This window comes from Plecotus auritus (genome assembly GCF_963455305.1).
Source record: "Plecotus auritus genome assembly, chromosome: 4".
NCBI lineage: Eukaryota > Metazoa > Chordata > Mammalia > Chiroptera > Vespertilionidae > Plecotus > Plecotus auritus.
The window spans coordinates 147,342,481-147,919,196 of record NC_137775.1 but is presented as its reverse complement, the minus strand read 5'-3'; the positions used below and the strand labels follow the sequence as shown (position 1 = coordinate 147,919,196).

Here is a 576,716-nt window from a genome sequence, read left to right as displayed (position 1 = left end):
GAGGCACTGGAGACTATTTCTGTGCTTCCTGGTCATGCGTCTCAACTGGACACATTTGGTGGGAGGCCCCGAGGAAGGGTTACCTGATCACCGTTGTACGATTGCCTGCCCCACCTTGTCCCCCAAGAAGCCGTAGCCACTGTAACCCCGTGAGCATTTCCTTCATGGGAGAGGGAAGGAAGGCTACCAGATGGGACACCAGGAAGACTTGGGGACTCCGATTTTATCAGTGCAGGGAATTTGGGATGGTGTTCCCTCGTGACCCAGGAATGTTGTTCAGTAGAAATACAAACCAACCCATGATTGGGCCTATAAGTTTCAAGACAAGGGGGGAATGAAAGGGCTGGGAGAGACCGACTCCATGTTCCCTTTGTTCCATGTCCTCCACCTCATGGAGTCAGGTTCCCACCCTAGAACCTCTCCAAGAGCCCAACCCACACTTTTGAATTAGCCAATAGAAATGCAAGAGGAAAGTAAGCCACGCCCTGCCCCCATGTGCAACCTGACCCCAACCAATCAGCGGAGACCACACTACCTCACCCCTCCTACCTCTCCCAGGCCCCCTATAAATCAGCGCGTTTGGGGCCTGGGGCTCTCTCTCTGCCTCCTGCCCCTGCGTTGGTGAGTGTGGTGGACGGGGAGCTCGAGCTAGCTCGAATAAAGGCTCTTTGCTTTTGCATTGGACTCGGCTCCCTGGTGGTCTTTGGGGATCACGAAATCTGGGCATAACATCCAACATATTATGTGACCTTACTTAACATCTCTGAACCTCAGTTTTCTTGTATTTAATACCTACCTCTTAGAGTTATAAGAATTAAATATGATAAGTAGCTCTATGACTATTTAGAGTGCCTATAAATGTTTTATAAATGTTATTTCCCATTTCTTCTTCCTTTTGGCCTACATAGTTAAAATTCGTACCTCTAGCATTCCTAAATAATTTACCTAGTTCCCCAAGCTTGATATCAGGGAGTGAGTGTCAGTCTATTTTTCTGTTATTTTCACCTCCTAAATACAAGATAGCCATTTCATGTAGACTATTACATCAGCTTTACAACTGGTCCACCTGCCTCCCCTCCCGGCTCCATCTCTGTCCCTGAGGCAGTGTAGCAGAATGGCAAAGTGCATGGACTCTGGAGCCAAATGGTCTGGGTCTAAATCTTGGCTTTGTTCCTTAACAGCCATACAGCTTCAATCAAGCTGCAGAATCTCTGTGTATTTATTCCCTTGTGTGTAAATCAAGGACGAAGATAGTTTCTACCTCTAAGAGTTGTTATGGGGATTAAACGAGTTACTCCATGTAAACACTGAAAACAGTGCTTGGGTCATCTTGAGTGCTATTCAATGTCTTGTTAAACAAATTTACCCTCCTTGCTGCTTTCAAAATGAGTTTTCTAAAGTTTAAATGGGAACCTTCTGATTGGGGAGACCATGCTTAACCTGTTTCATGCCTTCAGGCCTCCTTCTCCAATCGCCCACCCCAAGCTGGAATTGGACCTCTTTTTGCACCTTGCACTAAACTCTTATTGCACCTGAATCGTTGGGTTGCAATGATTTGTTTATGTTTGTTTTCTTTTTTCCCCTCTTTTTTTTCTTTTGCTTATGTTTGTTTTCTATACATAGTCTGTGAATTCTTGGAAATGTAGACACTTATCTGATGTATCTATGCATGGCCAGTACCTATGTGTCCAAAGGAGATGCTTAATGAATATTTTCTGATTGAGTAAAATGAGCAAAATAGTATCAACTATTTTGTCCACTGAGAAAAAAATAGATGTTAATTGTCTTCAAATGTAGTTTCACTGAAAATTGAAAGTAGGGATTCCTGTAGCTATTCCTTTTACTAACTCACCAGCAAAATCCAAGGCCATATTATTAAATGTTACCATCATAGTGATGTTTGTATAGAAATCTAAAGTAATGAAGAACAGGTGTGGCACTGTCTGGTAGCTCCAAGCAGGGATAGAACATATGGAATCTAGATGAGAGGGTGGATTTGCATATGGGCCTTGAACTTTGTATCAGTCAGATTTTTGTTGGGCACTGGAGAGTTCACTGTTCCAGGCTATATACCTTAGCAGATCCTGAAGTTAGAAATGTTGTTGCTGATTGAATGTAGAGCCACCTGGATTACATTCCAGGCCTGCCAGAGGGTAAGTTTAAATAGAAAGACCTGAATTCTTCCTGGATCTGGAGTCTTGCAACATCATACAAAGGCATAACAGGGTGACACAGGCAGAGCTAGTATTTTATTAAGAAGCTGACTGGAATCTGTTCAAATGCCCGAGCAAGCTTTCAGCTAGAGGCCCAGAGCTGGTGTTAGTAAACATAAGAGAGACAGTTCTGGCCAGACCACTGAGGGACCTTATAGGATCTTGATAAGGCTGGAGGGAATGTTTGCTTCAGAGAAGGGTGGCATTTTGATAGACCCTGGAGCCGTCAGCTGCGAAATGTATCCCCAGACAATTTGAACTTACTAGCATTGCATCACCTATAGACATTTTAAAAATATCAATGCCCGGGCACCAGATGACTGATTGACTCACTGGGGGTTGGGCTAAAGCACTGGCATTTTTTAAAAAGCTCTGTAGTGGAATAGACTGAGTTGTGTGGCCCTGGGAATTGGGGCTACACACCCAACCTGCCCCAAAGCCTGACCAGCAGCTCCCCCTCATGGGATATCCATTAGCCCTATCCTCCCTACTCCCTGAGGCCCCACCCTGCTGAGCTAGAGTTCCTCCCAGCAGAATCTGGGAAAGACTGAGTTGTGTGGCTTTAGGATAGGGGCCATTTTCCACACGCATGCCGGAGCAGTGCAGAGTCCTCCCTTCACATGGCCAAATCTTGATCTGATTGGACCTAATAAACTCAACTGGCCTCACCCTGAGACCCTGCCTCACCACAAAGTTGTGCGAGCTCCCAAAGTTGTGTGGCAACAAGTGTTGGTATAACCTGGGACTCAGACCCAGCACTGGCACTGAATTTGAACCTGTATTAACCTGGTGAGCACCACTCACCCCACCTGGTTACTCGCTGAGAACTTACCTCATGCAACTTGAATACTGGCAGAGGCTCATTCAGTGATTTAGCCTAAAAGGCAGCTGGCAGGTGGAGGTGAATCTCGGGGTGACTTGGAACTTTTGTTGACTTACCCTTTGGCCTGGTACTGGTAATAGCCAGCTTTGGTGCACACCTTGGTCCTTCCTTCACATACCCAGTCCCAGCAGAGGCTGTCAAAACCTGAAGATCACTTTGTAGCTCCAAACAAATTGACCAGGGCAAGTCACAGGCAGCGTCTGACATTGGCCTGCACCAGAGTCCCTCCCAGAGGCCCAGAATCAACACACTCAGTGGCCAGCTTTGGGCAACATCAGAGCAGGATCCAATAACCTTCACAAGCAGCATATCCAAAGGAAGATCTTGGCAGGCACCAGACCCTGCTGAGGCAGCTAGCACAGCAGCTAGCATGCTGTGGTTGGGGTTAAGCCTCATAGTCACCCAACCCAAGGGAAGATCCAACACACAAATGGACCAATAGTAATCAAGATTCAATTACAGCCCTAACCGGTTTGGCTCACTGGATGGAGCATTGGCCTGCGGACTAAAGGGTCCCAGGTTCGATTCCAGTCAAAGGCATGTACCTTGGTTGCAGGCACATCCCTAGTAGGGGGTGTGCAGGAGGCAGCTGATAAATGTTTCTCTTTCATCGATGTTTCTAACTCTCTATCCCTCTCCCTTCCTCTCCGTAAAAAATGAATAAAAATATATTTTTTAAAAAAGATTCAATTACAACAGGATGGCCCACATGACCTATACAAGGGACATTCCTAGAGCAACCTGCACAGGTGAAAAAGGAGACAGCCTCACATAAGGCCACCCTATACAAACTGGGAGTCACAGAAGAGCTACTTAATACATAGAAGTAAACACAAAGAGGAAGCCAAAATAGGGAGACAAAGAAATATGCCCAAAATAAAAGAACAAGAGAAATCTCCATAAAAAGAGCTAAATGAAATGGAAGCAAGCAACTTATCAAAAATGGTAACCAGGATGTTCAAGGAAATTAGTGAGAACTACAAGGAACTTAGTGAGAACTACAACAGCTTGAAAAAGGACATAGAAACCACAAAAACAAACAAACAACTAGTTAGATGATGAATACAATATCGGAAATGAAGAATACACTGGAAAGAATAAACAATAGGTTGGATGAAGCAGAGAATTGCATCAGTGATTTGGAAGACAAGGCAGAAAAAACACCCATTCAGCACAGCAAAAAGAAAAAAAAATTAAATAATGAGGATAGTTTAACACGTTAAGAACCCAGCCTGTTTTGTTTTCCAGATGGGAAGTATAGTATCAGTCACCAGTGACTGACAGGGCACTTAATGTGTTAAGGAACCTTTGGGACAACATGAAGTATAACAATATCCACATCATAGAGGTACTAGAAGGAGAAGTGAAAGAGCAAGGAATCAAGAATCTATTTGAAGAAATAATGACCGAAAACTTCCCTAACCTGGTGAAGGAAAAAGACTCACATGTCCAGGAAGTGCAGAGAGTCCCAACCAAGATGAATCCAAAGAGACCTACACCAGGACACATCATAATTAAAATGGCAAAGGTTAAAGAAAAACAGAGAATCTTTTTAATATATATGTTTCTATTGATTTCAGAGAGGAAGGGAGAGGGAGAGAGAGATAGACATATCAATGATGAGAGAGAATCATTGATTGGCTGCCTCCTGCACAGCCCCCATTGGTTAGTGAGCCTGCAACCTCAGTATGTGTCCTGGTTTAACATAATATGGATGCACCAGCCCTCTCTGTGTACATTGAGAGGGTTGCTATTAAATGCAACACTTCAGAGAATATTCTTGAACATACATCTTTGTACATTTATGCAAATAAAATTGAACTAGATATTTAAACAGGTAAAGCATCTAGAGATCTTCCCTTAGGCTGGAGACCTTTTCTAAACTAAAAAGAATAATTGCATGGAGGTAGGAGGTTGGGAGAGTTTGGAAAGTTTAAATTGTTCCTGCCTAGGTGGAGATCTGGGTTTGCAAAATGTAGGGCAAACATTACAGGGCCATAAAGTTGAAAGAAATAATTGTCACAGTTACCAAGAGAAATCTGTGCTTCCACAAGTCTTCTCTTTGATAAGGTGTTGTAGGTTTTCATGTTCTAGAATTAGCACAGGTTTTAGCTCTATGGGATCATCTTTTCATTGAGATCTGAAAGTTGTAAAAATTATTCTAAAATAAGTTAACTGCAATAAATGTCCACGTAGCCTCCCTGAGTCTGTCACTTTGCTAGTTTTGTGTGGATCTGGGAGCACTTATAAGCTAGTACTGAATAGTGCCTAGGAAAGGCAAAAACAATACAAGAGGAGTCTCCCTAGTAATAAGTAATGGCCTGTGCCCTCCACTTTCTACTCCCCCTTCCACCTTTGTAGTTCATTCTCCATTGCCTCCCATGCAGATTCTTCTCATATTTTCCTATGTTTTATTTTAATTCAGCAACTATCTATTGGGTATTCTATCCTAAGCTCTGGGATAGAAGTATTGATAACAAGTTAGAGTTGCCACCCTAAAAGAGTTTACAATATCCTGGGCAGAAAGGGGATGCAGAGAAGTTAACAGGCTTTCATTTATTTGTCCAGATCTGTGAGCCAGATCTTGAACTAGGAGTTAAAGAGATGAACAAGATGGTTAAGGTCCAAGACTCTTCGAGCTTACAGTTTAGTGAGTAAGACAGAAAGAAACAAGAAAACCTACAAATATAATAACTACAAATTGGCACACATTCTACAGAGAAAACAGGGTGCTGCAATACAGTGCAATATGGAATCATACTTTTCAAAGGGTGGTGGTCAGGGAAAGCTCCTCTGAGAAAGTATCATCTAAGACAAGACTTGAAGATGAGAAGCTAGCCATGGTAATAGTGGGGAAAAGAGAGTTCCAGCTAGAGTCCACAGCCTGTGCAAAGACACTTGAACAGGAATGGGCTTGTTGAGGAAGTGAAAGAAGACAAAGAGTTGAAGAGTGTTGAGTGAATGGTAGAGAGGTCTGAAATGTTTGGGTGACATCATTCAGGGCCATCCTATCCAATAAAAGTCTAATATTCAAATTAACCATCACTCCGTCACAAAGATGGAAGCGCCCATAGCCTCAAGATGGTGGCGCCCAATCCTCTCAGCCCCACCAGAGTCCCCCAGTCCTGGGGCGGGGGGGGGGGGGGGGGAGGTGGTCGCTGAGAGCAGGCAGCGTGAGCGGCATGATGGAATGCTTGCTTTGTTGCTACGGTGACGAGGCAAGCATTCTGCGCCCAGCTGCGGATGGGCCTCTGGGCCACGGAGAGCCTCTGGGCAGCGGGCGCAGAGTGGCCAGGCCCCGCAGAGAGCTACTGGCACACGGATTCGTGCGCAGGGCTACTAGTAATAAATAGTTTGACATTGGCTTTATTCTAAGCACAATGGGAAACCAGGGAAGGATTTTTATGCAAATGAATAATCTGGTATAATTTGTGTTTAAAGAAAGTCATTCTTGGTGCTGATTTGTGAATGAATTGGAGAGGGGAGAAGAATGGAAGCATAGAGAATAAATAGGAATTTTTATAGCACTCCAGGTAAGAGTGAGGTAGAAGGGCTTAAAGTAGGCCTGGTTGGTGAGTGAATTTGAGTTATGGTTGGAGCTGGATTTATCAAGGCTTTCTGATGGATTAAAAGTAGAGAGGTAATAAGGGATCAAGACTATCTCCTAGGTTTGGGGCTCAAGCAATTGGAGGGCTGGTATTGCTTTTCACATTTTTCCATTTAATAAATATATTTTATTCACCCACAGTTTGTTGTTTTTTTAGCCAAATCTAACAGTATTCAAACTCTTTGCCTATAAGTCTGATTTCTTTGTCTCCATTATATAATAAAGTTTTTAATTTACTTGAATATCCCTGATACCAACTGAAACAACTGTGAAGTTCAAAAATACATATGTATTTCTGACTTAAGAATTTGATCAGTATAATTTTATGCAATAATTCTATTTAAAATATTTAACAACAGGTACAATATGGGCACTATCCAATCAGATTGATTATTGAGCATAAACAATAGATATATCTACCCTACTATGTCCTAGCTGAATTCAAGCCTGACTTTGGTGTGGTATTAAATTAGGAAATTTTGATTTCTGTTTTAAGACTGGGATTTCAAACTTGAAAACTTAACAAGAACCAATCAAATGATGCAAATAAAGGAAGGGAGCTGAGGGTAAGAGAAATATAAACCAGTGAGACCTGGTCAGTTTTTAAAGTTCAACATTCACTCCCAGAAGAGAGGAACAACTTAGCTCCAGCTGATTGCTGCCTTTGGAAATGTAGACTGTAAAGGATCTCAGAATTTGGATTTGGGGAAAACAACTATATGGACTGGGTGTGGTCCAAGGATTGCCAGTTTGCTCATCTGTTTTCTAAGCCCATTCTTGAGTTTTCACTGGAAAAAGTACAGAAATTTCTCATTTGTTTTGAACATCGTTTAGCCAAGATTGACTCAGAAGGAAAAAATTCAGGAATCTTGCTTCTTTTAAAAAACATCTTTGTGGTTTTTTTTTTCTATTAAGACTTTGTGTATTTAAATGTATAATAGGACAATAATTATACTTTTGGATGACTGTTTATCGATCCTTTTTTAACAAAATATCAACTTCGTAGTAAGCATAAAACTACATTTTAATAGTAGTTTTACATAAGGTACTATACCTTATGTAACTTATAACCTTTGATTTTTCTTGACTCTTGACTTTTATTCTCTTTCCACAGATCTGGAAAATTTTTTTCTAATTAAAGTGAAACAGATATAAAGGGGTATAAGTGATTCTGGATGTCACTTCCATTTCTTCCTATTTCCTAGTTGGGACCACTCTAAATTAATCTGATTTATTTTTTTTTCTTCTTGAAGCAGAAAAGGAAGAAATGACAGAAAGGAGGAAAGTGAGTGGAAGCGATGAGGAAGAGGGAGGGGAGGGAACACTACCTAAAAAAAAGCTTAGAGTATTTCTGAAACACTACACATGCAAAATATTTAGCTCTTAGCTTTCATTTTTCACTTGGTCAAGTAACATGTATGGAGTGTCTATTATATGCCAGTGTAGAAGACATGCTCTATGATTCATCTTCATAGAAAAGAAACAGCATGTAGCCAGTCGGTTACTGCAGTGGTCGGCAAACTCCTTAGTCAACAGAGCCAAACATCAACAGTACAACGACTGAAATTTCTTTTGAGAGCCAAATTTTTTAAACTTAAACTTCTTCTAATGCCACTTCTTCAAAATAGACTCGCTCAGGCCGTGGTATGTTGTGGAAGAGCCACACTCAAGGGGCCAAAGAGCCGCATGTGGCTCGCGAGCCGCAGTTTGCCGACCACTGGGTTACTGAATTTCCTCAGAGCAAAGAGGATGTGGGGGGTGGGGAGAGGGTATGAGAGCTGTGCAGGTGGCTGATAGCACATGTTCCAGGAAGATGCCCCTAGCCAGGGGTGGGCAAACTTTTTGACTCGAGGGCCACAATGGGTTCTTAAACTGGACCGGAGGGCCGGAACAAAAGCATGGATGGAGTGTTTGTGTGAACTAATATAAATTCAAAGTAAAGGAGCGGAGGGGAGAGCAAGAGAACTGGATAGAACAGCCGGATCCGGCCCGTGGGCCGTAGTTTGCCCAAGGCTGCAGGGAAGTGGAGGCAACTAGAAAAGACCTCAGCTCTTTTAAAAAAAATAACCCAATAGGTGACAATAAAATCTAGGTGACCTTCGGGACAGGTTGTAAACTCCATAGTACTCAGCCAATAAGGAACTGGAGGAGGGACTCTCGCACAATATCAAGCATATCAAACTCAAAGGCTAAGGTGGGCCAAATAAACGAGGCATGCAGCTTGCCAGCCGAGAGTTTGACATGCTTGGGATAAATAGTGCCTTGCTAGCTAATTCCGGTGTGCTTGCAACAAAGGACACCACTCTTGAGACTATTACTAAAAGTCTTGTTTTCACCATATTTCTGTCTCAGAGTCCATCCTTTGAATTCGGACAGGTGAGTATTTTCTCACACCAGGCACTGTTCTAGGCTCTGGGGACAGAGCAGACAAACTGGTTGAATAAGTAAAAAAAAAAAAAAAAGATCAAGAGTTTTACTTTCTCATTGTGTCCTAAGTCCCTGAACCAATCACTATTGCCTGGAAATGTGTTGCTCTGATTGGTCAGACTTGAGTCACATGCTGTATATTTAGCCTTTGAAGCAGAGAGGTCCAATAAAAATATAAACCTTTATGGGAGTCACAAATATGAGACAGATGTAAGCTACACATGTAACTTTAAATGTTCTAGTAGCCACATTTTAAAAAATTAATCCAGTATATCCAGATTATTATAATTTCAACATTAATCAATATAAAATATTATTATCATTATTTATTTATTTATTTATTTGCTGCAAAAAGCTTTATTGTTTCATTTGGTCCAATGCATGGGAGAGGGCTCCAGGGTGGTTAAAAGAATGGCTAATAGTTTCGGGAAGAGGCTCAGGTAAAAGCCAGAGACACCAGGGGGGTTCAGGGGGGCCTCTGAAAGGTTTCTGGGCTCCAAAGGCTCCTAGTCGTGCTTGAGGGTGAGCCTTTCGGAGAGATACTCGCCCAGCCCAGCCTGGGGGCCGGCAGCCTGCGGATGTTAGTCAGGTGGTCGCCCATCTAAGTGGTTCTCCAAGAAGTCGCAGACATGAGGGTCTGCACTGGTAGAAGCCAGGGCATGCAGCTCCAAAAGGGCCTGGTTCAGGCTCTTCTCCGAGGCCAGGGCAGCTTCCATGGCGTCCTGAGTTTTGGCCCAGTCATCCTGGGAAGGTTTCTGCACGTCCTGAAAGAGAATGCGGCCGCCTCGCTTGTTTTGCAACTTTAAGAAATGCTCTGCGCCCTCGTGCTTCTTCTCTGCCAACTCGCGGAAGAAGTGGCCCACACCCTCCAGAGCCACATCGCCGCGGTGGAAATAGTAGTCCAGAGAGAGGTAGGTGTAGGAGGCCCGCAGATGCAGGTTGGGCAGGCGATTGACCGCAGCCTCCACCTCGGTGGAATAATTCTGACGAATTTGGGAGCTCATAGTTGTTCAGCAATGAGGAGTTAAGGTAGAAAAAAAAATCGGTGTGTTGGCTGGTCCCGGAGGTGGTTCTGAAGGTGGTGACTAGATGAGACTTAGGAGAGTGGCCGGAGGCTGGAAGAACGGGTGTCCCTGGGTCTGTTCCGTGCAAACACTGTTGAAGCAAGAGACAGATCCGGGACCTCCAAGTGCACTGCCAATATAAAATATTATTAATAAAATCTGTTATACACTTTTCTCGTACTGTCTTTAAAATCAGCATTTTAGCAAGGCTTCTAGTGATGCCAATGTAAAAGGGGTGGAGGGGTGTTTCCAAAACTTATTTTGAGAAACACTGTCCTGCAGGCTCTTTTATTTCTTGTTTTCCCCAAATCACAGTTATAATGGCAGGAGTACTGGGACATCTGCTGAAACCTATTTGAGCAATTGAGAATTGAAGACAGGGTTGTTACTGGTGAGACAAGCAGAGAATTAGTGACATTTAATATTGTTTGCATGTTGCTGCCACCTGTTGGTTGTAGCACATATTGCAACCACATAAACCCAACAGGTTTTGGTCATTTGCAAGCCCTTGAAATTTCTGGTGACACAGTAGTAAATATTTCTCTCTTCTCCAAGTCCAGAGCGGCTAGAGAGCTGTCCGGTTCCTGAGTAGGGGCGGCTGGGGATTGAGAAAATGAAAGAAAGAGACAGACACAGAGACAGAAGGAAAAAGCTGGGGTCAGGTGTGACCACTGTCCTCTGATGGAGACATAGGGATCCAGAGCCAATACAGCACGTTTATTTTATACAGCAAAAAAACAGGAAGTTTTACTAAAAGTCAAGACAAAGGAGATTATGCACATTCTTGGGTGGGCCCAAGTCGTATTCATTCCTGGTGCTTGGCTGGATTTAGATAACGAAACCCACCCCCTGGCACTTGGCTGAAGGTCAAGCTGACAACACTCCTGCCTCTGGCAAAGCATGTTTTCAGGTCCTGGCTTTGCCATAGCCACTGGATTCAGCTGACAATAATTAAAGAAATGCCCATGTGCCTTCTCCGTCGCTCTCTACAACACACCTCAACTGTATCTTGAGATGACTTTCCTTTGGCATTCCCCTTTCTACCAGAGCTCAGTAACTCTTTTGGTGTGTGTGTGGGGTGGGGGGTGGGGGGGCGGGGAGGGGGAATGCTAAATAAAATTTAATATTAAAATTAATTCCAACTGTTCGTTTTTACGTTTTTTTTTTCAATTACAGTTTATATTCAATATTATTTTGTATTCGTTTCAGGTGTACCGCATAGTGGTTAGATAACCAGATACTTTACGAAGTGGCCAGAAAGTCTTTAATAGTTTGTATTATGGATTCTCAGACCTATGTTTGCCAGAATGTGTTTTTTTTTCAGCCCTCTTCAGGACACACAGAATTCCTCTTTTTTAAAACCTTAGTGTGCACATGTAAGTAATCTATTGTAATTGTTCCTGCTTTCTGTTTTTGCAGGTTGTTTCTATCACTATTCTTATACACCTTCTGAAGGCAGTGGACAGAGCCAAGTTTTTAACGCCTTAGTTTTTCAGCTGTGAAATGTAGCATAATGTTAGCCGCTTCACGGAACATGAAGATTAAGTTGCGCCTGGTTGTAAAATGTTTGGCACAGTGACTAACATGTATGGAGACCTCTGCAAATAACACTGTTCATAATGACAAATCCTAAATGGAAATTTGAACAGTGACTGGATATTTGAGGAGTTAATTTTATGTTCCATTTTTTAAATCCTTATTTTTAAAAATCTTTATATTTTAGAGATACATACTAAAATAGTTATGGATGAAATGATATGACTACTGGGGTTTTGCTTTAAAATAAAACAGGAGGAGGGCAGTGGGTGGTGATATGGGTGAAACAATATTGGCCATGAGTTGATAATTGTTGAAGCTGGGTGATGTATATATGGGATTCATTATAATATATACATTTTTACTTTGTGTTTAAAATTTTCCATAAAAATTAAATTAAAAATAATAATTAGTTTTTCTATTTCTTACAGCACTTTATACAACTGTGGGTACTACTTGATTTGTTAATTGCTACATTGGGATGGAGTGTTGTTACTGTCTTTGAAAAAATATTAATTTAAAAGAACTGGCTGCATATCCTTCCAGAAAAATGTTTGATGGAAGCATGTTTTAGCTAACAACTAAGGCTCATTTTTGTTAGAAAAATAACAAGCGTAATACCTTTGACACAGGGAAAATTTGTAATTCTTTAGGAAATGCAGAAAGGATGAATTGCAGAAATTATCCCTTTGTGCATCTTTCTTTTTGACTCTAATAAATAAATGAAGAAAATACCTAATTTGCCTGTGGACAGGAATCAAAGAAATGCCTGATTTGTTCAGATGAGGATTATGTTCTTTTGTATCACAGAGAACCCACTTAATCATAGGGTTATTCATATTTTGACAGAAGTAACATCTCTCACATCCATGCTTCACCTAATCCCATTACATCAAGTGAATTTACAACCCTGCCTCTCTCTTTTCACACCTGTCATGTTAGGAACAAGGTCCAGCCCAACTGATGTGGTTTAGTGGTTGAGCATCGACCCAGGAACCAAGAGATCACCGATTCCATTCCTGGTCAGGGCACATGCCTGGGTTGCGGTTCGTATTTGGAATCATTTTGAAGCATTAATGGTAAATTCCTTCATCCCTGCCCCAACATATACATTTCCTTTTTGAAGTTTCCTGCTTTTTCAGAAGTTACCAGAATGAATGACATGAGATAATACTTGTCATTCAGGGCAGGTAGTACTAGTGGCTTTTGACTCTCGTTGACTTATACTCGGTTGACTTATACTGTTAACTATATTGTAACTCACTATTACCTACTCAATCAACCACAAATGTTTGATTAGCATTTTGATACAATTTTGGTGTTAAGCCTCATCTAAGAATATGAAATTTATCAGGAACAAAGGAGATGATTAGGAAATGAAATACTTCCTTCAATAAAACCACAAACTATCCAAGGGAGAGGTCTGTATAGCAATAACTCTGAGACCATTTGAGCTAGTTTTGTCTCATGAAAAAACTCATTGCACTCAAATGCTGTGTGTCTGCTGCTAGGAACAGTCAACTAAAACAGTGACCAATTAGATCTGTGGTCGGCAAACTGCGGCTCGCGAGCCACATGCGACTCTTTGGCCCCTTGAGTGTGGCTCTTCCACAAAATACCATGGCCTGGGAGAGTCTATTTTGGAGAAGTGGCATTAGAAGAAGTTTAAGTTTAAAAAATTTGGCTCTAAAAAGAAATTCCAATCGTTGTACTGTTGATATTTGGCTCTGTTGACTAACGAGTCTGCTGACCATTGAATTAGATATTTGAAACCGAAGTACTGACAGAAACACTCAGTTGGACGAGTACAGGAGACAGGTGGAAATACGGAATTGGAGGTCAGGAGAGAAGTAGAGACTGGACATGAGAAACTAGGAATTATTCGTACATATAGACAGGCGCTAAAGTCATGAAAATGGTTATGATGACCAAAATGCTATATACCAAGGAAAGAGCAGGGAGAATGGGTATTGGATACCATTCCCGTCTTTCCCCCTAAAACTGAGCATAGTAAGGTAAGGAGTAATTTTGAACTAGTGTTTAACCTTCCAGAAATGTAGAATTAACTTTTACCCACACTATATAGTTAATGCAACGCAAGAATCAGACCTTAGACCTCTTGAACACAACATTTTTCTTTCTTACGAAAACCTAAAATCCCATCAACCACCTCACCCATTCTTATTTACTCTATCAGGGAGTGTGTTTCCCAACCGAGGAGGTAGCAGACTGTGTTTTCTAGGTATTGTCCGTTAGCGTACTTAGAGCAAGATGCTGGTGATGCCCGTGAGTTGGCCACATCCCTGAAGTGGCATTAGATGTGGGGTTGGGGGTGGGGAGGGGGCATTAAAAAGCTGTAGTTAAGACCAAAGGCTTTGACCTCAAAACTAGTCTTCTTTCCCTTGTGAGAGCTCAGCGGTTCAGGGCCTCACCCAAGAAGTCGAAATACTCGTAGTTATGTCAGTGATTTTCAACCGGTGTGCCCCAATTTTTAAAACACGTAGCTCCTGACTACTTAGAGCACTGACCTCTTCTCCCTTAAGAGTGTGTCAATTTAAAAAAAAAAATAATGACAACAGCGAACACAACAATAGTGGTCCAGCGTGAATGATATACTTAATTTTGGGCGAGTTGCAGAATTTTATAATTAGCTTGTGTGTGCCATGAGATGACAAAGGTTGGAAACCGAAGCATTATAACGTGAAGATGAAGAGAGGTAATGCCTGGAAAGTGCTTAGATTCCGCAGCCGGACACAGTCAAGAATTTGTCAAGCTTTTCCGTAGCGTGCGTCAAACAAAGGCTGGTCTTGTTTGTGTATTTATTTCTGCTTCCCAGTAGATCACATTGCAATTCACCACACTTTTTACCCCCACCCCACCTCAATCCCCTGCTGCCACAAAGCACTGCGCTCCTTACGACAGTGTCCCACGCCGAGCCTGAAAGGGACGGCTTTTCCTGTGGATCCGGCCGCCCTGGCCAATCACGCTGCTTTCAGCCAATGACGTAAGCTGCGCCGTGCATGCGCAGGGCGGGGAGACCTTGGCGAGGCGGTGGAGGGGCTTGGCGGAGGTGAAAGCTTTGGCGGAAGGAAAAGTACAGCAGCAAAATGCAGAGCTGGAGCCGGGTATACTGTTCCTTGGCCAAGGTGAGGGTCCACTGGGTGGGGTCGTGCTGAGCCAGAGGCACCGAGAGGCGCGCCGACGGGTCCGAGACGCAGCCTAACTGGTGGGAGCGGGAGAGGCGGGCGGCCTGAGTGGGACCACCTGCCGCCCAGCCCTGAACTGGTTCTGTCCAGGCGGCCTCCTCCCCACCCCCCGGCCCCGGAGGCAAAGGCTCCGCTGGCGGGGCCCTGCCGGCTGTTGGACAGTCAGCAGTCACACGTTCTCTACTCCCAGGCCAGGGCCATGGGGCATGCGGTTGCACAAAGGCCTCTCCACCTTGGAGGAGGAAGCAGAACTTGCCCTTGTGCCTTATAGTCGGTCTGGCCCTTCCTATCTTCTACCCTTTCCCTAATCTCGGCCCCTAATGGCCTAATTCTCTGCAGTGGTCAGGTTACCTTGGGGCCAGTCAGACTTGGGTTACCCTAGGAATTCCTCAGAAGTCGCTTCCGTGTTTGCAGCTTTAAGGGAATTAATGTTCTTTGCCTTCTAGGGGCGTATTCTTAATTGCAGCAGTTTATCGTCAGGATAGCTTTCCCTTTCCATCCTCATACCCAACACTGCCAGATTGTATATATGTGGGATCGTGGCTGCGTGCTATTGATGGACACCCTAGGAGTAGCCTGTGTTCCCCGGAAGTTCACGTAGCATGCTGGAAGTCATACACTTGGTGAGGGCCAGAGCTCGGACTAAAACTCAGGACTGACATTTAGGCTGCCATTTGGTCTACCTTCCTGCACAAGTGCAAGAATTGCCTTGGAATAGAGAACATCACTAGATTAGTGTACGTTTCGGCACTGCCTCTGTTTGCCTGCTGTGCTTGGAGGTATTTGATTTGTTTCTTTGTGCTTCACTGTTGTAAGAAACAGTAGCCATCCATATTTAGAGATTGTTGTGGAGATTATGATGAAGTTTGTAATACTGCAGTAGCTCTTGAATGCGAATGCATTACTTAGTACATTTTCCTAAATTACCGCATTTAATTTTCTGTTTTTAGTAGATGATTCAGGAACATCTTCATAGATTGTACATGGTAGATTTGATTTAGGAAACAGTAATTACAAGTAAAAGGATTGCCATAATGTAGATTATTCAGATACTTAGGTTAGAACTTTAAGAACTTCAATATTGACCTCAAAATGGTCCCTGACATAAATGAGCCATGCTTGCTGAAACTTTAATAAAAATTAACACTGTTGAGTAACATTTTTTATTAAGTTAAACATGAGCTGTTTGAATATTTACAAGACAAAGATAATGTGGTAAGCTGAGGCTGAGAACTTGAAATAATTGCTATTTTCAAAGAGGAGAAATTGGTAAGTAATCTCTAGGTGGCAAAGGAAGATACATTAATAACTAGTGCTTGATACATTTGCTGGAAATCATTATTTTTCTCATCGACCTTCAGTAGTTCTTTGCTTACATAATAGGGACATTTTCTTTTTTTCTTCCAGAGAGGCCATTTCAGTCGAATATCTCATGGCCTACAGGGAGTTTCTGCAGTGCCTCTGAGAACTTACGCAGATCAGCCACGTAAGTACTTATTCAGACAGTTTCCCTTCAAAATGGTTCATATATTTATTCACTTAAATGTTTTCTGAGGACCTAGTGTGTTCTAGGTGGTGAACAAGACAAAGCCCTGTTCTTATGGAACTTATAGTCCGGATCCATAAAATATAAATAATACATAAGTGACATAAATATTTTGGGAAGTGATGGAAAATTAAACCAGGTAATTGGGAGGAAAAGAGACTATTTTACTAGTAGATGAGGTGTCAGGGCTTTTCTGAGGAGATATGTCTGAGCAAGTGCCCTGGTGAAGTGAGGGAGTGAGAACATTATTTAAGGCAAAGGGAAACAGTGAGAAGGGTCTCAGATGAGAATTCGATTGGGAGGTTTAAGGATTTGCAAGGAGGCTGGTATGGCTGGAGCAGAGACTCATAGAATGTAAAATCAGAGAGGTAGGTAGAGATTAAGTCATGGAGGGTTTTGTAAGCCAGGCCAAGGAGTTTGGATTTTACTCCAAGTGTGATGGGAAACCACTGAAGGGTTTTGAGCTGGGGGAAGAGTGTGATTCTCCTATATAATAAAGCCTAATATGCTAAGTGTCTGGTCAACCAATTGTTATGGCATGCACTGACCACCAGGGGGCAGACACTCCGATGGGTAGGTTAGCTTGCTGCTGGGGTCCGGCCCATCAGGACTGAGCAAGAAGGGCCAGACACGCCCTGGAGCCCTCCCATGGCCCCTCCCTGGCTGGCCAACCTCCCGTGTCCCTCCCTGGCCCCAAGCATGCACTGATGAGGTCCCTCGGCCTGGCCTGCACCCTCTTGCAATCCGGGACCCCTCGAGGGATGTTGGAGAGCCAGTTTGGGCCTGATCCCGCAAGCCAGGCTGAGGGACCCCACTGGTGCACGAATTTGTGCACCGGGCCTCTAGTTTTATATATTTACACTAGATGCCCGGTGCATGAATTCGTGCACCAGTGGGGTCCCTCAGCCCAGCCTGCACCCTCTCCAATCTGGGACCCCTTGAGGGCAGTCGGACATCCCTCTCACAATCCAGGACTGCTGGCTCCCAACTGCTCACCTGCCTGCCTTCCTGATTGCCCCTAACCGCTTCTACCTGCCAGCCTGATCACCCCCTAACCACTGCCCTGCCAGCCTGATTGATGCCTAACTGCTCCCCTGCCAGCCTGTTTGCCCCTAACTGCCCTCCTCTGCAGGCCTGGTCACCCCTAACTGCTCTCCCCTGCAGGCCTGGGTCCCCCCCAACTGCCCTTCCCTGCAGGCCCAGTCACCCACAACTTCCCTCCTCTGCCGACCTGGTCACCCCCGGCTGCCCTCCCCTGCAGGCTTGATGGCCTCCAACTGCCCTCTCTTGTAGGCCTGGTCCCTCCCAACTACCCTCCCCTGCTGGCCTGATTGCCCACAACTGCCCTCCCTTGCAGGCCTGGTCCCTCCCAACTGCCCTCCCCTGCTGGCCATCTTGTCATGGCCATCTTGTGTCCACATGGGGGCAGCCATCTTTGACCACATGGGGGCAGCAATCTTGTGTGTTGGAGTGATGGTCAATCTGCATATTAATCTTTTATTAGATAGGATAGAGGCCTGGTGCATGGGTGGGGGCCAGCTGGTTTGCCCTGAAGGGTGTCCTGGATCAGGGTGGAGGTTCCCTTGGGGTGTGGGGCAGCCTGGGTGAGGGGCCTGTGGTGGTTTGCAGGCCAGCCATGCCTCCCGGCGATCCAAGCAGAGGCCCTGGTATCTGGGATTTATTTATCTTCTACAATTGAAACATTGTAGCCTGGAGTGGAGCCAAGCTTCCTGCTCGCTCTGTGGTGGCAGCCATTTCTGTTGGGATTTATTTATCTTCTATAATTGAAACTTTGTAGCCTTAAGCGGAGGCCAAGGCAGGCAAGGGCTTCAGAAGCTTGGCTTCCTCCATTGCCGGGGGCAACCCTAGCCTCCTGCTCTCTCCAGCTCTGTGGCTGCCGCCATTTTTGTTGGGATTTATTTATCTTCTATAATTGAAACTTCGTAGCCTGGAGTGCAGGCCTGGGCCAGCCAGGGTGTGCGGAAAGCTTGGCTTCCTCCATCGCCGGGTAAACCCAAGCCTCCCTCCTGCTCTCTCCGTGGCTGCAGCCATCTTGGTTGGGTTAATTTGCATACTCGCTCCTGTATGGCTTGTGGGTGTACCGGAGTGATGGTTAATTTGCATATTGCTCTTTTATTAGATAGGATTTAAAAGTTCATTCTCTCCACTGGTCAGATTGTGTTGGTTATTTAACACTGTTTAGAATGGTGAGATGACTTTTTTCAAATCCTTAATGAAAATCTTGATGGGCTTGTCAAAACACATTTTAAAGACTAGGAGGATGTGCCTGAAAGGAAGCTGTGGGTTATCGGTATTTTCTTGTCTATAATTTTTTATATTTTTGAAGTTTTTATAAAGGATATGTATTTTATTTTTTTAAAGCATTTAAAACAGGAAGCTAATGGGCATCTGAGTACCAAGGATATTGATTATTTGAAATTATCTGTTTTGACATTTACTGGAATCACCCATTTGGTTATAAGTAAGCTTGTGCATCATCATGTCTTAGAGCTTCATTGTACAATCATTAGATGAGGGAAACTGTGACCATCAGTCTCCCTGTATTCTGTAAAATAACTTTATTCTGTATCCTTAACTGTTATCAAACTGTTATCATTTTGGAGATTTTATTCCTAAAAGAAAGAGTAGGGGGAGGATTCTGTCACCAGTAACCAACAATGAGTAATTTATCCTAGCTGTGAACAGGTCAAGAAATCCTTTAAAAAATACTAATTTGATGGTGGGAAAATAAATTTGACCATTATTTCCTTTGTCCCTTTTTTTCTTTCAGTTTTTTTTTTTTTTTTGCATTATAATTGGCATACACCCTTTGTCTCTTTTGTTAAGTGGTGGTGTTATTTATTTTATACTCACACATCAATAGGAATGTTAGATTTTTATTTCCAAAGCATGCAATTAAAGATTTCATGGCTAATTCTGCACTCTTGGAATCATTCAACAAGATTATTCATTGCCTTCTATTTACCAGGCAGTTGGGAGCAGGAACTTAGATTTTAGTGGAATGGGGTAACTGAGCCCTCATGAATCAGTTTAGTGATCTCTTGACCTTGAGTAAATGATAAATCCCTTCCCTTAGTACCTGCATGGATACAATGTATAAATCTTTGATTGTATGAAGTAACAAGCATTTTTGCTTACATATTTATATTCATCTGGGGTATTTATTTAAAGTCAAGGACTGTGACCCTTTCTTTAGTACTTAAAATGGCACAGTATATAACTTAGTACATATTTATTCATTATTTCAACAAATTGAAATATCTACTCTGTGTTAGTTGTTGGGGCCAGTTGGTGGGATATAGCATTGAAAAAGATAGGCAAGATACAGCTTTTATAGTTTACAATCTATCTGGGGAAGACAAACATCCAACAAATAATTGATTATAATTGTGATAAGAACTCTATAGGCTAAGCATAGAGAACTATGAATCTACATATGGATTGGGAATGTTTACAGAATTCTTTCCTAAGGAAATAATTTTGATATCTGAAAAGATAGTGGTCATGGGTGTGGGAGGGGGTGTTCCAGGAAGAAGGAGCAGCATGTTGGAATATTTTGATGTGAGGAGCATAGAGCATTTTTGGGGGGGTTAATCTTTATTGTTCAGATTATTACAGTTGTTCCTCTTTCCTCCACCCCCCATAGCTCCCCTCCACCCGGTTTCCACCCCACCCTCTATCCTTATCCCGCCCCCACTGTCCTCATCCATAGATGTACCATTTATGTCCAGTCTTTTCCCGCACCACCCACACCCCTTCCCCCCGAGAATTGTCAGTCCACTCCCTTTCTATGCCGCTGATTCTATTATATTCACCAGTTTATTCTGTTCATCAGATTTTTTATTCACTTGATTTTTAGATTCACTTGTTGATAGATATGTATTAGTTGTCACTTTGTTGTTCATAATTTTTATCTTTACCTTTTTCTTCTTCCTCTTCTTAAAGAATACCCTTCAGCATTTCATGTAATCCTGGTTTGGCAGTGATGGACTCCTTTAGCTTTTTCTTATCTGTGGAGCTCTTTATCTGACCTTTAATTCTAAATGATAGCTTTGCTGGGTAGAGTAATCTTGGTTGTAGGTTCTTGCTATTCATCACTTTGAATATTTCTTGCCACTCCTGTCTGGCCTGCATAGTTTCTGTTGAGAAATGAGGGTACTCCCTTGTAGGTAACTGTTTTTCTCTTGCTGCTTTTAATATTCTCTCTTTGTCTTTTGCTCTTGGCATTTTAATTATGATGTGTCTTGGTGTGGTCCTCTTTGGATTCCTTTTGTTTGGGGTTCTGTGTGCTTCCTGGACGTGTAAGTCTATTTCTTTCACCAGGTGGGGGAAGTTTTCGGTCATTATTTCTTCAAATAGGTTTTCAGTATCTTGCTCTCTCTCTTCTTCTGGCACCCCCATAATTCGGATGTTGGTACGCTTGAAGTTGTCCCAGAGGCTTCTTACACTATCTTCAACTTTTTGGATTCTTTTTTCTTTTTGCTTTTCTGATTGGGTGTTTTTTGCTTCTTTGTATTTCAAATCTTTGACTTGATTCTTGGGATCCTCTAGTCTGCTGTTGGATCTCTGTATATTATTCTTTATTTCAGTCAGAGTGTATGCTTAATTTCTAGTTGGTCCTTTTTCATATCCTCTAGGGCAGCCGTGGGCAAACTATGGCCTGCGGGCCGGATCCGGCCCATTCGGCTGTTCTATCCGGCCTGCGGAGCCAAAAGAGCGGAGGGTTCTCTTGTTCTCCCCTCCGCTCCTTTACTTTGAATTTATATTAGTTCACACAAACACTCCATCCATGCTTTTGTTCCGGCCCTCCGGTCCAGTTTAAGAACCCATTGTGGCCCTCGAGTCAAAAAGTTTGCCCACCCCTGCTCTAGGGTCTTGCTAAATTTCTAGGAGGTTTCCAGAAGATTCTTGAGTAACATAACCGTGGTTTTGAACTCTATATCCAGTCGTTTGCTTTCCTCCATTTCTTTCATTTGTGACCTGTTTCTTTGTCTCCCCATTTTGGCTGCTTCCCTGAGTTGATAGAGTGGCTTCGTGTGCTAGGTGTCCTATAGGGCCCAGTGGCTCAGCCTCCCCAATTACCTGAGGTGTACACTCTTGGTGCACCCCTTTGTGGGCTGTGTGCACAGTCTTGTTGTAGGTAAGCCTTGATTGTTGTTGGTATCACTGGGAGGAATTGACCTCCAGGCCAATTGGCTGTGAGGATCAGTTGTGCCTATGATGGGAGGACTTCTGTGTTGGAGACACCTTTATGGGGCAAGACTTACTTCAGTGGGGCTTTGGCGCTCACTGAGTCTGCCCCCTGAGTGTTGTCTCTTGTGGATTTGAAGAGTTGTGATTTGGATGGTCCCACTCTGACCACTGGGTACACTGGCTCTTGGATATCCAAAGAGGTGCAAAGTCAGCCACTGCCTGAGGCCACCCAGCAGGAGCTACAGAGAGATCTGCAGATTCCTCCTCTTTGTTTGGGTTTTGGAGGTGCCCAGATGAGGCCCAGCTGTGAAGCAATGCAAGCTGCTGTGGAGCCTTGGGCCTTCTTTTTGGAAGTTCTGGGGCTCTCTGACCCAGCTGTAGTTTGTTAGGTAATTTTAGATCGCAAAAGGCCAGGCCTTTCATATGTAAAAGCCTCTGCGCACAGCTTGGGTGGGGCTTTAAATAGGGTGGGGCGGGGTCTCAGGGAATCAGGGCAGAGCAGACTGCAATGGCTGATCCTCAGCCCTGCCCTGAAGTGGTCCCTGGGTCTCTGTGTCCCGTGGCCCAGTGCAGGAACAATGATCGCTGCAAACACTGAGAGAAAGCCGCACTCGTGTTCCGGCCTGATGCCAGATAGTCCAGTTTCTCCCCGTATGAGTCTGGGTCCCCAGAGTCTCGCCGGGAACTGGAGTTCATAGCAGTCGGGAGCTTGTGTCTCCCTCCTGATTGAAAAAGATAACAGCGTACTCAGTTGCCAGCCCCTTTCAGTGCGCATGCCTCCATACCTCCGCACTTCACTTCCGCACCTCCACACCTCCTCTGAGTCTCAGTGTGCTTTCTCTTTCCTTCTAGTTGTAGGATTTCCACTCAGCCAGCCTGGATGATATCCATTTTGTCTCTTAGTTGTAATTTTGAAGTGGTTGTATGAGGCAGCAAGTTCAGGTGTTTACCTATGCCGCCATCTTGGTTTCTTGAGCATAGAGCATTTGAGGGCCAGCATGGCTGAAATCTGTTGAAGATCCTGGTGAGTTGATTTTTCCAGATTATGAAAGACTCTAACTCTTTATTTTAAGTATGTTGGAAGTCATTGACTATTTTTAAGCAGGGGAATAATATGATTAGATTTGTTTTTAAACATCATTCTGGTTGCAGATTGGAGTGTATCCTTTTTCTTTCTCTTATTAGACTATAAGAACCACGACTATGTCATTTAGAGGTAGCCCAAGAGCTTAGAATACTGTTTGTAATGTGAAATGCATGCTGTCAGGATTTATTTCAAGGTAGATGGGATAGAATATAGGTAGGTAGACCAGCTTAATTCTGTGGGCTGTACACTAACAGTAATTCACTGTTGCTAAAGCTTCAACTGCATGGTATTAGTGGATAAGCAGAATGTGATGGAAGATGAGGCTGGAGAAATAGTTCCTGAAGAAATTTGTATGCTGTATTTAGGAACTTGGACCTTATCCAACAAGAGACAGGGAAACCAATGAAAAAATAGGAGAATAAGGTCCAAATTGGGTTTTAGCAGGGAGTAGCACTGGAATAGCGGTGTGTGGGGTGTTATGGATGGTGGGAATGACACTGGAGGCTCCGAGACGAAAGTTGGGAGGTGGATCTGAGAAGGGAAGAAACATTTATTGAGTGCCTAATAAACCTGGCATCCTCTCAGGTTCTTGACATGCATTATCTCTGATCTTACAACCCTGAGATGTTGGTATGAACTGTCATTATTATCCGTATGTTACATCAAAACCCAGAGAGATTAAATAACTTGACTAAGAAATTAAGAGATGGTAGAGCTCATATTTATACTCCAGTTTTCTTCAAATCCTTTTTTCATTTACTATATTTCTCCTTCTTTATTGTCAAGGCGGTTGTAGGGTTTTGATCAGAAAATGAAGTATTAGAATTCAGGATTTTAGAAGCAGAGCAATTTTGGGTGGTGACAGGTATATGGAAGAAGGTCACTAAAATAGACTGAAGATTAAGGGCATTGACAATTTAAAAACAGAAACCCTCCCTCTGCAATACAACAACTAATAAACCTTACCAAGTCGCTTTATACTCATTTAGTGAATTTGGTAATTAATGCTTACTGCCTTATGATATCTCTTTCTGTTCCTATTTTCTTTATAAAAATAATTTTGATTTATCTACACTTTGTTATGTGCCTATTTCCCCTAACTATAATGTAAGGTTATTGAAGGTAATGATGTTTCACATAGACATTTATAAATATTTATTGATTTCTTTCTGAAAGTGAAGAAGCTTCCTTACTTTTGCCAGTTTGGCTCAGTGAATAGAGCGTTGACCTGTGGACTGAAGAGTTCCGGGGTCAATTCCAGTCAAGGGCACCTGCCCAGGTTGCGGGGCTCAATCCCCAGTGGGGGGCGTGCAGGAGGCAGCCGGTCAGTGATTCTCTCTCATCATTGATGTTTCTATCTCTTCCTCTCTGAAATCAATAAAGATATATTTTTTTAAAAAAGAAGCTTCCTGTCATTTTAGTTTGAGTTCCTGATTGCCCAGGAAATTATGGAATTATCTAAGTGTTTTAGAAGGCATGAGAACATATGATAAAGGCTTCAGAATCTAAAGAACCTCATTTGAATCCTGGCTAGATCACATGCTAGTTGTGCAGCCTTATGCAAGTTATTTATTTATTTTAAAATATATTTAATGATTTTTTTTACAAAGAGCAAGGGAGAGGGATAGAGAGTTAGAAACATGGATGAGAGAGAAGCATCAATCAGCTGCCTGCTGCACACCCCCTACTGGGGATGTGCCTGCAACCAAGGTACATGCCCTTGACCAGAATCGAACTTGGAACCCTTCACTCCACATGCCAACATTCTGTCCGCTGAGCCAAACCGGTTAGGGTGCAAGTTATTTAATTGCTCTCAGCCTTATTGTCTTCCTGTTAAGTGGAGGTCATAACTATGTAAGAGATGTAATGAGTCTTAAATAAGATAACATACAGCACTTAGCTCAATGCCTGGCACATAGTAAATTACCCAAAATTGTAGATATTATTACAGACTGACTTCTTAATATAACTTGTAAGTTATTGATGATTATAATTTATTTGTAACCTGACACCTTTATTTCAGTGTTAACCATAATAATGTAGTGTCTTTATTTTCCTCAGTGATATAAATAGCATTTGTAGAATAATTTGTAAAATACTTTTTCCTGCTTTTTCTCTTTCAATTCATTTCATGGCATTAATTGCCATGTTTTTAAAGTCAATCATGTCTTATTTTACCATTTTAAAAGTTTTAATCTGATAGCTTTTTCCTGGTATTTCACTGCCACTTGCATTGCAGATTGCTTTCCAGTTGTCTTTTGCCATTTTTGCTGACTTAGTCATCTTTCTCTCCTGCTATCAATTTGTATATCCTTTTGAGTTTTTCTTTTCACCTTTGAAGGCTGATGCTAATTTTATAAAAGTTTCTATCAAGTATTCCTTAATTTCATTTAACTACTTTTCTATGTCCTGATTTTTAAAACTATATATAGGAACCAAACTGAGAAATGTTTCTTGACAAGATAGTAAATCAGAATCATGTATTGTAAACTTTCACTCGCATGTACCTTTGGTACCGGTGAGAGCTAGCTGGTTTGTTTTCCAACATTTTATGAAAAATTGCAAACATTAGAAAAGTAAGAATTTTACTGTGAACATTTATAGATCCTTCCATTAACATTTTACTGTACTTACATTATCACATGTGCCCATCCATTTCTCCATTAATCCACCTTACTTTTTTGATGCATTTCAAAGTAAATTACAGATATCAGTATACTTCCCATAAATACTGGCTTGTCAGTGGATCATATCCTCCTATATTCTCAGCTTACAAATCTTTAGATAAAGACTTTTATATTTTCGCTTCATTTTTGTGTTTCCTAGCATGTCAGCAATTTTCTGAAGGAATGGTAACCGTGAGAGGTGAACTCTTTGAGTTTATAGTGTTTTCTGTAGTTTTAAAAAAAATTCTAAGATCACATAATAAATTGAGAAATAAAAGTCTAGTTTTTAGCTTTTGTGTGTTTAAATTTATTAAGCCTATATATATTATAATTAAAAAAGAACTTAAAATTTCAGCAAAGAAACCTGTTTTGTAGCTTTTATTTACATTACTATGAAATTAAAAATTAAAACCCAAATTAAGGGATATTGGTTAGGTCATCATTTGTTGGCAGTGATGGGAATGGCACCAGGTGTTAGGTCGGACCTGGGTTCACCAGCCTTGGTACTTGAGTTCTGGCTAGGAAAGAATTCAGTCAAGACTCAAAACTATTAGAAAACATCTATCTATCCTATCTAATAAAGAGGGAATATGCTAATTGAGCCTCACACCGTCACAAAGATGGTGGCGCCCACAGCCAATAAGGAGGGACTATGCTAATTGACTGCCCCGCCCTCAAAGATGGCAGCGCCCACAGCCAGTAAGGAGGGAATATGCTAATTGGCTGTCACTCCCTCAAAGATGGCAGTGCCCACAGCCACAAGATGACAGTGCCCAGTCCCCTCAGCCCCACAAGGGCGTCAGGCGTGCGAAAAGGCCGGGCCCGCCTCCAGTGTCCCCCAGTCCTCTCAGCCCCCCAGCCGTCCAGGGCTGGCTCAAGGCGAAGGCAAGCCTTGGATGTTGGCTGCCCAGTCGCCCAGGGCGGGCCTGAGGTGCAGGCAAGCCTCGGATGTCAGCTGCCCAGCTGATGCCCGAGGCGCAGGAAAACCTGGGATGTCGCTGCCCAGCCGCCCAGGGCAGGCCCGAGGCTCAGGTAACCAGGTCCGCCAGAGGTTTGCACTGCCGGCAGTGGCAGCAGCAGATGTGTGATGGGGTGTCGCCTTCCCCTGATCGCCGGGTTGCCTCCCGCCCCTGAGGGCTCCCAGACTGTGAGAGGGGGCAGGCTGCGCTGAGGGACCCCTCTCCAGTGCATGAATTTTCCTAGTATATATATAAAAGCCTAAGCGACCACATGACCGGTCAACGGGTTGCTATGATGCGCACTGACCACTAGGGGCAGACGCTCAACACAGGAGCTGCCCACTGGTGGTCATTACGCTCCCACAGCCAACCTCCAGTGGCTGGCCATCCTCCCGCTGGCCAGGCCAAGGGACCCCCACCTGTGCACGAATTTGTGCACCGGGCCTCTAGTCCTATATAATAAAAGCCTAATATGCAAATTGTCCCCTTGGACGGTCGATCCACCGGGAGTTCGACCGCTTGCTATGACCCCCAGGGGGCGGTGCAGAACATGGCGGGCATCGGCGATGCAGTGCTGGCAGCTGGTGGCAGTGGAGGCACTGTCAGCCCCAAGGGGCCTTGATGAGAGTGGGACTGTGGTGGGATGGTGGAGCAGGTGAGCAGGCGGTGCCAGGCCAAGGCAGGTGCGAGCGGGGGCCCGATTGCCCTGCCGATCGCCCCGCAGACGGCGACCAGCGGGGAGTGGGGCTGCTGCGTGGCTCCCAGGTGCTGAGGGAGCCCAACGGGCCTGGCCCCGATCAATCGTCCCACAGAAATTGAGGAAAGGAACAGGCTGGGGTGGGTGGCGGGGGCCAACCACCTGTGGTGCCCAGGCAGGGGGCTGTGACCTTTTGCTGGGGGCGGGGGTGATGGGGACAGAGATGTGGTGAGAATGTGGGGTGTCCACCGAGCTCACTCTCACTCCCCCTGCTACCCTCCCTCGGGATGCCAGGGCTCACGCGCCAGGGAAGCCCCTGCACTTAGGTGCCAGGTGCCTGCAAGGAGCCTGCCCCGCACCCACGCAGCCTCTTCTGGGTGAGCTGGACCGCAGCCACCAGGACCGCAGGGGCTGTTCGGGCTCCCCTTGGATTCCTGCAGGAGCTGGTCTGTGAGGCCAGCTGGGAGAGAGCGTGCTGCTTGCCAGCTTCTGTGCAGCGCCACTGGGTGGCCCAGAGGCCCACGCTATGCCCTGGCCCACTGTGTCCAGCCGCGCTCACCGCATCACTGCATGGGGACTTGGGTGCCATGACTCAGGCAGAGGGGGGCACATGGGGGCCCAAGTGCTGCCCAGGACCCAGAGGTCAGCTGGGACCTGCCCTTCCATGCCAGACGCTTGTGCTTCAATCGCCAGCCAGGCCTAGGGACCACACCTGTACACGAATTTTGTGTACCGGGCCTCTAGTTTATTTATAAAATCAAAGAGATGGAAGAATTCCTAGAAGAAATGGATTTAGGAAATAAGTTATAAAGGCAAAGGAAGGAAGAGCTCTTAGAACTTAGAAGTGAGGAAGGTCCAAGGGAGGGGAAGTGGAAGGAGTATGGGGAAGGCATGGGTCTGGAGGAGAGGGGAGGTAGGGCGCTGCTGGCTCCTATATCCTAAGGGTTTTAAGGGTGGAGATCTTTAGACCAGTGGTTGCCAACCTTTCGGACCTCTCTGGCCACCAGCGGTCTGTGGACCACCGGTTGGCAACCACTGCTTTAGACCAGCAGCTTTCCAGGTGTGTCTTTACTGGGTCAGGGTCTTCACTGATTGCTTGGTCAGCATGAGTGCAGTGGGTCATTCTTGAATGCAAAACCAGACCAGCAAAGCCAAGACTGACCAGGTCCTGAGGTCAGCCTTGACTTGGCCGGTCTGGTTTTGCTGCTTTTCTGGGCCTGGGGCTGAAATACAACTGAGCCTAGATGTTATCTCTAGGGAGGAAAGGTCAGAGGGTCTAAACTGCAGGACCATTGATATGCTAGGGTAAAAAAGGTCACCCTGGGGACAGTGTCCCACCCTGCAGTTGTCCTTTGCTAGGGTTGGATAACTAATCAGTTATCTTCCAACACAGGTTCTACCATTCTGTTCAGAGCCAGCTAAGGTTTTTTGAATGATAATAGCACTCCTATCCCCTCAGGTTTGTATGTTTTGTAGGAGAAGGGGATGGTAAGAAATTAAAATTGCCTTCTTTGTAGGTCAGAATAAAGCTATCATGTAGGGAATACTTTTTATTTATCTTCCAGGTCTATTCTAAACTGTTTACACACACTATTCTGTGTTATGACCCTATGAGGTAGATATTTCATGGTCTTTATTTTGCAGATGAGGAAAATAGCTAGTAATTCTAAAGCTTGATATTGCTTATGGGGATTTTAGTTTATGATCGTTGAAATTGAGGAAAGGAATAGTATTGAGTAATGGAAAGAACACTGGAAGCAGAGACAGAAAGCTTAATTTTGTTTCTGCCCCTTGCTTGCTAGATGACCTTGGGCAATTGACTTCTCTGAACCTTGTGTCTCTTTGTCTGTGAAATGTTAGATATATGTCATCTTTACCTTCCTCATAGGAAGTTCTGAGAATTAAACATGATAATATATGTGAAAGCATGTTATTAAAAAAGTTAAAAACTGCTAAATGCTACAGCAGTTGGGGTTGTAAGACTAGTGGAGGGGGAAAAGGGAGACTCTCCTAACTTTTAAAAGTTGGATTGAGGAGAATGGGAATAATTGGACTTACTTTGTACATTTGTATTATAATTATTAAATTCCTATGGCTGCAGCTCAGAGTTAATTCTTAATTTTTTATTTTTATATGGTAATATCCAGAAAAGTTAATTGAATGCTCTGGTTAGCCTATTAAACTATATAAAAATTTTCAGTATTCAAATAAAGTTCAAAACATTTGCTATGTATTATAGGGAAGCTGATTCTCTCTTCCCTGATATCTCAGAAGTTAAGAACCTGAAAAGGGTAATCAGTCTTAAGTTATTGACAGTACTAAGGTGTTACCTTATTTAATCCTAACATCAATAATTTAAGGCAATGTTATTGTTTATTACAGAAAAATTAAGTCACTTGGTCACACAACTAATAAGTGTCAGAGCTGAGATTCGAAGACAGGTATGTCAGATTTCAAAGCTCAGGCTCTTTTCATAGATGTGTGTATTCCAGTGTCACTAAATGCCAGCTCATTATCATTAAATAAAAGTGTGGAATTTAGCAAAGTCAGTAGATACAAAATTCATAATGAACAAATGGAAAATGAAATATAAAAATCTATGCCATTTTCAGTTACATCAAGGAACACCAAGTACCTGGGAATAAAATAGTACTGTGTAGAAAATGCTGGTTATTTGTACTTCCTTGGAGGTTTAAAATATCAGGTGGTTGTTTTTTATGCACTGATTTTGGTCAGCATTAAGCAATTTACTGTTTTATATCAATTTGCTTTTATTGTAGTTGATGCTGATGTAACAGTGGTAGGCTCTGGTCCTGGAGGATATGTTGCTGCTATTAAAGCTGCCCAGTTAGGATTCAAGGTAAGGGTTAGACTAAAACTAGGTTTTGATTTATTTTTATTTGGGAATAGTTGATCGTATTCACAGAATACTTTGCAGCCCAAACAGCATGGCTCAGTGGTTGAGCATCCACCTATGAAACAGGAGGTCATGGTTCGATTCCTGGTCAGGGCACATGCCTAGGTTGTCAGCTCAATCCCCTGTGTTGGGGAGGCAGCTGATCAATGATTCCCTCTCATCACTGATGTTTCTCTCTCTCTCTCTCTCTCTCTCTCTCTCTCTCTCTCTCTCTCTCTCTCTCTCTCTCCCCCCCCTCCCCCCCCTTCCTCTCTGAAATCAATAAAAATATTTTAAAAAAAACTTTGCAGGTAGATAATAATGGTAAATAATTTCTTAATTCTATACATTATTTTTAAGCCTGAGACTAATGGAGAGAGGGTTCATTAGTTGGAGTAGTCTCATGAGTGGGTGGAAAGTGAAGTCCATTATTTTTTCCCTTCCCCCAATACTTTTCATTTTGGCATTTAATCACACTTTGAAAGGTACAGTAATAGAGCTAAAAGCATGTATTTGGTAACGTTAAACAAAAGAATAATTCACTTTTGGTGGGTTAGCTTGAGTTTGGTATTCAAATGATAAGTTGTAAAAGAATATATTTTATTCTCAAAAACACAGCTTGAGTAGCTTGTTTTGTAGAAGGAGGAAGAGAGATATACTTGGAATTTTAGTGAAGTGAAACATTGCAGCTTATGTGCAGTTAAGTAATGGTTTGTTTGTTTGTTTTTTGGTTGTAGACAGTCTGCGTTGAGAAAAATGAAACACTTGGTGGAACATGCTTGAATGTTGGTTGTATTCCTTCTAAGGTAAGCTTACATTTTTGTACAGTGCAGAAATTTTCTTCATTGGCCACCAATTAGATATGTTGAGACTAGAATATTAGTCATTAAAAAATAAACAGTCCATGGGTGATAAAAACCACATTTTTTAGTTGTAAATTTAGAGTGCTGTTACCAGTCAGCCATACATTCTTGAAATAGCTTCCTTGTCTCAGAATACCTCGCCTTTCCAATCAAGCAGACTGGCTTTTTTTTTTTTCCTCTTTAGCTTTCCTTTATCAATGAAATAGATAGTAGGTAGTAAATTCTTTTAGTTACTTTATGTATTTAGTAAACAAGCCTGACTTTTCATGTCATAAAAGGCGTAAACACCCTGAAATGTGTATTTAATTCCTTAGCTTCTAAAGAACGTAATTTTGTTTTTTATTTGTTATTAAACATTTTTATGTCATTATTGTTTGTCTTAGATTAATTATAGAAATTTACTTGGTGTACTACTTCTTGTACGGACTGTCATTTCATAAGTGCTTTTTGATTCTATAGGGTCTGCTTTTGAAATTTTGATAACTTTGTCTTATAATCCTGTAGGCTTTATTAAATAACTCTCATTATTACCACATGGCCCATGGAAAAGATTTTGCATCTAGGGGAATTGAAGGTAAGTGTACTTTCCATATTTAGTGATATTAGCAATCATACTTGACTTTTCTGCCTAAAGACTTATATGTGTTTGATACATGTGTAATAAATGTTTATGGAGGTAAGAGTGAGAAAAAGATCTTAAAAATAGAGAAAGATTTACTTATGAAAGACGGCTTAATCCAGATTTCTACCATCACATCTTTGGTTCCTCTGTCAAGTTTTGCATGCAGCCTACAATGTATGTGTGTGAATAAGTGTGTGTGTGTGAAAAGTCAGTTTTCATTTTTCTGAAACCTGGAAGTCACTGTGGTGGCCAGTGGATTCCTGAGTGCTATGGGCAGATGAAAGAAGAAAGGTCTACCTAAATTGTTGGTATTGGAAGAGCAGAGGAGAGGGAGGGATGTGGCATAATGGAAAAGGACATTTCATAAAATTTTAATATGGGGGATGTCAGCCTGCTGGCTTAGGCCCGATCCCTCTCGCAGTCTGGAGCTCTCGTAGTCCAGGACCCCTCACTCATTACCGCCTGCCTACTCGCCAGCTGTGAGCCCAGCTTCTGGCTGAGCAGCATTCCCCCTGTGGGAGTGCACTGAACACCAGGGGGGCAGCTTCTGTGTTGAGCATCTGCCCCTTAGTGTTCAGTGCCCGTCATAGTGACCGGTTGCTCTGCCGTTCAGTCGATTTGCATATTAAGCTTTTATGATATAGGATAGGATTTCAGGTAATGTTTTCCTTTGCCATTTCTCCTTAAATCTCTTCCAGACTTAGGATTATCATAGGTATTCGGAGAATACGTTGTCACAGTGGAAAATATTTTATTTTGGACTGCATTTTCCCCAAAGGTGGATTTTTTTAATAGTATTTGATAAATTAATGTTACTGTGATATGATGCTGTTAGCCTTTTGACAGCTAGGACTATTATATCAGTTACTAAATTTTAAAATGTTAATACTGCCTTACATACAGTTTTATAAGTATTAGGTTGAAGTTTTCCATACCATGATAAGTGAAAAATATCATATATTGCTTCAAAATTTAGTTAAGTACTAAAGATTTATTTAACAAATTACAGTGTCTGAAGTTCGCTTGAATTTAGAGAAGATGATGGAGCAGAAGAGTACTGCAGTGAAAGCTTTAACAGGTGGAATTGCCCACTTATTTAAACAGAACAAGGTCAGTGTGTTTAATATTCACATTTTTGCTTTATTTTATATGTACATTAAAAATTGCTTTATGCTGATAGAGTGATGCTATTAGAACTTGGCTGCCAGAGGATAGTTACTTAATTTAAAATAGTATGGTAACCTGAAATGCATAACAAACTTTTTTGCTCCATGTATAGCATTATGAAGTAAGGAAGCATTTTATATTGTGTAAATTATTTAATAGAATAATTTTTTGCTGTTAATCATGTTTGTTTATCAAAAATTTATTTTAAACTTTGTGAATTTATATATATTTTATAAAGGTTGTTCATGTACATGGATATGGAAAGATAACTGGCAAGAATCAGGTCACTGCTACGAAAGCTGATGGCAGCACTCAAGTTATTGATACAAAGAACATTCTTATAGCCACAGGTTCAGAAGTTACTCCCTTCCCTGGAATCACGGTATTTGTTTTTTTACAATTGTCAAAACCTTCCTTTAGAAGTATATTTTATAAAGTACTTTATTCATGCTATTTATGAAATTTGAGAGATTTCTTACTGAAATACTGTATGTTGACAGTCATTCAATTTTGGGAACTTGCCTGTCTTTATTCTGCAGTGATTTTAACCAGAAATAGAACACTTTACATTTATATTTGAATTCAGTCTGAAGTTAAAGTAGACCATTTTGTTTGACATGCTGAATGATAAAATTTTAAGTATTTTAATTTTTAATGGAGTATATGGTTAGAAGTCATAGATACCGTGAAACAAATAAATGACAGTATTTTTAGTGATTGTGTGAGATCACAGTTTATAAATCTCTAGCTTTTCCAAATAATTTTGATTGTATCTTTTTTTTAAAAATAGATTGATGAAGATACAATAGTGTCATCTACAGGTGCTTTATCTTTAAAAAAAGTTCCAGAGAAGATGGTGGTCATTGGTGCAGGAGTAATTGGTGTAGAATTGGTAAGTGATGTCTTTTCTGTCTCATATTATCTCCATGGTGTGGGAAGCGACTTAAAGGTCTCCTATTTGATTCTTTGTATAATATCGCAGACAGATCGGTATTGAAATTTGCTTAAATACTTCTAGTAGTAAAGAGTTTTCAAGACAACTTATTGTAATGTAATCTTTAGTCATTAGAACATTCTCTTTTATTTTGAGATTTGTTTCCCTATATCTTCCACCAGTCCCATTCCCTAGAATTTGACTAATTGTTAAAAAATCTTGACAGTCCTTCAGCTATTTAAATCTGACAGCCCTTCAGGCCCTGAAGCCTTTGAGAAGGCTTATGACTTACATGATCCGGCTCTTTCCTTCCTCTCCATCTTCATCTCAGTCCCTCTTCACTTACATGTTAGAAATGTCAAACTACTTGCAGTTCTCTGAATACCATGAAGTTTCATATCTTCTGCATTGTTCTCCCTTTTGTCCACCTGGCAACTTTCCTATATTTCTAGTGACCTCTTCCCTCAATTTCAGTTTTCTTACCCCATGGCCGTTTTACTTTGTAATCACCAAGAATTGCTCTACTTCTAAAATCACAAATTAGACATTTTATTCTCTAACCATAACCTCCTTTCCTCTCTTACTCTGTTATTCCTAGTAAACAGGCATTTTAACTCTGTCAGGTTTTCTAGTCCATAGATCCTCCTCATTTTTGCTATCTTCCCTTTTCTGTCTTGATTGCTTTCTAGCTCAGCTTAGAGTCCAGAGTCTATCACTTTAACTACTTCTTACAGCTGTTCTTGAGTCCTTTGCCTTGCTGTCATACCTGCTTGACAAAACTCTGGTCCTGCCTTCTTTATGCTATATCCAGGCTATTGACTACACAGGAGAAAAACATACACCCTGCAGATTAATGCTTGTATAAATTCTTGGTCATAAATCTCAAATCTCAATAGGAACCTCAACCTGCTGACAATCCCGTTATTGCCCTAGTTGGTACACTTTCCTGTTTCATTTCCCACTTGTCTCAAATTGTTGCCAGTATAATGTCTTCCCCTGCCTGCAGATGACCTTGTCTCCTAAATCTTCTATATATATATATAAAAGCCTAAGCAACTGTTATGCCTGGTCAACCAGTCGCTATGATGTGCACTGACCACCAGGGGTCAGACGCTCAATGGAGGAGCTGCCCCCTGGTGATCAGTGCGCTCCCATAGCCAACCTCCTGCAGCTGGCCCACCTTTTGCGGTCTCTCCCTCCAGCCAGTGGCCCCAATCGGCCCCGTTCAGGACTGGGTGAGAAGGCCCCAATTGGCCCCAATCGCCAGCCAGGCCAAGGGACCCCACCTGTGCATGAATTCGTGCACCAGGCCTCTAGTATCACATAAAAAGATAAAGAAACCATCGGATGAAAACTCCCTCAATTTGATAACCCAGATTTGAAAATGTTTTTATCGGTTGTTACACCAATTCTCTTGAACTTCTATAACTGGAAATGCAATTTTTCCTAAGATGGAGCCCTTCACCCTTGCTTAGTAATTCATCATCTCTTGCCTTCTTAGGATCTTGGCTTTGTGATTTTTATTTTTGCGTTTTTTTTAGTCTTCAAACTCTACCCTCCTTTTGCTTCCTTCTTATTTACATCTAAACATCCCTCTCTGTGGGCACCTTTGTGCTGTTCACACATGCTGAGATGCATTTGCATTCATAGACACAGGCTGTGTACACATAAATAAACCTCTCTTGATCCCACACCCTCCTTCAGTTATTAATCTCCCTCTCTCACCTTTTCACAACCAAACTTCTTTGAAAGAGTTGTCCATACTCTTATTTCACCAACTCCACTGACTCCTCAGTCCATGGCTTCTGGTGCCATCAAATTGCTCTTGACAGGATATGAATGGATTTATTACTTAGTCAAGTGGACTGTTTTCTTCACTGTTTTATTTGGTAGCAGCATTGCTGATTTTCTTGTATTTGAAACTCTTCCCCTAGCTTCTCTGATTCCACATTCTGTTGGCTTTCTGACCATCCTTTGAGCTGACTTCTCTAATTTCTATGCAGGTTTCCCTTTCTCAGCCTTCCCTTGAATTGTTATTATTACTCAGGGTTCTATTCCAAACCCTTTTTTGTCTTTCCATAGAATATTCCCTTCACTCCTATATCAATTATCTAAGGACTTATAAATATTTGCAACCTAATTTTTTCTCCTTGCCTCTAAACTTTATATCTGAATGCCTATCAGTATCTCTACTTGTAGGTCTTGCAGGTCCTCGTTTCAGAAATGTGTAACTTACCCTTAACCTTACCTTCTTCTTCCTCCATCCCTAAACAAGCAAAACAAAACCTTTTCTAAAATTTCCCATCTCAACAAGTGGTACTGACATCCATCTAGAGACCTAAGCAAGAAGTTTGGGAATTATACATGACTTCTCCCATGCCTTCCTGCTCCATATTGAGTCAGTTACTGGCTCCTAATGTGATGCTACCTAGTAGAGATCTCATGAATATATGCTCTTCTTTTTCTTTTTTATCCTCACCTGAGGATATGTTTCTATTGAATTTTACAGAGGGAGAGGGCCAGAGAGAGAGACAGAGACAGAGACAGAGAAAGAGAGGGAGAGAGAGGGAGAGAGAGGGAGAAAAACATAGAAACATCTGTTGCCTCCTGTGCATACCCTGACCAGGATCGAACCTGCAACCTTTTTGATGTATGGGACAATGCTCCAACCAACTGAGCCACCCAGCCAGGACTATCCTCTTTTCACATACTTACTTAGATCCTTGTTCAGGCCAGCATCATGTCTTGCCCAGGTCTCTCTGGTTTCTTTCATCTTTTTCTAATCTATATTCCCCAGAGTTGCTGGACTGATCTTCTTATAACACTAGTGGCCCAGTGCACGAAATTCGTGCACATTAAAAGGGGATTAATTAGAGGAAATATTTTAATATTGCTATATGCCCTTTCTCTATAATAGAAGTGTCAGAGATGAAAGAAAATTAGTAAAATGTATATGAAAACCTTCCTCCTGTCAGAGTCTGGGGCACACCACAGGACCCAGAGTCAAGTCCCCATCCACCCACATGCGCCTCAAAATCACGTGAGACCCATACCTGGCTGCCCCCCCCCCCCATTGGGATATCCAGACCTGGCTAGTCCCACCCTTGTCAAGCCCCTCTGGGTAGGGAACGTAGCCTCAGGTCCCCTGGCCTGGCGCCAGGACGGGGGGCATGGCCTGAGGTCCCCCAGCCCAGACTGGGGTGGGGGGGTGTGCCTTGAGGTCCCCCGTCAAGCCCCGCCAGGTGTGGGACATGGCCAGAGATCCCCTGTCAAGCCCCACTGGGTGGGGGGCATGGCCTGAAGTCCCCTGGCCTGGTGCTGGGGTGGGGAGCGTGGCCTGAAGTCCCCTGGCCTGGTGCTGGGGCCGGGGGAGCAGCCTGAGGGTCCCCTAGCCCAGCACCAGGACGGGAAGTGCACCTTGAGGTCCCCTGTCAAGCCCTGCCGGGTGTGGAAGGCATGCTGAGATCCCCTGTCAAGCCCCACTGGGTGGGGGGCATGGCCTGAGGTCCCCTGACCCAGCACTGGGGGTGCACCTTGAGGTCCCCTGTCAAGCCTCGCCAGGCAGGGGGGTGCAGCCTCAGGTCCCCCTGGGTGGGGGGCGTGGCCTGAGTTCCCCTGACCCAGCACTGGGTGTGTACTTTGAGGTCCCCTGTCAAGCCCCGCCATGCAGGGGGGCGTAGCTTCAGGTCCCCTGGCTCAGTGCTGGGGCGGGGGTGCAGCCTGAGGTCCCCGGCCTGGTGCTGGGGTGGGGAGCATGGCCTGAAGTCCCCTGTCAAGCCCCACCTAGTGGGGGGCATGGCCTGAAGTTTCCTGGTCTGGTGCTGGGGCGGGGGAGCAGCCTGAGGTCCCCTAGCCCAACACCAGGACAGGAAGCGCACCTTGAGGTCCCCCATCAAGCCCCACCAGGTGGGGGACACAGGCTGAGGTCCCCCGGCCTGGCGCTGGGGTAGGGGGAGCAGCCTGAGGTCCCCTAGCCCAGCACCAGGACTGGAAGTGCACCTTGAGGTCCCCTGTCAAGCCCTACCAGTGGGGGGTTTTGGCCTGAAGTCCCCTGTCAAGCCTGACCTGGTGGGGGGCGCAGCCTGAGGTCCCCTAGCCCAGCACCAGGACGGGAAGTGCACCTTGAGGTCCCCTGTCAAGCCCTGCCGGGTGTGGAAGGCTTGCTGAGGTCCTCTGTCAAGCCCCACGGGGGCGGGGGAGGGCGTAGCCTCAGGTCCCTGCTGATTGCTCGTTAAGGCTCCTTATGGGAACTTGGCCTCAGCTGTGGGTGCAGCCATCTTTGTGACGGAGTGATGGTTAATTAGCATATTCCCTCTTTATTAGATAGGATAAATGTAATCAGGTCCCTTCCCTGCTTAAAACCCTTTAATGACTCACTATAGCAACAGGGTAAATCTAAACTCTTTAATGTTGTTTAAAGATAGCAAAATGTGGCACTGACTCAGATCTCCATTGCTAGTCCCTCTCTTTCTCAAACGATGTTCTAGTTCTATTGAAATATCAATTCCTAAACAAACTGTGCTTTCCTTTATCTGTAGGCCTTCCTTCTGTTTGGAACATTTCTTCCCTTTAGTCTCTGCACTCTAATGAGCCCTTTACCTTCCCTGCCTACCCTAGATGTCCTTAGGTACTCTGGCTGAGTGTTCCCATTGCACCCTGTACTAGTACTTCTTGTTACAGTATTATCTCTCTTTTTTGATATTACTTGTTCACTTGTCTCTCAATAAATCATAAACTCCATGAGGGCAGAGATCCTGGTTTTTAATTTACTGTGTCTTTAGCATCTAGCATAGTGGTTTTTAAGAAAAATTATTACTCAAAAAGCTTTTATTGATATAATAACTTTCAACAGTCAGCTTAGAAGTTACCATTTTGGTTAAGACTTCTTTTAAGAAAGTTCAAGTCTTTCTTTTTTTGTGGCTATAATATAACTAGAGGCCCGATGCACGAAATTCTTGCAAGAGTAGAGCTTCCTTCTGGCTGCCAGCAGGCATCCAGGACCCTGGCTTCCTTCGCAGCCCTAGCGTCATCCAGAAGGATGTCCGGTCTAATAAGCATATTACACTTTTATTATTATAGATGTGTCTACATCTTTTTATCATCTAACAATAGATTGCATTTATTTGTTTGTCTTTCCTACAGAACCATAACTGCTTGAAGGCAGGAACTGAGTTTTATTCATATTTGAATCTCCATTGCTTAATGTTTCTTATTAGGTTCTGTAGATACTAGATCCATTATTTTGTCATTATCCTTTTGATCCAGTCTAGTCTGTCAGGATCACTTGTAAATGGTGTTTAACACTAAGCATAATCTGGATTTTGGAGAGCATGTCTTTTGATATGTGTAATATACTTCTTTTAATGTAATCCTTTATGATCAGTTCGTTTACTTATTTAAGCACATAGCTTGTAGTCAGATGAAAACCTTACATCCTTTGCTTTAAGAATTCTGATTTTTTTAAAACCTAATTTGATTTTGATTGCTATTTTGATTCCTTACTAGTGATTGGTCTGTTTAAGTTTTCTATTTCTTCATGGTTTAGTCTAGGAAGGTAATATATTTTTAAGAATTTGTCCATTTCTTCTAGGTTACCGAATTTTGTGGCATATACTAGGTGTACCGGTTAATAAGGCGGATTTTTTTCAATAAATGGAGTTATACATATGTTGATATATATGTGATTTGATATGTATGCTATTTTGTTGTATTGACAACAAGCTTCAAAACTTCATATATGTCAAATTTGCTAAAGGTGTTAACATCATAGATATTTTTACACTTAAAAATGTCGAATTTCGTGCCAAAAAAAAAAGCATTTGTGGGAAGTTACAATTTATTATTTTGAAGAAAAGTGCTGCTGAATACTTCGGAAAGCTTATGGTGAACATGCTCCATCTAAGATACTTGTGAACACTGGTTTAAACACTTTAAAAGTGATAATTTCGATGTGAAAGACAAAGAATGTCCATGTCAACTGAAAAAGTTTAAAGACCAACAATTACAAGCATTATTGGATGAAGATGCGTGTCAAACTCAAAAACAACTTGCAGAAAGATTAAATGTTGCTCAGCAAACAATTTTCGATCGTTTACAAGCAATGGGAAAGATTTTAAAGGAAGGAAAATGGGTGCCACATCAATTGAACGAAAGGGAAATGGAAAACTGAAAAGTCATCAGTAAAATGTTGCTTCAACGGCACGAAAGAAAGTCTTTTTTGCTTCGAATTGTGACTGGCGATGAAAAGTGGATTTATTTTGAGAATCCCAAGTGCACAAAATCATGGGTTGATCCAGGTCAACCATCAACATCGACTGCAAGGCCAAATCGCTTCGGAAAGAAGACAGTGCTCTGTGTTTGGTGGGATCAGGAAGGTGTGGTCTATTATGAACTTCTAAAACCAGGTGAAACTGTTAATACTGATCACTACCGACAACAAATAATCAATTTGAACCACGCTTTGATCGTGAAACGACCAGAATGTGCCAGAAGACACGGCAAAGTAATTTTGCTTCATGATGACACACGATCACACACTTCAAAACCAGTTAAAGACACATTAAAAGATCTTGCCTGGGAAGTGTTAACCCACCTGCTGTATTCACCAGACCTTGCTCCTTCAGATTATCACTTGTTCTGATACATGGCACACATACTTTCTGAGCAGCACTTCAAAACATACGAAGAAGTGGAAAATTGGGTCTCTGAATGGTTTGCCTCAAAACAAGAAAAGTTCTATTGCGATGGTATCCACAAATTACCTGAAAGATGGGGAAATGTGTAGCTAGGGATGGACATTACTTTGAATAAAGCACTTTTGATGTTTCTATTGAAATTATCGTGTTTCTTTGGTTACAAAATCCGAATTATTAACTGGTACACCTAGTAACCTTTCATAGTAATCTTGTATAATCCTTTTATTTCTATGGTGTTTCTTGTAACTTCTCTTTCATTTCTGACTATTTATTTGAGTCTTTTTTTTTCTTACTGAGTCTAGCCAGAGGTTTGTCAATTTTATTTATCTTTTCAAAGAATCAGTTCTTTGTTTTATTAATTTTTTCTATTCTCTTTTCTTCTGTATTTCATTTATACCCGCTTTAATTTTTATTATTTTCCTCCTTCTACTGACCTTTGGCTTCATTTGTTGTTGTTTTTCTAGTTCTTTAAGGCATAATGTTAGATTGTTTGAGATTTTTCTTGTTTCTTGAGGTAGGCCTGTACTGCTGTTTAATACCCCCTAAGTTCTGCATTTACTGTGTCCCCCAAATTTTGGTATGTTGTATGATCATTTTCATTTGTCTCTATCTTTTTATCTCTTTTATTTCTTCTTTGACTCAATAGTTCAATAGCATGTTGTTTAATATCCACATAATGTTATTTTCTCAGCTTTCTTCTTATAGTTAATTTTCAGTTTCATAATGTTGTGGTCAGAAAATATGCTTGGCGTGATTTTAATCTTCTTAAATTTATTGAGATTAGTTTTGTGCCCCAACATATGATCTGTCTTTGAGAATGTTCCATGTACACTTGAAAAGGATGTATATTCTGTTTTGGGATAGAAAGTTTTATAAATATCAATTATGCCCATTTGACCTAGTGTTATTTATGGCTGATATTTTCTTATTGGCTTACTAGTGGCCTGGCCTGCACCCTCCAATCTGGGACCCCTCGGGGGATGTCCGACTACTGGTTTAGGCCCAATCCTTGCTTGCCCCCGAATGCCCCCCCTCTCCACCGGCCTGCTTGCCCCCAACTGCCCCCCCTCCTGGCCTGATCGCCCCTAACTGCCTCTGCCTCGGCCCCACCACCATGGCTTTGTCTGGAATGTCTCCTGGTCTAATTAGCATATTACCCTTTTATTATAGATATGATCTATCCATTGTTGTCAAAGGGGTATTCAGGTCCCCAACTATAATTGTATTTTTGTCAGTTTCTTCCTTTAGGTCTATTAATAATTGATCTATATGTTTTGGTGTTCCCAGGTTGGGTGCATGCATATTGATATGTTTATCTTCTTGACAGATTGTCTCCTTTATCATTATAAATGTTGATTTCTCTCTAGCTACCTTTTTTATCTTGAAATCTGTTTTGTTTTTTTTTCTGATATGAGTATGGCTACACCGCTTTTCTCTGGATACCATTTGCTTGGAGTTTCATTTTCACTTCCTCACTTTGAGCCTGTTTGTCTTTGCAGTTGAGATGGGTCTCCTGAAGGCAATATATAGTTGGGTCTTGTTTTTTAATCCATTCCACTACTGTGCCTTTTGGAAGGCAGCTATGCTCACCCCTATACCATCAACGCTACTCTGTGCCTTTTGATTGGTGAGTTCAGTACATTTACATTTAGGGAGATTATTGATATATGAGAACTTACTGCAGCCATTGTATCTTTTGTTTTATAGTTGCTCTGTATCTCCATTATTTCTTAACTTTTTTCTTTCATTATTGACAGTATTACAGGTGTCCCCCATTTTCCACCCCTTGGCTCCCTGCCACTCCCCAGGTCTTCTTTTCCTTTGTGTTTCTGTCTGCCATTTTAAAACTAAAATATATTCTGTGATTTTTTTTTCATTTTCTCTTTTTGTTATGTGTCTTAGCTCTAGATTTTTGTTTTGTGGTTACCATTAAGTTTATGTAAAAATGTTTCATACATATAGTAGTCCTTTTCCTTCTAATTGCATCTTAATCTTTCTTCACCTGTACAAGTTCAATCCTTTCCCCCTCTCCTTTTATGTTTTTGTTGGCATAAATTTTCCCTTTTTGTGATGTGCATTTGTTTTCAAGTTGCACAAGTTTTATAGTCCTTTAAAAATCTCCCCTTTAATCTCTATGTTAAAATTAGGTGTTTAATACTGAAATAGAGTTGTAATTTCCTGCTTCTATCTGGCATCTTACTCAAAGTTTTGTATTTTTTGTTTGTTTGTTTGCTTCAGGTAAAAGAGCTTTCAACAAAGAGCTAGCTCCTTATACTATAGGTCTTGTGATAAATTCCCCCAAGCTTTTGTTTGCCTGGGATAGCCTTTATTTGCCCTCCATATCTAAAGGATTGCTGGCCATATTATTCTTGGCTCGAGGTTTCTTTCTTTCTATATTTGAATATTTCAATATTTCATTCTATTTTCTCCTAGCTCATAGATTTCTTTTGAAAAATCTATATGTATATAAAAGCATAATATGCATATTGACCGGATGGCAGAATGACTGGTTGGCTATAATGTGCACTGACCACCAGGGGGCAGACGATCAACGCAGGAGCTGCCCCCAGCCTGCAGGCCCCAATTGGGGTCTGCCGGCAAACCTCTTGGTCCCTCCCCGCAGCCGGCAGGCTCCAATCGCCTGATGGGGAACTGGGAACCCGGGGTGGGTGGTGGCTGACCCGGGCAGTGCCAGGGCCCCATCGCACCACACGGGGAGACCAGTGGTGGTGGCGAGGGGGCGGGGTTGGCTGCCGGCAGCTGGGGAAGATCGGCACTGATTGCAGGCCATGCCTAGGGACCCTACCCGTGCATGAATTTTGTGTGCTGGGCCTCTAGTCCATAATAATTTAATGTGGTTTCCTTTGTAGGTTGCAGTCTTTTTTCCCTTGGCTGCCTTGAAAATTTTGTCATTAACTTTTGAGTTTTTATGTAATAGGTCTTGAAGAAGGCCTTTTTGCATTGAGATAATTAGGTGTTCTGTTAGCTTGTTGAATTGGAGGGTCCAGCTCTTTCCATAGGTAGGTTTGGGAAGTTCTTATTGTTTGTTTGAATAGGCTCTCTGTTTCCTTCTCCCTCTATTCTCCTTCTGGTATACCCATTATTCTTATGTTGATCTTTCTAATGGAGTCAGATAGTTCTCATATTGTTCTTTGATTTTTTTGAACTTTCACTTCTCTCTCTTCTTCCACCTGAGTCATTTCTAGGTTTCTGTCTTCAAGCTTGCTAATTCTCTCTTCCATATGATCTGTTGTTTCCCAGGCTGTCTAAAACATTTTTCATCTTAGTTGTTGAGTTCTTTAGCTCCAGAATTTCTGTTTGGTTATTTTTTATAGTTTCACTCTTATTTCAGTACTCCTTTTTTATTGTTAATTTTATTCCTGAGCTCATTGAAGTGCTTTTCTGTGTTTTCTTGTATCTTACTTAGTTTTTTTCATAACTGCAGTCTTGAATTCTCCGTCATTTAATCACAGTCTTCCATGTCTCTGAGTTTGGTTTCTGGGAACTTCTCATTTTCATTCTGACCTACCCTGTTACTTATGGTACTTGATGGATTGTTTCTCTGCCTGGTCATTTGAAGTAGTGAACTTTTCTTTTTTAGATACTGTTCTGTTCTTAACAATTTAACAGGTTAAGTTGATGTCTGTCTTTTGTTCTCCAGTAGATGGTGCTATAACGGTTTTTATTTTTTCTTACCTTAACCTGGCACCTCTAAGATCTCGGTGGGTTGGTGTGGTCTTGGTCTAGAAGAATGCCTTGTATTACCTCTGGAGGTAGGTATCCTCTCTCTGTCCGGGTTGGTTGCCTTGGTCTTAGAGTACTATCCCTATAATGGGACATGGCTGGTGATGGGGCTCTGGGCCTGTGAGTTCCCAGTGCTGGTTCCCAGTGCCATGATGGGTTGGGGAAGGGGGCTTGATAGTAACGGTGGGCACTAGTTTACTGCTGCCACACCACTGCACTGCATGTCCACCCTTGTCACCAGGTTAAACTGCAATGGGTGCTGGCCACTCAGGCCGGAATGGTGCTTCTGCCCCTCTGGCCCTATGGACTACCATGCTAGGGTTGCAGTCTGACTTCTGCTGCATAAGCTGGGGCTGTGGCAGGTACTCAACTACATCTGCAGCCCAGTCTGTTTTTCTCCTTCCTGCCTTCCATGCTCGTTCTACTACATCCACCTTCATTGTCTTGATGCATGGATCTCTCAGACATGTTTGTGTGTTGAGCAAGGAATCATTTGTTGAATTATGGTTGTCCAACTTGTAACTGTAAGGGCAAAAATCAAGGTTCTTCTCACTCTGATGCTGACGTCATTGTCCTCTTTTGTGTTCTTAATATTGTCTTTTGAAGAGTTTTTAATTTTGTAAGGTGTAATTTCTATATATTTTTTCTCTTTTATGGATTGTGCTTTTGTTGTAGTAGCTAAGAAATATTTGTGTCACTCAAGATCACAAACTATAAGTTTCATAGTTCTATGTTTTACATTTAGGTTCCTGATCCATTTTGAGTTAATCGTTATATATGCTTGTTATTTATGTCCTCTTGCTTGTTTTACACATAATTATTTAGAAGTTACAATTGCTAAAAAAATTTTTTTAAGACATTGTTATTGATTTCAGAGAGGAAGGGAGAGAGAGAGAAACATCAATGGTGATGGAGAATCATTGATTGGCTGCCTCCTGCACGCCCCCTACTGGGGATGGAGCCTGCAACCCGGGCATGTGCTCTTGACCGGAATTGAACCTGGGACCTTTCCACAGGCCGACGCTCTATCCACTGAGCCAAACAGGCTAGGGCTTAAAATGTTCTTTAAAAAATAAGCATTCAGTTTGAATTATAACTTCAATGAAAATGTAAACATTTCTCTGTTGGGAAAATAAAATATTTTTCAAGCATTAGAAATTAATAGCATTAAGAGCTAGCATTAATATTTTTCAAGCGTTAGAAATTAGTCGCATTAAAAGGTTACTTCTTCCCCCTCAGGGACCTTTCTTCCCACTTACTCCTTTCTGGACTAGTTACCTGTATAGTTCATTTCTTCTCTTCCAGTCTTTGGGTAAATGTTACTGCTAGTGAAGCCTTCTCCCAGTCATACTATTTAAAATTGCAATTCCTTTCCTTTCAATAGTCCTAGCTCTACTTCCCGCTTTATTTTTCTCGTAGCACTTTACCATCTTCTTTATGAATTTTACTTATTTTTCTCCCTTACCAGGATATAAGGTTCCTGAGACAGTGCTTACCCAGCACTTAAATTGATGCCTAGCATATGGTAGGTGCTCAATAAATGTTGAGTGAATAGAGTGAATAAATATACTAGTATAAAGTTATAGATACCACAGTGTTAAAGCTCAGAGCCTCTAATAGGAACATATTAACAAAAGAAAATACCTTGTAATAAATTATTTAAGATAATTCAGTAAACATTTGCTCTAGAAATCTTTATTATGATTTTTTTTATTGTTATTTGCAGGGTTCAGTTTGGCAAAGACTTGGTGCAGATGTGACAGCAGTTGAGTTTTTGGGGCATGTTGGTGGAATTGGAATTGATATGGAAATATCTAAAAACTTTCAACGCATCCTTCAAAAGCAAGGATTTAAATTTAAATTGAATACAAAAGTTACTGGTGCTACCAAGAAGTCAGATGGAAAAATTGATGTTTCGTAAGTATGCTGCATTTGATTTTGATGATATTTTCATCTTTTTCTTTAAGAAAAATGTTCAACTTTTCAGTATTTTATAATTTTAGGTTATTTTATAATATAAAACCATTTTATTGCTTAGTATAACTCAGTATTGTCAAATCAGTCTATTGAAATTCATAATTAAGTTGATGGTAGAAAAAGTAATCCAATGTTCTCATTTTTTTTTTAAAGTGCTAAATATCCATGGAATTTATTTAATATCATCCAATTTTCTCCATTAAAGAGTAATCATTGAAATGAGAAAGTATGACATGTATTTTAATGAGAAAGAAAAGAAAATTTTAACTTTGTCCTTTGATGTGCCTAACAAATAATCTGATTCCAATTCAGAAGGTGATAAAATTTAGCACTTTGATTCTAGAATCCAAAATACAACAATTTTAATGGGTAGGTTTTGTTTTTTTTTAAATAAATCTTTATTCAGATTATTACAATATTACAATTGTTTCTCCTTTTCCCCCCATAGCTCCCCTCCACCCGGTTCCCACCCCACCTTCTGCCCTTACCTCCCCCCCACTGTCCTCATCCATAGGTGTATGATTTTTGTCCAGTCTCTTCCTGAACCCCCCATACCCCTTTCCCCCTGAGAATTATCAGTCCACTCCCTTTCTATGCCCCTGATTCTATTATATTCACCAGATTATTCTGTTCCTCAGGTTTTTAATTCACTTGATTTTTAGGTTCACTTGTTGATAGATATGTATTTGTTGTTCATAATTTTTATCTTTGCTTTTTTCTTCTTCCTCTTCTTTAAGAATACCTTTCAGCATTTCATATAATACTGGTTTGGTGGTGATGAACTCCTTTAGCTTTTTCTTATCTGTGAAGCTATATATCTGCCCTTCAATTCTGAATGATAGCTTTGCTGGGTAGAATAATCTTGGTTGTAGGTTCTTGCTATTCATCACTTTGAAAATTTCTTGCCACTCCCGTCTGGCCTGCATAGTTTCTGTTGAGAAATCAGCTGACAATCGTATGGGTGCTCCCTTGTAGGTAATTAACTGTTTTTCTCTTGCTGCTTTTAATATTTTCTCTTTGTCTTTTGCTCTTGGCATTTTAATTATGATGTGTCTTGGTGTGGTCCTCTTTGGATTCCTTTTGTTTGGGGTTCTGTGCGCTTCCTGGACTTGTAAGTCTATTTCTTTCACCAGGTCGGGGAAGTTTTCAGTCATTATTTCTTCAAATAGGTTTTCAGAATCTTGCTCTCTCTCTTCTTCTGGCACCCCCATAATTCGGATGTTGGTATGCTTGAAGTTGTCCCAGAGGCTTCTTACACTATCTTCAACTTTTTGGATTTTTTTTTTTGCTTTTTGCTTTTTTGGTTGAGTGTTTTTTACTTCTTTGTATTTCAATTCTTTGACTTGATTCTTGTGTTCCTCTATTCTGTTGTTGGGTCTCTGTATAATATTTTTTATTTCAGTCAGTGTATGTTTAATTTCTAGTTGGTCCTTTTTCATATCTTCGAGGGTCTCATTATATTTATTGGCCATTTCTAGGATATTCTTGAAAAGCCTTATAACTGTGGTTTTGAATTCTATATCCAGTCTTTTGTTTTCCTCCATTTCTTTCGTTTGTGATCTGTTTCTTTGTCACCGCATTTTCACTGCTTCCCTGAGTTGGTAGAGTGGCTTTGTGTGCTAGGTTTCCTATATGGCCCAGTGGGTTGGCCTCCCCAGTTAACCTGAGGTGGATACCCTTGGTGCACCCCTTTGTGGACTGTGTGTACAGCCTTGTTGTAGTTAAGTCTTGATTGTTGTTGGTATCACTGGGAGGAATTGACCTCCAGGCCAGTTGGCTGTGAGGATCAGCTGTGTCTATGTTGGGAGAAGTTCGGTGCTGGAGACAGCCTTATAGCATTAGACTTGCCAAATTGCAAAAGCCTCTGTGCTCAGCTTGGATGGGGTGGAGTCTCAGGGCGGAGCAGACAGTCTTGGCTTCCCGTCAGCCTTGCCCTTGTGTGCGCGTGCCTCCAGGCCTCTGCCTTCCCCGGCTCCCGAGTCTCCGCCCAGGAGTCCAGATTCCCCCCACAAGAGCTGGAACTGGGGTTCAGTGTAGTCAGAACTGGGGCTCAGTGCAGTCAGGAGCTTCCAACTCCCTTCTGCTAGGGAAAGCCTGTGGCAACCTCCGCAGTCTTTATGCGCACTGGCGCACGTGCCTCCAGACCTCTGCCTTCCCCGGCTCCCGAGCCTCCGCCCGAGAGTCCAGATTCCCCCCTGTAAGAGCGTGGGTCCTCAGGGGCTCGCCTGGAACTGGGGTTCAGTGCAGTCAGGAGCTTCCGACTCCCTTCTGCTAGGGAAAGCCTGTGGCAGCCTCCGCAGTCTTTGTGCACACTGGCGCACATGCCTCCAGACCCCTGCCCGCCGGGGCTCCCCCGGGTCTCCCCTGGGTCTCCGAGTCTCCGGGTGCCTTTCTCTCTACCTGACAGTCCAGACTCCCCCTGTATGAGCCTGGGTCCACAGGGTTTCGCCCGGAACTGGGGTTCAATGCAGTCGGAACTGGGGTTCAGTGCAGTTGGGGGCTTCCTTCCCCCTCCCACCAGAGAAAGTCAGCCAGGCTCTCAGCCGCCCTTCCTCTCCGTGCGCACAAAGCCCTTTTGCTGTACCTCCAATTCTCTGTGAGCTTTTCTCTTTCCTTCTAGTTGTAGAATTTCCACTCAGCCAGCTTTCCTGTGGTTCTGGATGGTGTCCGTTCTGTCTTTTAGTTGTAGTTTTGAAATTGTTGTGTGAAGCAGCATTTTAGGTGCTTACCTGTGCCGCCATCTTGGTTTCTCCAGTGTTCTCATTTTAATGTACTTTTTCATAGTACTGTATACATTCAGAAAGGTTAAGCTCCCAAGACTCAGTAAAATGAATTCAATATTTTTAGACTGTTATATAGGGAAATCAGTAATATTAACTAGATTGTTTACTATGTGCCTGGCACTCTATTTATTAAACACTTTTATAACTTAACTAGAGGCCCAGTGCACAAAATTCGTGCACAGGGGTGTGTGTACCTCAGCCCAGCCTGCACCCTCTCCAATCTGGGACCCCTCGAGGGATGTCCCAGATGGGATCGGGCTTAAATGGGCAGACGGTCAGGGTGTGCGGAAAGATTGGCTTCCTCCATCACCTGGGCAACCCTAGCCTCCTGCTCTTTCCAGCTCCGTGGCTGCCGCCATTTCTGTTTGGGTTTATGTATCTTCTATCATTGAAACTTTGTAGCCTTGAGTGGAGGCCTAGGCCGGCAAGGGCAGGTGGAAAGCTTGGCTTCCTCCATTGCCAGGGAAACCCAAGCCTCCCTCCTGCTCTCTGTGGCCATAGCCATCTTGGTTGGGTTTATTTGCATATTCGCTCCTGATTGGCTTGTGGGCGTGGCTTGTGGGTGTAGCAGAGTGATGGTTAATTTGCATATAACTCTTTTATTAGATAGGATAACTTGCCTAGGTCACACAGTTAGTGACAGTCACTACTTGTACTTGGATCTTTTTTACTATAAGACCTATGTTCTTACCCATGTTATACTGTCTGGTGTTTTTTTAAGATTTTAATGATAGACCTCAAGAGAATATGTACATTTTTTCATTGTCTGAGCCTATGTTATAATTATAAAATAAACTTCACATGATTAGAAGTGTCATTAATACTTGAGAACTGTCTGGTTTTAAAATTTCTAAGTCTATCAGCTATTTATGTAGGTGTGTGTTTAACAGTTTTAACACTGTTCATTATCTAGTATTGAAGCTGCTTCTGGTGGTAAAGATGAAGTTATCACTTGTGATGTACTCTTGGTTTGCATTGGCCGACGACCTTTTACGCAGAATTTGGGACTAGAAGAGCTTGGCATCGAACTAGACCCTAGAGGTAGAATTCCAATCAATTCCAGATTCCAAACTAAAATTCCAAAGTAAGTTGCATAATTAACTGCATTTTCAATAATTTTGAAGTTTATGTCAGACACTACTTTGAAAATAAGACTTCTGTCATGCATAAAAGTGCATTGGCTTTGGGAAAAAATAAATAATATGTAAAAGCAAAATAATTAATTTTTCATTACTGAAAATAAACTTGGATATTTAAAGAGCTGAATTTAATATATTTTTTGGTGACTTAATAACTAGAAACTTATATTCTTGTGAACATGGCATAACTAAAGATGAGTATCTGTGCTTTCGGAAGTTTACTCTTTCTTTTGACCTCTGTTGTAGTATCTATGCTATTGGTGATGTGGTGGCTGGTCCAATGCTGGCTCACAAAGCAGAGGATGAAGGCATTATCTGTGTTGAAGGAATGGCTGGTGGTGCTGTGCACATTGACTACAATTGTGTACCATCAGTGATTTATACACACCCTGAAGTGGCTTGGGTCGGCAAATCAGAAGAGCAGTTGAAGGAAGAGGTAATACTGCACTAGGGTAGTTTTATTCCAATGTATGAATTGAGTTTATGACACTGGTGGCTGAGAGTTATTAATATATTAATGTGTTTTAATTACTATGTAGAACATTATACTTTTAGTTTATATATTTTTTCCTTAGTAATGTAAAGGAGATCATTCACTTGCCTGCATTTCAAAACTAGTAATTCTAGAGCTTTTCTTTTTGGCTTTGACATATACACAGATAGATTGAAATTGGCATTTTTTTGTGTTTATACCAAAATATATCTCATAACAAGCCTTTTGGTATTTCCTTCTATATGTTCTGTGAAGAATTACTTTCTTGGCATTTATTTTCTGAACAAGTGGTGGATGGTTTCACCAATTAGAATAAACTTTTTCAGAGTTTATGTAGGTTGTCATTTTTCTGTCTCTCACAGGGTATTGAGTACAAAATTGGGAAATTCCCGTTTGCTGCTAACAGCAGAGCTAAGACAAATGCTGACACAGATGGCATGGTGAAGATTCTTGGGCACAAATCAACAGACAGAGTATTGGGAGCACATATTCTAGGAGCAGTGAGTATTGTAAAACCAGAAATTTCATTAGGATTTTTGGAAAGCATTGCTATTTAGTAGATTTATTTAAAACCACCAAGTGTTTACATTCTAATGTTACTAGAGGCCCGATGCACGAAGATTCGTGCAAGAATGGGCTTTCCTTCCCCTGGCTGTCGGCACCACCTTCACTCCAGCTGGATCCACCTTTTTGCTCCAGCCTGGAGCTGCCTTTCCCCCTTCCCATGCTGTCCCGCCCCGCCCCTGACCACTCCACATCTGCGTATGAAAATCAACCCTCCATCTTTGTTGGGTTAATTTGCATACCCACTCCTGATTGGCTGGTGGGAGTCACAAAGGTACAGTCAATTTGCATCTTACTCTTTTATTAGTGTAGACATTTACCAGTAAAGTTTGAGTATGGCTTCTTTGTGCATCATTTCTAGCAAGGTACCAGCAACACTCTCACAGTTTTGCCCAACATATCATCTACTTTCCACACTTCAGCCTACCTTTCTTTTAAAAATATATTTTTATTGATGTCATAGAGGAAGGGAGAGGGAGAGAGATAGAAACATCAAGGATGAGAGAGAATCACTGATCTACTGCCTCCTGCACACCCCACACTGGGGATCGAGCCAGCAACCTGAGCATGTGCCCTGACCAGGAATCAAACCGTTACCTCCTGGTTTATAGGTCAACATTCACCCACTGAGCCATGCTGGCTGGGCTAATTATTCTTTTATTTTAATTTTATTTTTTAACTTTATTGTTTAAAGTATTACACATAGTAGTATATATATCTCCTTTTTTTCCCCCGTTGATCTTCCCCCAGCCTCCCCTAGCCCCTGTCGCATACCCTCATCCCACCCCCACCCCCAGTGTCTTGTGTCCATTGGTTGTGTTTATATGCATGCATACAAGTCCTTTAGTTGATCTCTTTCCCCACCTCGCCAACACTCCCCAGCCTTCCCGCTGTAATTTGACAGTCTGTTTGGTGCTTTACTACCTCTGTATCTATCTTTTTGTTCATCAGGTTATAATGTTCTTTATTTTCCATAAATGAGTGAGATCATGTATTTTTCTTTCATTGCCTGGCTTATTTCACTTAGCATAATGCTCTCCAATTCCATTCATGCTGTTGCAAATGGTAAGAATTCCTTCTTTTTTATAGCAGCATAGTATTCCATTGTGTAGATGTACCATAGTTTTCTAATCCACTCATCTGCTGATGGGCACTTAGGCTGTTTCCAAATCTTAGCTATGGTGAATTGTGCTGCTATGAACATAGGGGTGCATATATCCTTTCTGATGGGTGTTTCTAGTTTCTTGGGATATATTCCTAGAAGTGGGATCACTGGGTCAAATGGGTGTTCCATTTTTAGTTTTTTGAGGAAACTCCATACTGTTCTCCACAGTGGCTGCACCAGTCTGCATTCCCACCAGCAGTACACGAGGGTTCCTTTTTCTCCACATCCTCGCCAGCACTTGTCATTTGTTGATTTGTTGATGATTGCCATTCTGACAGGTGTGAGATGGTAGTACCACATTGTCGTTTTGATTTGCATCTCTCTGATGATTAGTGACTTTGAGCATGTTTTCATGTGTCTCTTGGCCTGCCTTCTGTCTTCTTTCGAAAAGTATCTATTTAGGTCCGTTGCCTACTTTTTTATTGGATCATTTATCTTCCTTTAAGTTGTATGAGTTCCCTATAAATGTTGGAGATTAAACCTTTATCAGTGATAACATTTACAAATATGTTCTCCCATACAGCAGGCTTTCTTGTCATTTTGTTGATGGTTTCTTTTGCTGTGCAAAAGCTTTTTATTTTGATGTAGTCCCATTTGTTTATTTTCTCTTTAGTTTCCATTGCCTTAGGAGCGGTATCGGTGAAGAAATTGCTTCAGCATATGTCTGAGATTCTTGGGGTACGTTGATCTACAGTTGAGTTTCTGTATATTCTTTATTTCAGACAGTGTATGCTTAATTTCTGACTGGTCCTTTTCCATTTTTTTTTTTTTTTTTTTTGGCATTCTCATTAAGATCCTTAAAGGTCTCACTAAGTTCCTCAGAGGTTTTTAGAAGATTCTTGAGTAACCTTATAAATGTGGTTCTGAACTGTGTTGTCCAGTAGTTTGCTTTCCTCCATTTCTTTCATTCGTGACATGTTTCTTTGTCTCCGCATTTTGGCTGCTTCCCTGTGTTGATGGAGTGGCTTTGTGTGGTAGGCGACCTATAGGGGCCAGTAGCTCAGCCTCCCCAATCACCTGAGGTGGACGCTCTTGGTACACCCTTTTGTGGGCTGAGTGTGAAGTCTTGGTGTAGTTAAGCCTTGATTGCTGTTGGTACACTGGGAGGAATTGACCTCCAGGCCAGTTGGCTGTGAGGACCCACTGTGTCTATAATAGAAGAACTGCTGCGCTGGAGGCACGCTTATGGTGCAGGACTTATTTCAGTGGGGCTTTGGTGCTCACTGAGTCTGCCTCTTGAATGTGTCACTTATGGATGTGAGGAGTTGAAATGTGTCTCACACTGACCACTAGGTACACTGACTTCTGGATCTCCAATGGGGTGCAGGTCAGCTACTGTCCGAGGCCACCCAGCAGGTGCTACATCTAGAACTACAGTTTTCTCCTCTTTGCTTGGGGTTTGGAGGTTTTGGAGCTGTTTGATCTGGGCTGCAAGTTTGCTAGGTTAAGCTGCGATAGGGCAGGCCATTCATATGCTAAAGCCGCTGCTTGGAGCTTGGGTGGGTTAGTAGGTTGTGCAGGGCGGGGTCTCAGGACGTGACTAGGCTAGGGCGTGGCAAACAGCGATGGCTGCCAGTTAGCTGGCTCTGCGTCTCCAACCGCGTCCCTGCGTCCCGCGCACCAGCGCAGTAAACAATTATTCCTGCGCGCAGCTCTGCAAGCAAGCCACCCTCACTTTCCGACCCGATGGTAAGACAGTCCAGCTTCTCCCCGTAGGAGTTTGGGTCTCCCGAGAAACTGGATTTCAGAGTAATCAGGGGCTTGTCTCCCTTTGGGTTGACAAGCCTCTGCCGGATCCCGCGCCTCCATACCTCAGCTTGTCAGCGTTTGTGCATGTCTCAATGCTCTTTTCTCTTTCCTTCTAGTTGTAGAACTTCCACTCAGCCAGCTTTCCCATGGTTCTGGGTGATAGACATTTTGTCTTTTAGTTGTAGTTTTGAAATTGTGTGAGGCAGCAGTTTAGGTGTTTACCTATGCCGCCATCTTGGATCCTCATCCCCCTGTGGCACTTAATACCCGTTTTGGGGGAATGGGCTGCTCCAGAGCTGGTTCTCTGATCGTTATTCCCTGCTCTGATCCCCAGGTTCCACAAAAACAACTTTCCCCTGCAGTCTCCTAGAGCGTCCCCAATTGGGTGATCCCATGTATTGGGCTTAGTAATCACAAGCAAGGATTTAAAAAGGGGGGAAAAAAAGAGAGAGAGAGAAAAAAGAGCCAGAGTAAGTGCACGAACTCAGTGCTGTGGTGCAAGTCTGTGTAGTGTTTTTTCCCCTTGGGTCTAAGCAGCCGGCACACTTAAAATTTTTAGGCTGCCCTTTTCCGCCCAATTCAGCTATGGGTTGCTTTTTAGAGTTCCCTTCTGTTAGCAGCCCTGCAGATCCCCTTCCACATTCACAGATCACGCCAGCCCCAACGCCCGGCTGCGGACTTTTCTGGGCGCAGACTTCCCTGGATCATCCAGCTTCCGCATGCGCGTTTCTCTCTCCTGCCCGCACCACAGACCTCACCTTATCCCAGACAAAATCTGACCTTTCTGTGAGGAGGCGCAGAGCTCCTCCGAATCTGCGTGCTCGTGCCACTTGGGGACCAGTGTTCCTGGGTTCGCAGCTGTTCGCTGGGTACCGTTGTTGTAAATTCCTGGGATTTTCAGGTTTCTGACAACATCCACTCTCCCTTCAAGATGGCGCGGTCTCCACTTCAGAGCCGGTTGCTCCGGGAGGGATCCCAGCAGCAGTGGAGGCTGCCGGGTCAGGGGAACCCTGTCAGGCAATCCCCCACAGTCCCCTGGAGTATAGCTGTCCCTCAACTCACAAACAAACACTCCCCGTGGGACCACACACTCTCCCTTTGTCTCTCACTCACGCACTATCTTGCAGTCTGCCTTCGTTGGCAGCCATCTTCCTGAGCTAATTATTCTTTTAAAACATGCACCATATGCCTGCTTCAAACTCACCAAGTTTCTTTTCAACTGAAGACTTACAAATCCTCATTGAATCTGGTCCTGCCTACCTTTCTGCTTCATCTCTTTCTACTCTTCCTTTTTGGACCTTCTCTCAATTTCATAGGAGGTCAAATTTTTTTCCTGGTTAGAGCTTTTTTGTTTATAGTAATACCCTTTGCTTATAATGCTCTGCCTCTAGTCTAGATCTTTGTGTAATTGGCTCCTTTATTGTTCGAGTCTCAGCTCAAGTGTTACCTTTTAAGAGAAGCCTTTCCTACCATAAAGCTGAAGCATGCCCTCCCCTTAGGTATCTGATGTAACAATAATGAAAGTAGAACATTTGAGTTCCTACTCTATAATCTTTCCTAAAAACATGCATTAACTTTAATTTTCACAACTCCATGGGGTAGGAATTGCTATTCCCATTTTTGAGGCAAATAAATGTAATGAAGTAGTCTGTGAGTAGTTGAGTAGTAACTGGTAGAATTTGAATCCAGAGTCCAAGCTCTTGACTTCTGTGCCACCTTTTTCTGTTAAGCTTTTCCTGAGTGGAAGAAGTTAGCTAACTGCTCTTACAACTAATCTCCCTTTAGTGTGTAGTTGTTTTTGCCATGAAAATAAAATTACTTCTTGGCTTACTATTTTAAAGGGTGCTGGTGAAATGGTAAATGAAGCTGCTCTTGCATTGGAATATGGAGCATCCTGTGAAGATATAGCTAGAGTCTGTCATGCACATCCGGTAATTATTAACAACATAACAGAATTATTAGCTACTCTATTTTCTTCTGACACAAGTCCTTGATTTTTAATATTAAATTTCTTCCCTTGCAGACCTTATCAGAAGCTTTTAGAGAAGCAAACCTGGCTGCATCATTTGGCAAACCAATCAACTTTTAAATTTGAAGATTATATTTTTCTGAAATTTCCTGAGAGTGTTTAGAGATCACATTTCTGAACAGGATATGCTCACAGCTCCAAGAAATTCTAGGACTGAATTATGAAACTTTTGGAAGGTGTTTAATAGGTTTGGACAGAATGGAATAATGTCATCTACATTTTAAATAAATTTAATATTTTGTTTTAGTACATTAATATTGCAAAAGAAATGCTACTTATAGTAGCACTCTGGAAAAATTTTTAATGCATATTTCCATGCTGTTTGTATAAGGTTCAACCTCACTGAATTTGTTAGCTTTTGTCCCTGGTATAGTAAAGTTGGATTTACTTATTACATGGATGGAGCTGCAGTATGGTATGTGAACAGCTGTGTTTGAAGCAAGGTGATCAAGTTATTTTAAACTTGGTTTTCAATATTGGACATAAGAGTCAGTCATTAGAATAAGATTTAAATATGTATAAACTGAATTCATGTAAATAAAAAATGATCGTCTCTCACTTGGTTTATTTAATCCCCAAATTCTTGCTGTTTAGATATAGAATTTATGTGTTTAGATTTTTAAGCTATCATCAAGGTCTGTAGTCTTAAGTATATAGTTAACCAAATTTAGGAGGTATTTAAATGTTAAATAGCCACTCATGTATTATAATGGGGAATGAAGATATGAAAATAAACATTTCTTAAATATTCATTTATTGAGTGGATATCAAGATAACATGAATTCTTTTATGACTACCTCTTGTGCATTATTACTTTCTTAAAAATTTATTTCTATTGTTGAGATTATTATAGATGTCTTCCATTCCCTTTCTCCCTAACCTTTACCCCCCATCCACCTGGCTCCTGCAGCACCCCAGGCCTTCGCTGCACTATTGTCTATGTCCATGGACTATGCATATAACTTCTTTGGTTAACCTCTTTCCATCCCCATCACCTCTTCACTCTGAGTTCTGTTAGTCTATTCCATGCTTCCATGTCTCTGGATCTATTTAGTTCATCAGTTTATTTTGTTCATTAGATTCCACATATACATAAGATCATGTGATATTTGTCTTTTCTCTGACTGGTTTATTTTGCTTAGCATAATAATCTCCAGGTCCATCCATGCTATAGTCCATTGTAGGCTTAATTTTTTGTTTTAAATTCTCACCCAAGGATATGTTATTTTTTATTTTTAGAGAGAGGAAGGAGAGAGAGAAAGAAACATCAGTTGCCTCCCATATGCGCCCTGACCTGGGATTGAACCCACAATCTAGGTATGTGCCTTGACAGGGAATCGAACTGACAACATTTTGGTATATGGGACAACACTCCAATTGACTGCGCCACCTGACTAGGGCCTATTTCTCCTTATTATAGCTCTTAAAAGCTTGGATGTACCTTTCTCCCACATTGTAGTATTAAGACATTTAAAAGGTCATTACCCTTCCATCTGTTTTGGTGATAGCTACAAAATATTTAGCTTGTACTTTTGGAGAAACAATGTAAGAGAATCTTTAATTTGTCTTTTTCTATGTAGATTTTCATTGTGTTCTTGGCTGGGTAAAGGACTGTTTCTTTCAAGTGTGCTATAAAATTTTATTTATTGGTAAATACTTAAGATGGCTGTTTCTTGAAATATTTAAATAATGGTGTTAAATGACAAATATGCTTTTGCATATATTAACTAAATTTAAGAATCATTTTAGATTAAATAGTTCTCAAGTTTGGGATAGCATGAATTTAAAGAGGAAAATAAGCTATCTTAAAATACTAAGAATAGGCAAATTAGTCACTTGATTACAATTTAAACTTTATACTAGTGTTAAGGAAAAATAGAAAGCTGTATAGAATACAATACCATCAGTTGATCTTAGCTAAAAAGAGAATCTTTAGTATTCTTCAGGTTTTAATCATATTATATATGGGTCACATTTTCCTTTTTCTTATGTCCAGTGGTCCTGGATTGTACATGATTCTTATGAATAATACTATGGATTCTGGATTCTGTTGCATATTTCTTAAAAATAGTGAATTTTTGTTCAGTGGGTGGCTTACTTGGCTGATCTCCACTCCAAACTTGTCTTTGTGAGGGACAGCGGCTGAGATCTCTATTTGGGTGTTTTACCGTTACCTGACTGTTCCTTGCATATGTAGTTCACTGGTCAACCAGAGATTGGGCAAAGTATATACACAATTGGGGGGGTCCTCTCCTGTCTCTCTTGCTTTTCTAATGTTTCCCTCCTTCATATTTCAATTGCTGTGGTTGCCCTAAATTCTGTCCTCCTAGTCCTGAACCAGTAAAACTTGGCTTCTGCTAAGTTGCCACTACTGGGATCTCCCCTCAAGTGAAAAATTGTTAAAAATGGGAATTTCACCCAATGCTGATCTTTCTTCAGTGTCAACTCCCCTCTGCCTGCTTGGTTAATCTCTACTATCTTTAGGGGGGAAAACACATTTTGTTTAGATTTTGCAATTATTAGCAGGAGTATTGGTTTGATATATGCTATTTGCCATTTTTTTTGAAATCCCAATATTATGTGAAATGCTAGTTTATTTAAACCTCAAGCATGTCTCTTACTCTAGGAAAAAAGTTTCTAATTAGGGAATACTGAAATATAATTTAATATGAAGTCCTAGCTATAGAGAGACACAAAGTAATAGTTAAATTCAACTTTAAGGATTCCCATTCAATATGGGAATGCAAATTTATTTGGGTGGGACTGAAAACAAATTTTTTTAAATGTTCACTTACTGTTACGGGGTCCTCAAACTTTTTAAACGGGGCCAGCTCACTGTCCCTCAGACCATTGGAGGGCCAGACTATAGTTTAAAAAAAACAAAACAATGAACAAATTCCTATGCGCACTGTGGGCCCAGGACGAGTCAGCTGCTAAGCAGGACAGGCAGCGGCACCCGGTGGGCTGGATAAATGTCCTCGGCGGGCCGCATGTGGCCTGGGGGCCGTAGTTTGAGGACCCCTGGACTAAGTTTGAAATATTTTCTTGGCTAGTGAAAGGTGGGGCCGAGCTCCTTGTCCAGTTCATTAAGCTGATTAAAATTCCTAGTTTCAATGTGAGATCTTTGGTTGTTTAGCTGTAAAGGAGTGGGGAGTAGTGACAGTTTCTATTTTAAGTGAAGTACATAGGGGGAAAATACTTCTTTCTCTAGTAGGTGATGCGGTGTGACCACTTTGTTAAAGTGACAACTAAATGCCTCAAACCAGAGGGAAGGTGCCTTACTGTTTAAATTATAGCTGTTTTCATAACTTTTGTTCAGGCCCAGCTTCAAATGCAGCTGTGTTGGATGTGTGGGTGGTTAAAGTAGTACACAGAATGGTTGTTGAAAAATGTGTGAAAAAATCAGGGCCTGGCCTGTTATCCAGCTAGCTCAGTTATAAAGTTGACACAGGCTTGGCAATTGTATTCCAGTTACTTTCTTTACCCTTGTAGAATAAGTGATTGTCATGATTGTTTTGGCCTCACCTACATATCTTAGCAAAGAATCTGTAGTTTGTGAGTTAAAATACAATATAAAAGCTGAGAAATTAGTCTCATTCTGTACTTTGAGTAGCACTGCTTCACTTGGCAGGAGCAATATCTAAACTCTGGCCTGCTTTAATTTAAACCTTCCCCATAGCAACCCTGAACCTGTTCTAGGTGGTAATACTTAAAAGTCACAATTTTCTAAAAATTGCTTTTTGTTCTTTTTCCAAGAGCAAGGAATACTGTGGGAGTTTTGTTGGAGATTGGAGCAACTAAGCAGCCACTGAAATTGTGCAAGTAGCTCCAGCTCTAGCCTGGGAGGTGATTTGGGTTGGATTTATGGAGGTTATTGACCTAGCAAAGAGATGAATAATATAGCTTGTTTATAGACATTAGGGTCTCCATGGAGGCAGTGAAATTAACATTCTTTGTTCAAGGGATTCATGATCAGTAAAAGTAACAATTTAAGAATTATACTAAACATATTTATACAAAAGCACTGTACTTTATTAAACTCCATACAAAATGTGGTGATTAAAAACATTAAATAGGCCAATGAGTTTTACTTTGAAGATCAGTAAGTCAGTTTTTAAATGTAGCTGTTTTCCTTTGGTCACCTCAGCTGTCTTTTATAGCCCTTCCTCCTTCATTACAAGCAGGTGCTGTAAATAGTAACTTTCTGGCTTATATCCTTCAGGAGTGAACGGACTTCTCCTTCCAGTCTTTCTAATTCTTGAGCTTTATCTTCTAAATATTTTTGATTGTCCTCATATTTTCTTTCTAAATCTGTGAGAGATAAAAAGAAAAGGTCTGAGTAATTTATACTGTGATGATCTCAAAACCTAATAATTATCTTTGCTTATAAGGTTCTCTTAAGTGCCTGAGACAAAGTGAATGGATTTTCACCTTTTAAATACAAACTATGAATGTATTTATTTTAAAATACTTTGTGAAAGCATGAACCGAGGTGAACAGACCTACCTTTCAGGAGTTGCAGCTTGCTGTTTGCTTGAGCCAAAAGTGTTTTTGCTTCATTTTGTAGCATTTCAGCTTTCCTTCTGGCATCAGCTGACTCTTCGGTTTTTTTGGCAATTAAATTTTCTACTTTCTTATATTTTTCATCAAGTTCACCATCCAGAGTCTGCAGTCCCACATTTAGACACAAAGTAGTGGTAATGTTAGTGTCAGCAATTACATTACAAGGGCAATAGTATAACTGTGACAAGCTTGGATCACATATGTATTAACTTGCACAGCAAGCATTCTGGATTAAGGTCCCCCATCAAGGGGACTCGGGCTTCAAGCTATTCAGTGGTAAACAATTGAAAACATTATATTGAAAGTGGAATTACATACAACATTGACATGACTTTTAAAAACATTTTGGAGTTTTAACAGGTCTAGGGTTAAGCCCTCTCTCTCCTGCTGATTAGCACTTTTCTATGGAGACATTGTAGAGAGTAAGAGTTTCTCAAAAGTAGATGTGCTGAGATCCAAATATTTAAATTTCAAAAAGGGCTCATTTTGAAGAAATGGAAGGAGGGCCATCTGGATTCTTGACTAATTTAGGGTTTGTAGAGACTTGTTACCAAGAAACCAGGAAAAAGGCAGATTTAATTAAAGTAAGGGTGAGATTATAGCATATGTGGGTGGTTGAGAGGAGAAACTGGTGTAGGTTTGGAAAGATGGTTACAAGTGATTCTTTTGAGAAACACTTCGAACAATAGCCATTGTTAATAGTAATTTCATGTCAAGTGGTTTTGTTCCTATTTATTGTAATCAGTGTCATATATGCAAAATGATCTGTAAGAAGATTATTTGGGAAATTCATGCTCACAAAACCGCAGGAAATGAGTGGAAAAGACAGATGTGGAAGTGAAATTTTCTGTTTTGTTCTTTTCCCCGACCCAGAGGTATAGGATAGTCACTGTTATGTAATGCCCAAAAGCCAAAGTAATTTCAGGAAAAATCTTGAAATTAATTTTAGTTTATAACGTCCTATAGTGTAAACATTCTCCCCAAAAGTTTAAAAAGGTTCCTTTGGAAATAAAGCCCAGACAATGTAGAAATTACTTGGCTTCTTGGTGAAAAAATTGGGTCATGTGAGATTTTCTCTGCAAAATAGAGTACCTTCCAGTGAGAAGCAAGGGAAGGGGGGTTTAATTCAAAATGAGTATGGAAGGGGTGAGATTTGGTTCCTCTCCTACTAACTGGTCTCTGTTGTGAACTCTCTTTTTTTTCTATACTGCTTTTAATGATTTCTCAAGTGGCCAGGTAATTACTGTATGCCATAAAGATCTTCCTGATTGAAAATACAGAAACAGATGCTCAATATGCTTGTTTTAAGACTTCCACCCCTAAGTTAATTTCATTTTTCCAAACCCTGTCTACATTTGGATTTGAGGATCTAGATCATGCTTATCGAATATTTTTCATATCCACTTCCACTCTTTTCCATCTGTCTTTAAAGACTGCTATGTCAGAACAGGTCATTTGGAAGTTTCTGATGACTAACCATATTAGGGCCGTGTTCCTTATTAATTCCAAGGAAGGCAGTGAGACTAGTTGCTCCTTGATCAACACAGCTGTGAACTTACAAACATTTCCTTACCCTTTTAACATCTTCAGCACTTTGTTTCACAGCATATACTACTTTTTCAATATATTCTGCCTCCCCAGAGTTTTGCGCTGTCTTCCGCTTAAGTTCTTCCATATTCCTTTCAAGCTCACTGATGCGCTGGGAGGCGTTGAACAAGGTTTCCTCAGAAGCTGCTGTTTCAGACTCAATCTAAAAATATGTCAGTCATTCAGCAAGCCATTAACTTAAGAAGTGGTAGGAAGTGCTATGAACAATAGTTTCTAAGAAGATTTAAAAGACTGCTATACCATTTTATTCTAGACGAAAAGAAGTAATTATTAAAAAGAAAATATAATTTCAAGAAAGCATAGTAAAGTGCCCAACTTTAAACAGTGTTTGCTACATCTCATGTTAACTGTATTCTTTTGGTACTTCTGGTGATCTAGGCTGAAATGCACATGAAGTTTCTCCTTAAGGTAAGAACCACCCCAGGCAGCTTGATGTGTTGAGACGCACTTTAAGGACATCTGCAAATGTTGGCCAGTGATCACAAACAGATGTGAGAAGTGGGATTTCCACATAAATTGCCAAATTAATGTTGGTGGGAAAATTATAACTTCCAGTCACCTTTAGTTTTTTCTATCAACTTGAAAGGAAACTCCAGTAGTGGAGTTTATGGCACTTCAGAAACTACCTGTAAAGTTAATTTTGGTGTTTTTAGCTAATTCCTGAAGACATAGAGACCAGGAATGTTAAGACTGAACAATTACCGATAGGATTGGGAAATGGGAGCTGTAAATGAAGTTACTTAGGGGAAAAATATTTCATCTGGTGAAAAATCCACATTTGATTTCTTTTCAAAGTATAATGACTAAACATTGATTTTTTTTTTTTAAGCTAGCCAAAGTAAGCAATCTGGCCCATGATAAAAAAAACCAGTTTCACTCAGCACTCACTTTTTCTTAGAAAAGATTCTTAAGGATGGGTCTCTTTCCATAGGATTATCTCTGAATAATAATGCCATAGTGAAACTAAAATTTGTATTTCAAACCAAATGATTCTTAACCTAAAAGTTTATCTATTAACTTAGAAACATTCTTAGAGTAGTTAAAATTCCTAGGAGATAAGCTTTATAGTTTTACTAGTGACCCAGTGCATGGATTCGTGCACATTGAAAGGAAATTAATTAGAAGGTGGCCGGCGGGGTGCAAGATGGGCTAGACACGCCCTGGAGCCAACCTCCCGTGGCCCCTCCCCAGAGTCTGTGGAGTGAGCGGGGTTCCTCCGGCAGGTGGGGTCCCTCTGCCTGGCCTGCAGGGATTGGGCTGAAACTGGCTCTCCAACATCCCCCGAGGGGTCCTGGAGTGCGAGAGGTCACTCTGCAAAGTTGCTATCGTACAGGGTGTGGAACACAAACACAAGTGTGCTGTAAACCAGATTCAGGGCTGGCAGTGCCCCAGCAACAACATAACCCACAGCCGAAGGTGGAATCACACAGCCTGGCGAGGAATCGGGCTCCCACCTCTCTCCGGGTGCGTTACCCAAGAACCACTGCAGCTCGGCAGCTCCTGAGCATCTGCCCTCTGGTGGTCAGTGCGCGTCATAGCGACCAGTCGGATGGTTGGACACTTAGCATATTAGCTTCTTATATATATAGATGAGTGACTCATTTCTGGCAAGCTTTTCATTAGCATAGTTTAGTTAGAGGTTGTCTTGATTTCTATCACTAACCTAAAACACTTGCTGTCCCCCAGTCCCTGAGAAACACCATTATTAACATGCATCATTAAGGCAAATACACCTCACCTACAATTTGATTAATATTTTAACTTGCTTTTCAAAACTGATTTTTTTTTTAAAATCACTGAAATACTGTTCATGTTAGCAGAATACTGAAAAATAATTATAATGTTAGAACATAGTTTGGTAGAAAAACATAATTTTCTAAATTTGAACATGTAGCCTGAAGAAAAGGCCTTATTGGTGCTCAAAGTTTAAGAAGAAGTGGCAGATGAACTGCTTGGCCTGTCTTAACTGAGAGCAATAGAGGTTTGTATCAACTAATGGCAGGAAGGCAGTTTGAATAAACCATCTCCCAGGTATTAGTAATCATTAAGGGCGGTTAGCCCGAGATGGCTGGCAGTACTGGGAGCATCTAATATCAAAAATGGGGAAGGATTAGATGAGTCATCAATTTTCTTCACCTAGTTTTATAAAACAAATGAACATTCCTAAAATTGGAAGGAAAAATATTTGCTTATAGAACTGATGTAAAAAAATAGAACTATGTTTGCATTACTTTGAGAGGATTTTTAGAATAAAGTATTAAATGCACGTGAAAAATTCTTTGTTATCTGGTTGTCTCTAAGAGTGTCGTATATAATAAAACCCTAATATGCAAATCGATCAAACGGTGGAATGACCAGTCGCTATGACGCGCACTGACCACCAGGGAGCAGACGCTCAAGGAATGAGCTGACCCCTGGTGGTGTGCTCCCACCATGGCTGTTGAGCACAGTGGTGGGCGATAAGGAGCGAGGGGTCCCGGACGGCAAGAGCCCTGGACCCCCAAGGGGTCCCTGACTGCGAGAGTGTGAAGGCACAGGCCTGGCTGAGGGACGACCCCCCCCCCCCACACACACACACACACCACCCCCGGGCATGAATTTCGTGCACCGGGCCTCTAGTTTTACTTATAAAACATCACGTTTTCCATGCATTTTGAACACAAGATTGTTTAGCTGTTAAGATCTCTATTACGTTCCTCTAGAATGGACATTGGAAACTGACATTTTGACACTTTGTTGCTTTTCAGTCCTTTTCAAAACTAGTAGAATTTTACTAATGGTCACCTCATAAATCTTAAGACATTGGTTTTAACCATGTAGTTGCTTTAGGACTGCTTCATAATAGCAGGGGTTTTCTAATAATGGACCTTGAAATTAATACCATACTTCATACTACTGAATAGACTATATGGGATTTCTTGAAGGAACAGGAAACTTATCTTAAGCTTTTTGGGGAAGTGAATATGAAGGGGGGCTTAATGTTCCAGTGTCGTCAGAGTCCTTTTTCTTCTTTGAAAACATGTCCTTGTTAGCATCTGTGCTAAGGAAATAGTTCAGATGTATTCAAGTGAAAGGAATCTTTTAATGTCCAGTTGTAAGGATTTTCTAAGTATCAAATACCCCTTTCTGATAAAAGAGTACATGTGAGTGCTTTCACCTACATATAATAATGACATATCTCACCGAAGTTAGCAGGTTCTGGGTTCCTTGGATGTCTTCATCTGCTTGTTTAATTGCCTTCTCTGCTGCAATCTGGGCCTTTTCTGCTTCTTCCAGAGCTTCCTTTACCATGTCTGCAGTGACTTTAACATTTGTTGCACTTTTGCTGAGTAAAAGAATGAGACAGTTTATTATATGTGAACATGAACAAATTACCTTTCAGAAAAAACAAACATTTCTTTTAAAGAACAGCTTTCCTGAAATGACCCAGAGAGACTCATAGAAATTTCTATTGGTTAATTACTTTTTTTACTCCAGCTTAGATACACAGAATAAGCCACCCTAAATGCCATTAGTATCTTCAGATACCTGGCTCTTTTAGCTTCTTCTAGCAGCATCTCAGCTCTGGCAACGTCAGCAGCACTTTGCTGTAGAATAACCTCCACTTGAGAAAGGCTTTCAACTCGTTCACGAATGTCTTCGGTCAAGTTCTGTAACTGCTCTGGGGTGCTAGGCATTTCCATTTTCAATACTTCATTAGCAACTGCTTCAATGCTGTCCAAATCAGCACCATCCTCTGTTAAAAGCAAAGATGCTCCCGTAAAGAGGTGAAAATCATATATGGTTCACTTATTCAACCACTTACGGTCATCTACTATGGGAGTAGCACAGTGTGGTTACACCAAGACAAAACACACTGCCTGTTTAAGATTTCATAATCTATTTGCGTAGGGAGAAGAGATCTGTACACATGAGAAAGTAATGCAGACAACAAGGATAACTGGGATGTGCTGCGGTCTGGGAGTCAGGGAGGTCTTTGTGGAGACTGAGGAACCCATCAGGTTTTGGAGGATAACAGTATTTGAAAGAAGAAAGGACATCTTTGAATGGAGAGACTGTGAGCAGAGTGTTATGTGAAAGTTGAGTGGCGTGAATGGTTAAGATTGTAGAAGATATAGAGGCCAGGGTAGAAAGCTGGGACTTGATCCTAACAGGCAATGAAAATTTTCAATCTGAGGTTGAAAGATTAGGCAGGAAACTACTGTAAATGCAGATATAAATTAATAGTTGATATTTCCTGTAAATAATGTGGATTCAGGAACTACAGAAAGAAAAAATCCAGACAAAGAAGCAAGAGAATCAGGATGACATATCTATCAGAAGCCAAAGAATTACAAATGTCAAATGTGAAAGGAGGTAAAAACAACAGGTTAAGCTTTAAGTATGTCTTGAGTTAGTTTTTAACCCTTTTAAAAAACTCAACGTAAAAATGGACCCCTAAGATTTTAAGTATAGGGAAATTTGTCATTGAATGATGGCTCCCACAGAATATTCCATAAGGTATCTTTAGTAAGTACTGTTAGCTTTCTTATTAGCCATTTCCCCTTTTTCCTTGCTAACAGAATACTGATTTGGTTCAGTTATTAAATTGATAAACTCTAAGGTAAGGTAAGCTTATCAATTCAGTTATTAAATCCTGATTGTCTGTGTTGTGTGCCCTTGAGTTGGTTCCAACGCCTGGAAACCCTATGAGTGAGCGATGCTCACATAAATTCTAATTAGTCTGTCAAATATGGTAGTTCCATTCCATTTGCCAGTGACAGTTATGCATGGGACTCATTTCTGGCCAGTGAGATTTATGGAGATGACTGCTCAGAGGATTCTGGTGAATATTTCATTCTTTAAAAAAGATGCTACAAAGGGACAGGTGGTCTCTTCTTCCATTAGATATCACAGTGTCTATATGAAGTCTGGAACTTTGGCAGCCACCTTGTAACCAGGAGCAGCTAGCCTGAGAACAAAGCTGATATGCTTAAAGTGGTAGAGCAGAAAGATGAAAAGTACATACATGGGTCTTTGAACCATGGCGCTATCCTACTACTGAAGTTATGTTACACATATTTTTTATTAAGTCCTTTTCAGTTGAGAGTTTTCTGTAACTTTTAGCCAAAACTATCCTTACTGATTGATAATCCTCAAACTGACAGCAGTACTTATGTGCTAGACCAGTGGTCGGCAAACTCATTAGTCAACAGAGCCAAATATCAACAGTACAATGATTGAAATTTCTTTTGAGAGCCAAATTTTTTAAACTTAAACTTCTTCTAACGCCACTTCTTCAAAATAGACTCGCCCAGGCCATGGTATTTTGTGGAAGAGCCGCACGTGGCTCGCGAGCCGCAGTTTGCCGACCACTGTGCTAGACCACAAATTCTAGAGATTTTCTTTACAAAACACTTAAGGTACAGAACTGTCTAACCATAGGTCTAATATCCTATAAATAAAAGCATTACAAGGCTTTGGGGGCAATGCCAAAATAAACTCTACTTCAAGTTAAGGTTCTAATGACATTATATGTAATCTCTCACAATTTTCAAATTCAGTTCTCACAGTATATGATTTGCTACTTGGATATCAGGTGTGTCTGTATCTGCATAAAATCAGAGAAGATTATTGACATACACATAAACTTAAGAAATGGAAACATTTTTTAACATGGACATTTTCACATTTGAAAATGTTATTTTATTTCCCACCAGAAACTGATTTCTCTGCAGATTTGAATTATGGCCTCTCAAACACATACTGATATAGGATACTTTCATATTCCAAGATAGGAAGAAATATCTAAAAGTAAAATGAAAAAGTTCCTTACGCATCAAAAAGTCTCTGATCTGCTTGATCAGGTTTCGCAGGTCCTCATTGCTCTGGTCCACTTTTTCTTTGGTAGCATTGGTTTTCAACAGAACATCTTGAGCATTCTGTTTTGCCTCATCTGCCCTTAGTTTCGCTTCAGAGACCTAAACATGAGGAATAAATTACCCAGGGAACAACTTCACTCTTTCTAAAGCACACTAGAATTTTATAAATGGTCCAAAAAAAATGATGTTGAAAAACTAGCATTTGGAATCACGACTTTTTGAAACATTTAACCATATTATATTCCTTTACAGACTGAAAGTAGTCAGTATAAGATTCCTATATAGTATTCTCATGTAGGTAGGGCCAGCATATGAATTTTTTTCTAGTTGTTTTTAACTCCTTTAAAACATTTGGTGGCCTATAAATGTTCCTTAATCTTTTTCTCAGGTACCTACTTACATACTTCAGTTAATACGAAGTTAAGACTTCATATATCACTTTAGAAGAATAAATGCTTGGTTGCTTAGTAGAGAATTTTTGTAGTGCAGCTGGATGTATTCATAACCCTGCACCCATGGTAAGTAACGTGGTTATCTCAAACTAGAGGCCCGTTGCACGATATTCGTGCAATAACAGGCCTTCCTTCCCTTGGCTTCACTCCCAGCGCCCGGGAGCCGGCACATCCCCGCTCCCCGGCCGCCTGGAGCCAGCAAGTCCTCGCTTCTGTCCGGAACACCACTCCAGTAGCTCCCTCCGCCGCCCCCTTTCCCCTCATAGCAGGCTTCACACCACTCCGCGTGCCTGCATATGCAAATTAACCTCCATCTTTGTTGGGTTAATTTGCATACTCACTCTGATTGGCTGTGGGTGTAGTGGAGTGATGGTTAATTTGCATGTTTCTCTTTTATTAGGTAAGATTACTGTCATGAGAAGAAAGCAAATTCTTAAACATCTATTTCCCTGACCTCGCAAAAACTTGCCCTTTCATACTTGGTGTGAAATGCCCTTTTTATTATAGTCAGCACTTTGAATTGGTTTCTCCTTTTCAGATCGTCCACTTCACATTGAAAGCAAACAAACAGTAAAGACTGAGGCTGATCGCTGAATTACCATCTTGGAGAGCTGTTCCACCTCAGCCAGGGCACTCAGGACGTCTCGGTCAAAGTCCATGGCCTTCTGCCAGGCACTGTGCGCAGCAGTGACCAGACCACCACAGCCAGGCCCCCCACACTTCTTCTGTCCTTCGTCAGTTCTGCAGTTGGGGCCACCACATTCCGTCTCGGAGCAAGAGGCCCCTGGAGGGGTGCCACAGGTCTGCAACAAGCCAAGAGTGAGGTTCAGACAGTGAGTGTTCTGCAGCCTAACAGCTGGGCAGGGCCTGGGTGGCCCGGGAGAGCATGTAGGTGGTCCTCAGCAAGGGTGCATGATAGAGAGAGAACAGAGAGTTTAGGGAATAAGCTAATTGCTTATTTCCAAGGAAACAACAAAAATTTACAACCCTCATTAGTACCTTCTGCCCTGATGAACGGGAATACCAGCTGGGCTCTGTGCAGGGTGCAAACATTATCTGCTCTCTCAGATTGAAGCCCGCCAATCCGAGAGCCACAGAATGCTACCCCTGTTTTCTAACCAGTTTGATTCAAAAAAGAGCACACAAAAAACCCAGGTATTGAGAACCTTGTATTAAATGTCCTGGTGAATAGGTTGACACAAAAGGCCTGTTATCTGGCCTTTTAGTAACTTCTCATCTAGTTAGGAAAACAGGATCATAAAGCAGCCAAGAATAGGTCAGATGCAGTAAGTATGAAGGACAGCAGATAGAAGAGAGACTACTGAGGACTATAGTAGTTGCTGGGAAGGATAGTGGCTGGTGGGATTTGAGCAGGGGACATGGGAGAACATTCCAGATGTGAGAGGGAGAGAGAAAACAGTAGAAACCAAGATGGATATAACTTTTCCAAATAAGCAACACCCCATAGACTTTCCTCCTTCCTTATCTACCATATATTTCCAACGATCAGGGCTTGGTCATGGCATAGACATGGCAACTTGGTAAATTATAAGTTTGCTCTATGATGTAAAGGGCTGAGCAGGAAGAACATTATACTTAGAACTCCTAGAAAATGCTTGAACTAAAAAGAAGCAAAAGATTTACTGCAATGAAAAGCAGTTAACAAAATATTCCCAAATAAGGAAATTGATTGATTTTAGAGAGAGAGGGTGAGAGGGAGGAGTCAGAGAGAAACATTGATGTGGGAAACTAATGTTTCAGTTGTCTCTCATTCACACCTTCACAGGGGATTGAACCCACAACCTGAGTATGTGCCCTGACTGGGAATCAAACCCGAGACCTTTCAGCGTATTGGAGGATGTAAATGAGCCACACTGGCCAGGGCAGGAAGTATTCTTTTTAAGAAGTAAAAAAGCAGTTTTTTAATAAATACAGTCAACTCTTTAGACTAATAATTTTGTGATAATTAACGACCCCATTATATCTCAAAATAAGTCTTTCATATATCCGGCTTACAATACATAAAAAACTTCAGAAATAAAATTTATTCTGTGTGCTACAGAGCATGAGCTTTAATCAGAGCAGCGTAAGACCTCAGGGATGCTTTCTAAAAACAATCTGACAGCTCACTAGATCTGTTTTACTTCAACAGACAGGGCAAGCATGGAAAAACCAGCACGGGTCTAGCTAAATAGACAAAGAATTGAAGGCACTTGAAAAACACACAAAGGGACAAAAATCTCCCTGGACAGGAAGTGGCAGTATGGAATTCTCATAGAATAATTAACTAAGACCAACACAGACCATGAGAGACCAGAAGAGGCTGGCTAACCCCTCGGTAGCTCACCACATGGAAAAGGAAGCACGGGCGAGGGTGCCCATTCAGATGGCCAGAGGAGCCTGCCACTGCCACCCACTCCCAAGATACTTTCTCCGATGCAAAGCAAACATCCTTTAGCATGCTTAGCTGCTTTTCATTTTAGTTTGCGGATTTTTTGTGATTACTGGTTTTTCATTAGAATTTGTAAGGAATACTGAAAGCAAAGAAGATTGAAAGAAGTGGCATTTCATGCTTAAGTGTAACAACTTTGTCTCCTATTAGGTGTAATTTACACATTGCTCTAGGCCTCCATTTTTCTATTAGTGACAGGATTACTTCCTGTTTCCACTAGATGAAATAATGAGTATATATTGTAGGCATCAATTAAATTAGTCACACTACAGCACAGACGGTGTTTTTGTCCTTTTCGAGAAGGAGGTGGGTGGGGACAGACAGGGAGGAAGGGGAACCATCACTAAGACAAAACAAATGGTCTGAGCTCTCAGTTACTAGGCACTTACCTTCCTCTTCTGACTGACCCTATTTCTAAGCTAAGAGAGCATAAGCCTGATAAAAGTCTGTAAAAAAGTACCCTCTGAATTCTCTGATGGCTACTCTTCCACGAAAAACAATAAGGAATCAAGAGGAAGAAACAGGCTCCCTTTGGCTTTTTTTGGCCTTCAGCCTGATTTTCATCTGAGTCACTAACTCAATTTCATTTGGCTCCAGAGTTACTTTTTAAAAGCTTCTGGAAAATGCAATCTTTCTAGGCTGGTCTCAGGGTTAATCTTCACCAGGTAAAGTTACTGGAACAAAGGAATATTTTAATGAACACCCATAGAAAAAATTATTTAGCTCATTTTTTTTTTTTTTTTTAAAGGAAAGCCCAGAATGATTCTGAATTGATCCACCAAAATGGAGTTTGCACTTCAAATCAGAACAAAGTAAAAAGGAAATGTCCACAGCATGAAAAGGATCAAGTTTAAATAGTCACAGTATGTGAGAGCAGGCATGCTTCTCTGGGTGTTGCACAGAGAGACCCCTGGGGGAGAAGGAAGATTCGAAGCACAGAGCCTTGTTTTTAATCTGGTTCAGTCATGGTACCCCCACATTGGTGGTCAGAGATGGGACCATGGAGGTTTCACTCCTGGTTCATCTGCAAAGTGAACAATATTAAAGACTAAGCAGGGTGTTTTTTCCCTCCTATAGCACCATAGCTTTGAGGCCAAGCCCCTTAACCTTACCATTTCGGCAGCGGCTGAAAGGTCTAGACTTTGCAGTTTGCCTGCCAGTTCGTCCAGAAGACGGGCCTGCTCCGCCTGTTTTTCCCGGAACTGGGACTCCTGCTCCATCATCAAGTGTTCCACGCTTTCTCTGGTGACCTCCGACTGCTCCACGGTGCTGTTGGGGTCTGTGGTGGAGGCATTCACCCTCTTCTCTGCCTCTAGGGACATCTGGAAATACTTGGTGATGCTATCCAGGGCGCCTAGGGCACAAAATCAAATTGCCCACAGTGAATCAATCCCCTTGTACTCAATCTCATCAAGCAATGTCCATCTGTGGTGTCTTCCAGCCTAAAGGTATTATATGGTTTGTTTTAAAATTTAAGAAATAAAATCTTCATTGAGAAATAAAACTTTTCTGTCATGGTCAATGAATAGACTGTCCCATTACACCTCCTACTCTGGCTCCGGAGGACGCCAAACATCTGAATGAAAAATTAAGTCACCCTGCAGAATTGCTTCTATACAGGCAAGCATCCAGTTCTTTTTAGACAGCTGGCGTCAGGCAGCCTGCAGATTACGTTTCCAACTAATTTCCCCCTTTCTCGGTCATTAGGTGCACTCACACGGCTAGTCCTGTATACATAAAGCAGTGTGGCTGTCTTGGCTTTAAGGACCTAGCCCAGTGGTCGGCAAACTCATTAGTCAACAGAGCCAAATATCAACAGTACAACGACTGAAGTTTCTTTTGAGAGCCGAAAACCGACTTCTGCGCATGGCCCATGAAGTGTCAATCGCACTGTACATGCGTGCCCACACGTGATATTTTGTGGAAGAGCCACACTCAAGGGGCCAAAGAGACGCATGTGGCTTGCAAGTCGCTGTTTGCCGACTACTGACCTAGCCCAACAATAAGTGACCATGTATTAAACAGCATGGATAGTGTGATCTGACATATTTCTACTTCCTTTTGCTTTTTGCGGGGTGGTCCTATTTAGACCATTCTATGATAACAGTAAATGAAGGACTGGCCAAAATTATTTCGGGACCAACCAACATTCTTGAATGTAAAAGGGTTAGCAGAAGTATCAACTTAATTTCTTAACTACTCAAGAGCCTCTTTCCAAGAGAAGTCCAGGAGGTTAAACCGCTAACTGAAAAAAATCAGGAAACGAATGCCATTCTAATGAAGCGACCACTGCGTACTCCCTGGGACCTCTGCTGGGCCTCAGTCTCTCTGTGGCCCAGGTCCCACATTTGTAAAATGGAGACTTCAGTCCTCATTTGGTTCAGAGACAATGAAGAAAAGCTTTAAAATTGTTAGAAGTCACTTAATTTTTTTTTTCCTGAAAGTACTGTATGAAAAGTTGCACAGCGGGTTAAATCCATGTCCAGGATTGAGTGCTTGCACAGAAAATGCTCACCCCGAATATCTGAGTTTTTGATGAATTCCAGTTGCTCAGCAAGTTCTTTCACCGTGGCATCCAGGCTCTCTGCTTCTGCCTGGAGAGAGTCCAGTTCTTGAGCTGTGCTGTTTCTTTGTGAATCTGTGTCTGATAATTTCACTTCTACTTGAGCCATCTTTTCCGTAACATCTTTGGTTAGTTTCCTGCAAAGAGAAGGGTAAGTTTATCCAAGTAAAATAAACCTTTTTATATTTTCTAATACGGTAATTTCAAACCAGGTCAGGAGTCGGTAACAATTTATTTCTAAATTATGGTTTTATTTCCCTTATCGTTAAGAGACTGTAGGACATCTAACAATTTTCTTTCTTCAAGGACTTTGAAGGAAAACAGAAGCACCGCTGAGCTGTGCGGTGGCGGGTGGGCCATGTGAAGGATGCCGAATCTCTGCTGTAATATGAGCACATGCCCAGAGTTCGGAGTCCCAGTTCTGTATGTGAGCAGCTTCACGTCCATACAGTCTCACAAACTCAAAAGACTACGGGACTCCAGTGTAGAAGTATGCCTCCCAGCCTACCACCGAAAATGCTCTGATCCAACCTCAGGGATCTCCTTCAAGATGGGACACGCAGGACAAAAGCCCCAGAGCCCGCAGGGAGACGGCAGGAGTCACCCTGCTTTCCAAACAGTCCCCCCTTAGGCAAGGGCCCAGCCAAGGAGCCTCCTCCTTCCACCAACAAGCAGCCCTTTCATTTTACAAGAGAAAGAAGGTAGTATCTATGGAGAATGAAATATGATCAACATTTAGCTTTCACAACATTTCTAAACCCAACTGCACTTTGTTCTGTATCTTCATGTCTTCAAAGCTGTACTTCAGGCACCTACTTATATACACGGTGTATGTGCACATACATCACAAAAAAAGTAATCTTTGAGGAGACGAGCTTAGTTCTGGGTATTACTGAGTCACCAATTGAATATAATTGTCTTCTCAGGGGTATAACAATATAAAAAACTGGGAAAATGTAGAGATGCTGAAAGGTTGGGGGCCATTAGGAAAAAATGGTATTTAAGGCTGAGATAATACCATGGCTCAATTCAGAGAAAAAGTACTTAAAAGGATTTGTTAGGTTCAATTACATTTTATAAACCCAATGATTGTTTTCCCGAGGCTATTATAATATAGTTTCTTTTTTCCGTGCTTGGCTCTTACTACCAATCTGCTGATTGGCAGAAGGCATTCATTTCGTAAGTCTCATACAATGTGACAATTTAAAAAAAATAAAATCTAACATTGCACATTTTTAAATAATGCCACTTGGGAACCTGAAACATGCATCCTTGTATATTGTGTTGAGAAAAGATTCATGAAACCAGTTTTCCCAAGGTGCTTACAATCTATCTGTGAATTGACTAGTGAGGGTAAAACAGCTGCTTCGGGAATGTAAACACTCTCCTCCGACAGGCTGAAGGGCACCACGGTGTTTCGTTCTTCCTTGGCTGCATGAGACCAAGGCCAAGAATCATTTCCTAAATGGGCTTGTTTGCACTCAGCACACAGCCTTCTAAAACCCATCGCTACGTTAGGAGGCTGAGCTGCTCCAGCCTTTACGAGGCAAAATTCCTCATTAAAGGCACTATCGCCCCACATAGACATTTCATAACACCCCGGTCACATGGTCTTGGACACAAAACCTGACATCAAGGGACTTTGAATCTAAAAGGCCTAGGAAGGACCTTCTACAAGGTACATGAGCTAATTAATGTCAGCTGTTCCCTGCCTGCTACTCACAGGTAGCATCGAGATGAAAAGTCCATCTGGCTTCTTAGAAATGCCGATTAAAGTCCCATCAAAAAATGTTACTATCCTTTTGTCCTAATGTAAAATCACTTCAATGTATAGGATTTAGCTATGAAACATTCCCCTTGCTCACGCCAAATGGTGAATCTGCAGTAAAAAGACACAGCATTTGGGGAAACAAATGCTTCTTGCCCTTTCCTGTTTTGTTCTTCAGCCTAGATCTTATTGTGCTGGTTTTGGGGGTCCTTTTTGGCAAAGGTGGTTGGAAGGTTTCAGAGCAGGAGAGAAAAGGCGAGGAGAAGCATGGACCCTGTGGAGTTGGCACCACTCAGCTCTCCACTTCCACCGGCAAAATAAACTCTCCCGTCAGGGAGGCGATTACCCGGAGAGGGCTACGAGAGGGTTTCTCACTGCAGGGAATTGTTATAATTAGATGAATGAAGCACTGTTCCAGGGGACCAAAGGCTGGGCAGCGGAAATAACAGTCTTATCTGTGGTAATGGAATTTCCCTGGTAGTAGCAAAACATATAAAACAATATATTTATAGTGACTTTTGCAATTACATTAACTATCTCATAGATGACTCTTTTTGCTCCTCTGTAAGGTAAAGGCAAACATTCTTCTTCCCTCCTCCACAGGAGAGAAAAGAAGCTCAGGAATAGGCGAGTCATTCAAATTCACAGCCTAGCAAGTAACCGGGCTGGCTCCTCAGGGGTCCTTTGTCTCCAAAACCAGTGTTCTTGCCGTGCTACTGCCTCAGAGCACCATTTGTAAGGAGGAACGCTGAGTATAACATGCACATTCTATACTGCACCTTCCACAGGCTGGGTCCCCGGTGATGTGCCAGCGTGCACACACCCAAGGCCCAGAGTAGAGACTGCCGGGAAATGAATGGCTCAGCATCTGCTCTCACTCACAGGACTAGCCACGCCTTCTGATGGGAGCGCCACGCCAGGCCAGCTCTGAAACAACATTGTGAACTCTCACATACGCTCATTAACTACTTACTCTGCTTCCTCAAAGAGATTGCCAATGTTTTTCAGCGGCTCTGCAGCTGGGTTCTGGGCCAGGATGTCTCTGATCTCATTGACTTTCTTCTCCACCGAGTCCACAGTCTCCCGGTAAGGCCCGATCACACCACTGATCTTCAAGGCCTTGGCTTTCTCCAGGAACTTCTGGGTCCTGTTGGTCAACTCAGCGATGATCACGTCCCAAACAGCAAAGCACTGGTGGCAGGGTGTGCAGTCAGGGAAGACCCCCGAGTACCCTCGAGTGCACTTGTCACAGCGTGGACCCTCGACACCCTCGACGCAGACACACTGGCCGGTGGACTGGTCACACTGCGGCGTCTCAATACCCCTGGGGTCACAGTCACAGGCTAGAAGGGAAACAGCAATGCTAGCTGATCTACTAGACCACAAACCCCAGTGACGAGATTTGGCATTCAGAATCCTCAGTCACTGTCACAGTGGCAAGGTGACAATCATCGATGACCACAGCTTTACCGAGAGACCACAGCAGCTTCCTCCAAAACATTACCTCAGCCCTTGCTGACCACTTCTTTACATAATAGTAAACAGTGCACATTTTTTAAGGTTATGCTTACTGTGCGGGCACTGTAGAGATGGTTTACATGCATCGTCTCATTGAACCCTCACAATAACCCTGTGGGATAGGTGACCTGCCTCAGGTCCTTCAGCAAGGAAATGGCTGAACTAGGGTTCAGATTTAGCACTTTGCAACTCAAGAGACTGTGCTCTTAAGCTCTGTCCTGCCTCTGCCACCCTCTTACTGGGACTTCCCTGTGGATCCTATCAGGACAGACAAGTCAGGTGACTTCCTAATGCCAGGAGGCATCTGGCCTAAGATACAACACTGAAGAGCAGCTCCTAACACACCTCGCCCTACCTCGTCACAAAACAGAATGGACAATACTTGGTGAAATGCAATAAACTTGATAAAAAGAAACTAAATCAGAAACAAGTCACGGGAATCCTAAGACTCTAGTTCAAAGGCTTTCTACCAAGTACAAGCTAACTTGTGGGAGCTGCCACTGTGATGACCGCTCACAGCACAGGCTCGTCAGAGGTCAGTGATGGAAGGTACCTGGGAGCCATTCCAGCCGCACCCTCTCACTGGCTGGGAGGACTGCATCTTAGGCAGAGCCTGATGGTGCCGAGGAAGACTGGCGGTCCTGGCCTGTGGACTGTGGCCAAGATTACTAATCACAATGCCTGTGCCACTGACCCCTGGCTTACAGTCTCAAATCTCAGGGGAAAAACTTACTTTTGTATCAACACTTGACATTTCTGAGTGTTTGTATAGAGTTTAAGTAACAAAAAAACCTGTGCACACATCTGATCTCTGGCCTTAAACCCTTCTGGGAAAAGGTGGGGATTAATGAAAAGCAACCCAAATGTCTTATTTCCATAACTAGACTGAGGATTCCAGGGCCCTATTTCCATTCTCAGCACCAAGCACAGGGTTAACCTGCAAACTGGAGTTGTCGTCTTTGCCAAATGAGACCCTGACCTCGTTTTTGGTACAGGCATGCGAGGGACATTTATACGCCTCTATAAAAGAAAAGAATCCTCCTAACATGTCAATGGTGACCACAGCACAACAGACCCACACTCTCTCAGATGTCTTTATAAAATCTTCTAGGGCCAATAGCTATGACTTGCCTCTGAAAAACTCCCTAATTGAAACATCTTCTGGACCCAGTCTCACTGACGTCCCGAGAGCTGCTCACAGCACCTCTATCCTCCAAACCCAGAGATGTGTTTGCGGCCTGTGACCTTGCATCTGACCCTCCCTACATCCTGCCTTATATTATTGGTTGTTTTCATTGCCTTTGTTAGCCAGCTACACCCAAGTGCTCGAGTGGCAAGTTTGTGCAGTACAGTGTCGTGGTCAGAGCACAGCCTGTGGGCTCAACTGCCTGGTTGTGAACCCTGCCATCCCCACACCCCAGCAATGAGACTGTGGGTGGCAAGGAAACCGAGTCATCGTTTCCTTATCTGTAAAAAAGGAGTCATGAGTATACCCAACTCATAGGATTGCTTTCAGGATGAAATAACTTAATTCGAAAGTGCTTCAGGGAAGGGCTGGCTCCCAGTAGGCACTCAGTAAATGCTTTTTATTATTATTACTTTCTGTGTCCATGTAAGCGCCAGGTGGTCTCCTGCTCAGAGTGTTGCTTGATCACATTTCCATTGGATGAAGAGAAAAAAGAGTGGTCAAAGCCCTGGTCGGTGTTGCTCAGTGGTTAGAGTGTTGGCCCAGGCACCGAAAAGTTGCGAGTTCTGCTCCTGGTCAGGGAACATACCTAGGTTGTGGACTAGATCCCCGGTTGAGGCGTGTAAGGGAGGCAACTGATTAATGCTTCTTTCTCACATTGATGTTTTTCTGTTCCTGTCTCTTTGAAAATCAATTTAAAAAAATAAAGACATACATATCCTTGGGTGAGGATTTAAAATAAAGGCAAGTGCACTCCCATTAAGGTTTTCCTCATTTGTCTTTTACATAACCACATTTTTTTCCCATAAGGAGGATACCTGGCTTTGGTTTAAGTCTTTCCAGGAACATATTGTTAATAAGGTGCCACCCGGAGGTCTAAAATTCTGCTCAACAAACGATTTCAGTGGACATTTTTGGCAATTAACTACATAATTTGAAAAAAGCAGCCACGTTCTTTTCCCATAGCTCCATCTAATTTTGGATGACACCTATTCTTGTTCCTGCCGATCTCTTGATCCTGTCCCTTTAAGAGCAGTATTCTGAAGGGCCGGCAGGAATTCAGCTATTTCCAGTGGACAAGGACCAGTTCAGCTGAACTGACCAACATTCCTTTCCTTCAATTGAAAAGTAGAGAGTCAGATTTCACAGATGGCTGGATTGCAGTTTCATCAATGAAAAATTGATCCTGATCTTTCTCTGAAAAGATACCAAATGCCTATTCTAACATGCATAAGGTTTTAATTTCAAATTGCAGCTGGGAAACTGCTAAGCTCCTGTGGACATGTGCTTCCTTCCCTGCCTGTTGTTCCAGAATTGCTTCTCCAACCGGGTTCGCCTGGGAGGCGATGTTAACCATGTTGTAAAAACACTTCCCAAGAGTACTTTTTGACTGGAAGTGGAAAGGTTTGTTCTCACCTGACAATTTAAAATTTCATGGACACAGAAAACTATGAAAGGGACTCTCCAATCATCTCTTACACTCACGGGAACCTATAACATTGCAACAGTGCAGATCATCTCGGATGATTTCCAATGGATTTTCTCCTCAAGGGAAAGGGAGAGGTGTCCAGGTGGACCTGTAGCTCAGCCTTGCTTTAAGAAACGGGATTTGGGGGCAGAGGATCAAAAGCTTTCTCTTGGACAGAAGGAGAGAGTGTATAGCAAAAGTGAACAAATCATGATGATGAAGAATAGCACTTTGAAAATGAGACAGTCATTTTTAATGGGCCCTAAGAATTCCACCTTCATCTGTAAATATATTCTTGGTTATGTGGCCAGTAGATTTCCTCTACTTTTACTAAGTTTTCTTATCATTTCGAACAGGATCTCTGAAAGGTAGGTAAATGAAGAGTATTGCACCATTTAATAGATACTGAGGCCTGGGGGGAAAAAACCCTAGTAAGTCAATGTGAGAATGGGAAACAGCCAATGGACCTCTTTGTCAGTAGGTATAGTCTTTCTGCTTTTCTATATCCTTCCTCGCTTTCTCCAGATCTCCTCTGCCCACTGAAGGAAGTCCGCCTCAATGGCTTGGATACAAGGCTTTTCACAATCTGGTGAAACCGAATCTCTCCATGACTGTCCAGTGAGACGGTTCCTGAGGGCGCCCCTCCCACCCCAGTCTTGCTGCTACATGCTGTCCTTTCGGTCCTTTAGCCAGAACAACAATTCTCTCTCTCTAAATATCACAGCAGGTCCTCACTTGCATGTCTTTGGGCAAATCACTTCACCTCTCTGCGCCTGAGAGAGTTCTAGACTGTGAAACGGAGATTATACTTCACTCACAAGTTGTTTGTTGCAAGGATAAAATCAAGAATTTGCATCCAATATCCCTAAAAGTGCTCAGCACACAGCAAATACTCCGTAAATGACGACTAGAGCTTTTCTATGAAACCTTGCCCAACGACTTCAGCTCCTGCTGGTCTTGCCTCTTCTGACAGGTAAAAAGGTCTCCACTGGTTTCTCGCTCCTGCCATTGCACTACTTTTCCCCGTTTCCCCGGAGAGCCTGCAAGTGCCTCCCGTTCAGGTGGCAGCTTGTCTCTGTGTCCACTCCCTGCAGGCCCGGTGGGCAGTGCTCAGGGCTGTGTTGGTCCTCCACCTTTCCTTCCAAAACAAACCCAGCAGGGCCAGGGGAAGTGCTACATCCAGCCGCTAGCAAACAAGGTCCATTCTTTCCTGCCAGCAACCTTGTTCCAAAGTGACATGGGACTCCAGGTATCATGCCCAAAAGTTTACTGACACTTTACCTCGGCATTTCCAGTCTACTGTAAGGGCAGGAAATCTAAAATTTTTAATCTCTTAAATGTGTTGTTTTTTGCTTTACATCCTCTCCCTTCCTTAGCCCCACCTATCTATCTATCTATCTATCTATCTATCTATCTATCTATCTATCTATTTTAGCCTCAGTAATATAACTTCGGTTTTGGAATGAAAATTGGAGAATATTTGGAGATAGTAAATATTTAGGCTTTGCAGGCCAGTTGGTCTCTGTCACACTATTCAGCTCTGGCACTGTAGTGTGAAGGCAGTGCTGGACAATTCGTAACACACGGGCACACCTCTGTCCAATGAAACCTGACTGACAGACAGTTAGCTGTACTTGGCACATGGCCATGGTTTGCCTGCTTCTGGCATAGCCCAGCTCTTCAGGGACCATGCACTGCGATCAGAATTATGTAAGACAACTCTTCCCTCTACTAACAAGAGTATGGTGATTCTCTAGCAGGGGTCCTCAAACTTTTTAAACAGGGGGCCAGTTCACTGTCCCTCAGACCATTGGAGGACTGGACTATAGTTTAAAAAAAAACTATGAACAAATTCCTATGCGCACTGCGGGCCCGGGACGAGTCGGCTGCTAAGCAGGACAGGCAGCGGCACCCGGCGGGCCGGATAAGTGTCCTCGGTGGGCTGCATGTGGCCCACGGGCCGTAGTTTGAGGACCCCTCCTCTAAAGAATCAAATTAAGCCCTAACCGGTTTGGCTCAGTGGATAGAGCGTTGGCTTGTGGACTCAAGGGTCCCAGGTTTGATTCCGGTCAGGGGCATGTACCTTGGTTGCGGGCATATCCCTAGTAAGAGGTGTGCAGGAGGCAGCTGATCGATGTTTCTCTCTCATCGATGTTTCTGACTCTCTATCCCTCTCCCTTCCTCTCTGTAAAAACCAATAAAATATATTTTAAAAAAAATCAAATTAAATCTGATTTCCTGAGTCACACTGACAATAAATAAAAAAGAAAGTGGTTGTAAATGAATCCCAGGCTGAGAAAGGAATACAAGCATTCTAAAAATTTATGCCTGAGCAAAGAAATGGACTTAATTTTTCTTCTAAAACAATGTGAAATGAGAAACAAGCATGATGGCCACTGCCCACAGCTTCCCACCTATGGCCCACATTTCCAGTTTGCCCGGGTTTAAGAAACACTGGCCTTTCCCAAGACGGGAGACTCTTTGCTCTCTCTGAGTCCACAGAAAGATTCCGCATGTGACCCTTTGACTCCGAGGGGCACAGCGCAGAGCTCCAGGCTGAGGTTTTCTCTGACATGGTCAGCCGTGGGCGGGCGAGTTCTCTCCATCCCAGCACAGTGGTGGGCTTGTTCAGACTTGGCACCATCAGCCAAGCGCCTCAACCCGCCTGGACAATAGGAACATTCAACAGTTTATATGTTGGAGACTCTAGTGATTTGTCTTACATAACTGCATTTCTTCTCCACAAGGAGAATACTTAGCGAGGGCCTAAGCTTTCTATACGGTTATTGTCAATGAGGTGGCACCACAAAGTCTAAATCTGTGCCCTGTTCGATGGAAAGATTTGAAGTTGAAGACAACTTGGCAATTCATTATGTAATGTGAGAAAAGGGGTCACATTCTTTTCTCATAGTTCCATCTAATTTCCAAAGATAACCATTCTTGTCCCTGCTAATCACTGGGAGTCCAGTCCCTTCAAGTTCTTGTCATCCTATTACCATTTGTGACTACATTCCATCTGCTTCTGCATTTTTCGTCCCTGCCCTCATCAGATCATCCTGGTCCTGCTCCTACTGCCTCCCGGCACACAGGCTCTGCGGCTGCGGGGACTGCCCAGGGTTGAGTCAATTCTCACTCTCGCTGGGCGCTTTTTAAGCCAGGAGCTTCCTCCACAGGGTGTCAAAAGCATCTGGGTCCCAACAGTTTCTTATGTAATGGGCTGACCTTTTTTTCTGGGTAAAACAACGAATTTGGCAAACTATTCATTGCTTTCACTCTTTGCAAAGTTTCTAAAGCATGATCAACTTTTGACCCAAATAAAACTGATACTGTTCCTACGCCACAATTTTTCTGGCAGATTTAGAGCCAAGACTTTAAAGATAAAGGGTAAAGTTCTGAGCACTAAATGGACAATTCTCTGATGGACTCTGGCTCCGGTCACAGGCTTTTCATGTGAACTGAGCTTAGATGGAGCAAAAGGTCAGAACGCTTTGGCAGCCAACGCTATTTTTCCAGTGACACATGCTAATAGAATCGGGCTATAAGCAATGACAGAGCCATTATCTGTGGGGAAATCAAGCCCCTGGGACCTTAGGGGCATTACAAGATTGAGGGGTGTAACAGAACAGTGGTTAGAACTCTGGGGAAACCAGATTCCAAGCAGGGTTTTTCTTGCAGGAGACATCTTGGTGCACGTGGTGCATTGCATATCCCGGGCATTGAATGATAGTGAGAAAATCAGCCCCATTAAAACCAACATCTGGACCGAGGACTGATGAATGAAAAAGCACTTGTTTATTGACACAGCAAACATCATGTCCTCTGTGGAACAAACCCTAACCTAACTTAAGATGTTGGTCCAAGTCCTTCTGGCTAAGCTTCAATTGGAGAAACAAATCATATGCCTTTTGTTCTGGTCTTGTCCACTGTTTGAAAATTTTCCTGCTATTAAGGAACTGTGGTTGACTTAAAGAACACATAGTATCTGCCTGGGTTTCTGACCTTTGGTAAGAGAAAACTGAATGTACTGCTAACTTTCTCACTACGGTTGTACCCCAAAAAGAAAAAGTTGATACCGTCAACGTAATTTTTTCCATTTGTACAGGGATAATACACTGTATTAAATATGTAAGGTCTTCATCTACATGGGTTTGATTACAGAAACTAATAAAGTATTCTTTAAATTAAAAAAAAAGAAAAAGATCATTTTTAAATTTAGAGTTCAACAGGGACCTAGAATTTCAGATATGTAACAAAGAAAAGATATCAAAGAACAAGTATGAAGCTACAGAAGATATTTATCTATAGTTGTAAACTTAAAACATAGGGAAGAAAATCAAATAGGAAAACAGAATAGACACAATCTTTTAAAATCTTTTCTGTAAATGTTTTTACTTCCATATCTGAAAAGTAATCTGGCAGGTCAAAAAAAAAATATTGCTACAGCAGAAGACTTGAGCAATCCTAATGATTCACGGGATTTTAACAAGTTTCTGTTCTTAACAAAATGTCAGGTTCTCTCTCCCAGTCCTACTTCATCAGAAGCTTAGGTAGGAGTCGGGCTTCAGTCACACCGACAGACCCGGAGCTCCTGTCCCGTTTGCCTTGCTGTGCATGAAGGCGCTGTGACTACGCCCTGCAGTTCCCCGTCGCGGGGACATTGCACATGGTACAAATGCTGAGGGTTTACCTGTTTATCGGAATACATGGTTGCTATAAGCCCATTTTGCTGAAAAGCATTTTAACAAGCAATTTTGTGTATTTGTGATACCTGTGTGTGTCTGCGCAGAGACAAACAAGCGTTACGAGGAACACAGCAGGTCCACTTTTCACTACCCACACTTCCAAGGGCTAGATTGTTAGATTTTTAAACCAAGAGCGTGAATTTATTTTGTCATTAAACACAGAGTTATTACAGACAACTTAATTTGCGCTGCCCTTTAGAGTTTACAAAAAGCTGTGGCCTCCACTCTGAGCAAACACCAGCCGGAACGCCGCGGCCTTACCTCGGCACTCCACGTTGGGGTCTCCCCAGAAGAGCTCCTGGCACTCGCTGCAGGTGCGGCCCCCGAAGCCAGGCATGCACTGGCACTGCCCCGTGAACTGCAGCCAGAAACAGATCTCCGTCAGTGGGCTGCAGGGAAGCTGCCGGCCACACTTTCTTTCCCAGCTGCCAGTGAGGGGAATGGGACTGAGCTGCTGGCCTGAGGCCTCCACACCCTGACTGGAGAGGGGGTCTTCCTTCTGTCCCGGGTGCTAGGGGCTAGCTGCTCCAGTGCAGAGGTCAGAAAGGCCCCGAGCACATCACATCTTACTTACATGCTTCTTCACCACTAGCTACAGGCCCCTGGGCTCACCTGCCGGGGTAGCCCTCCTTTCTGAGGGTGTGTCCATGAGCACTTCTGACAGTGCTGCCTGGGGTACCTTTCAGGCCACGTGGCTAAGAAAGCAGCCAGGGACATTCTAATGTGGGTCAGCAGTGGGGGCCCTCTATTAAAATGCCATGGTTGCATGGGATGGGACCTCCGTGTATGGTTATGTCCCAGCCGAGGGGAACAAGTGACAGCTGACATGCAGCCTGTGCTGTGTTTCCCAAGCTGTGGGTCCTGCGGCAAGAAAGGCCGGGGCCACCGGGAAGGAGCCTTCCTCTCTCTACCTGGGACAAAGGCACCAAACAGCTGTCCCCTGGATTCATAAAGGCATCTTTCCTCAGCCCTGAGGCCTCCCCCTCCCTCCCCCCCCCCCCCCCCCACAGCACTTCACCTCATTACAGGATGGCCCGAAGGAATGAGCAGCATCACAGCTGCATGGGTCACACCCAGTCCCGCTGGCCAGCTGCCAGGTATTGGGTGCACAGCGGTCACAGTTCTGCCCGACCACATTAGGAAGACACGGACACTGGCCGGTGGTTTTGTCGCACTGGCAGTCGGAGCTGTTACAGTGGTCCTGCACAGTGCCCAGGGAGTTGCAGACACACTCTGGAAAAGAACACGACCAGATTGATTCACACAGCCATGCTCATAAACTACAGGCAATGCAAAGTGAGCTAGCTACCTCCCCAGGGCTAAGATGTTCCCCCTCCAGGTTTCAACCTGGAAATGCAAATAAGCAGTGAGAAGAATGGAGGTGATAAAAACTAACAAAACACACAGAGAACTACAAGTATTGTTCTTCAGAGGTTCTGAGGGTGTTCTATTCCACAGTCCTGTTTCCCACGCAGACAGGCACCACGGCACGCTCTGTCTAGCGGAATTTCAAAGTACTATGCACGTTTCATAAGCTGAGGATTTAACTAGAAATAATAAAAAATATTCCGTGGCAACTGAGACATATAATGATTTCAAACTCTTGGCAGAGAGCGGCAGTAATGGATGTGTGAGACAGCAGGTAGGAGCCCTTTAAGCAAGTAAGACTTGAAGGAATCCAGCCCTGCAGGTCCTCAACATTCCACACGTGTTTGCATAAACAAAGACGGGGCCTGGGGGCTGTGCACAGGAACAGCAGGCAACGCTCCCTGGTCTTGGTAAGAGAGAAATAAGGAAGTTCTGAATGAGAGACTTCAGAGGTGGTTCGTTCTTTTCCTCAGCCTAGGAGGCTCTGTCCATCAATGGCAGACAAGGCATGGACCAGAGTGGGCATCTAGGATCTCCAAGTCCTAGCCAATCAGCAGCTTCCTGGGCAGAACCTGTATAAAATCAATACACTTTAATGGATGGCACTGATCGGCCACACAGTTTTTCCTTTTGATTGTCTCTCTCAGGCACTGAGTCATACTCTGAGACTTCAGTTCTGCTAGAAAATGAGGATATAAAGAAAAGAAACAAAGATCAGTCTCATCTTTCTTTTGCCAAAAGAGCACTTTTACCTTCTCTGAACAAGGGACAAGTGTATTCCCAAAGGAAAGAAATACCAGAAGAACGGAATCCCCCATGAAGAAGAAAGTGGAAACCCTCCTAATAAATGGGCACAACAGACGTGCATCTTACTCCGACAGTCCTGCTGGAGGGCGTCCCCATAGTAGCCGAAGCGGCAGCGCTGGCAGTGCTCCCCTTCCGTGTGGTACAGGCACTTGAGGCACCTCCCAGTCTCCTTGTCACAGGCGTCTGGGTCGGTCGTGTCAATGTTGTGGTGACAGTGGCAAGGCCGACACGCCCCTCCAACATCAGAGGGATTGCCAAAGAAGCCCGAGGCACAGTCCTCGCATCTGGAGCCTATTGTCCAATAAAACCAAGCACAATACCTTTAGCCTGCAGACACAAGGCCTAGTCCATCCACATTCCTGCCCAGAGAGTCAGCCAGGCTGTGCTCCACACCACACTAGTTACCCAGCTCGGGGTTCCCACATCTTAAGGGGGGGAAGCCAGGCTTCTATAAGTAACACGGCTGCAGCCTGTCTCAGAAGCCACAGCAGGGCATGGATGCCTGTAGGAGTTCCGGCACAGGGGCTTTTAGCTTCTCACTACACAGGAATCGAGCAGATTAGGAGCTAAATTAATGATCTAATGGGTAATGCTTAGCTTGGTGTTAAATCCTAATCCAAGGATTATATTGACTGAAAAATCACTGCTCCTGCCTGAGCAACCTGAAAAATGGGGTCCTTCATGATGACCAAATTCCCTAAGAAATCCCGAAACCACAGGTAAATGTTTACTGAGCTGTGGATAAGTGTAACTAGTATTTGAAAGCATGGGATCAAGTATGAAATAAAAGGGAGTTTATTTTCACTACTCGCTACACTCCTTGAGTGTTGACAGATAAGGTAAGTATAACCAACAAGAAGAATGTATCTAGCGTTGGCTGGCTCGGTGCCCTGGGGACCCCCTACACGATATTCTTTTCTTCCGTCACATCACTCCTTTGAGAGTCTTCTGCTAGGAGCTGGCCAAGGGAAGGGAGAAGTCAAATGTAAATTAAAGGTGTTCACAGGGATTTGTTTATGGATTCAAATGAGCTTGCTCTCCTGCTCTGTACTGTAACATTATCATCATCGAGACTCGAGAATGACTCTATCCCACGTGCCAAACAAGAAAAGAGTATCTTTTCAGATTCCCTTCAATGGTAATTAAGGATTGGCTCATTCTTCATCTATTTCCTTCATTAACAACTAACTCGTAAAAAAACACCTCTCTTCTTTCAAGAGTTTCTACATTACTTACCAATGTACCCAGGGTTACAGACACACGCGAGCTGTAAAGTTACAGGATCTTGATAGCAGCTACTGGCAAACTGGCGTCCGCTGTCGGGACCATCTGGGCACGGACAAGGGCGGCAGTGATCTCCTGACCCAATGATGGGATCACCATAGTAACCCGCCAAGCACCTACATCAGTCACAAAAGAGAGAGGGTCCTGAACCAGACTTGTAAGAAACCTGCTACAAGAAAAAGTCTTAGAAACTGCACTCTCTGTTTGGGAACACACTTCCCAATGGAACAGTGGTTCTCAAACGTTAGTTCTAATCAGAATTCCCGAAAGGACTTGTTCTAACTGCGATTGCTGGGCTTCTCCCGTTTCGGACTGAGGTGGTCCCAGGTAATGCCAATACTGCTGGTCTGGTTTCACACTTGCAGGGCCACTGCATTAGGGTGACATCCCTGGCCTCACCTGGACCCTCCCTACCTCCTTCCCAGGGAAAGAGGTGTATCTCCCCATGTGCACCCCACTGTCCCGTCAGCTGCCCGCCTGCCCTGAGCATTCTGGTCGGCTCCCTCCTTGCATTGAGTCTGGGGAAGGGGTGGGGGGACCTGTGGTTGTCTGCCTCTGCCTGAGAGGGTGACATGCTAGCTAGCCCATGGTGGATGTTCTGCAACCAGCCTTTACCAGAAACAGAGCTGATAAGGAAGCACTCCAGCTGCATGACTCTTGCGTCTATCTCTCCGGTGGTTTCAAAGTTGGTCAGGGATGAGGAATGTTATTTATCAACTCCTCCGTCCCATCTCCTCTCCTCACAGATAAGGAACCCTTGGAGATTAATTGATTTGCAAGTTTACACAACTCGTTAGTAAAGAGCCAGGATTTGAATGCAGCCTCCTGACTTTCAGCAAGGAATTCTTGGACCATGTCATGCTGCTTCTCAATATGAATGGTGTTTAGGTTACTTGCTTACTTCCTGTAACCTACGAGCTTAAAGGAATTTGAAGATCATCCAATCCAACCTAGTTATTCACTAACAGAAAGGTGGATGCTTGGAAAGGTGAGATAACTCCTCCAAGGTGATAAAGCAGATCAGAAGCGGGATAGGGCCTGGAACTCAGGTCTAAGGATTTCCAATTCAGTTTGTTTTTCATATTTTTTTTTCCTTTTTGAGGCAGAGGTACTATTTTTTAAGTGGGTGTGGGGGAAGATGAAGAAATAGAAGGGAAAAGTTGTTCAAAGGAAACTAACCATGTGCTGGGGAATTGGTGGTGATGAAGCAATTTCATACACTGGGTTTTGAGAAAGTTTTCTAGGTGAAATAAACCCACATACATCATGACAGAAACTGAGTGTCCATTTCTTGGCTCCCCCCTCCACTTCCCACTTAGGGGACAATCTGAGCCTGGAGCTTCTTTTTAAATTCATGGGCTTCATACTAATTATCTTGGAAGAGGAAAAGAATGATGAGAAATCAGCTCAAGCTAGAAGCAAATTACTTAATAAAGTTTTGTTGTCCAAACTAGGGCTAAATATCTTTCCTCCTCCCACACCCTCTCTCGTTGTCCAGCAAGAAATCAAAATGCTTTACAAGTAAATCCAAGAACAGTTGGCAATATAAACCAAGCCATTCTCACGGGATGTTCTTGCAAAGACATTACACAGTGTGCTGATTGCGAATCGGCATGTGGACACCACCTTTGTTGACTGTGCTCCCCCTCTAATCTGATTTTCTCATCTGTCTCTTTTTCTCTAATTCATTTTCTATCTCCCATTGAAAAAATAACAGAAAACTTAATGCAGAAAACAAAAGAGAACACCAACATACTAATTTCTTCCTTTCAATCTTGTGTAGTTCATTCCTTATAGCCTTTTACAACACAGTTTTGTGGTTGGAAGGAATAATTTTTACTCAAAGAAGTAATCACTGGAACCTCCAAATTCTTGAATACCCTCTAGCACAGAGACAAGAGCCACACATTTGCTTCCATGCACACCTTCATGCCATAAGTTAATCACATATTCATTTTTACTAACAATTTCTCTTTCATGTGATGAGCGACTTTTGTACTGACTGAGGCGACTTGCTGAAATTTTAAAAACAAAAACCCCATATAGAGTGAATGGATATTAAAAGAGAAAATTTACTGACATGGAAGGTGAAGACCAGTACTAAAAAAAAGGCAAGTTCTAATAGCATGTCTGCCTTTCTTAATTAGTGATGAATAGTTAAGTCAGCATGCCATTCTCTCATAGGGACTATTTCTTATCGAGTGAGCGGGGCTGTAATGTTACTAGAAGGACAGTCTATGTCCCAGGCTTATTACATCCAGTGCAGTGCTTTGCATTCATAACAACTCTCCCATTCACAGCTGCTAACTGCAGAGCAGATCTACTTTTGCACATTTTATGTGGTCTGGTCTCCTGGAAACTATAGCTACATAAAATGTTTAAAAACACACACAACACAAAGCTATTTAAAATGACTCATCCCATTTGGACTGGGTTTCCAGTTTGACTGAAATTAGGCATTAACATTTCACAATTCGCATCCCCCGCCAGAATCTGCTGGGACAGAGAGATGATTTCTGCCCAGACCTATGGCGACCTCCAGGATGCCCCTCCGAGAGGGCCGATGCATGCCGGGCTTGCTCTCGGCCACGTCCCCAGCCCAGAACCATGCCTGCCTGGCACACAGAAGGTGTAAACTAGATAGGTACTCGATGAATGAACGAGTTCCTAGAAAATACTGAAGTGGTCAGAAACGACCGAGCCATCTGGAGCCCGGTGGAGATTCCTTCTGTGGTTTCCCGAAGATGATGTTGACTCAGCCAAACATGATCTCGTTCTCTTTACTTTCAAGAGGCTGTGCCCACGTACCTTTCACAGTTATGGCCCGTGGTGTAGTCCTGGCAGCTCAAGCACTCCCCTGTCACCGAGTCGCAGTCATCGGCGTGGCCGTTGCACTGGCAGGGCTGGCAACTCGGGAAACCCCAGTACCCGGGTAAGCACCGGTCACACTGCCGTGCATACACCCCCTGGAAGCAGTGGCACTGGCCGGTGACGGGGTCGCAGAAAGCACTGACAGACCCTTGCAGATGGCAGTCACACGCTGGAGAGACACACAACCGGGAAACCACCTTGAGAAACGCATTACATGCAAGCACATCCCTCATGCAGGCTCCCTCAGCATGCCCGCAGGCTCCCTCAGCATGCCCACGGGCTCCTGGGATCGACTTCCAGAGGGAAGCATTGCCTCCGAAGCTGGGGTGACCACCCCAGGATTTGTCAGGTAATCTGCAGGAGTACATTCCAGGTCAGATTAACCTACGTTTGCATCCACTGGGGCCAAAGCCGAAGGTTCCAGGAGCACATCTGTCGCAGGTTCTTCCAACCACGTTCGGCCGGCACTGGCACTGGCCTCCGTTGGGGTCACAGACGGAGCTTAACGAGCCCTGAGGGTCGCACTCACAAGCTGCAGGGGAAGAAGAGGTCACAGCCTGGGACACAGCAGCGGCTCCTCCCAAAAAGGAGGGCAGCTTGTCAGCCCGGCTCTGACCCGGCCTGTCCCTTCCCTGGGGCTCTCTCCGGTCCTTCCTCCTTGACTGCCTGGGCTTATTCAGAATTCCCACGGAAACCAGTCTCATCCCTGTGAGGAGCAGGAGGGAAGCCACAGGACAGAGTTGGCAGATACAAGCAGGTTTTCTAGGAAAACCATTAAGGTTTTCTCTCCTTCAAAGCTGACATATCACAGGACCTAAGACAAAAGCCCAGGGACCTCTGGGAGATGGTCGACCTTTCAAAGAGAAAACCAAATTCAGTTCTGTGCTGCTCCTCTGACCCCGTCCCCGTCCCACATTGATTGCATTCGCAAAGGGGCTTTGTCACTGAAATAGTCGTTAAAAAAAAAAGAAAACTAGTTTTTGTTCATCCTCACCCAAGGCTATTTTTCCATTGATTTTTAGAGACAGTGGAAGGGAGGGGGACAGACACACAGAGAGAAACAACGAGGTGAGAGAGACACAATTGGTTGCCTCCCGGTGCCCCAACCAGGCCAGGGAGCCAAACTGGCTAGGGCTAAAGACAAACCATTGTTGAGACACGATTTTTCTTGTGCCGCCTGCCTAACAGCTATCTACAGGGGGTACTTTCCAACGTACCTCACGATGCCAAGTGTGCTCTTGGCTCTCAAGAAAGAAGGGCAGAAGCAGCTGTGCTAATACCTACCCAAGCCCGTCTGGTGTATCAGGGCAGAAATGCTAAAGATTATGTTCCTGCAAACGTCAGTCATTGGCGTTTTCACGACGCTTCTGCTGTTCTCCAGACATCGGTATCTCTGGAAGATTTCCCAGGCACTGTTGGTGGCAGCCCCATCTCCCGAACCTCCCACGGTGAAGATGTCCAGCGACTGACAGAACGGCATGAGGACGAGCTATGAGGAAACGAGATCAGCAAAGTGTTCGTACACTGATGCCCCGTGTCCACAATGACGGCAAGTAAACACATAAAACCCCAAATGCTTCTTTGACTCACGAAAAGGACAAGTCCGATTCTCTTAATAAACCTTCCCATTCTTAAAATCTTCTTGCCAGAAAGGGTTTAAACCTTAGACAGTTTGATGGTTTTTGAAGTGTCATTTTAAGACATTTCATATAATCAGAGGGTGGAATTTTGTTTTGTTTTGTTTTTAAATCCTCACTTGAGGACATGCTTAGAGAGAGGAAGGGAGAGAGGGAGAGAGAAACATTGATCTGTTGCCTTCCACATGTGCTCCGATTGGGATCAAACCCACAAGTCAGGTATATGCCCTGATGGGGAATCGAATCAGCAACCTTTAGGTGCACAGGACGATGTTCAAACAACTGAGCTAGGGCCAGAGGGTGGAGTTTTACTAGAACAAATAAGCAAAGCATCCTTGGAGGTAAAAAGATGACTGCCTAGCCAGGGGTCCTCAAACTATGGCCCACGGGCCACATGCGGCCCGCTGAGGACATTTATCCGGCCCGCCGGGTGCCACTGCCTGTCCTGCTTAGCAGCCGACTGGTCCAGGGCCCGCAGCGCGCATAGGAATTTGTTCATAGTTTCTTTTTTAAACTACAGTCCGGCCCTCCAACGGTCCGAGGGACAGTGAACTGGCCCCCTGTTTAACAAGTGTGAGGACCCCTGGAGCCTAGCCTCTCAGCATGACCCCTCCACAAACCCTCTGGGAGGAAGACGAACACTTCCTGCCCAGCCTTCCCTGCGCGTGCCGGAAACAGCCCTGCACTTACTGAATCGATAAGCGTGTAGGGGTTCTCCACACTGCTATCGGAGGAGGTGTACTGGGGCAGCTCCAACCTGACTGTGTAGTTCACGCCCTTCTCAAAGCACACGGGGCGCGGGAGGACGACGTACCTGCCCCAGATCAAAAAGAACAACAACAGAAGTCCACCTTTAAGTATCCGGGCAGTCAATCAAAGCGCTACGCCGCTCTTTCCGAAGGAAGCAAGTCAACCGTCAGTGTTTGCCTTTGACCCTGAAATAGTAACGGTACAACGCACAAGGCAAGATACCAAAAAATAAAGGAAACATTCAATTTGCATATTGGTTCTCTTGAGCTGCAAACCGCGGTCACACTGACCTTGACCCAGGCGATAAGGACACCACCTGGTTGTCGTCATCAGGAACTGTGTTACCGCATCGGCTGCTGGTTGGAATCTTCCCCGGTCGCTGCACCGTGATGACAGCCTTCTCCCAGTGGTCGGGGAGCTAGAGTAAGAAACCACCAATGAAAAGGACCATCTTCACTGGCCCACTGCTCCTGTCTATAAAGACCTCCACCAAGTTTAACTGGAGAGCACTTGCTTGCGTTTCTCTTCCCTCTTTACCATTTCCTCTGCTATCACCCCAGTTCCAGCCCTAATCCCTTCCCACCTGGACCTGAAACAGCATCCCAACTGCTCTCCCTGCATCTCCCAACGTCCCTTTCCACCCCTGTGAAAACACAGCTCAGATCATGACAATCCCCTGCTCTAAACCTTCAATAGCTTCCTCTTAATACAGAGCCCAAGTTCATTCCCTGGTCCGAGCATCTTTCCTAGCAGCATGCCTGACCATATATCCCTTACACCCAGCTACGTGGAATGACTCTCAAAACACTCTCCTCTCCGCTGCTCATGCTATCCCTGACTTCCTCGTGTCAAAATGTCATCTGTGTTGAAGGCGAGGCCTACATCTGTTTCTATGAAACATGTTGGCAGCCCCTGGCCCAGCCTGCAGGTGAGAGGCTCTCATTCTGATCTTACAGTTAGGGGCATGTGTGTGTCTGTCCCTGGGAAGTGCAGGCCTTGAGGGCAAGGACAGGACCGATACAACATTCTTTCCACCACCTCAGTTCTCAGCAAGCTTAGGTGCCTAACAAGAGATGGCTAAATGTTCCTGAAATTGAATTCAAGAAAAATGTACATTTTCACATCCATGGAGGCTAGAAAGTCAGAAGTTCTCTATTCCAGTGTAACCTCCAAATTTCACAAAAACAGTGTCCATTAGAAGAAAGACTTCTCTACCAATATCCCCCTCATCCCCAATATTTCATGGAGGGTTTACCTGTGGCTCGTAGCGAATTAGGATTTCATACTCCATGGAGTATGGTATGTTGTCAATGAAAAACTCCAAATAAGCCCCTTCTGGCACTTGGACAAAGCCCGCTCCGGTCCAGGAGGGAATCCGGTCCTGCACATACTGCCGCTCTACGATGGTGACCCCCTGAGGACAAGCAGACAGTCTTTATGTGTTACTTGCAATGCAGTTCAATTAAATGTAACAGTCAAAGTAATCTGAAGTCACCCAAAGGCGCAAAACTGTATTATTATGCCTATTTTTTTTTTAGTCTTATTTTCCCAGTAGACTGTAAAATGTTTTTAAATATATAAGCAGCAAATTGGGTTTTTAGTTTTGTGGTTGAGGTATTCTTGGGATAGTGGAGGTGGGACTCCAAGGCCTAGGACAGACCTTCTGTGATAGAACCAGTGGGATGAGCATAAAGGAAGGAAAGAGAACATCCCACATGTTGCCGTGAGCCAGCCTAGGAGTCACAAGGCATTTCCCAGATTTTCTACAACGTCAGGCCAATATTTAGTGGACTTATTTCTATCCGCCTTTCTCACTGGCATTTGTTTCAAGCACCAAGGACAAGTGAAGAAACGATACAATCACGAATGCTCACTATTGATGAGCTCATTGCGACTGTCACTGAGGCTGAGAATTGACCAAGTTGAGCTGCTTAACTCAACACGCATTTGGAGTTGTTCACAGGGTGACATAATGCCTGTGATTAGTCATCTCCACAGAAGTCCTGCATTCCCGTGTGTGTGTGTGTGTGTGTGTGTGTGTGTGTGTGTGTGTGTGTGTGGCTTTACCCAAGAAGAGGTAGGACCTACGTTATCCTATCCTCAGATCTGGTCTAGACTTATGAGGTGACCAAACAAACAAAAAAAAAGGGCAAGAAAATGACACCCTGAGCCTTCGGGGCCCAGGCTTTAAGAGACCTGACAGTTCTGTCTCCTCCTCCTTGGAAGCCAGGTGCCATGTAAGAAGTCTCACTATCCTGCCTCCATCGTGCTGTGAGGAAGCTCAAGACAGCTGCGTGGAGAGGTCATGCAGAGAAAATCGCCCAGCCAGCCACCAGCGGCTTCAGCCACCCAAGCTAAAGTGCCAGACACATGGCTAAGCCACGACATGTTAACGGCTTATTCCACAGCAAGAGGAAATGGAAACAATGTCCTCTCTGAGTACTTACTATAGCAGATCAACAGCAACCGTGCAGCAGAAGTGGAAAGAAGAATGGAAGAAGAAAAAGCACACAAAAATATCCCCAAACACCAAAGGCCTTTATTAGTGAACGTCTCCGAGTGTCTGCGAGCCACATATGTATTTAACTTTAAATACGATGTTCCCAAGTTCCTATGGTCCTGATCCTTACTTTGGGCTCACCGAAAAAATATTTCTGGTTTGTTTACAAAACGTGTACATGTCATCACTGCTTCCAAACACCGCTTTACCGACCTGCCAAGCGCCCGCTACTTACGGGCCCAAAGTTGGCTTCTTCTGCTTCATAGATGTAGTGATCCAAGGTGGTAAAGTAGTAGCCCGATTCCACTTCGTTGCACTGACGTCCGATCATGTGGGGTCGACACAGGCACTGGCCCGACTCCGCGGAGCAGCTGGGAAGGAGCAGAGCGGGTCAGCATGCTCACCTCTCATAAAGGAACCCCACTGGACGCCGTTGTACATTTGCCATTAAACATTAAATGGGGTGCAGGACTTAGGTGGGATTTTCTTATTTCCTGTGGAAAATAAGTACTTGGAAAAACCACGTTCTGTGATTAATCCCAAACTCTGCATGACCTGGTCTTTCACGTTTACCTGCCCTGCCCTGTCTTCACTATGCTTCGGCCACACCACCTTGGGGATTTTTATAGATATAACAAATGTTCCTGTTTTTATTTTTATTATTTTTTTTGCTACTGCTTAGGTTGCTTGCCTTATTTTCAGCTGCAACCCCTTTCCTGTGCTTTAGACCCAAATATCCAACTCCTAGGACAGTTCTAACTTAGCTGCCCCAGAGACTAACGGCACTCAAAAGGACAGCACTCAATGCCTCCCATGTTCTCTACTGGGGACAACACCACCACCACTGAGTCAATCAAGTCAGAGACCTGGAATTTATTCTCTGGGTTCCTTCTTCATATCAATCAGGAACCAGCTTCTGCGAATTCGCCTCCTAGCGGCTTCAGGTGCGTCTCTTCCCCTTTCCATGAGCTACGCCATGCCTTTCTTCCTTCTCTCACTCGCAGGAAAAGCAACTATAGTCTCCTAATTGGTATCTTTGTTGCCAGTCTTCCAACTTCCCAACCTAAGCCGCTGCCCCACAGCTGCCCAGATGAACCTTTCTAAGATGCATGAACTGTTACCACTTCCTGGCTACAGTGGCCTTGGGGAGGTGCAACAGGACTTCCACAGTCTGGCCATCTCTACCTTTCCAGCCTCATCTCCCCCCTCACCTCTCCCCACACTGAGCTACTTACAACTTCTCAAATGCGCTGGGTGACTCAGGACCTCCTGCCTTTGCTTATGCTATTCTTACAGCCTGGAATGCCCTTCTCCCTGATTCACCCAGCAAAGGTCCACCTATTCTTCTTTCCAGATTCACCAAGACTCCTGCTGTGGCATTCCCTGACCATCATCCCACTCCATCAAATGCAACACCTTCTCTTTCATGCCACCACCTCCTTGCAGAAGGAAGGATGTATTTACAACGTCTACAACAAGGCTGTCACACAGCAGCTGTTCATTAAAGCTGAGGCCCTGTGTTTTCAAATCCTACTTATTTTTCAAAGCCCAGCTCAACTTTCATGAAGTTTTGTTTGGTTCCCTCCTCCTACATTCCTATTGGTGCTTCCTGAGGCTTCAATTATTCCTTAGCTGTACTGTTTAGACATTTATGGCCTTCTCTCTGTAGTATAATTATTGGCAGACCTGTTTAACCCCCTCTTGGACTGCAAACTCCTGGGGGCCCGGGCTGTGCCTTGTTCACCTCAGTCAGCCCCGTAGGGCCTGGCCCAGGGCTCTGCACGCAGAGTGCACTCAAACACTGGCTCAACAAACAAATGCATGAAGGACAGAAGTTCTGAATTTTAAAAGCAAACAGAAAAAGAATAGGAGATTTACTGTAATAACACAACTTTTAAAAATTAGCCCATTACTCTTTTAGGTAATAAAGGCCTCGGGATGAACTATAATTTATTCATTTTGTTCTCAGCCTGCATCTGTCTTTTTCCTTAGTATCATGACTTTGTGTACATGGTAAAACCACATTATACACATTCATTTTTACTTCATTAAAGTCATGTGGTTTGAAACTATTACTTTAAACCCATTCCCAGACTTCATTTTTTTTTTCTTATCCCAAAGTTCATTTTAAACCAAGTCTCTAAGTGCAAATAAAGTCTTCTTCTGTATATCATGTGAATTACCCTGCAGGAATATGAATACTTAACGTCCCGGAGCCAATTCCCACAGGAGAAAAGCTTGTTCCAATTAGGACCTAGCCCTCTTGTGGCCCAGTCCACCAACAAAAGCCATTTCTAAAAATCCAGGCATCAGACGCTACATCCTATGGACAAATGAAAATCTTTATTTCCTGCCCAGATGATTACTGAGGGAACTTATGTCCAAAACACGAACCACCGAAGAACAGAACTTGATTCTTCAAATGCCATCACTAGAAAATAAGCAAATAAAGCTGAGGACAAGGCCAGTGGGCAGACCCCTGATGTGGCCTCTTACCGGCAGCCCAATTCTAAAGAAAAAACAGCGCCGGAGAACCTGATCAGGTGAAAGGAATCCCCTTAACAACAGCCCTGGCACTCCTCTGTGTGTCCACAGACCTGAACTGTCATTGCTAGGCACGACTCGCATTCAACACGCACTCCTTCAGCGCACGCACCCTTGTGGCTTTATCTGCCTGAGCAGAGGGCCCTCGCACCTACAGCTCTCGGCATCTGTTCAGCCGTGCTCTGGGTGTATACATCCAGCCACGAATGGGACATTTCCATAGTTTGCCCAGCTGTCATCTCTAATTCGTCTTGTCCCCACCTGCTCGTCACCTGTCCCCCTGATTTCTTATATTCAGCTCTGCTATGTCAGTCAGCAGATTAAAAATTCTTCTGATGTTGTAGGTGAGACGTAACCTTCCCTTTTCTTTATCCCCAATATCCAAGTCTTATTTCGAGATGTTTTTCAACTCAGTTTCTGCTCACTGTCACTTCCACTCTCCTAGTCCAGTATGTCGTCTTTCTATACCTGCTCCTCTAGCAACCTTCCAAACTGACCTCTTCAGCTCTTCTCTGCTCCTGCCCAGTCATCCCGTCTACACTGCCAAGCCAACATTCCCACAGCACTGCGTTCATCGTTTCACAAAAAATCCACAATTGTTTCCACTCATCTTCTATCAAGTCACGATGCCCCTGCCTGGTTTCCAGCAGCCTCTGTAACCCACGCTTCTTTCTCTGGTGCCCGCCCTTTAATCTCAGATCAGCCTCACTCCTCATCCTCTTCCACAATTATTTACTGAGCAAATATGGTCCTGGAGGCCATGCTTCCTGGTGTTAATACTCTCACATTTTGGTCCATTGTCAACTTTCTTCTGAATCAATCCTTACTTCCTTGGTAAAGTTCATTATTTCTGGCTAAATGATGAGAAAGAAAAATGGGGAGTCGGGGGAACAGTCCTTGTCCTTAAAGAAATTACATTTAATTTGGGAGACTAAAAAATAAAGCAATTGACCAATACAATAAGTAAAAATGCTGTAAGTACCTATATAGAGCTACAAGCTAAGTACTGTGCGTTTAGAGGAAGGCATTGCTCAGCCGATTAAGGGCAGCATCATGAAAGAGGTGGCTCTGAAGGTCGCAGAGGATCTTGACTGACAGAGAGAGGGCAGGAATGACAGGAGCAAAGAGGGTAATGGAGGAATGTGAGCAAAGATGGTCAAAATCAGACCAGACCTTGACTTTGCCACACTCACTCCCTCTCCATGCCTTCAGCAGTCTTCTTCCTCGCAGCTAGAAGGCTTTCCTGCCCACTTGTTACATTTCTCAAATCTCACTCATTTTTTAAAAAGCCAAGCTCAAATACTACCTCCTCCAAAGTGAGACAAAGTATTTGTTACATGTAGTTATCCTTCCCTGTGTTGAAGTAAAAATCATATTGGATAGAAATGGTGCATTTAAAAGTTTGTATGTTAACCCCACAAATTTCCCTGTAACTAGATATAGATTTAATTCATTTAGATCAGTAAGGTAGAATAAGGATGTAAGATAAGACAAAATAAGTCAGGCCTTATTGTAGGAGATTAATGACCCAAAAAAGATGTCCATGGCCTGATCCCCAGAATCTGTGGGTATGTTACCTCACATAGCTCAAGGGACTTTGCTGATGTGATTAAGGTTAAGGACCTTGGGATGGGCCCAATCTAATCACTTGAGTTCTTAAAAGTGGAATAAGAAAGCAGAAAACGGGTAAAAGTTGTGACATGAGAACAATTGGACTCACAGTTGTTGGCTCTGAGGACCAGAGAAGGCCATGAGTCAAGGGATGGGGGCAGCCCCTGGAAGCTGGGCACGGCCCCTCCCTGAGAGCCAGGAGGGAAACAGAAACCTCATCCCAACCCAAAGCAACTGAATTCTGCCAACAGCTCTGGCCAGCAGGAAACACTTCTCCTTTAGAGCCTTAATACAGAAACACAGCCCTACCGACATCTTCATTTCAGTCAACAAAGATTTCTCACAAATACAGAAATTAGCAACTTGTTTAATTGGAAGGAATGTTCTATTTCACTTAAATAGTGTTGAGCAGAGCAAATACTGCACAGTTTTAACTTTTCTCTATTACTAAGAAACTGGGAGAAAAATGAACAGATAAAAAGATCATTCATAAGAACCACCATGGTTCAACACTGATTTCTGCTCCATCATTCTGATTTCTGCTCCATCATTCTGATTACAAATAAGAGTTGGTTCTACACTGATAAGCAGTCAGCACTACTCATTTTGTCCAGAGTAGCTCCACTCCTCCCCCAAAGTCGGATCCTTTCTTAAGGGGAAGGAGCTGTGCTCTGCAATCCTTTTATGTCCAACTACCTGTAATTAACAAAGCGTTAGAAGCCCACTCAATACATTGATGAAAACACATACTAATTTCTGCTCTTGTTTCAAAGTGTAAGAAATTTCATTTCCTCATTTATTGAGCACTTGCAAGGCCCACTGTGCTGGATACAAAGGGAGATTCAAGAACAAGAAAGATGAAATTCCTGTCTAAAGAGACCTTTCGAATACAAACAGCTATAATACATAGCCAATTAAAATAAGTGGGAAAAGAGATGCAGAAGTGACGTGTTGTTGAAAGATCAAGTGAGGGCAGGGGATTTTGGTCTAGGAGTTAGAAGTCTTCAAGCCAGATATCAAAGTCCTAAATTAATTGGTGAAATGATTTTGAGGAATGATACAACAAAAGGCCTTCTCCTTTCGTCCTCAAAGCCAACAACTGTGAGTCAAATTATTCTCATGTCACAACTTTTACCTGCTTTTCTGCTTTCTTCTTCCACTTTTACATTTTTAAAAGTTTTTTAAAGCATTTATAAGTAGTATTTACCTAGCAACCATTCTTATTTATCCATTAAAGCAGGTTATCTGGTAGACAAAACTTCATTAGCCTGGCTTAGATTATATTATTTACATTAATTAGGTCTTACTGCTTAAAAATATTCAAAAGTCCAGATTAGCTGTCAACATAATAGACCTGGATTACTAAGCTTTTATTGTTCTCCAGGAATCCATTTGGCTCATTAAACAAAACATTTTAAAAGTTTTTCCACTTCACATGACTTTTACACTTAGTTCAGTCCCTGGCCAAAGTAACTAAGGCATGTTTGGGATCACATTTAGAGACTGCCTCTCCTAAGGGGCACATATGTAGTGTTTATATTTTAAAAATATTTTGTTTCTCAGATTCTTTAAGTTCATCAACATTTAATCAATACCTACCATGTGTCCAAGGTGAAGTAAAGGAATATTATCAGATAGAAGATACTGATGAGTGGTTGCAACAAACCATTCATTTAGCAATTATTTCCTGAGATTCTGCAATGCCCCAAGCATTCTCCAAGTGGAACCGGTGCTTCAGAAGACTGGGCCTCGACCACTCCCACGGGGGTCCTAGAGAAAGTCCCCCTGGGGGCCAACTTGGAAAAGGATCTCGACAAAACACTGCAGAGGCAAAGGACTAGAGGCAACTTGAAAGGGTCTTTTTTCCATCAATCATGCCAAAAGATAGAGTGTCTCATCAATCACGTTAGAGAGCTCAAATCACCTGCCTTAAAATTTTCACTAAATCATCTGCTTCACAAACTCTCTTGATTAGCACATTCTGGTTTTTATACATTTTTTTGCAGGAGACAGGAGGGGCAGCTCAGGGGTTGTGTATGGGTGGATTCAGAGACAGGAAATGTGTGTACAATAAAGAGGAAGGGAGTGTAAGTAATAGAAACCATTTAGGGTAAAGGAACACAGGACATTCCTGAGTTTATGACATAATTTGGAAAGTTATGGATGCCATTTTCACCTACGCGAGGAGAGCTCGAGGTGTGATGACAGTTTTGAATTGACGAGTAAGTTACTAAAGGAATCAGTGGGTGTTCTGGGAGTCACAGGAAAATCAGAGAAGTGGTTCCATAAGCAGGCAAGTAGTTGGTGTTTCTTTCCAGCTTTTATGGAATTATCCTCGCTTCCTCCCCTCTGGAGGTTTTTGAAGAATAGACATTCAGTCCTGGAGTCCCAGAGGGCTACATACACACTGTGCTGAGTTTGCTACGCGTTCTGGAACAGGACAGACCCAAATACAGAGGCCAAACAGAACACGCTCTTGCTGCTTGGAATCCCGTTCCCCTCCCAGCAGACTTCCATGGTGTTGAGAAATAATCTTGTAAAAGAGTCAATTTTTGAGTACATAAAGCTTGCTCAATGAATTCAGCATGTTCTCTCTGGGAAAGTTCAGGGCCAAGGAAACATCTGCCTGTTCTCTCAGCAGCCACTCACCCTATCTTTACCAGATGTTCTGAATCTGATCCTGTAACCAACGGAGACCAAAACTCTCTTTGACTCCAAGGTGGTTAATTAAACGCCCAGAAATTCAACATCTTGCCAAATGTGTATTATGATTAATTTCTGGTAGAGCTTCATGTCTCATCTATTCAAGGAATACCAATGTATTTAAGTAACTAAAAGTTATTACACGTCATTTTCATTAATAGGCTTGGAAGCTGGATAAAATAAAATGAAATGATTCTTTACACAAATCAAAATGGGAGTTCATTTTTCATCTTATGGATTGGTGAAAAATAAAATGATGATGCCAACTGCTGGTGGGAATAGAGAAAAAGGTACTTTTGTAACTGGTTGGTAGAAAAATAAACTAGCACAATCTGTCTGCAGAACAACCTGACATTCTATTAAAATAAAAAATGTACATCCACATTGACTTCGAAGTTCCATCATTAGGAACCTAATCTATAGCTATATCTACATTCATCAAAATATATCTACAAGGATATTCACTGAAACATATTTAAAAAGCAAAAAGACTGGAAGTAAATAAATCATAGTACTTTCACATGATGAGGGTAGATGAACACATGCTGATATGAAAAAAGATCTCTAGATAAAAAAGCAAGTTGTGCAATTGTGTACATAACATCTATTGCTTTGATTTCCAAAAAATGTCAGTAACGTTAAGTGGAAAATCATGGGCTTTTTTTCTTTGTGCTTGTCTCTTTTAAAAAATAAAACCTAACAAGTTATTTTAAAAGAACTGAGAAGAAATAAATTGTAATTTTTAACACATATTCTGAGCACTATTATTGATGTCTACAGAAATACAAGAAACTGTTAACAGTGGCACTACTAAGTAATGGAACTTGAGGAGAGAAAGGGCAGGATAGCTGTCAGAATTGTTTGAATTTTTTAGAACTACTAGAGGCCTGGTGCATGAAATTCATGCACGGAGGGGGGGTGTCCCTCAGCCCAGCCTGCACCCTCTCCAATCTGGGACCCCTCGGGGGATGTCCAACTGCAGGATCAGGCCTAAACCGGCAGTTGGACATCCCTCTCGCAATCCAGGACCGCTGGCTCCTAACCGCTCACCTGCCTGCCTGCCTGCCTACCTGCCTGATCACCCCTAACCACTGCTGCCTCAGCTTCCACCACCGCGGCTTTGTCTGGAAGGACATCCGGAATGACGTCCAGAAGACGTCTGGTCTATCTAGTCTAATTAGCACATTACCCTTTTATTAGTATAGATGGGCATACGTTGTTTCCATAATTTAAAAAATACTGTAAAGGGAAAGAACAAAAACAAGGAATATCAACACTATTAAAACCAAGAAAAGTAAACCTACTATAAGGTTTCAAAGCTAATTCTTGGAAGGAATAAGTCTTTGAAAGCATTGAGACCATAGGGTGACTGAGTACAAGCATGTAAGTGAAGCCCCACTCACCTACTGTTTAAGGCACCCCCAAAGTCACAGTCACAAGGTCGACATCCATCCAAATCGTTGCTCAAGCCCCAGTGCTCTGGCTGCAGAACAAAAGATTAGACATCTAAAGGTGGATGCCTGTAATTACACAATAAACTCAGCAAGAAACAAGTAATGGCGTGTTTTGGCTGTCCCGCCAAAGGTTCATTTGCGCCGGAAAGAAGAAAGTCTACAAAAGAAAGGAGAACAGGTATTCTGAAATAAGGACACCCAGGCTGCAGGTCACTGGGGTCAGAGAGGGTTACACATAATCGCATGATAACACCAGCTCAGAGTAGTTTCTTTGCCCTGCAAATAGCCAATCACCATGAGAAGGTAGCGAAGATGCCAATTTTCTTCAATAGAATTACTCTGGCAGTAAGAGACGTTTTGGCAAATGTTTGGCAGGCCTTTAAATTTTTCTTAAGTTTGGTCTGTCACAAACTCCATAAAGAAAGTTTTTCAAGGATTCGTTTATGTGGAAACAGACTAAAAAGCAAGGACTATTTTCACAACTGAAAGGTGAGGAGATCCCAGAGTCCTGGAACCACCGGAGATGGAAATGAAAGAAATGGGACAGAACCCATATAGGGGTAAAGATCTCGTATGCCTCAACATGTACATGGTTCCTAATGAGCAGGTAAAAACCGGGCTCACCATTTAAATCAGACTTCCAGAAATTTACTTTAAGAATATACCAGGATATATGCAATATGCATATTTAGTGATCAGTAGTATTTCCTCTCCCAAATTACAAAAGCAATCACAAAAATGTTATAGGAGATACAGGATAATTTTTAAAAATTACTCTCATAATTATTCCACCTGGAATTCAGGATGATGAACTTTTGGGTACATTTCCTTCCAGATTTTGTTTTTCTTGATAAACTGTCCTACTACATAATCAAGGTACCACTCATATCACAAGGTTGTTGTTGTTTTTTATACCACCATCAACTTTTCCTCGTGTTGATGTTATTTTCAGTGGCAATCAAATATCACACTGTATGAAAGCCCCCAAGTTTACTTAACTATTTCCCCCCATTGTTGCTTCCAAGTTTTTTGCTATGATTAATAAAAGATGCAATTACTTATTGGGTGATCACTTCATTAGATACGTAATATCTAATCACTATGTTGTACACCTGAAATGAATATAATATTGTAAGTCAACTGTAATTGAAAAATAATCTTAGAAAAGATACTATGAGTCCTCTGGTGAATCCATCTTTGTCCAATTTTCTGATTCTTTCTTTAGGATCAATACCCAGAAGTGTGATTACTGGGTCAAAGAATATGTGCATTTCTACAGGCTACTGATACTTAGCCCCAAATTTTCTAAAATTATGAGCCAATTTGCATTTCTACCAGCAGCATATGAGTACCAGCCCCTCATTTTGTCTGCATTAGTCAGCATTCCCATTTTTTAAAACTTGTATTAATTTTGTCTGCAAAAATGGCATTTCACTGAGGTTTTCTTCTACAATTTCAAGAGTGATGGTGAATAGCTTGTTAAAATTATTCCTTAGTAGTCAACGTGTCTCTCTCACATTGATGTTCCTCGGGTGAGGATAAAAAAAAAATTATTCCTTAGTAATCCCTCTTTTGTGAAGTATCTACTCATGTCTTTGTTTTAAAAAAAACAAAACACCACGTATTTTATTGATTTTTTACAGAGAGGAAGGGAGAGGGATAGAGAGATAGAAACATCGATGAGAGAGAAACATCCATCAGCTGCCTCCTGCACACTCCCTACTGGGTATGTGCCCACGACCAAGGTACATGCCCTGACAGGTATCGAACCTGGGACCCTTGAGTCCGCAGGCCGATGCTCTATCCACTGAGCCAAACCAGTCAGGGCTCTACTCATGTCTTTTAACATTTACATATAAGGGTGATGATAGAATCTACAATAGGGAAAAGCATTCTCTATTAAAACATGTCATATTCACAAACTACCCACCCAATGCAATGAGGATTTACCTACCACACACTGGTCACAATGCTGTCCTGTCACCAGACGCTTACAGTAGCAGTAACCACTCTCAGAGTCACAAGGATTCGCGCCAGGGATTGTTCCCAGAGGATTGCAAGCACAAGCTTTATTGAAGATAAAACGAAGTAAAGAAACATAAACCAAGCAAGTCCGAAGCAGGAGTCTGGATTTAGAATTGCAAAGGAGTCTGGGACTTCTGCACACATGAGAACTCCCAAACTTTTAAACGAATGTACTTACACTTGCAACCAAATGGGTCTTCGGCACTTAAGCCATAGAAGCCTTCTTTGCAAATATCACAATGTTCTCCTTCCACGTATAATTTACACCGACACTGACCAGCAATGAGCCCAGCAGAAAAATCAGTGTAACTGTCACAGATTCCCTCATTCTGAGAGCCAGCTGGGTCACAGGTACATTCTAGAAAGAACGAAAAGCACCAGGTTACACCACCTGTGTTTGTATAAATACATATATTCCCTTCGTCTTTCAAATGTCACAATAATGGACTAAAGAAGGCTTTACTACCAAGTAAATTCCACTCCTGGCATCCTATACAGCAGATAAAATAAGGCTGAGTCTAATGCCCATACTATGGGTTCCTACAGAAGGATGGTGACTACCAGACTGTGCAAACTGAGTCCAATAGGTCCCACCTGTGACCTTTCCCCACTTACGTTCACAGAAGTTAGGATCTCGGACGTCTCTCTCCGGGTGCTGATAGTAAAACGGTTTGCACTGCTCACAGCTGCGGCCCATTGTGTTGTGCTGACAGTCGTCACACACTCCTCCACTGACATTCCCCGTGGCCAAGTAGACTGCCATGTCGAAGTGGCACGAGTTGGAATGTTCATTGCAGTTACACTCTGCGTGACAAGACCAATGTCAAGTAAAGCCTTGAAGTCTGTTCACCAATGGAGGGTGGGGTGGCAGGAAGGAAGCTCATTTTGGAAACGAGGGATGAAGTTCAGGCAAAACAGCAATGAACAAGGAGGCACGGTGTGAAAAGGACATACCCACCGACACGTCCCCTGACATCCTGTGTCATGCTGGAACCTTCAAAGTGAGGACTTTAGGAAAGAAACTCAACAACCTGCCCTCCTTGGAAGACAATGGGCTACAAAACGTGGAAAACCTTTGGGGGAAAGTGCCCGCGGAAGCTTCTTGGCAGGAAGGCTGTCACGGCATGGAAGCCGTCCATCACCCCAGAGGATTTTCTAGGCAACGTGTTCCTGGCCCAGCCTGCGCGGGCTGCCAGCTTTGAGGAACATGGTCTGAAGGCCTGATCCCCTTCCTCCCCACTCCCACCTCCACACCAGGCCAGGCTCTTTAGTGAGAACTGAGGTCGGCTTCAGGGCACTCTGTTCCTCCTCTAGCCTACTCGGCAGTCATCCTGGTCCAAGCCAACTTTAATCATAATCTTCTCACTCTCATGATTAACAATCCACATGGATCCCTCTTATCATCTCGCAGTGAGGCTTAACTCAGCTGGGCCCTCACGGGGCTTTACATTCTAGCCTCATCTCTCCCCGTCACACATGTCCTGGAGACAGAGAATGTGTCTTATCCGCTGATGTACGCTTGGTGCCTAGCAGAATGTTGCCCTTGATACACGGGCTGAATTAAACCTTGGAATCATTTCCCAGCCTAGATGCTGTGGTGGTCACCAGATGTCCCTGGGGCCTTGTGCTCCCATGTTCTCCTTATCTTAACTCCTTCCCACCTCCCCCTCTCCCCTTCTTCTCTTTATCTAAACAATCTTAACTATTCACCCAGGGACAGATGGGGTGTATTACTAACAAAACCTTGACCATTCCAGCCCTCACTGCTTTCCGAACTTCCAGAACAGCCCTTCTCAGTGGGGACAGAGGCAGACACACTCCAGAGGGGAGGACAGTATATGGGAATCACTGCATGAGGGGTTAGAAGGGTGGTGGTGCTGCAGACTCCTCTGCCCAGAGAATCCCACTGGCATGGATGGGAGGAAGGAAACCAGGGGCTGCAGCTGGGCTGGCAAAGAAACAAGGCCAAACATTCTACTCCACAGCCCAACCTTAATAATCCACCAGGCCATATTTTTCTTTCATTTTTCTCTCCTGGGCATCTTGCCTTCAAAACAGGTACAATGTCAGGTACAACATCGTCGTCTTCTACTCAATTTCCTAAACACATAGGTGCTGCTCAGTAAATAGTAATTTATTAATTTAATTGTGTGAATATTGGTTTCCTAAGAGTATCAGGGTAAAGCTGGGAAAAGGGCAGTAACTTTTTTCTTTTTTTTTTTTTTTTCCCATAATAGGGTACTATCACCTTATCTCTTACCAAAAGATGAATACTGGTGTCTGAATTGACTCAAAATGTCCCTCTGGCCGAAACTTACTTTTACAGGCATGGCTGTTTCGACCTTCAGCTGGTCTCCATGGTAAATCATGGTAGAAGTCCATGCACAGTTCACAGTTCAAGCCCTTGGTATTATGCCTGCACATGCAGTGGCCATGCACCTTGAAAGTTGTAAAAACAGGAAAGAGCAGAATAAGAGGTATGCAAATGGCTAGATTTTTCCACGATCAATGGAAAATATAAACCTCTTTTCATACCAATTCTAAGCTCTCGTGCACCACAGTGGGGGTTTGTTTTCATTTGGTTCCTCCCCACAGTGAGTTCCATCTATTTTGTTGGCTGTAACACTCATCTCTAGGAACTGTTCCTACTATATAATGGAAACTCAATACATATTTTATTAAAGTATCAATGGGAAAAAAGCCAGATGAATGAAAAGAGTAACTTAAGAATATTTTAAAAAGCAAAAAACTAGTTACTTATGAGTTAAAAAATGTATTATGATAGAAATCAATGAAAGTTACAATGGCGAATTAAATTATACAACCATTTGGGAACAACTCACATTGCTGCAAGTTTTACCACTTATGCCATATAAAAGATATTTGTTTGCTGGTTTTGTTTTTTACTTCTGGCACAGCATTTCAATTTTTCTCAAACAATTATTTTACATTCTTCCTTTTACATTTATTTTTTTCCTTTTAAGAAAGGAAATATAAAATCTCAGAAAAACATACACATTATTTTGCTTTATGAGGGCCCACGATGCACTATTTTGCATTGTGTTACTGCAAGGCACACTTAAGACCCTGAGGCACATAAATCATAAGTTCTTCCAGCCTACCCAGTGCATGTATGCAGGCATCTCACCTGAACACTAGTCTCTACAGAATGGAATTCGGGAACAGGACAGACAGGTCCACCCTGCACCCACTTTGACAGGAATGCAGTTAGCAGAAGACTAATATCATGTCATTACAAGGTGGTTTCACAGAGACTGAAAAATAGCTCCAAAGTACATACCACAGGACTCTACAGTTTCTGAATAAACAGTCCAATGTATTGCGAGATGCATGATAGTGACATGACTGCAAGACATTAGCTACACACCCAAAATGCTACAGTGAAAGTAAATATAATCTTGACAGGGTTCTCTGATGTCGCAACAAGATTAGGATAAATCCTCCCTTAGGCTCCGTTAAAAAGTCAACTTTATGCAATAACTTCTCACTAGAGTAAAGGGAAGACAAGTTTTAGACAGTCAAATGCACTCAACCCTGCACCTTCTTCGATGGGAACTAATAAGCTTTGAAAAGGCAAACAGCAAGCCGTCAAGGCTTCTTCAGGAAGGGCTGCCCGCGGTCCAGAGGAGGGAACCCTGGGGCAGAAGCGGTTTGAATTTCTATCTGTCACATACTTACTTAGGGCCCTCTGGCAAACTCAATCCCTGGTCTCTTGTAATAAGGATAGTTGGTTTAATAAATCCTGTCTGGCTTTAACATCATATGGGTCTACAAGAATTATCATTGCACTTAGGAAACTGGTAAAATACTCTATCTTAATCCATTTTGCAAGTCACCCAAATCCCCAATTTTTAAAAGTACATAATTTAAGAACACAGGGAAAAGAATGAAACTAGAAGATATAAAGAAACAAAGTCCATTTAATTCCTAAATGATACTCTGTGGTTCTAGGTTCAAATTTCCAATTTCTTCGGACGGGGATCAATTTCTGCCTTCCATAAAGACTGGAATGCTTGTGATTTTTAACCTCCCCTAAAAGTAAAGGAAGATGTATTGCTATTTAGAGAACGTTTTAATATTTGCTGATTAAAGTATCTACTGTAGTATCAGCCTGTAGCAACAATCTCCAAAAATGAATGCAGTGTCTATGAGCAGTCCTTACATCCTCAGAGTCCAAGAAAGTCAGCAAAGGGAAAATCAGCTATGCTGCAAAGGCCTCATTGTAAGTCTGGAAAAATAAAACCCCTAGAAAATACGAAAGGCTCATGGTAAGTCCAGCTTCCATTTTCTTCAGATTCACCTGTGTACTAGTAAGTAGAAAGCCGCACGGAGTGTTTGCTTACCATTCCTTCCACCTCTTCATCAACTCCGTCCACAGGGGCACATTCGCTGGCATGGCCGTAGCAGAAGCAATTTCCTCGAACCACCATATCATAAACTGCATAGTAGTACTTCTCCCGGATTTCCATTCTGGAATCCAAAAGGTTATCTCCCAAAGTATGTAGTTTCACAAACTTGATTCTCAAGTTGGTGATTTTTAAGAGATCTATGAAGGCCACCAAGAAGATGAAAAGTCTGATCAAACAAGCAAGATTTCTTTGGCAGTTACACATCTGTTCTCTTTACCGAAAGGCATGACAAACTAACATGGCTTGTGGCACGTTTACCCTCCTTGTCTGATCTAGATGATCATAAAGTCAAGTTTAACATAATGGGGCAGTCTCTGGAAGACAGAAAGGCTACAGCCTTCCCATTAGTTTAATGAGAACATTTACTCTGTGATGGATTTGGGTGCAGACTGATGTTTCAGGAAGAGTGGAAGAGCGGAGACATTTACGACTGCGGTGGCATGACTGTCAGAACCCACCGGCACACAGTAATCTAACTACTGCAATACCATCTGGTTCCTGCAGCAATCCGTGCCAGTCTCAAAATCAGAAAATTCCATGCAGGTGGGGAAGGGTTTATCAAAGCACCCCAAATTCTCATTAACATTAGTGTAAGATAGTTAGTTAGAAAGGAACATACAGGGTGGGGCAAAAGTAAGCTTACAGTTGTTCATATAGAAAATAACACAATAATTAATAAATAATAACACAAGCATGAACTCTGTGTTTTGCGTACTCACAACTGTAAACCTACTTTTCCCCTACCCTGTATTTCTGTGTTTATTTTTGGAGAGGTAAATACTACCTGAAATTTCCCACCATTTAGATGTATTCCAAGTTACTAAAATAGATTTAACACTATAGGATAACCACACTCCAGAATATCTTAAGTTTTGAAGCAACATGACGATCTATAACTTTCTTTGTCCTAGTTTTACAATACAAACTTGCCAATATAATTACCAATAAAATACAGTGGCAGAAGGATAAAGGAGCTTAGTATTAGCATGAGGGGGCAAATTATTTTTTCTCAATTTCTCTTATTTTATCTTCTTTTTCCTGTGCTGATTAGAGAAGCAGGGTTGCCAGGTGCATTCTACAGTAACTTTATAAACCAAGAGCCATTCTACCTTCTGATCAGTGTTCTCCTTAATTACTAAGTTGCTCTTGCTACAGTGGACCCCACAAGATTGATTGTTCCATCTGCCCTCCCACTTAGTTCTGTAGCCTGGAACTTCTCCTAAGCGTTACTTTCATTTCTGCTGATGCAGCCTTATTTTCCCCCAGCCTCATAATTTACAACACAAGGCAACAGGGGATCGGCCCAGCACATCAGATACTTTCAAAGCCTAAGTACAATTTTAAATACTTATAATATATGCATAGCTTACAATAGAGATGATAGAAAGAGTCGTGGGTTGAAAGAGAAAGTCCATGACTCTGTGCATTGAAGTTGGGCTTTTTGTAAAATCAAAAACTACACAGAGAAACGGAATGGAATTTATGAATGCCAACATTTCCTCCTGCACAAATGCTCCTGCGTAGAAAGAGCACAAGCGCCCATTGACGAGGCCAAACAACCAGCGTGAAGAGCAGCTGGAGTATTTAGAAACCCTTGAACTGATCTTTGTGGAAGCCCTCGGAAGAGCAAGTACACTCCCCCCACTCTCCCTCCATATTTAACAGCAACTGAGTCTCGCACTGACTGCTGTTCCAAGAGGCAAAAATCACTTGTGAAGTGAGTCTCAACGGTCTCAACAATAGAAGCAACGAAAGAGCTATTGTTCCCTTGATTACAAAGTAAATCAAAAGCATGAACAGCTAAAATGGATGCGTCTTTGATACAGAAATAGATTTTCTGATGCCATTTAACAACAGAAGACAACAGAATTATAATGGCAACACATTCCCCAAGTCCCACAAGTTTCACCTAAAGAGGAGGAGACTGCGAGTCCTTCTCTAGGAACATGGCATTGGGATCCGGGGGTGGGGGTGAGGGGTCATAGGAGCCCAGGCAGACATTTCTCACAGCTGGACTTTGAGAGTAGGGAGGGCAGGCCTCACAGAGCTCACTCAGAAATAGCACAGGGCTGGACGTGCCACTAAATATTTGTTTTACCACAGAATGAAAGAGCAAATTGCAGATCAGAGACAGTCTGGGCCACATGTGAAATTAAGTTAAGTGGGGAAACAGCAGTCTCCTGGCAATTTCTCCTGGACTTCTCCCATTCTTCTCCTCCGTGCTTCAGGCTAGGGGTTCCGTGGGGCAGGGCCGGTTAAACAGGGCCATGCCCAGCTGGGAGATAAGGATGGCCCTGCCCCGCCACCTGCCTGCATGCAGCTCAGCAGGAGGGGGAGCCTCACCCTGTCACGTTGACCACAGACCAGTTCTACACAAGACCTAAGCCACAGCTGACAGCAACAGCAGCAGCAGCACAGCTTCAACGCACCGAATACTTTCTATGCGTCAGGCATGTTGGTAGGTGATTTATACTCATGAACTCATTTTCCCTCCCTAACCACCCTAAGATCAATATTACTCTCTCCATTCACAGATGAAAAAAAAACACACAGAGGCTTTAAAAAGTTTTAAATAAATGACTTGCCCCAGGTCATAAAGCTGTAATATGCTGGCACTGGGATTGAAACCCAAATCTGTCTGACTCCAAAGCCCATTCTTGTAATTAGTGCATATTCTGCCTCCCAAAAAGATCTAAAGGTAATTCTGAAAAAATCGTAAGCATGGCTATTGAATGCTGCAAAGAGCTCTGAACTGAGAGTCCTAACTTAGGGGGTTAGGATCTGACATTATTTAATGTCACACCTCTCTCTCTGAGCTTGTTTACTCAACTGTAAAATGGAAATACAGCCCCAGCCAGTTTGGCTCAGTGGATAGAGTGTCGGCCTGCGGACTGAAGGGTCCTGGGTTCAAGTCCAGTCAAGGGCACATGCCTGGGTTGCAGGCTCGAACCCCAGCGGGGGACATGCAGGAGGCAGCCAATCAATGATTCTCTCTCATCATTGATGTTTCTCTCTCTCTCTCCCTCTCCCTTCCTCTCTGAAATAAAAAAATATATATTTTTTAAAAATGGAAATACAACCCTCACCTTATTGAACATAATGAACATGGCTGAGACTTCTTATTTCATTCACTATTCTTTCTTTTCTTCCTTTGACATAAGAGCCCTAGTCAAAAGTGTGAGAGTGCATGGCCATCTAGCTAGAGTTGTTCTGCAATGTAGCCTGCAGTATAGCCATGTGACCAACTGTGGCCAACGGGATGTGAATAGAAGTGATAATAGCTTCTGTGTCACGTGCCCTTCACTTCCTCCCCTCTCACAGGTTGGGACAAAGCCATTGGTTCAGTTCTAACTATGTGGACAAATAGAATAAGACAGGAGGAACCTGGGAACCTGGGTGACCTACTGGCTAGGGTTGCCAGATTTAGCAATAAAGATACAAGGTGCTCAGTTAAATTGAATTTCAGATAAACCATCATTTTTAGTATAACTATGTCCCAAATATCACATGGGACATAGTTATACTATGGGGTATACTTGTACTAGTCACAAATATTACATAGGACATAGTTATACTAAAAAACTAATTCATTGTTTATCTGCAAGTCAAATTTAACCGGGTGTCAGTCTGTCTTTTATGTAGTGAGCCTCTTCTCTGAAAATCCCTCTGGGTGATTTTGTCAGAGAAAAATAACCTTTCATTTACTTGAGCCACTGTATTTTTTGGGGACACTTTGTTACAACAGCTTAGTGTGTGTGTGTGTGTGTGTGTGTGTGTGTACTTACACACACATATACATATATTATACTGCGCAAAATAAGGTATTATGACAAGCATAACTGCTTGCGTATTATGACATAAATCTTTTACTCTTATCAAAATGTATTACCCATTAATGAGGACTTTGATTACTGCCAATTTCGAGAGTTTCTGGTAGGGTTTTGCAGAGGAAAAAAGAAACGAAGAGGGTGGATTTAGCACTGAATATTTAGATTCTGGGTAGCAGTGCTCTGGCTAAGAGTTCTTCCAAGATTGCTATTTTCCATCAAACTTTTATTTTAAAACAAGCTTACTCTGTATCCTTGGACTATAAGGATCATCTATTTTGAAAGCAGGATCTAAAGCACGAAATATCACCTAAAAATAGAGAGAAGAGTAATTGGTATTTTTGCAATGATCAAAAACTAGATTTGCAAGTAGAATGTAATACAGAAAAGGCAAACAAACCTCTCCTTCTGTTGAGGGTTCAATGTCAGAATATCGGGAATCACAAATTATATCATCAACGTTCTTCATGGGGCCAGTTGAAATGCCCGGAAATGAGCTCTCACAGTCATAAGCAAAGTACCTGTACACGCCCCAGGTTTTCCCAAAGTCCGACGATCGTTCTATCAGCATGGCAGCTGGGCGGAATGTCTAAAGGCAGGGTGGAAAAGGCTCATTTCATTTTTTTTAATCTCAAATGAAAATAACACTCAACTGTGTGCCACAGCCATGAATGCTTGTGGTTGGTATTGCAGACAATAGCTGTATTTCAAGTACTTCAAGCTGTTCCGCGGAACCTCTTCTTACAAGGACAGTGTCTAGCCTCTAAATTTTGCACTTTCTCCCACCCTACCGAAGACTAGTAAGCTGTTTCTCGTTAGAAGCTGATTATAAACAGGCCTTAATAGCCAACAAGTTTTGATATATTTAGTCACCAGGCCCATAAGATGACTGGTTAGTTTGAGTGCTTCTTCTTTCAATCTTTCATTTAATTATTCAACAGCTGTGCCATGACTACTACTCAGTACCACACACTGGTCTATATGCTGTAGACAGTCCGATGAGCTATCAATATGGATATAAATCATTTACAACACAATACATCCAACACCACAGTAGAGACACATGTGGTATTCTTTGGGAAAACAAGAGGAAGGAATTACTAACTCAGGAATCTGGGGAATCCACTCCTAGCTATACACCCAAAAGAACTGAAAACAGGGACTCAGATTGATATTTGTACATGAACGTTCACAGCAGCATTATTCACAACAGCCAAAAAGTAGAAACAACTCAAATGTCCACCAACAAATGAATGAATAGAAATCTCATGTTCTCGGGAGAAACCAAGATGGCGGCATAAGGTAAACACCTAAACTGCTGTCTCACACAATTTCAAAACTACAACTAAAAGACAAAACGTCTATCACCCAGAACCACGGGAAAGCTGGCTGAGTGGAAGTTCTACAACTAGAAGGAAAGAGAAAAGAGCATTGAGACGTGCACAAGCGCTGAAAAGCTGAGGTACGGAGGCACGTGAATCGGGCTGGCGGCAGGCGACTGGGTGCACTGCTTTTTTCAACCTGAAGGAGACAAGCTCCCAATTACTCCGAACTCCAGTTTCTGGGGAGACGCTGGGGACCCAAACTGCTACAGGGAGAAGCTGGACTGTCTGCCATCGGGTCGGAAAGTGAGGGTGGCTTGCTTGCAGAGGTGAGCCCAGCAATCATTGTTTACTGCGCGGGGACGCAGGGACTTGGAAACGAGGAAACGCAGAGACGGCTGACTGGCAGCCATCGCTGTTTGCCACGCCCTAGCCTAGTGACTCCCTGAGAGCGCGACCCACACAATCTACAAACCCACCCAAGCTCCACACAGCGGCTTTTGCATATGAATGGCCTGCCCTATCTCAGCTTAACCTAGCAAACTGCAGCTCTGGTCAGACAGCTCCAAAACCTCCAACTCCAAGCAAAGCGGAGAAAACTGTAGTTCTCGCTGTAGCTCCTGCTGGGTGGCCTCAGACAGTAGCTGACCTGCACCCCATTGGAGATCCAGAAGCTAGCGTATCTAGTGGTCAGTGTGAGACGACACCGGATTTCAACTCCTCACATCCATAAGTGACACATTCAAGAGGCAGATTCAGTGAGCACCAAAGCCCCACTGAAACAAGTCCTGCCCCATAAGCGTGTCTCCAGCACAGCAGTTCTTCCATTATAGACATAGCAGGTCCTCACAGCCAATTGGCCTGGAGGTCAATTCCTCCCAGTGACACCAACAACAATCAAAACTTAACTACAACAAGGCTGTACACACAGTCCACAAAGGGGTGCACCAAGAGTGTCCACCTCAGGTAACTGGGAGGCCGACCCAATGGGCCATATAGGACACCTAGCACACAAAGCCACCCTACCAACTCAGGGAGGCAGCGAAAATGCAGAGACAAAGGAACAGATCACAAACGAAAGAAATGGAGAAAAACAAACGACTGGATATAGAGTTCAAAACCATGGTTATAGCCAAAACCGGTTTGGCTCAGTGGATAGAGCGTCAGCCTGCGGACTGAAAGGTCCCAGGTTCGATTCCGGTCAAGGGCATGTAACTTGGTTGCAGGCACATCCCCAGTAGGAGGTGTGCAGGAGGCAGCTGATCGATGTTTCTCTCTCATCGATGCTTCTGGCTATCTATCCCTCTTCCTTCCTCTCTGTAAAAAATCAATAAAATATATTTAAAAAAACAAAAACAAAAACAAAAAAACCATGGTTATAAGGTTTTTCAAGAATTTCCTAGAAAAGGCTGATAAATTTAACAAGACCCTCGAGGATATGAAAAAGTACCAACTAGAAATTAAACATACACTGACTGAAATAAAAAAATATTATGCAGAGACCCGACAGCAGACTAGAGGAACACAAGAATCAAGTCAAAGATTTGAAATACAAAGAAGCAAAAAACACTCAACTGGGAAAGCAAAAAGAAAAAAGAATCCAAAAAGTTGAAGATAGTGTAAGAAGCCTCTGGGACAACTTTAAGTGTACCAACATCAGAATTATGGGGGTGCCAGAAGAAGAGAGAGAGCAAGATACTGAAAACCTATTTGAAGAAATAATGACCGAAAACTTCCCCCCACCTGGTGAAAGAAATAGACTTACAAGTCCAGGAAGCGCACAGAACCCCAAACAAAAGGAATCCAAAGAGGACCACACCAAGACACATCATAATTAAAATGCCAAGAGCAAAAGACAAAGAGAGAATATTAAAAGCAGCAAGAGAAAAACAGTTAATTACCTACAAGGGAGCACCCATACGACTGTCAGCTGATTTCTCAACAGAAACTATGCAGGCCAGACAGGAGTGGCAAGAAATATTCAAAGTGATGAATAGCAAGAACCTACAACTAAGATTACTCTACCCAGCCAACTTATCATTCAGAATTGAAGGTCAGATAAAGAGCTTCACAGATAAGAAAAAGCTAAAGGAGTTCATCACCACCAAACCAGTATTATATGAAATGCTGAAAGGTATTCTTTAAGAAGAGGAAGAAGAAAAAAGATAAAAATTATGAACAACAAATACATATCTATCAACAAGTGAATCTAAAAATCAAGTAAATTAAAAATCTGAGGAACAGAATAATCTGGTGAATATAATAGAATCAGGGGCATAGAAAGGGAGTGGATTGATAATTCTCAGGGAAAAAGGGGTGTGGGGGTTACGGGAAGAGACTGGACAAAAATCGTACACCTATGGATGAGGACAGTGGGAGGGAGGTAAGGGCAGAGGGTGGGGTGGGAACCGGGTGGAGGGGAGCTATGGGGGGAAAAAGGAGAAACAATTGTAATAATCTGAACAATAAAGATTAAATTTTAAAAATAAATAAATCTAATGTTCTCTGCAGGTCAAATAGGGATAATGAAAGTCCCTACTTCTTGGAATTGTTTTGAGCTTTACTTTAGGCTCTGTTGCTTCATGTTTGGGTTCCAGACCTATCTCCCTTACTGGTTGGGTGATCTTGGCACTGAGCTTTCTTTGCCTCAGTGTCCTTGCTTATAAGATGACAGTGAAAATAACAGGACCTGCCTTAAAAAAAAAAAAGGAATGAATAAAAGCTATATACATACAATGGAATATTATTCGGCCATAAAAAGGACAGAAATTCTGATATTTCCTACAACACAAATGAGCCTTGAAAACATTATGGTAAGTGAAACAAGCCAGGCACAAAAGAACAAATATTTCACTTACATGAAATGTCTTGAATAGGCAAGTACACAGAAATAGGTTAGAGGTTTCCAGGGGTTGTAGGGAGGGGTCAATAAGGAGTTACTGCTTAATGGATACAGAGTTTCTATTTGGGGTGATGAAAAGTTCTGGAAATAGATAGTGGTGATAGTTACACAATGTTGTGACAATACCTAATGCTACTGAACTGTACACTTAAAAGGGGTTAAAGGGCAGAGTAGGAAGGAATTTGTTTGCCAAGCTAAGGGGTTTACTTTATCTTTATGCAATGAAAGGGAAACAGATTTAACTGGACAAAATGAAATGATCAGACTGCACTTTAGAAAAATAACTCTGTGGCAGAGATACTGGACACAGAAAAAAATGAGACAAGGAAACCAAGAGACAGAAAAAAGATGAAGGTCTCAGGCCTTAACAGTTTGATAAAGGGATGGAATTGACTACTGAAAATATAGTGAAAGTAAAATATACTGAATTGCACTTGGGGATCAATTAGATTTCAGTGGAAAGGGAGGGAGAGGAAAGAAACACAGGCACCTGAGCTTGGGTAGCTGTGGGGACTGTGCTGCTAATAACAAAGACACAGAAGAGATGTGAAGGCATTTGGTTTTGGACTAATGACATGTAAGGCATCCACATGGTGACTCCCACTGGACGATTGAAAACAGTTGTCTGGCACACAGCTGCGAGGATGGAGCTTGAAACACGGATTTGGGAAACACTGTATACATACAATATTTAAAACCTCCAAATAAATAATTTCTCCCCACAAAGCAATGGGCAAGCCCTAGCCAGGGGTGGGCAAACTTTTTGACTCGAGGGCCACAATGGGTTCTTAAACTGGACCAGAGGGCCGGAACAAAAGCATGGATGGAGTGTTTGTGTGAACTAATATAAATTCAAAGTAAAGGAGCGGAGGGGAGAGCAAGAGAACCCTCCGCTCTTTCGGCTCCGCGGGCCGGATAGAACAGCCGAACAGGCCGGGTCTGGCCCGCGGGGCCGTAGTTTGCCCACGGCTGCCCTAGCCAGTGTGGCTCAGTTGGTTGAGTGTCGTCCTGTGCACCAAAAGGTCGCTGGTTGAATTCCTGGTCAGGGTACATGCCTGGTTTCAGGCTCAATGCTGGGGGTGGGGCTCAATGCTGGGGGTGGGGCTCAATGCTGGGGGTGGGGGGATGGGGGGGTGGGAAGGAAGGGCATGAAGGGGGCAGCCGTTAATGTTTCTCTCTTTTCCTCTAAAAAACAAACAAAAAACAAAAAACAAAATGGGCAAGATAAAAGAGAGCCAGCAGGTGCTCCAGGAAAATGCATCAGCAAAGGGCTAGACAAGGAAGGAGAGTAGTGCCTTGAACTTTAATTATATTATTTCATTTAATATTCTGTTATGGACTGAATTGTGTCTTCCCAAAATTCTTATGTTGAAGACTTAACGCCCAGGATCTCAGACTGTGACTGTACTTGGAGATAGGGTCTTTAAAGGGATAAGTAAAGTGAAATGAGGCCATTACAGTGGGCCCTAATCCATCACGACTGGTGTTCTTATAAGAAGAAATTAGGCTACAGACACATATAGAGGGAAGACCATGTGCAGACACAAGGAGAAGACAGCCATCTGTAAGTCAAGGAAAGAAAAGGCCATAGAAGAAACCAACTCTGCTGATACCTTGACCTGGGACTATTGCCTAAGATAGCGGTCGCCAACCTTTCAGACCTCACGGACCTCCAGTGGTCCATGGACCACCGGTTGGTGACTGCTGTGTAAGCCACCCAGTATGTGGTACTTTGGATGGCAGCCCTAGGGAACTACTTTGGCCTCACAACACATTTGTCTTACAAATGAGGAAACTGAGGCTCAGAGATATCAATCGACTTGCTGGCTATCGGCAGAGCTTAGATTCAAATCCAAGCTGAAGACCAAACCTATCTTTCTGCCTCAGTATCTAACAGCATAATAGAAGACTGAAAATGGATGTCAGAGAAGGAGGAACAAGATAGAAATCCTGGAAACTGAGGCAGGACAGAGGTTAAGGGGGGTGTGGTGAACAAGGTCAACTGGAAATAAGAGATGAATCAGGCTTCAACACTGATGAACAGTGTAAGTGCATTTGGGGACATGAAGTCAGATTCCAACGGAGAAAGATCAAGAAAGTGAAGCGGACTTTGTGAACAGACACTTCTGAATTAAAACCAATGCCGGGCAGAAATCTGGGTGACAACGAAACGTACATTCCCAGACCTCCTCTTGCCTCTTAATCCTGATGGTCTTCTCCACCGATAAAAGGAGACAAGTGTACGATAATGAAGGTCACACTTTGACAGAGTCTTCAATTTATTCAACTACTAGTTGTTCAAGTCCTTTTTTTTTTTTTTTTAACCTATTCAGGAATATTAAAAAAATGATACCTTATTAGAATTTTAAAGTAAGGGGGGAAACCCCAATGGCTAACTGAACCAGGGCACGCTCCCCATGAGAACAGCTCCTGGGTGGTGATGCTGGGGACAGACTAGCCTGAAGTCTGAGTTACAAGGGAACAGAGAGGAACAGCCTCATCGCCAGTCCTGGCTAGGCTTCCTTCTCCCTCCCTTCTGGAAATTTCTGAGTCCCAAAGGGCCACCGACGGATTAGCCAATTTCCTGTGGAGTTAAGAAGCTGTTGGAAACGAGAACAACACATTTTACATACAGAACGGAAGCCTTTCCACACTCTTTTCTTAGTCACTAACCTCTTCAGGCCTCACACTGCTGCACAGTTGCCTCTGAATTTACTAAATAAGAGGAGTGTGAGTTTGGAAACATCTGGCTATAGGCAAAACCACACTGAGTATATGCTAAATAAATTTTGCTAGCCTAAGAAAACGCAATCTGTTTAGCAACCAACCATCTCCATGACAAACACAATTAAGAGTGTATTCTTCATCCTCACCCGCTTCCTGTCCTCACCATTGTTAATTGTGTCACTACCCTCTAGTTACTTAGCTTCGACATCCGAGTAATCTTTGATTCATCCCTTTCCTTACCCTTTCTTCCACTGCTCAGCTCCTCATCTTTCTCCAAGTCATGGTTTGATTGACCTTTGATTCTAAGGGGTCCAACTGACTTTCTTAGAAAACAGGCTCCGCCTCTGGGCGATGATTCTCAGAGGCAGGAGTAGCAGGGGCAATGGAATATGTATGATCAGGAAAAGCTTCCCATAATGCTTCCAGACATCTGGGCTGCAGGAGGCGGCCCCCTCCTACCTGAGGGTCCCAGACAGCCTTTGTGTGGACACCAGCCTTCTCGTAAGTCAGCCCTTCTTTAACACTGACCTCAACAAGAAGCCCCCAATGTTGTCCCAGGCTCTCCTTTGCCATTTCCGCTTGACTCCCTCCCTGAAATACAGGTCTCAATTCCTTGTCAATTGTTCCCTATTTCCTATAAAGTTCACATTCCTCAGCAAGGAGTCAAGGTCCTTCTGTCATCTTACTTCCCTTCCTCCCCTCACGACCCAAAGCAAATCTACACTGTACGTGCTGAACAAGCCTTGCCAGGAGAATCCCACCAGCAGAGCTGTGTTCTTAGACTATTTCCTCTGCCCAGAAGGGCTCTGCTTCCACCTCCTCCCACTGAAATCCTGCTCATTCCTCCTGGCCAAGGTCCAGTGCAGCCCCAGACCTCTCCCCATGAAGCTCTCTCTCCTATCCCAGGCTCAAGTTACTCTCCCACACCTCCGGGCTAATGTACATTATCTGAACTCCTGCTATAGCAGTTGGCATATTCTGTCTTGTATTATAAGTTATTTGTAAGTCTGTTTCTTCCCTAGAAGCCTGGAAGCTCCGGGTGGGCAGTAACTCCTCTATCCTTATAAAGCCCTGGCCGGGATGGCTCAGTTGGTGGGCATCAGCCCGCGCACTGAAAGGGTGCCAGTTCGATTCCTGGTCAGGGCACATGCCTGGGTTTTAAGTCTCCATCTACAGTAGAGGTTGTGCAGGAGGCAGCTGCTTGATGTTTCACTCTCACATCAATGTTTCTCTCTCTTTCTCCCTCTCTCTCTAAAAAATCAATTTAAAATATTTTTTTCAAAATCCCATGAAGCCTGGACCAGTTTCTCACAAACACAAGATGGTTGGTTTCATTCACTTACTCACTTATCAGTAAATATTTGTAGAGCAATTGTGTGCCAAGCATTAGCATATATAAAAATGATCACATTCCCACTATGGACCCGGGTAGCAAGATACCCCTATAACCAGAATAGACGGGTATGTCACACAACCCCATAACATAGGTGTTGTTATTGTTCCACTTTACCGAGGGGGAAGCCAAAGCTCTGGACACGCATGCCAGGAAGAGGCAGAATGGGGATTCACACCCAAGTTTGTCTAACCCCATAGATGTTGCTGTTCACACATGAGCTAGAACCAAAAGAATGAGTTCTCTCTCATAAACCAAAGTCTGACAACTTGTACCCATTCTTCACATCTCAGTTAAATCACCACCTCCTCCATTTGACCTTCTGCACTTTGGTGCAGAATTTCATCCTTGGCCCACTGAGTTTCAACTACAGAATATGTGCCCCAAGGACTTTTAGATAGGAAAAAAAAAAAAAAAAAAAATCTCATGTATGTAAACAGAAGCCCTTTCCAAAGTAAAAGATAAACATTAACAAAGATGACTGAGTATATTCAGGTGTCACATAACATGAAGGCAATCCCCTCATGCACAGCTGAGTGTTCATTCTCACCGCCAGGTTGAGTGTGTGGTCAATGAAGGGACAAGGAGTAAGTGAAGAAGGTGTTTAGTGGAAGCCCTCCCACCCCTCTCAGTATCAGGTGTCACATTGTAAACCGTCAGCAGTAACAGCAGGGAATCAGCAGCCCAGTACCTCCCGGTCACATTCTGACCTCCTGGCCCACCCCTGCCCCCGCCTCCCAGGCTTCAGTGGAGGACACAGTGAGACTTTCATGGCCACCTGCCCACATGGTAAATCTACCCTGGCACCTTCTCCGAACCTGAGAGGGGACAGATAAGGCCCCCAACTCCAACGGAAAACTATTCACAAGTGATTTTAATCTGAGAAGTAATAAGTAAATTATGGGTTTTGTGTGAACCAACATGTACTCTAAGCCATGTGAAGTCTGTCATTTCCAGGCAGCTGCTGAAGAGGAAACAAAGGGACTTTGTACAGAGGCATTCCCTGGTCCCGGAGTCATTTTACATCTCAAAAAGAAAAAGAATGAGAAAATCCACCTTTAAGAAGGCGTGCACATTTCGTAAGAAACTGTACACTGTTCCCACAAATTCAGCAAAACCTTGGAAACGAAAGATAATACACTTCCTTTCCAGTTACCAAACTCAGCATTAAATCATCAACACAGGCGACCAGGGATTTACTCTCCAGATGTTTTACTGTGGTTGGGAGAGTCAGAGCTGCCTCTCTCCATGGGGAAATAAAAAGATACCTAATTAAAGTTTACAGTGGAAGTACCTTAGAATAGTGGCTTTCCCTACTTATTGCTGTGTAGAGTAGTTAAGCATAGTTATTCATGCCCGTGTTTAAAAACCTGCTCAATTATCCCAATTTATAGCAACAATCATATTTAAGTGTCCATTTAGGTCAATTCGCAACAGACATCTGTTTTGAAAGGGGGATTATACCGTGTTCTCACGTGTCATTTGTGAGAAAGTTATGGATTCCTTACCTTGAAGGTCATTATGAGATGAGTAAAATGGAATTCTGCTTCCAAATCCAGTTGGATGGTTACATTTTCCACGCCTATAGATATTTTTAAATAAAAAGGAAACAGTAAACAGGCACATCTGTGAACAGCTGAGACGATTAAGTTATCTTTATGCTCCTCAGAGAAGGCATCTTTGCCTTCTATCTTAACCTGAAGGTGCAGACAAGACGACAATAAGCCTCTGCCCCACCCGGCTGGTGTGGTTCAGTGGTTCAGTGGTTGAGCATCTACCTATGAACCAGGAGGAGGTCACAGTCCGATTCCCGGTCAGGGCACATGCCCGAGTTGTGGGCTCAATCCCCAGTAGGAGGCATGCAGGAGGCAGCCGGTCAATGATTCTCTCTCATCATTGATGTTTCTACCTCTCTCCCCCTCTCCCTTCCTCTCTGAAATCAATAAAAAATGTATTTAAAAAAAATTCAGGTGGTAAAGCCCAAGTCCGAGGATCCTCAGTCTCCCACAGAACCTTCTGGAGCTCAGCATGTGGAATCTGCTCCCGGGAATAAGGCATCTGGCAGAGTGCCTCCTGCTGCATCAAGGACATCTTTACTTAGGAAACATCTGCCCACCCCTCTAAGCCAAGAGGCTCTCCAAGGGGAAGGAGAGGGGCACTTCCTGTGCACAGCAGGGACTGGGCTTGCAGTCTAAAGCGCAAGGGCACAATCCTCCCTCAGAAGAAACACAAATACTCCCTTTTCTCTACGTAGCAGCAAGGAAAAGAAATGGATCTACCACATACGTTAGTCATACTCCAATTTAGAAAAACCAGCCCTGATGGAGAAGGCTTTGGATGCATTTCCACAACTGAAAAACAATGCCAAAGAGACAAAGGGTCAGCCAATAAACAAACGAGCCCAGACAAATACTAACATCTCCCCTTTCCAGGGGAGAGCCTGCACAAACACACAAGTCTTTGCACCGGGCCCTGAGGGTCCAGCAGAGCTGCTTTCACACACTGAAAGGCCACTGGAATTCCAGAGATGGAAAACACCTGCCACCCCAGCCCTAGGGCCTTGCCTGTTTGGAGAAGGAGACCTTTCCACCTTTCCTACACTTCAGAGAGCTTTGGGGGTCCACCTTCCAGAGCAAAAGAAGCCTTCCTAGTAAATGCAAGAAGACAGGAATGTGTCAGATGAATCATGTCACTGGCTGGTGTATTTTCAAGAAACCAGTAGGACTTTTGAAATAAATTCTCATGCTGAAAACCTATCCTGTCAATTGGGGGGAGGGGAAAGTGGCCACTGGGATGAATATGAGTTAGCTGGAATGCTAAAGAAAAACGTTATAATTACACCTAACTTTTATCTACATTCTTAAAAAGAACCACATTATAAACCTGTTCTGGACATTTCCTTTCAGATGAAATGTTAGCCAAGTAACCACATGTCTCTCTTCTCCCAGGCTTTTAAAAACTTGCAATATTTGTTCAAAATGAAGAGATAACGAAATAATATAAATACAAACAAGACTGGTGCCATTTCTGCAATATAAGACCATGTGCTGCAATGTGTGGCCTAGAAGCACATTCCAGTTTAGATTTATAACCTAATAAAGCACTGCAGTGCTTTTTTTAATATGGGAAGAAAAATCCATGGAGAAAAGAAACAAGGTCATCTTCCGCAGTGCATTTGATTTCTGTCAGACCTAGGAATGGATCACCATGAAGGGTAAGTTAAAAGTAGCTGTACATGCCAAGCCTGATTCTATGCCTGAGAACTGATCATTTAATGCCTTCATGTAAAGCTCATTTTGGACAAAACACACAGAAAACAGATAAAATCACATTTACAAAGAAAGGCCTTAATTGTGAACTATCAGACAACAGAGAGATGACAGGGATCACTAACGATAGGTCTGACTTTCTAAAGACCAAGTTCCATCAGTCTCATGTCATCTAATCTGGTGTCAGAGTGACAAATCTAATTGAAAAAGACCTTTATGGCATTTGGTCTCTCTTGCCACACAAATTAAAAATTGTAGAAATTTTAAAATTCCTGATGTTACCAAGAAAAACCCCTCCTCTAGAACTATAGCACCTGTTCTGGACATTTCCCTTCAGATGAAATGTTAGCAAAGGTCTCCTTTACTTTACTGTCTATCACCTAAAATGGGATTGGTCCTGATTCTAACACTCAGACATCCTTCCTTTGTCTTTCCATTTCACTGGAAGAACGTGAGCAGTCAGGAAATGCTCACAGTCTATTCATAAGCTTTTGCTATTCCAGAAGTCCTTTGTAATTCAGGAACAGATTTACAGAAACTTTGCTTTCACATTGATCTCCTCCTATCAGATATCCTCCTATCAGAATTAAGAAGGCTCTGACTGATGCATGCTCTTTGAGGACCAGTCTGTCTCAATCAAGCTGGTAACCAATGAAGTCCTAAGGCCAACCAGTGAATAGCCAACCTCCTCAGAAACCAACAATCTTCTAGAAAGCAGGAGGGATTTTATAGTCGATGATGAGGAAATCTACTAGGACCATGGTTGGCAAACTGCGGCTCGCGAGCCACATTCGGCTCTTTGGCCCCTTGAGTGTGGCTCTTCCACAAAATACCACGGCCTGGGCGAGTCTATTTTGAAGAAGTGGCGTTAGAAGAAGTTTAAAAAATTTGGCTCTCAAAAGAAATTTCAATCGTCATACTGTTGATATTTGGCTCTGTTGACTAATGAGTTTGCCGACCATTGCACTAGGAGGTTTTCTTTACAGAATGATGAATAACTGCCAGCATCCAAAAACTTCTCAGGTGTAGGGCATATAATATTGAGATCTAGTAGTGTCCATGCTTTCTATGGCCAGGCTTAGTTCATTTCTGAAAGGCCTTTCTCATATTTTTAAAATCTAATGATACATTGTGAATTATGAACATCATAACTCTACCTCTATTCCCCAAAGTTCACAGTCAAGCTTGAAACAAATGCAAAACTAATTTTGGCTTGATTCCACAGCAATAACAACATCATATTTGATGAATTTATTAAACCAAAACCCAAAATGCAACAAAGGGACAAAGGATTGAAAGGAACACACTCACTGGGAAAACTGACTTGGGTATATTCATGTCGACCGAGTCTTTGAAAAACCACATCTAGTGCTTATTTATATTACTATTATTAAGTTTTCTTTCCATAGAAGGAAGGTGGTGATAGTGGTGGGGGCTGATTCTTTCCTTTCATTTGGGATTGATCAAAATGAAAGATGCTACATTTTTGTGGAAGAAGAAGGACCTGAGATAGTACAGGGCCTTCCCACGCCCTCCTCAGCACCTGCCACATGCCCCAAAGGCCCCCTCAGAATGACAACTGAGAAATTCTTTGGTCTAGCTAGCATGAAAGACAGCTTTCTGGTAGAAGTGCATGAGAAGTTAGTGCTTCGGGCAGTAAATCTGTCAAAGGCCATGATCACAGGACAGAGGAACCATCATATAATTATAAACACCCAGGAGTCTGTAAACCCCTTTCAATCACATTCCACAAACTTGTTCCCACACCAACCACATACCATTTTCAGATTGCCACCAAATCTTAAGGCGGTTTGGAGCAAATGTAGTGACCACATTTTCAATGAGATGACTGTCAGGATTGAGGGTCTCATGATAAGGATCTTGTGAATTGCAAATGAAGCACTTTTTGTCCTCCTGAAAGTAAAGTGAGTTTCATGAGTTTAGGAAACAATCCCCCCCCCCCTCTCTCTGAGACAATAAAAATCAAGCCCACAATACAAAAATCAAACCTGCTTGCTTCAAGAAAAATGAATGTGCCAAAATTACTTAAATGACATATCTCATGCCTTTCACTTTAATTTACTGAGTATGAAATTCTCCTGAAAATTTCCTCCTCTATTGCAAATTCAAGGTCAAAAGTAAAAGCAAGCATTGTTTCCACCAGCTATTAATGTAATTAAAATGAAATTTCTAGGCTTAAGGTTTAATCTCAGTAAATAGTTAGAGGAGCTTACTCTTCAAGGAAAATGCAGAAGAGGTCTCAAGAGAATTTTTGCTGACATAAAGCAAACTGAAAATGAAAGGGGGGGGGGGAGACATACAATTCATTTGGCCTGATTTTCTAAAACCTACATAAGGTAGAAACCAAGTATTAGGCAGAGATATTTAAGAACCTTTAGGAACTACAGAATAAGATTTCTTAGCTTCTACTCTGCCCAAGCTGTGAACCAGTGTGGTGGCCTGCAGACTACCAACTTCTCAGGATATCTGGGAAGGGGGTACCAGGCTGCCCTATTGTGTTGGGAGCACTATAAACTGTGCTCCCAACTCAAAGAACACCAAAGTGGACCTGGACTGGAACTGAGGCATACTTTAGGTTTTAGAATAGCTTTGAACTGCTCTCTTCTCATTTACCTTCTCCCTAAAATGGGGGCCACAGCCACTCTGGCATTGGGTCAGGAAATTTCAAAGAACCCTCTTTGTCCTCCAGCACAGCAAATCATAAAGAGCCAAACTTAATCGTTCCCTTCTCCACACGGAGCTCTGCTCTCTACCTAAGTTTTCTGAAATGCAAATTAACCTTAAATCTGAAAATGATGCCGAGACTGAAATCTATAGAGACCCACACACACATCTTACAAACAACATTTACGCAAGGGTGATGTTCCTATGAGGACAGTATCAACTGACTGTACTTTTACAATTTATCTCCTTCCTCACAAAAGGATTTAGAGACTGGCAAGATGCACTAATGAACTTACCGAGAGCAGAGGTCACCCTGAACAAAACACGTAAGCTTCCTGACTCATTTAATTTGACACCCTCTCAATGCCTGAAACAAGTGCACGCCCAGTCCCTTTCTTTAGGCACTCCTGAAGATGTGGAGATGTGGGGAGCACCCCACCATTTATTGGGTATCATGGGAAGCAGGGAGTCCAGCACTACTTGCTTTCAACACAAATGGTCCAATTCTCCTTCTGGTCAAAGCTGGTTTCAGAGTCGGGTGATTCGTTTACAGGATGTCCAGGCCTCTGAGATAAATGCTGGCATACGATTTTAGGTAAGATTTATATGCCAATAATAGAAAAAGTAACATCTGTCTTCATTAACTTGTAGTCAAGGACACTAATACTGAAGAACAATTACCAGAACTTACAAAAAGGTTAATTATAGCCTCCCTTTTAATCAGGAGGAAGCAGTCTAGACATCTCCGCATAAACCTGGAAGCAAACGCGTGGAATCCACTTTACCACATTCCTTTGGTTTAATTTATCAGGTCTCCAGAATGGGCTCTCCTTCTGCTGGGGAAAGGTGACTCCAGCCTAAGGAATCTAACGTGTAAGGCATACCACCCTCCGTCCTGCTCCTGCAGGGCAGGTGTGCAGGTGGGTGGAGCGACCAAAATTAGAGCAATTGACTTGGAACTGGCCCCACCTGTGAGACTCACTTTCTGCTTGCTCCAGAGACCAAAGATATCAGTCTCCTTTTTAAAAATCAAGGAAAAGGGATTCTCATTCTGGATAGTTTACACTTTGTCTTCTTTTAAAATTGGTTTTGATTTTGTGGAAATGTGACTTCTGACATCTAAAATTTGGTTCTACTTTTAGAAACAGAAAACACCCCGAAATTTCATGTAGGTCCTCATGGTACCATGGCAACCAGCGCATTTTGAAAAAGAAAGCATCTGAACCTGATATCTAATAAAGGTAGGTGGGAGAACAGCACCAAATGAGGTGAGGAAAACAGGTCCGATGATTGAAGAGACCTTACAAGGTGTCTGTCAGTGCTTAAATATCCTTCATCCAAATGCAAGGTTTGGAAAAATATATATCCAAAATCACTACTCATTATTTAAAAAAAAAAAAGAAGAAAGAAGAGGGTAAACCACTTTTTATACACATTTTCCAAAGGGGAAAGATGAAACCACTCACTCCTCTGGAACCCCTGGGTTTAGGGCGCGGGGCAGGAGCCAGGACTGTCTGCAGCTCTGCCTTACTATAATGCCTGTGCCGGCCCCGGTGGCGGCAGGAAATGTTTGGCGGATACAACTGTGCAAACTGAGATGGGGCTAAAGGGTGAGCTACCAGCCGAATCGGGGCCTCCCTGGCTGGCCGGGCTTCCTAGCTGGATAGCTGGCAGGATGTGGAGTCCCCAGGGCCTGCCCCTTTGGTCTGGACTGACTGGAGGAGGTGCGCGCAGAGCGACCTGCGGGCTCTCCGCCCTCACCTGGAGGTGGCTAACGATGCAGTAAGGCTCGGGCGTGTGCAGCCCGCACGTCGATGTCACCGAAAGCCTCTGTGCTCTGCCGATGAGAAGGTCACCCGTGGCTGGGTAGCAACTGCCCTCCGCGCAGCCGTAGCTAAACTCCGGTTCCTGAGCTCGCACTCGGATTCCGAACACCACTGCGGAAGGGGCAGATGGAGGGGTGGAGAGGTGGGGTGGGGGATTCGGAGGAGGCAGCAAGCCGGAGCAAAAGGAACAAGCAGGGGCCGGGATAGAGTAGGTTTAGAAGAAAGCAGAATGCATAGAAAAGAGACACAATGGAGAGGTGAGTGTGGGGAAGGCAGGGACGTGGAGAAGGAGTCGTGAAAAACACACACGATCCCAGGTTTGTCCAGCAGCCAAGGGCATCGCGTCCACCCTGATCTGCCCCGGGCACAAAAGACAGATGTGCAAACCCACCACTTCGATGTGACTGGACTTAGGCACAGAGAAGCAGGCATCTGCGCTGGAGTGTGTGTGAACCCGCGTGCACGTGGCAGCCCGGGCATCCTCGCAGTGAGTGCGAGTGTGTGCGCGCAGAAATCTGTGATCGTGGGGTCACATAAGAGTGTGTGCATGTGTGTGCATGCATGCGCAAAGATCCCTGGTTTGAGGGGCGAGGTGGCGGGCTCGCGGGGGACCCCGCTTCCCCCGAGCAAGGGGCGAGCGGACAATCCCTGAGGCTTTGGAGCGGCTTCCACGCTTCGCCATTCCAGGGAAGCTCCGAGTCCAGCTGTTTCTGGCGCCATCCCGGGGCAGACAGCGCTGGTAATTAAAGCCACATGGCCCCAATCTGTTCCCAGGATGAAGCCTGCGCTCAGCTGGGGCACTTTCCTGGGAAATGGGCTCCTGGGGAGCCCTCCGCGGCTGGCCCTTCCACCCCAGGGAGCCTGCCCCGCGGTGGAGAGCCCCAGCAGGGATGCGCCGAAGGTGTAAAGTCCGGCGCAGCGGCCGCGGGAGCCGCAGCCCTGGACCCGGAGCCCAGGGGATGCGGGTCCGCGATGATCCTCGTGCGCCGTCTTCAGCCACCACCGAGGGCGCTGGCATTTAACCCTAGGGGATAATTTCCACTCCACTCCAGTCCATCTCCCGATCCCCCAGGCGCCCTCGAAGCTGGGTCAAACGACTACGAGGTTTTCGTCCCCCACATCCAAGCCCACCCCTTCCCCCACCGTTCCTCGGAATTACCTAAGACACAGAAAGCGAACACCTGGAGCAGCCCCATGTCCAGTCCCTTGAGCCGAGGGGACCCGGCAGAGGAGCGATCACCGAGCCGCCTGCCCCGTTTTCCCGTGTTCCTTTATGGAGAGGTGGAGTGGGGGGAAAAAGCAAATGTTCAGAGAGAGGAGAGGGGCCCTTCCATTTCCTGCCTCTCCCACGGAAGCGGGGGGTGGGAGGGGGAGAGGGTGGGGAGGGGGAAATCGCGCAGCCACTTTGTTCAGCTCACCCGGCGGTGCGAGCGCTCTCCCAGCGGCCGGCAGCCTAAGCCAAAGAAGGGAATTAGAAAGTTTAGCCTTGGGAGGAACCGAGGGAGGCGCCTCTGCTCATGCGCAATTTGAAAGCCAGCGGAGGGGGAGGGCAGCGGGAGGCCACTACTTGGCTAGGAGGGGGTGAGGTCCCACCCTTCGGGGGCGCTTTTGTTTTAAAGGACGCGCCTGCGGTCGCTGCAGGATTTTGGCCCTTCCAGTTCCCTGTGAGGGGCTACGGGACTGTCCCCGGGTGTGCGTCCCCAGCGGTGCGCAGGCGGTGCGCTGCGCGTGGGCTAGTCCGGGAGGTGGGTGTTCAGGTCGCCAGGCTTGGGGGGCGGGGGGGAGGTGGTCGGGACCTCCCGCGCACTTGTGCAATTTACATTTGTAAGGAGTGAGTCACTGAAAGGTGCCCAAGGCTACTAACTCTTGCACTGAGCATTGGAGAAAGGCGGGTTAAACCTTTAGAAAGGGTCGGCTTGTCAGACTAATTCCTGAGAAAGAAGAGAACCGTCTGGTGTCGGTATCACTGAGCTTGGGCCAGGCGGGATCTCTGCCTTCGTACGAGGGAAGGAAACTGCCATTCACTATGCTGCCTTGGCGCACGCATTTACCCAGGACCTGCCCAGGTGGCCACCCGTCTGATTCGGCTTTTTAAAATGTACTCCTTACCTATATCTATGGCTCTAATTCAGATAATTTCTCCAAGGACAATGTTGTTAAGTGACGCCTTTTCCCATCTCACCTTGACAGGGACGATTCAGCCACGGAGCTGAAGGTCTCGTGAGGCGCACTTTCCCACAGTTTTAACTAAGCACCACGTGGGCCATAATGAGGTGGAGAGAGGGCCTTTAATGAAGGCTCTCAAACGACACCACGTGTGACAGGTCTGGTTAAACGGGTAAATGGAAGCTCACTCATCGCCTGGGGGTTGGAGAGGGAAGAGAGGCACCTTTTCCCTGAATTAGCCCAATTCTGCTGCCTTAAAGGATGGAGTTAAGGCTTAAGGTTTCTTGACCCTGCTCTGGGCAAAAGTGCTTGGGATGAGAGAAGTGTAGTTAGTTGTTAGTCCAGTTAGGAGATGTTGCTTGTTTTCTAATTAATCACACCAGGAAGAAGGTTTATGTGGCCAGTTGGTCAGTTTTTAACTTAGCTGTAATGAAATAGGGCCCAGGAAAGTTTAATCATTAGACCATACAGTAAGCTGCTTTATGAGTTTATAAACATGCTTTCCACCAAGGGGGGCAGGAGCCTCAGGTCTCAGCGATGCATTAATTATTCACCAAATCAGCACTTGCCCTGCTGCAGCCTCTGACTTGCTCCGGATCCTAGGTGCTGGCTGGGCAGCCCCAGACCACTGAGAAAGCAGGTGCTGTTGGGGTGGTCTAATGTTGCAATGCAGGGTCTTCAGAGCTTCATTAAAAGAAAAATATTAAAAGGCAAAACTTTTCCCCCTGCCCAGGTTTTCATCCATACAAATTGCAAGCATGGTTCAGCTCTGCCTCTTTCCCCAGACTGGCCTCTGCTCTCACAGCAGCTGAGCCCTCCTGGCTACATAGTCGTTTATTCCTGTCCCTGCTCAGTGTCCTCTCCAAAGGGCAAAGATTTCCTCACCTTCAACACTCGGCTAAAGCTACCCCCCCCCCCCCCCGCTCCCCTGACCTCACTCAGTAGTAAACAACACTGCTAAGAAAATTAGATGTGTTGTTGGTTTTTGTTGTTGTGTTTGCATGTGCTAGTATATGTGCAGAGGGGAGCATGTATGACACTCAACTTCTGCCCACTCCACCTATGAATTTGTCCGTCTTTATTCCCACCTTTATCTTCTGGGCTTCTGTCCTGGAAGTGTGTGCCCTCATCCCACCTAAGAGTAGTGTCCTCACACACAAACCATCTTAAGGGGGGAAAATTCCCCCAAACCTGCCTTCATCCTACATGCCTTCTTCTCTCCTCCTTTCCTCCCTTTGCCTTCATAGCCAGGTTCTTGAAGGATAATCTGCACTTACTGTTGCCTCCTGCTTTTTCCTTCTTATTATAATGACTTCCAGCTCACCAGTGGTCTCAGTAATTACCCCCTGACCCTCCAGTTGCCAAATGCAATGGGCATTATCCTATTGGATCTCTTTGCGGCATATATTTTACGGGGTCACTCCCTCCTTCCTGAGAGTCCTTTTTCCTTGGCTTCCAGGACACAATTCCCACAGGACTCTGACTCCTCCTCTTCCATTTCTCTTTCCCTTCTCTGATCCCTCAAACTTTGGTGCTCCCCAGGGTTCTCTCTCCAGCTTCTTTTCCCTCTGCACACTTGCATCCACATCCAGGGTCTCCACCACCTTGGCCTTGGTCCTCCCCACATCTGTAACTCTAGCTTGTACCTTGCTTGGAATTTACACTCAATTTCTAACAGCCTACTGAATATTCCTACTTGGATGACACATAGGACATGTTATAAAATGGAACTCATCTCTTCATTCATCCCTCATGAAACAAAACGTGTTCATTTGTTTCCAATTTTAATTACTGGCACTATGACCCACCGCTTAGCTCAAGGCAGGAACCCGGGAACAGGACTGGCTATAGGATTTGTAGGGCACAGTGCAAAATGAAATTGAGCATAGGGTGGCCCATTGTTCAAAAATTAATGGTTTCACTGTGGCGTCCGTAGAACCCTGGGAGACTGCACGGATCACATGCCTTTGAAGCCAGCCCAGCTTGGGAATCATGCCTGACATCTCCCTCTCCTTCACCTCTTTCCACCCATCTCCAGGTCCTGCCATTTCTGCTGTATTAGCAACTAATCACCATGCCCTCATTGCTCCAGCCTCATTGCCTTGGTTTAGTCCAGTGGTCGGCAAACAGCGGCTTGCGAGCCACATGCGGTTCTTTGGCCCCTTGAGTGTGGCTCTTCCACAAAATACCACATGTGGGCGCGCACGTACAGTTCTATTGAAACTTCATGGCCCATGCGCAGAAGTCGGTTTTCGGCTCTCAAAAGAAATTTCAATCGTTGTACTGTTGATATTTGGCTCTGTTGACTAATGAGTTTGCCGACCACTGGTTTAGTCTCTCCTCATGTCCCAAAGCCCACAGGAGTCCCCTCGCTGGTGCTCCTACTTCCAAACTCTTCCCTTCTCCAGTCTAATCCTCCATAACATTGCCAGGAGGATTTTTTCAGAGGCACAACTTTTGATCAGGTCGCTCCCTTGTTCAAAAGCTGTCAATGACTTCCCTCTGCCCAGGTGAGCTTCCTGAAGTTCCCTATACATGACATACTCTTTACACCTTCTTTTCTTTCTCTCTGCTGCACGAACCCTCCTTGACCTCATCAACATAGTAAACTACAACGCACCTTTGAAGCCTCTGCTTAAACATAACGCTCCTCCCTCTTTCTACCAGCACATTGCAAAAGCCTGTTGTAGCATGAATGACATAATGCTGTAACTATTTTTTTATGTCCTTATCTCCCCCCATAGACAGTGAGGCAAGGACGAGTACTGGGAAACGTTCATTTGTGCATAAACATTGCCTGATGTGACATGGGGCACATTGTAGGTACTCAATAACTGTTTCTTGAATGAAAGTAAGTAAAGAGTAGTTTTCATATTTTAAAAAAACTTTCTTAAATGTTCACTTTCTAACTTGCATGAATTTCTAGTCAAGGAGAAAAAGAAATCAACAGATTTGAGTTCATTTTAGGAATACTCTGAAATTTCACTCATGAACAAAGTCCTCTTTTTTATTATATTTCATGCGGCTTCCTATGCTTCCTGAAGACGTTACAAATTTAGGAGGAATGAATCACTTTTGTTAGTAAAGTCCATCTAGGCTTTCACTTCTGCTGACACAACTCTCTGCTCCCCACTTGTACTTACCTGGCACTTCCTGGAGTCTTTACAGGGGAGTTCTGTAGAATTTTGAATGGCAGATGGGATTGCAAATTGTTGGCTGTTTGTGGCAAAGAATGTGTAATAGTTATCTCCCTGAGGCATTTATTAGTTTGTTTGAAGAAAAAAAAAAGAACTGCTTTCAAGGTCACCTTCACACAATCTTACAATGCCATTCATGTATCTCATTTTAAATGATGGCCCTAGCCGGTTTGGCTCAGTGGCTAGAGCGTCGGCCTGCGGACTGAAGGGTCCTAGGTTTGATTCCAGCCAAGGGCACATGCCTGGGTTGTGGGCTCAACCCCCAGTAGGGGGCGTGCAGGAGGCGGCCAATCAATGATTCTCATCATTGATGTTTCTATCTCTTTCTCCCTCTCTTTTTCTTAAATCAATAAAATATATATATATATATATATATTTTTTAAATGATGATTGACAGTGAAACAAGGATGTGACAGTATAGACTTTGAACTTTAGTCCTAAAACCTGGCTATTTATTTAATATAATTCTCATTAAAAAGAATAGATTTTTGCTATTTTGAAATAGATTTAAGTGTACTTTGTGAGTTCAGAATTTATCTAGAAAAAATAAATTCAGAATTTATCTAGAAAAGTGTAGAATTGTACATTCAATGACCAGTATAATTCAAGACAAATGTTACACAGCACTTTCTACATACCTCTTTTATAATATGTAGGACAGTAACTTGTAATTTTGTGTTAATGTTCTTACCCCCAGGAGCTCTTTGAGGGCAAGCATTGTATTTTATTGGAATTTGTATTTCCATCAGATGGCAGAGTTTCTGGTGTACTGTATACACTCAATATCTACTTGTTGGATGAATAACTAAAATTGAATAATCCTTCCTTATAACCGTTAGGAGGCACATAAGGGTCTTTACTGTCACTCTCTATAGTATGGAATCCATCAGGGCGTGAATTAGGCAGGGAGTCATGGCATTTTCAGTCTTGGACCACACAGTATATACTGCTGTTTGGGCTTGCAATTAACATCCCTTCATCTAGTAACAGCACCTAGATTTTTTTTGAGGGGACTCATCCTTTCACATTGTCAACCCACAAAATTCAGATGGGGATAATCCCTCCCTGGGCTCCAGGCTAATCAATGCATTTCCATTTCCTTCTTCCCAGCAATTGGTTCAGGGATGGGTATGCAACTCAACTGTTTCAGTGAGGTGACTTCGGGAACTTTTATGGGAATTACTGGGATTTTCATGAGAGGGAATAAAACCTTACTTTCCTCCTAGACTTGGAGTTATATGGATGTCAGCCTGAAGCTGGGGGTGACTGCTTGAGACAGGGGCCAGCACAGGGGAAAAGAGAACTGAGGGAAGCCAGAGGGAAGATCCTGAAGGACCACCTTGGAGTATCTTGATCCAGTTATGCCTAATTTTTCTAATCTATGTTTAATACTCTAAGTGGGACAAGTTTTTTCAATTCGCTATTTGTACTTTATTTATAAATTTTAGTATTTGGTTGCTAACACTTCAAAAATGAGTAGGAAAGAGATTAATGTTTGAAGTAAGGCTAGAGAGTTTTAAGAAAGCTCATTAAGCATTTTATCATATTCATAGCAGGATTAACTTAAATGTAGTGAATTAAACACCTTAAGATTTAAATACTAGTCATGAACCAAAGTTTCATTTTTCTGGTATATCTTTACCTTTATGAGTGCCTTGCCTAAAGAAGGAAGGGCATAAGAATTTTAAAAAGTACAAATACTTTTCAGTTCACAGATAATAAAATTTAAGGCCTTAAAAAAATAAGAGTTTTTGTTTGTTTCTCTGGTCAGCTGTTGTCATCTATAATAGTTATATTCACAAACTTTAAAAATTTGTATAATTAGAAGTTTAAGAAATTATTAAAGCAATTTACTATAAAATATTTAAAAAGTTCTTTTTTTTTTTTAACCTAAGCTATATGTTTGGACAAAATACATCAGCATCTAAAATTTGAGGTGTGTTAAGACTGCTTTTTCTTTTAAAATGTTTATTGAAAATTACCAATGTCAAATTGAGTAGGCAGCTACACTCAGTGGTTGATAGTTAAGTTTTAGAAAAACTTTTAATTAAACTCAGTTCATCTCTTATAGAAACCCACCTAAAATTGTATTTTAAAAATTATTTTGAAAGTCTCTGGTCAGCTGTTGTCATCTATAATAGTTATATTCACAAACTTTAAAAATTTGTATAATTAGAAGTTTAAGAAATTATTAAAGCAATTTACTATAAAATATTTAAAAAGTTCTTTTTTTTTTTTAACCTAAGCTATATGTTTGGACAAAATACATCAGCATCTAAAATTTGAGGTGTGTTAAGACTGCTTTTTCTTTTAAAATGTTTATTGAAAATTACCAATGTCAAATTGAGTAGGCAGCTACACTCAGTGGTTGATAGTTAAGTTTTAGAAAAACTTTTAATTAAACTCAGTTCATCTCTTATAGAAACCCACCTAAAATTGTATTTTAAAAATTATTTTGAAAGTTTTATTTTGGCTGATGGGGTTACTTTCATCAGCATTGTACGGATGCTGAAATCCAGTAATAGCCAGATGAGGAAAAAGAACTTCCTGTATTCCAGTATTTTAAATTTTAAAAATCCTTCTTTACTCTGCTTTTTTATCCAGATTCTGTCTTTTTCCATTTGAAAGGTCAAGTTCAGTCCTTGACACAGCTCCACATGAGTTTCTAGCACATAGTAGGTCCTTGGGATATATTTATTGAATGAAAAAGTATTTCTTACTCAACCTATATTTTGAACCTAGGCAATATCTTTGTACCAGAGGCTTGAAGTGATAGTCTTATCTACTCTCTTGCTGCAAACCATAGTTCTGGGTTGTTAATTATTACCTAAGGTGATCCAGGAAACTGGCTTTAATTAGCAAGCTAAGCACCCACTACTATTTATGGCTTGTACTGAGAGTGGATCCTAGTTCTCAATCCAGTATTTTTACCCTGGGAGGATGGGTTCTTTGATCAGAAGTGATGGAAATGCCGGTAAAGGCCATATCCTCTCAAATATCAGCAGTTCTGCCTCATCTTCCCCAACCACGATGCCCTTGGCCTTCTAGAAGAATTAACTCTACAACAGCAGTTCCTCTAAAAGCGTGAGACTGCTCTACTGGAAAGAGAATTTCTTTGACCACGGCAGCTGCACTTGCTGCTGCCAAGGTTGCTAATCAGGTTTATGAACGCCAGCCCACCCAGAGCCGGTGCGGTGTTATCACACACCAGAAACAAGTCAGCACTGGGCTCACTCCAGGATTACGTGCTATTTTACTTATTGCCAGATAATACGTTTGCCAGACAGAGATTTTGTAGGATGTGTTTGCGCTTTTCAAGATGGCTAATGAAATGCTGCTATTAACCTCTACAATTAAATGATTTCTTGGTGACCCTATTTAGAAATCATGGAATATGGAACTGACAATTCAGTCATCTACTCGGATATTCCAGGTGGTGATAATCACCACTCTTTGACCTTTGACCTTGGGAACTCCACCTATCTACCCAATTAGTACCTTAAGCCTTAGCAGCAACATCTCTCTCTCATTCTTTAACGTTTCTTGAGCATTTACTATGTGCCGAGCACTACTATGGTTGAATGGTTTATATTCTACATTTAGAGAAGGCCAGGGTTATCTGAAATGTATATACTATTGTTAAAGATCAACAGGGTTAAAGTCTAGGATAAAGGAAGAACATTATAACTTTCTATTTCTATATAAACATAAATGTATAAATATATGAATAAGCAATGATAAAGTTTTAGGAGGAGGCATGGCAAGTGGATAATAGAGTGGGTACTTTAAGGGAAAGTACAGGAATTTTGTTTGGGGTGGGGGTTAAAGGGGACTCTTGCCTTATCTGTAATGTTTAAACTTTGTTTAAATAAGGAGAATGTATTTGTCTACAACTGGTGTAACTAAAAATAAAAATTCCAACCAAAAGTCATTTTGAAGTATAAATACTTGTTATACTTTGAATAAAGCATACTATAAATGTTGACTATGTCTGGGTTCTTACCTTGAAATACACATTCAAAGACCTATGGAATTAAATTTGTTATTTCTAGTCACTAATAGATTTACTGAATGACATGACAAGGCTCTTAAATTGGGACCATGTTTACATTCCTGTGTGCCTCAGTTTCCTTATCTGTGAAATAAGTACAAAGTTCAGGTACCCTAGCACACTATAAAGGCTCTTTGAAATCTGACCCCTAAGTAATCTCTCAGCTCTGTATTCTCAGCCTCCCAGCCTCCCATCCTTACTAAGCTCTAGCCCTGATATACTCACCATTCTCAAAAACTAAACCCTGCTTTTTGACTCATCCAGTTCTTTCTGTCTAGAAGGCCTTCTCCCTCTTCTCCCCAAGCCAGCTTTTACTTACATTCAAGTCCACCTCTATGATACTTCATATATGTAACCTTCTCAGTTCCACTGCCCAGGTACAATACTTGGGCATACATCTATTGGAGAAGGTCTTCTAGATTGTTCTAAAGCAGATATGCAACCCACCTCTGGTACTCTCTGCTGTATCCCAGCACCAGGACAACACATGGGTTGAGCATTGACCCATGAACCAGGAGGTCACGGTTTGATCCCCAGGCAGAGCACGTGCCCAGATTGCAGGCTACATCCCCAGTAGGGATTGTACAAGAGGCAGCCAATCTATGTTTCTCTGTCATCGATGTTTCTATCTCCCTCTCCCTTCCTCTCTGTCTCTCTAATCAATAAAATCATTAAAAAATTGTAGGTGTGCAATGAATATTATTCATATATTTTTCAAGTGTGCTAAGTTGTAAGTACCCTGAGAGCATCCTAATTTCCCTAGCACTGAACAGAGAGCCCATCAGATATTTGCTGAATGCATACTTTTAGCAAATGCCGGGAACTATGCTCATTGTGCTCTCAGGAGAGAAAACATTCACAGGTACTTACTTCTTTAGCTGGAATGAGTCATCCCCAATACACACTAGTACTTTAAAAAAGCAGATAGCATGTTTAATTTATTTCATGGGAAATATAAAAAGAGGAGCAGTTTGCTGTGATTTAGATACATGAGATACTGATATATACAATGTTAACCAACTTGCCAGGGACTGCTTGGTACTGTAGTATACATGAGGATTACCAAGAAGTAAACTGCACTTTCACAATCATGTAAGAAGCTGCAAGGTGGTAATGATATAATGGTGTCCCCCAAGCCTTGTGACCTCAAACATAATGAGGTTCATGAAGGCACTAGCATAAGTGATCACTGGGAAGGTAAAATTGTGCCTTTCTAAAGAGCAATCTGAAATGTATTAAAGTTTAAAATACAATGAGTGGCCAGATTATTATGATCTCTGAACACATAATAATCTGGCCACTCAGTATATATATATTAGAGGCCTGGTGCATGAATTCGTGCATGAGTGGAGTCTGGCCAGCCTGGCCAGGGGGAGGGGACATGAGAGGTTAGCTGGCCTGACGGCTGGTCGAACTCCTGGTCAAGGGGACAATTTGCATATTAGCCTTTTATTATATAGGATATACACTGAGTGGCTAGATTATTATGCATTCAGAGATCATAATAATCTGGCCACTCAGTGTAGATAGAACTTTAACCCTGGAAAAACATGCCAAATAATGCATATAAAGATGTTTACACTATTGTTTATAACAAGAGGAAAACTGGAAATAACTTCAATAATCATCAATAGGGGATTAGTTTAGTAAATAAGCTAGACCCCTGTAATGGAATACTAAACAGTTGTCTAAAAAGATAGGCCTATTTCTATTATATAATCGGGAAAAGTGAGCTCCAATTATAAAAAATATATATATGTATATTTTAAAAATATGTCTTTATTGATTATTTAGAGAGATAAGAGGGAGAGAGAGACACACACACACATGAGTCAGCTGCCTCCTGCATGCCCCCTACTGGGGATTGAGCCCACAACCTATGAATCTATCACTTGACTGTTAAAAAGTACAAAATTTATAGGAATATGAAGAAAACACTACATTTCTATTAAAAAACCCTGTATGTTCTGATTAAAATGTTTGATATAAATTGTGGGAAGCTTGCTTTGTCTAACAGCCCACTCAGTTGGCAGGCTGAATCGGAAGCAGGTTGGGAAAGCAGTAGAAGCTTCTAGAGTGGCCAGTCTTTAGCTGTAAAGAGTACAGCTGAAGGTCAGGTGTAGGTTCAAGTGATGCCCCCGAAGAGAAGCTAAGAGCTGATGGCTGAGCAGGTGTTTAGAAACGTTCTGCTTCGGCTGCTTTATGTTGGAGCGAGGAGGGGGAGCTCCTCCTTCCATCCTATCACAAGGAGCTGGAAGAAATAGGATTGAGGGCAGGCAGCTCGGTGCTAACAGCCTTAACGCTTATAATGGAAAAAGCCTATGAGGACTCTTGGACCCAAGTTTTCAAATTCTTCACTTTTCTGAAGTAGCAGAATCAGGGCTGGGAAAGAATTTTTAGTTAGAAGCATAAAGTGAATGAAAAAAAATGTTCTATGCAAGCTTGGTTTTGGTGAGGCAGGGGCACGGGGTGTGAGGGAGGAAGAGTGGGTGTGCATGGGCCTGGGTTTGTATGCAGGGGGGGTTAATTAAACTAATTTGTTTAATGGCTAAGGATTACTGCGAAGCGTACACATTATAGTTGCATTTATATAAATTTTGCATACACCTTAAGTGCATATAAACACATGCCTTTATATATATAAAATGTTTTCAAATGTGTCCTTTAATGTTGTAGCTTAGCCACGTAATGCAATTGCTTGTTCCTAGACAAAGCCTACTTGGATGGCAAGGAAAGGCTTCCCTCCAGAGTGGCTGGGTGAGTTCTGCCTGGAAGTATAGCTGCTGCCCATCTGTGAGGCCTCGGCCTCCATGTGGGAGTGGCTCACCCTAACGCACAGCTGCGCAACCTGGAAAATATCAAGTCTTGTAAACAAACATACATGGCAGGGAAAAGCGAGAGTGACCAAGGACAAAGGGGAGAGGCTAGATGTGAGAGAGGGAAAAGAAGGAGGGAGCCCAAGAGAATGAAGAGTTGTGTGAGAACAACTCCTTGCTTTGGGGGAGTTGGTAGTGGGGGGAGTTTGCAGAGAGATGAGAGGATTTCCAACAGCTGCTATAGAGTATGGTAGTTATTGAGAGTGGGAGAGATGGGGGGAAGATTTTTGTCCATGCATGTATTCTAGTCCCTTCTGACATTTCCCCTCTAAATACTGAGGCAAATATTTGAATTGTTCTCAAATACATTTTTTAGAGGGGATGAAAACATATGGTGATCTGGTTTCATGAAAAAATTGTAATTTAGTGATGGTCCAAGGACTGCCTGGACCAGGTAGTCCAGGGAAATCAGGCACAGACAGCTTTAAGCCAGAAGGTCACTGTGCCTCTCTAGATCAACTTGCCCTTCTTCTGTGCCCCAGGAGGCTGGCCTACATGGGAATATAAAGCTGGTTCCTTGGTTCAGCAAATAGGAAGCACTCCCAAGAAATTGGACAGGGGAGGAGAGTGACATCAGGGTGTTTATTTTTTATTTTTTAAATATATTTTTATTGATTTTTACAGAGAGGAAGGGAGAGGGATAGAGAGTTAGAAACATTGATGAGAGAGAAACATCGATCAGCTGCCCCCTGCATACCCCCTACTGGGGATGTGCCTGCAACCAAGGTACATGTCCTTGACTGGAATCGAACCTGGGACCCTTCAGTCCACAGGCTGACGCTCCATCAACTGAGCCAAACCAGTCAGGGCCATCAGGGTGTTTATACCCCAAGACCCTCTGCAGGGCTGTCCCCGCTGGCTGTATCCCTTGACCAGAGACCACTGTTCCTCTTAAGTGGCCGTCCTACACAGAATGCAGTTGTCCCTGTCTAAGGGTGGTGGTGACCCCCTGCCTAGTGCTGGCTCTGGGATGCTGCACTGCCCTCTATGACTTTCCTCCACCCTGTCCACATCTTTGAAAACATTCCCCTTAATAAACTGTCCTAGTTCATGTCCTCACTTCTTGCTGGGCCACAATGGTACAGTCAACCAGGGACCTAGATTTCTTCTATTTTGTTTCACCAGTATTCTCATCATCTTCAGGCGTCCTCAAACTACGGCCCGCGGGCCACATGCGGCCCGCCGAGGACATTTATCCGGCCCGCCGGGTGCCGCTGCCTGTCCTGCTTGGCAGTCGACTCGTCCCGGGCCCACAGTGCACATTGGAATTTGTTCATAGTTTTTTTTTAAACTATAGTCCGGCCCTCCAACGGTCTGAGGGACAGTGAACTGGCCCCCTGTTTAAAAAGTTTGAGGACCCCTGTCAGGTTACAGCTGGCTCACCGTATTCTTGCCCAATTGAAGGAGGGGGGGGGGGGAAGCAAATGGAGGGTATATTAGGTTCCTTTTACAGCTGAATCCAATTATGATAAATACAGTGGCTTAAAACAACACAACTTCATCTTACTGTTCTGTAGGTTAGAAGTCTAATTCAGGTCTCACTGGGCTAAAATCAAGGTATCAAGGTGTTGCATGGCTATGTTCCTTTCTGGAAGCAGTGGAAGAGAATCCATTTTCTTCTTTTTCCCTGCTTCTTGGGGCCACTTACATTCTTCCATCTTCAGAGCCGGCAGATTGTCAGCAGAAATGCTTGCAGACAAATTATGAAAAGTAGTTTTTGAATACTGTTCCAGTGCCATTTGGGGAAAAGAAAATCCTTTGGCTGAGAGAATAAATATGTGGGAAAAGGGGTGTAAAAACAAGTTACATTTTGAGTTACATGCATTTTATTCAGAATAGAATAATGGTTTTACAGATAAAGCAAATCCAAGTAAAATACAGAAACACTAGTATATATCACCCATATTCATTCCATTCTAGTATTCAAGATATAATTGATTTTAATTTAATTTGTTTAAATTTATTTTTATTTTATTGTAGCATGGTAAGAGCATTTAATATGAGATCCAACCTCTCAATACATTGTTAAGTGGACAAACATTATTGTTAGCTACACATATACTTTACAGCAGATTCATCTGGCTTAACTGAAACTTTATGCCTGTTGGTTAGTAACTCCCCATTCTCTACTACCCCTCGCCTGGACACTTGAACAGTTAGTATTAGTAAATAGAATCTTATTTCGATTTGTACTTGTCATATATAACTATTTTTAAGTTAGGAAAGGCAAGAGAAAGGTTTCTGAAACCAGAGACAACCTCTTCACTTCTCCCTTCTGTGCTACACGAAGAGGCGTTTCCTGGGCCCAGTGTCACTCCCCAGCATGCTGAGCCGAGCTGCCGCAGGAGGAGGGCTCCTGCACGGAGGCGAGGCGAAGAGGCTGGTCATTTGTGCTTCCCAGCACCGCTCCTCAGGTTGCTCCTCAGGAACCAGAAACAAAGGCCCTGGCTTTGGCACTGACTCTGCCTAACACTAGCAGCTTGAATATTTACTTTCTTGCTCAACAATTTCATTTTTAATGGCAATGACTTGATCCTCCAACTGTTTCAGTTGATCAGCTTTTTTTTGTCTACTTAGATTCAAATCTTGAATCTTCTTTTCTAAATCTAAAAAAGAAAATGAAATGAATTATATATTTCCATTTGATAAATTCCTCCTGGATGCCCAAGTGATACCAAACACGTGGGATTTCTGTATTGCATAAAGATATATTTAGTTTGGTGTTTTGATTCATTAGATGAAACACTTATTTTCACCAGACTTCTCAAGGTTTTCATGTGAGTCAGAGTAGACAAACTGATACATTTGTCTAAAAGTATTTTCTACCTAAAGGCATTTATCAAAGTGAATCTGTACCTAGTTCAAGTTGACTAGAAATGAAGAGACAGAAGATAAGCATTGATTGGATCTGGTGAAGTGCTATATTTCCAAAGATTCTTTTCTTTCTTTCTTTCTTTCTTTCTTTCTTTCTTTCTTTCTTTCTTTCTTTCTTTCTTTCTTTCCTTCCTTCCTTCCTTCCTTCCTTCCTTCCTTCCTTCCTTCCTTCCTTCCTTCCTTCCTTCTTTCTTTCCTCTTTCTTTCTTTCTTTCTTTCTTTCTTTCTTTCTTTCTTCTTTCTTTTAAAATATATTTTATTGATTTCAGAGAGAAAGGGAGAGAGAGAGAAACATCAATGATGAGAGAGAATCATTGATTGGCTGCCTTCTGCATGTCCCTTGCTGGGGATCGAGCTGAATCCTGGACATGTGTCCTGACCGGGAATTGAACTGTGACCTCCTGGTTCATAGGTTGATGCTCAATCACTGAGCCACACCGACTGGGCTGTTCTTTCTATGTTAACTATTCTTTTTAACATGTATCTTTCACTTTAGGGTTTCCCAATCTTTCAGTAAAAAGAACTGACATTTTCACTTCATATTCTCCTGCTAACATTGAAGTCCTTGGACAGTAAAAGCAACATGATGCCTTTCTTGGCTTCACTCCCATCTGTCCGTCCATCCATTCATTTATCCACTCTTCAACCAACAAATATTTGGGAGTTATATTAAACCGTAAGAAGGAGTCCACAGAATAGTGGACGGAAGAGGTATAAGAAGCTATGGTTGACAGTGAGGTGGCTGTTAGAAAAGACACTGGCTTTGGGTTGAAGTGGAACTTCTCAAAGAAGGTAAATGTTCTACATCATTTGGTCAGATCACACCTGGCTGTTCAGTTGGTTTGGGGTAACTGTCAAACTAGCATGTAGCCTGTTTAGAGGAAGGAACCAGATTATGAAAAAATCTGAAACTGTCCTGTGAACAAAAATGGAGTTCACTGGCAATTTTCATATAAAGAAGACATGTGCCATAGCTATTTTTAAGTATTTGAGGGCCGGAAAAGCAGAGTAAGTGTGTGGGCTTTTTTTGTTTGTTTGTTTTTTTCTTTTTCTTTGGTCAGCCTGAGGAAATAGAATGCAACCAGCAGGCGAAAGCTCCCTAAGGATTTTGTCTGAATATAAAGAACTTTCTAGTAGTCACAGCTGCTCAAAGACTACAGAGCTACTATGAAAGGTGGTCAACATTCTGTCACTGGAAACTTTCAAATATAGGTCATTGGGGATTGAAAAGGCGATTCAGCTTTGAAAGTGCATTACTAAAAAAAAGACAAGCCCCCCATGTTTCTACTACATTCATTAACAAGATTGTGCTGGCTCCTTTTTATTTGCCCCACCAGATCCAGTCTCCACCCTGCTCTGTGTCCTGGAAAGCTGGCTCCATGGATGACATCACCTGGCTCCCTGACCTCTGGCTGTCAGTCACACTTGGCCACTGTGGGTTCTGAGAAGTGGTGGGAGGGAGGGTGGGGAGAGCAAGCACACTCCTCCCTGGTGAGCAGCAGGCTCTGTCAGTTCTCACAGCTCAGCTCCTGCTCCCGAGGGTGACCTCTTCCCTTCTGTTCCAGTGCCCACAGGCCTACTTCACAGCATTCATGTCCTGCTCCCCTGCTCCTTCAGGCTCAGGATGCTGATGGCTTCTCACTGCTGCCATCACCCAGAACCCCCAGGCCCTTGCTTGTTTGCCGGAAGCCAATTCCAGCATGTCAGCAGGGCTGAATCATCTGGTAATGGCTGAGGGCATTTCCCCAAACCTGAAAAGGATGCATAAATTGATTGCTTACTGTCAGACAGCTAAGGGCATTTCAATCTACATATTATTGCCTCCTACTGGCCAAACACCTGAACAGCCGTAGGCAATTCTACAATCTGACAATGGATTCTGTGCACTAAACCCTGGCCTTTGAAGTGTATATCTACCTTGCCTTAGGACAATTTGTGTTAATAAAAAGCAAGGGGTCCTGAGACAAGGAGAATTTAGTTCCTTTAGCTAAGTCTTCTCTGCCCCCCCAAAATGCCTTCCAAAATTATGTTTTGTCTCTGGACTCTTATTTAATTTACACACAGCCTTCTCCAGATTCCTGACCCCTTCTAGATGCTGGATTAAGACCCCCAGCACTTGCTTCACCAAATTCTTGCACATTCTCTGTAGCTTCTCCCATCAAGAAGTAAGAGTCTATTTATCCTTTCCTCCCAAACCAGGTCGGCTTTGCAAGTTATTTTGACCAATAGAAAGTGGAAGAAATGATGTTGCATGACCTCAAGAGACTCACAGCTTCTGTGCTTATTCTCATGGAACCTTCAAACAACCGAGCTGCAAAGCAGCCTGGGATGAAAGACCCCATAGAGAGGTCCAGCCTCTCAGCCAAGGTTGGCCCTTGGCAGACCTGCCAGCTGACCCGTCAGCCAAATGCAGCTGCTTGGATAGATAACTGAGACAACTCTGTTTACAAACACATGATCCAGAATTATATCCAAGCATGCTTTCTCTTTCTTTCTGGGACCCTGACTGACAAAGTTCTATGGAGGGACCCTGGCTGCAGACTGGGGCCCATTTTCAACTCTCTCAACATTGATCCTGCCAAGGTAAGTAAGGGTTGCTTTCTGGGATCCCACAAGCATCTCTTCCAAACAGATGGGAACAGAGCACAGCCCTTGTGGCTCAGCCCCTTCTCCAGTGGCAGAGTCGGGAAGGTGGCCAAACCAATGTCTCTCTTTCCTGTCTTGTTGAGTTGTGAAAACAGTCTTACCATGAAAATAGGAATGTGTTGTTTTAGACCTCTCAGAGGAGAAGTCCCCCAGCTTAAACTTCTCTCCCAACCTAATGCAAGAACCATGGAGGCTTTAGAGTCTAGGGATAAGTGGAAACAATTTGGATCCTGACATCAAATATAATACAGAAAATATTCTCTCCATGATTTTGCTCTTTTGGAAGGATCAAGGATAAGAGAAACTGATATTCATGGTATTGCCTGTATGACAGAGTATAAAGTAAAAAACATTATGTCTGTCTTTTTAAATCTTTCCTAGTATCTCCTTTAAAATTATTAGAAAAATACTGAAAATGGAAAAAAGTGTCCACAAGCTCACTACTTTTAAAACAATTATATAAATGTAAAAAGTGCATTTTCCTATTCACTTTCCTCCTCCCAGAGATAACTAATGTTAACCGTTTGGTATGTGTTTTTCTTTGCTTTGGCCCACACTAATGTTGCATTTTCTTATCTTTTTTTCATGTCATATTGATGATATGCATTTTAAAGTGAAGATTTGGGGTTATTTTAAAACTTTGAGAGTTACTTATATTACAAATAAATATTGTTGTTTTAAAACTTTCAGAGACAATACATACAACCAAAAGTAAAAGTAAACCACTCATCATTTGGTATTTCTTAGAAGTAGTCAAGGACATGATGATTGCCCAGAAAAATCATCAGTATTAGTTGTGGAAAGCAAAAATCCTAATGAACTTTCTGATTGTTTGCCTTCCAGGTGTGTACACTTTGTGCGCATCAAGATCTCCATTTTGATCAAAATCCTTGTCCAGAATGTGATTCCTTCTGGGTTGCTACCTACTGGCCTTGCTAGGTGACCTGGTGCCCTAGAGTCTAGATCACACTGATTCCAAAAGAGCGATTTGCATGAGGGGGGAGAATGCGCAGCATAGGTTCGGACAGGGTTTTTCAATCCTAGTGCCATTGATACTTTGGGCAGAAGAATTGTTTGTTGGGGGTTGGGGGTTGGGGTGGTATCCCATGTATAGGATGTTTAGCACCATCCCTGGCCTCCATCCACTAGATGCTAGTTGTACCTCCTAATTGTGATAAGCAGAAATGTCTTTAGACATTTTTGTCTCCAGAGGAGGGGATATAATCACCCCCAGTTGAGACCCACTGGGTTAAGAAAAGGGTATTTCAAGGTGACCAAAGGTAAATCTCTCTTTGTTCTGATTAACACAGAGTGAATGCTAATTAACCACCCTTTTATGTGTTATCCTCATCCTAGAATATATACTGAGTGGCCAGATTATTATGATCTCTGAACGCATAATAACCTGGCCACTCAGAGGCCCGGTGCATGAATTCGTGCATGGGTGGGATCTGGCCAGCCTGACCAGGGGGAGGGGACATGGGCGGTTGGCCCGCCTGCCTGCTGGTTGAACTCCTGGTAGAGGGGACAATTTGCATATTAGCCTTTTATTATACAGGATATACACTGAGTGGCCAGATTATTATGTGTTCAGAGATCATAATAATCTGGCCACTCAGTGTATTTTCCCCCATTGATTTTTAGAGACAATGGAAGAGAGGAAGGGAGGGAGAGGGAAGGAGGGAATGGGGAGGAGGGAGAAAGAGAGAGAGAGAGAGAGAGAGAGAGAGAGAGAGAGAGAGAGATGGGCTGTCTCCCACACTTGCCCTGACCTGACCAGGGCCAGGGATCAAACCAGCAACCCAGGTGTGTGCCTTTAACTGGGAAAATCCTGTGACCCTTTGGTGTATGGGCCAACACTGTAACCGCTGGGCCACAGCGACCAGGGCAGTACCCTTTTAAGTAAAACCATGGCCTCTTCCCTTCTGTTCCAGCGTCCACAGGCCTACTTCACAGCATTCATTGATCTGCTCCCCTGCTCCTCAGGCACAGGACGCTGATAGCTTCTCACTGCTGCCATCACCCAGAACCTCCAGGCCCTTGTTTGTTTCCCTTAATTCCTGTCTATTTATCCTTTGCCCCCAAACCAGGTCTGGCTTTGCAAGTTCCCAAAGCACAAACCCATTTCCTACTTCTTTCTCCTCAGTGGACTCATATGTGTTTAAATTGTGTCAATGATACATTGAAATTGGTATAAATTCTACCTCCTGATGGAGAATGTCAAATTGACAGCATGGGGAAAAGAATAGATAGAACTACCATATGATCCAGCAATCTCACTTCTGGGTGTATATTCAATGAAACGAAATCTGTATCTTGAGGAGATATATGCATCCTCAGGTTCATTGCAGCTTTATTCACAATAGGCAAGGCATGGAAACAACCTGAGTGTCTGTCTGTGGATGGATGGACAAAGGAAATTATATATATATATATATATATATATATATATATATATATATATATATATATATATATATATATAATTTGCTACAACATGATGACCCTGGAGACATTATGCTAAGTGAAATAAGCTAGACCAGTGGTTGCCAACCGATGTCCGCGGACCACTGGTGGTCCGTGAGGTCAGAAGGTTGGTGACAGCTGAGACAAAAAGACAAATACTGTATGATCTCACTCATTCCATTCATGTGTAGAATTAAAAGAAAAAGGAGTTGAACTTATAGAAACAGAATGGAATGGAATGGTGGCTGCCAGGGGTTGGGGATGGGTGAAATGAGGAGATATTGGTCAAAGGATACAAACTTTCGGTTAGAAGATGGGTGAGTTCTGAGGATCTAATGTACTTATGTTGCTGATTACAGTTAATAACAGTGTATTGTGCACGTGAGTAGACCTTAAGCATTCTCAAAGCTACCAGAAAGAAAAAGGTAACCATGTGAGGTGATAGATGTGTTAATTAACTTAATTGTGGTAATAATTTCACCATGTATACACAGAGCAAATCGGCACATTGTACAGTTTAAATATATACAAGTCTATTTGTCAACTATAGCTCAATAAAGCTGGGGAAAAGGAGATACCTGCTATCCTTCTTATCTTTTCCTCTGTATCTCCCGCCAGTTTTGCTGCTGCATCTTTTAGCCGTTTCACTTTTCCTAAGATTTCCTTTGTCAGTCCTGTTGCGCTGGTCTTATGTTGAAGAACAGCGTATTGATTTTTCAGCTCAACAAACTCCTGTAACAGAGCAACACTCCCATCATCAGAAAATATTGATAAAACATGTACACATACACGGCATTTGCCTGATACTGTTCATAAAAGGAATAAGAGGAAACCATAATCCAGTCAATATACTTGAATTACTCTGTTATTTCCACAGGTTGAAAAAAAATCAGCTTCAGTTAATTAAACTTTGTTACAAAATCTGAATCATTACTCCATGTGAAGGCAAATGCTTATGAAGGACCGACTGTCCTGAGCTACGTTAAGGTGAGAGACACACAGGACAGAGTGACCCAGTCCTGCCCTGGCCCACTCCTCAGTTATGTCAAACAGCTGCAGTGCCCCGTGCAGGGCAGAGCCAGCAGGGGAGATCTCGACGCAGCAAGGACACATCCTTTGGTTGGCAAAAAGGTGGGACAGAAATGAGGTGGAAAGGGAGGCAGGTAGGGAAGCAGAAGTGTTAGTATGAATCTCCCTCAGAACTAGAATGGAAATCTTTGGGGTCCGCCTATGTGGTTGACAATTTAGGATGTTAAATAGGTGAATAAAGGCCAGACCCAGGAACGGAGTACGGAAGGGGGAAGGGGAGGGGGCAAGAAGCCCTTTGTCAACCTCTGTTCCATAGAAAATGTTTTCAACTCCCGTCAGTGGAAACTTTACCCAGAGCATTAGGGCTTAAAAGCAAGATAACAGACCAATTGTAAAAATACTTTAGCATTTTTCTTTTGTTTAAGCTACTATATTAATGCTACCAAGCGAAGATACCCTGCTAAGAACACGAGTTGATAGGTTCTTTCAGCACCTTAAATTAGTGGGCCACTTTCCACAACTGTTTAATTAACTCACTCTGATTTTTGTAACTTCATCTATTCTCTGGCAGGTGACTTTCACTTCTTGTTTTCCTTACATGTTATGTGACTTAATCAGAGTAAAGGACAAATACGTACAATATAGTGGCATAAACTGCGCGAGTTTGGAAGTTCAGGACAAATATGACTAGAAGATCATTAAGAGCCCTGGGACGAGTGGGTGAGCAGTAAGCACTCCAACGGGATTAGGCCAGAGGACTTCTGCCTTCTCCAGAGACAGCCCTCCACCACCTCCATGCCCATCGGGATCCACACAAACATACACCACTGAGCATGGACCAGCACTACAGGCCATGCCGGTAAATGGAACAAAAATCTGGGGATAAAGGACCAGCCTTCAGAGAAGCACTGTGTGCTCTTGGTGGCAGGGGTGGGACTAACGACCTCCTCGAGGCCTCCAGCCTGGCGCTGGGCCGACTCAGCCTGAGCTCCCACGTGGATGGCTTGCTCCTGATTCCTTTGCAACTTGACCCGCAGCCGGGAAAGTCCATCCTCCAGGGCTGACTGTTGCTTTGCTAAGTCCAGTTCCTTCTCAGTCTCCTGGGCTTTATTTTCAGTCTGTTGTTGATTTAAAGACCAGAAAAAAAGAAAATTTCTTTATGTAACAAGAAGCAAACAAAAAAAGAAATGATGTAATTACTCTTCAGAAAATAAGCTAGGTGTAAAGGGAAAGAAAAGCATTCCTTTGAATTTTCAGTTCCATTTACAAAAGAAAAATGTTATGATAAAATATTTCAGACATATGAGAGTCTAAAAGAAAATATGAAACATATCCACTCACCCACCAGCCAGGGTGAGAATAAAGCATGGCCAGTGATGCCCTAGCTGGTTTTGCTCAGTGGATAGAGCATTGGCCTGCGGACTGAAGGGTCTCAGGTTTGATTCTGGTCAAGGACACATGTCTGGGTTGCGAGCTTGAACCCCAGTAAGGGGGGAGGGGTGCAGAAGGCAGACAATCAATGATTCTCTCTCATCATTGATGTTTCTATCTCTCTCTACCTCTCCCTTCCTCTCTAAAATCAATAAAAATATATTTTAAAAAATGGCCAGTGAGCCAAAGTCCTCAGTGCACCACTCCCCATCATATTGCCTCCCCAACAAAGGCAACCACTAACCAGAATCTAGCATTTATCATTCCATGTTCTTCCTGATGCCTTTAACTCTATGCCTATGCAGTATTTCTAACAATATGCAGTGTTCCATATTTTTAACTTTGTGCAAATATATCATTTTATTCTATTTTTACTTTTCGCTTGATGCATGTGGCTTCTAATTCCCCACCCCCTTACAAAAAATACTGAACATACTATATTTATTTCTTATTTCAATGACTATACTTGTCATATCAAGAAGTCCTATTTAAAAATTTCTCAAATCTAACTGGTTATTTGTGATCTCTTGTCTCTTATTCTTTGGTTATACCTTTTTTTTTATTTTATTAAACATAGTAAACGTTCCTACCCAATATGGTAAGAACTACAGTCTGTTGCCTTTTGATCTTGTTGTTTGCTATCTTGTTTGAGGCAATATATTTGGGGGGGGAGAGGTGTGGAATTCCTTGAGGTTTGGTTTTAAGGTGCATTTCTTTGGGGGGGATTTTCTGTTTGTCTCTGTCAGGCATCTGAGGGCACTACCAATCCAGGACCACTTTCAATGACATTTTTAGCTTTGGTTGTTGGGGTCACCCAGATAGTGTGAGTCCTCACCCCAAACTCCTAGAAGATCCAGCTTGTGGTTAGCAATTCTTAGTGAGGACTTTCCTCCTCTACCCAGAGCAAGAGGCAAGTGTCTGTATTGTGTTCTCTTTCTGTGTGAGAGTGTGTGTGTGTGTGTGTGTGTGTGTGTGTGTGTGTGTGTGTGTGTGGTTTAACATTTCACTGAGGATTTTGCCTTTTGGGGTCTCAGCTTTCTATAGGGGTTTTATTCCTTCCTTGCGTGGGCTTCATTTTCTGTCTGTTGTGTATGGTGACCATTAAAACTAACAGTGCTAACACACCGGAGGTTAGCAGATGCCCTCTGCTAACAGGTTCATGCTTAATTACCTTTCTGGATTCATGTTTTCCAGTCATTTTTGGTGTCTGAGGATTTCCTCTGTTTCTAACTAAGTCAGCTGTGCATTAAAATTTTTTTTAGTGGAGGCTGGGAAGAGGGGGGAAGGGAGGGCAATGGAAAATAATCTGTAATACTATCAACAATAAAAATATATTAAGACATTTTTTTAAAAGTCTGATTTAACATTTTGATTTTCCTACTGGATGGTTCATTGGAGTACTGGTCCACCATATTTTTAGAACTAGAAGCTGCTTCCTGTGCCTTTGAGCACATGTCAGAGTTTTCCTGGAGCAGGTATCTGCAACTTTTTTTTAAATAAAGGGCCAGATAGTGAATATTTTACACTTTCTAATCCACACGGTCTCTTCTGCAACTATTCAGCTCTGAGCCATTGTAGCACAAAAATAGACACAGACAACACGTGGCTGGATGCCAATAAAGCAGTGTGACGTTGGAGACAGAGGCCGTTGGTGTGCCTATTGGCCCAGGAGCTATATTTTGTCAATCCCTGTTGTAGAGAATATTCCTAGAAGGAGGAAAGCCCGGAGGCATTCTTAATTCTTTTGTTTCCCTGTGTATGCAACCTCTTCCTCTGCAACTCTTGACTTCCTGGTGCACTACTTCTTGTTCTGTTGCTTTCTGCTTCTCTTTTCAAGATGCATGTGTTTAGAGCTAGCAAACACAGCTGAAGAACAGAGACTGAGGAACTTGCAACCTGCTGGGGAGGGGATGTGCTAGATCAGAGGTCGGCAAACTGCGGCTCGCGAGCCACATGAAGCTCTTTGGCCCCTTGAGTGTGGCTCTTCCACAAAATACCATGGCCTGGGCGAGTCTATTTTGAAGAAGTGGCGTTAGAAGAAGTCTAAGTTTAAAAAATTTGGCTCTCAAAAGAAATTTCAATTGTTGTACTGTTGCTATTTGGCTCTGTTGACTAATGAGTTTGCCGACCACTTGTGCTAGATGATAGAGCTGGGAGGAAGAGACTTCACACATCCTGGGTCTAGGTCCTGCCCTGTCCTCTAGTTGCCAGGCTTCCTCTCCTGTATCCATCGCATGTGCTGCTAAACCACGGTCTTGCTCTCTCTGAACTCTGGATGAAACCCTTTCTTTTGGGTAAGATATTCTTTCAATCTTAGGATACTCCGATGAGATTTTATGCACATTTGGTTACAAACAGCTGGCAACAAATTCACTTTATTTCTTTGGGTTGTGAGCTTTAAAGAGTCTCTGCCCTGGCTGTTGATTCAGTTGGTTGGAGCATTGTCCCCTACACCAAAAGGTGTGGGTTCAATGCCTGGTTGGTGCACGTATGGGAGGCAACCGGCAATGTTTTCCTCTCACATCAATGGTTCCCCCCTCTTTTTTCTCTCTCAAGAATAAATAAAAAACAAACATATCCTTGGGTGAAGATGAAAAATAACAACAAAAATAATAAAGAGTCTCTTACTCTCCCTGGTATCAGAAGGGATAAACTCTGACCTCAGATCTACTTTAATTATCTGTGTGGCCTTAATTTTCTCATTTATAAGCTGGTGGTAGCACCTGCTTTATCCCCCAGGATTGGTCAACAACAAAATGAAGTGATGCTGGGAGAACTCAGTAGAACATTAAATGCACAATGTGACCATAATCTTATTTTATCCTTACAATCCCATCAGACAGGTAAGTCAAGCATGACATTGGCATTTGTAAAACCTGGGCTGTTTCCACACTCAAAATCTATTTCAGGTTAGTTTCAAGGAAAATAGAGAAATACCTGCAGCGCACTCTTTTTTATTTTTGTTATCTCGGCAGTCAGCTGTATGATGTTAGAATTTGCCCGTCCTTGAGTGATTTCAACTTGTTGCCACTTACTCAACATTTTGTCAGGATTCTGTAGAACACTTGCTGCTTTTCTAATGTAAAAAATTATACAATTATTCATATGTTTCACTTTGAGAATTCATTCGATTCAACCAAAAAATTTACTGAATTATTTATAAAGTAAACTCTTAAGTAAGGCAAAGGGCTGGAGTCTTCATTTTGAGAAACAGGCATATTGAATGCCAATAAAAACACATATATATGCAGGTGCAGAAACAGATTCCACCAGATATGAACATCAAATATAAGCTCTTATTTCTTCTTAATTTGTCATAAACAGAGAGGTTTGGGGCTATAACTGCCAAGTTTTGAACAAAAAACTATCAAACAAAAAACTATTCTTCGCCAATTCCAGTTCTGTAATTACTCAAACTTAAGCAACAGTTTCTAAATCTTTATTGGAGTGGGGGTGAGAGAGTCAAGAGGCTCCGCAGAGAGCAAAGAGAGAACCAAAGGCCTGCATTTTCGGGCTGTTTATTCTGGTTTATTTAAGCTTCACTGACATTCCAGCTGCCCAGGGGCCCAGTCAGAGGTTAAAATCACAAGCATTCCAAGTGATAGGCGATGTTATAGAAATGAGCTCACCTCAATGAACATTCACCAGCTACTTAGATCTATGGGCTTACAAACACCTTTGGAAGAATGTACCAAGTGAGTGAAGTATCAGACAAATGTGGCAGAGGTGTAATTAGAAATGATTGTGCCCGGAGCAAAAATAGCTCAATTGCAAAACATCCCCTTCCCCATCCAACCCATCCTCTCCTTTAAAAAAATAAAAAGACTTTTCTTTTAGGAGCAGTTGTAGGTTTGCAGCAAAATTGAGAGGAAGGTAGAGATTTCCCATTACCGCCCCCTACACACACACACACACACACACACACACACACACACACACACACACACGTATCCCCCCTCCCATTATCAACCTGCTTCACCAGAGGGCACATTTGTTACAACTGATGAACCTACACTGACACATCATAATCACCCAGAGTTCATAGTTTACATTAGAGTTCACTCTTAGTGTACATTCTATGTATTTGCACAAATGGATAAGGACATGTCTGCATCATTATAGTGTTATACAGAGTGTTTTCACTGTCCTAACATTCCCCCCTGCTCTGCCTATTCATCCCTCCCCTCAACCCTTGGCAACCACTGATCTTTTTTACTGTCCCTATAGTTTTGCCTTTTCCAGAATGTCCCGTAGTTGGAATCATACAGGATGTAGCCTTCCTGTCTATACTTTTTTCCCCCTATTGTTACAGTGGGAGTTCAGGAGCCTTCCTTTCTCATAACACCCTACACACACACACACACACACACACACATACACACACACCCCCACACCCCCATACTTTTTTATTGAGCCTTTTTTCTTTAGATTTCAACGTACTGCTCATTATAGTAAAGTTAGAAAGTACAATGTGAAAAAAGAAGGAGGAGGAGGAAGAAGAGGAAGAGAGGAGAAGAAGGAAGAAGAAAAAAAGTCAGGAAGGAAAAAATTTATCAGTGAACCTACCACCTTTTAAAATACTGGCATATTCTAGCATTTTTGCTCTAACAGGCCTTTTTTAATCCTCACCTGAGAAAATGTAACTGATTTGAGAGAGAGAGAAAAACATCTGATTGGTTGCCTCCCGTATGCACCCGGATCGGGGATCGAACCCCTGACTGGGAAATGAACCCTCAACTTTTTTGTTGTACAGGATGATGCTCCAACCAACTGAGCCACCGGCCAGGGCAAGATGACAACATTAAAACTGTACTTACTCAGCGGCTTTTGCCTTCACCAAAATCTTCTGGGCTCTATCTGCTGCTTTATTTAGCTTGTCCTCATCTGTCCTGTAGTCCTCACAGAGTTGCATAAGTTTCTGTATGTTGTCAAGTTCATGGGTTATATTTTGTGATGTTATTGGCAGGTGGATGTCAAGTACATGATTTGCAACCTTTTCTATGTCCTCTGGAGGCACATTTTCCTCTTAAATAAAAAGGTGGGTTTTAGGTCATTATGTCTCTTTATCAAACAACCATCTTTTAAGGGTAGCTACAATGAACTCCAAGTCCAGTGCACTTGCATTTGATTGTGTGTCCCTAGAACTCAGGGATTAGATTGTCTATGTCCCATAGATTCTTCTTCATGCTTAATTTTCCCCTTGCTCTGAAAGAAACACTGCTACTGTAGGGCTGTATACATGCTACACTAATGCTTGTTGGAAAAGTAAACTACCAACTTGGGATATTGCCTATGTTCTACAAAATGTCCTCACAAAAAATAGATTACTATGAGCACAGAAACAAAAGCAGTTCAAGTGTTTAGATATCTGTCATTAAGATTCAAACACAGTGAATGAGAATGGAGAAGCATTGCATTTGGACCCAGTAAAACTTGATTCTAATCCTCCATGGCATTAAAAAGGCTCAGAATTTTTGCTCATTTGTATAATTGGGTAATTACAACTGATGCTACTTCTTAAAGGCCTATCTTGAGAAGGGACTGTGATAATATAGAAAGTACCACGTGAATAACAAATAATAAAGAAACATTTAAATACACCTATGCTCTGCTCTTCAGGAAAATAAAATTGCCCTCTTTGAGAACTGAAGTGGAAGGTGGACTGTTAGTGTGTGGAGTGATAACTCTTTGTCACTGCCCGGCTCCTTAGTGAGGCACAACAGGGATGGTTAGAGATGAATTAGATACAGATCTGATCCTCAAGGGGTTTCGCATCAGGTGGGGAAACAGAAGTCATCCTATATAAATACTGATCATACAAGAACAGAAGAGATGAATATAAGACAAAATGATGTGGGATCCAGAGGGAGGAGAAAATACTTCAGGAAGAATTTCAAAAAGTCATTTAAACCCAGCTTGGAGGACAGCAGAGATGAGGGTTGTGAAGACATAGGGTGAGGGGAGGGGTGAAAGGCATTCCAAGTTGAGGGAACCACAGAATGAAAGAAACAGGTCACAGCTCCCTCTTGGGGGGAGAGTAGGGTGTCTAAAATTGGAGGAATGGAAGAGATTGGGAGCAGACCACAGAAGTCCCTAAAGTAACTTGGACTTTGTTCAGGAGGCAGTGGGAGCCATAGAGGATTTCTAGTATTTGAATGGCATGACATGAGTATATATCCTTTTTGCAATCGTTTTTGCTTTAGCTATTTTGTTTAATATAAAATAAATATTTTACTCCCTGTAATATTTCTGAAAAAAATGTGATAAGCATGTTTATGAATAAGTTAAATCCATATTTTAAATGGAATCAGGGAGTTGGCTCTTTAAAAATGGTAATTCTCATTGTAAAAATGTTATAATAAAAAGTGAATTTAACTTAACCACAATTTCAGTCATCAAACATTTATTGATATTTATTATGAGATCATAAGCTCAATTTTTTTAGATGGGACTCTTAGGAGAAATGACACATAACTTAGTTCATAAGGAATACAGATCACAAGGAAAATAAAATGGTCAAAGAAGAACTGAATAGTGGGCCACCATACAGTCTAATGATTTTATTTGGGCTTTCTAGCAAGGAATAGAGAAGTAATGGGTGGGTGAAAGGCACTGCTTCCTGTGACTCAGAAAAGAGAATTTTCTTTTATAGAATAGGATTTTTCTCTTTGTCTAGTCTAATTTTTGTTTTAATAATCTGGAAACAGTTTTTTCAGTTCTTTAGGTTAAAGTATTTTTTTTCAGCAGCAATAAGAAATAGGACTAATATGGGAATAAGCTCTATGACCTAGTGAACTAGGTGAAAAGCAAGAAACCTATTTTCTGAACCATTGCTGGGGTTTGGGATCGTATTCCACCATTTCCACAAAATTGGTCTGGCGGTTTCAATTGGTGCCAAATAAACTGGTATCTGTAGAGAGAGCTACCGTGTTCCTCAATCTCAGTTGAGTTCCTAACTGATTGAAAATTTGCTTTTGAACAAACAAAATGTCCAGTAGACTAATTCCACTCCCATTCATTTTTTACTGATTATTTTGATCATTTTTATTCATTCTTTTTACTGCCTAATTTTTTTGTATCTTGAAAATCAGGATTAGAAGCTGCTAATATAATTTCTAGAAACATGAGGTTGGAAAACATACTTGGTTGGCCATAGGGGTTTCTTATAAATATTAAACAGATTAAATAAAGTGATTGCCCAGATTATAACAGATACCCCAACTGTCAATGAATTCACGTGTAGAGTGTTAAATTATTGAATTTGGAAGGTAACTATGAAACACAAAGCCTCTTGAAATTAATTCCACAGTGTTGTACCCAAACTGCATCATTTGAGAATGAGGTTCCACGTCAGTTTCCAGCTGTATTTTTTTATTTTCATTTTTTTAAAATTTCTTTATTGATTAAGGTATTACAGATGTGTCCTTATTCCCCCATTAACCCCCCCACCTCCCATTCATGCCCCCACCCCCCCTGTTGTCTGTGTCCATTGATTAGGCTTACATGCATGCATATAAGTCCTTTGGTTGATCTCTCCCCTTTACCCACACCCTCCCCTACCTTCCCTGAGGTTTGACGTTCTGATTGATGTTTCTCTGTCTCTGGATCTATTTTTGTTCATCAATTTATGTTGTTCATTATATTCCACAAGTGAGTGAGGTCATGTGATACTTATCTTTCTCTGCCTGGCTTATTTCACTTAGCATAACGCTCTCCATCTCCATCCATGTTGTTGCAAATGGTAAGAACTCCTTCTTTTTTACCGCAGCGTAGTATTCCATTGTGTAGATGTACCAGAGGTTTTTAATCCACTCATCTGCTGATGGGCACTTAGGCTGTTTCCAAATCTTAGCTATGGTGAATTGTGCTGCTGTAAACATAGGGGTGCATATATCCTTTCTGATTGGTGTTTCTAGTTTCTTGGGATATATTCCTAGAAGTGGGATCACTGAGTCAAATGGGAGTTCCATTTTGAGTTTTTTGAGGAAACTGCATACTCTTCTCCACAGTGGCTGCACCAGTCTGCATTCCCACCAGCACTGCACGAGGGTTCCTTTTTCTCCGCATCCTCGCCAGCACTTGTCATTTGTTGACTTGTTAATAATAGCCATTCTGACTGGTGTGAGATGGTACCACATTGTTGTTTTGATTTGCATCTCTCTGATGATTAGTGACTTTGAGCAGGTTTTCATATGTCTCTTGGCCTTCCTTCTGTCTTCTTTCGAAAAGTGTCTATTTAGATCAGTTGCCCATTTTTTGATTGGGTTATCTTCTTTTTGTTAAGCTGCATGAGTTCCCTGTAAATGTTGGAGATTAAACCCTTATCGTTGATATCATTGGCAAATATGCTCTCCCATGCACTGGGCTTTCTTGTTGTTTTATTGATGGTTTCCTTTGCTGTGCAAAAGCTTTTTATTTTGATGTAGTCCCATTTGTTTATTTTCTCTTTAGTTTCCATTGCCCTAGGAGCAGTATCAGTGAAGAAATTGCTTCGGTATATGTCAGAGATTTTTCTGGCTGTGGATTCCTCTAGTATTTTTATGGTTTCCTATCGTATGTTTAAGTCCTTGATCCATTTTGAGTTTATTTTTGTGTATGGTGTAAGTTGGTGGTCTAGTTTCATTTTTTTTGCATGTATCTGTCCAATTTTCCCAACACCATTTATTGAAGACTCCATGTCTTGACTTCATTGTATGTTCATGCCTCCTTTGTCAAATATTAATTGAGCATAATGATTTGGGTCAATTTCTAGGTACTCTATTCTATTCCATTTATCTATATGTCTGTTCTTGTGCCAATACCAGGCAGTTTTGAGAACAGTGGCTTTGTAATACAGCTTGATATCTGGAATTGAGATCCCACCTACTTTGTTCTTCTTTCTCAAGATTGCTGTAGCTATTCGGGATCTTTTTTTTATTTCAGATGAATTTTTGGAAAGTTCATTCTAGGTCTGTGAAATATGCTGTTGGAATTTTAATGGGAAGTGCATTGAATTTATAGATTGCTTTGGGTAGTATGGACATTTTGATGATGTTGATTCTACAATCCATGAACATGGTATGTTCTTCCATCTGTTTATGTCTTCCTCTATCTCTTTTTTCAGTGTCGTGTAATTTTCCGTGTATAGGTCTTTTACCTCCTTAGTTAAGTTTATTCCTAGGTATCTTAATTTTTTTGGTGCAATGGTAAATAGGATTGCTTTTTTAGTCTCTCTTTCTGTAAGTTCACTATTGGTGTATAGAAATGCCATAGATTTCTTGGCGTTAATTTTGTATCCTGCTACATTGCCAAATTCATTTATTAAGTCTAATAATTTTTTGATGGAGTCTTTAGGGTTTTCTATGTACAGTATCATGTCATGTGCAAATAAGGACAGTTTTACTTCTTCTTTTCCAATTTGGATGCCTTTTATTTCTTCTTCTTGTCTGATTGCAATGGCTAGTACTTCCAGTACTATGTCAAACAGGAGTGGTGAGAGTGGGCATCCCTTTCTTGTTCCTGTTCTTAGGGGAAATGGTTTTAGTTTTTGCCCATTGAATATGATGCTGGCTGTGGCTTTGTCATATATGGCTTTTATTATGTTGAGGTATGATCCTTCTATTCCCACCTTGTTGAGAGTTTTTATCCAGAAAGGGTGTTGGATTTTGTCAAATGCTTTTTCGGCATCAATTGATATGACTATGTGATTTTTATCTCTCAATTTGTTTATGTGATGTATCACGTTTATTGATTTGCGGATATTGTACCATCCTTGCATTCTTGGGATAAATCCTACTTGGTCATGGTGTATGATATTTCTGATGTAGTGCTGGATCCGATTTGCTAGAATTTTGTTGAGGATTTTGGCATCTATGTTCATGAGGGATATTGGTCTGTAATTCTCTTTCATTGTGTTATCTTTATCTGGTTTTGGTATTAGGGTGATGCTGGCTTCATAGAAGGAGCTTGGAAGTGTTCCTTCCTCTTGAATTTTTTTGAATAGTCCTAGGAGGATAGGTTTTAGTTCTTCCTTGAATGTTTGGTAAAACTCCCCTGTGAAGCCATCTGGCTCAGGGCTTTTGTTTGCTGGAAGCTTTTTGATGACTGCTTTAATTTCTTCCATAGTTATCAGCCTATTGAGATTTTTAGTATGTTCCTGAGTAAGTTTTGGAAGGTTGTATTTTTCTCGGAATGTGTCCATTTCCTCCAGGTTGTCTAGTTTGTTAGAATAGAGTTGTTCATAGTATTTTTAAATAATCCTTTGTATTTCTGTGGGGTCTGTTGTTATTTCTCCTCTTTCATTTCTGATTTTGTTTATTTGGGTCCTCTCTCTTTGCTTCTTGGTGAGCCTGGCTAGAGGTTCATCAATCTTGTTTATCCTTTCAAAAGAACAAGCTCTTGGTTTCATTATCTTTTGTATTGTTTTTTTGGTCTCTGTGTCATTCATTTCTGCCCTGATCTTTAATATTTCCTTCCTTCTGCTCACTGTGGTCTTTTCTTGTTGCTCTCTTTCTAATTCTTTGAGTTGTTGAATTAGATAATTTATTACCATTTTTTTCTTGTTTTTTGAGGTAGGCCTGTAGAGCTATAGACTTCCCTTTCAGGAGTGCTTTCATTGTGTCCCATAGTATTTGCATTGTTGTGTTTTTATAGTCATTAGCCTCCAGGATGTTTTTAATTTCTTCTTTGATCTCATTGATAACCCAATCATTGTTTAGTAGCATGCTATTCAGCTTCCAAGTGTTTTAATTTTTTGGAATGTTTTTATTGTAGTTTATTTCTAATATTATGCCATTGTGGTCTGAGAAAATGCTTGATATGATTTCAATCTTTTTGAATTTGGGGAGACTTTGTTTGTGACCCAATATGTGGTCTATTTTTGAAAATGTCCCATGTGCACTTGAGAAGAACGTATATTCCGTGATTTTGGGGTGAAATGCTCTGAAGATGTCAATTAGGTCCATCTGATCTAGTGAGTCATTTAGAATTGCTGTTTCTTTGTTGATTTTTTGTCTAGAGGATTTATCCAGTGATGTCAGTGGTGTATTAAAGTCCCCTACTATGATTGTATTGTTGTCGATCTCTCCCTTGATATCTTCCAGGAGTTTTTTTTTTATGTATTTGGGTGCTCTTGCATTGGGTACATATATGTTTAACAGGGTTATAGCCTCTTGTTGTATTGATCCCTTTATTATTATGAAGTGGCCTTTCTTATGTCTTGTTATGGCCTTTACTTTGAGGTCTATTTTGTCAGAAATAAGTACTGCTACCCCAGCCTTTTTTTGGTCTGTGAAGCTCCTTATTTCCCCTTCAATTTTGAATGATAACCTTGCTGGATAGAGTATTCTTGGATTCAGTCCCTTGGTTTGCATCACTTCATAAATTTCCTTCCATTCTTTTCTGGCCTGATGTGTTTCTGTTGAGAAATCATTTGGTAATCTAATGGGAGCTCCCTTGTATGTAACTTTCTGTCTCTCTCTTGCAGCCTTTAAGATTTTCTCTTTGTCCTGAATATTTGCCATCGTAATTATGATGTGTCTTGGTGTGGGTCTTTTCGGGTTCATCCTATTTGGGACTCTCTGTGCTTGTGTGACTTCTTTCTTTGCCATATCAGGGAAATTTTCTGACATTATTTCTTCAAATAGTTCTTCTAAGCCTTGTTCCTCTTCCTGTTGTTCTGGTACCCCTATTATTCCTATGTTGCTTCATTTCATGTTGTCCCATAGCTCCCTTAGTCTCTCCTCCTGTCTTTTAATTTTTTTCTCCAATTACAATTCAGTTTGGCTGTGTTTTGCTTCCCTGTCTTCTAGTTTACTAATTCAGTCCTCCACTTCTCCTAGTCTACTGTTGAAACTTTCCATGGTGTTTTTTTATTGCAGCTATATCACTCTTCATTTCTTCTTGATTCTTACATAAGTTGTTGATTTTTTCATTCATTTCATATTGATTCTTACATAAGGTGTTGATTTTTCTTCCATCCAGTTTATGAACTCTATGACCCTTATTCTGAATTGTTTTTCTGATATATTGAATGCCTCTGTTTCACTTAGCTGCTTTTCTGGTGATTCCTCCTTTTCTTTCCTCTGGGGGTATCTTTGTCTACCCATTTTTGGTCTCATTGACTGATCTAGATGTTGAGCTGTGCAGGGGCTGCTCCTCAGGTGGCAGTGGCTTCTCTGGCTGCGGTTGCTCCTCAGGCGGTTACAGTAGCAGCTGCTTCTCAGTTGGCAGCAGCTCCTCTGGTGAGTGCTGTTTGCAGCAGTGGTGCCTCCTCTGGCTGGTGGGGGAGGCTGCTCATATAGCTGCTGTTCCTTGGATGGGGGTGGGCTGATTATGAGGTTGCTGCTCCTCGGATATGGACGGGTTGCTCGTGTCTGCTGCTTCTTGGATGGGGCTGGCTGCTCACGTGGCTGCTGCTCCTCGGACAGGGGCGGACTGCTCACGTAGCTGCTGTTTTTTAGATGGGGGCTGGCTGCGTGCTGCTGCTGTTCCTCAGATGGGACAGGCTACTCGTGATGCCGCCGCTCCTTGGACAGGGGCAGGTTGCTTGCAGGGCTGCTGCTCCTTGTATGGGTGCGGGTTGCTTGTGCAGCTGCTTCTCCTCGGACGGGGGGCGTTCTGCTCATGCGGCTGCTGCTCCTCGTGTGGGAGTGAGCTGCTCGTGCTGTTGATGCTCCTCAGACAGGGACGGGCTGCTCACCTGGCTCCTTCTCATCGGACAGGTGCAGGCTGCGTGTGGGTGCTGCTCCTTGGACCAGTGCGTACTGCACAGGGCTGCTGCTCGTTGGACGTGGGCGGTCTGCTTATGTGGCTGCTGCTCCTCAGATGGGGGGGGCTGCTCATGTGGCTGCTGCTCCTCAGAAGGGGGTGGGCTGCTCACACAGGTGCTGCTCCTTGGATGGGGGCAGGCAGCTCACACAACTGCTGCTCCTCGGATGGGGGCAGGCGGTTCGTGTGGCTGCTGCTCCTCGGAAAGGGACGGTCTACTCACACAGCTGCTGCTCCTTGGAAGGCGGCTGGCTGCTCGTGCGGCACAGCTGCTGCTCTTCGGACAGGTGCAGGGTGTGGGCTGAGCACAGCTGCTGCTCCTCAGAGTGGGGCCGGCTGTGTGGGGCTGCCGCTCCTCAGTATTGGGTGGACTGTTCAAGTGGCTGCTGCTCCTCGGATGGGGCGAGCTGCTCATGTGGTCGCTGCTCCTCAGATGGGGGAACTGGCTGCTCACACAGCTGCTGCTCCTTGGACAGGGGCAGGCCACGTGAAGCTGCTGCTCTTAGGTCTGTGGCGGGTTGCTTGTGGGGCTGCTGCTCCTTGGACAGGAGTGAGTTGCTCACATGTCTGCTGTTCACTTGGTTGCAGTGCCCTGGGCAGCTGCGTCTCCTTCGCCAATTCGGGCTGAATTCCACTTGTTTCAGGCGCTCACTCTATTTGCTCCGGGACAAGGCTCAGGACACGTCCATCTATTCCACCGCCATTTTGTCTCTCTCCAGCTGTATTTTTTTAAATAATATTTTTTGGACTGCTTTACTAACCCATTTAAAAATTTTTCTTTTCTTTCCTTTCCTTTCTTTCTTATTTTTTTAAATATATATTTTGTATTGTTAGTATTACAGATGTCTCCCATTTACCTCCTTCCTCTAGCCCCTCCTCAACTCCCCCTCTCCCCAGGTCTTCACTGTCCTATTGCTCATGTCCATGGACTATGCATATAAGTATATAAGTTCTTTTTTAAAATTAATTTCAGAGAGGGAGAGAGAGATAGAAACATCAATGATGAGAGAGAATCATTGATAAACTGCCTCTTGCACACCCCCCACTGGGGATGAAGTCCACAACCCAGGCATCCAGCTGTATTTTTAAATTTTTATCTTTAACCAATAATTCTCCAGAGTTTAAAATAAGCCTCTTCCAAAATTAGGCATAATGAGGAATAAATTCATAATTATAATAATAATTCTTAACAATAATTAATTAAATAGTTCCTTTGGGCCAATCATAGAGAGCAATATGAGACTTGGGAAATAGACACTAACAGTTAATAACCAGTATTTTAGATGCTACCTAACTATGATATTTGATATACTAACCAAAATTTATCATACTTTGATCTTATGTACACTGTTAGCAGAGAAGATGACAAAATCCTAATATCAGGGAATCTGATATAAACTTCATGTTGGACTTTCCTTTTATAAAAAAAGTAAAATAACTTTAAACATCAGGTTTATTTTTGAAAAATTTTTTTTACTAAATTCTAGTATTTATTACTAATTAATCTCATAAAGAGAGTCAATTTTTTGGGTACTGAGTTAATATTTTAGAATTATTTTCATTAAGAAACTTTAAATCAAAGGGTGTATTATGTTCCTAATTTAGGCATGTCATTCCCAATTAATGTCATTTGAAATTGGTTGTGATGTTTGAGTATACATTAAAAAAAAAACACACAAAAACTAGTCCTAATATTTAAAAAGAATTACCTAACAGAAACTTTTTCAGTTTTTTGATTAAAAGATTCATGTTTTCTTCTTCAGATTCACTTTCGTTTTTCATATTCCACAGTTTCTCACTTAACTGTAAGGAATTGTTTTTGGAGACTTCTGCCAGTTTACTTATATTTTTTATCTGGAATAAGGAAAACACACAATGATTAGGTACATTCTGTGATGTTTAATTGCTTAGCTGGACCAAATAAAACTGTCACCAAAAATGAAAAAGAAGTGTAGATAATTAAACAATTTTAAAACATTTGAAAAGACTCTTAAAAAGATTGTTTTCATTACGTGTTTTCTTAATAATGTAAATTTATCTCCTACAACATTATTAGTATTCAAAATCATCATTTGAAAACAATACTGACCTAATACTAATGACTTTTCCTGACACAAGTTTTACTTTAATGAGACTTTAGCATTCCATAATATCAACAAATTTCATAGAAATTACTTAGGACTACTTACTTAAAGGGGCCATTATGTCTAATAAGTTGAGAGTGTTTTCTTTTATGTAAGTTAAAATAGTTATTCTTCTAAACCTTCCTCAAATTCAAATAATGTACTTTTCTTTGAAAGCTGAAAAGAAAGCATCCCCTGTATTAAGAAATGAGTTTGAACTCAATGCAGGCCGCAAAGATAAATCCCAAACATTTTGTACATTTGACAGAGGAACGATAGGACTAAAAGGCTTGCAGCCTAGAAATGTAAATCCTTAAATGTGTGATTTGAGAAAGGTCATGGGCTTTTTCTTGGGACCCGAGCAAATTTGAGGAAAAGTAAAAACGTGAAGCCAAAGGACAATATCACCCACCAGCTGAGCTGTGTTGAATAGGTTGTGACAGAAGTAGGGCTAATTAGGACCAAACAGATTGTGTGTGTGTGTGTGTGGGGGGGGGGGGGGGCGGGGAGGGGGGTCTCCCATTATTTCCCCGCAATGAAGCCAGCTTAATTGAGCCATACATATTTTGTGAAAAAGGATTCAATTATATATTTGGCAAATGATGGAACAAAAAATATTTACCTGATTAAAAATATGTATTTTAATTTTTTGAGTTGTTCCTTGATTCTCTAGAATTTTTTAAACTTTAAAGTAGATAGCAATTGCTAAGAGAGTAGATCTCAAAAGTTCTCACAAGGAAAAAATGTAACTGCATGGTGATGCTAACTAAATTTATTGTGTGAATCATTTAGCAATATCAAGTCATTATGTTGTACATCTACTAGTAAAGCGAGTGCAATATTATGTCAATTATATCTCAATATAAAAAAGTGGGTAGCAGCAAGTAAGAATGTATAACAGTAAAATAAGAATTACAGAAATAAATACTCTGAATAGAAAAGTGCCAAATTATACAGATGAAATCCCGGCGGAGATTAGTCGATGCCATATTCAGAAAGAAAGAGATTGCTAAATTACTTCACTCTTAAAACATCTCTCTGCAATCCATCCCCTGTCACAATTGACTCCTGAGAATTCTCTCACAATCTCTCTGGCACGCTTCCCCTTCTAAGCAAGGGGAAAATAGCTCACCATTTTATCAACGTGACAACCCCCACCCCATTCCAGTTCTCTAATGTGCTGATTAAGCCAGATTCTGCTAACACATACCTCAGGGGCTGTCTTTTAAAAGTATAGTTTAAGGGGGCTTGTTTAAATTGTGTGAAATTTCTGTTTTTTTAAGAAGGGTCAATATAATAATTTAAAATTCTATTAAACAATTAAGGATTGTTTTAAACACCAGGATGCAAGATCAGGATTTGCATTTGTGATGTTTACTGCTGTATTTCCAACATCTAGATAAATGTCTGGCTCAGAGTAGGTCCTCATGAATATTTATTAGAGTAATGAAGAATAACATAAGTGAAAAACTATGTAGCAATACAGAATTATGACTATGCAAATAAAATGTTTCAACATTTCGTATGTGCAGGGATTTTCTCCAGCTTGGCTATGCAGAGGCTTGCTCCATTCTTGGATTCTGGGGCATGTGGAGCAAGGACACAGGACCAGCTGGGCCTCAGGATCATGGAGGTGAGGCTCCTGGAGGAAACTGTTGCTCGTGTGTGTGTGTGTGTGTGTGTGTGTGTATGTGTGTGTTCGCACATGTACTGGTGTGTAGGTGCTCACACATGTATCATAAGTGGTTCTCAATCCTTTCCCAAGCTTGACCCTGTATCCTTCTCTCGATTTGAGATGTCTCCGCGTACATTTCCTTTTTGTTTAGGAGCTGGTTTCTGTTACTTGCAAACAAGAATGCTGACTGATATATTTAACTTACATTGGTTAAAAAACCTCAGTGCTTTAAGAACTATTTTTTCATCAAAGGCTCTACGTAGATTGTCAAAAAAGGAGTGAGCTAGGGGGCACTTCATCATCTTATTCTCAAGATGAATACAATGCATTATTCACAGAATACCTGAAATTGTGTTCACCCTTTTAAGAAGAATATGATGTATTCTCAAAACGCTAAAGAAAACTAGGTAATTAAAAAGTACACTCATCAATGTGACCAGAAAAGTAAATGAAATCTTTAAAAATTATTAGAGAAGGAATTCAAGGCATAAGGATATATTCCTATTAAAATATTTTCTAACATTAAACTGTATATATTTGGTAGAATTTCATATATACCCTTGAATTGATAAAAAATGATTCTTTACTTTGGGAGATCTATAGTTTTCAAAGCTTCAAAGCCAGGAGTCTTCACATTTCTATGTAGTGTTTGCTATGAAAGAAATATGTCCACACAAGTCTATGTCCTATAAACACATAGTAATAGAAATATTAAATAGAAAACATGTCAATATTCACATCTACTTCTAAATCTACATTTATATAGACATCTATAGTTTTATCCTACATTTCCAGGCATAAGAATACCTAATATCTAGAATCATCCTTCTGCTTAGAAGCTAAATGGCAGTTTTTAAAATTCCAAATAGCTCCCTTTCTTTATTGCTACAGCTTTACAAATAAAGCAACAGAAGACATGACTTACCTGATTTTTCAGACCTGGAGCCTGGCTGCTCAAATTCTGAATCATGGACTCTGCTTCTTGAGCTTTTTGAAGGGCATTCCTCGAGAGGGGCAGGGAGTCACGACAGCTTGGGCCACCACATGACGAGAGCACACATGGCATGTCCCCTCGTTCTCCACACACCTGACGGAGCAATGACTTCTGTGAAAAAGCCACTCACGGGCAGATTTTTTTTGAATGCCATCCAGGTTCATGGCGGCAAGGCACTGCTCTACTTGTACATGTTTCTTCAAGAGTTATTCATGCTTAGTGTATAGATGTGACCCATTAAATGTTTCCTAGGTAACTGAATCAGTATCTAAAATATTTGTTATCAGCATTGTGCCAATTAGTGTCATTTTTATACTTACAGTTTTGAGGCAAAATTGTCAAATGTCTAGCATTTCCCTGTTAATTTCCTTTAAATAAATAAAATTTACCTTTTACTTACAATGAGGCAGGAAGAGAAACCTGTACCCTCTGGGAAATAGTAAATAATATAAAATAATTAAATGAAGGCACAATTTTTACTCTTTGATTATTCTTAAACTTTGACTTAAGAAATAAAAAATAAATATATTTATTTATTTATACATTGTTAACAGAGCATTTATATGTTATATATATATTTACACATTTACCAAATAAATAAAAAAGAATAAGATGTAAGACAGGAAAATATAATTGAAGAGACCAAGTAGAAGCCACAAACATTTTTACTACACTGTATGAATATTTACCTTTTCCTTCAGTATTTGGATATCTGGCATCTTAATCTGTTTTAATTTTTCCAATGACAAGTTTTCTTTTGAGGTTAATGTATCTAAGATGGTAAGTAAGTCAATCCTGGTTTTCTCAGAGTTATTTATGATGGAAGTAGTTTCACTAATTCTTTTTTCAGCAGATGTTGATCTGTGATAATACTTCTTGATGTTCTCTGAGAAATCTACATCAACATAAATTGAGGTAAGATAAATGTTTTGAAAACAAATGAAATTATACATTAAATATCAAGATAATTATTTCACAATTTGGCCACTATCTTTGTCTTAATGACAGTACAAAAAGTCAACATTCTCTTCTTTGAATTTACACTCCTATGAGGAAGGATTAGATGTAGGATTACATATATATATATATATATATATATATATATATATATATATATAAAATAGATGTAGAACATTAAGATTCAAATCTGCAGACATGGGTTCGAGTGTTGGTTCACCTTTTACTGTCTGGCTAGGTCCTTGAGCAAATTGTTTAATCTCTTAGATTGAGTTTCCTTATCTGTAAATTGGTGATAATTTGTGAGGATTGAGTGAGATATGAAAATACTTTGTAAAGTGTTCCACAAATGTATTAATTATGCATTAATTATGTAATAAACGAACTAAATTCACCTAATTATATAGAGTGGGAGTGGACAAACTTGTTCTGCGAACAGTCAGGGGGTAAGTGTTTTAGTAGGGCCCCCCCCCCCATAGTACTTCTGTCACAATGACTCAACTCTGCCATTGTTGTGTGAAAGCAGCAGCAGACAATAGTAAATAAATAGGGGAGGTTGTCTTCTAATGAAACTGTATTCACAGAGACAGGCTGTGGGTAGGATTTGCTGGCAGGCTGTCTTTTGCTCACCTCTGATGTTGAGGCTGATGACAATAGCTTTAATTGTAGAGTGCTTTCTATAGGCCTGCACTTCCTATCAATGTTCTTCCTTAACCTTCTCAAAGCACTGTGAAATGCTTATTACTATGATCACCCTCACCTTATAAGTGAGGAAATGAGGCTCTGATGAAGTCATCTATTTGCCTGAGGTCTCACTGCTAGTAGGAGGTGAAGCCAGGATTTGAAGCCAGGTGGTTTGACTAGGGAGCCAATGTCTATATTAAGCACTTCTCTATATTTTCCATATTCTTATTAAAATGCAAATTCATTAAAATAACATGGTATTTTTTAAATGTAAATGATGGTATATTAGGGCTATAAACTATAACTCCATATTTTAGGAAACAGAGGCCCAAGGTCCTACTCTTTGCACCCTACATAACCAGAATCCAGGCAACAACCATACCTCATCTTTTAAACCTTCCTGGTTCTTACACTAACATATTCTTAACACATATGATTTTCATTTATCATAAAACAAAACCATGTTCCTATTACTTGGAATGATTTTCTTCCTTTTGCTGGCAAATTTATCTTCATTCTGTAAAGCCCAATTCAATTGTCACCTACTCCCTGAAGCCTTTTCTAATAAACTCAGAAGGAATTTCATTTTCACTGTTCTGTCCTGGAAGCAATCGAAGATGCCCTAATTTAGTCTTTTTGTTTGCAATTGTTTATATGCCTGTCTTCACACTAGATTGGAATAACTTAAGGACAAGGACTTTGAGTGTTCATCTCCCCAGCACAGTGTCAGGCACTGAGAAAAACTTCAGAAACTGCTATTGGACTGCAAGTTTGAGAGGCTTAGCCTGAGGGCAGTTTTCCATTCTTCTACCTGGCTTGGATGACCGCTGGTAGACTTCCAGTTCTTTCAGTGGGCACCTTCTTCCAGATTAGGAATCAGAACAAATTCCTTATTCTTGACATAGGGTTTATTGAGTATCATGGATGGTTATTTCACTAAATTAAGTCTTCCTTTAGGGTCATAATTGTCACGTATTTTTTCTCTTTAAGATCAAGATCAGATGAAAAACAGGAGCATACACATAGGGCAGAGAAAGCAGACAGTGTTATGGCCTTCAAGGTGAGTTTCATGCCTATTTTCGCTTTACCTCCCAATTAGATGGGTTAGGTGTGAACAAGTTCAGTGCTGCCTCTTCTGGTAGTATCAAGTTATCCATTTCCAAGTATAACAGATCTCATCAGAGATCAGGAGAAGAGCTAATCCAACGTTTGCTTCAGAGTTCCATTTCTCCTCCAAGTTGATCTTGACTTTGACACAGCTCCCATTCATTTTTGAGAACTATGCAATGTGAATTGTGGGCTTCTAGTATGTTACATAACTCCACACCCCTGCAAAGTCCTTATGAGAAAGTCTTTTTTGCTTCATATTCCTTTGCATTTATGGTTGCTGGAAATGGAGTGGCTTATACTCAGAATAACATACCATAGAAACATATCTCTTTTATTTCCTTATGCATGTTAGCATTTCTAAGTTGCTGATTTCACAAGACCACTTGCATGGTTTGGCTCTAGAAGGTTGCTTTGGTATTTGTTTAGTATCAGACATTCATTATTTTGAGCAAATACTATCTAGGTTCTGCAATGTTTAAAAAGTTGAAATATTCATATACAAATAATGTCTTCAATGGGTGTGTTTTCATGTTCTGAAGTGCTGGGGTGCTATGGCAGTAAGCACAGGGTGACTCACTAATGGAATGTACTATGGATTTTATAAACATTTGTCCAGAAACAGACAGTTGAAGTGCATTTTCTCTCTTACCCACAATGCTTGCATTACGGGCAATGGAGTACAAATCAATTTCTTCCTGAAGATTTTCAAGTAAGAGATCTGATTCATTCCTCATTTTCACTATTGTTTCCTCCAGATCTTGAAATTCATATACTGTTTTCAGCTGTTCACCTAGCTGCATGATTTGTTTCCTATAGGAGAAAATGAGAGTAAACATAGTGAAGCTTATATTACATTTGATAGATTGATAGATTGCCTTCATTATTAGGGCAATTACCTCAAAATTAGAATGTATTTTCCCACCCCCTATTTTTCATTTGGCAGTTTATAATTCCGTTTATTGCTTATCTCTTTCTTCTTAACTGGAATATTTCATTACTCACTTAAAAAATGATCAGCACCCAAGGTCAAGTAGAATAAAAAGGTTTCTGAATCTTTCAGTATCAACTGTTTATACTCTCTCTGTCTCCCTTTGCTTTGGGTTTTCAAAAACATGTATTTAAACATGGCTCATTTAGATCAGTCTAAGAGAGCAAATCTACATTCAGCTCTCAACACACAGCCCCTGCCTAGCCTAGGGGAAATATCAGTTCTTCATTTAGAATAAGTCTGCTTCCAGAAAGGCTCCTTTTAGTGCTACTTCTGTACATGGTCTTAACTTTTAATAATCACAAGTGACAAGGAGGTTCCTTGTTGGTGAGTGTACCTTGTGTGTTTTCATTTGCCATCACCTTCTTCTCTGATGCTGCAAACTAAGATGAACCCAAAGAGGCCCACACCAAGACACATCATAATTAAATGCAAAAGGTTACAGACAAAGCAGCAAGAGAGAAGCAGTTCGTTACCTACAAGACAGCTCCCATCAGACTGTGAGCTGATTTTTCAACAAAAATTTTGTAGGCCAAAAGGGACTGGCATGAAATACTCGAAGTAATGGAAAGTAAGGACCTCCAACCAAGATTACTTTACCCAGCAAAGCTATAATTTAGAATTGAAGGACATATAAAGAGCTTCCAAGACAAAAAAAAGCTAAAGGAGTTAATCACCACCAAACAGTATTATCTATAATAATCTATAATAATAAAAGCACAATATGCTAATTAGACCAGACATCCTTCAGGACATCCTTCCAGGATAAAGCTGGGGCTGCAGCCATGGCTGCAAGGGAGGGATCCAGGCAATTGTGGCTGCGAAGGCCTACTCTTGCAAGAATTTTGTGCAACGGGTCTCTAGTCTTATATAATAAAAGGGTAATATGCAAATTGTCCCTTCAACCAGGAGTTCAACCAGGGGTGGGCCCAGCCCATCAACTGCCTGGGGCCCCTCGCTCCAGCCAGCCCTGCCCAATTGGCCCTGATTGGGGTGGGCTGGCTGGACCCCACCCATGCATGAATTCGTGCACCAGGCCTCTAGTAAAAAATAATAAAGGGTTTTCTTTAAGAAGAAGAAAAAGAAAAGATAAAAAATATCAATAATAAAATGACAATAACTAGTTTAAATGTAAATGGATTAAATGTTCCAATCTAAAGACATACCGTGGCTGAATGGATAACAAAACAAGACCCTTACTTATGTTGTCTACAAGAGACTCACTTCAGATTGAAATACACACACAAACTGAAAGAAAAGGTATAGAAAAGAATATTTCATGAAAATGGAAATGAAAAAAAGCTGGGGTAGCAATATTTATACCAGACAACATAGACTTTAAAATAAAGGCTATAACAAGAGACAGCCAATGGCCCAGCAATTCCACTCCTGGGTATTTATCTGAAGAAATCCAAATCACTAAATTGAAAAGACATATGCATTCATATGTTTATTGCAGTATTATTTACAATAGCCTAGTGGTCGGCAAACTGTGGCTCACGAGCCACATGCAGCTCTTTGGCCCCTTGGGTGTGGCTCTTCCACAAAATACCATGGCCTGAGCGAGTCTATTTTGAAGAAGTGGCATTAGAAGAAGTCTAATTTTAAAAAATTTGGCTCTCAAAAGCAATTTCAATCGTTGTACTGTTGATATTTGGCTCTGTTGACTAATGAGTTTGCCGACCACTGGGTTAGGGTTATGGGTGAAAAAGGTGAAGGGATTAAGAAGTACAAATTGGTAGTTACAGAATTGTCATGGGGATGTAAAGTACAGTACAGGGAAAATAGTCAATAATATTGTAATTACTATGTATAGTGTCAAATGGGTAGTAGATCACTTAATAAGTTATATAAGTGTCTAATCACTGTGTTGTACACCTGAAACTAAATTAATATTGTATGTCAACTGTAATTTAAAAATAAAAATTATTTTTAAAAAAGAGACAAATATAATCACCAGTCTATTAACTGGATTTATTATCCTATTTCTCTAGTGTTAACACACATTTAAGTACATTTTTTAAACTGAAGGCTATTAAAGTAGAAGTTAAGATAAATCAGGAACTTCACTATCTATTGCTTGAGCACAAATCTTACCGAACAGAGTCATGATAATCCTTGACTTTTAAGAATTCCCCAGATGAGAAAACAGGATGTTTTAAAATCCTTTCTATTTCAGACATATTCTTTCCAAGGCCTTTGAAGTCAGCCTCACAGACAGGCAGGGTCTCTCTTTTATCTTGCATGTTAGCAGCCAGCCTAATTAACCCTTGCACTGCGCTGGAGAGGAAAGAAATGGTGTGGTCCCATTGATCAAAGCATGAGTGACACCGAAGACAAGCAGGGAATTCCTGGCCGTAACCCCGTGCACAGTGATCACACCGCTGGCCGCTGACACCTTCCCGGCAGTGACACATGCCAGTGTCCCGGTCACAGATGGGCTTCTGGGTACCTTCCCTGTTGCAGTCACATGCTAAAGAGAGAGAGAAGGAGCAGAGATATCATCACCTGGTCTTTTGCTTATAACTAGCTCAAGAGTAAAGACTTTGAGAAGCTCCCCAACTCCTGTTTCTAAGGTGAACATTTAAAACCAGTATAATTTCAGAGATCTGTGCAATGGTCATTAAAATACAGCATTCTTCTTTTCATTCCACCAATGAATCAGTTTATGGTTTTTATGTAGAAACTAGAGGCCCAGTGCACAAAATTTGTGCACAAGTATGGTCCCTAGGCCTGGCCTGCTATTAGGGCCATCTTCCCCGGCTGCCACCCACCCCTGGTTCCCCGTTCGCCATTGGGTGATCGGTGCCTGACAACTAGGGAAAGGGACCGAGAGGTCGGCTGTTCCCACCCGCTCGCTGGCTCCGCCCCCACCGTGGGTCGCCCTCTGAGTATGGGCAACCTGCGGGGTGGGGGCCTTGGCCCACATCCCCTACCACCCAACCCCAGTTCTCCATTTGCCACCAGGCGATCAGAGCCTGCCGGCCAGGGAAAGAGACCAAAAGGTGGTCAGTGTGCCGCATAGTGACTGGTCCAGCGGTCATTCTGGTCATTTCACCATTAGGGTCAATTCGCATATTACCCTTTTATTATATAGGATAGAGGCCTGGTGCATGGGTGGGGGCCAGCTGGCCTGCCCTGATGGGGGCCCGGATTGGGGTAGGTGTCCCTGCTGGGGGGAAAGGCCGGCCTGGGCGAGGGGCTGCAAGGGGTTTGCAGGGTGGCCATGCCCCTGATTGGGGTGGGGGTCCCTGCTGGGGGGCGGGGTCTGTCTGGGCAAGGGGCCAGTAGTTCTGGTCTCTGGTTGTTCTGGTCGTTCTGCCGTTTCGGTCACTGGGCTTTTATTATATAGGAAAATTTGTTTTTTTTTTACTGTGAGTGTAAGTGTGTGTGAGTTCTTTACCTATTTCAATGAGTAACATGTATCTAATGGTTGACAGTGTACTAGTGACTACTGCTAGTGTCCACAAGGGTGACTGAGGCATGTCAAAGATTCTCTAAGAATTCCCATAACCACGCCTTTTCTCAGTGTAATCCAGTCTGGGTGTGCTGACTCATGCTATCTTCCATGTCATAAGGAGAACTTCCCATTCTCAAAAAAAGGGTGGAGGATCACTCCTTAGTATTTACTCAAAGGGGTTGAAAACTTATGTCCACAGAGAAATCTGCACACAAATGCTTATAGCAACTTTATTCATAATTGCCAAAACTTGAAGGTAACTAAGATGTCCTTCAGTAGGTGAATGGATAAATAAACTGTGGTACAATTACACAATAAAAATATTATTCAGTGTTAAACATGAAAGAGCTTCAAGTCATGAAAAGATGTGGATGAAACAAATGCTAATTGAAATAAGCCAATTTGAAAAGACTAATTGCTGTATGATTCCAACTATAGGACATTCTAGAAAAGGCAAAACTATCCTATATAATAAAAGGCTAATATGCAAATTATCCCCATGTGTGGGAGTTCGACTGACCGGGAGTTAGATGTGCGCTGACCAGCAGCGGGTGGCACAAAACATGGCTGCATCGGCAATGCGGTGCTGACAGTGGGCGGCAGTGGAGGTGCTGCTGGCCCCAATGGACCCTGACAAGAGCGGGACTGTGGCAGGATCGTGGAGCAGGTGAGTGGGTGGCGCCAGGCCAAGGCAGGTGTGATTGGGGGCCCTGATCACCCCGGAGTCGCCCCACAGATTGGCCCTGATCATGGGCCAGGCCTAGGGACCCTACCCATGCATGAATTTCATGCACTAGGCCTCTAGTTGAGACAATAAAAAGATTTATGGTTGCTAGGGATGGGGGTAGGCAGAATAGGCAGAGCACGGGGGAATTTTAGGATAGTGAAAATACTCTGCATGACACTATAGTGTTGGATACATGTCATTATACATTTGTCTAAATGAACAGAATGGACAATGCCAAGAGGGGACATAATGTAAATTATGGACTGTGGTGATTATAATGCTTCAATGTAGGTTCATCAATTATAACAACTACTCTCTTGGGGATGTTGACCATGGGGTAGGCTGTGCATCTGTGGGGGCAGAAAGTATATGGGAAATCTCTATACCTTCCTTTCAATTTTGCTGTGAACCTAAAATTGCTCTAAAAATGGTCTTTTTAAAAAGGGAGAAAATTAGACTGGCCAAATTGGCTTAGTGGTTGAACGTCGACCTATGAACCAGGAACTCACGGTTTGATTCCCCATTAGGGCACATGTCTAGGCACATCCCCGGATTGTGGGTTTGATCCCCAGTGTGGGGCATGCAGGAGGCAGCCTATCAATGATTCTCTCTCATCATTGATATATATCACCTTCCTCTCTGAAATCAATAAAAAAGATATTTTAAAAAAGGGAGAAAAATAAATTTAATTTGTCTTAATAAAAACACACACCACCCTATGCTACATGCACTCTAGTTAACTAGATTTTTGTTATTAAGCCTAAGGATGGAGGATGGAAGAGCTACTGAAGTTACTTCAATTTCCAAAAGGCTGGGGAATCACTAGCCTATGTAATTGCACTAACTGCAAGGAACAAGCGATTTAAAAATGCATTTGCCAGCTTGAATAAAGGAATGCCAATTACAAATAAAAACTGATTAACATATTAGGCCCCTCAACTAGACATCTGTCTGGCAGGTTTGCTTTGGTCCAGAGGCCAGGGGTGGCACTAAGTCACATCCCCAGCTGGAAGCCAAGGTTCCCCCTAGCTAACCATTCTTCTCCAGGAGTTTTAGTGGAGTCTGTGGCTTTAGCTGACCATTTGCAAAGTTTTCTCTATAAGAGATGAAAGCATTTTTATAAAATGAGATTATTGAAATGTTAAAGGGACACAAGGAAAGGCACTCTGGAAGACAGATTTTCCAAGAACCAAAATTTCTCCCTGGTTTTTAAAGTAGTAATTCCACTTAGAAAACTGCGTGGGACTGGGGAAAACCATTCAGAATATATATTTGAGTGGGACAAGAAAATGCAGGTTTTTTGTTTGTTTGTTTGTTTGTTTTTTGGTCACAAAAGCACATTTATGAAAGAATGGAAAGGAGGAAAGAGGTACAATATAAGTAGAGGTGACACGATGATAAGCCCATCACATCTGTTATTGCTTTGGATTGACTTCTTTTTGGAAGCTGACTTTAAATAGAGATGCAAAAAATCCTTTCTCCTAGGACCTAATCCAGACATTAAATCTGTCCTTCCAATATGGTAGCTACTGACCACACCGGGCTATTGAGAGAATTAAACAAATTCAATAAAATAAACCATTGTTTTTCTCACTTGCCACATTGCAAATGCTCAACAGCTACACATGGCTAATGGCTCCTGCACTGGACGGCTCAGACGTAGACACTTCCATCTCTGCAGGAAGTTCTATTGGACGCACATCTCTAAATCCTGCGATGCTGAGACATGGCAGGAGAGGCACTAGAACATAAGCTCCATGAGGTTAGGGCCTTGTCTTACATGTTCACTTCCTAGAGTACTCAGTAGGCACTCGAGGAATGTTGTAGAGTAAATGAATAAGTGACTATGTGGTAGACCCAGAGTTATGAGAGCCACGTTGAGGAAGCCTCTGCTGGCTTCCTGGGAGCCGTCCCCCAGCCTGTAATTCACTCCAGAGTAGCTGCTTTTGTCAACATGCTTCCAAATAGCAGAAAATTGGCTACCAGTTATGATCTCACAGGCCTGTTCCATTTTAATGACTTTGAGGAATGTTAATATAGGCTACAAGTTTGAATCTAGGCTAATATTTAATGCAGCCTAAAGTTTTAGTACAGAAGAAAAATGTGTTGTTTTTTTATAGGGCTACAAAAATATTTTCAAAACTGAAATTAAACTTTTTGAGTTTTCTAGAAAATAAAGGAGTTTGAAAGTCAGTTGGCTCATAGCATGCTCGTGGTAGAACCAGGTTGACTGTACTCATGTTTTTAGAAATAGCAATACTTACGAATGCATTGCCCGAGTGGATCACTATAATAATTTTCCTGGCACTCACTGCAGCGTTTCCCACTGTAGCCTAATTTACACGGACACTGGCCTGTAACCTGTGAGAACATTCATGGATGAGGAATTGACAAGCTTTCTGATCTAAAAAAAAATGCATTTTAATACAAAACAGTTTTCCCTCCAGTGATTTAGAACATACAGCTGTGCAAAGTCAGAGGAAGGATGATTCCCATGGCCAGCATCCACCCCCGACAATACCAAGGATCAGGAATTAATGTGTTTTGGCTTAGGGCTCTTGAATATACCGCCTGCTTCCAGCTGTTCAAGGACAGGTGGCCCCAAACTGGGAAACATACACAGATGTAAATGAAAACAAAACACATAATGGGAAGCGGGCCACATTCTTTTCCTCTACAGTTATGGGAGTTTCCCCAAAACACAGAGAGGCTAAAGACCTGGACTAACATTCATCAATTAATTTGGCAAATAATGTTTCCATGATGGAATGTCAGATGGAGTTTCTCCCAATTGGGCCAGTATTTTGCTCAACAAACATTTTTTTTTTTCTTTGCACTTGAGATTTGATCATTTAATAATAGTTAGTTAACTGTGTTTGGGGAAGAGAGTTGAATGTTTTTGTACCATCCCCACTGGATTCTTGACCAGCTTTTTTGAAAACCAAGGAGGTTGCAAAATTAACAAGAGAAAAATATAGAAGCAAATCACTAGTAGAGTGGCCCTAGGTTAGATTGACCAAATCTGCTTAAACAGCTCTACCATTATCTTCCAGTGAATAAGTAGCATGATTACCAAAGTGATGGCATTGACTACGTTGCTACCCATCTTTGGAGTAACCACTAGCTTCTGTTCAAATGTAGAGAGGTCAGGGGCTCTTGTTGCTCATGAAGGCTGTCATATTGCTGGTTGTCCTTGATTGTTGGGCAATGCTTGATTACATTGATGTATAATCTGCTCCTTGTAGCTTGCCCCCATTGTTCTGAGGCCTGTCTTATGGGTTGCACAAAACTGGCAGCCTCCCTCTTTCCTCTTACAGTCCTCTTCCCAACTGTAGATAGTCATTTGCAATTTGTGTTTGCTGCTCTTCTTCAGGCTGACCACCCCTAATTCCTTCAAGCCTTCATCAGAGAGTAGCATGGTTCTATGCTACTATCCTGGTTGTCTTCTTTTGAACACATATTAGTTTGCTAATATAACGTTTAAAATGTGGCACTCAGAAATGACAACTGTGCTCATGGAGCCGTTTGGCTAGTACAGAGGACAGTGGGACAACGACTGCCCTGAACCTGGGTATGGCCGCCCCCCCCCCCCCCGCCTACTCCAGTCTGAATGGGCATCGCCTCCTTGACAGTCCATCCACACATCTGGCTCGCTTGAAGCACACAATGAAAATCCTCAAATGTTTTTTCGCATGAGCTGGTGCCAAGTTATTACTCCCACCCAATATTTATGCAAATTTTAAAAGCACAATTGCAAAACTTGACTTGTATCCTCTGAATATCTTATCTTGTTTCCAGACAACAAGACAGCCTGTTAGGATATCTTGTCTCTTGTTCTGTATCACATTAGCTTATAACTTTGCAATATCCACAAATCTGATAAGCCTGTTTCTCCAACTCCATCTTAAATTGTTGATGAAAATACTGGATGGCACGTTTGGATCTCTCTGCAAGAATGCACTGGGACTGCCTCCTGGCTGAGATAGAGCCATTTATCACAGTTGTTTAAACAGCTGAGAATTTAAACATTCATATGTGTCCTCTGTGGTCGAGTGAAAGTGTTTTCTCATTGTAAAGAGCAGCCTTCCCCTAGGAGTTCCCTTTGGGTCAGACAACCCCAAATCTTCTTCTTCTTCTTTTTTTAAAATTTCTTTATTGATTAAGGTATTACATATGTGTCCTTATTCCCCCATTACCCCGCCCCCCACCACCTCCCATTCATGCCCCCACCCCCCTGTTGTCTGTGTCCATTGATTAGGCTTACATGCATGCATATAAGTCCTTTGGTTGATCTCTCCCCTTTACCCCCACCCTCCCCTACCTTCCCTGAGGTTTGACGTTCTGATCGATATTTCTCTGTCTCTGGATCTATTTTTGTTCATCAGTTTATGTTGTTCATTATATTCCACAAATGAGTGAGATCATGTGATATTTATCTTTCTCTGCCTGGCTTATTTCACTTAGCATAATGCTCTCCATCTCCATCCATGTTGTTGCAAATGGTAAGAACTCCTTTTTTTTATAGCAGCGTAGTATTCCATTGTGTAGATGTACCAGAGATTTTTAATCCACTCATCTGCTGATGGGCACTTAGGCTGTTTCCAAATCTTAGCTATGGTGAATTGTGCTGCTGTAAACATAGGGGTGCATATATCCTTTCTGATTCATGTTTCTAGTTTCTTGGGATATATTCCTAGAAGTGGGATCACTGGGTCAAATGGGAGTTCCATTTTGAGTTTTTTGAGGAAACTCCATACTGTTCTCCACAGTGGCTGCACCAGTCTGCATTCCCACCAGCAGTGCACGAGGGTTCCTTTTTCTCCTCATCCTCGCCAGCACTTGTCATTTGTTGATTTGTTGATAATAGCCATTTTGACAGGTATGAGATGGTACCGCATTGTTGTTTTGATTTGCATCTCTCTGATGATTAGTGACTTTGAGCAGGTTTTCATATGTCACTTGGCCTTCCTTCTTTCTTCTTTCAAAAAGTGTCTATTTAGATCAGTTGCCCATTTTTTGATTGGGTTATCTTCTTCTTGTTAAGCTGCATGAGTTCCCTGTAAATGTTGGAGATTAAACCCTTATCGTTGATATCATTGGCGAATATGTTCTCCCATGCAGTGGGCTTTCTTGTTGTTTTATTGATGGTTTCCTTTGCTGTGCAAAAGCTTCTTATTTTGATGTAGTCCCATTTGTTAATTTTCTCTTTAGTTTCCATTGCCCTAGGAGCAGTATCAGTGAAGAAATTGCTTCGGCATATGTCAGAGATTTTTCTGGCTGTGGATTCCTCTAGTATTTTTATGGTTTCTTGTTGTATGTTTAAGTCCCTGATCCATTTTGAGTTTATTTTTGTGTATGGTGTAAGTTGGTGGTCTAGTTTCATTTTTTGGCATGTATCTGTCCAATTTTCCCAATGCCATTTATTGAAGAGACTGTCTTGACTCCATTGTATGTTCATGCCTCCTTTGTCAAATATTAATTGAGCATAGTGATTTGGGTCGATTTCTGGGTTCTCTATTCTATTCCATTGATCTATATGTCTGTTCTTATGCCAGTACCAGGCAGTTTTGAGAACAGTGGCTTTGTAATACAGCTTGAAATCTGGAATTGAGATCCCACCTACTTTGTTCTTCTTTCTCTGGATTGCTGTGGCTTTTCGGGGTCTTTTTTAATTCCAGATGAATTTTTTGGAGAGTTCTTTCTAGGTCTGTGAAATATGCTGTTGGTATTTTAATGGGGAGTGTATTGAATCTATAGATTGCTTTGGGTAGTATGGACATTTTAATGATGTTGATTCTCCCAATCCATAAACATGGTATGTTCTTCCATCTGTTTACGTCTTTCTCTATCTCTTTTTTCAGTGTCGTGTAGTTTTCTGCGTATAGGTCTTTTACCTCCTTACTTAAGTTTATTCCTAGGTATCTTAATTTTTTTGGTGCGATGGTAAATAGGATTGCTTTTTTAGTCTCTCTTTCTGTAAGTTCACTATTGGTGTATAGAAATGCCATAGATTTCTTGGCATTAATTTTGTATCCTGCTACATTGCCGAATTCATTTATTAAGTCTATTAGTTTTTTTTATGGAGTCTTTTGGTTTTTTTATGTACAATATCATGTCATCTGCAAATAAGGACAGCTTTACTTCTTCTTTTCCAATTTGGATGCCTTTTATTTCTTCTTCTTGTCTAATTGCAATGGCTAATGCTTCCAGTACTATGTCGAACAGGAGTGGTGAGAGTGGGCATCCCTGTCTTGTTCCTGTTCTTAGGGGAAATGGTTTTAGTTTTTTCCCATTGAGTATGATGTTAGCTGTGTGTTTATCATATATAGCTTTCATTATGTTGAGATATGATCCTTCTATTCCCACCTTGTTGAGAGTTTTTATCCAGAAAGGGTGTTGGATTTTGTCAAATGCTTTTTCGGCATCAATTGATATGACTATGTGATTTTTATCTCTCAATTTGTTTACGTGATGTATCACGTTTATTGATTTGCGGATTTTGTACCATCCTCGCATTCTTGAGATAAATCCTACTTGGTCATGGTGTATGATATTTCTGATGTAGTGCTGGATCTGATTTGCTAGAATTTTGTTGAGGATTTTGGCATCTATGTTCATGAGGGATATTGGTCTGTAATTCTCTTTCATTGTGTTGTCTTTATCTGGTTTTGATATTAGGGTGATGCTGGCTTCATAGAAGGAGCTTGGAAGTGTTCCTTCCTCTTGAATTTTTTTGAATAGTCCTAGGAGGATAGGTTTTAGTTCTTCCTTGAATGTTTGGTAAAACTCCCCTGTGAAGCTGTCTGGTCCCGGGCTTTTGTTTGCTGGAAGCTTTTAGATGACTGCTTCAATTTCTTCCATAGTTATTGACCTATTGAGATGTTTAGATTCTTCCTGATTGAGTTTTGGCAGCTTATATTTTTCTATGAATATGTCCATTTCCTCCAGGTTGTCCAGTTTGTTGGAATAGAGTTGTTCATAGTATTTTTTAACAATCCTTTGTATTTCAGTGGGGTCTGTTGTTATTTCACCTCTTTCATTTCTGATTTTGTTTATTTGGGTCCTCTCTCTTTGCTTCTTGGTGAGCCTGGCTAGAGGTTCATCAATGTTGTTTATCCTTTCAAAGAACCAGCTCTTGGTTTTGTTGATCTTTTGTATTGTTTTTTTGTTCTCAATGTCATTTATCTCCACTCTGATCTTTATTATTTCCTTCCTTCTGCTTACACTGGGCTTTTCTTGTTGCTCTCTTTCTAACCCTTTGAGATGTAGGGTTAGGTAATTTATTACCATTGTTTCTTGCTTTTTGCAGTAGGCTTGTATAGCTATGAACTTTCCGCTCAAGACTGCTTTCGCTGTGTCCCATAGATTTTGGATTGTTGTGTTTTCATTGTCATTTGTTGCCATGATGTTTTTTATTTCTTCCTTGATCTCTCTGGTAACCCAGGCATTGTTTAATAGCATGCTGTTTAGTCTCCATGTGTTTGATTTTCTTGGATTGTTTTTGTAGTTGATTTCCAGTTTTATGCCACTGTGATCTGAGAAGATGCTTGATATGATTTCTATCTTCTTGAATTTAAGAGACTTTGCCTATGTCCCAGAAGATAGTCTATCTTTGAAAATGACCCATTATGCACTTGAGAAGAATGTATATTCTGTGGCTTTGGGGTGAAATGTTCTGAAGATGTCAATTAATTCCATCTGGTCTAGTGAATCATTTAGGATTGATGTTTCTTTGCTGATTTTTTGTTTAGAGGATTTGTCCAATGGTGATAGTGGGGTATTAAAGTCTCCTACTATGATTGTATTGCTGTCAATCTCTCCTTTGATATCCTCCAGGAGTTTTTTTAATGTATTTGGGTGCTCCTATATTGGGTGCATATATGTTTACCAGAGTTATTTCTTCTTGTTGGATTGCTCCCTTTAGTATTATGAAGTGGCCTTCCTTATCTCTTGTTATGTCCTTCACTTTGAGATCTAATTTGTCAGATATAAGTATTGCTAGCCCAGCTTTTTTTTCATTTCCATTCGCCTGAAAAACCTTTTTCCATTCCTTCACTCTCAGTCTGTGTGCGTCTTTTTTTTCTGAGATGGGTTTCTTGTAGACAGCAGCTATATGGGTCGTATTTTCTTATCCAATCCGTTACCCTATGTCTTTTGATTGGGTCACTTAATCCATTTACATTTAAAGTTTTTATTATTTTTAATTTAATAAATCTTTATTGTTCAGATTATTACAATTGTTTCTTCTTTTTTCCTCCATAGCTCCCCTCCACCTGGTTCCCACCCCACACTTTGCCCTTACCTCCCCCACACTGTCCTCATCGATAAGTGTACGATTTTTGTCCAGTCTCTTCCTGCACCCCCATACCCCTTTCCCCCTGAGAATTATCAGTCCACTCCCTTTCTATGCCCCTGATTCTATTATATTCACCAGTTTATTCTGTTCATCAGATTTTTAATTCACTTGATTTTTAGGTTCACTTGTTGATAGATATGTATTTGTTGTTCATAATTTTTATCTTTACCTTTTTCTTCTTCTTCCTCTTCTTAAAGAATACCTTTCAGCATTTCATATAATACTGGTTTGGTGGTGATGAACTCCTTTAGCTTTTTCTTATCTGTGAAGCTCTTTATCTGACCTTCAATTCTGAATGATAAGTTGGCTGGGTAGAGTAATCTTAGTTGTAGGTTCTTGCTATTCATCACTTTGAATATTTCTTGCCACTCCTGTCTGGCCTGCATAGTTTCTGTTGAGAAATCAGCTGACAATCATATGGGTGCTCCCTTGTAGGTAATTAACTGTTTTTCTCTTGCTGCTTTTAATATTCTCTCTTTGTCTTTTGCTCTTGGCATTTTAATTATGATGTGTCTTGGTGTGGTCCTCTTTGGATTCCTTTTGTTTGGGGTTCTGTGCGCTTCCTGGACTTGTAAGTCTATTTCTTTCACCAGGTAGGGGAAGTTTCAGTCATTATTTCTTCCAATATGTTTTCAGTATCTTGCTCTCTCTCTTCTTCTGGCACCCCCATAATTCTGATGTTGGTACACTTGAAGTTGTCCCAGAGGCTTCTTACACTATCTTCAACTTTTTGGATTATTTTTTCTTTTTGCTTTTCCGGTTGAGTTTTTTTTTGCTTCTTTGTATTTCAAATCTTTGACTTGATTCTTGCGTTCCTCTAGTCTGCTGTTGGGTCTCTGTATAATATTTTTTATTTCAGTCAGTGTATGTTTAATTTCTAGTTGATCCCTTTTCATATCTTCGAGGGTCTCGTTATATTTATCGGCCTTTTCTAGAATATTCTTGAAAAGCCTTATAACTGTGGTTTTGAATTCTGTATCCAGTTGTTTGTTTTCCTCCATTCTTTTGTTTGTGATCTGTTTCTTCATCTCCCCATTTTTCACTGCTTCCCTGAGTTGGTAGGGTAGCTTTGTGTGCTAGGTTTCCTATATGGCCCAGTGGGTCAGCCTCCCCAGTTAACCTGAGGTGGACACTCTTGGTACACCCCTTTGTAGACTGTGTGTACAGCCTTGTTGTAGTTAAGTCTTGATTGTTGTTGGTATCACTGGGAGGAATTGACCTGCAGGCCAGTTGGCTGTGAGGATCAGCTGTGTCTACACTGGGAGATTTTCGGTGCTGGAGACAGCCTTATAGGATTAAGCCCTGCCCTTGCACTCGCACCTCTAGACCTCTGCCTTCTGCGGTTCCCGAGTTTCCACCTGACAGTCCAGATTTCCCCTGTAAGAGCTTGGGTTTTCAGGGGCTCACCGGGAACTGCGGTTCAGTGCAGTCAGGAGCTTCTGACTTTCTTCTGCTAAGGATAGCTTGTGGCAACTTCTGCAGTCAGTCTTTGTGTGCACTCACGCTTCCAGACCCCTGCTGCAGTGGCTCCCCCGAGTCTCCGAGTCTCCTTGTGCCTTTCTCTCTACCTGACAGTCCAAACTCCCCCTGTATGAGCCTGGGTCCACAGGGTTTCACCCGGAACTGGGGTTCAGTGCAGTCGGAACTTAGGTTCAGTGCAGTCTGGGGCTTCCTTCCCCCTTCCGCCAGAGAAAGCCAGCCAGGCACTCCGCCGCCCTTCCTCTCTGCGTGCGCGTGTCTCTGTACCTCTGCCCTTTGCCGCTCCTTCTCTGTGAGCTTTCCTCTTTCCTTCTAGTTTTAGAATTTCCACTCAGCCAGGTTTCCTGTGGTTCTGGATGGTGTCCGTTCTGTCTTTTAGTTGTAGTTTTGAAATTGTTGTGCGGGGCAGCAGTTTAGGTGCTTACCTATGCTGCCATCTTGGTTTTCTCTAAAGTTATTATTGATAGGTACTTATTTGTCGCCATTTTTATTCTTTACCCCTGTGTTCCTTCTTCGCTTCCTATTTCTTTTTTTTACAGCAGACCCTTTAGCATTTCTTGCATTGCTGGTTTGGGGGTAATAAATTCCCTTAGTCTTTTTTTGTCTGTGAAGCTCCTGATTTCACCTTCAATTTTGATTGATAGCCTTGCTGGGTACAGTATTCTTGGATTCAGACCCTTCCTTTGCATGACTTTGTATATTTCATTCCATTCCCTTCTGGCCTGATGAGTTTCTGTTGAGAAATTAGTCGCTAGTCTGATGGGGGTTCCTTTGTAGGTAACTTTCTGTCTCTCTCTGGCCGCTTTTGAGATTCTTTCTTTGTCATTGGTGTTTGCCAGTTTAATAATAATGTGCCTTGGCGTCGGTCTTTTGGGGTTCATTTTGCTTGGGACTCTGTGAGCTTCTTGGATTTGTGTGGGTTTTTTCTTCCCTGTATCAGGGAAGTTTCCTGTCATTATTTCTTCAAACAGGTTTTCTATTCCATGCTCAGTTTCCTCTCCTTCTGGAACCCCTATTATGTGGATGTTGTTTTGTTTCGTGCTGTCCCAAAGTTCCCTTAGGCTCTCCTCCTGCTTTTTAATTTTTTTTCCTAGAAGCTGCTCTACTTGGGTATTTTTTCCTACCTTGTCTTCTAGCTCACTGATGCAGTCCTCTGCTTTTTCTAGTCTACTCTTGTTGCTTTCTATTGAGTTCTTTACAGCAGCAATGTCATTTTTCATTTCTTCTTGGTTCTTCTTCATTTCCTCTTGGTTCTTACTCATAGTGTCGAATTTGTCTTCCATTCTTTTCAGCCACCTTATGACCATTTCTCTGAATTCTTTTTCTGACAGGTTGCTTGCCTCCATTTCGTTTACTTCCTTTTCTGGTGATGCCTGCTTTTCTTTCATATGCAGGCTGTTTCTTTGTCTCCCCATGGTCTCTCTTCTCCGGGTGTCTGGTTATGTAGTTCTCTCTCTCCTTTCCGTGGTGGAGTGTATAGCTCCTCTGAATCCATGTGTTTGCGCCAATTGGGGACCGGTGCTCTGGGGTTCGCAGCTGTTCCATGGGTGCCGCAGTTGTAGATTTTTCAGGCTTCCGATAACATCCACACTCCCCTTCAAGATGGCGTGGTCTCTGCATCCGAGCCGGTGGCTTGGGGAGGGAACCCAGCAGCAGTGGGGGCTGCCTGGTCAGGGGATCCCCGTCCAGCAGTCCCCACCTTCTCCTGGAGTATAGCTGTCCCTTAACTCACCAACAGACACTCCCCGTGCGACCCTCAGCTGTTCTTTCTATCTGCTCCGGGACAAGGCTCAGGACATGTCTGTCTATTACGCCACCATTTTTTTTCTCCTCCCAAATCTTCTTGTTGTAAGGGGCTCTTTGTTTAAACCAGCGCCATCTGATTTCCACCTTCACAGGCTTCCCTCAATCTCCATGACTGAACTCACTCTTTGTTGAGGGCTGCTACAAATATGCTTCCCAAAGGTCTAGGTCTAAGAAGCATCCTAGAGAGTGATGCCATTAGGAGTTCCTCATGAATTAGGAAGCCAAGCCGTCATGTGGAGATCTACCAATTTGTTCCATATTTGGCGGTTGCGGGTGTGAGGAGTGGAGGGGAGCCCATAAAATAGACATGGTCATCTGGTGCCCAGATCTAGGTGTCTAGTACCATTCCCCAACAAAAGGAAACAGCACCCCTTGAAGAAATGGCTGATTCTAGAAAAGGGGCAGGAAATAGACAAGATGAGCTTAGTAACTTTAAAGTATCTTGCCTGGTCACAGTGGCTACCATGAGAGGTCCAGGAGTCACAGTCACATGGTTGGCATCCTCTGCCAGGGATGAGGTTCCAGTATCCATCAGTGCAATGGTCACAGGTCCGCCCCGTGACGTTGGGCAGACAAGGGCATGTGCCAGAGTCTGGGTCACAAATGCAAGCTCTCTGGCTAGGGTGACACTCAGAGGTATTCACGCCAGAAGGATGACAGGAGCATCCTGAGATAACAGGAGGTAAATTCAGTGGTAACACTGGCTTTCAACAACCCATGCAAATATGGAGAAATATATCATTTCTCTAAAGGGCTCAATACCTTACAATAGTACAGAATTTATCAAAGAATTAAGTAGGTTGAACCCATTCAACTGTTGTTGATCTCCCAGAACAGCAGTTTCATATGGTTGTGCCTACTATGTTCGAAGAGCTCACATAGTAGACTGTGAGAAAGACTGCAAGTCTCACCTTTTCCCTCATGATATTCACCCAAGTTCCATTTATGTGAAAGATCTGAAACCAAATGGTTTACTAAATTGGGTGAACTGAAATATCACCCAACTGACATCTCCTAAAAAAGAGAAGTGTATTTCTCCTCTTTCTTTATTCTAGAATTAAACCTATGTCCTCTTCTACATCAGTGATTCTCGTATTTATACATTAAAGTCACTTGATGAGCTTGTCACAATGCATATTTGTGCGTCTCACTCCCAGAGCGTCAATTCCGTGGATCTGAGGTATAGCCCAGGAATTTGCATTTTAATGCCTCATCCCCACCCCTAGATGACTCTGGCTCAGTGCACATTGGACCATCCTCTGAGGAATAATGCTCAAAATCCACTAGAGCAATAGTCAGAGAAGGCAAACTAATGACACCAGTGAGTATATTATAGCTGCACCCATTTCTGCTGATGAGTTCAGGGTCCCAGCCCATCACCTAGGGGGTGCTGACACCCCTGGCCTAACTGAAACAGGCATGGGAGAGCTGCTACACACTCATGAGCTGCCACTCTGCTGCCACAACCCTCCACCCCTTCCCCCCAGGAGCCTTGCAGACTTACTTTGGCAGGTTTGATTGAGGGCTGATCCAAAGTGACCCGGTTTGCAAAGCTGGCAGTTAGGCCCCTGAGTGTTGTGCAGACATTTAAGGCATTCCCCTGTTACTCGGCTGCAGGCCTCTGGATCAGTAACATCAATGTTGTTGTTGCAGGCACATGGCCGGCAAGGTGCTCCAGAAATTCTGGGATTTCCATAGAAACCAGCAGAGCATTCTTCACACTGCTTACCTGAAAGATGGAGAGAGAAAAAGGGAATGAGGTGACAGAGGTATGTGTATGTGTGTGTTGGAAGAGGGGGGATGGAGATTGGTATAAATAGAGAATAATTGGGCACCTCTAGGGATAATGAGAGGTCACACATTGAGGATGAATAAGGAAAAGTGTTCTAATTTAAAACAAAACATTCATTTTAACTTATTATTCACTTAGAGGGTAAAATGATTATCCAGGGCTAAAATGTCTTTGGTGAAGAATGGATTCTAGTCTTTCTTAAAACCTAAGAGTTGTGGGCACAGGACCCCTGGATTCTTATAGAACCAGGGTCAAAATAGTGTACCAAAGGGCCCAAAGTTCATGTCAGCCCTTCTCCTCCCCAGGGCCCACCCCATCCGGTCCTGGAGGTGAAACAGCAGCAGCCTGAGATATAAGTCTAGCAGTGAAGATGGCTGAGAGTAGTTTTCTTGAGGTATGAGTACAAGAGGGTGTTCTTACTGAGCACTGGATGGAGAAACCATCCCTTCTCTCCTATACTCTTTGCCCTTCCAACCATGAGGCAACTGCACTTGTTTAGGTGTCCAAACTGTGGGTCTACTCGCCACATTTTGGTTCATCCCATTTAGAAATGCTCTGGGAGCCCAGTTCTTAAAAAATGGCTAACCAGCTGGAACCAGTTTGGCTCAGTGGATAGAGCGTCGGCCTGCGGACTGAAGGGTCCCAGGTTCGATTCTGGTCAAGGGCATGTACCTTGGTTGCGGGCACATCCCCAGTGGGAGGTGTGCAGGAGGCAGCTGATCGATGTTTCTCTCTCATCGATGTTTCTAGCTCTCTATCCCTCTCCCTTCCTCTCTGTAAAATATCAATAAAATATATTTTTTAAAAAAAATGGCTAACCAAGCCCTGGCTGTTTGGCTCAGTGGATAGAACATTGGCCTGCGGACTGAAGGGTCCCGGGTTCAATTCCAGTCAAGGGCACATGCCTGGGTTGTGGGCTCGATCCCCAGTAGGGGGAGTGCAGGAGGCAGTAAATCAATGATTCTCATCATTAATGTTTCTATCTCTTTCTCCCTCTCCCTTCCTGTCTGAAATCAATAAAAAAATGGTCAACCAAGCCAAAGTGTACAGGGAGAAGAGACTATAAGAGAAAAGGCAATTAACAAGAGATGTGTAACCATAGAGATAATAAAAGTATTATCCATGTAATTTATTATCATTATGGTAATTATCACTGAAGAAAATATGAGCACCATATTGCTAAGTGTGATTAAATCAAGTGGACTTTGTAAGTTTTCTTCCTTGTTTACATTACATGTTTACACTCATGCTTAAACTATGCATAATAAAATTTTTGAGCAACAGATACAAATATTAAATTAACTTATGCAGTCTCCATTCAATGCCCAAATCAGTGCTTCAAGACTTCTGGAAAAATTAGTTGTATCTGTGAAATGCCAGTCAAAGTGATTGGTCAGAATTATACAAAGAAAGCATTGGACTAGTTATTATTATTATTATTATTATTATTATTATTTTACTTTTCGATTGCTTATGTTATATGTAATATACTATATCACATATATTTACTTCATCACATATATATCTTAACATGTGATGATTTTATTTTAAATAAATTAATTTGATTTAAACTCATTTGGTTAGTTTTCCAGAACAGTAATAAAATTTATAGCTCAGTGGGATGAGTTATAAATTGTCATTGGTTTTTTAATCATTCAAATTCTTTGTTTATAAAGCAACAATTTACCACATTGTGTCTTCTTACCATTAACTTATATCCTGCAACATTCATTGGGTCAAGGTAGATAAATTATTAATATGGGATTACTTTTCAGATAGCCATGTGAAATAGAAGCAAAACAACCATCATAAAGTCTCCTGCCTACCTGCATAACCTTGAGCACAATTGCAGATTACATCTGAGTTCCAAGGATTCCGATAACAGGAATGGGCAAAGTACTGATTGCTCGAGGGAACATCTGGACATGGGCAAGGACGGCAGGGCTGTCCTGAAGAAGGATTTCCATAGTAACCATCGATGCATCTGTCAAGGCAATTTATTTTCACCAAAATGTTCCCAGGAAAAGCTTACATGTTAACCAGTGTGCATTTGCTATGCATTAAAACCATGCAGCTCTGAAAACTCAATTTTTTAGAAGATGCTTATTTGCTCTGCATGAGGATTTTTTGCTGTTGAAAGTCCCATGGTATAGTCATTAAACTCCATACAATAGCACTCAATTTACATGTCTTATTTCAGGAATATAAAAAGCAAGGTTCCAGGCAAATGCTTGTTATTAATTTAATCAGACACTGTCTGGCTTATAACAAGATTTTGAAGGATGACGGAATGACATTATCTTCCCACCCAGAACAACCATTCTACGCTTCAATACTGTTAGTCTCTACTCAGTGGTCCTTTGGAGAGTGTTGCGAGATTGGAACAAAAGAAAAAATTAAAAATAAAAGTACAGCCCAGCCAGCATGGCTCAGTGGTTGAGCGCTGACCTAAGAACCAAGAGGTCACGGTTCAATTCCTGATAAGGGCACATGTCTGGGTTGCAGGCTTGATCCCTAATGTGGGGTGTGTGGGAGGCAGCCGATCAATGATTTTGTCATCATTGATGTTTCTATCTCTCCCTGTCCCTTCCTCTCTGAAATCAATAAAAAAATATTTTAAAATAATAAAAATAAATAAAAATAAAAGTACCATACATATGAATTCCATACCTTTCACAGTTTCTTCCAGTTGTAAACCCCCCACAATTGAAGCATGATCCTGTTTCTGGATCACAAAGCTCAGCGAACGAATTACAAAGACAGGGGTGACAGTTGGGAAATCCAAAATAGCCCTGCAGGCACCCGTCACAGCTGCGGCCAGCCACCTCTTCCTGGCAGGGGCACTGTCCGGTTATTTGGTCACACACAGTGCTCGTTGAGCCTCGAGGGTGGCAGTGACACACTAGATAAAGCAAAGAGAACATGGTGGGGTGGGGGGCAATGGTGTGCTGGTGAAAGCGGTACAGACCTGATTTTGCAGTCCCTAACTTACCAGCTCACTCCGATCAAGGTGAATAGAGGGAGTCTCTAAAGTGCCTAGAGCAGAGCCTGGCATAGAGCGAGCACCAGGTGACTGTTGGTAAAATAGCAATTCACCAATTCATTCAACAAACAGTAAACGGTGAACAACTGGGTTTGATAAATGTTGTTTCTACAGAGGAACTGAACAAGTAATGTGCTTTTAATGACTTGAACTTCCATATATCTTGGGAGTCAAACTTTAAGACTATAACAAATATAAGAGACCCCTCTCAAAACTGTCAGGTTTCCTTTATCCTGGACAAGATAGTAAAGGCTCAACCCTTTTCTGCTACATTGTTGAATTACTTGAGCTGATCTTTCCTATAAAAAAATGTGATGCCTGTTTGGTTTACAGGGTGCTACATGGAAAAATATATATTCCTTTGTGTATCTTACCATAACCAATCCATTTTTTTAAAGAAAAAGGAAAAAAGAGCAGTGATGATCCAGCTAGCATGGCTCAATGGTTGAGCATCGACCTATGAACAAGAAGGTCAAATTTTGATTCCCCATCAGGGCATATGCCTAGGTTTTGAGCTCCATCCCCAGTAGTGGGCATGCAGGAGGCAGCCGATCAATAATTCTCTCATCATTGATGTTTCTGTCTCTCTATCCTCTCCCTTCTCTCTGAAATCAATTAAAAAAAAAAGGTGGCAATGGACCCACGCTGTTTGATGGGCAGTTTGCTAGACAGGCAATGACCAGGAAGGTGTGCCATCTTTCTGAATCATGACTGACAGGATGTTTCCCTACCTGAAAGGAGAATTCATGTACCTGGTGGTTTTCATGGTTCCTAAGACTGGTTTCTGTGGGGAACAGTATTTCACTTATGGTTTACATCGTAGAATAGAGAACTACATACGATGACATGTAGGATAACTGGATTTACTACTGTGGGTGAAGCCCCATCCAAGTCCTTTCTAATGGGCAGATTATAAAATGAGTTCTGAGACTTTGCAACCCCAGCATCAGAAAGCGTCATATCCTGGTCAGAGTGTTGGCTCCTTTCTCAACTTCCCAATCTCATCCTTGTTTTGGCCTTTCCAGCCACTGGCTTACGGACCAAATCACACAGCTGGGTTTGCACAGCCAACTCCCTTCATGGTGTCCCACAGCCTACCCGGAGTACCCTCTATTTGATACAGACTGCAAACTCCCAGAAGCATGAACCATGGTTTTATCATCACTCATATCATCATTCCTTACAGAGCTCTGCACACTCAGTGCCCAGTGAATGGATAGATGAAGGACGGTAGAAAAAAATTTCAATACATTTTATCTACATAGACAGTCTGAGTAATGTAGTCAAATTCCCACTCTGCTCCCCTTTTAGACTCCACACATCAATTTTCCTCCCTTTGAAACTCCAAGGTTGTGAACAAGAGCGTCTGTTTTCTGTTACCTACAGTGACAGCCGTGATGCCCCAGACCGTAGCTTCCTGCTGAGCACCTGTCACAGCGGCGCCCGGCCACGTGAGGCTTACATGGGCACTGGCCTCCAAGTGGGCTGCAGCCGGGCCCGACTGAGCCCTGGGGGTGACACTGGCAGGCTGCAGGGAACAAAAGGAGGATGTTAGAGGTGAAGCAAGTGACAGAGAAGCACCTCATGCTCATAGTGGCTTTGGTTTACCTCTCCTTCATGTAGTACCTCTCCAGGCCTTAATCCCTTCTCTGTGAAAGGGGGATAATGTGGGATTATATGGATTAAAGGTAATAATGCTTATGAAGTACTTAGAACAGTGTTTGGCATCTAATAAATGCTCAATAAACATTACTTAAATGTAACAACAATAAACATTGCTTAAGTTAATGAAAGGCTTAAAATAAATTGTTTTAATAATTAATTGTTCTAATTTAGTTGTTGTTATTATTATTATTATTACTTCAATTCCTGATGATCTATATTGGTGCTGGACTATACCTTTGAATTTTCTTTTTTCTTTTTTTCTTTTTTTTTCTTAATAATAAGTGGCTTTTATTTAATTGTGAAATATGAACTAATTTCTTTTTCAAAGGAATATAATTAAAATACACTTTATAAACATTTTGACTTTTCTTATTCCATACTTTTCATGAGATTGTGGACAGCCTGATGACATAGCCCTTCAGTATGAAAGAAAAAGCATTTGCCTGGGCCTGGCCAGTGTGGGTCAGTGATTGAGCATCAACCTATGAACCAGGAGGTCATGGTTCAACTCCCAGTCTAGGCACATGCCTGGATGATGGGCTTGATCCCCAGTAGGGGGCATGCAGGAGACAGCCAATCAATGATTCTCACTCATCATTGATGTTTCTAATCCTCTCTCCCTCTCCCTTCCTCTCTCTAAATCAATAAAAACATAGTTTTTAAAAAACAAATGCCTGGAACTTAGGAAGACCAGGGTCTCACTGTAGCTGTCACTCTATAGCAGTAGTTCTCAACGCGGGGCGGCGGGGGGTGGGGGGGTGGGTGGGGGAATTTTGCCCCTAAGGGACATATGTCACAGTTTGCAGACATTTTTGGATGTCACAACCAGGGCAAGGGTGCTACTGGTACCAGGTAGGTAGATGATAAAGACGTTGCTAAACATCTTATAATGTACAGGACAGACCTCACCCCATATCCACAATGAGGTATTATCCAGGCCAAAATTTGGAAACTACTGAGGGTAAGAAACCTGCTCTAAACTTAGTGCAATGGGCAAGTAATGTTTTTAGACCCTAATCGTCTCATTTATTAAGTGACGGTTTGGGGGTGAAATAAGTTGTTTAGAGTTCATTTCAGACCTAAAATCCCAGGATTCTAAATAAATACACTTTTCGGACTATTATCCCAGAAATCTAGCATCTTAATGCTACTGCTGCAAGGCTCCTCTTCCTGTCCAGCTCCTGTACTGCACATTCTGACTCCAGCACATCAACAGCTTGCTCTGTGTATCTAATCATCGGGCAAGATGGGTTGCTTGGAATAGATGCTAAAATAAATTAAGTTGATTCACTCATGTTCCAAAAAGCATTTTTACAAGTAGCAGTGCTTCAGGAGGGCCCACTAAGGGATACTCACCCACCGCGCCGTTGTGTAGCCTGGCAGACACGCTGACGATAAGCCTTTCACATGCACTGGGGAGCACCTGCGCTCCTGGTTCTGAGGCAGTTTCAACACAGGAGTGCAGCTGATGTCCACCTAAGTCCTGCTTGCTGTAGAAATCCTCCAGTGCATCGATTTGGGGAAGAAGACCAAGCTTTTAAAATAACGAGAAAAGAAGACATGTTCATAGATACCAGTTACAAAAAAATCAGATCTGTATATGAGAGTAATAACTAAAAAGGAACTGAATTAAGTTCTTTAAATTGCTTATGACTAAATATTTTATAATTTTCAACTTATTTAAGAAGCCTTCAACTATATATTTCCATTTATTGATCAATGGCAAAGAAAATAAATGAGCCTGTATCTTTTTAGGGTCCTTATTACTATATTTTTAACTTGCTAATAAATTTGTCTTAGGTTTAAAAGACTGTTAACTAGGCTACTTGTAATAAGAAATTATGGGCATTCCATAGTGTTACCATGGTGTGGAAATCACTGCCTTAGTCTGTAATCATACAACGCGCAACCATTTTCTCCTACTGGGCATCTTGGGTCAGGGCCTGTGGGGGGCACTGTGCCCTAGGCAGATCTTCCTGCCTGCCAGCTGCATGGCATTGACTGCTAAAGGCTCACAGCTGTCCTCTTCTCCAGAAAACTGGAGTCCGCCACCTTGTCCAGGAGTTACTGCACTCACTGGAGGCCAGGGGGAGGGGTGGTGAGCCTGTAGCCGATGACTCTGCACACACAGGCCCACTTTGCCTCTGGGTGGAACCAATTCCGTGGTGTGATTTGTGGTCCAGAGCTCCCTGGGGATCAGGCTGCAGCTACACTTCAGAGACCACATCCTTCTTCAGTCCCTCCCTGCCGTCTCTTAGCCCCTCACTCATCTTCTCCTGCCCACATGCCCTCAATAAGATCTGACCTCAAACAGGGACCTACAGCCTCCTCTGAGATTGAGAGTTTGCCAAGATCAGCTTACTCTCTTAATTTTTATTTAGGTTTTAGCGGCTTCATACTTATATAAGAGAATTATTGCTTGAAAACTGATCAAATGGATGTATTTTTAAATTAATTTCAAATGATCTACTTCTATTGTATATCTATCAAACACCATTGCCATAATTTTGTTTATGTCACTGTCTTCTGTATCAGGCTGAGAATTCTTAGAGGGCGAGAACCATATTTTACACCCAGGAACCAGCACAGAGCCTGATCCATACACACTCAATAGACAGGGGACAAATGGATAATTTAAATGGGTGCATTTAATACACCACCAAGTGATAATCTTGGGAGTTTATGAAGTTTAGAAATATTTAGGATATGGATTTAAAATGAGGAGTCAGTTAGCTCTTATAAATGTGAATTTTATGACTACTATTATTATTAATAATAACATCCCTTTGTGATTTAGGACTTCCTTATGTTCCTCCTTTCCCTTTCTTTATGCTGCCTGCGTTCCCAACTCTTAGCTTTATTTCCCCTGAATTAAAGCTGTTAGATATGATTTTCTCTATTTGTAACTCATATGTTGGTTCATGAGCACAGTTCTATTTAAAACTCCTCGGCAGAGAATATGAATTGTGTAGCTAGGAGAATCACGATAGTTTGAATTTCACATTCAAGAGTTTGTTTCTACTTTCTACTTAATTTCTACCATAATATGGTAGAACCTCACCACGATATTATGTAGCGCCCCCCACCCCCACCCCGGGTGCAGGCTTTAGACCACCTTTGGTTAAAATTGCCATATAAAATACAAATCACCTAGCTAAAACTGAATTTCAGAGAGGCAATGTCTAATTTTTATTTAGTATAAATATGTCTCATGCAATATTTGAGGGCAATATTTGGGACATACTTAATACCACATTCAAATTTAACTAGGTGTCCTTCCTTCCTTCCTTCCTACCTTCTTTCCTTCCTTCTTTTCTTGCCTTTTTTGCTAAATCTTGCAATCTACCATTGGTAAAATAATCTTAAAACAGTTGCATTTTTTGATGCTATAATAGATGAGCTTGTTGAATAAAATCCAAGATATACCTGATTCACGTTGAATTTTATAGTAGATGATGAAATAACAAAGTTTGAGGATATAAATTTAAAATGTTCAATGGCAAAAAAACTGAACTTTGAAGACACATTTCACAAAATATGGATACATCTAATTAAATCAGGGATCAACAAACTTCTTCCTATAAAAGGCCAGGTAGTAAATGTTTTTGGCTTTGAGGCCCTAAAGTCTCTGTAATAAGTGCTCAGCTCTGCCTCTGTAGCTTGAAAGCAGCCGTAGATAATACATAAAAACAAGGACATGGCTGTGTTCTAATATAATTTGTAGGTTGCCGTTTGCCAATTAAATCAAGATATTGTAGAGATTCTTACAAATATTTAAAAATACAATTTAAACAAAGCAATTGGATTTCTATACACAAAATTACTTTTAAAAATTCCCCAACAATTCTATACAATTCTGCTGAAGATGGATGAAACTGGTACTTTCACTGGCAATCCTGAAAATTAGTTGAAGTATAGATCCAGAAATTAATTTGATAAGTTATTTCAAGAGCCATAAAACCTTAGATAAATAGGACTATATTTTAAAACACTGAAAAATATGTACCAACTATACATACTGACAAATAGAAGAAAGTATTCCACAGGAGGGGACTAGATAAGTAAACTACATAAGTTTACTCAATGCCAGACTCTGCCCAGTGACAAACCTGGGTCTGAAGTGCACAGAGCAGAGGTTTAGAAGAACCATCTGTGGTCCAACTCTGTGGGGCAAAGATGCTGAAAGGAGTCACTCAAAACAAACAAACAAACAAACAAACAAACAAACAAACAAAAACAACCACAAACTAAAACAAAATAGAAACAGACTCATAGACACAGAGAACAGACTGATAGCTGCTGGATGGGAGGGGTGTTGGCAGTGGGTAAAAAAGGTGAAGGGAGTAAGAAGTACACATTGGTAGTTACTGAATAGTCACAGAGATGTAAAGCACAGCATAGGGAATAGAGTCCATAATATTATAGTAAGTATGTTCAGAGAGCACTTTGTAAAGTGTATGATTATCTAACTTTTATGCTGTACACCTGAAACTAATACAAAAAATATTGAATGTAAACTCTAATTGAAAAATAAAATTTAAAAACAGTCACTCAAAGAAATACTATGCATTGTTCCTAGAAATAAGACTACATAAACATAGTAAAAAATGCTTATGATATAATGCAAAGTGAAAAATGTCCACATCCATACTTGTATGAGCACTCTGATTTCAATATAAAAGCATACTATGTATAAATGGGAGCTTACAAGATGCTAATTTTAAAGTGGTGGGATTCCCCCTGAAACTCAGTAATGCTGCCCTGGCTCAGGGCAGGGGCTCTGGAATCAGTCTGGCTCTGACTCCAGACTCTTCACTACTAGTTCGGTGACTCTGAGCTAGTCCTGTCGTCTACAGATGAGAATAATCATAGTACTGACCTTACAGGGTTGTTGACTCTATAAGACTATAAATGATAGAATACGTAAAACACTTCAAACCATTACTGACACATACTGTTCTGTAAGATTTGCAATTGTTATTAGGTGATTTTTAGAGAGAATAGGTGATTTTTGGAATGAAACAAACACATTCACACTTCTCAAGAGACATTTCACCAGAGTCTAAACGTGGGATTTTAATGGAGCTCAGTTTAGAAGGCAGCACCCACCAAGCTCTGTGATACTTACAGAATCAACAAGGATGTGTGAATGAGCGTGGGACCCTCCTTCCAAGGGCTGGGAAAAATAAACGTCTATGGAATATTGTACATCTGGTTCTAAACAGATGGGTGTGGGAAGCAGCACGACTCTGTATTAAGAGAAATAAAGCAACAATTCAATGACAAAAGGACAGTTACATAATGGAAGTGACCCGGTGTTTGGTAGGGTTCCACCTATGCTGCGATGTGGGGTGGAGGCGAGGGCCAGGTGGACAGTAAACGCAGACTCTCTATGGCTCTTGCACAGGTTGTACCAAAGAGCAAGGTCTTATCAGGGGTGGGCAAACTTTTTGACTCGAGGGCCACAATGGATTCTTACACTGGACCGGAGGGCCGGAACAAAAGCATGGATGGAGTGTTTGTGTGAACTAATATAAATTCAAAGTAAAGGAGCGGAGGGAAGAGCAAGAGAACCCTCCGCTCTTTCGGTTTGGCAGGCCGGATAGAACAGCCGAACGGGCCGAGTGTAAGAATCCATTGTGTTTGCTGTAGTTTGCCCACGGCTGCCTTAGAAACTATTGGCCGTGGTTTGTCATGACTGCTGTGGGGAAAAGAGAATACAAATGCCCTTCATCCTACCCGCCATGCTAATATCAACAGGGTCTCTGGTTTATTTTGCCACAAATCTCTGATGAGGCAAAATTAGTAGCTTTTTACCTCATGGACTCTCAGCTGAGATAACTCAACTGAATATTTTACTCTTCTTTTTGTGGCATTTCACTTTCTCACATCTCAAAGCCATTGAGGAAATGGGAAAGGATTAATACATCTCTTCTCCCACTTAGTTCCTGAATACAAGTTACTGATAGATCAACAAAATGCTAGGAAAGCTTCAATGTTTGAGGACAGGTCCGGAGCATACCTTGAGGTCGCTGGTAAGGTGAAAGACTGAGGTTTCTGCGGTGGGATCTTGTGTGTACAGTGCTCGCTCCCTCCAGGGGGGTTAACCACAATCTGGACAGCCCAGTCAGCTGCGGACTAGATAGGCAGGACATAAAAGCATGTCATTGTGAGGATGTGGGAGCCTGTTTTGCATGCACAAACATATACCTGATGAATACTGCATGGAATCAAATTTGTAACCCAGGGCCCATTTGGCAAATAGAATTTTCTAGTTGAAAAAAGTCTTAGAGGTTCACTCTCAGGCCCAACTCTCTGGTGTCTGAATTGTGACCCAGGTAGAGGAATATTGTTTCTGGCCATAGCTACATAGTTCACGAGCCCGAAAGAACTCTGGTATTTCCGACACGTCTTCCCTTTAACCCCTGCCTTCCAAAGCAACAGTTAACTCATCATGTTCATAAGCCATAGAACAAAAATAAAAATTTGGAATTCTTCACGAAAAGAGGTGCATTTTTTTCACATTATTACATAAATATTAGTATATAAATATATTATATAAATTACATGATTTAGTTATTTTATTACTAGATGTATTTATATTATATTACCAGATGTATTTATATTTGTTTATATGCCAATTAGCTATCCCCTGAAAGCCTTACAATTTGGAAAAGCATTTCAAAGCTGTTAGAGATGTGCCTTCTCAATGGAAAATTTTATATATATATATTTAACAACTTTCTTGTCATACTCACCAGGTCAAAGTTCATTGAAGCCCCTTGGCTTTTGAGTGTAAGTGGGAAACAGAGAATTATGTCATATTAAGATTTTCAAAACAGATCAGCAGCTCTGGTCATAAGCACACAGTGAGCGCTTCCAGAATGTGGTCCCTAGAGCGACTTTGGAACCATCTCCCCCCGAGCATCCCCCTCAGCATCCCCCCCCACCCCCGCCATAGAAAATATTTTTCAGGGGAGATGGTCTGTGGGGTTTCAGATTATCAAAGAAAAGTTTATACAAAGAAAAGGTTAGAAGCTATTGCTTTAGATCAGGTATTTTCCTAATTTGTTCCCTATTCTGTTCTAGATACTTCTTAAAAGGCCAGGAAGGGTAGTAAGGCGATGGGAGACAAGGGATCAGCCTGTTTCCATCATTTCTCTTCTTTCAGGGAAAGTCCAAATGCAAATAAATGCTTCTGTTGCAGCCCTGGAGTCTGAGTCTCTGCACGATGTTAGTTTATTAAGTTTTTAGAAAAAAAGTCCCAGGAGAGGCAGGGTTTATGTTCTTCTAGTTATTTATTATTCTTATACAAACATTCCATCACCACTTCCTTAGATCGAGTGCCTTAAATATATAACTCCAACTTTAGCTTCTCTCCCTGGAATAAAGCATGTGTTCATATGGCTCACTATGTTGCTTTAATATCTTTAGGAAACCCTTTGGTGTATAATGCTCTCCAGATGTTCTACTTCTTTTGCAAAAGCTTTGATGATAAACATATCTAGCAAGACTAGGATGGAAACATTTTAGTGCAAGAATGTATTTCAATTTTTCACCATTCGAAGGCATTGGACTTAAAGAATACCTGAGATTCATAGCGAATGGCCACTGTGAAGTCCATGGGAGAGGGAATGTTGTTGACAGCAAATCTTAAGCCAGTCCCAGGGAGAACCCTGGCAAATCCAGGCCCAGTCCATGTAACAGGCATCCCGGGAACTGGCTCTCGGAAAACAACGTGAACGGCAGGCATCTGGCCAAAAGTCACTGAGCCCTAAAATCAGAGAGAAACGTACATAAGCTTTGCCGATAGTCAAGGCCTGGAAAAGTTCAGAGAAAAAAAAGAAAAGAAACCCACATATTTCCATATATGATCCATCTGAGTCACGGATAAATTATTCCACCCAGGATCCATGCCAGAGTACAGCTGAGAATAGCGTGCTCAGTCTGCAGCTTTGGAACATATGTTACGTACAGAATGATTGATTTGAAAGCAGTGTCACTGGAAACCACCTTAATTTTAAGTACTCCATTGTGCTAATGAATTCAGCAAATTCCACATTGATGACCTTGGGCTTTCTCAGATATAACTGTAGGATCCTGGCCAAAATATGGAAAGAAAGAAAAGATTCCTATGCCTAGTTCATGGATTTTGCCTACATGTCTGATGATAATGAGAAAACTCACATGTATTTATTATTTAGATATTTCTTCCATGCAAACACGAGAAATGGTCTTCTATCTGCTTGGAGGCAGATAAGTACAAAACTAACTCACTTGATTGATTAACATCCCCAAAAGGCTCTGTACTAGATGTCAGCCTGGGGCCATCTGGATCCTGTAGATAATTTTTTTTAAATGGCTTTTGCATCTGCCTCTCCACACTCACAGCCTCCACGGGAATTCTGCCCCTTGTTGCTTTTGCCTGTATTGCTGCAACCCTCTCTTGGCAGTCCTCTCCATTCTGTCCCAAGTCCAATACATATTACACACCACTGCCAACAAGCATTTCAGACTCTAACTGCCAACAGAATCACGCCCAAATTACTGAGCCTGGAGTTCAAGTTGCTCTGTGATCTACCTCAAACTTCTCTTCATTGGATACATGTTTACTTAGTAACAATTCCATGTCAGCTTCTGAATTAGGAATGCTAAGAGGAGTAGGACAGAGTGCCTGCCACAGAGCAGTTTAGAATCTTGCATTGGAGACAGACATGTGAATGAGAAACACTAAGCCCAGGTTTATGTAAACTCATTCACATGCAACATTTTCAAACATTGTAGAAACACTCTCACAATTGCAGTAGATGCTGTAGGTACCTCTCCGGGATCCCCTTTACCTGGCTGGTGCACCATCACCCACTTGCTGTGTGTGTGTTGCCTCCCCTTCTCCGGAGAATTGTCCTCCTACACCCCCCAAGACAGCTCGCAGCCAAGGCTGGCCTGGTTGTCTTGAGGAGTGGGACAGCTTTATCTGCAGCGTTCACTTCTGAGTGCCCTGTGGATCAAGACTTGTTTCACCTGAGACCACATCTTACTCTTTCCCCTTCTCTATCTTGTTTTCTTTGCTCTCTCAAAGAGTTCTCCTGGAGTCCTGGCCAGGTAATTCAGTTGGTTAGTGTCATCCCAATAGACCAAGGTTGCAGGGTCGATCCCCAGTCAGGGCACAGGAATCTACCAATGAATATATAAATGAAGTAGAACAATGGATATTTCTCTCTCTGAAATCAATTTTTTTAAAAGAGTTTTTCTTAAAAACACTTCCTTAATAAATCATTTGTACCAGAATTCAGTCTTAGGCTCTGTTTCCATGGCTTCTGACCTGAGACAGTTGGTACCAGTTTCCCTAAAAGTGGACTGACTCAGATGCAGTTCTGGAGGTGCCCCATGTACTGTTCATCTGGCAGTGAGAATCCCCGTGAGTAACACAACTGATGATCCCTGGTGTGCAGTAGCAGAACAACTGCTAACACTGTCATCTCCGGAGAGCTGGGCAGCCCAATGGGAAGGGGAGGCACTGGCATGAGTAATATTTCTGGCACTGAGAAATATGGGGGGAATCTTCTATAATAATAAAAGCATAATATGCTAATTAGACTGGATAGCTGAACAACCTTCCGGACGGCATTCTGGACATCCTTCTGGACGAAGCTGCCCCGGCAGGGGCTGAGGCAGAGGCAGTTAGGGGCGATCAGGCAGGCAGGCAAGCAGTTAGGGGTGATCAGGCAGGCAGGCAGAGCGGTTAGGAGCGATCAGGCAGGCAGGCGAGTGGTTAGGGACAATCAGGCAGACAGGCGAGTGGTTAGGGGTGATCAGGCAGGCAGGCGAGCATTTAGGGGCAATCAGGCAGGCAGGTAGGCAAGTGGTTAGGAGCCAGCAGTTCCGGATTGTGAGAGGGATGTCTGACTGCTGGTTTAGGCCCGGGCCTAAACCAGCAGTTGGACATCCCCAAGGGGTCCCAGATTGTGAGACGGTGCAGAGCTAAGCGCCCTGCCCCCCACATGCATGAATTTCGTGCACCGGTCCTCTAGCAGTAATTATAAGGACTGTGGAAATGGGTGGCTGTTGTTGGAGGCCACTGATGCTTTCAGGAGAGAAGACAAGCTCAGGGAAATCAGCCACCCATTTAGAGCAAAGTGTGAGAATCAGAGGGCCCCCTTGGTGGCATTTAAAGAGATTCTCCTAGAGGAAGGGAGAAATGAAGACCAGGCACAAAGCTTAACTGTAAGAGCTGTATAACTTCAGAGAAGGCAGAATTCTCAGCTTAGGTAAGTCACCTATGCCAAAGGCAGCCCCTTCACAGGCAAGCAATGGATCTTGAGATATGGGTGATACACAAGAGAACCTTGAACCCTAAGGCTCTCCTGAGTACTCTTGGACTGTAGAAGCAATCCATTTACTCTTATTGGAAAATTGAGACACCCCCAGTCCATTTCTAACACATTTGAAGACAATGCCAAAACCTTAAAAGATTGCAGGTATCTTAAAAAATGTATACCATCCTCAGGATCTGCCTGTACAACTAGAACCAAGTTTTTCAGCATAATCTGACTGGGAAAGTGCTGGATCTCTGAGAGGGACCTGGTTAACATCTACTAGCAGCAACTGGGAAAGAATGGCTGGGTATAGATCCTGGGGGTTCTAGACCATGGAGACAGAATAGGAAACTGGGTAAGGAGAGTTAGTTGATTTGGGGGTCACCAGTGAGGTAGGATTTAATGCCCTGGCAAGGGCCCTGGAGCTCTGGGAGACAGATCTAATATGTTGCTGGAGTAGCTCTTAGAAGCTTGGCAAAAATTGTGGCCAAGACTAATGAAGTAGAGGTGTCAGAACTGTTGTAGCAGCCTGTGGAGGAAAGACTATAAAGCTCAAAAAAGTAGGAATGTGTCCTGGCTGGGTAGCTCAGCTGGTTAGAGTGTCGTCCCCATATGCCATGGTTGCAGGTTTCATCCCTGGTCAGGGCACATACAAGAATCAACCAATGAATGCATAAAGTGGAACAATGAATCAATGTTTCTCTCTTTTTCTTTCTCAAAAAAAAAGTAGTCATGTTAGAATGGATCTCAGATACAAGACTAGAAAACCCACCAACTGACTATGTTTTGGAGGAGATCTGGACTTTCCATTTTTCAAGACAGTAAGAAATGAACTGGTGAGCGGGTAGCACCAGCATCACTGAGAAGCTGAGTACTGGGTATCATTCAAAGGCCAGTAGAATAAACCAGTACAAAACTGAGCTCCTTCATATCAAGGTGGAGAAGAGGACCTAGACTATCAAAGGCTGTGTAACACCTAACTCTCAAAAGCAAAATGAGTATAATTATATGGGCAGCAAAGTTGGAATAGGAGACAAAGGGGCCTGACCCACAGGAATCTTCTGTGAAGATGATTAATAGAGCATGGTGTTCCTAGGAGAAGATAGATGAGCAGTCGACAAAAGTATTGCTTAATATACGTAATCAAAAGTGATCAGATATGAATTAGCAGAAGGCTGAGGTCACCTGCCCTAATGGAAATACATGATCTTTTGCCAAGCTTTCAGATCTGAGCCACATCTCAGAACCAGACCCAGTGGCTGAATGAGAGTCTAGGTCCCCATGAAGAAAGACTCTTCAACACCACAGTAAGTGTGATTCTTTCACTTATTTCCCAAAGAGATCTATGGTTATTTACTTGAGTTGATTGGGGAAGGGAAATATCTAGATTTTTCCAAGGGCTGGTGGATACAGAATCAGAGTTGATGCTGAAAATCAGGTACCTGAAGTGCACCATGGTGCTCTTATTAGAATATAAGGGTCAGGTGATAAATGGAGTCCTGGCCCAGGTCCTTTTCACAGTGGGTTCCCAGGGTTTACTGAACCACACACTGATCGTTTCCTCCAATTCCTGAATATGTCATTGGAATGGACCTGCTTAGCAGTGGACATCCATCCTCTCACCTGCAGGGTAAAAGCTGTTATAGCAGCAAATGCCACGTATAAGCTTGTGACATGCCTAACCTACACCCACACCCTACCAAGCCAAGGTAGTAAATAAAAAACAATAATGCAAATCAGAGGCATCCTCAAAGTGCCAGTCTCAATATGATTGGTGGTTCCCATCACATTCCCATTACAAACAACACAAACATAACCAAGTTGTAGCTCTGTTTGTATCTGTTGTGCTAGATGGAGTATTTTTATCAGAGTAGATTAACACCACCCTAGTCTATGATATACAGTTACTGATATGCAAAATGTGTTCTTTCTCATCCCCTTGAAGAAGGAACAGAAACATTCTGTATTTACATGAAATGGGTAATAGTGTATCTTCAGTTTTATTCCAAGGCTATTAATTCTCCTGCTCTCCATAGCAGTATAGCCCAAAAGGATTTGGATCATCCAGATATTCCACAAAATAGTATAGTAAAACCTTGATATAATGGACTAATTTGGGCAAAGGGGTGTCCGTTAAAGCCGAAAGTCCATCTATATATATAAAAGACTAATATACAAAGTGTCCCCTTGGGAGTTCAACCGTGAGACCGTGAGTTCGATTGCTCACTATGACGTGCACTGACCACCAGGGGGTGGCATGGAACATGGAGACCGACCGGCGGTGGGGTGCTGAGGGAATGAGGGAAGGAGGATGTGGGGAACCTGATCGGCCCTGATTGCCAGCCAGGCCTAGGGACCCTGCCCGTGCATGAATTTCGTGCACTGGGCCTCTAGTTATATAATAAAGTGGGTTCTCTGAATGAATGTGTGTTAAAAAATTGACAAATTATTTTACCTGTTTTTACTGATGTAGACATGTTTTGTGTAATTAAAATTAAGTATGAAAAGTTTAAGTTTGTAGAAAATTTTTCTATATGCATTACTGAAAAATATACATATAATTTTAAATGTATACTGAAAAGGTCTAGTAAATGCATGCATTCACCAGTCACTGGGAATAAACAAATGCACACGGCAGGGTGGGGCTTAGCACAGGTTGGAACATAGACCAGCATATGTTCAAACTTCTGCAGAAAGTCACACCATGTGACAAGAGAACTAGTTACCATGTGCGATGCAGTGTGATCACATGCTAATCATTTGGGAACATTGTTTACGAGTGGTGACTCGGGTTTAAATATGTAGACTATAGTTGTAGATACGTAATATTTACTTATGTCGGTGAAATCACTATAGTGTTTCAACATATGGCCTATTTGCTAAAATTTGTTAAAAATAACAGTGGATTAATAACAAAAAATAACCTGTTAATTTAACTGAAAGCAAATCTTGGTTAAAAGCATTTTAAAATGGGCAGCATGTTAATTTTCACATATGACATATGGATGGGAAGTTTTGTCTATTAAATCAGAAGTCTATTAAATTGAGGTCTTCAAAATTGAGGGTTTACTGTACACTGATGCCCTATATTGGAGGATAGTGAAGTTGGCCCCTTGGTCCAAGGTGATGTTATGTGGTCTCCCACAGTAAGAATCCGACACTCCATGGCCTTGGACAGCACCACTCTCTGAGGGCTCCTGGAGTATCTGAATCATCAATGTGGGAAAACACAACATTTCCTCAGCTTAAGGGACCCAATTTACAGCAAAAGAAGTGTAGCAGGAGTCATCTGACTTTGGGAGCAACTGCTGCTACACAAACCATGTCATCTAGAAGATGCTGACCTGAGACGGCGGTGGGATGGGGACCTTTAAAGATGCATCACTAGCTTGGAAATGGCACCTTGTGAGATGGGGCAGTATTCTGTAGAATGTTACTTACTCCTTGAACCAATGGCCTTTATGTGTCCCCAGAAGGGAGAGAACATGGGTTTGGGAACCAAGGAGAAGAAGCCAAGCTCATTGTCTCTCGTAGTGACCATAAGAATTTGGCCTTCTGGACTTTGCAACATGAGGCTCGGTGGGTCTAGATGTTTTGATTCTTGGCCAGGGACAGAAAATTCCACTAACCTTACAGCTTTGGCTGTTGCATGGTTACTTGGGCTGCCCATGCCTGTAGACCAGCAGGCATGGAAGGAATCCCCATGATTGGCAAGGCTGGTGCTGTACCAAGGGGACACAAGAAATATGTACTAGTAGTCCTGAGGTGAGCCACTGAGGCAGCTCTGGAGCCCCACTTTCCCCTGCCCAGCCTGCTGACCTCGCTCCCTTGCAGGTTTCTCCCGATGAATGCTCCCTCAAAAAAGCACATTCACCCGATTCTCTGTTGTTATCCCCGCTTCCAGGGAACCCAACCTAAGGCAATAAATCAGCATGCACACGTATGCACACATTCACATAAAACGGAAATAAAACTTTCACACAAAAAAATATGCCCTGGTTTTGTATACTGTTGGGCTAAGCTGACCTTGTCCATTGATTTCATACCTACTTCCTAATAGGAATGACCTACAGTTTTGAAAACTACTGATCTATGGGACCTCAGAGGTGGAAGCAATTCATTATGTCCAGATGTCAGGGTAGGGAATGTCAGAGCAAGATAAATCTGAACTGGTTCTTAAGGGATGGGTAGAAGGTCTGCATATCAGGCACGTGTTAGGAGAGTAGTGTATGAAGGCTTAGAGCAGTGCTTCTCCAAGTGCTGTCATGGACCACCATATGGAATCACCTTGGGAGGCTTGGCAAACAAGCAGATTTCTTGACCAGCCTCAGACTCAGCATCTCAAGGGGAAGGCCCTAGAACAGTGGTTGGCAAACTCATTTGTCAACAGAGCCAAATATCAACAGTACAACGATTGAAATTTCTTTTGAGAGCCACATTTTTTAAACTTAAACTTCTTCTAATGCCACTTCTTCAAAATAGACTCACCCAGGCCATGGTATTTTGTGGAAGAGCCACACCCAAGGGGCCAAAGAGCCGCATGTGGCTCGCGAGCGGCGGTTTGCCGACCACTGCCCTAGAACATACATTCGAAATGAACTCCCAGGGTTATACTTACACACAGTAAAACTTGAGGCTGACTGGCCTGTGTCCCAGGGAGCCCAGGGTGGGGGCAGTGACGGCTTCCCGCCCTTCTCATTCGGGAGGACTTCAGATTGAGAAGCCAGAGAAGGCTCCCTGGGCATGCGGCAGGGAAACAGAAGCAGGAGAGAGCCAGGCCACCACAACTGGCATGTGGGGACGCACAGGGAGGAACACCACTACCCAGCCTTCGTGGACCCTGTCAGCAGGAGCCAGTTCTCCCTAAACTGAAGTCCACGTCACGTATGCGCACCTCTTTTGTGTACTTGGCCCACCTGGCACACATTAGTTGTTTGTACACATGGCTCATTTCCCAACAACAATCTTAACGACAGGTTCCATGGCTAAATATTTCTGTTGCCATTCATTCAACCACTTCCTTCACATAAGAAGGTCTCTTATATGAAATGAACCGTTTCAGGTGCTAGGTTTGTAAACAAGACAGCCAACGTCTGTTTTCGTTTGCTTTTGCAACATGCCCATTCACGCACATGCACAAGGGAACTCTCAGGAAAGATCCTGGTGTAACGACTAAACGAACGACGTGGGCCTGAAGCAGTCCCAACTTTGAGTGAATAATGGTTGGCTGGCTGTGAGGTCCTCAGGCCCCTCCAGCCTTCTGAAGCCATTGGAGCAGGGCCCCGGGGAGGTGGCATCGTCCTGGGACTCACACCAGCACGGACCGACTACCACCGCCTTGGAATCCAGGGCAAAGCCATGCACCATCCCCAGGGACATCAGCATGTTTCATTTCTCAAAGTAGGAGGAGAGCCATTTCTCAGAACTGTACCTTTTTCTTACTAAAATGACAAGAAATTGTGGATTCACAATACCCGAGTCTCTAAACCCTTCAGAATCCAGCTTTCCAGGAATTTTTGTTGTGAAAAGAAATAAAACTATCAAAGTTTTGCACAGGGGCTCTAAATGCTTGGGGCTTGCTTCTTCCTTTCCTCCACTCTATTCTTGAGGATAATAGAGCTCACACTGACTGGGTACTTACACGTACCAGGCACAGTTCTGGGTGCATCTGGGTTAGTGGTTGAAGGCATGACAGAAATGGCCATGAAGAAATGGCTTACCTCGCTCTGCTGGTCAGCATGTATGCTTTGCTCCCGATTTCTCTTCAGTATTATATTTCCTTTGTCAATTATGAAATAGTTTTCTTGTTGCTGCAAATACACATCACATGTAGGCAAAGCTGTTGCTAATATCTTAAAAAGAAAAGAAGTGACAGCTTAAGTAAGCAACAAAAGACCCTATTATACCATAGTTGAAGAATTTCAAATTATACCATAATTTAAAAGGTAATTATGATTCTCATTTAATAGCCTCAGGAAGCAGACATGGAGACAGTTTATAATTTTTTGTTTTTCTGTGAAAACAGAGAATTTTGGGTCCTAAGATGATTGGGTTTTCTTTTTTAAGAGCTCCTATACTAGTGAAATTCTAAACTAGGAAAATATTTATTCTTATCTACTGGTTTCATGGTGTTTAAGAAAAAGTACAAAAATGCTACGTTTTAACATGAAATCTCAAGATGACAGCTGTAGAAAAGCAACAACAGACATGGTACAAAGATTCAAAGATTAATTAGCTATTGTAACTTTTGACACACTCCAGACCAATTCCTCTTAGTTCTCACAGTTTGTAGGATTTGGCCTTGTAAGTTCCCACGGAGGGTTATACCAGGATAGCCAAATTGCACCAGCCAGACAGAAGCGGAGGTATTGCATTCATGCAACTCCAGTTTCCTTAAAATCCTGGTTTTGTGGGCTCTTCTTTTATATTTTCTTCTTAGTCATTCAGCTGCCAACCCAGTTAGAATCTCCAAGTGCTCATTTCCAAATTTTCACTGTCCCCTGGACATTGGTATTTGCTTGGTGTTTCATTGTTGGTTTCATAAACAAGATTTTTAAAATATATATTTTCATTGGTTTCAGAGAGAGGAAGAGAGAGGATTATCAATGATGAGAGAGAAGCATGAATCAACTGCCTCCTGCATGCCTCCTCCCAGGGCCTGAGCCTGCAACCGGGCATGTGCCCTGACCAGGAATCGAACCCTGACCTCCTGGTTCATGGGTCGATGCTCAACCACTGAACCACACTGGCCCGCATAAACCAGATTTTTAATTTCACAGGTGGCTCATCATGGGCATGCAGCCCTGAGGTCAGCTGTGGCCACTTTAAGACCCTCTTATTCTAGTGTTTACTGTTCAGCGTCTTGCTGTGCTCTGACTGGCTCCTCCACCTCTCTGTGAGGAGCACACTTTGGGTAAGCCACACTGAGATTATGTTAATTGGTCTTCGTCTATTTTTTCTTTTCTTTACCAATTGTGTTCATCTCATTACACAAAATTATACACTGTTGAACTAATTCTATACAGAAAACACATTATGGGATTAACTACATACATACTATAGTAAATTCTACACTATGTTAAATGCAATCAATATTAACTGCGGTGACCACGGGCAGTTTCTATAAGAAAACAAACCAGTGCTTCCCAAGCTGCACCTGAACCGCCTGGGATCTTGTTAAGCTGCAGACCTCACTCAGTGGGTCTGGGGTGGGGCTTGAGATTCTCCGAGTCTAATGAACTCCCAGGTGATGGCAATATCGACGCTCTACAGACCACAGTTTGAGTAGCAAGGATGTGGACATAGACTGAATGTTTGTATCCTGCCCTGAAAATTCATATGCTGAAACCTGACCCTCAGTGTGATGTATTTGGAAGTGGGCTTTTGGGAGGTGATTAGGTCATGAAGGTGGAGCCCTCAAGAGTAGGATTAGTGTTCTTATAAAAGCAGCCCTTTCTGCCATGTGAGGAGTCAGCAAAAGACAGGTGTCTGTGAATTAGGAAGAGGGCTCTCAGAAGACACTGAACCTGCTGGTGCCTTGATCTGGGACTTCTAGCCTCCAGAGCTGTGAGAAAGAAACGTCTGTTGCTTATAAGCCACTAGCCTATGGTTTTTTGTTATAGCAGCCCAAGTGGACTAAGACAAATATTTTTTGGGGTGTCCCAAAAATGTGTACATACTTTAACAGCTGATAGTTCAATTTTGAAAATGAAATGTATTTTAATAAACACTGCCTTTATAATTATTAAAAGTGTATGTATAGATTTTTTGGAGACACCCTATATATAGGCATACCTTGTTTTATTGTGCTATTGTGCTTCACTTTGTGCTTTGCAGATGTTGCTTTTTTTTTTTTTTTTTTTTTTTTTACAGTGGAAGGCAAGACCCTCTACCATCAAAAATATTATGACGTGCTTTATTGCTATTGTCTGGAACCAAACCCTCAATACTCTGAGGTATGCCTGTATATAACCTTTTGAAGAGAGTTCATTGTCATTCTTAGTTCTCCAATTTGAGTATTACAACAATTACTTATAGATGTGATCTGGAATTCACGCCCTTTCATACCTCCATCTCCATCCTTTGTCTTCGCTCTGTTACCTCTCAACTTAGACCTTTATTCCCATCTGGACTGGTGCAGACTGCTCTCCCTCCATCCCAGACTTCTCCTGGGTTAGATTGCATTTATAAGAACACTGAGGATAGTCTTCATCACATCACTCCCTTGCTCAGAAAGCTTCAATGAGTTCTCATTATCCAGAGAATAAGTTTAGCCTCTTTAATAAGAGAATCTAAAGTTCCTTTTCAATACTTCTCTATATAAACTTCCTGTTCTATCTGTATTGAATACAACTGCATTGTTTTTCCTCTGAGCCATTACCTGGCTGGACTGTCTTCTTATCTAGTCTACTAATTGAAACCCTTATTGTTTGCAAGTCTCAGACCAAATTATTCTACCTGTGTGTTAAGCATGTTCATAAAGGGTCACTCAGGCCCCAAAATCCTAATGCACTTATTGATTCTCCCTGTCATATGGCGCTGCCCCAATCCTGAGCTATCTATGTAAATATAGTTGCTCTAGTTAACAACTCCAGGAGGGCAGGGTCTCTAACTAATCCCTTTCAATGCCACCCTTAGCCTTGAAGCTCAGCATAATGTATGTGGATGGGCAATATGTTGATGGAGTCAGAGCAAATTTTGAAAGCAGATACACTTGGCTTTCAATCCAGGCTCCACTGTCCACCAGCTGTGTGACTTTGGGCAAGTTACTTAACCACTCTAATGTTTCCCCTCATCTGGAAATTACAGAGAATAATATGTAGGATATTTGGAAAGTTGAATAAGATAATGTATATAAAGTGTAAAGTACAGAGCATTAAATCAGTGTAAGTTTTATTTATATAACAGATCTCAATAAACTTTGTTAAATGAATGCACAAATAATTAAATGGTAGCTAACTTAAATCCTTTATACTACAATTAAAAATCATTTTCTTAGTGGTGAGGAAAATTACTCATGTTATTATCCTTTAAACAACATTTAATTTCCTTTCCTCTGTCATATGTATTACTTCCCAATCCTTTAAGCAATTTTCCTCCCCTTTAAAACCCATTCTGTCTCCTCGATATTTTTCTTTAAACCATGGAGAGAAGAGTAAGGATTCATCTGAGTCACTATATTCACAGTTTGGAGCTATATTAGTATATGTGATATTATTCTATTTAATTGCTTGTCAGCACCCACCATATGGTGCATACTGAATAAATGTTAAGTAACAGTCCATCTTATTTCAGATAATCATGTTTGTTTTGTGTCTTCTTACCTAAAAAATGGGAAATATTGTATTTATAGTTGTACTAGTGGCCTGGTGCATGGATTCGTGCACATTTTTGTTAGGAAATTAATTAGAAGGTGGCCAGTGGGGCAGGGCTGGGTGAGACAGGCTGGACATGCCCTGGAGCCAACCTCCCATGGTCCCTCCCCGCTGGTGCACCTGGGGCAGCACCAAGGCTCAAAGGGTGTCTGCGGTCACTGCAGCTTGGCAGTAAACCAGATTCAGGGTGACAGTGCCCCAGCAATAACATAACCCACAGCTGAAGGTGGAATCACGCAGCCCTGCGAGGAATTGGGCTCCCTCCTCTCTAGTTTCGGGGTGCGTCACCTGAGAACCACTGCTGCCAAGTCACCACAGCTCGGCAGCTCCTGTGTTGAGCATCTGCCCCCTGGTGGTCAGTGCATGTCATACCTACCAGCCGGTCAGATGGTCGCTTAGCCTTTTATTTATATAGATAGGACAAATGCTCTTGTTTTTCTCTACTCTCACACTATGACCACACTCACAACACCAGATGTGTGGGATTATTCCCATACCCAAGTCTCTGACACCAGCTGGCTGTCCTACAATTCAGTTCTGACACTATCTACCTGGAGTTAGTGTTATTGTCATGATTAGCTAGTTTATTAATATTAATGGTAGGAAGAGAGCAAAGGGGAGGCCAGACATCATAAGCATGATCACCTGGGCAGCTTCACCAGGAAGCTATAGCTTCACGCTCCCCAGGGAACCACCAATCCATTCCCTGCAGATCACTGGGGGAAGGTATCAAACAAAAGATTTGGGTGCATGTGCAGCAAAGTGGGGATGACATAGGGAAGGTGCTTGCCTGGGAAAAAGATCATTGGCTAGTGGGGTGAAGCCACTGCAAATGCTCAACACCTTGGAAAGTTAAAATCCCCATCCCTCTTCTTGCTCTCACTTGCTCCATGACCTGTACTCGCTCTGTATGCTCACTTGTCCTAGGGTCTTAAGCAGCCACATGGCCCATGGCTGTGTGGACCCCACACGCAATGGACTGCAGCTGGGAACACAAGGTAAGCCAGCCAGATGCTGTACTGTACTGTACTTTAATATGGAACAGATACTCTGGACAATGGCCTTAATTCTAGCCCCACTAAAGACAAGATTGGACTTTTTCCATGGCAGGACAGAGATGGGATCTTGGAGGGAAACCCCTTAATTTTACATCATCAATAAAGCTTTCCATGAGACCCCCATCTTCCCGTGGGGGTCTTAGGAAATTCTTTTCCCCGAGGCACCCCAAGAACTCCATTTCCACTGATAACATTAGCATGAGATCAGTCCCATGTGACTGCCTCCCCGCTTCAGATGCCAAACAGCAGTAGAGGCTGTTACCTGTACTTCGGACCTATTGCATACAAATAGGGTTCCTGTGACCCCCTCCTTGGGTTTAACAACTTGCTAGCATAGCTCACATAACTCAGGGAAGTACTTACAATTACTGCTTTATTATATATTAAAGGATATGATAAAATATACAGATAAACAGTCAGATGAAGAGATATATAGGGTGAGGACTGGAAGGGTCCCAGACACAGGAGCATTTGTCCCCTTGGAGTTGGGGTGCACTATGCTCCCGGCACATGAATGTGCTCACCAGCATGGAAGCTCTCTGAATCCAGTACTTCTGGGATTTTTATGGAGGAGTCATTACACAGGTATCAACTCAATATCCAGCCCTCTCCCCTTCCTGGAGGATGGGGGTGGGGCTGGAAGTTTTAAGCTTCTAATGAAATAGTTTGGTCTTTCTGGTGACTAGTCCCCATCCCGAAGCAATCCAGGAGCCCATCAAGATTTGCCTCACTAGAACAAAGGACACTCCTATCTCCTCCTATCACTCAGGAAATTCCAAAGGATTTAGGTGTTCTGCATCGGGAGTCAGGTCAAAGAGCAAATATTAGAACAAAAGATGTTCCTAAGCACTCTTACCACTCAGGAATTCCAAAGGATATAGGCACTCTGTGTCAGGAACCAGGGCCAAGACAACTATATATATATACACACACTAGAGGCCCGGTGCATGAAATTCGTGTACGGGAGGGGGGGGGTGTCCCTCAGCCCAGCCTGCACCCTTTCCAATCTGGGACCTCTTGAGGGATGTCCGACTGCCCATTTAGGCCCGATCCTGGTGGGATTGGACCTAAACGGGCAGTCGGACATCCCTCTCACAATCCAGGACTGCTGGCTCCCAACCGCTCGCTTGCCTTTGCCTGATTGCCCCTAACCGCTTCTGCCTGCCAGCCTGATCACCCCCTGACCACTCCCCTGCCAACCTTATCGATGCCTAACTGCTTCCCAGCTGGCCCGATTGCCCCTAACTGCCCTCCCCTGCCAGCCTGGTCACCCCTAACTGCCCTCCCCTGCCAGTCTGGTCACCCCTAACTGTCCTCCCCTGTTGGCCTGGTCATCCCTAACTGCCCTCCCCTGGAGGCCTGGGTCCCCACCCAACTGCCCTCCCCTGCAGGCCTGGTCCCCCCAACTGCCCTCCTCTGCTGGCACAGTCACCCCTAACTGCCCTCCTCTGCTGGCCTGATAGCCCACAACTGCCCTCCCCTGCAGACCTGGTCTCCCCCAACTGCCCTCCCAGGTAGGCCTGGCCCCCCCAACTTCCCTCCCCTGCAGGCCTGGGTCCCCCCCAAATGCCCTCCCTTGCTGGCCTGGTCTCCCCCAACTGCCCTCCTCTGCTGGCCTGATCACCCCTAACTGCCCACAACTGCCCTCCCCTGCAGGCCATCTTGTGGCAGCCATCTTTGACCACATGGGGGCGGCCATCTTGTGTCTTGGAGTGATGGTCAATTTGCATATTACTCTCTTATTAGATAGGATAATTTGGTATAGCCTAAAAATAAATACCTACATTCTTTTCCAAGTTTTTGTTCATCACCATTATAAAGATGTGATATTAAAAACCATCAGGAAGAATGCAGACATTGAATCATTTCATTTCCATTTCACCCCCCTCAGGTGTAAGTCTATGTAGGGACAGTAAAAGCCTCCTGTAGCTGCCCCAATTCCAGCCACTAAAAGAGAAAATTCCAAGACTCTTAGTAGCATTTCTTATCCCTTATGAATTTTTATGTCTTTGAATTTCTATCAGTGTGCAGATAAGGAAGAGACATCAGGAAATGACTTAGTCCCTGGAAGCTGGAATGAGTTCCCAGTTTCCTGCCCAAATCCTGTCTTCAGAATGAACTTTCGAATGATTTCTCTCCTTGAAGACCTTACCTTTCACCTCACATTACATTTCCCTTTGTCATATTCCCGTATATGGCTGGAGTCACATGCTGGAGAATGGCATGGGAGTCTAATTTGTATTTTCTCTAATCGTTTTACATGTGTGAGCCTGTGCTTCTAAAAAGTCTTGAAGGAAAGTGTTTTTAGGGAAAATATCTGTGGGTGAAAAGGGGCCACATACTAAACCTGACAAGTTCAGGGGAGGCCTGCCTGGCGGCCTTACAAACTCAAATAACACATAGAATGTTCTGAACTTAAAACTTTCTAACTAAAAGCAGGTCATGGCAGGTCGTCATGTTCTAGGCGGGCATTTTCCCTGACAAAGGTCAATCTGTACCTTCACTGAGCCTGTCTGTAGCCTTTTTTTTTTTTTTTTTTTTTAATATTTTTATTGATTTCAGAGAGGAAGGGAGAGGAAGAGAGAGCTAGAAACATCAATGATGAAAGAGAATCACTGATCGCCTGCCTCCTGCACGCCCCCTCCTGGGGATTGAGCCTGCAACCCAGTACGTGCCCTTAACCGGAATTGAACCTGGGACCCTTCAGTCTGCAGGCCGACGCTCTATCCACTGAACCAAACCAGCTAGGGCCTGTCTGTAGTCTTTTTGCATCTACAACAACATACCTTTGGAATGTCTGAGAAATCCTCTTTTTTCCATACCCCTCAGGGTACAATCTTTCACCAGAGTGCATGACTACAGGAACCCCTCATAGTTAATGTTACCGTGTTAACTGTTAACTAGCTATACCCACCTATGGAAAAGAAGTATGTGTCTATTTGTTTTACTTTTTACCCAATTTCAGTGATTTCTCCTACTTTGCTTTCTCCCACGTCCCTAATCTATCACCAGTGAATTTCATGTCACCCCCTATGTCTTCTCCTTTGACCGTAATGTATAAAGTAAGTGGTAAAACTGCCATTTTCTGGAGCATTTCCTCAATCCATTGAGATTTTGCTTCCCGGCAACTGTCATCAGTTTGGCTCAAATAAACTGATAAAAATTCTTACAGGTTTGGATGTGTCTTATGTTGACATATCCCACAGGAATGTGACTTGTAGGAGATGAAGTGACACTTGCGATCACACAATCCTGTGACTATCACTGATTTCAATGACAACGGCTAATCCCAGAGCAGCTACAGGAGGCGAGAGCACGTTTACACTGCTTTCATGCACCTTATTCATTCATTCATTGGCAGAGATCTATCAAGTTCCTCCCATGTGACAGGCATTTGTGCAACAATGGTGAATGGGATCCACATAGTGTCATGGGGGAGATAGACAAGTAGATGCTCAATAAACACATTCTATCTGATGAAAGAGCAAAAGTCAAGTCTGTTTTATCACAACTTAATCCACTTTGCCCTTAGATCCCAGGCTCTAGGCTAGAACTGGGACAGACAGATCAATGAAATGCAGACTCTGCCTTCAAGAGTCCATCTAATCTGCAGTTCCATGAGAGAATTAACTCTACTCTGATCTGCGTTTGTGGGCAAAACCACACTTTACCAGGAACCTTACCCATGATCTCAAGGGTGTGCTGTATGTATTTACTGACATTCCATCATATGAAGTCTGTATTGAAAGGAAATGGAATACGCACCAAAGGGGCCAGTCCTTGGAGCAGCATGGCTTCCTCGGCCTCATACAGATAGTAATTCAAAGAAGCAAAGAAGTAGCCGGGGGCCGGTTCAGTGCAACTGCGGCCAGTGACATGCGGGCGGCATTCACACTGACCATCCTTGGGAGAACACCTGGGGAAAAACAAATCCATCTGAAAAAACGCAGAGGGGACATGTATAAAATGAAGGCATAACTGTACCCCACGTTTAGATCTATTCTTTGATCAATCCACTTTCCTAGGGAGGGGAAGGAGAGTCCATGGGCTCTACAAGTCTGGTCTTGAACAGCCAATCCAGATCCATGAAACCAAGTAGCCATTTCTTTCCTCAGTGGCTCTGATTCTGCTCTAAAACCAGGAAAAGGAGACCTTAGGATCGCTCTTTACAGGGTGGCAAAAAGTTAGTGTTATAAGCAGGTCAGATCACGTGTTTGCAGGCATCTATCCCACCTTCTCACGGGAGACCCAGGCAGTAGAACTGTCATGTCAGCCTTGAAAATATTTCAAGTAAAATAAGTCAACTGGGCTCTGGTTCATGTCTTGAGATCATCGCTTTTCAATGCCCTTTGCTTTTCATGAAATAAACGCCTTCACCTTTGACGATGAGCATATCAGAAAAAATGTGCTTTTATGTGGATATGTGAGTGAGGAATATTGTCACAGAGTGTTGTTATTCATTTTCCTGACTTACACATTAGAATAAGCACCTCCAATATCACAGTCACAGGGAGAACATCCATGGAGATGACTTCCCAGTCCCCAGTATCCAACCTACAAAGAGAAAGTGCTCAGTTGATTCAGGTGTGAAGATATTTGCTGCTTTGGCATATAATATTGAATGCACTACAGTTCAGTTGATGCCTGTCATATGGCCACACAGCCTGAACAATCACACAGGAGCCCTTTTCCCATGTGCACTTGGTAATGACATTCAAGGACACAGAGCTCCCATTCCAAGGATTTGAAATGCAGGGGACAGGCGAGATGTCTGTGTATTGGTTCAAGTGGAAATGCAATGGAAACCCCACAGTTCCTCCGACAGAACCAATTTAGCCTTAAGCTAGGTTAAGGCCACTCAAGAGAAGTTCTTTAACTAGCCTGTTTGCAACTGCTTTTATAAAACCAACAGATACCCTTACTGCATAAAAGAATCAATCAAACTGATTTGGAACTCTTATATGAATATCATAGTTTAGTAGAATCACTTGTTTATAAATAAAGTAGTTTTGGCATAATCTCTCTCCCTGAAAGAGTCAGCTCTGTTATTTAAGACTTTTCATCATTGCAACATCTTGACCTTTATTCAGTATAAACAACTGGTAAAAAACCAACAACTATTTCTTAAATCTGGTAAGATTTACTACAGAATGCTCAGAAAAATACTTTCCTTTCAAATTTCAATTTAACATGTTCAGATAAAACCAAGCTCTTAATAGGCATAGAACTATTGTTTGAAATGACTTTGTTAAATACCCACACTTTTTTTTTTAATCTTGGTAAAATTTTATAGCCAATTTTACTCAAAAATATTTATATTTATTTTAAACATTCCAAGTTGTTATCATTTGTTACAAAATGCAGCAAAGGACTTTTGATATGTTTCCCCAAACCAAATTTCCGTTTAGGTACAAACAATGTGAAAGGGACTGCTTCACTCAGGATGTGGTTGTGAAACTCCCTCCCGGCAGGGTATGCTGTCCTGTGGCCGCCCCCGCTCAGGTCCAGGGCACCATGGGACAGATGTGGATGGGGGGCACCTGGCAGATGCATGGGCTCAGTCATAGTGGACAAGTGCCCACTGCTCAGTTATTTTCATTCTGCAAAAACAGTAGGGTTAACTGCAAACTGGCCGTTAACCTGCCGATCAAAAAGAGCCTCCCTCACATATCCACATAAAACCACATAAAAACACAATAAAATGAAACAAACAAAAACGAAAACAACAAAAGACGCTGAAAGCACAGCGACACAATCATTCACTTCTATGTCCCCACGTTTGTAAATGTCCTTAGGAGCCCACACTGAGCAAAACACGTGGCCACAAGAGCAGAGAGCAGCCAGGCCTGCCAAGCTCACTGTCTGCCTGGCTGTACACAGCCCTGCCCAGGAAATCCAGTGCCAGCCTGAGTCTAAGGTTTATGGGAAGGATCCGACGTGGTGTCTTCATGGATCCTGGTAAACAGCCCTGCGTGCTTCTTCGTGCTGTCTGCATGTGGTCACCGCGGCTCACGCTGCTCAGTACAGCTTGGAGATGACTGCCCTGGCTCATGTAGAGTGCCTTCTTCATCCCTGCTTCAATGGTTTCCTTCCCCACCTCCTCTGCTCCATCCTCATATGTTTTCAGTAAAATTACTTAAAATGTTAGCACAAAACTATGTCCTAATAGGCATATGTTTCATATTTATCAGCTACATTTCTTCAGACACGTCAAGGTCACTGTTCCTTTACTAGGTTAAGTTCTTGTTTTTTCTTTCTAAAATGTCAGGATGGGCTGCCAAGATCAGAGAACAAAGAAACGAGTGGGGTTTGACTCCCTAATTGCATAACACATTGCTTATGGAGTAAAAATGTCTTATTTGACTAATTTTAGACATACATGCGCATATGTCTAGTGGAGTCTGTGAAAAAACCAAGCGTTTATTTCCCACAGGAATCTACAATAAATCCAAGTTGTTGTTTTTTTCTGGTCTGTTTTTTTAATGAGCTCGTCCAAGGTATTTTTAGGCAAGGAGTGGCAGGGGTGGTAAAGCGACTGGGGACAGAAGACAGAAGAGGAGGCCCAATGGTCTGGTGAGCCTGAAGGAGGAAGCAGATAAATGCTCGTATACTTGGCACTTTTAGGTGAACAAAGGATAAAGCTATCGACATGAGCTGTATTCCTTATGCTGTACTAATCATGATCATTTTGTAAAGGATACAAATGTGTAATCACTATTTTGTATACCTGAAACTAATGTCAAGTATAATTAAAAGTAAAATTTTAAAAGCCAGGAACTTCTGTGAAGCTCAAGAAAGCAAAACACAATAAAATGAAACAAACAAAAACGAAAACAACAAAATATTGACATGGTGCCTGGGTCTGTTCAGTTCTATCTGGTAAATGTTGGCGTGCTGGTGAATGTTTAACAACCAGCTCTCTGCAGGACGGTGGGGCCAATTCCTAGTGTTTGCTGATTTCCGTAGTGTAAATATTTTATTTATTTATTTATTTATTTTAGCACAGGAGTATCAAAATACATTAGGACAAGGAAAGCAATGAACAAGACCAAGTCTCTCCTAGGCAATGGCATCGAAATCTGCATCCCAACCTGTAAGGAAAATTGTAGGCACATACGTACAGCGCACTCCTCACAGCGTGGGCCGGTGGCAAAGGGCCGGCACAGGCACTGGCCTGTGTCCACATCACAGGTCGAGAGCGGCAGACTCCCCAAAGGATTGCAGTTGCAGGCTGAAAGCACAGCGACACAATCATTCACTTCTGTTTCCCCATGTTTGTAAATGCCCTTAGGAGCCCACACTGAGCAAAACACGTGGCCACAGAGCAGAGAGCAGCCAGGCCTGCCAAGCTCACTGTCTGCCTGGCTGCAGGATTACTGTTTGGCACACAACCCTGCACAGGAAATCCAGTGCCAGGCACTCCCAGAGCCCTTGTGTAGACCTACTGGATGGCAGTTAGGTGGAAACAAGAAAGTGGAGGAAGTCATGCAAGCTGAATGCCTGGCACTATTATCCTGAGTGATGCTGGCTGGGTCGTGGATTCAGCGCAAGGGTGTCTGAATGTCACAGTAATTACCCATGCTCCCTCTCTGGCAGATGCACCTATTGTTTCCTATCTCTCTCCACTCTCTCTTACTGCCTTGTTACATTTCCTTTTCATTCTCCTCCTCCCCTTTCTCTTCCACACATAGACATTTCTGAGTCCTGCTTATGTTATGAAGACTAAGAAATTATGCTACCAGAACAAGATGTATATATTTCCCTTGCAGGAAAAACCAGTGTTCATGGGAAAACCCAAAGGTTCATCAACTGATAAATGGATAAATGAAGTGTGATATATTAATACAATGGAATATTATCCAGCAATAGAAAGAAGTGAAGTACTGATTCATGCTATAACATGGATGAACTTTGTAAACCCTGCTAAGTGAAAGAAGCCAGTCATAAAAGACCACAAATTATAGCATTCCAGTTTATGAAATGTTCACAATAGACAAATAAGTAGAAACAGAAAGTTGATTAGTGTTACCGAGTGGGAATGGGATAATAGGGAGGTAGTAGATAAAGAGTATGGGTTGTTTGTATTTTTTTTTTTTTTTTTTTGGAGCAGAATACATTTAACATAAAATTTATCGTCTTGCCCTAGTCCAGTGGTCGGCAAACTCATTAGTCAACAGAGCCAAATATCTACAGTACGAGGATTGAAATTTCTTTTGAGAGCCAATTTTTTTTAAACTTAAACTTCTTCTAATGCCACTTCTTCAAAATAGACTTGCCCAGGCCGTGGTATTTTGTGGAAGAGCCACACTCAAAAGGCCAAAGAGCCGCATGTGGCTCGCGAGCTGCAGTTTGCCGACCACTGCCCTAGTTGGTTTGACTTAATGGATAGAGCATCAGCCTATGGACTGAGGTCCTGGGTTCGATTCCAGTCAAGGGCACATGCCCAGGTTGCAGGCTTGATCCCCAGTAGGGGGTGTGCAGAAGTCAGCCAATCAATGATTCTCTCTCATCATTGATGTTACTATCTCTCCCTCACCCTTCCTCTCTGAAATCAAAAAAATATATTTTAAAAAAATTACCATCTTCGCCATTTAAGTAGATAAAGAATGTGGGTTTTCTTTTCTTTTTTTGTGTGCTAGAATACATGTAACATACAATTGACCATCTTTACCATTTTACAGCTCAGTAGGGTTAGTACACTCACATTGCTGTGCAACCAATCTCCAGAATGCTTCACCTTGCAAAACTGAAGTTCTCTACCCATTAAACACCATCTCTCCTCATTTCTCTCCCCTGGCCCCCAGCACTTGGCAATCATCATTCTATATTCTGTTTGTATATATTTGACTAGTCTAGGTACTTCATAGAAGTGGAATTATACAATATTTGTTCTTTTTATCTGGCTTATTTCATTTAGCATAATGTTTTCAAGGTCCCTTCATGTTGTAGCATGCGCCAATTTCCTTCCTTTCTAACTGAATAATCTTCCATTGTAGTACATACCACATTTGTTTATCTACTCATTCATGGATGCACATTGAGTTGCTTCCACCTTTTGGTCATTGTGAACAATGATGCTATGAATACAAGTGTAACTATCTCTTTCAAACTGTGCTTTCAATCTTTTGGGTATATAGCCAGAAGAAGGGTATGGGGTTTCATTCTGGGATAATGAAAACATTCTAAAATTGATTGTAGTGATGGTTACACAACTCTAATACACTAAAAGTCATTGTACTATACACTTTAAAAGGTGAATTGCATGGTATGTGAATTATACCCCACTAAAGCTGTTACAAAAGACAACAAAACAAAACAAAAACCACTATTTGGCCTATCCTCTGAGGGCCATAAAGTTAGTCAGTCAGCCAGGGGAAATGTCTGGAGTTCTGCAAAGTGTGATGGGAAATTGGTTTGACTATGTAATTCATTCTCCTGAAATTTAATTTTGCTATTAAACTCAAGAAGACAATTTTATCACACTAAGATTCAGCAAGCTGCTCTCAAAATATACAAATAATATACAGTTCTTTATGTGGGAAAAATGCAGAGTGTGATGCTGTGCCAGAAGGGACATTATTTACCCGGATTCCCTGAAGATTCTAGAGCTGTTTGAGACCCCAGGCAGCTGTAAATGTGTGTGATCCTAAAGCCAAGGGTCTCTTCATTTGGCCCCAGAAAACTCTGAGGTTCTTTCTATTTCCCTGTAGCTACTCCCCTGGCTTTTTAATTTTTTCTTTTCTTTGTCAGAGAACATAAAAATACTAGGAGGGACATGAGAAGAAAAGGGAAAAGTAATTTTAAAAAATCAAAAGAAACCATCATATGAAAATTGCTCAAGAGTAATGTGATTTAACAAATCTGTATAGGAGAGTCCTAGTGGAGGCTGTTTTTCTAAAGGTTTCACAACTTGGCATTAAATTCCTGGCATTTTCCACTGTTTGCTCCAGCAGAAAAAAATGTGAGCACCCCCTGCTGGTCCCTTATGACAAACTCAGCAAACCACCGAGAACTGAATAAAATTCACGGGAGTTTTTGTGTCAATTTTAAAATCCGAGAGGCTATGGACAGCAGTGTGGTGATTTCTGGGGGAAAGGGGTTGGGAGAAGGTGGAGGAGGGTATGGGGGGGATAAATGATGATGAATCAAGACCTGATTTGGGGTAGTGAACACACAATACAGTGTACAGATGATGTGTTGTAGAATTGTGCACCTCAAACCTATATAATTTTGTTAACCAGTGTCACCCCAATTAACTTAATAAAAATGGAAAAAAGCATAAAAGAACTCTGGTAGCCAAAAACAAGCAAACAAAAAACAAAACAAAAGGCTGACAGGACTCTTAGGTATTTACAATGATCGAATTTTAATTTCTTTCTTTTTAAAAAATTTAAATGTCTTGAGGTGACATTGGTTAATATAATCATACAGGTTTCCAGTGTGGCTTTCTGTTACAAAATCTGAATATTGCACTGTGTGCCCACCACTCAAAGTCAAATCTCCCATCACCATTTATTAGGACCCCCTTCATCCCTACCCTTTTCCCTCTGGCAACCACCACACTGCAATGACTGGATTTTAGAGCTGACGGGCAGCCCCAAGCTTTAAAACATCCAGGCTGGTTACCCAGCCACTGCTGACTTACGCTGACAGCCCAGAGGGTCAGTGGAACTCAGTCCGTAGTGGTTGGGCTTGCACTGGTTGCACTTGGCTCCTTCCACATTCTCCTTACACAGGCACTGGCCAGCCACAGATCCCGAGGCAGGATCAGAGTGGCTCTCACAAATGCCACCCGATATGGTCCCGTCTGGGTCACATTCACAAGCTGGGGATACAGACATGCGTTATCTTAGTTAACTGCAAATTGTGGGAAACCTGAAATGTAAGCATAGCATTTTACTCATGATATAACTATTTTACTTTTTTAAAGTCATTAAATATGTTTAAATAATTAGACAAGTGGATAAGTGCTGCTCAGAAATATCTCTTAGATCTCTGGTCTTGGAAAAGGTTGAAAAATTACATACATTAAAAAAAAAAGACTTTTAAGTGATTCTAAAGTAAGAGGACCAGAGGAAGATGGCTATTGTGAGAACTGGACATTAAAAATAGATTGATTACTTTGGGGGTCTTGAAAATGTTTTGGAACAGAGATGGTGGTTGCACAACACTGTGCCACTGAATTGCTCCTGGAAGGTGCACCTACAAGAAAGAAAGGGGCGCCCTAACTGGATTGGCTCAGTGGATAGAGCGTCGGCCTGCAGAATGAAGGGTCCCAGGTTCGATTCCGGTCAAGGGCATGTACCTAGGTTGCGGGCACATCCCCAGTGGGAGGTGTGCAGGAGGCAGCTGATCGATGTTTCTCTCTAATTGATGTTTCTAATTCTCTATCCCTTTCCCTTCCTCTCTGTAAAAAATCAATAAAATATATTATAAAAAAAAAGAAACAAAGGGGCAAGAACAAGAAATGTTCATATCCTGTTTTCTTTTTGGATGCTTGCTAGTGGGGCAAAACCTGGAAGAGATTCTGGAAAATGAGATAAACAGTCACCTGTAGCAAAGGAGCAACTAATGTACAACTTCCCCTTCCCTGCTCTTTTCCCCAGACAGTTGAACAACTGAAGGAAGGAATGTCACATGACAAAGGATGCTGATAGTGTAAATGATTCCAGAGGTTAGAAGTTACAAAAGGGAGAACCTGAGTATAAGGAAGAACTCTCTAATGGTTAGGGCTGCCCAATAGAGCAGTGACCCCTTCATCAGCAGAGGGGTCCAGGCAGAGGTATTTGGTTTAGAGGACAAGTTGGAGACATCAGATGACCACCATGGTCTCTTGTATCTTTGTGAGGCTGTGTTTTCAAGGAATTCCACTTTTAAGGAATGCAAAAAAAATTTTTTAAAATAAACATCCTGATTCTAAGGACCAGTTATATTCACATTTATACATGTTTGCTTTAGATTAATAAAAATAACACCCTCAGGTCTAAGGCTATGTTTCCATAACCACCATTTAGGTTATAGTGATAAAAATCTAGTCAAACCCATTGTTTGGCATCATTGAAGCAATCACTTGGTTGTCTGACAGAATCTTTGGATTTCAATTGTTTGCTATTGAATTGTGACTGGTGAGAAAAACTTACTATGGAAAAACAGCATTGGGTTCTGTTTAGTTTGGAAAAAACCACAATTCTTTTCTAATTAAAGCCATTTGCTTTTAGAAAGGAAGGAACAAACTGGATTCATTTTAGAAGTAGCCAAAAGGAAAAGGCTCAGCTTTATTTGGAAGACACTCCAAAGGGTCAGCGCTGAGTTCCAGAGTATAATTTAATTATGTGCAGAAGCATCCTTTGGTGGATGGGGGTGAGTGGGTAGTAACTTTACTTTGAAATAACCCTATGTCAGGCCCTTAAGATAGAATTTCAATAAAACCTCTTGGTGTCACACAACTCAATTCTAACAAACTTTTATTATCAGTGTCTGAGTCTACCAAATCTTTGTGTGTGTTTTTTTCTGTATCACATTTGACTGTGTTTTAATCATGGAAGACTTAAAATTAGTCAACTCTTATGCCTGGAATCAGATTATGTAAATATTTAGAGCCAAACAAAAACAACTTAGAGAAAATTTATATGAGATTGCTGCTAGTCAGTCTTAAAACACGTCATTTGTATAGATATATACACACACACACACACACACACAAACATGTGTTTAGGTAAACTGGGAGAAACTGGGGCGTCTCATGATGGTAGTTTTTACAAGCTCCTCATCTGCCTTTCCTTGAGAAACAACTTGTTTGCAAAGCACGGCTTTTTAATTTCATATCAGGGGGACTCGTTTTCTTCCCTCGGTTTCCTTTAAAAGCACCATCTAGTTGATACTGGTGCTGAAGGAACAAGACTTTGTTCAATGTGTTCAAAACACTTGGTTTAGTTATTTCCAATCTCTTTCCATGCTCTTAGATTATGTTTCAAACCATTATATTTTACTGATTGTACCTAGGAGAGCAATTTCATTTTCTTTTAAGGTGTGTGTGTGTGTGTGTGTGTGTGTGTGTGTGTGTGTGATTATGGATTCTGGTAAAAAAAGTAGGATACTTAGGACATTGATTAAAAAATTTTTTTTCCCTGAGAATCCAGTTCTTTGTATAAATTTTAAACAGGCCATGTAAGGTAAAATTTCATGCAGTTAGGTACCTACTAAGCAATCTGAGAAAAAAAAATCATGTATGCTTTTTATACATTGTGATGGTTTAAAGTTTGAGATCTAGAATATTGTATGTATTCAGGTAGCTATTGAATTACTTTTGTATAAGACTTCATTTTATGTATTGTGATTAATAAAGTTTGAAATTGTAGTTTCATAGCAAGTTCCTCATCCAATATAACATCCTATTGATGATATAGCCTAAGAAGCAGGATTTCTGGGTACTGGGCACCTGAATGTTTTGCTGAGTGTGCCAACAATGCAAGGCCCGACTGCTCTTTATCCAGGCCATATCTCAAGATGGTGTTTGCAGCCAGCTACCTTGAGGAACGAGGAAACCTTTTCCTCCCAAGACAAAGAACAAGCTTGCTTCCACTGCTATAAAAGCAATGAATCCTCTTCCAGTGTTCCTTGGCTATGAGATAAACCCATTAGGTGTACAGGAACCATCTGGTATCCTTTGAGTGGCCCCATGGGAGTTGGGGCTTGGGGACTTGGGAACTCAGACCAATACAAGCATCTTGTTGCTTGCTGTGCTGTGAGTAATAAAGTCCTTTGTCTTTGACCCAGGAGTTTCATGTTCTCCACCAGCATCCACAAAATAATAGTGGACTAAACTTGTTAGTTTACAGTAGAGTTAAGATGCCAGACTCAGTAACTGGCACTGTGTTTGAAATCAGGTTGGAGTATTTATCTGTGCAATAATTGAGAGCAATGCTGGGATTAGAGAGAGGAAAGCAAGGTGCCCAGGGCACAACATTTAAGGAGGCACTCACTGTCCAGTTAGTTCAAGCAGCAAGTGGCAATCCTATGCTTACATGACTCTGAGAATGGTGCTTCCTTAAATTTTGGGGCCTAGGTGCTTTGTTTGCCTCATTCTAGTCTCATTCCTGCAAGGAAATATAAATTAAAATACTGGTGAGATACTATTTGAGTAGCAAAAATTAAAGTGTGATCAAACCAAGTGTTGGCCAGAATATAGAGCGACATGAATTCTCATACACTGTTGGTTGGGCTGTTAATTGGTATACGTGCTTAGGAGAGAATCAATATTATCTAAATAATTTGAAAAAGTTCATATTACCCTAGCCGGTTTGGCTCAGTGGATAGAGCATCAGCCTGCGGACTAAAGGGTCCCAGGTTCAATTCCGGCCAAGGGCACATGCCCGGGTTGCGGGCTCGATCCCCAGTATGGGGTGTGCAGGAGGCAGCCAATCAATGATTCTCTCTCATCATTGATGTTTCTATCACTCTCTCTCTCCCTTCCTCTCTGAAATCAATTTTAAAAAAAGTTCATATTATGTCCAAGTAATTCCACTCCTGGGTATGACACTTAGGGACAGTCTTTGTGCATGTGCATAAGGCCACGCATATGGTTATTGTAGCATCAGAAGAAAAATAGACAAATAGATTTTGTTGCATTTATAGGAAGGAAGGAATTAAAATTGGAAAACTAGGGCCACCTGATAAGGACAAATCTTAAACATATAGTGTTTAATGAAATACTCAAGGATACACACAACATAATGTAATTTATCTAAAGTTTGAAAATATGCCAATAAATATATATTTTTTGTGGGTAAAACATATGTGAAAATAGTATGGTGATAGCTACCAAACATAGTGGGACAGATATGCACCTAGGACATCACTAGTACCTGTCCTGTTTTGTTAAAAGTCTTGAAGATGATAGGGTAAGGTATTCTGTTTTGACAAAGCTGGTGGTGGTTATAAGGGTGTTTACTATATTATTCTGTTATTTTGTATATGCTTAAAATATTTTATTTTTAAAAGTTGAGATTAGAAATAAAAGGAAAAAATTTTAAGGTTAAAAAAAGAAGCAAGGTGATAATAGTTAGCTCATGCATCTTAACAACTAGTTGACTGGCCTGCAGCAGTCAAATGTAGCTAATGTCAATAGCCAGCTCCTTGCTGGAGCTGACCTCCGGGAAAGTCCAGGTGTCTAGGCAGACTCTGAAACCATCTGCCCCCTCCTGGTTGAATCCAGAATAGTTTCCTGATTCTCTAGGATAAACCACTGCTGCAAGACTACCATGATGGACCCGAGTTATCTGGCCCAATTTGCGGAGAGAAAGAAACGCTCTTAGAGTTAAAGTGGTTTTGCAAACTCTCACTGCCCCTAAGAGGGCTGTTTGGAGGTGCTGCTAAGCTGAATGAGACCTGCTCCATCAGCGTTTGCTCAAACCAGCGGGAAGGGTGCGGTCAGAGGCCGGGGACTCACGAAGGCATGCGTACGGGTCCGAGATGGCCTTGAGGGGGTCCCTGTAGAAAAGGGGTCTGCAGCGATGGCAGTGCTGGCCCTCGGTGTGGTGCTGGCAGTCTTCGCACACGCCCCCGCTGACCCTGCCGCTGGCCAGGTACACGCTCATGTCGAAGTGACAGCGGTCAGAGTGGCCATTGCAGCTACAAGCTGGGAAAGGAGAGGAGTTACTGAGAGACTCACCCAGGTCTGGGGAACAGCCTCGCTGGCATCCCACACACGAATCCCCGCATTCTCCCCTCCTCTTTCTTCAGCCTCTCCACCTTCTTTTTATGGACACATGTATACAAACAGTTAAATTAGGGCTTTCAAAGGTCTTTCCAGGACTCTTACTCTGCTCAGATACTCTCTCTGAAATGTGTTCCCAAAATGTTTAATATTTAGGGGTGTGTGTGTGTGTGTGTGTGTGTGTGTAAACAAAAGTAAATCCTTTGGGTGATCCAGAAGCCCTAAAGTGCAATATTTTTATTGTCATTTGGTAAAGAATATGTTCACTGACATGCTTTGTAAATTGGAATTTTTTACATCGCATGTTCTGTAGGCACTGGGCTTCTCAGGTAAGAGGTTAAAACTGAGCCTCACCACCTCTCCTTCTCTGCGGGCCGGAGGGCTGGGAGGGTGGCCGCAGGGCCTTTCACCCACCTGGGGCGGCGCCAGGGCAATAGGGAAAGGCAGCCTGCTTGGGGGAATTTGTCTGTCTTCGTGGCAATGTCTATGCTGTTCGTGTTTGTTTCCACCCATAAATGGCATAAACGTGCTGGGCCTTGTAGACGTGACGCATGGATGGGGCTTTTCCACGAGTTCTTTCAGTGACCTCTTTCCCCCTCAATCTTATTTTCCCCAGATCTGGGAACAGAAGCAATAACAAGTTCGTTTGGAAGTTCATCAAAATTTAGAGGCAGCAAGTACATTACAAAAGTCCTGCACCTTATTAGCCTAAACCAGTGGTCAGCAAACTCATTAGTAAACAGAGGGGCAAACCGCGGCTCGCAAGCCGTGGTTTGCCAACCACTGGCCTAAACATTTTACAAAATGTACAATAACCTGTCAAACTCAACCTAGACCTCATTTCTCCTATTATCTGACATCTGCGTTTAAGGTCACATTCATGGACTGTATGGTGATTCAGGACAATAGTAGGGATCTCAGTACTGAATCTAGTCCTCACCCAATTCCTGGATTGGTACCATCCCCACTGATATTATTACATGGCTCGGTCCCTCCCCTGGAAAGGGCTCACCCAACCATCATATTGTTTCATTTTTCAAATTCATGTTAATTTTCGGTGTGAAGGTTTGATATGGTGGTGATTTTTCCATGTGAGATAACGGGAGACATCAGCATATCACGCAGTTGGAGCTGGGAGCCCCAGTTCACCACCTTCGTTGCTGCAGTCCAAACAAACAAAAATATGTCCTCAGTCTGTGCTGAGGACTCTTCCCCACTCACCTCTGCAAATGCTGTCCTGGGGGCCCGCGGCTGGCCTCCAAGGTGCATCCTGGAAGAAGTCCTGGCACCGCTCGCAGTTCGTGCCATCTGTATTGTGCTGGCAGACACACCGGCCATGGACCTGCATTGTGTGATAAGCAAGCACTGGTAAAGGAGAGCTCATCTTTGAGGATGTTGCAGTTCTTTATTATTTGTTTAAAATATACTTTTATTGATTTCAGAGAGGAAGGGAGAAGGAGCGAGAGAGAGAAACATCAATGATGAAAGAGAATCATTAACCAGCTGCCTCCTGCCTGCCCCACACTGTGGATTGAGCCTATAACATGGCCACATGCCCTGACTGGGAATCAAACCATGACCTCCAGGTTCATAGGTCGATGCTTAACCACTGAGCCACACTGGTCAGGCAATGCTGCAGTTCTTTAAATGGAAAATGAAATACCAGGCCACGGGCCTCTTTGAATTTTAGTACCCCATATGATAGTTACAACACCAACCTATTCTATCTTTTTTTATTTAGATGCAATAGTTTTTACAATTAAAAAATTTAAGATGTTTGGTAAACATTTACAATAAATTTTTTGGTATTTGTGAATACCAGTGTCAGGGCAGCACATTGCAGCCCTCAGCAAGATGAGGGGTAGGATGATGTGTGTGTGTGTATGTGTGTGTGTACATGTGTGTGTGTGTACATGTGCATGTGTGTCCAGGGTGGTTTAGAAGCATAAGGGAAAAGAGGAAATTAGAAAACAGAAAGAAACTGGAGAAAGGTGTGTGATTCTCCATAAAATGCCCTGAATGACCAAGTTCAAAGGGAGAAGTTCTATTTCCACTGAAACATGGAAAAAGCTGAGTAAGAAGGTATAAAAGCCTCAACATCAATCAAGCCTTGTCTGATGCCTGGTCTGGTTATGACTAGTTTAAATTATTTAGTAGATTCACCCCCAGGACTCTGCATGAAAATACAATTCTTCTACTACATCACTCCCTCAGACTAGTCCTAAGAAGGGAAGAGATTGGCACTGTGAAGACATAGTCATCACAGCGTAAGACTGCTACTTGGGGTGACCATCCTTACAATAGCAGATATTATTCCAACACCACGGCACGGACTACAGTAGACCACCAATAAGTTTGTGTGAGGGAATGCATGTGAACTTGTGGGTCCTCCTCACAAATCTCCATTCCCTAAAAAAACAAATAGCAAAGAGAGAGCAAGATGGGCTATCTTAAAATCGTGAGTTATACACTCTGGTCATGAGTTCAAGAATGCCCATATGTGACAGAAACCACAAGGCTTTGTCAGGCCAGGCTGAATCAGACCTGCCCCGACACAAGGCTGGCACTGTGTGGATCCCCAGGTGGAAAGCCTGATCTACATGGAGCACCAGGACGGTACAGAAAGGTAGGGGAGCCAGCTGCTCTCCTGGCTGCGTAACTCACCATTCCCGGAGGGCTGAACACATCTCCCGGCACCGCCTGCATCGGGCCGCATTCGCTAGCATGGCCATTGCAGAAGCAGCTGCCCCGGACCACCATCTCGTAGAGAGCATAGTAGTACTTATCAAGGGAGTCATTGTGCCTCCTTCCAAGCAAAGTATCCCCAAGGGTGTGGAGCTTGGTGAAGTTTATCCTCAGGTTTGTTAATGTAACAAGGTCTAGAGAAAGGAAAACCATAATGAAAACAATGAACCAAAGTGCATTTAGGTTGTATCGGTTCAAGGTGCTCTTCTTGACTGACATCCCCTTAAATGTACTCTAGAAATGTAATGACAAGGACACTTCTAACATGAGATTTTTAGAAAAGTAATGGATGTGAAAAATATAAAGCAATTCATACCCTGGATGTAGGGGCTGTAGGGGTTTTCTATTTCAAAGCTGGGATCCAAAGCTTTTAAAACAACCTGTAAAAAAATGCAGGCAAATGTAAGTATTTTACCCAAGAACTTGATTGTTAAAGGGTATGCTCTAACATAAGAGATCCTGATCTTACCCGCAGGCCGAGCCATTGCCTCCCAGCTAGCGCAGGATACAGGCTATCATTGGGTTTTCATATGAATAGAAGTACCAAGAAGGAAAATGAAAGTTATAAACAGTCGTCGGGGGAGACTTTGTGATGCCATACGCAAGAAGGGCTCCTGCTCTGGGGTGGGGTGGAGTGATGGGGTCACAACTCAGCAAGTCATGACCAGTTTGGATTTGACAGGGAATTCTGGAGCTGCCGCCGACCACCAGTTCTTTCTGCTACACCTGATAATACCGCCAACCCCACTCCTACCCTTGCCAGTTACCAGCGTTGTTCAGGGGGAGATTCCTGGCAGATTCCACCTGAGTGGTGGCTTATAGATCAAGGAGATGAGATGAGATAATTAGTCCAGGGCTGCACTAGCCTATGCACTCCCTTGTAAGGGTTAGAAACAGATGCTCTCCCTCTGAATCCCCCAGGCCCTGGTGCCCAGCCTGGATTTTAGCTCCCACTCACCTTCAGCTGGACACTGTGCAGGACTATTTCTTAGAAGGTATTTATTATTTAACTGAATGTGAGATGAATTCAGGACTCGTTTCAATTTAAACTGTCATTCTTAAAACCCAACAGCTCAAGTTATTTTTCAGCAAACACTACCTAAATTGCTTTCACCTAAATTAACCACATTAACAACAACAACAACAGGCTTATTTAACAGCAAAGGAATCCAAGAAAGGAAATGCTACCTCACCGCCAGTTGAGGGCTCAATATCCGAATATTTAGAGTCACAAACAAGGTCTCCCACGCCCTGGGCCTGGCCAGCTGTGATGTTGGGAAAGGAAGTAGCACAGTCTTTTGCAAAATATTTAAATACTTTCCAGGTGTGTCCATAGTCTGTGGAACGTTCAACTAACATTGCAGCAGGCCGAAAAGTCTATGGAAAAAATGAGTTAAATTTGTAATACTTCACAAAGGGAGATTTAATTACCCGCTTCACAGTAAATATTTATATTTTCTAATTCTGTTTTCAAACTTTATTTGTATCCCTTAACATATCTATACAGTGAACATACCAAATCTCTTTCCAAAAGTGGGCAAGTATTTATGAGTGCATATTTTGCCCTAAAATCTAATTCCATTTAAAAATGTTTATGGCCATGTGATTTATTAATTGGAGAAAGATGGCATATTAATTTTTAAAAAGCTATATGGATATTTTATACAGCAATTTGCATGTTTTTTCTTTCCTTCTTTTTTTTATTGGGGGTGGGGGGACCTAGAATACTTTTCCTCTGGCAAACTCTTATAATCCTTGAAAATCTACCATGAAGTTTATCTGGGTTCCCCAGAACAGATTTAGCGTTGTCAGTGAACTCCCCACCATTCTAATATGTCTATGCACTAATCACCCCATATTATGATTTTAAATTTATATATGTGCTTTACATATAAATATGTAAATTTGTATCCATGACTAGATTGTGAACTCTTTGGGGGCAAAGGCTAATGGGTTTTTTAAATAACTTTTTATTTTATATTTATTTTTTTTATAACAACTTAGCACCAGGCCTGACATCAAAATTAGAATTTTGATGCATGATTAGAGAATGACTATAGCACAGGATTGTCTCTGGTACCTCAGCAACCTTAACAAAGACCCTTTGATTTTTCTTCCTTTTTTGATCACAATCTTCCCATATTTCCCTAAATAATTTCCAGTTCTTGCCCCTTTTGCCTGAAAGTATACTTCTTGTTCTGTGGTCTCTATCCCCTAGTGCTTGACATTTTTCTTTTTGCTATATCTTCTAAGACTTTTTTAGTTGTCGTTGACCATATAAGTTACTAATTAATGAGCAGTGGTATTTTGTTTCAATTCAAGAACAAAAACCCCAATGACAAAGCTGGCGTCCAAGTAAACACAGCTTTTTGTTCTCTGCAAGGAAGCGAGGAAGCAAACTTTCAGGTAAGCCCAGCATTTGGTAAGTAGATAAAAGGGGCAGCAGACCTACACATCTGTACCTTAAAGGTCAGAATAAGGTGGCTGAACTGAAATAACGCCTCTAGGTCCAATCTGATGCTGACATGATCAAGACCTAAAGAAAAACCCAGAAAGGAGAAAATCAGTGATTTTGAGAGACCCCTATTTATCATGTTAATCCCTCAGTGTGGCTTGTCTATAATAAAACCCTTTGAAAGCCCATGGCTGGTGATCAACACTCTTTCCTAGTCTGTTGGAGTGGTTTCCCATGCTATTCCACGCCCAAGAGAAGGTCTATGTGAGAACAATATGGGACTTACCCAGACTGTGCCCACATCCGTACCTATGACCACAGTGTGGCAGTATTACATACCACCAAAGGAGACCCGAGACAGTTCCCATAGGTGGAACAACGGGCTCGTGTCCTTGAACTCACATCTTGACTACACACAAGTGTGAACTAGCAAGCCAGAGCTAGCACTATCCTTCAATCAACACGCACTATCCCTCCAACAGCTGTTAAAAATCATTTGCACCGGTTTTATTGTCAGTCGGCATGAAACACAGCTTAGAGCCTTCCTTTGGAGTGAAGATCTGCACGGAGACTATTAGCTGCCATCAGCTCATCATGGACATGGAGGACTGGCCCTAATCTGGACACGATGGAAGCTCTGATCTCGCTAAAGTGAGCTGTCCAATAGAAATATGAGTCGCTGGTGTCATTTAAATTTTTCTGGCAGCCACATTTCAGCAGGTGCACTTATTTTTAATATATTTAACTCAATAAATAAAAAAATATACTCATTTGAACATGCCATCAATATTTTAAAAATTAGCAATGTTTTATCACACATTTTCACCCCAAACTAAGTGTTAGAAATCTGGGAGGGTTTCCTACGTATAGCACATCTCAATTTGAGTTAGCCATCTTTTAAGTACTCAGGAGCACATGCGGCTAAGGCCCCGATACTGGACAGCACAGTTCTACAGCATAGTGGCTGGGCTGCACGGAACGGGTGCAGCTTACCTTCTGGTGAACGGCTGGGGAAGGGTTTGCCGCTGAGCGGGCAGCCACATCCCAGGCTCTGTCATGGGCTCCTCACCCTTTCTAGAAAGGAGATCTCCTTTCCCTCTCTAAAATTCTTGGTTGAGAACCCTGGTTCTATGTAATCAGCCTTGATAGAGGGGATTCCTTCTGAGAGGAGATGTGGGACAAATGCTGGCATGGGAGTCTAAACAGCTATAAAGCAAAACTGGCACCATGTTGAAGAGGAGCCATCATGAGAGTGCCAGTCTACACTGATTTAAGCACATAAGGTCCAAAGCTGGGAGCGGGGAGGGGGGTGGCGGACATGAGGAATCCCCGGTCAGGTTCAGACTTAGAATGGTCAGGGCCAGTGTGAGGTTCAATATCGCAGTTGATCATGACCAGAGAAGGGCATACATCCAGAAGGGAGAGAACTTCAGTCAGTAGCCAACTATCCTTTCAATTCAATTTTTATATTAAAACCTTTGGCTTGCGGAAAGAAACAAAGTGTCATTTTTCTCTCTTCCTTCATGTGTTGAAGAAGGAAAAGCACATGGCGTGAACTCTGAGACGTCTCCTGGCATTACTAATTCCACTTAGTGTGTTTTATATTAGCCTTTATTTACCAACACCTCATAAATTTCCTTATTATTTTTTTTACAAAGAACAAAAGAATGCAGAGATATTTTCTTCTCATACATGGAAAGAGTGAAACAGTCTGAGTTATGTGCTTAAAATACACTTCTATTTCTCTAGAAAAAAAATAATCTTTCTTAAAATGAAAAGGAAATTTTTTCTTATACATTCTGGTGGATACTGTTCATTTAAAAAAAAAAAAAACAACACAAAAAAACCTCCTTGCCTGACACTTAAAATCATATAGAAAGACACCTTATTAAAAAATATGAAGAAAAAATTGGAAAGGAATTTATTCATACCGTTTTCGGATTGCCACCATTTCTTTCCTCTATTTGGTTCAAAACTTGTAATCACATTCTCAATGGTGTGGCTGTTGGGATGGGTGTGCGGATTGTATGGAAATCTGGAGTCACAAATGAAGCATTTTTGTTCCCCCTGGAAAATGTCACCATTAAAATTTAAAATAAAGAATTGTAATTACTTATTGTTGACCTAAATTTAAAAACAAGCTGTACTTACTATATTTGTCATTCAATCTGGCTAAAAATAAAAAGCAGAGGAAATAACAAGACATCAATTTTTCCATCAATAGGTGCTTAAATACAATAACAAATGAATTTAAAATATGAAAGAATTTTTATAAATTTACATATTTGGAGCAAAAATGCAAACATGTGGAACTAATTTTCTTCTCATACAAGATGCAGATAATCTGGAGATTATTTTAAACTACAGAGAAACAATTCGAATATACTATTTGAGTGGAATTATTTCCTTTAGTAAAAAAAAAAAAGAATATTTGCTATGAAACTAATAAAGCAGTGGGCCACTAGGCTATCTGCAATCATCACCCTTTCTCTCTCAGACATAGTTTTTGGCAGAAAAGCTTCCAATGCCAAAATCTTTATATTACGCTTTGTGGATTTTGTAAAAGATTTTTATAAACTCACAGCAGAGAGCCCCACCTCTTGTCTCACAGACTAGAAGGTCTTTTTGGGAACTGGAACTAGTTTTGCTTGAGATATATTTTCAAAGGCTATACAGCTGAGATTGGCCTTGGAGTTTGCTTAACTTCATGTTTGCTTATAGCCATACTTACTTAAAACTCTTACGGAAATCTCCAGGGATTTCTGAAAGATGCCAATGACCCGCACAGTTGTTCCTGGCTAATATGTGGGGCCCTGGAGAAGCATTTTTGCAAAGCTTTCAGGGAGCAGGAGCTGGTTATCACAATCCCCTGTGGTGGAAATTGCCTACAACAGCGAATGTGCTGGTGAACGCTGAGCTTATGTCCTGACATGGCTTACACGGGCCTACATGACCTCGCCAGGGCCACCTCCTCGCTTGTCTTCCCTGATGCACTCAGCCCTAGCTGTGCTCACTTCTTGCCTTTCCCAGAGCTTACCAAGAACTCTCCTGCCTTAGAATATTCACATCTTAACACAAGCTGTTCTCAGGACAGAGAGATTTTCCTTGACTTCTAAAATGCCACCTCCTCCCACCCTTATGGCCTCTGTTAGTCTCTATCCCTTACCCTGCTTGGCAATATTCTCTACGTGCTTATCACTACTTGAGACTATATTGTACAGTCATTGGCTTACTGTCTGTTGCCTTCATTAGACTTTAAGATGAATGAGGGCAAGGACTTTGTTTTGTGTATGGTTGTATTCTCCTTACCTAGTATAGTGTCTGAAACATAGCATATGTTCAATCAAATTTGTTGAATGAATGCATGATGATTTTTTAAAATACATTTTAAAAAATTGATTTTAGAGAGAGGAAGGGAGAGAGAGAGAAACATCAACCTTCCTCTCCACTCTTTGGTTGATTCCTGCATGTGTCCCGATCTGGGATCGAACTCACAACCGTAGCATATCGGACGATGCTCTAACCAACAGAGCTACTGGCCAGGGCTAATGCATAATGATTTTAATGACTGTTTCAGCTGTAGTCTGTAAAAATAAACCAGCCTTTCAGGAGATCCATATCACCTTTTTAGAATCACTGGCCATCATAAGCCTTCGACTTGAAGAAAACCAAAAATGCACTTGGGAAATTGACAGACTATGGAAACCAGATCAATTCTGCTTAAGGGGAGGCTAAAAAAGCAGCAGAAGCCCTGGGATTCCACCGAAAGATATCAAGGCTTCAAAGTATTTCCAGTAATTCTATACAGATTACGGGGGAAATGTTTATACTCAGGGCTTGTGGGCTACTCTTTCTGTAAACATTTCAGGAGCCTAGTCTTTCTGAGACTGGCTGCAGTGGAGGTTTAGTTGTGGTGACGAAGTGGGGGTCCCGCTCGGGTAGCACTGTGGGTCCATGTTGACTTGCAGGTTTTGGAGAGGATGCTGTGCTTGGCAGCAACTTGCCAGATAATAGATGGGAGAATCGGCTTCCACCCTGCACGATGTCCATGTGCACCAGCATTGGTAGCCCCACCTGTGATACTTTGTCAGCCTGGAGATATTTAGAGATTTTTTTTCTAGCTCTAAGATTTTTAAGATTTCTGTGATTCTCTAGGGTCCCCTTCCCCCCCCCCCCCCCAAAAAAAAAAGAAAGCCTTTGAAGTTTGATTTCTTTCTGTTTTTGGTCAAGTGAAATTAAGATGTAGGACTATGACTTTCTAATTATTGTCTGAGTACATCATGAGTTGGCTATGACCAGAGTAAGTAAATACCAGTGGCAGACGAACAAGATGGCTGGCGTCTGGGTCGGAAAGTTTCTAATATTAGAGCTGAGAACCGCTTCTTTGTCCACAGGCCCTGGACTCATAAAGTTACTTAAAGAGTCATCCGTCCCACCTGACCTAGAGTTGAGCAACACTTCTCCAGGGTCATTTCCTTGCACATGTAGAGAATTTGCTTTCTGACACAAGTACTTCCCAAACTTAGAACAGTGCTAAGCTCTCAGGTAGTGTCTCCACTTATTTATAATCATCCTCTTTTACTAGAAACCAATTAGAATACAAAGCATTTCCCAGAGACCTCCAGGAGATGCCTTAAAGAACAATACGTGGAAAAGCCTGGGCCATCAACATTAGGCCTGTGTCCAACTTCCTTTCTGAACATCCTCTCATTGAAGGACTGATGTGACTGCCATGGGCTTTTCAGCAGGTAGGATGCATAGATGACCTTGGATACTTGCACTGCTCCCAGAACACAGGGAGGAAAAGAACTGTGAGGCAACTTGTCCTTTTAATAAACTGGTCTTTAAGAGAAAAAAAGGCCCCAAATATATTCACAGAGGGATACTATGCTTTTTAGGCAAGGCAGTTACCAAGTGGCTTGTGAGGCTGCACAGTGAATTCCAAGCTGCACCCCGCTATCTCTAGGGCCTGGTCATGAGAACTCATGTTTAGCAGAATGGCCTTGAGGCCCTGAGGGGTCCTCAAGCTTCACTGCATAAGTCAATTATGCTAACTCCACGGGAGTCACTAAGGCAGCCACATTGCATAGTAATTCCCTTCAAAGACTGAACTAAAAAGACTTCTCTGTCTAATTCTATAGGTCACAAGATATAGATGAAGCAGATCTTCCCTATTTTCTAATCTAACAAGGTTTCCTGGCTTTGAATTGTGTCTCTGATGTTCTGAAAGGAAAGTTATCTCTTATACTGTTGTCTGAGCAGCCCCAGAGGTACCTGGAAGAATCTACATCATTGATTAAATAATGGCCCAACAAATAAACAAAGAACCAACCCACCTCAAGGTAGCTGAGAATGCAGTATTTCTGGGCTCCATCCAGCCCACAGGTAGAAGAAGCCATAAGCTGCGTGCTGCGTCCCACTAGGAGGTTGCCGGTGGGGGGATGACAGGCACCCCTGTTGCATTTATCTTCAGCTTTTGCATAACTGAGCAACCCTTGAACACAACAGAAACAGCTACTTAGAAAGCAGCTACTTAGAAAGGGGAGCAGAAGGCTTGAAGAAGCAACTGGCTGAATTGGAAAAGTTAGTCTATTTTTAATACCAGTTCTGTTGATCATTAAGACCCTTGTCCTGGATGCTGTTGGGGTCCTCAGTCCGGTAAAAATCTCCTAGCCTGTGGGGTTATACCACCTGCATTCATGTCCACAGCCAATGAATGATAAATGCTTACTTCAAAGGCTGACTCTATTGCTTCAGGCTAGGATCCACTTCATTGTGCAAATTATGTTCAGAATCTCTCCCTGGGAGGAGGCTGGAGCCTGCCTCCAGCTAGGACCATATCCGACTTCACTTCCCTCACCCTTACTCCTCTGAGCATCCCTCAATAAACCACGCACACACAAATCCCCATCTCAGGCTCTGCTTCTAAGAAGCCGATCTGGGACAGCTTCTCTGGACTGGGAATTCTCCATGCATCATTGCAGGGCAAAAAAACAGACACGAGGAGGGAGAATCCTAATTCTGTCTCTAACACCTGTTGTTTCAACTTGTACCAAATCAACCAGAGAATTTAAGAAATCCTTGGAAAAGAATTTTCTCCTAAAATGTGTGTAAGTTCAATTGATCCTTTAAAAAAATATATATTTTTATTTATTTAGAGAGAAAGGGAGAGAGAGATAGAAACATCAATGATGAGAGAATCATTGATTGGCCACCTCCTGCATGCCCCCCACTGGGGATCGAGCCTGCAACCCAGGCATGTGCCCCTGACCAGAATCAAACCCGGGACCCTTCAGTCTGCAGGCTGATGCTCTAGCCACTGAGCCAAACCGGCCAGGGCCAATTGATCCTTTTAATAATATGGATGATTGGGCTGGAACAAATGACGCCCCTTGGGGTTTCAGTCTGTATAGCCCACATAGGCCTTCACACATGCTGTCCCACAGATCTGTCTGAAAGACATTTGATCACAAGAGATATAAGATGATTGCAAGAGCAACTCTATCTCAATTGTCACCTCAAGTCTCTACTTTTCATGTACAGCCTCTGAGATAACATTCTTAATTCTCAGTTTACAAACCATTTTTAAAGTTGTATTTGTTTCAAAATGTTAAATTTTGAGTTAAGATAACTGTTAAATCTCTCTATGTAAATGAGGGGTGGGTAGGGTAATCCTAACTCTTTCCTACCTGCATGGTTCACACCCAGGGTTTGCTCTATTATGTTCAAGTTACACTTCTGTAACCCATCCATATTAATAGATTAGTTTATTGTTGGGAAGATTGAAGAAAACAAAGTAGAATCTTCCTCAGACTAAGGTCCAAGGTTAGCACACATATAAAGTTAAATGCAAATCCAGTGTGAGTCAACTATAATATTTTATTGATAGCTACTTATAGACATTGTTCTATTTCTTGTTTTAAAAGTGTATTTGAACAAGACAGTATAGTATCTTTTTAAATTTAATGTAAGGGTTAAAATCCTGTTGTGAGTCTCAAGGCCCAAACCCAGGCACTAGTTTTCTCCTGATGACAGTTAAAATTATAGACATGATAATTTTGAAGGAATAAAATAGATTGAAAGACACAGGACCCAGAATTACTTAATATTAAAGCTACAGTAAACAAGAGAGTAATATTGGTGGAGGAATAGGCCCATAGATCAACAGAAGAGATAATCCAGAAAGAGATCCACACAAAAAGGCTGAACTGATTTTTGAGGTGCAAAGGTAATTAATGAAGGAAGGATAACCTTTTCAATAAATAGTGATGAGTATTGGGCATCCATAGGCAAAAAATAAACTGTCACCCAAACCTCATGACCTATACAAACATTAACACAAAATGGAGAGAAACCAAGATGGCGGCATAGGTAAACACCTAAACTGCTGCCTCGCACAACAATTTCAAAACTACAACTAAAAGACAGAACGGACACCATCCAGAACCACAGGAAAGCTGGCTGAGTGAAAATTCTACAACTAGAAGGAAAGAGAAAGGCTCACAGAGAATTGGAGGTACGGCAAAGGGGCTTTGTGCGCGCAGAGAGGAAGGGCGGCTGAGAGCCTGGCTGACTTTCTCTGGCGGAAGGGGGAAGGAAGCCTCCAACCGCACTGAACCCCAGTTCTGACTGCGCTGAACCCCAGTTCCGGGTGAACCCCTGGGGACCCACGCTCTTACGGGGGGAGTCTGGACTCTCGGGCGGAGACTTGAGCTGGGAAAGGCAGAAGTCTGAAGGCGCACGCGGGCCAGTGCGCACAAAGGCTGCGGAGGTTGCCACAGGCTTTCCCTAGTGGAAGGGAGTCAGAGGATCCTGACTGCACTGAGCCCCAGTTCTGACTGCAGTGAACCCCAGTTCCAGGCGAGCCCCTGGGGACCCACGCTCTTGTGGGGGGAGTCTGGACTCTCGGGCGGAGACTCGGGAGCCGGGGAAGGCGGAGGACTGAAAGCGCACATGCACGCAAGGGCAAGGCTGACAGGAAGCCAAGACTGAGACTCCACCCCATCCAAGCTGAGCACAGAGGCTATTGCAATTTGGCAAGTCTAATCCTATAAGGCTGTCTCCAGCACCGAACTTCTCCCAGCATAGACACAGCTGATCCTTACAGCCAACTGGCCCGGAGGTCAGTTCTTCCCAGTGATACCAACAACAATAAAGACTTAATTACAACAAGGCTGTACACACAGTCCACAAAGGGGTGCACCAAGAGTGTCCACCTCAGGTTAACTGGGGAAGCAGACCCACTGGGCCATATTGGAAACCTAGCACAAATATCTACCTTACCAACTCAGGGAATCAGTGAAAATGCGGGGTCAAAGAATCAGATCACAAACGAAAGAAATGGAGGAAAACAAACGACTGGATATAGAATTCAAAACCACGGTTATAAGACTTTTTAAGAATATCCTAGAAAAGGCCGATAAATATAACGAGACCCTCGAAGATATGAAAAAGGACCAACTAGAAATTAAACATACACTGACTGAAATAAAAAATATTATACAGAGACCCAGAAACAGAATAGAGGAACACACAAGAATCAAGTCAAAGAATTGAAATACAAAGAAGCAAAAAACACTCAACCGAAAAAGCAAAAAGCAAAAAAAAAAAAAAAAAAATCCAAAAAGTTGAAGATAATGTAAGAAGACTCTGGGACAACTTCAAGCGTACCAACATCAGAATTATGGGGGTGCCAGAAGAAGACAGAGAGCAAGATACTGAAAACCTATTTGAAGAAATAATGACTGAAAACTTCCCCCACCTGGTGAAAGAAATAGACTTACAAGTCCAGGAAGCCCACAGAACCCCAAACAAAAGGAATCCAAAGAGGACCACACCAAGACACATCATAATTAAAATGCCAAGAGCAAAAGACAAAGAGAGAATATTAAAAGCAGCAAGAGAAAAACAGTTAATTACCTACAAGGCAGCACCCATACGACTGTCAGCTGACTTCTCAACAGAAACTATGCAGGCCAGACGGGAGTGGCAAGAAATTTTCAATGTGATGAATAGCAAGAACCTACAACCAAGATTACTCTACCCAGCAAAGCTATCATTCAGAATTGAAGGGCAGATAAAGAGCTTCACAGATAAGAAAAAGCTGAAGGAGTTCATCACCACCAAACCAGTATTATATGAAATGCTGAAAGGTATTCTTAAAGAAGAGGAAGAAGAAAAAAGTAAAGAGAAAAATTATGAACAACAAATACATATCTATCAACAAGCGAACCTAAAAATCAAGTGAATTAAAAACCTGAGGAACAGAATAATCTGGTGAATATAATAGAATCAGGGGCATAGAAAGGGAGTGGACTGATAATTCTCAGGGGGAAAGGGGTATGGGGGGTTCATGAAGAGAATGGACAAAAATCATACACCTATGGATGAGGACAGTGGGGGGGAGGTAAGGGCAGAAGGTGGGGTGGGAAATGGGTGGAGGGGAGCTATGGGGGGAAAAAGGAGAAATAATTGTAATAATCTGAATAAAGATTTATTTTTAAAAAAATAAAGTATTTACTATCTTTACAGAAAAAAAAAAAAAACACAAAATGGATCATGGATTTAAGTATAAAACATCCTATATAATAAAAGCCCAGCGACCAAACCGTGTAATGACCAGAACGACCAGTCGACCAGTCACTATGATGTGCACTGATCACCAGGGAGCAGATGCTCAATGCAGGAGCTGCCCCCTGGTGGTCAGTGCGCTCCCACAGTGGGAGCGGAGCTTGGTTGACTGGGATGAGTGGTGCTCCCACAGTGGGCCGATTCCCACAGGCCACGCCCCCCCATCAGTGCACGAATCCCATGTAGTGGGCCTCTAGTAAATCTAGAAAACTACAAAATTTTTATGGCATGTAAGAGAAAATCTTTGGGACTTAGAGCTAGGCAAAGAATCACTAGAATTGACAACAAAACCATGATCCATGTAGAGAAAAATTGATAAATTGGACCTCATCAAAATTAGAAACTTTGTGAAGTAAAAAGGCAAGCTGCAGACTGGGAGAATATAATTGCAAATCACAAATCTGACAAAGGTGTTGACCTAGAATATGTAAAGTGCTCTCCAAATTCAACATTAGGAAACCAACCAACTAGAAAATGGCAAGTGGCACAAGTAGTCATTTCACTGAAGAAGATATACAGATGGCAAATACACCCCTGAAAAGATGTTCAACCTCATTAGCCATTAGGGAAATGCAAAGCAAAGCTTCAATAAGATAGCACTACATACCTATCAGAATGGGTAAAATTAAAAAAGTAGCAGTAACACTAGATGCTGGAGAGGATATGGAAAAACTGGCTGACTCATACACTACTAGTGGGAGTGTAAAATGGCACGGACACTCGGGGGAAAAGTATGGAGGTTTCTTATAAAGTTAAGCGTGTGCTTATCATACAGTCCAGCAATTGCACTACCAGAGAAATGAACATTTATGTTTACACAAAAACTACATACAAATATCCATAGCATCTTTGCTTATAATAGTAAAAAAACACACACACACACACAAAAAACTGGAAACAACCCAGATTTACTTCAATAGGTGAATGGTTAAGCAAAATGTGGTATATCCATACCATGGAATAGTACTTAGCAATAAAAAGGAGTGAAAATCAGTGAAATATGCAACAATATATACTGCATAATTCAATTTCTTGAATGACAAAATTGTAGAGATGGAGAATAGACTGTCAGGGAGTTGGGGAGGCAGGGAGGGATGTGGGGGTGGAGATAAAGGGGTAATACTAGGGATCCTTAAGGTGATGGAACTGTTTGCTATCTTAACTCTGGTGATGAATACAGGAACCTACACCTGTGATAAACACACACACACACACACACACGTGTATGTAAAACTGTGAGATGTGAATAAGGTCAATGGACTATATATCAATGTCAATTTTCTGGTTGGGATATTGTATGATAGTTATGCAAGACAGGGGAAATTGGGTGAAAGGTATATGGGATATCTTTGTATTATTTCTTACAACTGCATGAGAACCTGCAATGATCTCAAAACGAAAAGTAAAAAACCCAAACAATTCTCTCTTTCCTCAAAATCACCCCACCAGCCTCTGGGTAGTGAATCAAATAAACCTGCATTCTAAAACAATACACATACAACCTGACCCAGCTGCTCTTATGTACTTTTCCCCTGAGACCTTTTATGCCAAGACCTGATTTCAATAGACAGGAGTGAGAGGATTGGCCTTAAAGGAAAAATAAAATTACCATACTATGAACTAAGCTGGTTTCTTCTCAGTTTTCTCAATTGTAAAAATAAATAAAGAATTTTTTATTTACTTGTTTTATATCTAATGGATTTCTTTCCTTCAACTTGTCCTCCAAAAATATAGGCTTCTGAAAAATAATGTTCTTTCTCTTATGCATACATTTCCCACATGAAGCATTCTTTTAATCTGGTTATTTTTTTATTATTATCAGTCTATAAACATACATAGATCATATGATACATAATATCTACTTCCTCACAGGTTACCAAATGTCAGTTTGAACAGGGAATTTTCTATCTTCAATCTCATTGCAAAGATTATTCTTCTAAAAAAAAAAGCCCAACATTTCTTTCTCTTTCTTTGAGATAGATGCGAGAAGAAACTTAGTTCCATTATGCAGTTTTTATTTCATTATATGAGAAATGATCCTAGATTGGTTAACATGAATTCACCTTTTATTCACCCAATCATCCAAATGCAGATCTCCATTTATTCATAGAATTGGCATCCAGGACAAGTAACTAATTAGAATTTGAGATTCCAAAAGACAGAGGCTTTTAAAAATAAGGTCAGGCATAAAGTCTCTGCTAATGCTACATGTGGATTAACTAAGACTTCCCTTCAGGGTTTTATTCCTTTAGACAAGTTCCATCCTGAAGTCTTTTATTGGAATCGTTGCCTTAGAGATTTAACCTGCTTTTATAACATAACTTGGCCAAACTTGTCTTATTCAGATGTGTACTTTTCTAAAATAGGCATGTTCTGGGACTTAGTTAACTATTATTCATGTAATATGCTAAGTGCAAATATGAACTTATGGTTCAAATACTTGGCAAAAAGTGGCCTGAAACATAAGTAGTTAAGGCTTCATGCCTGGAGATACACTGAGCAATATCCTTCCTGGGCTAGAGATTTCAGCTGCCAGATTATTACATTGGTAATTATTACACTGGAACTAATTCAATAAAGACGAAGAATAAAGATGTTCATGTCTTTAGAAAATCAACATTTTCCTAAAAAATGACATACAACTTAAAGATAGAAACTTACTAAGAATGAATGTAGATCTGGTCATTTAAAGAAAATGCACAGCAAATTTTCTGTAAAACCAAGGATCACTTTGTAGAAATAACCATTATTATATAATCTCTCAGTAATTTTGTAAATTGCTATAATTTTCTGAAACACATAAGATGTTTTCATGTACCTTAGAGTGCACGTCAGAGTTTTAGAGGCTGTAGACATACATTTATGTACTCACACGCATTATTTATACGGGTAAGGAAAAGTCCAAAGAATGCACATTAGATGAGGTTTGCACTTTGCATCCCGTTCCCCAAACCTGGGGCAATGCATGTTTTAGGATACTTTTCTTCTTGTTTTCCTTAGTCAGATTGCAAGACAAAGTGTTCAGATAGCCTTCGGTGTTTGTATGAATGCCTAGGGTCGAACCAGAAAGTGCCCAAGCTGATGGTGTGGGGTTAACCTGGCTTATGGTTTGACCATAGGCAAACCTAGACATTTGGGTTAGATCAGGGTACCTTGGATTTAGAAATCCAGGATGTATTGCAGCTCAGACTTTTCTGCTAATTTAGTTTTGAAGACCTTTCCTCCAGAGAGAGGGAGTTCCTTGAGGAGGAGTCTGAGCGAGGTGTAAGCCACGCGTTATCGAGGCTGGGGAGAAGGCACAGTCATCTTCAGTGGTTGCTTCTAATTTTGAATGTTGGTTTCATCCCAAAGAGAACATCCAAGCCAGGTGTAGGTGAGACAACTCTTCTCTGACTACCTGAGGCCGGATCTGAGCTTTAGAGTCCTGGGGGTGCAGCCTAACACACCTCGTTCCTTCCTACCGGCTTGTGACTCACCTCTCTGAGGCAGGGATTTTCAACAGAGAACAAACTAGCATTTCCCATCTAGAGCTATTCTTTCCTGCATGATCAGGAAATCTAATTGGGAAATTGCCTTGGGGTTTAAAAATTGCAAAATTAAAAGACAACATTCTTCAAGTTTGCTGCCATGAAGAAATTCAGTATGAATCTTTCAAGAGAAGATGCTAAGCAAGTTAGTTAGTACTCGGGAACCAAAAGCAGGTCTGTCATAGACAGAAAAGTCCGGATCAAAGGGAGTAACTGTTGGAAACATCTTTTCTATGGCTAATGTAAATTATTCTCAGCTTATTAAAAATAGCACAGACATAGAGAATTTGGCCTTTTAACTCAGAGCTGCTGCTCATTGAGAAGAGGGAATTTTGCCTATAAGCTGGGACCACATCACTGGGACAAGGGCTACATTCAAGGAAGAGCTATTTTTAAAAACTGAAATGCATTATAGCTGTAAATTATGAATCTGAAAGTATCTTGCTTTCTTTAATATCTTACTTTATTTATCTGCTGAGGATAATATTCCATGAAAGAGTGATAGAAATTACTATATGTGGAGAGTAAACATATCTGAGTGAAATTTTTTAGTTGCTTGACAATTATACAACAGAAGAGCCATGCAAATATACAGCAGTATAGAAAGAAGGTGAATATGTTTAAAAATATTTCCATTAAATATTTTAGAACAATTTAATACAAGCAGAAAATTGATTTTTGACAACTAATACTCACCAAGGTGCAAAAGAAAGGTCAGTTGAAATTGCATTCTTTTTTGTCAGGAAATGATTAACTCCAATCCTGCTAGGTTAAAAAAAAAAGGAGGTTAAATCAGTCACTGATAAACTCAATTCATTGCATCAATTGTAAATGATTTGAAAAGTTGTCTGATGGTTCTTATCCTTTAGGGACACAAAATACCTATAGTGCCCAAGTCCTTAAAAAATAAGAGTACATAGCCCTACCCAGTTTGGCTCAGTGGATAGAGTGTTGGCCTGCAGACTGAAGGGTCCAGGGTTTGATTCTGGTCAAGGGCGATACCTGGCCCTGACCAGTGCATGCGGAAGGCAAGCAATTGGTATGTCTCTCTCACATCAATGTTTCTCTCTCTCTGTCTCTCCCCTTTCCTTCCACTCTTTAAAAATCAATGGAAAAATATCCTCAGGTGAGGATTAATAACAACAATAAAAAAGAATACATACAACTTTTACATACGTTTGTTTTCTATTTTGAAATCACAAAATGCAATCATATGTGGGAAATAATATGGAACAAATATAATTTCCTTTGCATATTTTTATTTTAACTGACTTTTACCCATCTCATTATTTAGAAAAAATTTAAATTATACAATTAATATGCACTCATTATTGAAAACAGAAAATTCAGACAGTCGAAATAAAAGAATTATTATCCATAGCCCTACCACCTAGAGAAAAGTGGTCAAAATCTTGCTGCATGTTCTTCCACACTTTTTTCCTTGCATATACATATTTTCCAAAATGATATCACATCATATGCTTCTTTCAACCAATATATCCTACACATCTTTTTGTACCAGCAATATACTGTATTTTCACATAAGCAATTTTCAACCTAGCGGGGCCTCAGAATCACTGGGGGCTTCCACAAACCAAACCTGTGACCGCTTTGTGGATTCAGCTATGCCCCTCTGGACAGAGGGCTCCCCAAGTCACTGTTGCGGGAGCCTTGACATGGATGAAAGTGTACATGCATCTCACTGGGTTGGAAGGAGAGAAGGTAAAATGCTCTTCTGTGTTGGTTTTAAATGACTGGATAGTATCCTCTGAATCAAAATTTCTTTACCAAATCCCCATTGGTTTATGTGTACCTTGCTTCCAATATTTTCCTGTTATAAATATTTTTGCTAAATCTTTGTTTATATCCATAATTATTCCCCAGCATATATTAAATGGAGTAGAAATAATGAATCAAAGAGCATGTGTGTATACAGACATATATATGCATACATAAAGAGCACACACACATATGCATATATACATGTGAACATACGTGTGTGTGTGTGTGTAAAGCTTTGGATGTTCAAATTGCCATTCAGTTTGTTTTTCCAGAAAGTTTGTCCCAATTTAGACTCTCATCAACAGCCTATGGGAACACTGTTGACCTGAGCCCTTACCAATATTGAGTATTAAGAATTTTTAAATATTTATCAATTTAAAAAGCAAAAAATTATACCTTATCGTTATTATTTTAATGTATTTATATGAATGGTAGTGAGTATAAAAATATTTTTCATGTGTTTACATGTGAGAATTATTTTTGACATTCTAGCCTTCAAGGCCTGTCCTAATGAATTGTTTATCTTATTAACCCCACATCTTTATCCCTCAAATCTCACATTCCCTGAACACCAGCATTAGGACACCACTTTCTGCTTGTTGCACCCTCCTCCCATGCCCTTTGCCTTGAATGCCACCCTCCTAAACTCAAATGCCAGGCTCCTTATGAAGACCTTTTGACAGTGTTTTGACATGCCCAATTTTAGACGAATTTCCCACTCTGTGATCCAAGTTCTTTACACAGCCTGGGGGTCATCCTAGCTGTCCAATGTCATAAGACAATGACTGAGTGAGAGGCAGCCCTCTGGAAGCATCTCCAGCTGAAAGTGAGATCTGTTATAAAAATCTAAAATTTTTGTATAATAACCGCATACAAAACCTAGTGAAGACCTATAGGAGAGTCCAGAATGGAGCCTTAGGAAGTCTGCTCTGTGTGGGCCACCTGACCCTGAGCACTTTTTCTAGGTGGCGGATTCTTGTTGCTGTTTCCTCAGTCAGAGCATGTGGCTTCGGTCAATTACCCAGCTACACGTTTGATAGCATGAAATATCAAATCCTGATGTTGTTCTGGATTCAGAACTCCTGCCTGCATGCTTTATTCCTTCCTTTTTAAAGTTGAATAATATTTTATGCTATATACTTGGGGAGATTTTTCAACTACTAATGCTCAGGCCCAACCCAGATCAATTCAATCAGTATTGCTGGGCGTGGGACCCAAGTGTCAATGTGTTTAAGATGCTCCCCAGAGGATTCTAGCAGGGGTCCTCAAACTTTTTAAACAGGGGGCCAGTTCACTGTCCCTCAGACCGTTGGAGGGCTGGACTATAGTTTAAAAAAAAAAAACCTATGAACAAATTCCTATGCGCACTGCGGGCCCGGGACGAGTCGGCTGCTAAGCAGGACAGGCAGCAGCACCCGGCGGGTCAGATAAATGTCTTCGGTGGGCCACATGTGGCCCGCAGGCCATAGTTTGAGGACCCCTGTATGTGTAGCCAGGGTTGAGAACCACCAGTGGCTCACAAACACCTAAACCTCATTAATTTGCCCAATATGCCTGCTCTCCTCCTGTAGTCCATTCTAAGGAAAGAGCATAATCCAGTGGTTCCCAAACTTTGCTGCACATTAGAATCACCCAGGGAGATTTAAACACCCTGCCACCCAGGTACATTCCATACCAATTAAATCAGAATACCTGGACATGAGGTCCTGGCATCAGTATGTTCTAAAGATTCCAGGTGATTCCATATGTAACGAAGTTTGGGATCCACTAGCATTACCAATGTGCTTAGGCCAGAAACTTGAGGGCATTCTTTATTCCTCCTCCTCTCACCCTTCAAATCTAAATTGGATCTTATCTCCTTAAACAGTGATTCTCAAAGTGTGATTCATGGACTTAGTAAGGTGACAAATTTTTCTGGGACTTTCCTGCTTTTAGCTCTGAAAGTTCCCAGGTCCTGGGAATCTCCCGGAGTCCTGGGCAAACCCAGATATTGGTCCCCCCCTGGACCAGCAGCATCAGAATCACCTGGAAACTTGTTAGAAATGCACATTATCCTGAAGTTGTCCTGGATTCATATGTGGAATCTAATGAACAAAATAAACTGATGAACAAAATAGATCCAGAGACATAGAAGCATGGAACAGACTGCAGGGTCTCAGAGAGAAGGCAGGGGTGGGGCGGGGGGGAGAGATAAACCCAGGGGGTGGGGGTGGGCTGAAGGGGCCAATGTGGGGGGAGACATATGTAATACTTTCAACAATATTTTTAAAAAGAATGCAAATTATCGAATTCCAGCTTTTTCCCCTCTATTTTCATAAAATATATTTTTCCATCACTTTACTTTTAGTCTGTGTGTATCTTTCATTCTGAGGTGGATCTCTTGCAGACATTATATATATGGGCCTTATTTTCTTATCCTTTAAGCTACCCATGTCTTTTGATTGGAGCATTTAATCCATTTACATTTAAAATGATTACCAATAGGTCTTCTTCTTCTTCACCCTTTAACATCTATATTAATAAAAGGGTAATATGCCAATTAGACTGGGGGACCTTCTGGGACACCTTCGGGACGTCCTTCCGGACAAAGCCATAGTGGTGGGGCTGAGGCAGAAACGGTTAGGGGTGATCAGGCCAGGAGGGGAGGGAAATTGGGGGTGATCAGGCTGGCAGGGGTGGGGCAGTTGGGGGCAAGCAGGCTGGTGGGGGGGCCAGTTGGGGGTGAGCAGGCCAGCGGGGGGGGGGCAGTTGGGGGCGAGCAGGCTGGCAGGCAGAGTGGTTAGGGGCGATCAGGCAGGCAGGCAGGCAGGCGGGTGAGCGGTTAGGAGCCAGCGGTCCCAGATTGCAAGAGGGATGTCCGACTACCGGTCGGCAGTCAGACATCCCCTGAGGGGTCCCAGATTGGAGAGGATGCAGGCCGGGCTGAGGGACATCCCCCCCTCACTGGCCCCCCCCATACACAAATTTCGTGCACCGGGCCACTAGTTTCTTATAATACTGGTTTGGTGATAAACTCCTTTTATTTTTTTCTTGTCTGGAAAGCTCTTTATTTTTCTTTCAATTTTAAATGATAGCCTTGGTGGGTAGGTCATTGCTTTTCATTACTTTAAATATTTCATGCTAATCCCTCCTGATCTGAAATGTTTCTGTTGAAAAGTCAGCTGACAGTCTTATGGAAGCTCTTTTGTAAGTAACTAATTGCCTTTCTCTTGCAGCTTTTAAGATTCTCTCTTTGTCTTTAACCTTGGACATTTAATATTTTTAATTAAAAAAATCTTTATTGTTTAAAGCATTACATAGGTCTTCCTTTCCCCCCCATTAACCTCTTCCAGCCTGCACCCATCGCTCCCCACCCCCAGGCTCTCACCACCCCATTGTCTGTGTTCATATGTTATGCATATATGCATACAAGTTCACTGGTTGACCTCTTCCCATCCACCCTGCCCTGCCTTCCCTCTGAGATTCAACAATCTGTTCATGTTTCTATGTGTCTGGGTTTATTTTTGATTAAAATATCTTGGGCATTTTAATTATGATGTGTCTTGATGTGGGCCTCTTTGGGTCCATCTTATTTGGGACTCTCTGTGCTTCCTGGACTTGTGTGTCTTTTACCTTCTGTGTCTTTCACCAGGTTAAGGAAGATTTTGCTTATTAGTTCTTCAATTAAGTTCTCTATTCTTGCTTTCTCTCTTCTCCTTCTGATACCCCTATAATGCAGATGTTATTACACTTCATGTTATCCCAAAGGTTCCTTAAACTATCCTCATTTTTTAAAAGTATTTTTTCTCTTTGCTGCTCTGATTGTGTGTTTTTTTTCCTACCTTGTGTTCTAAATCGCTGATTCTATCCTCCACTTCATCTAACCTACTTTCACATTATATGGATAACAGAGAAGAAGAGAGAGAGCAAGATATTGAAAATCTATTTGAAGAAAGAATGACAGAAAACTTCCCCTACCTGGTGAAAGAAATAGTTTACAAGTCCAGGAAGCGCTGAGAGTCCCAAACAAAGAGGAACCCAAAGAGGCCACACCAAGACACACCATAATTAAAATGCCAAGGGTTAAAGACAAAGAGAGGGAATCTTAAAAGCAGCAAGAGAAAAGCAGTTAGTTACCTCTAAGGAAGAGCCCATATGACATTCAGCCAATTTCTCAACAGAAACTTTGCGGGCCAAAAGGGAGTGACAAGAAATATTCAAACTGATTAATAGCAAGGACCTACATCCAAGATTACTCTACTCAGCAAAGCTATTATTTAAAATTGAAGGTCAGATAAAGAGCTTCATGGACAAGAAAAAGCTAAAGGAGCCCTAGACAGTTTGGCTCAGTGGAGAGAGCATTGGACTGCAGATCAAAGGGCCCTGGGTTCAATTCAAGTCAAGGGCTTGAATCTTGGTTGCAGGCTCCTCCCTGGCCCAGGCCGTGGTCGGGCTTGTGTGCAGGAGGCAGCTAATCAATGTGTTTCTCTCACATCTATGTTTCTCTCTGTCTTTCCCTCTCTCTTCCACTTGCTCTAAAAATCAATGGGAAAAATAACCTTGGGTGAGTATCAACAAAACAAACAAACAAACAAACAAACAAACAAACAGCTAAAGGAGTTCATCACCACCAAACTAGTATTACACGAAATGTTGAAGGATATTCTTGAAGAATAATGATAATAGGAAGAAGAAGAAGAAGAAGAAGAAGAAGAAGAAGAAGAAGAAGAAGAAGAAGAAGAAGAAGAAGAAGAAGAAGGAGAAGGAGAAATATGAATAAAAATTGGCAATAACAAATATCTATTGACAATTGAATATAAAAATAAAAATAAATGAGCAAGGAATCTAATGAATAAAACAAACTGATGAATTAAATAGAACCAGAGGCATGGAAACATGGAACAGACTGACAAATCTCAGAGGGAAGGGGGAAGGGTGGGTGGGAAGAGATTAACAAAAAATGTATATACATATATGCATTACCTATGGACATAAACAATAGGGTGGTGAAGGCCTGGGGTGGGATGGGAACCAGGTGGAGAGGGGGGATGGGGGGAAAAGGGGGATATCCATAATACTCTTAACAGTAAATATGTATTTTAAATAAGTACTTAGAAAAATATTTTTAAAAATTTGACTTAAATTAATTGTAGTTTGCATTTTTTTGTGTGTGTTAAAATACACCAGTGCCTAATCGTGACACTAATTGCATGCATAGCATTCTAGCTTGACTTTTATTTACTGGCTATTCCACTAACCTCACTTCATCCACCCCCATTTGAAAGTCTCAGCTATGCCCTGGACGCACTCCTTCCTGCTGTGGTTTTTGTAACCTTGGTTTTGAGATCCCTGTATCAATTGCCAATCCTGGTTGTTCCCTGGTGCTGACCTTTTACCTGCCTCTTTCCCCATGGCCTAGTCTATGGCTTTTAGTCCTTAACATTTTCCCTATTTCATATTTTTTTGCTTTCCAGAGCCCCAGTGTGAAACTGGGCTGTCTTTAAATCTGAAAATTTAAATATTGTAATAGAAATTGCTTGGGAGGTAAAGAAGGCTATAGATATAACCACCCATCATTAGTCCTAATTTTTTTATATCATAGCTGGACTTTCATTCCCAGGAATGAAGTGGGCTTCATTCCCAGTATTGTCTCCACTTAGAACTGATTTAGAACTAGGCTTTCTGCAATGATCCTGTGAAGGAGTCACAGCTTCCAAGTCAGAAGCACTGGCCTATGGTCCAAAGCATTCACACCAGGGACTTCTGCAGGGCCTGGTAAGAAGAAGGTGGGAAGTGCTGGGGTCCCTAGCTTTCTTTCTCCCCACAAGGAATGGGAGTGGCCCCATTGAACACTGGAGCTTAACATCCTTTAATCCAGCTATCTCTGAAAGCCTGAGGCACAGCAACTGAAGAGATGGGTTAATTCTGGTTGCTAAAAGTATTCTCCCTGAAATGATCCAATAAAATGTGGTAAAGGGATTTAAATCATGCCTGCTTTTCTATGTCCTACTGCAAATAAACTCTTGACTTCTTTCTCAGTGAATGTGGATTATGGCTGATCCCTGTAATTATGCTGCAAATCTCAGGCCCAGATCAGCTTTACTGCTTCTCAGAAAAGTGTTGTGCAATGGTTTTCAATGGGTTGGTTTTCCCTGAAGAGAACTTTTGGCCATATTTGCAGACATGCCTGGCTGTGACAATAAGGGAGAGGGATACTGTTGACACCTAGTGGGTAGGGTCTAGGGATGCCCCAAAATCAATATCTTCTATAGGACAACCCCAGCCCCATAACATATAATTATCCCACCCAAAGTATCAATAGTGCTGAGTCTGAGAAACTGCAGGTGGCTTCAGTGCCCTTAGTCAGGGCCTGGCATCCCACCCTTTGTTTCTATAAATTGCTCAGCTCTAGTGTTACTCCCTGTTTTCTCTTTCCCATTTCAGGTGATCTAAGCCCCAAACTACATGAGTCTTACATTATAGTAAGTCTGGCAACTTTTAGGAGTTCTATTATCTGAAAACACCTACATAGGCATTATGAAGCCCACAACGGCATATACTGCACAGTTCAGGTGTCGTGGTAATCTCATCCACACCATCATCCTCAAGCTATCCACTTAACTGGTGCTGCTTTTCAGCCTGGTTTATCAGAGCTGACATGTGCAAAGCCTCACAGGGGCTACATGAAATGTTTTCTTGCTAAATTCATTGGTGAGTTTAAGTGATGCATGTAAAAGTAATTGGGATGAATAAATATACTCTTACCCCCTCTTTGGATGAGAAGCATGTGGATGCATTTTGGTCATCTACACTAATAAAAGAGTAAGATGCAATTGATCGTATCTTCGCGACACCCACCAGCCAATCAGGAGTGACTATGCAAATTAACCCAACAAAGATGGTGGGTTAATTTGCATACACAGGTGCCAAGTGGCAGGGGGCGGGATGCTTACGTCATTGCCATGGTGACTACACAAGCGTTCTGCCCTGCCCCCAGCCACTCCGGGCCTCTGGACAGCATGGGAAGGCGGAAAGGCAGCTCCGGCCAGAGCGAAGGCGGTGCGGGCAGCCAGGGGAAGGAAGGCCCATTCTTGCATGAATCTTCATGCATCGGGCCTCTAGTTGTTTAATGAATGTTGCTGGATGATTCAGGTCTTAAAATATAATGTGTTGCAATAAAGTTCTCAAAATGTATGAAGGGTGGCAATAGACAGTAAAATATATAACTTTCTGGCATTGCTAATTGATTTTAATTTACTGACTGCTCACTTCATCTGCCCTCACTTGCAGGCTGTGCTCAGTCAACAAAGTTATGTTTAACTTTCCCTTATTTGTGTAATATCTTTTTCCACTTTGCAGCAGAAATTATTAGATATTTCAGCTGCATTGCCTAAATTGCATCACAGAGAGGAATGCAGAACTGGAAGCTATAAAGCTTATTTCCTTTCAATTACAGCAGAAAGTATTTTTTTTCAACACAATATTTACACACACCTAGGATATTAACAGAAACATTTTGAAGACATGGGCAGTTCTATAGAATTTGAATTTTTTCTCACTTGTCACAAGTTGTATCACCATAATAAAGTAAGCATTTACCTATACGCAATTTTAAATGGTACAGCTCAACATTTCATTTCATGCTTCCTTCAAGGAACAGAGAACTTCAGGTCATTGGCTGCATCCCGCTGTGCACTAAGCTTCCACTCTTCCCATTGGGTACTGTATGATATATGCATGTCTGATTATTGATCCTTCTGTAAAAACAGTGATTATACTCTATGCTCTGATATATTATATGCTATGCTGGTTCCCCATGTACCCAACAAATATTGAGCTTGCTGATACCTTCACTTAATCCAAAAAATGCCAACTTGCCAGTGAGATCGAAGGTAAGACTTACCGGGATTTGAGAGTCTGTGGAGAGGCGTAGGCAGCAGGCAGGGCATGTAAAGGCACACCTGAAAGTGAGAGTCAATTTAAGTAGAAAATGTTTTCCCTGAGGCATCTGAGGGTAGGGAAAAAGAGAGAAGTATTCCAAAACCTGCCAAAAAAGGTGTTTTGTAAAGTTACTTGCCTTAGGTTTTGACTTACACACACACACACAGAGGAAGAGAGAGAGAGAGAGAGAGAGAGAGAGAGAGAGAGAGAGAGAGAGAGCGAGCGCGAGCTTGATTTTACAGCAAATGGTCATTTATGTGTCCAACTTCTGAAAACAATGACTACAGGGAGTTGCAATCAGGGGCCACAGCCGCAAACTGCAACATTCCTGCAAAATTTATAACCAAGATTTCGGTGCTTTGTTGCTCCTACAGTGTGAAATTCAGGAGGAAGACTCACAGAGAATCAAAGCTTACATTGTGCTCACAAAAGCCACGGAGGTGCAACGCCCTCTCAAGGAATGAATTGTTTGGGGAGATGCTCTAAGTTCACGTGGGTGAAAATTATGGGCCTATTCTGACACATTTTCCTTCCTACTTGCAATAATAATACTTTATAAAGCAAACTCCCAACCTGGAAAAGAGTGATAAATGCAGACGTTTTCATGATTCAATAACTAGTAGAGTCTTTTGCTTGATCATCCGGATTTACCTTCAGAAAGGAATCTGTGTCTGATGAAACTTACAGAGAAAGAGGGAGACAGTATATGGCATATTTTGACTTCTAAAATTTGAGCAGTAAACATCTCAACAGATACAACATCAAGACAAAATTAACAAACTTGTTTCATTGATTTATATTGGCATCTGTCAAAAAAGAAGAAATGGCTCATACCAAACAGAAAAGAAGAAAAAAGAAAGAAATGAGAAGTTCCAGAGGCTAGATCATGGCTGGGCCAAGGACTCTGCAATCCTTGCCTATAATTGTTGCCGCAGCACAACATGGGTTCGTCCTCAGGATGGATAAGGCCAGTCTTTCAGAACTCACTCAGTCTTGGAAAATGTCTCTCGGTTTCACCATGACCCGGATACTTTGGTAGTGCATGCTACAATGTGAAGTTCTGGAAATACCATTAGGTACTTACTAGATTGGGGTGATAGGTTTTATATCTCCATTATTTAATTGGATTCAAATATATCAGAAAGTCACCGAGCAAACAAAGTTGTTTATATTTTCAGAAACCAAGGAGATGAAGCAGAAAATATTCTCTTCTTCTACCTTCGCCTTAAGCATTGGTGTTTCCTCAGCGTTGTCACCTGAGCACCTATTTCTATTTCTGTGTGTATTCCTCAGGCAACTCATTTGGGTAATTTAATAACCTAAACCACTTCTTTCTCTAACTCTAACTCCACCTGCTTCCTGAACTTTGATTTCATGTTTCAACTGCCGATTGAATCTCTATCCGGATGACTCACCAGCACCTCAAGCATACAATGTTCACTGTTGTTCCAACCTGTCCATCTCCCTCATTTCCATGCCATCTCAGTTCATGACATCTTCACCCACTCATTTGTAAATCAGGGACCTCAGCTATGCCTAATTTCTCTCTTTCCCTCTCATTCCCCTGAGGCACACAATCAAAATCTCTGAGCCTGGCCTCCCCACGCCATTGATAGGGTTCAGTGACAAAGCGGGACTGGCCTTGGCTCTTTCTTCGGCTGCTTCCCCCAAGTCCCTGTGTTTTTTTCAGCACAAGCTGGTGCTTGGTGCGGTATTAGTGACGTTCCTTTGACCGTGGCTTGCTGGAAATGGTGTCACCATTGTAATTAGCCAGTTATTAATATGAATATTAGGAAGAAAGCAAAGGGAAGACCAGACATTATAAGCATGGTCATCTGGGCAGTTCACCAGGAAGCTGAAACTTTTCACTCCCCAGGGAACCACTACAAATCACTGCAAATCACTGGGGGAAGAGGTCCAACAAAGGAAAGATGGACACATGGAGTAAAGTTGGGGTGACATAGAGAAGGCGCTTGCCTGTCAGTCTAACCTGGGAACAAAGATAATTGCCCAGAGGCCTGGAGCCCATGCAAGTCTGTGAATATTTAGAAACACAAAATCCCCAAAGGAATTCTCTCTCTCTCCCTTTCTCCCTCTCTCTCTTGTTCCTCTTGCTTTGCTCCCTCCTTGCACTCCTGTGTTCCTTCCATCGCCATGTGGACCTAGAAGCCTCATGGCCTTTGGCCATGCAGACCCCACGCACAATGGACTGCAGCTGGGAACACAAGCTAACCTACCCAGATGCTGGACTGAACTGTGCGAATATGGAGTGGAAACTCTGGGCAGTGGCTTTGTGTCTAGCCGTGCTGAAGACAAAAATGGAACTGTTTCCTTGAATGGGCAGAGGGGGATGTGACCTTGGAAATTCATGGGTTTAATTCCACAGAAATAAAACTTTACATGATACCTCATTTTCCTGTGGGGCTTCCAGAAATTCTTATTCCAACGGCATCCCAGGAAGCCCACTTCCACCAGCAACGGGGTGGGGGGGGGGACACGGAGAGTACCTCACCGAAAGCACCATTGTGTCCTTTCAGAAAGAAGCTGCAGGGCTCAGCCTGGGTCTCAGAGCATCACCCAACGGACAGAGGTAAAGTCTCAGTCCTCGTGGTGCTTCCTTCTTTGTTCCCTTCTGTTGGAAACAGCACCTGTTTCTCACTATTTCTACTCAAGATTGTCAGTCAGAAGGTCTTACCTTTCCCTGGCTTGTTTACGCTTAGGATCCTTTCAGGAACAGTAGGGGGTGGGCTGGAGTGGGGGGGGGGGGATGAGGTTGGAGAAAGAAGGCTAAATATTATTGACTGACCTGTTTTATTTTGCTTAGAAAAACCAAATTCAGTACTTTGTGGCTGGGTCTTGATGACCAAAAAGTTGTATTACCTCAATTACTTAAAGCAGAATGTTTTAAGTCATTATATTTTCAGATTGACTCTTAACTTAGCTTTCCCAAGATGAGATCATCAAACACTGCTATGAAGGAGATCCCCCAGCTTCCGAAAGTAAGCCAGCTTTTCTACTCCACTTGCTCTGTGTTCTGTAGCCTTACATCAACATGTCTGTTGGGGCTGCCATCATGTCTAGTTGCCTCCTAAATCTTGTCCTTGTTTCTTCTTAGCTATTCCCCTCATTGTCACCAGAGAACACACACTTATGCTTGTAACATTTTTTGCTTACAAACCTTCATCGGCTCCCGTTCACTTACATGCCCTGATTTTCTGAGTGTGCATAACAAAACCTGTTTATAATCTGGCCACAACATCTCTTCCACACTCTCTCCATGAGAGCTATGCTCTACATATTCAGTCCCTGAATACACCATTCTCTCTCTCTTTTTTAAAATATATTTTTATTGATTTCAGAGAGGAAGAGATAGAAACATCAATGATGAGAGAGAATAATTGATAGGCTGTCTCCTGCACACCCCACACTGAGGATCTAACCAGAAACCCAGGCATGTGCCCTGACTGGGAATCAAACCGTGATCTCCTGGTACATAGGTGGATGCTCAACCACTGAGCCACACTGGCCGGGCTCTCTCTCTCTTTTTTAATCCTCACAGAAAGATATGTTTTTATTGATGAGAGAGAGAGAGAGAGAGAGAGAGAGAGAGAGAGAGATTGATCAGTTGCCTCCCCTATATGCCCTAGCTGGGAATTGAACCCACAACCTAGGTATGTATCAAATTAGGGAATAGATTCAACAAATGTTCCCCAAACACTAATTTTATAGACTTTTCAGCTCTTTCTGAAGTGTTTTTTCAAAGGATCTTACTTGTTATATAATGGCATGTTTTTATTTATTGCTACATCTTAAATTGATGCCACTGTTGGTTTTAATTTTGTTCCCTACAGGCGCACTGGACAGCAAACTCCTAGAGGACCGGAATCATCTCTTTCCCATTTCAGGGCTGAACACAGAGGAGGACGCCTGCAGTCAGTATCAGCTGAACTTACTTGTTTCATTTCTTTTTACAAACCAACAACTTCCATAGAGCACCAGGTGGCAGGAGACCAAAGAGCAGCATTTGGTTTTTAGGTAGAAATTCCAACAGGGAGCTTAAGCAAAATGGAGGGACTTAATGGAGGGACTTTCCAGTTTGTTATTTGATCGGTTTGTGATCTGCTTTATTAACCTAATATTATTCTCCCTGAAGCCTTTTAAATTATTGTGCAAAATATAAAACCCTAGACACTAAATATTTGCATGTAATTTAAAGTTATTTCAAACATTGGAATTTCATAAAAAACATTATTTAAATATATACATTTAAAAAGCTTTCTGTATTTTTTTTAATGATTTTATTATATCTTGAGGGATTTCTTCCTGATATCTGTATCTCCAGTTTTATAATAAAAATTATAATTAAAGTGACAGCACTGTTCAAATTTCAGAAATTTGCCTTCAAATAACCATGTATAGGTGACTATGGCTATTTTCCTGTTAATTGATGGCATATTCTTAGGATATATGCCTTCATCTCAGAATGGCTTAATTGTTTACCTCCTAGGATTAAGTTTAGGGTTGGAGTGTTGTCAGAGAGGAGGTATTTTTCAGGAACAACAATTTGCCCATTAAATCAAAAGGTTAGTCTGCCAGTTAATTTGAAGCAGTTTTCAGGATAGCTCTTTTTTGTTGTTGTTAATCCTCTCCATGGTAGGATCATCGAAGGAGAAACACACAAGGCCCAAGTGGTAAGGGATTAAAATATACTAGAGGCCCGGTGCACAAAATTCGTGCACTGGGGGGTGTGTCCCTCAGCCCAGCCTGCACCCTCTCCAATCTGGGACCCCTCGAGGGATGTCCGACTGCCCATTTAGGCTCGATCCCAGTAGGATTGGGACTAAACGGGCAGTCAGACATCCCTCTCACATTCCAGGACTGCTGGCTCCCAACTGCTCGCCTGCCTGCCTTCCTGATTGCCCCTAACCGCTTCTGCCTGCTAGCCTGATCACCCCATAACCACTCCCCTGCCAGCCTGTTTGCCCCTAATTGCCCTCCCCTGAAGGCCTGGTCACCCCTAACTGCCCTCTCCTGCAGACCTGGTCCCCCCCAACTGTCCTCTCCTGCAGGCCAGGTCACCCCCAACTTCCCTCCCCTGCTGGTCATCTTGTGGTGGCCATCTTGTGTCCACATGGGGGCAGCCATCTTTGACCACATGGGGGCAGCCATCTTCTGTGTTGGAGTGGTGGTTAATTTGCCTATTATTCTTTCATTAGATAGGAGGATTAGATAGGATAGAGGCCTGGTACATGAGTGGGGGCCAGCTGGTTTGCTCTGAAGGGTGTCCTGGATCAGGGTTGGGGTTCCCTTGGGGCGTGGGGCAGCCTGGGCAAGGGGCCTGTGGTGGTTTGCAGGCCGGCCACATCCCCCAGCGACCCAAGCGGAGGCCCTGGTATCTGGGGTTTATTTATCTTCTATAATTGAAACTTTGTAGCCTTGAGCAGAGCCACGCCTCCTGCTCGCTCCGTGGCTGCAGCCATTTTTGTTGGATTTATTTATCTTCTATAATTGAAACTTTGTAGCCTTAAGCGGAGACCAAGGCAGGCCAGGGCTGCAGAAACTTGGCTTCCTCCATTGCTGGGGGCAACTCAAGCCTCCTGCTCTCTCCAGCTCCGTGGCTGCTGCCATCTTTGTTGGGATTTATTTATCTTCTATAATTGAAACTTTGTAGCCTTGAGTGGAGGCCTGGGCCAGTCAAGGTGTGCAGAAAGCGTGGCTTCCTCCATTGCCCGGAAAACCCAAGCCTCCTGCTCACTCCGTGGCCACAGCCATTTTTGTTGGGATTCATTTATCTTCTATATTTGAAACTTTGTAGCCTTGAATGGAGGCCTGGGCCCGCCAGGGCAGGCAGAAAGCTTGGCTTCCTCCATTGCCGGGGGCAACCCAAGCTTCCTGCTCTCTTCATGGCCACAGCCATCTTGGTTGGATTAATTTGCATACTCGCTCCTGATTGGCTGGTGGGCGTGGCTTGTGGGTGTAGAGGAGGTATGGTCAATTTGCATATTACTCTTTTATTAGATAGGATTAGGTCATCTGGATACCAGAGGGGCTGGGCCCCAAAATGGTGCCAGCACCCAAAGATGGGGAGTCAGAAATTTTTAAAGGACTCTAGGTGGGCTTTTTCTGGGCAGAGAATTCTCTGTGCAGGTCCAGATCCTGGGAATGTCTGCAGGGAAGAGATAATGGTCTTAGCAAGTAGAATGTGGTCTAAGAGAAAGGGAATGTCCATTGTGAAGTGGCCTGAAGCTCAGGTCCCAGGGCAAGGGGTATCGATTCAATTATTTGATGAAATCTAACACACCAGAGGATATTTTTCCATTGATTTTTAGAGAGAGTGGAAGGGAGGAGAAGAGACAGAAAGGGAGAAACATTGGTGTGAGGGAGACACATTGATTGGTTGCCTCCCGCACACACCTGGACCAGGGCTGGGGAGTAAATGCTCTTGACTGGAATCGGACCCGGGATCCTTCAGTCCACAGGCTGATGCTCTATCCACTGAGCCAAACCAGCGAGGGCTAGCTCTTCTTAAACAGAGGTCTTGGCATCACTTGTTTTCTTTTCCAAAAAGAAAATAGCTTTATTGCTTTTCCTGAACAATAATAAATGCTCATTTACATGAAGAAAATAAAATCACCTGAAAGCCTACAATCTTGATGTGAACATCTTTCCTGATCTCTCCTTTAACTCACTCTTGTTCTTACTTGCTCCCTCATCTGAGAAATAGAGGAAGCTCAGGCCCAAGCCCCCAGTTCAGCAGTATGGAATCCCAGCCCCTCTTCTTAGTCACAAAACTGGCAAATTCCTTTAGGTGTAATTTACATACCATAAAATCCACTTTTTCTTCCTTTCTATTATTATTATTTAAAAATCCACTTGTTTTAAGTGCACACTTCTATGCATTTAGTTGAACTCAAATATGGGAGAAGCGAACATTTCATACCACTAGGTAGGCAGCCTGGGAAGAAATGATCATTAATTATTGTTCAGGGAAAGCAATGAAGCTATTTTCTTTTTGGAAAAGAAAACAAGAGATGGCAGCCTTGTCTCAACCAGAATTCCTCCTTGGTGACCCTTGTCCAGCTGTGACCCCGGGCCCGTCCCCCGCGGGGGCCCCACTTAATGGCTGGGCTGAGAAAGCAGCACCCACAGGGGCTTGTCCAGGCTCCAGGAGATTTCATGAGGGCTAAGCAGTATTCACTGGGCACCAGGGGGCTTGCAAGTCCCGATGGGGTGCGTGGAGGGTCACTAAGCATAGCCAACCAGCTGTTGATAAGATTCGGGGAACCTGAAAACCTAAGATCAGTGCTTGCTGGAGCTGACACCTGCTGTCAAAGCTGCAAGGGCTGGTGGGCGTGGGCCTGCCTGCAAAGCCCTCCCTGCAGGCTAAGTCAGCTGCTCTGTGTTACCTCAGCGTGACCCCAGGCAGAGCCCATTGGCACCTGGAGAAAACCCTTCAGTTTCTTTTATAACCAACTTCCCTAGTACCTTTCCTTACAGAGGAGGATGGAACAATCCATACAGCCACAGGGACTGGGGCCAGAGTCCTGCTGGCAGCTCCCGGCTCAGAATCTGCCTTGGCGTCTGGTCATCAGACGGAGGTAGATGGACTCACAGGGCATTTACGAGAGCCAGGGGACTCAAGTCCATCGAGTTTTTATCACTCTTGTCAGAATTGTTAAATGTGTTTCAACACTAAAAGGGAAGTGTTAAAATGTAGCAAAATTTAAGATGTTAATAATGTGAAACCTGTGTCGTTTCTTTTTATTTTTTAATATATATATATTTAAATATATATATTTTTAATTGATTTCAGAGAGGAAGGGAGAGGGAGAGAGAAGTAGAAACATCAATAATGAGAGTGAATCACTGATTGCCTGTAGAAACATCAATAATGAGAGTGAATCACTGATTGCCTGCCTCCTGCACACCCCACACTGGAGATCAAGCCTGCAACCGGGGCATGTGCCCTGGCTAGGAATCGAACCATGACCTCCTGGTTCATAGGTCAACGCTCAACCACTGAGCTCCACCGGCTGGGCAAGCCATGTCATTTCTAAGTAAAAACTGTTAACAAAGAGTCATGGATAATTATAGTTCTCTTTGCCCTCAAGGTGAGGAAACCAAAACCTACATAATTCAGCTTAAACCACACGTGGCTCCACTGAGCCAAACCAGCGAGCATTTATTATTGTTCAGGAAAGGCAATAAAACTATTTTCTTTTTGGAAAAGAAAACCATCCTGCATCTTTGCTACGCTAACAGCCCGTGGTGCCTGGCCACGTTTCTGTTGTTTCATTCTTTGCTGTGGCACTTTTGTGGTACGGTCACACCAGCACACTTTGAGGTGTCAGTGAGTCCAGAGAAATGGAAGTATTCTGTAGCATATGGGGCATACCAACTCATTTAATCCCCACATCGACCCTGTGAGGTAGGTACTAAGTTATTCTCATCTTGCAGCTGAGGAAACGGAGGCACAAAGAAGTTAAGTAACTTGCCCATGGTTACACAGATTTTAATAATTCCCCTAATTTCCCTGAAATGAACTGATTTAATAAGGAAGAAGCAGAAGTAATAAATTAGACCAGGTTGTTGATGCCTGCCATACAACAAATCCTCCCAGAGCCCTTCCCTCCAATCACTGAATTGTGCCAGGAAATTGTGAAAGTCTTTGAAATGAGAGAAAAAAAAGACTGGCTTCCTGTGTAGTGCATCCTTCCTGGTCATCTCCGTCTTTCAGCTATGTCACACTTTAAGTCTTAGAATAGTGATAATAATGCAAACGACTCTTGTCCACAGAAATGCAAACTGTGTCCTGTGGAGATACAATTGGCCATTGCCTTATAGACATCGATCAACTGATTTCAGCATTTCTGATAGCTTATATGTGTGTGTCTTAAAACGTTTCCTTCAGATTAGTTATAATGTTTTACTGGTTCTCTCATTAATTAATAAGTAAAATCTTTGCCCGAGACTAGAGTTACAGCCTGACAGCTGTCGTCCTGGTGTGCTAGAGTTCTCAGAGAGAAGCTGCTGATCTTGATTCGCTGCTGAGGGCAGTGGGTCCCCCGACCCCCACCCCCCGGCCTCTCCACCCCCACCCCCTGTAATGCCCAGGTCAGATACATACCTTCCCCAGCTCCTAGACAGAATGAGTTGTCTGGCATCTTTCCTTATACCCACTAGGGAGTTGGTACCTGCCATAATATGTAATAACCCTTTTAAAACAATAATTTTAAAAAATTAAATCTTTGGCACATGTGTGCCTTATACTAGTATTTGTATAAGACTCATGATTTTAACTTTAAAAAAATTAATCTTTAACAACTGCTTGTAGTTCCTGAATTTGCCTATGCGCCTCTTTCCCGAACTGTTTCCTCTTCACGCGGGCTTTGCTCACTTCCTCATCTAGCTCAGGGCTCAGCAATGTCCAAGACAGAGGCCCAGTCTGTCCCACCACCTGCTTTTGTAATGGACAGCCAGCTAAGACTGGCTTTTAAGGTTAAAACATATAAAAATATTTTTAAAAAATAATATTTGTGACACATGACAATGATATGAAATTTATGTTTCAGTGTTTATGAATAATGTTTAGGTGAAATATCCACATTGATCATTTGCGTATCGTCTACAGTTGCCAGGACTACACTACAATGACAGCTGAGAACCTGGGAAAGAACATGCCACCTGCAAAGCCAAGAACAGTCACCATCTGGCCCTTCTCGGGAACAGTCTGTTAACCCATTGCTGTGGTCTGGATGTTTGGGTTGCCTCCAAGTTCATACGCTGAAATCCTAGCTCCAGAGATGATGGTATCAAGAGGTGGGGCCTTTGGGAGGTGCTCAGGTCAAGAGGGTGGAACCTTCATGAATGGGATTAGTGCCCTCATAAAAGAGCCCCCCCAGAGATCCCTCCAGTCTGAAGCTTGAAGGAGCGTTTTTGTTTTTAATTTAATAAATCTTTATTGTTAAGATTATTATAATTGTTCCTCTTTTATTCCCCCCATAGCTCCCCTCTACCCGGTTCCCATCCCACCCTCTGCCCTTACCTCCCCCCTGTCCTCATCCATAGGTGTACGCTTTTTGTCCAGTCTCTTCCCGCACCCCCCACACCCCTTCCCCCCTGAGAATTGTCAGTCCACTCCATTTCTATGCCCCTGATTCTATTATATTCACCAGTTTATTCTGTTCATCAGATTTTTTTTATTCACTTGATTTTTAGATTCACTTGTTGATAGACATGTATTTGTTGTTCATAATTTTTATCTTTACCTTTTTCTTCTTCTTCCTCTTCTTAAAGAATACCTTTCAGCATTTCATATAATACTGGTTTGGTGATGATGAACTCCTTTAGCTTTTTCTTATCTGTGAAGCTCTTTATCTGACCTACAATTCTGAATGATAGCTTTGCTGGGTAGAGTAATCTTGGTTGTAGGTTCTTGCTATTCATCACTTTGAATATTTGTTGCCACTCCCATCTGGAGTTTTGGTTGAGAAATCAGCTGACAGTCGTATGGGTGCTCCCTTGTAGGTAATTAACTGTTTTTCTCTTGCTGCTTTTAATATTCTCTCTTTGTCTTTTGCTCTTGGCATTTTAATTATGATGTGTCTTGGTGTGGTCCTCTTTGGATTCCTTTTGTTTGGGGTTCTGTGCGCTTCCTGGACTTGTAAGTCTATTTCTTTCACCAGGTAGGGGAAGTTTTTGGTCATTATTTCTTCAAATAGGTTTTCAGTATCTTGCTCTCTCTTTTCTTCTGGCACCCCCATAATTCAGATGTTGGTACGCTTGAGGTTGTCCCAGAGGCTTCTTACACTATCTTCAAATTTTTGGATTCTTTTTTCTTTTCGCTTTTCTGGTTGAGTGTTTTTTGCTTCTTTGTATTTCAAATCTTTGACTTGATTCTTGCGGTCCTCTAGTCTGCTATTAGGTCTCTGTATAATATTTTTTATTTCAGTCAGTGTATGTTTAATTTCTAGTTGGTCCTTTTTCATATCCTCAAGGGTCTCACTAAATTTATCTTCCTTTTCTAGGAAATTCTTGAAAAACCTTATAACCATAGTTTTGAACTCTTTATCTAGTCATTTGCTTTCCTCCATTTCTTTCATTTGTGACCTGTTTCTTTGTCTCCACATTTTCACTGCTTCCCTGAGTTGATAGAGTGGCTTTGTGTGCTAGGTGTCCTATAGAGCCCAGTGGCTCAGCCTCCCCAGTTACCTGAGGTTGACACTCTTGGTGCAACCCTTTGTGGGCTGTGTGCTCAGCCTTGTTGTAGTTAAGTCCTGATTGTTGTTGGTATCACTGGGAGGAATTGACCTCCAGGCCAATTGGCTGTGAGGATCAGCTGTGTCTATGCTGGGAGAACTTCTGTGCTGGAGACATTCTTATGAGACAAGACTTGCAAAATTGCAAAAGCCTCTGTGCTCAGCTTGGATGGGGCAGAGTTTCAGGGCGGAGCAGACAGCCTTGGTTTCCCGTCAGCCCTGCCCTATGAGGCCCCTGGATCTCAGTGTCCCTTGGTAATCGCTGCAAGCACCTCTGAGAGAAAGCCGCCCTTGAGTTTCGCCTGCTGCCAGACAATCCAGTTTCTCCCCAAATGAGTCGGGGTTCCCAGAAACTTGTCCGAAACTGGAGTTCAGCGCAGTCGGGAGCTTCCGTCTCCTTCCTGCTTTAGAAAGCCAGCCGCACACTCAGCCGCCCGTGAATTTAGCAGTCAGTCCTCTCTGCACGCGTGAGCCTCTGGACCTCTGCCTTTTGCAGCTCCCGAGTCTCAGTGTGCTTTCTCTTTTCCTGACAGTCTAGATTCCCCCCGAATGAGTCTGGTTTCCCAGGGTCTCGCCTGGGACTGGAGTTCAGTGCAGTCGGGAGCTTCTGTCTCCCTCCTGCTTTAGAAAGCCAGCCACGCACTCAGCTGCCCGTGCACACAGCCGCCCGTCCTCTCTGCATGCGAGTCTCCGTACCTCAGCCTTTTGCAGCTCCTCTGAGTCTCAATGTGCTTTCCTCTTTTCTTCTAGTTGTAGAATTTCCATTCAGCCAGCTTTCCTGTGGTTCTGGATGGTGTCTGTTTTGTCTTTTAGTTGTAGTTTTGATATTGTTGTGCGAGGCAGCAGTTTAGGTGTTTACCTATGCCGCCATCTTGGTTTCTCCTGGAAGGAGCGTTTTCACCAGAACCCAACCATGCTGGCACCCTGCTCTTGGACTCCCAGCTTGCACAATTGTGAGAAATAAAGTGCTGTTGTTTATAAGCCACCCAGTCTGTGGTACTTTGTTATGACAGTGTGAATGGACTAAGACTCCCCTGATCTGCTTAATGCTACTAACGTCCCAGCATCTGCTCCAGGACACTTCCTAACTCTCCATCCAGGCTGGGTTCCTCAGTGGACACATAAAACACCCTGTAGGTGTGTCCACTGTAGCATCTGCCATCTGTGTGGTGAGTGTTACCTCGTCTTATGCCTTCATACCTAGTCTGAAAATCCCTTGAGGACATGGATTATGTCTAGTTCACCCTTGCTGGGTTCCCAGTGCCTAATACAGTGCCTGGCACACAACGCGCTCTCAGTTTTTATTTAATGAATGCTTCTCTTATCCTGCACTGGATAACAAAGGCATTTGAGAATCACAGCATTATGAATAAGTATTTAATTGACTATCAATCTATTTTTATTTTGGGGGGTTAAAACAACAACATGAGGCAACCTATTTTTAAAATAAAATGACATAAATCATTATTCTTTTAATTCCCTTGAAAGGAAATGATCAAGGACACAATGGAGGTAGAGGTACGAAAACCAGCTTGCCGCGGCCCCCATGGTGACCGAGCTCTGTGAAGGTGGAATGCAGGGATGAGAGCACAGGCTTAATGTCTTTGGAAGGCTGGCCAGCTTTAACTAACCTCCCAATCTGGGCAGGGCTAAGCAGTCAGCACAACCTCTGGGAGTACCTTTCTCCAAGTTTCCCACTTACCTACTTATCCTGGACTAGGTGCTTCTCCACTGCCTTCAGAGGAAGCACGGCCCTGCCAACTTGATCTTGGACTTCTAGCCTCCAGGACTGAACAACAATGCATTTCTGTTGTTTCAGCTGTTCAATCTGTAGTACTTTGGTAAGGCAGCCCTAGCAAAGTAACAGATCATGGCATTGCACTTTTCATCCTTCTCCCCAACTCCAATACTGGGACTGGGGCTTTATTATCACGCAGAGTCACTGCCTATTGGGTTTGTTCATCTTGCTGCTTTTCCAAATTGAATCCCGCCCCCCCCCCCCCCCATTAGTTTCCTATTGCCATTGTAACAAATTACCACAAGCTTATTATCTCACTGTTATGGGGGTCGAAGTTCAAAATCAGTCTCATTAGCTAAAGTCAAGGTGTCAGCAGGTCTGGTTTCCCCTTGGGAGGCTCTGAGGGGAGAATCCATTTCCTTGCCTTTGTCGGCTTCGAGAGAGATGCCGGCATTCCGTTGTCCCTTCCCTGCTCCACTCACATCTCTTGCGTCTGTTGTCCTATCTCCTACTCCTCACGCTGATTCTCCTGCCTCCCTCTTATAAGGACCCTGTGATTATATTGGGCACCTTCAGATAACCCAGGAAAATTTCCCCATCTCCATATCCTCAGTTTGGTCACATTTGCAAAGTACATTTTTACCATTTTACATATTCATAGGCTATAGAGATTAGGACATGGACATCTCGAAGTACCACAATTCCTGCCATCCTTATCCTTTCCAAATTCCATTCATCTTTCAAGGTCCTCTCCTGGGACTCCTTTACCTCAGCCCACAATGACATCTGTCATTGTAATGATAGTCTACATACTATCCCAGCGCCTGGTCCTAGATCCCTAGTTGTTGGACACGAGGGCACCTATTTCTCTAATTGATCTGAAGGTGCTTTGAGTACCGGGACTATTGTTATACTCTGCTGGCCCCCCTGAAACACTGCCTGTGCACCTGAAGATGGAATGATCCCTTATTACTTGGAGGAACTATGTGCAAAGCAGCAGGTCCAGACCTCCAAACTTGCCCTCCACCTCCCCCCTTTGATTACTTATGCCAGAGGTGGGACTGAGGTGGGCTGAGTAGAGAGCTGAGATCCCAACGTCTGTGTCTGCCCATGAGCCTGCTACCCAGAGTAGAGCTGATAAGCAGTTAGGTGTGACTTTCATATTCTCATGGTGTCCTTCCCATCTCTATGGAAAATAACTGTCAGCACACACGCCTGACAACCTCAAACGAGTCCCAACAATGTCTTAGGGACTTGATGAAGCACTTGCAAGTGTGGGTTCTGCCCTCCAGAGCATCTGGCAGCCTCTCAACCAGCAGAGCAGGATGAGTCTTGAAAACTGGCGCCCCGAAGCTGTGCTCTGCGGCTAAAAAATCTGAAGAGTAAGATGTGGGTCTCTGTTCTTGCATAAACGTGGGTCCTGGGTAGATAGCTGTGTGTTTTCCTCTTATAGCTTTTGGACTGAGAACGTACTGACCTTTAAACTGTACAGCAGGCTTTGATTTCATTTTTAAATATTAATCTTTCACTATAAGATATACCTCTATCTATAGGCCCACTCCTCCTCCCTCATTTGAACATCAGAGTTTTATTTTGTGTAGTTAAGATTTAAGGATAAGTAATTTCCCAGAGGAAAGAGCTCATATTTTGGAGTCACACACAGTTGAGTTCACATGCAAGAGTTCTACGGCTGTGTGATATTTGGAAAGAAAGGGGTGCCACCTCACAGGAATGATGAGACTATGAAATGGGAATGGTGTTTGCACAATACTTCGGATAGTACCTGGCATTCAGTAGGCATTAAAGACAGCTTAGTTATTTTCTTCTCTCTCCTCATTGTAACACAACACATTCTTGCTAACTAAAGAGAATTAAATGCTGAAAACACATATGAAGTAGAAAAACACCACAAAGATTGCATCTGGGGGACAGAATGTGAAAGAATATAAAGTAATTTGCAAAGGGTATGTCTTAGTCAGCTCAGGCTGCCATAACAACAGGCCATGGAATGGGCAGCTAAACAACACAAATACATTCTCTCACAGGAGGCCAGCAGGCCCAGATCAAGGCCCCAGCCTATTGGTTCCTGGTGAGATCCTGCTTCCTGGTTTGTAGAGGCCACCTTCTCTCTGTCCTCACAGGTGGGAGGGGAGTGCAGGTGAGCCAGCAAGCTCTCTGGCATCTCCTCTCTCTCTCTGTCTCTGTCTCTGTCTCTGTCTCTGTCTCTGTCTCTCTCTCTCTCTCTCCTTACCTGAGTACCCGAGGATATTTTCCCCATTGATTTTTAGAGAACGGAAGGGAAGAAGGGAAGGAGGGAAGGAGGGCATACAATGGCTGAGGAGCATCCTCCCACTCTTTGCATTAGCTAGTATGTTCTAGTCTGTTCTTATCATGGAGGGATCCCAGGCCCAACTTGCTTTCACTCTGGAAGCGGCTCAGTATATATTCATTTACAAGGCTCCCAATGAGGTAACTAAACAGTCCTGCAATTGCACATAAACTCTGCCACCAGTGCTTCAATGCCTTACGGTTGGAAAGTGCCATCTTGGCATTATATTGAAGACCTATGTGCAGGGGTCTCTCTGAGGAGGCCGTACAGGCAGGTACGCTCACCCTCACAGACCACCCACACCAACACGGCTGGGCAATTGCCCCCCACAAGATTCAAGGCACAGCCTCCACCATCAAGTTTCTGGGCATCATCTGAGGGCCGAGAAATTCCCCCAACACTCAACCATCAATCATATCCACCACCCGCTACTTTCAGATAGGCACGGGACATGCTGGGTCTTCTCATGTCCTTCAGGCAACATAGTCCTCATCTCTCATTGATTCTGTGCCCTATTTATGCAGCCACACGCAGGTCTGCCAGCTTCCATTGGGATAAAGCCCAAGAGTGGGCTTTAGAACCTGCCCACAGGCATTCCAACGAGCTTACCTTTGTCCTGCTGGCTCCACATTCAGCGTTGAGTCCGTGGCCACATCTGACTGTGCCTCCTGGAGTTCTGGACCAAACATGAGTCTATCTGACTTCCTCTGTGGGTTTGGACTAAGCTTCCACCCCAGCCCCAACAGCAGCCAGAAACTCTCCCCTTAAACACCAGCTTTTGGCAACCTATTAGGCTCTTTTAGAAACAGAGGCCATAATCAGCCACCACCCAGTAGTACTCTGTACCCAAGTTCCTATAGGCACTGGGGTAGAGAAATAGAAATGGTACCTTCAGGAGAGGGCTAACTCTGATATCAAAGGCCTTTCAAATTATAAGAGAATGTGGCTTCCCACAAGCTCAGCGCCTCACCAGAGAGCCTGGGAGGTTGCAGCAGTTCTCCCTGCTCCCTCCCCTCTGGCCACTTGGGAAGCCCTGGGGTGAGGGTGGGGGGGGTGGGGCAGCTGCCTGAGATAGAACAGGGAGTCAGGTTCCTCATTGATGGCCACACCACCACTGTACGTGGTGCAGCGCGGGTGGCCAGGCATTCCACGCCTCAGACTCCTTGCTGGTGGCAGAGCTGTTCACCTAGCCCTCAGGGACGCCCTAAAAAGGGGTCTTTCTCAGGCAGTTACAGTTTCAAGCTCCTGGGCCATTGCTAGGCCTTGAGGTTTGCTCTCGCCAAAGGCTGAGGACAGTTTCCTCGTACAAGGCAAACCCATCTGGGGCATCCAGATAGGGAAGACATGAGCAGAGTCCCCAGTTCCTATCGTTGCTCCTTATGTTTCTGTCCACACGAACTGCTCCACAACAGACGCTGTTTTCAGCATTATCCCAGACTCCTCACTGAGCCCTCCGCACTCAGCCAAGTACCGATGCTGCAGAGTACAGACCCTTTTCACCAGCTTGAAAAATGGGCCGTGCAACCTCGAGCCATCTGGGAATCACCCCTTAACAGCTTGGGCTCACGCCAGGGGAATCCCTCTTTGGCAGCCAAGGTTCTGATAGACAAGGGTACTCTCTGCTCCCAGACCAAACGACAGAGGCCATCCAGAAGGGGACATATTCCTAAGAAGGCCCAACACACTCTCCCGCAGAGGGATTTCATCCATTTCATCGGCCAGCTGTCCCCTTTGTTGGGGCTTCCAGATAGATGGCTCGCGAGCCACATGTGGCTCTTTGGCCCCTTGAGTGTGGCTCTTCCACAAAATACCACGGCCTGGGCGAGTCTATTTTGAAGAAGTGGCATTAGAAGAAGTTTAAGTTTAAAAAATGTGGCTCTCAAAAGAAATTTCAATTGTTGTATTGTTGATATTTGGCTCTGTTGACAAATGAATTTGCCGACCACTGAGATAGAGCATCAGGATCGTTGATACTTACAAAGGACTCCTCTTGGTGACTCCTCCTGGAATTCCTCTTCAAAACAGGTTGTCTCTTTCCTTACTAAGTTTATTCTTTTCCCTTTGGGCAGACAGACATTGACTCTGACCAGGGCAACATTTACCTCTGAGGAGACTCAACAGCAGACTCTCCAACTTCATAGTCTTTGGAACTTCCACCCAGGTAAATGTTCCCAGCTGGCTGGCCTCATTGAGCGTCCTAAGGATTGTCTTAGAGACACTCCTTACCTTTCAGGCAAGCGGTCCTGAAATGGATGGAACTCCTGTCCCAGGCATTTCTAGCCGATAGCATCACTATCGATAGGCTGAGATCAGCACAAAACACAGCTATTACTGTAAATAAAGTTTTATTGGAACAGCCACACCCATTTGTGTAAGTATCTTACATGTCATAAGTCTTAAGTCTAAGGCTGCTTACGCTCTATAGCAGCTGAGCTGAGTACTTTCTACAGAGACCATATGGCCTGCAAGGCCTCAATTATTTGCTACCTGGTCCTTTAGAGAAAAAGTTTGCCAACCCTGCTCTATTGTGTGGTGTTGGCTTGCAGGTGGGCCAGAGGAGCTGGCGATATAGTTGGGAGACTGGAGATCTTTATCTGGATGTATCCAATCATTTTGGAAAAAACATAGAGCAGTGGCTGTTGGCTTTGTTGGGGTGGGGGAGGAAAAACAGTGACTCCTAGGGTCACTGGTACCCTGAGCCAATGTGGTATCATTTACTGAGTTGGGTGCATTGGGGAAGGGAAGAGTTACAGAGTATAAAACTGAATATTTGAACAGGTTACTTCTGAAATGACAATTAGACCTCCTTTGGATGGAGAATTGAAGGCTAGGAAATACGAGGCTGTTTAGGCCCAGGAGAGCAAAACTGAGAGAGACACCAGCAAGGAGTAAGGAAGACAGGGAAAAACCTGAGAAAAAAATAAAGAACAGAGAAGCGATGGCATGAAGCACCACGCTGGAGACAGCAACAGGCTAGGGTTTCAGAAAAGCCCAAAGATGGCCTTGTCACACGGAGACATACGTTGGGAACGGGCTGTCTCCCAGACCTGGAGGCCCTGCCCAGGGAGGTGTGGGTGTGTATTAGAGCTGATATGCATACTCAGATGCCGGACAGAGAGCCATGGAACCCAGCACTGGGTGAGGCAGGGGAGAGCTGGCTTTTGGCAGATCTTTCTCCCGGAGGCAGGCCTGGGTCCTGACTACTTGCATTTACCACATGCAAACAGGAGCAGAGACAAGGGCCCCTGCCCCATGTCCCCTGCCTGAGCCCCCTCTTTGGGTAGGAAGACGAGAGAGAAGGAACGAAGAGAGGATCACTTAGACCCAGTTCCTTTTTTCTTTATTTTTCCTTTTAAAACCAAATTTATTGAGATATAACTATGTACAATAAAACATACCCATTTTAAGAATTTAGTTTTGAGTTCTGACAAATGAATACAACCCTGTAAACACCACCATAATCAAAATATATACCATTTCCATCAGCCCCAAAAGTTCCCTCAGCCCTGGGCAACTGCTGGTGCTTTCTGTCATGAATTAGTGTTGCCTGCTCCATATAAATAATATTTTTGTGTTTGGCTTCTTTCACTCAGCAGAATGATTTACCTTTATCAGTAGTTTACTCCTTTTTTAAATTACAGATTAGCATTTCATTGGTATAAATATTGGTGTGATATACCAAAGTTTGTTCATCCATTACCTATTGATGGACATTTGGGTTATTTCAGCTTCTTTGCTCTTATGAAAAGAGCCTAGTTTATTCTTTTAGTCTCAACAGATAAATCACTCCTATTCCTGCAGGTGGGAGAGGAGAGAGCCTGGCATGTAGATTGTGTGCAGTGTTTCTCACCCATTAGCGTCATCAGAATCACCCAGAACACTTGGTAAAAACACAGATGCTGGTCCATTCCCAGAGCTTCTGATTCAGTAGATGTGGGATGAACCAGTAAGTTGCATTTCTAACAAATTGGGTTGATGCTGCTGTTTTGGGCCCATACTTTGATTACCATTGGTCTTGTGATGTGTCCTTGAGGAAACAAGAGGACAGGGACATGGAGTGAGTGGCCTATATGTTGCTGCACTCATCATAAGCCTCATCTGTACACATCCTGGAGCACTTCTCAGACACATAGAAGCCCCGGGATGGTTGATCTTAACCGCGTTATTGAGGTATAACTTACACATCGCATCACTTGTTTTAGGTATACAATTCAATGATTTTTAGTAAATTTACCAAGATGTGCAATCATCAACATAACCCAGTTTTAGAACATTGCTATCACTCTGGTAACAACCCAACTGCCAATTTACAGTTAATCCTTGTTCCCATTCCCAGTCTCAGACAACCAATAAGATATTTTCAGTCTTTATAAGTTTGGTTTTCTGGATATTTCAAGTAGATGGAATCATGAAATAGGGTACTTGTGTATGGCTCCTTTAACTTAGCTAAATGTTACCAAAGGTCATCTATGTTGTAGCATGTGTTAGTACTTAAAAAAATTACCAAATAGTATTCCATTTAATTGCATGGATTTACCATTTAGTTGTATGAATAGACCACATTTTGTTAATTTATTCATCAGTTCATGGACATTTGAATAATGTTTTGGCCATGATAATTAATGCTTCTATGAACATTTGCATACAAGCCTTTATGTAGACATATTTTTTCATATCTTTTGGATATATACCTAGGAGTGGAATTTCTGACTCATATGGTAAATTTATATTTAACATTTTAAGAAACTGCCAAACTGTTTTACAAAGTGCTATACCATTTTATACCCCCACCAACAATGTATGGTCTATTTCCCCTAGTTTTTTTTTTTGAATGAGAACAATAAAAGAGAATTTGAGATTAACATGTGTAAAGAAATGTATTACAAATACTGTTCATTAGCTACTTTAAGTGCACACATAAGAGCTTTACATTGGTTTCAGTCTTGGCTGCACATTAGAATCATCTGGGGAGCTGATACCAAGCTATATCTCAGACAATTACAATTGGCGGGGGAGTGGGCAAGCATCAGGACGTTAAAGATCTCCAGGTGATTTCAATGTGCTGGCTGAGAACCTCTGATTTTTTAAAAAGAAGGTTGAGTCATTCCCTGAGATAATGGCTACATAGTTAGAGCTGAAGAAAGACAGTGTCTATAGGATAAATGGTGTGAAACTTGAGACATTTTAAGGCTATAGAAGAAACAAAGAATGCACTGTCTGGCAAATAGTAGCTTCTATGATTATTCTCATTTATTTTTCCCAGTATTATTTCAACTTTTCAACATTTTTGACCATGAAGTAGAGGAGAGAATATGATAACTGAAGGGAGTGTATTTGTGGGAACTCAAAGGTTTCAAAAGGGTCTTTCTGTTTTAGATTCAAGATACTTCAAATGTGTTTAAATGTCAATAGAAAACCCAGTTGAACAGAAGAAGGGATGACTGATGGGTAAGAATCCATCAAGGGGGAGAGAGTTTTTCAGACCCAAGAAGGACTGATCCATGATAGGAGGAAGGATGGCTCCTCCATTTTCACGGGAGATAGTGTAACAGTGGAGAATTGTAACCCACCCCACCATTCTTTTTACATTGTTTCTGTAAATGCTGACTCTGACTAGTACGCAGCTTGTAAATAAACAGCATCCTATATAAAATAAAGAGGTAATATGCAAATTGACTGTCACCCCCTCGCACAAGATGGCCACCCCCATGTGGTCAAAGATGGCTGCCACAAGATGGCTGGCAGGGGAGGGTAGCTGTGGGCAATCAGGCCAGCAGGGGAGGGCAGCTGGGGGCGACCAGGCCTGCAGGGAAGGGCAGCTGGGGGTGACCAGACCTCCAGGGGAGGGCAGTTGGGGGTGACTGGGCCTGCAGGGGAGGGCAGTTGGGGGTTACTGGGCCAGCAGGGGAGGGCAGTTGGGGGCGATCAGGCTGGCAGGGGAGTGGTTAGGGGGTGATCAGGCTGGCAGGCAGGGGAGCAGTTGGGAGCCAGCAGTCCTGGATTGTGAGAGGGATGCCTGACTGCCGGTTTTGGCCCGATCCCTGGGGAATTGGGCCAAAACCGGAAGTTGAACATCCCCTGAGGGGTCCCAGATTGGAGAGGGGGCAGGCTGGGCTAAGGGAGGCCCCCCCTCCCCCCCCCCCCGCCCAGTGCATGAATTTCATGCACTGGGCCTCTAGTATTTGTATAAGAATCCTATAAATTAACTTCAGAAGATGCAGATGCCGACCTTCAGTCATTCCAGTTCTGGGAGATTTGTTGACCTTCAACTGTAGAACAAGGATGATGTAGAACCAGGATGACGAAGACCAGGATGATGCACACTAGAACATCACTTGACCAGTTTTGAGATCATTATCAGAATGGACTATGCTGATCTGCATGTAGAGAATTTTTCAATCCCCCTCCTTGATCTCTTTGTTCTGCTTTCCATCTCTCACCTTACAAAAACCTCTGCCTGCACTGAGATGTAGAGATGTGGACAAGAGTCCCCCATCTTTTCAGATGACTGGCACTTGAATAAACCACCTTCCTTTTCACCAACACCTGCCTCACGAGTTTGGCTTTTATGGCAGCAGGCAGTTGACCCTTGGTTCTGGTTGCAGTAGAAGATAGAAGCATATTGAGGCAGGCATTTTTGTTTACTGGTAGAAGATGAGGGAATTCCCATCTCTGCCTTTCTTTTTCTTGTTTTAGCTAATTATGATGTAAAACCATTTTGCAGAGGGTGATGTGTGAGGCTGGCTGGGAGAAGGGGCAGGGTTGAATGTTTGAGGAGAGTAGAAAAGATCTGAAGTAGTCATTACTGAGTGTTAGAATGTAAGTTAACCTGAGAAAAATTAGCTGGTCTACTGTGCAGTGTGAAGAGTTGCACCATTTGGAAATATTTATGACTTTATAATGATGCTGACCTCTGTTCTCTCTTTCAGATCCTAGGGGCCAGCAGTAGAAAGCAGACAGTAGACAGCATCCTGAGTAACACAATACCTCCCCAGGTATTTAGAAAAGACAGAGGGCAAAGGACTTTGGGGTAAAGCAAGAGCATTTCAAAAATAATGAACTATATGAATGTAAACTGTAATTAAAAATAAAATTAAAAAATAATCATAAAATCCATGCTGGAAAAGGGATGGAAAAAAAAATCAGGTAAAGGATTGAGAGGAAGTGGAGGGGACAGTAGGTTGGCAGAGAGGTTGTGGGTGGAGAGTGGGATGTTTAGGTTATAATATGGAGGTAGAGATGTCAAGGAACTGAGCCAGGGTCAGATGGGTTGTCCATGTGGTAATGGCAAATCTCATTGTCTCCATTTCCTCACCTTCTACTCACTCCTCGACTCACTACAGTCTGTGTCCACAGTCCACCCAACAGCTTTTACTGAGGTCTCAGATGACCTCCATGTCTTCAAATCGAGAAAGTATTTTCCAATCCTTATTTTGCTTGATTTTTCAGTGTTATGTGACAATGTAAACCATTCTCTGTTCTTGAAATGGTCTCTTTCACTTGCTTCCAAGACAACACAGCTCATTTCTTTTCAATTTCTCTGGTTCCTGTTTATTCATCTCCTTTAGAGTTCCATCTATACACGCACTTTTCTTAATAAGGTGTAAGCCTCAGTCCTGTCTATATTTTTTCTCTAGGAAACTGCATCAGTACTTCATGGCTTCAATTACTACACATCAGCTTACATGTTTCTTTTGAGCATTAAGCCCATATATCCAATTCCTACTAGTCATTTCTACTTGGCTGTCTGGGAGGCTTTTCAAACTCCTCACTTAATAACTTGAACTTATATCTTACCCCAATTCTGGTTCTTTTCTGATGTTGCTACCTAAGTGAACCTCATATCTGGTTACACAAATCAGAAATATAAGAGCCTCCGTTACTTACCCTCAGCTTCCCATAGCCTATCTCTTACTCCCATCAATTTGCTTCCTGAACATCTTTAGAATCCACCACTTCTCTCCTTCTCTCTTGTTACCACCCAGATACTAACTGTACCATCTCTTGACTAAATTGCTGTGAAGCTTCTCGGTGCCTTCCTCCGACCCATGCTCCACACTGAATCCCATGAATCCTGCCTCCTCCCCAACCACAGATCTGATCATAGAACTCTTCCCTTCAACGGCTATAATTACTCCCCACTTGCCACTGCTCCTTGAATAAATACAAAAACCTGTCCTGTGGTCCTCAAGTTCCAGCATGGCCTGGCCCCCGAGTTTGCTCCTAGCACATGGGCCTTTGTCTCTCCTTCTCTTCTCCCACTTGTCCCCCAGCCCTCAGCTCACACTTCCTCAGGGAACTTCCTGACCACTCTGCCCAGGTCGGCCTCCTCCATTACGCTCTCACAGGACAGGGTGCCTTCCCTTCATAGGGCTTATCTCAGTTTGGAATTACACATTCGTTTAGGTGGTTATTTGATTAATGTCTGTCTTCTCACAACAGACGCCATGCACCATGGGAGCAGAAACCACATGTGGTTTAGCTCATCTTGTATCCTCCCCACTTAGTAAATACCTGTCATAGGTGCTCAAAATAAGTTGTGTGTGTGTGTGTGTGTGTGTGTGTTTTGGGGGGGAGGGGTTTAGAACCATGGGATTTAAGCAGAAAGGGGTATTAGAAATCATCTGTTTTCTGTCATTTTTTGAAGAAATGGAAGCCTACAAAGATGGGAGGTAAGGGGGGTTTCATTTACACATGGTTACACAGGTAGCTGATGGTAGAGTTGGAATGTATATTCTGGTCTCTTTCTATCTCAACCTGGGAACTATTTTTTTTTTCTCAATGTCAGTACTCTGGTAGTATTCTTACCCTCTCCTGCTTTAAAAAAAAAAGTGTAAAAATAAAAGTGGTGTTGTGTATAAACTGTGTTTTTTGTGCTGTCCAATCAATCACACAACATCAAAGCACTGTGGCAGTCAAAATGGCATGCTCTAGAGAAAGGAGGGACATATTAAGGCAGGCTCCCCCCGACCATTTGCAGCAGGGAGGGGTGCCTAGTGGGAGCCAGGAGGCACACTCCTCTTCTCCTGCTGACCAGCCCAGCCGCCTGGCCACAGTCAGCATGAGGATTAACAAGGCTCACAGCGGCTACTCCCTGGAAGCTGTGAACCTGTCAGAGGAAGTGACAAAAGCATTTCCCCGGGTGGCAGCAGGCAATCATTTTCTGCTGTCAGACCACCACAGTCTGATGATCAAAGGCAGTTTGCACAGTTTCTCCAGAGCCTTCCTTTTCCCAGTTTCTTTTGCACTGAATGAAGCACGGGAGCCCCCTGGTGGTAACTTGTAGAAATATCTGTGAGAGGGAGAGATTTGCTGAGTTTGGGTGAGAATTCAGTTCTTGGTATGCCTCTTGCCTCCACAAGCCATTTCCAAAGCCAGCCATGAACAGTAAACCAGGCCCGTTGTAGACCGTCTGAACCAGAAGGTGTCAATGAACCAATGCTTCCTGTGGTCAGGCTTCCAAGTTGCCAGACCCTGCCGCTAAGCAGAGCTGAGGATGGGGACTGTGAGTCTGGCCCACAGAGTGAAGTGCAGGGCCCAACCTTCTGTTCAGAAGGGAATGCTCTCTGTGCTAGCAATCCTAAGGTTTGTATAGCATTTTACCATTGACTTACATTCAGCGGTCCCCTTACCCGCAATTTTGCTTTTTGCAGTTTCAGTTCCCCATGGTCAATGGTTGTCCAAAATTATTATTAAGTGGAGAATTCCAGAAATAAACAATTCATAAGTTTTCAACGGCAAACCACCAGGCATCATCCATCCTGCTCCATTCAGCATGAGATGTGAATCAGCCCTTTGTCCCTCGTCTCTACGCTGTAGAGCAGGGGTCCTCAAACTTTTTAAACAGGGGCCCAGTTCACTGTCCCTCAGATCGTTGGAGGGCCAGACTATAGTTTAAAAAAAAAACTATGAACAAATTCCTATGCGCACTGCGGGCCTGGGACGAGTCGGCTGCTAAGCAGGACAGGCAGCGGCACCGGTGGGCCGGATAAATGTCCTCGGCGGGCCGCATGTGGCCCACGGGCCGTAGTTTGAGGACGCCTCCTAGATGCTCCCGCCCATTAGTCACTTAATAGAGGCGTGGTTATCAGATCCACAGTCTGGTATCACAGTGTTTGTATTCAAATTATTATTTTACTTCATAACGGTCCCAAAGCCATGCACATAACTTTTATTATAGTATACTAGAGGCCTGGTGCACGAAATTTGTGCACGGGGGGGTGTGTGTGTCCCTCAGCCCAGCCTGCACCCTCTCCAATCTGGGACTCCTTGAGGGATGTCCGACTGCCCATTTAGGCCCGATCCCACTGGGCCTCACAATCCAGGACTGCTGGCTCCCAACTGCTCGCCTGCATACCTTCCTGATTGCTCCTAACCGCTTCTGCCTGCCAGCCTGATCACCCCCTAACCACTCCCCTGCCAGCCTGATTGATGCCTAACTGCTCCCCTGCCAGCCTGGTCACCCCTAACTGCCCTCCCCTGCAGGCCTGGTCACCCCCCCCCCCCAATTGCCCTCTCCTGCAGGCCTGGGTCCCTCCTAACTGCCTTTCCCTGCAGGCCTGGTCACCCCCAACTGCTCTCCCCTGCCGTCTTGGTCACCCCTAACTGCCCTCCCCTGCAGGCTTGATCGCCCCCAACTGCCCTCCCTTGCAGGCCTGGTCCCTCCCAACTGCCCTCCCCTGTTGGCCTGATCACCCACAACGGCCCTCCCTTTAAGGCCTGGTCCCTCCCAACTGCCCTCCCCTGCTGGCCATCTTGTGGCAGCCATCTTGTGTCTACATGGGGGCAGGATCTTTGACCACATGGGGGCAGTCATCTTGTGTGTTGGAGTGATGGTCAATCTCATATTACTTTTTTATTAGATAGGATAGAGGCCTGGTGCACGGGTGGGGGCCAGCTGGTTTGCCCTGAAGGGTGTCCCGGATCAGGGTGGGGGTTCCTTTGGGGCGTGGGGCAGCCTGGGCAAGGGGCCTGTGGTGGTTTGCAGACCGGCCACGCCCCCTGGTGACCCAAGCGGAGGCCCTGGTATCTGGGGTTTATTTATCTCCTACAATTGAAACTTTGTAGCCTGGAGCGGAGCCAAGCCTTCTGCTTGCTCCGTGGCAGCAGCCTTTTTTTGGGGGATTTATGTGTCTTCTAACATTGAAACTTTGTAGCCTTGAGTGGAGGCCTAGGCCAGCAAGGGCAGGCGGAAAGCTTGGCTTCCTCCATTGCCAGGGAAACCCAAGCCTCCCTCCTGCTCTCTGTGGCCGTAGCCATTGTGGTTGGGTTTATTTGCATATTCGCTCTGATTGGGTGGTGGGTGTGGCTTGTGGGCGTGGCTTGTGGGTGTAGTGGAGTGAGGGTTAATTTGCATATTACTCTTTTATTAGATAGGATTGCTATAATTGTTCTATTTTACCATTATTGTTATTCATTTCTTACTGTACCTAATTATAAACTAAATTTTATCATATATATGTATGTATATGAAAAAAACATTGTATGTATAGGGTTTGGTACTATCCAAGGGTTTTTTAAATTTTTTAAAAAATATATTTTATTGATTTTTTACAGAGAGGAAGGGAGAGGGATAGAGAGTTAGAAACATCAATGAGAGAGAAACATTGATCAGCTGCCTCCTGCACACTCCTTACTGGGGATGTGCCCACAACCAAGGTACATGCCCTCGACCAGAATTGAACCTGGGACCCTCCAGTCCACAGGCCAACGCTCTATCCACTGAGCCAAACCGGTTAGGGCACTATCCGAGGTTTTAAGCACCCACTTAGGTTCTTGGACATATCCTGCTTGGATAAGTGGCGGGGAGACTACTGTAACGTGTTGTTATCCAAATAACTGTTAGGGGGAGCTCTGTGCCAGCAGGAGGTCTTGTGGGTGGAAAGCTGGGACCGGAGCACAGGTGAGTAAGGGCAGGTGGTGGAACAGCGGAACAAACTGGAGGTTGGCAGTTTACAGAGCGAGACAGGTTTGAGATGATGAAAGAATAGGGCCAAGGAGAAGCAAGTGGATGACATACCCGTAACATCTGTAAATGCCCAAACTGTCTCATCGAGAAGGAGAGGGTAAGGCATTGCGGGTGTCTGTGGCTGGGAGGGTGGTGATCTCGGCCAGCAGAAGCCAGGCTGGCGAGGCCTGGAACCAGGCCTGCGGGGGGCAGGCTCCAGGAAAGGAAGCAGCCCCTGGTTTCTCAGACTGTGTCTCAAAGGCTGGTAATAGCTACTCCTGCTTTTCGATGACATTTTTTCATGTGCCCCGTTATTACCTCTGTGTTATAATGTGTCCAGTTTTGTGTTTAATTTTCTCTGCATATAGTGCACTTCTCAAAGCAAACATAAAAATTTGCCCTATTTTAAAACAGTAGGAAATACATGTTTGAAAAAGTTAAAAATCACAAAGAGATCAAAACTGTTTAATAGTTACTTTTTGATGAAAATCCAGTCGTACCTGCCTGTACCGTTACATATACCATCGGACACTCACACTCCACTAGGAACATGATATATTACAAAAGAGTGGGACTTTTAAAACCACATTTAACTTTTAATACAAAATCTGTTGCACTATTACAGAAGTGACCCCTTCATGCACAGATAAATTTAGCATCTACCGTTACAGAAGAGTAAAACCTGTACTTTTATTGTTTCCCCAAAAACACTGGCAAATTTAAAGTAACTTTTATCTTCGTGCTCTCTGATTCCAAGACAAGCCTGGTTCCATTAGAAAGACTGAGCTATGAAAATCAGAGAAGGAGACACCAAAGTATTTAGGGCCATCTTTACCTGGGATTGCTTCAAACTGTGCTTTACCCACATGTATCAAAGATGCCACATGACTAGGTTACTGAGCCCCACACGCAAAGCTCAGAAGAGTTCATCTAGAAACTTGCTGTCCATGTGTAGGATAGTTCACTAGTTCAGTTTCACAGCAAAAGAGGAAAATAAAAATCCAAAGGTATTGAAATGCTTTCCAATCCCATGCACTGTATTAGTTAGCTAACTTCATATACAGTACAACATAAACAGTTTGCATGTTTATTTGTATGTGACACCTATAAGCATATAGCATCTACATTTTAAGTGTATGTACAAATTCAACAAAATATCTACATATAAAAAGCTTTACTTAAAATTAAACTTGATGCAAGTTATGAGAAACCAATTTATTGGCAAATGAAACTGAGCATTCCTTCAACCATAGGTTGTTATAGAATTTCCTATGTGGAGGTAAACCATTTGATAGATATTGTTTATAAATATGGTAGCATATATATGGGTGTTTTGAAGCTGCAGATAGTAATCCGCTTGACTCTGGGCCTTGTTAGCACTTACCCGGTTTTTTAGATTCTGAAATGTGTCCATAGCAATTTGCATACAGGTCTTTTAATGCAGAGAGTTTAAAAAGTTGCCACATAGGTAAAGACTTAAAGAATAACAGATTCCTGGTGGCATGCTATTGTATGCTTTTAGTTTTGGAATAACTTGTGGTTTTTAAAATTTTACACCAAGTTGACATCTTTCTTACTGAATGGGACTTGTTTTAGTAGAAATTATAAAAGACCCCCCCCCATCCCCCCAAAAATCATCATGTGATCCAGTTGGTGATAACATTTCTCTTTTTATGCATATGGGGAAATGCTCCTTAAAATAAGTTTTCTTATTCATTTTATTTCCACATTTCCTTTTTTTTCAGCATTGCAAGTTTTCATGATCTCTGCTGTTTAAAAGTTACTTTTAGACCATGACAGTAATCTAGGACTCTGAGTCAACTGTGCCTTCGATGCAGAAGGCTGTGTGTTATGGAATGCTTGTCTGAAGGCACTGCACGTGTCTTGCCCTGTGCTTTCTGGAATACGTTTTGAAATCGAATGGGAGTGACCTGTCTGTGATTCTTTCTGTATGGCACAAATGCCAGAATGCATTGCAATACACCTTGTTTATGCCTAAAAACAACGGATCATAGAGATGATGTGAAAAGTGGAACACTGTACTGCTATAATACCTGGAAGATTAAGAAGGCTACGAGGTAACAAGAGCAAAGAGCAGGTAACAGAGTCTCAGTAAGCATCAGCAAATGCAACGGTCGTGATTAACTCATTTAGCAAGTATATACTGTACATACTGTTCCTAACAGTCTCCCAAAAAGACTAACAGCTAGACACAGAGTCACCAACTTCACAACAATGTCCACAAAGACATTGAAGTTCTAGGGAATACTACAGTAACACTCTTGACAATGAAAACGGAATTCATATTTAGGGGGTTCAGCTGAGAACAGTATAAACAAAGTATCAAACCATGTTTTAATAGCACACACAGGTCTGTCCTTTAACTGTGCAGCATTTTTCATGCATCATATTGAACTGTATCCTGAAGAGGAAATAACATGATCTGTGGATTATTTTTCTCAGTTCTGAGAAAATGAAGAATGCCTATTTTGAATGAAAAAGTATGCCCTTTGCACTGCAGTTCACATTCACATATCATTTGACTGAGTTATGTTCTTGCTCTAACTGTTCTCATAGTGCTAACATACAGTAGAATATATACGTTCTGCCTCTATGTTCACAGTATGAGAAGGCTGACTGACAAGTGCTTAAGATAAACCCTCTAAGAGGAAGGGGATATAGGCAAAGAGCTCACAAATTAAACAAAGGAATTCATGGCGTTGACCGGAGACGGTGCCTCTGAGCTCTCGTTTCCTTCAGCTGGCTCTTTCTCTTTCTTACCACTGTACTGCCCAATAAAGGAGCCATCCTCATTGAACTGGCCATTCACTCCCTCTCCATAGTCCACAAGGCTGTCATCACTGTCTTCTTTCTTCACAGTCCTGTCTGAAGGTGTTCGGCTGCCTTTTTTCAAAGGCTTGTGGTCTTCTGCATCACTGGAAGAACAAAATTTTTGTCAAGACTGGTACTTTGATAAAGTGTTTTGTTCTGAAAGATCATGCATGCTGATTATGATAAAGCATATGGAGCCCCAAGCTTCTCTAGCCAAATCTAATCACCAGGTTGACTCCAATGACTGGGGTGTGGCTGGAATGAAAATCAGGCACAGAAATGGCTTAATCATGACATCTTCAGTAGGTGGATGGCTTCTTATTGTACATGTCAATATCAATGTCAGATTCAGGCTCCTGATTTAGAAACAGTTCAGAAATAATCACAAGCATTAAAAAAGGAAGAATTGAAAAAAGATAAAAATCATCACTAATTTGAATTCCAAAGGGGGTAAAGATTATGGCAAGTAGAGAAGTTAGTATGTTAAACACTGTAGTATCTCTGATTCCTTGGATATGAATGGAGAATGATTTTGGTTAAGTGTGAAATACGGATTTTATTTTTTTTCTGAGCAAGAAGCAACAGCAAAATCCTGCATTTCAAATAATTTTGTTATTGAGTGCAGGCCAGACTTGTAAACTTTAACCTTACCTTTCAAGAGACCTACAAATTCCATTAAAAGTATGCAGAAGAAACAAATGAAAATAGCCTAAGAAGAAAAGCAAAATTCTTATACTGATAGTATATAGTATTTTTTTCTGTAAGAATTTTAGTTAATGGGTAAAGATTTATTATTTTTGAAAGAGGCACAATTTAACTTAAGAGAAATATGTGTGTGCTACTAATGGCATGTCAATACATTCTAGAGCGTGAGTGATTCCAAAAATGCAAAAGCAAGCATTTCCTGTATCCTCTTTACCCCTCTCCTCCTCTCCCTAGTGTGGCACGCAGCCTATCCGTGTCAGATGGGAATCTAGGGAGGGTAATTTAATAAATCTTTATAAGACCCATTTTCCCTTTATTTCTCTGTTGAACCTCTGGAATGGGAAGAGTAATCATTATGTTTTAGAACATCCACTCATATGGTCATGTAGCTACATATGCACATTGACCTGTTCTTTAACTGGTAACATTTGGCTTAAAAGAAAGAAAGAAAGAAAAAAAGAAAGAAAGGCAATGACAATATTTTTTTTTCTTTCGAAGAACAAAAATACAGGCAAAATAAAAAACATAAACAATATCAGTAAAAAATAAACAGGCTTCATGTAAAAAGAGAGCTCGCATTAGATATATTTCACCTACCAATATGTACAAGGACTTTACTGCTCCCTTTGTTTTTGAGAGTGACTTTTACTTCTATCCGAGATACAAATATTTTAAGATGCACAAATATTCTGGCTCTTTTGCCAATAGTTCCTACCAGTGTTTTCAATTTTTCTCCAAGAATAAAATCTTAATATTGGAAAAAATAGTAGCTTAATAAGACGTTCACATGTGCTATTGAAAACTACCTATTTCAACAAAACACAAGTTTTTGTCACAAACTGAAAAAACCATGTTATCACTACTACTAATAAACAACTGGGGAAGTATCACAGAACCTTGGGGTGGCCTGTGTTTGGGGCACTTTAGGGGACATATCATCCATTCTCCCACCTGCTGCAAGAATAACTTGCACATTTTTGGTCATTAATTTGTAGGCTTTGCTTGAATATTTCCTGTGAAGTATTGCTCATGACTTGATAAGACACTTAATTTCCCTGAAGAGTTCAATAATGAGCAGAATTCTGTCATCTGGACTCTAACTCTTCATCTTATCCTGCTCTGTGGAACTAGTGTTCTAAGAAATATACAGGAAATTCTAGTCTATGGCATTTCTTTGATCCATCCATGCCGCCATTCATTATCTAATAAATGTTTATTGAGTGCCTATTGTATGACAGATAATGTTCTAGTCATTGGGGTTATAGAAGCAAACAAAATATACTGAAACCCTGACCTCACGGAGCTACTTCTAGCAGGGAAGACATAGACATAAACAATCCACATATTTAAAAGAGTAGTTGTATAGTATATCAGGAGGTAATTAGTGCCATGGAAAACATAGAGCTGAGCAAGGAGGATGGGAGGTGCCAGAGAAGGGTGTGAAAGGTTGACATGTAAATAGGATTAGGATATCCTGGGAAGGCCTCATTAAGAAGTGACATCTGATCAAAGACTTAAAAGAGTTGACTTATCCAGGTGGATAACTGGAGGCAGACAGACTCCAGCGGGAGTAACGAGCAGTACAAATGCCCGGAGGTGGAGGCAAGCCTAGAATGTTCTAGGAACAGACCAGAGCTTGTGTGGTTAGAGCTGAATGAGAGAGAGAGAGAGAGAGAGAGAGAGAGAGAGAGAGAGAGGAGATGGAGGATGGGGGAATGAGTGAAAGTAAAAGGGAGGAGATAAAGCTAGACAGCTAGTAGACTGGATCAGGGCCTTCCTTGTAGGACATGGTAAGGATTCTGTCTTTAACTGAGTGAGATGGGAAGCCACTGGAGGGTTTCCAATGGATGAGTGATACGATCTTACATTTTAAAAGGATTACAGTCATCAGTGTTGAGAACAGCCTAACCTAGAGAGCAGGGGTTGGCAGACAGCAAAACTGGGCCATGCCCATTTATTACCTATTTCCTGTGACAGCTTCTGCCCTGCCACAGCAGAAGCGTAGAGCTGCAGCGGGGGCCGTGTGCCCTGTAAAGTCAGATATTTGCTATCAGGCCCTTTCCAGGAAAAGTTTGCTGCTCCCTGCTCTAGGAAGTCAGGGGGCCCATGGCAATCGTCCAGGAGTGAGATTATGGACATACTTTGAATGTACCACAGACAGGGTTTTCTGAGGAATTAGATATGGAATAATGGAGAAGAAAAACAATGCCAAGATTTTTGATTTGAGAAACAGGAAGAATGGAACTACCCTTACTGGATGTTTGGACATGATAAAGTTTGACATGTCAGAGGAACCACTCCTTTAATCATTTTACGAGTCTAGTATAACACTGATATCTAAAACTAACAAGAACAGCCTCTAAAACAAACTAGTCATCATTTCATGAGTAAGAGGTGGAATTATAAGTTTTTGTCTTAGAAAAAAAAGTCTCAAATCCTGCCGAAACCAGTTTGGCTCAGTGGATAGAGCGTCAGCCTGCAGACTGAAAGGTCCCAGGTTCAATTCCGGTCAAGGGCACGTACCTTGGTTGCGGGCACATCCCCAGTAGGAGGTGTGCAGGAGGCAGCTGATCGATGTTTCTCTCTCATCGATGTTTCTAACTCTCTATCCCTCTCCCTTCCTCTCTGTAAAATATCAATAAAATATATTAAAAAAAAAGTCTCAAATCCAAGATTAAAGAGTAACACTGATTTTTAAAAGTACCGTTTAGAAGATAACGGCTATAGTGTTCTTTACAAGGTGTGTTTGTGGGGTCTTCATTGTTGTTTTAACTCTTCTTGTAACACAACAGCTATGCTAGGTTGATCTCTACCGCAAAGGCCTCTGGATAGCACTGCAGAGTGGACGACACTCCACCTTAAACCTGTGACTACACTGGCAATTTGTTCTTTAAGGAAAGTGAGAGACCATTTTAACTGTGAGGGATGTGTAAACATTTAGACAGGGAAGTGTTTATGAACTAACATTTGAAGAAAATACGAAATAGCAGGGAGAGCTGGCGCGACCCTATCCCAGGAGACCAGTGTGGTGTCTGCGGTGCAGAGAAGGTGCGGGCTGGGGAGAAGCAGGCTCACCTGTATTCTCCAAACGTGCCATCGTCTTCCTTCATGGGCTGGATTTCGGGATCAGCATGGGCGTCTTCCTTTTCTTTAACTGAAAATTTCAAAATGACATTCTTATCTACTGATCTCATGTTTCCTTACTCAAAGTTTTTACCAGTGCACTCTTTGAGATACACAGCAGTGGAAAGAAAACACTTCTACACAACCATATGGGTTATATAACATTAACCCTATAAGGAAAGCAACGGTAAACATCATGACATAAAGACGCCGTTCATGCATTATTTCCTCGGGGAGACCTCAGGTGCCTTTACCCTCTGCCTGTTGGTTGTAGGTGCTGTTTTGGCACCTATGACTTAGGTAGAGCCTAAGGAAGCAGCGTCACTAACGTCTTCAAAGAACAGATTAATGTACTCCCACCAAATGTCTCCTGACCTCAACAATGTTTAGGCTCCCTTTTTTAGATAAAAAAAGATAAAAAATGGTTTGAACAGGAAGTCCAAATTTATGGCTTTGTAAAGATATACTTATTGCAATCTACATGATTTACCCTCATGATTTCTTTTTACTTCAGTGGATAGTTATGCAGCATTATAAGGCAATTTTAATCTTTATTTCTTACCTGGATATTTACCACCCTTGTTTCTTCTGATGAAGCAAACAATCAACAAAATTAAGATAAGGAGAGCGACAGCACACATGAGACCAATGAACCAGCCTTGCGTCGCGATGTCCACCTGTCGGCTTGCCATTGCTGGAAAGCAAATGGATGGCGTCAGTGCCGTCTCTTGTATAAAAAATTGCTATAGTATATAAACTTTAATATGTTTTACATGTGGCCCCAAATTGGAATCTGTCAGTTATCAACCAGGTATAAGTACCTCACTTTGAAAAATCTTAATTAAAACAATTCAAATAGAGAAATCTGAATGATAATACCATTAAATGCCAACAAACCCTGCTGAACATTATGTTCACAGTTATTTCAAGTATGTCTTCTCAGTGGAAACATAGTCCCAAACAAATGAACAAATTTACTATTTATAAGATAAATTGTTCATTAAGTACCAGGGTAAGAATACAAGACTGAATTTTAAGCTGAACAGAATGTATACATCTAATGGAGTATTTTTCCTTCAAAGGCACCACTTTGGAGGCTAAAATATTGCAATGATGCTGCCATTTTTCAAAATGTTTTGGAAATCTGTTAAAAAAGAAAACTTTCTACATAAGAAAATTGTCCATATAAGATTGGAACCAGCCTTATTATTTTATATCTCAATTTTCACTCAAAACATTACTTAGATTTGTTATTCATCTCCTTTGCTATTCATCTTATTTATAAGAGGTGGTTCTGAATAACTTTTGCAAATTTATGAAAAATCTAATTTACCCTCAAAGGGTCAATATTGCTTAGAATCCATTTAAAAGGCCTTGGAGCCCAATTGGTGTGGCTCAGTGGTTGAGTGCCAACCTATGAACCAGGAGGTCACAGTTTGATTCCCAGTCAGGGCACATGCCCGGGTTGCAGGCTCGATCCCCAGTGGGGGGCGTGCAGGAGGCAGCCAATCAATGATTCTCTCTCATCATTGATGTTTCTATCTTTCTCTCCCTCTTCCTTCCTCTATGAAATCAGTAAAAATATATTAAAAGACTTTGGAGTATATCTTGATCAGAGGCATCATTATTGGAATAAGTGACCAGTTTAGAAAGAAAATACTCATTCACATGTATACATGTTCTTTAAGCCTTAATCTATTCTGTTTGAGTCAATAAATGTGAAGCTTCTTTTTCAACCAAATCTCCTAAGAAAAACATGGAATAATTAGCATTTCTAGTATTATTCAAGAGTGTCAATCAAATGGGACAAAGTGCAGCATCAATGGCTATTCAGACATGCCTATAAGGATTTATTTAAATAAATTGGTATAAAACTTTTTTAAAGGCCTTTTTCTCTTTTGACCATAATGAAGATAAGATAAAAGTGTTTCTTCTTTTGGTTCATAAGCATGCCTCTGTCATGCTTTCAATTTGATTGAATTTCTTTTGAATACATTTAACATTGTTGGCTTAGGTGTATGTGATCTCTGGATGCGGAAAAATAAGCATGGTTACATGTATCCTAGGTTCTGATATATGTACAAAAGTGGCACCTTATTGCCTTTTTTTTTCTCCACACAAAATACAGGGAGAAAAAGAAAATGCTTAAAATCAAGTGTGAAGAGGAATGTGAAAAATATGTGGATGTGTGTTTAAGAAATCAAACAAGAAGTGGAAATACATTATCTGGAATATAATGTATTTAATAAAGGCTACAAATCAAATGCCAGTAGCCTTTCCCCTTGTGCCTCATGGGTTAGAGGGGATTGAGTTGTATCATAACGTGATACAACGTACGCACCAGTATAGACAGTGACCCCCTTCCACACAGATACTACAACAATGATGGTGATGATGATGAACATAGTCATAATGAGAGCTTACATTGTGAAACTCTTACTATCTGCAAGGCACTGTGCTGGGAGGAAAAAAAAATCTCATTTAATCTTCACAACAATCCTTTGAGATAAGCATGGAGAACAGATCCATGTCCAGAGAGGGTAAAGAACTTGCTCAAGAGCTGGAGTTTGACCCAAGTCTGTCTGACTCCAGGGTACATGGTAGCAGCCATTATGCTCTACCATTGTAATGCCTTCCTGAAAACATGTCCAGACATCAAATCTGCAGAAGTCTTTACAAGAATAAAATGTAGGAACTTTCCATTCTGAGAAAGGTAAACATAGTTTAGAAGTCCATCACTACATACTCTTTGGCAATATATTTCTGTCAATTCTCACGTGGTCTTTATGTGCTTTTTCTTCAAAACTAAACCCAAAATCAACTGGTGTAAATCTACTGAATATCTGATTGAAGTTAAAGAGTTTTTAGTATACTTAATGATTTACAGCTTTGTCATAAATAGTATGTGTATTTACATTTTCCTCTAATTAAATGCAACTGATAAAGGCAAAATACAATAAGATTCTAAAAAATGAGCACAAACATTGTCTTATAAAGATGGTGACTGTCAAAATTGAACTGGCAGCTTGCTACTATGCAAAAAGTGGAAATGTTTCTTTGACAGTTCATAAAGGAACATCCAAATTCACCTTAAATTACTGCCTCTATGTCTAAAGAAAAAAGTGCCAAATATTTCACTACCTCATTCATTATTTAAAATTAGGCAGACACAGAATGTTAACAGATACATGTGTGTGCATCTCACATACATACATGCACACACAAGTGCACCAGAAGTTGATATAAAACAAAAACTATGTAAGTTAAAATAACTTTTATTGACTTCCTATCCATATAAGAATGGATCTAAAGCCCACAATGACTAAAAAGGCTTCAAGTCTTCCCAGGAAACTCTAAAATCATCTTAACTACAGATGATTTTACAAACCCAAGTTATGCATCACACACACACACACACACACACACACACACGCACACCCAGAATGAAGCCATGGGGATTTTTCTTATTGAATCTGATTTTTAATGGGTGGGTTATTAGTAAGACTGGGTTGAAGAGAGAAAGAGGACTTTCAATTTATCTAAAACCTTTATAAAAATTATGTTATGTATTACTTGGGTAATCCAGAAAGCCATAAATTAAACAAATAGACAAATATTAAGAATGTGAAAAAAGAAAATAAGCCAGAGGAATGAAATTCACTTTGTTTCCTAGGAGTTAGTTTTAACAACAATCTTCTGCTGTGGCATTGCTTGGTGTCTTGTGGCTAATCTGTGCTCTGTGCTAGTATATCTCTGAAGAAAATGTTCTGAGTACTTAGACTAATAAAATGAGCATGGAAGACACAGTGGGATAAATGGCTATAAAGAATCCATTATAGCCCAGCAAGCATGGCTAAGTGGTTGAGCATCAACCTATGAACCAGAAGGTTACATTTTGATTCCTGGTCAGGGTATATGCCCGGGTTGTGGAATGGATCCCCAGTGGGCGACTTGCAGGAGGCAGCTGATGAATGATTCTCTCTCATCATTGATGTTTCTATCTCTCTCTCCCTTTCTCTTCCTCTCTGTCAATAAAAAATTTAAAAATCCATTATATATAAAAATGCCCTGTTCCATTAAAATAGTTAAAAATGTATAGAAAGGGGGAAAAATTACCTTGGCTAAAGTTTGGAGGCAGCTGACAGGCCTCAGTAAAAACAAATCTGCTTTAAATCCTTTGTGATTTGAGATAAAGAGATAGGGTAATTGAGGGAAAGAGATGAGAAAGCAGGAAGAGGAGGTGGGGGCCTAACAGGAGTGTGGCTAAGAGGCACAGCATCAAGACCCTGACGATAGTCCTGTTTGATTTGGTGTTCAACTTTGGTGTCACTGGAAAAATGGAGAAATATATCTTAAATACTCAGACTATCAAAGGCAGGGATGGTGTCAGATTAACAAAATTCATGAAACAAGTGTAGATGAAAGTTGAGTCTAGTTGCTGAAATTAGAAGAACTCAGGAAGTAGCTCATTAATGCAAATTTAAAAAATTAGCCGGAACGGTATGCTTCCATGCCCAGTACTGACATTCAATCTCAGAATGTAGCATGGAGGGGAGGAGAAGCAAGAGGTAGAAGACAATGCTTTCACACTGGAGTTAACCCAGTGGCCCTACAGGACAAAGCAATGAAACTGGGAGAATAGGGAGTTGGATTTACAATACATATTTGCTCCAGGAGGTAATATACTAACTAAGGTCACTAGGATCTAATTAATATTTACTCTTTTTAATAGTTACATTTATATATAAAAGGTGACAATAACTGGTTGTAGCCTTATCCTATTTCTCCATCGCTGGCACACAAGAATGGCCCACCCATTATGACGGCTCAACTGAACCACCTGTCAGCTGCAGCTGGAACTGTAGATATAGCAACACAGAAGAAAAATTTTTTTTCTAGAGGAGAAAACCAAGATGGCGGCAATAGGTAAACACCTAAACTGCTGCCTCGCACAACAATTTCAAAACTACAACTAAAAGACAGAACGGACACCACCCAGAACCACAGGAAAGCTGGCTGAGTGGAAATTCTACCACTAGAAGGAAAGAGGAAAGCACACTGAGACTCAGAGGAGCTGCAAAAGGCTGAGGTACGGAGACACGTGCGTGGAGAGGACGGGCGGCTGAATGCACGGGCGGCTCAGTGCGTGGCTGGCTTTCTAAAGCGGGAGGGAGATGGAAGCTCCAGACTATGTTGAACTCCAGTCCCGGGTGAGACTCTGGGAAATCAGACTCATTTGGGGGAATCTGGACTGTCAAGAAAAGAGAAAGCACACTGAGACTCGGGAGCTGCGGAAGGCAGAGGTCCAGAGGTGCGCACATGTGGAGAGGACTGACTGCTCAGTGCACGGACGGCTGAGTGCGTGGCTGGCTTTCTAAAGCGGGAGGGAGACAGAAGCTCCTGACTGCGCTGAACTCCAGCTCCAGGCGAGATTCTGGGAACCCAGACTCATTCGAGGAGAAACTGGACTGTCTGACAGCAGGTGAAACTCAAGGGCGGCTTTCTCTCAGAGGTGCTTGCAGCAATTACCGAGGGACACTGAGACCCAGGGGCCTCATAGGGCAGGGCTGACAGGAAGCCAAGGCTGTCGGCTCCACCCTGAAACTCCACCCCATCCAAGCTGAGCACAGAGGCTTTTGCAATTTTGCAAGTCTTGTCTCATAAGAGTGTCTCCAGCACATAAGTTCTCCCAGCGTAGACACAGCTGATCCTCACAGCCAATTGGCCTGGAGGTCAATTCCTCCCAGTGATACCAACAACAATCAAGACTTAACTACAACAAGGCTGAACACACAGTCCACAAAGGGGTGCACCAAGAGTGCCCACCTCTGGTAACTGGGGAGGCTGAGCCACTGTGCCCTATAAGACACCTTACCACCAAAGCTACTCTACCAACTCAGGGAAGCAGCCAAAATGCAGAGACAAAGAAAAGATCACAAATGAAAGAAATGGAGGAAAGCAAACTACTGGATATAGAGTTCAAAACCATGGATATAAGGTTTTTCAAGAATTTCCTAGAAAAGGCTGATAAATTCAATGAGACCCTCGAGGATATGAAAAAGGACCAACTAGAAATTAAACATACACTGACTGAAATAAAAAATATTATACAGAGACTTAACAGCAGACTTGAGGACTGCAAGAATCAAGTCAAAGATTTGAAATACAAAGAAGCAAAAAACACTCAACCAGAAAAGCAAAAAGAAAAAAGAATCCAAAAAGTTGAAGATAGTGTAAGGAGCCTCTGGGACAACCTCAAGCGTACCAACATCCGAATTATGGGAGTTCCAGAAGAAAGAAGAGAGAGAGCAAGATACTGAAAACCTATTTGAAGAAATAATGAGTGAAAACTTCCCCCACCTGGTGAAAGAAATAGACTTACACGTCCAGGAAGCGCACAGAACCCCAAACAAAAGGAATTCAAAGAGGACCACACCAAGACACATCATAATTAAAATGCCAAGAGCAAAAGACAAAGAGAGAATATTAAAAGCAGCAAGAGAAAAACAGTTAATTACCTACAAGGGAGCACCCATACGACTGTCAGCTGACTTCTCAACAGAAACTATGCAGGCCAGACGGGAGTGGCAAGAAATATTCAAAGTGATGAATAGCAAGAACCTACAACCAAGATTACTCTACCCAGCAAAGCTATCATTCAGAATTGAAGGTCAGATAAAGAGTTTCACAGATAAGAAAAAGCTAAAGGAGTTCATCATCACCAAACCAGTATTATATGAAATGCTGAAAGGTATTCTTTAAGAAGAGGAAGAAGAAAAAGTTAAGATAAAAATTATGAACAACAAATACATGTCTATCAACAAGTGAATCTAAAAATCAAGTGAATAAAAAATCTGATGAACAGAATAAACTGGTGAATATAATAGAATCAGGGCCATAGAAAGGGAGTGGACTGACAATTCTCGGGGGGAAAGGGGTGTGGGGGGTGCGGGAAGAGACTGGACAAAAAGCGTATACCTATGGATGAGGACAGTGAGGGGTAGGTGGGGGAGGTAAGGGCATAGGGTGGGATGGGAACCGGGTGGAGAGGAGCTATGGGGGAAAAAAAGAGGAACAATTGTAATAATCTGAACAATAAAGATTTATTAAAAAAATTTTTTTCTAAAGGGTTTGCCATCTGTCCTATAAAAGGACATAAAAGACCACACCTTGATTTTATGGGTGGAATCTCATTCTAGCTGGATCTGCAAGCTGGGAGTTCACTGGACCCTGGGTCCATAAGAGCTGGGAAGACTAAGTGGTTATTTCTGAGACCACTTTTTTTCCTCGTGTGTGGACCTGTGGGACCCTGTGTGGGGGGTAGTGAGAGTCTCTCCTCCAGTGTTGGAAGGCTGAGACTCTAACCCTAGCTCCCCCACATTCTAACTGGGTGACAGGCAGGCATTCCATCTCTCATTACATGTCACTGGCATATTGTATAAGTGGGTAATAACTCTGCCCACTTCATAGGATTGTTGTAAGGACTGAATGAGAAAAGCCATGAAAACCATTCGCCTGGTATAGATGAAAGCTGATTAAATGCTAATGCTATTGTTATTACTAGTGTTCTAGCTGTAAACGGACGGAATATCTACTGGAGCTTTTAGTATTTTGAAATTAAAAGTTATCAATAATAACAAACATCTTGTAATACGGTCACTTGATATTTATCATTTAAGTATAGTACAGTATTTTCCTAGAACTTGGCACACAAATGGATATGAAAATGCAAAGAACAGAATAACAGAAAAATTTTGTCTTTATATATTATGAATCTAGCATATAAATATTTAAAAATGTAGTTTAGTAAATTATTACCTTTGGTTCCTCTCTGTCTTTTTTTAGAAATCACTCTTCTAAATTATAGGAGTGATTTCAAATTCAAATTCTAAATTATAAGAAATGACTTTAAAATCATAATGCCTGGGTAATTAAAGATACAAAAAATGCCTTATAGATTCTACAGGAAATGCAACATTTCCTTAAGAATGCATGAAATGACTGAACAGAACATGTATGAATCACAAAATGAACACATACCACACAGCCCTTCTTTAAATTTAAGTAAGCAGGGATTGTTTCCCATTTTGTGAACAAATATGAATATTTTTGACTCTTATATGAACATTTTTATTTATTTTGGAGACTTTAATTATTACTTGTTTTGATAATGTTCAAATAACTAAAATATATACAGGCAGTCAAATATGGTATAATTACAATAAAATACATAAATTGAATAATTTCTTATTCTTCACAAATTTAACAATATTTGCATCAGTCATCTAACCAAACTGCAAGGTTCTGCAGGGCTATAGTCCATTTTGACATGAAAAAATGTGACTTTATCAATGAGTTATTTCAGCTTCAAAAGCATTTCAAAAATTCCATTCTAACTCCGCGGAACAGTTTATTCATGTAAATGATGTGAAAGATTGAGTTACCTAAATAATGAAAGTTAAGAATCATATTTAGCTCTGTTTTTGTAATGGTTTTGGCAATAATGTCATTAAAAGATGATTTGCTCAATTCTGTAATTCATTTCATATAAAGAGCCAAAGACAATTAAAAGCCCAACTCCCAACCCAACAGGACCCCATAGAAAGACATTTACAGTCCTATCCATAGCAGCACCACTTGCCCCCATCTCCACCGGGAGTGCCCAGTGGCTGCACCTCTGAGCATGAGCAGAACTGGCGTGGTGTGCACCTCACCTGGGCCTGTCTCAAACACATCCTCTGAACTCACAAAACCAGAGTCCCCCTCAGCACCAACTCGAACTTTGTATGCTGTTCCTGGCATTAGACCCTTTAACCCAAAGAAGCTCCGAGAACCATTTACAATTTCTTTCCTCCATTCTTCTTTGCCTATGGAAATTTTGCAAAAACAACAAATTATAATATTTTAAGGGACAAGAAGTCACTTAAATGCTTCAAGAAAGGAAAATCCTTTATAAGCAAAAGATAAAATATAGGATGTTTATGTATATCATTTTAGGTAGAGTCAAATAAATCAATGAAAATTAAGAACTACATGAAAATTGATGTTCAGGTTGCAATTTTGCATATGTGCCCATTGTTTTAAATCTTCTTTTTAGTACAAAGGAAGCTTCTTTACCTACATCTTGTCTTAAAACACTAGTGGCTTTTTCTATTAATGTGTATAAAAAGAACTGTTACATATTAAGTAGTTTAAATGAACGTTGGGAAGACTTGCTTTTAAGATTAACAAGATGAATCTTTTAGTAAACTTAAATGCCTTCAAATTTATCCAAGTTATAAATTCAATCTTTCCCACACATTGGTTTTCCTAAAGGAATAAATATTTATTTGCCTGACAAAGACCTAAACAGAAAGTTGGAATATGTTCAACATTTCATACAAACATTCCGTGGCCACCCAGCTTATTATGTGCAGAGCACACTGTGTTAGGAGTGGGTATGGGGTTTTCATAAACTGCTGAAAGTTAGAGCTGCCCCATCTCCTGGTAGAAGTGGCCAGGATGTAAGTAGGGAGTCTGATTCAGGAATATATTAACATTGAAATACAAGTGGTAATTTTCTGCAGTCTCTGATAAAATTCTGTTGCGTAGTATATGCAAAATGACTACTTAAAGTCTGTTTTGATTTGATTTCTGCTACTTCAAGGTCCAATTTGAACAAACTTTTCCTCTTTTCTATTGTATTTACAAATATAATAATTCATTATTACCCTTGTTTACATGTTGTGGGTATAGAACAATGGAAATAACATATGCAATGGAACTTAAAATAACAGGAACAAGACAGATTTTTTTGTTATGCATAACATATATAGGTTAATGGTTCACTACAATGTTTTTTAGATAAATCTGATTCATTTAATTGGGTCAAGTTATTTTTCAAGATGATCCACAGTAAATCCTTTAAAAATGTTCTTAATCTCTTTAAATGTATCCCCCAAATTCAAAACCGGGTAATGAAGTTGTTTCTTACTGCCAGCTACACCATATTCAACATAAAAGTTGACATGCTCTGGTCCCTCATATTCCCAACTGATATTGGCATAGGTCTCAGCAGCTGCGACAGTAAGTTTGCTGATCCTGGGATTTACTGCTTGAAATAAATATACAATAGAAAAATAAAACAAACAGACAATCAAATTGCAACACCATACACACAAATATAAAATAATTCTAAGTACTCTGAAACCGTGCAAATAAAACTGAATTAGAATTTACTGCTGAAATCTAGGGTTCACTCATACTTCACTTTTATTACAGACAGGTTTTTCATTTATTAAACTACAGCCTTAGGAAATAAGTCAATAATTAGAAATAGTGATTGATGCACAATGTTAAAAATCTATGAGTTCTATTATACGGGTCCTGTGTAATGTGAACTGTTGTCCATTAGATACAGTTCCAGGAAACACCAATGCTTTCGTTTACTAATATATGAGGGGGTGTGGGATTGCTGAACGGTGCTGGGGGCAGAGGTCACAGACTGCGAGGTAAAACCCAGTACTAGGTGGCTACTTTCAGTTCGGTTTACCATGTCAGTGTGGGTCTTTAAAGAATTTGTGTTGGGGTGAGAAAGGATGCTCCTCACAATAGTGGCTTTTGACCTCATTTGAGTCAGAAACTTCTCTAAGACTCTGCCTCTGGGAGTTCAGGGACCCAGGTGAGCAACACCTGCTTGGAGGAAGTTGGAGGGGTAGGTACGCTGGAAGAAAAGCTGCAGAAAGAATCACCAAATGTGCTTTTACCTAAAGTTAAGAAAGAAGAAATAAAAGAACTATTTCACTTGACACATCCCAGAGAGCAAGTCAATCTTACCTTCTAAGTGCTCATTACATATCCTGTTCTGAAAAATAGCATCTTAAAACACCAAATTATGGAGGTTACTTGCTACTGAGTAAAGACGGCTCCTATAGTTATTAAAAGATGTTACTTGGACATCTGAAGCTGACAATTATATCAGCTTTACTGCAAGTGCCTAAACTTAAAATAACATACTGACAGATATATTAACTTGGGTAGTTAAAACTGGTAAGACCAGTTTATTATCCCAGAGAAAACATCCTATGTTAGGAAATCAGAAGGGTTACTCAGACTCTAAAATTAAATTCCAAATTATGTTATGTAATTTAGAAACTAAAGACTCTTACAAATCTAAAATGTGATGAAACTGCACTTCTCGGGATCTAAAAGAGAAGTATATTAAGAAATTAAATAATGCACTTGACCTCTGAGATACATTTCACCATCACACGTACACTGTGTGCCCTTCATGCTAAAAGTGGGAAACAGCAGAGAGGGAGAAATTGATTACTGAATTATGTGGAGTCCTTCTGTGGACCTAATTGATTTAGCACCTGAAGAAATAGATAACGATAGGAATATGAGCAATAAACAGAGACTGTAAATATGAACATGCGTGTAAAACATCAGTGGCAAAGAACACAGGCAAAACTTTAATTTTCTTCAAAAATTTTTGGGATCATGGAACTGAGGAACTTAATCTGCTGTAATTATGGCAAATGTTGAAGGCAGAACCATAGTGAACTATTTCTAACAGAAGAACATTTCACTTCTTAAAGACACCCAGAGAAGATAATGCCATTTTCTGAGGAGCTGTTCGGCTACTTTTTGTCAGAGAATTCTAACTCTCCTGGCTTTGACTCCCCACTCATCCACCTTCTTACTCAGTGGTCAGCAAACCGCAGCTCACGAGCCACATGTGAGCCGCGGTTTGCCACTCTGTTGACTAATGAGTTTGCCGACCACTGTTCTTACTGAACAAACACTCACTGAGCACCTATGTGTTGGACAATGTCTCCTGGGATGTGCTAGTGTCATCTCTCAGCTGGGCTTTCTGAGGAGTCCACTCTAGTCTCTCTTCCTACTGTGTCTTTCTGATCCTGACATTTCTGTTTAAAATGTGGAGTTAACTGACCTCTGGTGACAGGTAAACACAAATTCCTTAGACAGGCAAGCATGGCCATTAATCATGTGTCCTCACCTACCTCTTCCCCAGGCACATCTCAGGTTCTTTCCCAGGCACTCTACATTTTGGCCAAACTGGACTTTTGGGTATAACCCAAATGTCCTGCAGGCTTTCAAACCCATGCCTTTGCTTATTACCTTACCAATAATTTATACACTCCCCCCCACCCCCCGACTCATCTGCCAAAATCCTGTATTTGTCTCAAGGCCAAATTTGTTATTACTTTCTTTGTGAAGTTTTTCCTGATCTTGTTTGGCAAAATAAATGGTTCACTCCTCTATGTTCATATACAATTTTGTTCAAATAACTAGTTTAGTATCTATGTTTACTCTTTTTCGTATGTTGGTCTTAACTGGCTGTGTTTTACCATCTAGATACACAGTGTCTTATAAAAGGCTATTGCATTTTACTTGCCAGGAAGACATTAGACGTTGAATTTGATTGAACCCTCTATATAGTCTTTTGTTGTTGTTTTTCAGGTGAAATGAAACTGTAAACTTAAACTTGATTTTAATTTACTGGTTCTTTAGGTTTTCCTGTGTCTTGACCTAATTGGTAGCAGTGGGACCAACTCTGATATAATTATATAGTGAGAGTCTGACCACAGAGAGGATGTTGCCAGCTCCTCAGTGTCCTCCTCTTAATTAATTGTCAGCTGCTAATTAGGTCAAGAACCAGGTTCAGTTTCTGACTTGCCAATTCGTTTCTTCCTATTCCTGTGCCCTAACTAGTCACTTCGCAAACATGTTCTGAAGACTGGTCCCAGGGGTGAGAAAGTAAAAGCTATCAGTAAGGCAGTGTCCATCCATCAGCAATCCTGAGACCTTAACTCAAATCCATCATCTGCTTCGGTTCATTTTTACAGATACCTTCACAGGTCTATTTCCTAGAGTACCAGACACAAAACTACAAGGTGTCCCCAAAAATGTATACACACTTTGGCTGCCATTATTAATTCCAATGGCAGAAAAGAAAGAAATGTCCGTTGAGCTATCATCAGCTGTTAGTGTGTATACATTTTTGGGGGGACACCCTGTATTTAAAAGGACACAGAAATTGCCCTACCCAGTTTGGCTCAGTGGATAGAGCATCGGCCTGCGGACTGAAGGGTCCCAGGTTCGATTCCGGTCAAGGGCACATGCCCGGGTTGTGGGCTTAATCCCCAGTGGGGTCACGCAGGAGGCAGCCGATCAATGACTCTCTCATCATTGATGTTTCTATCTCTTTCTCCCTCTTCCTTCCTCTCTGAAATCAATAAAAATATATAAAAATATAAAATAAAAGGACACAGAAATTGAACAAATGCATCCAAACAACTACAATTCTTACAGAGATACTGAAAACAGAACAAGGACATGGATCAAAATAAGTGACTCCTGAAGATCTCAGGAGTATTTCCATGATCAAATTGAGGAGAGTGGTAAGGAAAAGGGAAGGTAGGCATAATACAGGTAAATTAATTATCCTGGCTTCTTCGTGGCTTAAGTAATCCTTTTTGTAATTATATATGTGTAAGCTTGGGTTTCATTAACATGGCTTAAAATCTTCCAGAAAGCTAAAAAATTAAACTAAGATGCATCTCTTCTCCCCTCTTCCACCAGAAGTTAGTTAAAATCATTAGAGGCTGGTGCTGCTATAGCTGAGTCTATCACACATGTTTTTCCTCAGTGATTTATCTCTTTTTTATTCTCTCTCATGCTGCTTTTAATTAAAATATAAAAGATATATAAAAGTATTAAAATTTTGATAGGACTGTGGACACTTTTATTCTCCTCTCTCAGGGAGTATCTAAACCTCACCTGGAGAAGAAAAACAGAGAAGATAAAATTTATTCTTAGATTGAAATAAAGAAATATTTTTTAAGGGAGGAAAATCCAGGATAACAATTTCTTTTTGATCAGCTTAAATTCTTATCAGTAAAATGTCATCATTTTATGCAAGCAATGTTTAATTACTGGTGCACTATTAAAAGAAACAATATAGAACGTGAGGATAGATTTAGCTTTCTCTTAAATTTTAAATTCTATTTCTCTTCTTATCTGAGATCCATCAGATTTCAACACTGGGGGCTTGAAGAACCTTCTGACACTCCATTTTTACTTATCTCTATAACCATAAGCAATTTGCAATTCAATTGAGTGACATTAAATGATAAAACCTAAACTATTTTAATAAAGATTTATTTTAGTTAGTTTTAATTCATTAAAATAAGCAGGTGATGCTTTTTTCCCCCAGTAGATTGCATGTCCCATTCTAACATGACAAGTCCATGGAAAACTCAGATTTACTTCACAGGCAGCCCCATTGCAACACAATTACTCGGCTCTTGACTCCAGGCATCATTTGTAGAGGGAGCGAGGCCAGGCTTTCTCTGGACTGCTTCAATGAGAGGTTATGAGGGGACCTGGCAGTAAATGATTGTAAAACAACCAAGGATTTTAATTGCTATCTAATTGTCCCAGGGAAGAAGAATACATATAAAAGAGAGGTTTACATCTTTTTACAATATTATGGAAATTTTGAAGTTTTACAACTTTGTTCAAGTCTAAAAACATATAGATAACATATTAAGATTAGCAAAAATGGCTTCGGTTCTTATTCAATCACTCTAAAACCTATCTAATCTACATTTTATAATTTACCAAGACTCTGACTATAAGCAGATTTCTAAAAAAATAGAAGATGTGTATCAGACCTAAGCTCACAAGATTTGAATAATTTGAGACCAAGTACTTATTTCTCTTGGTCTTTTTTTCATTCCTATTTGTATTCATTCAGTCTGTCAAAGCCCAAGAAAACCCCTGGCCCAGGGTTCTCCCCAAGAAAACATGTCTAAGGCTAACAGACCAAACACAGCCAAGGGTGAAAGACTGGGGATCTTTGGGACAGCCTCCTGTGGAAGACATACTACAACGTATTCAAGCACCATTCTCCCAATCTTTCTCATTCAGAGTGCTGTGCAAGATAAAGGAGAACAAAAGTAATTCATTGTGATGACTGGCTATTCCCCAGGAGGAGGAGACTTGAGCAGTTTTGTGACGACAGGATGGAGTAACACAACTGAGTAGAACATGCAGGTGGACGGGAAGACTTGCTCCTTGGGGATCCTGGTGGGCAGACTTCTAGTCCCAGGATAAATAGAGGGTATCGACCGCTAAGCCAAAATTTCAAATGGACAGTGTAGTGTAATGCAGCAAAGTGTACAGTATCCTGTGTCTATGAGGGGGTCTAGCTAAATCAGAATGGAAAACTGTTGATCTGATTTCTCACAGTCTATTTTCATCACACGACTAATATTTCTTTAATATGTGGCGTGGCCATAGAGAGGACCTGTGACAAATCCACAGTTTTGGTCCTGTCTGATCCAGCCACAATCATATCATTAAAAGCTAAGATTAGGATTTGCACCAGGGATAAGTCTTGAGAAAAGTCGTAGAAAAATGTAATATGTGGCTTTCTATTTGTATGAAGACTAAATATTAATGTTAAAGCCAAGATCTGCCAAGATCTTCCCTTTCTTTTGTTGTTGCAAAGCTTATTTTATTTTCTCTTTTAACCCATGCTGCACTTCCCCATGTTTAACATTGCAAATTTCACACATGTATAAAGTCATGCAGATGAATTATTTTACCTTTGCCTGCACCTACATCTGGTGGAAGATAACCAGCTTTAATGAAGGGAAACAGAAATAGGACACTATATAGTTAAATGTAACACACCCACGAGCATGTAAAGCTATATAAAAACACTTATTACAATGCTAATGCATGCAAGAAGAATGAAGTGTACCATATCAGGTTCAGGGGACAAAGATATGTTTGTGTCCCCAAACTTACACAGTATTCAAACCCACATTTAAGGTACATTATTCATGCTTGCCTATTATATAAGAAGGCTTACGATATCTCAAACTAATTTTGGAGTAGCACTGTCAATTTCTTACACTATGGAAGATAATCAAATCAATAATCCTTAAACAATTCTACAATTTAGAGACATGCAAAAAGAGAAAATCTTTTACAATATTTTTACTGAATCTAAAGGTTTTCAAAATAATTTTAAACAATATGCAAGAAAGTATTAATTCCTTTTCTAGATACTTTAATGGAGCTATTTTGCTTTCTCTGTGCCAGATGGCTACCAAGGTACAAAGTACCATGCTCAAACACAAAATAAATGCTCTATTTAATTTCATTGCTAGAAAACCTAAATCAATAGGTGGACTAGTAAATCCCTTTCTGGTGAACCAAGACCAGAACTTGAATCATTTATATTTATTTGAGTATATATATGCATGTCTGTGTGTGCATATATACTAGTATTTGTATTATATATATGTGTATGTATATGTGTATGCATATATGTAAAGTTGTAAAAAGGAAAAAACAGTGTCTTGAACTTTAAATTCAAGTGTGGCATAATATAGTAATTTCCCACTCTCACCTCAACATATTAATATAAGTTTAAATTTTTCACATGGACTTGGAAAACAAATATCAAGTAATTATTCTAATAAGAATTAAATAATTGATTTTATATATCTGAATGAGAAATTACAAATAAGTGTTTATATTAATTGGGTAAGATGAACACTCCATGGTCAGAAGAAAAGAGAAAGCATACAATGAAGTTAAGGAGTTTTGTTTCACAATATTTATAGTTTTATGGATTTTATACATACCCATCTTACCTTCATCCACTGTTGTTACTGCTTCCTCTGTTATTTGACTTCCTGATCCTGCTGATGTTTGTGCATAGAAATAAAACTTATACCGAGTGCTGAAATTTAAATTTTTTAAAGTCCAACGTGTCTTGTTGGCAGGAATTTTCAAATCTACCAGTGGGCCTAATTCATGGGTGCTGTTAACTGTCAAGAAGAAAAAAGAGCATTTCCCATTAATTGTTATAGCAATGCTATTATAAATAAATGTGTCCACCAAAAATGTCAAGTTTGGATTACACTGATTTTTTTGCCCAGCATAACTGATAACCTTTTACATTTCCTATAATATGGCATAAGAGGGGGAAATATAGTCTCTACTGGCTTCTAAGCTAAGGGAATTTTATAGTTGAATCACGATAGCATTTCTCATCTCAGGGTTTTTGCAGGTGGAGTCATGTATTGTTAAATAATCCCAAACCTCATGTTCAGAGGTCTTGTGCCAAATGAATGAGGGTTATTATTTTCTAGTTATGGATAATGTCTAATGATAGCACCTACCTAAACCCCATGCTCAAAGGTCTGTATTAATCTACAGAATACTTAATTTTCAATACCATATATGTAATTTTTCTTTAAAAAATATGATTTGAAGTTCCTTTTTGAATAAATCTTAAAGGTATATGTACATATTCCACAGCTATAAAGAATAACCAGTTGGTATTTTAAGATAACAGGGTTTTTTTAATCCTTTTAAATTATATTTTCCATTTTCCCTTCTCCCAATAACTTACTTGGCTGATATTTTAAGGTGTACTCAGTCAAAATGCCATTCGGGTGGCTTGGTGGATCCCATTCCAAAGTGAGAGAGTCTAGTGTTGGGTTAACAATCTTCAAGGAGGACGGGGCACTGGGAACTTATAATGAGAACACAGTCAACATAAAGGTTTTTCAATGTTTCAAAATGTATTAAAATGACATATTTCACCACGTTCACACAATTCATCAAGGTTCTTGTTTTTTATAACACATTCTTGTTCCTGATTCAGCTGAAAATACACTGATAGAAACCTGTGACAGGTACCCATTTATCCATTCTCTTCCTCTTTTTTTCTTACCATTTCCATTTAGATTCATTAAAACCATTCTCTCAAAATACATAGATTTTGCCTTTATATGGACTGAAACCAAAATTTTTTTAAAAAATAACAATACATTTAATAAAAATTTAAAAAGACACTATACTTATTTGTTTAATGAATGATGTTTTAATAAAAGCAAACTAGTGGCCCTGGACGGCTAACTCAGTTGGTTAGAGTGTTGTCCTGATACGCCAAGGTTGTGGGTTTTACACCTGGTCAGGGCACATAGAAGAAGCCACCAATGAATGCATAAGTGGAACAACAAAGCCATAGTGTTCTCTCTCTCTCTCTCTCTCTCTCTCACTCTCTCTCTCTCTCTCTCCAATAAAAAATAAAACAAAAAGGAGTATTTTCTAAGTTAATAAGCCAGTCAGAGAAAGACAAATATCACATGATCTCACTTAGGTGTGGAATCTAATGAACAAAATAAACTGACAAACAAAATAGGTCCAGAGACACAGAAGCAGAGAACAGATGGACAGATTTTGGAGGGAAGAGGGGTGAGGGTGACAGGAAGAGCTTAACCAAAGAACATATAGGGATACATATATGCATAGCCCATGGACACAGATAACAGAACGGGAAAGGCCTGGGGTGGAGTGGGGGCTGGGTGGAAGGGGGGAAAGAAGGGAAAATATGGGACATCTGTAACACTGACAACAATAAAAAAAAGAACTTACTTTAGCATTTGTATAATAAAAGTCTACTGGAACTAAAAAAAAAAAAAAAATGAAAATAAAAGCAAGCTAGTGACTAAGTGAAACCATTCTGACCTGGCCTCTGAGTAGAAGCAGCTGTATGCTGGGCCATTAAGGGCTGTTTTCCCCAGGAAACCAGGTGTCTCCAAACTACCTGCCTGCTGGGCTCTTGGCATGAGCCAGCCTGCCCAGGCGCAGTGCAGTTCTCATCCAGAAAGCTGACAGACGCCCCAAATCTCGTGGCGACGGACAAAAGCCCCAATGCTGGCAAACCCTGGCTCTGGGCAGGCCTGCAGGTGTCAGGTTCTCTGTGGCAGAGGCTGGCAAATGACTAGAGGAGACATGCCCAGGCTTCTTTTACGGCTCCTTCAAGAGGATGATGGATGGTGGCAGCCTTCCCTCATGATCATTACCTCCTCTACCCAACCAACCACATTCCCTAGACCAGTGGTCGGCAAACTGCGGCTCGTGAGCCACGGTTTGCCGCTCTGTTGACTAATGAGTTTGCCGACCACTGCCCTAGACCCACGGATGGCACCACTGTTCTGCCTGTCACTCTAGCCAGAAACCAGAGAGTCATCCTGAATTACCCCATGTCTCATTCCCACCATCTCCTGGGACACTAAATCCTGTGAAGTCCACCTCGTTCCCTCCTCTGCTCTCTGCCACCACCCCATTTCAGGGCCTCCGTGGCCTTTGCCTATGTCTATAACACACCTGGCTCATAGTTCTAAGCTTCCCCCAAACCAATAAGTGGTTCCTAACTCTGGAAGATCACAGACCTCTTTGGAAATCTGATGACAGCCATAAATATTCCCTAGAAAAACATACTCCTTTTTCCACAATACTGGTGCTTATTGATTCCCTATGAGAGACTACAGTCCGCAGGTTAAGAGCCTCCGGCTTAGTATCACAGCATTTAAGACCATCTATGATATGGGTCCTCCGTAGCTGACCTTCCCCTCTTTTCTCACCATTCCCGGCTACACAACTTGCAGTTCCCCGAAGGAGCCATGCTGTTTCACACCTTTGTGTCTTTGAGCATGCTACTTCCTCTCTTCTTTATCCTTTCATCCCCCGGTCATCTCTTGTATGACACCTTCCCCTGAACCATCCAGGACCAGTGTGGAGTCTCTCTAGGGGAAGCCTTAAGTGGAAGGAGCCCTTAACCTCTAAGGAGAGGGGAGATGGAGGACCAGCAGTCACGATGAGATGGGAGCCGGGACACAGGATGACTTCAGAGGCTGTTGGGAAGCCGCTGACATCAGGAGCCCTTCAACCAGGAGCCAGGACAGAATTTGTCTGTGAACTGCTTTTATCTAAAAGAACTAATGAATCCATAGACGTTACCCAGCTCATTTTCAATACTGGCTTGAGGGAAAATTTAAAAGAGGTAAGGCTGATTTTCAGTACCTTTTCCAATCCCTATCTTTCTCACTTATGGCCTCTCCCCCTCATCCACTAGGCTCCCATGTCCAAACTCCTCCTTCCCCCACTCCTACATAATGCATATGTGGGCCTCTCTTCCTCTTCCTCTTGCAGTGGGCTACACTTGCAATGACTTTTTCCTTCTCTTCCCAACCCATTTTATCAAGACTTCCAAACTCTAACTCAGCTCATGTGTAGCATAAACTATGCAGGTGCCCTGAGAAAGAAATGAACTGTGACTTCTGAATTATTTTCTTTTCTAGATGGTTTTCCTAGGGTATCATATTTAGTTCCCACACTTCAGATTAGGTAACGGAGGCTTATAGAAGCTATAGAACTTGCTTCCTAATGACCCAAATAAACATCAAATTAGCAAGGTTTCTGACAGTGTGACTAAGGGTGGACAAAAATTTAAGTAAAGGGAGAGATTTTAGGGCAGCATTCTGTGATGTGAAGCCTTCATCCCCTCAGTCCACATAAGGGCCTCAAGTCAATACTGAAAATGAGCCAGCTTGTGCATGCTGTGTTCATCTACGGGAAATCACATTCGGCTTCCAGAATATACTTTATTTGGGGGCCCTTCTGTCACACAAAGCCTCTCAGCACGTGCCACACGTTGCTACGGTCTCTCTCAGAGACACGCCCACCTCATACCTCCTTCCGGAGTATGAAATACTCTGTCGGGGCTGGCCGGGCCCTCCCCTTTCCCATTGATCACGCGGATGTTCAGTGTGTAGTGGCTGAAGGGCTCCAGCCCCGGCAGCATGCCATGGGTCTTGCTGCCCTGGAAAGTGAGGATCTTTTTCTCAATGTGCCGTCTGTTTCTTTTTGATGAATTCTGGTCCGTCCAGTAGTAAATCTGAAGCAGCAAGAACAAAAGTCAGGGATGTATAAGGAGGCAAATAAGATTAAAGTTTTATGGGCTTTTCCCCAGAAAATTCCCTTGGTGCATTTTGGAAGACTACTGGTAAAGCTGAAAAATACTGATTCTGAGGCAAGAGAGTCAGAAGTCCACAGATATTGAGGAAAGTCAATTAAGAATATCTGATGAAGCTGGGCTATCCTATTTTGTTGGAGGAATACAAGTGTAATAAAAGAAATAGCACAACACCAATTCGGTTCTCTCTAAAAGCCAGTAGAAGGATTTCAGTGTTGGACATGTAAAATATTCTCAAAGTAAAAATTACTGGCCAATATTTAGATACTTTTTCCAGAGTTAATAAAACTTCATGTACAATATGTCATTTAGTTTAGTCCTAAAACCCACAGTGAAGCTTTTATTATTATTATTCCTATAGTACAGATGAGCCTTTGGGTTACCAAGTGACTTGTATAGGGCACAGGGCAATCAGGAGTGACTCCAAGTCTGGGGCTCTCGCACTTATTTTTTGTATTATATTGTGGTTGATTAACAAAGTGTTGATTAACTTTAGTTAAACATCCAGAATTGTTGTTTATCAAGTCCTTTTAAATTCTTCTTAGCAGTTTAAATACATTTTTTTTTAAGAGAAATCAACATATGCAGAATTGAACAATGTTAGAGAAAAAAATAAAAATTGAACATGATGCAGTGCAAAAAGTGACCTCTAGGGGTCAGGGTTGACAAATCAAAGGAGGGATTCTTTTTTTTATGGTTGAATGTAAAAACAGTTGACTATCAATTAAAAAAACCCCTCTATAAACCAGTCTTTCTGTGCTTCCCAAGAACGAAGATGGTTGATATTCATAAGGATGACCCAGTTGGTACTTTATGATCTTAAAGTATAATATGAATTATTTTTTTAATGTCTACATTATTTTCAGGATAATTTGTGTATTCAACACATGTCGTTGGTATAGTTTTTAAGCTAGGTGCATTTTGTTATATCTAATTTTTCAAACATCAGTTTTCCACATTTTATGCATACGTTAATTGCTGAGCTAGCAAAATCTTAGGTTACCTGTGGGAAAAATGGAGAAAACATTTTTCCCCCTCACTTTTGGATACAGTGGAATTTTGATTCAGTTTTAGCTGGGGTTGTTTAGATGTGGCCTGCCTGAGGCGATAAACCAGATGAACTCTCAAGAACTTCTCCAACCAAGGAAAGTGCATCTGGCCTTCACTGATGGGCTGTTCCTAAGGAAAGAACAGGAAAGATCTCCCTTCACTTACCCGATAGCCTTGCAGGTGTCCTCGGACACTTTTCAGAGGCACTGGGTCCCAGTGCACCTCAGCTAAGGTACTGTTCACCACAGTCACATGCACATTCCCAGGAGCCACCATGGGGACTAGGGAAAGAGAGGGAGGGAGGATAGAAGTACCAATGTTATTTTGAATTTCATGCAAAAAAATGTCACTGTCTAATAATTTTGGCTTTATTGAAGCAATGCTCCAGACCTATTCTATAAATGACCAAGGACTGGCATAGCTCAATGGTTAGTATCATCTGCCTGTGAATCCTAGGGTTGTGGGTTCAATTCCCAGTTGAGGTGCGTGCTGGAGACACCAATTGACATGACTCTCACATCTCCTATCTTCCTCTTTCCCCTCCCCCTCTTTCTACTCTCTCTAAAATCAATGAAAAAAATATCCTCCAGTGAGGATTAACCCCTCCCCCAAAAAGTTATGAACCTAACTTTTAAAAGTTATGAAAAGTTAGGTTCATAACTTTTAACATTCTGAACCTATTTTCTACATAGTAGGCTGTTTAAATTCAGAAATGTTGAGCAAAATCACTGCTGCCTCTCTTCCTCCCAATCTAAACACGTCTGGAAATAGACTTGGCTTGCACTTTGGTAAGTCTGTTTTGCTGAGAAAAAGTATAAACAAAACAGTGTCAGCCACTTACGGTCTTCTCCAGAATGTCCCATAACTACAGCTGGCTCTGGAGCAAACCCCACATCATTCAGAGCCTGGACTTTGATCAGGTATGGAACAAAGGTTGGTGTGCCCGAGACAATATATTTGGATACATTTGCCACAACCACAGACGTCCATTCATCATCACCATCTTTCTGGCGCCAGCTCACTTTGTACTGAAGGCCTGGCCCATTAGATTCGAAACCATTCAAGGGCTACAAGAAAAGCCAAATAATCAGAGCTTATAAAACAGGTCGACAGCACAACCTTTCACAGAAACAACAAAATCAATTCCCAGACTTAAAGTGAGTGCTAAAACACTAAAATATAAGCTGCTAACATATTCTCCAAGGACCTTTTATCTTTTTTTCATTTTTGATGACATTCAAAGCTTGTGTAGGGCCCACATTTCAAAGATTGTTCATTTCTTTCTTATAATATATATCACATAAACCTCTCAAACTCTATTGTTAAGCCAAACCTTGGCTCCACAGTCAAGGGTGGGTGACTTAAAACATTCAGTTATGTAGGTTCCTCTGTATCTTCCTGTTGGTGTGACAGTACATCATTGTCTATGTCACTTGGAGGCTGAAACTTATAAACTGCATCTATCCTGTTTCTACATGTACATATACAGTGTATATATATACATATATATGTATGTACAAACATATTTTTGCATATAAGCATGCATGAACAGAGCTATCTAAAATAAGTTTTTAAATTATATGTTAATTTTCCAAGTCCAGAAAATACAGATAAGCAAAAAAAAGAAAGAAAAGAAAAGAAAAGAAAGAAAGAAGAGAAGTTGACTATTAGGAATAACTTGGTACATGTCTTCTAGATGGTTCTATATAATGCTGATACTACTAGCTCGCATTTATTGAGCACATGTATGTGCTAGGCACTGCTGTAAGCATTAAATGAAGTTGGTTCTATTATTCTTCCAATCATACAAATACATAATGGAGATGTTAAACAACTGGCTTAAAGTCACATAGTAAGTGGCAAAACTGGAATTTGCACGCATTCATCAAGATTTTTATTACTACACAATACTGTCTTTTAAGAAAAGATATATAACATATATTTTCCTCCCAAATGGGTAAAATGGGATTTTAAAACAGGTAATATTTTAAAATTAGTTTTTTTCCACTCTAAAGTGAACAGAGGAAAGTTGAAGGCTTTATACATAGCTCACCTGCCACGTAATCACCAAATTATCGGGCTCTGATCCTAGTCCTTCCACAGTCATGGGATTTTTATCTGGTTCTAGAAGTTAAGCAGCCACACACATGTAAGCTTTGGTCTTTTTCAAACAGTGGAAAACTTTTGTCTTTTATTTCATACCACAAAAGTCCTGCTTTACCTGCAGCTTTGGTCAAATACTGTTCAGATGCCTCGCTGGGCAAGCTCCTCCCCAGGCTGTTCTCTGCCATCACTCGGAAGGAGTAGTTCACGTATGGAGACAGCTTCAGCTGGGCTGTGGTCTGCGTGCCCGGAACTTCCGTTTGGTGGCGCCACAGCCCCGCCTCGTGCATTGCATCTTCATATTCAATGATGAATTCTAGCCACAACATACACACACAACAAATGCAAGACAGTGAATTCAGTCACTCAAGGGCAGGTTGCTAGAATAATGAATAACAATTTAACATGAGTAGTCAAACATGAATTATTTCACTTTCAAGAAATATTTCATTAAGATATTTTGATTTCAGAGTTCTAACATCCTCTTCAATACTTAAGAATACCCAATAATATTTCTCTAGCGTGCTGAGTTTAGTTACTGAAAACTCTTTAGAGGGGATCCGCATATGGCCCTAGGAAAGTTTAAATATATGAAAAGATGGTCAATATTTTTCATTATAGAAGTTAAATTAAATACAGTGAGAAACCATTTCCCATAAACAGACTGACAACAATCAAAAGTTGAACATACTTCGTTGACGCTGACTATGACTCAGGGAAACAAGTATTCTCATACTCGGTGGGAAGTGTAAACTGATAAAACTTCTATAGAGGGCAATTTAGAACATCTAAAATATTTAACTGAGATACCCTTTGCTTGAGAAATTGTGCTTCTAGCAATTTATTTAGAATAAATGCGCTCATGCATATGATCCAATACACATGCTAAAGAACCCACATTGCAGCACGGTTTGCGGTTGAAAGAACCTAATTGCAAACAACCTAAATGTTCATCAATAGGACACTCATTAAATAAATTATGGTGCATCCTCACAATGGAATACTCTGCTGCTATAAAAAAATGAATGAAGCTGCTCTATCTGTAATAAAATGGAATAATTTCTAAAGTATATTGTTAAGCCAAACCAAGTAGGATATAGAACACTGTGTACTGAGTATACTACACTTGTGTAAAAGTAAAAAGATTTACTCTGACACATACACATTCAAATATGATGGAATGTATATGTATTACCTCTCAGAAGATACATACGTACCATTGGTGTCACTGGAGGAACTGGGAACCGGGGGCGGGGGGAGGGGGGGAGGAAGACTCACTTTTCAGTGCATACGCTCTTGCATCTACCAAAATTGTGTGTTATGTACATGTTTTACCCTTGTAAAAATAGGTACTCATCAATTGCCTGCTATTTGCCATGTGTAATAATGTGAATTGTAGATACAAAGATGAATTAGAAACATCATGTCTTGCAGTGCTCCGTCCTTTCAATCCACACTAATTTGGAGGTGATCTCCAGTCTCATAAACTGATCACTTTCACATTTATGTCTGCCGCCCGTGAAATGCAGACTTGAGTAGTTAATTGCCTGCCCAACAACTCCACTTGCTTGTCTATGACAGCATCTCAGATTGGATATGGCCAAGACTGATCTCCACTTCCCTCTCCAAATTCACAGTGACAACTCAGGTCAAAACCTTGAAGTCTTTCTTAGCCCCCTTACTCTTTCATACTGTCAATAGTCCCGTTGGCCCTACTTTAAAATACATGCAAATATGACCATTTTTTAGCACCTCCATCTCTCTTAGCCAATTACAAGCCTCCATAATTTCTTGCCTGAATTATTGCATAACCTACTAACTCACAAGAACTTAAACTTTCTCAGTTCATGGTGTAGTTAGTGTTCCAGTAATTTTTTTGATGGCTCCCTTAGGACAAAAGAAATAATTAACATTTCCATGTAAGTAGTTAGGTTCATATAACTTAATAACTATTCATGTCTTACCATTGGGTACCACATAACTTCTGAAACCTTGTAAACAGACTGGATACCACCTTATTCATTTCCTGTTCTGCAGTGATTTTCATGTGGTCCTTGCCTTTTATCACAGCAAAGGCTTTGCAGAGATATGATATCATTATAATATGATGTAGCAATATCATATTAAAGCCATATACTGCCTCAAGCTAATATTTCATGTGGTGCCTGATAGATGTCACTGTTTTTCATATATCAAAATTTACAAATAAAAAACTTAAAAAATGCCCTGAAGTACCCCTGTGAGCCTATGAGTTGGCTGAGGTTCCACAACCAACTACTTCAATGCAGTTTGAGACCTAAGAGACTGTTTTCAATGGAATAACCACAGTGATCCATGAATCACCCCTCTACTTAAATCCCTCCAATAACTTCCCAAACCCTTATACTGGCCTACAAGGCCTACAGGTTCACACCCTACCATTCACCAACTCTACCTCTTCAACCTTCTCTCCCTACTTTACCTCCTCTTGTGCATTTCACTCCAGCAGCACTGGCCTCCTAGCAGACATGCCCCTGTTCCAGGGCTTTGCTCTTTTTCTTGCTCTGTTGGGAAAGATTTCCCCCCAGAAACTGCATAGTGTGTTCACTTTCTCCCTTCTCCTGTCTTTATTGACATATTCAAATGTTACCTTCTTCATGTGGCCTTTCCTGACCACCCTATTCATAATTATAGCCCTGACCCCTGTACTCCTTAACCTCATTCTCATGCTTTGTTTTTTCTGTATGACCTAAGCATATACCACAAATGCACAACATATATACACGTGCCACAACCAGGCGTATAGATATATTCGTGTTTGAGTCCTTTAAAAAGCAGATGCTGAGACAGAATTAAGTGAAAGAGACTCTGGGGGGAAATGACCATGGAAGATAAAAAGGAGAGAGAGCAGGCATAGGCAGGGAAGATCTTCAGACTATGATGAATGTCTGATGTCCGTGATAGGAGAGGGGGAAGGAAGGAGCAGTGTGTAGGAAAAGCCTCAGACTGCAGTTATAGCCTGAGCCAGGTCAACGAGGAGCCCAGAGTCAAGTTCTGTGCTGGGAGCGGCTGAGCTCTAGGACCCTCACTGTGCTCAGTCGCTGGAATAGCTCAGGAAGAGAACGGAGTAGCTCAGGAAGAGAGAACACTGCAGCAGGTCTTTGGGGAAGGTGCGGCTGACAGAGCCTGCTGTTAACACTCCTTGCAGTAGGTTCTCTCTTGAAGGGAGCCCTGAGATGTGTGTGTGTGTGTATTACCCATATACATGTATACAAATATATAATAACAGCCTATCTAATGAAGAGGGAATATGCCAATTGACCATCACTCCGTCACAGCTGAGGCCAAGTTCCCATAAGGAGCCTTAAGGAGCAATCAGCAGGGACCTGAGGCTATGCCCGCCCCCGCCCCCTCCGGGGCTTGACAGGGGACCTCAGGCCGCACCCCCCCACCTGGCAGGGCTTGACGGGGGACCTCAAGGTGCGCTTCCCGTCCTGGTGCTGGGCTAGGGGACCTCAGGCTGCTCCCTCCACTCCAGCGCCAGGCCAGGGGACCTCAGGCTGCGCCCCCCACTAGGTGGGGTTTGACAGGGGACTTCAGGCCGTGTCCCCCACTCAGCGGGACTTGACGGGGGACCTCTAGGTGCACCCCCAGTGCTGGGTCGGGGAACTCAGGCTGCGACCCTGCCCAGGGGGCTTGATGGGGGACCTGAGGCTGCATCCCCTTGCCGGTGCTGGGCTGGGGGACCTCAGGCCATGCCCCCCACCCAGTGGGGCTTGACAGAGGATCTCAGGCCGTGTCCCCCACCTGGCGGGGCTTGAAGGAGGACCTCAAGGTACACCCCCCGCCCTGGTCTGGGCTGGGGGACCTCAGGCTACGCCCCCTGTCCTGGCACCGGGCCAAGGGACCTGAGGCTATGCCCTCTGCCTGGCAGGGCTTGACAAGGGTGGGACTGGCCAGGTGTGGATCTAGCCCAATGGGTGGGGCCAGCCGGGTCTGGGTCTCATGCGATTTTGAGGCACATGTGGGTGGGCGGGGACTTGACTCTGGGTCCCATGGTGAGCCCCAGACTCTGACAGGAGGAAGGTTTTCATATACATTTTACTAATTTTCTTTCATCTCTGACACTTCTACTATAGAGAAAGGGCAAATAGCAATATTAAATTATTTCCTCTAATTAATCACCTTTTAATGTGCACAAATTTCGTGCACTGGGTCACTAGTTATTTATAATAACAATATTATTAATTTTATCTTATTTGTGTCCTCAAACTAAAATAAAGTGCCATATGGGCAGATAATTTTCATTGTTTTATTTTAGAACAATGCTTGATAAATAATAGGCACTCAATAAATATCTTTTGAATGAAGGGGGTGAATGAAGGGGTGAGCAGCAATGCCTTGAAATCTAATACTATCATTGTATCCTAGGTAAAAAGAGTCTCCAAGCAACCTAAGCAGCTAATGCATTGAGTTAAGTGGAAGCCTCAGTTCATTAGTCTTCCTGCAGTATATACCTGAAGATAATAATATATTATAGGCATGTGTCTTGCATGTGTCTACACTCAAGTATCTTTATGGTTTTAAAATGTCTAAACTTACCCATAGGCTAATTTTATTAAGCTCTTCAAGTACCTTTCTGGTATGGTCCCTCACCTGATTTTATTCCCTAGACTTATGTCATCAAGGTGAGGAGTTGACAGCGCTGACAATGCCACCACGTTGCAGTAAAGGATAATTAGAAGAAAGACACCTGGGTCTGGAAGTTAACAGACCTGATGTGTGGATTTGAAAAGCCCCTATATTCTCTAAGACTCAATTTCCCAATATACAACACATCTTCTCACAGTGGTAGAAATTTAAACACAAAATGATAGTGTGTTTGCTTAATTAACATCTTCAGCAATCAATTAGTGTCCCGTATCAGAAGCTAAACCAGAAATAACTCTAGCTCTGAAGAGAAGAAAGACATAAATAAGTGTTTTTGTTCTATTAGTAATGAAGCACAGAATGCCATCAGATATATCTGTAAGGAATTTCAATTGCATGTGATAAAGTGATTAAAAATGGTCATTATTTGCATCAGTGATGAAGCGAATGGCACCACATACTTGTAATAGGGCTGTTGTTGTCATCGCCTGGGGTCCATGACAGCTGAACACTTTTGTCGAGTTGATCTGTCAATTCTAAATCAAAGGGAGGATTTGGGACATCTGTAGACCAAACATACATCATAATTAACCATCCATCCTTATGAGGTTGTCCTTTACTTGTGATACTATTCATAGAGGGGATGTATCAAAGGCACAGCATACTGAATGGTCAATGAGCATGCAACTGAAATGAAATAGAAACAGCTGAGATGGCTGGGAACACACAGCACACCCAAGACAACACATCATTGAGTTCTGCTTGCTTCTTTTTAAAATGAAACTAAATTATTTGTAACCAAAACCAGTGAAGTGGGTGTGGGTGGTTCACCAGCACTCTCAGTGTGTGTCTTCTCATGAACATGAATGAGCAAAGACAGAAAAAATGATATAGAAACATAATTTCTAATAAATGAGAAACAGAATAGTAAATGCTGAAAAACAAATACAGGCAAGTACATGTACAGTTCAAAGAAGACTCCACTGTTCTTCCTGAAACATGCTAAGCTAAATTATGGATCTGGGGGGCTCCTGAAGAATATTTATGTTTTTAAGGGCATTCTAAAATTGATGCTCAATAGGTAGCTCTCAGCATGCACACCTTATGCAGATATTCTGCACAACAGTCACATGGGAAGGTGTGTTTACGCTCAGAGGACACACGGGTACAGACACCTTTTAGAATGAAGGTATCCCAGAAGCATGTCTGCCTCTTCTAATGGTGCTTCTGAGATCCAGAGAGTTCATGTTCCTCCCTGGGACTTTTCCTGACCTTGCTCCTGGGGTAACTTTGGCTCTTGGAGGAGCAGAGACCATATGAAAATATGGGCACTTATTTCCTATCAGTAAAGAAGCAATAAATGCCTACAAAGGAGAGATCTTCTATAGCATAAATCTGGCAGAGTTTATGCCACAAAATTAATTTATGTATTTATATGCTAAATAAAGATGAGGGTCCCTTAATCAAAAATATTTCTGGAAATAATTTCTGATTTATTTCCCAAACTCAGAAAAATCACTCAACTGTAAGCTGCCCTTTTCTTGGTCTTTCTTTAGTGGTTTGTCTTTTGTTAACACACAGGGAGTTGGTTTTCTCAGACACAAAGGTCAAATGTTGCTATAAACATCCATGGCTTTCCTACATCAATTTCTTGAAAATGGAATCCCAAAATATTTCCTTTTCCAAAAAAAGCTACTAATAGACTTATATAAAAGCCTGATTTTTGTGGAATGATATTTAAAATAGCTTTTTCATTCTGTAAAATGTGGATGACAGCTTTTGAGCAAACACTATGCTTTTTTACAGGGAAATTATATCAAAGAGGGACATTTATAAAATGAAATGACTTTAAAATGACACGTGAAATGTTTAGAAGAGAGTGGCAATATATTCAGTGAAAAGTTCTGGAGTTATAATGAAGAAATGATGCATAGCACTAATGGAGCAACACAATAGAACAGGTGACAGCCTTTTCCTTAAAGAAACAAAAAGATGTGATAGAGAAAATTAATTTTTCTGCAAATGTGAAATTGTTTGACAGAAAATAGAGAAAGAAGACTCATTAGTTTACCGTAAATGGGAGCTGGAGTTGGAGTAGGAGCTAGAAAGGACATTAATATAAAGGATTTTAATCACAATTAGTAATGGAAAGATATACGATAGCACAAGAAGACAAAGATTGAACATGATTAAGATTATACAACGAAGCCTCATGCTTCACTGTGAGCCATAGCATTGATAAACATGTGTTACCAATTTAGGGGGGAAAAACCCTTCCATTTTAAATAAAAGTAGATTATGTTCCCCAACGTTCTTATGCAAATATCACTCATATGCATAACCACCATTTTATTCCAGTGCTGCTACAGAGTATAGTTACACTGAAATTATAGCCTCTTGGGTATCTTTCAAAGAGGAAAAACGAGTATTTAACTCAACAATAAAATTGTAAAACTCTAACAAGTAAACGGTTACTGCAGACAATCTTTCCTTTCTACCTGAAACAGGTATGCTGGGAGTGTTCGGTTCTTACCGACAACGCTAAGCACAGCACTGGCAGAAACGTTGTCCAGAGTTGTATTGGCCACACACGTGTAGGTCCCACCATCATTATCACTTACATCAGCTACCACCAAATGGTCCTTGTCAATAGTGAACCTGTGAATAAAACACATTCTGAGCAACTGAAATGGACATTTAACCTCATTTGATGGTTGTTTTACTGGCATGAAATTGTGAATTTGGTAAAAGAGAAGGATGATGAAAATTTGCAGCACATTTAAGTTAAAATCTTATACAATATGTATCACTTTGATAATGATTATAGTTGGAAAACCATTAGAATGGGTTGTAACCTTGGGTTATGAGGGCTATCGAGGCATATGGTCTGATGGCACTCAACCCGTCCCTGGAGTTTTAGGAGCTCCTTACAGACCAGGGACATCCAGAGGTGAGGTGGGGCAGCTCTAGTTACCTTACTAGAGGGTTTCCTACGGCTTCTGCTACTAAGAAACTTTTCAACACTACTCATCCAGCTCAATTTCTGGCAAAGTGTACATTTTTTTATTATTAATTTTTATCCTCACCCAAGGACATGTTTCTATTGATTTTAGAGAGGAAGATAGATAGATAGATAGATAGATAGATAGATAGATAGATAGAGAGATATCGGTTGCCTCTCATACATGCTTGTCTGGGGATAGAACCCTCAACCTACGTATGTGACCTGACTGGGAATGAACCTGCAAACTTTTGGTGTACGGAACAAAGCTTCAACCAACTGAGCCACCCAGCCAGGGCACAAAGTGTATATTTTAAAATAATCTAGAATTTACTGCAGAAATTTTATGTCACTTTTACTATATGCATAAACTCTTGTAGGAGAGAGTAAATGCAAAAAATAGGACCAGCTTTATCACTAGAAACAGGAAGATTTAGATCAGCAATCACCATGAAGAGTTTTCTGGAGGTTCTTGTGGGCATAAAAAATTACTCAGTAGGTAAAAAAATCCATGTAAATAGGATTCATGCAGATTTAAAAAATATTCTCACCCAAGGATATGTTTATTGATTTGAGAGGGAGAGGAAAGGAGAGAGAGAGAGAAATATCACTGTGAGAGAAACATCGATTGGTTGCCTCCCACATGCCCTGACTGGGGATCGAACCACAACCTAGGCATGTGCCCTGACCTGGAATTGAACCTGCCACCTTTCGGTGTATGGGACGGCACTCTAATCAACTGGGTCACAATGGCCAGGGCAGGATTCATACAAGGTTGTATAAATCAACTGTCTTCGCAGGGAATTTCCAAGTTAAAGCTTTAGCCAACTTAAACTGAAGGTCATTACTTCATGTTTCCTTCTCATCTTTATCACTCAGATTCCACAAATAAAACTGACCTGTTGGAGCACAGAACTAGATGGAAACTCTGGGCAGATAGAGGAGAAGGCCACATAGTTCTTCTAGGCGCTATTAACAACAACAGGGCACCATATCAGCACCTTGTAAGCAAACCACAGAAACTATTTCCACCAGCACCCAGCATTCCTTCCAACAGGGGGTGGGTGATGCTTGTAGCTGCACTCTGATAGCTAAAATTCATGCCTTCAGCTCCATACTTAGTCAAATTGAGGGCCTTACTTGGAAAATAGATACATTTTTTTTCCATTCTAATCTAAAGGGCTGCAATATGCTTAGGCTCTTTTAAATGTTTTCTTTTTCTCTCTCTCTTTTTATTGGCTTTAAGTAAACTCAAAAGAAAACTCCCTGTCCTTTAAAACAGCAGTCGCCAACCTTTCGGGCCTCACAGACCACCAGTGGTCCTCGGACCACCGGTTAGCGACCGCTGCTTTAAAATACAAGGATTCTGCCCTAGCCAGTTTGGCTCAGTGGTTAGATTGTCGGCCATCGGACTGAAGGGTCCCGGGTTCCATTCCAGTCAAGGGCTCATACCTGGGTTGTAGGCTCGATTCTCGGCCCCGGGAAGGGGCACATGCGGGAGGCAACCAATCAATGTGTCTCTCTCACATGGATGTTTCTCTCTCTGTCTCCCTTCCCCTTTCACTCTCCCTAAAAATCAATGGAAAAAATATCCTCGGGTGAGGATTAACAACAACAATAAAAAATACAAGGTTTCAGGCACACTCTGGTGATTCAAGAGATCATACTTCTGCTTATTTGTAGGATGCTAATGAGAACATCTGTTGAGACTTCACTGTACAAGGCAGAAAACAATGGACATTGTCCAAAGCCTGGAAGGTTTTTCTCCTCCTGAATTACACAGGAGACCAACACACAATGACAAACATTCTCAGGGTCTTATTTCAATAACTTGATTGGGTATAGACATTTTAAAGCAGGGAGAACATGTGTATCTATTTTGGACAAAGCAGACTTCAGAAACTTTTAAAACATCGTGGTTAAGTCATTATACAATAAACCTTTAGTCAACAGCAGCTTAAAGAGAGAAGCAAGAGAAAGGAAAGTGATCATCTTCAAATACCTTCCGTCACTGGGCAGCTCACCGTTGTCCTTCAGCCAGATGACAGTAGGGATCAAGGTATGATCGTGTTTCACTTTGCATTCAAAGGACACTGTGCTCCCTCTTTGCACAACTGCATATTCAGGCTGTTTAATGATCCTCGTTGGATCTGAAATTTAAAGTTATTGTTGTCTATTGCCCAAGCTGGAGAATTTGCTCAAAGTCACATAATTCTTAAAAAAAATTTGCCACCTCTGCCTTACCTTTGATTTCTAAGTGAACTTCATTCTTTGCCATTCCTAACTTATTCCTTGCAACACATGTATACGTTCCTGTGCTGTCCTTTTGGGCCACAGGAATTTCCAAAGTTCCATTTTCATGTAAAACATAAGTGTCTTCACGAAGAGCACTACCTTTAGTTCCTTTGAACCTTCATGGAAATAATCACAATGAGAAGTAAAACACATCATGATTTGAAGTCAGACATAAAATGCCACATTCAGTCAACACATCATGATACGCATTATAGATTCAAGTTCAGAGATGTTTGAAATCTGTACAGCATATTGCATTCTTGCACGTCAGCGGGATCAACGTAAAGATAGGATGTAAAACTGGAGAATTCAATGATCAGTGGTGCTTGAAGAATTCGGGTGACAATGCAAAATACTTGTAATTTTCAAAATGATAGAATTATAATTTTTTAAACACATTATTATACACTCTATCTCTAAATAAGTGATAAAATAGGCCCAATGAACACTGCTCTTTTTGACATTTCCCCCCTATTGTGAAGTATTGTAACTTCATTCTAAAGAGATTTGATTTCAAGGCTATAAAGTTTGTACTTTTGAAAGTATGACTAGAAAAATATTCAGGGACGAAAAAAGATAAAGCACGTATATGTACCTTCAGCTTCCTGGCTCGTGTCAGACAGGAGAAGTAAGGGTGGATGAAAAGGCTAAATCAGCCAGGACTAAGTGTGAACCTGCCCCCTTCACTAGGAAATCATCTGCACAAGCATCCATGCCTCTGTGGTTGAAGTGGGGACATGGTGAGATTATCCTTTAATCCTACACCTGGCTTTCATTTCACATCAGCAGGAGGAGCCCAACACAATGTCTGGCATCTCATAGATGACCAATAAATGAATGTTCCAATTTTCTTTCACTCATTCTTTCTGAGCTGTTGCTTATGCTAGCCCTGTTTCTTCCAGCTCGTGCTACAGTAAGCAAGCTAGGAGATGAGCAGAACTTGTATCAGGAGTGTTATAGGGAAGAGGAAGGTCTAAAGTGGGGAGTGAAGGGACACAGGAGGGCTTGGCTGGATCCAAGTCAGGAAATTCAGGTGGGGGAGGTAATAAAGGTAAACACTAGCAATAAAAAATTCTGATTTTGAGCTTATAGAATTCTCTTCCCCACCCCAAATGATATTTGATTATCAAGAAATGTCCCCCAACCAATGCTTCTAGACACCATGCATGAAGTCCCAGGTAATGTCCATGGCACTGTAAAATGCAACAACCTTAAATTTTATAAAAAACATTTACATATATCTCTGTGGTTGACAATGCGTGCTGTTAAATAGATTATACATGTGAAAGCATTTAGCACAGAGCAAGTAGTTAATAAATATGTGTGCATACATTTAATAATTAATAATATATGGATTCTGCACTGCCTTTCCTCTATATGTTCTCTGACTAAAACCCAACATATTGAGAAATTTGAAGGCATTAGCAAATGGAAACATTAAAAAGAAATAGGGCCAATACTTACCACTCAATGGTAGGCAGAGGAGACCCAAAGAAGGCACAGTCTAGTAGAGCAGGCCTGTTTGCGATGACCTGATAGAGTGTGTTTGCAGATGTAAGGATGCGTGGGGGCTCAGCTAGAAACGTTTAGAAAAGGTAATGTAAATATAAACATTTAGACCCACCATCTATTTCATCGCATTTTGTTTTAAGGCCATTAGAATTTATGGAAAAGCACAACCAATATGCCTCTGTCCATATGTTCTCTATCAGGCATGACACTACCAGCCACTCAAGGAGGAAAAATAAGTCTTCTCCCTCTGCCTCATGCCCCACATATTATCAGGCATAGGATTTTAATAATTGATTTATTTATCTATATCTTCTACTACACTGTGAGTCCCTTGAAGGTAGGGAATGTGCTAGTTTTCCCCAGGAACTAGCTCAGTGTCTGGCACAAAAATCATGACTAAGTACATTTTTGTTGAGTGACTGGCTCATCGTAACTCCTGAGTTATAGTGGGGGTGGGTGGGTGGGAGCAGAGCCAGCAGAAAAGAGCACAGTGCTGATGATTAAAAAACAGAACCAGAGATCAGAGCTGCTTTCTAAACATCCACCAATATCTCAGCTGCTCAGCTCTTCCTTTGATTTACTGACCTCCACTTCAAGCACAAAGGGAAAATATCAAGTATTGATTGGCTTCCTAACTTTAATTTTGTGTGAAAGGGAGCTTGCCACACTTAAAGAATTGAAATATAATTCCCTGGCACCATGAAAACAATTCTCACGTAAACTTTTAACAACTTTGGTATTTTGGTAGTTTTGTCCATTACAAGGAAAATAATGTTCACATAAACCAACCTCTTCAGAATATGTTTGAATATATCATAGTTTTCAAAATGTATTACTATGAATTAATAAATGCACACTTGTGACTTGGATAGAGGCCAACTGTTAATGCTTAATGACTTATTTTAAAAAAATCAGAACTGTTACTCAAGTTGTCAGTTTCTAGAATGGAACAGCAGTAACATTCTGTTACTAATGGCAACGCAATGCCATTTTCCTATTGAGGGGTTTGATACTTGGTCTAACCATCTGTGAACAGAGCAGCCTGACCATTTGGTTGTTTGTACAAAGAAGAATATCCCATGATAAACACTGTGTTATGAAGGAACATTAAGAGTAGACTGTAATACCCTTTAGAGCAAGGGTTGTATCTTATTCATCTTTCTTTATCCCTGTTAGCTCCAAGAACCAAGCATTGCACATAGTAGCTGCTCAATGCATTTTTGCTGAATGATTGGAAAACAACAGAAGTCCTTAATTTAATCTGCCATGTCTTCAATAGAGGAAGCGCTTACCCAGCACATTTACAAATGCATTTCCCAATAAATATCCATATTCATTAGAGGCATTGCACTGATACACGGCACTGGATCGTTCTTGAACACTTGAAAAAATAATGGTATCTCCACTTATTTTTCGGCTGGGGTCATCAGGGGCAACTGTTTGGGTGTAAAAATAAAAAAGTATACATTTATTCCTCTTTGCTTAGAAGATGTAAAGCTTGAGGTCTACATTATAGTAAGCAGAACAAATACAGACTGATCTAGGTATATCCAGTATGAAGGACAAGACCAAGAACTGAGGCAAAAGCCACAATTTTCCTTCCTCAGAATTTAGTTATCACTTAGCATGGGTGTATGCTGGATATTCAGTTAGTTTTAAGTGGATGGACTGAACATTATATTGAGAGATGCAGGAACAGAAAAGCACAAATTCGGTGAAAACTGCAATACAAATTTAGGAAAACATTTCCTTGCTCACAAAGAAATCATGGTTAATTATTAAGAAGAGACAGCAAAAGCTAGTCAAAAACAATATAGGAACCCTCTAGCTCATCCAAATCTGTCTTTTAAGAGCCTCTTTTTGAAATAACTAGATAAATAAATAAATAAGTAAATAAATGTAGAACTAATAATCAAATGGGAAGATACTTCTTTTCCTGTTTTGGAAATTCCTGAGGCTGGCATAGAAATACATTGTGTAAAATTTCTTTGAAAGGTAGTATTTTCAGCTAAACCTCTCAAGTACTTAAAAAAAAGTTAAGACCAGGATTGATCCTTCCTGACGTGGAATGGCGCTGGTCGGGTAATGTAATATGTGAGAATTATGTCCAGGGCATGCCCAACAACTTGGAGGTGCTGCATTCCTGAGATAAATCCCTTCGTGTGAATGCTAAAGCCTAGGCGGGGACCTTCCCTTGCTTTAAAAGGACACTAAAAGGGCTAACAGGCATCTGCCTCAGCATGCTGATCCAAAGCAAAACGGAGTCACAGCAGCCTTTCTTTCAACTGCTCTTGCAACTTGAGCCACTTAAATAGACTTTGCTTTCATTCTACACACCATTTTTCCCTTTGATGACAGGAAATGGAATGTGCATCTAAGACATGATTATCACTGCATTCAGACTCCTTTATGGCTTTAAAATTTCAAATACTGGGTTCATCTGTGATTAACTCACTTTAATAGAAGTAAGCCAAAATACAGTTATTAATCTTTGTTTGATCACCCATATTCAATGTGCTCATGCTTTCTGCGTTAGTTTTCTACTGCTGCTATCACAAATTATTACAAAGGTAGTGGCTTAAAACCACACAAATTTACTATCATACAGATTTGTATGTAGATGTTCAACACTCAGATCACAATCAATAGATAATTTATGAAATTATCTTAAATACTCCAGTTAGTTCAACTAGTGATCAGGTTGTGCCAAGACACGTGAATCAGCTTCTTAGCTCAGATCTGCTGTTTATGAGTCTGATATTTTAAAAATCGCCTTAGGAAACACATTCTTCTAACCAGAAGACAATAACAAGTTCTAACTCCTTTAACAGGGTACAAGTTATATCAATAAACTACAGAAGAGAACAGAAATGTCACAGTGATGTAGGACATGAACTACAGCTATGACCGGCATCCAGGTACCCTGAGAATGCAGTATACCTCAGGGCAGCCGTGTTCCTTGTTCCAGACCCAAGTGTAGTAACATCAGGATCTTTCTGACTCGCACACTCAGTGATGCCCATCCACTGCCTCAGCAAGGCATGCTGGAGCAGAGCTGAATAACAAATCTGGATCCAGCACTTGGGCCCTCCCTGTTGGGATTCCTCAGGGGACTCTCGGTGCCCCTACATGTCCATTCGGACTGTACCTCTATGGACATGCCACTCAGTGGAGGGCCGGGAGTGAGTGACAGGCATTTGACAGTGATGAGGCCCGCGGAGAGTCTGGGCCTTATCTATCGGGATGGGTGGCAGGCTAAGTGAGAAGAACTCCTCAAATTCCTTGAGTATGTTGTGCTTTTAGAAGTCACACCACCCTGTGTTGTTTAATGGTATAGAGTTCCAGTTTTGCAAGATGAAAAAATTCTGGACGTCTCTTTCACAATAATGTGAATATATTTAACACTACTGGACTGTACACTTAAAAATGGTTAAGATGGTAAATTTTATATCATGTGGGGTTTTTTAACCACAATAAAAAAGGTTATAGCACCATGAATATGGAAGACCAGCTCCATGAACAAAGCCAGCAGGACAGTCTTCCTCCAGTGGGGACTCATTAGTCACATCATAAAATTAACCGTTTTAAAAAGGTTTTATGCAGCCCAGTTGCACCTTTTGATATTATTCTTTACATGAAAGGCATCCAACTGTCCGTGCCTTATTTCTGCTAAGTGGAGCAGTCTTTGAATATTTTTGGCAAGGTATTTAGGAATAAAATAAACCCTTTAGGTAAGAGCAGTGAACAAGCAGGTCTCGCTCCATGGGGCTTGGTCTACATTTTCCTTAAGCACTTACTAATGAAACGCAAACAAACCCAGGAACTGTCCGTCCGTGGCTCAGCTGGTATTTGGACAAAGAATGAAACTGTACAGAGATACTGGAATGAAGCTTTTGGACTCTGTGTTGGCTACTGGGTGGGAGTAGCTCTCCAGTGCAAAGCTAAGTTATCCAAAGGAATAGTAATTGATTCTAGAAATAATTAATTTCATTTGCTAATAATGAACATTGGAGGAAGAAATTTAAGAGCATAGAATCACTGCATATAACTTAAAGCCCCAAAGGTAAGGCTCCTAACTGGGGTGATAGCCTTCCAATAATACTTTCTTTTATCTAACTCTCCTGACATGACTGTCTGAACTATATATAAATGCTTCCAACATTTATATAATGAGGAGTGTCACCTTACATGTATAGAGCATTATTAATTTTAAAAATATTGTATGTCTATTGCATAATTTTATTTTAAAAAGAACTTTGTGAACAAGATTAATGAGCTATCACATGTACTCGAGACTGGAGCTCTTAATGGTTTGTTTACCATGAGATCAATGCTCAGGTTTTCTGAGTGAGTCTGCTTCATAAACATCTCCAGAAATCTGAACATTTGGGAATGACGTAGACCAAGTCTCTAGGTGAAGAGGTGAATTTTCCTCTTCAATTACTTATTTCATCCACTAGAAGGATTTTACTTTTGAGAAAAGGAAGAAGATTGGTGGAACCTTGGGAATATCCTGGTCCTTTCCTCCATCCCCTTGGCTGCTTGTCATATCTTACTGGTTTCCAATCTCTCCCTGCAATGTCAGTAATATATGTGATTGTGGAAGGAGGTCTACGCATTCCCTCTCTCTTCGTTCATTGCCCTCCTCATGTCTTAGAGAAAAGAAACCTTTTGACATAATGGTGGTGAGATGTTATATATGCTCCACGCGGAAGAATCTGAGATCGACCACAACTCACATGGAACACGGTTACAGACCTACAAGTGTTATGCTCTCCTGCTGCCTCCTAGGACAGGGACAGGGACTCTGGTGCCCACGACCTTGGCCTTGGACATTTTCTTTCTGGTCCTGGGTTCTACTTCCACACCTTCCCAGACATTGCAGGTCACATGATAAAATTAAAGCTCTCTGCAGCTGTGTTCTTTCTCCTGACCTCTGTAGGTTGTTTAAAGAATATTTTAGGTGATTTTGGGAAAATTCCATATTTCATGCAGTCTATTTTTTTTTTTTTTTTGCTACAAGAAAAGTTTAAAGTAACCTGGCCAGTCTGGGTGGACAGAGCTTCAGAAGACATTGAGATTAGATCCCAGACAGTTTTTGAGTTAATTCTTCCAGTTTTGTAAAACAGGTCTCAGGTCTGAAATGCACAGTGACAAATCAATAACACTATTTTGCTAGCAAACCCCCCCTCTCTCTGCCTGATCCTGCTTCTCCTTCACAGTATTTATGTGCACTTGGCAACCAGGGCCTGCAGAGGTAGGAGGAGTGTCAATGTCCTTGGGTGACTGCCTACAAGCCAGGTATGGGGAGGCTGTGTATCTGGGAGTATGGTCCCCTGATAGTACTTCTGCTGTGTGGCACCTGGTGGGGACTCCAGGCACCTGGCAGAGATGCTACGCAGCTCCCTGCATGATAATGCTGCAGAGGCGCAGCTGTCCCCTGCCCCTCACCCGCGGCAGCTGGTCTACCCAAGGTTTCTGCAGCCTCTTTGGTGAAAGGTATTGTCAGCAAATCAGCTTGTGCTCCAAGCAAACTTATGAGGCCCAGTCTAGGCCCCCTTGAAGGTTAGAAATGCCTACCATGCCTATTGTGAGCCACTGTATACTGCAGCTCTCTCTTGCCTACCCCTGACTCTCTGCCAACCTTCCCCCAGGACCCATCATTGCTGGATGCAGCGGTGGGGGTGCACCATTCAGCAAACTGCACATGAGAAACAAGTCCCAGGCCCCTGTTTCCAGAACAGTCCCAAACCTCAAAGGCAATTCTGCTTAGGAGCCTCTAAATTCAGAGGGCAGCCAGTAGAGTGGAGAAGCACAAAGCTCCTTGAAATTCCATGAATTTTTGACAGTTTTCTTCCCCATCTATTCCTTATATTGTATCAGGGTAGGTCAACACAAGGTGGGGCATGTAGGTTAACTTTGAACTCAGTAGCTGGTCCAGATGCTGAGGGTGGGAGCAGAGAAGAGCAGTGAGCCTGCAGTATCATCCTGCAGAGAGCTATGAGGGTCCCCACCAGGTGACTCAGCTCTTTGCCTTTTAGTTATGAGATTCCAAAAAGCAATCCTTACATGTTTAGTTTGGCCACCAACTGTGGAGAGAGTCACCTTGTAGGGATGCTTCATATCACTGTGGTGTAAACATATGGCACCTGCTCCCGGCACCATGGGACAGCCTGGAGGGCCAGAATCCTTGTCTGCTGCCATGCAATGGTGTTTCTCTCCTTGCTTGTCCACCAGAGTGACTGCTCTGAGGCGGAGGTCAGGAACCCTGGATCTGTAGGCATTGTGGAATTCTGATGCCACCTTCGCTCAACCGCCTGTTTTCCTTCCAGTGGGGACTTAAATACTTTTGAGATGGAAGAAATGAACTCATATGGAATCTGACTTGACAGATTTTTGTCTTCTTTCTCCTCTGGACCTAATCAGATAATTTGGGGTGATAGTAGAAGGCCCTACCTTATCTCCTGGGACTACTCTGCTTTGAGCCAACCTCCCCATCCAAAGCAGGCCTTTCACAGTTGATTCTTCCCAAAAACATTTCATTTAAAGAGGAATGTCTATGAGTGCATTTCAAAGCTCTTAATACAACCAGGGTTACAAGGTTCCCTGAGAGGCACTGCCTGTCCTGGGTTTGGAATGACAATAAGTTGAGCGAATCAGGAAGAAAGATCAGCTTCATAATTTAATCTCCCGTGTTCTTGTGTCACTGACCTACCTCCGTCTCAATGTCCCCTGTTTACTATCGCATTCCGGCTGCCAAGCAGCATTCCCTGGTTCCCTCAGGCTGGGCTTTAAACAGAAACGGATTTTCTCTTTGTCTGGGTCTAAGGGAAGGTCTGAACTCCAAGAAGAGGAAATGTTCCCAGGTTTTCCGGTGGGTGGCAGTGGTGGTGGGTGGGTTGAGAAAAGGGAGTCTCGGTGGGCTCTCTGTGGATGCCGTGGCTCAGGATGGGGGGCAGAGAGGTGTAATATTTGTTTTCAGTTTTCTTTTCCTTTGCTATAATCCCCTTTTATCCTCAAGCCTTTACCAAAGTTTTGTAAAACTGGTGTTTGCTATGATTTAGGAAATTAATGGAAGGGCCTTTGGCCACACTTGAGGGTCTGTTCAAGGCAGCAGAATGGCAGCCTGGACCAGTTGGCTGAGAAAAGCTTTGGGAGTGGTCCAGGGAAAGTGCCAGGAGAGGTGACAGCTGCAGCCAGGACTGTGTAAGAACTGCTCAAGGATGATCTCCGCGATCCCCGGGAAGGGAAACTGGTCAAGATTGAGTGTCCTGCATTGGCCAGGGTGAGAGGTGTGTTCTTTGGCTATTAAGTGGAATAGGGACCTCTGAAGCCTTGAGAATTTGGGAACGTCTGGGCTATATTTAGGAATAAAAACTCATTAAATTAAGACAGCTATGTTTCTTATTCTTCTAGCCACTGGCTCTATTCCCAAGCCTCCCCACCCACCTCCTCTGACTCTTATGATGTTTCTGTAAACCACTTCACATTCTGAACAAAGAAGATAATCTGAGCTTCTCGGTGATGTTTATTTCTGATCCTGCTCTTCTTCCTATGATGCTTGTAAAAACAACAACAATAAAGGAAATATCCCCAAGTCCCAAGCAACACATGCCATTATAGCACAAATATTCCATCATAATAAATACCTAAAGGTGGTAAATTAAAAATATAAAGGTAATTTGGTATCTGTTTGCCTTATACATGACTTCCTTCCTTAACCCAAATTATTTTATCACTATTTGTTCCCTGCTGGGATGTACCTATGCCCTGAAAATACACCACCACTGGAGCCATTCAAGGAAACTTACTTTCTATTGGGACTCCATTCGATAACCAGCTGATTCTGGGTTTGGGGTTGCCGTTAGCTCTGCAGATCAGGGCCCCGTCCTCTCCTGGGGACAGCACAAGATTTTGAGGTGCCATGATCCAGTATGGAGCCGCTTGATTGAGGAAAGAAAAAAACACACAAAAATTTGAGTCAAATAAGTATTCTAGCAAATTTAGTATAATGAACTATTTTATTAAAAAGCATTTTGTAAAACATTTGTTAGTTTTATTTTTTAGAGTGAATAGATTTATATGTGATGCTTCAAATAATACTTCAGATTTTCAAAAGAATGTTTAAAGAGACTTACTTGATATCTATGTATTATTTCTAAACCTTTTTGATATAATTATCATCTGTTTTACAGTAATTAATCATACATCAAACAGGCCACAGATTTATCCAAGGGTGTAGAGCAATTTACAGGTACAGATAGGACTGAAAACATGAATTTAAATTCTGAGTCTCACAGAATATATGTCATTATAAAATTAGGAAGCAATTTTTAAAACTTTGCAATTGTGAAAAGTTGCAAAGTTAATATACACTGAGTGGCCAGATTATTATGACTCTGAACGCACAATAATCTGGCCACTCAGTGTATCTGTATCTCAAATGGGTACCAAAAGTATTCTAGACTTTTGCTGGAGATCAACCACCTATTTGCCCTGAGCTTTCTATCAGCCAAAACAAAGGGGAAAACTGATCAGGTGCACAATTTATAGTATCTTTGATATCAAACAAATGAGGTACTCAAGAAAAGCACAATGAGTGGCCAGATTATTATGCGTTCAGAGATCATAATAATCTGGCCACTCAGTGTATAGTGTTCCCACAGCCCTTCACCCAGCCTTCTCTAATGTTAATATCTTATATAACCATGGTACAGTTATCAAAACAAGAAATTAATATTGGTACAGAGCCATTAACTAAACAACACACTTTATTAGAACTTCCCCAGTTTCTCCACGGTCTTATTTCTGCCCCAGGACCCTGGACATCTCATTGCATTTACTTGTCATATTTCCTTAGTTTCCTCCAATCTGAGAATTTCTTGGTCTTTTGTGTCTTTCATGACCTTTAGACTTTTGAAGAACACTGATCAGTTATTTTGTAAAATGCCTTTTGATTTGGATTTGTCTGTTTTCTCATGATTAGACTGAAGTTTTGGGTGCTGGATCTTCTGATTACATCATATCAACATATTACTGGTTGTGTTAATCTGGATCTCTTGGTTAAGGTGATGTTTGCCAGGTTTCTCCACTGTAAAGTTAGTATTTTCCTGCTTTCCATACTCTGTTTACTTAGTGAGGCACTAAGTTCATCCCACATTCAAGGGGAGGGACTATAAGCTCCATCTCCTTAAAGGAGGAGTATAAAGAATGTGAAGACATCTATTTAAACTGCCTCAGTAAATTATTTTCTTTTGTGGTGGAATAAATACAGGTACTTTGAGGCTATGCAAATATCCTTTCTCCTTAAGGTTTCATTCACTAATTTTAGCATTCACCACTGGCTCTTGCCTGCAGCAATTATATCGGAGGGATTCTAATGGCGATTTTCCATTTCCTTCATTCTTTCTTCATTTATAATTGGGATTCTTTTGTAAGGAAGATTTGAGGAAGCTATTTTAAATCTTATTCAGATGCACTATAAGTATAAATAGCAATGAGAAGACATTCACAGTATCATGAATGTTGATATAAATTTACATTTATTATTATTGAAGAATATAATGGAAGGCATGCGAATTGAAGATTTAGGGCCTCTCATGAATGCAAGAGCAATACATTTTAAACAATGACATGTACCTTTTACTGTGACAGAAATGGTGTGATGGATGACCCCTAATGCATTTTTGGCTATACACTGGTACTTTCCCGAGTCTGCTTCTGAAACCTGAATGATCTGCAGAGTTTTCTGAAAGTTCCTATAAAATGTCCGGTTGATGGGTAGTGTTCCATCTTCTTTTATCCAGTAAATAATTGGCGTAGGCCTGATAAGATAAATAAAGGATGATGATACAAAAAAAGAATATGACCTAACTGCTTTTGAGGGTGAATTTTTATGCAAGTTTATAATAAATGCTTTATATAAAACTAATGAGAAATATATAGGTACTTTAACTAGCATCACACTTTTATAAATAATGCTCAGAACCTTATGTTTAAGGCTCTCAGCTACCATTTTCACATAAGTAGAACTATGCTACTTTGTGGCACACCATAAACGTTGACTGCAGTGGTGTGGTGAGTATGCCAGCACGAGTTACTTTACTGACGGGACCTAAATGTTTTCTTCTAAGTTCTCATCAATGAGGCACTTTTGGAAAATTTTACATGAAGGTACTATGCCAATCAAAAGAATTACCATGAAATTACTGATACTGAGTTAGATTTTTTTTTTTAATCAGCTAGAGTTAAAGATGCACAGAGAAAGAAATGATACACATAGTTGTGCCCAGGAATTTTTTTTACACACATTTCCACATCAAATGGAAGAACGTTTTTATTTCAAAGCAGGCTATCTGGTAATGTAAATGAAGTAATTAGAGAGATGCTGCTCTTTCCTTAATTTCATTATTATCTACTAGGGGCCTGGTGCACGAATTTGTGCACAGGTGGGCTCCCTTGGCTTGGCTGGCGATCAGGGCTGATAGGGGTCTGTCTCGCCCAGTCCCAATTGGTGCCGGCCTGCTGGGGGGAAGGACCACAGGAGGTTGGCCAGCGGGCCGGAGGGAGGGATCATAGGAGGTTGGCTGGCCACGGAAGGTTGGCTGTGGGAGCACACTGACCACCAGGGGGCAACTCCTACATTGAGCGTCTGCCCCCTGGTGGTCAGTGCGCATCATAGCTACTGGCCAATTGTCCGGTCGTCTGGTCATAATGGTCGCTTAGGCTTTTATATACATAGATATTGTAAAATATTATACCAATTGACAAGAAGAGATTAAACTCATGTATTACACCATTTCTCACAGTGTTTCTTATTCAATTATGAAATATAGAGACATATGAAAAGCCAGAACACAGGCTTAGAGTTAAAGATATGTTTTCAAGTCCCAGCCCTGTCCCTAAATTGTTCTCTGACCTTGGCTCCCTGACCTCTTTGGGCTTCAGTTTCCTTAGTTGCCTTACTGGGGATAATAATGCCTGACTTGATCAAGTGGCTTTAGAAGGTTTTCATGAGAGTAAAATAAAAATCCACTAGACACTAACATTTACAGGCATGGAACTAGAGACCAAGCACTGAGTTGTGTGTTGGAAAGATAAAGATGAAGAAAGAATGATTCAGGCCCTCAGGAAGATCACAATATTTGTCATTAGAAATTCAAGTGGGATTAATTATTTTAAAAATTGATTTTAGGATCGGCTCAGACGCGGAGACCGCGCCATCATGAAGGGGAAAGTGGATGTTATCGGAAGCCTGAAAATCTACAACTGCGGCACCCACCGAACAGCTGCGAACCCCAGAGCACCGGTCCCCAATTGGCGCAAACACGCGGATTCGGAGGAGCTCTACACTCCACTACGGAAAGGTCAGATTTCGCCTGGGATAAGGTGAGGTCTCTGGTCTCGGCAGGACAGAAAAACGCATGTACTGCGGGAGCTGGAGGACCGGGGGAAGTCTGAGCCTAGAAAAATCTGTGGCTGTTGGGGCTGGCCTGATCTGTGAATGTGGAAGGGGGTCCTCAGAGCTGCTAACAGAGATGGGATCTCTAAAAAGCAACCCATTTTGATCTGATGCAGAAGGACAGCCTAAAAATTTTGGGAGTGTGCCGGCTGCTTGGACACAAGGGGGAACAGGGGACTGCGCAGGCTTGCGTGCAGCCCCTGAGTTCGCACACTTGCGCTTTTTCCACTTTGAATCCTTGCTTCTGATTACCGAGCCCAATACATAGGATCACCCAGTTGGGGACACCCTAGGAGACTGCAGGGGAAAGTTGTTTTTCTGGAACCTGGGGATCAGAACGGGGAGTGACCATCGGAGAAGGAGCTCTGGGGCAGCCCACTCCCACAAACTGGTATTGAGTGCCACAGGGAAAGCAGGATCTAAGCACAGGCTAGAGAGGACCTATAGACCCAGAGGTCAACCCAGAAACACTGCCACCCAGGGGCTGAATCACAAATCGACTCTTGTGTAATCACAAATAAAGGAATACAAGAAAGTAAGACACACAGCTTGCTTAAAAATCAGGACTGGCTTACAACACTGAGGAGCAGTGAAATGCAGGGAACTGCATTACTGTCCTGAGTGGGAAACAAGCGTGCCAAACAGAATAGAGGAAGTGAATGACCTTCACTACTGCACATTTTCTTTTCTTTTTCATCTTTTACTTAAGAAACTAATTTTTTTCTTTTTTCCTCACTTGATTTTACCTTTTTAATTATTACATTTTTATTTTCAATCAGTATTATTACTACTACTATTTAACCTTTTCTTTTAAAGTGTCATTTTAATTTCTCTTTATTTGACTTTGAAATTAGTGTTCTACATTCTATTTTCATCTTTCCTTTAGCATCATTCTACTCTATCTCAACTCTATCTTTATGGCATCACTCTCTTCCTAACATTTGCCCTTTTGTTGTCCTGTTTCTCTTACCCTTTTCCTGCTTTAGATTTTCCCTATTCTTTCTTTTTACCCTCTGTTAAAATTTCACCCTACTTATATATCTAATTTCCAATTCCTTGCTCCGAGTTAACACAGACCTCTCTCTTCTCTGTCTTCACTATCCAAACATTGTTTTTCTCTCTGTCCTTTTGTTGTTGTTTGCTTGAATATTGATTATATCAATTTTTTATGCTTGTTTGTGAGATTGTTTTGCTTACTCTTTTTCTTATTTTTTTTGGTTTGCTTTGTTTTTGTTTGTTTTTTGCTTCTGTTTTCCCTCGCCTCACATAATATTAGTTGTTGTTTGTAGTTTGTATTTATCACCAGGTACTTGTTGCTGGCATTAGCTGGGATTAGTGGCTGTTCTATTGGAGTTTTCTCCCCATATATATAGTTTGTTCCCCTTTTCTTTCTTATTCTCTTTTCTCTCTTACTTTTTTTTTTCCTTTTCCCAATTTCATTTTGGCACTCTTTTCTTTTTTTTTTCTCTTCTTTCTCTCTTATCCCCTAATTTGCCTCTCTCTGGTGGTCACCTTTAATTAGGGTTATTAATATCATGAATACATCTCTGTTCAGTGCCTTGTGTGTTGTACCTGGTTGTGTTGTATTTTGTGCCTTTAAGTCAACGCAGGAGAGAGAGAACTACATAACCAGACATCCGGAGAAGAGAAGTCATGGCAAGGCAAAGAAACAGTGCGCATATAAAAGAAAAGCAGGCATCACCAGAAAAGGAAGTAAACGAAATGGAGGCAAGCAACCTGCCAGAGAAATAATTCAGAGAAATGGTCATAAGATGGCTGAAAAGAATGGAAGACAAATTCGACACTATGAGTAAGAACCAAGAGGAAATGAAAAATAACATCGCTGCTGTAAAGAACTCAATAGAAAGCATCAAGAGTAGATTAGAAGAAGCAGAGGACCACATCAGTGAGCTAGAGGACAAGGTAGGAAAAAATACCCAAGTAGAGCAGCTTGTAGAAAAAAAAATTAAAAAGCAGGAGGAGAGCCTAATGGAACTTTGGGACAACACGAAAAAAAACAACATCTGCATAACTGGGGTTCCAGAAGGAGAGGAAACTGAGCAAGAAATACAAAACCTGTTTGAAGAAATAATGACAGAAAACTTCCCTGATATAGGGAAGAAAAAACCCACACAAATCCAAGAAGCTCACAGAGTCCCAAGCAAAATGAACCCCAAAAGACCGACGCCAAGGCACATTATAATTAAACTGGCAAACACCACCAACAAAATAAGAATCTCAAAAGCGGCCAGAGAGAGACAGAAAGTTACCTACAAAGGAATCCCCATCAGACTAGCAACTGATTTCTCAACAGAAACTCATCAGGCCAGAAGGGAACGGAATGAAATATACGAAGTCATGCAAAGGAAGGGTCTGAATCCAAGAATACTGTACCCAAAAGGCTATCAATCAAAACTGAAGGTGAAATCAGGAGCTTCACAGACAAAAAAGGACTAAGGGAATTTATTGCCACCAAACAGCAATGCAAGAAATGCTAAAGGGTCTGCTGTAAAAAAAGAAATAGGAAGTGAAGGAGGAACAGAGGGGTAAAGAATAAAAATGGCGACAAATAAGTACCTATCAAAAATAACTTTAAATGTAAATGGCTTAATAGAGGAGGGTATAATGGCGGCGAATAGACAAACGTGTTCCGAGCCTTGTCCCGGAGCAGAAAGAAAGAACAGCTGAGGGTCGCGCAAGGAGTGTTTGTTGGCTGGTTGGGAGACAGCTGAATTCCAGAAGGAGGTGGGGGACTGCTGAACGGGGTTCCCCTGACCTGGCAGCACGAACTGCGGCTGGGTCCCCTCCCGGAGCTGCGGGCTTGGACGCGGAGTCTGCGCCATCTTGATCCGGAAAGTGGAGCTTATCTGAAGCCTGAGAATCCACAACGGCGGCACCCCAGGAACAGCTGCGAGCCCCAGAACAACGCTCCCCAACTGGCGCAAGCACACGGGTTCAGAGAAGCTCTACACTCCACCACGGAAAGGTCAGATTTCGCCTGGGATAAGGTGAGGTCTCTGGTCCCGGCGGGAGAGAGGAACGCGCGTTTTGCGGGAGCTGGAGGACCAGGGAAGTCTGTGCCTAGAAAAATCCGTGGCTGTAGGGGCTGGCGTGATCTGTGACTGTGGAAAGGGGTCCTCAGAGCTGCTAAGAGAAGGGCACTCTAAAAAGCAACCCATTTTGATCTGAAGTGCAGGGACACCCTAAGAATTTCAGGCAGTCCAGACTTACGCGCAGCCCGTGCGCTCCCTGGGTGCCTGGGCTTACTCGCAGTCCCAGAATTCGCACACTTGGGCTTTTTCCTCTTCAAATCCTTGCATCTGATTACTAAGCCCAATACATAGGATCACCCAGTTGGGGACACCCTGGGAGACTGCAGGGGAAGGTTGTTTTTCTGGAACCTGGGGATCGGAGCGGGGAGTGACCATCAGAGATCCAGCTCTGAGGCAGCCCACTCCCACAGGCCCGTGGCGAGTGCCACAGGGAAAGAAGGCTCTAACACTGCCTAGAGAGGCCATAGATAGACCCGGAAGTCAATCCAGAAACACTGCCACCCAGGGGCTGAATCACAAATTGACTCTTGTGTAATCAAAAATAAAGGAATAAGAGAAATTAAGACACACCGCCTGCTTAAAATCAGGACTGGCTTACAACACCGAAGAGCAGTGGAACGCAGGGAACTGCAATACTGTCTGGACTGAGAAACAGGCGTGCCAAACAGAAAAACAGAGGAAGTGAATGACCTTCACTACTCCACATTTTATTTTTACCTTTTATTTTTTTTATTTTTTTATTTTTTTTAAATTTTCATTTTTTGCATCTTTTAATCAAGAAACTTTTTTTTCTTTTTTCATCACTTGATTTTACCTTTTTAATGATTACATTTTTATTTTCAATCCGTATTATTACTACTGCTATTTTATCTTTTTTTTTTTTTTTTTTAAAGTGTCATTTTATTTTCTCTTCATTTTATTTTGGGATTAGGGTTCTACATTCTATTTTTTATCTTTCCTTTAGCATCGTTTTACTCTATCTCAACTCTACCTTTAGGCCATCACTCTCTTCCTAACCTCCCCCTTTTCAGTGTCCTGTTTGTCTTACCCTTTTACTGCTTTAGATTTTCCCTATTCTTTCTGTTTACCCCTTGTTAAAATTTCACCCTACTTACATATCTAATCTCCAATCCCCTGCTCCAAGTTCACATACACCTTTCCCTTCGCTGTCTGAGTTATCCATAAACTTGTCCTTATCTCTGTCCTTTTGTTGTTGTTTGCTTGAATGTAGATTATATCCAATTTTTATGCTTTTTTTGTGAGATTGTTTTGCTTATTCTTCTTTTATTTTTTTGTTTGTTTTGTGCTTCAGCTTTCCCTTGCCTCACTCCATATTAGTTGGTGTTGTAGTTTGTACTAATCCCCAGGCACTTGTTGCTGGCATTTGCTGGGATTAGTGATTGTTCTATTGGAGTTTTATCCCCAATATATATAGTCTGTTCCCCTTTCTCTCTTAGTCAATTTCTTGTCTCTCTTACTTTTTTTTTTTCTCTTTACTTTCCCTTTTCCCAATTTCATTTTCACACTCCTTTTTTCTTTTTTTTTTCTTTCTTTCTTTTTTCCTCTTCTTCTTTCTCTTCTATCACCTAATTTGCCTTTCTCTGGTGGTCACCTTTATTGAAGGTTATTAATATCGTGAATACATTCCTGTTCAGTGCCTTGTGAGTTGTACCTGGTAGTGCTGTATTTTGTGCCTTTAAATCAACCCAGGAGAGAGAGAACTACATAACCAGACACCCAGAGAAGAGAGACCATGGGGAGACAAAGAAGCAGCCCGCATATGAAAGAAAAGCAGGCATCACCAGAAAAGGAAGTAAACGAAATGGAGGCAAGCAACCTTCCAGAAAAAGAATTCAGAGAAATGGTCATAAGGTGGCTGAAAAGAATGGAAGACAAATTCGACAATATGAGCAAGAACCAAGAGGAAATGAAGAAGAACCAAGAAGAAATGAAAAATGACATCGCTGCTGTAAAGAACTCAATAGAAAGCATCAAGAGTAGACTAGAAGAAGCAGAGGACCGCATCAGTGAGCTAGAAGACAAGATGGAAAAAAATACCCAAGAAAAGCAACTTCTAGAAAAAAAAATTAAAAGGCAGGAGGAGAGTCTAAGGGAACTTTGGGACAACACGAAACAAAACAACATCCGCATAATAGGGGTTCCAGAAGGAAAGGAAGCTGAGCAAGGAATAGAAAACCTCTTTGAAGAAATAATGACAGAAAATTTCCCAGATATAGGGAAGAAAAAACCCACACAAATCCAAGAAGCTCACAGAGTCCCAAGCAAAATGAACCCCAAAAGACCGACGCCAAGGCACATTATAATTAAATTGGCAAACACCAACGACAAAGTAAGAATCTTAAAAGCAGCAAGAGAGAGACAGAAAGTTACATACAAAGGAACCCCCATTAGACTAGCAACTGATTTCTCAACAGAAACTCATCAGGCCAGAAGGGAATGGAATGAAATATACAAAGTCATGCAAAGGAAGGGGCTGAATCCAAGAATACTGTACCCAGCAAGGCTGTCAATCAAAATTGAAGGTGAAATCAGGAGCTTCACAGACAAAAAAGGACTAAGGGAATTTATTACCACCAAACCAGCAATGCAAGAAATGCTAAAGGGTCTACTGTAAAAAAAAAAAAAAAAAAAGAAAGAAAGAAAGAAAGAAAGAAACAGGAAGCAAAGAAGTAACACAGGGGTAAAGAATAGGAATGGCGACAAATAAGTACCTATCAATAATAACTTTAAATGTAAACGGATTAAATGCCCCAATCAAAAGACATAGGGTAACGGATTGGATAAGAAAATACGACCCATATAGCTGCTGTCTACAAGAAACCCATCTCAGAAAAAAAAGACGCACACAGACTGAGGGTGAAGGGATGGAAAAAGGTTTTTCAGGCAAATGGAACTGAAAAAAAAGCTGGGGTAGCAATACTTATTTCTGACAAATTAGATCTCAAACTGAAGGACATAACAAGAGATAAGGAAGGCCATTTCATAATACTAAAGGGAGCAATCCAACAAGAAGAAATAACTCTGGTAAACATATATGCACCCAATACAGGAGCACCCAAATACATAAAAAAACTCCTGGAAGATATCAAGGGAGACATTGACAGCAATACAATCATAGTAGGAGACTTTAATACCCCACTATCACCATTGGACAAATCCTCTAAACAAAACATCAGCAAAGAAACATCAATCCTAAATGACTCACTAGACCAGATGGAATTAATTGACATCTTCAGAACATTTCACCCCAAAGCCACAGAATATACATTCTTCTCAAGCGCACATGGGTCATTTTCAAAGATAGACCATATGTTGGGACATAGGCAAAGTCTCTTCAAATTCAAGAAGATAGAAATCATATCAAGCATCTTCTCAGACCACAGTGGCATAAAACTGGAAATCAACTACAATAAAAACAACCCAAAGAAATCAAACACATGGAGACTAAACAGCATGCTATTAAACCATGACTGGGTTACCAGAGAGATCAAAGAAGAAATAAAAAACATCATGACAACAAATGACAATGAAAACACTACAATCCAAAATCTATGGGACACAGCGAAAGCAGTCTTGAGAGGGAAGTTCATAGCTCTACAAGCCTACTGCAAAAAACAAGAAACAGGGGTAATAAATTACCTAACCCAACAACTCAAAGAGTTAGAAAAAGAGCAACAAGAAAAGCCCAGTGTAAGCAGAAGGAAGGAAATAATAAAGATCAGAGCACAGATAAACGACATAGAGACCAAAGAAACAATACAAAAGATCAACAAAACCAAGAGCTGGTTCTTTGAAAGGATAAACAAGATTGATGAACCTCTAGCCAGGCTCACCAAGAATCAAAGGGACAGGACCCAAATAAACAAGATCAGAAATGAAAGAGGTGAAATAACAACAGATCCCGCCGAAATACAAAGGATTGTTAAAAAATACTACGAACAACTCTATTCCAACAAACTGGACAACCTGGAGGAAATGGACATATTCCTAGAAAAATATAACCTTCCAAAACTCAATCAGGAAGAATCTAAACAGCTCAATAGGCCAGTAACTATGGAAGAAATTGAAGCAGTCATCAAAGAGCTTCCGGCAAACAAAAGCCCGGGGCCAGATGGCTTCACAGGAGAGTTCTACCAAACATTCAAGGAAGAACTAAAACCTATCCTCCTCAGACTATTCCAAAAAATTCAAGAGGAAGGAACACTTCCAAGCTCCTTCTATGAAGCCAGCATCACCCTAATACCAAAACCAGATAAAGACAACACAATGAAAGAGAATTACAGGCCAATATCCCTCACGAATGTAGATGCCAAAATCCTCAACAAAATTCTAGCAAATAGGATCCAGCAGTACATCAGAAAGATCATACACCATGACCAAGTAGGGTTTATCCCAGGAATGCAAGGATGGTTCAATATCCGCAAATCAATAAATGTGATACATCACATAAACAAATTGAGAGATAAAAATCACATAGTCATATCAATTGATGCAGAAAAAGCATTTGACAAAATCCAACACCCTTTCTGGATAAAAACTCTCAACAAGGTGGGAATAGAAGGATCATACCTCAACATAATAAAAGCTATATATGATAAACCCACAGCTAACATCATACTCAATGGGCAAAAACTAAAACCATTTCCCCTAAGAACAGGAACAAGACAGGGATGCCCACTCTCACCACTCCTGTTTGACATAGTACTGGAAGTATTAGCCACTGCAATTAGACAAGAAGAAGAAATAAAAGGCATCCAAATTGGAAAAGAAGAAGTAAAGCTGTCCTTATTTGCAGATGACATGATATTGTACATAAAAAACCTGAAAGACTCCATCAAAAAACTAACAGACTTAATAAATGAATTCGGCAATGTAGCAGGATACAAAATTAACACCAAGAAATCTATGGCATTTCTATACACCAACAATGAACTTACAGAAAGAGAGACTAAAAAAGCAATCCCATTTTCCATCGCACCAAAAAAATTAAGATACTTAGGAATAAACCTAACCAAGGAGGTAAAAGACCTATATGCGGAAAACTACAGGACACTGAAAAAAGAGATAGAGGAAGATGTAAACAGATGGAAGAACATACCATGTTCATGGATTGGTAGAATCAATATCATTAAAATGTCCATACTACCCAAAGCAATCTATAGATTCAATGCACTCCCCATTAAAATACCAACGGCGTATTTCACAGACCTAGAAAGAACTCTCCAAAAATTCATCTGGAATAAAAAAAGACTCTGAATAGCCACAGCAATCCTGAGAAAGAAGAATAAAGTAGGAGGGATCTCAATACCAGATTTCAAGCTGTATTACAAAGCCACTGTCATCAAAACAGCCTGGTACTGGCACAAGAACAGACATATAGATCAATGGAACAGAATAGAGAATCCAGATATCGACCCAAACCAATATGCGCATTTAATATTTGACAAAGGAGGCATGAGCATACAATGGAGTCAAGACAGTCTCTTTAATAAATGGTGTTGGGAAAATTGGACAGATACATGCAAAAAATGAAACTAGATCACCAACTTACACCATACACAAAAATAAACTCAAAATGGGTACAGGACTTAAATATAAGACGGGAAACCATAAAAATACTAGAGGAATCCACAGGCAGCAAAATCTCAGACATATGCCAAAAGAACTTTTTCAGTGATACTGCCCCTAGGGCAATGGAAGCCAAACAGAAAATAAACAAATGGGACTACATCAAAATAAAAAGCTTTTGCACAGCAAAAGAAACCATCAACAAAACAACAAGAAACCCCACTGTATGGGAGAACATATTTGCAAATGGTATCACTGATAAAGGTTTAATTTCCAACATCTACAGGCAGCTTATACAACTTAATAAAAGGAAGATAAATGATCCAATAAAAAAATGGGCAACGGACCTAAATAGAAGCTTTTCGAAAGAAGACAGAAGGAAGGCCAAGAGACACATGAAAACATGCTCAAAGTCACTAATTATCCGAGAGATGCAAATCAAAACAACAATGCGATACCATCTCACACCTGTCAGAATGGCTATCATCAACAAATCAACAAACGACAAGTGTTGGCGAGGATGCGGAGAAAAAGGAACCCTCGTGCACTGCTGGTGGGAATGCAGACTGGTGCAGCCACTGTGGAGAACAGTATGGAGTTTCCTCAAAAAACTGAAAATGGAACTCCCATTTGACCCAGTAATCCCACTCCTAGGAATATATCCTAAGAAACCAGAAACACCAATCAGAAAGGATATATGCACCCCTATGTTCATAGCAGCACAATTTACAATAGCTAAGATTTGGAAACAGCCTAGGTGCCCATCAGCAGATGACTGGATCAGAAAACTATGGTACATCTACACAATGGAATACTATGCTGCCGTAAAAAAGAAGGAATTACTACCATTTGTAGGCACTTGGATGGAATTAGAGAACATTATGCTAAGTGAAATAAGCCAGTCAATGAAAGAAAAATACCACATGATCCCACTCATTTGGGGATAATGAAAAACATTATAAACTGATGAACAAAAAGATAGTTACAGAGGCAGTAAAGCATCAAACAGACTGTCAAATTACAGTGGTAAGGTTAGGGAGAGGTGGGGGAAATAAGAGATCAACTGAAGGACTTATATGCATGTATATAAGAGTAACCAACGGATGCAAAACATTGGGGGGTGAGGGCATGTATGGGAGTGGGGTGGGGGTGGGGGGCAATGGTAAGATATGTACACATATAATACCTTAATAAAAATTTGAAAAAAAAAATAAAAAAAAAATAAAAAATAAAAAAAATAAATGTAAATGGCTTAAATGCCCCAATCAAAAGACATAGGGTAACGGATTGGATAAGAAAACATGACCCATATATCTGCTATCTACAAGAAACCCACCTCAGAAAAAAAGACGCACACAGACTGAGGGTGAAGGGATGGAAAAAGGTTTTTCAGGAGAATGGAAATGAAAAAAAAGCTGGGGTAGCAATACTTATATCTGACAAATTAGATCTCAAAGTGAAGGACATAACAAGAGATAAGGAAGGCCACTTCATAATACTAAAGGGAGCAATCCAACAAGAAGAAATAACTCTGGTAAACATATATGCACCCAATACAGGAGCACCCAAATACATAAAAAAACCTCCTGGAGGATATCAAAGGAGAGATTGACAGCAATACAATCATAGTAGGAGACTTTAATACCCCACTATCACCATTGGACAAATCCTCTAAACAAAAAATCAACAAAGAAACATCAATCCTAAATGACTCACTAGACCAGATGGAATTAATTGACATCTTCAGAACATTTCACCCCAAAGCCACAGAACATACATTCTTCTCAAGTGCACATGGGTCATTTTCAAAGATAGACCATATGTTGGGTCATAGGCAAAGTCTCTTCAAATTCAGGAAGATAGAAATCATATCAAGCATCTTCTCAGATCACAGTGGCATAAAACTGGAAATCAACTATAATAAAAACAATCCAAAGAAATCAAAGACATGGAGACTAAACAGCATGCTATTAAACAATGACTGGGTTACCAGAGAGATCAAGGAAGAAATAAAAAACATCATGGTAACAAATGACAATGAAAACACAACAATCCAAAATCTATGGGACACAGTGAAAGCATTCTTGAGAGGGAAGTTCATAGCTCTACAAGCCTACTGCAAAAAACAAGAAACAATGGTAATAAATTACCTAACCGTACAACTCAAAGAGTTACAAAAAGAGAGCAACAAGAAAAGCCCAGTGTAAGCAGAAAGAAGGAAATAATAAAGATCAGAGCAGAGATAAATGACATTGAGACCAAAAAAACAATACAAAAGATTAAAAAAACCAAGAGCTGGTTGTTTGAAAGGATAAACAAGATTGATGAACCTCTAGCCAGGATCACCAAGAAGCAAAGAGAGAGGACCCAAATAAACAAATTCAGAAATGAAATAGGTGAAATAACAACAGATCCCACTGAAATACAAAGGATTGTTAAAAAGTACTATGAACAACTCTATTCCAACAAACTGGACAACCTAGAGGAAATGGACATATTCCTAGAAAAATATAACCTTCCAAAACTCAATCAAGAAGAATCTAAACATCTCAATATGCCAATAACTATGGAAGAAATTGAAGCAGTCATCAAAGAGCTCCCAGCAAACAAAAGCACGGGGCCAGAAGGCTTCACAGGGGAGTTTTACCAAACATTCAAGAAAGAACTAAAACCTATCCTCCTCAAACTATTCCAAGAAATTCAAGAGGAAGGAACACTTCCAAGCTCCTTCTATGAAGCCAGCATCACCCTAATACCAAAACCAGATAAAGACAACACAATGAAAGAGAATTACAGGCCAATATCCCTCATGAACATAGATGCCAAAATCCTCAATAAAATTCTAGCAAATCGGATCCAGCACTACATCAGAAAGATCATACACCATGACCAAGTAGGATTTATCCCAGGAATGCAAGGATGGTACAATATCCGCAAATCAATTAACGTGATACATCACATAAACAAATTGAGAGATAAAAATCACATAGTCATATCAATTGATGCAGAAAAAGCATTTGACAAAATCCAACACCCTTTCTGGATAAAAACTCTCAACAAGGTGGGAATAGAAGGATCATACCTCAACATAATAAAAGCTATATATGATAAACCCACTGCTAACATCATACTCAATGGGCAAAAACTAAAACCATTTCCCCTAAGAACAGGAACAAGACAGGGATGCCCACTCTCACCACTCCTGTTTGACATAGTACTGGAAGTATTCGCCACTGCAATTTGACAAGAAGAAGAAATAAAAGGCATCCAAATTGGAAAAGAAGAAGTAAAGCTGTCCTTATTTGCAGATGACATGATATTGTACATAAAAAACCTGAAAGACTCCATCAAAAAACTAATAGACTTAATAAATGAATTTGGCAATGTAGCAGGATACAAAATTAATGCCAAGAAATCTATGGCATTTCTATACACCAATAGTGAACTTACAGAAAGAGAGACTAAAAAAGCAATCCCATTTACCATCGCACCAAAAAAATTAAGATACCTAGGAATAAACTTAAGTAAGGAGGTAAAAGACCTATACGTGGAAAACTACACGACACTGAATAAGGAGATAGAGGAAGACGTAAACAGATGGAAGAACATACCATGTTCATGGATTGGGAGAATCAACATCATTAAAATGTCCATACTACCCTAAGCAATCTATAGATTCAATGCACTCCCCATTAAAATACCAACAGCATATTTCACAGACCTAGAAAGAACTCTCCAAAAATTCATCTGGAATAAAAAAAAAGACCCCGAATAGCCACAACAATCCTGAGAAAGAAGAACAAAGTAGGTGGGATCTCAATACCAGATTTCAAGCTGTATTACAAAGCCACTGTTCTCAAAACTGCCTGGTACTGGCACAAGAACAGACATATAGATCAATGGAATAGAATAGAGAACCCAGAAATCGACCCAAATCACTACGCTCAATTAATATTTGACAAAGGAGGCATGAACATACAATGGAGTCAAGACAGTCTCTTCAATAAATGGTGTTGGGAAAATTGGACAGATACATGCAAAAAAATGAAACTAGACCACCAACTTACACCATACACAAAAATAAACTCAAAATGGATCAAGGACTTAAACATAGGACGAGAAACCATAAAAATACTAGAGGAATCCACAGCCAGAAAAATCTCTGACATATGCCGAAGCAATTTCTTCACTGATACTACTCCTAGGGCAATAGAAACTAAAGAGAAAATAAACAAATGGGACTACATCAAAATAAAAAGCTTTTGCACAGCAAAGGAGACCATCAATAAAACAACAAGAAAGCCCACTGCATGGGAGAATATATTTGCCAATGATATCAACGATAAGGGTTTAATCTCCAACATTTACATGGAACTCATGCAGCTTAACAAAAACAAGATAAACAACCCAATCAAAAAATGGGCAACTGATCTAAATAGACACTTTTCAAAAGAAGACAGAAGGAAGGCCAAGAGACATATGAAAACCTGCCCAAAGTCACTAATCATCAGAGAGATGCAAATCAAAACAACAATGCAGTACCATCTCACACCTGTCAGAATGGCTATTATCAACAAATCAACAAATGACAAGTGCTGGCAAGGATGCGGAGAAAAAGGAACCCTCGTTCACTGCTGGTGGGAATGCAGACTGGTGCAGCCACTGTGGAGAACAGTATGGAGTTTCCTCAAAATACTGAAAATGGAACTCCCATTTGACCCAGTGATCCCACTTCTAGGAATATATCCCAAGAAACTAGAAACACGAATCAGAAAGGAAATATGCACCTCTATGTTCACAGCAGCACAATTCACCATAGCTAAGATTTGGAAACAGCCTAAGTGCCCATCAGCAGATGAGTGGATTAAAAAACTGTGGTACATCTACACAATGGAATACTACACTGCAGTAGAAAAGAAGGAGTTCTTACCATTTGCAACAACATGGATGGAGATGGAGAGCATTATGCTAAGTGAAATAAGCCAGGCAGAGAAAGATAAATATCACATGATCTTACTCATTTGTGGAATATAATGAACAACATAAACTGATGAACAAAAATAGATTCAGAGACAGAGAAACATCAATCAGAATGTCAAACCTTAGGGAAGGTAGGGGAGGGTGGGGGTAAGGGGGAGAGATCAACCAAAGGACTTATATGCATGCATGTAAGCCTAATCAATGGACACAGAAAACAGGGGGGTGGGGGCATGAATGGGAGGTGGGGGGTAATGGGGGAATAAGGACACATATGTAATACCTTAATCAATAAAGAAATTTAAAAAAATGATTTTGGTTTATTTGGTTGAACAAAAATAACTGAATACATATATTTGATGAAATGACTTCTAAAATACTTTTATTCTATGAGTCTCATGTTTATGGATTTGTAAGTGATAGAGCTGCAATCTTAGTTTTATAACATTCCAAGTTTTAAAATAAATTTTGGAAGTTTGAGGCAATTTCCAAATACCAGCCATATTTTACATTTTTATGTAATATATCACTTGTGGGAAGGGGACTCACTAAATTGTGAGAACGGGTACATCTGCTCCTAAAAGGTTGCAGGTTGGTAGGTTAAACCACTTTTTAACACAATGTTGAAGAAAATTGCAAGGGGTTTTGTTTGTTTGTTTGTTTATTTTTTATTCTATTGGGAAAGATACATACTTAATCTATCTTTAAATGAGGGCTTTGCTAGTTTTCAGGTACTTGAGAAACTGAGTAGTGTGTAGTGTGCTTTCCTGCCACGGCCAGCAGAGGCCTCCATGTGTCTCCATCCATAAAGCCATTCCTGAAGGCTGATTCTGGGAAGGAAGGTGAGACTGCTGAGTGACCAGTCAGAGAAAGCACAGATCAAACATGTGATCACAACATGTTTCTGAGAATCTATTCAATGCTTTCAGCATATGTGCCCATATCGATTGTAGTTGCTCCATGCCTTGCATCAGAAGGGACTAGGTAGAAGCTTGTCTCTAATGTGTACCTACTGTAACAGTTGTTCTTACATCTGAGCGAGGCCTTCCTGCAACTCCTGTCAAGGGCACATAGGGTCTAGGGGTGACATCAATTTTGACGAGACATTTGGAAAGAAGATGGGCTTGTGACTTTACAGTAGGAAATAGTGCAAGGAACAGGGTGCCAGTTGCGGGGCTAGGCCCTAAAAGGCTGTGCGTGCTTTTATTGTTAGACGAATTAGCCTGGGCTGGGCCGCTAGAGCAGTGGTTCTCAACCTTTCTAATGCCGCGACCCTTTAATACAGTTCCTCATGTTGTGGTGACCCCCCAACCATAAAATTATTTTCGTTGCTACTTCATAACTGTAATTTTGCTACTGTTAATTAATGAATCGTAATGTAAATATCTGTGTTTTCTGATGGCCTTAGACGACCCTGCTAGCAGTTCTCAACCTGTGGGTCACGACCCACACGTTGAGAACTGCTGCTGTAGAGCCTAAGACCATCAGAAAACACAGATATTTACATTACGATTTATAACAGTAGCAAAATTACAGTTATGAAGTAGCAACGAAAATAATTTTATGGTTGGGGGTCACCACAACATGAGGAACTGTATTAAAGGGTCGCAGCATTAAAAGGGTTGAGAACCACTGAGCTGGAGGGATGTGAGAAATTCAAGGCCAAGAGCTCAGCTGTGCAGCTGACAGCCAGCACTACACCCTCAGAACTGTGAACCCATAGCTGAGCCACCTAGCAGACACATGAGCAGGCTCAACCTAAATTACCTGGATTAGCCCATTCTAGTACAACCTCCCTGCAGACCTGCAGAAAAATGATTAATGATAAATAGCTACTGTTTTTAAACCACTATGTTTTGAGGTGGTTACACACAGTGGCAAAATAATACACCCTAATTATAATTGTAGCAATCATAAGGTGATTACTGATACTTATTTCATGAGGCACACTATTATATTAAAAATCTATATATATATAAAAGCCTAAGCGACCATCCAACCGTCTGACCGGTAACTATGACGTGCATTGACCACCAGGGGACAGACGCTCAACACACAGGCATGGAAACATGGAACAGACTGATGAATCTCAGAAGGAAAGGAGGAGAGGGGAGGGCAGGAAGAGATTAACCAAAGATCTTATATGCATACTAGAGGCCTAGTGCACGGATTCGTGCACTGGTGGGGTCCCTCAGCCTGGCCTGCGAGGATTGGGCTGAATCTGGCAATCTGGCATCCCCTGAGGGGTCCCGGATTGTGAGAGGGCGCAGGCCAGGCCGAGGCACCCTACTGGTGCACGAATCTGTGCACCGGGCCTCTAGTGTTTTAATAATATGGTATTATATAGCCTATTTTGGAAATAATTATCAGCTATTTCTTGATGCTTGATGGAATTATACAAGACAATGACTCTTCCTATGATATTAATACTTCTCTACCAATCTATTCTGTTTTTACAAGAAATGTACACCAAGACACAAAGTATTAACTCACAGTCCTTCTGCAATGCATTCTAACGAAAGAACATTTCCTCTTAATTCCTCTTTGTTACTTGCATTGCCTTCTGGAGTTAAAAATGTTGGTGGCCTCTCTCTATTTGATTTAGCTGCAAACGAGAAAATCAATATGTATTAAAAGTTATGAATATGTATTTCTAGAAACACAGTTCACTGCCTAAAAATCTAATCCCTTTTCAAAACTATTTAACATTGTAAAATTTGTTAAACTACACATGCACACTCTTTGCCTTACAAATAGCAGTTGCTCACTTAGCAACCCAAGAATAGAAACAATTTTGGTTGCATAAACACTAATGGTAAGAACTATTCTCCTTTCATATATTTTCTTAATTTGTAAAATTTTTGTGAATCTTTTGTGTACAGGAAAATTTTCACAATGTAGACATAGAAAGGAAAATCATGTTCTCAAACTATACATCACGTAAAATTAGTGCTCAAAGCAAAATTAACTGTCTACTTTCTAGAAGATGATAGATTTTTCTGAGGGTATGACTGTGGTCGGGCTATTCTGGTTTCTACCAGGGACAACATTGCACTCAATTCCATTGATTAATCATGGAGATAAATTTGTGGTAGATGTCTAATACATCAAAGTCCTCAAATTGCAAAGTTTATAGAAAACAAACAACACGAAACAAAATTAGAAAGTTACTAATAGAGTCTGGCAAATTTTGCTACAAATTAAGAATAATAATGGAGTTAAAGAAATTGAAATTGGTTTCCTCAATGAAAATATAAAGAGGGCTCAAATTAGAGATCTCTGGGAGATTTATACAGGCCACCTTCTTTCTTATGGGGATATTGCCTAAATGTGGTCTTATATTGTGGTGGATTCTCAGAAAAGTAGAAAGCAAACCATATTCTGATTCTGTAGCCCTTTACAGTTTTCAAAACTTTAATGCATTAACTATTTGATGATCACAGAAATTGAATACTGTAAAATTATAGTTTTTCTAAGATTTTAAAGTTAGAGGCAATCTTACTCCTCTGAAATCACTTTGGGAATGGTTTTGAGGCCCATGTCTTTCAGGAGTATATTACAATGAAAATAAAATAAAACAGGAGTTGTGGCATGTCTATTCTGGTGATTGATAGAACAGTAATGTTTTTTACTTCATACTCAAAGGTAAAAAAAATAATGCAGCAGAAATTCTGCCTTCTAGATAATTAAGAAGATCCCATATTCCATAATTTTCAAAGATCAATTCCAGAATCCATAATTTTCAATGATCAATTCTGTACCTGAGATCCACATTTCCCTTAAGGAAATCAAGTTCTTTGATTTTCAAAAGAATGAAGATAAATGCTCTATTTTGTAAAAAATTACTTCTACTGAAAATAATGACTGGGTTTTAAACAAAACTGAGAAATACTGTTGCTAATTATACGATATTCATAATGTCATGTGAAAACAGATGGGAAATGTGATGACTTGTTATCAAAATCCACTTACTGTTAGTTGCTAAAGGTTACTAAGATGTTGAAGAGTTAGTATTCAAGCAGGTTAATGCACCCTGCCAATTCTTATTTAGTTCATGAGAAAAATTTATGAACAAGACAAAAAATGAAAAATCTAATTCTGAACACACATGAACATTTTTTCCAAATTATGTGAAATGGTTCTTTGCATGAAAACAGCTATAATAATTTTCATTATTATACATACAACATGGAAAATGTTTTAGTGGCATGTTTGCAAGCTTATAGCTAAATTTCACAAGAAACATACATTTATTCTAGTGGTAACTAGGAATTTCATAAAGAAATAAGGTTAAATAGCCATGGAGGTGAAGTTAGTGAACTAAATTCTACAATGAAGGAGAGATTATCAGTTACAATCACCATAACTCACCACCATAAACCTCAGTGTCACTCAAATTAGCTGCTATAGTGTCATTCAATTCATCCACTGAAATAAACAGAATATTATGAAGAATGTAAAAAGTAGGGGAGAAGGTATTGCAAGAAAAAATATTGGGCAATGAAAGCAAACACATCCAGCTATGCTGACCAAGTGCCATCCCTACCAACTAAAAACAGTGCTTTACATTGTACATGACTAACTCATTAATTTACTCAGTCACCCCCAACCAGCATTATGTGAACATATAACTGAAGCTGTAGGTTTGCCCATTAAAGGTATCATGGGGCATAAATCACACGCAAATGCGCAGAACTTCAAGTGAATTCACAAAGTTATCAGGAAAACAGTAACGTTAATTATAGCAAAAATTGTAGAGTAGAGTATTTAGGGTCTGTATGCATGCTCTTTATAACACATATGCCAACACTTTAGTCTCTATTCACAGGTAGCTTCCTGATCAATGAATCCCTTTACTTCAGTCAGTAGTAGTGAACAGTTGATATGTTTTACACATCATTGGAAGACAGATGCAGGGAGCTAAACACTTACCTAAAATCACCTTCACAGAAATAGGTTGCTTCTGCTGTATGGTTTGAGTGTGGTTAAATCTGGCGTAACAGATATAGTCTTCGCGGGAATCCTCTGGGAGAACATTGGAAAAATAAAGGTCTCCATTCAGACCCTGGGAAACCCTTTCACTCTGTGGAAGTCTTTGAAAGGCTGGGGAAAGGCAGAGAAATAGCCAGAGCAATCTATCATTAAAGCGACCACTTTCCAAATTAGCAAGACTATCACTAGCTCTATGTTTTATTAAATCTCCAATTGTACCTGTGGACCCTAATTTCTCTGGAGTAGGACAGAGATGAGATTAGATTTGTACAGTGAAGTGTTTTATTAAGCAAGAGTAAACCAAAAAAAAAAAAGTTTGTGTGACCTTTCCTAATATTTTAGTTAATCTCTAAATATACACATATGCACACATGCCTTAGAATATTATGCATTAAGGAAGCTTATAAGGATATTAACCTGGGTTTCATCATCACAAATGGCCAGACATGAAATACTGTGAGAGCACCTACCGTGAACTAGGCCCTGTGCAGGTGTCAGGCATAACAGGGTCTCTACCCTGTCTGAGCTTGTCTAACTGAAGAATCAGGCAGCAAAAGGGCAATTAACAATAGGGTGCAATAATGACACTATTTAATACTGCAGACACGCCCCTCAGCATCCCACCTCACCCAGCCTTCCTCACCTCCTCTACTTTTTCTTTTCTGAGTTACTTAGCACCTTCTAACGTACAACATATTTCATTTGTCATATCCATGGCTTACTGCCTGTCTCCCCGTGCCAGAATTCAAGTTCCAGGGCGACAGAGACGACCCCCTGCATGTCTACTGTGGTAGCACTGAAGCTGCACCTTGCCCTGCATAGCAGCTCCGTAATTTAATCAGCAACTGCCAGCTTTGTGTTTAACCATTTACTTCCTCTCAGGTCCAGTTGAGGAACTGTCTAGCTTCAGACATGAAGGGAAGCTTTTCTAAGATGATGAAGGATGCAGGGAGGTGGGACCACTGATCTGTGCGTGAATTTACACTAGGCTGGCTAACATGCATCCTGAAGCTTCTGACTCAACTGGGAGAATTCTTCAGCTTTGAAGTGAAAGAACCAGGAAAAATTGCACACCCCAGGCCCTGGGCCAGGTTGCTTGGGACCAGAGGATTTCTCCAGTCCGAGTCGCCGCTGTGTTCCTCCTGCAGCAGGTGCCCTAACTAACATTTCACAAAAGGTAAGCTTATGGTTCAACGCCTGCAGCTCCCTTGGGCAGAAAACATGGCAGAGAAATGTGGAGCCAGAGCCAGAAACAGTGCTGGTTAGCCATGTTAACAAAGTTCCCAGTCAAGATGCAAATCTGGCTGGTGATTGTAAATTCATGGTTTTGAGTCACTAATCCCTAGGGAAAGAATTGTTTTAAAAATAACTCATAAAAATAATGTACAGTTGTTTAAGTGAATACAGAGAGTCAAAGATAAGCATGAATTTATTCTCTTCTGTTTCTCCCGCTGGATTTTATTACTGACACGGTTCAGTAGATCAAACTAAAGTGCCCGTTGAATTCCTTTGCATTACATTTTAAAAAAATGTATGCAGATAGGAATAACTTGATAATGTCATCTTGCAAGAAGGATGCCATACAGATGTAAATTTTTCTCATATTCCAAATGCAATTTTATTTGAAAGATCCAGATGATATGCCAACACTCTAAAATGTATGTAGATGACATAGCGAGCAGTGCAATATGGAAAAAAAATTAGTTATTTATTCAGATGATTCTGAAACTATACATGTACATGTATCTTTATTAAATGAAAAGGTCATTTTTTCTCAATAAGAACCAAGGACCAAATACTGGCCTCCCTTGGCAGTGACATTTAGATACTGTTATTCTCAATGTCATACACCAGACATTTACATTTGATTTATTGCTTATTCTTTCAAAACCAGTAAAAGCAATAACGGGAAAAATATGTTTGCTCATTTACTCATGTATATGTTTATTTTCCATTTTTCGTGATACTTTCTCTGAGTGCTTTCAAATAAGAGTCAAAATGGAAATTATATGTTAGAGCTAAATTTTATCTTTGGTAATATGTACAGCACGTGACTTCAGAAGAAATCTTGTCACTGAGAATAAAATATATTCCCAACAAATATTTCGCTTGCATTGCTACCATTACACCTAAAGTACTCCTATCAAGGTCAATAGTAACCTCCATGTTGCCAAATTCAATAGTCATTTCTCAGTCAGATCAGAAGTTATATAATTTATCAGCAGCATTTGAAACCGTTGATTGTTATGTCTTTTTTAAAAAATTATCTTTATTGTTGCAAGTATTACAGAAATCTTCCCCCTTGCCCCCACTCCACCCTGCTCCTGCCCCCTCCCGAGGACCTTCATCACACTACTGTTTGTGTCCATGGGTTATGCATATAAATTCTTTGGTTAATCCGTCTTATTCTGTCTTCTTAACACTCCTTCACCACTCTCCCTTTGTTCTCATCTTAACACAGTGGCAGCTCCTTCTCATCTATTTTGCTGGTTTCTCCCTAAATTCTTGGTCCCTGGAGGGCTCCTGGTCTCAGTCCCCCAGGAGTTGCTCTGTACCACCTGCACTCGCTCCCTCCCACCCTTCTCTTCTCCAGCCCCTGGCTCTAAGAAACTCCTAAGGCAAACACTGCTGACTGGAGCTCTGAATCTTTTTCTGACTCATGTAGTTCTGACTCGTGCATCTCCCCATGGATGTCTCATCGGCCTGTCATGTTTAAAAGTCCTGATTTCCTGGTTTCCCAGCAGAACCACGTGGGACCCACCTGTAGGTAACATGCTAACCTATCAGTACAGGAGATTTTGGAGGGTGGAGAGGCAGAGCAATAAAAAAGTCCCACCAGGACAGGGACAGGTGGACAAATGTTAAAATGTCTAACGCAGGGGTGGGCAAACTTTTTGACTTGAGGTCCACAATGGGTTCTTAGACTGGACCGCAGGGCCGGAACAAAAGCATGGATGGAGTGTTTGTGTGAACTAATATAAATTCAAAGTAAAGGAGCGGAGGGGAGAGCAAGAGAACCCTCCGCTCTTTCGGCTCCGCGGGCCGGATAGAACAGCCGAACGGGCCGGATCTGGCCCACGGGCCGTAGTTTGCCCACGGCTGGATTATCACTTCATGACTCTGTGCTTTGGTTTCTTCATCTAAAAAGTAGAAAGAATAACCAGATATACTTCATAGGATTGTTGTGAAAAATTGATGAGATAACCCATGCAAAGTCCTTAGCAAAGGCACTTAATAAATATCCAATAAATATTAGCTGCTGTTGGGGGTAAAAAAAAAACCCACAAAAAGTGGGGAAAAAAATCAAACAGCTTGATTTCCTCTCCTCTAAGGGCTTCTGCTGTTTTGGGAAATGACATGACAATTCCATTTTACCAGTTGTTCAGTCCTGTAGTTATCTTTGATTCCTCTCTCTCACACCTCCCATCCAAACCTCAATAAATCCTAGAGGTTCTACCTCCTAAATATATCCAGAATCTGACCATGTGTTACCCACTAGACTGCCACTACCTGAGTCCGAGTCACCAGCAAGTCTAGATTAGAGCAGCGGCCTCCGAACAAGGAGGCCTACGGTCCCTTTGTCCTCTCTGTTGTCCATGCATGGACAGAAGTGATGTTATTGCTATTGGTTTTGTTTCAGGTAAAGTCACTCCCTCAATGTCTCCTACTTCATTCAAAGCAAAGCCACAGCCCTCTGCATGGAGCCCATGGGCTTTTCTGACCTTTCCTATCACTCTCCCCTTGGACTCACTGAGTCTGGCCCCACTGGCCTCCCTGCTGCCTTTTACACACACCACGGTGCTCCTGCCTTACGGGCTCGTGCCAGTTTTTCCCTTTCCACCCAGATATTTAGGGGCTTGTCTTGCTCTCATTCCATTAATTCTCTGCTTAAAACGCTGCTGATTTTCCTTCCTAGTACTGATTGCAAACTGACACATACTTTCAACATGCATTTATTGTCTGCTTCTTTCTCCACGCCCATCTATTCCTGCTGCATAGAATATAAGCTCGAGGAGAGCAGGAAATTTGTTTGGTTTATTTAGAGCACTGCCTGGAACATAGTAGGTGCTCAACAAAACCAAATGAATGAATGAAATGAAATTTATTTCAATGAGCATTTATTTTCCTGGGCATCTCTAAAACATTTTATAAACATTTTATGAATCACAAGTGATAATAATTTATTTTGACAACAAATAATTATCAGACTCTGAAAGAAAGAAATTCATATTATTAAAACTTACAATTATCCATCCAGAATATTATAGCTGGTGGTAATCCAATTGGAGGTCTGCAGGGAAGTACCAAAGACTGGCCACTTCGAAGTGTTATTGGTTCAAGTTTTTCTTTGGTCCACAACGGTGACCCTATGATATGAAATAACAATTTCTAAGTTATTGCTGCATTAAAAAGAGCACTAGAAAGACAAACTAAACTTTTGGGGAAATTGTAACTCAGCATTTGTATACATGAAGATAACAAGAAAATAAATTTTAAATACAGTGTTGAAAGTAAAAAAAAAAAAGAAAATTTTAATTCTGTGCCATTAATAGTATAAATTCTGAGTCAGTGATTCCAAGCCTAAGAACTTATATTAAATAAATCATTCGAAAGATACCTAATAATTTCATTACAAGCATGTTCTTCACAAAAGAATGGAAAACACTTAAACGGCCAAAGACTTGTAAAACAAATAACATAACTATACACTTACACCTTTTAATATCATACAGTATTATATATTATATAAGTATACTTATTGATAAAACTGGTGTGAGAATATACGTATCGTAGTTAAGTCAGAAAAGGTTATAAAATAGTACTTCAGAATGAGCTCATTTTAAACACATACAAACATATCTAGAAAAAAAAGCAGTAATTATTTTCTTGAATGGAAGAATGCATGAGTAACGTTTACATTTATTTTTTTATTTGGAATTAATTTTTTATATAATGAATATATATTACACATGTAATTTTAAAAAGCTTTTAAAATGACTAGAACTGCCAATGGTCATTTTTCTTGAAATCTATGCTCTTGAGCTGTTGAGAGGATTTGGGTACAAAACACTGCAAAAACAACCACGTAATAGCAAGGCAGTGAGGCCCCTCTATTTCTACCTGAATTTTGAAACAAATAAAAAGGATCCCAAATCAATTATATAGAAAAGATTCCTTTATTAACTTTTGGTCGAGAATATGTTTGTATATTTTCAGAAAACAACTCCAAGACCATGTGGATTTCTGCAACAGAGAGGAATTGACAGGTCTGCTCCAACCACGAAGACAAGAGGAGAAACAGTCCAGAGATGGAAGACACTGACGACGCCTTGCCACGCTAGCAGTCAGCAGCTGTGCGACGCAGCAGGTTGCCTAGGACCAAACCAGAGAAGGTCGGACCTGCATTGCCACCATGTGCCCACCATCCAGATATCATTGCTGACATGACATGTACACATAAGGAACTGTTTGACATTGAAACAGGGACTCAGAACTGTTGGACATTGAAATTGGGACTCAAACATTTTTTGTTATTATATGTTTATTTCTAGTCTGCAGAGGCAAGATTTTTTAAAGGAAAGAAATGGGGGGAAAAATAGATACAGAGGCAAAGAAGCATTGTCAAACTACAGCGGGAAGGCAGGGGAGGTTGCGGGGGCGGGGGGTGCTGTAAGAGATCAACCGAAGGACTTGTACGCATGCATATAAGCATAACCAATCGATACAAGACACTGCGGGGGGGGGGGGGGGCAGGTAAAGGCATGTACTGGGGGGTAGGGGAGGCCGGGGGGGGGGAGGTCAATGGGGGAAAAAAAAGGAGACATATGTACTACTATTTGTAATACTTCAAACAATAAAAAAAAGAATGTTTTAAATAAATAACACACCTCATTACCCATTTCATACTGAATTTATTCCACCTGGCTGTAAGAAGTTTGTTCATACATAAAATACATAAGAAATCAATAATTATATCAATTCAGGAAAGAAACACTTTTCTTACCCCTGGTGTTTTAATCGGGACTTATATAAAAGACATACTGGACTGACAAAGAATTAGGCTGAGGAACTTAGGGTAAAGCGGAAAGGGGCAATAATTTTTATGCAAAACAAAGTCAGATTATTGGAATCAATGCTGTTATCTACTCATAATAGTATTTGGGTGATGTAACAGATGCTGAGTCTCAGAGCCATGCTTTAAAAAGATCCACCTGTTGGTGGACAAGTCCCACTTACTGGATGGACGAACAACAATGTTATTAGAAATCGCAGCTCCACGTTCGTTCCTGGCTGTACACTGATAGACTCCTTCATAGGTCTCCGCTTTCCCTTCGCTCATAATGTTAATTACGAGGGTTCCTGAGCCAGTCTTCATGGTGACGAGAGGGTCTTTATCTATGTCAAAATGAGTCCCATTTCGGGTCCAGGAGAAGCTGCCCAAGACATAAAATCAGGATTACTTACTCTTTAACAAATTCCTAGTAGTTTATGTGTTTTCAGAAATAATTATTAGATTTTGATATTCCATAAAAGAGCAATAGGCTTCACACCTAAAATGTTTCATTGAATCATGACTTACAAAAGAGTGCTGGCCACATATTTTAAGGTACATGTCTTTATTAGGACTATCCAAAATCTGACTCAATAAAGAAATCATGCACACAGATTGCCTGTCAGTTTTCAAAGAAATATAGAAAGGAGGCCTCCTAGGCACACTATCTTAGAGCTTCATTAGCATTTTTATTGTAAACTCCATTGTTCATAGAGTTGACCTATCTACAACAATTTGCTCTGGGCTGAAATGTGACAAGGAAGGCCTTCACAAGTAATCAGACAAGTTTCAAATTGCCAAAGTGCAAAGTGTAGGATGGGAAGAAATGCAAGTTCAATGGCGTTTTAAATGTTGGTTATTGAAAGTGGTAAATCTATATATAATGTATTTTGAGAATTTTTAATTCTAAAGATAATTTTATAAATTCCATAGGCATTATTTCAAATTATCAACTGAAATTCTTCTTTTTCAATTTCATTTATATAAAAGATTTTCTTATATAAAACTCACAGTGCTCATGTAATTAAATACTTTATAACTAGTCACAAGGGCCATGCTCATACAAAGGGATAAATCTCTAAACTTCACTGTTTTTCAGGACCACTTGGATTTCCCTTCTTACTGCTCTCCTTATAGTAGTAGTTGTGACAACTGCTAGGGTGGGAGGCAGTGTGGTGGTGCCATTGGCATATACTAAGTACAGGTTAGAGATGCTGCTAAATAACCTATAATGCACAGGACAGCCCCCATTTCCACAACAAAAAATTATCTGTCCACAATATCAATAGTGCTGAGATAAAGTACATGTAAAACTAAAGAGGAACTCCATCAAATTATATCATGTTAGGGCTTGAGTGTTCAAGTGTTTCTAATATGTCCGACTATATTGTTTTGAAGCAAGCCTTTGATGAAAGATTTTTATATACTTCAGTATTTAGTATACATTAATTTTTTCTCAGGTGCTAGTCTGTGCTAGTTTGGTAAGGTCAGCAATAGACAAATTCAGAAATAAAATATTTGAGATTCAAGATGGTGGCAGATTAGATGGAAGCTATACTCACCTCCTCCCAGGACCAAACTGTGTAGGGAGCGGCTATAGGGTTAAGCCGTGGACTGACCTGTGGCAGGGCCACAAACGAGTCCCAGCTTGGAGGGCAGAGCTCTCCTAGCATAATTAAGCTTGACCTTATAGCCCTCCCTAGTTCCTTCCTGGGTAGCTAATGGGCTGTGGGAGGTGCAGCAAGTGCTGCCAAAACAAGTGAAACTCACAAGAACATTGTAAACATGCTGACCACTACCCTTGTTTTGGTTTGTGTGCTCTGACTATAAAATAGACTTGGTTTGCAGGCGGTGTTGCTGTCTCTCCATCAGAGAAGCAGCGTCCCACCGAGCCCCAGCTGTATTCTCTTGTCTGTCTTCTTTAATCCTTACCACCCCTCCTCAGGCTCATCGAACCTGCCCGTGCTGGACACGGCACAAAACTGGAGTTACAATTAAAGTACAGAAAAATCACCCTGAATAACCAACTGAAGACTAGCTGGAGAGAAGTCTTATAACCAAGGACTTACAGAGGAGGACACATTGAGACCGGTAGGAGGTACAGAGGTACAAGAGGGATGGCAGGGCACTCACAGGCAGCAGCTGAAGTTCTAGAAGGATATCTCAGCTGTGGGAGGGTTCCCCCTGAGAAGTGTGGGGTATAAACCCCAAGCCAGACTCTCCAGGCAAGAGCGCCAGAACTCGGAAAGAAGCCTACATAACATCTGGCTGGGAAAAGCAGGATGTTTCTGTCCCCAGGCAGAGATGGCTAGAAATGCAGGCACCCTCTTAAAGGGCCAACGCACAAAATTTCATTTGTAGTCACTCACCCTGGGATCAAGTGGAGGGAGGGCAGAGTGGACTAGAGCTGTGTGAGGAGAGTCTGGGGTTGGTGGCACTGGGAAGAGAGCTGAGAGTTCAGCCACCAGGATCCCTGTGCTGAGTCATTCCCCTATACTGCAGAAGCCATCTTTCTCGGACAAAACATTCCCATCCATGCAGCATCAGCCTAGGGGGAAGCAATAGCTCTGCCAATTGGAAGCACTCTCATACCACCCTGTGGAGCTTCTTACACCATACGTAAGAATAAACTCAAAATGGATAAAAGACTTAATTGTTAGACTGGAAACCATAAAAATTTTAGAAGAAAACATAGTAAAATCTCAGACATTCCTTGTACTATTATTTTTTTCTTTATATATCTCCTCAGGCAAGGGAAACAAAATAAAAAAAATAAATGGGACTACATCAAACTAAAACATTTTTTTGTACAACAAAAGGAAACCATCAACAAAATTAAAAGACAATCCACTGAATGGGAGAACATATTTGCTGATATATCTGATAAGAGGTTAATATCCAAAATTTATAAAGAACTCATACAACTCAACACCAAAAAACCCCAAACAATCCAATTAAAAAATGGGCAAAGGACCCGAATAGACACTTCTCCAAAGAGGACATACAGATGGCCAACAGACATATGAAAAGATGTTCAAAGTCATTGATCATCAGAGAGATGCAAATTAAAACAACAATGAGGTATCACCTCACACCTGTCAGAATGGCTACCATCAACATCAACAAATGACAAGTGTTGGTGAGGTAGAGAAAATTGAACTCTTGTGCACTGTTGGTGGGAATGCAGATTGGTACAGCCATTGTGGAAAGCAGTATGGAGTTACCTCAAACAATTAAAAATGGAACTGCCTTTGACTTAGTAATTTGACTTCTTGGAATTTATCTAAAAAAGAAAACAAACAACAACCCCGAAACACTAATTCAAAAGAATATGTGCACCCCTATGTTCACTGCAATGCTATTTACAATAGCCAAGATTTGGAAGCAGCCCAAGTGTCCATCAGTAATGATTGGATAAAACAGCTTGTTACATTGACTCAATGGAATACTACTCAGCTGTAAAATGGAAGAAAATTTTACCCTTTGTGACAACATGGATTGACTTGGAAAACATTATGCTAAGTGAAATAAGCCAGTTAGAGAAAGACAAATACCATATGATTTCACTCATGTGGAATTTAATGAACAAACTGAACTAACAAGCAAAATAGAAACAGACTCATAGATAGAGAGCAGGCAGACAGCTCTGGTGAGGGGAGGGTTCAGAGGTGGTGGTGAAGGAATTGAGCAAGTAATAACAAGGAAGAAAACTCTTGGACATAGACAACAGTGTGGTGATTGTGGCGGTGGGAGGTGGAAGAAGGCACAGGGGGGATAAATGGTGATGAAAAGATAAAATAAATAAAATAAATAAAAAGAAGTTTTTAAAAAATTGCAAACATGTATCTAATACAGGACTTGTATCTAGAATATATAAAGAACTCTCACAACTCAGTAATTAGAAGACAAATAACTCGATTAATAAATGAGCAAATTATTTAAATAGATATTTCAGCAAGAAAAGATATAGAAGTATTTAATAAGCATATGAAAAGGTGTTTCATGTCATTACTCATTAGAGAAATGCAAATTAACATCTTTTTCACACTCACTAGAATAGCTAAAATCAAGACAGACAATAACAAGTGTTGGAGAGGATGGGGAGAAATAGGGACATTTATACATTGCTGATGGGTAAGTAGAATGGGAGAGCCACTTTGGAAAATGGTTTGGTACTTTCTTAAGAAGTTATACATATCCTATATAATAAAGAGGGAATATGCTAATTGACCATCACTCCATCACAAAGATGGCTGCACCCAGAGCTGAGGCCTAGTTCCCTTAAGGAGCCTTAAGGAGCAATCAGCAGGGACCTGAGGCTACGCCCTCCCCTGCCCCCGTGGGGCTTGACAGGGGACCTCAGGCCGTGCTCCCGGCCCTGGCATCAGGCTGGGGGACCTCAGGCCCCATCTCCTGCCTTGGCACCAGGCCAGGGGACCTGAGGCCACGCCCCCCACCAGGTGGGGCTTGACAGGGGACTTCAGGCTGTGTCCCCCACCCGGGCACCAGGCCAGGGGACCTCAAGCCACACCCCCACCCCAGCACCAGGCCAGGAGACCTGAGGCTGTGCTCCCCTGCCTGGCGGGGCTTGACAGGGGACCTCAAGGTGCACCCCCAGTGCTGGGTCGGGGGAACTCAGGCCGCGCCCCCTGTTCAGCGGGGCTTGATGGGGGACCTGAGGCTGCGCCCCCCTGCTGGCAGGGGTTGATGGGGGACCTCAAGGTGCACTTCCCGTCCTGGTGCACTTCCCGTCCTAGGGGACCTCAGGCTGCTCCCCCACCCCAGCGCCAAGCCAGGGGACCTCAGACTGCACCCCCCGCCCGGCGGGGCTTGACAGGGGACCTCAGGCGGCGCTCCCTGCCCCAGCACCGGGCCAGGGGACCTGAGGCTGCGCACCCCCGTCTGATGGGGTTTGACAAGGGACCTCAGGCCATGCCCCCCACCCAGTGGAGCTTGACAGGGGATCTCAGGCCATGTCCCTCATCTGGCAGGGCTTGACGGAGGACCTCAAGGCACGCCCCCCGCCCCGGTCTGGGCTGGGGGACCTCAGGCTACGCCCCCCATCCTGGCACCGGGCCAAGGGACCTGAGGCTACACCCCCTGCCTGGCAGGGCTTGACAAGGGTGGGACTGGCCAGGTCTGGATCTAGCCCAATGGGGCGGGGGAGGCAGCCGGGTCTGGGTCTCACGTGATTTTGAGGTGCATGTGGGTGGGCGGGTACTTGACTCTGGGTCCCATGGTGAGCCCCAGACTCTGACAGGAGGAAGGTTTTCATATACATTTTACTAATTTTCTTTCATCTCTGACACTTCTTTTATAGAGAAAGGGCAAATAGCAATATTAAATTATTTCCTCTAATTAATCCCCTTTTAATGTGCATGAATTTTGTGCACTGGGCCTCTAGTACTTATCATACAACCCAGCAATTCCACTCTGAAGTATCTACCTAAGAGAAATAAAACAAATGTCTACACAAAGACTTGCACAGAATGTTCATTGCAGTATTATTCATAATAGCCAAACATTATGCCAACTGAAAGATGCCAAATGTACATAAGAGTACATGTTATATTCAATTTAGATGAAATCTGAGACAGAAATTAGATTAGTGCCTGAGGCTCAGGGTAGCAGGGAGATTTACTGCAAAAGAGCATAAGGGAACTTTGGGGACAATGGAAAAGTTCTAAAACTGAGTGGTGATTGTTACAAAACAGCCAATTGGTTAAAAATAAGCAAACACTTACAATGGGTAAATTTTATGGTATATAATTAAAGGATATTTTTTTGTTAAAGAAAAAATTTAAAAATTTTCATTTTTTATTACTTAATATTCCACATTACATTTTCATAATAATAACCCAACTCTCCCAAGTTCCTACATATTACTGGACAAGTTAGCGATCATCCACTAATTAACCATGGGATCGTGGGTAAGTTATCTAGAATTACTAGGCATCAGTTTCCCATCTATAAAATATATTCATTGGGCCAGATAATCTCTAGCATCTCTCCCAACTCTAAAATGCCATGCAGTGCTCATTGCAAGATCCATTTGGAAAATTCTGAGTTACTGAACCCAGCCAAGTTAGTAAACCTACTTAAGGCTATTTTATAGACCTCTCTATAAAATAGCCTTAGAAATCATCAAATTCAAGTTCTTTATTTTACAAATAAAGATACTGAGGCCCAGAGAAGGGGGATTTGCCTATGTCATAAGGCCATTAGAGCCACTAGAATGCTCTTTCCACATCTCCCCACAATTTTTGAGCATCTTACAGAATGCTCATCAGAATACAGAAATGCTATCTGGGTTTTCAAAAAAGAACAGACTGTAAGTAGAGAGAAAAAACAGTGAACCTACAAATGGTACTTGAAAGATGTTCAGGGCCTGCAATTAAGCTCAGTGTTAATATCAGCGCTTACTTTTAGTACTATGACAAAGCGGAAAGCACACCCACCTGGGAGGAGGTTTCCCTTTGGCCTCACATTGGATTACAATGTTCTCTCGAGGGTCAATAATGTAATCTTTTGGAGACTGTTGAATGATGGTTGGAGGTTGTACCACTTAATTGTAGAAAGAAGAACAATGTAAAGAAATAAATCATTTAATATCATAATAGCCATCATTTTTTCTATATCAAATCACTTACCCCAGACTAAATATGCTCCAAATGCTTTTAGTAATGTCTATGGTGGCAGCACATGCCCCAGTTGATTCTAACCAGCAGTCTCCTAAAACTTTGAAGTCAAGGAATAACTTCCTTTGGTAACCCATATGAACTCACAAAGCCCATCTCCCCCCACTAAAAGATTGGGAAAATAATTACCAATACAAGTTTAATATTAGGACTGTTTCTTTTCTGATGTAACAATGAGAAATTGCTCTGATTCCATAGGTTCAAACAGGCCTTTCAATTAAATTTAAGTGATGTCGCAAATTTGCATTTCTTAGGAAAGAGTAATTGACTTATATTCATTAGTGAGCTAACATATGTTAATATACAGAGTGGGGCAAAAGTAGGTCTACAGTTGTTTATATGGAATATAATACAATCCTATATAATAAAGAGGTAATATGCAAATTGACCGTCACTCCAACACATAATACGTCCTCCCCCATGTGGTCAAAGATGGTCGCCCCCATGTGGACACAGATGGCCGCCACAAGATGGCCAGCAGGGGAGGGCAGTTGTGGGCGGTCAGGCCAGCAGGGGAGGGCAGTTGGGAGGGACCAGGCCTGCAAGGGAGGGCAGTCAGGGGTGACTGGGCTGGCAGAGGAGGGCAGTTAGGGGCAATCGGGCTGGCAGGGGAGGGCAGTTAGGGGTGACCAGGCCTGCAGGGGAGGGCAGATGGGGGTGACCAGGCCTGCAGGGGAGGGCAGTTAGGGGTGACCAGGCCTGCAGGGGAGGGCAGTTGGGGGGTCCAGGCCTGCAGGGGAGGGCAGTTAGGGGAGACCGGGGTGGCAAGGGAGGGAAGTTAGGAGTGACCGAGCCAGAAGGGGAGGGCAATTGGAGGCAACTAGGCCTGCAGGGGAGGACAGTTAGGGGTGACCAGAGCAGTAGGGCAGGGCAGTTAGGGGTGACCAGGCTGGCAGGGGAGGGCAGTAAGGGCAATCGGACCAGCAGGGGAGCAGTTAGGCATCAATCAGGCTAGCAGGGGAGTGGTTAGGAGGTGATCAGGCTGGCAGGCAGAAGCGGTTAGGGGCAATAAGGCAGGCAGGCAGGCGAGCAGTTGGGAGCCAGCAGTCCCGGATTGTGAGAGGAATGTCCGACTTCCCGTTTAGGCTCAATCCCTCAACGGGTCCCAGATTAGAGAGAGTTCAGGCTGGACTGAGGGACACCAACCCCTCCCCACTCCATGCATGAATTTCATGCACCAGGCCTCTAGTAGTTAATAAAGAATAAACTTTGTGTTTGTACCCGAAGAATAAACTTTGTGTTTGTATGCGAAACACAAAGTTTATTCTTGTATTATTATTTATTAACTATTGTATTATATTCCATATAAACAACTGTAGACCTACTTTTGCCCCACCTTGTATGTTGGGAACAAGTAAATTTGAGAACTTAATGTTTAAAAGATGGTTAAGTTAGTGACTGGATATGTCTTATTAGAACCAGGATGTAGGTGGCTAGTAAGAACAAAGGTAAAAGTCTTATTTGGAAGATAAATAGATTTGGAAAGTTCTCTGTTACAGGAGATAATATTTTCATTCCACTCTTCAAAGTGTTATGTGATTATTTATTATCAAATCATAGGCTGAAACCGTTATTGACCCAGAACAATTTAATCTGAAGAAAGCTGGTTTCTGGACATTCAACACTCAATTCACTCTAAAATTACCATGTTCTTTTTGTGAAATCAGAATCAGGAGTGTTAGAACAGGAGAGGACTAGAGAAATGATCTATGTCAGCTTATTATTTTTGCTTAGGCAGCAACTAGGCTTGACTAGGAAGGCACACAGCAGAGAAAAGAGCCAAACTCTCCTGGTAGAAACAACTGACTTGCACACTGGGAGAGCCATTCATATAGACCAGAGTTCCTCAACCAGGGCAGTTTGCCCCCACCCCTGGCCATATCTAGAGATGACTTTGGTTGTCATCTCTGAGACTAGGGGTGGTACTGGCATCTATTACTGCAGAGACGTGAGGTGCTGCTAAACATTTTGCCATATATAGTGCCCCCCTCCGGAACAAAGAGTTATCTCAGTCATTGAAGTTTTTCATATTCTAGATCTACCCTTTCCTTTGCCCATGCTCTGTGCATCCTCTGGGAAATCTCTTCCACTGACAACCAAGTGTTTCCCTAAGCTTAATAACTGCGCTCTGCTCTTGTCTTTCTTTACTGTGGCCAGGGCTAAATTTATCACTTCCACATCCAATGTCTTATAAACCTGCAAATATGGGTCTCTTCTCTTGCTTGGTCTCCAGCCTTGTGCTGTCCACCAGACATCTTTTACTAAGTATCCAAATGACACCTAAAAACAGGTCAAAAGATGAAGCCATCACTGTCATTTTTTTATTGTGCACCTATTAAGTGCAGGATACTGGACAGTGTCAATTTCTCCTCCCTTTAGCAAGATCTGTCCCCCTCCTTGGCCTCCTGGTAAGCCAGCTGCTCTTCCCAGCCTCCACCACAACACAGAAACCTCATTCTTCCAGCCATGTCAGTTCCCGATGTTGGCTAGCAGTTTGGTCTGGTGGCTAAGAACTAGTCTGTTTCTTTCTTACCAATTTTGAGACCTCAAGCAAATTTTTTAACTTCTGTAAGACCTAGTTTCCTTAGAGAGAAAATGGGGTTTGAAAGTAGTATCTAACTCCTAGAGTCACTGGAGGATTAAATAAAACAATCTGTGTAAAATTATTAGTACATGCCAATACTATAATGGTTCATCAATGTTCTCTATGTTTACATTATTATCACAATCATTTTTGTTTGGACCAGCTTCACCTTTGAGTGATCCTGTATGCTCTGGGAGTATAGAGTTTGGGATGATGGAAAGAAACCTGGAATTTCACACCCAGGGAACGGTGGACATAGGTGGTAGGTGAGGGAATTCTTAGGCGTGACTCAGCCCAATTCCTCGTGCTTTTCTGCAAGGGACAGAGGTGGAAGACTGGTAGTTTCAGACTTAGAACTTATATTCATGTGTTTGCAATAGAACTGGCTTAGATGTCACTCCTAACTGCCAGGCGTTTACCGTCGAGACCTACCTATATGAACAGTGCTTAGATCACCTAGCTACTAACAAATGCTTTGAAGTAATATGGAAAAAAAGGTGGTTTCACATAATTTTTCTAGTTAATCCAACATCAAAGGATTTTTCATTTGCCTGAAAACTTTTTTTTAGGTAGATGATAGATACTGTTCAACGGATGCCGAGGGGTAGCAGAAGTTTTTGCTTAGAGCAGGCCACTTGGAAACGCTATGAGGGAGGGCTGTTTATTGCCTTTTGCACACTTCAAAACAACATTCAGATTCTCCAGGCCATTATACCAATGGCACCTGAAAACACCTGACTACACAGTCCACAAGCTGAAGAAGGATAACAGGGTATGTAGATGCCATTTGGAGGAAGCGTCTGCATGCATCCAATTTCTAAAAGGGACCAAAAGACATGTCTGTATTCCAGCACACATTTGCTAGCATTTAGAACCAGATAGTCATTCTCTTTAAATGGAGTGAATTTTCTCATTGAGTTACATCAGAAGTGAAAATAAGCACAGACGTTAGTAGAACATAGTATTGGTAAATGAAAAATAGTAATACCTGAGTCTTCAGAATTCGTGCAGGGAATATATTAAACTTGCTTCTTGGTATTTTTAACGTTTAGCCACAATAAATACACATGCTTAAAAACGTTAGTCACAAAACATAAAATTGTGCATTTAATTCACACTATTCACTCAAAAACAAAAACATGGCCAAATTTTCGCATTGCCTAGTAATTGCCAAAAGACACTTACAGTCTTCAAGAAGTTTTGCTTTTTCCCCATCAATATCAGCAGGTGAGTGGGCAAACAGGATTAAAGAAAACCAGATGTTAGTAATAAGAACGTTAGGACCCTGAACATAAAAGGGGCATCTTGATATGATTTGACCTAAAAAAAACTAGTATAGCAAAGCTTGAAGTTGTGAAGTGGTAGGAGAAAGAAACTCCCATTCATGGGTTTGTTTATTCTTGTAGCAGTTATCCCATATAACACATGGAAGAACAAAAAAAATAATTCTTCCAGGAATAAGAATGGCTATTTCCATTCCATCCATGTAGTACCAGACAAGTAATTATGTTCAATTTGGAAAACAGCTGAAATCTACAATTAATCTGAGTTGTCACACACTATGTAGTGTCTGATCCCATTATCCCAGACATCACTATGCACATGATAATAACACTTAACAACGGGAACACGCCTGCAATGACAATGTTCCGTCCAAGACAAATCCAACACTGATTTTAGGTCTTTACATTTCTACTGTTAATCCCCATATCCGTAATAAACTTTTCAGATTGTTAGCATATTTCTGCTTTCAGAATTCCTCAATCACCCAGGGATTGTCAGTAGCCACAACAAGGAGCATCTCATGTAGAAGGGATGTAAGGAATAGGGGCAGGGAAGAAATTACATGAATATGCAATTCAAATGACTCTGCAGGGCTGCCTGGCACTAGCTCTTGCAAAGGTTAATGCAGGAGGCCCTGGTTGTCCGTGACTTTCTTTTCATCATGGTTATGCCTCTTCTCCATCAGCAGCAATAATGGAGTTAGCCGTAGGTGATTATTTCCTTCTGATTGTTCGACTGAGCAGTCAGATTAAGGGAGAATAAAACATTTCTCTCCAGTGCTTTTATCGCTCTCCTACATACCTCTTAGGGCAAATGCTTACTTAAGCATTCCAACTCCAGTGAGTGTAAGTGATCCTTTTTTTTTTAATTGAAATTAAGGTTATTAAAAGAATATGTTTTGAAAATAAGCAAAATACTGCATTTTTTTTTTATACTTTAGACTATAGAGGCACAGCAAAGGAATTCAACAAAGTGTGGGGCAAACCACATCTCTTCTTAGAGTCTTTCCACCGGCAGTTGTAACCTCTTTGGCAAAAAATGATATCCCAACAATCGAATAGCCCCGGGAAAGTACTATCTTCCTTGCACCTTGGAAAGCTTGCCAAACAGATGTTCTATTCAGGAAGCTAATGGATTTAAAGAAGTCATGCAGATTGGGGATAAAGAATAAATCAATTCTGAAGTTTAGTAATTGTCCAGATTTGAAATTCTGCTTTTCAGTGCAGGAAAAGTGACCAGTTGAAACCAAGCGTTATCTTCATTTTTTCATAAATAGGCCACGCAGACCAGGGAGAGTCCAGCATATACTTAACTACTAGGAAAAGAGTAGGCTAATACAGTAGCTGTTCTTGCTCTATTTTAAACAGTGTTCTTGCAGATGACTTGTTGTATTTTCAAAATTTACATCTTGAGCCTGGCAGTGTGGCTCAATGGTTGAGCAGCAACCTATGAACCAGGAGGTCATAGTTCAATTCCTGGTCAGGGCACATGCTGCAGTTTCGGGCTTGATCCCCAGTAGGGGGCGTGCAGGAGGCAGACGATGATGTTTCTCTGTCATCATTGACGTTTCTCTCTCTCTCTCCCCCTCTCCCTTCCTCTCTGAAATCAATAAAATATATATAAAAAGAAAAATTACATCTTGATCTTTATGCTTTTTAAACAAAGAAGGCTTTAGATAAGATGCACTTCCTATATCTAAATTAATATTTAAGATTCAACAATCAAAGGTGAATTTTGTCTTGTCTGAACAGAAATGAATTATGCATAGTGTAGGGATGAGGAAGTGGTGTGGGGTTGGCCAAGAGCCTACCCCCCATCTTTTCCAGAGCACTCAGTATATGAGAGGGTGGAGAAGTGGGGAGGGTGAAAGTGGGGAGGTCTCCAGGATCATTTTAAAGTAATTCATGTAGTTTTCTTGCAGGACTCCTTCTATAAAGAGTCCCCTGTTGCGAGGATCAGGGCACCACACAATTCACTCCTTCTCAGGCCAGCCCTGTCCCCTGGTACACAAAAGGCACCTGGGGGCGCAGAAAGATAATGATAGGGAGGGCGCAATGTGTCTGATGTTTCAAAGGCCATTTCTCTGGTGCGATTCTTTATAAACACCAGGTGCTGAAGGTAAAAGCCAAATTAATTTTGATTAGCTTTTCAGTATCACACAGACACCTTCTCCATTCACACAGTTCAGAGTAACGGTAAATGCTGGGGAGGTTTTGACTCCCGGGCCTAACAGCTTTAAAAACGTTAATACTTACAATCAAGAGGCACATCCAGTGCACTAATCATCTGGCACAGGAAGAGAATCAGGGGCACTCTGCCTGCAGATAAGCGCTTCTTTTTCGGCATTATTTTCAGCTGCATTAGCTTAACTCCTGCTGAGACCCACAAGCTGAATTTCCTTTTCTTCTTTCACAAAAGATTTGTGGGCAATGTCTAAATAATTTTCATGCAGGAAACTGAAAAAGTACAGAATAAAAATTATAGTGTATTAAAAAGAAGGAAATGAAGAGCGGAAACCGGCAGCAAAGAAAATCAGTCCTGGATTATACATGAACTCTAAAAGCGAGCTAATTTTTAAATATTTAACTCCTGGGACTAGAATAATCATTTATTCATAAACCAGCTGAAATCAGGTCAGAAATATTGGTAGTGATGCTAAGCAAAAATCTGTCTACTCTGCCATCTTTATGATTTTTCCATTTTATTTTTTACTTATTTTTTATTTTTTTAAAATATTTTTTTATTGTTGATAGTATTACAGCTATCTCCCATTCCCGCCCCCCTTTACCTCCCTCCTCCCAGCCCCTACCCACCCTCCAGGTCTTCACTACCCTATTGCCGTGTCCATGGGCCATGCATATAAATATATAGTAAGTTCCTTAGTTTATCTCTTCTGGTCCCCCCAACCCCACGTTGAGATATGTCAGTCTGTTCCATGTCTCTGTGCTTCACATTTTTTAGTCAATTCATTTCCATGTAAAATATCTGCATTCCTATCAGAGCCTGCCATGCCTTCACACAAACTTGACTTATAAGTCAGTTAGAAAGTGTGACGTTAGAGGGGAGGCTTCTCCATTCTACAGATTATTTCTGGGAAACTCCAGGGCATTGCTGCAAATTTGCTTCAAACCCCACACTGACTTACCAGCTGAACTACTGACAATTCGGGCCTTCCCATCTTTTCCTTAGACTAGGCTGGGGCAGCAGATATGCTTGGGCTCTGCGTTTCAGGCCTTCCTCACTGAAGTCACCCTCCTGAGCACTGTTAATTCTTCCTAAAGGGTCTTCTGTGGTTAAATATTGGGAGTAGCCATATGGGATCTACCAAACAGAGTTCAATATATCCTTAAACAGGTAGTTAAAAAAACCCTCAATAATTTGGCTACATTTTATCCTACCTACCTTATCTGTTCCTATTTCCACGTAACTTTTTGTTTTGTTTGTTTGATGGTCTGTTTCTGTTTTTCTTTCTTAGGTCAATACCTTGAATTTTCCCACCTTTTTGCCTTATCTATTCTATTCCTTCTCCCTGGAATGCCCATTCCACCATATTTCCTTATCAAAGTCCAATTTATTTCTGTATAGAACAGTTAAAATTGAAACATTAGTGATCACTAAAACTAGGAAGTCATTTCCCCCCCCAAAAAAATTCCTGAAATTCCTTATTTTAATCATCACAGATAGATAGATAGATAGATAGATAGACAGATAGAATCAAATAGATTTATTTTTTGTATTCATGCTCTCTACCATACTCCTTTAGGCCTCTCCCATCTTTGTATCCCTCTCCCTTCATGTAACCTAGTGTGCCTTGCACATTAAATGTTTACTGTCCACAGGAGAAGATGAGCACATACACAGAATACAGACATGTTTTGCTAGCAACTGACTTCTGATATGAATCTAATTACTACTGTAATTGGACACTTCTTGCTAAATAAATAAATAAAAGAATTTGCTGTGCTAAATATAGATATTATACATATATAAATATTTTGTGAATGAAACATCCATATTGTGTAGTTTCATTTAAGAAATAGGAAATTGACTTTCCATAATATAATATGTAAACAGTCAGGCCCAGTAAGCATTGAGAGGCAGGTATAGAAGCTCACACTACCATTTCTAACCCAAATACAAACCAGACTGTCTTTCTGTGTGTGCAAAGCATATCTACATCAATTAGCCAAATTTACTTACGTCTCTCATGATCTTCTGTTAAATTGCTAATTTTGCATTTGCTCATAAGCTTCAGGGAAAATAAAAATACCTAGCATAAATGGCACTAAAACAAGTTGATGTACATACTATACATAATTCAGAGATAACCTCAGAATCACTGAGAAAACAAATGGCACACCTGCCAGATTTTTGTGTCAAAGTAATTGAGTTTATTCGACTTAAGTGCCTCGCTCTCTGAATAGGTGCTGGAGAACTGAAACACTTTCTCAAAGGTGTACTAATACATTATAATGCTCATAAGTTCTTAAGCAACCACATACACTTTCTGTTCTAAGTTCTTCATTTATTATTTATTTTTCCTGGATGCCTTAACTAGTCATCCTTCAAAATCGAGAAAACCGGTAGACAACTTCAAATAAAAGAAAGTATCGTTCAACCTGCTTTTCCTTTTAAGAGTATATATATATGGAATAAAATATCGCATTTTAAACCACAGTGATGCATAAAGAAAAACATTAAGAAAAATAGAGAAAGCACTTACTTAAAAGAGACATGAGTAAATCCTCAAAATGAGAAAGGCATGAACTATGATAATTGAAAATGTGGTCTCTCTTCCAAGAAGTTGTAAGTAGCCACAAAATTGTGTCCAGGATAGGTTCTGTTTGAGGAGCACAAAGCAATGGCCCAGCCCATCCTCTGAAGCCTGCCCCTGGAAATTTACTCACTCCTCCTACGTATGCCGTCACAGGTGAAAAACCCAATGCCCAAGGACAGCATTAAGTCCCCAGCACTCAGTCAAAGTGAAAATCAAATACAGCTACAAGAAATTACGCTTACCCTCTGTAAGAGTAATGTGCGCTGCGCATCTCACAAAGAAACACCACTGCTTCTGCACTCAATATTGATGTCAACGCCCTGCCCTGCCAGGAGCCCATCTGCCTCGTAGTTTACCTTGAAAAATGATGGTCATTCTCTCGTACATGAGAACCATGAACGAAAACTAAATTGTTCATGCAATGACATTCAAATAAATAAAACCCCAATATGAAATAGCAAGTCATGTGTAGTCAAGGCTAAAGAGTATGTGAGCACAATATAGCTTGTAATTTGGAAAAAAATATTTGCCACAGACATTTTAAAGCATGCTGGAATGAAACAAATGGTAGGTTCATCTTTGGAATATAAATCACCCTGATATTTGAAAACACATATATTGTTAAAATGAACCAGACTAATGATAAACAATAAAGCCTTTTAATATTTCATTTAATGCCATTCAAAGTAACTTTTCACACCTTAACTCCAGAACCTCTTACCTCCCTTCTTCAGTAAACTTTTCATCATTAGAAAAGAAATGCAATTCAAGGTTCTCTTACTTCTTTTAGCCCAAAATTCATATTAAGTCATAGAGCAAATATTCCCCTGCATTATTTATGGTACATTTATATTTTTAAAAACCTAAAGCTGTTATTAAGCCCAAGAAACAGCTCTTGTGTTGTTTACTTAAAAAGTCTTGTCATTAGAAAGAAAATAAAATATTTTTCTTTCAAGTGAAAGATAAAATTCGTTTAATTAAAAAACTGAGAGACAAAGCATTACTTACCATTTCATTCTAATCTGTACTTTTGAGCATCCAAGCATATGGGTGGTTTAATGCTGACTGCACACGTAAGATGACCCACTCTCTGAGCCAATAAACTTGTGACTGGCTGCTCCGTGGCACACTAATTATTGCTCTCCTGACTCATCAGTGGCTGGCCTCACTGACTGGATAGCTAACTGCGTGGGACATTATCTTGGCTGTGAAAGGCGTTTTTCAGCAGTGAACCTGAGAATGGTTACTTTTTATATTTTGTTGTGTGTTTACCACAAAGAATAAGCACATCAATGCCCATTTTTAGCCCATACCTGTGCTTTTCAATCACAGATTTTGAGTCTGAGACTATGGAACGAAGGTTAGAGAGAATGGACAATGACTTCACATAATTAACACATCAACAAAGTCACCCTTAAATCTATGCAACAACACTACGATGAGTGCGCCTCAGAAAACAGTAGTTTGAGATGTGACTACAGAGATTGTCAAGGCAAACTTTATGAAGTACCAAGGAACAAGTTTCTAATTTCCTCCTCGCCCAAGGTGATGTCCCATAGTAGAGTTTCCACAAAGAATCTGGTAGCTAGAACCTGGAATAGTACTGAAGGAAAGGTGAACAACGAACAGATCTTTTATTTTTACCCAAATAACAGATAATGGACTACAACTTAAAAATAGCTCAAATCTCCACTCATCAGGCATTATAACTTATTTGCTATTCAGAAAAGCTCCACAAAATAGGAAATCAGGTATTATATGCATTTAATAGATGAGGAGAAAAAACCAATCATAGTGGACAGCTATTATTCACCGAGAACCTTCCATGTGCCAGGAGTCACACTGCGTCTGCTCCCTGCTTTAATTTACCTCCTCTTGTCAATAATCCCCAAAGGTAAATACTATTACATGCTCCAATTTCCTGATACAGAACCCAAGATGCAAGGTGGTAAAGTCATGTGCCTAAGGACTCACAGTATGAGAAGCTCCAGACCTAGGGCTCCAGTTCTGAAAAGTTCTGGAGTTTTCAGTTATCTCACATTGTCACAGCCTGAGAAGCCCCTAGCATTTCCCTCCCTCTCATATCCTCCTATTTTACATTTAGTCAACTTGCAAACAGAATGACCAAGTTCAGGCACCAGTGTTTAAAAATAAAAAAAAAGCATGAATGGTTTCTGAATATCAACATATCTTCACAGTGTTGCCAATAGCACAACTTCAGGGGCCTCTTCACGCTGGAGTCTATGAGAATGGTGCCAGCTGGGATGGTACCACCTGCTGGCCCTGGACTTTTAAAGGAACTGCAAGTCAGGACAATGTAGGTAAGATGCACTTTAAAAGTTAACTTAAAAGTAGGCAATATATGTACATAATACCATATTCATAAGGTATGAAAGACCATATAATTCAAAGTAAGCAAGCCAGAAACCAAGTTTCTGCCCTTTGAGTGTTACTATTACCAAGTTTTGTAAATCCTTCTAGAGATATTTGATGCATAAAGAAGTATAAATATAAATATATATATATATAACACAATGTTTTAAGGACCTCTTGGATTTAGAAAAAAATTTAAAGCCTTTTTTGACTGGTGTTAAACAATAAAAAATACCGAAGTCTTTCAATGGAATCTAATTATCTGCCACACAAAATTATTTTGCTACTGGCTTTTCCACACCTCCTTTATTAAGCACAGAAACTATAAGAAAGGAAATAGTAGATAGTGATATAATTAAGAGATCTAAGACAAAGGGATAAAGAATGCTTAATGAAAGTCCTTATGTGTAAGACTAATAGTGACCCTGACCAAGGGTGGCACCTGTTCTACACGTGTCCAGCCAGTTATCTGATGACAGTTGTCAGCATCAGCCTCAGGAATGAGAGAGCTGATTAGAAAACGAACGAAGGGTGGAATAAGAGAGAAAGATAATAGTGTTTCTCAAAAAAAGCCTTGCTCACTCCTACCTTCAAATCCAATTACAATTAGCTAAACAGAATGGAGAGAAGACTATTCCATTCTGAAGGCAAGCCATGCTCACAGTCTGACTTTCATCATTGACCCCACCATCCTGACTAAGGCTAGAAGAATTAGGGGATGGGGGGGTCTGACCAAAGGCAGCAGCCACATAGAGCCTGTGAAATGACTTGGCTGTTGTAGATGGCTGAAGAATGACTGATGAAGTGGTAAGACATTCCTTTCTCCTGGGGAGGGTGAATATGAGGCTGAAAGAGAAAGTGAGTCAATAGTTTAGGGCAGGAATAAAGCTCAAAGATCACCCAGAGGCAAGATAGCATGAGAAACCATGCATAAGCAGAGGATATGACATAATCAAGAGCAGAATGAAGCCAGTAGACAGCAACAAGATCAGCAGAAATAGAGACAAAGAGTCACTGAATGACACGGAATCAGTGGAACACCTGACAGGTGATAACAAGTGTCTGTTCCTGTTGCACTATGGCAACCAGGCCTCTAAAACTCTAACATGATGTTCCAATTCTTTATGAAGTTTGCCAGAATAGTGGTTGTGATGGAAATGTCTTCCTGTCTTTCTTCTATCTGTGAATTCTAAAACAAGCCTTCATTAACATGGTGGGTAAGCTGCTACATCGGTGGCCCACAGGAAGCACTCCTCCCAGCATCCATACCCATGGGGAGTCCCCTCTCACATGACTCTGGGCTTGGCCATGTGACATACTTTAATCAATGGGATTTTAGCAAGAACTATGCAAGCAGAGGTGCATTGAACACTTGCACACTGGGGCTTATCCTCTTGTAATGTTCCCTCTGGGAAGTCTGAGCAGACTACTGAATGACAAGAGACTAATGGAAAGAGACACTGGCACATGAAAGACTATTTTTAACTTTCTGGTCCCAACTGAAGGCTTGTTAATACACATGCAACAGAAAAATCATCTGAGAGCAGAAGAGCCAGATGTTAGCCATCTGAGGGTTAACAAGCACTGAGAATGATGATAAATAATAAATTATTGCTGTCTTAAGCCACCAATTATGGTGGTAATTTGTTATATAGCACAGATATGTGAAACAATTAATTAAGATAAATGGAGATGGGCTGTTTCTTGTGAACAGAAAGACCCTACTATGCACATTTAAGAGAATCCTTAATGATTCAAATACATAAATCTCCTTACAAGAGCTGGATTGGAACCACAGGAATTCTAAATAAATAGTATGGTGATATAGGTTTTCCCTCTAAAATGATGTATCATTTTGCTTTTTCCTAGATATATTTCCTTATATATCTGCTGGTGCAGCCAAAAGGCACAGAAAAGTTACATTTCTTACACAAAACTTATACTCAGAATAAATAGAAGACAGTTACCACTGATGTCTAATGAATTTGCTCACACTGAAATAATTGTGGATAATGCCTAATTGAGAGTCTTAGGCATTACAGCAATTTATTCTAATGCATAAAAGCAAAAATTAAGCTAGAAACTGGTCTATTTTTCCATCACAAGGCCTGCTTCCCAGTTGGTTTCCTTCCAATTATAAAAAAAAATGTTCTAATCTTTAAAAATGAAAGGTAGGGAACTGCTCTAAAGGTGAAGTCTGAGAAATAGAAATTTAATTCTGACTATGGGTCTTTATAGTAATATATTTGGAAACATTTGTTGAGTCATTGACTCTATCTTCCTAAATTTAGATTTCCACAATTATCAGTGAAAAGATGTGAGGTTTGTTAAAACCTTCAGCAAAAATGGGCATATGGGATATTAGTATATTAAAGGGGCTATCCCTCATTCACCTGTCAAGTAAACAACACATGGCAAAATGGCACCATTTAATAGTAGGCTAGTTATTTAAAAAAATTTGTCACATTTCAAATATAAGAAACCAGGACTTACAAACGGTTGTGAACCATTCAGGGTGGAGATGCAGGGCTTGGGTCAAAATGTCAATGTGTGCTCCTCCCCTATAGGGCTGGAGGGAGTTTGGGAGAAAGAGAGAAACTGCAAGAGAATGAGCCTACACTGTAGTGAGAAATGAAGCCAGAGGTCTCAGTATTCAGCACAGGACAGTTCATACCTCATGCTGCCTTCCGCCTCATCTCAGGGATCAGGAAGAGGGGTGATGGTGGCGAGCAAGGCTGTGTGGGTGTTGGTTGGCTGCAGCCACCTCCTTTGCCTTCCTCCCAACTGCATTTCTGAATCACTCTTTTCTATAAGTTGGCTTCCCCCAAACATGGGCCTGGATGCAGGAGTGAGGAAGCAGAAGGCCCAGATTTATCAAATCCAAGGGACATCACTCCTTCCATGTCATAAATTACTATAATCTTCACAGTAACATTTCAAAATTTATTTTGCTAAGTTATCCAGGCTCTGTATAATCACAACAGGACCATGAAAATGAGAAATGAAGACTGACATGGCATGAAGAATTGTGTTTTCCACTTGTTATCAGTGCTAGGGAAGTTATATTATCATACATTAAATAGCTGAAAAGCTTTCATCCCACCTAGAAGCTATTTTACATAAAGAACAAATCTAAGTCACTTGCTGATAGGCATTTTGTACTACAAAGGATTTACCATCAAAACGAAGGTGTAATGCATGAAATACTATTTAGCCCCAGGTGCATTTAATTTTCTTTACACAGGCCATGTGAACATCCAAAAAAATCAGTAAGTGATCATTTGCTTCCAAAATAATTTATCAGAGTTACTCCAAAGAACATCCTCCTCTTGAGCATCTAGGATATAATTTGGTTTCCAGGAAGTTAAATATTAGTTCCTCAGGAGTCCATATTCTCTATGAAAGCTAAGAATACAAAAGTGTGCACTTAAAAACAATGTTCCCTGCAATGTGAGATTTAATCAGCCTGACAGTCAAAGCTTTAGAGTAGTCTGCTGTGTGAGCTAATAGACACTGTCTTCTCTGGAACCACTTTTTCCTATGAGAAGATCTTGTTCTATTTCTATTCCTACTTAAATAGACCCCATAGAAAGAATATATTCCAGGGCTTTGGTGTGAAAGAAATGGCAACTCAAAGAGCCAGTTAGGAATACTGACAGGAAGAACATATTCTTGATCCAAGTGTCCATCTCTCTGGAAGAATCAGGACAGAAAAGTCCCTCAGAGGTTTTTGTCAAAGTAAGTTGTTAGGAACATTAAACCCAGAATTACTGTCTCCTTGTGTTTCTTCAATTGAGTTTTCATGGCAAAAATTTTTATGGGTAAGCTGATCATTTATTTCCTAAAGACAAATATTTGCGCCTTTCTGAAAAGAGCTGGGAAGCAAGAAGAAAAAGTGATAGAGGAGGACGAAGAGAAAGCAATGAAAGAAATGTTATAGATGCAAGAAATGCTCAAAGTTACATTATTAGTATTATTATTGTCATCCCTTTCTGGGGATTCGGAAGTTTTAATTCACAAAGAAACTGAGGAGAAAAATACCTATGGAAATTTTTTTTAGCATATGAAAGGAATCACAAACATTTCAAGGAAAATGTTTGTGTAGGAGCACCTCTGTACGAGCCTGCAAGGTCTCTTCCAGTTCTACTCTGAATTATGAGAGCCGCATCTGCTAAAATGAAAGTGGAGCCAAATAAAGCAGCCATTAGTAAACAGTACAGCCATTGAGATGCCACAGCAAAAGCAAAACACTAAGGCCAGAATTGAAAAACAGAGAATTGGGCACCAGATTCTGTGAGGCTGCTGGTTATTGGATCTGACGAACATAGGCAAGGCAGGAATGGAAAAATGAGTATCAGCCACATGTTACTGTCTTAATCAAGGGCAGCATGATGTGAGCAGGTAAGGCTAGTCAGCACCCACTGACTAGCTTTCTCAGAGAAGAGTGGGCTTGGGGCTCTCTGCTGAGGCTCAGCATTGGTTCCTGGGTCTGGGCACCCCCTGCTGGATCTCTGTGTCCAGTGAAGCCAACTTGGGCAAAACGTAAGAAAACCTCTTGTGGAGAAGGCAATTCAAAAGACTGGCAGAGCGGCCAACAGAGTCTGGAAGTGAAAGGGCTGGATAAAGAACACAGTCCAGGTAAGAGAGCAGAAAGCATCCCAAGGGATGTGGGAGACATTCCTGGAGCTGAAAAGAAGGACTCCATATGGCTTTCACGGGGAATTAGGAGTGTGGGAGTTGCTCAGGCATGGGCAGGGAGAAATGGTTAAAGGTCCCCTCCTTCCCAGGCCAGCAGGCGCAGGACTAAGTCAGTAAACAATGGGGTTACTCTTCCCATTCTTCACTGGGCCAAGGGCAGCATCTTAAATGTGTCCACCAAGTTTGTCTGAGGAAGGTTTTCAAAGTTTAGGTTTTTGTTTCCTTTAATATGTAAAATAAGAGTGTTCTAGGCCAGTGGTCGCCAACCTTTCGGACCTCACAGACCACCAGTGGTCCGCGGACCACCAGTTGGCGACCACTGCTCCAAAGGTTTCCTTAAACCAGCGGTGACCAACCTTTCGGACCTCACACACCACCAGTGGTCCGCGGACCACCAGTTGGCGACCGCTGTTCCAAAGGTTTCCTTAAACCAGCGGTGACCAACCTTTCGGACCTCACAGACCACCAGTGGTCCACTGACCACCAGTTGGCGACCGCTGTTCTAGGCAGTTGCTAGAGTACAAAACATTAATTTCAGGTCTCCCCAACTCCTCTCACAAGCCCTGTAGAAAAAAAAGCTGTGTATGTTTTTGGAAGGCTAAGTACCCTTCTAGAAAGATACTATTATACTGAGTAGCAGCTCAGTGTTAACTTCTTGATTTCTCATCCAAGTTGATTACAAGAACATGATATTTACATTTTCAGTTTTTTCTCATACATTTAACTAGTTCAAGAACCTGGCTCTTATGTACAGACTTCTCAGATTGTGCTAAGCTCAGGTAGACAAGCAAGAAGCAAGAAGCAATAGTCAGTCATATTTGAAAGATGTACTTTTGGTTTCAATTGTGAGCAAGGGTTTAAGTGGAGACAAGTCATCTGTATACATTTCTGAATTTATTTTGCTCCAGAGCGGAAGCAAATGACAATAATCTCTGCTTAAAATTCTCACTGGAGAGCAAGGCTACACAATTGAGAAGAAAGCTCACACTAGTGGCACAGAGGCAGCGAGGCCTGAGGGGGCGGCCAGGCCTGGGTACTTCTAAAATGACAGAGCTTAATGGGATAGCACTCGTTTGTACCCAGAAGCTTTAATGTTGCAGCATTAGAGCGGTGTCTAAGTGCACTTAGATAGACTTCTTTGTAGCACTGGTTTCAAACATTTTATTTAAAACTAGAGGCCCGGTGCATGAATTCGTGCACAGGTGGGGTCCGGCTGGCTGGTGGGAGGGGCCACGGGTGGTTGGTGGCTGGCCTCGCCCCTGATCAGGGTGTTGGGGCTGATTGGGGGCCAGGATGGCTGTGGAGGGGGGCAATCGGGGCCCAGACCAGGCTGGTTGGCTGCCGCAGTGTGCAGTTGTTCTGGTCGTTCCGGTTGTTCCACCATTCTGGTCGCTGGGCTTTTATATATATAGATATTCATTGTGTACCTATAAGTTTCAGATAATCTGGGGGATTTCAAAATGAATCTGACATAATTCATGCCCTTACAGTGCTCAAATCTGGGCTTTGGAAAGGGAGGCAAGCTCTGTAAGAACTAAATATAAAACAAGGTGGTAAGGGCTCCAGTAGCTGCAGGTCCCGAGCCAAGGGGAGCAGGGAGTAGGATGATGCCACCAACTCTGCTCTGGAGGAGAGACTTTCCCAGGAAAGGCTTCAGGAGGTGAGAGCTGTTCTCTGGCCTGGAAGAATAACAGAGCCCTCCAGGCACAGAGGACAGCAGTGAGGTCCCAAGGCTCTGAACCCTGGGTGTGTGCCCTGACCAGGAATCAAATCACTGACTTTCTGGTGGACCTGACGATGCTCCAACCCACTGAGCCACATGGGCCAGGGCCAGAGGATACATTTACAGCTTTATTTCTCCTGGTATGTGCTCTCACATATAATACTCTAGTCCCAGTACAAGTTAAATATACACACACTGAGTGGCCAGATTACACACACACACACACACACACACACACACACACACACACACACACACTGAGTGGCCAGATTATTATGCGTTCAGAGATCATAATAATCTGGCCACTCAGTGTGTGTGTGTGTGTGTGTTTCTGAAAAAGAAAACTAAGTAATACTGAGAGAAATGGCAAACAGTCTATTAGTTTAGGAGTCTAACTGAATTATTGAAGGAGTCCTTTTAAGAGAAAAATCTAGAGATAGGAGCTATTCTAACTAAAATAGATAATGCCAATGAAACCATGCTACATTTGCCATTTTCATAAAAAATGTTTCTATCACCATGTGCAAATCAGTTTCCTTAGTAAGAGTTCAGGACATTTTTCAGTATTTCTCCAAATGATTTTTATGATATATTAAGACTCATGTCTACATAAATTTTGATTTCAAATTGAAAATACATTTAACCTCACATTCACTTCCATCTCACCTAAGGCACGTGACCTCTTAGAACATATGTTGGGCAGAGAGGATCTGTGTCCTCAAGAGTTGCAGGTGAGGGCATATGCCCCCTTCCTTACATCCCTGCCACCTCCTCCCTGGCTCCATGTGGCTTAGCGTGCTGAGAGTTACAAACATTTTTAAGTCAATGCTATTTATTTCTATGTCACTAAGCAAAAATAAGGCACCAAAATAGAGATTAAAAAAATAAAAATTCTGAAACTCACACAGAGGAGGAGCCTGGGCCTCTGTCTGTTGGAAGAAAAAGAGGTTGTCTATGTGCCGGTTTGGAACTTTGCCAAAGGCTTTCCCCACCAATTAACGCCCTCAGCTCCAGGGCTGAGAATACTCATGTAGTCCTCTGGCTGAAAGCCGATAAACCAGCAATTATCCCCTCTGACCACAATGTCCTCGCCTTCAGTCTCTTAATTATCCCACTATCTCCATTCATTGGCCTCTCATATATACTTCCTTCTCCTTCCATCCTGGGCACACTATGGGCCATCCTTCATCCTTCTGCCCAGTCCTCTCAATTCCTTTGTCTCCTTGTTTTTACATCATGCCTGCCTAGGAAAAATGCCAATGCAGAACAGTCTTACCTATAATGACCGCCCAAACTATCCGCATGGCACGCATAATGGGGTAAAGATAAGGTGGAAAGAAGATGGGCTGTGGAGTCAGACCCTTCTTTAAATCCTGCTCTGCCACTTAGAAGCTGTGTTGCATTGGTTATGTTAAAGCGACTCTCTGTGCCTCAGTCTCCTCACCAACAACATGGTGTGCATTACCCCAGCTCCAGGGCTGTAGAGGATGAGATGAATATGTAATGCACACAGCTACATGCCCGGAGCTTAGTGCACCCTTAGTAAATGGTGATTTAGTCACTGTGACAAGGCCTGCCACGAACAGCCTCCATATACCTTTCAAGACTCCCTTTTTGTCACTTGCTCTATCACAAGCCTAATAAGCAGACACATGGATCCCCCTGCCTTTCACTGCTGTTCCCTCTGACTGGAACACTCCCCACTCTGTACTTGATCCTCACCCTCCACATGGCCTGGATAATGCCTCTTCATTCCCAGCAACTCAGCTAGGATGTCGTCCTCTAGAACGGTGCTGTCCCAACCAGTAGCCACTAACCACATATGACTATTCAGATTTAAATTACTTAAAATTAACTATAATTGAAAATTCAGTTCCTCAGTCACACTAACCACATTTCCAGTGCCCAATAGCCACTTGTGGCTGGCTGCTGTGTTGGACATTACAGAATAGAACTCATTTTCATCATCACAGGAAGTTCAGAGCAGCTAGTTAGACAGAGCAGCTCTAGAGGAAAAAATGTCATTGCTGATCTTCGACCCAAGAACCCATGTGTACTTTTATAAAACACTCATTATTTCACGTTTTGATTGTTGAGTCTTTGTTTTTCTCTATGAACTGTGAGTTTTCTGAAGTACCACCCCAATCACTAAGAGTTTGCTAAAGGAGTTATTGAATAATTTATTTAAAAGCTTTTTTAAAAAAATCTTTTATTTGGAGGCCCCTGACCTCCTTGACTCCTGATTTCTTGTCTCTTCTCTGATGTGTGTCTTCCCAGATCAGCTGCTTTATCTTGCTCTTAATGCCCTGTCCCTGGCGTCCTCCTCTGCCTCTCATCGTGTTCTTTTGTGAGATTACATTTGTTTCTAGCCACTCTGGGTCCCAACCCATTTGGGCAAATCCAGCTCTACACCATGTGGCCAGGATTTCTTGGCCTCCTACAAAGGTAATTAAATGATGTGGCTTCTGGGAAAATGTCTGATGCCAGGTAAGTCATTAATATAAATATCTCAGTGCTTGCAGTGACTTGGGGAGTGTCTGGTTCATAGTATGTACCTTACAATATCTGTTGAAGGAATGGATGTGCTACTATTTTATCAGGGAGCACAATCTCATGGAGGAATGAAGTACAAGGGGAATGAAGCTGAGAAAGAAGGAGATCTAATATGGAGAAGTATATTGAGCTGCTGAGCATGACTGTTCAGCCCACAGACCAGAGCTCCAAGAAGCTATATAAATGTCAGTTATGAACCATCCCTGAGATGAAGTGAGAAAAGGAGAAAGAATTTATCCCTGGCTCCACTTGGTCACTTCTGGGTTGTGCATTCCAAGGCACGGGCACCTAGTAGGTCCAGCAGTGGTGTCAACACAGGAGCCTGGAGCTGGAGATGAGAAGTGTATGGGTGCGAAGTTGGTCAGAGCCCATGCAAAGCTGGAACAAGAGATGGGGAGGCCTACAGGCTCTGAGGAGGAACATAAAAGATATCTGCCACAATGTATACAAATTTATCTTTCAAATTACCTAGTCATCATGGGCAGGAATTGAACACTAGAGGGTAAGACATTTGGGGAAGGTTTACAATCTTCTGTGTTCCCACACTTGATTCCCAGCAAGGTTCTAGGTACAAGGTGTTAATAAAAATGACTGGTTGATCCTGGCCAGTGTTGCTCACTGGTTGAGTGTCAACCTATGAAATCAAGAGGCCCCTCAATTCCCAGTCAGAGCACATGCCCGGGGGTGGAGGTTCAATCCCCAGTGCCGTGTGTGCAGGAAGTAGCAGATCAATGTTTTGCTCTCCCATTGATGTTTCTCTCCCCTCCTTTCCTCTCTCTCTCTAAAAATCAATTTAAAACCTTTTTAAAAGACTAGCTGACAGCACGGAGGCATCTGAGTAGTCCAGTGGGGTTCTAGGTTCCCAAAGGGTGAATGTGATGCAGGGATAGTGAGTGTGGGATATTAGGGGGGACTGGTGGACAGAGAAGAGCTGAAAACAAACCTGATCCACTTTATAATATTGCCTGGAGTCAAGTATACTTCAAAAGGTTCCCCATGTCCTCTCCTTAAATTTCAGGTTAATAAAACAACCCCAAGTTTGAGCTTTAATAAGATTTCCTAAGTCATAAAAAACACTGAAGGCCCAGGTAATAGTCATGGTACGACGAGCCAATAAACTTGACTTTTCACCATATTTTCCTCAGAGCCCAGACACTGATTTCTCTGTTTTCAGTGGATAGCACAACTGCCTACTCAGGTTTCTAAATAGACACTGGATAGAGCTCTGTTTTGCTCCATACCTTGTCTACAGCTGGCAGATATCTTCTGGAGAATAAATGCTATTGCTGTGATCTGCTGGGTCCATTCACGTTTATTAATCAATACATTTTAAGCAATTTTTTATCTTCATTAATCATAGACTTGAAAGGCCAAAGACACTCAAGAAATTATTTATTTCAGCACCTCTCTTCTAGGGAGGAGGACAAAAAGGGCCTTTCTTGAGAGCTGGTGTGTTCACCCCTCTTCTGCACCACCCCAAAACCATGTCAGTTGTTCTTTATATTTCAGCCACAGCTATTAGGGTCTTATTCCTCTGCAGACTTTGAGAAGCTTTATACAGGAGCATCTAGACTGCAGCCTCACCTTGTTCCTCATAAAGGATCACTTCCAGCCCTAGTTACCTCTACTCTGTAGCTCAAGTGTCCCAGGAATCCACTCTGCATTCAGGCATGCTGAGCCCAGCAGGACTGGGGAGTTAGTGCTGTGGGTCCACACTTGACCAGTGAATAAATGCATGATTTATTCCACTTCCATCCCCTGGCAGACAGTGTTGAGATGCATTTCACAGGTCCTGGGGGGATGAAACAGCCAGTGCAATCATGCATCCTGTGTTGGCTTCCCCCTTTCTCTGTTTCCCTCCCCTGTCCTGTATTTCTGCTCCCGGAGATGGCATTTCCAAAGTACCTTTGCATGAGTTTGGTCTCTCACTTGGAGAGACCCTAGGCTAAGACAAGTGTGTGCAGTCTTAGATTGGACTTGCAAAGTCTCATGCTATGGATTCATGCTTCAGAATTACAACACCCACTACTGGTCCCTTGGGGTACACACACCTCCAACACAAGGACTCCTCAACTGCACTGATTTGTGTCTTCTCACCAAGGGGAAACAGAAATGGCCATTTTTGAGCACTTATGTGCCCAGCTTTATTTTAGTTTTCTTATTACCTTCTTTATACAATGTGGAAACAGATTCACAGAGGCCAGATAACTCATCCAAGATTTCACAGTGCGAATTCAAACTAGGATTTGAACCAATCCTGTGGGTTCAAAGCCCATAATCTTTCCATGGCATGCTAAGACTAGACAAGTCCTTATTATTACAAATCTTGAGCATCCGTTTCCTTCCACGTTTTTCCCCTGAGGATCTGCAGGACAAGCTTTAGACAAGGCATGTATCTGTAGACATGCAGTTTCACCCTTTTGGGGGTCATTTCTTAGATTCTGCATTTGGTTCTCCTCTGTCGCTGTAGGGAGCACAATGTGTCCCAGTGGCTCATAATGACTCTCACAATGTGAAACCTCATTCTGCTTCAATGCCTAGAATTGCCCCCGCCCCCATTTTCCTCTCCTTTTACATCACATTCTTCCACTGCCTAGGAGCTGTTTATTTACCTTTGCCTCACTGGAAATACCACTACAAACTCCCTTGGTGCAAATTTGTTCTATGCAAGAACACGTTAGCCACAGCTTGGAGAGGCATTTTTCAGACATCATTAACTTCTCCTCAAGGGTGGCTACCAGCTTGACATGGGGCACACACTGAAAGGAAAACTGAACATAACATAGTCTGGGAGACCACCAAAACAACCCTCCATTTCCAAGGCGCTAAGTTACAGCAAGAACCTTTTCTCTGTGGCTCCCTCGAGAACCACCTGGATGCCCTGTGGCAGCAAACTCCAAATTTCCTCCCAGATTCTAGACTCCAGGAGAAAGAACCAAATCGTATTATTTTATCTGTTTGCCTCATTTCACTCTGTTCACTCAATGTCTTCACAGAAGAGAATGTCATTACTTCCCTTGCCCCCACTTTTTTTTATGGAAATGAGAGCTAAAGCTCTTTCTCCCCCGGTGTGGAGACAAGGATAACACTAACTCCGAAATTCAGAAAGAAAGAGATCCTCTGCTCATGAATGACACAATAGCCTGGCCTCTTCACTAACAGGTGCAAAGTGGCAGAGGAGCCAACTGCAGTTCATTGCCCCAACTCGGAGCTTCCTCATCAGGCAGTGCTGAGAGAGGCCTGCACGGTGCCCACTTCCTGCCAGTACCATCTGGCAGGTGCTGGCATTTCCCAGCCATGAGCTGGGCTGAGTAATTGCCACCAATCATGGGGTGTTTCTCGGAAGCCCTTACCCCTGCCATGAGCACAACTGTCACACAGTAACCACTTAGGAAACTAGAAATCATTCATCTCCACGAATGACCCACTCCACAGAGCTCGGCTCCCAGGCTTATGGGATGACTTAATCAGAAAAGCTCATTTTCATGTTGGGTGGGTGCCATGAGTGAGGAACACATGTTAGACAGCTGAAAGTGACCTGGGCCAGGCCTCATACCAACCCAACAGCCCAGAGATTTCCTCCACTTTATTTACCTTATAATCCATGCAGGTCTTCCCTGATGCAGTCTTTCCACATTGCATTGCCTGCTATTTCTAAAACATACCATAATATTACTGCTACAGTTAATGCTATGTATTTGAAAATATAACATGGATTAGCATCTTCTTTTCTATTTCCTGTGTAAAGCCCTTTGCTCATTTATCTAGGAAGACCTTTAATGCTGCATTATTTCCTTTTTAGTTATGCTTATATTCTCTGCAAGCTGATTTACGTGTTTTTTGGGGTTTAATTTAAAAAAAATAAAGCACAACTGGGACTCTTGGAGAAATCACAAGGATCTTAAGGTCATTAGGTGTCACCTTTACTTGAAATGATCACTCCAAAAATGGTCCGACCATGGCAACAAACTGGTGTTTCAGAGCCAGATCCATGCTCCATACTGAATAACACCACATGTAACTGTAATTGGCATCCATCGCTTTACAGCAGCTATCTTTATGAGCCTCCTAAAGGCAACCCATTGTTTTTTATGGTCTTCTCCAGAGTTAGGAAAAAAACCAAAGACCATTGTTCCCATGACAGACACGTGTGCTTTCTTTCCCTGAGTTGTCCTCTTTAATCAGAAATCAGAGTCTGATTAATTGGACCAAGCCCTCATTCAGTTTCTAGGTTGGTTACTAATTCTATGGAATTTGGGGTGGGGAGTTATTCTTACCCCCTAGGCAAGGCATAATGAAAAAGCAACAAACACCTCCTCTTCCCGCCCAGAGCAGATAAACAATGATGATCTCCTACCAGATCAGTAGTGAACATTAACCTTATGTTTGCAAGAGGGACTGATATATCTGAGCCTTTAGCTCCATCCATCAGGTGCTTCTGGGGCAATGATGGCACCTGTGTAACTTCTGACAGCTGATGGTTCATTTCAGCCCCACCTTCTGAATGATGTTCAGAGCTGACTGTGTGGCAGCTAAGGTTCACTCGGGGCTTCAGGGGACATAGCTGCATTCAGAAAGTAAACCTGTGTGATAATACCCAGGACACACTCCGGTTGTCCCTTCCTTTAACATCTGTGTAACTCTGGTGCTCTGCACAACTCTTCTGGATCCTGCTGTCAACCCTGGAGCTCTGGGATACAGGGACTATGCCTGGACTACCCCTGCCCCGGCTGGAAGGTCTCAGCGGTGATCCCACCCTTGATCAGTGGTAATGGTAGGTCACCTTGTGGATGGATCCCAATGTCCCTCTGTGAGACATAGATAATTTCACAGCATACCTATGTTGAGACCTCTCCCAATTTGACCCAGTTTTGCAAGCAGGCAAAGTCGTTGTTTTATTTCCCCATCACCTTCTGAGAAACAAATTCACATTTGACTTCTATTTTATATTTTCCAAATTGCACAGCAGAATTTGGCTTCCTTCTGGAAACCCCTAATATCTATAACATTCATGTTTTAAACACTTACTGAGCATTTTCTATGTGCCAGGCTTTGTCTGTGCTGATAAATTTGCTATTATTACCTTATTTAATCTTCACAGCAGTTCTCAGAGTTAGGTTACAAATAACAGATAAAAGCTTCTAAATATAAAGCTTCAAAGATAGTTAGGAGGGTTCACAAAAAACTACAAGATTCAAAATTAACTGGCATATTTGTATCCTGATTAGGGCAGTTCTCATCAAATCATGCATTTCTTATTTGCAATCTTTTACACTAAAATACACCATTGATGTTTAGTCAATGAAAGCATACCTGTCAGTGGAGAAAATTGGTGAATAAGAAAAACAGTGGTCATGAAAGTGCTAGAATAACGTTTAGCCTTTTGAATAATTCTGAATTGTTGAAATCATTTTAAATATTCCTCTCATGCATCTAATCTGATTCTTCTTGAAAATTTTCATTTTTTAATTCTTAACATTGTGTGTGTGTTTAAATATTTTCTCTTATGGATAAGAAGTGCCATTTCACAATGTTCTTTGTAAGATTTCCCCACAACAGCGTTTCAATGGGGCATTGTGATTCTCAAATATATTGAATCTTCATAAGCATCTACAGAAAGGGAACAAGTAGATTTAGACTCCCTGGCCATCATGAGTCCATTGTCAGTGGCCGGAGGCTGGAGTCTGGTGTTACTAGAGAGAAGGCCAGGATGGACCAGCCATGGACACATTGGCACAGATGGGGGAGTGGCAGCACCAGTGCCACTTGTTGGCCAACCTCAATTAGTTACAGAGAAAAAGCCTCTTTGGCTGCTTGTGAACAGCAAAATCATGAAGACTCTTCTCTCTATATATATTTTTTAATCCTCACTGGAGAACATTTTTTCATTGATTCTAGAGAGAGAGGAAGAGTGAGGGAGAGAGAGAGAGAAATATCGTTTGGTTGCCTCACACATGTGCACTGACCAGGGATCCAGCCCACAACCTGGGTATGTGCCCTGACCAGTAATCAAACCTGTGACCATTTGGTGTATTGGATGACACTCTAATCACTGAGCAACAATGGCCAGGGTTCAGCCCTCTATAATTTGTTATGATCACTCTTAGGAGAAGTCCTTTTATCTCTTCCATTATTTTGTATGCCAAAACACATGGAAAATGACAGTTTGGGCCTTCACCTGAAGGGCATGTCAAAATCCCTTCCCATTCTTTCTGATGAGTTAACAGATAACAGAAAGGGTACATGCTGGTTACCCTATTCATGATGGCGTGGCCTCAGCCACTTTGGGTGAAGTACAAGACATTTCCATCTAGTCTATCAGAACCATTCCTTAGAGGCATGTCCATACTAGGAAGGCAGTTATAAAGAAATGTTATTGTCATAACTCATAACAATATAGACTTTGGCATCCTGGCATGGGGAAGCCTGGGCATGATGACAAAAATGAGGTGTTATTATATGGTGAGGCTTATGCTTATCCACTGTCTCTAAGAGTAAGCAGCCATTGCACATGGCATGTGCTCCACATAAATTTAAAGATAATGTTTTTCTTGAGAATGTGAGCCAAAAGAGATGAAGTCCAAATCAGATCCAGCATCCTTTTTGTCCCTGGGTGTACAAAGTCTTCATGAAAAGACAATCTCCTACACTTCTGAGAAATGCCAGTTATTCTCCAACATTCACACCACCTTATATATTTAGAACTGGATGCCTTGCCATCTCATGCAGTGCTCTATCCATATACTACACTTCAGACCATGTTATCTGCACACCCACCACCAACTTCTTGGGATCATGTACAGAGGGGGGTGGGGTGAAGGCTATCATTTTTACCTGTCTTTTATTCATTCTCAGCAGTAAGTGTAAAGGGTTTGAGATTCTACTTCACTCACAAGCTAACAAGTAGTTTGCTACAGTTTTATAGATTCCAGTAGAGGGCACAGGACTCCTGGGCCAAAGACAAAGACGGGTGATGCGAAGAGGACTAGGTGACACTTGTACAGGTGAATTACATGAGAGGAACTTGGAGATTGGGGAACCTGGATCTTTTATAATGGACAGTGAGCATGCCTGCCCTTTGCTCTAAAGGGAAACACTGTCTCTACTTCTGAGGCTGTTCAGTATACAAACATCATCAAAAAGAGAGTTTGCAACCAATAATTCTGCTTGCAAGATGTGCAAGGGACCCATCGAAGATTTTTTCCCAGCAATCCTTTAATTTTGCTGCTGTTTGCTGTGGTAGAAAGACACACTGTGCGGGAAACCATAAAAATCGTAGAAGACTCCATAGACAGCAAAATATCAGACATATGTCATAGCAGTATCTTTACTGATACAGCTCCTAGGGCAATAGAAACTAAAGAGAAAATAAACAAAGGAACTACATCAAAATAAAATGCTTCTGCATAGTGAAAGAAACCATCAACAAAACAACAAGAAAGCCCACTGCATGGGAGAACATATTTGCCAATGCTATTTCAGATAAGGGTTTAATTTCCAAAATTTACAGGGAACTTATACAACTTAACAAAAGAAAGATAAACAATCCAATAAAAAAATGGGCAAAGGACCTAAATAGACATTTTTTGAAAAAGGACATACAGAAGGCTGAGAGATATATGAACACATGTTCAAAGTCACTAATCATCCGAGAGATGCACATCAAACAACAATGAGGTACCATCTCACACCTGTCAGAATGGCTATCATCAACAAATCAACAAATTACAAGTGCTGTCGAGAATGAGGAGAAAAAGGAACCCTTGTGCACTGCTGGTGGGAATGCAGACTGGTGCAGCCACTGTGGAGAACAGTATGGAGCTTCATCAAAAAACTAAAAATGGAACTCCCATTTGACCCAGTAATCCCACTTCTAGGAATACATCCCAGGAAACCAGAAACACCAACCAGAAAGGACATATGCACCCCTATGTTCATAGCAGCACAATTTACAATAGCTAAGATTTGGAAACAGCCTAAGTGCCCATCAGCAGATGAGTGTATTAAAAAACTGTGGTACATCTACACAATGGAATACTATGCTGCTATAAAAAGGAAGGAACTTTTATCATTTGCAACAGCATGTATGGACCTGGAGAGCATTATGCTAAGCGAAATAAGCCAGTCAGAGAAAGATAAATATCCCATGATCTCACTCATATGTGGAATATAATGAACAACATAAACTGATGAACAAAAATAGATCCAGAGACAAAGAAACACTGAACAGACCATCCAACCTCAGAGAGAAGGCAGGGGAGGAGGGGTAAGAAAACAATCAAAGGACTTGTACGCATGCATATTAGCATAACCAATGGACACGGACACTGGGGCAGTAGGGGCTTGTCCTGGGGGGGCGGGAGTGGCCCGTGGGGCGTCAATTGGGGAAAAAGGAGACATATGTAATACTTTAAATAATAAAAATAAAATAAAATAAGACACACTGTGTGGCAATGCTCTTTCAATAGGCAACCTCATGCTTTCAGTCAGCTCTTGGCTTTGGGTCCTGAGTCTCCCATGGCCTCCAAAGAGAATTCTATATAATAAAAGGCTAATATGCAAATCAACCAAATGGAGGAACGACCAGTTGCTATGGCGTGCACTGACCACCAGGGTGCAGACGCTCAATGCAGAAGCTGCCCCCTGGTGGTCAGTGTGCTCCTACAGGGGGAGCGCTGCTCAGCCAGAAGCCCTGAGCCGGGCTCACAGCTGGCGAGTGCAGCGGTGGTGGCAGGAGCCTCTCCTGCCTCTGCGGCAGTCGGACATCCCCCAGAGGGCTCCCAAACTGCGAGAGGGTGCAGGCTGGACTGAGGGACACCCTCCACCCCCAAGTGCATGAATTTCATGCACCGGACCTCTAGTGTAAATATAAATAATTTTTGGCCATGTTTATCCATATCAAGACCATTCTAATCACTTTAAAGAGTTATCTAGGGTTCCACTACAAATGCTCTAAATTTAACAAAGTTTTAGTAAGTGTGACCCATTCACCCTTAAAGGGAAACATTTTCATTTCTTAATACTTGATTATTTGAATTAAAACACTGCATTTAAGTTTAGCTTACTTGGGTTCTTTATAAGAGACAAAAAGATACTTATATGTACATATACTAGTAATCTCAGACAGAATATGAAGAGAGCTCATCAAAGGAGAATGTTAATTCCAATCCAGTTGTCCTTTCAATAAATTGTTAATTCAAAGCTTGGGGATAAAATAGGAAAGACTCTATTTATTTACTTAGAGACAAAGCTCATTTCCTCCATGGTATAACAATATTTTATTATGTTCATACATAGAATCTACTTTAGCAAAAATATTACCCATTAACCAGACTTCTGTATAGATAATTAAATTACTGCTTACCTCACACAGTTGCCCAGTCTAATGAAATAAATTAGTGCATATCAAAGTTGGTTCTTTAAACTGAAATTTGCATTTCTCCATTTTCACATAAATACCTTCAGTAAGTAAAATTAATTCACAATGAATCTAATTTTTTTAATTTAGGAATTTTTTTCCTGTTTACTCTTTATACTATTAAAGTACAAACACAATACCTTTGCCATAAGAAATAAGAGAATTATATTGTCTTTTTTTTTTAAGTGCTTTTTCATGAATAAAAAAGAGGGGTCTGAGACTGCAGAATCAACATGAGTGGCAGGTATGGCTCAGTTGGTTGGAGCGTTGTCCTTCATACTGAGGGGTTCGATTCCCTGTCAGAGCACATGCTCAGTTTGTGGGTTCAACCCACAATTGGGGCTTGTACAAGAGGCAACCGATAAGACGTTTTCTCCTCTGCCTCTGTCCCTTCCTCTCTCTCTCAAATCATTAAAAACATATCCTCGGGTGAGGATTAAAAAATAAAATCTACATACTTTAATAGGCAGATATGCTGGAAAAGAAGTCCTCAAAAGAAAGAAAAATTCCCCTGCCATTCATACTCCTGCACAATGCCCTCCCCTTTCTCTTCCATTTAAGAAATTATATTAGAATCTAGGGAAGTGAGAAAGACATTATCATAGGGTAACCTGAAATAGCAACTCATTTATTTTTAATTAAATAATTTATAAACTCTGGTGTATTATTGGTAAAATTTCTTATGAGACACCTCACACTAATCCTGGTACACGAGTGAGTTGAAAACTGCTGGCCTAAGGGCACATCAAGCATAAGCTAGCAAGTTAACCTGGTTAAAGATAAGTCACTTCAGAATGTTCAGATGCTAGCTGAACTAGTGAAGTGATTGATTTTATCCTCTCAAGTTAAGAATTATGGCAAAAAAAAAAAAAAGCTGAAAATGTGCTGGTGCTAATTTTAACTGCATGTAATAGAATTCTCATGTCCTGTTCTAAATCTATAATTCTGATCTTATCAATCATGTCAGAGCAGAGTAATGTGTCTAGATCTAAAATTACTGAAGAAGCACTTAAGCCCTCTTGTGAATATTTTTTTGAAGAGTGAAGTTCACCACCATTTTAAAAACTATTATAATGGCTTTTAATGAAATTAATGGGAAGGAGAGGTGTACAGTGAGTAGAATTCTTTAATTCACATTCCAATGGCAGGCTTCCTGGCTATTTCAGGTTACCCTATGTTAATGTCCTTCTCACTTTCCTAGATTCTAATATACTTTCTTAAATGGAAGAGAAAGGGGAGGGCATTGTGCAGGAGTATGAATGGCAGGAGAATTTTTCTTTCTTTTGAGGACTTCTTTTCCCAGCATATCTGCCTATTAAAGTATGTAGATTTTATTTTTTAATCCTCACCCGAGGATATGTTTTTAATGATTTGAGAGAGAAAGGAAGGGAGAGAGGGAGAGGAGAAAATGTCTACCGGTTGCCTCCTGTACAAGCCCCAACTGTGGGTTGAACTGGAAGAGATTAAAGCCACATTATCTGCCATTAATTCTAATAAAAAATAATAAATATTTACATTCTCAAAGAAGGGATTAGTACAGGTTCGATTATAAAAAAAAAAAAATCTGAAAAATGCAAGTTTTGGTGTCAACTTTGACCCATGTATACACTCTATCTCACTAAGTGTGACTAGCTACACATTTACTGCAGAATTACTAACGTGTTTGATTATACGATGCTGCTTCAGACCCTGCTAGGGCTGCTTTATAACATTTGTATTTACACTGTGTTATCTTTCTAAAATAAAAATTCTAAGAAAACCCTGAATTCTAAAACTCATCTGGTCCCAAGGTTCCAGAAAAAGAATCACGAAATTGCATTCTCATTTTACAGATGAAGAAACTGATGCTTAGGGAGGGAGAGGCAGAGAGGTACTGAAAGAGGTGGCCTGCTTATAACACCTGTCTGCGTTCTGTTATACCAGACAATAGGGAAGGACTGTAAGGTAAGAGACTGGTGATGGGGTGCTATCTTGGTGGGCTTCCTGGCATAAGTGTAGCGGGACAGACACTGATTACATGTGTGTGGGTAGGATTTTCAGTTTTTACCAATTTTATTTTCTTATTTTTTATTTCCTATCTTCATGAAAAATGTATATACTCACAAATCAAATAGAACCCTGTCTTACGTTTCACAATTGTTAGTTTGTTTTACATGCTTTAAAACCCTGATGTTCTTAAAATAATAAAAATATATTGTATATGTTGTATATAGAGATATATATATCTACATGTATATCTATATCTATAAAAGCCCAAGTGACCGTTACGACCAGTCGCTATGATGTGCACTGACCACCAGGAGGCAGATGCTCAATGCAGGAGCTGCCCCCTGGTGGTCAGTGTGCTCCCACAGCCAACATCCCGCAGCCGGCCAACCTCCCTCGGTCCCCCCCACCCCCACCACACCCCCGCCACTGGTCTCGATCAGGACTGGGCAAGATGGCCCTGATCGGGCCTGATTGCGGCCAGGTCGAGGGACCCCACCCATGCACGAATTTGTGCACTGGGCCTTTAGTAAATATATAAAAATGTTATATTTTTCTGTCTGGGAATTTGGGGGTGGGAGAAGACTTATGTGTTCCCCCATAGAGAGATGTTTGCACCATCATTTTAATGCTTCCTAAAGGAGATGGGTTTTATTTGTAATTTGGCAGCAAGATAACTATGGACAGAACATGGTTTAAAGTAGGGTAATCTGAGCGCCGAAGCAGCAGGAAAACTGGCATTTCACATTTTCAGCAGCAACAATGCCAACATTTACTATCAAAACCCAAAGTCTTAGATCTCCCCAGGCAATTTCTATATCCAAACAACTTAATAGTAAATGTAATTTTAAAAGATCAGGATGTAAAGACAACAATGGGATCGATCCTCTGGGGTCAGGGCTGACCTCTTTTCAACTTCAGTGGATTCAGCATGATCTTTCCTTTGGTAGTTCAAAATAAAGTTATTCTTTCCATCAGCTATCAAACACTGACGCTTCTGCAATTCTGGCGCCTTTCACCAGAATGAAGGTCAATCTGAAAAAGCAGGAAGAGGCCAGAGTGTCAAATGTGAGGAAGAAGTGAGATATTTAGTATGTGGTGCAAAAGCCTCTTTTCTGGCCAAGGAGAAGCAGTGGGATGTCCGAGAGCTACCCTGGCAGCCCATCCCAGTCACTTGTGATATGACCACCTTTTAAAAAGAACTATTGAAATCACAGAATGGTAAGAGTTGGAATAGAGCCCTCCCACTGAACAATAACAAATGCACACAAATCTGAATCGCAATATCATATTTTTCAATGACCTGTCTCAAAAATTACAATGAGGTCAATCCAGAACTTTTACAGGTAGTCTCTTTGGTGCTACTGAAAACAGTTGGCGCCTTGTCCATTTTTAACTGGATTGATGGGAATAACAATGGCACTGCATTTTACATAATGAAATAAAAGATCTGGCAATATGGCTAGCAGCTGTTGTAAAGACACAAATGCCACCTTAATATGATTTCTTAAAATATTTAGTAAGCTGTTTTAGTCTGTTCACTAACACTAGGTCAAAAAAAGATAAAATTATAAATTATCTTCCTCATGAAAACAGGGAAAATAGTCAGGAAAGCAATGGGCCTATTATGCTAAAAGCTCTTAAAATAGAGGCATTAAATACACTTAAAAATTAAATGACGAAAAACCTGTCCTTCTAAAACCCCAACAGTCTTTAGAAATGAGTTTTTTGTTAAAGGAAATAAGTAATTTGCTATCTGCTCTTTGGTGTAACACAATAACTATGATAATTACTTCGTGGAACAACTTAAAATATTTTAGATAAATTGATCTAAACAATTGCATATTTCCATTTTAAAATATGTGAAAAAAAACTATGAAAACATAAATCGACTTTATTTCCTTAAGCTGACGAAATGAACAAAATTAAGAACTAGAGAAATTTCCCCAGGTGTTCAATTATACACTTGTTTATGTATATAATATTAACTTCGTATAATAACCTAACTACAACTTTTATAAATGCCTTTATTTTTATTTTAGTATTTTATTTTTGTATCCTGTACATTGTGGGCAATAAAAAATGAATGATGAAAGTTCTTAAGGAGCTTTGAATATAGTGGGGGAGATAAGCCAGGAGGCTGTATCATAAATAACTGTAATGCAAGGAATAAAGGGATAAATGGTTTAGAAATAGCAAGGCATTCTGTGAGAGTTCAGAGAAAGGCAAGTGATCTTGAGATTATGAATCCAAAAGGTTTGGGGGGCAGGAAGTGTTTGAATTAAATCTTGGCGAGTTTTGGAAAGGATGCTGGAGGTGTCCAGCTGCCCAGAGGCTGAAGGAGGGGTTATAATCCACCCACCAGAAAAGGCAGGTCAAAGAGCCCACGTGGCAGTTGTGAGGTGGGCAGGCGGTCTCTGGAGAACTCTGGAGAGATGGGTGTGAAATGACCGCCAGCTGGGGGGCTGCTCTACCCACACTAGCAGGCCGGCGCTGAGGAAGGGGCAAAGCTTTGGTTTTGAATAAAGTCGGCAGCTTTGATGAATAAACTACACTGGACATAATAATGACAGGACTGAGAGTGTTTTGGGGATTCAAGTGTGTGGAAGGAAGACTTTTGATTAAACACAAGTGAGTGGATAAAGCTGGAGATTTCTTGCAGGAGTAGAACTGGCCCCAAAGAGCAGGAGTGTGGAGGCAGCTGTGAGAAAAACAAAGTCGCTGTGTCATTGTGGTCCTGCTTCTTTGACTTAATTGTTATAAAATATTAAAGATCTTAACAACAAAATGAATTCCAGCAGCCATGTATGATAATTTACTTAGTATTTTTAAATAAACCTAGCTCTTTATGAAGAGTGGATATATACACAAACTTAGTAGTACAGCAAGGTATATCATAAAGAACAAAAGATAATACTACACCGTTTCTAATGAAATGACCAGAATTATGATTTTTAACAGAGAAGGTAAGCAGGAAATCATTTCTCCTATGTAACACAAGCAGGCGTACTTTACTAATGTCTGAAATGAACTGATTGATACCTGATTGCTTCTCTGTCATTCTCTTTCATTTCTCTTAAAAAACACACAAACACAAAATCTTTGCAGATGCTGTTTTCTTGAGACATGATTACTAGAGATATATAAAGCTTGGACAGCAGCACCACCAACATATTTGTATTAGAAATTTCTGTTTCACTGGAACATATTAAGAACAAAGCTCATATGGGGCCTTATACCATTAATGACATTAATGCACCTCAAAATTTCAGTATAAAATATTTTTATATATTCAAGGTTTTGTTGTTTGTTGGCAAGTGGCCAAAGCAACACGTCTATAGGGGAGACTGGCATTTTTCTCCTGGCAGAGAGAACACCTGTCAGTTATGCTTTCAGGATTGTTCGCTCATGGGTTGGGAGCAGAGGGAAGAAGGAGAAAGAGAGGGAGAGGATATATTTCCGCTGGAAACAAATTTCTGGTTTACAACTATAGGCAGACTTCAATGTAGGAACAATAAGTCATCACCAGTAAAAGATGAGAACTTGAAAGAGAATGGTTCTCAAACTCCACTGCTCAGGAGAGCCACCTGAGATGATCTGAGGACTCCCAATGCCCAGGCCACACTCCTTATCAACTAAGCCAGAAGCTCTGGGGTGGAACCTAGCATCAGTGTACCTGTTTTATTTTATTTATATTATTGTTTAAAGTATTACAAATAGTAGTACATATGTCTCCATTTTCCCCCATTGACCTCTCCCTGGCCTCCCCTCCAATCCCCCCCCGCCCCAACCCGGGCACATGCCCTCACACCCTAGTGTCTGTGTTCATTGGTTATGCTTATATGGGGGGGAGGAGGGGAAGAGGGAGGGGGAGTCGGGGTGGGCACTTCTCAGGCTGCCTCTGCGCTGCACCCGCCCATCCAGGCCCCTGCTGCTCCTCTCAGCCCTGGTTTGGCTGCTTGCAGCTTCAGGGGCTGCTTCTCCCAGGTGCTCTGCCCCTCCCCAGAGGTCCTTCCCTGGCTGCGGGAGGACAGGGCACCGAGCAGCCTGCACCAGAGACCTTTGCCCCACCCTGCCAGCTGCTCACCCTCAGGAGGAACATGGATAATCTTAGTGATACCCTGAAGCAGCTGAAAATGACAACTGTTGACAGAACTAAAGGTAGTTTAGAAGGATGCTTGGATTGTCTGCTTCAAGCTCTGGCTCAAAGTAATATGGAAACAAGTGAAAAAATCCAAGGAAGTGGAATACTTCCAACTATTTGGAAGTCTGTCGATTCCATAGTCTTCCTGTACAGCCAAAGTAGTTAATACCATAGCAGAAGTAGCCAAAATTGAATTTATGCAAATTCCATGTGTGGGTGCTGGACTGATTTCACCACTGGTGTGGCTGGCTACTAAACAGCAAAGACCAGGCAGTGCTGCTTCGAAGGGCAGGGCTCTAGGAAGCCTAGGATAGCCATGAGGGCAGAGGTGCCGTTGACCAAGCAGGTGGTGCAGATTGTAACTGACCATCTAAGGCCACTGTGCAGGATAACAGATCCCACCTGTGAGAAGCTCCTGACTGTCTTCTGTGGCATGCTGAAGAACTACAGCAATGAGAACAATTCTTTCTAAACTCATCTTATCAATATGGGCGATGATAATTTCACCATAGTGAAATTACTGGCATCCACTGCCAAAATGCAGCTCTTACAGAAATGTGTCTCAATGCACTTGGCAATTTAGCAGAACCTGAGTCCAGTAAAGAACAGTTTACCAGTACAAACATTGCTGAAGAGCTGGTAAAACTCTTTAAGAAACAATAGAACATAAGAGGGAAATTATTTTTGAAGTTCTTGCTCATTGGCCAAAAATGATGCTATTAAACTACAGCTGATTGAAGCAGGCTTGATAGAATTGAAGCAGGTGCATCAGGGAGGCAACCAATCAATGTTTTTCTATCCTCTCTCTCTCTCTCTCTCTCTCTCTCTCTCTCTCTCTCTCTCTCTGTCTAAATCAATGAACATATCCTGCTTTAAAAAAAAAAGAGCAGGAAATGTTAATTGACGAATACACCCAGGAAACAGAATTTGGCAGAAGTGAAAAGAAGTAAAAGGTGATACATCCAGAAGAGAAGGTTGAAGCACTTCTGGGATAATCCTGCTGGTCTAAGTTTGAGGTTCTTGGGATGTGAATGACAATTTCTGTTGTGGTCTTACTAGATCTTTCTGCAGTGTGTGGCACTGTTGTCCACTTGCTGGCCTCCTTCATGCACTCTTTTCCCTCAGGATCCACAATGTCCTTCATTTTCTCTCTCTCTGATGTCCTTTTCCAGCCCCCTTTAGACATTTCTTCCTCCACTCATCCTATATATCACTCATTCCCAAATTTCTATCACATTTCTTAAAGAATTATTGTCCCTGAAGTCTACTCTATCCTGTATTAATGTCTCATATAATGATAGTACAGTGTTTAAACTACTTTCGTGTGCTTGGACTTCAAGCTGGAACCTATATGCCAGCTACTCCTCTTTCTCCTTCTCCCCCACTTTAAGAAATCATGTTGTTTAGTTGAGACTTTCTCCTCAATCTCTGTTTCATCCTCTCTAGATACACTAATCACTCTCACTAGGCTTCCAGCTTCTAGCATCAATACATCCCAGTCCGTTCTCCACATGGCTTCCAAAGCATCGTTACAAAATCCTGATCACATGACTCTCCTACTCCAGTCCCCAGGATCCTGAGATTACCGTTCAGACTGCCTACCTGGCACATCGGCCCCTTATGATTTGACACTTGCCCATTTCTAACACGATTCCCTCCTATACACACTGCGGTTCTAGCCATTTCAACCTGCCTGCAGTTGTTTCAAATCAGTATGCCTTCCTAAATATGATTTCTCCTTCCTACGTGTGGTTTTTCCTGCCTGCCTCACACTCTTCCCTTCTCATTCCTCAAATCTCAATCCTCTCCCTGGAAATCTTTGTGTTCTTTAAAATCCTCACCCAGGATATGTTTATTGATTTTTAGAGAGAGAAGAAGGGAAGGGGAAGGGAGAGAGAGAGAGAAACATCAATTGGTTGCCTCCTGTATCTGACCCAACCGGGGATCAAACCCACAAACTATGTATGTGACCTGACAGGAATGGAACCCACAACCTTTGTGGTGTACAGGACAATGCTCCAACCAACGAAGTCACCAGGCCAGGTCCCTGGAAATCTTTAGAGATTCTTGCTCTGAGTCAGATGTTCTTCATCTCTGCCCAAACTTGTGGTTCATACTGAGCTATAACTGTTAGTTCACTTATCTGTACCCAAGGCGAGATTTTTCCTCCCACAGACATCTATTAGGAGCCCACTCTACTTCACTACACTTGTTTACAAGTCTGTCTCCGCTGGGAGCCTGTGAGGGCCTCACTGGGGAGAGCAGGAAACACTTCTTATTCTGCTTTGTGTCCCATGCACTTAGTACTATGCCTGGCACATAATTAGCACTCAACTGAACGAGTGACTCGCTAATCAGAGTTGTGTGGGAGAAGGGCTCATTCATCTACTCATTGAATGACTCAAGCAGCAAGTGAACAATAGGCTGGGATGAGACTTTGAGAGAAGAGAGGAATAGATGCCACTATGAAAAGTCAGGAGCACCAATGCAATTGACAGATGGCATTCATTAACTTATTAAATTCACTGGCTTATCTAGTTCAACCATCTGAGCTTTAAGTCCACCTAATGGGCTTTATTCCTCTGTCTTCTCCCTCGGTCTCAGTCATTGGATACCAGATGACACAGTGACTTCAACATGGCTGTAGGAAAAAGATTACCTCCCACCCTTTCCTATTCACCCAGTTCCATTTCTTTAGAGTAAAACACTATACTACTAACCCTGCCAGGAATAGCTGTTTGCATTTAACTGAAACACACACACACACACACACACACACACACACACACACAATACACACACACACAATACACATTTGTTCACAATTCCAAGTACTGGCTCCATCTGGGATACTATCAAGGAATATGTGATCAGTTTCAATCTGTTTCTAAAAAAACCTTTACAATGGATTTCAAGGTGGATATTTGATCTGGTCAGTCCTTCTCCTAAAGAGATACAATGGAATTCCCAGCTTGCTCAGGGAAACAATGGATTTCCCAAGGATAACAAACTAATTGGGAGGAGGGGAGGGATTTACATTGTCATTGGATATCTCCTGAAATGTGGGTCCAAACCATTCCTAGGGGATTGTTTCAGTGAGGCCCTACTATACTGGTCTCCCCCAGACCAGTGACCTGATTGCTTCATAGATAAAATGGTCTAAAACACTGAGGAGCAAGTAACAAAACTGCTTTGTATATGCTTATCATTCACTGAATTCTGTCAGGAGTTAACAGAATAAGAGCAGAGAGATGGATCTTTGTTTCTGTGTAGGCAATTCTATCAGAAACTCCACCATCTATCTCCTTGAATGCTCTCCTCCACACAGTCACCCAAGAAGCTTAATACTCACTCTAACCCTGTGGCAGCAGCTCCTACAATGAAGCTCCCCTTTTAGAACTGGTTTCAGCACCAAATTAAAATTCATACATGTTCCATTCCTTTAGAATGGATCACCAAACTTTTTCTGTTAAGGGTCAGATAATAAATATTTTAGATTTTGTGGCCATTATACTCTCTGATGCAATAACTCAACTCTGGCATCACTGTGTAAAAGCAGCCTGTTTTTCATAGTAGGATTCCAATAAAACTTTATTTATGGACACTGAAATTTGAATTTCATATGCTATGAAATATTCTTCTGATTTTTTTCCTTTCTTTTCTTTTTTTAGGAGATAAGAGAGGAGGGTTTCCACCAAGCCTGGCCATAGAATTGTCCCAGAATGCCTTGTTTGCACTCAGATCCAGTTCACTCCAACTCTCTGCCCTGAGAGTCTGATTTTTTTCAATATTTAAAAATGTAAAAATTACCTTTAACTCACAGGCAATAGAAAACAGGCAGAGGGCTGAATTTGCAGTGGCAGTAGTTTGTAGACCATTGCTCTGAGCAATGCTTACCAGTCTTATCCACAGGTATAGTATTGTTTGTAAATGACATTTGACTATTTCAGAAATCAGTCAACCACACAGGTGAAAATGATGATAGAGCCCAGCCAGCATGGCTCAGTGGTTGAGTGTCGGCCTATGAACCAGGAGGTCATAGTTCGATTCCAGGTCAGGGCACATGCCCAGGATGGGGGCCTGATCCCCAATGTGGGGCCTGCAGGAGGCAGCCGATCAATGATTCTCTCTCATAATTGATGTTTGTTTGTTTTTTCTTCCTCTCCCTCTCTCTTCCTCTTTGAAATCAATAAAATTATTTTTTTAAAAAGAAAATGATGATAGAAATTCAATGAGAAGATTCTTTGAGGAGAACAGTCCTCACTGAGACAAATCAAGCAATGGAAATAAGAGGATGAGGAAGTCAGTCCAGGAAAAATAAAGAGGAGGAGGAGAAAGGAAGAAAAAGGAGAAAAAGAAGAAGACGAAGAAGACAGGAGGAGGAAGAGAGGAAAAAAAGGAAGATTCGAGGTGGAAGAGAAAGTATTTATTGAGTGATTAATATCATCAAACATTCTTCTAAGTACTTTATGTACCTTATTTTATTTAATCCTTCCAAATCCTGTGAAGTGGGTATTACTTTTCCCATTTTTTCAACACATAGCTATTAAATGGCAGGGCCATGACTCAGAGTCAGGTCTACATTACTCCACATTCTTTCCATTCCACGCTGGTGTCTATAAGATCAGCTATATAATTTTTAGGCACATCTTATGTAGCAGCGATTTTCAACCTTTTTCATTTCAGGGCACACATAAGCTAATTACTTAAATTCTGTGGCACACCAAAATATGTATTTTTTTGCCAATCTGACAAAAAAAAATAGGTACAATTTTGATTCATTCACACCAGTTATTGTTGTGTTGGCTCTTGTAATTTTTTATTTGACAATCTAAGGGAAAAGAGGTCAGTGCCCCTGATTAGGTATCACGTTTTAAAATTCTTGTGGCACACCAGTTGAAAAATCCCTGTTATATAGGGTAGTTCCAGTGCATTAAATTTTTAATTCTTAAAAAATTATAAATAGAAATTTTTTATGGGAACATCGAAGATGTTTGTGCATTCAAACTCTTTACTAAGTACATTTTCTCACATAAAATGCATGTGTTAGCAATGATTATTCAATGATACATGGGACACATATGTCAGTATAGTCTTTTGAGAACTGTAAATAAGCTACTGTAAATGTGTTTCTCTATTTCATTAGCTTATTTACTTTTTATTGAATATTCAAATTAATTTAGAATCAACAAGAAACTTTTATTTTTAGCTCACTTTACATGGATTCACACATTTACTATATTCCCTTTCTTTGCTTACTAGTAACAGTATGTTTTATTGGAGACATGAATCCTTCCTCAGGTTGGTAGACACTGTAATTACATTATAATCTTTCCACACCACTATCTCCACCCTCTACATGCTTCTCAGCAATCTGCAGGGACCAGCGAGAGGAGGAGGAAGTACACAGATGAAGAATAACAGTTGAGAAAGTGTTTCCCTCACTAGAAAGAAACCATATAACTATATGGGCCATCACTACTGAAGTTGCTTATTTTTATCTTTGGTTGCAGGTATAATTTACCTTCTGCAGGAAGAGATATGAGTTATTTCTTCAGCCAAAGATTGTGATTTAGACCCTGACTCTGTTATTACTTATAATGGCTCTTCTCCATTTCCATTTGGGGGGAACATGATAGAGGGTAGTGAAGATCAGCCTGCTTGGAATAGCACATGCAGTAAATTGGGCTGGAACTTCCCAAACAAAAGTTATCTAGGGCTCAGGGTGGTCACAGGACATGACTTCCTGTTTTAAATAAAAATGCAGACTAATCATTGGAATAATTGGAATAGTATGATCAAAGATATTTGGCATTCCATTAAAAATGCTATATACACTGCCAACAGTATAAACAGAAAAAGTACAGATTCTCTGTCTCTCAGTAGTTATGCAGGTACTTGACATATGTTTGTAAACTTTTTAAGTCTTTGGACGCCTCATCTTTGTTTCTCTTCTCATGACTAGCAGTGTCTTTCAGGGCCAGGCACACCAAGAAATCATTGTTGAATTAAATTGAATCAACAGAAGTTACAGAAGTCAAGGAAGTCAAATTCTGAATCAGAAACCGTGGAAGGGGGTTTAGAATCCATATGGCAAAAAATCCTTCAAGTGATTCCGATACATACTAAAGTATGACAACCTCTATAATCAAACTAATAATATGGGGTCCCTCCTTTCCTGAAAGGAAACCTGCTAAGAGGAAGAAATACCTTTCCCACACTTGGGGCAAACCTACGGTGCCACTAAACATAAACTTAGACCGTTTTAAATAATAGATAGGCTTAAACATTAGTCTCATCAGATTCTGAAGGCTCCATTTCATCTCAGAGTCTCAAAGGTCAACATTCAGTTCTAAATCCAACAAATTTGTCAGATGGAAAAATAATACTGTCATGAGGCGTTCATCCTTTTTGCCCTGCCCTCTCTTGCTGCGTGAAACGTGGGCATTCACAGCAGTCAAATTCAAAGAATGAGGACAAGGAGGGAAGAGCAGAAAGCAAGAAGGATCTTGTGTCTTGATCATAATCTGTGGAACACCATATTTTTCTGAGCCTCGAAATGCCAGACTTCTTTGTCCTGGTAAAAAGATTACTACTTCATTTAACTCACTCTTTTTCAAGTTTCTGTCAGCTGAACACCATTCCTATCTCATACAAAAGATAAACGCCATTTCCCTCAAGCATTCAAAAAGGAATAATTTACACCCTTAAAAATTTGAATCAGCAACTATCAGGGTAGGACAGAGCAGGGTCCACAGTACAGAACAAAGCAGGCAGCTCACTCTTTGTGATTATAATTGTCTAAACATTTCTGACAGATGTCATGTGACAATGTTTTTCTCAATGTCATTTTACAGAAGTTAAACAGTAAAAAATTAAAGTCAAAACCTGAAAAGCTAATCAAAGAAAATGAACTGTAATCAGTTTCTGAAAGCTATGTGGCTTCAACATTTGAATGTCCATTATTCCTTCCCTCATTTCAGCTGTGCGAACTATCACTGTCTATTCTTTCAGAGTTCTGTAAAGGCTTTAGAATCTGCTGATTGGCATCAACTAGCTACTGAAGCCACAGAGCTCTGCGACACCACTGGACCATGGCAAATGTAAGAAAGACAGTTAACTACTGCAAATAGGGCTTCTGTCACCAGATAAATGGCATTACAAAGCTGGAGTTACAGTGCTCACATCTAGTCACTTTCAGAGACCAATCTGCAGATGAGCAGGAACAAAACACCCGGGATTAGTCACATTTCCAATGGTTCCGCAGCAGAAGAAACTGGCAAATCCAGAATCTAATCGGTTAGCTGTTGGCAGATGAAATCTAGAAGATCAAAAGAAAAGAGCTGTGTTTCTGGGCAACCTCTTCCTCCAGGTACCTCTAATCCAACACCAAATTCGTCTGTGTACGGGACTGTTTTGAATTAAACATGCCAAGAAGATATTTTATTATCTCCTGCATTTACTTTGGGTAAATACTACTTAATTTGACTCCCTTCTGAGTAATTAAAAATGCATTATCTCAATGGAAAATATAATTAGTTTCATTATGTAATTTCTTTTTGAATTAAAAATAGCCAGATAGCAAGCAAATGCTTAGAGGTCATAAACCTGATGATACATAATTAGAAAACCAGAAATTAATACAATTTAATGATTGTCATAACAATATAGAGAAAGACAAGTTGATTCCAAATTGTTCTCCCAAATGTGTCTTTCTTGACAGCTAAATATGGGCCATAAAGACTAAAGACAGCATCACCCGTGTTTTGGTTTAAAAAAATTTTTTTAAGAACTTTATTTGAATTGTTTGAGAGGTTTTTGCTATTGAATTGTATGAGATTTTTTAAAATGCTCACCTGAGAATATGTTTTAATTGATTTTTAGAGAGAGAAAAAGGGGAAGAGAGAGAGAGAGAGAAAGAGAAAGACATCAATCAGTTGCCTCCCATATGTGCCTCAACCTGGAGATCAAACTCACAACCTAGGTATATGCCTTGACTAGGAATTGAATCCACAACTTTTCAGTGCATGGGACAACTCTACAACCAACTGAGCCACCCAGCCAGGGCCAACTGTATGAGTTCTTTCTATACTTTGGATATTAACTCCTTATCAGATATATTGTTTGAAAATACTTTCTCCCATTAGGTAGGTTTTCCTTTCATTTTTCTTGATGGTTTCCTTTGCTGTGCTTTTTAGTTTGATGTAGTCCATTTGTTTATTTTTTGCTTTTGTTGCCTTTGCTTTTGTGTCAAATCCACAACTTACCACCTATGTTTTCTTATAGGAGTTTTATGGTTTTAGGTCTTACATTCAAGTCTTTCATCCATTTTGAGTTAATTTTTGTGTATGGTTCAAGTACTCGCCCAGTTTCACTCTTCTGCATGTTGTCGTTTTCACAACACCATTTATTGAAACATTGTCCTTTCCCCATCGTATATTCTTGGTTCCTTTGTTGTATGTTAATTGACCACATATTCCTGGATTCTTTATTCTGTTCCATTATTATGTGTCTATTTTTATACCAATACCATGCTATTTTGATTACTAAAGCTTTGTAATATAGTTTGAAATCAAGGAGCATGATGCCTCCAGCTTTGTTCCTTCTTCTCAAGATTGGTTTGGCTATTGAGCTGTTTTGTAATTCCATACAATCCTTGTTGCTTTAATTTGCATTTTCCTGATGACATGTTTTAAAGCATTTTTTCATATGTTTATTTGCTATCTATATATCTTCTTTGGCATGTCACCAATTTTAAAATATATATGTATATAATTTATTGCACGTAAATATTTCTTTTGATCTTGCCTAAAACTACTATGTCCCTACAGATTCTTGGAGAGGGGAGGGAAAGGGAAGAAGGGAGAAAGGGAAGAAGAGAAAAGACACAACTTTATCACCCCATAAGAGAAGTTGAATGCTGACTATAATCTTAAACTAAAACATTTTTTAAGTATCTGAATTATAAGTAGCCATCATTTTCAGAAATAACTATGTGGTGGTGTAAAAAGACTATATTGGAATCAGGAGGTCTTTGTCCCAAACTAGTGGTCTCAAACTAAAATGCTTATGGGGTGCCAAGCAGTTTAAATTAAAGAATGAATCTGCCTACTGGAGGAATGAAGACTCAATCCCTGCTTACTGGGCAGGTAAGGGCCTGTTGCTACTCAGCTCCACCTGACTGTGGTCAGTGAAATAAAAACCCACTGTTGCCAGACCACCTTTTTTCTTTTTAAGCCATAAATTCACATTGATAATGAAATTAACTATTTTAAAAGTAGTAGCAACTAATGTAAAAGTGCTATGTGGCTCCAGGGTAAATAAACACAGCCATGGCCAGATGCTGCCTGACTTTGTGCTGCTTCTAAATAGCTATGGGTCTCTTTGAGACCCATACTGGTTCCTTATCTGAAAAACTCATGTCCACGTTTCTCTTGGCCTCAGATGCCTGTTCTGGTGCTTTTATGTAATATGTTTCTTTACTTGTAAAGAAACTATTTATAAACTTTAATTCTCATTAAGTTAGAGTATTGAGATATGTAATGTCGAAGTCTGAAAGGACAATCACAAAATGCTGAAACAATGCCCCTCAGGGACTTGATTGGTAACTCAGGAGTATGTTCTATTCACAGAAGTTTCTGGTGTTAAATGTGCCACATCTAATTAAGTGAACAATCACCAAAGAAGAAGAAACGTGAAAGAAGCTTCAATTTTTGAGAGGCAGTGCTTCCTACTGGTCAAGAACACACACTGGAGCCAGCCTGGGCTGGGTTCAAAGCCTATTCCCCCACTTACTGTCTTACACAAATTGCCTAAGATCTCTGTACCTCAATTTCCTCATGGGTAAAAATGGGGGTCGCAGTTTCTACCTCAGAAGGATATTATGAAGGTTAAGTGAATTTTTGGTAGTGCTTGGAATGGTCTCTGACACAGAAAAAGCATCAGGAAAGAATTAGCTGTTATTACTTCTAATGTAAAACATAGCAATAGCTAAATCCACCAAATCTCCCACACTGGTTAAACCAGCATTTTACTCTAGACTGTCTGAAAAACAAACAAAACCTAATCTTCATCCAATCAAGGCCAAAGACAATGGTTTGCCTAAACAACTCCACTGGCAACTTGTAAATGAGGACCTAACATACCACAGTTCATAGAAATCTAACAGAGGTCAACTTAGGAAACGAGGGTCAATGCAGTGGAACAGGGGCCATTCGAAATCAAAGGGTGTGAACGCCTCATCCTCGGTTTCCACCCCCTTGTGATTAATTAACAGCCTTGCTGCATCCACCACCAGCTGTATCCTAGCTCATATGCCTGACCCCAACCGAGGACTACAACAGTATAATGAAAACTGTGCTTCTAATTGTCCAGCGGGCAGACGTGGCTTAGCTAAGAAAGGCTCTTTTCACTCTCCTCCTTTCTGATTAACTAGATGGCTTTATAAATCCCCTTAATAAGTTCATTTGTGTAACCCAAGGCTAGCCGCCCTTCCTTCCTGCTAAGAGGGCTCAGCTGCTTATCTTGGGATGTGACCCATCAAAAGAGAATTGTTAAAAAAATTTTCTAATCTGCTAAACTGATCAAATACCACTGATCTTACATCTCCAATTTAGTAATGTTCTCTTGTATCATAAAGGAAGGCTAAGTGCATGCAAGATGGGCAGAAAAAAGAAGTCCTTATGATTGTCTCATAACAGGTCCATGTAATGTAACTAATATTCATTTCTAAATGGTTTCCATATGCATTATCTAATTTAGTTGTCCAAACAACTCTTTGGGGTAGTACCATTATTATCCTCATTTTACTAGCAAGAAAGCTGAGGCTCAGCGAGGTTAGGTAACTTGTATAGCATCACATGACTACTAAGAGTTAGATATGGGCTTGGTTTCAGGTCTTCTGATTTTAAATCGAATGCGCTTTCCATTATAATTATGTATCTGTTGTCTTTCAGTCCCACACTTGTCCCACTATACTTTGTACTACTGCATCTAGGAGTTTGCAAATTAAATTTCCACACTCTTTTCCCTATTGTCTTTCCATTTGGTTCTGCTAACTGGAGGTACTGGTGGGCAACATGAAAGAATGGTAAAGACAAGATTCTTGGTTCTGACTCAAAATGAGGCAGGTGATGGTAGTTGCTACAGTAGCAGTGCGGCTGGTGTGATTCTTAACTCCAGCAGCCCAAGAAGGACCAGCAATTTTTTATTGGTTCCAACCCAGGTTGACATAGCACCTCTTGAGCAGATCCAGAGTCAAATGCATGTGTCTTCAACCCACTTGCAACAGCCAAAACAAGTTCACCGATTCCAGCTCAGGGACATTAGTTGCTTCTAATGTAGGTATCACTTCTTCCTTTTTGCTCCTCCAACACCCCTCTCACTCCCCATCCCCCTTTTTTTTGTAGCTCCAGCCTTTCTAAACACTTAAAATGTCTTCTGTGTTGTTTTTTCTGTATCTTGCCTTATACAAATATACCTGCTATGTGGCAACACTTTGGAAGAGGTATATAAGGCAAAAGACACCTGGCTGGTGTTGCTCAGTGGTTGAGCATCGACCTATGAACCAGGAGGTCACGGTTCCATTCCTGGTCAGGGCACATGCCTGATTGTGGTCTTGATCCCCGGTAGGGGGCGTGCACAAAGCAGCAGATCAATGATTCTCTTTCATTATTGATGTTTTTTTGCTCTCCCTTCCTCTCTGAAATCAATAAAATATATTTTAAAATAAATAAATAAAGCAGAAGACATTGTCCCTGCCCTGAAGGAATCTATAAGCCGTCTGTGTAATAGAACTAATACATTTGAGCCAAGAGCAAATAAGACACAGTAGCTATAGTCAAGGGCTGAGATAAATGGCATGAAGACTATATGTGCGATGGGAAAGTATATCGGCACTTCATCACAAACTCTATTTGCTTGGTGCAAGGAGTGGGACCTGCACTTGTGTTTTCCCTTCAGCAGGCAGTCAAATCTGTCCAAAGCCAGCCCAGACGCAGCCCCTCATCCAGCTCACCCCTCTGGTCTTCCAAATCGCTTCCCCTTCCTGGACATGCTTGGTTTTTACTTCCTGCCCTGAAGCCATCTCTGGTGCCAAGTTGTCTGCCCCATTCTTGTTCAGTTTCCTGTTCATTAACTTCTGGCTCATTATAACATTAGCATCCCTTAAATCCACATTTGCATCACCATACATCAGAAATTTTTTGTTTACAGCAAAAAGGAGCACAATTACTACACATATATAATTTGAGATAGAACTATTCATTATAACAGGGATTAAGAGTGGGAAATAGTGATTAAATTATTGCTAGAGTGTCAAATTCTTTCAGCCCTTATTAAAGCTACTGATATTATTTTTTTCTCCCCTAAAATTGAAGCATTCTATATCATTTGGGATTGAGTTTTATTTATTTTTACCACAACTACTACCTTTTACTAAGGGCTTTCTCTGTACCACATCCTTTGCGTATGTTAACGCTTTTGCACCTCTTCAAAACCAAATATTTTCCCATTTCACAGACGAAGAAAGTGAGGCCCATAGTGGTCAAGTTACTTCTCCATATTCCTTACTTATTATCGGCAAAGCCAGGACTCATGTTGTCTAATTAGGTTGTCTGACTCCTGAGTCTGTACACTTGAAAACAACACTAAACTGGCCCTGTTTCTGCAGATGGACAACAGCATTTGTGACAACCACCCAAGTACCTCTGTGGTCAGTATCCTACGCCAGAGCCAGCGTCATGAGCAGAGCCTCTTCAGGGCACGGAGGAAAGGCTTAGCAGGAGGGGCTCCAGAACAGCTCAGCTCTTCTCTGTGTTCTATATCCTGCGATTCCACACATGACTTTATTTGGAAAGAGCTCCCCTGAACCTGCTGAAGGAGTGCACCTGGGCTAGTGCAGAGATCCCAGAGGTTGTCTGCAAGAAGCCAAGGCTACTTCTTAGTCCCACATGGTTACGGATGGAAATTGTCCTTCCGCCTGCAGCACTTACACACATTTTAAGGTCTTAAGAAGGATGGAAGAAACAGGGCAACTACTCGGAGAACCAAAGGGTTCCAAGCAATTGGCATTGTATCCCTATGACTTGTGGACAAGGATGGGCCTCTATACAGTGTTGAAGCTGGGACAGTTTCTCTATTGTACTTTCCAGTTCTGTGCCAGTATCCTGATATCCTTCCCCGGAAATAGCTGAAATATGGAGCCACTAAAGCATTACATATGGATGAGTCTCGGAGGTTTCGTTTCGTCAAGGATTAAAGATTAAAGTCCCTGGCACGTGGAAGAGAATATAGGTGACTCGGTGCTAATCCCATGTCTGATATGTGATTGAAACAGTAGCAGCTCAATAAATATAGAATTGAATTAAGGAAACCAAGCTCTAGCAGAAGTTTATGTACCAGCCAGCAGGCCAGAGGGGGCTCCGAGCATCCTGAAATCACTACATGAATGCAGCATCAAGGGCAGGCCTTGGGGTTGATAAAGATTTTTATTGTTGATAGGAAACAGGCTGGCTTCAATATTTGTGCCAGAAAACAGTCCCAGAAGTTGGAAGACCATTAGGAACATTTTTCTGATTCATTGTGGTTTTGCAACAGCAAGTTAAATGAATTATTGAAAAAAAAGAACCTCTAGGAAATAAATAATGATAATCCCCGTCCCTGAGTAATAAATATGTTTCCTTCTACCATTATAGAAACTGCTGTGACTTTGGCAGAATTCTTAATGTTATTTATATCTTGAGCAATGAACTATTTTAATCTAATTGAGAGTACTAGGCAAAAAAATCTAATTTATTTGAAGACAAGAGTCTTTACTTAAAATACATTGGCTGGGCCAGTTAAGAGCTTCCTCTGTGTCACTGCCAGGAATTAGTCACAAACCAAATGCCCAATCAGTCTTTGTAAACTTATGATTAGCTTTCATCCCAACAAAGCCCATGTTTGTTACTGGGATTCTTGCTTTTCCAGCTACTGGTTAAAGGATCAATGACACACTTCAAAGATTTCGGGAACAGTTTCAGTTCTTTGCGAAGAGCATTTGTTCTCTCAAAAACAAATGCTAGATTTGTTCATTTGTTCCAAAAAATGAGAGGAACATTTCTTTTGATTGTTTTCCAACTCTTACCTCCGCATTTAACAATGGGAAACCATAGTACCCTTCCCTACTGCTGGTGGAATTTGTGAGTAAGCTAAGATCTGAATTATGACATTTCTGAACCTTGGAAGGTCAGAATGTTATACAAAAGTGAGGTAGAATTTATGAGGCTAATGATATTATCTGACAAAGGGCTGAAACTTAAAATTTTCATAACTCTGCATTGATTCATTCATTGGATCCTCCATTGCGCAATTTAAGCACCCCCTGTATGCCAGGCAGCATTTCTGGTGCTGGGATACATTAATGAACACAACAGACAAACATTCCTGCCATGAAGGGAGACAGATAATAACAAAACAACAGTTAATGATATAGTTTGTTAGGTGATACGTATAATGAGAAAAAAATAAAACTAGAGAAGGAGGTAGGGATTCCAAGGTTTTGTGTGTGTGTGTACATGTATAAGCACACTTGCTCACCACAGGATCAGGAAATATCAAATAAAAAAAGTGATATTTGAGCTTTGACCTGAAGAAGAACATATGCAAGCAACTGGAACATATGTAGGGAGAGTATTCCAGACAGAGGGAACCACAGCGCTAAGGCCCTGAGGTTGAGAGTGTGCCTGACTTGTTCAAGGATATCAAGGAGGCCCTTGTACTAACAGCAGAGTTGGGCAAACAGCAGGGCAGTGAGGATATGTGCTTTGGCTTTGTAGATGCTTAATTAGGATAAAAAAAAAGTAATATCCACAACAAAACACTTGATAAGAAGATCATTCATAAAAAAATACAAGTTTAAATAAAATGCATGTTGCAAAGCCATTATTACTAATGATCATATTTAAAGAAAAAAGTACATATTAATCATGATCATTGTCTAAAAACATCACTGAAATTATTGTAATCTAAGTAGGTGGGGGATTTGTGAGTTCATAGTTTTACTGTGTGGTGGTTTAAGGGATTTGTGGGACAGGGCTCCCCATCCAAAAAGATAAACCCTCTACTCTGAATTCTACTACTTTAATAATAGGATTTAATTTTTCCTTCTTTTAGATCTTCAAGGCCATTTATTTTCCAGATTCTTCTATTAAAACACAAACACTGGGTTAGGATGGAAAGGGGACAGAGAAAAGAGCAGAAAGTCACTCCTAAAGCAGTTAGCAGGTGAGAAGCAGTGGGCAGCCAGCTGCCTTTGATAATCCTGTGTGAATGAATCATGCCTTGGGTTCCTGAGGAAGAGCTCTAGGAGGAAGAGGTGAGATGGGAAGGTGGTGACAAGGTACAAAAAGCAAGCTTTAATTATGACTATTTCTATTAATGTGAACAAAATACCATAACTGTGAGCAAACCACACTGACACTGAATTCCAAGAACTTTTTTTTTTTTTAGATATAATCAGCCTCACAAGGGATATGAAAAATGGCTAACACTGATGTCACACCACCTTATAGCAGGCAAGCATTCTTAACTGTATTACAGTTTTTGGCCTAGAGTTTTTCTTCTCATTCTGTAGCCCCCCCTTATTCCACAATGTGCACAGACCCAAAATGGATATTTAGAACCACAGGTGCATGTAACAACCTTGACAGGCTTTAGATTTATTAGTTGATGTGAATGGGCAGCAGGGTAATAGCTTTGACTTCCATATTGTAAGCGAAAACACAGGTTCAGCTGCCCGCCATAAGGAAAGCCAAACTTGTGGGCCAGGTGCTAGTGCAAAAGGAAAGAGGCTCTATTCAGGTGTGGCAGGACTTGGGAGCATGGTGGACTACCCTCTCAAAGACTATCTCCCCATTCCTGCTCAAGACCAAGGTTCTTATAGAGATTGGGAGGGGTGGGCTTTTTTTCTATCCAATTATTCCTAGCTTTCCACACCCTCGGCCCATCCATTCATCTTTCTAGCCTTTGGCACATTGGGTTTAAGAATCTCCCCCTGTGTCATTTTGGCCACTGGGGGAGATTTATGGCGCTCCCTGTCCACTGCAGTGGGGAGCAGGGGCAGGATCCGCCATCAGGAAGCCTGGGGATGCAGCAGCTGAGACTGGACATGGTGCCCACACATCCACAAGAGCCGGTTGGAGTCCTGAGGCACCCTCTGCATCCCAGTGCATCCACATCCTCTGCACAGCCCCCACAAGCCCCTGCTCCAACTGAAGGCTGCCTACAGTAACAATATGAGAGACCTTATTTGTCATGCACACATAGCACATTGACCAGAACTCCCAAAGCCAATGGCTTCCCTTATTAATGACTTAAGCGTCTGGTGGGGATATCTCTTGCCCTGGCAGAGCTGTGATGGTGAAGCATATGTGCCCTGGAATTAGACTAACTTGGTCTGAATCCCTGCTCTACGATTTATTAGCTGTGTGTCTATGGGCAATGCATTTAACGCTGTACCTCAGTTTCTTTATCTATAAAATGAGGATGATAATAGGTTACTGTGAGGATAACATGGCATAAAACATACTTAGAACATGTCTAGCACATATTAAGCCTCATAGAGGGTGACTGCTATTACAATAGAACAAAATGGCTTTTAGAGCAGTTACCACTGGGAATATTAAATTTCACTATTATGGCATTACTGTCTATATAAAAATTTAATCCTTTCTGAAACTTCTGTTGACTTTTTATAGGCATGGACTAAAAAAGGAAAAATGGTAAGAAAAACCTGATATTAAAAGTAAAATACTGCTTAGGGCATATTTTGATTATTCTCAATTGTTATGGTTATAGTGCATTAATTTTACCTTATTAAATATTAAAGAAGGGCCATCACTATTGGGAAGGCATTAAAATATATTATATAAAATTAAACTAATTTGTCTTTATGGAATACAGCCTTCAAAGATCCCAGGTGCTATTTTTACAACATGATGGCCTTTCTAAAAGGCCATCATGTCATACATATAGGCCAACAAAACAGAGAAGCATAAGACAAATGCATCCCTGGGTAAGTTGAGAAAATAACTTGCCTCTATGTTGTGCTAAACTAAGGGCAACAATGAAATAGGAGCAGGTCAAATGAGCAGTTCCAAAGAAGAATGGCAAATGTCTACCCTGATGCAGGCACATAACCAGGAGGAAATATGTTAATAATAAAGGGACCAGGCAAAACCTGTATCAGGTCTGACTTTACAACCTAGAATTTCTTTATTCTTTTCTAATTTATTATACGAATAAATTTATGCTGCTGATTTTGTGGCACTAAAATGTTTTATGCATCAACAGAAGCTCAACCATGAAAAACAATATTTTTTAATTCAAATACTTTTGATTAAAATATTATACTATCAATTCAGTAACAAAAAATCCTTTTAAAAAATAAATTGTTTTACTTTACATTTATTCAGGAAACAAACTTTACTTATATTGAATGTGTATTTCAATAGAGCTAGATTTCAGTGACTCATAAATTCTCATTATAAATAATTTTGTATAAAACTAAATAAGGAAAATGCACAAGATTCTCTATAACCTCTAAATAGAGGTAAAACATTTAATTATACTGAAGAAGTATACAAGGCACAGATATATAACACCAAAAAGAGAAAGGATAATTTTGATATTAAAATGATTTTAAATTGTAGTGAGATCTTTAACATCATTTACAATGAATTCTATACAATTTGAACAATTTAAAAATAGTGCTATTATATATTCTAATAAACATGTCCCATTCCTTTTATCAGGAAGCAAATTATTGACAGATGATAAATGTAATTTCATTACAGATGCCCAAGTAAATTATATGTCAGCCAGATTCAAAACAATGCAAGTAAAATATGGAAAGAAAAACCCAGAAGGGTTTTTCCATAAACAAAATTTATATAAATTAAAATAACTACTAGATAGTTCTCCAGAAAATAGGCTCCATGGTCCACATGGATCACCAATATGATTTCTAAGACAAGAGGAACTAATGAAGCATTGGTTCCAGGCACTTGGGAGGTCATTAGTAACAATAGGACTTAACTGCAGAAGGAAGCGAGCAGGGTGCCCCTGGCAGGAACCACACGACTGTTTCCTATTCCATCCCATGTTTCTGGGATAAATGAAAGAAGTACCATGTCGAGTTTGGAGATTTTTTTTCTGCTTATTGTATGTGTATGAGAAGTGGAAGGGAAATTAAATAATTTTTTATTCTTAAAAAAAACCCTACAGTTCTTTTCCTTTTGATTGATTAAGTAGAAGATGAATGGACAATGATATAAGTTTTGATTATAAAATACCTAAGAGCTCAAAATGAAAAATTTCTGAATATAAATTACGACTTAAAATTATGATTTGGGGCACTAATTATGCCAGAATTTACCCATAAGTACACATGAATTCCCTCTGCAGCCAACTAGGACACTATTTTTGAGACTTGGATTCATCTTAGCACATACCCTAGGATTAAGCTGTCTTTTACCTAGAAATCTGAAAGAATTACTGAAATGAAAAATATTTAATGTTAATACCACCTTGGGTATTTACATTAAACGTGGTCAGTTAGACACATGCCAAATAACATGTGTCTATCTGAACATCTTTTCCAAATAGTGCCCACCAGACAAAAAAACAATAACCACAAACATAACAACAGAAACAAACAATGCAGCTCTTTCTTCTTACATTGGATTCAAATTTGTCTGCTTAGTAATAATGACATATTATCTCATGTATTGCTTCAAAAAATGTTTCCAGTGACTCTTGGGAATGCTATGCCCTTGGCAAAATTTCTTTGTTTACTAGTAGATCACAATTTGAGAAAGTCATTTCAGTCTAAATTGTGTACATTCTAGGTCCTTAGGTTAATAAGAGTTTTTGACCTTTTGGTTTCTACAGCCAGTTCTCCTCTGATGATTGATGGCATTAATTCTCCTCACATGTGGTCCAGGGGGAAGGCCCCCACTTCAAAAAAACTGTACTCATTCTAAGGACAACCTGGGATGACTAGTTATCATGCTGCCAACTCAGTTCTCTGAGCTCCAGAGGTGGAACTCAATCAACTAAGGCAGAGATGGCTCAACTATTCATGAAATAATGAATCAAAAGCTCAGCTAAATTTACATAAAATGAGGAAAGGCAAGGGGCCTCTGTTCTCCAGCTACAACTTGTTTGATGCTTGGTATCTCCACTTACCATCCCCACAGCCTCTCTACTAGTTGTGGGATGTAAGTACTCATGCATCTACCACAGCAATAGTTTGTGCTGTCTTCATAGTAACTGCTTCCCTCATCTTCAATGTGCTTTCATTGAAGATGAAATGTTGAAGCCAAATTAACCTTTCAAAACAATGGTGGGCACACATCACTTCACACTCAAGAACTAAATGGGTTCAAGATCAAACTTGATTCAAACTCAGTACAACAGATTCACAATCGGACACATTTCAGACTCAACATATTTGTGACAGACTTTCTACCTTTCTCTCAAAAACAGCCCTTTTGCATTTTGTATTCTGGTCAGTAACACTGCCATCCATCTACCTAGTTTTTAAAGTCAGAGGTCAAGCCTTGCTTTTCCCCATTCTTCATTTCCAATGGGCATATAGGTCCACTGAAATATAATTTAAACTGTCTCCTCTGTCCCTCTGATAGGAACCTGGGTCAGGCACGCTTACTTCTTATCCTCTCTTGTCTACTGCTGGATTCTGGCTTCCAATTTCATCCATTTATTCTGCATACAGTTCACGGGGTATTTGTTCTAAACCCAGATCTAATTATGTGACTCCTCTACTCAAAATCCTCATGAAGAAATCTCACACCTGTCCCAAACTCCTGGCCCAGACAACACTCTCTCACCTGCCTTTACAGCACCTCCAACTTCTGCACCTTCAGTCATAGCAATACACTCAAAGTATATCAACTCCAAGGCTTCAATAGAATGGGAACAGTCAACCTATATGTATATAACTAGTGAGTGTGAGTCACTGAATGGCAAGAGCCATGTCTTTTAATTCAGAGTGCACTGTTAGAACCTTTCACAGTTCCTTATCTGTAAAGAAGCAATCAACAATGTTTATTAATGAAGATGGTCACCATATAGGAACTACATGTAGGTCCCATTAAGTTAGCATTTTATTTATATTAATATAACCCCAATAACTCCAGAATAAGCTTTGATTTGCTGTCAGTAAAGTAGTGAAAGTCTAGTTTCCAGTATAAGCAATGGTCCCATAAGTCATTCAGTGATTACTGAATACTCTACTTTTATAAAAGAACGTCTTTTAATTGTTTACTCTTTATAATAAAGCTCTTTCCATGCCTTTTCTGTGTCTACTGGCTCACTTACTGGATCAAAGCAGCTACATTTCAGTAATAAAAGTAATTTGGTCAGGTTCAGCAAGTCCAGTATAATGTAGATGTCTGAAATCTACTTCATCACTGTACTTGGGGGATGTTCACCCTAGTGTTCAAACTTTGTTTTTAGGAAAATGAAAATGTCTATTAATTTACCATAAAGGTGCTCTGACAACCATCAGCAACACATGGAAAGACCCAGAGAAAATTAGTGGGAAGGTTTTCTCAAGGGATGACTTCTGGTTTGGGTACATAACAAGTGTTTATTTCAATTTAACAAATAGTTCAGAGAATGAACTAAGTACCCAGGACGGTGCAAGAGGCTGCCTAAGACATATTTATCTTCTCCCACTCCTCTATGGCAAGAAAGCTTTCTAAGGGCCTTTAAAAATGTATCCCAGTCAAATAAGTTATTTTGTACAATATATCAATTCAAAGACCTTTTTTTGTATTGAAGCATATCTTATAGTTAGATTCTCTATAAGTCTGAAATGTTACACAATGAAGAAATATTTTATAGGACACTTGGAACTTGATAGATATATTTTTAGGTCATTTGAATAATTTTAATATGGTAGTTTTGTCCAGTTATATTTGTCAAATTCTTTCTTTGTGTTTTTTTGGGGGGTGGGAGGGAGGGTATTGCCCTAGGGAACAAAGCCATTTAGGAAACTGAATTAACTACATGCTCTCTGTGCTTACTGACACAAAAAAATAAATAGGAACTTGCAGAAACCATTGCCCCTGTGCTCCTTCACGTGGATTGTTCTCTGCCTTCCATTCTCTCCTTTCATAACCTGTTCCTTGGGCCTTTCCTTCACCAACCTAACAGCTTCTGTCAGCAAGGCTTCTATTCAGGACAGTATGAAAAGCTTTGCAGGAAAATGGATTAATCACATTCACTGCTTCTCTTTGTTTACCCCTTCGGTTATTGTAGAATTCAAGCAAACCAAGAAAATGCATGTCTAATCACAAATGTGAATTCCCACTTAGATAGTCATTTTGGTGCAATTCTCTTTTAAACATATCATATAATGAAAGATCCTCTGAAAATCAAGTAAACTTAATTTTCCCAAATAATGTCTTTCACATCAAATATGTATTATAATGATTTAAACACGTATTCTGTATACTCCGAGTTCCAAAAAAATGCCTATGTATTCAAATGCCAAGGAAGTAATTAAATATTTTACTTTTTAATTTTCCATTAATATTCCCTGTGATACAGGCATACATAAGCATTTAAAAATAATGGGTTTCAATGTCCTTAAGCAAATAACAAAAGTCATGTAGTCTATGAATTTCTAAAGTAGACCTTTGAATGGTCTTATTATTGCTAAGTTTAAATGGAATAAAGAATTTTCATTCAAAGTCTTATTCTTGAAAATATCAGAATGCCATTCTTCACCATTAATTTCATCCAATAATTAAATGGCTTAAATATTGGTGACTTTACTACTTCTTTATTTAATCTATATATATAAAAGGCTAAGCTGCAAAGTGTCCCCTTGGGAGTTCAACCGGGAAACTGGGAGTTCGATGGCTTGCTATGGCATGCGCTGACCATCAGGTGGCGCGGAACAAAGGAAGGCCCCGATCAGCCCTGATCACTGGCCAGGCCTATGGACCCTACCCGTGCACCCAGCCTCTAGTAGTTTCATAATTCCCTAATATATAAAAGTTCCCTTTTAGCCCTAGCTGGTTTGGGTCAGTGGATAGAGCGTCAACATGCGAAATGAAGGGTCCTGGGTTTGATTCCAGTCAGGGGCACATGCTAGGGTTCTGGGCTCGATCCCCAATGGGGGGTGTGCGGGAGGCAGCAAATTGGTGATTCTCTCTCATCATTGATGTTTCTATCTCTCTCTCCCTCTCCCTTCCTCTCTGAAATCAATAAAAATATATTTAAAAAAATAAAAGATATGACTGGTAGTGGGAATATAAATTGGTATAATTTTAAAAAAAGGAAACAAGTTCCCTCTTGTTCAGAAGGAACGTGTTTGCTCTGCTTTTCTCAGTGTTAAAAGATGTTTTTCTGAATAGAACTGATGGTTTCCACTGTTAAAATGTTACAGTTAGAGCCTAAGACACAGAGGACAACACCATCACCCCACCACTATTGAATCATTTCTTCTATGCTCATATCGTCTCTCAACATTTTAGAACATAGCTTTTTCATCATTTTTTTCATCTTGCTGAGAATTCTAGGGTCAGAAAGTTTAAAAAGTAGGAGTAGAATTCTTATGTAAATAACAAGTAAATTATACCAAACAAATAAAAACTCATAATCACTCATTTTTATTCAAACCATTGGCCAGGCAGAACCCCATCAATATGAGACTTTTTGGAAACAAGACATGAAAACATACCTAGTTTAATGGGGATTCATAATACAGCAAGAAAAGTTGCCACCCTGAATGAAGCTGACTGGAGACAGAATTATTGTGGCTGGGCTGATGGCAATCCCTGCCTCTGGGAAGACTGGGCTTCCAACTAAGATGCCAAGTTCACCAAGTGTCTAATGGACAGTCCATCTTCATATGTCTTCCTGTTTCACTCCAGTGAAAACTGCACTCAACAAGTATTTTCAGCTTTTTCTGTTTACAAAAACTTTGATAACAAAAATGAAAATCAAGGCAGCATCATGCCCAGGACAGACAGATGGCACCAAGTGTACATACCTTTAGCTACAAGATAATTCCTTCTATGAATTTCATAGTGTATAGAGTCACTCTACATTATAGCGTAGAACACTTTTGTGAGAGGAGAATATTTCTGTAAAAAACCTCCTAGATCTGTGGTTTTGTTTATAAAGGCTCTGGTGTGAAACATACACACAGAAGACCCATGTGCAAATGGGCTCGTGTGAGCGACGCAGCAGCGGGTGAGGAGGCACATTTCGCACACCTCAGGTGCAGTGGTGGCTTAAGGAGGCATCGCAGGAACACATTAATCAACACATTCAAGGAATACATTAATCAACGCTGCCACGTCAGCTGGCATGCCCCATTGTTTAACCATGCATGCTAACGAACTCGAGGCAGCCATATGAATGTGAGTTTCCACCATGCTGCAAGAAACAAAGCCCCTCAGGATCGGCCCCATGCACCACATCCTACCCTACGACACTTTCAATAGAAATCATTCTCTCCTGTATTTGCACTAGTTTATGGACTTGCTTTCTATAACAGTCAACCAGAAACAAAGACACTTTACAGACCAGCTAAATTTGACAAAAGCTATAGAAATGCCTTCTGCAGATATGAAAACTTGAATCCTTCCAAGAGATTTTTTTTCTTTGCCTTACAAAACGCACGCTGTAATGAAAGGCAAAATAAAACAAAACAAAGCAAAGCAAGGAAAAATAAAAGTGCAAGCATCTATTTGTGTATGCAGTCAAATGTGACAGCAACATACTGCATTACCAGCAGGGGCCTGGGTCTGGCCGCCTGCTCCACACTGGGCTTCATTTTCCTCCTGGGTAGTTCCCTAGATAACCCTCCTGTCAGGATTTGACTCCCTCCAAAAGCAGCCAGGGATGAAATGTCCAGATGCTGGAAGGAAGGGCTCTGATAAAACCCCCACAGAACTCAGGCACACATTTCTACCTTTGAGTGTACAAGGTTCCGTGGACCTGAACATTTAAGGCTTTCTAGTATGTATTATCAACACTCAGAGTACCTTCCCTTAGTAGGTTATGGTGCATGAAATTCAATAACTATTGACTTTGGCATGAGAAGGCTGAACATAAAGATCATCATTCTGAATTAAAAAGGGATACCATTTATAATTATTATTTTGAATAAGCTTCATCTCAGGGGCAGAGTTATTTCGGCAGAGGTACTTGTTGGGAACACAGGTCGCAGGGCAAAATTCTAGTCATTTCATTAAGTCCCCACATGAAAGTCCATGGTCCATTGATCTAGCCTTATCTCATCACCAGCTCTAACTCTGATGACACTAGAAAACATTTAAAAACTGCAAGCCAAAAGTGCAGCAAGGAAAAAAAAATCTAACCCAGTGAGTATCTGCAAATAGCTATTTGCAAAGGTCACTGCATCAGCCCTTTGGTGTATAAATGCTAAGTTGCTACACATTTCCTCTTCTGGAGTGACTCAGGCAATTTTCTCCTTCCAGTGTCAAAGCAGGTATTTCTCTCCCCTAGACCACAGTGGGAGTAGAGGGGAAGAATGCTTGAAAGTTGCAGGGTTCCTCTAATGACTGCTAGCACTAATTGTCCCTGCCACAAAAACATAATGCCACCATTCTGCTCACTCTCTCACCCTTATGCAATCATCCACCTCTCACCCATCTTCTAAGAGAGCATGCTGATGTCTTTTTTCAGATACCTTTCAACAGCTCTTTCTGAGCCTTCAATGACAGTTAACAAACTGAGCAGTTCAGAGTAGTGGGAGGGGAGTAGGGTGAGTTTCCAGAGGAAAAAACAGTTGTGTCCCATAACAATTATGAGGACAGGCCCTAGCTGGTTTGGCTCAGTGGATAGAGCGACGGCCTGTGGACTGAAGGGTCCCAGGTTTAATTTCAGTCAAGGGCACATGCCCGGGTTGCAGGCTCGATCCCCAGTAGGGGGCGTGCAAAAGGCAGCCAATCAATGGTTCTCTCACCATTGAAGTTTCGATCTTTCTCCCCCTCTCTCCCTTCTTCTCTGAAATAAATAAAAATATTTTTAAAAAAAGAATTATGAGGACAGGATGCAAAGGGCAGAAAGGACTTAATCAGTAAAGACATCCCAATCATGGATGCCATAACTCAAAGCTAAATATCAGGAAGTGTATTATAATTCAACCTCCCTACAGAATCACTGTACATGTAGTTTAATATTCTTCCATCTGACCTCAGGTCACAGGATGTTACTCAGACTCCACATAGAAATGGAAAGCTGGACAGTACATGAGGATGGAAGAACAAAATGTTCTCTCATTCAGTTTCCAGGAATGCTCAGCTCTGGTGAGCAGCAGTCACTCAGGGAAGGAGTTTGCCACAGTCACAGTGCAGGGACTGCCCAAGGGTGCTAATATTCAAGAGATGTGGTCACTCATCATCAGCAGGACAAAGAGGAAGTTAGTAAGGATAAGAAAATATCATTCTGGTTTTCTGGCTGACTAAATACCTCATGGATTTAAAATAATAAAGATAATCACCATAATGTTGTCTGTGGGTTTTTGGTGTTTTTTGTTTGTTTTGTTTCATCCCTTCACCTTTTTCACACAGCTCCTCTGGGGGGAGGTAGAAGAGGGTATTGGGGGGATAAATGGTGATGGAAGGAGACTTGACTTGGGGTGGTGAGCACATATACAGATGATGTGTTATAGAACTATTAGAGGCCCGCCCGGTGCATGAAAATTCATGCACTAGAGGGGGGCATCTCTCAGCCTGGCCTGCCCCCTCTCATAGTCCAGGGGCCCTCAGGGGCAGGAGGCAACCCAGTGATAAGGGGAAGGCGATGCCCCATCACACCTCTGCTGCTGCCACTGCCATCAGTGCAAGCCTCAGCCAGCCCTGGTTACCTGAGCCTCGGGCAACCCTGGGAAGCCGCCATCTGAGGCTTGCCTGCACCTCGGGCCAACCCTGGGCAGCTGAGGGGCTGAGGGGACTGGGTGCCGCCATCTTATGGCTGTGGGTGTCACCATCTTTGAGGGTGTGACAGTCAATTAGCATATTCTGTCCTTATTGGCTGTGGGTGCTGCCATCTTTGAGGGAGGGGCAGTCAATTAGCATATTCATTCCTTATTGGCTGTGGGCACTGCCAACTTTGAGGGTGGGGTGGTCAATTAGCATATTACCTCCTTATTGGCTATGGGTGCCACCATCTTTGTGATGGCATGAGGGTCAATTAGCATATTCCCTCCTTATTGGCTATGGGCGTCACCATCTTTGTGATGGCACGAGGGTCAATTAGCATATTCCCTCCTTATTGGCTATGGGCGTCACCATCTTTGTGATGGCATGAGGGTCAATTAGCATATTCCCTCTTTATTAGATAGGATATTCCTGAAACCTATATAATTTCATTAACCACCGTCACCCCCATAAATTCAACCAATCAACAAAGAGGTGAATATCCTTTGTGTAGATTTAGATCTCTGTCTTGGTTTTTGTAAGTTCTAGGCTTCCTGGGGTAACTGCTTTATTCATGAGCTTTTCAACTCTAGTTTCATGAGTTAAGTATTCCTTTTGTGGATGATACAAGTCTCCTGGATTTGTCTGCTGTCAAATAACATGGATAAAACATGGATAAAAACATTCTCAGCTTTAAAATGATGCTATAGGACAAAATTTTGATAGATCTCTTTACTGTCAAATAGTATTAAAAACAGTAGTCCCACTGGGCTTTGTAATAAAATATTGATTCAAATTTACAGATCAACTTAATTATAAGATAGTTTTTTTTACTGTTATCAGTTTTACTATTACCTATTCAATATATGCAGTTGACCCTTGAACAACACAGGTTTTAACTATGTGGGTCCACTTATATATGGATTTTTTTTTTTCAGGAAATGCCTGTACTGTTTTTTGAACAATAGTTGGGAGTCCGTGGATGTGGAGGGGCAACTGTATACACTTATCTATGCTATTTTATATAGGGGATTTGAGCATCCTTCGATTTTGGTATCTGGGAGGTCCTAGAAACAATCCCATGTATATACCGCGGGACAACTTAAGGTTTGGGGGAGTTAAGGTTTGGGGGAGTTAAGGTTTGGGGGAGTCAAAAGTCATACATAAATTTTTGACGGTATGAGGGCTCAGGGTTTCTAACCTCTGCTTTGTTCAAGGGTCAACTATAATTACCATTCTCCTGAGACATATGCATAATTTTAAAAAGCTAGTACTATGAGTCCAGGGGGAATAACAACTTTCAAGTCATTAACCAAAAACAATCATTAAAGAACTCTGATAACTTTTCAGAGATTTCTTTTTATATAGCTTGCCAAAAGGGGCACGCTTTAAGGTACAGCATAGCCAAGATTCTTCACAGACTCGTGGTTACAACCAGAACCAAACTTATACAAATGCAGCCAGACAAGAAAACCAGTCATTATATGGAGTGTTTTGGGGGGTGTCCCTTCTCCTTGATCTGGTTGCTATTACAATTCCACCATTGATCTCCTGCATTTTAATTCAAAAATTTCAAGCCAGGTGGAAGGTAGATTTTCCTTGGAGAGAATTTACACATTAGCATTAATGATGAATGTGAACACAGTTTTTACATATATACTGGAAACTGGAAGAGGTAGCACTTTCCAGAGTGGGCGTTCACACACCATCTTTCGGAGAACATAACACGCACACCAGTGAACGTGGGAAAGACTACTGAAAACAGGAGCTACAAAAACTTTCTGATTCTAATGTCAGAGGCCGAATTCTTGAATAGCCTGGGGACTTCTGAATACAAGTGTGCTTTAGAATTTCGGGAAGTTTTAGGGAGTCTTTGTGAGACCAGGGAAAGAAATGGGGAAGACAACTCAGTATTTAGTTTCAACCCGATTAAATCATTTACAAAGATAAAATGAGATGTTTTAGTGGCTTCAGTAGTGCATGACAACTAAAAATTCACTTCATTCATTTAACAAAAGACTGGCCCAAAAGATTAATGGGAAGAATGTAGAATTGAAACTTTTCACTATGACAGCCTAGAAGATAGAGATTTTAAGTCAAATAACTCTCACACAATGAATAAAATAGAAAACAATAGAAACTGCCAGGTAAACTCCCTCAGAAACCAGCTGAGAGCACCCTCAAAAGTGGGACAGCACCCTTTATTGAGCCCCATCTCTGCCCCCTTAAAAGGGCCGGATGCATTCCTTTCTGGTGGTCCCTTCCCTGGCCTTGTCTTCATGTATTTTCTCCTTTTACTAGAAACAACCATTTACAGATAAGTTCCTGGTCTTGCTGTCTTTTTACCTCTCCTACGTATCACACAATATATTACCTACAGAAGAACTTGCAATAACTTACTGTTGATAGTAGTGTTTCATTGATAGGCCACTCATACTTAACATCATTACTATTAATTCCTAGTTCCTAACAACTGTGATTTGGTGAATACAGACTTTCATGTCCCTGCCAGATGAATGGGTCTTGCTATTGTATTACATTGCTTTACCTCACAGGTGTTCTTTATTTTATGAAATATAGACACTTGTTGGAGGGGTATGTATAGATGTACCAAAACATTATAAAAGAAGACATTTTACATTAACTAAGGAAACTTTCAATTAAAACAGCCATTTATACATATTTTAAGGCTCTTGTGGTATTGGTCATACTCAACTCAGCAATTTTGTTAGTCTTCACTAATTTTCACTTCTCAAGAACTCTTCAAACAAAACAAAATGTGTCTTATTTGATTCACAAAGCAGCGTTCTTAGTTCCCAGACTACCAATTTGGGGATTTCTGGTAATATTTTGAAACAGCATAAGAACTAGTCATATAAAATCAGTTTCAATACAACACAATGAAAGCAAGTTCAAATAAGGCACGAATCATTTCCTCTTAAATACAAAACAACATCCGAATGAATCAATTAAAGAATTCTTTAGGACAAGGGACATGTTTAGAATATTTTACTACCTTAAAATCTTGCATACAATCTTATTTTCTTAATTAAAGTCCATGAGAGTTTATTTGCCAAATGAAACCTAGGAGGTATGGGACTAAATGTCTGAACAATCATGCTCTCATAAAATTTTTAAGAAAGCCATTATTGGTTGAGATATGGTTCTCTGAACTATGTTCCAGATCTCCAAGTAAGATATTTTTCATGAAGTTCAATATTATAATAATGGCCTTTCAGAAGGCATCATAGGCCTGGTAGAGTCCATTCTAAAGTTGATAATTCTAAGTGACTAAATAAATGAAAACAGAGTGAGCAGTGGGAGTGGGAAATGAGGAGGGGGGAGGGATTTACAAAGCAGAACACACATATCAAAGTAATATTTAAACTTTCCAAAAGGACTTTTGTATTACTTGGATTTCACTGTGAGACAAGAAAAATCACGTACAGATAGTATGTTCTTGGGAGGTTTTTGATAAATGATTAAATCAAAAAGAAAGCTTTTTCTTATAAATGATTCCTTGTCATTTTATCTTTAATTCTTTCAGAAAATATTGTTTACTAGCAAGGCTTTTATTCTACTGTCTATTTCCTGAAGTTTATGACTCATAATTTAGTAAAACAAAGTTGTTTTACTATGAAAGGACACGAAGGGCTGGTTTTCTTCACTGTGTGTTCTATGTGTTTTGTCCATCCTTTTTTACAACAAGCTTTTGCATCTATATTCCTACTCTATATTTTATTATGTTCTCTGGATTAAAATGTATTAAATAAGGCAGTAATATTATATAATCACATCATTTTATGGTATAATTCCCTTCTTTTTAAAAAAATACTTTTATTGATTTCATAGAGGAAGGGAGAGGCAGAGAGAGCTAGAAACATCAATGATGAGAGATGTTTCAAACATCCTGCATGCCTCCTACTGGAGGTTGAGCCCGCACCCCGGCATGTGCCCTTGACCAGAATCAATGGTACCCTTCAGTCCGCAGGTCGATGCTCTATACACTGAGCCAAACCAGCCAGGGCATAATTCCCTTCTTTTAAGAAGGTAAACTCCTACCTTTGAAGGTCTGAATATGCTGTTCTTCTTTTTAATATTTAAAACCAAATGTCTTCTCAGTATTGCTCTGTGGGTTGAAGAGTAGGGGGAAATGTTAACAAGCCATTTATCATCAATCATAGCAGATTGTCAATACATTAGTTCCAAGTGACTCCCTGATGGGAAAGACAATTTATAGGAGGGCCCGGGAAGGGAATTATGAATAGATTTGGCAAAACACTTCACTGCTGGTTTCAATCAAAAGTGACAGCAGAGAGGTAACTCAAACTGTGGTGGCTATCCTCTTAATGGATCTCATCCCAAAGAGTCACGTCTATTTTCTCATTTCAGTTTAGGGGAATAGAGGTTTTCGTAATGCTTTATACCGTGTGGCTAAAATACTTTCTTGCTGTGGGCTGCTTATTATTATTACTATCATCATTGTTATTTAAAATGTTCATTTAGTAGAATTGGAATTCTTTTGACTGTTTTTGAAAGCCCCCAAGTTTTCAGTGAGGATCCTAAGTAGATGATGGGAATAGACAAGAGAGGAGCAGCACACCTGGGCTAGGACAAAGGCTCAGCTATGGACAGCTCCAGAGCTTGGTCCTCTCCAACTCTTGTCTCCTCAGCCTAAATGTTTCCTTTGCAAATATTCCAGCAGAAAATGAGCCAGAAAAAGACAGCATGGAGTACAATCACAGCGGAGGGCATTAGGTTTCACTAGTTGGTTTTTTAGACAACCAACTCAGTGACATCACGGTTTTCTAAAGGAGGATTTGTGGCTTTTTGGACGTTGGATTTTTGGAAACAGAAGTCATACTATCAACCTCTGAAAAACCCTTCAGAGACGAGAAACAAGTGTCAATTCAGGAACTCCTGGCTGCACTCAAATATTAAGACAACTATGAATCTCAAATGATTCCTTTAATAAAATAAAAGATCTGTAATCAGCTCAGATGTTTTAGTTTATTCATGTGTTATAGAGTATTTTCTGTATTAAACTGCAAAAAGCTTTATCTTAATTACATGTAAAACCAATCGTAATAGAGATGTTCATTGGGTTTGATGCAATGATATTTTATCAGAACAAAACGTTAATGTTGTGAAGGTTAGCGGTTCTTCCTTGGAATTAAAAGCCACTTTTAAAAGTTCCAACTTGAAAAAAACTCTCTAGCGGCATACAAGAAAGAATCCACAAGGATTTGAAGCTACGTCCACAATAATAATTCAATTCTACAAACATACTGAACGTTTACTATGTATCTGTCAATATATTAAACATGAATAAGGAAAAAAGAATAAAATGTAAATAAGACATGTTTCCTACCATAATGGATCTCAGTACAGATGCTAATGGGAAAAACAGAACTACTACCAACCACCATAAAATGCACTATTTATAGAACATTATGAGGCCACAAAAGAAGGGGGCATCAAAGAAGGCTTTCTACAGGAGATAACAGAGGAGTTGAACCTTAAAGGTGGGTAGAAGGGGCATTCTGAATAGAGCAAAGGCAGGAACCGAGTAATGACAATGACAAAATGGGTGATGTCATCCAGTAGAGCAATGAAGCTACAGGCAGAGTGATGAAGGGGGTGGGGGGCAGGAAGTATGGCAAAAAGGGGATGCTACAGAGGTCACTTGGAACCAGAGTGTAAAGGGCCTCTTGAGCACCTCCTAATTTATGAGTCTGGACTTGAACTTGACAGCAATGTAGACCTATTGAAGATTTAAGGAGAGATGAAAGAACACTTGTCAGTACTGTGAGTAACTGATGGAGAGAGGGTAGAAATTTGAAAGGGAGACTGTTTAAGGGGGTGTTTCAGTTACCAACATACAAGATTATTGGCTTCTAGGGGTAACCACTGCCTCCTCCATAAGCCCACATTTGCCTTCTCCCCAAGAAGAATCAGGGTACACAGATGGAACACTGATTTAGGGGTAAGAACACTGATTTGGCCATGATAGCTGGTGGTATTGCACATTTTTTACTTTATCAATGGAATAATTTTGTGATTTTCTGTTGTCCCAATATGTGAGTGCACCTTGTAGGTAGAATTTTATTACGTCAGTAGGTGGCTGTGGTCTCATTTCTCTCCTCTCCACCTAGCCATCTCTCCATCTTCCCGCAATCTCTCTCTTTAGGGCAGCTCAGCTCTGCTTTGGGGCCTGCCCAGGACCTGAGGCAGGTAGATTAGCCCAGTGACATACTTTACAGTTGAGAAACATCCCTATGTGTCCTCTTTTCCTATTGCTGGATGTGGGCTTTGGATCCATCTTTCTCTTCATATTGCAAGGTTAATGTCTGACACTGGTTTGGGCTCAGGAGAATGAGAGCCTGCCTAATGGAGTAGTTTACATTCAGGTCATTCAAGCCAACCTCACTAGGGTAAAGAACTTGTGTCCTCTTCTAGCCTATTGTAGAGCTCTGTATTGGGACTCAAGACCAAGCCTCAGCTAATAATATATTTGTACTTTCTTTTGCTTTGTCAATATCAGCACTACAAATATCTTATTTGGGGACCTCACAGGCCGAACAGAACATAAGCATTCTTGTGTCTCCTGGCCAAAGCATGCTACAATCCTTCATCTCCAAAAATTCATGGTAAGATGTATATGCAACTCAAAAGGGTAGCCTATTCCTTCCTTCTTAAAGTCCATCTAAAACAAATTTCTGTGTATGGTAAAATCAATAGAAACTTAGAGAGTGCTTTAGCTTGCTGACCCAAGCCCTTTATGGGAATATTCACCCTAATTATTTGGCACCCTTCACTGTGAATGAAGAACCTATACCACATTGCTGTGGATCAATTGCTGAAAATCTGTTTTACAGATGACCAGAGGCCACAGCTAAATATGGGAAAATGAAGCAATCAAAAACACATGTCAATAAAAATAAATCTACTGTAATTTTTACCTATAAGAGATAATTGGCTACTACTATGTCCCAAACCCTGTATACATATTGCAGGTGATGCACCAATTCTGTAATTATCCTATTGCTTCAACACACAGGCAGAAACTGAAGCACTGAGAGGTTAAGTAAATGACCCTATAATCTGTAATACAATACTGCTTCTGTCTAAAACCAAAACTTGCCGCTTCTTCATCTTTACCCTATGGCTTCTGAGAGAGGACAGAATAAACTTGGAGTTAGGGTGCTACTGAGATTTAAGGGGAGGGCAGAAGTTGTCAGAAAGAATGGTCAGACTGAGAGGAAGGTATTGAGGAAGCCAAGAACTAAGAGGATCAGGAGGGGAGGAGGATGGTCCACAGAGTCAAAGCCTGCAGGAAGGACCCAAATGGGGAGACCTCAGCAGCTGTCAGTGGGAAGTCCCCGCAGCCTGAGCTGGTAACTCTCACTACCTCCCCGACAACTGTGATTTCCAGCTTTTAGTGACACCTAACTGCACTATCATTTCGATGCCCCTCTGCCAAGTATATTTTTTATGAATAATGTTTCACAAAAGCAACAGGAATGAAAATACTACTAGGAATGGTTTGGAAGAAGATGTTTTTAAACATAAATTTTAAAGAAGAGTCAATGTGGCTTTTTTGATTAGTTTGGATAGTTTTTAGTATAATTCAATTCAGCGCACATTGCCCTAAAAAGAACACATATGTAGTTTTGCATAGGTATGGTTTCCCATATGCATTATGTAGAACCATTATTTCATCCTTGCTATTATTGATAGGGCACTGCTTCCGTTTTAACCTCCCTGTGATGATTTAAACCCTCAAGCTTTACAAAGACCACCAGAAGACTATGTATTAAGTGTATTGCCACGTCAGCAATTATGCCAAACATTTCTAGGGAATGAATTTTTGTTACATTCATTACTCTTGCTTTGACAACTGTGTCAATGAGTTTTCATCACTCTAAAACACATTTAGATTGACGGAATAGAGTAATACATCATTGCTAAGGATTATTTTTCCAATAACAAAGTAACAGTTTCCTTTTTTTTTTACCAAAATATAATCAACTTATCCTAAATCAAAAGGTCAAGATGAGATCTGATGTAATTTAAAAGTAGCCTTCAGAAAAGATGAATCCCATCTAGGTGACAAATGTAAACCCAAAGGCCACTGTACACACAATGAAGCAATTACAATGAAAGTAATTCAATGGTGCATAAGTATTACATAAAAATTCAATAATTCAAGAAAGTGAGTACTTGCCTTAGCCACTCATAGAAAAATGAAATATTGACCCTCCCCTAATCTTTCCAAAGTAGATGGAACTATTGATACACATGAAATTTTTGCAGAAATTATTTTTGTTTTTTAAAATGTTAGAGTCCATAACATTTAATACAACTGAAAATCTGTTATGGTAAAAACTAGTTGGTACAAATGATCATCAAGCAAAAACCCCCAATATCTCATTTGGTTTATACTCTCTGGAATAACTATGAGGATCTTAAACATGTGTATTCTTTGGTTCCTATAAGATGAATTTCTAAAAATTGGCCATATTGATGATATAGCAAAGGATAGTTTACATTAAAATATCAAGCATCTGACCCCTCACGCTTACTCTGTTTTCATCTGTGAGAATTATTTCCTATTTATGCTCTTTAAAAGTAAACATAACTGAGAAATACTTTTTAGAATATCAATTTTGAAAACCTTACATGTAACAATATATTTATGCCACTACAGTATTACATATTTCTGTAGCATGCAAAATTATTTTGTGCTTTTATCACTTTAAAATTATGGCAATTTACAAACTTTATTTTTTAATCTTTGGTCTTAACAGAACTTCAGTAGTATTAAAATCATGGACTAACTCCGAAACACTTATTTTTTCTTAACTTCCTGCTTTTGACATGATCTTTTGACTGAATTTGGGGTCCATTCATACTTATTAACTGGAGAGAAAAGGATAAACAACCCTATTAAAATTGGCATTTGTCTTTGGTTTCTCTGGGGTATGTCTGTCGTCCAGCAGCTTAATTCAGCTTGGCGTGGGAAAATGCCAAAATCATCTTGAAACCCAGTTCTCTCCATTTCAGCAGGCTACAAAACTAGTCCATTCCAAAAAGCATAGAGCATGGTCTGACATAAAGCAGGTTCTCCAACTAGTACCTCAACCAGACGGTGCCCAGAGGGGCCAACCTCTACCACCACCTGGCTGGCTAGTGTTCCAGGGACACAAGATCCCGACTTCTAGCCCCAATTTTAGCCTCTTGAAAGACTAATAAATTTATTGAACTTGGGACCAACTCCATGACCTCTTACATGCCAGGATAGGAGCAAGGCTGATGGGATCCATTCTGCTGGGAAACTTGCAAGTGAACCAAAGTGCATCCTGCTTCACTCTTCCAGGGAAAGAAAACCACTGAGCCCTTGGTGAATCAAATTAAACAGATTGAAGACTGACCACATCCAGAAGCTTTGACTGCTTCAAGTGACATCATCATTTGCTACCTTGGAGACTGGTGCCAACATCCAATAGTGGGCAAATTACATTGATCTATGGCAGGATGGACATATGCCATCTTACTGTCTGTCAGTGCACACTGTCACATACATTATTGTAACATTTCATGGTACATTATAATTGGCACATTTTTATGGTTTTATAGGAGGAGTTAGTGTAAGTATACATAGAAGCCTAGTGGTCCAGTGTACATTCATAGTTAGCTGTCACATGTAGAACGCTTGTGGTGAAGAGGCTCCTGTCCAGGGTCTACATTTCTAGTTCCCCCTGCATCTGGGTGAGACTGTGAGATGTAAGAGAGCTAATGTGTACCACTTCTTTGCCCAGATGCTTAAGAAGCAAGTATGTCTTTCCCACCACCCCTTATCTCTCCACTGCGGGCTGGGTGTCAATGCTCAGTGTGACTGGAAGTCCCAGGGCCTGGCCTCTGCCAGCACAGGTCCCTAGGGTGAGGAGCAGAGAGCCTTCCCTTCACACAAATGATCTACATTATGAGCACTAGACTGTTCTAGGAATGGAACTCTAACCCAGTGAAGTTTTTACAATTTGGGGGCTTATTAGACTGGCTAGCTCTGCCCTCTCTAGTAGAGTCAGCATGTCATGAACATAATAGAAACCTTAAATTGAATCTATTCTTCATTGATCCTTTTTCTGTGTCTATAATCTAACAGAAACATATTTAATTTTAAAATATTAGTGTACTCAGAGCAGTAGAACAAAAGTGATAAAAGGATGTAAGTCTGATTAAAGATAATTAAAGTAACAGTGTTTACTTCTCCTAGGCAAGAAAAAGTTTAAGAAGGCTAAATTTTCAGTAAATATATAAAGGTCCTAAGAATTTTTATAGCAGATAATGAGGAAATCTTTTTCAACAATCATTAAAATAAACCAAACAAATAGAGAAGATTTACACGAAACTATATAAAATAGCACTGGACCTAGAACATGGGAAAGATTGAAAGCTTTTGAGAGAATCTGGTTCAGTAGGTATAGGCAGGGCCTGGAAATCCACCTTACTAACAGACAGCCCAGGGGGTCTGATGCAGGTGGTCATGGGACACACACTGAGCAACAAGGTGAAGAATGCCTCTAGGGCAGGGGTGGGCAAACTTTTTGACTCGAGGGCCACAATGGGTTCTTAAACTGGACAGGAGGGCCGGAACAAAAGCATGGATGGAGTGTTTGTGTGAACTAATATAAATTCAAATTAACATCATTACATAAAAGGGTACGGTCTTTTTTTTTATTTCAATAGTTTTATTCATTTCAAACATTTTAACAAGAAGAATGTAAACACTAATTATTATAAATTGAAACTTCAAAAAATGGAGGAATCATAGCACAATAACATACCTTATATTGAAGATGGCAATGGCAAAATAAAATTGCCTAACAAAGGAAAGGTACAAAAGCCTTTCAAATTAAACTTAAATATAATAAAATAATTTAAAACTAAAACAAATAGAAAAGAACAAAATGTGTAAACAGTAAATTAAACATTTTCTTTAGTGCAACTTCCAAATTATGCCCGGGACGTACCGTAGATGTAGATGGCAATGTAGACTGGGTTGAAAGGTTTTTGGTCTTTAAAACATCAACTTCAGTGGGAACAGTGTTGTTGGTCTCCTTTTTGGCTAATGCTCTGATACTGTGCTCTCCAGGGGCGTGTCTCCCTACATCACCACGATAACGTGTCTACGCATTCCCAGGGTGATGTCGGGGGTCGCGTCCAGGAGCATTACAAGGAGCCTCTGAAAGATTGAGTGGTTGTTCCTTCTACTGAATGGGCGGATATAAATCCGCCCACTCAGAAGAAGGAGCTGCGGCCGTGTTTCCCGATGTTGCCATGTTAACACTGCTGCTGGTGAAGGAGCGGAGGGGAGAGCAAGAGAACCCTCCGCTCTTTCGGCTCTGCGGGCCGGATATAACAGCCGAACAGGCCGGATCCGGCCCGCGGGCCGTAGTTTGCCCATGGCTGCTCTAGGGTAATGATGGTTAAACAGTGAATACACCACTTTGTGATATTGTCAATTTCCTTCCTAGAGGAAAGTAAAATTGGGAAAAGTTTTCATCCACAGGATGGAAAACACACTCTGTCAACAAACATTACAGAGCTCTGGGAATCAAGACAAGTAAGATATGATCCCAATCATTAAGCAGCTCAAAGTCTTAGGAGAGTGACCACAAATGTATATCGGTGTGTGTATGCATGTGTGTGTGTGTGTGTGTGTGTGTGTGTGTGTAGAAACTGGTGATGAGGATACAGAATGAAACAGAGGAAGGGTAGGCACCTAATCTTATTCAAGAAGCAAAAGCAATTCAACTTTACATATTTACATATTGAACTTCCATGTAAAGTGCTGGGGGAAAAGATTCTAGAGCAGTGGTCGGCAAACTCATTAGTCAACAGAGCCAAATATCAACAGTACAACGATTGAAATTTCTTTTGAGAGCCAAAAACCGACTTCTGCGCATGGGCCACGAAGTTTCAATCGCACTGTACGTGCGCACCCGCACGTGGTATTTTTTGGAAGAGCCACACTCAAGGGGCCAAAGAGCCGCATGTGGCTCACAAGCCACAGTTTGCCGACCACTGTTCTAGAGCAAACAAAAAAGTTTTATAAAATCACATGGCTCTATGAGGAGTTAGTGTTTAATGGGTAGTTTCAGTCTGGGGTAATGACAAAGTTCTGGAAATGGATGCTGGTTATAGCCACATAACAATGTGAATGTACTTACTAGTAATACAACTGAACTGTACACTTAATGGTTAAAATGGTAATTTATATGTTAAATATATTTTACCACAATAAAAAAAACATGGCTATGAAGTTCTTCAAACTTTATAAGTTAATGAATAATAGGATATTTGCAGGAAAAATTTCAACTGACATCCTACACTATCCCATCAGTACTTTCTATGCCTTTGGAAAGTCAGGAAAAATTAATTCACTCAACAAATATTTAATGAGCAACTACTATGGCCCAGGCATTGTTCTAGGCTCTGAAAGTACAGTAATGAACAGAATTAAAAAAAAGTCCTGCCCTCATATAGCATTTATTTATTCATTCCCTCATATACTCAACAAATATTAAATGTCCATCACTTACCAATCTTTATGTTGGGCACCAGAAATACAACAGTGAAAAAATAACAATGAAAAACTTAGCAAACCAGACCCTTCTTTGCCTCCATGAAGATTATAGTTGACTGCAGGAGATAGATATTGACCAACTAATCACAGAAATTAATCTAAAATATCAACTTTGAAAAGTCATCAAAGCATAGATATGTGGAGCTCCCAGAGTGTGTGGTGATGGGAATTGGCTTAGTCAAAGAGGTCTGTCTTTCTAAATGATGACTGAGCTGAGATCTGATGAACAAGGTTGGGAAGGGAGAGTGTGGGCAGAGCAGAGGAAAAGGGAGAGTGGTCTAGATGAGGCTAAAGAAGCATGTGGGGTTCAGGCCACACAGCACCCACAGATCTTTTAGTCTTTATTTATTCTAAGGGCAGTGGGACCCACTGATGTACTTTAAGGAGGCTGGGGGGTACAGGGAAGAAGGAATCACTTGATCAAAAATAATACTTACTTTGCTGCTCTAACAATTTAAAAATGACCAACTGAAAATGAGAGCAAGAACTACAAATGAATTCCTATATAATTATAAAAGTAGGTGAAATTCTTTGAAGCTTTCAGATGAAAGATAGTTATTAACATATCAAAGAATTATCATGATCAAATTAGAAATTATAAACATCACTCCAATTTTTAATTCTCTAGAGTTGATCAAAACATAGAATCTCTTTAAGTTCTATTATATAATCTACTAATGAAGCTGAATTTGATTAACAGTGAAACACCCGAATTTGTAAGCCTGGTAAATTAAGTTGCTCACACTTGATTAATACTGTTTAAAGTGAATACTTTGGGGGGGGGGGGAAGAGGAAGAAACAAACAGTGATACTATTTTATAAAAAAGTAAAGTGTATTAAACATCACAAAATATGATTACTTAAGCATCTTTCATTAACATAAGGTGATAATGGATTTGACTGGGGGTTGTGAACACACAGCACAATATATAGATGATGTATTATAGAATTGTATAACTGAAACCTATATAATTTTATTTACCAATGTCACCCCAATAAATTTAATAGCAAAGTAGAACTAAAACAAAACATAAGGTGACAATAGGACATTTAACTAAATGTTGCATCAATTTGATTAATATTTAAGAACTTGAACAAAGAATCCAACCCAGAGATAGTATTTCTTCCTTTAAAGTATGGTATCAATGCTAAAATTTACCGTTGAATGGGAAAAAATTCAGCCTGGCATAATGCTGTATGCAAAGAGTAGATATATAAGGTAATAAGAAAACTCCACCTTTCATATATAATCAAGTTAGTCACATGCTCACTATTTTATTTTAAGCAAATTTAAAAATTCACTAAGTAGGTGACAGATGTGTTTAAAATTCTGTGTTTAAAATTCTGATAGGAAAGAGCAAACTTGATTTTGTCAAGAGCTAATCTGACATCTGAACAACAAAATAAATTCCAGACTATCTCTCAGAGTTCAGAAAAGTTGACCCATATAATTTGCACAATTCACCTTTTCACCAAATTGTTATTTATACAATTGAGATCTGTGAATTTGTTGTTCTGCTTAAATTACCTTAAGAAGGCAATGCATATAGCCAGAAGAATGCTTCCAAGGACGTTTTAGCTTTATTTTATTATAAACCACCAAAGCCTCCTTGATTTCATGGGTCCTGGGAATTAAAGCTTATTTGCAGAAGCCTCTACTACCACCACTTTCTGAAATTTAAGCTTCACAAAGATCTTAATTGTAAAGTTTAATATGAGTTGATTTAAGGCTAGCGATTTTATTGCTCTATCAATTTACACTTTGGTCTGAGCAATTTAATATACTTTGGATACAAAACGTTTTTAAATTTCATCTGCAAAATTCTTCTGATTTTTAACGCAAAGTTTTAAAGGCCTAACTAAATCATCCATTGTTACCAAAACTGTAGTTCATATTCCTAGCAGGTGTTACAAATAACAAGTCAGATGGTAAAGAAAGGGATAAATATGCAGTAAATCAGATTTAGGAGCAGTAAAAAAGAATGAATGCATTTTCCATAAAAGGAAGGGAAGAAAAATGTTTTTTTAAATTAAAAATATAATTTGGTTGTACATTTGCTGTTGTTGGCACTAAAAAATCTCACTATAAAGATGAAATGAAAGAGGTGTGAAAAACTTTCAAACATTTGGGTAAAGACTAGACATTTCTTTTCTTTCTTTCTTTCTTTCTTTTTTACTATTAGTATTCAAAGTTGGCAATCTCTTTAAATGCTCTAGTTTTCTAGTCTCTTCTTGCTACAGACATGAACTCACAAGCAGTCCTCCAACTTTTATTTTCCCCTTACAACTTCCTGATTAGTTTGCATGTTCACTGAACTGAATTTGAGGTCTTTTCATAATACACGGGAAGGAAAAAGAAATGAACCCCCACAGAAACAAAGTAAAATGGGTTCCAAATACAACTCTAATGTAGCTTCAGTAATAGTAATGTCTATTCTGCATTTCCCATGATATTGATGGGAATTTTGTCTCCATCCTAATGAGGATTCTGTCTCCATTTCTCGGTTATCTATGCAAGCATGGATTGTCAATTTTAGTTACACTGTTGTTGTTTTTTTGAACCAAGGGGAACTTTATTAACTTAAAAAAATAAAAGCAAAGGAATTCAAACAGGACTTTAAATTATGGCTGGGAGGACCCCCAATCATACCTAAGCCTACCATGACAAGTTTCTCCATAGTAGTGACTGGGCAGAGGGGTCTATTCCTGGTCAATACCATAATGGCTTTGGGAGTCTCAAATCTCCCTGTTCTCTAGATCCATCTCCCAACTTGAGAATTTGAAACCCTGGTCTTATAGAAATCTGAAATACTATTAGTTCCAGGTCACTAACTAAAGTTAAGTCTGAATATGAAGCTGTCCATTTAAAAAGAGGTCATCTTTAATGCAACCTGACCTGTATTAAACTAGCCATTACTTCTAAATAAAGCAGTTAAATTATGAATTCAATAGCTTACCAGGTGACATTCAGCAAATTACTTCCCCTCTGTGTACAAAACGGGGTTAATAATCCCGACCTATCTCTCAAGGTCTCTGGAGACAATTCTGTTAGGAATTGTCTAAGTGCTGTATAAATGTTGCTGGTGTTATGAGAGATTGGTTTTATTGTCATCAGAATGCCACCATCATAAAAAGGAATTCAGAGGTTTAGTCAGAGGTGAATTAACAAAGCAAGGTCTATGCAAATACAAGTGCTCTCTGACCTTGGATCACTGAGCTTGACAAACTGCACAGATCAGAATGTAAATGAAGTTTGCATTTTCAGAGACAGAATTCCTTTGCTTTGAAAATCATTACTTTGGAAGCAAAACAACCATTTGCGATTTCCACCACTTTTTTTTTTTCATTATTCTCATTGATACTCGCAGCACCATTTGCATTAAAGCATGACATTGGAGAATCCAAGGCCTTTCTGAATCAACTCCCTGGCATACCCAGGAAACATGCCTATCAGTAGACATGGGCTGTGTAGGCACTATACTTCTTTCATTTTAAGTTTTATTTTTTTAAATTGTGTGATCCCAAGACTTTCATTACTTTGAGAGAATATAAATTCTCTTCCTCAGTTAAATTTCCATGATTCATTCATGTATTTGACAAATAGTTAACTACTGAGGACCTAGTACAGCCGTGGGCAAGCTACGGCCCGCGGGCCGGATCCGGCCCGTTCGGCTGTTCTATCCGGCCCGCGGAGCCGAAAGAGCGGAGGGTTCTCTTGCTCTCCCCTCTGCTCCTTCACCAGAAGCAGTGTTAACTTGGCAACGTCGGGAAACACAGCCGCAGCTCCTTCTTCTGAGTGGGCGGATTTATATCCGCCCATTCAGTAGAAGGAACAACCTCTCAGTCTTCCAGAGGCTCCTTGTAATGCCCGTGGACGCATCCCCCGACATCACCCTGGGAATGCGTAGACACGTTATCGTGGTGATGTAGGGAGACACGCCCCTGGAGAGCACAGTATCAGAGCATTAGCTAAAAAGGAGACCAACAACACTGTTCCCACTGAAGTTGATGTTTTAAAGACCAAAAACCTTTCAACCCAGTCTACATTGCCATCTACATCTACGGTACGTCCCGGGCATAATTTGGAAGTTGCACTAAAGAAAATGTTTACACATTTTGTTCTTTTCTATTTGTTTTAGTTTTAAATTATTTTATTATATTTAAGTTTAATTTGAAAGGCTTTTGTACCTTTCCTTTGTTAGGCAATTTTATTTTGCCTTTGCCATCTTCAATATAAGGTATGTTATTGTGCTATGATTCCTCCATTTTTTGAAGTTTCAAATTATAATAATTAGTGTTTACATTCTTCTTGTTAAAATGTTTGAAATGAATAAAACTATTGAAATAAAAAAAAAAGACCGTACCCTTTTATGTAATGATGTTTACTTTGAATTTATATTAGTTCACACAAACACTCCATCCATGCTTTTGTTCCGGCCCTCCTGTCCAGTTTAAGAACCCATTGTGGCCCTCGAGTCAAAAAGTTTGCCCACCCCTGACCTAAAAGGTACCAGGCACTGTCCTAGGTGCTGGAGACAACAGTAATAAAGCAGAAAGTCCTGCTCTCCCATGGCTTATATTCTAGTGGGTGGAAACAAATAGTAAGCAAAACAAGTAAGCAAATAAATATAATAAGTTAGAATGAAAAAATAAAGTATGGTCAGAGGATGAGAGTGCAAAGATAGGGAAAGGCTACAATTTTAGATATGGTGGTCAGTGATAAACTTCCTTGAGAAGGTGTGCCTTGAGGAAAGATTTGAGGGACTTGAGGGTGAGAGCCATTGGGAAAGGGCTTTGTGGGTAAGGTGAGGGTTCCAGGCAAATGCAAAGGCCCTGAGGTCAGAGTTTACGTGTTTGAACAACTGTATTGAGATAAGCTGAAGGGAAGTAAGCTGAGACAGGAGGGCCACATACAAGGCTATTGCAATAGTTCAGACCAGATATCTGTGGCTTGATCCATGAGGGTGGCACATTAGGCTTTTAATTATTAATCACATCCTTCTTCATCTAGCTGTGGTTTCTTATTTGGAATACTTCTAAGAAGGTATTTTTTCTTTAATACCTTCCCTTCCATTCCCTCCCTGTCAATAATATTATTTTCCCTCTGATCAGACCAACTTAAAAAGGATCAGAACAGGCCACATTTGGATGTAGTCAAATCAGCAAGTAAACTACTGTTAAAAGATAAGTGGAGACATATTACACAATTGTAAGAGTTTGAGGAAAACTCTATTTGAATCAGACAGCATCCAATCTAACATATACAAAGGAACTCCGAGGAGCTGTATAAAATCAAAGACTTTTATAGGCAGAAGGAAGTTGGGAACAAGGCAAAAAAGCCAGTTGGTTATTAGGTTACTTTCTTTTAGGGGATGGCAGGGGCCTATCAGGCAGATTACCTAACTATTGCTGATAAAGTGATTGCTGATTGACTGGTTTAAGATTCCATTTCTAGGAGAGCTGAAACTGTAAGTTAAGTCTTATTAACATAAGTGACTCCATTTTGGGTCTGTTGTCTTGTTTTTAACATTGCCCTCCAAAAGCACAAGTGACTTGATAGGGTTCTATCCAAGTTCTCAGTAAAGACACCTGCCACTCTTCAACTGGCACTGCATCACAGCACAGACCGTGGAGTGAAAGCCTCCCCCTGAAGTGGGGGTGGGTGGGGTGAGGAGCGATAGCAGATTTTCAGTAACCTCTACAAATCTGCTCACATGTTGAGTCCCACTAGGAATGCACAAAAACAGTTTTTGAAGCAAACTATTATCCTGTGTTTCTATGCTCTTATGTCCATATAAAACAAAGAAAGGCTCACTGCCTTTTAACTGTGTGTAACACTTGGTGCTTTAAAAAGTATCTTTAGCCAGGACCACTTTCATTAGACACCAGGTACCAGGCAAGCCCAAGTGTTGAGTCCTGATTCCCACGAAACAATAAGGGCAGACATTCCCTTCACAAACAGAAAGGCGATGGCTACACTGGAGCGCAGATCCATGTGTACTCTAGGAAGGAAGTGACAGTGGCTACTACCTGGTGCAAAAAGGAAGAAAATACGTTAGTCTTTACAGCCAACCTAGAGGAAAAGTTCTTAGCAACTTCAGGACCAATGGTGAAGGAAGAATGTGCACGCAGAGAGCTCTTGGAATACTGTGGCAGCTCCTCTAGGTAGCTGGGGGTACTCTTGCTTTTTAACTGGGTCTCATTTTTTTGCAGAATAAAAAGGAATAAGAATTTCCATTCTATAAATGAAATAATATATGACATTTATTAATGGATTATTACTTTAAATAAATGATCTCTCTTTTCTTCATTTTGGCTGACTAACCAGAAAAAAATACATCTTAACATTTAGAAAAAAACGTGTTTTTTTTTTCCTGAACTCGAGGTCTACCCTTGAGCCCTAGTTCCTTCAAACATTTACATTCCCTGTTCCTGCATCTGCTTCAGGGCCTTACTCAATGTCACCTTCTCAGTGAGACCGTCTGTGGCTGGCCTTGCCCAAAATGGCAACCTACACCCAACTCCATATCCCATTTTCCTGCTTTATCTTTCTCCTTAGCACTAATCACCATCTAACATATTATGTATTTTATTGATTTATTCTGTTTGCTGTTTTCATGAGTATAGAGATTTTTGTCTGCTTTTGTTCATGCTATATTCCCAGTGCCTAAAACAATGTCTAACACATGGAGAATATTAATAAATATCTACTGACTAAATTAGAGTGATCGGATAATAATCTTAACTTGAAATGTTATATTTAAAAGGTCAATTTTGGCTAGCACATGCATAGAGAGATATCTGGAAGGACACACAAGAGAATGATAACAGTATTTACTGTTAGGGAAGACTCGAGGGGGAAATTTACATATCATTTCAGAGCTGAATGTACTATCCACATCTTAAGATCATTAGAATGTTTTTATTATCATGCAGAGATATCCAGATGATATGAGTTATGGGCCATTTTTAAAAAATATGTTTTATTGATTTCAGAGAGAGGAAGGGAGAGGGAAAGAGAAATAGAAACATCAGTGATAAGATAGAGTCATTGACTGGTTGCCTCCTTCATGCCCCCTTACTAGCCCAAAATCTGGGAATCAAACCGTGACCTCCCAGCTCATGGGTTGATGCTCAACCACTGAACCACACTGGTCAAGCAAATTATGGGCCACTTTAAATTCTTTTTATAATCTTCAATCGTAAAAAACAACAACTAAATGTTCATATAAAATTAGTTAACCACATAATATGTATAAAAATCTACATGTAAACATATACAATGTTTTTTGATGAGGCATTCAAAGTTAATACAAAAAGACACATTTGATTACTCCTCTACTTTTCTAGTGCTCACAGATCTCACAGGTAACAGGATTAACAGACCTGGCCAGTACCAAAGACAACAGCAGATGAAAACTTCCCAATCATCAGGATACTTTGAACATTGAAAAACTTTATTTGTACTAACAACATGGTTGCAAGTATTTCAACTGGGGCCAAAGCTTGAAAAGTATTTCAGTTTTCCTCTGAATTTCAGAGTGAGGTTATCATACAATTTAGTATCCATAATGAGATTTCCGGAGAAAAAATGAAAGAAACCATGAAAACCAGAGTACAGTCAGGAAAGTCAGAGAGAAGTGGGTTGACAAAGCTGTAGAATTAGACCATCAGAGCAGTTATTTGAAGAGTAAGGAAATTCAGAATGAAAAGAAGGCAGACCTGGCAAGTGAATGCAACTTGAAATAAATATTGTTCTCAATGTAATTCAGGTAAACAAGAGACCTGGGGCGGTGTGTCATATAAAGGGACGATTTATAGATTGGATAGTATATTTCCTGGGAATGGAATGTGCCTTGGAGTCACGAAGTATGGACAATTTTGCAAAACAAGAGTCAAGGGAAAGAAGCGCTGGAGGGATGGAGACGCGTTTCGATGAGAAAAAAGGAAGCATGAACCTCATGAATCATGTTGCCCTTATCCCACGATTCTTTAAACATCACTCAGCTGTTTTAGTGTCTCTTCTCCCTTTTCTCTCACTCTCTTGATTACTCCACTTTCCAGCCAAGGCTTTGATTTTATTTTTAATCCACCTAATGCCAGCTGCTGCCAGAACCTTCCTATTACAGGGCTTAGTTCAAATAGTCTGATCTTTAAAGCAAACATCAGCACAGAGAGTCAACACGGTGTTTTGGAAAGAGCACTGGCCAGAATGCCTGAGTCAGAATTCAGGTCTGCTTGGGGTGCAGCTCGGAATCTTCCTGAATCTCACTTTTCTCATCCTAAAAACGGGAATAATGAGACCTGCCCTTTCTGCAGAAAATAGTTAAGAGGATCAAACTAGATAATGCATACTGCAAAGCACTATATACAAATGTATGTTAATTTTATGGTGATTTTAATGCTATTTTACTATTGTCAGCGGGAAATATGAACGGAGAGAGAAAATAGCAGAATATCTTCTATACACTTGCTCTATTATCCAGCTGTAAAAAGTCAGATAATGGGTTAGGGGTGTTTTCAAAGATGCAAAACTTTGTTGCATTACTATAATCACACCATGTTTTATTTCATGATTCAAAAAACTAAGAAAGTGAATATAATCTTACAGGTGATCTTTGAAGATACTTCATGATCTAAAGATAACAAATCCAATTACGGCATTTATTAAAAAACCTGCCCCTAATCTTTTTCTCATCCTCTTGACCACTGAATTCTCTGGAACACAGGAAAATTAACTCCAGAAACTTGGGGGAAACTCTCAAACTAGTGCAGAAAGAATTACAATATAATCCTTTTTTAAATTAAAAATAAAAATGGGTAAAGCTTGGGCACGAAGGTACTGTATTGTAATAATAAAAACAAACAGGGATGCAGCAGATAAGGGAGAGTAAGTCTGGCTGGGAGATTGTTTTCAGGTAATATAAAAAATGGCCCATGATATCACTAAGAACAAATATGTATACACAGAGTGACAAAATACATTGCAATTACATGTTAACACACCCTGTTGGTGTACCCTTATAGCCAACACAAACCTACTAGCACTTATTTTTCTTTACACCATGTTTTTATTTTATTAGTAAAATACTTGAACTAAATCTTGTATTGCCTTGCCCAAGTCCTCCTTTTAAGTGTTTAACAAGCTCTGTGAGAGATGCTGATCTTTTATTCCAACTCCACTAACCAGATCAGCATGCTAAATAAAAACAAATCAATGAACAGAGAACATGTTTCAAGCAAGCCTTTCCAGTGGGAATACACCTCTGATTTTGGCTTCAGTTTTAAACAAATCATTAAAATGATACCTGAGAGTGGGAACAAAAATCGATCAGTCCCAGTAAGGAGTCAAACGCCACTTCCCTCTGCACAGAAACAAGCACAGATATTACCTTACAAATGAAGTCCTCTTACTGCCTCCCGCTCCTTCCAGTAGCAAGAGAAAAAACCTTAACAAAGTGCCCATCCCAACACATTTCTGCAGATAAAACGTTGGCAACTGAACCTGCTGTGGCCTGACCATGTGCAGGAAACTGTTAAAGTCCTCTGGCAGCCAATCCAAAGCTCCTCAGACCTCTGGGGCCTCCCAGGGCGATCAGCCTGGCTTTGTGGCAATACAATGGGGGTTAAACATTTCCTTGTCTCCATTCAGAAGCTAGAAAAATCTGCTTAGTTGCTCAAAATTATTTAGCAAAATACACATAGGCTCTGGTTTGGTAGTATCATTGTTTTAAGAAAGTAACCACCTTATTTTCGCCTCTAGGGGGAAAATGTAAAGCATTATATAATTTCTCCTTTTTCTTTAAACCTGGTATTAAATCAAAATAACATTTTAGAATTCCTATCTGGTCGTGTTTAAAGATTTTTTTTCTTTACAGGACACAGTAACTGCTTGAGACTGCATTGCTTATATCAGTATCAGTACTTACTTCACAGACACGTCTACTTGCCATCTATATAACTCACAACAATAATTTCTATCTTTTTCCTTCCATGGTAGCCTAGAAACTCTATTTGCTTTCATTAATTAATGTGAGATCTTAATGAAAATAAATATGATAACTTTTTATTTCTCTCTTTTCTCCTACCTATTTATCTCTCAATTTCATTACTCCTTTAGGCTTCTCTAGTCTCTATTGTATTTACCTATCAAACTGTAAAAATGTTAAGTGTTGATTATTATTATTATTGTAAGTCATATATAAGTACACAAATAAAAATAATAAATAGTGAATAGGTATTTTCATTAGAGTCCTACATACATCAGAGTTATATTTCCTAAAGACCTATAGAAAGTAATATTGACAGAGCCATGAATCCTTAAGCCACCTGTTTTTGCTTGAGTTTCTAATGATTATTTTTCAAGCTTTAAGGTTTTCTGGAAAAATTTTTGAGAAAAAGCAGGTTTACAAGTCATTCATGGGCCATGAAAGTGTCCATTTACTATATTTTCAATTACAGTTATTCATTTCCTAAGAACAAATCTAAAAATCTGTTCCCGTTGATTATAGCGATTGTCATGAACAATGGGTGGATATATTTCTTTGAAGCTCTTTTGAGCACTTCTAAAGACCTGCTTAGAATAATGCTTTTCTTCACAAAAGCTCAACCAAAATGTAACACAATCTCCTTCAAAGCATATTGTCAGGGGGATCAACAATAACCACAGCTACATGACCTTTATAGCTCAACCAAGTAGAGACATCAGAGGATCCTGACTGGGCCCTACCTCTGCACAGCTGTTTCCATGCTTATCATATTCAAATTTGCTTTACATTAGCTAACAAAAACTTGAAAAACACAAAATAATTTTCTGATTTTCTTTTTACTTAAATATATATATATATATATATATATATATATATATATATATATATATATATAATGAGGAAGCCTTGAAAGGTATTTCCTCCTGGCATATCTGTTTCTCTATGTGTGTGTTATTAGTGGCACCAGCTGATAGGGAACCCAAATAAGCAGCTGCCAAAGTCACCAACATGCCACACACTGCGGGTCCTAGAAGCCAGGTTGGCAAGTAGGATTTCTACCTGTTCCCCCTTCTGGTATTTTCCAATCATTTCTTGGGAGTGAATTTTATAAAGTTAAACATTCCCATTGGAAAGTAGAATGTGGCTATGTTTTTCTGTTAATATGTTAACATAACCTTATCTTTTCCTAGTTAGCTATTCCCACAAGTATCAAAAAAGCTCATGCAGGAATTTGAAAGAAGGCTGCATTTTAGAGAACAGTGTAAGAACTACTTCAAATGGTGCTTTAAACTGTGATTGTGCTCTGAACAGCAAGGGCTGAATGGAGGAGAGCCGCATCTGATTATGCAGCCTGCCTGACCGAGCCTAATCAGAATTATTTCAGCACACTGCTTCACTGCGGCCACAGGCCCATTAAACGCTAAATGCTTCTGCAGGCCCATTTCTTGCTGTCTCCCACTGTGACCTGTTACTTTTCAATAGTAGTTACTCAATGGTAACTACTCAAAACATTTTCTGTCAAACAGAGGTACTGGGTTTACTAGGCTTCTCAAAATCCATAAAATCTGTCATTTTATGACAAGAATGGGCATTGTCCACTTTAAAGCAGTGCCATTGGGACTGCCCTGCAGAAGAGGGCCCTTTGAAGTAATTCTTTCACCTCGCAATATATTTTGATGAAGAAAAGTTGAAGTTGACAGCTATTACTCCTTCCACAAAAGCAGCTTTGTCTTCAAAAATTTAATTTTCGATATTTCATTTTAAACTCCTCGGACTATTAACTCATCATTCTGCTTAACACACCATTCTCAAATAGGTAGTTCCATTTTGGGGACCAGGTGAGGCAACATGTGGCACCAAAATGTACCTTCTTTTGTTTCCCACATGCAACCTTTCAGACTACACAGACTTATCCATGTCTGACGTGTAACTGATTTTCTACATGCTATGACCTGGTACCCATCTTAATTTAACAGACACAATTTTAACAGACACAATTCTTCATTTAAATCTAAAATTATGAAAATAGACTTTTATTAAAATAGATACAACCAGAAATTTTCAGTTTTAAAAAGTTACTTTCTATCTAAATTGTATAGTTCTAAATATCATAATGTAGGCATAGAATATTCAACCTCTGTGCCTCAGTTTCCTCATCTGTAAAATGAGAATAATACAGTACCATCATCATCATCATAAAGTAGCTAGGAGGATTAAATTAGTTAATATTTGTAAATCACATAGAACAATTCCTGGCACAGAGTAGATGCTACATATTTGTATTAAATAAATAAAAATAAATCAAATACCATCGATGAGTTAGAAAATGAGCAATGATTCTTTCAGGCATTCTTCTAGAATGGAAGAATTCTACCCTGAACTATTAATTTACCTTCATGATCTTTATTTTTGTCATTAGTTAACAGGCTTTTATACTTGCCCGAGTTCACATTCATTGTCAATTTTCTGCAACATTTTTAAAGTATTCCCAGTGCAGAAATGATGAATGCTTTTCTTTTGAATTCCCTTACAGGAAAAAAAAAAGGATGCCAATTAGCTGGCTGCATGTGGCATAAAACATTTTGCTAAAGTGGCCTCTAAACTGTGTGGGAAAAATGAATTAATTAGTGAAATGCTACGCTACCCACAAATTCATGGGCATTAATGGGCCTGTTTCTCAAAGATGCAGATCTGCATGGTAGAGACATGTTAAGTGCCATGGCATTTGGTGAAAGTGTCACAAGAGCCATCTGTTTCTGAGAACAGCACAGAGACCCAGGAACCCCACAGATAATATGATGGCACAGAAGATTGACATCCTATTGCTTTTCCATAATTTACTGATAGGCAAAGTGCCGAGATTCTAAAGGCATTGTGATGCTGAGTTAAGGAGGGAGATTGAGTGGAAATGTTAAGTTTAATTTCTCCCTAAGAAATGAAATACTAAGCAATAAGATTTTAATTAAATAAATTTAAATTTAATGTAATTTCTCCCTAATAAAAGCAAGAAGATATTTTTTAAGGTAAAGTTGAGCTTGGCGGGGAGGGGATGGTCAAAAACTATTACAATATCTCAGATTTTATTTTGTACCCCTCAGACCTAATTTTCACTTCTCAAAGGGTGATATCACCTCCACCGAAAATGCATGCTAGATGTTTGAAAAGCATTTATATTCCCTCATTGTTGACTATAAAATTTTATATTTATCTTTATAATGAAGCTCATTATTTGTTCTTCATCTACATTTTTAGTTTTGTCTACTTGATCTGTTATTTTTCTAGTAGATGTAAGCTAAAATCCTCTACTACAATGGTTCACAAATCTTTCAGATTTTGTTTATATAATTCAAAGATGGTTGCTAACTCCATAGAAAATTGTGGTCATTATATCTTTCTGGTAGATCATATCTTTTAAAAATAAAATATGAATTATCTCTGCCCCCTCAAAAAAAAGAATTGGTACACTTTTAAATATTTCTAGAGAACAGTAGAGATTTATTTTCTTTCTGAATCTGTGTACCATCAAAACATTCATTAATTCTCAGCTCCTTTTCTTTTTCTCAATGGCCATATCCCTCTCACTTCTCCTGGCCCACCTTATTTAGAGTATATATATTTAGAATGGTTTGTAAAAAAATATTATATATATATTTTAAATATAATAAATATATATTTATTTTTTGAAAAGAATTCTGGTATTATTACAATTAAGAATGATTCTGTAAGAAAAGAATTTTTCAAATGAAAGTGATCAAAACACTGCACATCCTTAACAAGAATATTAAAATGGACCAGAATTTCTTGAACACTATATCTTTGTAACACTTTATATAGAGTTCCTTTATGCTAATTCATGTATATATCAATATATTAAACAACATGCACTTGATATAAAACATGTCTAACTGCATTGCATTTAAAATCTTCTTAGTTAGAATTATCTTTATATACATGAAAGAGTATCAGACAATTTAAAGAATAGAACAGCAACAATGTAATCCAACAAGGGGTAGAAATAAGGAGAGTAAAAAAGGAGGTTGTAAGGAATAGAAAACATATTAGGGATCATACCATATGAAATGGCCATTTGATAGGTCATAAAAGATCAAATATCAATAATTTCATATGATTCAACCTAACTACTTGCCTGGGACTTCCCATCTCCAGTAATATCCAAATTATATAACAGAAATACAGGCCAGGTTCCCAGAGCAAATAATTCCCATTTCTTTTATAGGTGTAAAACAAGATTTATAGCCATTTTCTGGAAGTTCAGTTGATGTAATCAATGACCTCGAACAACCAAGACATTGCTGAAGTGTGACTGCATGGTGAAGTAATTTTTCCTACTTCTTCTTAATTATACATTTAAACACACACACACACACACACACACACACACACACCTTTTCTAGAATTAGTCTCCCCTGAATATATCTCTGTATAAGAATATAATACATTTAAGTTAATTTTTCAATATGACTTTACTTGTGACATCTGAAATCTTATTTGAATAATACAGAGGCAATTCATTCATAAAAATAGGTCTGACAATTCTACTCTAACAAAATTTACCAAAAATACCCAAGCTGGAAGAGATCTTTTAAATCACACATTTTCAAATCTTTTCTGAATTGTAAAATCTACCAACTCCTCTTAGAAAAATTCTCAATGAATGGATTCTCTTTCATTTCTCAACTGTTACAAGGATGTTTGTGGGACACATTACAAATCAGGCTCCCTTAGATTTATTTTATTAGTCCAAGCAATAGATGTGTCATGAATGACTTGAAGGATGTATTGAAAGTATGAAATGCTAACTCAAAAATTCAGAAACCCCTGAACACATACAATAGGAAGTTCAAGAATTCAGGTTAAGAGTCCCTAAAAGATCAATGCAACTCTTTTAATTGAGTTTGCCTTTTCCGTCACAATTCATTCTACTCATCTTTCTTTTTCTCAGACAACACTATAAGAAATTATAAAATTCTTCAATATCCTCCATTTTCAGTGTATCAGAGTTTCCTTTCAGTTCTTGTCTGAATGTGTATGTGCGTATGATTTTAACACAGTTGCAATCTTGACATTTTTAATTTTTAAAATTAACATTATATCATAAATATTTTACATATTGCCAATAGTATTGATAATTATAATTTCAAATGAACACCCAATATTCCACCGTAATACTGTGCCACAATTTTTATCACCAGACTCCAAGGACTTATGAAAAACTTTTCTTAAGATAATTGTAAATAAATCATCTTTATGATGTGCCATTCCACATTATTTTTAAATGGTTGCATTATTTCAGTGCAACCAGAAGTGTATGTGGTTACCTTAACATGTTGCAGTATTGGAACTTATCTTAAAATATTTTGGCCAGTTCCATGGGTGTAAAGACATATTAATGTTCCCAAATTAAGCATGTATTATTGGGATGTTGAAGAGATTTCCATTGCCTATATAGTCCTTAGACTATAATTCAAAATCCTTTATCCAGCCCCTACCTATGACTCCAAGATGCTATTCCATGAGTCTTAAATACACACAGGCTCTTCCATCTGAACAGGCATATAGTCCCCGCCCATTCCAGCTTTGCACCTCTGTTGACTGTTTGCAGACATCACTCTTGGAAGGTGCTCCTCACTCCTCTCCCTTTGTTTAAATCTCTCCCTTCCATCAACACAAAGGTCAAATCCATTTGCCCCATGACAATTTGACAGAGGTATACAGTCATCAGAGAACTGCCTCCCTGTCCTTAGACCTTACCATCTAGCACTTATATTTACTATCTATTTTTTATTTACTTTTTAAAAAATGCAATTGTCTCTTCTTCCCAATTTGAATGATAAGCTATTTCTATTAACTCTAACACCAAGCATTGTACATTGAACAAAGTAGGTCTCTGTTAACTGTTAGACCAATCAGTGAATGTCTAAGTATGGCTATGCTTTCCTGCATATGATTCAGTATATGAACTCATATATACTTTGAGCAAAATAAATAAATTCAAATACAACCTTCCTTACCTCCTCACATATACATTAGCATGAATAATTAGTTCTTGGCTGTATGCCTTTTCTTGCATGTTATCACTTCTTGTTCTTCTAGACCTCGGGTCTTTCCTTTAATAGTCTTTCAATCATTCCCTCATTTCCACCAATTCAGATGTCATTATATTTCTTTTTTCCTAAAGCTTACTTCTTCCTCAGTTATTATGTCATCTTTCCATTTCTTTTTCAGCTCATTTATTCTATATATTCACAGAAAGACCTAGTGGTTAAGAACTTTGGGGGCAGACAGTCCTGAGTTCAGACTCTGGCTTTGTCCCTTTACCAGTTTGTAACCTAGGGCCATTTTGCCTCTTCAAATTTCATTTTTATCATGTGTAAGTAACCCCAATAGTAACCTACCTCACCAAGGCTCAAGGAAAAAAATCTTCCAATATATGCAAAACATCATCTTATTTATTCATAAATGCTTAATGTTAATTAACTTTTATCAATCTGCCTGTTGTATAAATTCTTTATTTTAAAATTTTGTCATTTCTCCCAATCACTCTTATTTTCCAACTATTTATCATACAATTCCTCTCTACTTTTTCTTCCCTTTCTTCATTATTAGTCGAAAAAGAAAATGGAAATAAGTAATTAATTAGTAAAGAAAAACTAATGAAATTATTAACAGAACTAGTGGCCTGGTGCATGAAATTCGTGCACAGGGTGGGGGGTGTCCCTCAGCCCAGCATGCACCCTCTCCAATCTGGGACCCCTCGGACATCCTGCTCTCAATCTGGGACCACTGGCTCCTAACCGCTCACCTGCCTGCCTGCCTGATCGCCCCTAACCACTATGCATGCCAGCCTTCTCGCCCCCAACTGCCCCCCCTTGCCAGCCTGATCGCCCCCAACTGCCCCCCCACCAGCCTGATGGCTCCCAACTGCCCCCCACCAACTTGCTCACCCCCAACTGCCCCCCCTGCTGGCCTGCTTGCCTCCTTGCCCCCAACTGCCCCCCCCCCGCTGGCCTGGTCGCCCCCAACTGCTGCCCCTGCTGGCCTGCTTGCCCTCAACTGCCCCCCCTGCTGACCTGATGCTCCCAACCAACTATTCTTCCCCCCCCCCCCCCCCGGCCTGCTTGCCCCCAACTGGCCGCCCCTGCCGGCCTGCTCACCTCCAACTGCCCCCCCCCGGCCTGATCACCCCCAATTGCCCTTTCCTCCTGGCCTGATCACCCCTAACCGGCTCTGCCTCGGCCCGCCACCATGGCTGTGTCTGATAGGATGTCCGGAAGGTCTCCCAGTCTAATTAGCATATTACCCTTTTATTAGTATAGATAGAATAATTGGAAGCAATTTTATTTTCCTGTATCTTCTTTGTCCAGGACTTTCCATTAGCTTTTTTCTTTCCAAGTTCATTGCGTACCTTCTATTTCATATGTGTGTTTGCTTGTGTGTGTGTATGTATACACATATATATGTGTTTGTATATATAGTCATGACTGCAAAGCTTACACACTTCTTTAACTCCTTTTATTCATAACCATATTCCCAAATATCGTATATTTATAGTTGGCATTTCTAAAACTCACTACTGTACAAAGCCATCCTTTTTTATGGTATTAAAATATCCATAGAGGAAACTGGAAAATGACGAGATGTGTGCCCATCTCTGGGAAAGGATAGGGAGGTCCTCCTAGATTAAAAGAAAAGGAGTAAAGGTGAGGAAGGGACAGAAAGACAAGATCTGGCCTGACCCAGAAAGAGCTCATTGATATGGGGCTTTGTTGCTGGTGAAAGACATGATCATATCACAGTCCTGCCTGAGGCGAGAAACCCGACGCAGAGGCATGACCCACCAGGCAGCTTGTGCCTGTGACTGACTCACACACACCTGAACGAGGGTTTGCTAGCAAAAGCCACCCTCCCCACTGGAACCCATTCAATGATTTTAAAATATATATAAAACAGCATGTAGTAATCAAGGAATAATAAAATGGGAGCCCTTGATATATTTACTATTATATGTAAGATGAGGAATGAGCAATGGGGAAATTTGACATAGTGATGTAATAAAGATGGCATGTGCTAGTCTGTCTATCACTGTGTTAGGCATAAGTACACCTAGTAACTAATTTAGTCCTCACAATAATATGATGATGTGTTTCCAGTGACTGCTGCCATTTTACAGAAGATACATAGATGGTCAAAGAGGTTACATACCTGTCTAAAGCCACACAGCAAGAAAACTGTGGAGCTGGAATTTGTTAGTGCACAAACCCTAGAGTAAGTGGCTCATGTGCATTCCTTCAGACCACAGGTATCACATCAGAATGTGTATTAAACTTCGAACTGACCAAGCCTTTCAAATCATGACTCACAACTGGCTCTATGAAACGGGAAATGCTTCTGCCACTGATGTATTTTCCTTCATCAGACAGATGGAACCCCCATCCCCCTTTTTTCCCATGATAACATTTTTTTTAAAAGACAAGGGAGTGGATACTTCCACTTTCAATTCCTCACCTAGCTGATTCTGGTTCATGCCCTGTGAATCTGTTCTGTCAACTGCTTCTTTTTACTTTTTTCTTGTCTTTTTTTTTTTCTTTTCTTTTCTTTTCTTTTTTTTTTTGAGTTTTCACTGCAAAGACAAGGGGCTGTCTAGCTGGCTGCCAAATAGGAAAAAGCAATTTTGAGAATGCTTGGGCGAGTTCAGATTTAACTATTTTAATCTCTCTTCTATCCTTTAGATTCAGGAAGTGCTTAGCTACTTATCTCACACAGAAGTCTCCAAAGATCCCGGCAGGATTTTGTCCCTTCAGAGCTAATTCCAAAGTGGTGGAGTAAAAAAAATGCTCTTTCGTGGTTTTCAGATTTATTTTTTTCCTCCAGCCAGAGCACAGAAATCTTAGTATTGCTATAAACTGACTGCAGCGACCTCCGATACCTCAAATTCCAATCCACAGAAAGATCACTGCTCACACATGTGGCTATGCATGATTCAACATCCCTCCATTAATGGTCCCCTGTCTCCCTTTGTTGCCTAACTCTTTTTCCCTCTTTCTATTTTCCACAAGCAGCATAAAGGTTATCATTGATGGGGATTAATATCTGGAACAAAAGCATATTTTCAATTACCTATCCTAATCAAAATACTAATTCTGAAATTGCCTCTCATTTACTTGATTTGAAATGACTTCACACACAAATGGAACCCCACAGACCCATTTTGTTCTGGTCTGTATGAATTGCTTGCAGTCCGTGACCTCTGCTTCATCCAAATGATCTCTCTCCAGTTGAAGGTTTTGCTGACCTTATTTTCTATAGTTAATTACTCATATTTAAAGGGTTGTATAATACCACCCAACTCATTTACATAAGCAAGGCAATCCACCCTCCAAGTGCCTGTTTCTGGCTGTCTAATCCAATTTGAAGCTTTTTGTGGTGGGGCGTCTGTCATTTGGTATGTTTGTATCCACTTGTATGTATCCAGAAGAATGGATGCAGTGTTTACAAAAATATAATAATGAAACGCATAGAAGGCTTTTAAAAGGATGCAAACTAGAGAGATTAGCTGATTTAAAATTATCTGTAAGGATTAACAGCTAAAACTATTAGCCTTTCAACAATATTACGTTACTTAAATCCTGGGTTTTGATTGCAAATGTGTTAGAAGTTATAAGATTTTCCTGATTTGCCTTTCCTACCCTCAATATTGTGCTATCCAATCACACAGTTTTCCAGAGGGATCCTTCTAAGGTCCGCTAGAAGCTTAAAAATGTTCGAAAAAATTTTACATAAGGAAACCCAACCTGATTCTATGTACACCCACTAAACTTAAGCTCTCTCATCACCTTACTATATCTTAAAAATTTTTCCAGATACATTGAAAATTCAAGTAAAGAACTGAACATAGAATCATTTTTACTCAAAAACCAATAGTTTCCATATCTCTTAAACAACTACAAATAATTACGAAGTTAAATAGATTCTTTTCTAAATTAAGATATGATTTTAGTTATAGTAACTAAATAAGATATAAAATTGCTAAGATGGGCTTTTCAGATAAGTTACTACTAATAAAAAGAAATAATAATAATAATATATATTTTATAATGTGGTCCACATATTTAATGTTCCCATAACTCATTTTAGCTGCTATGGAAAGTCATAGCACACATTGTTCTCCTAAAGTGGCAGAGATTCAGGCCACTTAACAGTAAAATTCAAGGAATTATTCATACACTTTAGTACTCCTGAAATTTTGTTTCATGAAATACTAATTCCCTAAATATTTATGAAATGACTAGTGTGTGAAATGTACCTTTTAAATGATGTTGTATTAATAGAAATTTTATAGTGGAAGAAGCCATAGAAATTATTTATCTTGCATTTCTCAATTTATAGTTGAAAAAAGCAAGGTAAGTACAATTTAGAAATCAGGGCATCATTCTTGCTACCTTTAATTATATGAAGTCAAGGACAAAGAAAGGGGAGAAGAAGAAAGGCTTGTTTTTGACTCTATCCAGAGAGTGGGATCAGACTCAATCTATTAAAATTTCAGTGAAACAAACTAGCAGTATCTGACAAACGGGGAAGAGAGATGTGGGTCCCCTGATAGATTTGATTGTTTATAGAGAAGAAAAAATTGGAATAAAGACTGAATTCAAATGGGAACTTGATTCTTTTACTGCTTATATTCTATAGGACATAAAAGAGGACTAGAATGATACTCTCAAGATTCAGCCACAAACCTTGGTGAGCTGGGTGATGCTGGCTAGTTACTTTACCTTACTAGGTAGAAGTTTCTTCAATTATTCTTGATAATTACAATGACTAATTCTAGCACAAAATTCCCAAAATACCATGGAAAGAGTTTTGTTTCAAAATAAGGAAAACTTGCCCAGCCGGTGTGGCTCAGTGATTGAGCACTGACCTATGAACCAGGAGGTCATGGTTTGATTCCCGGTCAAGACATGTGCCCGGGGTTGCGGGCTCTATGCCCAGTGTGGAGCGTGCAGGATGTTTCTCTCTCTCTCTCACTCTCCCTCCTTCTCTGAAATCAATAAAAACATATTAAAAAAACAAAATAAGGAAAACTTGCCTAAGTTTTGAAGCTTTTCAAAAATGACATTGAATTTTTATAATAGCAACTGATAATTTAGGATTGATCTAAGTACTCCCACAATTCCCTTGCATGATAATGATCCATTGGCTCCTTGCTATGGAGTGAATGCTGTGTCCCCCAAATTCATATGTTGAACTCTGGTCGCCAGTGGGATGCTACTTGCAAGTGGGGGGCTTTAAGGGAGGTCATTTGGTCCTGAGGATGGAGCCTTCATGAATGGGATCAGTGCCTTTATAAGAAGAGACATGAGAGATTCTCTCTCTCCTGGCCTGCAGGATACAGCAAGAAAGTAGCCATTTGCAAACCTGGAAGACATTCACCAGGAACCAAATCAGCCAACAACCTGATTTTTGGACTTCCCAGCCTCCAAAAGTGTGGGAAATAAAGTTCTGTTGTTTAAGCCACCCAGTCTATGATATTTTGTTACAGTTGCTTGAACTTACACTAAGCCAGTCCCCAAATCCTATGTCATACCCTGGCAGCACCAGCCTAGAAAAGCTAGGACAGGGTGTGTATCTGGGGGAGCCCAGGTGTTGAAGCTGGGGAGCAAATAAAAGCAGGTCATGCCAACTTCCATGGACTCTAGGAACCACTGATGACATTACACATGAGATGATGAGATTTTTATTTAGAAAGGTTTCATTCCTTCAGTGGCAAGCATGTCAAACTTGCGGCCAGTGGGCCACATGCCTCGTGCAGCCCGTGGCCGAGAGTTTAACATGCTTGGTAGAAAACAGGATAGATTTGAGAAATTGCTAGGGAGACTAGCTGTGGTAGTTCAGGTAAGAAATTGTGCAGTAGGAGTAAAGAGAAGACAATGGCTGTGGAATTTAATTAAGAGGTCAAGTCAATGCAGAGTGGGAAGAAATCTGACCCAATCTCTCTGTCTTACGGATGCGGAAACTTAAGGCTAGACAGATTAACTTACTTATTTGAGAATCTAAATTTAACTACTTAGGGGCAGTACAAAAAAAAAAAACAACCAAAAAAATAGCCCTGGTCAGTGTGACTCAGTAGTTAGAGCGCCTGCCTGTGCACTGAAGGGTCTCAGGTTCAATTCCCGACCAAGGACTCGTACCTGGGAGGGGACATGTGTAATACTTTCAACAACAAAGATTTAATTTTTTTTAAAGGGTTCATACCTGGGTTGCAGGTTCAATCCTCAGCCCAGGTTGGGGCAAGTGTGGGAGGCAACCAATCAATGTGTCCCTCATATTGATGTTTCTTTTTCTTTCTCTCTCTCCACCCCCCCAACCCCCACTTTCCCTCCCTTCCACTCTCTCTAAAAATCAATGGAAAAAATATCAGGATTAATAAAAAAAACAACAACACTAAAATTAAAGTCTCCTGACCTCTAGGGCTCCTTTTTTTCCCCCGCCACCAGGGTACATATTTTTTTAACACTCTAAAAATGTTTTTCAGGAGAAAAAAGTATATTATCCTTCTTGGCATTAGTTTTCCTCATTATGAAACATATCTGCACAGACTAAGTATTTTGTCATCATTCATTAACCAATTTTTCTATTCATTACACAGTCAACTGGCTGGTTTATCCTATTAGGCTGATTTTGAAAATACACAAATTTATTTTGAAACTTAAACATTCCTTACTCCTCCCTTCTACTCAGTTGTAAACAGAGGACAAAACACACTTGGTTTGATGTCACCTCTTACAGTGATGGTGTTTTTCTCGCCAATATACAGGAGGTTTGGGAAAAGGAAATGTCAAAAAAGGCTGGTGCTGGAATATAGATAGTCTAACATCCAGAGTCAGTGGCAACTGAGCACCTGAAATGTGGCCTGTCTTCATTAAAATGTGATGTATGAGGACATTTATATGCTGGATTATGAAGACTTGATATGAAAACCACAATGTGAGATACCTTATCAATTATTTAATATTTATTACATGTTGAAATAACATTTTAGATTTACTGGGTTAGATAAAACAAATTAATTTCACCTGTTTCTTTTTACTTTTCTAATGTGGCTACTAAAATTATTTTTAAATTACATATGTGCTCATTATATTTCAATTGTACTGTGCTACTCTAGAAATTTACAACATATTTTGATGAAATATGGCACTCATAAATAACATCATAGCTGCCAGGTACATGGTATAAGAGACCGGAGAGATACATTCTGTCTATTTAGTTAGGAATCAGCTCCAATCCCCCAAAGTTGGAGAAAGAAAATCCCAACAAAATAAAAGTCCTGGGTTCCATCTCAGATACTAGAATGAAAACCATCCTCTGAGGATTCGATTAAGAAGGACCCTCTAAGACTACAAATTCCTCAGTTAACCTTCAATCCTCAAACCTTGCAAGTACTTTCCTTACTCAAAGAGGCCCGGGATATGCCTGAGGGTTCCCTTAAGCCAGAAACTTGCTTGTGAGGATAGAGCCTAACAGGAAGTTTTGAGCTGCTTCCAAAAATGTGAGGAATGCCTCAAGGCTGGATGCACAAGGCGCTCTCCTTGGTACTGAGACCTTTGCTGTCTTGGCTCTCTGTGCCTGCCAGCTGAGCCCCTCTACTTTGGTCCTACCTTATTTGCTCTGCCTGAACAACCCCAACCCTAACCCCTGTTCATATCTCAATCATCACACTCACAATGTTCTATATTTCTGCATTCATCTCTCCCACTGGACTGAGCTCCTTGAGACTAGGAACATTCATCTTTGTACACTAAGTACAGAAGTTGGTATGAAGTAAGCACTCAATAAATGACTAAATGCCTTGCTCATATGTGTAATTATACTATTTTATAATCTTCTATATCTCTGCTGTTGAGCTGCACCAACTACAGGAAAGGCCTTAAGGAAAAGACTGGCAATGTAATTTTTTTGGTAGGCAGAGATGTGTGTGTGTGTGTGTGTGTGTGTGTGTGTGTGTGTGTGTGTGTGTGTGACAATGTAAAATTCCAAAGAAAGAGCAAACTCCAAAGGGGTAGCAAGAAGGTATGTTCATGACAAGCTCTGTTAAGCTAAGGTTGAGGGTTGTGAGGGAGGAGTGGGAGATAAGACTTATCTAGCAACTAAGGAGATTGTTGTCCTTAGGCAAGGAATTAAGAGCCTCAGAAGATTTCATTCAGGCGACTGACAGGATAAAAGGAGTATTTTAGGGAAGAGTGTACTGTGTGCTGGGAGAGGGTCAAAGACAAAAACAGCAATTAATGAATGAGGGGAAAAGGCACCTTGGGCTTGATTTTGTGGGCAGGGTTTACAGAAATTTAGAACTGAGAAAAAAAGTCTTTAGGAGCAGCCAAGGAGTAGATCTGATGGGAGCGTTTTGTTGGCAAAAGGGCATTTGGTAAAGTTATGTCATGTGATAGGCAAAAATACTGAGGCCCCAAAACCTAAGTACAATCTACATTATTTTTCAGAAAATTCACAATCGGGCTGATGAATAATTGAATGTTACTTTATGGCCTAAAGACTTGCCAAGGTTTTAGGTTGGCTGTATTTTATTTTTATTATTGCTCTGAGCCTCTTGGGGCACTAGAGGCCCGGTGCACGAAATTTGTGCACTGGGGGAGGGGGTTCCTCAGCCCAGCCTGCCCCCTCTCACAGACTGGGAAGCCTGCTCCCCATAGGGAGCGGGCCTAAGACAGAGTCTGGCCTCCCTCTGCGGAAGGTGACTGGGCTGATCAGGAGAAGACGCCAGCCCCATCACTCACTGCTGCTGCCACTGCCACAGCCGCCAAGGTGTTTTCATTAACATGAACTCCAGTCCCTTCACCATGAAAAAATGACAACTTTCTTTAGGCATTTTCAAGATGTGTCTTGCATAGAATATTACATTTCTTTCTTTCTTTTTTAATCCTCACCTGAGGATATGCTTCCATTGATTTTTAGAGAGCTTGGAAGAGAGAGGGAAAGACAGAGAGAAACATCAATGTGAGAGGGACACTTCGACTAGCTGCCTCCTGCATGATCCCTGACCTGGGCCCTGGCCAGGGAGGAGCCTGCAACCTAGGTACATGCCCTTGATCAGATTGAACCCAGACCCTGTGATCGGCAGGCTGAGGCTCTATCCACTGAGCCAAACTGGCTAGGGCAGGATATGACATTTCTTAGCCCCTCCAGCAGCGGACCTCCAGGAGTGTGGTGGAAAAACCCTAGATCACCTTCTTGGATTCTTATTACCCAAGTTACCAAGAACACTGTGAGGGGCAGTGTACAGGGAGCTTAGCCAATGAGAAAAGGTATTTCCTTTGCAGCTCATGCACAAAGGACCCCCCTGCATTGTGTCCGCTGGGCTGGGGGCATGTCCTGAGCCCCATGGAGCCCAGCGGCCCCGCGTTCTATCCACTGGGCTGGGGGCATGCCCCAAGCCGTGTGGTGGCCGCCGGGGACACACCCCCAGCCCAGTGGCCCCATGTTGTGTCCGCAGCTCTCCCTCCCTCCGTGGCTGGGGCAGGATGCTCTTGTCCCTCTGCTGTTGGGGCAGGATGCTGGCGTCCCACCCCGGCTGCTATGGGCGCCTCCATCTTTGTCTCAGAGTGATGGTTAATTTGCATATTACCCTTTTATTAGATTAGATGAGAAGAGGCCACACAAAAACCAGGCAGGATTGGCTGGGCAGGTGGGGATTTCCTTATTTTCTAGGGTAGGGTGAGTGAGCTAAATGGAGTTGGAGGATTGTGACTGATGTTTGTTAGGTGTCTTTGACAGGTCTTTTTCCATAAGAGCATGCTGACTTGGGTTTAGGTTTGACTGAGGCAGCCTCCATTTTGGGGGTCCCTATACAAGAGACCTTACCAGTAGCATCTTTCTTTTCATGGTATTACATAAAATAGATTGCTTGTCAGTTACTTGTTGGTTGGGATTCCCAATAGAATACATGCTACCTGCAGAAGTGTGTCTGTCTTGCTTTTCATTCTCCATCCTCTACTGTATTCCCGGTATACTGAAAAGTGCCTTGCACAGAATCGATGCTTTACTGAAACACTGCATCAGTGTGGCGTTGAGGGGACAGTATTGCCTCCCTTCAAGAGCCACACCTCATCCCTAGGGGAATGGAATATCAAGGTCCCTTCAAGGGTAGACTAGGATCATCACTGGACTGTGGAGGACCAAGAGGCAATGCTCGTAGCTGCAAGAAGCTACAGACCTATTGTATTGGTGAGAGCAAGGCTCACGCCACTGAGAATTTTGGATACACTTCAGAACTGGAGTGCTCCTATTTGTGTCACTTTAGATTTTTTACAAAGAGGTCACCCTGTGGAGGGAGATACTGAACTTCCTGCTAATATGACAGGCTTAACCAATCAATTAAAGATTTATTTTATAGAGATGAATCAGAAATTGCACTCAAGATTTCAGAGCAGGTCATACTTTTTGTTTTTTAATAAGCCAATTGAGGTTATTTTTGGAACAAGATGGAATCTAAGTTTAACAAAAGAAAACATTTGTCTTTTTGTATTTCCAGTGCAAACACTGGAGTGTAATTACTGGGTTGTATAGACCTATTAGTCATCCATAGGGAGGCCCTAACAGACAATGTCATATAAAGTGGAGACAGCTGTGCTGCAGCCCTGAGAGTGCCTCAGGGCCTCAGGGACCCCTCGCAAAGCAAAGATTAAAAGACCACTCACTCCCTGGCTGTGAGTCATTAGTGCTTGAATGGCACTAATAATAAAGCCACCATTACATGAATTACTGTTATTATTTGTAAGAATGGTCTATCCTCTAAGATTTGATCTGAGACCATGTCTTTCTACACAGATCATCAAAAGCCTTGCAAATTTAGATCGCCAAACATTCAAATTTGTGAATTTTGCTAACTTAGAAAGCAAGATGATGCATCCTATTATCAAACCCCTGGAGTCCAACAGTCCATTAAAATAATGAGAATTGTAATGTCTCTCCTGTAATATTAAGAGCATCTTAATTACTTAATCTCTAGTAAGTGACACACATATAAATTTTATGCACAATCCAATCAAAGAGGTACTGAACAGTGCTCTGTGTTAAAGTCAAAAAGAATTTTCCTTCAAAGGTGGTACTGGTCGGGGCAGTATCAGAAGAACTACTGAAGAAAGTAAATACAGCATATCAGGTTTGCCTGAAAGTCAGAATGGCTGCTCTGCCTGTGATATATGTTTTCACATTTACAGCTTTATGGAGAAAATAAATTCTTATGTGACATTTTCAGGAATTACTATAAAAAATAACCACATGTAGAAATAATTTTATATATTTTGTGGAAGTTTTAATGACAATGTTTTACTTGACAGGTGCCAACAGTAAATATGATTCACATTCACAATGCTTAGCTAGGGTAATGGTAATTAATGACGTACATGTTTACCTACATGTGTTTTCTTTTAGTAAAAAAAAAAAATGTTCTTTACATACTGTGCAATGGCCCCATATTATAAAAACAACCACTGAAAATATAAAGAGAAAATTGATTTGTCAAAAATATAGCTACTTATATTTTATATTTATTTTTAACTAAAGTTAAATAAAGTTTACTTAGTTATGCAAATTGAAAATATTTTGGCTCATCAGAAGAGAAGAAAGCAATGAAGCACAGAATATAATCCAAAGATTGAGCATAATGGTGGCAATTTTTATTAATGATCAACTCTTGTTTCTCCTTGGGAAAATATATATTCCTCCTGCCCGACCTGCATGGCTCATGGCTGAGCGTTGACTTATGATCCAGGAGGTCAGGGCACATGACTGTGTTGTAGGCTCCATCCCCAGTAGGGGGTGTGCAGGAGGCAACCAATCAATAATTCACATCACTGATGTTAGCTCTCTCTCCCTCTACCTTCCTCTCTGAGATAACAAATAAAAATTTTTAAAAAAGAAAATATCTGTTCCTCCCCTAGACATTATGATTTCAGTAAAAAGGATAGCCCAAAAAGTAGGAGTCATCCTGAATTTTTCTCTTTTGCCACACCCATTCCTCTATAGTAGCCACAAATAACTATAAAATGCAAGCTAGAAAAAAAATCCCAACATTCACCTATGCAGCTAATCTATCAGCAAATCCCACTGATTATATTTCCAAAATATATTCCAAGTCCACCCATTTCTCACTAAATCTGTTATTGCCACCTTAGTCTTAGCCACTATCTTTAGTTACTTGCACTGAAGATTGTAACAGCCTCTACTTTTGCCTCCTACTGTCTAGTTTATTCTCCAGAGAGCACCCAACTAATCTCTTTAAAATATAAACCCCAATGTCACGCCTATTCTGGAAATCCTTCACTGATTTTCCATTTTCTTTTGTTTGCTTTTATTATCTATCTCTTGCTACTCGAACATAACTTTCTTGAAAACAAGCACTTCTTGTCTTATTTTCTGTTGTATCCTCAATTCACAGAATACATGGCAGGTGTGCAACAATTATTTGTAGAAAAAAATAAATGAATGAATTTAATAAATGATTTATTTACCATGTGTAAGCACTTCAGGTTCATTTTTGCTTTTAATCTCCAACAAGACATGAGATAGGGACTACTATGATCTACAGGTTACAGAGGAACACTGGATTCATAAACTAGTAAATGACAGAGTTGGAAAACCACTCCACTTAACTCTGTTTCCAATATCTCTGTGAGACACACAGAGATATTCCTAGGTATCTCACCTTTCCAATGTGTGCTATTAGATTGGTCATTTAGTGTTTTAAGTTTTCCCAGGAGGAAAAAGTATAATGTACACATCCTTCCTTAAGTTTTATACAAATCAGAGAGTCCTTAAAAATAAAATAGAGAATCAGGAGCCACAAGTTACTTTAGACAGCTTTCAAAGTCTAGTTCCCAATCCCATTAGACATTGCTGAATAAAATATCCAATAATGCATAAAAATGTATAGATAGAAAATACATTCTTCAAGGAATATATAAATAGCTCAACATTAGAAAATATATTAAAGCAATATTTTGATATAAATATTAAAGGAGAAAAACTATACGCTTATCTCATTAGGTACAGAAAAATATTCAATCAAATACAATACTCATTTAAGATAAAGCTTTTATATAACTGGAAATATAAGAAAGCTTCTTTAGCCTGATAAAAGAAATTTATCAAAAACCTACAGGAAACATCACAGTTTATAGTGACATATCAGTAGCACTGCCTTTAAAAATGAAAAAGAGGGTAGGGATGGTCATTATTACTACTTCTCCTCCACAGTGTACTAGAAATTCTTGTCAGATAGTCAGGTAAAAAAAAGGAATGAAAGGTAGGAATAATGGAAATAAAGACACAAAACCAGTAATATTTTACAGACAGTATGATTTCCTGCAAAGAAGACTCTTGAGAACCTATATACATGTGACAGAATTCATAAAGATTTCAGCAATTTTGTTGGCTAAAAGACCAACATTTAAAAAAATATTTTTATTTCTCAATGCCACCACAAACAGTTTGTAAATGTAAATTAAAATAGTACAACACTGTACAAGATACCTAGGAATAAATATAATGAAAGATGTGTAAAACCATTGCATAGAAAGTATAAAACAAGCTTTAAGAATTTTTAAAGAACTCTGTTCATTAATAGGAAGCTTTATTATCTTAAATATATCAGTTATTTCCAAATTAATCTATAAATTCAGTATAATTTCAAAATCCCATGTAATTTTTTATGAAACTTGGCAAGCTGATTCTAAAATGCATATGAAGAAGCAAAAGGACAATGCATTTCTAAATGTGCAAATATGATGTAAAAGTAAAGAAAAGATTCAAAAGAACAGATACAAAATTGATAACGGTTGTTACCTCTCGGGAGGAAGGAGCATAAGTTTAAAGAGGGTGAGGGAAACAGAGATATTCCTAGGTATCTCATCTATATGACTAAGGATTACATTTTTTAAAATAATAATACTTATCCCCTGAGTAATCTATATATATAAAAGGATAATATGCAAAATGTCCCCTTGGGAGTTCGACCAGGAGACAGGCAGTTTGATCACTCACTATTATATGCACTGACCACCAGGGGGTGGCGGGAAACGAAAGAAGGCCCCAGTCAGCAGCAGGCAGCTGGAGAAGGAAGGCCCTGGCTGGCAGCCGGAAGGCCCTGATGGGTCCTGATCGCCGGCCAGGCCTAGGGACCCTACCCATGCACCAATTTCGTGCACTGGCCCTCTAGTATATAAAATAAAGGGTGATAAAAAAATGTTTGTGTGATTTATAAATAATCAGCTAGAAGCCCAAAAGTGAAGAGGAAGAATGATTGTATACTCCCATGGTAAAGGGCCCAACAGCAAAATGTTAGTTATATGACTGCGGTCTGAAAATCTGTTTAAGGAACTGCAAAAAGATGAATTGTTTTTTTAAGAAATGATTATTAGAATCTGCCAAAATATAGCTATACAGACCAAAGAAGAGCCAGAGGGCTTCACTTACTTGAGTTTACAAATCACAAGCAGAACACAATGAATTAGAGCTCCAGGAGGCTGAATGCTCTGGGTTGAGAAAGGACCTGAGTCCAACATGGAGCCTTTACAGAGCTCTGGGCTCTAAAGTGGCATCTTATTTTGCCGAGTCATCAGTCTAGCCAGGTAATGATGGCAGAAATAAAGAGAGATGAAAAGTCTCAGCTGGAAGCTTTACTTTTTGCTCAACACTGTAACTTTAATGTGTATACTTTCTGAGCTATGGGGTTTTTTGCCAGTTTTTTAAAGCTCTTCCGAGATTTTCATTGTTCTTAAGTCCTTTCACAACAGGAGAATATTAAAAAGTTTTCTTTTGTTAAGTGTGTCCAACATCTTAGCAAAATGAAACTCTTTTATCTTTTTACTGGACTTAGAAATTCATATATATTTACATATATATTCATATATATATGAATTTCTAAGTCCAGTAATTTTTATATATAAAAGCCTAAGCTACTGAACGACTGGTCGACCAGTTGCTATGACATGCACTGACCATCAGGGGGCAGACACTCAATGCAGGAGCTGCACCCTGGTGGTCAGTACGTTCCCACGGCCAACCTCCCCTGGTTGGCCAACCTCCCATGGTCCCTCCCCCCGGTGAGCCAGCCCCTGCTCTGGGCCCCAATGTGGGGGGGATGGGGGTGCCTGGCCAACCTCCCACAGTTCTTCCCCCTGGCCAGCAGCCCAACCTCCCGCAGTCCCTCCCCACTCCAGCCAACCTCCCTGGGTCCCTCCCCCCAGCCGGCCGGCCCCCCAATCGGCCCTGATTGCTGGCCAGGCCGAGGGACCCCACCCATGTTCAAATTCGTGCACCGGTCCTCTAGTATATATATAATTAGCCATACTACAAAAGTGGAGGGGCTTATTCTTCTCTCTCTTGCTGTCAGTAAATGCACCTCCTCTATTGATTAAAGCAGATACAAGTATTCTGAGATTTTGAACAAACATTCAAATTTCTCTAGTTCTTCCCTCTCCTTGCTAATGTGGCCTGCTTGGGAAGGGAAAGAATGAGGCTAAAACATTATTCCTTTTGCTATCAAAGAATGGGGCTAAAACATTATTCCTTTTGCTATCAAGGTCCTCCTGACCCATGAGAAGAATAGGTATGGCAGGGAATGGTGAGGAAGACATAGAGAACTGGCTTGTCTTGACAGCCTGTATGTAAAATCTCAGGAAAGTATTTTATAAATGAAATCTCTATAAGCTCATGATGAAAATCACAAATATTCCTTCTCCTGCCAAATATTCTTTGGCTACTCTTTCTTTTTAAGGATTTAAAAGCTTCCCACCACCTTTCCCGGATTCCTCCATAAAATAAATTTTAATTGATTTTAGAGGGGGAGGGGGAGAGAGAAACATCAATGTGGAAGAGAAACATTCACTGGTTGCCTCTCTTATGCATCAAACATGCAACCTGGGTATATGCCTTGACCAGGACTCAAACAGGTGAACTGAGCCACACTGGCCAGGGTCGTGAAATATACAGTTTTAAAGGGGGAGGAGGAAGATGTTGGCTTTGGTTTGTTAAGTTTCATATGGGAGGTTTGTCAGTGTCAGGTGATGTTGAGTTCCCACTCACATACAGATTCCCAGGACCCATAATGCACCAGCCCCCCCTGAAAGCTTACATCTCTTGAACTTGAGCCAGGCTTTCATGTCCAATGACTGTATAACCACCAGATCTTTGCTTGCTTCAGCTTCAGCAAACTCCCCGAGCATTGTAAATCACTGCCTCTTGTCAAGGGGAGCTTGTTTACCCTATTAGCAAAACCAACGAAGTGTCGCCTCTGGGCCCATCAATGTGCCAGATGCCTTGGTTGGGAATTACTGCCTGAGGACAAAGTCTGAAGGCACTGCCAGAATGAGGACATCATAAACCCCTAGGAGCTGGAGGATTATAATAGAGAAAATGACTGCACAAAACTGTTTCAAAATCATTTCAGGAGCTGTCATGTTTCCATGTTTGCATGGATACGTTTATAAGCTCAGGACTTGGCTAAGAGCTACCAAAATTTTATTTATTTTTTGTCATATTTCATCTCATTCATTATATCTGACAAGTAGGACACAGGGTACGTCAGTGGTTTTGAAAGATGCTGAGATGGCTACTCCTTCCCAATATTCCCCACTGCCCATCCCCTCCAATTAGCTCATCCATCCATCTTTCTATCTATCAATCCATCTCCATCTATTCATCCATTGATTCAATAAATGTTCATCTAGGTCCTGTGGGTTATAGAAATGAGGCAAATGTAAGTCTTGCCTTTCATGGAACTTATGGGCTGAAGTAGGAATAGGATGTTCATAAACAGTGTCAGGCACCTATAGGCATAGCAATATAAATAATTACACTAAAATCAGGGGAAAGTCAAGAATGCCATAAGAGAAATACAAAATGCTCTGAGGGTAGGTGTTTAGCAAAGGGAGGGCTTTTAATATGGAATTTGAGGGAAGATAATTTTGCCAATGGTGATTGGCAATGAGCTATTGCAAGACATTCATTACTTAGCAATATGAATTCCAAAATTGTGTACAGTGAGAGCAAAGACACAGAAGTGGAAAAACACAGTGCGTGTGAAGAAGAGAGACAATTCTATTTTGCTGGGTCACAGGCCTGGAAGAGAAACTTGGAAAATTAGGTAGACATGGAATTTTCAAAGGCCCTAAATGACAAATGAAGGTGTTTGAGCTAAAGGCGATGGGGAGTCATTAAAAGTTTGTATTTTATCTTTTATTTTTGAAAAATTGAAGTATATAATACTATACAGAAAATGCACAGATCTTCACTGTCCAGTTCAATGAGTTGTGACAAAAGTCTAGACCCATGTAACACATAACCCAATCACCCTAGAAAATTCCCTCTTGTCTCATTCAAGTCTATTCCCTTCCTATCCTCCCAGTGGCAACTAATGTTCTGAATTTTATTCCCATAGATTAGCTTTGCCTTGTCTTGACCTTCATGAAAATGCAGTCATTCAATACGTACTCTTTTGTGTGTGCCTTCTTTCACTCAACATAATGTTTCTTTTTTTAAAAAAATATATATTTTATTGATATTTTACAGAGAGGAGGGGAGAGGGATAGAGAGTTAGAAATATCGATGAGAGAGAAACATCGATCAGCTGCCTCCTCCACACTCCCCACCGGGTATGTGCCCGCAACCAAGGTACATGCCCTTGACCGGAATCGAACCCAGGACCCTTGAGTCCGCAGGCCGACGCTCTATCCACTGAGCCAAACCGGTCAGGGCTCAACATAATGTTTCTGAGATTCATCCATGTTTCAAAACCTTTTTAAGTAGGAAAAGTAATATGATCATAACTATACTTTTGATAATTAATCTTGCCCTAATGTATAGAATTGCTGAATATAGAAAAATAATTTTAGCAGAATGTTTGAGGGAAGTAGGATCTATAGAAATGTACAAAGAAATTGAATTAAAATGATATTGGGGTAGGTGGAAGGCTACAGACTTGTCCACTAATTGGAGAAGGAAAAGTGAGGAAGAAAAAAGCCAAATATCACTATAAACAAATCCCCCCTGGGTAAAATCACTGCAAGGCCCAAGTTTAATCAGCTGATATTTCCAATAGGATTAATTAACAGCTAGTTGATTGGTCCACATAAAGGGGCCCAAGTAAGTCATTGGGAAGAAAGGGCAGGAGCAAATACACATTAACGCTGCATGGAAGGGTAGAAAAGAAGAAAATAATTAAAACAAAAATTCAAAGATTAAAATATTTGTAAATCATATATCTGACAAGGACCTTACATCCAGAATATATAAATAACTCTTACAACTTAACAACAAAAAGACAAATAATCCAATTTTAAAATGAGCAAAAGATCTGACCAGGCACCTCACCAAAGAAAACATACAGATATAGCCGAAACCGGTTTGGCTCAGTGGATAGAGCGTCGGCCTGCGGACTCAAGGGTCCCAGGTTCGATTCCGGTCAAGGGCATGTACCTGGGTTGCGGGCACATCCCCAGTAGGGGGCGTGCAGGAGGCAGCTGATCGATGTCTCTCTCTCATCGATGTTTCTAACTCTCTATCCCTCTCTCTTCCTCTCTGTAAAATATCAATAAAATATATAAAAAAAAAAAAAAAAAAAAAAAAAAAAAAAAAAAAAAAAAAAAAAAGAAAACATACAGATATAAAGTAGACATATAAAAAATGTTCAGCATTATTTGTTGCTGGAGAATTGCAAACTAAAACTACAATAACTATATATACCTATTAGCATAACCGAAATCCAAAAAGTTGATAGTATCAAATGCTGGTGAAGATGCAGAGCAACAAAGACTCTCACTTGTTGCTAATGAGAATGCAAAATGACAGTTTGGCAGATTTTTATAAAGCTAAACATAGTCTTACCATGTGATTCAGCAATCATGCTGCTAGGTATTATGCAATTGAGCTGAAAACTTATGCCAACATAAAAACCTGCATACAGATGTTTATAGCAGATGTATTCATAATCATCAAAAACTGGAAGCAATCAAGGTACCCTTCAATATGACTATATAAGCAAATCCTATACAATGGAATAGTAGTTAGTGATAAAAAGAAATAAACTGCCGAAACCGGTTTGGCTCAGTGGATAGAGCGTCGGCCTGCGGACTGAGGGGTCTCGGGTTCGATTCCGGTCAAGGGCATGTACCTTGGTTGTGGGCACATCCCCAGTGGGAGGTGTGCAGGAGGCAGCTGATCGATGTTTCTCTCTCATCGATGTTTCTGGCTCTCTATCCCTCTCCCTTCCTCTCTGTAAAATATCAATAAAATATATTTAAAAAATATATTAAAAAAAAAGAAATAAACTATTAAGCTATGAAAAGGGATGAATTTAGAATGCATACTGCTAAGTGAAAGAAGCCAGTCTGAAGAGGCTACATACATTGCAATTATATGACATTCTCTAAAGGCAAAACTAGAGAGACAGAAAGATCAACAGATGCCAGGGGTTTGAGAAGAAGCAAAAGGGTTGAATGAGGAAAACACAAGAACTTTTTTAGGTTAGTAAAGCTATTTTTTATGATGCTGTAATTGTAGTTAGCATACATTACGTTATTCATTTGTCAAAATCCACTAAACTTTATTTTATAAAGAGTGATTCTTAACGTATGCAAATTTTGAAAACTCATTTAGGAAGTCAGGTGAATTCTAGAACAAAATGCAAAATATGACAAAACAATATAACTGTATTATAAATGTGTAAAACAACCTCACTGAAGTGGGAGCAGAAAAAGGGTGCTAAACTAAACTGAAACAAGTGGCACCTGTCAAACTAAAGGCAAAAGAAACTGCACATTAGTACTATACTATTGAGAAAGTTATCTCTGATATATATGTGACTTAGACAATTAAGTTAACAGATAGTTGATGATAGAAGCCATAGGCATAAGTTTACAGATAAGCAAGGAGAAGAGACTAGAGTGATATGTGGTAATGGATTAGAGTGGGAGACATTAGTATGAACTCTTGTTTAGCTTAATATAGATACAGATGGTTACATATTCCTCTATGTATAGGAATGTGTGTATAACACAGGTTATTGTATGTGCTATATACTTCCTTGCTCTGTCAGGCCTAGAAGCAAGGAAACCCTACTAGCAATGAGCACATCTTGTGACCACATCTTGGATTCTAATGTCACCCTATCTAATAAAAGACTAATATGCAAATTAACCATCATTCTGCTACACCCACAAGCCACGCCCACCAGCCAATCAGGAGCAAGTATGCAAATTAACCCAACCAAGATGGCTGTGGCCACGAAAAGAGAAGGAGGCTTGGGTTTCCCTGGCAATGGAGGAAGCCAAGCTTTCCGCACACCCTGGCTGGACATGGCCTCCACTTAAGGCTACAAAGTTTCAATTATAGAAGATAAATAAATCCCAACAAAAATGGCGGCAGCCACGGAGCTGGAGAGAGCAGGAGGCTTGAGTTGCCCCCGGCAATGGAGGAAGCCAAGCTTTCCGCACACCCTGGCAGGCCCAGGCCTCCACTTAAGGCTACAAAGTTTCAATTATAGAAGATAAATAAATCCCAACAAAAATGGCGGCAGCCACAGAGCTGGAGAGAGCAGGAGGCTTGAGTTGCCCCCGGCAATGGAGGAAGCCAAGCTTTCCGCACACCCTGGCAGGCCCAGGCCTCCACTTAAGGCTACAAAGTTTCAATTATAGAAGATAAATAAATCCCAACAAAAATGGCGGCAGCCACAGAGCTGGAGAGAGCAGGAGGCTTGAGTTGCCCCTGGCAATGGAGGAAGCCAAGCTTTCCACACACCCTGGCGGGCCCAGGCCTCTGCTCAAGGCTACAAAGTTTCAATTATAGAAGATAAATAAATCCCAATAAAAATGGCTGCAGCCACGGAGCAAGCAGGAGGCTTGGCTCCGCTCAAGGCTACAAAGTTTCAATTATAGAAGATAAATAAATCCCAGATTCCAGGGCCTCCGCTTGGGTCACCAGGGGGTGTGGCCAGCCTGCAAACCACCACAGGCCCCTCACCCAGGCCGCCCCACGCCCCAAGAGAACCCCCACCCTGATCCGGGACACCCTTCAGGACAAACCAGCTGGCCCCCACCCCCACCTGTGCAGCAGGCCTCTATCCTATCTAATAAAAGAGTAATATGCAGATTGACCATCACTCCAACACACAAGATGGCTGCGCCCATGGGGTCAAAGATCCTGTCCCCATTAGACACAAGATGGCCACCACAAGATGGCCAGCAGGGGAGGGCAGTTGGGAGGGACCAGGCCTGCAAGGGAGGGCAGTTGGGGGTGATCAAGCCCTGCAGGGGAGGGCAGTTGGGGGTGACCAGGCTGGCAGAGGAGGGAAGTTGGGGGTGACCGGGCTTGCAGGGAAGAGCAGTTGGGGGAGACCCAGGCCTGCAGGGGAGAGCAGTTGGGGGGGACCAGGCCCACAGGGGAGGGCAGTTAGGGGTGACCAGGCCTGCAGGAGAGGGCAGTTAGGGGTGACCAGGCCTGCAGGGGAGAGCAGTTAGGGGCAATTAGGCTGGCAGGGGAGCAGTTAGGCATTAATCAGGCTGGCAGGGAGTGGTTAGGGGGTGATCAGGCTGGCAGGCAGAAGCGGTTAGGGGCAATCAGGAAGGCAGGCAGGTGAGCAGTTGGGAGCCAGCAGTCCTGGATTGTGAGAGGGATCCCAGATTGGAGAGGGTGCAGGCTGGGCTGAGGGACACACCCGCCCCATGCATGAATTTCATGCAGCAGGCCTCTAGTTTTCTAATAAAAGGGACCAGTACTCCTTGGAAAATGGCTGATGCTAGGACTGGGAAAGGAAATATATAAGATGAGCCTGGAGGACCTAGTGATGCCAGAAAGGAAAGAAGTGGTTATAAAAACCCACCATGATAGACCTATCTCAAAGGGACAAAGGAGCCAAATGTAAGAGTTCCCAATAGCCCAACCTGGAATAAGATAAATAAAGTATTATTAGATTATAATCCAAAGTGTGAAGTAAATATCTATGCATGCATACCAATATAAATAAATAATTGAAAAAAATTTTTAAATGAATAGAAAGAAACAAATCTCTTGTGCAGAAGGATTCCAATTAATTTATGATGGTGCTCCACTCTCAAGGAGATGGAGCCTATCTCCCTACTTCTTAAAGATGAGCTGCTCATAGTGGCTATTAGACTATGGAAAGGGTGTGGAGAGAGTGACTTTATAATGGAGAAATCTGACAAACACTACCACATCAGGTGTTCAAGGTCAACATCAACATACTAGACATGTTGATAGTATGTACCCTTGATATATTATGAAAATCATACGATAGCATTGTGATCTTCCACACAATAAAACCATAACTCCAGTCTAATCATGGGGAAAAATCCAAAATATTCCAGAAGAATGGCATTTAATAAAATTTCTGACCAGTACTCCTCAAAACTGTTAAAGTCATTAGAAACAAGAAAAGTCTAAGAAACTGTCACAGTAAAGAGGAGCCTAAAGAGATATGACGACTAAACGTAGTGTGATATCCTACATGAGATCCTGGAACAGAAAGGCAACATCAGGTAAAAATCCAAAAAAAAAAAAAAATCTAAATAAGTATAAAGTTAATAATAGTGCATCAATATTGGCTCATTAATTGTAACTTATGTACCATACTTACGTGAGATGTTAATAACAGGGAAACTGGGTGTGATGTTTAAGGGAATTCTCTGCACAATCGGAGCAATTTTTCTGTAAATCTAAAACTGTTTAAATGAATAAAAACTTTTTAAGTGGGCAAAGGATTTGAATTGAAATTTTCCAAAAAAATGTACACAAATGGCAATGAGCACATGAAAAGATGCTCAACATCATTAGTCATTAGGAAAATGCAAATCAAACTGCAATGAGATAGCACTTCACATCTACTTAGGATGGCTGTAATAAAAAAGACAGGCAATAACAAGTGTTGATGAGGAAGTGGACATTAGAATCCTCATACATTGCTGGCTGAACTGTAAAATAATGAGGCCACTTTGATACAGAGTTTGGCTGTTCTTCAAAATGTTAAACATAAAATAACCATGTGATCCAGAAATTCTCCTCCTAGGTAAAGACCCAAGAGAATTAAAAATACATATCCACATAAAAACCTGCCCACAAATGTTCAGAGGAACATTATTCAAATCATAGCTAATATGTGAAACCAACCCAAATATCCATCAACCGATGAATGAATACACAAAGGGTGGTGATCCACACAATGGCATATTATTTAGTCATGTAGTTGATACATGTTACAACATGAATGAGCCTTGAAAACATTACGCTAAGTGAAAGAAGCCAGTCCCTAGCTCACCATGAGCTAAAAGCAGTAACTATGTACCTAGGTGCTTATGGTGCTGGAGGGTATAATCCCGGGGTGGGGAATGTCTGGCCTGCGGGCCATATAAAGCCAATGAAGTCATTTGGTCTGGCCTTGCCAAGCATTAGGGGTGAGTTAATTAACTGTTTGACCAAATATAGCAGGATGATTTTTAAGTTGATATTTTGTATGGCCCTTGAATGATGTTATAAATATCCAAATGGCCCTTAGCAGAAAAAAAATGTTCCCCACTCCTGGAATCTGTGAAGAGACCTACACATACTGCCCTTGTGACTGCCTGAAAACTTACCATCTGACATATATTATTTTATGTAATCCTCATAGTCAAGTCAAGAAGCAGTTATTATTGACTACATTTTAAAGATTTAAAGATTATTTGCATTTTAAAGAACTGTGGCAAACGTTACATTTAAAATTAGGCTGACTCATTCAATGGCCAGCTCTAAACCATTACATTTCCCGGTACCTCAATTTCTCAAATGTTAGATTTCTCATCACTGTCCTACTTACCTCATAGAATTGTCTTTAGGATCAAATTGGATAATATAAAAATGCTTTTTAGCTTATGAATTATTAATTTATTCTTCCTTTTTGTATTTAGACAAATAAATATTCAGAATGAAAATCAAACAGCTAAATCATACAAAAAGCATCTTCTTCTCAGTTATAGAAACGAAAGGCCTGAAAACTGAAGCTGTGGATAAAAGACTGCTACAAAAAATTATAATCGTTTCAAATTTAAATATCTCATTTTCCCAATTCAGAGATGATTTAATTTTCTTTCGTGAAAACATACTTTCTTTGGTTATTTGTGGGGGGGGTGTGTGTGTGTGTTTTTTTTTTGGGGGGGGGATAAAATTGTGCTTTTCATTGTTGGATGTTTAAGTAATGTACAAAGATTTTAAGTATATACATATCAGATTCAGGATTTTGTCTAATTTTCTGGTTACTAAAAGAATAGACAGAGTTACATTTTAGACAATTTACATATCAGTTTTATAACCCTGCTATTAAGTCACTAATGTAAATGTGTTGCAAAATCACATATTCTGAATATCTGTTTATTTTTAAAAGTTATATATGAATACATATGCTTTCTAAACCAAGTTTTGCCAGTGCCACACTCAGATAATCTGAGTTTAAATCTTAGCTCTACCTCTTTGGTCAAGTTACTTATTAACCTCTCCAAGTTTTAGTTCCCTAAAACTAAATAGCTGGATTTAACTAAACGGTTACAGAGCTGGAATTCAAACCCTGTCTGAATTGAGACCTGTCTGACTCAATTCATTGGATCACACCAAATTAAACCATAAAGATCCTTTGTTGTCTTAGCCTGAACCCTGGGAGAACACTAAGTAAACCTTGGTCAAGAGGCTAAAGATTTTACCATTCTAGATCAAAACGGGTTATCTTCCATAGCATTTTTATACTGTGGAGCAACTGTATCCAAAAATAAATAAGAAGGAACTGTTGAAATGATCTTGGTAACAGATATCATACACCCAATCTCAAATGTTAGAATAAAATTTACTCGATTCTATGGCAGTAAACTACTTGAACTAAATGGGAATAGGAGTGAAAGTGGCTGCCTCAACCAATAATGGGCATGGAAGCCACACAGACTGTGACTGAAGATGTCCGTAAAAAGGGTGCCTACTTGACTAGAATAAACCACTGTAAGCACTATATCCATAAAGCAATTGTCTTGAAATACTATTCTGTTAAAATTTCAGGTGCGTCTTTTTTACACATAATATTGAATAATTGTATTAGATAGAAATTATATATATAGCATTTTCATTTTGAATTTATACCCGATTTAAACTTTAAGAAGCTATTTGACTTATCGTGTGGCATCTTAGAAAACACAGTTTTTAAGACTGATTAATTCCAAAATTAAAAACTGAGGTTCTATTTATAGGGTTCCTCTAGCATGACTAAGGTGTTTGTTTGTTTGTTTGTTTTCAAATGAATCCATTGTTTGCTCAGTAATATAATTATCTATACTGAAAGCCTATCTATATCTAGGCTTTGGCAATTTGCTGGAATTTTTCATATTTAATGTTTTTGCAAAGCATGATCTTGTTTCTAAAATCAACTTTCTTTTCTTATATATCTAAAGGAGATTCTTAACAAAGAACCGTGTGAAAGATCACATTTTGTAAGTGAAAATATTTTGAGGAGTTAAAAAAAAGTGCTCATACAAATATAAGGTGTCATATAAATATCCATTTATGAAAATGGTTGGGAAATAAGAAAATCCAGTTAAATAAAATGTTTTATCTCTAAAAGTTACCATATAAACCACACATTGCTTATCTATCAGTGTCAAGCAATTATATAAAAAAGACCCAAGCACTAACATATTGTACAGTTCATATTTTTTTCATGCTTTGAGAAGTAGTTTAGTATCTTACCGTGCCTCAGTATCACTATTGTGCCCTTTAATCATCACTAAATATAGTGTGAGGATGAAAATGCACTAGTGATTTGAGCTTTGAGGTTGACTCTCTCAGAGAGAGGGGGCTGGACAGGGCTGTTATTTTTATCGCGCTCCTCACCAGGCTTTGATGCTCTGCCTAGATCCCACTGTGGTATATTTAGCACCAGCTCTTCCTGCAGCAGCCTAGGCCACATGGAATCGCGCTTTCACACCCGCTCACTTCTGCTGAATATAGAATCTAAACATGGTTTCTGAAAGACTAATTTCTATGCATAGCAATAAGGGGGAAACATTTTTAATGTGACTTCACTTACCAAATGAAGTTTAAGTCTTGTCAAAAGCCATCTGACTTGCTAAGTACACACACACGCACACACACATAGACACACACACTCAATATTTCTGAAATAAAGTTAAAAGTATCCATTGAAAAAGAGGAAAAAAAAACATTAAGGGAATAGATGAGCCACATGTATTTTAAGTGTCCCTCTCCAGATCACACATATGTGTATGTTTGGTTTGCAACAACAATAGCCCCAAAAATGTAAACAGACACATATTTCACTCCAATGTTGCTATGGAACCCTTTACTAACTGAAAATTAAATTTCTCCATCTGTTTGCCTGACTTTGTATCACTGCCGTGCTGAGGGCCAGCTGACCTAACAAACATGCTGCTGAACAGATTCCTCAAACCAGAAACAAAACAAGCACGAAGCAAAGCAAATACCATAAGAAACCATATAATTCTGAGAGATTCACTCTCTAAAAGGCCCACTAGTGTTGATAAAGCTGGTGGAGCTTTAGGGATACACTCTCACACAGGCAACCTATGATACCAACCTCTCAACAGTACATTGAAGATGGCCTGTTTAGGACAGCCTATAAATCTACTGAATTGTCCTGTGACCAACTAAAAAGGGGGCATTTAACAGACAATTCGGTCCTGATTTGCATTGTACTTTAAATATTTTTTATTGTTGATAGTAGTACAGATATCTCCCATTTTCTCCCCCTTTACCCACCTCCTCCCAGGCCCTACTCACCACCCCACCAAGGTCTTCAATACCCTATTGCCCGTATCCATGGGCTATACATATAAGTACATGTTATTTGGTTTATAACTCTTCTCGTCCCCCAACCCCACATCGAGGTATGTCATTCCGTTCCATGTCTCCATGATTTGTGCATTGTACTTTAAAAGGATCAAAAACATAAACCATATGAAAAATACTAAATGGATTCCACATATTTCCCCTTTTGTGAAGTCAAATTAAGATTCTCCAATAAAACAGAAGATTGTCATGCAGACAATTAATATAACTTTAACTTTATTTTAATTGTTTAACTTATCATACATTTATAATGTAATTCATGTTAACAAGTTACAGAATTTTCAAAGGCTATAAGCATATTCCAATTAATTCTAATTATATAAGTAATTTTATACACATTGGATTATAATTACTAGTCTATATACTGATCTGCCCCACACATAAATTTTTGACACTAATTTGTAATTATTTTATTTTATTTTTTCCATCACTATTTATCCCCTCTATGCCCTCTTCTACCTCCAGCACCCCCACCATCACCACACTGTTTTTGACTATTTACATTAGTACATTTATCAAAATACAGAATCAATTACTAATGATATTTTCTTGAAATTTTAAAAGTATTTATGAAGTATAGTCTACTGAAAAGACTTTGAAAGCATTTTCCTTAAGAATATAAAAATTGTAATTGATTTAATGAAATTTTGTTCCTGAAGAAATGTCAACAGATGCTATTAGCTCATTATGTTTCTCCTCTTCAAATATTTTTTGTTCCCAAGTAGTTTCTTAGTTATTTATTCATATGACGCTTATAGAATTTGTGGGGTTTTTTTCCCCCCAAATTTTAGGTAATTTTACTTATGGACAAGTTTTTATTCCCTAGTAGACTAAGAATTCCTGAGAGCAAAACATTATTGTGCCCTGCCTAAAATGTTTGTTGAAATGAGTTATCCATCTTTGAATTCTCCCACATTAATTAACCCATTTTCTTGCTTATTTAGCTTTAACATATAAACTCAAACTAAATTTTCCCTTTGTATCCATAATGCTTCAGATGTTTAGGAAACAAACAAACAAAAAATTTAAAGGATATATAATGTTTCCAAGTGTTGAAGCTGACCTTTAGCATAATTTGGATAAAATGCTCTCTGATAAGCAAAATACCAATCTTGATTGATAATTTTATAGTAATGAAAACTTAAGATTTTTTTTAATTTTATAGTAATGAAAACTTAAAAAACTTAAGTTAATTTTAAATCTATGAGAAACAAAAACTCATAGATACAGACAACATTACCAGAGGGAAAGGGGCTTGGGGAGAGGTAGAAGAGGTTAAAGGAGAAATAAATGGTGATGAAAGCAGACTTGACTTTGGATGGTGAACACACAACACAATAAACAGGTGATGTATTATAGAATTGTACACTTGAAACCTATATAATTGTATTAACCAATGTTACCTCAATAAACTAATAAAAAATTTTAATGTAAAGAAAAAAGTTTTTAAATAATAAACTGGGCCTTACCAAAAAAAAAAAAAATTCATCCCAGCTGTCTGAGAATATTGAGAAACAGAATCATTCATTCTGGTGGGACTTCTGATTTATTTATTTTTTATTTTTTTTTAATATATTTTATTGATATTTTACAGAGAGGAAGGGAGAGGGATAGAGAGCTAGAAACATCGATGAGAGAGAAACATCGATCAGCTGCCTCCTGCACACCTCCTACTGGGGTTGTGCCCGCAACCAAGGTACATGCCCTTGACTGGAATCGAACCCGGGACCCCTCAGTCCGCAGGCCGACGCTCTATCCACTGAGCCAAACCGGTTTCGGCTATTTTATAGACTTGGTGAAGAATTCAATCATATTTCTCTATACCTTACCATTATTTTCTAAAATCTACAAGTGCCCCAAAGATATGATATAATTGATGCAAATAATTACTGGAAGGAATTAAATATAGTGCTATAATCTTGGGAAAGATCTAACCTTGAACCAATGTCTTCCAACGTTCCCAGTTAAAGCTGTCCTAGACAATCTGGGCTTGGAGTACATAATTTTGTACTGGGAGGGCTTTTTTCCATCTCACTTGCTACATCAAGTGTCTCACAGCCCTCAGAAATAAAATCAAAGAGTAAGGCAACAGAGTATGTTTTCACGTATGGCATACAGGTTCCCATTGTTCTCCAGTCCCACTGTAAAAGTATCATATCCAAAGATCATAGACATGAATAGCAAAGAAATTATATTTTTGTGACAGTGATTAAGCAAATATTAAGAAGGATATTTTGTCAAAAATTTCTGGGACAATACATTAGTAATCATCATGTCACTTATACAGACATTAATAAAACCATAACTTGTTCAGATAACCAAATATTTCATTCACTATTTTCTTGTAATATCTCTATTTCCTTGATATTACAATAAATAGCTCTTTCTATTTGCCACAAAATAGCAGTGAAAGTAGAATGGATAAAACTCCAACATTTGCTGTATCTATTTCTGTAACACATCTCCCACATTATATATACATGTTAAAGCTTCAAGACTGTGGTTAATTTTAAATCTAGTCAAGATGGCAGTCCACCCACGTTTCCAGGCTTAAAATATAACATCTTTCATAACTATTTCACACCACATAAAATCCATATATGCTTTCAATCATGCTAATGATATTTTTCCAACCACCTTCTGCTTATATCAGCCTCCAACATTTGCTTGGTATTTATGCACTGATGTTACCCACCGGAATTAGATTTCCTTCTTCAAAAACTGAGAAATCTGTCACAGACTATAGACTAAATGAAATAGAATTTCCTACTGCCTCCTATAAAGACTAAATTTGTTTTGTTCAGATTAAAAACAAAATTACAGCTAAGGATAATTCAGATTTACTTCTTTTTGCAGACACTCTAAGGCCTTAAAGCAAACAAGTTATAAGATGAGAATTAATTTTACCTAGTAGATGTTAGACACTGAATCTATTGGTCATAAAAATGCCTTCGTGGAATAGTTGGGGTACGAAGGCAATGAAGAAAGGGAAAATTTGAGCTAAAATTTATTTCCTTGGGTACTTCTTGAGAAAGTGAGAAGAGGAACTTTGCTGTTTCAATTCTTGAGTCCTGGGTGGTAAAATTTGGAGCAAGAGCCCCACGTAGGCCTTGAGCCTAAATCATATGCCCTGGTCCAATTTACTAGGACCTTCTGCATTAGTTTATCATCACAAGCCCAGCTTTTCACACTAGAGTAGGACTTTTTTCTGTTTGTTTCTGGTGCTGAGACAGCCCTTGGGAATCTCACAGGATGCCAAGGCTATATTCAAGCATTCCTGAGTGCCAGACATAACCATCTAATAGCACTCCATCCCCTACTCTGACCAAGGAAAACAGTATTTTTGCTCTTCTGCAAAGTGATATATGTGACCAGCAGGCAAAACGGCCACATGGCCATCCAGAGAGCAACAAGGGGTGCCAGGGCACAAAGGGCACGCTAATGCACACAGGTGTCCCAGGGCTTCCTTGGGGAAATGATATATTCCCTTTGTTGGTTCAAGAAAACTTGATGCTATAAAAGCATTCTCAAAAGCTTAGGGTAAGTAAACATATTTTTGTAAAGGATTAATAACTCCTTACTGAACATCTCTGATGTCAGGTGCTACAAAGGCCACTATGGATACACAGACGAATAAGACACCACCCACTTGTTCCAGGAGTTTATCCAGCCAGAGTAGGAGCTCCATGAATAGGCTACACGGACGAGATGGAGAAAGTGCTCTGATAGAAGCCATGTACTTTAGAAAGGCTGGGGAAAGAATGGTTCATCCTAAATTCAAAACGATAACAACAAAGGCTTTTAGGTCCAAGGAAACCACCATACAAACAAAAGCATTTAAAAGTCACAGTTTAAATACAACAAGCAGTCTCCCTCTTTAAGGAACTTGTCAATGAATAAGTTCTGGTAAAACATAAAAAAGCTTCTTCAAAAAGAGGCCCAGAGACATTGGTGTGAACAGAACCCTCTGTGCTGTGCTCCGGGACTCGTTCAGAGGGCAGGGGAACTGCTGCCACCTCTTCCTTTCAACGGAAGACCCAAATCTACCATGAGGCGTAGCTGCTCTTCCCACAGTGGGCTGACACTAAGGCATGGGGACGCGTAAGGTGAAAGTGACAAGCAAAAAATCACTTGTACCAGAAAATCCTGCACTAGCCACCCAAAGGAGCCACTGAGTATGTAACTGCCTTCTCCATAGGCACTGCAGGTTGCCCAGATAATAACAGGAGAGCAGGACTTGTGAACTATGAAGCTAATGCTTGCTACTGGGATGGAAGTGGGTAGGCCACATGCATTTGGACTTGGGTTAATTGAATGATAACTTTCTATGTTACTGCAGGACTGGGGGATGTTCAATGATGTTACATGGGATGGGTCATGGCAATCACATTTATTCTTAATGGAGATCGCACTTAAGCTCACATATTAAGATAGCGAATATGTGGCTCCTTTGGGTGCCTAGTGCAGGATTTTCTGGTACAACAAGTGATTTTTTGCTTGTCACTTTCACCTTAAGCGTCCTCATGCCTTAGTGTCAGCCCACTGTGGGAAGAGCAGCTAAACCTCATGGTAGATTTGGGTCTTCCGTTGAATGGAAGAGGTGGCAGCAGTTCCCTTGTCCTCTGAACAGGTCCCGGAGCACTACTGGCATTGAAAAAAGTCACCTTGAAGAAATCTCACAAACATAATGTTAAGTAAAAATTAATATGACATTAATTATATGAAGTTCAAAATGTGTAAAGATAAACAATAACTTAGGGTAATGCTTACCTCTGGGAGAAAAGGGAGAGGGATGTGATCAAGGAATAAAACACAAGCAAAATGATAATATTAGATTTTCTAGGTTGGTTGTGCTTGTTTTTATTCTCACCTTATATATGCTACACTAATTTTTAAAAATAGTAATAGCTAATAGTTTATTATTTAACTCTAATACTCCTATGAATGATATATATACTATTTTATCCCCATTTTATATATGGGAAAACTAAGGCATCGGATTTTTAAGTAACTTTCTAAAGGTTCCAAGCCTAGCAAACGATAGAGCCAAGACCAGAATCTAGGCAATGTGTTTCCATAGTAAATGGTCCTGAACGCTGACTTATGTTCCCTCTCTTTTGTATATATTATGTAATCCTCCATTCTGAAACTAAAAAGAAAGAATTGAAAAGGAAAAATGGCTGGCATTAAAGTCCTAAGGACTAATGCCATTAAAAATGCTTTGCAACAAATATTGTGTATCTATACATGTGGGTGAATGTAACAAGAAATGTGCAACAAAAATTAAGAATCATTTTACCTGTTATTTTATTCTCTTCACTTTTTTTTCATTTTATAAATTATCTGTAAAGACTGTATTACTTTTACACTCAGGGGACAAAAATCAATGGTATTTAAAAATACCCCTGCCCTTGGCTTTTTTTTTTTTTTTTTTTAACCACATATCCTAAATCACATGGTAAATTGCATAGGAAGACTAATTACAACTTTCCTGGCAGATAATAGACAACTATGAGCGTTACCGAGTTCAGAAAAAAAGGGCCTTCATTTTGTATCCAGAGGCAAATAGTGTTTTAAATTTTGGCAAAAAAATTTAAGAGGCTGGTGAAAAGTTGCTTCAGGCTTGTCTCAGCATGCACCTCTGTGACTTAAGGACAATCCCCTACCTACCCAAGGCAGAAAGGTGCCTGGGTGGCGGTGGAGGGGTACAGGGAGCCCTCTGTCCACAGCCATCAGGCTGAAAAAGGAGAGACACGGAATTTTATGCAACCATCAGGAAACAGACTCACAATTCAAAGAGATTAGCTGCCTGACTAGCAATTTTAGAAAAGCAGTCCTTAAATGGGAGTGTGAGTTTCCTGCTGTCATTCAGGAAAGCAGGGGAGGTCTGCACAGGGGGTGCATGGCAACTGCTAATTGTGTGGTGCTGAGCCAGGGAGTCACTTAAGAGTTGCGCGTCTGTTGTGTTTTCCAGAGGAGGGGAAAGGAACACATTTCTGCAGAGCAGAGCTTTCTTGATAGTGGGAAAAACTCCATCCAGGCAGATAATGGCAGAGTTTGGTAGTATTCTCCAATAAAGACAACACTAACTTAAAGGGCAACCCAAAGAAATACTGCGTCAATCCCCTGCCTCCTAAGTGCTAGCTCCCAGCTTCAGGTTGAAGTGAGGCTCTATTCCAAGTAGCCCAGGTCTATTGATGTTTTTTCTTAACAAGTTAATCTACTAAGATAAAAAGCACACAGACTCTCTAAAGGTAATTCCTCCAACATTAGCCACTTTGAACTTCTACTGAACAACCAGAAGAGCACTGTGGAAGACTCACTTCCAACAACTTCTGACTCATGGCTCCTTCACTTTCTAGCTTGGCGAATTGGAGCAAATCGCTAACTCTTCCTAAGCTTCGGTTGCCAGCTTGTAAGATGGATATAATTTCACCTGCCTCACAATGCCCTTGTGAAGATATGGTGGGACAGTGGGTATACTGCCTAGCTCAATGCTGCTGCAGATGCTCTGGAAATATTCCTTACATTTACTCACTAGTCCATTTGCTCACCCACTGTGTCACAGCCCTCCCCCACCACCCGCCCCCGCCTCCGACACACACACAGCCTTGCTTTTCAGAATGATGTAGCCTAGGAAAAGTCTTCAAAAGTCATTCCTGTCTGGCTCATGACCTCCAAAGTCAAGATTAACAACTCAAATGTATTTAAATGAGAACTGGGAGTTATTTTTCACTTTAGATTTCATTTAAAAATAACAAATTACAAAATAGTAGCTGGAAAGTGAACCTGCTATGAATATTTACAAAGTCTGCCAACCAGAAATAAAGACAAAAGCTGCCTTTTCTTGTCACACTGAATTGAAAACAAACAAGACACAGAGGAGGGGGCAGTAGAGCCAATATAAAACTTCATTACATGGATGAAGACAAGGAGTTAGAGAGGTCTGAGATAATATATGGCTGGAATTGGGTGATACACAACCCCTAAGAATTCTAATGAACACAGCCCTCAGGAACTTGAATGGAGTTAACATCTAAGGGCAATCATTTGGCTCATGGTGAATAGATCTAACTCTTGGCTTCCTAGCCAAGGAATATTCAAATTTTTAAATAAAAATTAAAAACAAGAGATTAATAAATGTTTCTCCCTAATGAAGTATAGTTTCATACTTCATCAACTTCAGTTTTGGCCAAAGACAACCATTATGTGCTCCTTGGTCCAATAACCAGGTGAAATATAATGAATAAAGACTGAAATTTCTTAGTTATTTTATGTTGGCTATGTGTGCTCTGAGTTTCACTGAAGTGGTTTCACATACGTAGTTTAAAAGCAGGTTGATAAATGGGAAAAATAATGTTGAAGGGGACAGCTAGGCTGAGGGCTCTTACTTCCACATCAGTTTGAAGTTTTAAAAGTGGACTAAACTTTTAAAAAACAGAAAGTAACCCAAAAAATCTATCAGATCTGCTAGTGACCTCTTTAAAGGGAGGAAAGATTTGACAGAGAAGATGTGATGGCAGCGACAGGAATAAAAATAAAACCTTTTCATGTTTGTACCTCAGAGGTTTACACTTTCTGTAAATTACAGAACTTCTCCAAATGTAAGGTACATATAAATCCCTGGGCATCTTGTTAAAATGCAGATTCTGCTTAAGCAGGTCTCGGGTGGAGCCTGAGCTTCTACATTTTTAACCAGCGCCCAGCTGATGCCCAATCTGCTGGATTATGGACCATACGTTTAGTAACATGGATGTAGAACACAAAAATAGAAGCCAGAGATTTGAGTTTTAGTGCCTTCTGTCGAATTAACCCATTAGGATTTGGGGCATGTCCCTAAGCTCAGTTTTCCTGTTTGACAGATACTCTCTTGCCCTCGTGACCTCCTGGGTCACTGTGAAGCTAAAATTAAACAACATGCAAAAGTGCTTTGTGTTGTGCAAAGAACAAAGAATAGGAGTATTATCATGGTTATTAAAAAGAAAGTCATAAAGGATAAAATGACCTGCTGACAGACCCAAAGAGAAAGGCTAAATTAGGCTTAAAACCTGTATCACCCGATTTTAAGCAAGTACTCTGAGCTTCAATGTGTTGCTACTTAAGGTAACATAAGGACCAGATCACTTTTATTTCCATCCATGTTGCTGAAATTTATTTCCAAAATACATTTACTTTCCTGTCTCAATGCATATATTACACTGAAATTTTACATCTGGGGTTGATGGGAGCACTTGCATTTCCCTAGGTGGGTGGCCGTCACTGTTACTGCTGTAGTGCTCCCGGATGCTCCCAGGGGGCGATAATAACACTCTGTGCACACAGTCTATATAACACTGATGTTGTCAACAGGGTAAAATGCAATGTGGACTAGTATAGATACCCAAACACATGAAAGAATTCAGAGATAGATCAATATGAAATAATCAAGAAAGGTTTTTTGGAGGAGGATAATGGCTTTTGAGGTGTGCAGAAGAGGAAGAGAATGACTTAGGTAGCTGAGTAGAAGGTCAAGAACAATGCTGAGCAAAATCAGAGAGGGAGCTCAACTGAATGAGTGGCTTGTGACAGCACACCCAGTGTCAGGCTCTGTAATCAATAACCGGATCAAGATAATCTTGTGTTAGAATGCTGAGGCCACCTCAACCCATGAGGTAAGCAGGGAGGCCTGGAATACCAAGGGAAGGATTGCATATGCTTTTCCTCGTGACATACAGAGCCATTTGAAGAGTTTTAGCTTGGCCGTAACAGAAGAAATGCAATTAGGTATTTTAATGGGATGTACTGGCGAGAATATTGAAAACATGGGAATCAGTAAGGATACCTTTAAAACTCATTTTTCTAGCAATGGATCCAGTAAAGCAAATGAAATCCTAAACAAAATCTCTGTCTATCTACCTGTGCATGCTTAAAAAATATTTTTTTAAATTAAAGCAGAGCTCCTCTGGGTCATTGTGTGATGGGGCTCCCAGACTGAACCCTCAGAGGTTGAACCCTCAGCCCTGTTGGACTCCTTTGGAAGAAGCTACTGTAATGTGGGGAGCATCTAAGATAGCACGTTAGAACTAGAAATTCAAAGGAAACCTATCTAGAGACATAGTCTTACGAGAGAAGTACAGATCATTTGGTGGCTGTGACTGAACCAGAGCCAGGCATTTTGGCTTCCATTCCAGCGCTCTTTCACCTACATTCTGTCTCTAGGCCTGTTACTACTTGACAAGACTTGCCAAGGAGAAAATGCAAAACCCAATATACTTAGTAATTTAGAAAGTAATTTAGAAATTTCTTAGTGGCTTCCTCTTATCTTCTGACACTGAGGTCTTCCAAGAGCATTTAGTGTAAAAATCTAGGCCCATATCCATTCTTTAATCTTATCTCTGAGCAATGAATTGATTGAAAAGATATTCTACTCAAAGTTCCAGATTTCTTGCTGTTGTTTCAAGTCCTTCATTAGTATTTTATCAATGTTTCAAAAGAATTTACAAATAAATGGCCCATGCTGGTAGATGTTAATTTATTTTTATATCGAATATAAAGAGATGACATATAATGAGATTGAAAATTGTGATAATGTCTATCAGATTATAAAATGTACAGAAAGACACCTCTCCAGTGAAACAGATTTGTTTCATCATCAGAAAACCACATACAAGGTGCATATGGACATTTTCAAATATACTCTAAGAAATTTAGTTATAAAGAAAACAAATGTGGAGAGTTCTTTTTTCCCATTTGAAAAATAGAACATGTGTTCGACTGTCTTAGAAACATCATTTCTAAAATCTGGAATCTCAGCCAAAACCGGTTTGGCTCAGTGGATAGAGCGTCAGCCTGCGGACTGAAGGGTCCCGGGTTCGATTCCGGTCAAGGGCATGTACATTGGTTGCAGGCACATCCCCAGTGGGAGGTGTGCAGGAGGCAGCTGATCGATGTTTCTCTCTCATCGATGTTTCTAGCTCTCTATCCCTCTTCCTTCCTCTCTGTAAAATATCAATAAAATATATTTAAAAAAAAATAATAAAAAATAATAAAATCTGGAATCTCAGAATCAAGAGTTCCAAGTTCTCCATAAATTATCTTTACAGTAATTCAGAACTAATTATCTCAGTGATTCAGAACTTAATACTGCCTTTTCTTTTTCTCAAGATTTTTAAAAGTATATTCTACAAGCTTTTTCCTGTGTTTTACTGTCCAAGAGCAAAGAAATTTCCTTGATGTAAACCCAACTATCTTCCTCCTTTAACTTATGCCCATTTTCTCCTGTTCTGTCCTTTGTGAACAGGGACAAAACAAGTCCAATAACCTCCCCTCACCCACCCCACAAAAGACTTCCACTCAAACATAGATGGCAAATCCATTAACTATTACTCATAGGACTTATTTGCATCTCTTTAACTACTTTAGGTTTCTTAGGAAACCATGTCCAATTTCTCCACATACTTTATAAAAGGGGACTAACAAATTAGAAAAATTATTTAAATTTGCAGATGATACATCTTTGATTAACCTTCATACTCTACTAAAAAATATTGTAATAGAAATGACATTAAAATGCATTATGCACTGTAACCTATTGATCATCACTAGTGTACTATCTATAGGTTATTTGTAGATAATTAATGGTAATTATAATAAGTTAGTATTAAATGAGTGCTCATTTGTGCCAGATACTGAATACCTTGCTATCAAATCCTGGCAACAACTCTAAGAGATGGGTAGTGTTATCCCTATTTTTCCCTGGGCTAGATTTCTAGAGATCTTAATTATGATTGCAGAGCAAGTACCATATCAGTGCTATAAAGATGCATAGTCACAGACTCATGCATGGTCCATCTCTGGTGATTGCTGCAGGTCAGGTTTCTGCAAGGGTTAAAGCGAATAAAATGGGGCAGAGAAAACTGAGTGTGCTCAGCAGATATATTGCAGAAAGCTTGCAGCCTTGAACACCGCATAGCCTAGATAACGACTAGACATCTGGCACAGGGAGAAGCCAAGGAAGCACCAGACCCTTACATCAGCAGAACGGCTTGCAGCCAGCAAGGATTAATAAAAGTCTGCCTCCCCCTTCAGTCTCGGCTGACTCCTTTTTATCGGACTCAGCCCACCCGCACTCAGGTGCCTGAAATAAAAATCTCTTTTGATACATTATGGCCTCATGTCATAGGTGTGCGACCCCTTTCAGTTTCCAGATGAGGATTTGCATGCAGGAATTTCATTGGTGAAGGCTCTTGGGTTCAATGTGTATGGAAGAGTGAACAAAGCCAGACAAGGCACTTGGAGAAGCTGGGCTGTGGTGCAGTCACAACAAAAATCCCAGCCAACCCTACAGGTCCTCCAAAGTTGTCCTGAATTGGGGTAAGGGCCTTTGTGTTCCCAAACAGACCAGTCATTGAATGTACACTGCTGCTCTGGGGCAGGTGGTATAACTTTGAGTAAGGCAACTCGTAAGCTGAAGGCTGGGGCAGTCTCCAAAAGGAGGGTCCCAGCTCTGAGTTCTCCGTTGCCAACATTCCAAGAAGCTGGAGAAAGAGTGTCTTAGACCTCAAGGGGACAAGGAATCTGGGTGGGGTTTCACAGCTCACCTATGGTGACTCTATTCTGATCCCCAGCTTAGCATATGTTCTGTGTACGTGTTTATGGGTTTGCAAGTTACAGAAATCACATAGTGTTAACGCCAAAGAAATAAGATTGAGGGGGGAAGAACTATAAATACTGCTTTGATTTATTATGTGTAGGAAATGAGGAATATCTATCTCGCCTTTCAGTCTCTCCGTTCACCTCTATTTCTCTTGTTATCTCTCTGTCTCTGTCCCTTTCTGTGTCATGTCCTCTGTGTGATTCAACACACACTGATATGATGACTCTAAACAAAACATGACAAGTTTGACAGCAAAGAGGGAAAACAAAAGAGAATAATTTGAAATATTAACAGATAATTATTACCCAAGTGGATATGCCATTTTTGAATAGTTCTGCCAATGATAATATATATGTCCTCTAAATGAAAGGTATTACGAAGAATGAATAAACCCTATTAGTAGTTCTGCATCCTCAACAATTTGTTTTTCCTCAATCCTTCCTCATAGATTTTATTTTTTAAACCATATTAAAAAGGCAATTGCGTCAGGTTGGTTCTTGCCTAAAAAGACAACAAAAAAATACACAATAGCACAAATATTTATACTACTGATAATTTTCCATTTTATAATGAGAACATTACAAATGTTTTTAAGCTTAAAATAAAAATTATTTATTATTGATAGCTATATATTTTTTTATCCTCAGCCAAGAATATGTTTTACTGATTGTAAAGAGAGGGGAAGAGAGAGAGATCCAATGCCTCCTGTACTCAACCCCACTAGGGATTGAACCCCCAACCTAGGTATGTGCCCTGATGGGGAATCAACCCAGCAACCTTTTGATACACGGGATGATGATCCGAGCAACTGAGCCACACCAGTCAGGGTTTGGTGGTTATCTATTTATTCATTATTTAGAATCTTTTAAAAGGCTAGAAAGGCAACGACTAGCAAGAATAGTTTATTTGGGTATGAATTTAAAATAGATCCCCAGGGGATAACGAATCCAGCTTATATAATGGGAAAATGTGAAGAGTCATTAATTCATATTATGCTGCCTTGCTATTCCATCAACAAATGCAAAAATAAATTCTCTGGTCACCATTTTCATTTTAACATGAGCAGCAAGATATTAGTGTAGAAGCTAGAGTTCAAAAAGTTAATAATAAACCTGAATCAAGAATAATTTCAAAGCTACTCAAACAACAAAAGGCAGTGGAGAGTGAAAATTCAAATGTAGCAGGACATTATCTGATTAGAAATCCACTGTCATTGTCCTCCACCAAAAACAGCCCACAAATTGCTGATGTAGTCTCTGACCTCTACAATATGATTGCATTTGTATCAAAAGTTGGTGGCTCAGCATTTCCTGTCCCCTTTCTTTTTTAAAATCCCACACTACAGAAAGGCATAGGGTAACACATTTCACTGTAAAATATGATTTGAACCTGTTGGAAGACTGCCCATTCAGAAGTGTCACCCTGGCAACTCACCTATGGCTTCTACTTCCTGCTAGGAGTTTTCTGGGAACAACCCTCCTCCAGCAGAATTCTGTGCTCTAACCACAGGGTGGGGAGGAGGGCAGTTTTTGAAGTGGCAACTCCAAAGCCAACATAAACTCTACCCATTGTTGCATAATGGTACTTGTAACACTCCCTCTGGAATGAGCAGCCACCCAATACTGGTACATTCTGTACTTTGGCCACGGTGAGACCGTCAGAAGAAGACCCTACCAATAAACAACAGCGAAAGTGAAAGCTGTGTACCAGCCCTGATACTAACTGTGCTCACTGTCTTCACATCTGTCCATCCCTGTGCAGGCGTCATCCTGCCCACATAGCCCAGCTGCCCAGAGGGCAAACATGCCCGACAGTGTCCCCCACAGCTCTCAGTCCTTACCACGGGAAGGGGCATCACTGCTTCCACTGCCAGGGCCATAAACACAAACTGCCAAGCCTCTCATGTTTTGGGGACATCATATTAGTATGTATCTCTTACACAGAGACTATGAGTGAGACAGGAAAAGAGGCACAGAGACAGAGACAGAGACAGAAGAGGCCGAAAAAGAGCCCCGCCCCCACCTCCCACCCCCCAAAGAAACGAAGAAAAGAAAGAGACCAAATCAGGGAAACATATTTCTTGTGTCTTGCACAGAAATGAGAGGAAACTCCTTTTGTTACAGGCAGCTTTCGGGATGAGTGAATCATGTTTTGTACATGCACCCTGACAATTTACAGCCCACTGGTTTCACAGCAATAACTGACCATTCTGTGAATTTCAGAGAACAATTCATTGTCCTTGAGACCACCTACAACTTGCATGCATGTGACATCATTCTAAGTTACACCAACTCAGCATTTCCATAAAATTTCTATACATAAAAGTCATAGGGTATTGTAATGTATTTGAGCAAATCAGAAATATCTTGTGCTTAAAAGTGTTAGTTTTATAATAATTGATGAGTGTCTTTTTTTCATGTGTGAAAGTTATCTTTTATTTAAAGGGGGTTAAGACTGAAAAAAATAGGATGTTTCACAAAACTAGATTGTGCAGCCAGGCCAGTGCTTACTGTGAGTGAATGTGCCTAATCCTTGTTACTGAAAGCACCTCCTGGGGGAAAAGTTGGCATCAAAATGGATGTTGAGATGATTGTCCTCCTTCAACTAAATTTTAAACACAGGTGGTTTTGATTCTCTCCCAATCCTTCATTTTTTGTAGCGGAACCAATACAGATAAGTAAAAGATGCCAAGAAGAAAATACCTGTTAAAAAGTTTAAACGAATAAAACCTTAATCAGAGCCAAAATTACTAATGCAAAATCTGTTGCATTAATGCAGAGTGACTAACCAAAGCAAATGCCATCAGTATGAACTGATTTCCTTAATTAAATTTCCTATTTTAGGACATACAGATAACTTCACAGTTCAATAAAGATTTGGAATAAGAGAAAAAAAATGATGAAGTGAGCCCTAGCTGGTTGTGTAGTGGTTAGAGCATCCGCCTGTGGACTGAAGGGTTGAGGGTTCAATTACGGTCAAGGGCAGGTTCCTCGGTTACAGGCTTGATCACTGGCCAGGGGTGATGTGTGATCACCAATTGATGTGTCTCTCTCACATCAATGTTTCTCTCTCTGTCTTTCCCCCTCCCTCTCACTCCCTCTAAAATCAATGGGAAAAACATCCTCAGGTGACAATTAACAAAACATAAAAGGTGAAGCAAAAAGGGCAGAATGAGTTTCAACAGACCAGGGCTCTGGCTTCAGCTGTTAGTATTAAATAAGTTGATTAAATTAATTAACTCACATTAATTCTCTTGTGTATAAAAAATGAAAGTGATAGATTAGCTAATCTTTAAAATTTCTGAAAAGATGGTAGTGGACTACAGAAAGGGAGCATTTTCTAATTTTCCAAAAGGTCTTATAGAAAAAAGCCAGTAAGGTAAGGTCATGGTAACCTAGTAAGATTCACTCAAAATAGTACTATTGTAAGTATTATTTGAATTTAAAATTTTTACCCATGACATTCCCTCAAAGAAGGCTCTGAGTAATGTATTTCAGAAGTCTAACTTGGTGGACTTGCTCTCAAACAGTACAGCCTTTGTTACAACAGGCCCCTTAATGACATTCTGGGTTGATGCTTGGAAGACCCACAGTGTGTGTGTGGGAACCCTGGCACTACCCCACTGACGAATGCAAGAAGGATCCCGCTTAGCCTTCCTTATGCAATGTTCAAATCCTGGACAGAGCAATGAAAGTGAGGAGCTGACGAGGAGCCATGATTTATACAGAAAAGGAACAATATCTTAAAAAGCAAAGCACCTTTCTTAAATAATTTTTGTAATTTTTACAACTCTTCTAAATTTTAGGGTTTGCACTGTTTTGTAAAACTGGTTTCAATTTACTTTTATCAAACTAGAAAAAGTTACCACATATGTCCCTAGGAAAAATCTTAACTTATGCCAAGAAAATAAGACCAACAAGTACAGATATAAATGAAATGATAGGTAATAGCAAAATGAAATGGAAATTAAGAATGTAGTGGGATTTTTTTTATATTGAATAATATCGAAGGCTTAGGTACAAAATCAAATTTATATTTTAAAAATGATTTTTAACTATTGTATGTAACTCCCAAATCAATGTTTTTAGCCCTAGACCCTCCCTAACAATTACACTTGCAACTGCCTGATGGACAGTTCTACGTAAATGTCACATATTTACCTCAAAGTTTTCTTCTCCCCAAAGATAAGTTCTCTTTTCTCCTAAATTCCTTTATGGCATCATCATGCTCTCAGTCACTCAAGTCAGAGACCTGAGAATCCCAAGTCCTAACAATTTCTCACTTCCAGTGCCCAAGCTATCACCAAACCCAACACATTCTAGCTCTTTCACATTTCTCTCCCTTTCTCTGTTCCTCACTGTTTCTACTCTAATTCTAGCCCTCCCATCTTTTCCCCAAAATCATTACAAAACAAATCCTCCTCCCTTCAATCTTACTCACCCCAGCTCTTTCTCTACACTCTCTTCAGGTTAACACACCTAAAATGCTAATGATTGCCAGCTTAAAACTCCTCAGTGCTTACACACATACCCCATACTTAAAACAACTTACTATTTCCACATATGGGTTTCACACCCCTATCCCACTGCTCCTGTCTGCAATACCCTCCTCCCTGCTCTTTAGCTGGCTCAGTCCTGTTTACCTCTCAAGGGCCATTACAGGGTCACTTTGTCCAGGAAGAAGACTGCTTGACACACACAAACCTCCAACAGCAGGCTGTGTTTGATGCCTTTTTCATTCCTCAGTGCAGACTCAGTATACTTTTATCATATTGGAGTTGAGCATATTGATTTATTTGCCTGTCTCTTGAAATTTGACAGATATTCCTTAAAGGTATAAGCTTATCACCTTTGCTTCTTGAAATCCTAGCAAAGTTTATTGACTCAAATTAAAAATGAATCAAACTATGGAAGAAAATAGATGGGAGGATATGTGGAGGGTTATAAATGTTTAGAAATGGTCATTGTTTTCCTTACTTATGCAAATAATATTTCATGGCTTTACAAAGTGCTGTCATATAATTTATATTGTTTGATCCTTGAAACAATCCTTAGAAGGCAGGGTCAGGTAGATATGAAGGCTGATACAGACTCTAAATACAGTAGCTCCCCCACCTCTCATGGTTTTGCTTCCCACAGTTTCAGTTACCCAGGGTCAGTCATGGTCCAAAAATATTACATAAAATAATTCCAGAACTAGACCACTCATAAGCTTTAAATCTCATGCCATCCCCATCTGTCTCTCTGGGCATGCGAATCATCCCTTTGCCCAGCATGTCCATGTCCGCTAGTCATTTGGTCTTCTTCACGATTATCAGATCGACTATCATGGTAACTCGGTACTTGTGTTCCAGTAATCCCCCTTATTTCTTTTAAGAATAGTTTATTGATTTTTAGAGAGCAAAGAAGGGAGAGGGAGAGAGAAAAACATCAACGGGCTGCCTCCTGCATGCCCCCTACAGGGAATCGAGCCTGCTACCCAGGCATGTGCCCTTGACAGGGGATCGAATCGACAAACACCCTGGGCACAGGACAAGGTCCAACCAACTGAGTCATACAGGCCAGGGCCAGTAACCCTTATTTTACTTAATAATGACCCCAATGTGCAAGAGTGGTGATGCTGGTCATTCGGATATGCCAAAGAGAAGTCATAAAGCGCTTCCATTAAGGTATGTATGTATAGGGGGAAAAAAACATAGTAAATATGGGGGTTGGAACTGCAGTTTCAGAGATCTGCTGGGAGTCTTGGAATATTTCTCCTATGGATAAGGGGGCATACTATACATAAGACATTTCTCTGAGAAGGAAATGTTATTGATTTTTTTAAGGTGTGTGTGTGTGTGTGTGTGTGTGTGTGTGTGTGTGTGTGTGAAATAAGTCTTCCTAGGTCAGAACTACAATATCAAATACAGTAAATTCCTGTTTGGTCAAAATAGTCAATTGATTTTTTTCATAACTTCTAAAACAGTCTTCTAAAAAAGAAAAACTCTCGCCGAAACCGGTTTGGCTCAGTGGATAGAGCGTCAGCCTGTGGACTGAAGGGTCCCGGGTTCGATTCCGGTCAAGGGCATGTACCTTGGTTGCGGGCACATCTCCAGTGGGGGGTGTGCAGGAGGCAGCTGATCGATGTTTCTCTCTCATCGATGTTTCTAGCTCTCTATCCCTCTCCCTTCCTCTCTGTAAAATATCAATAAAATATATTAAAAAAAAGAAAAAAGAAAAAAAAGAAAAAAGAAAAACTCTCAATTCTTGATAGACAATTGTCAACACCCTAATCCTCTACCCAATCTTTTTTTAAGAGGTATATTTCAGAATACAAAACAACTAATTTAGATTTCTAAATACAAAACAAGAACTACGGGCCCTTACCTTTGGAAGATCTGCTGGGCCAAGGGTTTCCTAAAGGTTTCCCTGATTTTTGAAGCTGTCTTTTTCTCAGGATGATGCCAACAGCTGAAAGCAGCTTTGGTGAAAGTCTTCAGCAAACAAGGGTGGGGACTGCTGAAGAAGAGTATCTCAAAGAGTCCTGAAAAAGAACAAAAGAAAAAAAAAGCAGAACAGTGAAAAATTGTTTGGGGTTAGTTTATTCTATTGACCTGAGATTTCATTCTATTATCCTACTACAATTGACAAGGAGAACTTAATGCATATTAAATTGCATGATTAAATTTGAACTAAGGATTACTGTTATTAAGGACATCAATGATTAAGAAACTTTAAGCAATTTAATGGCAACAGGTAATGAAATAAAGGTAACATAATTCCAATTACATTTTGGTCTGAATGATCCCTCAATAGCAGGAAACACGCTATACACAAATCAAAAAGGAAAAAGGAGCCCTTGATCTTATTCTACTCTCATACTTCGTGGGAATACACCATGCTTTATAATCACATCAACACACAGGCCACGGCTGGCAGGAATCTAATACAGACTTAAAAGAACAAACAATGAAGAACTAAGTATTTGATCAACGTTGACGATGTCAGAGAGGAACTCAGCAATGCAATTACGTTTTACAGGTGGCTTAGAAGGCAGTGAGAAAAGAGGCATCTGGGAATAAGGAAAACAAGCATAAGGTTAGAGTAGAACTATACAGAGTGAAACCTTAATTAAACAGAAGTGCTTGAGTAATGTGTTTATTTAATACCTCCCTTTAATGAAAAAGGGTGAGAATCACAGAAAGGATTGTTCAGAAAGTCTCTTTGAAACCAGAACTTGGGGTCAGTCTGTGGCGAGAAGAGCGGAAGAAAGGAGATCTGGACCTGCCTCCACTGTTCGCAGTCTCACCCAGGCTTGCTAAGTGCTTAATGTTGTGGCCACATCAGCACCACGGGGAGAGCTTACAAAAAATATTGACGGCTTGGCCCCCCCACAGGCCAAGAAAATCTCTGGCCAATTAAATCAGAATTTCAGGTGGGATGGAGCCCAAGTATAAGTATTTTTTTAAAAATAGAGAAAGTCAGAGATGTTCTTTGATCACTCATCTAGCTTTAACATTGTCTTTTCCACATATTTTGCACTTCATAACTCAAGTTTATTTTAAAAACAAATTCAATTTAAAGTAATAGTATCCAAAATTTAAAAACCCAGTCCTAGCCAGTTGTTCAGTGGTTAGAGCAGCGGTCTGCAAACCGCGGCTTGCAAGCCACAAGCGGCTTGTGAGCCGCAGTTTGTCGCTCTGTTGACTAATGAGTTTGCCGACCACTGTCATATACTACCCTTTACCTCTTTGCACACAATATGCCACAATTGCCTAATCCTCACAGCTTCCAACTACACAGTACCATTTAGTCTACAGCACTGGTTGGCAAACTGCAGCTCGCGAGCCATATGTGGCTTTTTGGCCCCTTGATGTGGCTCTTCCACAAAATACCACGGCCTGGGCGAGTCTATTTTGAAGAAGTGGCATTAGAAGAAGTGTAAGTTTAAAAATTTGGCTCTCAAAAGAAATTTCAATTGTTGTACTGTTGATATGTGGCTCTGTTGACTAATGAGTTTGCCGACCACTGGTCTAGAGCATTGGCCAGTGGATGAAGGGTTGTGAGTTCGATTCCAGTCAAGCACATGTACCTCAGTTATAGGCTTGATCCCTGGCCCTGGGCCACGTGCAGGAGGCAACCAATTGATGAGTCTCTCTCACATTGATGTTCCTCTCTTTGTGTCTCTCCCTCTCCCTTCCACTGTCTCTAGAAATCAATAGAATCAGGTGAAGATTAATAAAACAACAAAAATTTTAAAATCCCAAATGAAAACACAACAATCCAAAATCTATGGGACACAGTGAAAGCAGTCTTGAGAGGGAAGTTCATAGCTCTACAAGCATACTGCAAAAAAACAAGAAACAAAGGTAATAAATTACCTAACCCTACAACTCAAAGAGTTAGAAAGAGAGCAACAAGAAAAGCCCAGTGTAATAAGAAGGAAGGAAATAATAAAGATCAGAGTGGAGATAAACGACATTGAGACCAAAAAAACAATACAAAAGATCAACAAAACCAAGAGCTGGTTCTTTGAAAGGATAAACAAAATTGATGAACCTCTAGCCAGGCTCACCAAGAAGCAGAGAGAGAGGACCCAAATAAACAAAATCAGAAATGAAAGAGGTGAAATAACAACAGACCCCACCGAAATACAAAAGATTGTTAAAAAATACTATGAACAACTCTATTCCAACAAACTGGACAACCTGGAGGAAATGGACATATTCCTAGAAAAATATAACCTCCCAAAACTCAATCAGGAAGAATCTAAACATCTCAATAGGCCAATAACTATGGAAGAAATTGAAGCAGTCATCAAAAAGCTTCCAGCAAACAAAAGCACGAGGCCAGACGGCTTCACAGGGGAGTTTTACCAAATATTCAACGAAGAACTAAAACCTATCCTCCTCAGACTATTCCAAGAAATTCAAGATGAAGGAACACTTCCAAGCTCATTCTATGAAGCCAGCACCACCCTAATACCAAAACCAGATAAAGACAACACAATGAAAGAGAATTACAGGCCAATATCCCTCATGAACATAGATGCCAAAATCCTCAACAAAATTCTAGCAAATCAGATCCAGCAGTACATCAGAAAGATCATACACCATGACCAAGTAGGATTTATCCCAGGAATGCAAGGATGGTACAATATCTGCAAATCAATAAAGGTGATACATCACATAAACAAATTGAGAGATAAAAATCACATAGTCATATCAATTGATGCAGAAAAAGCATTTGACAAAATCCAACACCCTTTCTTGATAAAAACTCTCAACAAGGTGGGAATAGAAGGATCATACCTCAACATAATAAAAGCTATATATGATAAACCCACAGCTAACATCATACTCAATGGGCAAAAACTAAAACCATTTCCCCTAAGAACAGGAACAAGACAGGGATGCCCACTCTCACCACTCCTGTTCGACATAGTACTGGAAGTATTAACCATTGCAATTAGAAAAGAAGAAGAAATAAAAGGCATCCGAATTGGAAAAGAAGAAGTAAAGCTGTCCTTATTTGCAGATGACACGATATTGTACATAAAAAACCCGAAAGACTCCATCAAAAAAAACTAAGACTTAATAAATGAATTCGGCAATGTAGCAGGATACAAAATTAACGCCAAGAAATCTATGGCATTTCTATACACCAATAGTGAACTTACAGAAAGAGAGACTAAAAAAGCAATCCCATTTACCATCGCACCAAAAAAATTAAGATACCTAGGAATAAACTTAACTAAGGAGGTAAAAGACGTATACAAGGAAAACTACAGGACACTGAAAAAAGAGATAGAGGAAGACGTAAACAGATGGAAGAACATACCATATTCATGGATTGGGAGAATCAACATCATTAAAATGTCCATACTACCTAAAGCAATCTATAGATTCAATGCACTCCCCATTAAAATACCAGCAGCATATTTCACAGACCTAGAAAGAACTCTTCAAAAATTCATCTGGAATAAAAAAAGACCCCAAATAGCCACAGCAATCCTGAGAAAGAAGAACAAAGTAGGGGGGATCTCAATACCAGATTTCAAGCTGTATTTCAAAGCCACTATTCTCAAAACAGCCTGGTACTGGCACAAGAACAGACATATAGATCAATGGAATAGAATAGAGGACCCAGAAATCGACCCAAATCACTATGCTCAATTAATATTTGACAAAGGAGGCATGAACATACAATGGAATCAAGACAGTCTCTTCAATAAATGGTGTTGGGAAAATTGGACAGATACATGCAAAAATATGAAACTAGATCACCTACTTACACCATACACAAAAATAAACTCAAAATGGATCAAGGACTTAAACATATGATGAGAAACCATAAAAATACTAGAGAAATCCACAGCCAGAAAAATCTCTGACATATGCCAAAGCAATTTCTTCACTGATACTACTCCTAGGGCAATGGAAACTAAAGAGAAAATAAACAAATGGGACTACATCAAAATAAAAAGCTTTTGCACAGCAAAGGAGACCATCAGCAAAACAACAAGAAAGCCCACTGCATGGGAGAACATATTTGCCAATGATATTAACAATAAGGGCTTAATCTCCAACATTTACAGGGAACTCACGCAGCTTAACAAAAAGAAAATAAACAACCCAATCAAAAAATGGGCAACTGATCTAAATAGACACTTTTCGAAAGAAGACAGAAGGAAGGCCAAGAGACATATGAAAACCTGCTCAAAGTCACTAATTATCAGAGAGATGCAAATCAAAACAACAATGCGGTACCATCTCACACCTGTCAGAATGGCTATTATCAACAAGTCAACAAATGACAAGTGCTGGCGAGGATGCGGAGAAAAAGGAACCCTCATGCACTGCTGGTGGGGATGCAGACTGGTGCAGTCACTGTGGAGAACAGTATGGAGTTTCCTCAAAAAACTGAAAGTGGAACTCCCATTTGACCCAGTGATCCCACTTCTAGGAATATATCCCAAGAAACTAGAAACACCAATCAGAAAGGATGTGCACCCCTATGTTCATAACAGCACAATTCACCACAGCTAAGATTTGGAAACAGCCTAAGTGCCTATCAGCAGATGAGTGGATTAAAAAACTGGGGTACATCTACACAATGGAATACTACGCTGCTATAAAAAAGAAGGCATTCTTACCATTTGCAACAACATGGATGGAGATGGAGAGTATTATGCTAAGTGAAATAAGCCAGGCAGAGAAAGATAAATACATGATCTCACTCATTTGTGGAATATAATGAACAACATAAACTGATGAACAAAAATAGATCCAGAGACAGAGAAACATCAATTAGAACGTGAAACCTCAGGGAAGGTAGAGGAGGGGGCGGGGGTAAGGGGGAGAGATCAACCAAAGGACTTATATGCATGCATATAAGCCTAATCAATGGACACAGACAACAGCAGGGTGGGGTCATGAATGGGAGGTGGGGGGTAATGGGGGAATAAGGACACATATGTAATACCTTAATAAAGAAATTTTTTAAAAATTTAAAATCCCAGTAAAATTAAATAGTTCCCCAATTTTCAAGAGGCGGTGACAGGCTCTGAGATGTATAGTGACTTATCCAAGGTCTGGGCAAACTCCAGGACAGCATCAAGTCTTCTGGGGGAGGATAAAGTGGGATCGTGAACTGGGGCTGGACATAACTCTATTTCAGCCTAGAGTGGGGATGATCAGATGTGGAGCCACACTGATGACTAGGTACAGATGCCATGGCTGTGTAGGCAGAGGAGAGCCTAACCTCAGGGTTCCTGCCCCTTCAGGAATAATAAGGATAAAAATAATCCTGGTAGCTGAATTATTGAGGACTTCAGATGAGCTAGAGACTGTGCTAAGAAAGAAGGGCTTTCATCCTCACAAGAACACTCTGACCTAAGTACTATTATTATCTGCAATTTATAAAAGAGAAGCTGAAGCCAAGAGAGCTTAGTTGCGTCTCCAAAAGAGTGGAACTAGAATTTTAAAGAGCGGGTCTCTCTCCTAACCATAAAGTGCCTTGAGGGAATGCAGTTAACAGGCAGCTAGAGGCAAGGCTATTCCGCCCTTGCAGGGGCTTTGTCTTCTTTTGTCACAAAGCATTTTCTCACATTGGAAAGTGGAAACAGAAGCATCCAGGAGTCTTCCCAGTGCTTTCAGATTTTCTCAGATTAAAGAACTAATTTGTTTGGGAAAGGATTAACATTTCTCCCTTCACAACACACACACACACGCACACACGCACACGTACACACACAGTTCCAAATTGATAAAGTTTGAATGCTGAGATTTACACTATTTTGGAGAATTCAGCTCAGGCAACTGTCAGAAGAGTCATCACTGAAAGCTGTCCTAAGTGACTCAGTCTATCATGACATGGGAGTGTAAAAGCCTAGCTAACGTCTCTGGAACATCATTTACAATTCATTCAGAAAAAAACTCACCAAACTTTCTTACACTCATCTTAAATCATCTTAGAGAGGTATATTTGTTGCAGTATGGTGTCTCATTATATTTACCTTACGTAAAATCATTTTCTTTCTTTAAAGTATTGTTATTAGCCTTAGTTGGTTAGAGCACCATCCTGATAGGTTATGGGTTCAATCCCTGGTCAGGCAACATACAAGAATCAACCAATGAATGCCAAAATAAATGGAACAAAAAATTGATGTTTCTCTCTATTTCTCTCTTCATTTCTCTCCCCCGCCCTCTCTCCCTCTCTCAAATCAATAAATAAAAATGAAGGTTTTATTTTCACCCCATTAATATGTTACCTTTATCGAATGGGGTTCATTATTCCAACCTGCTCAAAACTCTGGCTTCTCAATTCTGTCCTTCCAAATATTTTTTATGCTTCTCACCTTCATGTTATCTACAAAATAGGTAAGCATGCCATCTAGAATAATGTTCATGCTATCATAAAAATTGGATACTATTTCACAGAGCAAATAGTGGCATAAAAATAATGAAAACTGTCTGGCCGGTGTGGCTCAGTTGATTGGGCAACATCCTGTGCATAGGGAGGTTGCCAGTTCCATTCCCAGTCAAGGACACATGCCCAGGTTGCGGGCTGGATCCCCAATCCATGTTGTACTCTCACATCAATGTTTCGCTCTCGCTCCCTCTCCGTTCCTCTTTCTCGAAAAATCAATAAACTATTATTTTTTTAAAAAGAAAACCTAATAGTCAATAAATTAAAATCAATTTATTTTAGTGCCAAAGTCATTACTTAAAATTAATAATTACCAATTCTCCAAATAGACTGCAAATCATCCTGAAGATATAAATAGCTACATAAACTGACATGACGGAACAATTCATTTGCTAAATCAAGGTTTTACTATTTATTTGATAGGGATTGCAAAACCCAGGAGAATTAGGTTCCAGCATCATTAGAAAAAATTAGGCCATAATTGAGATAATCGGCAACATGAACTTTGTAGTTAGAGTAATTACCTGTGCAGCAGACCAAGAAGTTATGTTTGAGAAGCATATTGCAAAAACAGAGCCAAGTTAGCTTCATCCTTCCCTGAGGCAATCATGGAAATTAGCAAAATCTGTCATTTTAGGTCATCTGGTATACTCCTGCCAAAGTGAAATTGTTTTCCAAAGATCTCAACTGCTTTGTCTAATTTACCTTTCAGTTAGCCTGGGATCTCTTCTTACAGCTAAAAGCACCACACCAAAGAGCTTTTCAAGTTCTCATGTCTGCTTTTTTTGTTTTTCTGTCTCTGCCATTACTGTCAGGATGTCAAACTCCAATTTCTCATGGTGGTCAGTGTGCCTGCCTGGAGTAACCAAACCTTCTTCACTCTTCTAACTGGATACGTGTGTTCCTCCTAGGAGTATAGTATGCCTGTAAATTTCACACCTTCTCTGTTGACCATGCAGAGGCCTTCCTGGCCTGCTTTTTTCTCAGCTGTGTTGAATTACTAAATTGTTCATGCAACAATCACTGTTTAGATCTGCTGGGGATGAGGTACTACCCTGGGGGACCACACGAAACTGGAAGATGACTGAGACTTGCAGATAAAAGACAGAGATAAGATATAATACTACCAGAGATCCACCTCTGCCTGCAGTCAGATTGTTATTCTCAGAGTTTAATGTGCCTGAGGCTATAGACCAGTGGTTCCCAACATGGGGCACATGTCCCACAGGGGGGCAACTTGATTTTTAAGGGGGGCAATTTGAGAATGAGTTATTAACAGTAAAATTTCTGCATTTATTATGGTTCTAGGGGCCTCATATATAGTATGTAAGTATATATTGTGACATATTTATGCATTTCAGTTCTCTATTATATGTTTTGAAACTTTTATTTGCTATTTTTTCATATCACTTCATATTATTATTATTATTTTAACAATTTCTTAGTGATTTCTTCCTTAGTACTTCAACTGTCCTTTCGTTCTTTTATTTCTCTCTTTCATGGGTGCCATGTTCTTCGGAAGCATGTTTAGACCAAGTTAATGAATGGCCTTTTAGGCTTACTCCATGTGAATAGGAGTTCGCTTTTTGAATAATAAGAATTATACACTAAGTGGCCAGATTATTATGATCTCTGAATGCATAATAATCTGGCCACTCAGTGTATATCCTATATAATAAAAGGCTAATATGCAAACTGTCCCCTCGACCAGGAGTTCGACCAGCAGGCAGGCCGGCCAACCACCCATTTCCCCTCCCCCTGGCCAGGCTGCCCAGACCCCACCCATGCATGAATTCATGCACCGGGCCTCTAATACACACACACACACACACACACACACACACACACACACACACACACTGAGTGGCCAGATTATTATGCGTTCAGAGATCATAATAATCTGGCCACTCAGTGTATGTCACAGGGGAGGGCATCAGGATTTTAGAGATGCTTCGGTGGGGCATGGCCAAAAAAGGGTGGGGAACCACTGCTATAGACCATTCCACAGGATGGGACAAGAGGTTTTCAACCTGGTGGGGCAATTGCTCCCCCCTCTTCCCCCCAGACAAAAGCTGCCTGGATAGTAATGGTCTGCCTGAGAAAGATGTCCTCTGTAGTCTGAGGGAATGACTCAGCACAGTAAACCGGGGGTGGCTGCCTTCTAAGCTCTAACCCCCAAGTCCTCAACCCTGCATTATTCACAGATGACATGATATTGAACATAGAAAACCCTAAAGACTCCACCAAAAAACTACTAAATTTAATAAATGAATTCAGCAATATTGCAGGATACAAAATTAACACCCAGAAATTGATGGCATTTTTATACACCAATAATGAATTCTCAGAAAGAAAACTAAACAAATAATCCCATTTACCATTGCAACAAAAAAACTCAGATACTTAGGAATAAACTTAACCAAGGATGTAAAAGACCTGTGCTCAGAAAACTACAGGACATTGAAAAAAGAGATAGAGGAGATATAAAAAAGTGGCAGTATATACCATGTTCATGATTGGTAGAATTAACATCATTAAAATATCCATACTACCCAAAGCAACCTATAGATTCAATGCAATCCCCATTAAAATACCAATGGCATATTTCACAGACCTAGTACAGATACTCCAAAAATTTATATTAAACCAAAAAAAGACCCCAAATAGCCACAGCCATCTTGAGGAAGAAGAACAAGGTTGGAGGGATCACAGTACCAGATATCAAGCTGTATTACAAAGCCACTGTGCTCAAAACAGCCTGGACTGGCATAAGAACAGGCATACAGATCAATGAAACAGAACAGAGACCCCAGAAATTGACCCAAGCCATTACACTCAATTAATATTTGACAAAGGAAGCGAGAGCATACAATGGAGTAAAAACGGTCTCTTCAGCCAGTGTGGCTAAATGGTTGAGCATCAACCTATGAACCAGGAGGTCACGGTTCGATTCCCAGTCAGGGCATATGCCCAGGTTGCAGGCTCAATCCCCATTGTGGAGCAGGCAGGAGGCAGCCGATCAATGATTCTCTCTCATCATGAATGTTTCTCTCTCTCCCTCTCCCTTCCTCTTTGAAATCAATAAAAATATATTTAAAAATAAAAAATCAAATAAATAGTGTTGAAAAAAACTGGATACATGCAAAAAAATGAAACTAGACCACCAACTTATACCATACACAAGAATAAACTCAAAATGGATAAAAGGCTTAAATGTAAGTAGAGAAACCATAAAAATCCTAGAAGAAACCATAGACAGCAAAATCTCAGACATCTCTCATAGCAATATGTTGGCTGATACATCTCCTGGGGCAAGGGAAACAAAAGAGAAAATAAACAAATGGACTACGTCAAAATTAAAAGCTTCTGCACAGCAAAAGAAACCATCAACAAATGAAAAGGAAGCCCACTGTATAGAAAAACATATTTGGCAATGATACATCTGATAAAAAGTTAATATCCAAAATATATAAGGAACTCATACAACTTAACAAAAGCAAGTCAAACAATCCAATTTAAAAAATGGACAAAGGACCTAAATAGACACTTCTCCAAAGTGGACATACAGATGGCCAAGAGACATATGAAAAATGCTCATAGTCACTAATTATCATAGAGATGCAAATTAAAATTAAAATGAGGTATCACCTCACACATTTCAGAATGACTATGGTCAACAAATCAACAAATGACAAGTGCTGGCCAGGATGTGGAGAAAAGGGAACCCTAGTACACTGCTGGTGGGAATGCAGACTGGTACAGCCATTATGGAAAGCAATAGGGAGTTTCCTCAAAAAAGTTAAATATGGAACTTCCATTTGACCCATTAATCCCACTTCTAGGAATATATCCTAACAGACCTAAAACACCAATCAGAAAGAATATATGCACCCCTATGTTCACAGCAGCACAATTTACAATAGCTAAGATCTGGAAATAGTCCAAGTGCCCCTCAGTAGATGAGTGGATAAAAAAAGATGTGGCACATTTCACCATGGAATACTATGCAGCAGTAAAAAAGAAGGATCTCTTACCTTTGAGACAGTATGGAGGGACCTGGAGAGTATTATGCTAAGCAAAATAAGCTAGTCAGAGAAAGACAGGTATCACATGATCTCACTCATATGTGGAATCTAAAGAACAAAACAAACTGATGAACAAAACAGATCCAGAAACATAGAATCATGGAACAGACTGTCAAATCTCAGAGGGAAGGCGGGATTTGGGTTGGAAGGAAGGGATTAACCAAAGAACTTGTATGCATATATGCATAACCCATGAACACAGACAAAAGTGTGGTGAAGGCCCGGGGTGGGGGTTGGGGTGCGGTGCGGGCTACATGAGGTCAATGCAGGAAAAGGGGGGACATCTGTAATACTTTCAACAATAAAGATTTTTTAAAAAAAGACATAATAATACCATTTTGTGTTGTATGGCATTTTGTGGTTTATTTTGCACAGAACTAATCTCACTTAATACTGAAAAATAAGATTTTCTTTACATTTTACAGATAGCATTTCAGTAAGAGTAGGTGACTTCACAATAATTCATCACAGCTAGTAAGTGTCGAAGTCAGGACCCCAGAGGCAAACTCTGTGATTCTAAGTCCACATTACTTCCACCAGCCCATCCATAGTTGCATTCACTGTTTATGCAGAGTGAATGACTACGAAGCAACATGTGCATGTGGTTACTTTTGAAACTGGCTGGCATATGTTTGGTCTTCATAATTTTATGAGGTGAGCAATTCTATTATCTAATAGAGGAGAAAACTGGGACACAGAAAGTGACTAATGACCCATGGTTGTATAGCTAGCACGTGGAAGAAAGTGATAAACACTCGGAGAGCGGTGCCACCCGGAAGAGACATGGAGGAAGTCACCAGGTCTGTTGCTAGGAAGAACACTAAGAAAGTTTGGGAACGTTTTCTACCATTCCCAGCACAGTGAGACTTTTCTTCTCTTGTAAATCCTGTGAGAAGACACAGGCGCTGGAAATGAGAAAAGGATGGCAATTCCAAGAGAAGAGGGAAATGTGATGTTTCCCCTTTCCTTCCTCCTTGACTATGAGCAACTTGGCAGCACCCAGAGCTCCAGCGTATGACTTCACCTGCTACTGTAACACTTGCTGTATATGTTTTCTATAATTTCCAATTCTTTGGACAGATCACACTGGTTGAGCAAAGCAGAGAGAAAAGACCTTTGGCATGCATGGCCTTATAATTGTGGTTGGTGACTTTGAAGTTACACCTGGAAGACTCATAAACCAAGATTTGGCAGTTTGCTGGGACACCAGCTTAAATCGCACACATTTGCTGGCTGCTAGGCACTCATACCTCAGTGCAGAACTCTGAACCAGTTTTCAGGTACAAAAAGAGCAAGCCAATTCGAAAAAAAAAAAATGCATTCAGTGAGTAACTTTCATGGCCCAGATATAAGGCTGAAGGCTTCTTTCAATCCTACAATAATTCCCTAAGGTGGCCATTGTTCCATATGAGCATATCGAGGCACAGAGAAGTTCAGTAACACACCCCAAAGTCAGAGAGTTTGTCCATGTCAGAGATGGGATTTGAACCTGGTATGAGGGGAGCCACTATATGAGAGATAAAACTTTGTTAATGTTGGAAAGGCAATTAGGTTTAGATCTGAGATATATGTAAAAAAACAAACAAGGCTGCCCTGGCTGGGTAGCTCGGTTGGTTGGAGAGGCATCCTATATACCAAAAGGTTGCAGGTTCAATTCCCAGTCGGGGCACACACCTAGGTTGTGGGCTGAATCTTCCATCAGGGTGCATATGGGAAGCAACCTCGATCAATGTTTCTCTCTCACATCAATGTTTCTTCCTCTCCCCCCGCCCCCTCCAATCCTCTCTCCTCAAATCAATATCCCTGGGTGAGGATTTTTTAAGAGCCCACCAAAAAACCCACAAGGCACTTCATAGACATATGTTCCACAGGAAAAGCCAGAAACCTCTACAAACCTTTCCATGTTCTTGCCCCGAAGCCTCAGAAATCAGTCCCCACAGGGCCTGCTGTGTCCCAAAAACTTAGAGGGAGAGGGAGAAGTGTGTCAAAGACAGGAATGTGCCTGGGCTCCCACTGATAAAATACGTGGGGATCCAGAGGAAGAAAGCACTTCTGGCTGGGATCAGGTGGTAAACTACTAACCACCTCATTGGCAATGAAAGAAAGGAGAGAAATAGAATGATAACCCGGGCAGCAGCAGAGATGAGAAGCCAGAGGAGATCTGAGCACATTTGAAGGTTTGGAAGACAGATATAATAAGGAGACACAGGGAGAGAATGAAGCTGCAAGTGGCAAAAGTAGTGGACGGAGCCAAGGCTGGGTACATGGGGCTTGGTGAAAGGGACACAGGCATAAGTAATTTAGGGAGCTCCTACTGTACTTGAGCCACTTCAATTACCTCAACATAAGGAGTGTATACACTCATTTCACCTCTTCTCCCTGTGGGAGGATATTCCTCAGATTGAAGCACTTCTGAAATTAGTTTTCAAGAACTAATGCAACATGCAGCCCCTGTGAAGAAATGTGCTTATTTGCACATTGCCCTGTCCTCTTACTAAAAACAGTTGGAGTCGGTCAAAATGAACAAAATGCCATCACACCTCAACTGTAATACAAATGCTTGCAACCTCGAACTTGATAGGATAAACAAAAAAAAATTGTTTTGATGACTCTGAAAAGCAACTGAACTTGTTCCAACTTCAGCAGGGCTTTGTTTATTTTGCTCAGCTCCCTTTATAAACATTTAGTGAGTGCTTATTGGGTAACACACACTAGTTTGAAGCTGGAATGCTAATTACATTTATTTTTGTTCCTCGTTCTGTCTGAATTGTTTTAGACAAGGTTTTATTTTTATTTGAGGGAAGTTTTAAAGCTATTTTAAAATAATGTTCATATTTTTTTCTGATTAAAAAAAAGTTTTTATTTTTCAAAACATGAAAAGTACAGAATTTTTTTAAAATGAAGAACAAGTGTTTTCTTCCACCACCAAACATAAAAATTGTCAATATTTTGGTGTTTGTCTTGCAAGTGTTTTATTTTTCCTGTATGTATATGTGTCTGCATTTTTTAAAGTAGCAGTTGTATCATACAGTGTGCATGGATTCAGTAACATACTGTTCTCACTTAACCATATAAAATGAACATTTCTCCAAGTTATTAAATATCCTATAATATCAGTTTTATTTTCTGCATAATATTTTACCGTATAAAAAATCATATTCATTTAATCAATTTTCTAATATTGGCCATTAATACTATTTCGTTGGCTAACTTTTTATATCATTTTCTAAATATGTGCTATTTTACTAGCACTGGCTGAAAAATAGCCAGTAAAATTTTTACACAATTGCTCTGTGGAGCGTTATTCAATGAGACAGTTTCAGGCAGTGCCTGCTCAGAGCAGCACCAGCAGACATCCTGCCTGGTCCCACCTTTTCCCATCCCAGCCCTCCACTCCCCAGTTACAACACATCTGTACTTTGGCAATGAGTAGTCTACTCCATTACATATGATCAGAGGCACTGGCTGACCCTTAACCCAGATTATCTTAAAAGTCTGAATTTTCATGAACATAATCAGAGCAGGACAGATGAACCAATTGGCCCTCAAACCCATACTGGGTGTGGAGACAGTTCTTCCTGGGACAGAGAGTTTATGGGTAACACTGATAGCCTGACATAAAATAATGATAATGTTTATTTTTGTCATATGTGGTCATATTATGCCTCAAAAAGAGTCATACTATATCTCAAAAGAAACAAAGGGCTAGATTGTGAAATTATCAATAACGACTTTCTTTTGTGTTATTATCTATAATAATAAAAGTATAATATGCTAATTAGACCAGATATCCTTCTGGATGACCTTGCAGATGAAGCCAGGGCTGTAAGGGAAGCCTGGGTCCCGGGTGCTGGAGGGAAGCTGGTGTCGGCAGCCGGGGGAAGGAAGGCCTACTCTTGCACGAATTTTGAGCATCAGGCCTCTAGTTATTAAATATTAGATAAGAACAGCTCATGATTCTGAGTCTCTACTGTAATAGTTCTCAACCCTGCTGTTCATTTTAAATATGTGTAGCTGTATGTTAATTATAACTCAATAAAGCTGTTAAAAAATTAAGACCCCAATTAACTGGTCTTGAGTGGGGTTCCTAATGCGAAGCCAACAACCGTTGATCTATCATGTCATGAATCTCCCCAAATTAAAATTAACCAATTTACTGATATCCTATATAATAAAGAGGATATCAATTTAATATGCAAATTAACCCTCATACCCTCACAAGAAGGCTGCCTATGACCAGGCCAGCAGGGGGGTTAGTGAGGGACGACCAAACGACTGAACAAGCAGGCTGCATGGGGTGATCAGGTCGGCGGGGGCGGGGGGGGGAGAGGGGGGCATGAGGGGCGACCAGGCCAGCAGAGGGGGGCAATTAGGGGCAGCCAGGCCAGCAGAAGGGGGCAGTTGGGGGTGATCAGGCTGGCGGGGGGGGGGCAGTAAGGGGTAACCTGGCCAGCGGGGGAGCAGGGACAGTTAGGAGCGACCAGGCCAGCAGGGAGAGGGCAGCTGGGGGCAACCTGGCCAGCAGTGGGGGCAGTTAGGGGCCACTAGGCAGGCAGTGGGGGAGCAGTTAGGGGCGATCACACTGGCACGCAGAGGCAATGAGGAGTGATCAGGCCAGCAGCGGGGGGGCAGTTAGGGGTAACCAGGCAGGCAGGCAGGCAGGCAGGTGAGCGATTAGAAGCCAATGGTCCAGGATTGTGAGAGGGATGTCCGACTGCCAGTTTAAGCTTGATCCCCAGGATCAGGCCTAAACCAACAGTCGGACATCCCCTGAGGGATCCCGGATTGGAGAGGGTGCAGGCTGGGCTGAGGGCCCCCCACCCCCCACCCCCCGGTGAATTTCATGCACCGGGCCTCTAATAACTGATATAAAATTGGCAAGAGAATATTTTTAAAGAAGTGATTTTGTCATTTTTCAAGTACAAAGAATAACAAATCTGCTATTTTAAACAGTGCTACCCAGCAAAATATTTTAATTTTGCCTTAATAATTTGTAATAACTCATTAATCAAACTTTAAAGAGCCTGCTAGAGGGCACCATCACCCCCTCCTGACATTTGAGGCTCTATGCCAGTTCCATCTATAGATACCAAGACAGCTTCACATCATAACAAAATAGCCAAGCCTTCTTATTAGAGAAAATTAATCTTCAATATTCACTCACATTTACTCTGTTATTAATAAGAAACTTCTAACATAATTAGTGTTGGCTTTGTGGAGCTGCACCCAACTGGAAATGGGCCATAGGGTTTCATTCCTCACCAAGGCTGAGTACTCTCTGAAAGGGATCAGAAGAAAAGAAATGGAACTGACCTTCATTCAGAAAGAAATGGCTTAAGTTAACTGGAATGACTGTGTGTGGTAGCGGGGACAGAACTATGGCTGACACAGTTCCTTGTCACCTCCGGCCTCCATAAGGCACAACAAAATGGAAGTTACAAATAAATGAAGGACTCTGGGTGGGGAACGAGAGGTGTGACACGTCCGGGGAGCTGCTGGCGGTGAGGCAAGATGCCAAACACCTGACCAGATGAAAATGCAGCTGAGGAGCAGCAGAATTCGACTGCTGTAGGCACAACCAATGAGTGAACATCAAGCAGGAAGTCAGGAGTAAGGTTAGGATCCATGTCTGCAGAGTATTCAGAGAAACGTAAACAGGAAAAAGGTATGAATTCCAGACTGCTGACCACTATCATGATTTTAGGTAAAATTAGGTAATATTGAACTTGTTTTTTCTCAATAGAAATGGATGAAATAGTTTATATCCCTTACAGGAAAAAAAAAAAATGTAAGATCAGCTTGCAACTTACTCTCAGCTCCATGCCTGATCCCTCCTCCCAACAGCCAGGATAGAGAGCTACACTCATACTAAAAACTGGGGCTCCTCTTGGCACTTCCTCCACAAACTTCCCCACCTGCTGGCGCCCACTGTTGGCCTCTCTTCAGAGCCTCTTTTTTTTAAAAAATATATTTTTTTGATTTTTTACAGAGAGGAAGGAAGAGGGATAGAGAGTCAGAAACATCGATGAGAGAGAGACATCGATCAGCTGCCTCCTGCACACCTCCCACTGGGGATGTGCCCGCAACCAAGTTACGCGCCCCGACCGGAATCGAACCCGGGACCCCCCAGTCCGCAGGCCGACGCTCCATCCACTGAGCCAAACCGGTTTTGGCAGTCTTCAGAGCCTCTTTACACCCATGCCTGGATTAGTTTTCAATTCCATTTTCACCCCAAATGCCATTTCTCAGATCGCCCCAGTCTCTGGGCACCATGCCTGAGGACCAGGTCACCCATCTTCATCCCAGTGCCCAGATCAGGGTCCGGGAACCAGTGTTTTGGTGGGGGAGCCACAATGCTTCAGCCACTCCCTCCACCACACACACTGTTCTAAATGTTCGAACATCACCTCATGAGAGACCAGCAATGAACCCTCATTTCAGTGGTGAGAAATTCAACTTTAACAGAATTTCCTGAAGCAAAAGCAATCCTTATGCCCATAGAAATTGTGAACACAAAGTTTTGGTTACCTTAACTTGCAAGATACAATAATATGCATAGACTTTTGGAAGAAACCTAGATTCTAAAACTATTATATTATAATTTCTAGTTCTCATTACCAAACTTGAAACCAACATTATATATATATATATATATATATATATATATATATATATATATATATTCTTCCTATTATATCTTCCTTTTTACAAAGCTGTGTGGTTAATTTCCAACTAAATCAAGCCAAGTATATACCCTATCTTTCGCTTATTTCTGCCACTGCCCTGGGTTGGTTTTTAAATCATTACAAAAAGCAGGATGCTGAAACTTTCAAAAACAGAGTTAGACTCAGAAAAGCTTGCTCAGCACAGAGATTTCTGACTCAGGAAAGCCCCAAATCCATATTCTTACAGTGCATTTTAGTCCAAATGTTGCAACTGAGTAGACCTTGAATTTCAAGTTAACAAACTCCATTAAAGTATAGATACAAAAATATAAGCCCACATGTATATACTAAATAGCCCATGATTAAATTTTGGTCTGTTTTCTTGTAGTGATTCTGATCACTGCAACTGTATTTCACTAAATTTTTTACAAAGGAAAGCCCTTTTGTAGTCGTTTCAGTATAAATTGATACTCAATATATAGACCTTTACAACATAACAAGCCATTTCACACAAAGACTGGAGGATTGTTTTCTTGGAGAAGAGATAAACGTGAAACATGAGAGTGCTCTTTAAAAATGGGATGGGCAGCCAGGAGTACAGTAGCTGGCAATCCCCTCTGCCAATGAATCTCCATGGGGCACTTGCAGAAACATGCTGATGCTTGGGCCCTACTCCCAGGGACCTAATTGGTCTAGGGTAGGGACTGGGCCTTGATCAATTTTTAAAGCTCATTCTAATGTCTATTAGAAGTAAAGCATCCCCGGAGGTAGGTTTTACTTCAATAGAATACTAAGAACTCTACCAAGCAGAACTGTTCAAGGAAAGAACGGCTCACCTCCTGGGGGTGGGGGGCGGGGAGTGCGGGGATGGAGGACGGATTAGTCCACTGTCACAGCAAGCTTGGAAGGAGGGGCTCCATATATATCTGAGCCCCAATCAGGGACCATGGAAAAAGGGGTCCTAAAATCTTTGAAATGGATTTTTTCTTCTATACTACTAGTTCTACCTAGGGTCAGTATTTAAGGTAGAATAAGAAAACAAAATACCTCACTTGTAATGCCATCCTTAGAACAAAACAGCTTGTATAAAATCTTTCATATTGTCTGCATAAAACTTGCTAAGCTACAAAATAAAATGAAAATTTTATTTTCAGAATTATTCTATTAAATGTTGTCCTTCTATAATGAATTGAATTATATTCTAATTTTTTATACTCCTTCCCATCTTTCTACTACTTCAGCCTATAAAAGGCCTTTTTAAAGTAATTGGCATCTGTTTTCCTTCAATTAATAAAAAAAATTCCTCATTCTAAATGTTCTTTGAAATGTACTGGCACAGAATTATCTATGGATTTTTTCAATTCTCTTTCTTTTTAAAATTTTTTTCTTAAGCATTAATATAAAAATTTCCTCTGGCCCTTTCTGGGAGATAAATTTTAGCTCTTATTTAAAGGGTTATACCGTTGAAGGTTTTTCCCCCTTAAGTTTAGACAAGGTAATGCATGCAGAAGCAAACAGAATAAAAAGGAAAAAAAAATCCCTTGATGTCCCAATCCTTTGGTTGGAATTTTCTTTAAAGTTTTGCTCTTTGTCGTTTCTTGTATCACTGGGCTGATACTATATATGCTCTTTTGCAACTTGCATTTTCAATGTAACAACATGTCTTGAGATCCTTCCATACCAGTATCTTTTTTTTTTTAAAGAATCGTTTATTGATTTTTAGAGAGGTAGGAAGGAAGAGCGAGAGAGTGAGTGAAACATCGATGTGAGAGCACAACATTGATCGGCTACCTCCTTAACCCCTACCTGGGATCTAGCCCGCAGGTGCCCTTGACCAGGAATCAAACCAGCAACCTCCTGGTGCATGAGACACACCCAGCCACCTGAGCCACACCCACCAGAGCTGGGTCTGCATCATTTAGCAGACACACAACATGTGGCTCCCACAGGGTTTCTCTTATGTGATTTTTCTTAGCCTCGAGTGTTTTTTACAGTGGCCTTCTCTGGCTATATTTCTGCCATGGAGTCTGTTTTCTCTGAGAGACACCACAAACATTTCAGAAACATTTCATTGTTATCAATTCCACTGTTAATAGATATTTCATTTTAACCCATCTTCACTATTAGGAAAAAAACTGCAATGGATAATCACGTAAATGTATATTACCAAAAAATGAAATTTCTGTGTCAATAATTTATTTGCATTTCAAATTCCGGTAAAAAATATAGACTGACCTCCAAAATGGCTATGATTATATTTACACACTTATAACATTAGATACTTTAATTTTTTCAATCTCAAAAAAAAACAAAAAACACCTTTGCATTTTGCAAAAGTTTGGAGTATAAACCAAAATAGCAACTTCCTAGATTGTTGTGGCATTTTTTTATAAAAATAATGAAGCTAACCTATCATAGCAGATAGTTAAAATTCTACCCCAGACCTGGCATTTTGCTTAGATTCTACGATTCCAAGAGACCTTTTCAGACAACTCCTTCCGATTTATAAATTCTTACCACTGCAGCTTCAAAAGACAGCTCAAAGCTCACCTCCTCCAGGACAACTTCCTTGATCAATTCCCTTGATCTCACACATTTTTATTCTTCCTCTACTCTGATCTCTCAATACTCACATATTTAGTTTGCGCTTACTCTTAAATCACCCTTTGTATCTCTCAATAATACGAGTAAGGTAAAAACATAGGAAGCAATTAACCACCAGAAGTGAATAAATGTTTACCATGTAGTATATGTATTATGTTTACTTGCTCAGCCAGTATTGATTGATTGGGTATTGTATTGGACCCAATACAGTCCCTGACCCTGCTGCCACCTTTTCTTCAACCCCACCAGCTGTCTCAGTCTCCTTAGGGGTGATGGCTCTGGCTCAGGCTCTGTCAGGAGCAGCTTGGTAACATTATCTTGTACTGGTCTGCTTCCCCTGTGCCCTCACTACAGCTGTTCTGAAACTGTACCTCCTCAAAAAGCCTTTCCATGTAAGTTTTGCCTCAGACTCTGTTTCTAGAGAACCCAAGCTAAGGCGAGCCTACTATGTACATAAACACTGCATTATACATTAGAGTAGCCCTAGATAGAGATACAAAAGACATAGAAGAAACCAATCCTGTCCACATCCTTACAATCTAATTGGGAGTCAAGACAGCTACACATGTAAGAATAAGTGAGGAAGAGAGAATGAAGGGTGGGAAAAACAAAAATGGATGTAATGAGAGGATTAATTGCGCAGAGGGTTAGAAAACGGGAACTATTTTATAGTGCGCTTTGTAATAGGGCATCCAATAAATACAAAGGTATTCACAGAAAAAATGAAAACCATCCCATCTATCTACAGCCAACTGCTAGGGAAGGGGATGGGAGGGGATGTTGGGGAGTCACCCTAATGAAGACAGCAAAGCTGAAGCAGTGGGTGTGCAGTGGAGGGCGGAGGGAAGGGGCAAGGCTGCCTCACCCCAGCAGAGGAGTTTGATGGGGAGCATGTTGCAATGAGAAGCATGACAAAGGAGATAAAAGCTTCTTAATTAAGTGGTTGTCCCACATCCTAATTTCTGCCCACAAAAAGGAAATGAGAGGGCTCTGTGGCTCCCATAGGGTTTCTCTTATGTGGTTTTTCTTACCCTCAAGTGTTTTTCACTGTGGCCTTCTCTGGCTATATTTCTGACATGGAGTTTCTTTTCTCTCTCTCTCTCTCTGAAAGACACCACAGACAGTTCAGAAACAGTTCGTTCGTTTTCTGCACCCAGAAAGTCACTTCCACAACAGAATGGGGCCAGCAGCTCCCGCTCCTCTGTCTCAGTGTGACCAAAATATTCACCTTCATCCTGCAAGGATTACTACAAGAGATTTAGATAACATATTTGCTTTAAATAAAACTGCAAATGCAATTCTAGGAGTAAGACAGAGACACAATAAAGACAAGCCATTTCTTTTACAGTACCACAGTGTCCATTTTAATCAGTATTTTACAGATGTTTTGAGACATTCCAGTAAAATTGATGCAGTTGACAATGTGGGGGGGAGTGCATAAAACCTTAGGCTTGTGGCTAAGAACTCTGCTTTATCAGAAGTATGCTTTGTCATCATTTCTCTGATCACATGATCACAGAGATGTTTCTATGGCAGCAGGTCTCATGTTCTGCCCAGAAGGCAATCATGTCGGGATTTTTTTCTTTCAATCTAATTGCCTACCACTTTGGGAAAGAAACACCTAACAATAAAAAAATATTTCTTAACTAGACAAAAACCTTGGGTTTTTATAATCTCCTTTTCAGACTTGAATTTCATGCCTGCGTAGTTGAAGGCCTGAGACCTCCAATAAAGCAGAAAGAAACTGATAGAAGAGAAAGGAAACTTGAATGAAATTTCAGTCCCGGCAGAACAGTTCCCACATCCTATTAATTACTATTGCCATTCATAATTAAGTGAGGTTCCTCACGGATCTTGCTAGCCCTGCTATCAAATAGCACCTACTTTTGTGAACTCTTAAAAGAGCTTTATGACAGTTCCCTCCCATTTCAGCTCCATGCGGTTAACTTTTCTGCTCAATTAAATGACAATATAAACACACATTCTCCAGAGAAGATTCCTAGTTTGGGAACAGCACTTTGCAGGGGCTGCTATTATTGTCATTGGCCATTTATTTCAATTTCCCATCTTCCTCTTAAGGAGTAACTGACTAAATGCCTCATGATTCTCTACTCTTTCCATAATAACATGCTTTCCACAATTTGATCAACTTATACTGGTGCTTCTAGGGATACTTAAGATGACAACAGCAGCGTATGAAAATAGCAATGGAGAAAAGAATTTTCTTGTAACTGAGGTAAATATTCCAGCAATTCAATGGGTAATTCATGTCACAATCACTTATAGAATGTTTTTCCTTTTTACTCAAACATCCAGCCCACAACCCCCAAATCTCTGGACACCAGGCAGGTGAATCTTCTTTCTTTTTTTATTTTCTTGTTTTACAAGTTGCAGAGGTGACACTTCTGTATGTATCTGAACACACTAGCTGACAGCCACCCATTACTCATCTTTCTGATATTATGGCAGCCCTTGAGCCAAAGTGATTTCCCAACGTGGGCAGCGATTCTCCATGTCTCACACTGAACAGCAACCACAGCCTGTTAGCACTGTGAGCTGCTGTCACCAACTCTGGGCCAAGGGGCTCCACATTGATGTCAGCAGAGAAATAAAAGCACGGCCCTCTAGAAGTCACATTCACAGAAGAAGCTACACCTGTGACACACAACAAGAAACAACCTCCAAGTGACTGGGAGAGGTACGGCCACCCACGGCTTGGACAGCTGTGGAACCACAGAGCTGCTCTTGGTTGGTCTTTCCCAGAGGTCAAGGCCAGGGCAAGAGGACTTGCTGGCTTCTATTTCTAAACCAGAGATTCTCCCGCCCAACAAAAGATTTCCATGCTTCCCTGACGCACACACTACCACAGCATATTGTGAGAAGAAAGACAGTCCTTCATAAAGTACATGCAGATGAGCTTCTCCAGGACACAATGGCTGGGGTGATCTCAGGAGGAGGGTTCTACTGAAGAGGATGGTAAGATTTGGGACAAGTGGTGACACTCCATCTTGAAGTGGTAAGCACTACAGCCTAAGCCAGGAAGCTGTGTTGGCCTGACCATACTTATTAAACACCTTTAGAAGTACATCATCATCTTCATTTCCACATTATGTCAAGGCCAATACTTAATTTGACTGATTCAAAACATTTAATATAATTTTAACATTTTATATGACCATGTAGGTTTTTTCTAGATTATTTTCCAGTATAAAAAATTTATTTTTTTGGGGGGGGGGGTGTATAAAAAGGTGAATAGATTAAGAAGTACAAATTTCCAGTTATAAAAATAGTCATGGGGATGTAAAGTACAGCATAGGGAATATAGTCAATAATATTGTAATAACTACACTTGGTGTCAGGTGGGTACTAGACTTATCAGGGCATATAAATGCCTATCATTATGTTATACAACTGAAACTAATATAATATTTTATATCAACTGTAAATAAAAAATATTTTAAAAACAAAATTTATTTGACCATCAGTACAGTGGCATTTGATTGTGACACAACCACTTTCCAGGCAATTCAGTGGCAAACAGAAATCATTTTTAAAATTCTGCTCTGAATTTTAAAAATTTCTTTGAGAGGTTTTCAGGAGTTATTATTCTCTCCCCACAACCGCTAAAAATATCTCACAGTCCCTTTGATAATAAAAGGCACTCATAGAACATATATATATATATATATATATATATATATATATATATATATATATTTAATTGGTTTCACCAAAAAAATGTCAAGTGTGTCTCCCTTTATTAGTGCTTATCATATGGATTTTTCTTTTACCCTTTTCAGATTCATTGGTTCATTTTTTAATTTAGGTAAAAAAAACTGTCGTCATCCCCAAAACTGTTCTTAAAAGATAAGTTAGTCATTGTGTTTTCACAATATGCTTCTCATCTGGCAGTAAATTTCCCCAGGGAGTACTGCAAACATTTTATTTTCAGATAACCACCAATTCGATTCTTTTCTTCGTAATCCTGCCCAGCTCACACTCAAAAATTTCTCTTGTACACCCTCCTTCCCTTAACATATTTCAAAAAAGATATATAATTTATATTGTTTATAATTCAACCTCACTATTTGCTCATTCACCTACTTGCAAGGGACTTTAAATGTTAATGCTCAAAATGTAAATAAAATAAAACTGCATGTCTAGTAAACGCTCTCTTCCCATCTAAGCTCCCTCAGCATTCAGCCTTCTTTTTTATGAGTTGAGAAGGGTATTTCTGAGATATTTATTAAATGTTTTCCAGATATATGACATGCCTAGACACAGAGGAGTGAGAGCTTGCCTAGGTGCTCTCACTAGATAAGACAAAATCTTCTTATGCCCAAACTAGAGATGCAGCTTAAAACATGGCAAGCAAATAATGATTTGATTTTGCACTAATGGATTAAAGTTGGATCCTTTACAGTTTTAGGTATTGGGGTGGGAGTGTACAGTGGGCACTGTGTCCCTCCAGTAGCAACACCACAGAAGAGAGAAAAGAATTTAAAAAGGGGGAAAGTTGGGGCCAGTAAATGAACCTCACTTTTCATTTATGACAAGAACCATCTATTCCTTTTTCATTTTTATTTATGACAGAACCATCTATTCAGTAACAAATCAGGAAGTCTGATACTTTAGTATTTATACAGTCCTTTAAATTCATATATATTTAGTTTGTAGTCACTTGCACCAACAAAAGGTATATACTTTTATAATATCTGTGCAAGATTGAGGAATCTGGGGAAAAGAACAGATCTTATTTTTCTTTGTCCTTAGTCAATATTTACTTCTCCATCAATCATTAAAAATACCTACCGCAGTAGATATTACTGCGGAGATTCTGTTTTCTGGACATGCACAAAATAAATCTTTGCAGACACTTGATGATCTCCTTTATGCATTTCTACCTCCAAGAAGATCCCCATTCCTAAACAGTGAGCAACACTTTGCTAAAAGAAAAACCAATCTGTGTGTTTTGAACGAACACAAAGCTGTTAGGAATATATGTATTGCTGATTTTTAAAAGTATATAAGTATACAAATAAGTTCTTATCCACCTTTCTTGTGGCCACACATTTAAAGGAAATCCTAGAGTCCTATATAATAGGAGGGGTTTCTCAGTTATCCAGAAAGAAATGAGATTAGTTCCCCAATTCACAAAACATTTCCCACCTCCAATAGTAGCTATGGACCAACTACTCATGTTACACTTATTCTATGTGAATTTATGCTATGGCTTGACTTTTTAAGTTATCCACAGCTCTTCTCCCCAATATTCCCTTGGTCTCCTAACTTTGGCCTTGTTGAATCTCCCACAGCCCAGAGTAGAAACCAAATAAATATCCAAATAACCTAGATGTCTCCATACCCCTAGTTTTGTATTCTTTCCATTACATGACACTGTCTCAGAGCTCTCTAAGAAAGCATCTTTCAGAATTGGGGAGTTGAGGGGGGTGTAAATTTGGAGAAAATAAGAAGAAGCTATTCATGGTAAATATCTCCTTCATATAGTAAGAGCATGTTGGCAAAAGAAAACTGCCTGTTAACTAAGAGTTAATGAGAAACGCAACTGCTTGAAAGCAAAGACCTAACTCCATTCCCCCCACACACCCTAAAATAGCACATACAGGAAAGCAACCCTACACAAACAGTTAAGAAAGATCCATTACACCACCACCATGAGTTCAACATAATGGTAGGTGCTGGGAAAACAAGATTTTGTGTTGTGTGTGTATTAAACAACATAAAAGAATGAAACTTGTGTTAGGTGGAGCAGAATAGGTTGAAACATTATGAGAGAAATTAGTGTGAGCTATAATAGCACGCTCTGGTTTCATTTAGAAAACCTCATCTTTGTTGTGTCAGACTAAGGTACTGCCTACAATAATTTCATATGCCATTCATTAATGTTTATGTATTTCATAATCACATATTCAAATATTTGTAAGCATTCCATAATATAGATCATTGCAATTTCATTTATAGTACACAAATGTTAATTTTAAGGGATTCCAAAATAAATATTATTAAGCTTTATAATCAAATTTCCAAAATTGTGAGCAAGTGTTTATCGATCAATAACAAAACGTATCAATACTTTCTGTTGAGAATGTTTCCGTCACTGTAACAGCATTGAGAAGCAAGGAAATATGTAAAAAAATAATTTACCATTATCTGCCTGGTGAATTTAAAATACTTCATGGGTTCTGCATAATTAGTATAGAAAGAAAGAACACATCTATGGAATTTATTAGAAAAGCTAAGTGTCTCTTAATAAGAAAAGTAATTAAAACCTATAAACAGCAGGTTTTCTGAAGACAAACTGAGAGAGAATGTGGAAGCATTTTGTAAATGGAAAATCATTATCATGAAATAGGTGTTAGAATCATCATTATTGTCATTTTAGTTGAAAAATTACTTGAAGGAAAAAAGCAGAACACAAAATTAATATCCAGTATGACCCCAATTCTGTTTCCTTTTTTTATAAAAAGTAATGTTTTCATTGATTTCAGAGAGAGGAAGGGAGATATAAGCATCAATGATGAGAGAGAATCATCAATCGGGTGCCTCCTGCACAGCCCCCTATGGGGATCGAGCCCGCAATCCGGGCATGTGCTCTGACCTGGAATGGAGCAGTGACCTCCTGGTTTATGGGTCGACGCTCAACCACTGAGCCACTTGTGGGGCTTGTTTTCTTTTTTTTAATAAAAGTGGTATCATTCAGATTGAAAACTGAAGCTATTCATAACTCAAGGAAAATCAGTGCGATTGTAACCACTGACAGAATAAGTCATTTTGATGTTCAATCCTCTTGTTTTCTGATCAATCTGCACTGCTAATTTTGAGAATTCTTTGGTCCTAGCTATTGTTAGTATTTTCTTTTTCTTTTAGTCCTCACCCAAAGACATGTTTTTATTGATTTTGAGAGAGAGAAACATGGATGTAAGAGAGAAACATTGATTGGTTGCCTCCTCTATGTGCCTGACCAGGGATTGAACCGCAACCTAGGTATGTTCCCTGACTGGGAATCAAATCTGCAACCTTTTGGTGTATGGGATGATGCTCCAACCAACTGAGCCATCCAGCCAGGGCTATTGTTAGGATCTTAAGAGTTTACAGAGCCTTCTGACCTTCCCTATGGCGATTAGTGATACAGTATATTTAATCGCATTCTATCTAACAGGACAGATAGAATGGCAGCAGCCCCTCCATAGGAAACTGTAGGTATGGTTATGACATACCATACAGAGTGGACCAGCAGTAAGAACAGGTCTATGGGACATGGGGGTTCCAACATCCTCTACAGCAACATGGTATCTCATAGACAATGCCTCCTCCAAGGGCACTTCACAAGTTCTTGGGTCAGAAGAATGTTTTTTCTATGAATAACACCCCCCCCCCCAATGCCTCTTTTCTCAGCCGCAATATCAACCATACAGCCTTCAAATGCTATATTTTATCCTAAAATCAGGGCTTCAAATTAACTATATCTCAGCTTAGTGTTTTAATCTCAAAATTCTATATTACTATAGCTAACCTCATTTAGTGCTGTATGCCAGGCACTGCAATAAGCACTTTACATGCTTTACCTCATTTCATAACCAGCCTTGAGAGGCAGTCCTATCATTATCTCCATTCTTCCACATTAAAAAAAAATACAAGGCTGAGAGAACCTAAGTAATTTGCTTAAGGTCACCCAACCAGAACGTGGCTAAGCTGGGGTCTAGCCCAGGTCTGTATGCCTCTGGCCCAAGCGCTTTAGTGTATGTGAAATATTCCAAACATACTGAGAAGCAGAGCATATAATACACATCACTCAGCTTTGACACAAATATACTTAAATTGAAAGATACAGAAAATTCTTGACATAAAAATACATTTTAAAGTGTAATAGAATTTCCTTATACAAAAGAAAAGGGTAACAGGAATAAAGGACAGAATTGAATCTACAGCCCCATAAATAAAGTCCTATTAAGCACAGCACCGACCAATCATTGAGAAAGTGCTTACTAAAAGTTCATTGGACCCATAACATTTTCTTATTCAAATATGTCAAAGAGGTCAGGAAAGATCATCTGAGTAAAAACATGATTCTCAAACGGGGAGCAATGCAGCCAAGGTCTGTAGAGAAAACTACCCTTTCCCACCCGCTCCGGCCCATCCCACCCCTGGATTCAGTGGGCTGGTCTTCTCATTTCAGGCCCTGGTGCCCCAGTCCAGGCTTAGCTTCCAGCAGCAAAGAGAAGATGCCACTGGAGAGGCTGAGAACTGGGGGCAGCATCCTTCCTCCTGCCCTGGACAATCAGAACAGAATGTGAAAGAGAATATAAGACAGTGGTTACCTTTAGGCAGAAGTGTGAGGGATATGGTTGGGGGTAGGAATTCAACTAAATTGGTGATCCTCTGCTTCTTAAGCTCAACAGAGAGGACAGTGTTGTTCATTGCATCATTCTTTATCTTTTCATATATTGAAAATAATTACATATATGCTATACAAAGAGCAGAGGTAGTTGAAGTAAGAAAAAAAATACAGTTAGTCAGGGAGGGAAGTAATGCAAACGTAAGAAAGATTTAAGGTAAGAAGGAAGAGAAAGTGAGAAAAAAATCCAAGGGAGTGGGTGGGGAGAAAGGCTTCAGCAGGAATCCAGCCCTCAGTAGGGCTTTCTTAACAAAAGTGGAGAAAAATCACAAACCAGACAGGAAAGGACAGAAAGATATAAAAATGAGGAAATTATGAGAGAATGGTGTGACTCTACAGCAACATGCTTTCAACTTGTTTTAAAAGGGAACTTGAGAAGTGGGAACATGAACATTTTGATTGATGAGCCTCTAAAACAAAATCTAGTGGCACCTCACCTGAGCCATGGCATGTTCTAGATAACATATTTATCACTTTAAGCTCTCAACCTTATTTTGAATGAAAAGTTTGATAAAACACTTCATGCTCATGACCTTCTTAAACAGAATTTAACCTTTTCTTTATCACTCAGGAGTTTCACCAAGGACATTGGTGACACATACAGGGGCTTCTGCTATGGGACAGCCTGTGAGGGAGTGCAATTACAGCTATATTAACCAGAGGAGACCCTGGCTTCTTTTCTCCATCAGCAGATTAAGACCATTTCGTCTGAATAAAAGGCACAGAAGCTTATTTCATTCAGCAACTAAAAGATGTAATTATTGCCCTGGCAGGGTGCTCAGTTGGTTGGAGCTATATCCCATTCACAAAAAGTTTGCAGGTTCAATTGCTGGTCAGAGCACATACCTAGGTTGCAGATTTGATCCCTGGTAGGGGATGTATGGGAAGCAACCAAATGATGTTTCTCTCTCACATTGACCTCTCTCTCTCTGTCTCTCTCTCTCTCTGTCTCTCTCTCTCTGTCTCTCTCTCTCTCTCTCTCTCCTCTCCCTTTTCCTTCCTCCCTCTCTAAAATAATTTTTTTTTGAAAAATGAAAAACATATCCTCAGATGAGGAATACACACACACACACACACACACACACACACACACACACATAAAACCAGACTTTACTTCAAAACCCACAAATATTTATGGGAGGAGCAGACAGTCTGCAAAAAACATTGCGAGATATTAAAATTATATGTGGATCCTGTTATATAAAGCAGTTTAATGGTCCTTAAAAATGCTTTTATTGTATCAGTTATTTAATAAAAATCTATTATTGCTCTCCATTGTTCTGTACTAGACCAACATTTGATTAAGGAAGTTTACCACAATTTGGTCCATATTACTCATGCAATCTATTTCTATTCCTAGCACAAAAGCTCTGCTCAAACCAGTATTCCTTACTGTTTCACAAACTTGTCTTTCTCCTAGAACCCCACTCTCTACCCTCCTCGCTCCAAATCCTACAACAAACAGCTCAAGGCCCATCTCCATTTCTTTTTTCTTCCAGGAAGTCTTCTCCAACCATTGCTACTTTCAGGGATGACTCTCTTCCCAGAAGACCCACTGCATGAATAGCTCTACCCTTGACCGAGCACTTACTCAGCTGAAACAATTCCAGGCACATGTAATTGTTTCAGCTGAGTTAGTCTGCTCTTCTCGACTAGATGAATTCCTAGAAGACAAACACTCCCTGTGCCTCCCACAAGGCAGCTCTTATGGATAAATAATAAACTGCCTCACCCACATGTTTACTGACAAAGAAAGGTATTCTTGAGTTCAGTGGTTTTCACAACTTGAGTGTGCATCAGAATCACCTACAGAGTTTGTTTGGCATAGACGGCTGGGCCCTACCGGAGTTTCTGGTTGGTCAGAGGTGGGGCCTGAGAATCTCCTATCTAACAAGTCCCAGATGATGAAGATGGGTGCTCCTGTGCCCACACTTTGACAACCACTGGTATGGTTCACTTACTTGAGCAGCAGGTGATAACAGGCAGAAGGAATGCAGCATAAAATACTTGGGAAGGCACCGGACAGGAAGCCCAAAGAATTGGCTTCTTGGCTTGTTTTGTTACTAGCCACTATCTGGCCGTGGCAAGGTCATGGTTTTAGTTTTCTCTCTCATCGTGAAGTTGGGATAATTAATAAACACTGTTTACTCAATTGCTTGAGACCATTATGAGGATCAAATGTGATAAAATGAAAACAATGAGAAACAAATACATATGAAAGCATATTATAAAGTAATTTACTTTACAAATGTATCTGGCACATAACAGGCATTCAGTAAATATTTGTTGCATTTAATTATTATTTGGCTCAAAATTTCCATTGTAAATCAAGTTTCTTGAGGAATGGACTGATTTTACTCTTCAGTACAATTTCATTAATTGGAGAGAGAGACATTTTTATGAGAACTACTCATAAGTATCACCAATTTTATCTTTAAGAGAAAAAGAGCAATTAATTTATGATTACCATTCTCACTGCACTCAAAGTATCTGAACTCCACCATATTTCCTGCATATATGTAAGTTATTTCCAAAAAAGAGATCAGAGTCTTAGACACCTTTATTCAACAAGAGATGGCCACTAACAAAAAGCTTATCAAATTTTTGTTTAGGAAGAACTTCTTAGCCAGTAATGAAAATGACAAAAATAAACAAAAAGCCTGAGAAATCTTATAAAACATAGTTAGTCTGATTTTGCTCTAGATTTATTTTTCCTTAATTATTTTACTGCCATAACTTATTTGAGTGAGTAATCATCAATCAAATTTTAAGATTCCCCTGTGGTCTCACAATCTGCAAATTAGGAAGATGAAATGTCTCCTTTACAACTGATTTAAGATCCATGACCTTCCATGACCTTCTCAAGTATGTCTAATAAAAAGTGGTCATGGGTCATTGATGACAAATGGGCTATGTGATAGATAGCTCTAACCAAAGAAAGGACACCGTAAAGAAAAACAACAACAACAAACAAAACAAAACAAAAAAACATTCTGAAGCTTCATAGAAATAAAAAGGATATGAAATTTATAAGCATCTTACTGACATTAGTAATAGCTCCATGCTTTCATACACATAAAAAAACATTCACAGTTGTTCTACACACAGTTGAGAAAAGGGAAAGTGGCCTTTAAATATATTTTTGGCTAATATATCTAGAATCATAAAAAATAATTGATCAAATAGACTGCATCAGTCTTGTCTAAATATATTAATAAAAGTATATAAACATTTCCACTTTAGACCTCCTTGCTTTCTATGTGACATACGTTTTAATGTTCTAATGAAGAAGAAAAGGATGTAGACCCACCCACTATCCCCAGGGATTTGCACATGTGACCTTTTGGCTTGTGAAAAGCATACCTATCCTTGCCAACAAACTCACAAAGGCTGCAAATCAAAAGATGCTGAGATCCTTAGACAAGAGGAAGAGAGAGGTGGAGCGAGGGTAAGAGAGACAGAAAAGGGAACAGAACCAAGCAGAGGGATCATTACACATTGACAGGCTCAGCAGACGGGGATCACCCCACAGTAGGCAAATTCGTAATACAGTAAAAATAATAGCTTTTACAGATATTTCCCTTGCTATAAATGTAAATAACTTTACATAGTCTCTGAAACAGTCTAGAACTTCCTTCCTTTCAGACTTTGAAATCTTTCCTGCTCTTTTTCATCTATCACACCTCGTTTACACCTGTTCTCCGTTCCTTCTGGTTGGCAGAAGAGGAGAAACACTTCTTGACAGGCTGGCAAAATACATGCTGTCCTTTTAAAAACATCATTTTATAGTAATTCTTGGCCAAGACCAAGCGTAAGAAGGAAAATTGGAATTTTGATACTCTATTTGGACCTAAAACTTTATTATTTTTCAAAGGGTTCCAAGAATTGCCAAGTGACCCAGTTCTCCAGACTGTAGAGAGGAAACTTTGCTTTGTTCAGAGGGCCTAGTGAAATATGCACTATGTTACAGGTACTCAATGAATGACATTAACTTTCTGAATTGCAAAATAAGACCAGGGAGTTGATATGAAGGAGTCTCCTCTTTAACCCAATGATCCTTTCTCAAATACACACTCTTCACACAGACGGCCTGAGTTCACGTTTACTTCCCCTCATTGCAGACCTTTTATGATTCTCCCACCTAAAGATGGTACAATACTTAAATTGCAAAGAATCCAAGATGGTGCATAATTGTTTCAGAGGTGCCATCATGTTTCCTCACATAGATAAGTTTCTTGATGGCATACACTGTGACTTTTTTCATTTAACAAATATTTGCTAGAAATATAATGTAGACTGGGTTCTATGTGCTTGAGATGCAAAATCTCTGGTCTTTTGAAGTTTAAATTTCTCTTGGGGGAGACAAATTACCTAAACAAATTATCCTATATAATAAAAGTGTAATATGCAATTGATCAAACGGCTGAACAGCAGAACACCATTCGGACAACCATCTAGATCAGTGGTCGGCAAACTCATTAGTCAACAGAGCCAAATATCAACAGTACAACGATTGAAATTTCTTTTGAGAGCCAAATTTTTTAAACTTAAACTTCTTCTAACACCACTTCTTCAAAATAGACTCGCTCAGGCCGTGGTATTTTGTGGAAGAGCCACACTCAAGAGGACAAAGAGCCGCATGTGGCTCGTGAGCCACAGTTTGCCGACCACGGATCTAGATGACCATCCGGGACCACGCTATGACACCCACCGGTGCCAGGCCAACCAAGGCGGGTGCGATGCGATTGGTCGGGGGTCCGGCCATTGCCCCATGGTTGCCCTGCAGAGGGAGGCCCAGGCCACCAACTGGTGGGTGCGCCAGGTGGGCGGGGCCTCCCTCGGCGAGGGAAGCCGGTGCCAGCAGCCGGGTGGATGGAAGGAAGGCCTACTCTTGCATGAATTTTGTGCATCGGGCCTCTAATGTAATATATAAAAGGTGGCAAGTACTATGGAAAATGGAAAACTACACAAGTTAAGGGGAGTCTGAAGTAAGGGATGGGGAGGTGCAATTTAAATAGGGTAACTAGGCTAGCCTCATTAAAAGGGGACATTTGGACAAAGACGTGATAGAGGTGACGGAATGGGCATGTGAACCCAGGGAGAAAACGGTGGGGGCCGAAGGCACAGCCAATGCAAAAGCCTAAAGCAGGAGCAATGCCCAGAGAGCCTTGCTTTTGCTCTAAGAGGAATGGGCTATTATTAGAGGTGACATGATCTGACTTTTATTTTAAGAGGATCCTTACGTTTGCTCTGCTGAGGATAAACTGTAGCAGGCAAGCATGAAACAGAGCAGGAGGTGGTTCCTATGGTAATCCAGATAGGGGCTTGATCTTGGTTAGAACTGGCAGAGGTGAGGAGAATTCGCTGGATTCTAAATATATTTCAAAAGTGGAAGAAACCGGATTTCCTGGCACATTAGATGTGGTAGGTAGAAGATAAAAAGGACTTAGGGTAACTTGAAAAATTTGGTATAAGCAAACTAGAAGGATCAACTGAGATGAAGCAAATCTGGTGTAGGGAGGAGAGCAGGTCAGTTTGGGATGTATTGGGTATGAAACACTTCTTTTTTAAATCTATATTGTGCCCACACAAGTGAATTGCTTTTTTATCCAAAACACTCATGTAAATCCAGGAGAGCAAGTTCATTTACCTTATTCTAATGACAAATAGTGGAAAACTAAAAACTACTGGCTGAATGAATGTGGTAGGCTGAATAATGGCCCCCTGGAAGATGTCCCTGGTCTAATTCCTGGAGCTGTGGCTATCTAGCCTTATGGAGCGAAAGAGATTTTGTGATGTGATTAAATTAAGGATCTTGAGATGGTGAGAAATTATCCTGGATTATGCAAGTGACCCAAGGGTCATTCATAAGAAAATGGCAGGTGGGCCGGCGTCGGAGAGAGAATTTTGAAGATGCTACACTGCTAGCTCTGAAGGGAAGGGAAGTTCCTGAGCCAAGGAGTGGGGGCAGCCTCTAACACTGGAAAAGGCAAGGAAGATGGAACTTCCCTGGAATCTCCAGAAGGAATGCAGATGGATGCCACGTTGGTTTTAAGACTTCTGATCTCTAGAACTGTAAAAGAATACATTTGTGCTGTTTTAAGCCACCAAGTTTGTGGTCGTTTACTACAGAAGCCAAAGGAAACTAATAAAATTAACAAATAAATCAAAAAACACATAGGGTCTGTGGCCATTTTATTGACGGTTGTTTTCCAGTCCTCCGCAGTGCCTAGAGGAGTGTAGGTTCTCACTTGGGTTAATTTTAGTTTGATGATAATGGTATGCACAGCTAACCTCTATGCCTTTGAATATGCAGGCCTTTCTGGCTATTCACTCCCTTTCAGTCTGGCAAACTTCTCATTTTCCACAAGCCAGATCAAAACCCACTATCTCGGTGATGACTTCAACTATCTCCCTACGCAGAGTTAGCCAGGGCCACTTCGCAGTGTTAACCAGGGCCACTTCTGTTCTCTTACAGCATTCCGTAGCTGTGTCAGCTCTAGCACCCAACCACCCTGTAAGGACATGCTTGTTGGTTCATCTCCCCACTAACTGAGAAGCCAAAGATCCAGCTCAGAGATCACCTAGGTGTCTCCTAGTGCCCTAATGGGGACAGTGCATGCCTGGCATGTATATATTTGCTAAATGAAGAAAGAAATAGTAGTAATATTTTTGCCACTGTTTTTTCACTTTTTCAAGGCACTCTGACTTATCTCAATAATAATCCTGAGAAGAGAAGGAAGCATTGTTTCTGTCAGTGGGAAAAATGCTTGACTTGGTATGTGTGACGTGTCATGTTATTCGTGGCTGACTGAACTCCAGCCAAAGCCTCCCGACTCTTCGCCCAGTGCTCTTTTCACCAACTTGTACGCCTTCCACTGCCACAGCGTCTGACGGGGCTGCCAACATAAGCACCCTCTTTGTTATACACATATTGTGTTGGGGAAATTCAGGCTTTGTGTGGCACTGTGGCCATAGGCTGCAGCAACTCCTCAACAACTGACTGCTGTCGTTGGTTTTGATCATGACTCACAATTCCTGTCAAAAGAACAGTGTACAAGACTAGCATTACATTTAAAGGATTTTTATAAAAAGCATAACCCAAATCTGAGCCAGGTAACATTGCCAAATGAATGTTAGTTTTAGAAGGCCTATTCAGGGCCATGCTAACCAAATCAAGAGGTGGACATAAAGGGAACTTAGCTTTAGTAAGCCAAGCTGCTTTATTTTCCTGGCACTTCTTTGACTCACCTGGCAATTTTGGAGTCAGCTTCTGGCTGCAAAGTTTGGCAGATAGTTAGTAAGGAAGTGAAGGAGGTAGGCCAGAGATGATGCTAGGAAAAGTGTTCAGAATTCTAGTGGACAGCCCTGGTCTCAGTTGCTAGATTTGTTTGGGACGCTATTTGCCTATGTTGTCTTTATAGAATACTTACCAACTCAACCACTAATCTTTGTCTCATGTTTACTAAGTCAGCTCTTCTACAAGCTTTAAAAAAGAATAAGCCTGGTTGGTGTGGCTCAGTGGTTGAGTGTCGACCTATAAACCAGGAGGTCATGGTTGGATTCCCGGCTAGGACACATGGCCAGGGTTCTGGGTTTGATCCCCAGTAAGAGGGGTGGGGGTGCAAGAGGCAGCCAATCAATGATTCTCTCTCATCAATTATGTTTCTATCTCTCTCTCCCTCTCCCTTCCTCTCTGAAATAAAAATATTTTTTTTTAAAGAATAAGAAATATACTCTTACCATGTAATACAGCAATTGCACTCCTTGGTATTTACCCAAAGTAGTTGAAATCTTATATCCACCCAAAAAAACCTACACACAGATGTTTACAGCAGCTTTATTCATAATTTCCAAAACTTGGAAAGCAACCAAGATGTCCTTCAGTAGGTGAATGAATAAATAAACTCTGGTACATCCAGACAATGGAATATTGTTTAGTGCTAAAAAGAAATAAGCTATAAAGCCATTTAAAAACATGGAGAAAACTTAAGCATATTACTAAGTGAAAGAAGCCAATCTGCAAACTATATGACTCCAACTATATGACATTCTAGAAAGGCAAAACTATGGATAAAATAAAAAAATTAGTGGTGCAGAGGTGGGGATAAATAGGCAGAGCATGGGGGATTTTTAGGGCACTGAAAATACTCAGTATGATTATTATTGTTATTATTTTCAACATTTAAAAAAAGAAAGACATACTAGTTGATCTTGCAAATTATAATTTCACCAGCCTGATTTCTGCCACCCTATTTAGTCTAGGGAAGAACCAGACCTAGTCAAGTCAGGGAATTTCTGTAGATTCCAGGCTCCCAAGCTACTATGATTTTGCAGATCTCGATTTAATGGTCTTGGAATTTAACAAACAAAATTTCCAGTCCACATGTCATAGGTGAAAATTAACACCCTGTTAATTTTAAAAAGCTTTTAACCAAGATTTGCTTGTAATTAAATTAACAGGGTTTTTGTTGTTGTTGTTGTTATTCTGTTATTTTAAACAAATTTTAGCGAATAGGCCATATGTTGGGAAAAAAACACTGTAGTAATTTCATAGACATAACTAAATATTACATATCTACTACAACTATAGTCTACATATTTAAGTCCAAGAGTCACTGCTCGTAAACAAAGTTTGGTGAATGATTAGCATGTGATCACACCGCATTGAGCAAGATAACTGGTTCTGTTGCCGCGTGGCTGACTTTCCGCAGCAGTTTTAACGCAATGCAGGCTGATACTCCAACTAGTGCACTAAGCTACGCCCTAGTCGTGTGCATTTGTTTATTACCAGTGACTGCTGAATGCACGCATTTACTAGACCTATTCAGTATAAATTTAAAATTACTGTAATACATATAGAAAACTTTTCTGTGAAATTAAACTTTTCATACTTCCTTAATTTTAATTACACAAATATATCTACATAAGTAAAAACAGGTAAACTAATCTGTCAGTTTTTTAACATACATATTCAGAAAACCTACTTTATTTTATAACAGACCTTTGGCTGTAACGAACACCCCCTCACCAGAATTAGTCCATTATATCAAGGTTTTACTGTAGAGTTCTATTAGAATTACCAGACCAATTTAACATCTAAAGCTAAATTAAACCATCTATGAGCACAATGTAATGTGAAAATAATATAGGTATAATATTACGATGATATTAGAATGTCACTATGCATTAGTCCAAACCCATAGAATGTACAATACCTAGAGTGAACCCTAAGGTCAAATATGGACTTTGGGTAATTCTGATGTGTCAAAGTAGGTCCATCCTCGGTTAAAAAAAAAAAAAAAAAAAAAAAGTACCATTCTGGTAAGTGATGTTGATAACGAGCAAGGCTATGCATCTGTGGGGGCAGGGGTATATGGGAAATCTCTGTACTGCCCTCTCAATTGTTGTAAACCTAAAACTGCTTTAAAAAGTCTTTTTTAAAAAGAATACAAATGAAGAAAGGTTAATGGCATTGATCCTCTTAATCCTCTGACATGGATTACTTAAAATACAACTAACAGCAATCAGTGACCCTTTCTGCCAAATCTTCAGAGATAACATTAGAATTCTTTAAATTATGCTTCTTTTTATTCAAATAATTTATGTAATAAGACTATCAATTTCCAACAACATAAGACACCTCTTTGCATTAAATTAAGTAGCCAGCTAGAAAAATGGAGGATTCTCAATTATCAAAAACACAGTAAACAAATGTGTTGAAAACCTGTTAGCTAAATATTCAAGTACTTGGTGAGCAAAATAAAGGGGGGAAAAAACCATTTTCTCAGACAGCAATAATGCATGAAGAAAAGAGAAAACTGGAAAATAATTTTGCGTTTAGATCTGGAGCTAAAATAGTAATTACATATGAGTATAATGATATATAAATATAAAATATTAACATGATTCCAATTAAATCTTTCCTGAGTTACCCACAAGAAGGCCCACTCCCAACTGGAAGCAAGGGTACAGATGGAGGCTCCCTTTTCTTCCCTGCACCAATAGAGACCTTATATCCCTATGTATAGAATCCCAGCCTGAAAATCCAAACTCTGTCTTCCAAATCCTCCATTTGTACCCTTGCTTCCAGCTGGGAATGGGCCTTCTTCCGAGTCTCCAGCAGCCTCCGTGCCACTCAGCCAGTCCCCGCTGGCTTTACAGCCCAAAGTTATGGGGACTTCTCTTCCCGCCTTTGAAACCCTGGCTGGGGGTCTGGTGCAGGCTCGGACCCCTTGCTCCTCACAGGAGGCCTCCGCAGCCAAGAAATCCTTCCCGATTGAAAAACGCCACATGTGGGTGCCGGACCAGCCCGTCCGTGCCTCCACCCCACCTACCTGTCTCATGTGCTTTCTTCTCTACTCCTTTAGCTGTAGGCCTTCCATTCAGTCAGATTTCAGGTGGTTCTGAATGATGGTTGTTTTGTATTTATTTGTAATTCTGATGTCGTTGTGGGAGGCGGCGAGTACAGGCGGTTACCTACCTCTGCCATCTTGGTTCTCTCCACTAACTTTTAATTGAGTGACTTGAGACCTTAATTACATACGCAAAATCCCATCACCTTTGCCATATAATGATTAATTATGGGAACCCATCACATTCACAAGTCCTGCCCATTAAGAGAAGGTAATACACAGGGCTCAAGAGAATCTTAGAGACCATCTTAGAAATCTGTTTACCACAGTTGCACAATTTTTAAATTTATTTTAAAAGTCACTAAGTTGAATATTTACCATGGGTAGATTATATGATATGTAAAATAATAACAAGAAAATAAACAAAAAAGTTGTCCATGGTATTATAATTCCATTTTTTATTTGGGCTATTTTTTCTCATTAAATGAATTAATCCTAAGACTATCTTTTCTAGGAAATGATTCAACAAAATTTCCTTTTCTACATTTATTGACCATGCCCTTTATAATTTGTTACACCAATTAATTCACAGTAACCACTTCACAGGAACACAGCAGTCAACTTCTCCACTAGTTGGGTTTTATTCTCTGTCAGCTTTCTTAGTAATGAATGGAGGCTCGCTTAAATTCAAAGACTTCAGATTTTCAAAGAGAGTAGGGTTACCTCCCCACAAGAGTTTCCACTCTCTGATTTCTCCACCAGGGAGTGTCTCCATTTTGAGTTTCCCTCAAACAAAGCACAAGCAACAATGTTTAGTCACATGAAGCCTCCATTTTGCCAGCGGCATGCTTCCTACAATTTCATTCACCCTGAGGTCAGGAACTGTGAGTTCTGGAGCTCTTTATGCATCCCGGGAACATCTTTGAAGTTTGGCCACTCATGGTATTTTGGGTGTGCTGAACTGCTGCCTAAAACTAAATGTTTCCTAACTTCAGCCTTGCTTTATATATTTAAAAAAACAAGCCTGCGTTATTCTACTTCAGGTGCTATCTCGATACCATGATGCACTACAAATTCCCTCAGGGGATGCCCAACAATGTCAACTGGATGGTTATCATGTAGGTTTGTTGTTCTCAAGTCGAAACTTAACTGTTACCATGGAAATAAAACACAAAAGAAACTGTCCATCCTGGAAAATAAAAACTGCTTAGAATTCTCATTCAAGGGTTTTATATTAAACATAAAAATCCTCTGCATAATTTATTTTTTAAAAATAAAAAACCCTGGGAATATGCCAAAGTTATCTTACTACGTAACACATGGACCACCAATGTATAATCAAATTTAAAAAGTAATAGTTTAGCCCTGGCCAGTTTGGCTTAGTGGGTAGAGCGTTGGCCTGTGGACTACAAGGTCCCAGGTTCAATTCTGGTCAAGAGCACATGCTGGGGTTGCAGGCTTGATCCCCAGTGGGGGGCATGCAGGAGGCAGCCAATCAATGATTCTCTCTCATCACTGATGTTTCTCTCTCTCTCTCTCTCTCTCTCTCTCTCTCTCTCTCTCCTGAAATCAATAATATATACATATATTTTTTTTAATTAATAGTTTGCATACATTTTTAAATTAGGGTAATTTGGCTTCTTCAATCCTAATGACAAAAATGGCCACAATACCAAGTCATTTGGAGTCTCTTAAAAGGCTTATTCAATTATTCAGGATGCAGTACCATCACTTGAATGTGCTATAAATTAGACTACCTATATTATCTATATTACCTAAACAGCATCTTCAAGACATGGACTGATACTTCCCTCCACGTTTCTAAGGGAACTGGAAGTTTCTCTTAGAAGTTTGGGTCAAAATCTATTACTTACAACATGCAGAAACTAAAATTCAATTTCTTGTCATCTCTCATGGCAGGATAACTTGTAGCTCATAGGAGTTAAGACTAAGGAATGAAAGTCAGACTCCTTTGGTTCTGCATTTTAACAGCTGTGCGATTTTGACCCTTTACTTAAACTCCCTAAGCCTCAGTTTTCTCATCTATCAAAAGGGTATATAGCATAAAGCAGGAGTTGGGAAACGATGACCCATGAGCCAAATTTGGCCCATCACCTATTTTTGTAAAGAAAGTTTATGGGAACATGGAAATGCCCATTCATTTTACACATTTTCCCTGTTTTGAGACTATATAACCTACAAAATCTAAAATATTTATATCTGACCCTTTACAAAAAAATTTTGCTGGCCTCTGATGTAAAGGATTGTCATGAAGACTAAATGAGATAATTTTTGTAAGATGTTCATATAGTTAAGTAACCAATAAACATCGTGGATTACTGTTATTTATTAATAGCAAAAAGTAAAAATCATTGTGATCTTATTTCCTAAAATTCAGAGAGACATCTTTATACATTCTACCTCAGGAGCAGACTGCCCAGGAAGTAAAGCCTTGGGCCCAGTAGGCCCAGCCCCTTTTTTGGATGGAGGTGGCAGAGGTGGTGTGATGGCAGGATGTGATGTGCAGCTGTCAGCGCAGGGCAGGGAGCCCGGTGAGCCACAGACAGCAGCTGCCACCAGTCATCCGTTTCAAGTAACTGATACTCTGCCATTTCTTGATGAAGGATCCCTCAGTCACAGGTGTGTGACACACACATATTCCTCACTGGCCCACTCCTACCTATGTAGAGGAGATTGAAGGAGGGTTCGGGAGGGCTGAACTTACGCTCAGAAGATGACCAGAGCAGAGCCCATTTCCATTTTCCCTAAAGTAACTGCTTTCCCAAGATGTATTCTGCTTGTCTAGAGTAGGAAATAAGGAAAGTGTCATCTCGTACATAAAATTTTTAAATGTGAGTTTAATGTAACAAAATCTAGGCTAACAATTTAAAATAACAAAATGGATCTAAAGCTGGTAATGTATCCTAGAACTAGCACTGCTACCCCTTATCAGTACATTTGTGAATAAATTTTGGTCAACACCAAATGCCACAATGATTCCCATAAATCTTTCAAGCCATCTTCACACAATTGTCTTTCAAGGAAAATATGAAAAGATCTAATAAAAAGTTTACACCGAGATGTTGATTTTCAGAAACAAACCATTGCCCATATTCTTCTCTTGTCTAGGGCCTTGGACATTTCACTCCATCCATTTGCACCTCACTGCCTTGCAAGGTAAAGAGAAGCTGCAAGCCCTGATTCCAAATTATTTCCTGCTGGATGCCAGTGGGTTTTGTTAGTCCCTCCTGACTGGAGTCCATAGCAAGGGAGAACCTGACACCAGGAGGAAACCCCAAATTAGCAAATAGTTCACACATTTAAACGGGATTAGTAAAGCATACAAACTCAGAGGTATAAAGTCCTCAGTGACCATCCCAAAAACCTCCCTTCCAAATTATCTCATTGTTTATATTTAAAATAATTGGGCCCTTCTTTGGATGTGGCAGCTCATTAAATGCCATACATAAGACATTGCTAGGTAGGCTCATTGCCAGGAAGGAGGTTACCACCTAGGACAGAGAAGGCTGCCGCTGGTGGAAATGAAGAAGAGACACTCAACCAAGTGGGCTGACGTCATTAAGGACCAGCCAACATGCTTTGAGAGCTTTTAATTCATTCAAACTAATATTCAAGTTGGTTAAAGCACCTGGCCATCAGCTGCTTCAAAAGACAGCGGTGTTGCCTGATTATATTTAGCTTCAAAATTCTCCACAATGTAATCCTTCACCCTTGTCCCACTGACATGGCATTCACAGGGAAGGAGTTGGACAGCTCACCTAAGCTTTCACTTTCCTCAGCATGAGGAAATATCAGCACACATACCCTTTTCTAAGTGCAAAGACACCTTCTGATTGGCAAGCAGCAGCAAAGGCACCTGCAGAACCACTTGAACAAAATCTTCCACTTGAAGTCCCCAAGTGATAACAACTTGCACTTGAGAAAGGCAGCCAATTTGGAGTCAACTTGATTACAACCAAAAAGAGTAATCAGTTGATTAAACTACCAACTTCATACATTGTCCAGTTAATAAAATGAATACTGTCCCTACCAATCCCAGTATTTCTGTGTCTTAATTCAAGGTATAGAGACTTCCTAAATAATGATTTATATAAGCACAATCCTTTGATACACAAAGTAGACACTGGTGGATACAGATATATAGACATATGAACACAGTTCTGGGGGCTAGAAGTCCAAAATAAAGGTGTCAGCAGGGTTGGTTCCTTCTGAGGGCTGTGAGGGAGAATCTGTTCCAGGCCTCTCCCTGGCTTCTAGTGGTTTGCTGGGAATCTCTGGTGTTCCTAGGTTTGTAATCTCTGCCTTCATCTCCACAAGGCCTTCTCCCACTGTGCCAGTCCCCAAATTTCCTCTTTTTATGAAAACACTGCTTATACTTAATTAGAGCCCACTCTAATGACCTCATTTTAACTGTAAATATCTTATCTCCAAATAAGGTCATATTCTGAGGTACTAGGGATTAGGATTTAAACATAGTTTGGGGGGACACTATTGACCTACAACACATGCCCATTTTTAAAGTGCTGTGTCTACACCCAGGTCAATGATTACTACTACTTTTCAGCTATATTAAGGTATAATCCTATATAATAAAGAGCTAATATGCAAATAGTCATCACGCCCTCGCACCCTCACAGCAGGGCCGGGGGCTGGGAGACCTGAGGCCGGGCCAGGGGACCTGAGGCTGTGCCCCCTGCCCAGCAGGGCTTGACGCGGGACCTGAGGCTGCACCCCCCACCCTGCATGGCTTGACAGGGTGTGGACAGCCGGGTCTGGGTCTCACGTGATTTCAAGGCACACACGGATGGACGGGGACTTGACTCTGGGCCCCACGGTGTGCCCCAGACTCTGACAGGAGAAAGATTTTCATCTACATTTTACTAATTTTCTTTCATCTCTGACACTTCTATTACAGAGAAAGGGCAAATAGCAATATTAAAATATTTCCTCTAATTAATCCCCCTTTAATGTGCATGAATTTCATGCACCGGTCCACTAGATGACAAATAAAATTGTAAGATATTTAAGTGTACATCGTAATTTGATATACGTATATATCATATTGTGAAAAGTATTCCTCCCATCTAATTCATTAACACATCTGCCACCTATTATTTTTTGGAGGGGTGAGAATATTTCAGTTCTATGGCCTCAACAAATTTTAATTATACAATATAGTGTTATTAACTATAATCACCATATTTTGCACTAGATCCTGAGCCCTCATTTATCTTATAACAAAGTTTGTACCCTTTTACCAACTTCTCCCTGTTTCCACATCCCCCAGCCGCTTCAACCACTTTTCTACGCTCTATGTCTGAGTTTGACTTTTTCTTTTAGATGCCACATACAATTAATACCATGAAGTATTGGTCTTTCCTTTTTCTATGCCCTCCAGGTTCATTCATGTTGTCACAAATATATATGAAATCTCTTCTTTACACATTCATTTGTTGATAGACACAGGTTATTTTCATATCTTGATTATTGTGAATAATGCTGCAATGAACGTGGGAGTGCAGATATCTCTTAAATATCCTGTTTTTATTTCATTTGGATATATACCCAGAAGTGGTATAATTCTTGGATCATATGGTAGTTCTGTTTTTAATGTGTTCCAACGTGTCTGTGTGGCCACTATTCTTAAGTACCTATCTCTCCTCTGAGGTACAGAGGAACAGAATAGATGCAAAGGAACAGAATAAACACAATGACATCTACACAAACCTGTTACAAGCCTCGTTGTACGTGTTTCTCTCTATGTAAAACCTCTAAAGATATGCAATTTGTGAGCTTGCTTTAATATATTAAAATGGTTTCATGCTTTATTGGTTTGTGGGGTTGCCAGTTAATTGTGACTGATACACAAAAAATTACTGATTATCCTCTTGAAAAATATAAATAGGATATGGTTTGAAATTAAAAAATTAGATTTCAAAAGACAATTACTGACATTTGGAAAAAAGCATTTGCTGAATTTACAAACTTTTTAATCAAATTGATTCAATCTGATTGTCACTTAGGTTAAGAATATATAGTTTGAGTTTTAAAAACAGTCCGATCATGCTGCATCAAAAAGAGTATCCATCTATTTGCAGCATGAGAACACTTCATTTATTCAAAATCATGTAGAATTGTTGCTAAAGATATATGATACATATATATGAAGCTAATTTGACAGACTAATGTGAAAAAAATGGCAAGCGCATTCTACCTAGTAAGAACATAGATTGATGTCTTTCAGCGCTTTCATTTTTATCATTTTTCATAATGACATACTCTTGTGAAATAGGTTTGGATGATGAGAAAATTTATGTTTCATCGTCATTTTCTAGCTAAAGTACGTAAGCTACTTTTCCAACGCTATACATATACTGAGGTTTCTTAGTCTATGTAGAGTAGACCAGTGACTTCTCAAAAATTAGTTAATTATAAATTTCATGTAAACTTTTTACCCTAGGAGTCTCTAAAACATGGCACTACTGCCTTGAACCTAACCAATATAACCCACTAAGTAGTTGGGAAACGCCAGGATATAAACTCTCATCTTGGAAGATAAAGAAAACAACAGATAGGAGTGCTTAATGATCAACCAAGCGGTGAGAAAATTGAGGTTTCAAAGCTGCACCCTGAGCGCTTCAGAAGCTGGTTTCACACACCAGCCTTTACACTTGTCTTCTCAGTCCTGTGTGTCTCACTTCTGATTTCTTCACATGCAGAGCAGAAAGCAACCTCAGAAAGTACTTAACTCAGTCAGTGTGCAGCCACCCCGAGACCTCGAAGGGGAATGACAAGCACCAGCTTCAGACAGCGAAGGGAAAGGAATGCCCGGGCAAATCCTGAATCATCTCCGTGAGCAGAGGATCCACAGAACTCTTCTGGGACACAAAGATGCCATTTAGGGCTCCACAGGAGCCATTTTAAAACTGGTACTCTTCTAGATTACATTATTTCACCTGCCTGCTCAAGTGCCTAGTTTAGAACCAGGAAGCAAATTACAATGATACAGAATCCAGGCATGAAATTATGAATGTCTGATTTCCATTGGTCTAGACCGGGGTGGGCAAACTTTTTGACTCGAGGGCCACAATGGGTTCTTAAACTGGACCGGAGGGCCAGAACAAAAGCATGGATGGAGTGTTTGTGTGAACTAATATAAATTCAAAGTAAAGGAGCAGAGGGGAGAGCAAGAGAACCCTCCGCTCTTTCGGCTCCGCGGGCCGGATAGAACAGCCGAACGGGCCGGATCCGGCCCGCGGGCCGTAGTTTGCCCACGGCTGGTCTAGACTTTGTCTGTCTTTAAACCAGGGCTGAGGGCCAAATTCCCCACTTTTCTCCCCAAAAAAGATCCATTTGAGTGCTGGACGGTGTTTCTCAGTGGTTAGAGCATTGGCCACCCACTGAAGGGTCACTGGTTCGATTCCTGGTCAAGGGCATGTACCTGGGTTGCAGGTTTGATCTCAGCCCCAGTTGAGGTGCTTGCCATAGGAAAACAATCGATGTGTCTCTCTCATGTCAATGTTTCTCTCTCTCTCTCTTTCTCTTTCTCTCTCTCTCTCTCTCTCTCTCTCCCCCTTCCTCCCTCCCACTCTCTCAAAAAGAAAAAAATCAATGGGAAAAATATTCTCAGGTGAGAATTAACAATAACAACAAAAGATCCGGGACACCCTTCAGGGCAAACCAGCTGGCCCCCACCCATGCACCAGGCGTCTATCCTATCTAATAAAAGAGTAATATGCAGATTGACCATCACTCCAACACACAAGATGGCTGCCCCCATGTGGTCAAAGATCCTGCCCCCATGTGGACACAAGATGGCCACCAAAAGATGGCCATCAGGGGAGGGCAGTTAGGAGGAACCAGGCCTGCAAGGGAGGGCAGTTGGGGGCAATCAAGCCTGCTGGGGAGGGCAGTTAGGGGTGACCCGACAGCAGAGGAGGGAAGTTGGGGGTGACTGGGTCTGCAGCAAAGGGCAGTTGGGGGGGACCCAGGCCTGCAGGGGAGGGCAGTTGGGGGGCAACAGGCCTGTAGGAGAGGGCAGTTAGGGGTGACCAGGACTGCAGGGGAAGGCAGTTAGGGGCAAACAGGCTGGCAGGGGAGCAGTTAGGCATCAATCAGGCTGGCAGGGGAGTGGTTAGGGGGTGATCAGACTGGCAGGCAGAAGCGGTTAGGGGCAATCAGGAAGGCAAGCAGGCAAGCAGTTGGCAGCCAGCAGTCCTGGATTGTGAGAAGGATGTCCAACAGCCCGTTTAGGCCCACTGGGATCGGGCCTAAACGGGCAGTCGGACATCCCTCAAGGGGTCCCAGATTGGAGAGGGTGCAGGCTGGGCTGATGGACACACACCCCACCCTGTGCACGAATTTCGTGCACCAGGCCTCTGGTATTTTCATAAAACTGAGGTGATTGTCTTCATTTGCCACCTGTTAATCTCTTTACTGATTTTTCTTCAGCCTTATTTGCTTGGGCTTCACTGTATCTAAAATGCTGTGCTCTTTCAGCAGACAGATTCGTCTGTCCACTTAGATATCCCTGAAAAGCTGTTCTGGAATTGAACTTTGAAACATTATAGGAGTTCACTCATCACATAATCCTTAGAAGAGCAAAGAATCCTGTTTAATACTAATAATCACCCCCAAATACGTTGGACAATTTCATGTTTTCATATATCTAATTCTGTAAATAAAGAAGCAAAATAGCTTGAAAGAAGAGATAATCTAATTAAGAATTTAACCGTTTTATGCTGAAACAACTTTAGCTTTGACTCTAAGTAAATTCTTCTCAATGCATTTCTTAACATTTCTTAAATGTATTATCATATTTCATTTTTCAAGAGTGCCTTATGAATTATTTCCATTTTATGATGTCAAGTTGCCACCAAAAATTCTCCTTAAAATGTTTAGTATTGAATGCTATGAAATGGAGAGTATTCTCCATTAGCCAAGCAATTACCACAAACATTTTTACTCTGCTCTCTTTTTCTTTCAGATTTTAAGTTACTGACTTTGCAGTGCACTGTTCTTCATTCTCTCCTCATTATTTAAAATTCCTTTTGCTCCTTCTGCCTTCTATATAGCACACTTCTCCAGGATGTCACAATTCTCATTACCCACCTGAGCCTTCTCTCCATCTGAATCCTTCACACTCCCTGATCTCTACTCTTCCAATCCCAGCCCCAACGATCAATCTGACCATGAACTCCCTGCTGTTTAATGAGTCCCCACACAGTTCTAGGACAACAATAAATCCTTGATATATTTTACCTTGCACTTAATTTTACAACAAAGTAACTGTTACTAGAAATATATACACAGCCATGGAGTTTTAAAAACCCTATTCCAATTATTAAATTGCAAGCTACCTTAAATTTGTGAGACATACAAAGCATATATTACGATGTATGTAAAATACATGTAATAGAAGTTAGCATAATCAATTCTGAAGTAAATTCACTTTTGTTCATATTACATAATTAATATTAAATTATCTCTAAATTTCTACTTCACTATTTTGTTCATGTAGAATTTTTCTGCCATGTCAATATTATTTCCCTAAAAGTAGCAATAGTCTTTTGAATGTATTAAATATGTATAAAAAATGGCTTTTAGCTATCATGCCACTAATAGCAGATTTAATTGCCATCAAGTCATTTAAATGGCCAAAGATACCAAAGCAAAATTTTCCCAGGAAGCATTTCAAATTACCCAAAATTATTTTTCATTTCTCTTACATTCCAGTAACCTCAACTTCCCAGTAGCTATTTAGTTTTCCAGTTACACATGCAGCTAACTTCTCTTTCTGAACTGTTTTCAATCAGACGCTGCCTACCAAACTGAATGGGGAACCCTGCGCCATATTAAAAACTTCAGTAACAGATGTAACAGCGGCGGGTTCCCGCTGGAAGCAGAAAGCTGAAACCACTCTTCTTAAATATACTCATATAGGAGAACACACTGGTTAGTCAATGTTTATGACAGCTTTCTCTCGTTACATCTCAAAACAATCTGTGATCAATATCAAAACACGGCAATGAGATTTTACAAGGGACGCTGATGGGACATTTCTGTATTTATTCGAGCAGATACTAGAGGCGGGATAGGGATAGCCGAACAGTCAGAAGATTTGCAATGCAATTAGGGGGAACAAGTGCATCTGAGTGTATGCCAGACGCAGGGGCCTCCCCTTAATTCACACAGCCCAATGTCTGAAAGCAGCGAACGGCATCGAACTGCACTTCCTACAGTGTTCCAACTTCTGTCGGTTAACTCAGTGTTTACCGAGTGCCGCACTGGGGCACTCAACATTTGGGGAGCACCACCCAGCTCCATGTACGTGGTTCCAACGCCATCTGTCACTTAAGCTTCCACGGATTCACAGATTTCAATTCGCACTAATCTGCTCGGCACTCAAACTGAAGCTATAATTCAAATTTTGACATGAAGCTTGAATTCCTTTTCAGTGTTCTTCAACTTTGACCCAGCTCCCCCTCCGTCCTTCCCTGAAAAGGGCCAAGACAACAGCCCAGCAAGTGGGGCAGGCAAAACAGGCCTCCTTTGTTCGGCTCTGTCCTTTCAGCTCCTATTGAGGTGAGGGACTGAAAGCACAGGGCCTTGGAAGGCAGCCGCACTCCAGCTCGCGAGCCATCCTTCCGCAAAGACCAAAACAGCCAGGATGGAACCCTTTCCACAGTCCACTTTTACCGTAAGGCATAATTAATGGAACATTATACTTCCCCGTTCCCCTGAGGGAGAATATGTTAATGGTGTTTTACACGAGTTTGTAATGTCCACCCAGAATGTATGCTGTAAATCAGACCGTTCAAATGCCAAGGGCATCTAAAAATGGCATGAAAGCAGCTTTAAAGTTGAAATTTGGAGGAAAGATCGCTACAAACTGAATACATATACTGAATTTTCCGAATGCCCTCAGCCCACTTGAGAAAGATAAATCAAATTCACTGCATATTACACAGTAGAAGACCTCCTACAGGATTCCCCCAGATTGCCCTGGGAATATATTTTTCTGGTTGCAGTGCGTTTTGAACCAATATACCATACACATCATAAAATTTAAATATACATATATACACATACATATATATTCAAAATACTTTTTCCTACCCTTTCTGTCATTTAATAAGAATTTTCAAAGGATCACTTTCATCGGACAGTAACTGTCATTTTCATTCTCATGCGAATTCAGCAATGCTTCATTTAGTACAGGGCAGTATGGAAGAAAATCAGAGAGCACAAAAGACAAGATTTACTTGTCGTTCCTCCTTTTAAGCTGAATAAGCCAGTTGGACAGTATGTGGAGCAGATGAGCTAAAGTGTTTGTAGGTTTGCTCCCTTTATCATTGGTATTTATTCACTAGTTGTTTTTGTTTTTTTTGGTTGTTTTTTTTTTTTTTTTACAATTAAGGGAAATCCTCCATCAGACTTTTAAAAATTACCTTTTTCTAATTTGAAATTCCAATCTTGTAGGCTAGTAAAATAGGTCAATCAAATTGACACCACATCTTTTTTATTAGCTCAGCTAAGCAATTATAATTGGGTGATGAGGGTTTGTGCTGTCATCTTTAAAGACTCAATGGTGGGGAAAATGCCCAACGTAGACCAGGAATTTACAGCTCCAGCACATCCCTACATATTTCTAGATATGAGGCAAATCTGCTCTTGATATGGGTTAAAATAATAGTGTCATTTTTTCAGTAAAATAAAAGCATACTAATATGTAATCTATCCTCACTGCAAAATCACTTAGCACAAGTGCACTACAGACATATATGCTCTAATTCAACATTTAAAAATAATAACATGAATGTATGTCCCCAATGCTGGCTCATCCTGGCCAATGATACACATGCTACATAGCCTCTACTTCATGCTTTGTGTGAAGTATGGAGTCAATGAATATTTCTTAAAAGCCATCCATCTCCTTATTAATAAAAGTTAAATTGAGCCCGACCAGTGTTGCTCAGTGGTTGAACATCGACCTACGAACCAGGAGGTCACGATGGTTTGATTCCCGGTTAGGGCACATGCCTGGGTTGCAGGCTCCATCCCCAGCAGCCAATCAATGATTCTTTCTCATCATTGATGTTTCTATGCCTCTCTCTCTCTCTCTCTCTCTCTCTCCCTCTCTCTCTAGCTCTTCCTCTCACTGAAATTAATAATTTTAAAAAGTTAAATGGATAAGTTAGAAAACATTATGAATAACTTTTTCACAATACATTGTATATTAATTTATAATTTTAAAAAGTAACAACTTTCCCTAGCTGGTTTGGCTCAGTGGATAAAGCATCGGCCTATGGACTGAAGAGTCCCAGGTTAATTCTGGCCAAGAGCACATGCCCAGGTTGTAGGCTTGGTCCCCAGTGAGGGGTATGCAGGAGGCAGCTGATCAATGATTCTCTCTCATCACTGCTGTTTCTATCTCCCTTTCCTATCCTCTCTGAAATCAATAAAAACATATATATTTTAAAAAGTAAAAGCTATAGCTCTTGTCACCCAATAGGATGGCTATTAATTATTAAGAAAACAGAAAATTAGCGTGGAGAAATTGGAACCCTTGTGCACTCTTGGTGGAAATGTAATATTTTTCAGCTGCTATGGAAAACACTGTGGTGGTTCCTCAAAAAATTAAAATATCATATGATCCAGCAATCCCACTTCTGGCTACTTGCCCAAAAAAGTTGAAAGTAGTGACTCAAAAAAAATATTTGTACACACATGTGCATAGCAACATTGTTCACAATTACCAAAAAGTGGAAACAGCCCAACTGCCCACTGACAGGTTAATACTTCTTTTTATTTTTTAAGTGGTATCTATTATATAAAAAGCCTGTGGTCGTCACACCATCACGCCATAACAACCAATCAGCAGGAGGCTGCCTGCGTGAGGTGGGCGGGGCTGCATGTGTGGCAAGGTGCACGCGGGTGGGCGGGGACTGGACTCTGGAGGATTGACCGGAGGCACAGGTTGGTTCATGTGTCCTGCTTCCCACGGTGGCAGCCACAGGACTCTTTCTGGGTCCTGCTGAGCCGCGGAACTCTGGGTCCTGGGTCTCACGCGATTTCACGCACTGGGCCCTAGTGTATATATAATGGAATATCATTCGGCTTTAAAAAGGAAGGAAATTCTGACACATAGATGAGCCTTTAAGACATTATACTTACTTTATTAAGTGAAATAAAATAAGCCAGTTACAAAAGGACAAATACAGTAGGATTTCATTCATATAAGGTACTTAGGGTAGTCAAATTGTCAAATTCATAGAGACAGAAAGTAGAAGGGTTTCAGGAGAAGGGTAATGGAAGGTTAGTGTTTAATGGACACAGAGTTCCAGTTTTGGAAAGTGAGAAAAGTTCTGGAAAGACGGACAGCAGTGATGGTTACTTAACAATGCGAAGTATTTAATGCCACCAAACTATACAGTTAAAAATAGTTAAAACAGCTCTAGCCAGTTTGGCTCAGTGGATAGAACATTGGCCCAAAGACTGAAGGGTCTTGGGTTTGGTTCCAGTCAAGGGCATGTACCTTGGTTGCAGGCTCGATCCCCAGCCCTGAGCCCTGGTTGGGGAGCCTGGGGGAGGCAACCAATCAATGTGTCTCTCTCACATTGATGTTTCTGTCTGTCCGCCTCCCTTCCACTCTCTCTAAAAATCAATGGAAAAATATCCCTAGGTAAGGATTTTTAAAAAAAGTTAAGACAGTAAATTCTGTTACATATATTTCACTAAAATAAAGAAGTAACTTAGCAAAAACATCCCATTTTCTATACATACATTGCATTTGCTCCCCCATTTAAAGACAACCTGATATTGAAAGAGTTATTGCTGGAGGCAGAGCCATCCCATATTTTCTTCATGTAGCCCTCTCATTCACAGTTTGAGAGGAAAAATAAACATCCATCAGTTCACTTGGGAACATTTTCCTAGTCTTAGTCTCTGATGGCAATAAAAGATTCTAAAACTAAAGGGGCCTTTCATTTGCCTGGGTGGATAGAAGGTTAAATAAAATACGCTACTGGATTCTTGCCCCTGACATCCTTAGATGCTAAGAGTTCCCTACCACCTCCTCTGACTTCACCTGGCAGGAAAGCCAAGGCTCCTTCTGGTGGGAAAACATGAAACATAAAAGGGAAATACATCTATATGTATTTAGTAATGTTCAATCATTTCAAATCATCTTCATTTTCCTCTTTGCTAATCATCTCAGCAGTTGAAGACTAAAGCAGTCTTTGGATGCAAGCACACAGAACGTCCTAGAGAAAAAGAATACTTTAGGAACTCTATATTCTTGTTAAATTCGTTATTGGTTACCATACTTCTCAAGTGGAAAATGTTCTTTGCAAATGGGAATGAGATTCCAAAGGCTACTGACAGAGGCAGCAAACCAGGACTCCTATGGACAGAACTGTGTCGTCATCCCCCGCCCCCCCATTCATATGTTGACGTCCTAATCCCCAATACAACTGTGTTTGGAGACAGGGCTTTTAGCAGGTATCTAAGGTTATATCCTATCTAATCAAGAGAGAATATGCAAACTGACCGTCACGCCATCACAAAGATGGCAGCGCCCACATGGTGGGGCTTTTCGTAACACAAGATGGATGCGCCCACAGCGGAGGCCGAGTTCCCGTAACAAGCCTTACCTAGCAATCAGCAGGAACCTGAGGCTGCGTGGCGCTGGGCCGGGGCAGGGGACCTCAGGCCATGCCCCCCCCTCTCTAGCAGGGCTTGACGGGGGACCTCAGGCTGTGTCCCTGCCCCAGCAGTAGGCCAGGGGACCTCAGTCCACGCCCCCTGCTCCGGCACCAGGCCGGGGGACCTTAGGCTGTGCCCCCCCACCTAGCAGGGCTTGACAGGAGACCTCAGGCCATGCCCCCCAACTAGCAGGGTTTGACAGGAGACCTCAGGCTGTGCCCCTGCCCCGGCAGTAGGCCAGGGGACCTCAGGCCACGCCCCCTGCTCCGGCACCAGGCCGGGGGACCTTAGGCTGTGCCTCCGGCCCAGCAGGGCTTGACAGGGACCTCAGGCCGCACCCCCCGCCCCGACACCGGGCCAGGGGACCTCAGGCCATGCTCCTTGCCTGGTGGGACTTGACGGGGGACCTGAGGCCGTGCCCCCATGCCGGGCCATGGGACCTGAGGCCGCACCCCTGCCCCGGTGCCAGGCTGGGGGACCTGAGGCCATGCCCCCCGCCTGGCAGGGCTCGACAGGGGACCTCAGGCCGTGCCCCCTGCCTGGTGGGGCTTGACGGGGAACCTCAGGCAGCACCCCCAGCCTGGGGGGGCTTGACAGGGAACCTCAAGGTGTGGCCCCCCTCCCCAGTGTTGGGCCAGGGAACCTCAGGCCGCACCACTCGCCATGGCACTGGGCCAAAGGACCTCAGGACATGCCCCCTGCCCCAGCACCGGGCCAGGGGACCTGAGGGTACACTGGGGGACCTGAGGCTGCGCCCCCCACCCAGCAGGGCTTGACAAGAGTGGGGCTGGCCAGGGCTGGATCTCACCCAATGGGGGTGGGGCCGGCTGGGTCTGGGTCTCGTGCGATTTTGAGGTGCCAGGGGTGGATGGGGACTTGACTCTGGGTCCCGTGGTGTGCCCCAGACTCTGACATGAGGAAGATTTTCATATCCATTTTACTAATTTTCTTTCATCTCTGACACTTCTATTACAGAGAAAGGGCAAATAGCAATATTAAAATATTTCCTCTAATTAATCCCCTTTTAATGTGCCCAAATTTCATGCACCGAGCCACTAGTAAGGTAATAAGGGTGTGTCCTAATCCAATAGGATCAGTGGCCTTATAAGAGGAGGAAGGGAAACAGTCTCTCTCTCTCTCTCTCTCTCTCTCTCTCTCTCTCTCTCTCTCTCTCTCTCAACAGGCGTGCACCAAGGAAAGGATATATGGGCACACAGGGAGAAGACAGCAGTCTGCAAGCTGGGAAGAGAGCTCTCGAGAGAACCCAACCATGCTGGCATCCGGATCTCTGACTTCCAGCCACCAGAAGTGTAAGAAAATCAATGTCTCTTCTTTAAGCCACCCAGTATGTATTTTGTTAAGGTAGCCCAAGCTAAGTAGGACAAAGACTCTGATTTCATGTGAGAATATCAGAAAAAAAAGCATGGGATTCTCAGGGGTTACCCTTAAGGTGAGTAATGACTGGTAGGATCCACAAGAGGGCTTTCTCCGATGTTCATGATGTTCTCTGTTCCTTGTTTTGAGCACTAGTCGGGTGTCCTCAGTTTGTGCAAGTTCATTAAGCTGTACATTTACAGTATGTGAAAAAAGAATATCTGTATGTGGAAGTATGTGGCATAAAATTAAAATCCCCCCCAAGGCAGGAATTCTGTTTTGCTCACCACTGTATCCCCAGCACACTGTATCCCTAGAACATGTACCCAGTAAGTGGTGATGAATGAATGAACGAATGAATGAACGAATCTCTTTATCAGAAAAGCTTCTTGTGGGGTCCCATTAAATAACTCCTTTGTGCATACACAATATAATATCCTCAGATTCTATTTATATTCAACCTATCACACAAGGAAAACTACACCAACACAAAAGCATTGTTTGAAATGACTCTTCAGGAAGTTTTTTATCGCCCAGGTATATACATTCTCATTACCCTCTCACCTTCCCGAAGTGCTCACACCCAACTATTATTGTCATTGTCACATCGGCCTCACAGACAGTATCATTTCTAAAGACAACTTGCTTTCTATTTACCGTCACTGATGCAATGATAAAAAATGATGTGGTGTCCAGTCGGTGTGGCTCAGTGGTTGAGCGTCAACCTATGAACCAGGAGGTTCGATTCTGGTCAGGGCACATGGCCAGGTTGCAGGCTCCATCCCCAGTAAGGGGTGTGAGCAGGCAGCCAATCAATGATTCTCTCTCATCGTTGATGTTTCTATCTCTCTCTCCCTCTCCCTTCTTTTGAGAAATCAATAGAAATATTTTTTTAAATAATGTGGTGTAAGGGCACTGGTCTACAGTCCAAAGACCTCATCACTTTCCTGCATTAGAGGGCTGGGTAACCTCTCCCAGGCCCACTGCACTTCTTTTGAAACCCAAAAGTTTACATAGTGCTCTCTTACAGCTCTAAAATTCCTGGATTGTGTGACATGCTTAGCAACTTTCCTGTAATAGGTACTAGTAAAAGCAGGCTGAAAGAAGACCATGAGTCAGTAGAATTTAGAATTCATTTTTCCAAGTGATCAGCCAATTAAAATCATGCTAAAAGCTATTCCGGAATATATGATTTCACTTTAGTTCAAATTCTTGTTTCTAGTAGTTAATATGGAGCATTTTTGTAAATGCACCACACATTCTTATATATTTAGGATATCTAATGCTTTTTTAAGATTTTATACTAGAGTTCTATTTAAATTCAATATCCAATTTGAGGAGTAAATCTTCCGCAGTCAAAAGGGTCTACAAGAGATTCAAGACTGGGAACCTGAAATAGAAACATTGCCAAATGGAAACTTTACCTTTATTTAAAAAAAAAAAAGTTTCTTAAAAATTGTGACGTGCCAGGAATCTCTCAGTCTCTGTAATGAGGCGGGGGGGGGGGGGGGGGGGGGGGGGCGGGCACCGGTCACTAAGCACAGTTCAATGACTGTAACTACTTGAATTGTGGGTTAACAGCCAAGTACTTAAAAGCTAACAAGAATAAAGGAACTTGTAAAGGAATTCAAAAGCAATACAGGGCAATAAAAGGCTATTCTGCAAATACAATTCGCTGAATTACTATATTGCTCAGCTACTGTGAGGTCTGCAGGAGTTAGAATTAAATGGGCTTATAATATGTCCCTGATTTTGAACACCGGATGGTTTCAGGCTTCCTCTAAACTAATAAGCCTCCAAAGGGCCACATGTTCACAGTCTTGAATGACCAAGTGTAGGGGCAATAAGCTAACCCTTGTTCCCCTACTTCCTAGCTATGTGGCCTTAGGAAAGTTATTTGGTTTCTTTAAGTTTCCATCTCCCAGTTTTTAAAATGGGACCGTTGTGGAAGTAAATGAGATGATACTTGTAAACTGCACAGCACCAAGCATATCAGCAGCTTAAAAAAAAAATGTTGACTATCATTATCATTAAAGTAGAAAGCATCCAATTGTCTAAACCCATTTCAGTTCTTCTGGAAGGTCTCATTGACTCGTGACCTATTATTACAATATGTTAATAGCAGGGCATGGTTAACATAAAACAGTCCCAAGCAAAACAGCCCAGCCTCCCTGGGTCTGCATTCAGTGGCTACCGTTTTCCTTCCCAGGAAAGTCCCAGGGGGAGCTCCTGGTACTGCACGAAAGCCTCCCGCCTCGCCACACTGGCTTCCACCTCTGCTTGCTAGAGTCTAGGGCGAGGAAGGGCCCACTTGGGAACCGCACCTCTGCACATTAACCACGCGGGACCCGGCAGGAAAAGAATGCTCCCCTTTTCAGACAGCCAGCTACGAGCCCCAGAGGCCTCTGGCTGGAGCTGATGGTACCAAAAGACAGGAGAGAGGCAGGGTGGGAAAGAGACGCCACCTCTCAGCGCCAGCACCTCCCTCCGCGCCCGCCGCTGAGCAGGGGCGACCACGGAGAGTCGGGGGTAGAGGATGCGGCCGCAGGCCGGGAGGCAGGCAGGGAGACGATCCGGAGGGAAGGCAACTGGCTTGCTCTCCAGTCCCCCGGACCCTGGGAACCCACCGGCGTCCCTTGCTGCCCGGTGTACACCGCTCTGGAAGAAATGACGACTCCCTGGCTCCCCGCTCTGAGCGCTGGCAGATGCGGGCCCAGAACGGTGGAGCCGGCGATCGGCTGAGGACTCGCACGCTGCGGCGCCCACCCGCGAGGCGTGCAGGGGCCCGGCGCAGATGGCGCTCGCCGCGCAAAGGATGCTCCAGATCCGGCAGTCACACACAGCCTCCCCGGCCGAAGCTGCTGCCAGACACCCCCTCTGGGAGCCTGGATCGGCTCCACGCCCCAGCGAACCAGTCCCTACAAGTCCCAGCCCAGAGAGTCTGGGCGGGGCGCCAGGACCCCCAGGGCCCGCACCTGTGGGGCCACAAAGCCCAGGAAAGCCCCCACCCTGCTGTCCCCAGTCTCCCCCAGTTCTCTCCAGAGCTGTGAGAGCGGAGGTGGGCTCGCCCCAGAACTCCGCGGTCCGCAGGTGTGAGCACATCCGAACAAAGCCCACGCCCAGCTGTGGTCGCAGGGAACTGCACGCGCACACGCCCGAGCGCACCCGCCTGGCCGCTGCGCTCCCCGCCCGGCCCTTGCGTTCCCCGCCCGGCCGGCACTGGCCCGGGACCCCCCAAACCCTCCGCGCCGCGTTTCCGGGAAGCCCAATGTCCGGCTCAGCAGCCCCTCCAGGCCCAACTCTACATAGAGAGACCGCGAGGTAGGGCTTCCCGGAACGCGTGGGGCGTGAACGCGGAGGCATAAGTTGGTCACAGCCCGGAGGCGGTGATGGGCGCCCGCCCGCGCAGCCGAGGATGCGGAGCAGCCGGGGATGCGGAACTTCCGCGGTGCCCTCACCCGGGCGCCCGCCTGGGTCGGGGCCTAAGGAGAAGCAGGGAGTTGGCGATGAGGCTCGCCCTGCCAGCAGGAGAGCGCTCTGCTAAGCCCCGGGCCGGTGTCCCGGTGCCCACACACCAGCGCCCGCGCCCCTCGCTTCAGTCGTTGCCCCCTTGCAGCACCGGGTGTTGTACCAGTCGCGCAGCGAGCTACTCACGTTCGTACGCGGTGCCCGCCACTCAGCCCGGAGCGGTGGCCGGAGAGCCCGGAGCGCAGATGTCCTTCGTTCGTGAAGAAGCTGTCGCCTCTGGCAGCCCCGCGTCCCTGCGCCCGCGCGTCTGGGGCTCTGACTGCGGCGCGCGTCAGCCGGCGACCCGGGGAAGCAGGACCAGCCCCGCGCCGGCGCGCCCCCGCCGCTCCCGCCCTCGCCTCGCCCCCGCCCCGCGTCGGCTCCCCCTCCTCCCGACTCCCGCACTCCCCGGCGTCCCCGCCCCTTCCCCTCCTGGCCGGCACCTCTCCCGCCCCTGCTGGACTCTGGCCGCCTGCGCCTTGGGGGCCTGGGGGACCCCTCACCTGAGCGGCCATGCCGCTACCCAGCAACGTCATCCGCGAGCCTGTGAGGCGGTGGGGCGGGTGGTGAAGGGTTGGGGGGTGGGGAGGCATGAGAGTAGTTGGGATTTGGCTACAAGAGATGTTCCAGAAAATAAATAGCTGGTTTTTAAATGCCACGCTCCTGGCTTTAGATGTCTGTGCAACGTCTGTGGTCTTTTTTTTTCTTTATTCTTTTTCTTCTAAAACATTTAATTTCTTCGAAACTCACCAGTTGGGATGATTGAGATGATTTCCTTTTGTTTTGTTTGTTTGCTAGCGTTATTTCCAAACAGCCCCCAGAAGGGGAGACTTCAGGGTAAGGTAGATGTTGTCTATTCATGGTAGGAATTGGGTTTCCTGGTTCCAGAGAACAGGATTCGTTCAAGTTTGCTTTTTTCCCCGCTTTGAGAGCATTATGGAGAACTAATTGAAATGTAAAAAGAGAGTTAAGATTTTCTAAATATGTAGTATATTAGCAAACACACTGCAGGCTGCATAGGTCAGGTCCGGAGACTTCTCTCCACTGAATCCTAGATGGTGTCCAAGACCCTTGGCCTGGCACTCAGGTCCTCAGGACTGGACTCTGCAACCTGCTCTCCCAGAGGTTCCTCCCAGCTGCCAGGTGTCACTGACTTGACCATTTGACCATTTACTGCAGGCTCCACACTCACTCCGATTAACCTGAGCTTTGTTTCCCTCCGTTCTCTACTTTTTAAAAAAATGTTTGATCAGATGTTTTGTCATATGAATATGACATATGAATATATACTCCAATAAAAAGAACAAAGAAGAGGGGAAAAGCTTTAGAAGAAATGGGACCACAGTGGCAAGTAATTTTGATACTACATAATACTTATAATAATATAAAATTATTATGTAGTTCTAATTGCATTGCAGCGCTACATTGCTGGGGATTAGTTCCCGAGAGGAGGAGTGACAGGAAAAACCAAAGAGCTGCTGCTTGAGGAGCAGAAAAGAAGAGAGCATGAGGGGAACGAGGAATGACCTGGAAAAGGGTTAGAAAGATGCCTGAGTGGGAAAAAGGACTACCCATTGGATTTGCTTGGTGAAGCATGTGGCATTCTGATTTGACTACTTATGGACACACCTCCTTACCTAAATTGCTACTCTTTATTGCATCCCTAAGCCTTACCTGTCCTCTACTCCAAGCTTCACTCCATCCTCAAACCCAGTTTAGGGCAGAGAATAACATTAGTCTGTTTCCCCCATTGGTTGATGATAAAAGAATTTTCCAGCCCTAGCCAGAGTGGCTCAGTGGATGGAGCGTGGGCCTGTGGACTGAAGGATCCCAGGTTGGATTCCTGTCAAGGGCATATGCCTGGGTTGCAGGCTCGATCCCCCAGTAGGGGGCGTGCAGGAGGCAGCCGATCAATGATTCTCTCTCATCATTGATGTTTCTGTCTCTCCCTCTCCCTTCCTCTCTGAAATCAATAAAAATATTTTTTTTAATTTTTTAAAATATATTTTATTGATTTTTTTACAGAGAGGAAGGGAGAGGGATAGAGAGCTAGAAACATCGATGAGAGAGAAACATTAATCAGCTGCCTCCTGCACACTCCCCACTGGGGATGTGCCCGCAACCAAGGTACATGCCCTTGAACGGAATCGAACCCGGGACCCTTCAGTCCGCAGGCCGGCGCTCTATCCACTGAGCCAAACCGGTTTCGGCAATAAAAATATATTTTTTAAAATAAGAATTTTCCATGTGCCCAGCACTATTGTCAGCACTTACATTGATTAACTCATTTAATCCCATAGCAACCCCATGCAGTGTATACTCGTAGTATCCCCATTTTAGAAAACAGTGAAAGAGGAGTTAAGTAACTTTCAGAGGCCACACAAGCCAGTGGCAGGGCTGGGACTCAGGCCTGGGCCTTCTGGCTCCAGAGTTCACAGTTTTAACCACTGTGCTCTGCTGCCTTCCCATGACAGTTCGCTTAATGTGTGTGTGTTGATGGGTGCCTCAGAATGTCCTCGCATGAAAGCAGCTATATCAGAAAGTCATGGAGCCCTCCAGTGGCACCTGCAGTGAATAATATGTCTTTAGCCTTTCTCCTTTCCTCTTCTTTTGCAGCCCTGTTTGTTTCTTTCTCAGAATGTTCCCTCTCCTCTTTTTCTCTTTTACTTTCTTCTTCCCTCACCTTATTTATTTCATTCTATTTTTAATTCTCATCTGAGGGCATGCTTTTTTATTTTTAAAGAAAAAGGGAGAGAGTATGTGCCCTGACCCGGGGATCAAACACACAACTTAGTATGTGTCCTGGCCAGCAATTGAACCCTCAACCTTGTTTTCTCCATCCTTGTTTTCTCCTTTTTTAAATTTAGCTCTTTTTAAAAATATATATGTATATTTTTTATTGATTTTTAGAGAGAGAGGAAGGGAGAGGTATAGAGAAAAACATTGATAATAGAAAAGCATCACCAGTCAGCCGCCTCCTGCACATCCCCTTAGGATTGAGCTTGCAACCCCGGCATGTGCCCCGACTGGGAATCAAACCAGTGATCTCTTGGTTCCTGGGCTGAAGCTTAACCACTGAGCCATGCCAGCTGGGCATCCATCCTAGTTTTCTTGATCTTCATCCATGGTTCAGGCCACCCAGGGAAGGCTGTGCCGTAGGCCCTGCCCTAAAACTAATGTTTAGTTCACCAAAACCTACCATGGACCCAGGCACACTAGTACCAAGCTGTGTGTCCATGAGCAATTTATTTCCTCTCTCAGTGTTTCCACACTGTGAAAGGAAGGAAAGGAAGGAGTTGGGCTAGGACTAGGTGAAAACAAAAATTGGTTTTTTTAGCTGTGTCACTTTATGATTCTGGTGGTAACGAAGAGCTTTTTTTTTTTTTTTTTTTTTTTACTGCCGTAGTAAAACTCATATGAAAGCTGGCTGAATTCTAGGTAAGAAAGAGTAGATCACTAAAAAAAAATGTTCTATAGTAATATAACAAGGTTGTCTGCTACAAGTGGCTCACATTACTGTCATCGTTGTCATAATATTCCATGGCTGGGCAACATAACATTAGATTTCTGACAGGAATGTGGTAAACATGGTAATTTTTAAAAATTCCTATTTGAAAGGACATGATTATAACCCAACTAGTGACCCGGTGCACGAAATTCGTGCATGGGGGGTGGGGTGTCCCTCAGCCCGGCCTGCACCCTTTCCAATCTGGGACACCTCAGGGGATGTCCGATTGCTGGTTTAGGCTCAATCCCACAACCGGCCGTCGGACATCCCTCTCGCAATCTGGGACTGCTGGCTCCTAACGACTCACCTGCCTGCCTTCCTGATTGCCCCTAACCACTCTGCCTGCCGGCCTGATTGCCCCCAAATGCCCCCCCCCCGCCAGCCTGTTCATCCCCAATTTCCCCCCTGTTGGCCCAATCACCCCCACCTACCCCCCTGCTGGCCTGATTGCCCCCAACTGCCCCCCCTGCCGGCCTGCTCACCCCCAACTGTCCCCCCCACCAGCCTGCTTGCCTCCAACTGCCCTCCTATGCTGTCCTGATCACCCCCAACCACCTCTGCTTTGGCCCCACCACCATGGCTTTGTCCGGGAGGACATCCGAAAGGTCTCCCAAAAGGTCTCTCAGTCTAATTAGCATATTACCCTTTTACTAGAGGCCCGGTACACAAAATTTGTGCATGGGGGTGTGTGTCCCTCAGCCCAGCCTACACCCTCTCCAATCTGGGATCCCTCTTACAATCCAGGACTACTGGCTCCCAACTGCTCGCCTGCCTGCCTTCCTGATTGCCCCTAACTGCTTCTTCCTGCCAGCCTGATCACCCCCTAACCACTCCCCTGCCAGCCTGATTGATGCCTAACTGCTACCCTGCCAGCCTGTTTGCCCCTAACTGCCTTCCCCTGCAGGCCTGGTCACCCCTAACTGCCCTCCCCTGCAGGCCTGGTCACCCCTAACTGCTCTCCCCTGCAGGCCTGAGTCCCCCCCAACTGCCCTTTGCTGCAGACCCAGTCACCCCCAACTTCCCTCCTCTGCCGGCCAGGTCACCCCTAACTGCCTTCCCCTGCTAGCCTGATCGTCCACAACTGCCCTTCCCTGCTGGCCAACTGCCCTCCCCTGCTTGCAGGCCTGGTCCCTCCCAACTGCCCTTCCCTGCTGGTCATCTTGTGGTGGCCATCTTGTGTCCACATGGGGGCAGGATCTTTGACCACATGGGGGCAGCCATCTTGTGTGTTGGAGTGATGGTCAATCTGCATATTACTCTTTTATTAGATAGGATAGAGGCCTGGTGCACGGGTGGGGGCCAGCTGGTTTGCCCTGAAGGGTGTCCCAGATCAGGGTGGGGTTCCCTTGGGGCATGAGGCGGCCTGGGCGAGGGGCCTGTGGTGGTTTGCAGGCCGGCCATGCCCCCTGGCGACCCAAGTGGAGGCCCTGGTATCTGGGGTTTATTTATCTTCTACAATTGAAACTTTGTAGCCTGGAGTGGAGCCAAGCCTTCTGCTTGCTCGGTGGCAGCAGCCATTTCTGTTGGGATTTATGTATCTTCTATAATTGAAACTTTGTAGCCTTAAGCGGAGGCCTGGGCCAGCCAGGGTGTGTGGAAAGCTTGGCTTCCTCCATCGCCCGGGGCAACCCTAGCCTCCTGCTCTTTCCAGCTCCGTGGCTGCCGCCATTTCTGTTTGGATTTATGTATCTTCTATCATTGAAACTTTGTAGCCTTGAGTGGAGGCCTAGGCCGGCAAGGGCAGGCGGAAAGCTTGGCTTCCTCCATCACTGGGGAAACCCAAGCCTCCCTCCTGCTCTCTGTGGCTATAGCCATCTTGGTTGGGTTTATTTGCATATTCGTTCCTGATTGGCTGGTGGGCGTGGCTTGTGGGTGTGGTGGAGTGATGGTTAATTTGCATATTACTCTTTTATTAGATAGGAGGATGTTATCAAAAAGCATGGTTGTTATGATGGACAGCTTCCAAGGTGGCTCCCGGCAATCCCCTCTTCTGGGTATTCATTCCCTAACCCTCCCCTTCAGTACAGACCAGAGCTAGTGACTCACTTCCAATGAATACAATACGGAAAGAGTACTGGGATGTCACTGCTGGTTTTATTACAGGAATACTCTGGCTTCGTCTGTCTTGCAGTCTTGCTCCTTTGCTTGCTCAGAGGGAAGCCAGTGGCCATGTTGTGAGCTTCCCTGTGAGTGGCCCTCACATCACGGAAATGGGGAATGCCTCTGGCCCGTGGCCTGTGAGGAAAGGGGCCCTCAGTTCAACAGCCATGAGGAGCTGAATCCTGCCTCATCCATCTAAGGGAGCGAGGAAGCAGAGTGCCCTCGGTAGAGCCTTGAGATGACTCCAGTCCAGGCTGACTCCCTGACTGCAGCCTTTTCAGAGACCCTGAGCCAGAGCACCCAGCTCATCTGTGTTGGGAGATAACTAATGTTTCTAGTTTTGAGCTGTTAATTCCATCACGGATACAGTTATGTAAGTGTGTCTCAGAACTCTAAATTTGCATCTGACCACACAAATCATATCTATTTTCTGGATGAGAAAGGAGAAAATTGATTAAGTGGTGGTTGTCATAAGATGCAGATATGGTGCTGGTTAAAGAAGCACTTGTGGAAAACAGATGAGACATCAGAATGACCTGTCCAAGGTTAACCTCAGCAGCTCCTGGTGCCACAGCCCAAAGACATATTCCGCTCAGACAGCCAAGCCTGGGGTTGCTCATCCTCTGTGCCCACCCAGAGCTGCTCCTTTCTTCTGGATGCCAGCCATAGGCTCAGCTGGCCCACACCTCTTGAAGTTTCATAGTGGGTGATTAATACCCACCATGGATAATAATAGGAAGTGCAGTTATAGATATAATATATAAATAATAAAATGTGCAGCTTCATACATTGCCTGAGCAGTGAGCAGAGGAATGTTACCACAGATGCAAAATTTCAATTGTTCTCTCATGCCTGCTCTCACTGTCTGCCAAATAACCACAGAATTCTAGTGCCTGTCTGGTGCCACTTGGGCACGTGTCAAACAGAAACCAGAAACTGCAACCCATTCCTTGCCTGGTGCTTATCAAGACAGTATCCCTACACCTATCAAAAGAATGTAATGCTCAAGCAATTGGAGGGGAGATGTGATTTTAGTGGTTGCCATATGTGGATTTCTTCTCTAGAAGCCATGAGTCACCAGGACCTTCTGCCCACCCCCGGGCTTGGGGAACCAAGCTGGGAGGAGGAGGAACATTTTCGGTAATAATAAGCATATTCCTTGCAGCCAACTCCTCCATCTGTTCCTACAGTTTCAATCTATAAGAACGTATAAATCCATTCTGATGCATGGATTTCACACTAGCCAAGGTCAATGTGCAATCAGCCGTTTCAGTTGGGATCATCAGGGACAGAAAACTGTTGCTCTGGAAAACAGAGATGCTGAGCAACACTCTTGCTATGTGCCCTTTGTTTCTGGCTTAAGAGGGAACAGATGACAGGTACAGTGAAGATGAATTCACTGTGGAGAAAAGAAAGGAAATGGCTCAGATACAGTATTCTGAGGTCCCAATGAATGGTTGACTTAAAGTCTTATTTGTTTTTGTCACATTTTTAAAAGAACAACAAAGATGTTAAGTAAATAGACACTGACATTGTACTTCTGTTTACATTTTCTTTTAAGACTTGATTTAAATTTTACTAGAAGGTCCTCCAATATTTTTAAATGGCAAATTTGTATAGGACACAAGTCCAGCACCATCCTACCCTGGGCCTTGTGCTTTAGAAAGCCCTGCTCTGGTTTGCCAGTAGCCCACGCCACCCTGACTACCACATCTTGGTACCCAGGATCCCAGAATCCCATTAGGATCTGCAAAGGCCGCCTCCTCATTCTCCTAACAGGGGACTGTTCCACTAGTGTGCAAAACTGGATGCCTGAAGACAGTACATCTTAAAAGTTCTCTTTGGCCAAGATAGCAAAGTACGTAAACTGTGCTCACTTCCTCCATGATTACATCCAAATGACAACTAAATTATAGAACCACCACCCTTGAGAACCACCAGAAGACTAGCTTAACAGTGCACCTATAACTAAGGAGATAAAGGAGCCATGTCCAGACTGGTAGGAGGCGTGGAGACGTGAAACGAGATGGTTCTACACCCACATGTGGCGGTTAGGAATATCTCAGCTGTGGAGGTCCCCCCTGAGGAGCAAGGGGTCCCAGCCCCACATCAGCCTCTCCAGCCTGGAGCACCAGTAAGAGGAGTCCCCACATCTAGTTGTGAAAATCAGCAGGGACTCTGTCCAGGTGAGACGAGAGCTGTGAACTTAAGTGGCCTCTTAAAGAGCCCAAGCACAGTTCCACTCGCTCACAAACTCTCACTCGGAGCTCCAGTGAATGGACAGCAGCTCAGAAAGCACCAGGGACATATGGGGAGGAACTAACTCACTGACTTCAGACCAAGGGTGGGAGGGGCAGCTCTCTCCCAGGCAGAGTGATGGCAGGCACCATCGATCCTTTGTTGAACCCTTTCTACACATACCTGGCAGGTACATGTAGGTGCCCAATCTGTGTCTTCATCAACCTGGCTAATACCACTTGACGCATCCTGGTGATTACCTGAGACTCCGCCCCGCCCCATCAGTGCCTCATCTTAAACCTCTTCCAGTGGCTGTTCTCCACAAGCAGCCAGCCTCCGCTTGTGCTGCAACTTTCCTAAACTCCCCGAAAGGTCCGCAAACCCCAAACAAGCAGTGGAGCACAAAACGGGATGTGCACTATTTCTGCAATTCCAAAATGCACACGAGAGAAAGACCATATGCAGATGAAAATCGTTCTATTAAGATGACAGGCCAAAACCGGTTTGGCTCAGTGGATAGAGCGTCGGCCTGCGGACTCAAGGGTCCCAGGTTCGATTCCGGTCAAGGGCATGTACCTTGGTTGCGGGCACATCCCCAGTAGGGGGCGTGCAAGAGGCAGCTGATAGATGTTTCTCTCTCATCGATGTTTCTAACTCTCTATCCCTCTCCCTTCCTCTCTTCCTCTCTGTAAAATATATTTTTAAAAAAAAAATAGATGACAGAATTATGGGGAATTTTAACCACTTGTATGCCATAAGCATCTATAGATGCAAACAGCAGACCTTTTTTAATTAAATTCAAAATATGGTGGCAGTTAACTGGTTAAAGTCTTTTGCCTAAAGTTTGACTAGACTTATCTTTCCAATAAAATATTTTAAATTAAAATCTTGGTCTATTTTCTAATTTATCTTTTCTTGCCTTTTCTACTGTCATGCCCTAGGCCAGTGGTCGGCAAACTCATTAGTCAACAGAGCCAAATATCAACAGTACAACGATTGAAATTTCTTTTGAGAGCCAAATTTTTTAAACTTAAACTTCTTCTAACGCCACTTCTTCAAAATAGAGTCGCCCAGGCCGTGGTATTTTGTGGAGAAGCCACACTCAAGGGGCCAAAGAGCCGCATGTGGCTCGCGAGCCACAGTTTGCCGACCACTGCCCTAGGCCAGACCGTGGTACCTGGTGGGCTCCTGGGCAATGGTTGGCCTTGGCGCTGAAACTTGGAGCTGAGGTTGCTAATGTTCATGCTCCCATGGCCAGGAGTAGCGGGGCCTTTGCATTCTGGTGATCTTCAAAAGATGGTCCAGATATACAATACACCACGATCCTTCAAGCTTACAATAAGGGAGGCCCACGTGGGCAAGGCAAAGACTATGTACTTGCTTAAAGAACTCCTGGACTTTGGCCCTTTAATGATTCTCTTTGGAAATGCATATTTTGAAACAGAAAAATTTAAAGGCAGAAATAAAAGCCAAATATGCTGAACATTTTAATATACTTTTGTTCACCAATGCATGCTTCTATATAAGTGCACAAAAGTTCTATCTGATATAGAAGGTATTTCTGACTAAAAAGCAATATTGAGGCTTATTTAATTTTTTAAATGTCTAGATATATTTTTGTCAAGTAAGATGGGCGTTCAATGTCACTGATACGATTTTGGATTAAATAATAATAAAAAAATCCTCATGACCATATGATTTTCCATTGTTAATACAGCCTTACAGATGAAGAAACCGAAACTTGGGTTAAATAACTTCCTGAAAGGTTGTGTGTTCAAACTCAAGTTTGTTTTGTTTCAAAGTTTCAGTTATCTCCACCACAAGTGTTAGTAAAGAAATTACATAAAATTAAACATATGCATAGTTATTTTATATATATAAACATATACGTGTACTGACTCAGGAATACAGTTCCAAGAGAGGTCTCAATGGGAAAACCACTGATAAAACTGCAAAGCTTAACAGAGCTTGGCCTGCTTCAAAGACCAAGAAGCTCTCCTTTGGATGCACATGGTCTGGTACTTTTGTGTTTTCACCACTCTGCCTAACTGTTCTATTATAATTTCTTGAACGTCTGGCACATATTAGGCGTTTAATAAATAGTCACTCCAGAAACAAATGAAATATGAGCACAGAGAATTCATAGGGCTCAGGAACTATGGCCGCGGCATGTATAAGTCAAGGGGAGAGGGAGTGTTTAGTGTGAGCCACAAGAAGGACACTCTATTAAAAAAAAAAAAAATAGTTTAACCCAGCTGGCATGGCTTAGTGGTTGATTGTCAACCTATGAACCAGGAGGTCACAGTTCGATTCCAGGTCAGGGCACATGCCCAGTGTGGAGCATGCAAGAGGCAGCTGATCATTGATTCTCTCTCATCACTGATGTTTCTATCTCTCTCCCTCTCC

At 41.3% G+C, this 576,716-nt stretch overlaps 5 protein-coding genes across 53 annotated transcripts; 1 reads left to right on the top strand and 4 right to left on the bottom strand.

Annotated features, from left to right (window-relative positions):
* Positions 1–9,711: 9,711 nt before the first annotated feature.
* On the bottom strand, positions 9,712–10,134 carry LOC308247383 (ferritin light chain-like; the record flags this gene model as incomplete). Its single annotated transcript, XM_080666387.1, has 1 exon — positions 9,712–10,134. The coding sequence occupies one exon, from the start codon at positions 10,132–10,134 to the stop codon at positions 9,712–9,714; it is 423 nt and encodes a 140-aa protein (XP_080522513.1).
* Positions 10,135–14,728: 4,594 nt separating this feature from the next.
* Positions 14,729–56,677, top strand: DLD (dihydrolipoamide dehydrogenase). The gene is made up of 14 exons (XM_080663913.1): positions 14,729–14,876; positions 16,344–16,422; positions 29,886–29,965; positions 30,739–30,807; positions 31,369–31,438; positions 32,496–32,596; positions 32,892–33,035; positions 33,444–33,545; positions 45,753–45,943; positions 49,700–49,870; positions 50,172–50,361; positions 50,781–50,918; positions 55,738–55,827; positions 55,920–56,677. The coding sequence occupies exons 1-14, from the start codon at positions 14,838–14,840 to the stop codon at positions 55,983–55,985; spliced, it is 1,530 nt and encodes a 509-aa protein (XP_080520039.1). The 5' UTR covers positions 14,729–14,837; the 3' UTR covers positions 55,986–56,677.
* A 3,140-nt stretch (positions 56,678–59,817) lies between these two features.
* On the bottom strand, positions 59,818–131,548 carry LAMB1 (laminin subunit beta 1). Of its 2 annotated transcripts, XM_080663904.1 has the most exons (34): positions 131,460–131,548; positions 131,201–131,310; positions 129,977–130,152; positions 127,309–127,444; positions 123,770–123,843; positions 114,318–114,506; positions 114,164–114,227; positions 110,025–110,227; positions 107,979–108,099; positions 106,276–106,464; positions 105,839–106,018; positions 105,590–105,702; positions 103,585–103,664; positions 95,559–95,694; positions 94,079–94,237; positions 93,114–93,241; positions 92,764–92,887; positions 91,721–91,925; positions 90,825–90,968; positions 90,374–90,605; positions 87,518–87,681; positions 86,348–86,572; positions 85,125–85,339; positions 84,368–84,464; positions 76,166–76,535; positions 73,377–73,561; positions 71,974–72,215; positions 69,009–69,212; positions 67,912–68,056; positions 65,625–65,832; positions 65,280–65,421; positions 62,062–62,238; positions 60,432–60,591; positions 59,818–60,236 (listed from the first exon to the last, which is right to left on the bottom strand). In XM_080663904.1, the coding sequence occupies exons 2-34, from the start codon at positions 131,235–131,237 to the stop codon at positions 60,100–60,102; spliced, it is 5,361 nt and encodes a 1,786-aa protein (XP_080520030.1). In that variant the 5' UTR covers positions 131,238–131,310; positions 131,460–131,548; the 3' UTR covers positions 59,818–60,099. The 2 variants fall into 2 exon arrangements, with proteins under 2 accessions (XP_080520030.1, XP_080520031.1); XM_080663905.1 differs by lacking the exon at positions 131,460–131,548 and having other exon boundaries at positions 131,201–131,391.
* Positions 131,549–144,150: 12,602 nt separating this feature from the next.
* LAMB4 (laminin subunit beta 4) lies at positions 144,151–251,933 on the bottom strand (the record flags this gene model as incomplete). The annotated part of the gene is made up of 33 exons (XM_080665206.1): positions 144,151–144,937; positions 150,896–151,049; positions 152,291–152,464; positions 155,715–155,853; positions 157,595–157,802; positions 167,234–167,378; positions 170,248–170,409; positions 171,006–171,211; positions 173,717–173,877; positions 176,153–176,528; positions 180,507–180,603; positions 190,330–190,550; positions 191,388–191,612; positions 193,502–193,659; positions 194,346–194,577; positions 196,103–196,246; positions 197,740–197,917; positions 201,512–201,632; positions 202,406–202,521; positions 203,972–204,157; positions 220,897–221,047; positions 221,606–221,685; positions 224,253–224,362; positions 227,777–227,956; positions 232,580–232,768; positions 234,068–234,188; positions 235,511–235,725; positions 235,908–235,971; positions 236,780–236,968; positions 238,054–238,127; positions 239,978–240,113; positions 243,383–243,540; positions 251,900–251,933. The coding sequence occupies 33 exons, from the start codon at positions 251,931–251,933 to the stop codon at positions 144,804–144,806; spliced, it is 5,238 nt and encodes a 1,745-aa protein (XP_080521332.1). The 3' UTR covers positions 144,151–144,803.
* A 36,693-nt stretch (positions 251,934–288,626) lies between these two features.
* On the bottom strand, positions 288,627–567,010 carry NRCAM (neuronal cell adhesion molecule). 48 transcript variants are annotated; one of them, XM_080663272.1, is made up of 33 exons: positions 566,612–566,748; positions 508,189–508,345; positions 438,667–438,733; positions 379,224–379,424; positions 376,870–376,887; positions 372,861–372,966; positions 366,588–366,784; positions 364,595–364,717; positions 360,291–360,461; positions 359,730–359,786; positions 357,852–357,963; positions 339,918–340,102; positions 338,090–338,221; positions 331,571–331,714; positions 330,231–330,342; positions 328,716–328,882; positions 328,474–328,621; positions 326,004–326,128; positions 325,542–325,571; positions 323,932–324,033; positions 318,960–319,157; positions 318,792–318,862; positions 317,580–317,805; positions 316,904–317,019; positions 315,406–315,610; positions 312,278–312,400; positions 311,505–311,690; positions 310,455–310,490; positions 304,811–304,930; positions 303,552–303,704; positions 295,400–295,531; positions 294,790–294,868; positions 288,627–291,113 (listed from the first exon to the last, which is right to left on the bottom strand). In XM_080663272.1, the coding sequence occupies exons 4-33, from the start codon at positions 379,327–379,329 to the stop codon at positions 290,876–290,878; spliced, it is 3,918 nt and encodes a 1,305-aa protein (XP_080519398.1). In that variant the 5' UTR covers positions 379,330–379,424; positions 438,667–438,733; positions 508,189–508,345; positions 566,612–566,748; the 3' UTR covers positions 288,627–290,875. The 48 variants fall into 48 exon arrangements, with proteins under 48 accessions (XP_080519398.1, XP_080519431.1, XP_080519441.1 ...); XM_080663305.1 differs by having other exon boundaries at positions 304,811–304,927; XM_080663315.1 differs by having other exon boundaries at positions 311,514–311,690.
* Between the last annotated feature and the right edge of the window lie 9,706 nt (positions 567,011–576,716).

Bases quoted from the DNA above. Each gene is read 5' to 3' on its own strand.
- DLD (XM_080663913.1), top strand. From the start codon at position 14,838: ATGCAGAGCTGGAGCCGGGTATACTGTTCCTTGGCCAAG. The intron at 31,439-32,495 runs GTAAGTGTACTT...AACAAATTACAG, and splicing joins TGCATCTAGGGGAATTGAAG to TGTCTGAAGTTCGCTTGAAT. The intron at 32,597-32,891 runs GTCAGTGTGTTT...TATTTTATAAAG, and splicing joins ACTTATTTAAACAGAACAAG to GTTGTTCATGTACATGGATA.
- LAMB1 (XM_080663904.1), bottom strand. From the start codon at position 131,237: ATGGGGCTGCTCCAGGTGTTCGCTTTCTGTGTCTTAG. The intron at 93,242-94,078 runs GTAAACCCTCCA...TTCTTACTCTAG, and splicing joins TAATTCGCTACGAGCCACAG to CTCCCCGACCACTGGGAGAA. The intron at 87,682-90,373 runs GTACGTGGGCAC...TGACTGATGTAG, and splicing joins ACGGGCCATAACTGTGAAAG to GTGCTTGGCGGGTTACTATG.
- NRCAM (XM_080663272.1), bottom strand. From the start codon at position 379,329: ATGCAGCTGAAAATAATGCCGAAAAAGAAGCGCTTATCTGCAGGCAGA. The intron at 317,806-318,791 runs GTGAGCTATGTA...CTTTTCTTGTAG, and splicing joins ATTTGGTGATTACGTGGCAG to CCCTTGAATGGTTTCGAATC. The intron at 294,869-295,399 runs GTAAGAAATAAA...TGAAATTTTCAG, and splicing joins CAAGGGTGGTAAATATCCAG to TTAAAGAAAAGGAAGACGCC.